The following is a 576,716-nucleotide window of genomic DNA, read 5'->3' as shown; positions in this document are numbered from 1 at the left end:
TTGCTTTTCAAGGGCTGAATTTGTTTTTTGTTAGCTCACCTCATTTTTTTTAAAGTCTTGTTTCTTATTGGGATTGATGTTTGAGAGAACTTTGTGCTGTTGCCATGAATATATGCATGAAGGCATAAGGAATTTTTTCTGTTCTGATAAACTCTGTGATTGCTACCATCCCTGAGCTCCTGACTGACAGTTGTATAGGCTGGCTTCTCGCAGATATCTGGTCCTTCATAGCTGTCGAAGATCGCAAAACCGACAGTGTTTAGGCAATCCAGTTTTGGATGTCATTAGGACCTCTTCCCAGTCTGTCTTTGCCTCACCCCCCAGGATTGCCTAGAGTGTTTTACATTCATGTATGTCTGTGTACATTAAGGACTCAAAATAGTTGTCAAAGGCCCTAAAATCTGTGCCACATCAACTTCTCACATCACTTTAAGAAAAACTCAACAATACAAAACTTCCTGGACGTGTCTGTTCTTGAAAACACTTGCATGACCCAGAGTGGACAAAGCGTATTTGAAAAACAGGGAGGTTGGGCATTAATGGGTGGAGATTATGAAAATATCAGTCCATGTTAGGCAAATGTTTGTTCTCTCTCCTTTAGAAACAGAAAGCTGTGAGAGTTTTTCAGAGCTGTAAAGCTCAGATAAGAGAGCTGCTGTAGACTCTCACTTGTCCCTCCTCTGGCTTCCGAAGAAGCATTAGGGCATGCTCTGCAGTACCTGTGCTGGCACTGGTAAGACTTTCCCTTATTGTTTATTGAAGCTGCATGTGTTTTGTAAGCCTACTCCAGAGAAGCACTGCTGGCAGAACGGTGATGCCAAGGGAAGTATCTTTGGAGGACAAAACTCCTTTTCTGCTGTCCCATTGTGTTCAAATACATTTAATAGAGAGGGGAGGTGTGTCTAACACAGCAGGACAGTCTCTCATACCATATTATTCCATGTGCATAGGACAGTGCCATGCTTGATACTTAAGTCACTGAGTAATTAAATATACACTAAGATAGTGAGCTGTGTAGCTTTATTGGTTTGTATAAAGTCAGATTAAGTTATTGACTTATTAACTATACTCCTTGTTTTCTCATACAGAGATAGGATTAGTAATTGCTTAAATGAAATATCTGCTTAACTAAGAGACAAAAAATCTGGCCTATGGCACAAAAGATTACATGCGCTTACAGTGTCTGCCCTGCCCACTCCAGTATGCAAAATACATTCTTACCAACACAGAAGAGTAGAATGTTTGCCCTCAGGGTTTCCTGTGCCAGTTCACAGATGGGCAAAGTTAATGTTCATGAAGGCTAGCAGAGTCTGATGTGAATGAAGCCTGAACCAAATTTTCAGTGGGTAACTTTCAATTTACTTTTGGAGCCTCAGAATTAGACCTGAAGTGACTGTCAGTTGAATCAGGAGTAATTTTGGACAAAACCTATCTACTAAAAGAAAAATCAGTTGAAACTTTGTACTGCAGAGAGAAAAAAGAAGTAATTATGGTTAAACACTTGTCAGACCAATTCTGGTGAACATGTAGTATTTCTAATCTGAAATACAAGATCAACTTAATCTGGTTTCTTTCCTTATAAACTGACACACACCAAGCCAGGCTGCCTGTGAACCAACCTGAAGTTATCTGAATCTGCTCCAAATCCATGACAAAATTGTGTAGTACTAGCTTCTAGCAAGCTGAATCAGTGTTTGCTTCTCTGCATTAAACCATTATTGAGATATTATTGAAATGTGTATTCATCCTATAATGGCTTTTTGAACCATTATCATCGAATAAGAAGTCTGAGCTAGGATGAGCTAGGGATAAAAAGGATGAGCTAGGGATAAAAAGTTTGGGGAGAACCAGATTCTACTTGAACTGTATTGCTAGAAATAGCAACAAACGTAAAAATAGCTTGCACTGATCTCATTTTATATTGCAAGGGGCCAGTACACTTAACTATTGCTGTAACCTTTATGACTCACGGAGACTGATTTTATCAAGAAGAAAAAATTGTTCTAAATTTCAGTTCTGCAAATTTAGCTTTGTCCATAAGAATGAGGGCAGTTATTCCTGGCTCTGAAAATGCTAAAAATAAAAACAACCAGGCCATTTGCCTCTTCTAGAATATGTGTCTGTAACTGTACTAGTTTGAAAACAAACCAGTGGGAGGCACCAAGTCAGAATAACAATTCAATGGGGAAATTAAAGAAAAGGAAAAAAATCTAAAAGAAAACACTGGTTCAAACTGACAGAGTCAAGATACAACCTGACACCCTGTTAGGCAGGGTGGTGGTAGCAGTCTGGTAGAATGGTGGCTGCAGTCCTCTGAAGTGGTGATCCTGTAGAAAAAAGGGTCTGCTCCTCTTCAGGTCCAGTGGTGGCTGTGTAACTCCTGTCCTCTGGAAATCCAGTGGAAAGGTTGTCTCTGGTGTTCAGCATCTCAGATTATATCCACGATGGGATGCTTGGTTCCTCCCTCTGGGTGGAGCATCTCACAGTGGGGTAATGAGTCATGAGGCCAAGTGTTGATTAGGCTCATTAACAGAAGATGGTCTGGAGGGAGTTATCTCTGAGTCATGCAGCAGGACAATGATGGGCCATTAACAGAAAGATAGTCTGGGGGGAGGAGGCAAGGAAACACTGCCCCACCTGATTTCAACAGCTCATGAGGATGGTGATAGAATACACTGCAACCCAGGACAGTAACTCCCCTGAAACTGGTGGGAATGGAAATAGCAGGATATCCTCCTCTTATAGATTCAGCATTACTATATAGATGTCATTGTCATGCTGATATGAGGAGACAGGGAATGCTGGTTTTGCCATTCCCCTTGAGGTTGTGGAAGATTAATAGAAATGAAGTAACAATACGGTTTTTAATAAAATAAACAGAAGACCTAGCACACAGAGGGAATAGACCCATTGATTGGAAGGCAAAGCCCAAACGTTTTCAGACATTAAAGAAGACAGTACTTTTTATAAGTAATTCACCGTATGTCATTTTGTCATTCAAGAGACTTGCCATCCTGACTACCTCACTCATTGCTACTGGCTGGTGCACTATTGTTTAAAGAATTGCCAAGAAACCTGTTTCCAAACAAATTTTGTAGCAAAGGAAGGAAAGGATCCCACAGGGCAGGAGGATGAGACTAACGGTAAACAAAATACTAAGTTCAGTTTTCAAGGAGACTTACACATAGTAAAGATTTATGATTGCTTTGGCTTAACAGGACAGGTTGGCACTGGAATTTTCTATGCTTTCCTGTTGCTGCTGCACAGTGCATATAGAAGAGCATTATGAGTGGCCCATGGGCCACACACCCCCACTCTGCACTGCTGCAAGGGTAGGCCGAGGACTTGAAGCCCTGGACAGCTGTTGTAGGCATGCATGGATTGCTGCTGGTTCAGCTGTTTGCCCCCATTTCAAGTCCCACCGTCATCCTTCTCCCTTCTTGACTTGCTTCGTGGGATAGTGCAGAAAGGGAAGAGGAAAGAGTAGACCGAGGGCTTTATTTAATTGTCAGGTGCTCTGAAAGGGTAGAGAAAGAATGAAGCATGTGTCCAATTGTGCTTACATAGGCAACATGAGGCTAGAGCAGTATTTCTGTGTTTTGTACATGCCCCCTTCTCTGTCTCTTTCACCAGCAACACAATGGCTGAAAGGCCTGACAAAATCTTTCCCATCAGTAGTTAGTATTTGGGCTACTGGAAATGCCTGAAATAATCCTCAGGGTATCTGAAGGTCTTGGTCTGGTGATGTTGCTGTCTGCTTCTAAAACTGGCCTCAAGAGTATATATGACTGTTAAGGGGTCTGAGTTTAAGGAGCATACTGAGGTGGGACAGAGGAGCAAAGAGGTAATTTAATCAATTTGTCAAGCTCCCTCTTCTTTGCTTCCAGTATTTGCTCAGGGCACAATGACAGTGGGCTTGAGCCACTTGAGACAACAGTGATAGAAAATGCATTCAAGGATAGGCATGGTGCCAGCTGCTTGGTTTGGAAGAAGGGGAAAAGGCAAAGATGTTTGGGGCTGATGCTTCTCTCACTTGCGGACAGCAATAGGAAACAAATCCACTGATGTAAGTGGGTTTACATTGGTGCAAATCTATTATTTCATGGACCCTTATGAGAGCAACTGAAGGTTGGGTGGTTCTAATTAGTCCCCCATACCCACTGAGAGTGATGGTGTGAGAACAAAGAGGTCTGATTGCACCCTTCTGATTGCACCCTTCTGATTGCACCTGATTGCAAAGGAAACCTATTTAGATGGTGCTGGTGCCCTGTCACCTGTTGTGGGCCACTCTCCTGAAGTGGGGAGAGAAGAAGAGTATCTTGGAATGATATAGCTGCTCTAGCCCCATCAGAGAAGTGCCTAGTCCAGTGCTCAGGGAGGAAAATATTTTTGCATCTGATCTACTATTCTGGTTAATCTGTGCCAAAGATCCTTTGGAAAGGAAACCCTTGATTCACATATGTGAACGAACTATTTGGGATCCAGTTCTCTTTTTGCCAAACCAATGGCACTTTGGCCAAGTCTCTCCGTAGAAGCAGGGGCACACCATTTGTATTCTATGTCAGTTGAAATAAAAATGGTGTATGACTATATATCTGGCAGAGTTTAAAGAAGTAATAATAAAAAATACTAACAATCTAACAGCCAAACAGTCATCCATGATTTCTTTAAGGGAAACAAGACAATTTCCCTCCTCCCTGTTAACTGTACTGGACTGGTTCCAACTAGGTCTGCTTAGAGAACTGCTCATTTAACTGGACTTTCTGTAACAAAGTTAAGGTATTTTATACAATACTTCTGCAGAATGAAGAGGACACTCAGCTAGATAAAAACTGTTGCAAAAAAGCCCAACAATCCTAAGGTCTGGCTTCTTCTTAAGCCATTGTAGTGCTTGTGGAAATCACTTAGTCCAGGTTACCAGTATATTCATTTACCTTTAGTATCCCACAGGGAAGAAGACAGAAAACTGAATTGTTGTTATACCTATCTATTAGCTATTTCACACTAGGTAGTACAAGAAATGCCAATTGTTCTGCAGATGTGATTCTGCCTCTTCCTTCTTCATCTGAAATGCAATGTCCCCTACCTTTTTTCTCTTCATAGAAAATGCAGACCCAAAGCTGGTGGTTCTTTTACTTGTGATCAGTCACAAGGAAGATCCTGGGGCAGTCTTTTGCCAGAATATCATATTATGTCTCCACTCTTCCTGGTTGTTTGCAATGCAAATTTTAAGCTTTGTCTCATGTAGTGACATATCCATGGTAACCAAATGAAGGTAAGTTTGCATTACTTCCTTAGTAAAGTGCAATCCTTTTCCTGGTATATGTGCCAAAAAGGCATACAGACGTAAAGGGACAGCAATAGATTTCATGGAAAGGGAAGTAACCAAAGCATCTTCTGGTTTTTTTTTTTTCAATTATTTTGCCCCTGTGTCAGTTATCACTGCACTCACTCCTTCACCCTCTCCTTCCTCTTGTCTTTTTCTATAATTCCCATTGTTAAAAGCAAGACTAGTTCTGATTTCTGCTTTGCCTTTGCCTAGAGGCTAAGCAAACAATTATCAAGTCAAACTGCCAAGTCAAACACCACTTCTTGGCAAAAGCCTTTCTTTGACCTTCTTGGTAGCTTCAAAAAAACATAAACAATGGTGGTGGAAAGCCAAGCCAAGAATGTCAGTGCTTGTATTCCAGTTTTTCAGACTTTGGGTCTCTGGTAGAGCAGAGGCAGAGGTGCATCAGCCTCCTACTATTCCACCATATTAATAAACGGATCAAGCCATACAGGTTAGAGTTATAATTTTCTTTGTAATGGTAAAATATTTTAGAAAGACTTTTTTTTTTTTTGATCTGTAAGAAACTATGTAGAAAATAATACTTTTTTCTCTTCATTTCTGGTTTTAATTCCCCTTAAAAGAGCTTAATTCCAGATTTAAAGAGTTTTATTTTTTTCATAACTTCATAGACTCTCTTTTGACTGGACAAATACATTTTTTAGCAAAGGGAACAGACTCAAACTGAATGTACTGCAAAATTATTGCTGTTGATACTGTGAAAACAGTACTGAAAAATGTTGGTTTGGTTTTTTGCTTTTGACAACCTCTGCACTGAATTTATGCACTTTGCTGTATGTATCTGTGTTCCAGTTTGGCCAAATTTAGAAATATATCTATCCTCTGAGAGAAGGCACAACCACCCCTCCCCCCACCAGGTTCGGGAAAAAATAAATTTTCCTCGAAGGAAAGTGAAGGAGATAAAACTATTTATTTAACAAACACATGGGAAAGGAAAATAATGCTAAGTAATAAAATCTTTTGCTGTGGAGGAAAAACCTGGGAAAGCGTTAGAGTCCTCCCTTTGGTCTCCTCGGAGCTGGGGCTTGGCCCAGGGCCAGGCCCTCTGTGCCCGGTGGAAAGTCCTCCTGATGTGCTCTGAGGTTGAAAGCAGACCAGTAGAAAAGGGAGAAAATCTGAAATTCCAGGGAAGGAAAAACAAAGTTCAACTCACAGTCTCTCTCCAGAGAACAAGAAACCAAAACAACTGGCCAAAAGCTGACTGGAAAGCAGCAAGCTGGGTGCTTCCTCGCTCCCCCTGCCACAGCTGGGAAAAAAACCTGCTATCTGTGTGTGACCTTGAACAAGCTGCAAACTGCTTTGAAAAAGTTTTGCTCAGTTTTTCCTTCCTCCTCTCAGGCTCAGTTCAGAGGCATAGAAAGGCACAAGGTTAATTTCTGGGCATGGGCAGCGATATGGGACACACATCATAAAGTCACCCCAAGACAATCTGGAAGGCTGAAAATGCAACTCTTTCCCTCTTCAACACAGCCTCATGCTATTTGAGGAAGAACAAGGAAGAACTTCTTTACTATGCAGGTGATCAAGCACTGGAACAGATTGCCCAGAGAGGGTATGGAATCTCCCTCACTGGAGATAGTCAAGAACCATCTTGCACCTGGCTGTCGCTGTTGTCCACAGGGATGGCGCAAAGAACGACACGGAATTCAGGTCCAGGATAGAATGGAATTATTTAATTAATTATCAGCTCGTTTATATAACTTGGTTTGCAATAGAGAAATGACATTATTGGGTGCTTGGCCATACACCTCCCAGAGTGATTGGCTGAATGCTACGATGCCTATTTCAAAATATTTTCTTCAGTAAACCAAAACAAGACCATGCAGGTGCAAGATAGTTTACAAAACCATCTTTCACTGTTTCTCAGCTAAAGCATGAGAAAGGAAAACTTCACAAATGCTTCAGCAGCTGGAAAATTCCTCTGCTCCTGCTTTTTAGCATCCACAATTCCCCCTTTTTGTTTTAAAGACCAAAAAGGTAGCGTTTGTAATCCTCTGCGGAATCCCTTGCAGCAAGTAGAACAAACACAGCATAAAGGATCCGTTTTGTTACCAAACAAAATCCAAATCAGATACTAATTTGGAGTAGGCAGAGAGATTCTCCAGCAATGCCATGGGAGATACATCTAGTGAATCCAGCTATATGTCCAGTCATTAATTCTGAATAGCCTTAAGGGCTCTACATCAGTTACTAATTCTGAATAGCCTTAAGGGCTCTAAAATTCTGCATAACATTCTGACTCCATAACATAAGAAACTTGAAATTCAGTCTCTGCTTGTAGAAGGACCAGGCTGATGGTCGACATCTTGGTCATCATCAGAGGGATCATTCGATGAATGATCTGCATTCTGGTCATCATTTGAAGGTTGCCTTGGAGGTTGCCTGTTCTGCTTCTGCTGCTGCAGGTCAGGGTGAACGCATCTTGCAGGTAGCCACTGTACCCCAGTATCTGTGGAAACACAAGCATACCCACAACCCCAAGCAATGAGCTCATGCGGGCCTTCCCACTTCTTAGTGAGCAGGTCCCGTACCCAGACTTTCGCTTGAGGCAGGTGCGTCTTGCCTGCAGACTGCAATGAGAGAAAATTATTCAAAATAACAGGTTTGTTTGAATTTGGTGGCACTGTAAGATGATTAATTGTATATAAATCCTTTTCTAGTCGGCTCTGTGGGGTTTCTCCATGCATTCCTCCCTTTTTGTTTCTCCAGAACACTCTTCAAAGTACCGTGAGCGCATTCCACAGTGGCTTGGCCAGTAGGAGAATGTGGAATACCCAAAGTATGATCTACACCCCATAGGTGCAGAAACTGCCGCGTCTTCTGAGAGACACAGGCAGGACCATTATCTGTTTTCACAGAAGAAGGTACGTCCAAAATCACGAAAGCGAGTTTCCAATGGGTGATGACATCGCGGCCTTTCTCTCCAGTATGAGCAGATGCCCACATAGCTGAGGAGAACGTGTCAATAGACACATGCACATACTTAAATCTGCCAAATTCAGGAATGTGTGTTACATCTGTCTGCCAAAGCTGTAAGGCCTGTATGCCTCTAGGGTTTACCCCTGATGGCAAAGGTGCAGCGAATCCATGACAGTCAGCACAAGCACTGACAATGTCTCGAGCCTCAGTTGGCATCAAATGAAACTGCTTCTGCAGGGTGTGCACGCTTTGATGAAAGAAATTGTGCGATGCTTTAGCTTGTGCAATTTTGTCAGGCTGAGGCGCTACCCAGGCAGGGTTAGCCAGCCTGTCAGCCCTAGAGTTGCCTTCTGTTACGAAACCTGGCAAATTAGTGTGGCTTCGAATATGCAAAATGTAATATGGATGCACTCGAGCTTGAATTGCACTCCATAAGGCCTTCAATAGTGAAAACAGAGCCGCATTATTCACTTCCTTCAAAAGCGAACAATCTAAGTGCTGAGTTATGTCGGCTATGTAGGCAGAATCAGTGACCAAATTCAAAGGAACCTGAGAAAACTGCTGAAAAGCCATGGTAGCAGCTCTCAGTTCAACCAGCTGGGCTGAGCCTGACTTGTAGCCTTCCAGCACCTGCCAGTCAGATTCCTCTTTCCAGGTAACAATGGCTTTACCAGCTTTCCCGGACCCATCAGTGAAGACGGTGGGCCCTTGCACTGGCACCCGACTATTTTTTGGTCGTAAGGTGAAGCTGGTCAATTTTGCCATTTGCAGTAATTTATGGCTGGGCAGATGATAAGCAATCTGTCCCGAAAAGTTTTGCAGTGCACTTTGCAAAGGAGCGCTCTTAGTAAGGCTCCACTCAAAGTGTTCCTGCCATATCGGAAGAACAATTGTTGCACAATCTGCTGCCATTAATTGCAAACACCAATGACGGCATTGATTGACAAGCAATCAATTCAAACAATGTGGGTGTGTTCCAGTTTGGGCAAATTTAGAAATATATCCTCTGAGAGAAGGCACAACCACCCCTCCCCCACCAGGTTCGGGGAAAAAAAATAAATTTTCCTTGAAGGAAAGTGAAGAAGATAAAACTATTTATTTAACAAACACATAGGAAGGAAAATAATGTTAGATGGTAGAATCTTTCACTGTAGAGGAAAAAAACCTGGGAAAGTGTTCGAGTCCTCCCTTTGGTCTCCTTGGAGCTGGGGCTTGGGCCAGGGCCAGGCCCTCTGTGCCCGGTGGAAAGTCCTCCCGATGTGCTCTGATGTTACAGCAATCAAGCAGTCCAGTAGAAAAGGGGAAAAATCCGGAATTCCAGAGAAGGAAATCCAAAGTCCAACTCTCAGTCTCTCTCCGGAGAACAAGAAACTGAAAAAAACTGGCCAAAAACTGACTGGAAAGCAGCAAGCCGGGTGCTTCCTCCCTCCCCTGCCCCAGCTGGGGAAAAAAAAACCTGCTATCTTTTTGTAACCTTGAACGAGCTGCAAACTGCTTTGAGAAAGTTTTGCTCAGTTTTTTTTTCCTTCCCCCTTTCAGGCTCAGTTTAGAGGCATAGAAAGGCACAAAAATTAATTTCTGGGCATAGGCAGCGATATGGGATACACATCATAAGGTCACCCCAAGACAGGGTGCTGTCTTTTTTGGCTGATGTGGCCATTCTATCCATTCTAGGATATGGAAAGGGTCAGGCCACTGTTTATTCCATTGGCCAATGATACCTGTAGGATGAAGATCTGGAGTGGTAATGAAAACAGTGATATCAATGGAGGGATCCACTCAATGAACCTGACGAGCAGAAACAGCCTGCTGCACCTCCTCCAGCGCTCATTGCGCTTCAGGAGTCAATTTTCGAGGTGAATCCAACTCGGGGTCCCCCTTTAAAATATTAAAAAGTGGGGCAAGCTGTGCCGTGGTTAGCCCTAAATAAGGACATAACCAATTAATGATACCCAGCAATTTCTGAGCATCATTCAAGGTCTTAATAGAATCCGAGAATTGCACCTCTTGGTGTTGTATGGTCTGATCCAGAATTTTGACTCCTAAGTATTTCCAAGGAGGTTGCTGTTGAACTTTCTCCGGAGCCACCTGCAATCCATAAGAATGCAGAGCAGCGAGCAGCCGAGGCTGAATCCTCAGCAGGTCATCCTGGGTGGATGCTGCCACCAGGATATCATGGTAGCAGTATGCCTCAGGAAACTGCTCACGGACTCCAGACAAAGCTTGAGCGACATACCATTGGCAGATAGTCGGGCTGTTCTTCATACCCTGAGGTAGAACCTTCCATTGATACCTCCGCGCAGGTTCCGCATTGTTAACTGCAGGCACAGTAAAAGCAAATTTTGGTTTGTCATCAGGATGTAAAAGAATAGTGAAAAAAAATCCTTCAAATCAATGATCAGGATTTCCCACCCTGTTGGGATCATGGTGGGTGAGGGCATACCAGGTTGCTATTCCTCCATACTTTCCATCACTGCACTGACTTGTCGGAGATCCTGTAACAATCTCCATTTCCCTGATTTTTTCTTGATTACAAAAACAGGAGTGTTCCAGGGACTAGTAGAAGGTTCAAGATGTCCCTGTTGTAATTGTTCCTGGACTAACTGATGAAGGGCAACTAACTTCTCTTCAGGGAGGGGCCACTGATGAATCCAGATAGACTTGTGTACTAGCCACTGCAAAGGCAGCGTAGGATATACTGCGCCCTTCGACACGGTGGCCCCAATTAAAAATTTGTCCCAATCCGCACCCCCCAAGCTGCCAACACATCCCACCCCCAGAGGTTAAGCGGAGCTGCAGTGACATAGGGCCGAACTGTAGCTGTTTGCCCCTCTGCATTTTTCACCAGCACACGTTGCTCACTTAAGTAGCTCTTTGCCGTTCTTCCCAACCCTGTGATGGCTGACCCCGCAGGGGCCAGAGGCCACCTGGGAGGCCACGCAGAGAAGGAGACAACTGTCATGTCAGCGCCTGTGTTGATCAAACCTTGGAGTCGGATCTTGGGCGGTTGGGCATTTGGCAGGATTAGGTTACACATCACCTGCGGCTTTTGGCTGGAGATATCAGCAGTCCAGAAGACCTGCAGAAGCCCCCTAGATCCAAAGCCACCATCTCCGTGACTGCGTTGTTCTGCCCTAGGAACACATGACTTAGAAGGCACAAGTTGAACAATTCTAGTCTTTTCAGGAATGGTAATGTGGGGGTGGGTGTGGAAACCATAGCACAAATCTGGCCTGTAAAATCAGCATCAATAACTCCTGGGTGTACAAAGATCCCTTGAAGGGTGACGCTAGACCTACCCACAAGCAATGCGCTGAAGCCCTGACCTAAGGGTCCATAAGCATCCAAGGGAACCTTATAAACACGACAGGATTCTAAGATGACTGTTGCTTGGTGTGCACATATACCCCGACTGATCCCCGGGTGCTGGCTGCAAGCTGGCTGAGTAGGCCTGTGTCAGAGGAGCCTGGGGAAACATTTGTAGCTGGGCGCAATTCTCCTGTGTGCCCCTCAGCCAATTTTTTCCCAGATGTATCAGGGATCGACCATTGACATGGTAGGTAGATTGACAGTAGTCTGAAGAATGACCTGGCCTACCACATCTTTGGCATTGAGCAACTCCCCTGTTTTCCTTATTTTTCTTCTTTCACTTAATCTGTTTCTGTTTTTCCTCAGCCTTAGGTTGCCTTTTTGATCCACCAGAATTTAATTGAAGAGGTCTTAGAACTGCTGCTAAAGCAGATTTATGCTCTCCAGATCCCACCTTAGCACAGGCGTCAACCATTTGTGTTATTGTGGGTCCTCCAGGCAGCGCATCTATGATCCTTCTGCACTCATCATTAACATTAACTCTTGCTAGCTGTCTGCACAACAGCTGTCTCACGGTCTCATCTTCAACCTGCTTTTCCAAGGCTGCAGCAATCTTTCCCACAAAAGATAAGAAGTTCTCTTTCTGCCCCTGAGATATTTTTACATATCGTGTCTTAGGAGCAGCTGTATCTAAGCTCTTTATGAGAGCTGCCATGCCAACCTTCTGAATCTGTTCCAGGATTTGAGGATGCCATATAGCCTGAATATCAGGGTCCCAATAGTTATTAAGTCCCATAAAAGCATCCACAGGAACTAGATGCCTGGGATCAGTTTGAGGCAATTCCATATTCCCAGCCACAGCCTTCTCAGCCATCCTTCTCCAATTGGCTTCAAAAACTGAATATTGTACAGGTTGAAATAATGTCTGACCTAAATGCTTAATATCATATGGAGAGAGCACATCAGTATTCAGCACTCTAATACTCTGCATGACCTCAGGAAACTTAATCCATACTGAGCAATCTTATTTTGCAAGTCCTGAATCACTTTCCAAATGAAACACTCATATTTGTCAGTCTGACCAGAGTTAGACAAAGCTTTCTGCACAGGAAAAGCCTGGACATTTCCATCTGTATCATCACTACTTTGCTGCATTGTAACATCGCTTTGATCTGCCTGCCCTCTACCTGGGACAAGGTAGCAGGTCACTCAGATGCCATTTGCCCACCAGGCATCCCAATTCTTTCTAGCAACTCCCAGTCCCCACTCAGCAATGCACACCTTTTAACCTCTTCCCAGAACCGTTTTGGATCTCTGGGATGGACGGTTACTTTACAGTCTGGGAGGGTCCAAGGACAATTGTGAACTCGGCGCGTTGAACACTGCTTGCACCTGAGCGCTGCCCCGGAGTCCTGCCGCAGAGCAGGCGTTTCCATGGCCATGCTACTTACATCATCATCCAGCAGTGTGCTGGATGATCTCCTAGGAGGCTGGCGTACCGACTCTGAGCCAGTGGGCGGAGTACTGACGTCAGCGTCTAGGGCTGCAGAGGGTGGAGCAGCGGAGACTGGAATGGCGGCTAAGGCAGCGGAGGGTGGAGCAGTGGAGGCTGGAACAACAGCTAAGGCAGCAGAGGGTGGGGCCGCAGGGGCTGGAACAGTGGCAGCCAGGGCCTCGGGAGTGGAGCAACACAGGCTGGAACAGAGACAGACAGAGCCTCCGGGGGTGGGGCTGCAGGAGCTGAAGAGGTGGCCAGGGCAGCGGTGGGTGAAACTGCAGGGGCTGAGGTGGTGGTGGTTGCTGCGGCCGCTGAGGCTGGAGCGGCAGCAGCCGCACCCGGCACCTGAAACATGGCGGGTTGAATCAGCGCCAATTTTCGGGTGGGCGTGGAGTTTTGCGTGGGCACCAAAGCCGCCAGCCCCACACCTGGCTCCACAAACGAGCCCAGCACCAGCGGCTTGACTGGTCCCAGCTCCAGCGGTGCACCAGCTGGCCCCACGGTCAACCACACAGCCAAAATGGCCAGCGCCACCCGTAGCTCCGCAGACCCTGTCGCCATTTCCGGCGGGGACCCAGCCGCTACAAGTTGTTGTGACACTTCCTGCTGCACATCGAGCCATTGCAGTATCTCATGCTAAACTGCCAAGATCTGTTCCCTGAGAGAGTCTGTTAACAGGAAGCATGGCCGCTGCTGCTTCCTCCCTTGAGCCAAAAAATTGCCAACTGTTGGGACACGTGTGTGGTACCTAAGTGCCACAGGGGCCAGAGCGGAACAATAGGGCACCGAACACGCTGGCGCGGGCGACCAGGGGGGCTGCACTGAACCTGGGTACAGGGCTGACGGCGTGGGAACCGCCTGTGGTGGCAGCATCGCTGCAGGCATCACTGCGACAGCAGCAGCCACCATGATTCTCCCCGCCCCTCCTGCAGATAGCAGCGCAAGAGCCGTGGGAAAAGCAGATCCCACTGTGGTAACCGAAGTAGGCGCTAAAGATGGGGCGTGCCCCGATCATCCTGCCAATGAGGGATGGATATCTTTCTGGGGGCAGGGGTACGAACCCTTCGTCTTCCCCCGGGAGGGTATCAGGAGCTGGACGACCGAACTTCCCGAGCTACTTGGGGTCCCGCCACCCTCAGAGAACTCATCATCCCCATCTGAGCTAGGGAAGCCTCCAGACTCAGATTCATTTGATCCTGGGTTGACTTTTCTGTCTCTGCTTTTTGTCCATTTTTTCATTGCTTCGTGTAAAGTCCCCCAGGTACATATCAAATTGACTACCTCCGCGTCGCCAGCTGAAAGTGCCTGGATTAGGGCATCCCCCAGTCCCCTCCAGGTGTCTGGGTTCAAAACGTTATCAAAGTCTGCAAAATATCCATATCTGATGGACCAAGTAGATAAAACAGTGAGCTCCCCATTGCTTATATTAACTCCTGCGATCTGTATCACAGACTTGAAGGCGGAAAATACCTTGCTTTCTTTGGAGGATTTATGCTCCATGTCTCAGTCTATAGTTCCACGTGGTCCCAGAGCAGGGGGCCGGTCACGGTCTGGCACATACCTTCTTAGAGGCTGCGGTTGCAGTACATGTCGGCCGGACACCAGATGTCGCTGTCGTCCACAGGGATGGTGTGAAGAACAACACGAATTCAGGTCCAGGATAGAATGGAATTATTTAATTAATTATCGGCTCGTTTATATAACTTGGTTTGCAATAGAGAAATGACATTATTGGGTGCTTGACCATACACTTCCCAGAGTGATTGGCTGAATGCTACGACACCTATTTCAAAATATTTTCTTCAGTAAACCAAAACAAGACCATGCAGGTGCAAGATAGTTAGTTTACAAAACCATCTATCACTGTTTCTCAGCTAAAGCATGAGAAAGGAAAACTTCACAAATGCTTCAGCAGCTGGAAAATTCCTCTGCTCCTGCTTTTTAGCATCCACACCTGGCTAGATGCATATTTCTGCTTGTATACTAGAGCGGAGATTGGTAGACAGATACTGTGCTCTTTTTCCTTGGTGGAACTGCCATAAGAAGTGTAGCTAAATCAGAATGCAGAACACAACTCTGTCACTTAAGTGACCCCACAGTAGTAGTATGAAGGTTATCTGCTGTTTTCCTCCCATTTTATATTTTAAGTGTTACCTAAAAGCAGCAATTGATTCATAAATGATACAGAGTATGAACTCTATAGTTCACAGAGTTGATAATAGAAGAATTTTCATCCTATCTATGGGATCTGAAAAAAGAGTATATTTTTCCTATTCATTCCATGTTGCAAGAGCATACTTAGTATTCTGTTGTCATGCCAAAGCAGCCCAGTTACCAAAAATATACTCAAATACTTTTATGTATGGATATGGAAGGTTTAGAGAATTTAAAGGCCTTCCTAATTTGATTAGCAGATTTGCTGTTACCTCCTAATTCCTATCTATTTAGTTGAAAATTTAGTTGCATATTTCTCAATAATAAAGTTAACTGTGTGCTGTCTACTTGAGTATTTGAGAACCTGGATATAGAGATGTTTGCATTCATAAACATCTAAAGAAAATGGATAAGTATAAGCCAAGTGTTATAAAGTAATCACTTGACAAATGTAAAACGAAAAACAGTATTAACAGTGATATCCAGTAGGTATCACGCAGTGTAAAGAGTATCATGGGGAGCTGATGAAGTTCAAGATCCTGTTTCAGTGAAACAGACACACTTTACTGTAGTCGGTGGCAAAAATTCTGTTCTGTTAAACACCAGCAACCAAAGTGAGACAAATCTGTCCGGGAAACTGTCACAAAATGTTTGTAAGTTTTTAAAGTTTTAGAAATTTTCATTTTTCACGTTCTCTAATAAAGAGTTCCTATAAATTTATGAGTGATGCAGAGTCCTTGACTTCTACCTTGAAACCCCCTTAGAGAGGAGGGGGAAAGAGTGCAGTGGGAAAAAAGATTTCCAAAATGTTCTCAGTGTGTTATCAAATGAATGAAACACACAGAACGGGGAAACTAGCCAGCAATTCATTCATTTGACAGGTTTGCAAAGCTAAATTTGCTTCCGGAGAGCAGCTAGAAATTAAAACACACAGATGATGATTGGTGCTGGCACCCAAATTGTGATCAAGAGGACAAAGATGTATCCTATCAGATTAATAGTTATATGTTAATTAACTTGAAATCAAAAGAATGTCTTCAGCTGTCTATGTACAGGAAATTAATGGTGATAGCACTAGTTAAACGTAATGGAAGTTAAGCCCTGTACTTCTCATATTCGGGGCCAAACTCTTTATTGTCCTTCATGTTATGTCACTTACAGTTAAGTCCCATTGTAGCATCTTACCTTCATTGTGCCCTGTTGCAAATGGCTGTGCAAGTTGTTGGGCAATTGAGAATCAGGCCACTGGATTACTCAGCTGGGAAACTTCCTCTAAATATTGACTTCTTGCCGGAAGAAGGTGTGTCACTGCATCTTCTCCTCTGTGAGTCATCCTAACATGAAAAAATGTTCTTTTGCCTCACTCTTCTCCTTTACTCCCCCAAATCACTACTGTCCTTTCTTTGACCTCCTGTTGCTTGGGTGTTTCTTCTAACAACTTCTCTGAGAGATGGGAGAATCCATTTTTTGCAGTTTTTTCTGTAACCAAATGCAGCCACAGATATTTTCTCATCATTGTTGTGTAACTGCAATATGCTATCTGGAAGGATGTTGAGAGGCCACAGCAAATGAACAAGACTCTGGACTCCTTCCATCAAAGGACATGAAAAAGTCAGCTTATGCTATACATCCTATTCTCTGCACAAAGGAGGTTGCTAGCCCATTCTTTCAACTTTTACTCATAGCTTTTTATTAGTCTTAAGGTGTCCTAAAAGCAAATAATTAAAAAAAACCAACAGGAGATGTACCAACTAACAAATGACTAACTACAATTAAGGATCTAAGTGATTTCAAAGAAGGTTGAGTTTCTTGGTCCTGACAATATTCACAGAAGGGACAGCATTTGACACCATCTCCCACAGCATTCTCCTGGAGAAACTGTCTGCTCATGGCTTGGACAGGTGTACTCTTCATTGGGTGAAAAATTGGGTGGATGGCCGGGCCCAGAGAGTAGTAGTGAATGGAATTAAATCCAGTCAGTGACTGGTCACCAGTGGAGTTCTCCAGAGCTCAGTATTAGGGCCAGTCTTGTTTAATATCTTTATTACTGATAAGGATGAGGGTATTGAGAGCACTCTCAGTAAGTTCACAGACAACACATTAGATGGGAATCTTGATCTGCATGAGTATAGGAAGTCTATACAGAAGGATCTTGACAGACTAAATTGATGGGCTGAGGACAACTGCATGAGGTTCAGTAAGGCAAAATGCCGGGTCCTGCACTTGGGTCACAACAGCCCCATGCAGCACTACAGGCTGGGGGAAGAGGGGTTTGAGAGCTGTTCAGTGGAAAGGGACTTGAAGGTGCTGGTTGACAGCTGTCTGGATATGAGCCAGCAATGTGGCCAGGTGGCCAAGAAGGCCAGTGGCATCTTGGCCTGTATAAAGAAAAGTGTGGCCAGCTGGACTAGGAAAGTGATTGTTCTGCTGTACCTGGCATTGGTGATGCTGCACCTTGAGTACTGTGTTCACCTTTGGGCTCCTCAGTTCAAAGAGGACATTGAGGTGCTGGAGTGTAGAGGGATTCCTTGTCGAACAGGGGCATGAGATACCCCAGGACAGTCTGGGCAGTCTGGGCACCCCAGGCCTGCTAGGGAAGAGCCCCTGAAGGGGCCTCAGGCTGCAGACAGGCTTGAAAAGACACCTGGCAGCAGGCAGCCTTGAAAATCCTTGACAAAGTTACACACTGGTCGGCTCCCCCGCTGTTTAGAGGTTGTCCCATGGGAATAGGGTGTGAATCTTTGTAAAGTAGATATAAGTTGGTGTAAGGAAACAATAAAGCGGAGCATGATGCTCAAATCATATCGGTGTCCGTGTTGCGACTCTGGCCGGTTCCCCTGCACTCAGACCCCCCCCCCCCCCCCCCCCACCGCTAAACCTGGCGCCCGGAGCAGGGACCCGAGTGATTTTTGCACTTAAATGCAGGTTCGCTTAAATGTGGTAAGATTCTGAATCATCGCATCGGTGTTGGAGCCTGGGGAGCCGGACCAGGTGGTCTCAAAGCCGACTGAAGCCTGAGACCATAGCTTGCACGGCTGAGCGAGCACCCGCAGGTAAGAAGCTACGGAGTACAAGGCTGGAACTCGCCTCCAAGCCAGTATCCTTTCTAAGAGAGGCGAGACTATAAAAGACTGAGATCTTAATGCCCTCGTTACATGGGCCCAGGAACATGGATTTTTGAAATACACTTCACTTTTGTTTTCAACCAAAGCATGGTGGGAAGTTGGGAACAAACTATGGCTGTCCATGACTGAGGGTGGAAAAGAAGGTAAAGAAGCTAAAGCTCTCAGATTAATTTGGAGAGCCGTGACTAACACTCTCACAGAGATGAAAGCAGAGAGGACAGTGGCCACAGTGACCATGGAAGCTTTAGGGGTGGCGGCTCTGGGAAGGAAACAGATGGGGGTCTTACGGAACGGCGGCCGGAGACCAGGGCGGAGTCCAGGGTTGCACGATTCTTTGGGCTGACCGCGGGCAGACTGATTAAGGGAACAGCAGTGGGAGTTCCTGGACTCGGTGGGGAAGGAAGTTACCCCTCCGAAGTCTGAGGGAGAAATGGCTGCAAAGGCGGAACTGCAGGCTCCCGACCCTGGGGGCAGGGCACAGGCGAGCAGAGGAGAAATTAGTGGTCCTAGCTCCCGGCCGAAAGCAGAGGTGCACCACCCCCCTCTGCCGGACAGCAGATCATCGTCTGACAGCGAAGCAGCCTCTATGGTTTTGTCACCCACAGAAACAGAGCCGGCCAGGGCTGCCGGGAGTCAGCTCCAAGAGGAGGAGAACCACCGAGAGACGATGCATGAAGTAATGAACTTGCTGAATTGTCTACATGTCAGGACGTGCTGGTATCTAAGGCTTGTGAAACCACACCATCAGCACTGTGGCATCCCGTGGACCACCGGTCAAGATAGCCACCAGGACTCCTACGTTCCCATCAGGAGAACCGGGCACAGTGCCTACGGCCCCTCCCTTCCCGCGAGGGGAGGTGCAGCCATCGCCTCCATCAGCCCCGACGGGGAGGACTGATCCATTGCCAGATGTCCTGTGTCCTAATGATTGCATCAGCATCACACAATTGTTGTTAACCCCTTCGAAGTTCCTGTTCTGGGAGCTAACGTTAGAAAGCGGGTGGTATACATGCCCGCCTTGTGCGGACCGTGATCAAAGGCGGAACCAAGAAGGGGAGTTGCGTAAATTCTTGTGTATAGCACCAGACACAGAGGTAGAGTGGGGAATTGTTTTGACTGTCTTGAGACAAGGGCATTGGCGGACATCTTCGATCTGCTGTCCGCCCATTTAGATCGAGTGAAGGCAGTACAGAGTGTGGCAGTGTTAGGGTGAGAGAGTAGCACACAGGTTCGTGTCCCACGGCAGCATGTGGTGGCCCCCGAGAGCTGGAAAGTGACCAAGCAGCACTGGGCCTGCAAACATTCTGAGAGGTTTGCTTCTTGTAAGCAGCCTAACAGGGTCCCACGCAATGTTGACAGCAATCCAAAAGAGACAAAACATGTGGGTCACCCTAGCTGAACTAATGGGGCAAGACTCCATGTGTCTGAGCCTAGCCACACCAGGGGACCCATTTCGTACCTGTTTAATCGGGGTCCCATATTTTAACCCACAAGACTTCCGAGGGATGATAGACAACAGCTATAGGGAACAGCTAATAGGGAACGCCACAAACAATGGCAATTGTTCAGGGCTGATCTGACTCAAGCCTGCACAGCAGTATGCCTGCTGGCAAGGTGCATTCTTGAAAAACATCAATGTCGCCATGGGAACACCAGAAGAGTTAGATCTACTGGGTTCCACAAACCAAACTGGGAATGGTTACCTAACATTCGAACCGCCGACTACCAGTCAATTAAGTGTTAATAAGCACCTTTGGGCCACTGTTGACCCTCTTTCAGACCAGTTTCTGAGAAATTACAAGTCCGAAGCAATGTACCACCGAATCAACCTCACAGGTCAAGCCCCAAAACGCCTCCCCAGTGGTACGTTCTTAATATGCGGGGACCGCGTGTGGAATGGGGTTCTTGCCAGCCCACATGGGGGACCGTGCTACTTAGGGAAACTCACCCTGTTCCATCCAAGCCTGCATCAACTCTTAAATATCACCCACCGCACTAAAAACAGGGTGCGGCGTTCAATCCATGAGCTCAAATGTAAAAGAAATGAGGAGCCCGTCTTTTGGAGTCGTGGTATAATTTGGCTAGCATCTATGTTTGTACCTGGTGCTTCAGCAGCCAGGGCTCACGTGATTTTGCATAAACTTGCTTGCTGGGCAAGGGATGAGCTAAATGTAACTTTGCAGATGCTTGACGAGCTAAGCGCAGACGTTACTAGTGTTAGACATGCAGTATTACAAAATCCGGCAGCCATTGATTTTCTACTACTAGCCCACGGCCACGGCTGTGAAGATTTCCAGGGCATGTGCTGTATGAATCTTTCTGACCACTCTGTCTCAGTTCACAAGCACCTCTCTGACCTCCAGAGGGGTCTGCACAACCTTCGGGAGACAGATGACCCTATTGGAGATTGGCTTAAGGGTCTGGGTATCATCAGATGGCTGCGTACCTTGGTAGTAGAAGGCTGCCGATTGCTATTTGTAGTTATATTAGGCTTAATAGTATTTGGGTGTATTTTTTCTTGCCTTAAAGCAGGGCTGCAAAAGATCATTGACCAGGCCTGGGTTGCCCAAAAAGAAAATGGGGGATGTGTAGAGGGATTCCTTGTGGAACAGGGACATATGATACCCCAGGACAGTCTGGGCAGTCTGAGCACCCCAGGCCTGCTAGGGAAGAGCCCCTGAAGGGGCCTCAGGCTGCAGACAGGCTTGAAAGACACCTGGCAGCAGGCAGCCTTGAAAATCCTTGACAAAGTTACACACTGGTCGGCTCCCCCGCTGTTTAGAGGTTGTCCCATGGGAATAGGGCGTGAATCTTTGTAAAGTAGATATAAGTTGGTGTAAGGAAACAATAAAGCGGAGCATGATGCTCAAATCGTATCGGTGTCCGTGTCGTGACCCTGGCCAGTTTCCCTGCACTTGGAACCACCCCCACCGCTAAACTGGAGCATGTTCAAAGAAGGGCAATGTCTCAGTTTTGAGACATATTTAAGAGGGGACGCTCTGTAATGAGTAGTCTCCTCTAAAGGGCTTCAACAATCCCCCTCCACAAATCGAAAATGAATACTAACAGAGGAAAGTGAAAAACTCCCAAACCAACAGTTAATTAACAACAGAATGCCCACAAGGCAAGGAAGAAAAGTAAATAACTACTAAACACCAAATTAACCGAATGCACACCCCCCCAAACACACAGAGGAACAAAGACCCAAAAATGCCTGGAAAATGGGGCAAATGTTGGAGAAATGGTGCAAGATGGCCCCAGGTTTCACTCTGAGGAAAGTGGAACTTCCACAAGGGAGGTCCAGCAGTAGGTGAAAACCTGGTGTCTCTCTGGCATCCACCTCCTCTCCACAGCAGTCACAGCGAGTGAAGCATCTGGGCTGGAGCCTCTTGGTGTGCTTTGTCTCCCTGGCTTGTCTCCCCAAGGCTTGGGGTTGGAATGGGGCGGCCCACTCCGGCCGGTCCCACTTCCCTGTTCTTGGACCAGCAGCTGTTCAGTTCACCCCAAGGCAACTGAAAGACTGCTCCTGCATGTCCTCCAAGAGACAGAAGGGAAAAACTTTTTGCCTGGGCCGAGAAACCCAAGCTAGCCAAGCAAAACCTAACTGCACAGTGCCACAGAACACCCGGGCAGGGAGGCTTCAAAAATGCCCACCAAAGAGCCTAAAGCTCCCCTCTTCCCTGACCCTGCACATATCCAGTCCTAGGCCTTAAAGATAGCGCAACCTTTTTCGGGCATAAAGCAGAGGATCATGGAATAGACTATCATCATAAATCACTCCAAGACAAGCAACAAAGCTGGTGAACAGTCTGGAAAATATGTCCTACGAAAAGCAGCTGAGGTAACTGGGGTTGTTTATCCTGGAGAAGAAGCAGCTCCGGGGGACTTCATTTCTCCTTACAATTACCTGAAAGATAAGTTGTAGTAAGGTACGGGTCAGTCTCCTCTGCCATGGCTCAAGTGAAAGTATGAGAGGAAATGGCCTTAAGTTGCACTAGGGGAGGTTCTTATTAGATATTAGGAAAAAAAATTTACTGAAAGAGTGATTAGGCATTGAAATAAGCTGCCCATGGGGGTGGCATAGTTACCATCTCTGGAAGTGTTCTTGGGGGTATGGTTTAGGGGTGATTATGGTGGTTCTACACTGTTGGTTGCACTGGGTGATGTTGAAGGTTTCTTCCAACCTTGGTATTCTGTGATTCTGTAACAGGAAAGCATTTTTTTCCACCTCAAAAAATGGTAGCATCTTTGCAACATATTTTGTCTCTGGTGTTACATCTGAGCTGTTGTACATGACTATGGCAGACCTAGACACTGATTTTTTGTGTTTCACACCAGGAAAAGTCATAAAATCACTTCTCTTAGATGCAGTTCACGTCATGGATGGGATTTCCTCAAGAAGTGGTGGCATTGTCCCAGGTGACGCAGATCAAGCGTCTCAGCAAAGAGACATTTCTCCTGTGGCAGCTGAACTGTGCCTTGAACCAAAACCCCCAAAGTCAGACAAGAAGCTTCCCAAGTTCATAGAATAAACTAGCATTTTATAAGTCTTCCCTTTCAACACTATGTCCACTGATACCAAACCATTTAAAAGCTGCTTTTGCAATGCTTAATCCATTTTTCTCTCTGAATGTCTTTAACACAAGCTGGTTTCTATCTCTTGTTGTATAGAACCCTTTCTCCCTACCCCTCTCACCATCTCAGGAACCTTGATGTGATTAATAATTGCATTGAAGGAACACTGCTTTTGTGGTTTGATGGAGCAGTTTGCGTGGTCTGCAGGCTAGCAGCTGGAGAGCTATGTCAGTGCCATCACCCTAAACTCACATTTGGTTGCAAAGGCATCTGAGCATTTGGGAAAAGGTTGATTTCTGAAAGACGTGAGAACTGATAAAAAACAAGGTGCCCCAGCACTTGCTGTTTCAGAGGGCTTCAAAATTTCTGTTACAGTGATATTAAAAAGTAAAAAAAGAGCACTGATTAGAGTACAAGAACAGAAACCTTACAATTTAAAAGGATATTATTGGCAAGAAAAAGTATCATTATATTTGCATCGCACACAGGAAACTGATGTGCAACAGAAAGAGGAGATTTGTCCATTTGGAGCATATGTTTCCAGAGTACCATCCCAAAGATTCATCCTCAAAAAATAACTTCCCACAATATCATCAGCAACAGAGCTCTCTGTTGACTGATAGGCTCTAAAAACACTGCTGATGTTTCACAATAAATAAGTGCAGGGAATTTTTTCTTTAGTTTCCAGACTTGCTTTTTGAGATGGCATCAGATCAAGGCCAATGGATTGTACTGATGACAAGCATTTGTGCTTTGCTCTTAGTCACTAACTCCATCTTCATTTCTGTTATCAATGTTTTTTCCTTGTCACAGAGGTTCTGGTGGAATCTTTGCACCTGTTTGTATTTCCTATTGAAATGCTTAAAAAGCACAACTTTCTTGTTTCCCAAGTGAGTTTTAAGTACCGGATACTTACATTGATACTTGGTGTCACAGTAGTGATTGTGGTTTGCCTCCTTTTTTCTTCATTGGATAGGGAGAACATCACCAGTGTTGCAAAATCAAATCTTTATTTCACCAAAACTTCACCAGTGTTCTACTGTTTTCATTTCTGTCTGGGTGAATGTGCCACTTGCCAGGGAATATCATCTCACAGTTCTGTGTTTAGCCCAAAGCTAGGCTGCCTCTTTGATCAATAGAGAAAACAACCTCTTTGTGTCTTCCTCTTAACATGGGTGAACTCAACTGAAAAGATTGGTTGGGAGAAAACATGCTGGCTTACAGGAAGATTCCAATCTTCAGTGAACCAGTAATGAGCTTTCAGGGTTACAGCTAGGCAGACATTGACAGTCTTAAAGCAACTCTGTTGCTCTGTAGTTTAACAAAAAGAATAGAGTAACTTTGTAAATTCATATTCCACATGTCAAAATTAGGTGTCTAGAGACTTCAGTGTAAAGACTTCTGATTGTTGCAATCTTTCCATGTCTCTTCCCCGTGCTAATGAGAGTTGAAGCATTGAATCCAGGAGGCAATAATGCAATGAAGCCACCTCCCACTTTATCTTATGTCTAACTCAGCCGTGTTGCAGATCAGTCTTTCCCTCCCTCCTCTGTAATGGAAAGCAAGGCAGCTCCTTAAACTAATAGTCTCAGTGGCTTTGGTTGAACCTGCAGGGAAAGAAGCCTGCCTTTGGCATTTTTCAGCAACGACTTAAATATCTGTGAGCCATGTTTGTTTATCTTTGGGTTAAACAAACAGAAAGGTAGGAGAGCTGGGATCAATTTCTGGCTGTGCTGGAGGCTTCCTTTGTGCTTGGTAAAAAGGAGATAATCCTCCCTCTACACAAGAGTGGACAGTCTCCCCAGTTCAAGGTATGCAGGAACCGTGTATTGGGATGCATTAATGCAAAATCAGAAAAGATGGTTTTCAATTTTCATTAGGACTGCTAGATACTTTCAGAATAAAGGAATGCTTTGCAATTTTATTTTGCTTTCCAAATTTAGTTATAAAAAGCCCTAAGACCACTAAAGGAAATTACTAGACACTTCTCCTAGTATTTCCTATCCATTCTAAGATTCACCAAAAATGAAGTCATACAATAGGGTGGTTAATTGTTACAAGCTGATTTGGCAATGGTCTTCCAGAGAGCTCTACTTTTATTTTTAGAAGACTATATAGAAGAAAATATCCATCACTGGTTGCATTCTTGTGTTCTATAAGGTTTTTTTACTTCATTATGTAATTATTTGTTACCTGTTTTCTCCAGTAAGAAATAGAATATCTTCAGTACTGAAGATTCTGGTAGGAAAGTTGTGACCCCTGAAAATTCAGAACAAAATGTTCTACTTCGGTTGATTTGAACCAAAGATGGAGGTTTTTATTTTGTTGAACTACATCAAAATGCTTTTTTCACAACTATTTGTTCTGAAACAACCTGTCTTGCTTATGACACAGTGCGTCATGAGAAATGTATCTCAATGCTCTATTAATTTCCAGGCTATTCTTTGAAGGATAGAGTTTCCCATCACGTGTCTTGATCTCTTTCTGATCAAATAATCTGCTTTGTCATGGGAATTTCACAAGACTGTGTGCCCCAGAGTAGATGTAGCATGCTGTACAAGGATGATTTCTAGCACAAACTGTGGTTACACATACAACCCCATAGGCAAAGTACCACTATAGAGAAATACAGTTTAACATTAAACTTACTTAAAATTAATTGTATTTTGATCACCAAAATTGAGATTTTTTTTAAACTTTTGTCCAACTTTGGGGTAAAAACAAAGCCTGAAAGACTTTAGTTCCCATGAATTCTTCAGTAGGACTTCATGCATTCATTGTTTTTAAAGTGTAAAAAAAAGAATATATGCAGACTTAGGAATGATATTTGGAAGTGAGATGAGGAGCAAAAAAAATGCAGTAGCCTTATGTTACAGTCTAGCAACATTTTTCAATATTAGGGTAAAGCCAAGTCAGCCACATTCTAGAGAGGAGAGCTAGCTATTACTGCAGGTGCCATTACTAATTACCATGTCACTATGCAGACATGGAACAGTTGAGAGCTATCATACAGCTTCCTCTTACATGATACACTGAAAAGGCTTTTGCTTCCCTTCTATTCACTTCTGGCCCAGATAAGCTGATTTAATTAGATTCTTTGTAATATTTAAGTTCAGAAATGACAGACTTTACTCATGCAGAATGATAAAATTTCATGAGTTTTGCCTTAAGTATAAACTCAATATTTGAATCTCAACACTTAACAGAGATCAATATATATTGAGGGGAAAGTTGGTGATACATACAGGAAAGATGAGCCTATGGCTCTGTTTTTCTACAAGCTATCCCCATCCATGTCCTGAATGACCTGTGTTGTGCCTGCCCATTGGACTGCCTCCCTGACCTTGTCTCTTCTTACGACAGAGCAGATGTTCTTTTGGGGAATTTAATTAATTTTTTTGTCTTTCTCCAGTGGTTTTTATCTTACAGTCTGCCACAAGGAGGAATAAGCTGCAAGGCCAAAAGCAGGCAGGTAAGACAGAAGAACATTGTAACATCATTCATCATGTCTAATAAGGACTGCTTAACTATAAAATATCAAGAACCACAGATCTTGGTCTGGGCTGAGGGGAGCTATTGGGAGAATGTGATATCCATGGTGTATATTTTATTATATAAGGTGTATATTTTTTTCTCTCATGAGGCCTTCATTTGAAAAGTCCTAGGCTCACCTTCTTCACTGGCATGATTTAATTTTCTTTTGCTGAAGGAGTAGAGGTTTCTAGGATGGGTTTGCAGTGTACTCTGGAAGTTATAAGATTATTATATTAGGTGACTGTAATTCTGCTTGACCTAAATGCAAAACTTCTCCCTTGTTCTCACCTACTTTCCTGATCTGTTGAACGCAGGGAATCCAGAGAAAAAAAAATTTTAATAGGAAAGGAACCAGAAGCCCAAGTCACCTCACAGCTCTTCATGTCCACAGAAGAATATTTTGGAAGCCCAAAATATTATTTACCAGTGTTTCCATATCTACACTTTCTATTTATTGGGTCCACAAGCAGAAGATGCAGTTCAACAATTTGTGATTTCATCTTGTCTCCTGTTAGTAAGAGATTGCTAAGGCTAAAATGTCCTATCTTCCCTCAAGTATATGAGGCCACATTTTGCTTAGCAAAGGTACACTTAGATGTTTAGTGAAGAGTCCCAATTAGCACCATAGATGGTTTACAAAGCATTTTTTATTTGTTTGTTTATATTCATTAGGTTTTCTGACAGATTTCTAAAGGACATTATTTCCCCCACTGTTTGGTAATGAGATTCAGTGTTTCTAATGTTGGGAACAAAATAATTGCACAGATCAGGAAACATAAATACCATGCCCCCCTGTTACTATTTCTGTGAGGTCTTGAATATGGAGGAAAAAAACTCAAATAAATGTCAACCTCTCTAATGAGAAACTTGTCATGTGGGTCTTATAATTAGAAAAAAAAGTGGAGACCGTAACTGTGAGTGAAATGACCTGTGTTGCACTACCCAGAGATGTAAAATTTGTCCAAGTCATGAGGTGGACATGGGGTCCTGAGCAGTTTATTACCACTTAACAGGTTAGATGGCTTAGTCTTGGTAGCAGTTCATTGGCATGCTCTTGCCCCACAGAAATACAGGACAATTCAACTTTCTTTGGCCTACAACAAAAGCTAGTTAAGGTGTCACAGCCTGTGTTTGCCTGGTTTTAGAGTACAGCCACACCAGCTACTGCCTCTTACCCAACTTGCAATAACCTACCATGTTCTGCCCATTCAATTTTTTGGTGACCTGCTCCTGCCTATATCGCCTATAAACACAGCACCATTAAATTCATAGTTAAGTTCTTTACTTAACACCCTAGCCACTGCTTCACAGTGCTAAGTTTTTGTTTTGCAGCATTTGTATTCACCGAGTCCTGGAAATCACATCAGCAGCCAGTTTGTGGTATAACGTTCTATTACGTATGTGCTGCTAGGGGAAATACTGTATTAAGTCTCACTTTCTAATCTTATTTTTTACATTTTTAAGGATTTTATAGAGAATCTACAACTTCTGTTGGCTCATGAGTAGGAAATAGTATACAACTAGTAGCTGATTCTAATTCAAATTATGCTCAGTTTGCTACTAGGAAGTCTGTTTTATGTTACTACACAAATTACAGGATGTCAGTAACCTCTATGTTCTCAATTTGGATGGATATCCTTTTACTGAATAAGCCAGAAGAAACTCATGTTAGAATTTAAGAGCAGAAGAATAATCTTCTGAAAGAATGTTTTCTCCTTCTTTACTGACACAATTTTAAGTAGAACAGAAAACAGTAAAAGTTTTTCTTCTCTATTTATTTTTATAGATAAAAAAGCCCCTAGCATTTATCTTATGGAATTCAGGCATCTTCTGCTGCTTGTAGGCATATGTTGCCCTAGCTTTCAGAAGATCAGCAAATGTGTTATTTCAGTGTTAGAAGAGGAAGTGACAACTACAGGCGCTGTGTATTTTCATCTGATTTATTCCTATCTCATCCTCATGAAATGATCAAATAGATACCTTACAGCTCACAGGTATAGCACACTTGGAGTCCAGTAAACAGTGTCATAAGTTCTTGGACATATATTTCCTCCTGCAGAAACTCTTGCAAGTATTCAGCATCTGTCACTACTCTCAAACACATTTAGTGTATGATGCCAAGCCCAGAGAAATCAATATTCACAAATATTCACAAAATTTTGAATACGCTTGAAAAACTATTATGTACCCAAAATTCATACCTGTATATGTTGGAATGAGAATATAAAGTAATATATTAAAATTGTGGCTTTTTTAATTAAAAAACCAGGGATTAAAATTTATTTTAATCAGATTTGCTCTATCTGTATCTTTGGTGGTTCTGCAGCAGATGGTGGAACCCAATTCATAGTGCCTACTTTTTAATACAGGGGCTTAGAGGGTACTGCTATTGATTTATGAAATGTAAAGGCACTTATTTTCCATTTCCTGTTGACATGTATTGCCTTATTCTATGACTACACTACACTTTGAGCTTCCCACAGTGACATGGTTTGGCAACTTTGTCACTCAGGCTAAAGTTTTTCCTTATTTAATGAAATCAATCTTTTGGTCTTTTCTCTAGTTTGACAGATTTCTCTTTTGAGGGGGGAAAATGTAAGAAAAATAAATTATTTTTAGTTCTTCTTTGCAATTTCCGTCTGTCAAACTGATATCAACAGTTTAGTTCAAAAATCTGCATATCCCTATAGGCCTGTTTAATATGTGAGCGGATGGATAACCTGCAATGATAAAAAAAAATTATCAATGCAATGCTTTCACTCTATATAAACATTTGCTACTGATCTTGATAGGTGTGTGTGTAAGGTAAAGTTCATTTTGGGCATAACAAAACCTGTTGAAAAAGACTACCATGGTGTGTGATATTCCTTTTACAGTGTGAGGGCTCTGAAAAGCAGTCATTTCTCTACAGATTAGCAAATACAGACACAATAAAGTGAAGAACAGAATCATTCTCAGGTGCCACTCCTGGTGCTGCAATTCATTGTGCCTTGTGTCTCCAAAACTTTGTTATGAGCAATTTATCTTTTGAAGTAGGTGGCTAGAGAAACCATACTTCCTAAAGGTTCCCCAAAGATTTGCCATCTGTCCAAAGTGATCCACTCTGCCACCTTTATAATTAGCTGGTACCTTACACCTACATTCTCACACCTACTGTAACATACTGTTCTTGAGAATAAGTGTATTGCCACACTCATATCAACTCCTCTTCTAAGACATTGCTATTATGTACCTTTATAAACCAAGACAAAACACAAATGTTTACTCTAGGAAAAAATGATAGTGACATCCCAGAGGAGAACCTAAGTAAACACCTTTCATGGTTGCTTTTTTACCAACCAGGTCTCTGCTAGAGTTTTCAGAAAGTCCAGTAATGTCAAGCTGCAAGAATCTCAGCTTTTCCCACGTGCTCACGCTCACTGGTCCACCCCAAAGGTTAGTTACATCCATGTATTACCAGCAAGGAATACAAGTTATTAGTCTGTCAAGAGATCAACAAATGTGAGTACAATTTTAAATAAGCAGTCAGGCTCTTAATTTGTAAAAGCCATGTACTGATTTATTTGAACAAGATCAAAATAATCTTCTCAATAATAGTTATCTGATCTCTAACAAATTTCTAAAAAATCAAAACTTACCTGAAGCTGCAGTGGGCTTTAGATCCCCTGGAACGTAAAATGCTCTGAGTCCTTATGGCAGCTGCAGCATGCCTTGTCTGTGTTGTGTCTAGAGCGAAGGGAGCCTGCAGAACTGTGAACCTACACCTTTTATTAATGTTCTACCTGCTAAGCTATCTAGATGTAATGCCACCAGATTATTCTGAGGAGAGGAACTTATATTAATCTTTTAGCAACGTGACCCAAAATGCAATGTGACTACTTCCACTTCAGTAATAGTCCCCACAAGAGGGGAAAAGAAGGGAAGATAATTATTAAAAACAAGATCATATGATAGCTACTACAAGATAAAAGTGGTAACAAGACAGTGATGTAAATAATTTTGATGTTTCCACCACAGCATCACTGAATGGCTGGTGTTCTGGGAAAAGGATCCAGTGGAGATTCTGCTTAATTTGGGGTTTGGTACAGAAGAACCTGATGTCTGCACAAAAATCCCTCCTCGGTTCCTCAGTGGTGTTTCTATAGCAAAAGGATTTGATGTCCAAGCCTTTTTGAAAGCTCAGAAGAAGCAGATGGACATTGAGAAGCCAAACCTATATGGTAAGGAGAAACATTTTGGCAAAAGGGGAAATTTTAGCCATAAATAGTGTGGGAACTGAGATGGTAGAGAAGAAGAGGCTTATAAAAGAAAATTCATGAAAAAGATATGTATTTAGGAGACATTGTAGAACCTTACGTAGCCCTTTGTGGCAATGATACTTCCTGATGTGACTGAAGTACTGTTTAGTTCTATTCAGCTGTGGACTCTGATTTATATGCTGAAGCTACCAATTTGTGGCATTTAAAAACAAAGCTTCACGTCCTCTGTAAGACCTACCCCACAACCAGAGATAGTCCTTGGTGTTGCAGAGGCTGCAGAATTAAACGCATCCATTGACTCAGCCACTTCACTGGCAGTACATTAATATGTACCAACCACCACTGGTGATGTAAGTCAATAGAGAAGATACGGAATTCAGCCAGGCCAGACATGGGCCTACATTCCTTTTTACCCTCGGTGGATCCCTCTCGTAGGGCAATGTGCAGAGCAGATAACACAATATTAACTTCCCATGACTAGAGGTGCCAGAGCTTGTGCATTAGACCCTAACTAGACGCTAACAGTTTTGAGGTTCAAATATGCACTAAGGGTAGATGAGGATCATATTTTAAGTACAAAAAATTGCACCATTTAAAGCACACAGTCTTGAATTTTATTCATTTAGATGGTTTAGTTCTTGTTTCATGTATTTTGCTCTTGAGAAATGAATACAAGGTCTTCACTCTAAAGATATTTCTGTATTAAAATAGAATTGTTAATCCACTGGTATATCATCCATCTAAAAAGTCCCTTTTCGACATCATATTCCCACAAGCTGCGGCACAGGATAGCCAGATGGCTCTTGAAATCTTCTGTTTACCGAAGATGCTGAGTGAAGCAGGATCTCTCACATAGCCCATGTATTGTTGTTTAGAAATGCACCAAGCAAGAAGTAAGGATGGAATGAGAATTGAAAGGGAAATCTCAAAGCATTGTGGAAAATGTGTTCCCCCCTGCTCCCCCACCCAGCCCTTCTCTTTTTATAGCAAGTCCCGTGTGCACATTTCAATATTCATAGCAAACTGATATGTCAAACAGGTTTCTCAGCTCTCACTTTATTTCTTTCCTTAGAGAGAGGGAAGACAGGGATCAGACCTAACAGGTACAAGTGGATGGAGATGTATTTGATGAGAGGACTCTTAAATAGATAAGGAATTGGTTGGATGGATGCCTCCAGAGGGTAGTAGCCAATGGCTCAGTCCCGATAGACTCTGGGATCCAGTGCACCTTCAGCAAATTTGCAGATGACACCAAGCTAGGTGGTGCAGTTGACACACCTGAAGAACAGGATGTCATCCAGGGGGACCCGGACAAATTCAAGAAGTGGTCCTGTGGGAATCTCATGAAGTTTAATAAAACCAAGTGCAAGATGCTGGCCCTGGGTCAGGCTGGGGGATGAACAGATCGAGAGGAGCCCTGCCAGGAAAGAATAGGGGGTGTTGACGGATGAGAGGCTGGACAGGACCCAGGAATGTGTGCATTCAGCCCAGAGAGCCAAAGGTGTCTTTGACTGCATCAAATGAAGTGTGGCCAGCAGGGTGAGGGAGGTGATTCTGCTCCTCTGCTTTGCTCTAGTGAGATCTCATCTGGAGTGCTGCATCCAGCTCTGGGGTCCCCAAGCCAGAAAGGACCTGTTAGCCCAGAGAAGGGCTACCAAGATGATGAGAGGGATGGAGCTTTTAGGAAGAAAAGAGAAAATGCTATGATGAAAAGCTAAGAGAGTTGGGATTGTTCAGCCTGAAGAAGAGAAGGCTTCAGAATGACCTAATTGCTGTCTTCCCTTCAGTACCTCAAGGTAGTGACAAAAAGGATGGAGAGGGACTTTTTATAAGAGCATGTAGTGACGAGATAAGGGAGAATTGCTTCAAACTAAAAGAGAGCAGATTTAGATTAGATGTTAGGAAGAAACCCCTTACTGTGGCATTGGTGGGGCACTGGAACAGGTTGCCTAGGGAACTTGTGGATGCCCCATCCCTGGAAGTGTTCCAGGCCAGGTTATATGGAGCTCTGAGAAACCTGCTGTGCTGCACTGAAAGATGTCCCTGCCCAGGGCAGGAGGGTTGGAATTAGATAGTCTTTAAGGCTTCTTCCAACCCAAGGCATTCTATGATCCTCTGATGGTGAATGGAGACTTAGAAGGTAGAGAACTAGAAGGGAATGAGAGCAGAGAAAAAGCCTTTGAGGGAAGGAGTTTGCATAGTGTAGGTAGACACTCAGTTACCAAGGTGTAACTTAGTGACTTGTCCTGTAGTCATCCTCAATGTACGGAATTTTACAATCGTAAATCTTCTGTACAGTCTTCTACAGTCCCTGCAATGTCAATGAAAAGAATCGGTGCTTTTGAAGGTCTCCAGAAAAATACTGTTCTGTGTCAATTAAGTAGAAGTTTCAGGTCCAGAGATGTTCCACAGCATTTACCTCTCCATGAACAATTTAGGGAATTCCAGAGTCCTTACTGTTGGAGAAATGCTTCACCAGAGCATTGGAAAGAAAGTAACAGAATAAGGCAGACCATGTGCCACTTCTGGAGATTTAAGACTGTATTGAAACACTGATTCCAGAGATGGTGGTGTTGGATGAATTCAGTTATTGTCATCTTGTTTGGTTTACTATCACAGAACTATTTCAATGCTAATGCACTCTGAATCCTTCTCATTTGCCTCTAGGAAGAAAAAGAAGAAATTTCTTAATTTGATTTAGTGAATGCTTGAGAGGTTTTCTCATTGTCAGTTTACTTCTTCATATTCTCTGAGTCAGCAGAGAAAGTTAGTTGATTTATTATGATATGTGTTATTCTGAAAAGGGAAGAGAAAGGTTAAAAGTAAAAGATGGAATTCAAGAAACCTGGAGGAAAAAGGGAGAGGGAGGTGAGAGAGACTAAGGACTTCCATAGTGAAGTGATGCCTCTCCATTTTTATATTTAATTCATTTCCTATTGCAGTCCTTTTCCGTTTCTGTCTGGCTCTTCCAGGAATATAGTTTTCTAGGCCTCCTTCACGTCTGATTAGATGTTTTAAAAAACGAAGCATGGATTGCTGTAGAGTTATTAATTAATTTTAGCCTCACTTGGTGCTGTTTCCTCAGCATTGTCAGTTTTCAAGAGATTCGGTTCACAAAAAAAAAGGGTGTATTTTCAGAAACATCAGTCACCCTTTTAATTTCTCAGCCAGATCCAAAAGAAAAGTTTATCCCATCATTTGACATTGGTGAAAATTTTACTGACCTCATTAGAAGTGATACTGGTGACTTCCTAATTGAAGAAATAGTCACTTAGCAATCAGACATTTTACATGAAAAGCAGTTATATTTCTAAATATGTTTATCCCCAAATTATTTGAAAACATCAAGTTTCTGAACATCTCAGTTCAGCAATGTTGAAATGTTTCAATCTGATGCTTAATAATAAAAAACCCCCAACCCACCATATTTCAGTATCAGCTTTCTATAATGCTGTATATAAATTTACTTGAGGTGTGATGTCTTGTTTCTGTGGATTTTTCACACTCATTTCTGTTTGTCTTGGCTGCTGCAAGCCCCTCACTGGAACTGTAGTTCAAGTCTCACCACTGTCTGTGACATGAGTATATTAGGTATTGTGTTGGTTTAACGCAGCCTGGTTTTTTGGTGGGGGGGCAGGGGGAAGCCACAGAGGTGGCTTCTGTGAGAAGCTGCTAGAAACTTCTGCTAGGTCTGGCAGAGCCAATCTCTGATGGCTCTGAAGATGGACATGCTGCTAGCCCAGTTAGGCTGGTAACACCTCTGTGATGACATATTTAAGAAGGAAATTGAAACAGCACACGCGCAGGTGTTTTCCCAGGGGTGACGAGGCACTGCGGCTGGGACCATCCCAGTACCGGGCCCAGCCATGCAGCCACTGCAGCTGTGTGGCCAGCGTGATCTCGGCACGGCCAGCAGCGAACTTTGCCTGCCTGGCTGCTTCTAGCCAGCCACACTGTGGGCAGAAAGGCAAGGGTGGTGGCAGCGACTTCTCCTTTTCAGAGCCCCACATGAAGAGAAGTGTTGAATGATGCTGACACAGCACCGCCCGTGGTGGTGGTGGCAGGGGCCACATGGCCGGTGGCAAAAACATGGCGAGCAATTCCCCAACACAGAATCTAGACAAGATCAACCCCTCAGCACTGCGGGATCTTACAAAATTTTTGAACTGGGGGAATTTGTTGGCAATGGTACTTACGAGCAGCAATTTTTTCCTCTTAGTCAGAGGAAGAGGAGGAAATGAGAACATTTGACAGAAGACAACATGGCGATACCAAGATCAGTGGGAAGGAAGAAGAGGAGGAGTGCTCCAAGCATCAGAGTCAAGATCTCTCTGCAAACTGTGGTGAGGACTATAATACAACAGTCTCCCTATAATCCATGAAGTCCATGGGGGAATGCAGAGATCCACTTGCAGTCCGTGAATAAAGGAGCTCACGCCGGAGCGGGTGAATGCTAAAAAGCTGTAATCTAGTGAGGAACTCAAACAGAGAGAGAGGGTCCTTGCTTCCAAACTAGAACAGCTTATCCTTAAAAGATTACACCCCATGAACTAATGACCCACACAAAACAGTTTTGGGAAAACTGTTTTGCCCATGGGACGGACTCATGTTACAGCAGGTTGGGCAGGATTGTTACGTGTGAAATTAAAACCATGTTGGAGAAATTAATGGAGAACTGTCTCCCATAAGAAAGACCCCACGGCACAACAGAAGACAGTCCTCTCCCTAAGCAAACTGAAGAAAGATTTTGAGTGAAGAATTGACCAGAACTCCCCCACCCTGTCTCCCTGCGCTGTCGGTGAGAAGGAGGGAGTGACTGGGGTGGAAAAAAGTGTTTTAACGGCTTATTTTATTCCTCATTATCCTCCTTGGACTCTGTTAATAATAAATTTACTTTATACCTTTAAATTAAGCCTGTTTTGCCCTTAGAGTGTTTTTTCCTAATCCTTAACTCATAAACCCTTCGTTTATTTCCCCCTCCTCTGCTCAGCTATAGCAGAGGAAAATGAGTGGATGTTTTTTTGTGTGTGCCTGGCGTTTGGCCAGGGTCAAACCACATTCCCCATGATACGTTGTTGCCCTGTGACTACCACAGGTCAGTCAGAACAGAGCAAATACATGTCATCTACTCCTAAAAGAGGAAGGAATTGTAAACTGCTAAACGCAGTCTCTGAAGCACAGCTTTTATACAAGCAAAGGCAGTATTGCCAAGACTTGAGTTGAAACAATCTAGGAAATATATTTTAATTTATGACAAAGTAGAGAATGCTGAAATTTCATTTTTACTTCTCCTGAGAAAAACTGAGCAATTTCAGACATCTTGATTTTCCCACTGAAAAGTTAGATTTTTTAAAATTATTTTTTTCAAATTCTGCCATTTGCTGTGAAAAAAGCTAGTTGATTGAAAATTTTTTGCTTGCTCTGGAAGTGTTCTTTGTTTCTTCAACTCATTGTGGGCCTACTGAAGACTTTCCAAATCTTTCACATAGATAACTACATTGGCCTGTGTAATACCAGATCTAAGGAAGGAGGAAAAACACTGTAAGTTTCCCTCCTGAATTATAAAATAATTGATCATAAAGTCATTAGAAATCCTGTAAAAGATACAGATGTTATTGAAGATTGATTGATCCTGTTTACAGCATGACCATTTGCTGTTTTGGCTGAAATTTCTAGTGAAAATGAATCCATGTTTATGTTGTTTAATATGGTATCTGTGTTACCATTTTAGACTATTTTTCAGGGATTAAAGAGACTTTTTCAGCCTCTTGCTCATTTGAGATGCAATACTTGGGGAACATACCTAGAAACGGAAAGGACTGCTTGCTTGGAGAGAAATAGGCATGAAACGAGGCTATCCTGACATAATTTCTTCATGAACTGAGTATTTATTACATTGCACATGAGTGAGATGTTTATGTTGTTTATTTATAATTTATCTTCTCCAGTTTCCTCTTTAGGTGTCTCAAGCTCCTTGAAATAATTTATAAAATCTAAGCAGTGGGTAAAAAGAATTTAAATCACAGCAAGTTTTGTTCTAGTTCAAATCAAATAATAACTGGACTGCTGTGCCACTGTCAGTCAAAGGAGATTAGTACTTGTCATGTTTATGGTGTGATGTAGTGGGACCCAGATGAAATACTGAGGATATAATATTATTTAATTGGAGAGCATGTGGTAGTACAATGGATGTACAAACCAAAAAGTTTACTCTGAGACTGTAACACAAATGGAAAGTATACAATACTGTGTAACATGTAGTGATAGATCAGATAACTCTGTTAAACAGTATCAAGTGAAACTTTTTTTTAAAAAGTGGCCAAGTTTTCCTCCAGCGTTAAAATATAGGCAAGGGCAAAGACAGAAAGGAGTGTTCTTGAAATATAGTAACTATCAGGAAAGACATTTCTTGGTATTTGTCCTCGATGCTAAGGACCAACCCATATCCATGTTAAATATCCCCTTCTTCTATAATTGTCAGTGAAGCAGCTTTATCAACAGCCTGCATGCCAACTGCATAGAGAAAATGTGGCTGCTCTCTAAGTGAAACAACAGCCGAGAAAGTTAGCATTTTGCCATCTACTGTTCTCAGGAGGAGCTCTGGTGACATATTCATTGCCTCAGGAGATAGGTACTGACACAACGTGCAAGCAAATGTGTTGTGTTCTTTTGTATAAATAGCTTCATAGAACTGTAGTTCTATAGTAGGAAATCTCCAAGATGCCTTAGATAAAACATTATTGGTTCATCTATATTATATATTGTATCATGGAAAAAAATGCCCCAGAAATGACAGCAGGTTAGTACAATGTAAAAATATTGGGAACTTCTATAGAACATCAGCTATGAGTTTCTGGGGGAAAAGTGTTTTCTTTGAACTCCTATGAAAATGAGAACATAGTTTTAGTCATCAATTTTTATCAGTTAATCACTATATGCATTTTACAGCTATCCTAGACAGCTGGCAGCTGTAAACTTTTGAGGTCAGACTTAAACAACTTTATTCACATGATTTTTAATATGTCCTGAAATATGGCATCCAAGCCTGGCCACGCCAACTGGAGAATTTCAGGCTGGATTCTGTAACCTTTTTTTACAGAGCAGTATTTAGCTGCACTTGACCGAATGAATTCAACATTGTGTGACTTTCTAATATAAAGAACTACACACTGACATGTCTATGTAATCTGAACCCGTCCTTTGGAAGCAAATGGAAAAATGTAGCCATTTTTTAATGAAGTAAGTAGTATGTTTCTTGGCAATGACAAGTTTGAAAAATCATTGTACCTGGTTATTTAAAATTATGAGTTTTAATAACCATGTTGCCTCCCATTCTGCCAAACTTATGAAGTACTTGACTGTGTAGCCACTGGCCTCTCATCTTTGCTGACCCATGTCAATACCAAACAAACCAAAGCACAGGACACATGCTCAAAAAAGTGGCTGACCTAAACTGCAAGCTGCCAGATTCATTTGAAATCTAAAAGGTAAGGTGGATTTTGTACTGTATCTCCATTCTATTTACAGTAGAAGTTTGGATTCCCTTTTTTAGGATGGAAGCTAGAGTAAATATTTTCAACAAACACCATGCAGCAGCATTATGGAGAAAACCAGTAGAATTCACACTACTCACTGGGGGTATTTTAAATTGTGTTTGTGTTAGGATATTGTCGAAGTTACCACTGAAGTTACTGAGATAGGATTCATTCAACCAGTATAATAGTGTAAGATACCAATGTTTTTATGCAGCACTAGGTGTTGTGGTTTTTAATAGAAGGAAGTTGCAGGAACACTGATACATACGGTAAAGAATATTTTTATGCCTCTGCGTCCCCTTGGAGCGGATCCCACTCAGCCCGGTCAGCTCAGGACACAGTCGGCTGCGGGGACCAGCCTCCGGGAGACCAGAGGTCTGGCTCGTGGGTCCTTCCACAGGACCGCGGCGATGGAGGCAGGTGGTGGAAGGAGGAGGCAGGCTCAGATCTGGGTTAAATCTGGGAAGTTTATTGTGCCCTCGAGCACAAGGCCCTACCGCCCAGGGGTGCCCAGCTCAGAGCGAGCTTGGAAAGCCCTTACAGGAGGTTTTATGGGAGGGTGGTAACAAGGGAGGGACCATAGGAACAACCAATCGGAAGAGGGGAGGGTGTGGTGAACAGGATAAAGGGCGCATAAGGGAACCAATCATGGGAGAAGAAGGGAGGGACCCTTTTCCCGTGGCCAATCACCCGACGCTCCGGCCAGAACCTTCTAGAAGCCTGGGAGGGGTGCCAGAGTGATTGGCAGGGGCCAGGGAGGAGACAAAGAGGGAAGGTAAGACAATTAACATAAAACTGGGAGGGTACAAAACTGGACAGTCACAACAATTCAAAACCCAAAGGGGAGACCTGGACCGAACCAAACAAACACACTCCCACATTTTTACAGATGCAGTCATTAACCAGGGTTGATCCTTTTTTCCTTCTTTTTTTTTTCCCCTCAAGCTCATTTCTAGTGTTCCCCTAGTTCCCCTTTTTCAGAAGGTTGCATGGCAAAATTAGCCTTACTTTATAGCAGTGTTTGAAATAATCTATCACTCTGTAAACTGAGCATACTAAAACACAAATAAAGCATTGGGAAAGTTTAGGCTAAGGTGGTAGCATTCTTCTCATGGAAAAGATATTTATCTTTTCAAGTCCTTCCAAATGTGTACTTTTCTGTGATTGGGTTGGTGCAGCTTTTCTCTCAGTAGCGCTGATTCAAGAGCTGGAGGACAGACCTAATTATCAGGCTAGGTGGGAAATAAAAGTGTCTTTTACAGATCTGCAGCACTGCAAATTTATAGCCCTGAAGTAACCTGTATGTCTTTCTAAAGCACTTAGCATGTTGAACTTGCAGCTCTGTGACTAGAAGTTCACACAAAAGTGAGGGCACTGACCAAGCAGTAAACACATGCAATCATAAACTCCCCAGTTTGATCTCTAAGACAATTTGGCAAATGCTGTATTCTCAAATTGGATAGGGTATATATTGTTTAACTTCAGAGTATTCTCTACCACATGATTAAATTAAGACCATATACTTGATTTTGGATTGAAATCATGAGGCCACCTAAATTTTTAGTCTGGCAATGGCCACTAGCAGATGCGTGGGGAACAGAATAACAGGCACATATAGAGTGATCCTTCTCTTTTATTCTAGCCTTTAAAAATGAGAATTAGAGACCCCCTTTGTTAAAAACGGGAATGCGCTCCTGGTTCTAAAGTGATTATGTGGCCTAAAGCATAGGAGTCCCTGGGTAGAGTGCACGCCGATGGTCCGGGGAAGTAGAGCAGGAGGGCTCCCAGTCAGAGATGAGCGTGGATGCTGCAGAGCTGGCGCTGGATCTTCTTCTTCAGAGCAGAGATGTTCCCGATGTTCACAGTTGAGCAGCACACCTCACTGACCTGGCTGCCCCCTTTTTATACTGTTTTTTGTCCCTTTGGATTGGTCTCTGTTTGGATCCTTCTTTTGCATGAAGGTTAAGGCGCTGATTGGTTTCGTCCAGGCTGGCTTGTTGCTTGAGGGGGGTGCACTTTACTTACGTGTAACACAGTACCCCTTTTATAATATGATAACCAAACCTTTTAACAGTACATGCATTATTAACATAACAATTATTAACTATTTAACAATATTACTATTAACAGTATAACAGTTTCTAACCTATTTTTGACACCTTCAGCTACAGACTGCATGGAGAACACACCCAACATCAATGGTCATGTGTTACTTGTATCTAACAGATCCCCTCCTCTCTGAAGTTTTTTTTCTGAAAGAGTTTATGCAGCACCATGACATGATGTACTCATTTATATTATGAAAAAGTCAAATGGGTCTAGAGTAAAAAAATTCTGACCTTATATATACTCTTTGTCAAGAATATTTTCTTGGATTTCTTCTGCTAAGTAATTTTTTTTTTCTTAGAGACATTTCTCTGAGGTTGTTCAAACAAGATTATTATTGTATTATAACCTTTATGAATTGATTAGTTTGACCAAGGCTTGGAAAGGTTCTGAGATTATTTTAAAGATAAGATTACCAAAAGGGAACAATCTGAAAGATGTTATGTTTTCACCTTGAAACATCCAGAATTTTTTTTGCTTGTTTTTTGCTTCTGCTCCTAACTTTCCCAACATTAAAAATCATTACCATCAGTAAGAAATCTTCCTCCTCTCTTTTCAGGTTCAGAGTTTTGAGGATGAAACTCTATGTGGAAATGTTCCTGACACCACTTCAGCTGAGTGTTAAGAAATAATTTGGCTATTTTAATTTTTAAAACACTTCCCAAGTAGGTGCTTTTAAAGTTTAGCCAAACAATACATTGTCCCTCTCTGCCCCCATCATCTCTGGCATTTGAATGCATCATTCTAGACATGATAGTTTAGATGATATGACTTGATAAATCATACAGCTGTAAAACACACTTAGCTTGTCAAGGAGACTCAAGGAGTGCACATGAAACTGGTATATCTCACATGCACAGCTTTGAGTGTGTAGGGTCCCAGTCTGATGCTTTAAGCAGACCTCTCTACTTTTCCAAGCAACATGAAAGCTGTACTTCTGCTTAGTGAATTATTTGTCAGACTTTGATGATGCTTTATACACCAACTCTCAGATCCTTGTAAGTATAGGAGACTGAAGATAGTAGCTCTGCAGCTATTCTGTACCCAATTCAAACAGGACCATTCAACCAGAACTCTCTGGTGGCAGCATGGCCTCTACCCAGTCATCTGCATCTACTATATCACATAGACTATCACCACATGAACTGACATAGCATGAATCATATGTTAAAAAAATAAGTTTTTTGAGGAGCCTATTAAAGGATTAAAGGCAATGCTGTTGGACCAGATGTTACATGATCATTTGGGGTAATCTGAGTTCAGATTCTGAGAAGCGTTTGCTGTCGGGGGTGGTGGTACTGGGGAAATGGCTGTTCAGTCTCCAAATCTGGAAGTACCTGTCATTACTTTCTGGACACCCTTCCTATTCAGTGTTTAGAGAAGGACTGATAGGTCTTAGGTTTTTTAAATGGGATATAAATTTCATGTGAAAGAACTAATAAGTAGCAAGGGACAAAGGTGGGCTACATAATATTACTTTTGTGAAGCCTGCACAATTAATATAGCAACCCAAGTTCCTACACAGGTATCTGTCCTAGTTTAAAAGACAGGTGTCTGCCAAGGAAGGCAGGAACCTTCCTAGAACAGAAAAGATGATCCCCTCCCACCAAATTATTATAACTTTGAAATTATGGTGCTTTCAGGCAAAGATTTGAGAAAAGGAGTTCTTTACTAGTTCTTTATTAGGAGATATATATATACAAGTACGTATATATATACATATATATATAAATATAAAAAAAATATATATATACACAAGACAGGCAAACAACAACAGCAAAGACAAAAAAAAACCCCAGAAAAACCCAGTAACAGCCTTTTCCTGCCTGTCAAGCAATTTCCTCTTTGATATAGTTATGACCATAACCACCTCCCCTCCAAGTCAGGCAAAGACTGAACCACACCCAGCTAAGAAACTGCCAAAAACACACCGCTTCCCCCCTCAGCAAGCCAGTGCCCAACCCACACCCTCCCTCCTTGGAAACTTTTCAGTGGAATGCAAGGGTCATTGGACTGTTCTTTGGTATTTTAATTGCCCATCATTCATTCCACACCCCCCCCCCCCCCCCCCCACCCCCATTCCCCAGCTTCAGCTCCCCTTTCTTTGCAGAGTCCTCTTTTTTCAGGTAAAAAATGGGAGAAGATTCACTGGAAAAACCAAACCCACAACAGTATCTAAAAAAAATTCAGGTATCCACTGGTGCTCAGGCATTCACAGGTGCCATTAGCTAGAGTGGCAGCTGTGTTTGCAGGAGTGAAATCATGAGCCTGTTGAAGTCAGTGTCCTACTGACTTCAGTGGGGCGAGAGTTTTTATCAAAATGTGTGGGCTTTTCTTGATTAATGCTACAGCTAAGTAAGGGTGATGGAATAGAATAATGAATTATTCAGTTCTGAAGTATTTATTTGCGCTTTCAAATCATCTGTAAACATACTTGCTGTTTTCCTGACGAGTTGGTGGTGCTGGTTCGATGTTTATCTGTATACGAGATTGCATATCTATGACATTCCACTGCTCTTGCCACGTCTTTTATCTTTTAGTAGGTGTCCAGTTTGTCAACATGTGGTTTCAGCAACCTTTGGGGCTTAATGTCAAGTCCTTGTTGCTATTCAGATTTGTCACCTGAGTTACATGAGGTTAGTTTGGTTTTGTTTTCTGATTAATATCTTGATGGTCATGAACAAAGATGTGAACCCGTACCAGTAGTCTTGCTCATAGAAGTATCTACAGAAATAATAGCAATTCCCTGGACTGGTGCAATGAAAAACACCATTTGGATAAACCTTCAGTGATAAATTAAAAAAAGAGAACATGGACATAGCCCAATGGGTAAAAAAAAATCAAAATGTAACATTACCCACACAAATGCTTTTACGCGTTCTTCATCAATCTCTACAAGATGACTGTGTGTCATAGGTTAGAAAGCATAGTCCTGGAAAGGATGTCCTTGCTAAGGGGTGCTTACAGCTTCCTCTGGGACCTGATAGAACCTATCAGCTGGCCAGTTTGAATATGGACAATTCTTTAAGCCACTTAGAGTTGTGACCGCCTCTGTGATCCACACTTAAGAATAGACAAACTTCCCCCCAGGCTCTCTCTCATTTCTGGCGCTGGGACAGGTGGCTGCGGGGCCTGAGCGGGGCCCAGTGGGCCCGGCCCCTGCTCGGGCCAGGCTGGGCTGGGCCACAGCTCCAGGATGACCCCCCCAGCAGGGCTGTAGGCAGCCAGAGCGGCTCGGAACCGCCCCTCCTCTCCACTGCGGCCAAGATTTCAGCTAAAGTGGCACCTCTGTCTGGCAGAGGTCGGGTGACCAACAGCGATAAGCCGCAAAGCTGCAAGGCCGAGGTGAGATTAATCCTTTTAGTGCTGTGAAGAGCTGAAAACCTGAGGGAAGAGAAAGAGGAGATGCTTAAAGCTGAAAGTCTGTTGTGAAGCTATGATATATCAGAGTATTCCGTTGTAATTTCATGAAGATATGGGGGGTGGAGTGTTCAACTCATAAGCAAAAGCACCTGCGCTGAGATAGGCAGATGCTGACGCAGCTGTAATTTCATGAGAGGTTTGGACAGGGAGAGATGGAAGCGATGAAGACTTTGGCTCCAAATGGGAAAGGAGAAAACCTCAGTTCCTAGAGATGCTCCCAGAGATAGTCCTAACGATGAAGATGAGGAAGACCCTTTGCTCCCCGGGAAGGAGAAGGGCCTCTGTTCTTGTGTCTGAACGGCTCAACCTTAAAATTGTACCCCAAAAACCTTCAAGAGTGGACCCTCGAAAGCAGTTGCAGGAAAAGCTGCAAGTCGGGGGAAGGGACTCGCATGCGAGCAGAGAGACCTCTTTCTAAATGGACTGGACAATATTTGGAAGTGGGCGGCTGTCTCGTTGTGATAATGTTTTCATAGCACGAGCAAGAAGAGACTTCTCTTTCTAAATGGACTGAACAAGTTTATTATAGAAGTGGTAAACAGACTGAACATCTCAAGGGTTGTCCTTTTACATTGTCAGTGGGAGAAGGGAAGAAGGTGGGGGGAGGAGGAGAGTTCTGAAGGTATGGTACAATTTTTTTCTCCTCTTTTAGGTCTGTTAATAAACTTCTTTATATTCTTTCAAGTTTGGTGCCTGCTTTGCATTTCTCCTAATTCTTATCTCACGGAAGATAAACAGTAATGAGTATTTTGGACCAAACTGCTACACTAAATTAGTGTTTCCTCCCAGTTTCAAACCCAACCAGCTACACTGTGCTATTTAATGAAAGGATTTAACAGGTAGTATAGGTATAGTAATCACAAGATAAGGGGGGAAAAAATAACAGTATATCTGGAATATTCTTTCAAGACATATGAATAAGCACATGTTTAGTAGTAATTTCATGGCAGAAAACACAGACAGCAATTATTTCTTTTTAATTCAGGTAAGACTGTCATCCAATTAAGTGATCAACCAAAGTTATACAAGTAAACTGAACTTAGGTAAGATTTATGCTTTGGTAAAGCCATATTACTATTTAGACTTTTTTAAAAACACCATTATTTTTCTCTCTCTCTTTCTCTGTTGTTTTAGAGTTTTTGATGTTTGGCCTAAATTTAAAGAAGTGGAGATTTCCAGCTTTTTTTAACAGGTTTTTTTCATATTCTTTGTCTTTTTCTCACTGCTACTAAGTGGCATATTCTTCCATACTCAAGGAAGTCTTTCTGTGACTCCAACTTGCTGTGCATCATGGAAATAGTCTAAAAATTTTCAGTTGTGAATGTAATATTGTTAGTGAATAATACCTAGCTTTTAAGAAGGTTCCTATTAAATTCAGCAGGATGTGGCTCACACCCATAAGAGGGATCCTCAAAATAGGAACAGGTGGGAAATAGAGTCCATAAGGAGCCTACTGAAAGAAAATCTCGGCTCCTGCAAGCCTGAATTTATATTTGGCCTCCAAATCCCCTAGGGCACAGGCTGCCTATTTTTCAAGTCTCATGCAGTGCCTGATACCATAAGGGTCCACTCTCATTTGGCTGTGGGCTCTCTTGGAAAGGGTGTGAATAATGATGAAGATGTGAGAGCCTGACATGACCCTGCTGAAATGAGAGCTTACCTGAGTGAAAGTGTGAAGTGCCCAACATGAGAAGAAATAGACAGGAACAGACTGCTTTGCCTAGATGAAGCATGTTAGAGATGGGTGACTTCTAGAAGTACTTCTCCCAGTGGTATTATTCCTTGGCTTTGTAGCCTGGCTTCAATTTTAGTCCAATTGCTTAATTTTCTACATTCCCCATGAAAGCCAATTCCCTGACTGCTGTGTGTCTTCTTTATATTTCTCCATAATGTAGATTCTGGCTCTTTAACTGCAGTAGACTTTATGATAAGGCTTTTTTCCCCTCTCTCTTGGCAGAATACCGAGACTTAATTTTAAAAGACACTCAAACCTTCAAACACCCCTGAATGACTTACAGGAAAAGCAGAATGTTTACTGGTCTGTTTTTAAAAATATGACAGTTTTTTTTATTAGGCAATTTTATCATTGTTATAAATAAGTAATTGTACTGGGGAGAAGGGATAATCCTTATTTAATTAAATTCATCTATACTCCCAGGTTGGCAGCAACCAGACATATGTGAGACTAATACCCACAGCCTGCCAGTATGCATGTGCAATTAAAAATTCACTCTACAGTAGCACTGGCAGTTTAGTGTTGCTTTTGGCATTTACAAATTCTTTTATTTTGTGGCGCTTTTTTTTACCATACACATATGCTGGAGCAGATGTTGCTTATTTGTTGTTTATTCAAATCTGTAGGCTCTGGCAGCTAACTCCATTGTTCTGTAATGAAGCTTTATTCACTGTCCTGTATTAGGACCCAGCAAATGCATGATGGGCAGAGTTAGCTCTCAGCATGAGCTACAGTTATTGTCCTTACTTATTGGCTGTTTATGCGCTAAAGCTCACAGTTGAGAAAGCTGGCTGGGCAAGGTATGGGGCTAGATGCTATGTGCAGGGGAGAAATACTTGACTCCACTCACTGTATCTTTACCCTGATGAGGTGTGGGCTTGCATGTAAACTCAGCTGTTGCAGAGGTTTTGTATTCAGCACCTGACAAATAGAGCTGTTCTCCCCATCCACACCCTCTCCCGACTTGTTCTCCCCCTCCCACAACTGCTGCTTCTTCCTTTTTTCAATTAGCCTTTGTAAAGTACTGAGTGTAACTAAACAATGTTTCAACGTTGCTCACCCCATTACCTCAGTGTGTGCCTGAAAATTCATTAACAGCAGCACTTATCAGGGAGGCATGGGAAGTTACTGTTACTTGGGTGCGTGTTGTAGTCGCCCAATCCCTCTTACTCCTTGCTTACTTGCCATTTGCTCTGCAGGGTAGCCATGCACTGGAAAGGCAGCAATTCCTGTACAGTGCTGACCCAAGGGGACATATTGCTCCCAGGCACTCCAGTGCCAGTAGAAACTCATTCGCTTGCTGGAAGAGCCCTTGGTAGCCCAAGAGGTTATCAATCAGGCAAGTAACCGCCTCCGTCTGGTTTACTGTGACATGGTATCTTGGGATTCATCTTGTCCCAACTAGTGGTGCTGGGGATCACATACATAGGGTTTTTGCAGCAGCTGGGAATGTCCCAGCTTCCCCACATTCTGAGCTAACACGTTAGCTCCTGTGACTTATCAAGTAGCAATTTTTTCAATTATCACACCTTCACTCTTCCTACTCACCAGGTCCTCTGATGGTTTGGTACCATGTCAATATTCACAGAAGTCAATTGGTATTTCTTTTAATTGACTGAGTACCAAGAATGTGAATTCTATTTCTTATCCACTATCAATTGTAAATTCTGCCTGTAGTTGAAGGAGCAATGTCTTCAAAAGTACAAGAAGAAAAGGTATGTATGTATATTTCCTATACTTTAAAGAGTACAGGATTTTCCATGTGCCTTTCTCTGGTTTCAATACTAAGGAGTGAACAGCTGTTTCATATTTCATATTTGCTGTAGTGCCAACATAACACTGTTTTTCTTCATGTATAACACAGTGACGTTTAGTGTTGAGTATATATTAAAGAAAAGGGAAAGGCAAAGAGACAGACAAAGGGAAGACTTGCTAAATCCGCAGTCAAAATTTGGGAGCCTTAATTTTAAAATGTTTTACAGCTATTCTTGTGTTGATACCACCGACATTTACATTAAAATTTGTCATTGGTTAATAAAAACAGTCTCCAAATATAAATTCTCCCTTCATAAAACATGATGAATAATAGATTCATAATAGATAAATCCCTCTTTGCAACACTTTTATCTCCTGTAGGTGACCTGGCACAAAGGAGACATACACCTTCTTTAGCTGCTTTTTGTTGCCTCCGCTTGTTTTATGATGCCACAGCCTGTATTTTTGCCCTCTTATACACATGAAGCATGTAAAAGCCTTCTTATTCTTTCCTGTTTCTTACATAAGGGATCTGTAAATGAGATTAAGAGGAAGCTGCTGCATTTCAATGCATTTAATGTACTGAATAAGTCTGGATGGGAAATCTTGTGGTCCCAGAAAGAAGCAGAGAGAAAAGGGCAAAGTGAAAGGCAAAGTTGTGTAATGATGAGTCTTCAAAGTCTCCTGTACTTTTTTCCCCTCCAGAAACATCTTGAGTTGCTGGTTTTCCTCGCGGTAGTCCTGCTGGAAAAACAATTTACTTTTGCAGCTCTTAGTAATACCTTGCCTGCTTCACTTTACCATGGTCCTCCTTGATGTATCTCACACACTTGTATATGTCTAAGTCCAGCAATGGATATAAAGATGGAAACTCAGGATGTGGTGATGTCACCTTCACCAGTACAGAAACTACATGGGCAGCAAAGAAAGAAGATTACTAGATTCTTGAAATGGTTACTGTAAGGCCATGCCACCCAGCAGTGGTGCGAGGACACCCTGTCTGCAGTCTTTGAGTCTAGTAGCATCGCAAGGCCTTTAGAAGGTTGTACAATTTTTAGTGAGAACATTCCTAAAAGTCATTGCACATTTATGTCATTTTGTTGCATATGTGTGTCATATTTTAGGTTCTACTTCAGCAGGCTGATTCATCCTAGTGGAAAAGGATATGCACACACTGCATGCTTAAGGCAGATGGCCCAGAGAAGCTTATAGAACCTGCTGTTGTTTAAATCATAGGGGGAAAAAATCATAAAATATCTTAGGTATCCAGGAGGACGACCAAATACTTAAAAAATCAGAGATTGGTCTAGATCAAGTGGTAGCCTTTAACACAAGAAAACTTTTGAAATGAAATCTAGTTGTTTTGGAGTTGTACTGAGTCCTTGAAAGGCCTTTTCTATTATTTCCGTCTCTGGCTTTTCTTCTCATACCCTCAAGAGAGCACAGGAGTACCAAAGACTGTGCAGTCACAGACCTCTATGTTACTATACCAGTTGTTCCAGTTGACATCCGATCTTTTGAACCTTGCTGCAACATTCAAAATCCAAACCCCACATGCAGCTCAAGCTTTGAGGCAGCTTTTTGAGAACATACATACTTTTTCTGATGGCACCACATTGCTTTGAGAGAATTGGTTCACCTCACTGTTGGTGACACCTCTGAGAAGAGGACCTTTAGTGTTACGCTGAATGTATTTTTATGCTCTGGAAAACTCTACATGATTCCTGTTACATAGATCTTCTACATACTTGTTTTAGTGTTTAACTACTTGTTAAAACTTAGCATTTCTCCTTGTGAAAATATCACTGGCAAGAAAGAGGCAAACTTACTAAGCCAAACAACCTTAGACCCCCTGAACAGAGTTCAATGGCTATTATCATTGAAATAGAGCTATTGTAATTGATTTTTGATCTCTAGAAAGTAGTACCCAAAAGTCAGTACCTGTTCTAGCCTTTCAACAGCTTTGGGCACTGATGACCAGGTAGAAGTAGCTGGTTCTAGCAAAAATACACAGATTTGTTCTGGTTCCGGCCAGGACAGGGTTAATTTTTTCAGCAGCCAGGAGGGACACAGCCAGGACCCTGGGGTTGTTTGGATACCACCTCAAGACACGCACAGAGGGCATGGAGAGGGGTAGGGTTTTTCCAGTGTTGTTAGGGTGTGCAGGGTGTTCCGTTGGGTGGCATCAAGGTCCACAGTTCTGCATGGTGAGCAATCGCATATCAATCTTTTGCCCATTTTGTACACTCTGTGTGCTGGTTTGTAGGTAAACCAATGGGAGGAATTAACCCCACACAAATGCCTTGTGAGAGATTTCAAGTCAGAGTTACAATTTAATAGGAAAGTTACAATGAAGGCAATAGTACAGAAACACTGGCTTAAACTGACAAAGTCGGGGTACAACCTGTTGGCCAGGGTGGTGGTAGCAGTCCAACTGAATGGTGGTAGCAGTCCTGTTGAAGTGATGGATGTGGTCTTGTCAAAAATGGTGGTCCTATGAAAAGGCCTGGTCCTTCTCTGGAGGTCCAGTGGTGGTGGTCAAGAGCTCCTGTGGTGTTTCCAGTGGTGGTCATGGTATCCCAAGCCCCAGATTATACACAAGCAGGAATGTGTGGTACCTCCCAAAACTGGGAATAGGATGATGTAATTCCATTAGTTATTCTGGGGAGCTCTTGATGGCCCATTAGCAGATACGACCCACTCAGGGTGGGTGGTGCTGCTCCTTCCCCGGAGGGAGGAGGGAGTTATCATGGTTGAGTCATGGTGAAGATACACAAACACTGCTCCACCCATCTTAACAGTTCATTAGAAGGTAATGTAGATGGTGGTAGAACACATACTTTGGTTACACCCCATATTGTAACCCAGGACACTCTGCTATTAGTATTGCTGTTGTCATTGATGGTTTTCTTATTTCATTGCTGTTTCTAGTAAGTTATGCTTTATCGCAACCCATGATCTTTACCTTTTTGTGCCTCCAATTCTCCTCTCCATCCAGCTGCAAGAGGTCTGGGGGTAAATGAGTGAGCAGCACATGGTCAGGGATGTTTCAGTTGGGAACATTAAATTGGGGAATATTATTCGTAAACCATGGCAGGATCTTTTACTCGTTTTTGTCAAAAGTCTCTGTAAAGGTTGCTGGAAGCCATCCTCCCTTTTTTGAGGTGGTTTCAGTTGCAGAGAGACCTATGAGGCTCCCTGTGATCACTTATTTTTTATTCATTATCTCTGTGCAGGTGCTACTGGAAGAAGTTGTGTGTAAAGTGCTTACAGTGTAGGATGATGACATTTCAGCTCTACCTCTCATTTTCATCAGAAGCAGGTACAACCATCACACAACTCTCAACATTTGGCAGTGGTACAAATCTGAATTAAAAACTGCTGGCTGAAGCTCAGTGGAAATAAGACAGAAGTGATACTGACTCTCAAGGAAAAGTAGGAGGAGGACCTGGCAAAGTTTGAAGCTGCTTCATTAGCTGAGGGAAGATAAAAGGCTACTGTCAAAGTGACCGCAGTTTGAAGTTTTGACTAGATTCCTCACTACTCCCAACCTCCCAGGCTGCAGAAACATTATTTATCACAGAGAACTGACTACAGTGTTCTCTCTTTTCCTGTCAAATTCAGATCATAGATTACTCAGTGTCTTGGTTTGAAAGACAGGTGCCTGCCAAGGAAGGAGGGAACCTCCCTTGGAATGGAAAATATGACCCCCTACCCTCCAAATTATTATGACTTGGAATTATGGGGCTTTCAGGCAAAGATATGGGAAAAGGAATAACAGTTCTTTACTAGGAAAAAAAAATATATATATAAAACAAGGCAAACAACAACAGCAGCAGCAACAAAAACCCCAGAAATGTAATAACAACCTTCTCTCAGCCAACAAGCCTTCCACCTTTGCTGCAGTCACGGCCACAGCCGGCAGGGGCGCTGGTGGCTCCCGGCCGGGCAGGGCAGGTGCGGTGATTCCCCCGCGGCTGCAGGGGGCGCTGTGGCGCGAGCTCAGCCACCTCTCCACACGGGTAATGGCGGCGCAGCCGGCACCAGAGATTGAAAAGGGGCTTCTTCCTTTGCAAACTCAGGGGGGGCAGCTGGTCCAGTTCCCCTCTGGGTCATGAAATGGACCATAGCAGGAACCTTGGAGCAGCAGGCTGGTATAGCAGAGGCGAGCACACCTGGGGTGGCAAACAAAGTGTAGCAAAACTCCAAAGCCATGCCAGGAGCTGCCGGGTGTCCTGGTGGACATGGGGTGTTGGGTTAAAGTGCAGCAAAAAGCTCAAGGCAGCAACAGAAAACAGCGGGGCTGGGCAGTAGCAGCCAGGCTCCCACAAGCAGCGGGGGAGACATGCCTTCCAGAGCACAGGGGGCCAGGGTCCCGGGGGGCCAGGGTCCCAGGTTTTTCCCTGAGGCACCCAAGTAGATGGTGAAGGTCCTTTCCAGTGAGATCGGGTGTTGTAGAAGTCCCAGTTCAACAGCCACTCTTAAGAGCAAAGGCTCACCCACAGTAAGGGGAAACAGTGCAGAACAGTGCTGCTGTGTGGTGGCAGCAAATTCTCCCTGGAGCAGCAGCCCAGCAACATGGCCATGGCCATCTCCCCTCCGCTCCTGAGAGCAGGAGAGCAAGTGAGGGCTGAGCCCAGCCCCTCACCCTCCAGCCAAAATCTCATGGTATCTCTGCGCTTCCCAAGAGAAAGACCCCAGCTAAGAGACAGTAGCGTACATATCCCCCTACATATCCTCCCAACCACATCTTGTGTCTCTTAAGTGTTGTAGTTATCATTTCTTAAGCAACAAATGGGAGAAAATTTCCTTAGGGAAAGGGAAAAAAAAGGAAAAATCCTAACCTCCAACACTCATTTACACTTTTACCATTTCGAGGGCAATGTTTTCTTGTGTAGGACAGGCAGAAGATTATGGGAAACTGATTTGCAGAATAGGCTGACACCTTGCTCCTGAGCTTAGCAGTTTGAAGCCGCAGTGTAGGAGATTCACAGTGTCAGTCTGTATTGCCAAATCTGACATGACCTCTTTCTGTAGCTCCAGCCAACCTGCTAATAAATTTTTCAATTATGGACCAAACTGTAGTGGGGATATACTTGAAAGAGGCAAAGGACGAATCTTCTGAATGGTGAACCTTTTCCACCAATGCCCATAGACAGGAGATCTTACCCTCTCTAGAGAGGCACAGGATGGTTCACTAGTGGTGGAAATTACATCCTTTTTGGTGATGTACATGGCAGAGAACATGCTTCCCTTCCCCATACTCATCTATGATTTGGGTAGGGAGGAAGGCAAACAAACATGATTTTTTTTTTTTAATTTTTCTTTACTGAGTAGCCTTACAGCTTGTTATCAGCTAGTTCAGTTCTTCTCCAAGGCTTACTTCTACTCACTAGCTCGGGACAACCTTTAATGCAGAAGAAATGAAATGAAAGAGAGCAAACCAATCCATCCACCAGTCCCAGGCACTTCATGAAGAAGTATATTTATACCTGCTGTTGAGACACTGACTGAAGTGCGCAGCTGGTTTTTAACCTGTAAACATGTTCACCAGCTTTAAATATGCTAGCACACAATGCAGGTGCCAGTGGCAGACTAGCCACTGCATTGGGGAGCTCTTATGCTGCTTTTCACACACAGTTTTTGCAACCTGGGCAGCACTCCACACTGCTATGCTATGGCTGCTGGCTGTGCTGTGGCATGAGCATGCTACACATAACCGTAATATAAACTGAATCTTAAGCCAAAAGTTTGCCTGGAATTTGGTGCGAAACTTGTTCAGGAGGAAGAGTCAAGCTGAATTCTCTGGTGATAGACATAGACTTGCTACATAGTTATTTCTGTTATGGGCTGAGCTAGTGCAATTTTTTTCTTTAATGTTCTATGACCTGGTTCTCTGAACAGCTTATGGCTAATATCTGGAAACCATCTAGACAAATTACTTTCTTGGGGTATGTGGGCACCTAGAGCTCTTAAGGCAGATGGGCACTGGATGAGGAACCTAAAGCTGCACAGGAGGACATGAAGCACAGTGTGTGCACTCCTAGTGCCCCTGGAAGTATGCATGTGTCTCCTGCTAGTGATGATTGTGACAAGCAGACCCCAATGATAATCCCATAAAGAACTGCAGTCTGAACAAGGAGATGAAGCAAAATATCAGTGGCAGTCACATGACATATGTGCCTTCTGGCCCTTTCTCACATCCTTGGGGTGCAGCGTATGTTCCCTTGTGTCCCACCTGGGGTGGTTACAGTCATGGGAACTGCAGGGCTTTCCCCTCTTTTTCACAATGAGTCTGGCATCACAAAAAGAAAAGTATACCTGAAGTCCTGCATAGGTCAGTGGTACCCAAAGAGAGGGGAGAAGAACATTGCAGACTATGTGAGAGCTGTAGTTCTTACAAGCAGAAGAAAATACTTCAGAGGAACCAGATTTTATTCACTTTGTAATCTTGTATTCTGGGCATAGACCATTCTTTTGTTGAATTCATACTGCATCCACCAGCACAGTGGGGCACAATTAATAATAGAAATTTCATTTACTAGAGACTTTTGGCATATATTTTAACCCAGTCACACTGTGTAAGATGATTGACATAAAATTCCTCTTCAATTCAAAGGGAACAGGGGATTGACAAATATCATAGCTCATTGAATAAGAGTAGGAGCTTTTGCTGCATCTGGTGCATTTTGGAGTGTATTATTTCCCTTAAAATAATATAACTATTCTAATAAGATGGTTTATTTAGCTATTGTCTGCTAAAATATAATTGAAAAATGGAATTTGCAGAAGGACATGGATAAAAACTTGACTGTGCCAGCCTTTGGAAGTAGTGGTTTGTGTGCTGCTGCCATCTGATGGTTATTCTTTTGAAATGCTGCACAACGCCAGCATTTCAAGAGATGGACAGGAATGGGTCAGTACTGCAGCCCTGAGCTAGGGACGAGCATTCTGGACTGGGCTCTCCTACAAGCAAGTTGTGGAAATGTGTATTGCATTTGGCTAGAAAACAAGTATAAACGAGATCTTTCTCACCTCAGTTTTCTTGTTCATTGCCATTTCTACAATGTGTAAAGTGAGTAAGTGCTGCAGGAGTTTAGAGGTGTATTTAAAAAATACTTTTCCTTTGAAATTTAAATGGCACTAGTTGAAATGTTTACATTTATAGTCAATGATCAGTAATCTAAGCAGATGCCAATGGGGCAGCTATGTCTTAGAGAAAGGAAAGACAATGCATTATGCTGGGAACAATTACATTTTATGGAACATTTACATAGGATCAAGGCTTTTCACACACATGGGAACACATATTCACATATGAATAATAAGATTTATTTTCCCCAAATGTTGAAAGTTGCACAGAATAATTACTTCTGGTGTACCAAGGTTGAGTGAGCTTCAGAAATTCCCCTGTTCTGGATAACATCAATAAAAAAAAGATGTGTTTTGTGGCTTATGCAGAATGCATATTTTCAGTGAAGTTTTGCTAGCTCTTAAACATAGAATTGTAGAATGGTTTGGGTTGGAAGAAACCTTAAAGACCATCTAGTTCCAACCCCTCTTCCATGGACAGGGACACCTTTCAGTACAGTAGGTTGCTCAGAGCTCTGTCCAGCCTGGTCTGGAACACTTCAAGGATGGGGCATCCACAACTTCCCTAGGCAACCTGTTCCAGTGCCTCACCAACCTCACAGTTAAAGAATAATATCTAATCTAACCTACTCTCTTTCAGTTTGAAGCCATTCTCCCTTATCCTGTCAATACATGCTCTTATAAAAAGGTCCCTCTCCATCTTTCTTGTAGGCTCCCTTCAAGTACTGGAAGCCACAATTAAGTCACTCTGAAGCCTTCTTTTCTTCAGACTGAACAAACCAAATTCTCTCAGCTTTTCCTCATAGGAGAGGTGCTCCATCCCTCTAATGATCTTAATGTGTCTGGACTTACTCCAGCAGATTGATGTCCTTCCTGTACTGGGGACCCAGAGCTGGATGCAGCACTACAGATAGGGTCTCACCAGAGCAGAGCAGAGGGGCAGAATCACCTCCCTCACTCTGTTGGCCACATTTCATTTGATGCAGCCCAAGACACATTTGGCTTTCTAGGCTGCAAGTGCACTTTGCTGGATCATGTCCAGCCTCTCATCCACCAGCACCCCCTTCTTGGCAGGGCTGCTCTCAATCTGTTTATCCCCTGGCCCACATTGATACCAGGGGTTGCCTCAACCCAGATGCAGGACCTTGCATTTGGTCTTGTTAAACCTTATGAGATTCCTATTGGCCAAATTCTCGAGCTTGTCCAGGTCCCTCTGGATGGCATCCCATCCTTCAGGTATGGCAACCGCACCACTCAGCTTGGTGTCATTGGTAAATTTGTTGAGGGTGCACTTGATCCCTTTGTCTGTGTCATTAATGAAGATATCAAATAACACAGGTCCCAATACCTACTAAAGGACACCACTTGTCACTGATGTCCATTGGGACTCTGAGCCATTGACCACTACCCTCTGGATGTGATCATCCAAGCAATTTCTTATTCATATAATAGTCCATTCATCAAACCACCTTTCTCCAGTTTAGAGAAAAGGATGTTGTGGCAGTGTCAGAGGCTTTACACAAGTCCAGATAGATGACATCTGTAACCCTTCCCTTGTCCACTGATGCAGTCACTCCATCATAGAAGGTCACTAAGTTGGTGAGGCAGAACTTTGCCTTGGTGAAGCCCTATTGGTTGTCTCAAATCACCTCCCTGTCTTCCATGTGCCTTAGCATGGCTTCTACAAGGATCTGTTCCATGATCTTCCCAGGCACAGAGGTGAGGCTGACAGGTCAGTAGTTACCAGTGTTACCCTTTCTATGCTTTTTAAAGATGGGTGCAATGTTTCCCTTTTTCTAGTCACCTGGGATTTCACCTGACTGACATGACTTTTCAAATATCATGAAGAGTGCCTTGGCAACTACATCAACCAATTTTCTCAGGCCTCTGGGATGCATCTCTTCATGAATGAGTGTTTCAAATCTCTTAAAGAGTCACTGGCAAAGGTATCAGTAAAAACAGGTTTAATATAAAAGTGACAGCATGGAAAAGTTTGTTGGCAAGGTTCACTGTACTGCTTAATAGATGGTTAAGGCATACAAAGGAAAAGCAAACAAAAATCCAAAGTCAATTAATCTACACCAAAATAATCCCAAAATAATCTATGTGGAGACATGGGTGGGGGGGGGAGGGGAGGGCGGGGCAGAAGAGACAAAACAATAGAAAGGGTAAGGCTAAAAAGGAATACAGCCTAAAGGCCCAACAGCACTTAATTCAACTTAACAGTACTTAAACCTAACAGCATTTAACTTAAGCTTAACAGCACTTTAAGAGCATTTAACTTGTCAGGAAAATTAATCCACAAACACCAGAGGTTTACCAAAAAGGAGACAGAATAGTCGTGGTGCTTTATTCGAATAAAGGGAGAGGCCATTGGGCATTCTGCTGGGGTCTCTCTTATTTTTGGAGGACGCAGCCTCCTATCAATCCAAATTTCCCAACCTCATTTCCCTCTCTCTTTCCCCATTGGCTGAGGTACTCGAGAGGTACAGACTTCCCAAAGTGCCTAATATCTAAGACTCCCTTCTAATGTATAACCACCCCCCTTTTTTTAAATTCGTATGGAATTTATACTTCTTCCCATTGTTCCTTTCATTTCTCAATACCCAGTTTCATTTATCAGCAGACCTACAGTTTGTTTGTAAAGACAAATCTTTCTCTTTCCATTCATCAATCAGTGGAATCCTTCCCATTGTTTCTTTTATCTCAGTGTCAGTTTTATCTACCAGCAGGCCCATAGCTTGTTTGTAAAGGTAAGCCCCCTGTTACTGTGAAGATACTGCAACACGCGTATCAGACGAGGAGGCCTGTGGAAAATAAATATATATGGACTGATTCTTGATAGATGTTTCAGAGAGATGTTTATTTCTTCAGCCGCATGGCCGGAGTTCTGCCGAGGAACTGCTGCAATCATGGGACCTGAGGGTCCTTGCCTGCGCAGGGGAACACAAAACAACCAATGAGGAATGAGGCTGACCAGGGGCTAGGGAAACCCCATGTCTCCCCCCCTGGGGCCCCTCTCCCAGGACTACATGGCAGGGGGAGGGCCCCAACATTTCACCCATTTGTTTTTAACAAAAAGAGATTTAAAACTTAACATTGAAAACAACTGGATAAACGTAACAAGGACAGTTTCAAAACAATACAAGCCACCCTCCTGAGTCTTTAAATGTCCAAACAGATTCTCTGGAACATCTTAAGGCTGACAGAAGGGAGACAGGACTCTCGGGGCATGCTTTGTGGGGAAACTGAGGCAGGAGAGGGTTTAACTTCTTCCCTCCCCCTTTTCATCCCCCCCTCGGCATCGGAGAGGAGTTGTAGGGAAAGGGAATTGTATAGGGAAGCCATGGGGTGAAAAACAGATTAGGAATAAACTGGGGATGGGGTAAATTTAGGAAAGGGTTCATATTGGGTATAGTGTAAAAGGGGAAAGTAGGTTGTGGGTAGGGAAGTTGCTGGGATGGATATTGTTTATAATTTTGTGCATAACGGCTGCCTTTGACTGGAATACCTCTGCTTTATCAAATTGTACAACTTCCCCATCTCCTACACTTTGCAGGTAATTTTTAGGGTTATTCCTTTTAAGAGCAGTTCTATGAACGAATATGTCTTCTTGGTTGTCACATCTCGTTATAAAACTGTTGGGGAAGATGAAACAGGAAAGCCTTATAAATATGATTGCCTGACAAAAGATTTTGGGAATATGAAAACTACAGGCGACATCGAAATGAAAGCCACTTTTGAAATACCAAGTCTTAGTTACTGAACAACTGGAAAACAATGGTATGGCCGACTGAAGGTAATCCCCTCTTGATTGAACAATACCCTCTGCTTGCAGGCAGGTCCAAGGGTCAGAGCAGACCCTACTAGCTCAGCAGAAGGGGTCCAAAGAGTAGTTTTTAGAAGTTAAGATGTAACACTCTATGGTAATATAAGAACTCTTATAGGCTGTATGTAAATGCTATAGGATTTGTATCTTGTATTAGATTGGTTAGTGACAATTAGAATATTCAGTACAGAAGATGATTTATTGTATTGTAACCAGAACTTCAGTCACTCTCACTCTCTCTCTTACTCTTACACACTCTTACTCTCTCTTCACACACACTTCTTCATGAAGCTCTCATTCCTCTCGCTCTCTCTCTCTCTTACCCGCTTACTCTCTTGCTCTCTTGGGCCTGCTCAGAGCTGCCCCTATACCCACGCCCTTTGCAATAAACCGCATGTTCCAAGATCTGACTATAGAGATCTCTTGTCTCCATCTGTCACCGTCTCGTCTACGCCCGGTCCAGACCGAACCCACACCCAGAACCTACATAAAACCATAATTTTGTTTAACATTATACCATTTTACTATTCCTAAAACCTTAGTTATGGTGATTTTTTCCTTTTTCCAAGTGGCTGCTGTTTTCTGTGTCACTGCATTCCTGGTTTCACTTTCATTTTCGCTCGCTCCCGCATTGGAGCCGTTGGGGCTGCTTGTGCCTGCGCGCTCTTCCCGGGGTTGCATTTGGGGCTGCACGGGCCAGGCCAGGCCACGCCGCTCAGCTCCCCGTGCCCCGCTGCCGCCTCTGCTCTCAGCTGCGCTGCCACTGCCTGGGGCCACACCCACGTCTCGGCCAGGCCCCCGAACAGCTGCCCCCCCACACCCTGGTCCAGCGCGCGTTTCAGCTAGGCACCCCTCTCGGTTGGGCATTCACGGGGCTCGCTCCACCATGCACTGCACGGGGCCGGGCTGGCACCACCGGCTCGTCCCGCTCCCGCCACACCTCGCTCCGCTGCTGACACTGCAGCTCGTGTTGCTCCACCCATATGCGGGAACTGCCTCACTGCTGCTCGGAGAGGGCTCGCTCCACGTGGCCTGGGTCCACATGGACTCTGAGGCAGGCTCCCCTTCACCAAGACACAGCTGACATTGCTCAACAGTCTCGGTAATTAAATAATATTCATGAAAATATTCTTCCATCGGCATATATTTTGACTCAGAAATTAACTGTCTCCAAACGGTGCTCCAAAAGTCTTTGGTAAGAATCAGATCCCAAGAAACATAGAAAAAATTCTTAAACAACTGTGCCAGGAAGTGTTTCAGTTCCTTTTGAGCTTGAATTAAGCTAAAATTTACAATTCATTGTTCAAGAATCTTTTCAGCTTTAAGATAAATGTCCATATGTGGCTCTGAGAGCCAAGAGTCTTCCATAATTTAGAGAGACTATCCAAACCAGGGCGAAAAGAGGGAGATCTAGAGTGGTTTTTACTCACGAATTTTCTGTCTTTAGGGATTGGTGTCTTGCCCACATTATCCACCATTTGTTACAGTGAAGATACTGCAACACGATGTATCAGACAATGAGGCCTGTGGAAAAGAAATATATATGGACTGATTCTTGAGAGATGTTTCAGAGAGATGTTTATTTTCCCAGCTGCATGGCTGGAGCTCTGCTGAGGAACTGAGGCAATCATGGGACCCGAGGGTCCTTTCCCACGCAGGGGAACACAAAACAACCAATGGGGAATGAGGCTGACCAGGGGCAGGGAAACCCCGTGTCTCTCCCCCAGGGCCCCTCTCCCAGGACTACATGGCAGGGGGAGGGCCCCAACAGTCCCTCATTCCTTTCAAACTTAACTTATAACTTCAGTTAAACCATTTAGCAAAGGATTCATATAGGGTTTATTGTATCACAACAGAAACTGACTTAAGGCCTAATTTATAAACCTGAAGTACTTAAGAATCTTGGAAAGCAGCATTTCTCCCACATTTGATATAGCATATGCACACTTTCGTGCACACAGACATGAAGAGTTTGTACAAGGTACCTGTTAAAAATTTCCCTTTAGGGTAGTGAAATACTTAAGATGTCTTTTCATCTTCTCAACAGGCAAAAGGTTGAGCCTCAGGGAGTGGGAGTATCAGCCCAGGATCAGCCATCATTTGGCGATCCTCCAAGTACAGCAAACTTGAGAGTTTGCTGGCTCTGAGAGGCTTTCAGAGGGACTTTGCTGGTCACAGCTGCTGCAGTCCAGGAGAGCTCAAAGGGTCTCATTTTGGACCACTGTTTATAGGGCTAGAAGAGATTGGGCTTTAGTCATAACAATGTTTCACCCTGGCCACATTCAGGTCAGAAACTTTCTTTGAAAGACTGAGAACAAAAATATTATTCCACTTAGGTTGTTATTCAGACAAAAAGTTTCCAAGGCTGTTGATTAAAACAAAAGCAGGAGCTCATTAGATGGCACAAGTTCCTGAGAGCAGACAGTGCTTCTATTAAGCTCAAGAAGAGCTCAGCCCATGTACTGTTCAAAGCCGAGGCCTAGCAAGCATTTTTCAAAACATAGTGAGGCCTAGGGGGAAACAGATACACCACCACATTCCCATAGACTTATGTACGTTCAGGTCCCTTGGGTGGTCATGAAGACGATCTTTATTTATAGTGAGAGGGACTTTGCTCCCCCAGATCCCAACCTACTGTCCGTCCACTTGGGAGGTGTGGGAAGAGAGGTTGCCATTAAAGACTGAGGCAAAAATGTTGATTATCTCAGCCTTCTCATCTATTGTTACCAGTTTTCCAGCATTGTTTATCAGGGAGGAGGGACTGGGGTGTATACCTTCACTGTTCTTCCTTTTCTAATTAACATTCCTGTAGAAGCTCGTCCTGTTACTCATTGCATCCCTTGACAGATTCAGTTACAGCTTAGCCTTGGCCTTCTTCACCTCATCATTACTCAATTGTGCTTCATCTCTATACTCTTCCCAGATCATCTGTCCTAGCTTCAGTTGTATGCATTTGCTTCTTTCCCTTTATTTCGGACTCTGGATGAGCAGTACAGATTTTAATTTGTGAATTTAAAGTTCAAATTTGTTCTTGCATTTGTAGTGTTTGTTCCTATTCTTCCCCATATACTCAAATGATGTAGAAAACAAATATCGTTATTGATATACATTCATCGGTGTTAATGTGATTCAAGAGACATGCAAAAAATGTGCTAATATTTAGAAACAGTGTAGCAGCTCTCATGGCATCTTTTGCAGTTTGCAAGTATTTTCCAGACTGGAGACTGGAAAGAGGTTGTGTTGTTTGCATCCAGCTCCCCAGAAAACCAGCTGTGGAGTCTTCAGGAGAAAGCAGAAATTAACTTCAACATTTAGTACTAATTAGGAAATATTCTTTCATTAATGGTGAACCTAGAAGCCCTATAATTTCATAAAGTTACTGAAGGCTTGTGAAAATAGGAGCCACTGTAACTGCATGCAAATATGGAGAGAGGAAAAGTTTCTTAAGGAATTTGGATTGATCAAGTAAAGGGCTATAAAGTTGGGGCACCTTTGATTTGGAAGGTATGTACTTACTCATATGATATTATCTGAAGCAGAAACCTGATTAGCAAGTCCCTTTAAACTATTTTTATTTAAAATTCAGGCAGAAGAGAAATGGGATGCAGGAGCTAAATTATCCCAGTTCAATTAGCACTGAAAGGTGAAGAGCCAAGGTTGACCTCACCAAGATCTTCAGGGGCAATTCTCAGGTTTCCCCTTTCCAACATAGCCATATGTATTCTCCACACAAGACCCAAAGTTACAGTTTTTAATTCACAGTTGAATATTGGACTGTGTATCTACTTCTTCTCCAAACATACTTAGTCTTTCCTTGGTGCAATGCTCTACATGTGTTTGCAGAATCTCTACAGATTTGGGTGTCTCCACACATTATTAGGAGAACTCAGTAGAACTACACTAATAATGGATGTTTTGGTTTGGTGGCTGAACCAAATGTTCAGGGAAAAAGTGCGGTTTGGGCAGACTAGAAACGAAAACACATTTTTCTTAATGTTAGTGATTTAACCCCCTCCCTTTTCTTTTTCATACTGTTCCCAAAATGATTTTTGCTTTTATATTTCCTTCATATATTCATAGCTCTGTAGACTATAGTTGTATAGTTATATAGTTCCTAGCTAACTCCAATACTTTTCCTACCCTCATAGGCAGAAAGACAAAACACATTGCAAAGGCTCCAAGCCCCAGGGGGTCCAAGGCCCCTATCCTATCTTGGCTCTTCCTGGGAGCCAAGATTGAAACCAGCTCTTTGAGACACATTTTCATAAACAAAGTTTAGTTCCTATCTAAAGGAGGGCTACAGAAGAGCAATTCCCCCAAAAGGAGGGAACGACTTCATCACCTGTGCTTCTAATTGGGGATTCTTGTCAATTATGCTAATTTGTTAAACTTATAAAACTGTATTTACCCTGTGCGGGTTGGGCATTTTTCCATATCTGCCCCTTGGAGGCCTCCAATAAAGACCAGCCTTTATATTATCTCCTATACTAATATTGTCTTGAAAGTGTGCTGTTTCATTTCTAGGTCTTTAAGGCATCAACATCAGTCTTCAAATTTAAAAATGGTTTAAAAAAAAAAAAAGTTTAAAAAACCTCATTTAAAAGAGAAAGGTGAGATAATTTTAAAATGTCAAAATAAATTATGCTGATTTGGCTGACTTCCCCCTCCCCCCCCCCCTTTTTTTCTTTGCCCAACTTACATCCCTTCTAAAGACAGTATTTCAATTGCTAGAAGGTTTTAATTCATTTAAACATGAGTAATGGTTGCTGTGAATAAGTGGTGTCCCTAAAGGTGGCCTTGGCCTTGCTGAAAGGGCTTTAGATACTAGTCCATTCAAGGAAAAACCACAACCAGCATCCATTCTGGACATTTTCAGAAACTTGTGAGACCTAGCAAAACACCTCTTTGGGCCCCTGAAGAGTCAATCTCCTAGTAGAAACCTGGGCTATAGGTATGCTTGTTGGTTATTAGAAACTGCCAAGAAAAACTGGACTATTACTATTGGTGAGCTATTAACATTACTGAAAATTTCACAAGGAGAGAAACTTTATTCCTCCTCAGGACAGCATCAGGCATGGTCTAGTCGACAATCTCATTTAATTGAAGTTTGGGACATGTGAGAAACAAAGCCCACTCCTCTTTTGAGGTTTTAAAATTTTATTAGGGGACAAAGTCAATAAAGCAAAAGCAACAGCACTGGGCACGTGACTGTAGTCAGAGGCGCACCGTCACATGCAAAACTCCAAGTATTGCATCAGCCACACACATAAGTCAGGATATATATTCAGAACTTTTCAGAAACTATTTAACATTTTCTTAGAACTGATTAACACGTTCCCTTCTCCATCCCGCCTTTTTAGAGCATGCATAGTTTAACTTGAGGGTCTTCGAGGGTCATTTCAGGGGTGAAGTCAGAAGTTCTCCTCACAGTAACCTCTTGACTTGTGGTTTCAGGTGGTGGTTTCCCCTTACACTTTCTCATTAGATGTCATCCAATCAGGCTAGCAGGTTCCTTTTGTTCCTGTTATTGCAAGCTAAACACAACTCTATCCTCACAGCAACATCAACTTTTAATATTTACGAAAGCCAACATGTTAAAGCATATTTATCACAGGATACTAAGAGGCAATGAAGTGATAGCTCAGTCCACTGCTCAACTAAAGCACAGTTTCCAGGTATGCAAATGCTGCCGGCCATTATGAAAACTTTACTTGGCTCTGGTATACAGACATTAAACCAAACTACATTTACATAGGTTTAGAGTTAACTGCGTCAAGTTGAGAAGGCTGTCATGTTTAATCTAGTTTCATCACAGCCCCAGCCTGCCTTCACAATGCAGCCCTCAACCTTATTTTTCCTGGAAGCATGTTGTTAAGTTTGACGTCCTTGCGAAAGCACTTTAGATATGTCTCTGTAACCTTTTACCTCACCTTGATTTGGAGGCACATATTAATTTTGACTATGTATTTTTTTTAATTCAGACTTCACTGAAATCAAGGCAATACTGCTTGGCTTTTGTTGGGGCCCTCCCCCTGCCATGTAGTCCTGGGAGAGGGGCCCTGGGGGGGAGACATGGGGTTTCCCTAGCCCCTGGTCAGCCTCATTCCCCATTGGTTGTTTTGTGTTCCCCTGCGCAGGCAAGGACCCTCGGGTCCCATGATTGCCTCAGTTCCTCAGCAGTTCCTCAGCAATGCGGCTGGAGAAATAAACATCTCTCTGAAACATCTCTCAAGAATCGGTCCATATATATTTCTTTTCCACAGGCCTCATTGTTTAATACGCGTGTTGCAGTATCCGCATTGTAACAAATAGTAGCTAATGTAGGCAGAACGATCCCCGATCCCTATAGCGACTGATTTGTGAGTAAACACTGGATTTCTCTTCTTGTTTTCGTTTTGCTGTTCCATCTCTATACTATGGAGGAACCGTGGAAAGACTCTTAGCTCTCAGAGCCACATATGGACATTTGTCTTAAAGTTGAAAAGATTCTTGAACAACGATTTGTAAATTTTAGCTTAATTCAAGCTCAAAAGGAACTGAAACACTTCCTGGCATGGTTGTTTAAGAACTTTTTCTATGTTTCTTGGGATTTAATTCTTACCAAAGACTTTTGGAGCACCGTTTGGAGACAGTTAATTTCTGAGTCAAAATATATGCTGATGGAAGAATATTTTCATGAATATTATTTAATTACCGAGACTGTTGAGCAATGTCAGCTGTGTCTTGGTGAAGGGGAGCCTGGCTCAGGGACTGTGCGGCCCCGCCCATGTGGACCAAGCGCTCTCTGAGCAGCAGCGAGGCAGTTCCCATGCATGCGCGGAGCGGCGCGAGCTGCAGTGTCAGCAGCGGAGCGAGGTGTGGCGGGAGCGGGACGAGCTGGTGGTGCCCACCCGGCCCCGTGCAGTGCATGGTGGAGCGAGCCCCGTGAACGCCCGACTGAGAGCGGTGGCTGGCGGCAGTGGCAGTGGAGCAGAGCTGCGCCTAGCTGAAATGTGCGCTGGAGCAGGGCATGGGGAGATCGTCGCTCGGGGGCCCGGCCGAGATGTGGGCGCGGCCCCAGGCAGTGGCAGCGCAGCTGAGAGCAGAAGTGGCGGCACGCAGGGAGCTGAGCGGCGTGGCCCAGCCCGGCCCGCATGGCCCCAAATGCGACCCCGGGAACAGCACGCAGGCACGAGCAGCCCCGACAGCCCCGGCAGCACTAGCAGCCCCGACAATTCCAACACGGGAGAGAGCGAAAGAGAAAGCAAAAATGCAGCGAGACAGAAAATAGCAGCCACAAGGAAAAAGGAAAAAATCATTGTAGCCAAGGATTTAGGAATAGTAAAATGGTATAATGTTAAACAAAATTATGGGTTTATAACAAGATGTGATAACCAAGAAGACATATTCGTTCATAGAACTGCTATTAAAAAGAATAACCCTGAAAAATGCATCCCAAGCCTGGGAGATTGAGAAGTGGTGGAGTTCAAAATTGTGCAAGGTAGAAAAGAGTTACAAGCAGCAGAGGTCACTGGGCCTGATGGTGTTTCTGTAAGTATATATGATAAAAACTGTAGTCATGTTAGACAATATCTCCATTATAAGCCCCTTCTACAGTCTCCTTTTCCTAATCCCACCTTTCCCTTTTACCCTATATCCTATTACTGCCAGTGTATTCCCAATCCGTTTTTTCACCCATGGTTTCCCTCGCAAAACCATGCCTTTGCCAATTGTTTCCCCAAAAATCCCTTTCCAATGCCGAGTGGGGGATGAAGAGGGGGAGGGACGAAATTAATTATTGTTGTTTAGAGTTCCAACAGATACAAATGGAAGAAACCCTCTCCTGCCTCAGTTTCCCCACAAAGCATGCCCCGAGAGTCCTGTCTCCCTTCTGTCAGCCTTAAGATGTTCCAGAGAATCTGTTTGGACATTTAAAGACTCAGGAGGGTGGCTTGTATTGTTTTGAAACTGTCCTTGTTACGTTTATCCAGTTGTTTTCAATGTTAAGTTTTAAATCTCTTTTTTGTTAAAAACAAACGGGTGAAATGTTGGGGCCCTCCTCCCTGCCATGTAGTCCTGGGAGAGGGGCCCCAGGGGGGGAGACATGGGGTTTCCCTAGCCCCTGGTCAGCCTCATTCCTCATTGGTTGTTTTGTGTTCCCCTGCGCAGGCAAGGACCCTCAGGTCCCATGATTGCAACAGTTCCTCAGCAGATCCTCAGCAATGCGGCTGAAGAAAGAAACATCTCTCTGAAACATCTATCAAGAATCAGTCCATATATATTTCTTTTCCACAGGCCTCGTTGTTTGATATGCATGTTGCAATATCCGCATTGTAACAGGATTTGAATAAAATGTTACAGAGTCAGAGAAACACATAACTTTTTAAAGAGCCCTTACTTTCATGGAATCACAGAATCAGTGAGATTGGAAGGGACCATCAGTGCAGTCATCTGGTCCAACCTCCCTGCTCAAGCAGGGTCATCCTAGAACATGTTACACATGTTAGACAGTTCCTGAATATCTCCAAAGAGGGAGACTCCACATTCTCTCTGGGCAATGTGGTGACCAGGGTTTGGTCACCTGCACAGTAAAGAAGTTCTTCCTCATATTCAGGTGGAACTTCTTGTGCATCAGTTTTTGACTGTTGCCTTTGGTCTTATTGTTTGGCACTACTGAGAAGAGCCTGGCTTCCTCCTCTTGACACCCTCCCTTCCAATACTTATATACATTGATGAAGTCCCTCCTCAGTCATCTTCTCAAGGCTGAAGAGTCCCAACTCTTTGTTGCCCTCTGCTGAACCTGCTCCAGGAACTCCATGTCACTCTTTTGTAGAGAAGCTCAGAACCAGACACAGCACTCCAGATGTGGCCTCATCAGGGCTGAGTAGAGGGGCAGGATCATCTCTCTCCACGTGCTGGCAATGCTCTTCCTAAAGCACCCGAGGATACCATTGGCCTTTTTGGCCACAAGGGCTCACCACTGGCTCATGGACAGCTTGTTGTCTGCCAGGACCCACAGGTCCTTCTCCACAGAGCTGCCTTCCAGCAGTTTGACCCCCAGCCTGTACTGGTGCAGGACTCCGCATTTGTCTTTGTTGAACTTCAGACAGTTCTTTCTGCCCGTCTCTCCAACCTGCTGAGGTCCTTCTGAAGGGCTGCACAGCCCTCTGTGGTATCAGCCACTCCTCCCAGCTTTGTGCCGTCAGTGAACTTGCTGAGGAGGCATCTGCCCCTCCCCACAAGTCACTGGTGAATGAGTTAAACAATACTGGACCCAATATTGACCCTTGGCAGGCACCACTAGTGACAGGCCTCCAGCTAGACCCTGATCTACTGGATGACATCCCTCTGGGATGTGCCATTCAGCCAGGTCTCAGTCCACCTTGCTGTCCACTTATCCAGTCCACGCTTCCTGACTTTGCCTATGAGGCTATTGTGAGAGGCAGTGTCAAAAGTCTTGTTGAAGTTGAGGTAGGCAAAACACACTGCTCTCCCCTCATCCATCCAGGTAGTTGTCTCATCATGGAAGGCCATCAGGTTGGTCAAGCATGATTTGCAATTTGTGAATCCATGCTGACTACTCCTGATCCCCTTCTTGTCATCCAAGTCATCCATGTGGATAGAGATGGCCTCCAGAATGAGGCACTCCATCACCTTTCCGGGGATTTTGTTGTCATCAGTGCTTTCCAGGAACGTTTGTGCCTTCGCTCTGTTTCTTCTCCAGAAAACATCAGACTAATTAAAGTCCCCCAGAAGGATCGGTGCTTATGACTTTGAGGCTGATTCAAGCTGTCTGTAGATGACCTCATACACTTTGTTCTCCTGATCAGGCAGCCTGTAGCAAACACCTGCAACAGTGTCACCCTTGCTAGTCTGCAACTTCACCACCATGCCTTTCTGGTCTGTCTTTCCTAAGCACTGTGTAGCCCTTCATGACAACGGCCCCTCATTCTAGTCATTTGAGGTATGTACCGAACAGAGGAGTAGAAACTTCTGCAATTAAGGGAGGTTTTGATTTAGAACCCTGGTAGAGATTAGGTCTGGCATAATTGACAGAGATTTATAGACCTTAAGCAAGAGAACTACAAACCTATGTTTTTATAGTTTATAAGTAAAAATATGCATTGGGTGTTATGGTGAAGGGTTTTAAGTATAAAAATGTGATTTTATAGTTTAAGTTAAGAATTTAAATGTTACAATAGAAGTATCTGTGTGTATGTGACATGACAAGTTATTGGTCAAGACAGCTGCATTGCAGTGACAAAGTATTACAAATGATAGGTTATAAAGTCAAAACAAAGTTTCGTTTTAAGTGCCTATTGGATTAGAAAGTTATAAATTATGATGTAACCTCGGATCTTGTGACTATTCCTTGTTATGGTGACTTATTACTAAATCTCATGCCTCTGGGACTGATGCTTGTTTGTTACTTTAAGTAATAAGTCATGTATAACTGCGATAGTCCCACCTCTCTTTAATAAGAACTCTGACAACGATGAAGTGGCACCAAATTAGGCACTAATAGAGGTATCCCACCACATTTCCAGAATCATAGTGAGATCAAAGCCCTGTGACTTCACACAGATCTCTAGTTTTTCCTATTTGTTCTCTACACTGCATGCATTGGTGTGCAGGCGCTTGGTAGTATTTCATTGTGTCAATATCCCAGTAGGGGTGCACAGGGATGCAACAGAGTTCTGTCTTGTGGTTATGTCTTTGGCTGCTTGTTCTTAATTGAGGTATTCCCCCTTAGGCCTGCTTTTGCTACTAGCGTCCTTACTATTGTTCTCCCCGTACCACACCTTATTTCTGTCAAGCCTGTCCCTGTCTCCCTTCCCCCTTCAAATCTAGTTTAAAGCTCTCTCAATGAGCCCTGATAACTCCTGAGCTAAGACCCCTTATCCCCTTTGAGACAGGTAGACCCTGTTAGTTGCCAGCAGGCTCAGTGTTGTATAAATTGACTCATGATCAAAAAACCCCAAAATTCTGTTCATAACACCTGTCTCAAAGACAGGTGTTCATCTTCATGATTTTCCTGTTTCTTGCCCCATCATTCCCTGTAACTTGTTGTCCCTGACCAGTTGACCCAAGGCCCTGGACGTCCACCTTGATTCTCCACAGCCTTCTTGTTGGGACCTCGTCGGTACCTACCTGAAAAACCAGTAGGGGGTAGAATGGGCTGTGCTAGGCTGGGAAGTTTCTTGATGGTTTCCCTTACCCAGGCCCCAGGGAGGCCACATACCCCCCTATGGATTGGTTCTGGTTGGCATAGCGGGCCCTCTCAAGAAGGTTTCACCAATGACTATTACTCTCTTTTTTTCTTAATTGCGGAGGTCATAATGCAGAAGGTAGGCTGCTCTGCCTTGGTCAATGTCTCCATCCCAAAAGAACCTTCAACCACATTCTCATTTCCCTGGTCCTGAGATTCCAGGGCCTTGTACCTGTATAAGGGCATAGGGGGGTGAGGTATATCTCAAGGGGATTTGCCTGCCACCCCAAGCAGAAACCTTTTTCCACTCCTCTCTTTCTCTAAGATCACTTCCTTCTACCTGGTGGTGAGAGGGTAGGGGATCCATTGCTTCTTGTGAAGTGAATAGTGGTTATTATTTGTCTAAGGCATGGTAGAGTGCAGCTCCATCAGTCAATCTCTTCCTCAGTCTCTAATACCTCTTAGATTTTCTCCTTCATCTCTGTAGCTCAGGTTGGTTTGTACTGACCATATGGGAAATTCAAGGCTTTACTCTAGGACGTGTAATTATTTCATTATACATCTAATAAGTATGTAGGTGCAAATTAGATGTCTAACTCAGATGAAGGTGACTACTTGATCTGAGGACAGAAAGTCACAGTAACAAGCAGAGGTGAACTGTGCTTAACATGGTTCTCCTACTATACTTTTCTGTTTTATAAGTTTCTATTCTCTTACTATAAAAATCACAGAATCTGGATTTATGCTCAAAAGGGTTATTTGGTCCTGTAGTATTAGCATTTTTAAATACATATGCAGATGGTCTTTCAGAGCTCATTCAGCCTTTACCTACCTACCTTGCATGTTTAATCAATGAAAGCCATTATAGCAGAGCACACATCACACCTCCTTCCAGGGCAAATCCAGGGAGATACATGGAAGACTTTCTGTAGCCTAGTAACTGATATTAACTTGGTCTGCAGACATTTCATCCAGTTTTTGATGTCTCAGCTTGTGCCTAAAGTTCAGCCCAGATTACACTGTTACATATTTTATGTTGTTCTCTAGCTAGTGCATTAATGTAAAACTGGATGGGACATAACTGACTGTTGTTGGAACAGATGCTTCACATTTACCTTACCAAATAGGTGAAACTTGCCTGCATCCACCTGGTTTTGACCAGTTCAGCAGATTAATTCTGACTTCCCTTATGCTTGCATTAGAAGTTAGAGGGGTTTTCCCTATAGTTAATTTGTAATAACATTTGGTGACAGCTGCTTTGGTATCCTGCATGTCTCAGGACAGAAAGAGGCACCTTAGAACACTGCATAAGCAGATAATGTAGTCTTTCAACTCTGCAAACTTTAAAACCTGGAAGTCAGTTGTTATGATTGTAGGATACAGCTGAGTATTTGAGAACTACAGCAGCTGAAACGTTTCAGCTTTTTGAAAATTTTCTTAGGTTTTTTTTGTTCATTTTCATATATGAAAAACTGTAAACCAGACTAACACACTGGAAGAAACATCTGGAAAAAGTACAAAGGGTAATTAAATATCTTTTAAAAAAGTTTAGAGAATCTGTAAAGCAGTCTCCATAGGGAAGAAGCTGAAACAATGATGCTATTTGTGGGAAGCTGCAAGCATGAGTTTTGAGACAACCTAAAAGACAGGCAATCTTCAGCCATACCAACTTGTGGATACAATATTGCTGCCAGCAAGAATTTTCTTGCTTCTTTCTAAGCCCGTGGGATACTTTTCTCTCTCACTAAGAGATTAACAGAAGTTCTATAAACTATGAACACCTGTGACCTTGTAGAACTATGTTTATGGTACAGTAGAAAAATATTTTGACAATGGATGTTTTGGATTTCTAGCCAATCCACCCAGGGGATGGCTGATCCTTTGTACAATTAGACTATGAAGAAAAAAGTCTATAAAAGAGTTTGTAAAATAATTAAATAAATCAATCTTGCTGCACAATTCCTGCCTGTTGGATCTTCTCTCCTACGGCTGCAGGATACAGTAATACCAACTTACAGTTGCTGTCTACAAATGGATTGTGTGATTTTCCCTGATTGACATCCAAAATACATTTTAAAAGCTTGTTAATGTATTGTCCTAGTTTTGGCTGGGACAAATTTTCTCATATTTGCCATGAGGGGGGTGAAGCCTAGATAGTGCGGGCATGTCTAGGTTGTTTATTCTACACCATTTCACATCATGTCTGGGAGGCATGGCTTCATGTGGAAGGAAAGGCCAATATGCAGTGGAAGTGTGACCATTTATTTGTTCCCTTTTTATCCTGAGGGAGAAAAGTGACAGAGTAGTGCAGTCAGTGTGGTCCAGGTGTGGTCAGTGTAGTCCAGGCAAAGCAGAGCAGTCAGTGTAACACAGAAAGTCCAGCCTGAAGGTTTGTTCGTCATTATTTTTCATTGTCTTGGGCTCAGGGGAAAGGAGGCAGTGGCTGCAGTGGTGTCTGCCATTTTCTCCTTTATTTCAGAAGGCTGCATGTTGCCACTGAGCTGCAGCAATGTCTGCCATTTTCTCTCTTGTCTCAGGGAAAGCCACATGACCATTGAGCGGCAGGTGACTGTCAGGACTACAGTAACACCTACCATCTTCTCCTTTGTCTCAGCAGATGGTAGTGGAACCAAGTAACTGAGATCCCTGTTCTGGGATGTGGGCACTGGCAAGAGGTTTGGGAAGAAGACAGGAACTCTCAGCCTCTAGAGCTGACTCCTGTCAAGCATGAAGGAAAGGTATTCTCTTAAAGATGATCTAATAGTGCACCCAAGCAGGTGGAAGGCCATGGAGAGTGGTGTCTAGTACCTGAGAGAATTAGCTGTGCTGGAGGAAATCTGTAGGGATTCAAATAATGAGCAGTCCACTGTAGATCCAGATCAGGTCCAGCTTACACAATCCATGTGGTGGAAGTCTGTATGGAGTGCACCACTGTCATACATTGATGTCACTGAAATAAGGAGAAGAAACATTGCTTTGTGTGATTACCCAACTTTGACAGTATGAAGATCATCTCTTTTGCTCCCTACAAACCTGCATCTTGGCTGTGAAAAGACTGTCCAAGACTGGACAGATTTGAAAGACTCAAAAAAACTAGAGAGGAAATGTCCCGTGCCTCTGCTGGTATGGACCAGAATTTCTGCTACTGGAAGCATGTATCTCCCTGCTTGAGAGAGGGGTACACACCATGAGGTAACCTTCAGTTTTACCTGCATCACCACAGAGAAGACATAAGGAAGTGGGATGGAATACCCACTTCTGCCCTAGGTATGTGAGTTTAAAGGATAGCCACCACAGGAAATTCTTCAAGGATAAATGCCACTCAGTTTTCCAGTGGGCAAGTTCTCAGACAGAATGGAAGAACTGAATGTTATTTCTGATCCTCTTAAAGGGATCTCCAGTTCATATTTACAAGAAATGAGCAATGAGTACTATGACAAGAACTACAGGGGCCCTGCCTCCAGCCAGCTAGGTGAAAGGGACAATTGGATCTATTGGACTGTGTGCATCCAATGGCCTGGTACATGAGACCCACAAGAGTATGAGGCTTTAGTTAACACTGGTACACAATGTACCCTAATGCCATCAAGATCTGTAGGGACAGAATCTACTTCTGGGAGATCCCAACAGCTGACAGTACTGGAAGCTGTAATGAGCCTGACTGGGAGTGAATGGCAAAATCACCCCTTTCTGATCAGCCCAGAGGCCCTGTGTGTCCTTGGCACAGATTACCTCAGGAGAGGGTACTTCATGGACCCAAGAGTGTATTGCTGAGCTTTTGGGATAGCTGCTGTGGAGACAGAGGAAATTAGACACCTCAACACCTTGCCTGGTCTCTCAGAGGACCCTTCTGCTGTGGGACTGATGAAGGCTGAAGAACAACAGGTACCAATCACTACCACAACAGCACATTGTCAACAATACCGCACCAACCAGGACTCTGTGACCCCCATTCATGAGATGATTTGTGAACTGGAGAGCCAGGGAGTGGTCAGTAAGACTTCCTCACACTTTAATAGCCCCATATCCAGTGTGTAAGTCCAGTGGAGAGTGGAGACTGACAATGCACTATCATGTCCTGAATGAAGTCATACCACCACTGAGTGCTGCTGTGACGGAATGCTGGAACTGCAGTATGAACTGGAGTCCAAGGCAGCAAAGGGGTGCCACCATGGACATTGCTTATGCATTTTTCTCGATACCTTTAGCAGCACAGTGCAGGCCACTGTTTGCTTTCACAATGAAAAGGCATCCCATACACCAGGAGCTGACTATCTCAGGGGTAGAAACAGTCCCCCCTATTTGCCATGGACTGATCCAGACTGTACTGGAAAAGGGTGAAGCTCCAGAACACTTGCAATACATCGATGACATCATCCATCATTGTGTGGAGCAGTTTTTGCTGAGGAAGTTTTAGAGAAAGGGGAGAAGATAATCCAGATCCTTCTGCAGGCTGATTTTGCCATAAAGCAAAGTAAGGCCAAGGAACTTGCCCAGGAAATTCTGCTTTTAGCATTAAAATGCAAAATGAACGTTGTCAGATTATAATGCATGTGGTCAGCAAAATAGCAGTTTTGTTCCCCACCAACTTTCCAAGAAGGAAACATAAACTTTCCTTGGCCCTTGGCACTGTGGATTTTTGAAGGATGCATATTCCAGATTACAGTCAGATTGTAAACTATCTCTATTAAGTGACCTGGAAGAAGAGTTTCAAGTGCAGTTTTGAACAACAACAAAGTTTTTAACAAATTAAACAGGAGATTGTTCATGCAGTAGCCCTTGGGCCAGTCAGGACAGGACAAAATGTTAAAGATGTGCTCTACACTGTAGCTGGGGAGAATGGTCCTTCCTGCCATCTCTGGCAAAAAGGTATCCTGGGAGACTTGAGGACGAGCCCTGGGGTTCTAGAGTCAGGAATAAAAAGGATCCAAGGCCTATAACAACCCAATTGAAAAAGAGATACTGGTGGCTTATGAAAGGGTTTGAGCTGCCTCAGAAGCAATTGGCATTGAAGCACAGCTTCTTCTGGCACCCCAACTGCCAGTGCTGGGCTGGCGGTTCAAAGGCAAAGTCCCTTCCACACATCATGCCTACTGACGCTACATAGACTAACTGGATCCCACTGATCACACAGCGAGCTTGCATAGGAAACTCTAGTTGTCCAGGGATCTTGGAATTCATCATGAACTGGCCCCAAAATGAAAATGTCAGACTATCATCATCATTAGAGGAGGAAAAGGTGACATATACTGAGGAGGCCCCACCATATAATCAGCTACCAGAAGGTGAAAAGCAATACGCGCTCTTTATTGATGGCTCTTGCCATACTGTAGAGATACATCAAAAATTGAAAGCTGCAGTATGGAGTCCTACACAACAAAGCACAGGAGATATTGAGGGACAAGATGGATCAAGTAGGGTTGCAGAGCTGAAAGCCATCAGGTTGGCTTTAAGTACCACTGAACGAGAGAAATGGCCAGCTCTACCTCTGCACTGACTCATGAATGCTCCTTGAGTATGGCTAAACCAATGGAAAAAAGACCAATTGCCAGCACAGAGGTAAACCCACCTGGGCTGCTGAATTGTGGCAAGATATCACTGCCTGGGTAGAAACCTTGACTGTCAAAGTATGTCATGTAGATGCACACGTACTCAAGAGCTGGGCTACCAAAGACCACAACAACAGACACATGGATTGAGCTGCCAAGATGAAAGTGTCTCAGTTCGATCTGGACTGCCAACGTAAGGGTGAATTATTTCTGACTTGGTGAGCCCATGACATCTCTGGTCATCAGGGAAGAGATGCAACTTACAGATGGGCTTGTGATTGAGAGATGGACTTAACCATGAATACTATCTCTAAGGTTATCCATAACTGTGAAATATGTGCTGCATTCAAGCAGGCCAAGTGGTGGTATGGTGGACAGTGGTTGAAATATAAATATGGGGAGGCCTGGCAGACTGATTACATTACGCTCCTGCAAACCCACCAAGTGCTATGTACTTAAAATGATGAAAGCAAAAACCAGCTGGCTGGAGATGTACCCTCTGCCTCATGCCACTGCCCAGACCACCATCTTTGGCCTTGAAAAGCAAGTCCTGTGGCAACATGGCATCCCAGAAAGAACTGAGTTAGACAACAGGACTCATTTCAAAAATCAACTCACAGACACCTGGCCCAGAGAGCACAGTATTGAGTGGGTGTATCATATTCCCTCACATGCACTAGCCTGTGGGAAAATTGAATGGTACAGTGGACTGTTCAAAAATCACATTCAAAGCAGTAGGTGGTGGGACCTTCATATATTGGGATCTCCATTTAACAAGAACCACCTCATTAGTCAACACTAGGGGCTTCAATAATCAAGCTGGCCTTTGCCAATTAAAACTTCCATGTAGAACACAAGGGGATAAAGTCCCCATGGTGCATATGAGAAATAAGTGTTAGGGAACACAGTTTAGATTAGTTCTTCCACAGGCAAAGGCAAATCCATATCTGGCATTGCTTTTGCTCAAGGATCTGGGTGCACTTGGTGGGTAATGCAGAGGGACAGGGAAACATGATGCGTACTTCAAGGGGATTTGCTTTTTGGGTAAGAACAGTCTATAATGTTGTATTGTATAATATTGGTTGCTTGTTGTGGTGACCCATGGCTCTTGCCAGGGTGTCCCAGGCCCCATTGGACAAAAGGTCCAGTGGTTTAATTCTCATCAGGTCCAGGTATCCTAAGATAGCTGCCCGCCACAACATAGACACCCTCAGGCTGTCTGGCAAGAAAGTTCATTGGCCAAGGCGGGAAAGATGTGACACCCTGCACGTTTGCAATGACCACGCTCTCCCCTTCCTTGGTTTCCACATCACTCTGTCATTGGCCCATGCTCACCCTCTCCGCCTACCTCTCTCCCCATTGGTATGTATCCCCGCCTATGTAACTCCCCTTGTCTGTTCTGTTATTGGATGTTTTATGATTGCTCTGCCCTGAGCAGTGGGGTAGAAAACCCCCTGTCAGAGACTTTTCTTTGCGCTTCTCGACCCTTCTCTCCCGGGCTTCAATAAACCCGTTCCTGTTCCCCTGAGAAGAGTCCCTCATTGCTTCATCTCTCCTTGCGCCTTTTTCATCAGTGGCTCAAGCGAGCCTTGCTTGGACCTCGCTTAACCTCCCACTCTCCCTTGGCACCTGTCCTCTGCTACTGTAGCAGGCAAGACTATCGCCCAGTGCTCGGCCTCTGAGCTGGCCACCCAGCGGGCATTGCAGCAGTTGCTGAATGACACTGCCACTGTATGGCATAACCACCACAGACCATGGATATGGACTGCTCCAGATACACCAGGTGTGAGGTCCTGATAGAACTTGCAACCACCCAACAGCAAACCAGCCCTCCTACCCTGGAAGATACCTAGGATGGATAGAACCCACAGTCATGGACTAAATGAACTCAAGAGACATCTTGGAGTTCCACTGACTTCAGAAATTATACTTGTGCATGTGTAAATATATAAATGTATATAGATGTATATATGTATGTATGTATGTAAAAACATATATAGTTGGAAGGTGTAGGATCTGGGCATGATGCAGACGGTATAGAATAAGGGGTGGATAATGTCCTGGCTCTGGCCAGGATAAGATTAATTTTTGCAGTAGCCAGGAGCGTTGAGCTTTTGATGGGATACCCTTCCTTTTCGGATGAGGGTGAAAGAGCAGAGGAGGCTGCTGTCCTGCTAAGTTCTTTATTTCATAGTCTCAAAGTTTTCTGAAGGTAGAGTTCCAAGGGGTTACATGATAAGGCCAAGCAGTAGCAGCAGCAGCAGGCAAGCAGCAAGTAGAAAACAGCTTCTTCTTCTTCTCTAAATTTACAGAAGTATTGATTATATTTAATTAATTAATTAATTAAATTAATTGACCAATAAAATTGACACACAATTCTAGTTTTTCTTTTCTTAACCTATCCTGGTCTAATTCTAATAGTCATAAATCTTACACAAGTATTACATAGGTATCACACAGGTTTGTGTATATAGTTTCTATCAGCTCTTTTTGTTTATATGAACACTCTATCTAAAAAATGTGAACAGTCAAGTTCCATCTGTGTTTTGTCTAAAGTAAAGAAATTCTGTGAAAGGTAACACTGCTGCAGTAAGAACTGTGTTTAAGATTTCTTTGCTGCAGCTTTTCAATATTTAAAGCACTTAGCACATATTTCTACTAAAAGTTAAAAATCTATATTTTTATTTCACTTTGGTGTGACTTCATGTATCTCAGCTTATCCAAAGGTTTGAATTCAACCCCTGTGCTTTGGCTTTCCTCTGGGCCTGGGTCCAGAGGAGCTTTCAGTACAACACAGGAGGGAGCATGGCTGGGACCTCGAGGTTATTTTATACTACCTCACATAATTGCCTGAGGGCAGGGAAAGGGAGTCTCTTCCAAAGAGAAGGGCTTCCTTCTAGTAGAGCAAATGTGGTGGACTGAGTGGCGGGGTACTGCCAGTTCTTAGCCAGAGGGATTGCTTTGGGTAATTGTACTAGTTTGAAAACAAACCAGTGGGAAATTGCAAGTCAAAATCATAATTTAATAGGAAAATTAAAATAAATGCAATAGTACGAGAACACTGACAAAGTCAGGATACAACCTGGTACCTTGTTAGTCAGGGTGGTGGTAGCAGTCCAGATGAAGTGGTTTTGTTGAAGTGGTGATCCTGTAGAAGGGTCTGGTCATCTCCTGAAGGTTCAGTGGTAGCTCTTCCTCTGGGAATCCGGTAGGTATGGTTGCTTGTGCTGTTCCAAACCCCAGATTATATCCAGGGGGGCATGCTTGGCTCCTCCCTGTTGCTACCTGCCCGAGGTGCAGCCTGGCCTTGGGACTGCCCAGGCATGTCCAGACTTGTCTCTGCCATGTGCTCTGAATCCCCTTTGTTCCAAGCGCGGGTAGAACTTGAAAGTAGCACGGACTCCCCCGAAACAGAGTCCAATTGGCTGGTTACCATGGGTCCACCCCCTGCTCTCCCTGTTCCCCTCCCCCAAATAAAGGCGGCTGATCACAGCTGCCCCATCCCATCTGCTCCTGCTTCCCCTTCCGTAGACTGGTTCTCTCGTCCCTCTCGGGACAGGAAGAATAAAGAAAACAGGAATACAGGCACAGTCAGGGCTATATTTCTACCTCTTTGCTTCTGCTTGTGATGATAGCCAAACAGCTATCACTTGCCGCATATTGGAGCCGCTGAGCTGCTGGATTGCCTGTGCCGTCTCTCCTGGCAGCTCGAGGCATTCCTGGGCATAGAACAGTGAGTCTGCCGACTGAGTGAACAGTGAACTTCGTCACCTCCCCCTGGGCGGAGCATCTCAGAGCGGGATGATGTAATTCTATGAGTCATGCAGTGGGTCCTTGATGGCCCATTAACAGAGATAGCGCCCAGAGGGAGTTATTAGGGATGAAATATGGTAGGAAATAATGACCACTGCCCCCTACGCTTTAACAGCTTGTGAAGATGATAATAGAATATATGCTTTTGGTTACATCTTAACCTAGGACAGTAACGCTAGTTCCAAGCCAGAAGGAGCAGTGGGGATAGTGTGGCAGAGGGGGCAGTTGGGTATTTTCTATTGTTTGGGGTTTTGAAGGTGGGCAATAGTGTTTCTTTTCTTTGTACCCTCTCTCATTAGTATTTGTACTCTTACTGTTTGTTTTCTTATCTTACTGCTGTTTCCAGTAAATTGTTAGTATGTCAACCAGCAATCTTTACTATTTCTGCCTCCAATTGTTTCCAGCCCACCACAGGAGGGAGCAGGGGGAAAGATGGGGAGCAAGCGAGCGGCAGTATGGCTTGAGAGTGTCAGTGGAAGCACTAAACTTGGGACTAACATTCCACGACAACAGGCGTGAGGAGCCACTTTAGTTTTGATTTGTCTCAATACTGGTTGTCAGAGTTATGTGGAGGAGGGGTGAACATGTGCCACGTGCAGGAGGCAACTAGAAGAAGCCTTGTCTCTGGGGAGACTGGCAACACTTCACATTGGACAGGCAGTCAGCAGGACCCTCCAGAGAGGCTTCTCCAATCATATGGTGAAAGGTCTCCACCAATGGACTGCAGTGGGACATTGGACTGGGCCAATGGTCTCATGCCAGCAGGCAGACTTTGGGAGGAGCCAGAGGGCATAAAAGATAACTCCACCACAAGCTGTGAGGGCTTTTGGGTCTTATGCTTTTTGTTTTTTGGGGCTAGGTGAGTTGGGGTTTTTGAGACTTGCTTTTTTTGGGGCTCACTGCTGCTTGCTTGCTGGCTCACTTGCTGGCTCACCTGCTCACTGGCTCGCTCGCTCCTTTGCCCTGGCCTCAGGCTGCCTTTTGGCTCTCCTGCCCTTGCTGGCTCTTGCTCGCCCTCGCGCCTGTCCCGCCTCCCTGTGTCCCTGACCGCCGCCCTGCCGCTTCGCCCCACATCCCCACCTGAGCTACTTGTGTTCAACCTTGCTTCTCCAATCCAGCCCACCCTGCCGCCTCAATCCAGCCCGTTACTGTGGTCTTCGCTGCTATCCTGTCCAGGGTCCTCAGACCTCTGGTCTGAGCGCCCACTCACTGTGTGTCTGGCCGCCCGTCGGCATGGGAGCTGCACCTGTGAAGCCATGCCTCTTTGAGAGCTGCGCAGGCTTGTTAGTAGGCAGCCTGTCCACCCCACCCTGTTGCATGGATGTCAATGGCACTCCCTAATCCGCTGGTGGTAATGCTCTCCTATTTTTCTCTCTGTCTCCACTCTCTGTCTCTCTCTCTCCCCCGTTTCCCCCATTCTTTTTTCATTTTCCTTCCTTCTTTCTTGTCTTTTCTAGCCCTCTTTCATTTGGGCAACTCCTTTTTTTGTTTTTCATTACCAGTAAACAGTTCTCAGATGCAAAGTTTGCCTCGTTTGGCTTAATTTCATTCCTGACCATCTAATTCTAAAAGAACTCCTTGCAGTTTCCCTCAGTGGAACATGAAAACAGGAAATGTTAAAGAACAGTGCTGTGATATGGAAATGGGAAGCAAAAATTACTCACAAACAGGCAGAGGTTCTGCCAAATGGATGGCGATACAAAAAATACAAGATTCTCCTCCAGAATGGAGTGGGGCTCAGCACAAAATAGGAGGAATTATGCTTCAAGCTCCCTCTGTGCAAGCATCTTGGAGGTCTCCCTCCTGCCCAGTGGAAAGGCCTGGATTAAGTTCATCTGAAGATCAAGAGGCTGGTATCATAGGGGAGATGTTAGGTGCAAAAATATCCAATCACGAAGACACTGTCCAAGATGACAAAATGGCTTCTTGTCCTCTGAAATGTGTTACTGTTTGGCTGTCTTTAGGGCTGGAGTTTATATCTAGAGTAAAGAGCAGAGGACAAAGAACTCCTCTCAGTGGAACTTTTTCTAGAGATTATCCTGTGGTCTTCTCCAACATTTTAGCAGAATGTTCTGAGTGTGGTCTTCTCATACAGTCAGATCCAGGGGTTTCAAAGGATGGTGTGAAGCAGACCACTAAAGCTTTCAACCAAATTGATATCTCTGCCAAGAAACTCAGGTGGCCTCTATTGCTTTGTCCACCCCATAAACACCTGACAAAATCAGCCTCTGTTGGCAAAATGCTTGGGGGAAAATACAGGTCACACTACTAGGGTGAGGCATCTGGCACCAAGGCTATCCCTGCTGTCGCTGCTGCTGCTGCTGCCATGACTGCTGCCTGTGGAACTTCCCCATGGCAGTCTCTCCTCAATGCCCTGTGGACTGCTGCTCCAGCCATACCACCACTGTGCTGTAGCTGTTGAAAATGCTGGTGCTCCTAAAGGATACCACAATGCATAATCTTACACCCATGAGGTTTCTTCATATATGTGGACAGTTGACACACGTATGAGCTGCCTTTTCCTTTCTTCTCTCCCAGTGCTTGCTTCCTTAGTGATACATATCTTCAGAAAGTAACCAAGAAAATGGATAGAGAAAGAAGCATTCCCTTCTGGGAAAAAACAGCAAACATAACTGTGTACCTTCAGTTTTGTTAGGCTGCTTCTTTTAGTAATTTATATACATCAGTTCAGTGTTAAAATGGTTAACTGCCAACTGGGAGGTAAAGTTTACAGTCAAATGAAGAGCTGAGAAATGAGAATGAGTTTCAGTGAATCAGCTGAGCTAATAAGCAACTTACTGGCTTGCAGAAAATGCAAGGTTACATGATCTAGTGTAATCCTTTTAATAAAATTCATTTAGATTATATTACTTACTGCTTATTCAAGACTAACTGTGAACATTCAAATACATACCATAAGCCAAACTGCTATAAATCAAAATTAATTGTGATTTCTCAGAGCTTCAAGCTATTTTACTGTGGTAGAATAAGAAGCTTGCATAAAATCTAAAGTCCCAGTAAGATTAATTATTCCAATAAAAATACCAATAGTAAAAAGCCATCAGATATTTTATGTTGGGGTGACCCAGCCCACTGAGGGGCTGGGGCTGCGTAATGCCAATCAATCCCAGCCCCTCCCCTGGATCGAATTCCCCGAAGAGGCAGACTCAGAGGTCGATGGGCGGCTCAGAAGCCTAAGCCGCACGCCCGGGTACAAGCCGCCTCCCCCAGTTTGGGAAAATTCTTGGTTACTCGGTTGTTCATTGGTTCTCTGTTATAACTCCCGCCTCTCTGTTTCCCTCCCTCAGTGGTTCTTGTTACATTGTATCCTCCCCCTGGCTTGTAACTCATTGGTTGTTTTTCTCTTTCACCGGGGTTTTCAAATTCCCTGTAAAACTGAGGACAAGGCTCCAAGGAGCCATCCCATCGCATTCCATCCCACACATTGGATTCCAGCCTTCTGAGCTTGTTTGGGTTGCGAAACTTCTAACAATAAACCTGTTACAAGCCAGACCCAAACAGCCTCTCTCTTCCTTTGTCTCCAAGCTAACGTGAGCTGACGTTATCGGTTCCTGCCATGTTCCCTCTGCCGAGAAGCCAGCTAGCTAGTCCAGCAAGCAGCTCTTTTCCTGATGCCGAAGTCGTTTCAGCAACCCGCAGAAGTAGCGCAGCTGGACTCCCTCTGACCTGGGGCACTCCAGAGTTGGTGCCTCGAGCATCTAAACGCTGCGTTAATTTTATTTCTTTGTTCAGAAATGCTGAGTGTGGGAACCCAGAATGCAGAGAATATTCCCCAAAGTTGTGAAAGACTCAGGGTGTGATGGAGAAGAAAGCAAGGGAGTCAGGAGTGACTTTTAATCCTGAGAAGAGTGGAAGGAGCAGCATTACCACCTGCTAGTTTTCAGGCATTTCCATTTTTCCTCTTCTATTTTCTCTTCATAAGAAACTGAAACTTCAACTGTTGTAGAAGAAAATTATTAGATAAAAGTTCCAGAAAGTGAAACTGGTGAATTTTAAGCTGCTATGTCACTGAATATATAAATCTGCAATGTCTTTTCTTTGAACAGTATATTAGAAAATATGCTTTTTGTTGACTATGTTGCAGTTTCCAGAAGATGGTGAAGTCAGTCCTTAAGCAGGACTGAGAAGACCTTTCTCACTGATTCATACTATTTTATCACCCTTCTAATGGGGGGTAATGAGATATTTCTTCTCTAGTCTGTGGACAGGAAATGTGAGAGGAACAGACTTTGCAGTGTTCCATTATCCAAAATCTGTTCTTAGGGATATAGCTTCACACCCAAGTCACTGTGAAAGAAGTGAGTGAATTTACTGAGTATTAGTCATTGTACAGAGATTACAGCCGTGCCTACTTTGTATTGCAGGTGATGTAGTGTCTGTAACTTTTACTGTGAGAATTTTGCTCAGGTTACATCCCATTTACCAAGGGCATGCATGGAGCATGCAACCACCATGAAGCAACTGTAAGACAGGAAATTTATCCTGTTTACCAGCGCCTTACCTTGAACAAGGTCTTGGATGAGAGTAGTCCTGGGACAGTTAGTCCCTGTCTCCATCTCTGCTGAGCATGAGCACTGAATTAATCTGTGTGAAGTTGTGCTATGTGATATGCTCAAAGAGCCAGTGCCAGGGGAGCTTCCTGTACCTCAGCCATTAGGACTGGTACAACTTTTTACCAAACCTACTGTACTAGTTTGAAAACAAACCAGTGGGAGGCACCAAGTCAGAATAACAATTTAATTGAAATTAAAGAAAAGGAAAAAAAAAAGTAAAAGAAAACACTGGTTCAAACTGACAGAGTCAAAATACAGCCTGAGTCCCTGTTAGGCAGGGTGGTGGTAGCAGTCTGGTAGAATGGTGGCTGCAGTCCTCTGAAGCGGTGATCCTGTAGTAAAGGGGTCTGCTCTTCCTCAGAAAGTCCAGTGGTGGCTGTGTAGCTCCTGCCCTCTGGAAATCCAGTGGGAAGGGTTGTCTCTGGTGTTCAGCATCCCAGATTATATCCACAATGGGATGCTTGGTTCCTCCCTCTGGGTGGAGCATCTCACAATGGGGTAATAAGTCATGAGGCCAGGTGTTGATTAGGCTCATTAACAGAAGATGGTCTGGAGGGGAGTTATCTCTGAGTCATGCAGCAGGACAATGATGGGCCATTAACAGAAAGATAGTCTGGGTGGAGGAGGCAAGGAAACACTGCCCCACCTGGTTTCAACAGCTCATGAGGATGGTGATAGAATACACTGCAACCCAGGACACCTACCCACACAGCGCCATTTGCATGGTGCTTTCCAAAATTACATTAGCCTTGAGGAACCACCTAGAAATTTGTCTGTGGCCCACTGATTTCTTCCTAGCCATCTGGACAGAAGCTCTTTAGGCTCATTTTTTTGATGGTTGTATGTCCTCAATGTGTTCAGCTTTAGCAACTGGTAGAAATCATTTTGCTATGTGAGCACTGCTTACTTGCATCCAGTATACTACTATGTAGGAAGAAGAAAACTGTCTGAGGATCAAGATTAAAAATTTGGTGTGGGTGATAAATGGGCAGTTAGCCCACATTCTGAGTGTTGACTCACCATCCCTGACGATATTTAAAAGTTGTGTAGTTGTGGCACTTAGAGACATTGTTTTCAGAGGACTTGTCAATGCTGGGTTAATGGTTGGACTTGATATTCCTAAAGGTGTTTTGAAAACGAAACAATTCTATAATTCTATGATTCTGTGATTAAGAGCACCAGTTGTGTTACACATGGAGCACACACTTAGGAGACCTCACCTCCACTGTGGTGGAGAATGCCCTATCAGACTACTCTGGTCTCTAATTAGCCCTTTCTGGTGCAATCTAATGACTTTTGGGGCTAGATTTTTAAAATTTACTGCTATGGGATGATTTATCCCAGGGTCACACACATCAGGATTGTGCCTGGTATAGGAGTTGCATTGAAATGGAGATTGAAAATGAGAATTCTCAAATGCATGGGGAACATCTTCTGCCCTCTAGCTGAAACTGATCTCCTAGTAGGGAGGGCTTCATCATGTTCTGGGCCTTGTTGGGTCTGAGGGATACATTCCAACACACGAACATGAGGAGATCATCAAAGGACATGACAGCAGGAATGCAAAGAGACTGGGCATTTCTATGCTTTGCAAACATGCCTATTTTTTTCTATCAGTTAGAGTGGTCAGCAGGGAAGTGTAGGTTTCTATACTGTCTTTCCATGGCTTAAAAGACACCAAAATGTGCTAAGATGGGAACATGTCATACACCTTCTTGCACTCAGAGCAGTTTCAGCTTGATAGGGAAGCATGCTTTCAGAAAGAAGAAGATACTGTCTCCAAAATAACTTGTGTGATGCTGTTTGCATTACTACCCTGAACAAGGTGTGAAAAGTCAAGGATAAGCCTTTAGAATAAAAACTTTGGTGTTGCTAGAAGCTCAGACACTGCTGGACACCGGTTACAGGATTTATTTCAATGTCACTAGATGGCTGCAATTGTATTAGTCCTGTGCTACAAAGTAGTAAATAGAAAATTTGCTTATCCTTTTTCCTGTCCATTCCTGCTCATTCATCTCCCCTGGTCTGAGAAATTCCTGGGGTAAATGTAGATGTCAGGGTAGATGTATATTGCTATCCTGATCTCCGCAGGCTCTGTGCCGGAGCATGAGGTTTTGCGATCTTCCAGGAGCGTCTCCAAAGAAAGCCGCTCAGCAGGATCAGCCACACACACTCACACGCACAAATGCACGGATAGCTTTAGTAATATGGGTTGACAGCAAAGAGGCAGGAAGGGTCTTTGCATAGAGCTCCACAGGAGAAGTTTATTGCTTCCACACTGTGAAGGATTCCAGGGGCAAAGACAGAGAAACAATGCAGGGTCCAGGTTTAAGTACAGGAGGGGGGCGAGCACCACCGACCAATGACCTGAGGGCACAGGGGCAGTACACAGGTGGGACTAGGGAATGGGGACCAATGGGGAAGCTCTGCAGGAGTGGCGAGGGGCAAAGGCCAATGGGGGGAACCTGGAGTGGAGAACTTTCCATGGCATGAAACATATAAGGTAGCAAGGCGGTGGGGCAGCCAGCAGCCAACCAGGAACGAAAAACTGGGATACATTACCATAACAGAACAAAGCATTCTGGGAGAGGCTTCTCTTCTCACCCTAACTGGACAGAAGTCTCTGGTACTAGGGACTGTCTTACCCGAGAACTCTGTTTGTCCCTTGTACCACAGGCTAACCAGCCACCACAGAAGTAGATGACAAGTTATATTAGATACCTTCTTGCAATGAAGAGTAGTTGTGACATTTATGGCATGGATCCTCTCACCTATCACAAATGTCTACTTCTGGATCAAAGCACCTGCTGTGTTGCAATACTTGCATGTGTATCTGTTGTGGTAAGTGTCTGTCCTTGGCTAGATAAATCCAATTCTAGGCTTCTAACTGGTGATAGATGAGAAATTATCAATCTAACACTTAGCAGAACTCATCACGAAAGATACTTTTCCTTTCCATAATTCTTATTTATCTTTCCTCTCTTCCCTCTCTCCCTCTTTCTCATTTTAAAAACAGTTTTCAACTTCCAGTGGACAGAAATTTAACCTATCTTTAATCTGTAGCAACTCATCCTGCTCAAGTATGTCTGACAATAGCACAGTAATGTCAGAATTCAGTACGTTGTGTCAGATCTTTGATCAAAACCTTTTTCCCCTTCAAGCGCAAAAATTACATTCTCATTGGCCCAAATAGTGCCAGGATTTAAACCTACATGCTTTAGGGTGACTGGGATGTGAGTGATGCAACCCAGAGCAAACTCCCTTGAGGTGTCATCTAAATTTTCACAGCAGCTGCTCACAGAGATTTTCTCGTGAGTGTAAGAGGACACATTCCATTCAGGCTGTCAGCTTTAAATGCACTCAGCATGGAAGTGCTCAAACAAACATGGTAAAGTGGGGTGTCTTCTTGGTTTTCTGTGTAGTGTATCCTTCATGAAATAGAAGTGATGAAGAGCTCCTGCCAGCACTTCCAGGAGAAGCTGAATGAGATTGAACAGCACCTGACCTAACAGCAGGCACTGTTTTCTGCTGTTATGTCAGATGAAGAAAGATAATGACATCCAAACACACTTACCTAAATCCAAAGATACCATTGTGTTACTGCGTGAGTTCCGGTCAGTGAGGTACAGCTGAGGATGTCCCACAAGCGGAGGAGAAATGAATTGTGATGTGATTTTTTGTCCAGCTTCTCTCCACATTGTTAAAGGCTCTTGAACACGAGCATTTTGAAGGGGAAGATTGCTACATAGATTTGGGCTAGATTTTTAGCATGTAAATGCTATATTCTATTAGCATTAAGAATGCAGCAACAGATATCTGTCAGCTGGACCTTTGTGTCCCAGGTCAGTGCTGGGTTCAGGCCATGTAATTAGTGTTCATGATCAATGCAGTGACAAGGCAGGAAAAATTAAACTAGCTCTTCACAGATTCAGCAAAAGTTCACAGCGATTACCAAGAAGTCTCAGGTTCATAAAAAGTTACTAGGTGTTTCCAGCCTGGAGTTGTCTGAAAGTAGGGCATTTGTGCAGTCTTTGTGTTTGTGATAAATCAGAACTGATAAACCTACCCATAATCAGAATAACAGAATCACAGAATGAAATAGGTTGGAAAAGACCTTTGAGGTCATCAAGTCCAACCTATGACCTAACACCTCCTCATCAACTAAACTAATGCCACGTCCAGGGACGGTGACTCCACCACCTCCCTGGGCAGAAAATTCCAGTGCCCAATCTCTCTTTCAGCGAATTATTTTTTCTTGATGTCTAACCTAAACTTCCCCTGGTGCAGATTAAGACTGTGTCCTCTCGTTCTCTCAGTGGCTGCCTGGGAGAAGAGACTGACCCCCACCTGGCTACAACCACCTTTCAGGTAGTTGTAGAGAGTGAAAAGGTCTCCCCTGAGCCTCCTTTTCTCCAGGCTAAACAACCCCAGCTCCTTCAGACATTCTTCATAGGGCTTGGGTTCCAGACCCTTCACCAGCCTTGTTGCCCTTCTCTGGACATGCTCCAGCATCCCAACATCCTTCCTAAATTGAGGGGCCCAGAACTGGACACAGTACTCAAGGTGTGGTGTCACCAGTGCTGAGTACAGGGGAAGAATCACTTCCCTGGTCCTGCTGGCCACGCTATTCCTGATCCAAGCCAGGATGCCATTGGCCTTCTTGGCCATGTGGGCACACTGCTGGCTCGTGGTCAATTTGCCATCAGTCAGCATCCCCAGGTCCCTTTCTGCCTGGCCACTGTCCAGCCACTCTGTCCCCAGCCTGTAGTGCTGCAGGGGGTTGTTGTGGTGGAAGTGCAGGACCCAGCACTTGGACTTGTTAAACTTCATATCATTGGACTTGGCCCATGGATCCAGCCTGTCCAGGTCCCTTTGCAGAGCCCTCCTACCTCCAACAGATCGACGCATGCTCCCAGCTTGGTGCCATCTGCAAATTTACTGATTGTGGACTCAATCTCCTTGTCCAGATCATCAGTGAAGATATTAAATAGGACTGGCCCCAGCACTGAGCCCTGGGGAATACCACTGGTGACTGGCCACCAACTGGAGGCAACACCATTCACCATCACTCTCTGGGCCCGGCCATCCAGCCAGTTCTTAACCCAGTGAAGGGTGCACCTGTCCAAGCCATGGACTGCCAGTTTTTCCAGGATTATTCTATGGGAGATGGTGTCAAAGGCTTTGCTGAAGTCCAGGTAGACACATCCACAGCCTTCCCCTCATCCAGCAGGCAGGTCACCTGGTCATAAAAGGAGATCAGGTTGGTCAGGCACAACCTGCCCCTCCTAAATCCATGCTGGCTGGATCTGATCCCCTGGCCATCTTGTAGGTGCCATGTGATGGCACTCAAGATGATCTGTTCCATAATCTTGCTGGGCACTGAGGTCAGGCTGACAGGCCTGTAGTTTCCTGGATACATAAAGATTTTAGTTATAGGCTAGCTGTGTTGAAATTAGTTAGAATAGGAAGGAATTTGGGCCCAGCTAGAGTTAATTAGTTAAGAGAGCTGGACCTGAAATGGGTTTTAAGATGTTAGTAACTGATTACCAAATAACTGATGATCTGTCATTTGTATGTTTGCTTAGCTGTGCTTAGAATGAGGAATAGAAACATTGGTAAGTTGGTGTAGGGAACAAGGACAATTACCAATTTCCTCCCTTGGTGGGAACCCGTTCAAAAGACACAGAAGAGGAAACTTAGAGGTCACTAAAGTAATTAGGATTGTTAAAGTTCAGAAAGGCAAAAAGCTCAAAATGAGGAAGATTGAGTTACTTCATCTTTTTTGGGACCACTGACCCAATTCAAGACCACCGACTCAATTCAGGACACACACTACGCATGCTTAATGACATTTAAGCTCATTTCCATACGAAGTGGAGAATGGGAGGTGTTAATGTTATGAATATGCATTTGTATTTTGGATATTCATGATATTTGGAAATAAAAAGCTTTGTGTTTGCTTGTATCAGGGCCCTGCATCTTAGGGAGCTATCCCATGCAGTGCCTGGCACCAAATAAAACATACACTTTCTAACTCTAAACTTTGTCCGTCTCAGTTGGATATCGATATTAGATCGATATTCATATTTTGGTAAATCACCTCCTTCTGGCTGTTCTTGTGGATGGCCATCACACTGGGCAGCTTCCAGTCACCTGGGACCTCCCCGCTGAGCCAGGACTGATGGTAAATGATGGAGAGCAGCTTCTGAAGCTCATCTGCCATCTCCCTCATCACTCTAGGATGGATCCCAACTGGTCCCATAGATTTGTGAGCATCTAAGTGGCTCAGCAAGTCTCTGACTGCTTCCTCCTGAATAACAGGGGGGCTATTCTGCTCCCTGACACCATCTACCAGCCCAGGACAGTTGTCCCGAAGACAACCTGTCTTTCTGTTGAAAATTGAGGCAAAGAAGGTGTTAAATACCTCTGCCTTTTCCTCATCTTTAGTTACTAAACTCCCTCCCACATCTAATAGAGAATAGAGGTTGTCCTTGCCCCTCCTTTTGCCATTAATGTATTTATAAAAATATTTTTATTGTCCTTTACAGAAGTGACCAGATTGAGTTCTAACTGGGCTTTTGACTCTCTAATTTTTTTCCTACATGACCTAGAAACTACCTTGAGTATTTCCTGAGATACCTGACCCTCCTTCCAAAAGTGATACACCCTCTTTTTTTCCCTTAGTTCCTTCAAAAGCTTGTTGCCCATCCAGGCCAGTCGTTTTCCTCATTGGCTCATCTTTCAGCACATAGAGACAGTCTGTTCCTGTGCCTTCAAGATTTCAGTTTTGAAGCACACCCATCCTTCCCAGACTCCTGTGTTTTTAAGGGCTGCTTCCCAAGGCACTCTCTGAATAAATCTCTTGAATAGGCCAAAGTCTGCCCTCTGGAAGTCCAGTGTGGAAATTTTATTGATGTCCCTCCTTGTTTCACCAAATATTGAAAACGCTGTAATTTCATGATCACTGTGCCCCAGACAGGCTCCAACCGCCATGTCTCCCACCAGCCCTTCTCTGTTTGCAAGCAGTAGGTCTAGCATACTCAATATGTCTCTGCAACTATATTTTTAATTTTTCAACTGGGATAATCAAACACATAAGAATCAAGCAGACAAGGACTCTTATCCCTTATTTTGTAAGGTATCCTGTCATCGTTAATAAAAACAAGACTGCAACAGAGGGAGACACTGGCATTATGCTGGGGCTGAGAAAAAGGAGGGTGTTTGCCGCTTACTCTAATGTGCTTTCACTGCTGTCCCTGCAGGAAGGAAAGCAGACATCTACAACTCTTACAGCAAGCCATTGGTCAGGAGGTTGCAGAGCTGGAATTCTGGCTGAACGATTGAGCTTTTCAGGTCAGAGAGAGCACCCCTATGGTATGTTGCACAACCACTGCTTTCGGTCATATGGAAAGAATTGAATGTCCTGTTATTTGGTGTTCGAATTGCTAATTTTGGAGGTACATCTGAAAACCCTTTCAGAGCCAAGAAAAGGATTTTCAAATACGAGTTACAGTTTACATAGTTGACCTTTCTCCTGGGCTATGCTACTTGAAATCAACTACCCAGGAAGAGTGACAATATTAATAAAAGGATCTGTATCCTACCCGGTTCTTGATTTCCAGAAGAAGGTGACATGCAGCCTACATAATTATTGGGAAATGGTTCTTTTCTGGTTCTTTTCTGGATCACCTCTCAATTTGGTAAGGAAGGGTAAAGAAATGATGACTAGGGGACTTGTCTTTTGATTCTTTCCAGACAAGCTTGGGTTAGAGGGTCTCAGAATTGCAGAATAGCTAGGGTTTCCTCATATTGAGGTGGAATTCCTTGTGTTTTACTCTATGGCCTTTCCTCCTTGTCCTGTTGCTGAGCTCCACTGAAGAGTCTGGCACCAGCCTCTTGACACCCTCCTACGAGATACCTGTATGTATTGTTTAGATCCCCTCTCAGTCTTGTCTAGGCTAAATAGGTCCAGCTCCCACAGTCTCTCATTGTAAGAGACATACTCCAGACAAGATTGCATTGGCCACAGATTTAAGTCTGTTTGCAGATGATCCCTTAGGCAATTAGATCTGTTGGAATAAAATGTCCTTAGGGTTTTCTCCTCCTTTTTATGACAGCATCTCAGTAGCCAAATATTGCATGTCTTCTTCAGACTAAGCAGAAGCAGGCATGCTTCATGTAGTCTTGTGTATCTTGTTTGATTCCTTTTATTATATTTTTTATTATTGCAATATGATTTTCCTTCAGTTTTCTTTTCAGCAGCTGGACCAATTACTGGCAGAACAATCCCATCTGTTTTCTGAGCTCAAACTCTGACTGGAAAAAAGAAAAGCCCAGAATAAACAAGTGTTTCCAGATGCTGCTGACACTGTGCATCCTTGAATTGGGTGCTCAAAAATGATGCACAAAAGAGCTCCTAGCAAAAACATGACAGCAACAGGCTTTCTCTCTGCCCCACAGCCAGTGACATCCTCAATGCAGTTTCCCACTAGGACAGTAGTTGAGCCAAATTCAGCTGAGCCTGCCCACTAGAAGCTCTCCACCAGTAATAAGGAAATAAAGGGACATCCACAAAGCAAAAATGAAGTTTAAGACATTCATATACAATGTAAGGAGAAGTTTCAGTCTCAGCCTCAAGGTTTTAAGTGGAAGAGATTGTTGACCTGCAATACAATTTTACTATTCTCTGTCTCATTGCCACAGTCTACCTCAGGACCATTTCCTTCTAAGCCATGCACTTATCTGAAGGGATGAAGTCTGTGTTTCAGTGCACTTTCAGTCTTCATAGACAACACAGGCAGAACTGAGACCGGACCCACCTTGATATTTCTCAGTAAGCTCTGGCAATGATCTAGATGTTCCAGACAGAAGAACATAATACATGGATTTTATTTGGCTTGATTGAACTTTGAATGCAACTGTTTGACTAATTAGTATATTCAACGCTCTCTCTCCTGGTGAAATTAGTAATTTATGACTTCAAATTTTAGACTTATTAACCAATTTTACAAGGGCAGTAAAGGCAGTGAAATGAAAGGTTTGTTGTTTTTCTGAAGCAATTCCAAGTAAGCATATATCTCACAATGTAACCATAAAAAACTTGCCTGCTTTTTAAAATATAATTTAAACCTAGAAAATATCTTAAATAGCTGCCTTATGAATTAGTGGCGTCTTCCATCTAAACAAGTGTCCCAATTTTTAAAGGATTTATCATTTTCTTAAATGAAAAATTAGGGTTAAATTATGCCCTTTGTTGTAGTCTTATACTAATATACTGATTTATGTTGATACTACCACTGATGTTATCAAGCAGAATCAAGTTCCTCAGCCACAGACAGTGAGGAACAAGGAACTGAAGTATTTGAGATAATGTTTTGTTATCTTTTGCACCCATTTCTTTCTAAGTCTAGTCTTGGTTGTTCTTTCAACATACAAAGAGGGTAGCATATTTTTCTTTTTTTTTTTCCCAGTTGAAGAAATCTTTCCAGAATTTTTTAGATAATGATTCAGCAGAAGGAAAAGACTGATGGATGTCAGACTTATGGATTTTGTTTTTAATAGTTGTGCCCTTTTTCTTAAAATGCATGATATATGACAGAAGTAAATGAATGAAACTTTGCATTATAGAAAGTTCTGATCACAGCAGTTTCATTTGCCACAAGATGAGTGACTAGAAAAGCAGGCATTTTTAAAGGATGTTTTCAAGAGAGCTGCTGTGTATTTTGCTATTCTGTGATTACTAAATTTATTATGCTCCTATTAGCAATTACATGGGATAGGGCTGTCTTTTGCAAAAACATTTAAAAAGAAGAGAGGAAGGCTTATTTTTTCTGAAGAAACTTAAGAACTTGCAGACAGCCCAGGAAATACTACTAGAAGGTATTCTCCTTATAGTCAGTTATTTTAATAGTCGTTCAACCAATACTGATCTCAGGTCCAAAGTACCTCGTATAATCCTAGTCACGCTCTAAATTTTAACTTGCTACTAACTGCCTCTGACTATTTGTTACTGTAAGAATCAGATTAGAAGCTCACTGACAGTGCATAGAAAGTTAAATTGTCAAACTATTACTGTGTTGGGGTTTTAGGAGTTCTCCTAGTTTTTTTCTGTTAAAGGAATTTTCCCCTTATGTGTTGCTAGGGGGACAAATTGCTGGGTACTTAAGAAAAACAAAGAGCTACCCACTAAGGTTGGGATGCATCTGGCTACTCCTTTGTTTCACCTGGGTGTGCAGTTGGTCGGTCCCCGAATGCCAGAGAGGGAGGCTGTTTTTCGTAGGCTGCTTTTCCTTCTGCCAGAGAAAAACCCCAGGATCCCAAGCCTGCCTTCCCTGCCCCGCTGGAGGCCAGGCCGTGGCCGCCCTGCCCCGCCGTTGCTTTGAGCCTTCGCTACATTGTAGCCGTGCCCACCCTGCCTGCCCAGACCTCCAGGGGTTCCCACCGCAGCTCTGCAGTTTGGATACATTTCGTCTGCCACCCGGGATTTGTGCTCGTCCCTGCCGTTCCAGCCTGCCGTTCCAGCCTGCTGTTCCCAAGGGTCCAGCCAGACACCAGGATCGGCTGCCCAGGGGTTTGTGAAGCTTCTTCGTTCCATCCCTCCCTGGGATCCCAGGCCACCATTGCCGCGTGCTCCCCGAGCTCGCTCCGGAGCGCCCCCTGCAGCCGCGGGGGAACCATCGCACCTGCCCTGCTCACCGGGAGCCGCCAGCGCCCCTGCCGGCTGTGAGCGGAACTGCACCCGAGGGGAAAAGGGCCTGACAGCCGAGAAGGCTGGGACTGGGTTTGTGATTGTTTGCTGTTACTGCCATAGTTATTGTTGTCTGTTTGACTGGTTATACACATATAGATATATGATAGTAAAGAACTGTTATTCCTATTTCCCACATTTTTGCCTAAAAGCCCCTTGATTTCAAAATTATAATAGCTCGGAGGGAAGGGGGGTTGCATCTGCCAATCCAAGGGAGGCTCCTGCCTTCCTTAGCAGACACCTGTCTTTCAAACCAAGACACTGTGCAAAGTCACCTGGCTGTCCTCTGCCTTTTCATGTTTGTTTCATATAAATCCAACTAAAACCAAAATGAAATAAGACACACAGGATTTTCTACACAATAAGCCTGGGGTCAGAATCCTGGTTAAGTTTTCTGGGAAGCAAACAGAGCCTGGATTCATGCAGAAAAGCCTCTCAAATTTGGATCACAGTAAAGAAATGCAACTGGTTCATTTTCAAAGCAGTACAGTTTTCAATTTAGAGCTCCCCAGACTGTGTGATGTCCTACTGTCTTGTTTGTTTAATGTTCTAAAGGGATCTTAGGTATCATTTAGGCTTCGGTGTTGCAAATCACAGCTTTGCTAAGGTGCAAATAGAAGTAGCATTTGCACATGTTTAAGGAGAAAATGCAATCAAACGTTGAGCAGCCTTGAGGCTCCTTGCACCTCCATGTTTCCACAGATGTTCAGGGTAATAAAGTGATTAGAAGGGAGAGGTACATAACATAGGAACTAACAAGATCCTCCACAGCCTGCTGGGCCATGAATTTTACTGGTTGAAATTTTCCTCTTTCTTGAGACCCCACATGGGATTTGTACACTACTTTCACACTATTAAGTTTTTAAGAGTTTATACAGCAAGGTTTGTGATTATGACAGTATATTTAGTCAGCATGAAAACAGGACCAAAACATCTTCCATGGAAATCCTTTGTGAAATAAACAATAAATATGACATAGTTTTTTCTCTCTCCACTGTCTTAGAAACTGCACTTGCAGATGTGTCTCAGCTTGTGGAGGAAAGCAAATGAAGAGCATGGTGAAGGACAAACAACAATGCCAGTGCTGAAGATCTCCTGGAAGAAAGGATGTCTAAGAAACTTCCTTGCCTCAGTGATACCAGTGATTCCTCCCACGAAACAAGATGATTTTTGCAAGAGTCACTGCAACCCAATGCATAAAAGCATTGTAGGTATGTGATGCTGCAATTACTATATATTATGTCTGTGTGTACAGAAGATGGTATTGGCAGGTGGCATCTGTTCTTGACTAAAAAGGTCATGCAAGACCTCTTGTGCCATTTGAATTCTACCATTTATATTGATGATGAAAGGAGTTGATCAATAGTTAACTCATGTACGCAAGAGTTAACTATTAGGAGTCAGCAAATATTAATCACAAGCCTAAGAAGCAGGATGCGCCTTAGCCTTCTCAAGATAAGAGAAATAGAATGCACCTTGTCAGGATAAGAAGAACAGAACCTGTTGAAGCCAGCACAGAAAACACTGAATCAACCAATGAAGGACTGCACATGATTCAGAAAGAAAGGTGAAAAGTGCATTGTGAGGAAGACCAGTAGCCTTCATAAGAACAACTCCTGAGGGACACGTGGAGCCTTCCTCAGTTCGACCACCAGAGTACACTGCACCTGCGCATCATGTATGCTAATGATATTAATGACTTCTGAGAAGTAATTTTATAACCACTCCTACCCAAAGGAATGTAATAAATATTCATGAAATGTAACCATGTACTGTGCTGTGTAGCGTGCTGGGTGTGTGTGTTAGGAGGAGCGATCCCCCACGCACCCAGCGCTGAATAAAGCAAATACCCGCTTCTCTGACTCTCTTTCTGAAGTGTCTCTAGGCTCAGTTTGGAATGATTCAATGAGGACTGAATCTGACTCCTGTTAATAAAACTTTCCTGGTTGAATGATCTTTAGATCAGTATGTGCAGTCCAGCTCCTCCTTTCAATTCAATTATAAAATAATTTCATGCAAGATATGAATGGTATAGGGTTCCCCCATATGCAACACTTAGACACTCACAAATATTGTTAATGTGAATGTGTTTGCATGCATAGCTAGAAAATCTTTCAAACCCTCAACACTGTTTTAATTGTTAAGCTGTAATCTTACAGCAATTAAAAAAAAAACATACTAAGCAACGGGAAAGTATTTCTTTCTGAATAATCCTAGAGCACAAGTGGTGTTTTACTTCATAACTCCTTCAAGCATGTTACAAGGATGACTGGGCTATGCCTCATAATGCTGTTGTTGAAGATTGGAGAGAAAAGAAAACAAGCAGTAATTTTGGGATCAGGAAAGTCCGGGGGTAGCACTGGTGAATGTGACAGCCGGCTGTGTACCTACTTAAACTCACAGTGTTACTAACATTCTAAAATCCATCATTTATTTCCCTTTGGGGTAGTCTTATGCAAATACGGTGACAATCTTAATGACAGCTCAACAGAATTGATTAAATAATAATATATCTGATTGAGTATCACAATTGCTCTAGCTAGCTAAAATACAAATTAGCTTGCAGGCTCATACCTTGGAGGGATGGGGAAGCTACATTACTTGTGAAAAGCATTAGCATTAAGCAGTTCGCGAATTTGAAATCTGAAGACAACTGACCTTGTGACACTGTAGGACTTCTGACAGAAAAATAAAACCAAAAAAAAAAAAAAGGAAAGAAATTGAAGTATTCCAATAAAATTATGCTTTCTTCCCCATTTTACCTCTCCAAAACTAAAGTAGGTAGAACCATTGGCTCTTTCCACAGGACTGATGAGGCTCCACAAAGGTCCATGCGATATATATAGGACCAGGTATGGAAAAGGGTAAGACATCTAGGGTTACAGCAGTGTTCTTCTCCTTGCTCTCTGGTGCTCTTTCAGTATCTTTTGTCTCTACTAGCACCTGAAACAAACACCTAAAATCCTTGTAACTCTCTATTAAAGAGAGAGCTTAGCATTTTCTTTGTTCTGGTTACAGTATCTGGAGTGCAAGGGCAACATGCAGCCTCAGCAAAGCAGGAGGGAGGAAAGGAAAGATGGGAAGGGAGAGGTAAATTCTAAAATTATTCCCTAACAAAGACAGAAGCTTCAAAACCTAATGATTGATTTTACCTGCCCTAGTTCAGTAGCAATTTGTGTCACTTGGATTTTACTTCTTTTGTCATCGTCTTTTGCCTTCACTGGTTTTCCCTGATGCCCCCATAAATCTTTAAACCCTGAAGCTAAAAGAGGCTGCTTTGTGCACCAGCTTCAATATTGATTTTGCTAGAGAGTATAATAAAATCTAGTCAGATAACAAGGAAATTAATCTAAGGTACCCTGCCAAGAGCTCCCATTAGTTGCTGTATCAGGCATCAATTCAATCAACCCTTGAGAGCATCACATGAATAAACATCAAAACCTCTCTGGCATGTTAATGCATCAGTTGCCTTATTGTCAATGCTGCTGTGATATTCCAAAAAAAGTACTATCTTGGGAATTCAGCCCCTTCCAACTTCAAGTCCAAAGACAATTTGACATAGGCTTAGGAGAAGTCAAGTTTCAGGAGAGGGAATGTGACAGCCAAAAAATGTGGGCACAGCTGCTTTAAACATAGCGTTGACCTCCTGCTAGATGCACAGTCCAGCCCTACCCAATCTGGGCATACTGCCTCTCTCTTGCATCCCAGTGCATGGTGATGCAGTGCCCCAGGTCAGGCCCAGGGCTTCCCCTGTGCAGGACTGGAAATTGTATTTGAAAAAACCAAAAAGTCTCAAGTCTTGGCCTCAAAGCAATACAAATAAACTGGTTCTGAGTTGCTAGATATGAACCGCTTTCTGCTCTAGGGCTACCAGGGAGCCTGGTGACAAGAACCCCACATCTTATTCCAGGCTATACCATATGTTTTTACAGTGACCAGGGTCATCTTCTTCACCCCAGGGACCCTTATCCCTGGCACAGTTTCTTTCTGTCTTATCTAACAAGGTTTTAAATTCATTGCAGAGAAGTTATTCTCTCCTAATATGTTCATAGAGTGCCTGGCACAATAGGGACCTAGTATCAGTTGGGATCTTTACTTTCTGCTGTGATAATAATTTTATAAGCAGACTTTCATTAAGATCCATTGCTACTTAAGAAACAGCTGCACTGTCACTTTATAAGGCTGTTGACTGTTTTAACTCTCTGCTCCAGAAACAGGTTTTAGTCTTCCCTGTAGAAATGGATATGGGTAAAAGAGGCTGAAGCATGAACAAAGGCAATTTTGCTATCAGATGGGAAAATTCAGACTCTCCATATCTGAGACTGCCAGGAATTAAAGGATCTCACCTCTCTAGAGAGGTGCATTTGAATTCATACATCTTCATTTCATTGCTTTTCACTGTCTTTCGATGGATGAAGCACTCTCTCAACTAGCCCAGATCACAGCTAGTAAGAGGGACACAGGTGTGGTCCATTGAAGCTATTTAACATTGATATGGGAAACATTTATTACCATGACAAGTAACAAAACACAGGCAGCCTTTTCCTGACTTCCTTCTCCCCCACCCCTTAAAACACAAAAATCTGTAAGAACAGTCACAGAAATAGTGAGAAGGCAAGATCAAAAGTTGGAAGCTAAGTTGTCTGTTCCATTCCCCCACCCCTTATCCTAAGGTAGTGTGAGGGCTCTCTGGGACCTCATCTGAAGGTTTGCCACAAATATCCCTTGCATGTCACTGTCAGTCTCTGGCCTTGTCACCTGCAAAAGACTCCTGCAAATACAGATAGCTAAAACATTCCAGTTCCTCTGTATTCTCCGATTAACCACCTGCCTCCAGGAATGACTGCAGTCAGTATTTATCAGAGGGATTTTAGATAATGCAAGAATTTGTCAAGGGTGACAGGCTGCTAGAAGTCATGAAAAGGAGCAGAATGATAGTCCCAGGTGGTGAAGAAAACTGCGGTACTCATTCCAGTATTATGGTACACTACCATTTTCGTTATCTTGTGTACATTTTTGGGAAATTACTTTAGGTCAGTTCCCAGTCTGTGAAGATACAGTGACGTGCGCCTTCCCCAACAAATACAGTTTCCTTTACAACAGACAAGTCAAGCTATTGTAAACCTAGGGTGAAACAAGGGGGGTGGGGTGGGGGTGGGGGTGGGGGTGGGTGAAAGTCTGTAGTCAAGTATTGTCTTGCTGGTAAAGTAGCTTTTTAAAGGTTGCCTGGACTTTACAGAGCTTTTTTTAAGCTACTGGCAGAGAAGAAATTATGGAGAGTAGTAAATAGTGCTAATCACTTGGGGGATAAAATGAAAAACCTAATTACTTGAAAGCTAGAGTCAATTGTATTAGTGACACGTTAGTAATGTCCTGCATAAGGGCTTCACTGTCCTTAATTTTTCATCTACAAGGAATAGCAATAATGATCTCATTACATCAGGAGAGTTGTTCCAGATCTAGGGTTTCTCTAACCAGAGCAAAGCATGTTGGAAGCACGGTAGCCTGGATTCCTCACATTCTTGTCCCATTTAACAAACAGAGAAGTGGAAGCAAGGGCAACTGAGTCATCCCAAATCAAGCCAGACAGACGTGACAAGCTCCCTTCTCAGAACTGGGTTTCCTGCTGAGCTAATCCACAGAGGAGTGTGTGTGCACATGTCTGTGCAGCTGAGGGTGGAGGGTAGCTGGAGTGAGATGTCCAAGGAACCTTGGAGCAGTTAGTGCCAAAGAAATCTCATTCTGGGAGCTGATAGCCTTGTATCCAGCTATTGCCTGGTGAGCCCATCCTGATACTGGTTAGCAATTGCTGCCAAAGCATGCAGCAGCTGGTCTGACTATCATCCAGATGGGAAGTGAAGAAAAGGACTTGTGGGCATCATAGAGGAAATGTAGCTGTGGATGGGACAGAGGAATCTTAAAAAAAGAGGCAGATACGGGAAGAAAAGCAGAAAGAGAACAACAGTTGAGCAGGTGTAATGGACGTAAGAGGCCTGAAACTTGACAAAGAGGGATGAAGTTGTTCTTCTATGTGTGGATTCGTCAGTTTAAAGGTAGCCTAAAGATATCAGTCCATAGAGTTCCTTCAATGAAATATGTAACCTGATGTAGACCTTGCTCAGAAATCCAGGGAAACAAATTCACTTTTTCATCTTTCCAAGGACAGTTACGATCATGTCAGGATCACAGATGAGCAAAGGGGTTAAGGACCATAGTCAGATTAAGTAAAAGCTCAAGAGAACAGTCAGTTTAAGACTATCCTAAACCTTGATCTAGCATCCAGTGATTAAGACCATAAGAAAGGGATTACAGGGCCAGCCCACCTGTGACAGGACAAGGAGAAATCAGGAGATGTTTGTCCCTGACAAGAGAAACTAGGAAAGGTGGTGGTTTTTTTTAGGGAGAGCCCAACTATTTTTTTGCAGCCTGCTCTCCTCATGTTGTTCCCAGCAGGCACAATGGTTGGATAAGGAAAATTTGAGTGTATGTTTCTGTCTCATTTAGTCTGCCTCATTTAGTATCTCTTAATGTTACAAAATCACAGGAAGACAGGTTGACAAGGAAATCTTGAGTCATTCAGTGAAGTGATCTTCAACAGCAGCGGTGGCTACAGCAAGCCCTGAGGGCTGAGCACCAAAATGGGCTGGGTAGGAGGCTCCCAGAGTCAGAGAAACGTGAGCAAAAGCTGAGGTACCCGCAGGAACCCACAGCACTCAAGAGCGAGGCTTGAGCCTTGGGTGGGGGTTGCCAGGAGCAACCGTGACAGATCTAAACAGCTCCTGGGAGCACAAGTGAGAAGGGTGTGTGGTGTGGTAGTTTGTGAGGAAAGGTTCCTCTCCTTAAGAAAGTCAACATCATTGCAGACCCAGAGAGCAATGTATAAGAGCAGCAGTTAATACTGAGGGGAATAAGTAGTCTGAGTTCCAAACATTATGATTATGGCATGCTGTAGTGCTTGTTCCCCAGCGGCTGTTGGAGTTGCTGCACCAGTGATGTTGGAGGCTTCTCCCCACACAGTAGATGTAGCTATGCAGCTCTCTGGTTGTAAAGAGTGCCTGTCTGGGAAGCTGGGACTAAGAGTCTTCTCTGCAGAAAGTGTGTCTGTGTTGAGGAGCTATATCACCAGGTCAAGGAGTTAAATGAGAAAGTGAGTACGCTGTATAGCTTTCATGAGGATGAGAAAGAGATAGATAGGGTATTTTCAGAGACCCTACAGAATCAGGAACCTCAACCCTTCTTTACATTGGAGATGTGGGTGGGCTCTGCACCATCTCACAAGAAGTCAATAGGAGGGAAGGCTGGCTAGAATGCTGCTATTCTCCAATCTCCCTGCATACAAGGAGAAATTCATCAATGTATATAAGTATTGGAAGGGAGGGTGTCAAGAGGAGGAAGCCAGGCTCTTCTCAGTAGTGCCAAACAATAAGACCAAAGGCAACAGTCAAAAACTGATGCACGAGAAGTTCCACCTGAATATGAGGAAGAACTTCTTTACTGTGCAGGTGACCAAACTCTGGTCACCACATTGCCCAGAGAGAATGTGGAGTCTCCCTCTTTAGAGATATTCAGGAACTGTCTAACATGTGTAACATGTTCTAGGATGACCCTGCTTGAGCAGGGAGGTTGGACCAGATGACTGCACTTATGGTCCCTCCCAACCTTACCCATTCTGTGATTTTGAGCTAATCCAACATCCCACTCAAGAGAGGGACTAGCTTGCTTTCTCCTAATATGTCAGTACCTTTTTTTATTGTCTTACCATAAACTTCCACTGCTTCCTGTGTAAAGTAAATCCAGAAATTTGCTACTTGGTATGTGAACTCTTTTTTTTATCAGTTGTAAACTGATGTCCTACTTCTAATGTATAGTCTAGTTCTCTAACTCTAGAACTGCAGGATTTCATAAAAAAGTGGTATGCATTCATTTTCTCCATCTCTTTCCTGATTTGGCAAACCTGAGGAGTCTAGCATGTCCAAACTGAAGAGCCTTAGTCTCTTTAGTCTTTCCTCTCCAGGCAGTTCCTCAATCTCTTTAAACTTTTTCACCCAAATGTAGCTGGATGCCAACAAAAGGGGTTTGTCCTGGGTTGCAGTGTATTCTATCACCATCCTCATGAGCTGTTGAAATCAGGTGAGGCAATGTTTCCTTGCCTCCTCCACCCAGACTATCTTTCTGTTAATTGCCCATCATTGTCCTGCTGCATGACTCAGAGATAACTCCCTCTGGACTATCTTCTGTTAATGAGCCTAATCAACACCTGGCCTCATGACTCATTACCCCATTGTGAGATGCTCCACCCAGAGGGAGGAACCAAGCATCCCATTGTGGATATAATCTGGGATGCTGAACACCAGAGACAACCCTTCCCACTGGATTTCCAGAGGGCAGGAGCTACACAGCTACCATTGGACTTTCTGAGGAAGAGCAGACCCCTTTACTACAGGATCACCGCTTCAGAGGACTGCAGCCACCATTCTACCAGACTGCTACCACCACCCTGCCTAACAGGGACTCAGGCTGTATTTTGACTCTGTCAGTTTGAACCAGTGTTTTCTTTTACTTTTTTTTTTCCTTTTCTTTAATTTCCATTAAATTGTTATTCTGACTTGGTGCCTCCCACTGGTTTGTTTTCAAACTAGTACAGGGTTTTTTTCAGATTTCCAGCTATCTGCATTTCTTTCCAAAGTTATTGGAAATTCCAAGAATTTTTCTCCTCTGGTCTAACTTACAAAGTCAGCTTTATTATAGCTACTTCTTTCTGCTGCCATTCTCCAATCTCACTGTAAAGAGCTGAGTCTGAAGTTGTTGCCCTCTTCTATAAGAAATATCCCAGAAGAGAGTCAATGGTCCTTATGAATTTTGAACACAATCACCATAGCCTGCAAACAAATGCTCAGCCTCAAGCTCCTCTCTCTGATTCTTTTCTCAGAGTTCATTTCTCCCCAAATCCAAGTCTTAATTGTAAATATTTCTCTATTGTCACTGGAAATGTTATGCAAAACATACAGTTTCTTCTTATGGAAATAAAAAAAAATTACATGGAAGAAGGAGGAGACATAGAGTTGCCAAAAAGTATGGATCTAGAATGAAGGCAGGAGGTAGAGAGAGAAGCACAGTGAGAAACAGAGAGGACTGAGGAGGAAATAAAAGAAAGGGGAACTCAGACACACAGGTGGCTGCAAACATGAAAAACAGGAAGCCTGGGTCCCTTTGCTTGGGGCCACATTTCTGTGCCAGAATGGCTATTGGGAACAGGAATCCTGTCTGTCTTGGGAATTCACAAAGAAGGCAGAGAGGGTCACACATGGTACTTGCCTACCTGATGCTTCTCCTGGACAGTAGGCACCTATCTGTAGTGAAGAAAATCCAGGGATGGACATCAGCAAAGCATCTGGTTGGAATGAGTTTGCAGATTCCTTTTAGGACTGGCAGATAGATAAATTATTCTCCCCATGCGCCGTATGACTGTGCAGACACTTTTCTGTTACTATTTTCCCCTTGGTTTATAGTTTTACTCCTTCTTTACTTCTCCTATGGGAACTCCACTGCGTTGTTTTTGTAGTTTGGGATTTTTTGTTGGTTGGGTTGTGGTTTTTTATATTATAGACTCTCAGATTCAGTCCTTTTCTGTGTTGTAACGTAGTGAACTTGTCAGGTAAAGCTTCAGACTCAACAAAGAGAAGATCAGGGAATCTTGGTGGGACTATTTAGGCAAGAGGATGTCTTGGTCTTCTGCTAGGCAGAAGTGAGCTAGCATGGTGAGGTAGCAACACATTCAATACAACAGCTCAGAATGAATTAGACGTGTCACTGCTAATCCCTAGATAAACAAGATGGAAGGAAATGTGTCAAAACAAAAAAATATATATTAAAACTTCTGTAAAGATAAACACTCATCCATATTTAGCACTGATAGATGATGGAATGTTGTCAGTGAAGCATGTGCTGTCATATACAGTGCAAAAACCAGATGCGTTGGAGATTTAAGTCAGATTTGCTGGGGATTTCCAGACTTTGAAAGAAATAAATAAGGAAAGCAAATCTGGAAGAAAAATATAATAAAAAAATATTTATTTTTAAATCCTAACCTTAATTTGGGGTTTTTAGTAACTTATACTTTTCTTCTCTGGATCCACAGGGGGAAAGTGACAATTCAGCAGGGTGTTCATTAATTGTGTGAAACTGTTGTCACAGTCACTGAAGACCTTTGGAGGAATGAACTAATTACTCTCTTTAGAACATACATGGAAAGAAGATAAAGGTCTAAGAGGAAGCGAGGTAGGAACCTAAAACGTCTAAGACAGCTGGAGGTCTCGGAGGCACTGTGAAACACAGGGATTCTCATGCTCTCTAAGCCTATGATGCTGATACTTTATCAGCTAACAAGACATAAGTGAAACTCTGGCTAATAATGTTTTCATTATGTTCTCTAGTATTATGCTTTCCAGAAGGGAAAGAGGAGTCTATAAGCTGTTCTGTAAAGATGTCCTGGGGTAGTCCACCATGTCCTCCGGGATAGTTGTGGGAGAGATGTGCTACAGACCAGGGCAGCTGAAGGCAGATGGTGGTTGGGACAAGAACCCTGGCTTTGCCTGACTTCTGAATGATATGTTTGGCAACAGCAACAGCTCAAAATCACAGAATGGGTGAGGTTAGAAGAGACCATCTGTGTAGTCATCTGGTCCAACCTCCCTGCTCAAGCAGGGTCATCCTAGAGCACATTACACAGAATTGCATCTAGACAGTTCCTGAATATCTCTAAAGAGGGAGACTCCACATCCTCTCTGGGCAATGTGCTGACCAGGGTTTGGTCACCTGCACAGTAAAGAAGTTCTTCCTCATATTCAGGTGGAACTTCTCGTGCATCAGTTTTTGACTGTTGCCTTTGGTCTTATTGTTTGGCACTACTGAGAAGAGCCTGGCTTCCTCCTCTTGACACCCTCCCTTCCAATACTTATATACATTGATGAAGTCCCTCCTCAGTCATCTTCTCAAGGCTGAAGAGTCCCAACTCTTTGTTGCCCTCTGCTGAACCTGCTCCAGGAACTCCATGTCACTCTTTTGTAGAGAAGCTCAGAACCAGACACAGCACTCCAGATGTGGCCTCATCAGGGCTGAGTAGAGGGGCAGGATCATCTCTCTCCACGTGCTGGCAATGCTCTTCCTAAAGCACCTGAGGATACCATTGGCCTTCTTGACCACAAGGGCTCACTGCTGGCTCATGGACAGCTTGTTGTCTGCCAGGACCCACAGGTCCTTCTCCACAGAGCTGCCTTCCAGCAGTTTGACCCCCAGCTTGTACTGGTGCAGGACTCCGCATTTGTCTTTGTTGAACTTCAGACAGTTCTTTCTGCCCGTCTCTCCAACCTGCTGAGGTCCTTCTGAAGGGCTGCACAGCCCTCTGTGGTATCAGCCACTCCTCCCAGCTTTGTGCCGTCAGTGAACTTGCTGAGGAGGCATCTGCCCCTCCCCACAAGTCACTGGTGAATGAGTTAAACAATACTGGACCCAATATTGACCCTTGGCAGGCACCACTAGTGACAGGCCTCCAGCTAGACCCTGATCTACTGGATGACATCCCTCTGGGATGTGCCATTCAGCCAGGTCTCAGTCCACCTTGCTGTCCACTTATCCAGTCCACGCTTCCTGACTTTGCCTATGAGGCTATTGTGAGAGGCAGTGTCAAAAGTCTTGTTGAAGTTGAGGTAGGCAAAACACACTGCTCTCCCCTCATCCATCCAGGTAGTTGTCTCATCATGGAAGGCCATCAGGTTGGTCAAGCATGATTTGCAATTTGTGAATCCATGCTGACTACTCCTGATCCCCTTCTTGTCATCCATGTGGATAGAGATGGCCTCCAGAATGAGGTACTCCATCATCTTTCCAGGGATTGAGTTAGGCTGACTGGCTGGTATTTCTCTAGGTCCTCCTTGCCCCTTTTGAAGACTGAGGTGACATTTACTCTCTTCCAGTTCTCAGGCACCTCTCCTGATCTCTGCAACATTTCAAAGATGACCATTAATGGCCCTGCTGTGGTGTCCATCAGCTCTCTCAGCACTCATGGGTGCATCCCATCAGGACCCATGGACCTGCAGACATCAAAGCTGCCTATGTGTTCTCTAAAGCAATCCTTGAGCAGGGGAAGGTCTTCCTTCCAACGTTCCTTTACCCTTGTCCCCTGGGTCAAAGATTCCTGAGGGATGGCCACGTCAGTGAAGACTGATGCAATGAAGGCATCCAGTTACTCTGCCTTCTCTGCATCCTTTTTTTAACAGGGTCCCTCTTCCATTTAGTAATGTGCCCACATTTTCCTTAGTTTTCCTTTTGTTATTGATGTACTTGAAGAAGCCCTTCTTGTTGTCCATGACATCCTTGGCCGTATTTAGTTGCAGATGGGCCTTGGCCTTTCTTGTCTCATTTCTAGTTACTCTGGCAACCTCTTTATATTCATTCCATGTGGCCTGTCCCTGCTTCCACCTCCTGTGTATTTCCTCTTTATGCTTGAGTAATGACAGTAATTCTTTATTCATCCACACAGAGCACTTGCTCCCTTTGCTGGTGCATCAGGATGCATCATTCTTGAACCTGGAGGATGGGATCCTTGAATATCAACCAACTCTCTTAGATTCCTCTTCCCTGCAGAGCCTGTTTCTGTGGGATTCTTCCCAGGAGATCCCTGAAGAGTTTAAAGTTAGCTGTCTTGAAGTCCATGTTCATAATCTTGCTTGCTGCCCTGTTTCTTCCTTGCTTGTACTGAACTCCACAGTCTCATGGTCACTATAGCCACGGCTGCCCCCAGCCTTCACATCTGATAGAATCAATTAGGTTGAAAAAGACGTCTGAGATCATCAAGTCAAACCTATGACCGAACACCATGTCGACTAAATCATGTCTTTCCTTAAACACCTCCACCACCTCCCTCATTCCAACTCATTCCAATATTTCATCACTCTTTCTGTGAAAAAATTCTTCCTAATGTTCGACCTAAACCTCCTCTTGCACAGCTTAAGACTATGATCTCTTGTCCTATTGCTAGCTGCCTGGGAGAAGAGGCTGACCACCACATGCCTACAACTTCCAGCAAGGCCTTTCCTGTTTGTTAGTATAAGGTCAAGCAGCACACCATTCCTTCTGGGGTCTTCAGTACGTCTGTCAGGAAGTTGTCATCAGTGCTTGCCAGGAATGTCCTAGACTGTGCTTCTCTGTGTTTCTTCTCCAGCAGATGTCAGGGTAGTTAAAGTCCCCCACAAAGATCAGTAATTGGAAAAAGGGTGGCGGACAGGGGAGTAGGGAATGTATGTCTGGTATTTTTTAAATTGCCTTATGGTTTTGAGCCTTGTTCAAGATCTTCCCAGTAAGTAGGAAGTCTAGGAACTTACTTAGTTGTGTTGCTCTACATCTTATTAGGAATGTAAGTGATATACAGGTTTATATGTTCTTGGGCAAAAGGTCCATCAAAGATGAACATCTCTCTCCTTGTTATAGCTTAAGAAATACCCGTTAGCAATCCTCTGAAGCTGTTTCTTCCCAGCATTCATTAACAGAGCATCAGTTTTCAGGGAAAGAAAAGGTTTTTCTGCAATCTCCTATGAAGTTTTCTAGATGTCTTACTTGTTCTTGTGCCTGTTCAAATCTGCCTGTACTGTTCAAAAGAAGGTTATGCATCTATTGGGGTTTTAAAGTACAAACTTGGTGTCTGATTATTTTTATAGCTTGGGTTCTTAATAATACCATTCCAAAAGAAACATTTCAAGGATAAATATTAATTACTTTCAATGTTACTTCATATTTGATATGCTGCAGATAGTGCTTGTTTTAGATAAGTGGAAACAGGTGTGCAACAATTGATTTAATTAAATTAAACAAGCAAGTAGGGAATGAAATACACATGGCTATTTTCAAGGAGAGATACTGTAAACACTAATTAAGCAGCTGCAATTAAACAACTAACAAAACTATTCCCTCTTCCTAATTTTATGAGATGGAAGAAGTCCTGGTGTTCTCAATCATGACTTTGTTATTTATACTTTGCTAAGGCATAAAGAAGAGGTGCCCATAACCAGACCAGCCATGACATAGATGTGGCCAGATGAATTTTCATATCTGGCCCCTTCTGAATCCTGTAAAGATTTAAGAAGAATGATGTAGCATTGCTTTCACACTGCCCGTTAAGTCCCAAAAGAGTCAGTGATTGTATAAGTGAACGATTTTCAGAACTAATTAGCAAAATTAATCCTCCATTCCCCTTCTGGCTAAAATCAAGTCCTTTTACGTAAAATAAGGGATTGCTAATATCTTTCCAGTGCTGATGCACCATGTAAGACTACTGTAAATTTTATGTGTAATGAATAAAAAATACTTAGAAAGGAGGGAAATGGATTTGCAAATTTTTACAAATTCTGAGTATTTATTTCTGGTATTAGAGAGTCCTCTTTAGCATTTATCTTAATCAATACACATGCTCCCTGTAGAAGTACAGAAAAGCTCTTAGCTTTTACAACTAAAATAATTTTGTTGGCTTTTTCTACTACTGCTGGCAGAAATCAGCCCAGCTAAGTTAGAGCAAGAAGCTACTTTGAAGTCTGTTTTGTGCATTCCTGTGTGCAGGTTATAGCAACTACCTGTGGGGTATGCCCAGCCCCTGCCCTGGAGGGAAAGCCTGCTGAGAAAAGGAGATTGCTTAACCTCCCAGCAGGACTCCCTGGAAAGGCAACCACTTTTCAGCTACAGTGAGAAAAAGACAGACCCAGAATCCTCTGGGAGACCCTATGCATATCCTTTGTAACCCATTGGCCTTTACCCTCTGACACCCACTCCCTGTATCCCTATAAAAGCTAGCCCTCTACCCCTGTGAGGGCAGAGAGAAGCCCATCAGTGTCCTCCCCTTTGCTGGCTATGGACTAATAAAGCTACCTCGTGCAGAACTGCTATATGGATCTCTCGTCTCTCTCTCTGGTCTGGCCTGGAGACTGCCCAGCAGAGCAAGAGGTGGAATCACAAGCTGAAAATCACTAAGAGCTGATAGCTTCTCTGCACGGGCACTCTGGCTAGCAGCTGAGGGAAGACACCGGGACCCAGGAAGAAGATCCTCCATGGGACCATCTCTCTGGACCAGTCACAGCTTCCTGGGTCAGAGCTACTGACCCCACACCAGCTGCCTTAACTACCCATGTGCTATCCCACAAGAGGCAATAAATTACTCAAGTCAGATGCACAGAGTCAAATTCACAGCAGACGACTTACCTCATGGGGTTGATTTCCTGTATCTCCCCATGCTGATTAAGGAAATGGATTGCCTGTACCAAATGGAGAAATGCCTGTGCTGGCTGAAGAGGGGGAACAAATATTGCTGCTCAGAAAATAGCGGTCAGCCCTGCCTGCTTAGCATTTGTGTTCACAAAGCCTGGCTCTGAAGTAGGTTGTAGATCATTAGAAATAATAAAAATAAAAATTAAAAAAAAAAAAAAAGGTGTGAAATGGAAAGAGACATTCTTATTTTTTTTGCTCCTAGGGGCCCCAGGAAATGGAGTTCCATCTCCATTCTATGCATACCATCTCCAGCAAATCCCAAACCAAATCTGTGTATATTTTACAGACAGGATTGTGTAGTGTCACAGGATGAATGCAAGCTGTCTAAATGGATGAAGCTGTTTCACTTTACATAAATAATTTAATATTAAGTGGAACACACACTGGCATATGTCCACCCTTCCCCACTGCATCTTTTTAACACCATCCTCTCCTGTTCTTGTGCTGCTGTAATGGAGAAGCCATAGAAGTACTATTCCAGGGGAGGGCAGCAGATGGAGCAAGGAGGACAACAGGCTCTTCTCCTCCCTCCTTGCTTTACAGAAATGCACCTGCAGCATTTATTTGCAGTTTTTAAGTGCATCCAGATCTTTAACTGAACAGCTGGATTTACTTTCACCAGAGCATCTTCAGCAGAGACCCACACTGCTGCTTTCACAATGTCTTTGGTCCCCCTTCTGCATATATAAGAGCATTTGTGACAGTGGCTGTAGAAAGTGGGTACCCCATTACTCTTCTACACGATCCTCACTGAGGTTTGCTTGTGGCTGAAATTCATCATGTTTGGTTTTAACAGGAATCATACTTTTGATGAATAAGACTTTATGTAATGAAGAGAGGGTTCAGTTCCACTTGTTACCAGATGATAAATGGCCTACACCTGGTGAGTTAACCCAACACTTGTTCTCCAAAACCACTGGCCTATGGAACTGCACAATGCCCATGGTGTAACAAAGAGAACTGGAAGTTCACCAGCCCAACTGCCCTGCCATCTCAGTGAGATGAGTCAACCAGAACACTGGGGCCCCCAACCACCAGAGACCACCAGAGAGACCCCCAGGACAGAAGAATGCATGCGTAAAGGGGAAGGGAAGTAAGTTAATGATTTTGGGGAAATATTATCATATGTATGTTTAGTCCAGGACAATCAACAAATATGTATGTAAAATTCAGTGTATAAAGAGAAACTTTCCTGTACCCAGCATGCATCGCTTTTGGGAGGAGCTATCCCGCTGTGCATCTGGCTGAATAAAGAATGCCTGCTTCTTAATGCTACATTAGTGTTTAAGGAGTTTTTAATTTTACCGAATTTTTGGTAACAAACTTGCTTTCAAAACCAACTTGTTGAAAGATATGTCTGCCTTTTCTTTCATGTTTCATATTAATAATTTCCTGGCCTTGGCAAAGAAAAGTAAATCCACTGTGGTCTCACTGGACCATTAGAAAAGAGAGGCAGATCTCATTTGCCTCTTCAAAATTTCCTGATATCAGCAGTTATTGTTCTGCTGTTTCATCATAGATTAGGTATTCAAATAACCTAACCAAAGAACAAGCATTTAATTAAACGACAGTCAAAGAGGCACTTTATGGTTGGGCACTGCTTGAATTGAAGCAGTCTTTATTAATGTAACTGAAATAGATACCAACAGCTGCATATCAGCTTCATGAACGTTCCTCTCTATGACATTACCCTGGCCCCGTTCCCTCCACATCACCTAAATAGTCACTTTTGACTATGATACTACTTCAGAGAAGACATTTCCTCAATGCCGTGTGGGTCAGAATAGGACTGCTGAAGTTGAAAATGTATGTGACTGCCTTTAGAGAAAGAAAAGTTACCTGGTTTATCCTGGTGATGTCCAAACTCTATGTGTACAACAGGAAAAGTATCACATTAGCTGGTTAATCAAGCACATTTTCTATGTATCGTGGCAATGTTTCTTATTCTAATGACTGTGTCATTAGATCTGTCTGCTAAGGCACAAGATTTGCCTGTCTGAACCAACTGAGAATTTAATTTCCTGAAGTCCAGACTCCATTGAAGTCACTGTTCTGGGACAGTTTCCGGTTTTTATGCTGTGTTAGGGAATTAACTTTGTGACATCTTGGCCCTATTAAACCAGTAGAAGTTTTGTCTTAAACTGCAGTAGATTTAGTATGTTGTGCACTCTATAATAATTGAAATGAAAATTGTAGAACAATTTTCTGTCTGCTATTTTAATGAGCTTTACAACTTCCTAGGAGCAAGCTTCTGCAGATAAGGAATCTGTGCAAGTATTTACACAAATCCCACATGAAGCAGAGCTTGTATGTCTTGAATGAATGAAGTGTAATGTGCCCATGCTGGGCTCAACAGCTTGCTGTCAAACCTCCAGTGGGCCCAGTTCTATTGAAATTGTAGAAAAAAAAGATAAAATGCTAAAGACTAATACAGCTTTTTGCTATTACAAGTGCAAGCTTGAAATGAAGGCAGTGAAATTAGGGGCATTTTAGACTTGGTTTCAAATTCCACCCAATGGAGGGGTTCTTCTTCCCCTTAGAAATACTTTGCATTATCTACTTTGCACCATCACCTGTAATGGAAGAGATGGTCTGAGACAGAGGACACCATCCTGCTCTGAATAGCAGGCAGTAATCTGCTTAGCAATAGGAACCAAGCAAGGACCGCTAGTACTATAGGAGAAAGTTTCACGAAGGATGTCTGGACTTCAGGCGGCTCTCTTGAAAGCTGTTTATTGCACAGGCGAAGTTACAGCATTTCAGGGAGTGGGTATCCAGAGCCAGCCCTACAGCTGCCAGCTCCAGCTGTAGGCATACCTGAAGCCACTTTCTGTTCAAGTTACAAAGCATTAGATACTTTTCTTTGCAGAGTATCTTAACACATAACAACCAATAAGCACCATACACAATACCTTTACATTTGCCTATAGCCTATCATAACTACTACCATCACCATATTACAGTCATTATTATCCAATCACAAGAGTAAGTTACAATTTAAGCTTACAGTGGAAAATTCTCAGACCTTTCTTCTTCTTGCTACATCAACATTTCTTGTTTGCCTGCCATATCTTTCTTTTTGGTAAAGACACGTTTTCTATTTACTTATGCTCTTCTTGAGGCTTATTTACTTGGTGAAAAACATGTCTTTGTAATCACATACCTTTGTCCTGCTCCTAAAATCTCCTTCCAACTCATCTCCAACCTTTGCCTTCTCAGTTACTCAGCGATCACTGTTTCAGCAAAACATCTTCTATTCTATATCAAAACTTGCTTTCATTTCTACCTCATCCCCAGCTTCTACATTCACAGACCTTTCTGCCAAGCCTACATACCTTACCAAACTTTCATCCTCCCCAACAAGTACACTTCCTCCTTCTCTCAATTTTGCTGTATGGGCTGGAGCATCAGTCTGAAATCTAGGGATGTAGGATGAAGACAAGGGCAAAAGCCCTGTATGACTGCCACCACTGTTGAATCCACCAGTGCTGTCCTCTGGGCTAGCTAAGATTTCTCAGGATCCAGCACGGGTTGCAATATCCCCTTGTTTTCCCCTCAGTTCTTCACACAGCTTTCTGAGGAGCTACTCTCCTCAGAAATCAGGGCTGCATGATGGCTATCATGGCTCTGATTGGCCAGCCAGTTGACCACAGTAGTCAATGATGATACCCAGAATGAAGTAACAAGGCCATGACATGTAGAAGACTGCTCCCTTGGACTCTCATCCTCTATATTCTCTAGCCAGCAGCAATTAACCTATTACAGTTTTTCATCTACTGAATTTTTCAGACCGTAATTCTTTTTCTCAAGCTGTAAGGAAAAACCAAACACCTCAGGGGATGGAAAGGTATGCTCTTGTCCCTTCCTACAGAGGGCAAGTGCTGAAAAATGCAAAGCTTACAGCTTGCCACTAACTGAGCAATGCTGAAAAAATCAGCCATATTCTCTTCTCAAGACCCGAGTCACCCACAAACTGGAATTTTGTTAGCACAGCAATGCAGTTTCATTGCATGGCAGAGCAGTAACTGCCAAAATGTTTGTGGTGCTGCTGTAATGTGAAGAACAGAGAGTGAGTAAGGATTTTTCAAGATGCTTGCAGTAAACTGGAAACTCAGGGAAGTTGAGAGGAGCCAGTATTCACCTTCCCTGAGTTTCTTTGAAAACCCTCTTATGTGGATCACTCTGCTCCTTGCTTCTTTGTTTCATGCTCTGTGTCGATAGACTTTTGGTGTGGTTTCAAGCAAGTCTAGTTTATTCCTCTTTTAATAGTTTATTGGATTACTCATGCAGAAATATTCTTTGCCAGGGAAGTTCATAGGCTGTGTCAGACATCTACAATTCTCGCCATCCTGCTGCAAGGCACAAAAAGGCTGAGGGACAGCCCAAGCTTACCAATGAGTCTCTGTCTCTAATCTGTGGGATAGGCTTATGTTGTAGGCCCTGATGTTTCTCACAGTCATATGTGTAATTTCCAGTCAGAGAAGTTGTTTTCTTTCCAGGTTCTCAGTCTAATAAAATAAAGCAGACATTGTGGAGGGTGTTAAAAAGGGGAGTGAACACAGTAGTGTTTTAGAAGCTGTCTAATAATATAAGCTCCAAGTGCAGGAGGACTGTAATACTATTTTAAAAGATCCTTGAACGTAGAGTTGGAAATTATGTAATCTTGCCAAGTCTACAGTGTTTTAGCAGGAAAACCCCTTTGTATCCATACACAGGAAGACACTGGTTCAGCACATAATTAACCAGAGCAAGAATTTTGAGTGAGAAACTTCATCTCCAGGAAAAGGAGCAATTCTACAGATCTAATGACCCTGGAAAGGGAGGGAGAGAGACTTATCTAGGAGGTAAAGGCCAGCTTTAACTCATCCCAGTTCCCACCTTGCTCCATGCTGCATAAGAGTGATGGATATAAGGAGAAGCACAAATTACATGGGTCAGAGGTCATCTTCTACTGCTTTGTTCTGAGTCTCCCTGGAATATAATTTTTCACTACCATCTGCCATTTGCTGGATTTTACATCTGTCTTTCCCTAAAATTAACTCTCCCAAAGCCCTCTGACATAAAGAGTAATGAAAACTGTGCACTGGAGTCTTTACAAGCACGAAACTTGAAAATCTTTCTCCCTCATGAAAAGCCACATCTTTTTCCTTCCATGTTTTCTCCTGGGTTGCTTCTACTGAAATAAGAAGGAAGACTTTGTTATAAACTAGATATACCAGAAAATGTTAATTTTTTAATCTAAATTTAAAGCACAAGTTAGCCTATAATAATTTTCATGTCAACTGAGTGATAGTTTTTCTCCTTGGCTTTGCACAAGGAATCTGGGCATGACCCTGATTCTTGACATAGAAATTTCCTTTGCCACTCTAAATGGGGCTATTGTCTTCCAGACTTTTAGGTTTCCTTTGTAATGCCCCTAAACCTTTGTAGGGGCAGCAGGAAAGACATTTGCATGAGAGTCATCTTTGAGGGTAGATACAAATCCCAGACTCCTCTGAGCCTTAGAGTGTTCCAGCCTTAAAGGCTTTACTCAACAGTAGAATAAACACAAATTATTTCCCTCTTGGACCTGGGACAAATATGCTGTTTTTCAGGATGTGGCACTGATTTTCATCAAGCCTTCTGTTTCAAAAATATGACATATATTTATGTTTGTGTCTGTGATAAACGCAACTTACGTCCCTATATGCATATACAATTTCATATAGGGGGAAATGTAAATGTTTATAATAGTAAGTCTGAAAAGTGAGGTGCATTGAGTGCAGGTTTAGGTCTTCTGCACTTTTAACCTCCACAACTTAAAGGGAAACTACCAAAGACAAGTGTTGACTGTACAATCAGGCAATCTGTTTGATTAAAAATCCAGCACAGCCCATTGACCTATTGATCAAACTGTTGTGGCTGCAAAGTATTTAATCAACTGCAGTCTGTTTTATATCTATGACAACATTTATAAAGGGACTAAATTAATAAATTGGTCCTTACAAGGTACAATTCCCTTATTTTCCACATATAAATTTACTTTAGGCATGAACATGCATGCAGCAGCTTAGGAGTTAGAATAAACCTGGAACAAACTTTATTCATGGCACAGTACACTTTCACACACAATAAGAGCACAGGCTGAGGGTGGGCTTAAGCCTATCAGGAGAGTGTGAGCCCTGAGTTTTCTTACCTGAAGTGAGTATTATATTGGATGTAACCACATGCTACTGCAAAGAGAGGTGACTTGAGGCTGAATCATTAAGAGTTTTTGTTTGCCTAAGATCTGTTAAAATAAAATAACACTTCACTTTCACCTTGTCAGCACCTCTTATTTAATTTGAAAGTAGTGCCAGGGTTGAAAGTAAAATCTGAAGAAACCTTAATGTAAACTTAATGTAACAAACCCCCACAGAACCACAGTGGTACGTGTGTTTTGGCTTGTATACAAGGTTACTAGTATACTAGTTTTATAAGATTTTCATAGCCATCTGCAGTAGATATGGAACATACAGAGGTGACAGCTATGTCATCTTTAAGGCAAAAGGCCTTCCTGGTACTGATAATCATGCTCACCTTTACCTCTTTAAAGACAGGGCTTTGTATGGGAAGCTACTGTGATATGACTTACCTGGTGATCTCTAGTGTTCTTGGCTCTTTCCTTTCCAGCAGACTCATTCTAGCCTCTGCAGGCAGCATCAGCTGCTCTGTTCCACACCCATGACCAATAACAAATGCACAGTAAGGTAATAGTTATATATACATACATGCATGCATATATGTACATATGTGCATGTGTGTGTATGTATATATGTGTATGTATTGTATTTACCTGAATTTTTTGTTAGATCTTCTCCTACTTTCCTATCTGTCAAAGCTGCATCACTTGTCTTCTAAAGCACTAGCATGGAAACTTTTAGACTTGTTCTTATCTTTAATCACATGAGTAGTTCTCCAAGAACTGCTTTTCCCAGGATGGGAGTACTTGTGTATGTGTGAAGAGGACTATTTTTCAGCTTGTGTTTGTGAAATAACTGAACAGAAAAGATTAGAAAGCTGGCAGGAGTTCCAACCCTCTCACAAACAGGACAACTGTAAACATTTTAAAGACCACATCTGACAGTAAATCCTCCATCACACTGATAATGTGACAGACATCCTGTAGAGACTGGGATAAATCTGCTCCTGCAGTTAAATGCTTCATGGCATCATGACAGCTAAAAAATCTAAAAGGTGACCAGGGTTGGATGTGTAATCTTGCTGAGATAGCTGATAGGCTGCTTTCCTTTTGAGTAAACTTATCTTTTAATATTCCCAAAGCAACCTTGGGATCTGGTGGCTAGAATAGGAAATTGTTTTCTTGTCCTCAAGGAATTCTTTAGTGCTATAAATGGGTGACTGACTTTTTCAATCAGGACAATAAAAAGGCAATCTTCAGCTGAGTTTCAAAACATATTTCTAATTTGACCACTTCATTTCATTCACCTCATTCTGATTTTCTGACTTCAAAGAAAAATATGAAATAATTGTGTTTCTAAGTAAAAGACATTTCAGTGAAGATTAGAGGGTTTTTAATTGAAAATTCACTGCAACAGAGAGGTCTGTACAATGATGGAGGTGGGCAACTCATAAAAAGTTAGGCTGGGGTTTGTGTGGTTTGAGGAGTTTAGAGGTTTGGGGGGGTGGGGGTTTTTGGTTTGTTTTGGGTTTTTTTTTAATTGAGAAATATTAGTCTTCAGAAAAAATTCTTAGGAGCCTCTGCTCCATTTTTTCAGGAATAATTTAAGCGTTTATGAACTTGCTTTTAAAGGTGGGCCACTAAGACACATAAGCACAGGTGACTTACACTTTGCGAAGTAATGAATGTACTTGTCTCTCCCAGGCATCAATGAAGAAAGCTCACAGTTCTTTCAGGTGGTGCCTTTAGAGCATTTAACATGCTTGGAATTTTGTAGAACCATATAGGATACATAAAGGATCCAAGGGTGTAGCACAGTTTGCAGGGCTGGCAATTAGCACTTTGCCCCTTTGGGCTTTCTGTCCAATATACCGTTTATGAAAGAAAGTATGCCGTGCACACTGGTGCTTTTGAATTGCAGTCAGTGAGTGGGGGAAAAGAAAAGATAACTGCAACTATGAGCCCTCAGAGTTTTAGACAAAGGCATTTTTGTTGCAAATGAGTACTAAGAGAGGGGCAGTTCACAGTCCCACCACTGAGTGGAGTATTTCTTCCTGAGCTTTTCCAATGTCAGACAAGTTTTTATTTCTTTCCCTCAGCTGAAGCAACTGTTCCATCCAAAGGCATGGGCTAAAATAAGAGAGACTGGTCTCTGCTGGCAAACAACTGGAAGACTCCCTGCCTGGCCCCATAAACACCATGCTTGTATAATCGGTTGTGGCTAGATATATACACAAAAAAATGCAGTAATCACTGAACCTCAGTGCTGGAGACAGTGTCCATCAGTTTCTATGCTTATGGTGCTGCTCCTGGATGTGTGCCCTGCCTTCTTGCTTCACTTTTATTCTCAACTCTCCCCTGGGTCCCTGATGGTATCAGCCTTACTCCCTCCCCTTGTGATTTTCTTTGCAGCTCTAGACACAGCAGCTGCAGCTCACCTTTTGGCTCTCTGTGACAAAGCTTTCACATCCTCCCTTGCTCCTTTGAGAGCATCAGCATCTGTGGCTCCTGGTCATCTGGCAGGAATGATGCCTCAGCCTTGAGGTACTTCTGGTCTCCCTTGCATCTTGTTGCCTCTCCTTCGGCCTCTACAACTTATGGAAGAGGAAGGAAACAGGATTAGAATCTGCTGGTGAGGCAGAGAGTGATGGTGCTGTTCCCTAGCCTCCAGGAGGACGCCTGAGTGCAGCGTTGCCATAGTGACAGCTCCCACTTATCCCTGGGTAAGACAGGCAAGAGCATCAGCTGCAGACCCAGTCCAGAAAGATCCTCCAGTGAGCCCTGACGACAAACTGCACCTTCCCTACTACCTCACATCACTCAGTAAGTACTGCAGCCACACGTTTTCCTCCCGACTGGTGGCTTCTGGATTGGATTTACTTTTTCTTTTTCTTTTTTTTTTATTCTTTTTTTTTTTTTTTATTTGAGGGGGCATGTGGATTTGTTTGTTTGTTTTGGGTTTTTTTTTAGCAGCCACCACCAGCAAGTTGCCTTATCACCTCTGGGGACAAGCAGGAAAGCACAGAGTCCCTGCTGCATAGGGAATGGGCTGGGAATGATTCCATATGGGGAAAGTTGGGGTATGACCAAACTGAGTCTGGAATTTATGGCTAGGGCAATGGGTAGGAGAGTGTTTTAGAGAAAAGTAAAGCACTAACTTCAACTGCTGGGACAGTTCACCACCAGAAAATGCAAGTCAGCAAAGTGGGAACTGGTATAGAGGCTTCTTATCTCATTACTAAGTCTGGCATGTGCAAGGGGTTAATTTGTACCTCAAGGAAAATTTCGGGAAGACTTTTTATTTTTTATTATCTCCAAAGACAAAAACTTTGTGACCAGAACCTGTGCAAATGTATCTCACATTTTTTCAATGAAACAAATAAATATTTTTATTTATTTTACAAGTTTATAGCTAGAAGTGGGAATCAGTCCACAAACCAGCCAGGGTTTTTGAAATAGCATCCAGAAGCACACTGTCTGTGAGAAGAAACTGCTCCCAGACAATTCTGTGGTACTTCTCCATCCATGCTATTATTAGTAGCAAAAGTTTTGGGTAGAAGGAGGCACTCAGATCAGGTTTTCAAATATCTAAGTATTTGCTAAGAAGATTTAAATATGCTTTATAAAAGTAAAAATCAGAGTAATCTGACTATATGCCTGTGGAGAGCAGCCTAGTGCCTAAATAACTGAAGAAGAGACTCTGTGCATTAGCATGAAGCTGTCTTCTGTACCCTGGAAGGCATCACTCCAACAGAGTAGTGTTAAACAGATAGTAAAACTTGTAATTAAAGGTTTGGATTGCAGAGCAGTAACAGTGAGAATTTCTACTTGCAGGACTTTCTACTCTGACCACTGTAATCTTGCTTTATTCACATGATTTGCCAGGAAGCAGTTGTAATGGGGCTGGGATAGGATGGAGTATGGGTGAAGGTGCATATTTTCTGATAAAGGTACCAAGGCTGCCTGCTGAGTGAAGATAGAAGAAGCCAAATGCAGCCAGATGTTGTACCATTCTCCTTGACTCCTGTTTCACATGATTTCTGTATAGGGCAGGTGTGTGCAAGATGGCTTCATCCAATATCTTATTCCTTCTTTATGCATTTGTAAATGACTTCAAGCAAATAAGGGGCCTACTCACACTACAGAGCCCTCCACAGAGGGCATGCTACAGCAGGAATGACAGGTCTCTCTCTCTGCCTCCCTTATAGGTTTAGGGATGCAGGGAAGAAGGAGCAGGTAAGGATGCTGGAAGCCTGCCTGTCCCTGCTTGCTCATGTGCTCATTGCAACAAGACAGGAAGGGGCAAACCAATTGAAAATAATTTAATAATCAAAACCCCCCAGGAAACTGTAAGTGCATGCTTGGTGGGAAAAAAGGCACCAGTCTTAAAGAGCAAACCCTCATGGCCAGAGCAGCTCTTTGGGCAGGGCAGCAAAATGCTGCTTTTTGTCCAGGCTGGACTGTAACGAATGAAGTCCAGCCTCTGCCTTGTGTCTGCATTTGGCAGCAGCCTGTAAGATACTCCTACATACTTCCATTTCCAGCTATTGAGTACACTAGCAGCAGCAAGACCAGGCCCTGCCTATGAGAATGTGGACGAACAAGTGTGCACACAGTACTACCCCAGGACCCTAGCTGCCTCTGTTTCTGCCTCTGCTTCTCTCTATGTTCTTAGAAATTGCTCTGGCTTCAGAAGATAAGTAAACAGGGCCAAACAGGCTTCTGTGGCAACATTATTGCCAACTATCAAAATGAACTTATTAAATTCAGATTGACTGCTGTCACTCAACAAGGATGCTCTCAAAAGTACTTTTATTTTTGTAGCATCCCTGTCAACATGCCAGTGGTTTTTTTAAATAATTATGCATACTCTGTAAATTAGCATGCTTTTCTTCAGAATTTTGTCAATGGTGGAAACAAAATACTCTCCTGAACAAGGAAAAACATCCACATACAATACCACATGCGCCAGATGGTCTACTGAAGTCTTCAGAAGCACAGGTTGTGGATACCTTATAAAGGGCCAGATCAGAAATTCTAAATATTCAATATAAAAAGAAATCACAAGCCTTAATGTACAATGGTGAGGAGTATTGACACTGATGCCGACATAACCCCTGTAAACTTCTATAAGAATTGCGTATCAGAACTTCATTTCTCCATCTTATAGGTAAGAATGATCACCTATGGGTGACTCACTTGAGAACTGCATTGCCCCTTCAGACTACATACAACTATCCATAGGTATGTAATTCCATGTAGTTGCATAGCCCCTACAACCCTTCAAACCCTAAGAGAAGACAAGAAATGGAGATTTTCCCCCCAAGCCATTTCCGTGCCTAGTTCAAGATCAAATGAAAAATAAGTCCAGCCCATTAGTTTTGTTCTCAAAGCTTTAGTTTTCTATCTTACAAGGTAGGTTTTTCTCGTGAGATTTCATTTTAAGTTGGTTTAAATGTCACATTATTGGATGGCCTTGAAAGATTTACATCATGTTATGTGAGAGTAGGTGTACTGAGTATTCCCTAAACTCTAGGCTGATTACTTGTGACAAACATCTACATTAAGCCAATTGTGCATTAAAATAGTAAACCAAAACACGTTTCTTTATCTGTCCCTAGTGAAATATTTTTACCTAATTGAAGCCTGGAACTGTCTGCATTGGTGAACTTTGTTATGGAAACCAAAAATTTAAGGAAAGGGAGTAGTCCTATTATTTGCAAGTATTTGTGTGTTTTAGGACTATGTTAGTGAGTAATAGGATAGCTTTGTTTGGGCACTTTAATCAAGCAGGTACAGCAACTGAGAATTTTGAAAAAATTTTAGTATGTGCTTTAAGCTATATAAAAATCCAAAACTGATATCCAGAAAGTGAAAAGTTCAGATAGTTTTCATCTGAATCACCATGTCTTATAAGTGTGTATGCCCAAAGGAGTCATGCTGTTATATGACAGTGATTCAGCATGAGACCTCATTCACAGGAGGCTGAAGTAGCTTTTAGTAATACCTGCACTTTTCAGTCTGCCTTATCATTCATTGCCCTCCTCTGTCTGTAAGTAGAGCCAATCTGATCTAATGCCAAAAGTTCTAACAAGGAGCAACTCAGAACTATGTAGGCAAAGCTAGAACTTGCCTCAACTTTCAGGAAAGCATTCCAGGTGTCTATCAGCTCTCTCTTTTCTCAGAAATAAGAGACTTGAGGTGACTCATTTAGGCACATATCTCTGCAGAGGGCAGTACAGCCTAGCTGCATTGTACCAAGGTCTCTGGCCAAATGACAACTAAATCCTAAATCATATAGAAAAATCTATATCATCTCAGGAAGTATCTTCTACTGAGTGTGAATTAGACCTCCAATGTAACCATTGCAGATGCACAAAGGATGAATGTGGATCATTATGTCAAGAGACATAACAGAGTGCAAGAAAAAAACCACCTGAATTCATCACATGAATAGCAAGCATTTGCTACCAAGGTGACTGATGGCAAGCAGAGAGTGCAAACTGTGCTAATGTGAACACTAGGAAAAGTGTTGCACTTAATGCATGAAAATCTGAGAACTTGCTTCAATTTGTAAAGCCATGTTAATGACTTCATACAGTCCCCATAGCAGGCTACCTTCCCACATAAAATGTTACTGGGGAATCTGTTTCCTTAGTGGCAGTAATTGATTTTAGTGGTTTGGGAAAGCACCATTACAATGCTCATACAGCAACTTTCCTTTGAAGGAGAGCTCTGTGTGTAATCCATGGTGACAGGATGTAACAGCACTCACAGATTCATACGTCGTACACAATGTATATACACCCAAGATACCAAAATCCATTATATATTTTGGTAATTTTTATCTTTTTATTCTTTTGTCACATAGACTGTCACAAAGTGCATTGCAGAAACACTTTTGTAAGCAAGACAATGCTGCCTTCAGGGTAGACTTAGAAAAGAAAAGGAAGAGGAGTGTCAGAAGTTAGCCTGTAAAACATTTTAAAGCACCGAAGATGCCAAGGGTTTGGCATGTGTGACTATGAAAATATGAACACAGATCTAAGAGATGTATTTTAGAATAATATTTTTCAAACTACCATATTAAGAAGAAATAATGAAGCAATTCTCTCAATAATCTGCATATACCAATCCTATATTGTCTCTTTACAAAGCTTAATCTCTATTAAGTGAAATAATTCAATGAGCAACTAATTGAAATATAACCAAATTTAACTATATTTTATAAGCCATTTCCAGCAAATATAACTTACTCCCAATTTTACATTTAAATTTTGCTATCTATCCTCAGCCTTTTTTTGCCTCAAACCTGTTAAAAACCAAAATGTCCACAGTGTCTGAAATGATATCCCTGGTTTTACTGAAAACCTTGTAAATAGGGTATTCTTCAGAAAAGAACATTTTACCTACAGTCGTAATATTTAGCCAGCATGTCCTAATCAAATCTAATAAAATCAAATGGAATTGAAGAATAAAACTTCCTCAAATCAAAAAATGTAGTGCAGGCCTTCATATGGCCAGATAATAAGTTCTGTATTAAATAAAATTATGTCTGCTTCATTTTAAACCTTAGCTATAGCTTATTTATACAGTGAATAAACAGAACAACCATCCCATGTTAAGGTGCCTTCAAAGATTTCTTTCTGTAGGGTCTTCCCAAGTGGAGGATTTTTCTTGCAGTGAAGGCAAATGAGCCTTCAGACAGTATAACACTTCAGCACAGATGTGAGGCTGGACTGGGACAGTTCTACGGCGAACATCTGGAGGTCAAATCCTTTATCTAGGCCTGATTCTGTAAGGTTTTAATAATTTGCAGAATATTACAAATTTTTGTTAATTTTAAATAGTGAAACGTAAGGGAATTAATCCCATGTGTACAGTATCAGTCAACGTCAACTTTTGATGTTGACGAGTTGAGTCAAATTTGACGCTGCCAGGCAGTGTTACTCCCTTTATTTTTAAGTCACTGGCATTTAAGACACGTGTTTCCATCCTCTGAAGAATTACATCAGTGCAACCTTTCTGACTTTCTTGTACAAATATTTCTGTGACTGGATTTTGCTCAAGGGTTAATTGTTCTATACATAGATGCAAGTTTAGTCATGGAAATGAGACTAACTCTCCTACTGTTCTGTTTCTTGTCAGCAAAAAACCATTGCAATTTACAGAGAAATAATAAGGTAATTTCTTTTCCTGCAGCAAGATAAAACCAAACTCCCATAGTTTAGTCTTCGATTTGCCCATCCTCCTTTTCACTGTTATTCTCCAGCTGCCTTTTTTTTACCTTTCTCTCTTATTTGCCTTTCCTTCTCTCCCTCCCTTTCCTTTATTTTTTCCCAATTACTTGTCTTTCATCTACTAGTCATAATGTCTCCAGTTTTTTTCTTTTCCTCATTGCTTTTCTCCTCCTTACAAGCAAGTCACTGTCTGCTCTTATTCCCTGAAAATGGAGAACAGAGGTTGTGAATAAGAAACTATCACAGCTGTTGCTGGATGAAGGCAGATACTGAGATCACTTGGACTGCACCTTCAGGTTGAAGGTTGTTTCCCTTTAACATTGCTTTTGTCATTCTGATGAGTTTCTGCTAAGCAACCTTAGAAATGATCAGCAGTGAAAAATGGTCTAATTTTCTTCTTTCTGTGGTGGCATCTGTGGCAGCCCCAGGATCAAATCTCAGCTTGCAAGGTGCTGGGGAAGCTCAGGTGTTAAGGATGGATGAGGATGGGCTTCAACACCCACTGCAGCTATAAGTAAAGGGGAACAAAATAGCCCAAACAGAAATCCAGTGAGACTTACAGAGTATGGACACTTAAACAGCTGTGTGAAATGGGTTCCCATGCTCTTACCAAAGTGATGAGTAAGTTTATTTCATGAGTAAGTTTATTTCATGATGGCTTTGGGGTCTGTGGGCACTGGCCATCTTTCTGAGGCAGCACTTTACACCTGGTTCTTCTGGGGTATGCGAGGTCTCTTAGTGGAGCTGGACTTATAAGACTAAATCAACAGAATTCATAATTAAAGTTGGTTCTTATAATAAACACCAAATATAATCCTTAGTTTACAGTTGAGAAAAAATGGAGAAGAAAACCAGAACAAAACATCCTATTCCCTAGCATTTACTTCGTGTATGAGATAGCACTTTCTGTATGAGATATTACTTTCTGTATGCTCAAAGTCAGTATTCTTCTGTAGCACAAATCCATGCTAGTGTGGGTTGCTTACAGCAAGGTAGGTGGAAAAACAGGTTACTGTGTGTGTAAGCAAGGCAGTGAATAAATGCATCACAGCATGTGTGAGTGAAAAATCAGGTCCGCAGATTGCTGGAAGACAAGAGCTCCTCATCAGTTGTTAGGTAACACCAATATGTCTGTTTTATGTCTTGCTGCTTTCTTTTTTTTTTATGTGATGTAGTATCTTTAAAGGAGGAAAAAAGCCTGTTTCAATGATGTCAACAGAATGTGTTCAGCCACTTGATATCCCAGACGACAGACTGGACAAGCAAGATTCACAGTGTAACCATTTAGGTAAGTGTTATTTGATGATGTCATTGCACTAATGAGGGGTGGTGCCTTCACATCATAAAGTCCTGTCCAGTGTCCATTTTTCCCCTCCAGCAATACAACTAAGCCCCCATGAAAACAGATAGATTACACCTTCTGCTGACACTTCTAGTGCCAGATGGAAAGACAAAGAGCATTTTTCCTGCATATAAATATCAGCTGAAGCACTAGAGTGAAGCTAATTAAAGAGGAGAATGGAAAGTCATTGATCTTTTCCCTGGTAGAAAAAGTAGAGCAGTTTATTTTTTATACCACAGTAAATTGAAAGCTAGGATATAGCTGAGCTTTCCCTGACCATATTTTCCATATGCAATTTAAGTAAAAGGTTTCAAGCATTCCATTTGCCATCATTGGGACAGCTTTCTAAAAATGTTTTTTCCTTCATCATCAGTTTCCTTCTGAAGCTACTTCACACAACTTTTACACTTTACAGGGTTGTCTTTGCTCTGCCACACTCCTGAATACCAGACTTCATGCTTGATAGATATGCTTTTTGCATATTCATGGTCTTTACCTGTGCTTCAAGTGCTATGATTTCACTCTTATCTTGCAAAATTATCCTGAAGATTTAGAAACCCAGAAACAAAAATCTGTTTGCTCGTTGTTACTTTTGCGGTGACAATAATGCAACACAAATGCAATTTCACTTCCTTGTAAAAAATTGTCTCACCACAGGTTTTATGAATTTTGTTTATTTGTACTGCAAGGAAGATATCCTAGTTCTGTCTCTGCTACATGGCATTTCTAGCCACAGACACCATTTTTACAACTGCTGGTATGCCAAACATAATTGGTCCATAAAATTGCTTATTTAAGTACATACAGAAGGAGTTTCATTCTACTGTTGGGAAACTGAAACAGTGGGAGGGCAAATGACCTCATTAGGACTATGAAGAAAGCCTATGAAGGCCAGAAAAAGAACCCACATCTCCAGGGCCTTAACCCAGAGGCCATCCTTCCCACATCTACCTGCAGGCTCACAGACATAACAGCTGCCTTAAATAGTGTGAGAGTCTGGAACAAAGTCATGCTTGCATCCAAGTCTGCAGTCAGGGGTTGGGTAAGGGTGTGGGGAGCCCAGCTGAAGGCAAACAAGTAGCTTTTAAGAATTTGAAGCATTGGTTTCTGTGATGATACTAATGAGAGGTTCACAAATGAGTGGTTAAATTGCTTAAAGAACCATCATCAAGGTTATTGGCAAAAAGCAGGTTTTAATATGAATTTATGAGAATTCAGCTTTAACAAAGGTAAGTGGCAAGGTTCATTCTATTACTTACTGTGTAGACAAAGCATACATAATTAAATTGGTTTAGAAGCAATTTGGAATTATTTACATGGAGACTGGGGATGCAAGAGGGTAAGGGTACAGAGCATATGGATATAAGAAAAGGGTGCAAAAGCACTTAATCATTGACTAATTTATTATTTTTTTAAGTAATTCTATAGGATTTGCTACAATTATAGCAGTGAGTTAATTATATACTCAAAATAACAACATTCATACCATAATCTGTTCGCTTGCATGAACACATGAAAAAAAATGTATACATCTATATCTACTAGTGTAAAGGTACTCATCAAAAATTCCCCTCAGGCTCAGTGCAATACTCATATCAAATCCCTTAGGTGTTTCTCAACAGGCATGGACTGCACCTCAAGGAGTATGTATGTGTGGCAGTGGTATCTGCCTAGACCTCGTTGTCAGCAACGGTCTTTCAAGAATTGCAAACTTGAGGGTTCACAAGCTCCAAGAGGCATCCCACTCAGAGGCCCACTGTGTTCCAGGAGAGCTCAAACAGCCTTAGTTAGTGCTTCTGTTTGTAGCGTCACAAGATGATTTTTCCCAAAAAGTCCAGTAACAATAGTACTATTACACTCAGGCAACAATTCATTTTTTTCAAAAGGTCTCTTAACAATAGTACCATTTCAGTTGGGCTACAACTGAGGTAAATTACTTACCAAGGCTAATAAGAATGACTGCTTATCCTTTGTTCCTCACCTTGGTCGGACTGCTGATGTTCCTGATATTGTCAGAATAGTTCCTACCTTTACCATACAGGAGCACCCAGTATGGTCATGGATGCTTCACCACCCAACTGGCACAGTTAAGGGGCACTTCACCACTCAGCTGATTCAACTAAGGCTTGTCAGAAGCTGCTCAGAGATTGCAGAGCAGGCCTGAAGAGGAGTTGAGGGAGGGGGATGTACTACCACAACAAGCTATCTTCGGTATTTTTAGCTTGCATAAACACCCAGAAATACAGACCCTTGTAGAAAAAGTCATGTTGACCCTCTGAGTCATCTGAGTAAAGGATTGTTTCAAAGGAAAAACAAAAATCCAGCATAATGTTACGCAAATAAAGAGCAAATACCAATTGCTCAGTACCTCTGGAAATAAAGCTAACTCTTGAAGGGAACAATATACTGGCTAACTGGCTCATTTTAGCAGTACCTCAGACTGACCCTATATAAGTAAAACTTTCCTTCACAAAACTGCCCTTGTAACTCTTGAAGACACAATCCACACAGTTGCCACTGGATGAAACAGGGGGGGCCATGGAACCTCTGCACACAATAATGCAGACTTCCCTCTGACATGTAAACACACAAGCTGCCCACAACTCTCTCTCTCAGTTTTATGTCTACTGCCAACAACACAGAAGGCCCACCTAAGTCACCTGACTCCAATGTAGCATGGCACAGAGGCCTCTTTTGTTGGCTTTCTAAATATTTAAGAGATTTTTCTTCCTGGGCATTTTAATTTACTTGGATTAAAGTACTATTATCAAAGTGTTTATTTTCACCATCTGGTTTATTACTTCCCCTAAGTTTCAATTTCCATTATATTTTTTCCCTTCAGAAGATCTTTCAGAGCAGCTGATTAAGAGCTGTGACCTCAAAAAAAAACCAAGAAAAGGTAAAACCCTCACAGCTTCCCAGAAGACTGAACAGGAGCAAAAAAAGCCAAAGAGAAAAGATACACCAGCATGGCACACTCCACCACCTCTAACAGGTGAGCAGTAAATCTCTTGACTTTGAAATCCCAATTCATCTTTGGGGACTGAAGCTGGGTGAAAGTCCATAGAATGTTCATTCAGTTATGTCCCCTTGGATGCAGACAGGAACACAGCTGCATGCATGTGCACCTGGGAAGGCAGGTGAACAGAGTCTGACTTTCTCAAAGACACTGCGTGTTAGCTGAAGGGTTTGCTTTCACTTCTGGAAATATCAAGGTGGGTAGGTTTATGCTCTGAAAAACATGCTCCTGTGGAGCTCATAGTTTTGCTGCTAAACGATGTTACATTTATGTGTGAAATGATGTGTATTTATTAGCAGCTGCTGAGCCATGCTAGATGTCCCAATTGGATATGGTCCAAATTCCGAAAGGATCAAGTCCAGCCCCTGCACTTTCTCGTGAAACTAACATCCAGTGCACAGCGGGAGGCTGAATGGGAATGAGACTGGGAGTAGACCAGTGAAGCACACAAACCACTGCAGGATGCTTCTCCTGGAAATCACAGGGCTCATGTGATATGGGGACTCTGGCAAAGGGTAGGTGCTTCAGGAAGACAGAAACATCGCAGCAACAAAGGGGCTCCTTGTAGGATGCTGCCTGCTGTGGCACAAATATAGATGTTCGAGAGCCAAATGCCACCAACCTGGAGAAAGGAAGAATAAGCAGGAGACTGCCACTGAAACCTAATGATCCAAGAACAGCAGTGGGAATAAATGTTTGTCACTCTAAGCTAACAAGCACTCCTTTTTATACTCTCCAGGGAGAGAGCTGTGCTCTTGTATTACTGAGTTCTTCTTCCCATGTTGCACATACACGGAGGAGTTAGCTAGTAACTGTTTGTATGCTTCTCTGTATATCTACAACAATTCAAGTCAAAACCAAGCAACTGGGATTTTCCAGTATTTGTAATCCAGATATTGAATTTGACTCTGTTCAGTTTTCACTGTATCTTCCATCAGCAATTCTCTCTTAGAAAGAGCAGCTCAGAGGCTGGAGAGCTGCATTTTCTTCCTGCAATTGTCATATCATAAAGAAAACATTGTTTCACTAGTTAAAATAGCCGCTTCTGTATGGTCACATTGTTCCCAACTAACGTCTTGATCATCTGTGTAATTAAGCTACTGTGGTAAGATGTCTAAGGTTCTGGAATAGGAGATTACACTCATCTGTTCCACAATTTCTGATGGGCTGTAATTTAGTGCATTTTGTACAATCAGAAGCCAGCTGGCCAATGATAGCACCATTTTCTAGAGCCTATGGGATATAATTAATTTGAAAGAAATGGAGGGTAGGTACATCATGCAGCAGATCAGTTGTGCTATTGTACTTTAGAGTAGTCTTTGGGAAAGTTACATAGGCGAAAGTTTCTTCAATGTAAATAGGCTAAAGTAGCATTTTCTTTATTTCTTGCTTGCAGGCATACTTTCAGACTCATCTGATAATCTGCTGAAAAGGTACAGTATCACAGAGAAGTCACAGAGAGAGAGAGTGAGTCCAGTCTCTCAAATCACTGAACTGGAGCAGAAAAAGCCCAGGAGAAAAGATACACCTGCAATACACATTCCACCTTTGATAATAGGTAAGAAACTTAGGTAAAGATCCTCCTAAAGCAAAAAGTGGCTAGTGTCAGAGATATACTTGGAAGGCTGAAAGGAGGTTGCTCTCTGCTCAGTGTACTTAGCAGATCTTGAATTGGACCTATTTGGTCTAAATATATAATAGCAGTGGGGGTTCATGAAAAATCTATTACATAACCCATGTTCAAGCCCTGGGGATAGGAAGGACAGGGAGAAAGAAAAGGCATTTGGTCACTCGATGGTCTTTTGAAAACTGCAATCCTACTTTTTTGAAAAGCCAGCTACTACCCTGCTTTTCAAACCTAAGCACATAGAAATTTTTAGGCCACCAGCACTAAAATGCCTCAAACAACCTGGAGCAAAGCTGTATTGATTAATACCCTCTTCACTCCACAATCCCTAACATGCACTGAGGAAGGCAAGTGAACTTCTCATTAGCAGCACCTTAAAGATAATTCTGTGCTTCTAGCATAACATGCAATACATACACACTACATACATAACATGCCAATAGGGAAGGGAAGGGGAAGGGGAAGAAGAAGGGGAAGGGGAAAGGGAGGGGGAAGGAGAAGGGGAAGGGGAAAGGGAAGGGAACCCCTACAATGGATCATTTGAATAGAGCTAACCTGTTTTTTGGGTAAACTCAGGAGTAAGAGTTCAGGAATGTACGCTAAATAAAGCTGCACTGTGCTTTATGATCATGCCCGCTCTCTTATTTAAATTAAGAAGTAATGAAGGAAAGTATATTTATGTAATTCCGATTATCTAGTTATAGCCTTTTTAGAGCAGATGCTAGAGACAACAGAAATGTAAGACCCAAACAGAGGTCCCCAGCTCTCAGATGGACCCATGCTAGTCGTGGGTCAGATGCTTACCACAATCAATAGCAAGATCATTACCAAACCGGAACACCAATGAATCACTTTGCTAACTGATGAACTCCAAAGGTTCCCAGTAGAGTTCAGGATTCAAAGCTCAGAGAGGGATGTAACCCAGAGATGCAGGTTATAAACTTTCCGTGGACCACCAGCGATTTCAAGGGCAAATCATCATTTTAATGCAAAACAATGGAAAGGGAATACAAATGGGAAGTCAAAACAGTAGTGATTTGTATAACACTAGGAAAGTATTTTTTTCTTTTATATGATGCCTCTGATCACTTGTGAAGAAAATGTGCTTTACTGAATGCAGTTTGGAAGATCTGGGTTTAAAGGAGTGAGAAGCATGTTTGATTTGGGAAACATTTTTAAGTTAGTCTTTCTCTGTTTGCTGTTTAAATAAATCACTTAGCCTCCCTACTTCTGTTTTCCTAGCTGTCTGTAATATGAAATGCAGAATTATATCTGCATCCTGCAGATATATTTTAAGGATTGGTAGTTTGTTCTGTTAATATCTGCCGAGGGATCTGACTAAAGAAAGCAGAGGGTAAATACAATGTAATCATAATTTCCAACAGAACTTTCAAGTACTTGCAATTTTTGGCTAGACTCTAGAACAACGGCTCACAGAAACATGACTGTTTCTGTTAGAAAGCTAGAAACTAGGCAGAAGAAGTTGTCTTAAATCATCTATTTGTCAGGTGCCACCTAGATCTAAGCCACTCCTCCTGGGCTACAAATCAGAAAAACAAGATAGCACGTGTCTACAGACTGCCTACGGACAACTGCTGCAGCTGAGTTGGGAGAGGCAAGAGGTGAATGGTTAAACGTCCATTCTTCTCACCCAGAGGTTTTCAATGGGGGTGTGGTATTTTCCTAAAGGAACCACCTTAACTGGTTTTCTAGGCTATGAGAACGAGGCTTTGAAACTGGTTTTACTAGTTATATCTGATTAGAAAACCTCAGGCAGCCACACTTCAGGAACTGCTTTCCCATATTTACACATGTATTTACATTCTAGCTCAAACCCACAGGCCTGAAGACCATTAATTTAGTTAATGGACTATATATTGCTAAGTGGGGATGACAATAGAGTGTTCCAGAGTTGACTACAGGCTTGGATCAGATTCAAGCCATTTACTGTCAAGTGATATGGAAAAAAAGACCACTAGAATTCTGATTATATTTTGTCTTTGAGTCTAATCCCTTCAGAAGGACAATTTGTTGGCTGACTGAAGGAAAACTTTCCACTGAAGGAGACATCTGCTCGTTACTTATTTGTATGGATATGGCATAATATTAACTGTGCCACTTCAGTAGAAGTTTGAAGGCTGAATACATTTAGAAGCCTGAACCTTGCAGAGGAGATTTCAGATAACTAATTTAGTAGCCCCCTCTCTTTATCTGCATTTCCCAATTGGATTGGGTGTTTGCAAGGTGCAAAATTGATTCTGCTTCTCACTTGGACCACATGTCACCCAGTAGAGAAATTAATTTTCTTCATTTTACATGGTATATTTCACTTACTTCTATTTGTGACAGAAAATCTCTCTGACCACCCAAAAGGCTAAGGGATTGTCCTAGGAATGCTGGTCAAAACAAAGAGGGATAACACATATGCTATTTTAGCTGCTTTTACAACAAACTATTTGTGTGGACAGCTGTTCAAGTGGATACTCAATTAAGCTCTTTTACTAGAATTAAGTGGAGTTTCTTGAATTGGTATCTAAAAGGGGTTTTCAGGGGATCTGAAGGGGATATATTAGAAATGGTGACAGTCCTCATTAGCAAGTCACAGGAGACACCATGTAGCACTGAGTGCTGCTTACTGCAGCAACACTAATAACAAGGAGACAGGACAGAAAGGTCTGTCTATATTTATTTAGCTCACATAGCCCTGCTGGGTCTTCTCAGGTCTCCAAGACTATAATTCAGGTTCTGTTTCACACAGCAGTTCCACAAGAGCTTAGCTTCTTTGTGCTACCTGATGGAATAAATCTGAAAGTAAGCAAATATTGGACCAGCCTTCAACCAAAACAAGTAACTTTTTCATAGCAAATCATGGAGCCATCATTGGTGAATTTCAACCAGCAGAATGATGTATGTTGGTATGTATCTTGAAAAGTAAATACACATCCTTAGAATAGGAAGGGAATGGAATTCAGGCATTTAAATACATAGGTTACTTTGCCCGATACAGGCACAAGTCTGCCACAGGCAGTTAATCCCTGGAAAACAGATCCAGAATACAGGATCTGAAAAGCCCTCTACAGAGAGGCAGCATCTTAGCAGGCTGCTTTGATTCCATGCCAAGTGCTCGAAAGTGGCTTCACCAGTAGGCAACCAAGTGTCATTAGAGGTATAATTGAAAAGAACTGAAAATTGCATTCATTTCTGTCATTCTCTCAATAGCAAATGCGCATAGTTTGAATTTTGTCACACATTTGAAGGTACATTTTAACCATATATTAGTTATATTTTCCCTGTTCCTCAAATGGTCCAGGATGTAAAAACCAACAACAAATAACCCCCACTCCCCTTTGGAGAACACATAAGCCAAACCCCAAAGACAACAGGAAAAAACCATATCTGTGTTTGTCTAGGTTGCCTATAGGGATAGAAGTCTGTGTGGGGAATATTTACATCCATCTCCATAAAATGACATCATTCTTTGATGTTAACAACAATGGTTACTCAATTGCTGCTTGAACAAATGAAGTCCTTTGTGTTTCAAATTAACATTAATTTATGCCTTTCAGTTTATCTTATAGTGCTAGTGAAACCAGCTAGTTCACAAGAACAGCATATAAATGAAGCAGGAGCTAACTTAAATGAATGGCAGTATAGGTTAATATTTCCATTAATTCGTCACCTCTGAAAAGACTCAAAATTTGAAGAAAATCTTCCTCTGCGGTATTATCTTATTTTCGGACCTTGTCAAGACTGAAAGCCTTCTCTGTGAAAGTACTTTTGATGCAGAAAGAAGCAAAACAATTTGGTTTGACAAAACAGCTTGGCTGGCTAGCAAACAGTAGGAGATCAAATTAAAAAGGAGAGATTTCATTGGTCTCAAAGCAATGGTATCCCTCATCCTGTTTGTAGACTGTTAACATCCACACGAAGGCATGTGGGCATAAAATCCATCACAGAGGTCACTTGCTTTTTACTGGAAACAGGCGAACCCAGCACAATATGTTAAAATAAGTTTCAAAAACATTTTGTACCTAATGCATTGTTCTCACATCACTCTTACTTATTTTCTAATGAGGAGAGCAGTTACAATATTTGTTATACCTTGGTATCATATAAAAGCCTCCAGATCACCAAAGGGTGGACTTACTGATTTAACAGAGAAAAAGAGAGAGAGACACAGAGACACAGAGAAAGGAGAAGAGACAGATTTGTGGGAGGTATGATCTACAACCCAAGTCTATTTTCACATTGTTCTTAATTCAGAAGCTTTTGCAATTTATTGATACTATATAATTTCAGTGGAGATGGCACTTGTCATGTGGGTATTTTAACATTTGTCTCTTTTGCCACCTGCACTTGAAAAATCTAAGTAGTATGGCTATATACATAGAAGAAACACATACATGTCCACAGAAGCTGTTTCAATCACAAAGATTAATTACAGTATTTGCTTCATCATGCAAGCTCTTTCCCTTATTTAGCTACCCAAACCCTTCTAACAAACAGGTTCCCAAATGAAATTTCAGAGTCTCTTTTTACAGGTAGCAAAAATATGCTGGATTTAAGAGTGCTTAATAATTTTAGCTAAAAATGCAGTGACTCAATTCTAGTTCCCTAAATATTAGGAGACTGAAATGCCAAAAATAAATGAGGAGTAACTCACATGATGCTGGAAAATGACATTAAAATCAAGAAATAAGAGAAAACTGAAAAATTCTCTTTAGCCTGATATTTTCTAAAAAGTAGTATATTAAATCAACTCCTTTTTTCATCTTTATTTTTTGTTTGTTTATTGCTTGTTTGTTTGATTTGGTTGGTTTTTGTGGTCTTCTCTTTTTAAGGCACCAGGCTGTTTACAGAAGAAGAACAAACAGTGATTATGGAAGATGAAGAAAAGGATGGAGACACAATCCACAGTTAGATTACAACAATATTTCTATAATACAGTGTAAATAATCAAGGGTCATTCAAAGTGGCAGCACATACAAAAAAGTTCTTTCATCTTTATAAATAATTATTTTCTCAATTGTACACTTGAATTTAAACTATCATCAAGTGTTTATCTGCTTATCTCCATCTCATAATTCCCAGCAAGCATCAATGGAGATGATGGCAGAAATTTCAGTTACACTTAGGGTTTGAAGGATTCTGTCAGTTTACTACAAGTGGCTTCCTAGCATTTTTGTCAATGAGGAATCCACCTCAGGTCAGATCTAGCTTTGTGCAGTGTGGTACTCATACAGTACCTGGCACTAGATACTAGAGAAGTGGTAGTGCAGAGCAGTAAAACATCAACTAATGATTCAGACTGCTTTTTTTGCCTGACACTTTACCTCATTTGTCAGCTTTCCTTTCCTGGAATAACACTGACCACAGTGAAAATTCCCATATGCAGAGCTGATGGGATAGATGAAGAAGGTGAGAGGGCAGGAGTCAACTCTATAGTCCCTGAAACGTAAAGCAAAAATTTCTTCTGCCTGCTCATGAATTGTGTCTGTAAGGAGGAAAAGGTGAATTTACTGTAGAATGAAAATTTATACCTAAGGGCTCTCAGCATTGACAGACACATCAAACAGGATGGAGGGCAGAGATCTCAGTGGAGAAATGCTAGGGAAGTGCAACGCCTGCCTTTTACCCCTGTGTTACACAATTATCTTCACTGGGTTGATGAAAGATAAAATAATTGGATAGTTGATGCTTTTGCTCCAAATAATTTCTTTTGACATCTTCTTTTTAAATTGAGTCCTAGGTCATAAGTTAGGAGAGGTTGTAAAGATTCAAAATCACAGCAGGAAGGTAAAAATAGAGTAAAAGCAATAATGTTACTCAATGACAAATGCTTACTGCAAGGTAGAACAGCATTATGTGACTTTTTTAATAGTTGACCTCAATGATTCAAACAAGATCTGTTTACACAGCCAGCTACAGCCTTCAGCATTTGTAGAGAGATGGGTATTTGTAGAATATTTTACAAAAAAAAAGATAGAACTGGACACTTCGTGCTTGCCTTAATAACTCTGGGCTAGATGGAGTAGCATGGCCAGCTGAAACCTTAGGGAACTGAGCAGAGGTTGACGATTATCTAGCTTGGTGGACTGAATTTAGTTATCTTTTTAACTCACTTGGGCAGACAGCTGAGCACCATAGTAGCTTGGACTTCATTTGCCACTGTGACTGACCCAGCATCTTTCATGAGAATGCAATCCATTCACAAATATATGTCAATGTATACTCTCAAGATGTAATCAATGAGCTTACAATAAATAATTGCATATTAAATTGTGCAAGAGGTCCACTATATTATTAATGAGATGCCTGTTATTTAGAAAGTGTATTTGTTTTTATCCTATTAATCTATCAGTGAGACAAGATAGTATTTAAAATATAAACAATCAATAGTTAAAATCACAACATTAATGTAAGATCCACAGTAAAGTATGTCACAAGTACATGACAAGAAATACGTATGATTCAGGTCTAGCTTTACCGGTGAAGTTGGTGAATATTTTCAGTACACACGTAGTGAGTTGACCTTGGCTGGATGCCAGGTACCCACCAGGCTGCTCTATCACTCCCCTTTACAGCACCACAGTGGAGAGAAAATAAACAAAACAAAAACAAAAGCGAAAGCTTACACATGCATAAGCAAAGGGGAAAACAATTATTATCTACTTCTTGTCGCTGTTGGGGTGGTCACGACACACACAGACAGTGCCTCTTTCAAGGGCCAAAAAGCCGTTTCTTAAACAAAGCAGCCTCTTTTATACACCTTTTGTATGTTATCATTTGTGTCACAGATTCATTGGCTGCTAAACTACTACAATAGACTCATTGGCTATTATTAACTTCAATATACTACCACTGGCTACCTATAGCATAAGCATTCAAGCATTCAGAAAAATAACAGGTGCAGATATGTTGCTGGTTTTCTCCTTCTACTGTTTAGCTTTCTTGCTTCTCTTGATACTACATTCTCATGGGCAAAAACTAATTCTTTTTCTTCTCACGGACTTTTCTCACAGTCCTTCTTTGTTAAAAGTAGCAGGCCTGAGCCATAATTTTACAAAGGCAACAAGGCCTTCATTTTATAAGGTTTTACTTAAATGCCACATCTCCCCCTTTTTTGTTTTTAAGCAAAGGGCTCATGTATTCTAATGTTAAAACAGTCTGCACCTGTAAAGCCCACCCCACTAAGACCGCCATGGCCACTTGCTGGCCACAGGACAAAACACATGGAATACAGATCACAACCAACAAAACCCACCAAGAACAACCATACCACTGACAAGGAGATTTATAACATAGGAAAACAAAAATAGTATCCCATTTTCCCAGAGAGAGAGAGCTGCTGCTTCTTCTGCACTTGGCAGAAAAAGGCCACAGTTCCAAAGCTCCTACGGCTGGAGCTCAGGGGCCACACTGCCCAGACAGGAGGGAGTCCACGAGCCAGAAACACAGACCCCAACACCACCGAATGTCTCTCTGGAGGCATGGAACAGGGAACAACTGAAGAAGGTCAGCAGGAACACAATAACATGATGGTGGATGCAGTAGGATACAAGGCAGTTGGCTGGCTGCCTCCACAAGCCCTCAGGTCACAGCCATGTTCCTGGCAGTCCTACTCCTGCTCCTGCCTTGGCCATGAGGGCTGGATGGTGGCTGGGTCATTTTTCCTCTCACTAGGCCTCATTTTCTCAGAGGCAATTGATGCTTGTCAGGTCAGGCAGGTATCCACGCTAGACCTGTTGGCAAAAAACCACATATGTACCTTCTCCCCTAGGTTAGTGTTGGAACCCAAAGTGCAGGGAATGTTTCTCTGCCTGTCCTGAGGGATCCATCCCCCCAGGGAAACACTGTTTTTAACCTTTGTCCCTGGAGAAACCTGCCAAGGCTTTGGGATGAATTAGAATCTACAAGGGTGTGAGTTAGGTGGTAGCATAATACATAGTTTGTTACAGGGTGAAAAATTTAGAGTTTAGGTTTATTAATATGGTAAGTAGATGAAGGCAAGATGGAGGATGCCTGTCGTTTTTCAGGTCTCTTCCCTCTTCTTCACCTACTCCATTTTCTGCAGTGTTGGTAGTACAGAATGATTGGTTAGAAAATGCCGCAGTACAGGCTACGTGAATAGATAGTTCATTAGGCATTGGTAGAAAAGTAAAAATAATGTACGTACTTAGTAACTATTGGGTAATTTAACTTTAAAAGGGCCTTGAGTTTTCCTGCATTTTGTCTTTTGGTACTTGCTCTGCTTCATGCTATGTTGGCGGCATGTAAATTACTGATAAGATATAATAAACAGCCTGAAGACCAAGAAGATCCAAAAGTCTTGTTCGTCTCTTATTCCTGGCAAGGACTTTCTCCCCCATCTGGGGAGGACATGTGGGGGTCGAGAACCACCACAGGTTAGTAGATCATCTAAGCCTTGCCATTGCACATACAGTTGTGGATCCTTATGTAAAACCTTTTAGAAATCGGTTCCCCACATGCAAATCTTCAGACTGGTATCGCTCTGCTGGGGATCAAAATTGATGATCCACCTGCAAAAACTTTAGTGAAAATATTGCATTATCTAGATATTCCTGAGAGGTCATATTCCCCCTTTTTGTTTTTATGATAACATGTGTGTCTGTCACTATGAATGTGAAGACGACATAAAAGCAAGGAAATACATGTAATGAAACAGTAAACCTACACCCAGCAAAAAAGCAAAGTAAGACGTGTAATCAATATCACACAACAAAAGAATAGCGCCTTAGAACAATACACTTTCAATTGCCTAAACACTGGACCATCACCCAGAGTCTGCCATAGCTGGTGAACCCTGTTTCACAAAGAGGACCTGGAGGACCTTCCCGGACAAGGCCTCCAAGTGTACCTCAAAAAGGGGTCCAGCTTCTATACATCCAAATGAGCAAGTCAAAGTGACTCAATTGGGTCTGTTGGCATGCTTCCCAACCAGGTAGGGCCAGGGCTTGGCCAGAGCCAAGGCCTTAACTGGAAGGGTTCCCCTAACATATCCTAGAATCAAGCCTGTATTAATAACACTTGGAAAAGTTTCTTAAAATGATACATGTCTTGCAGATAGCTACATAACAGTATGTGAAAGTCTGTATAACAGCCAGCTTTATCATCCATCCTTAGCTAAATAGTCATCGGTACCATAAACAAACTGCAAACAATCAAAGAAATGCATACGCATAACATCAAATAACATCTTATAGATAATGCCCTTTATAAAAGTCAGTGAATTCATGCTATGATATTAAGAATACGTTCAGAATTAATAATACATCTACAGTAACTTATTTTTAAAAATTGAGAGTATACTTCTTCATATATCTATGCATATAAGACAATAAAACAAAATAAAAGCAAGCAAGAAAGGACTGAACAGCTTACAATCAATAATATCCATAACTTAGAACTGTTAGTCATTCTTCTTTGTTACCTGTGAAAGATGGAACAGCAAAAATTGTTATGCATAACCATCCCAATTGGCCAATGCAGAACATTCATACCCATGGAGTTTCCAATGAATTTAAGGATTTAGCATACTGAATCTTCACATATTTTTACAACTTATTATTTCATGTTCTTAAACAGCTGCTTATCAATTCTTTATCATAATTGTTTCAGTCGGTTCAATCTTATCTCTATAACAAAAGAACTGCATCTTTCAGTTTAAACAAGCATATTACAGCAGAAGCTAAACTTCACTTAAACTTGTTACTTAAACATAGCAGAGAGTAAACCAGACAGAACTTAAAGTTAACGTCACTGAAACTGAACATAAAGCAAGCTGACTATGACTTCGACTTAACAGAAGTTAAAATAACAGAACTTAAGACTGAACAGCAGTTAAACTTGTCAGAAATTAACTTCAGCGGAACTTAAGCCTAACAGAACTTAAATGTAACAGAATATCAAATTAACAGAATTTAAATTTGACATCCCATAAATTAACAACAATTAAACTCAACAGAACGTAGCCTTAGCCTCATACAAACTTACAACACTTACATTTAGCAGAACTTAAAATTAACATCACTCAAATTTTGACAGAACTAGATTCAGAGTTGAGAGTGTTCTTATAAAATTTCTGATACACCAGAATGTAACTCATCTTGACTTCATCAGTGCAAGAAAGCTACCAAAAATTTGTCATACAGCAGTTAATATCAATGAATGATATACAAGCAAACAACTGATATAAAACTATAACTGAAATAGCAGCAACATGGATTTACTAAGAAATTATAAAGTGTGGCAAATCTGGACATTTACAAGAACCCTGTGTCCCTGGGCTGCAGCCACACCTCTGCAGGGACTGCACCAAGCAGGCACTCCGGTGCCAGCAGAGTCCTGCCTGGTGCCCACTTTGCCAGTCACCCGTCAGGGAACTGCAGCCCAACTCCTACCTCCACAACATAGTGCAGAAGTTTATGGATGTTCCTGCACACCAAGAGGAGGAAAAGCAGGAAGCACAATGCATGCGGAAGGGGGAAAACTCGGGCCAGCCAGAGAAGGTGATCCTGTGTCATTCCTGCCTCCAGGAGCTGCAGCGCAGCAGTCTTGGGAGGACTGTGTGCCCGTGGAAAGAGAGACCCATGCCGCAGAAGCCTTGGGAGGACTGTGTGCCCGTGGGAGGGATCCCACAGCCATGAGATTAAGAGTCCCATGCTATACCAAGTGAGCCAGCTGGGCTGTCCCAAGCACGGCAGACTGCCGGAGTGTCTCTGCAAGAACACCATCAGCCTGGAGGAAGCCTTCCATGAAGTCCAGATATCTTTTCCTGGAACTTTGGAAACACTGAAAAACCACAAAGCTATACTGGATCAAGCCATAGCAAAACTGCTGAAACAGGAAAAAGCACCAAATGCTGAGGAAAGCCTGCAGAGGGAATGGCCAGAGGGCCATACTATTCAGGTGTTGTAGGAACCCAGAGTGCCGAGAATATTTCTCTGCCTGTTTTTAAGGGTTCTTACCCCTCTGAACAACACTGGTTTAACCTCCAACCTTGGAAAAAATTACAAACGATCAGACAGGAACTAGAAAATACAGTGGTGTGAATTAGGTGATAGATTACTATGTAAGATTGTCACAGGGTGAAAAATTTAGAGGTTTTAGGCTTCTCTTTGTAGTAAATAGGTAAGAGTAAAAAATATCAAAATGGAGGATTGTTGTTGTTCTCTAAACCTTCTTCTCCTTCTTCTACTACTCCATGTTCTGCAGTAAAAGTAGTTTGGGATGATTGGATAGAGAATTCCGCAGTTCCTGCCCGTGTTACTGAATAATTGGTAGGAAAGTGAAAATAATATACATTTTTAGTAACTATTGGTTAAATTATCTTTTAAAGGCCGTGTAAATCTTGATAATGAGACTTCACTCCTGCTTTCTGTGCTCTATGCTGTACCTGGGTCACGCTAGTGGCTCTGTTCCTCTGATAAGACTTAATAAACAACAATCCGGCAGCATTGAAAGTCAAGGAAAAGTCTTGGTTTATCTTTGAAACTCCTTGCAAGGACTTTTAGAAAATTCTCTCCCATCAGGAGGGATTTGATTTATGGCACGGTTCAGTGTCAAGGTGTGATGTTACATAATTCAGTTGTGAGAATAGGTCCTGGTAACTATAAACATGATTGAAAATATTCGTTCACAGTCAGGACTCCTCTGGCACAAGTTCGCATGATTTTCCAAGCAGCAGGCATACTCAAAAAAATGACAATATCATACATACCTCAGTACTTTCCTGGTATAAGCATAATTTTGCTAGAGTTTTTTAAGATACAGCTTTACAAGGCTTATTACAATCATTAAATCTCTGGCAATCTTCAAGATGTGCCGAAGAATACCATTAATGTTTTTAGTCAGAAAAGTAACAACAGTGTATATATCGGCAAATCACACTTAAAACCTGCTCAGTTTGCAGATGGCAAGACAGTCTTTTGTGATTATAGTACAATAGAATTGACCTTGGACTATTAAAGGCAATGATAAATACCAAGGGCCTAGTCATATAATACTGCCCTGAGTTTTGCACATGTAACTCTGGTAGGTCATTGGGTGCATAGAACTGACAAGTGCATATAAACAGCTACAAAGCCATGGTTTCAGATGATTCCAAAGGAGTATACTACTGTTCATTGTTTTCCTGTCTGCATAAGAATAGCAAATATTAGAAACTCAGCCACTGAGCAGATAACACATACTCAGAGAGCAAGTCTGTTTTGTAAGGTGGTGTCACTTTTAGTCACTATTCTGGTCCATCACAGCACTTAAACTTTTTTGATATCAAGTACAATTTTAATTTTGAAGTGGCAAGGAAAAATTTTACACTTGAACCACTAAATAGCTGTACCAATTTGAAAAGCTGTTGCATGTTTATTCATGGCAAAATATTCATGGTATAATTACCTAAGTAAATCTGTGGGATAAAAGAGCAAGTAAAATGACAAAGCTGGCACAGGTCCCTCCACTTTTGCAGTGGAGAATCATGAGCCAATTATATGTAAACCTTGCATAGTTTCCACAGATAATGTTAATAAGGGAGTAAAGAAAGGAATTCAGTCAGCTAATTGCTCTCAGCAACCCTATAAATCATTCAAGGTTTCAACATCAGACCTTAAAGTTGATTGCTCTTTTCAAGGAAGGATCTGAGGGTACCAATACAGATAATCTTGAACCTCTCTAGTAAACAATCCCATCAGAATCCACAGCTTACTGAAAATACAAGTTACTTTTAAAAGAAGCCACAAATGCTCTTGAGATGCATAGTAAAATGCATTCCTTAACACGAGCAACATGCACCTGCAAGGGCACTACGGTTGGGACAAAGCGAGCATTTCTCAGAAGCTCTTCCAGTGGTAACCTTTCCATATCACGAACACAGGAAGGGAGAGGAAGAGCAGGGCAGAAGCTGGAAGCTGGTCTTTCCCTTTCTTCGAGTTGAACAAATTCCCTGCAACTCCGTTTCATTAATTAAAGAACACCTTGAAAAAACATGCAGGAATGGAGCTGCGCAGCTCTGAATGAGCCCCCCCCGGGCCCCTCCCACAGGTGTCTGGGTCCTCCGAGCAGAGCGTGGGGAGGATGCCAGGGCTCGCCTGCCCGCCCCTCGCTGCCCTCTTCAGCTCGGTGATACACAGCGAAAACGCAGCAGCGGGGGAAGAAGGGGGGGAAAGAAGCTTGCTGCTGTTCCTGGGCGCTCTGCCAGGGCCTCAGACGGAGCCACTGCAGCCGCCACTGGAGCCACCCCGTCTCAAAGAGAGTACCGGAGGATTCCAAAGACAGTACCAAGGGTTGTTCTAATTGCTCCACTCACCTGCAGGCAAGTGTGGATAAAGTGGTTTCACGGGAATGGGGGACGTAGGGCAGTCTGTCCTAGGGCCTGTAGGTGGCACACAGCCAGGTGGTTCAACACAAGGCTCACAAGCGGGCTCGGTCGGCGCTCCGTCATGCGGCTCTTCACCAGTTTTACCCGCCTGCGCCCTCACCCCCGCATCCACAGAGGTTTGCAGTTCTAAGTCCAGCTCCTTTTTCACCACTTTTAAGGTCTCCAGCACCACCCTTCAGGTAGGCAGCAAAGATTTACCAGTCTCATCACCCTGGGAAGTGAAATCAAGAATTCGCAGTCCAGCTTTTTCCCAGGTTATCACCTTAAAGGCACCCGAACAAGTGGCTTCAAATCCGTGGCTCTTACACCACAGCAATAAACTTTTTAAAGAAGGTTTGTCATACTTAATATCACGCTTTTTTTAGCATAAGCATCCATATTTACTATAGCCTTCTCTTCTTAGGATATGTGATTTCCCATGGTCCCCTGTAACCTACCTTTAATATTTTGTCATCCCACGACTTTTGGCACCTCTCCCGGGTGCTCCTCTGGCTACAGGGCTCTGCCCCCTCCGCTCTCTCCCGGCGGTCAATTATCTTGCAGTTCCTTACACAGGGCACCAGATGTCGCTGTTGGGGCGGTCACGACCTCTTTCAAGGGCCAAAAAGCCGTTTCTTAAACAAAGCAGCCTCTTTTATACACCTTTTGTATGTTATCATTCGTGTCACAGATTCATTGGCTGCTAAACTACTACAATAGACTCATTGGCTATTATTAACTTCAATATACTACCACTGGCTACCTATAGCATAAGCATTCAAGCATTCAGAAAAATAACAGGTGCAGATATGTTGCTGGTTTTCTCCTTCTACTGTTTAGTTTTCTTGCTTCTCTTGATACTACGTTCTCATGGGTAAAAACTAATTGTTTTTCTCCTCACAGACTTTTCTCACAGTCCTTCTACTGAAAAGAAGCAGGCCTGAGCTATAATTTTACAAAGGCAACAAGGCCTTCATTTTATAAGGTTTTACTTAAATGCCACAACTTCTCATCAGTGAGCAATATTCAGCCACGTGCCAGAAAGCAGGATTTCAGCACACGCTTCTGGAGCAGTCACTCCAGAAGGCAAACATGGTAAAATAAATGAATGTCCCCCATTCCTCCTCTCTCCCTTAGCTTTTATATCTGAGCTGATGTCATGTGGTATGGAATATCCCTTTGGTTTATTTGGGTCAGCCATTCTGGCCTAGTTGTGTCCCCTCCCAGGATCTTGCCCACTCCCAGCCCCTTGATCAGAGGTATGGGAGAGAATGTTAAAGAGACAGTGCTGATGCTGTGCCAGTGCTGCTCAGCAGTAGCAAAAACACTGATGTGTTACCAGTGCCTTTCCAGCTACCAATGCACAAAGCACAGCACTGTGAGGGCTGCTAAGGGAAAATGAACTCTATCTCTGTCACCCCCAATACCCCTTACTCCATACCATTTATGTCCTACTCAGATCCCACATAATTTATATATCTTCCAACTGTTCCATTCTATTTCTCATTACTGGAATCCCTTCTTACCCACACATACAACTTAAACTACATCCTTAAACCATCTCTATACCCAATATACACTTTCATTAACTACTATCCCCCGTCCTTTCACAGACTGATTTTACTTTCCCTTTTCACGGGCTTCCTCCATCCCTCCAGATCCATGACTTGGATTCCATCAGCATGGGTGGTCAAGACAGGAGAATTGGCGTACTTGATCATTGGGCACCAACACCAGCCCAGCTTGAGTCATCCTTGCATCCTCCTTGCCCCTCACAAAATTCATTCTTCATCAGTTCTAGTCATTCCTGCTACTTTACTTCCTGCAACATACAATTTACACCACAGATTATTTTCCCACCAAGGTTAAATTTCCTTGAGTCATACACCAGGTCTCCCCATTCTTCCACACCACCCAACAAATACCCCTGGTCCTTGGGCAAAGACAATCCCATGAATTTGGTCCCACAGAAAGAGAAATCCATACTGACTTCCTCAGCCACTTCTTTACATGTAGTGAGGGGACCTTATCTCCTCCCTTGTGGAGGGGTTTTATTTGGGCAGGACCAGGTGGTTAGCAGACCTGCTCTTGTTAACCAGCTTAGGCTTCTGCTAAATTTGCATCCCAATACTTCCATGCCCTGTTACCTTAACACCATTAACATTGTCTTCAGTAGTCCACTATAACTCTCGATCTTTCCAGAGGCTTGTGGGCGATAAAGGATGTGATATATCCTCTCAGTGGCGTGTTTCATTGCTCAAGAGTTTACAAGCTTATTTTAAAAATGAGTCCCATTGTCTGGTTTGATTGTCTCTGGGGTACCATGTCACCACAAAATGGGTCTCTCAAGGCCTAAGATAGTGTTTCGAGCAGTGGCATGGTTAATAGGGTATGTTTCTAGCCAGCCAGTTGTGGCCTCTACAATGGTGAGTACAGAGCTCTTGCCTTGGCATGTTCATGCCAGTGGTCCAATGTAGTCAATTTGCCAGGCTTCACCATACTGGAAGCCCAGCTACCACCCTCAATTCCAAGGAGATTTTACTCGCATGGCTTGCTTGATTGCAGCATATATTTCACATTCATGAATAACCTATGTGATAGCCTCCATGGTTAGGTCCACCCCTCAATCACAAGCCCACCTATATATTGCATCCCTTCCTAGATATCCTGATGTTTTGCAGGCCCATTGGGCAATAAATAGCTCACTCTTTCTCTCCCAGTCTAGATCCAGCTGAGCTATTCCAATTTTGGAAGCCTTATCTACTCATTCATTATTTTGATGTTCTTCAGCGGCATGACTTTTGGGCATGTGTCTACTTGACATACTTTCAGAGTCATGTTTTCTACCCATGCAGCAATGTCCTGCCACAATGCAGCAGCCCAGATGGGTTTACCCCTTCATCGTCAATTGGTCTTCTTCCACTGCTGCAGCTACCCCCATAGGGTATGAGGCACCATCCAGGAGTCAGTAAAGAGATAGAGTACAGGCCACTTTTCTCGTTCACCGATCTCAAGGGCTAGTAGGATGGCTTTCACTTCTGCAAATTGGCTCGACTCACCTTCCCCTTCAGCAGCATCAATGACTCACTGTGTGGGACTCCAGACAGCAGCTTTCTACCTCTGATGGTTTCCTAACACACAGCAGGATCCATCAGCAAATAGAACATAGCCTCTTTCATTTTCTGGTAGCTTGTTATATGTGATGCTTCTTGGGCACAAGTCACCACTCAGGCAATGCTCAAAAATCTCTGTCTTCTGGCCAGTCCATAATCTCTTCCAGTATTCCTGGGAAACTGGCTTTTCCCATTCAGGCTCATTGTGCAATCACTGCTACCCACTGACTCCATGTAGTTCTGGTTGCATGATATATTAAAGGGATATTTCCTTTGAACATCCATCATAGCACAGGCAATCACAGTGCCAAAAGGAGACATGTTTCTGTTCCAAAAATTTCTGAGGTGGCTCAAACCTCCTCAGAGGCTGCTAATATCTCTTTTTCAGTTGGAGTACAGTGAGCTTCTGATCCTCTATAACCTTGGCTCTAAAACCTTGACCTTGGGTTTCTCCTGATGTTCGTTGCCAGAGGCTACAGGTGACCTGATGTTCTTTGCCAGAGGCTCCAGGTGAGACCATGCTTCCCAGCTGCAGTGTAGAGTACATTTTGCATGGCTGGTCCTGTCCAAACAGGCCCAAGAGCTACCACACAAGCTTTTTCCTGTCTGATCTGCTCAAAGGCCTGTTGATGCTTGAGGACCCACTTGAATTGGCTCTTCTTCCAGGTCACTTGATAGAGGGGGCTAACAAGCTGGCTATAACCTGAAAAGTGCATTCTCCATAACCTCACAACGCCTAGAAAAGCTTGTATTTCCTCCTTGTTAGCTGGTGGAGAGATTGTTGCTACATTGTTAACCACATCCAGAGGCACACAACAGCGTCCATCCTGCCATTTTATTCCCAAGAACTGGATCTGCTGTGCAGTTTCCTTTCCTTTACTTTGTTTTATGGCTAGACCAGCTTTCAGAAGGATTTGGATTATTTTCTTTCCTTTTTCAAAAACTTCTGCTGTACTGCCCCACAAAGTGATATCATCAAGACATTGCAGGTGTTCTGGAGCTCAGCCCTGCTCCAGTGCAGTCTGGACCAGTCCATGGAAAATAACTGGGTTGTGTTTCTACCCCTGGGGCAGTTGATTCCAGGTATACTGGCCACCCCTCCAAGTGAAAGCAAACTGTGGTCCGCACTCTGCTGTCAGAGAGATTGAGAAAAATGCATTAGCGATATCAACTGTGGCATACCACTTGGCTGCCTTTGACTCCAGCTCATATTGAAGTTCCAATATGTCCAGTACGGCAGCACTCAGGTGGTGTAACTTCATTCAGGCCACAATAGTCTACCATCAGCCTCCATTTCCCATTAGACTTCAGCACTGGCCATATGTTAAAGGGTGACTGTATACTGCTGATCGCTCCTTGGCTCTCCAGTAGACAAATTAGTCCATGGATGGGAGTTACAGAGTTTCTGTTGGCGCTATATTGCTGCTGGTGCACTGTCCTGATAGCAATTGACACTTGCTGGTCTTTAACTTGCAGCAATCCAACAATGAAGGGATCTTATAGCAGGTCAGGCATTGTGGATAACTCTTTGATCTTCTCTGCATTCACAGTAGCTACACCAAAAGGCCATCAATACCCTTTTGAATCCTTGAAGTACCCTCTCCTCAGGTAGTCGATGCCAAGGATACAAGGGGCCTCTGCGCCAGTCACAATGGAGTGCTTTTCCCACTTGTCCCCATCAATTAAGTAAATAGGAGGTTTTGTAGTGTTCCTTGCAAGCAGTTGTAAGGCCCTGATACAAAAATAATGCCTCCAAAACTGCTTTGTCATTCTTGTAATCTCTTTGAACATCTTAATACTAAGAGCAGCTTGCCTTGACGTCCATAAGAAGGAAGGCAAAACCTGTGCAAAACTGGGGAGGAGGAAGAGAATGACAGAAACCCGGGCCTTCACCTTCTCCCCCCGCCACTGCTGCCTGCCAAGTTTTTCACAGCTGCGTAAACAACCTAAAGCCTCCAAAAGCTGACATGCCACCAAGCCTTGGATGCCTCCAGCCTGGGGAAAATAGCAACCTACTGTGACATGCATGTGACCTGTGGAAACCCTCCTCTGCTCCTGCATGCTCTGGTGTGAGCAACAAGAGTGGACCTAAGTCAGCTGCAGGGACCACATGCTGCACCTACATTTCAGAAGGTAAGTGACTGCATTCCAGCTAAGCTGCTAACCCTCAAGACTGGAAAAGCAGACAAGCTATTCCAAGTAGCAGAGAAAAAAAAAAGGCAAAACTCCTTTGCCCCCAGCCCCCTCAGTGAAAAGGTAGCAAGTGTGGTTGGTAAACTATCCTATGCTTGTAAAGTAATCTTAGCCTTTTTCCAACTTTTCTCTACTTTCCCCTTTCTCTCTCTTTGCCTCTTTTACAGTTAATAAAGTGAAAATATTTTTTTTTTTTTTTGTGTGTCAACATATAACTTCTTCTGAGTTTTAATTTCATTTTGGGGAATATTCAAACCTGAAGTTCTCTCTGCAATTCACAGAGATGAATGATCCTCCATAATTAAGTGGATTGCAACATTTAATCACGGGATATTAATCCCTTAAAACTGGAGTGCTGATTCCAAAAAATCAATAAATTGCTAATTCTTATGATCGATCATTTTGTTTTAGAGAAACAAAGCAAGATACCCTTATGACTTTTCTCTTTTTTCCTTTTTTTTTTTTTTTTGGTAAGTAAAGTGCACATTGTAGCTGTTTGCTTTTTGATGAAATTAATGCAAGGCACCCCTCAAAACTGAGGCATATTACTATGGTTAAGTGTTTAAAATAAGATGCTCCTGAGGCATAAGGAGTGGGACATTGGAAAATATTTTAAACAAGGTGCCCCTCAGGAAAGATCCCCTCAGTGTGTGTGTTTTTCATGAAATGTATACAAGGTGCCTGTCTAGGGTGAAGGAATGAAATTTGAAAATCAGCTGTCATTTGTAATTGGAAACAATCACTTCACCCTCATGATGTAACTTTGTAAAATATTTTTCTGGAGGTAAGGGGTTAATTTAGAAATTACACAAGGTACCCTCCAGAAAAATCTACCACATTTTTGTGGTAACATGAAACATAATGCACAAACTCTGGTGAATTTGTTGGATGAATGTGGTGCCAAACAGTCACCTCCAGGAACGGTGTGGGCACGAAATTACTGGTGTAATATCCAAGCAATTGTTGATCTAATCTCTACCCTTCGTGCAGGGGTGAAAGTCAGAAAAGGTAAAGGAAAACCTATTGTTTGTTCTGTCTTAGGTGCTGTTGTGTTAGCTGCAGTTGAACACAAAGAGCACGAACAAAAAGCTGATATGGAAATTATTTCTCCGTTACAAGATTTGGTTAAAGCGTTGCAACTGCAGCTGAGGAAGAAAAGGCTAACACCTACCTCCTCCAGGAAGACATAAGAAATCAGAGGGCCACCACCCATGTGCTCCGAGAGGAGCTGCATGCGAGATTAGCAAACAAAGCAAAAAAAAGGAGTTAGATCTGGAGCTATCTAAAGAAACATATCCCCTCTCTGACTTAAAATCTTTGCATAATCAATCAGAGAAGCTGCCAGTCTTGCTTTGTCCCTTAATTAAAACAGAATACATATATGAGGGCTCAGATGATGACACACCTTACATAACCATGAAAGAAATTCCATATATGGCCAGTGAATTGGTTAAATTAAAAAAGGAATATACCCAAACCCCTAAAGAATCTGAGACTGTTTGGAGAGTCTCTCTTACTGGGAGTGACCAAATTCTGTTATCAGAAAAAGACACAGAAGGGTTCTGGGGGGCAGAGGATGACCCTGATCTCTTACCCAAAGAGCAGCTTTTTGGGCTGGTGGACTCAACCCCCTGGAGAGAGGAGATCCTCTGGCTATAGTGAGAAACATTAATCAGATTGTAGAAAGTGTGAAAAAGCTGCTTGTTTACAAATGATGCATGATAGGGAGTTAACACCACGATATGAATCTCCTATGATGACGACTGTAGACCCTGAAATAATGATTATGTCTCATCAGATGCTGCCCTGAAGCTATGAAAGCCATAGGCATCCAGCTAAAAAGACAAATAGAAAGCCTCATGAAAGGACAAAAAGCTGTAGCCACCTTAGAGGCAGCTATTACTCCCAACCATAACTGAGAAAAAAGAATATTTGGACCTGGGGCTAGGTGGCAAAAGAATTAATTCATTATGGAAGAAAATATGGCCCAATACCTTCAAGTATAACTGATTTTAAATAAATTCAGCACATAAAGTGCAAAACAACTGCCTCCAGTAAGACTCCGAAAGATAATGTCCTCTCCTGGGCAAGGAGGACAAGCTAACACAGGGGAAGAACACAAGGGAAAAAGAAGTACCCTATGGAATGTGGGCTTACAAAAAGGGATCCCAAAAACCCTAATGGATGGCCAACCCACTAATAAATTAGAAATATTAATTCAAGAATGGCCAGCAAAGGACGGATCATTAAAAGCTATCCCTGTGTGGGGAAACATAAGGTGAAAAAGCTCTTAGGTGTGAGAAAAAAGCAGGTTTCAGAAATAAAGCAAAAAGAGTTTAGGAATCAGCTTTAGCTGCAAAAATTTGAAGATAAAAGAGGATACAATTATATAGCAAGCAAGGACATTAAAACAATGGTTAGAGTTTCTAGGTTTGGCTGAGATAGGTTTTGAAGTTGCAAAAAATATGCTTAGCAAGATAGGTAAGTTTAAGCTTAATAAGGGAATATTGTGCATTGTTATATAAAGGCATAACAAGCAAGTATTGTATACAACAGATGTATGTGCGCTACTGAGGATTGGTTAAAACAGTTGTCTGTAATTTTTAGAAGCTTGCTAATTGGCTAAGAAGCTTTTAAGAATGCCCTGTAACCAGGAAGTCTCTGGATGCCTGTGATGGCGTGAGCTTTGTACTGTCTCTGTCTCAACTCTGTATGTGAGACTGATAACGGAATAAAGTAATAAAAAGGCTCCTGGAGCATCTGTCCAGGCTCCCTGTCCCATTTGTCGATGAAAACGCCGACATCCCTGCTACAGCCCCTTCCCTCAAGGGGTCACAGAAAGGGGACGTGACAGGAAACTCCTATCTTCATCCCCAGTAGGTAGGCTAGGGGACAAAGGGTGGATTTACAACAGACGGCTTACCAAAAACTCCAGAGAAGGCTTCTTAGTAACCTGTCCTATTGGTCCCCACAAAATCCCTGTAACTTTTCTAGTAAATACTGGTGCTCAAGTGTCCACCCTTAAAATTGAAGACGCCTCTTCATGTGAAATCACTCCCTCATGTAAAGGTATGTTTGTTGTAGATAATTTTGGAAACACACAACCCCAGGCAACAGCAAAGGTAAGATGCCAAGAGAGGAGAAAGCAGATGAAACCCTAATGGTTTTGGGTAAATTTCCTACAGATTTACTGGGGCTAGACCTCCTAAAGGGAAGGTCTTGGACTGATGAAGAAGGAAAAATAAGGGCTTTTGGAAAGGAAACCCACCATCTGTGTTTATTACATTCTGCCCCTGCTCTTCCCCCCTCCCTAGTAACCAATGTCAAACCTTATCCCTTACCTTTGGGAGCCAGTGATGGAATCACCCCAGGTATGGGAGATTTGAAAGAAAGAAGCATAATGATTGCAACACATTCTCCTTACAATCCTCCTGTCTGACCAGTTCACAAGCCAAATGGCAACTGGAGACTGACGGTGGACTATTAAAGTCTTAACTCAAATTTGGAGCTTCTCACCACAGCAGTCCCAAATATTTCTTAGCTGATAGCTACTATACAAGAACAGGCTCATCAAATTATGGCCACTATTGATGTCAAGGATATGTTTTTTACGGTTTCCCTGCAGGAACAGGATCAGGACCATTTTGCTTTCATGTAGGAGGGCCAGCAATACACCTTCACCCGCCTCCCACAAGGATTTAAACACTCACCCACTCTAGCACATCGTGCACTGGCACAAGAATTGTGACTCATTCCTCCTCCACCAGGAGTAAAAGTATACCAATACAATGATGACATTTAGGTAGCAGAAGATGAAATTGCACCTGTACAATCAACGCAAACAGACATTATTAAGCATCTAGAGTCCCTGGACTTAGATATTCCTCCTGAAAAAGTACAACCCCCTTCACAAGAAGTAAAATTCCTGGGAATACGGTGGAAAGGAGGAATTGTCTGTATTCCCCCTGATATCCTCACCCACCTAGACCAAATTAAAATGCCAGAGACTAAGAAAGACCTGCAGCATGCGTTAGGCCTGCTGATTTTTTGGAGGAAACACATTCCTGATTTTTCAATAATTGCAAGGCCCTCATATGATTTGCTATGGAAAAAGGTAAAGTGGGATTGGACCCCTCTCCATGATGAGGCCCTACAACTCCTAATTTTTGAAGCCAATACATACCAATCACTAGCCCCTATACACCTTACTGATCCAGTACAAATTGAGTGGGGATTTGCAAGCTCTGGACTGTACATACACTTACGGCAGGAAGGACCTAATAGTCTTAACCAGACCCATAGGATTTTATTCATGCAGTTCTAAAGATGCAGAAAAACAATATTCTACCTGGGAAAAGGGCTTATTCATGGTTAATACTGCTTTTCAAGAAGCAGAGAAAACTATCCACCAACAATTACTAATTTTAAGAGGACCTTTTAAAGTCATCAAACCAGTTTTGGCAGGAACACCATCCCCTGAGGGGGTGGCCGAACAAGCCTCTGTTCAAAAATGGTACACTCAAATTGAACATTGAACAACTACTTCAAGCCTTCAGACAGGAATAAAGTGCTTCAATCAGTGAATGAAAGACTGATTGCAGTCAGGATATTGTTAGCGGCTAGTAGTTTTGAAGCAAATTACCAATTAACCTCTACCTAGAATCTAAGATACAGGTCTCCATTTACAATAAAGTTGGGACTAAGGGATTTAATGGCCTTACACTTTAACAACTTTCAACTAAGGATTACAGAAAGCCCATCACCCATCTTAAGGGGTTGTGAAGAGCATTTTTGTAGGGCTAAATATTAGGTTCATAGGTTATGTGAAACAAATTCAAAGCAGTATTTATGATGTTTGTAAACTCACACTATATTCACAGGTAAAGCAGAATTTGCATGCATTGAGTTTAGCAAAACTTACATTGAATTTTTGTCTGTTTGAAATTTTGTCTTACTGGTTAATAAATTGATAATTATATAATGCTTTGACCACCAAAATTAATTTATATGTTTAGATATTATAACAGATTCTCTTCCTGTATGTTATATGCAATTCCCACCTTTTGAGATTACACTTTTTAGACACAGACTTACAGTATTCTTGTATGCAGAAAGATTGCCCAGCAATAGCATCTACAAGCAAAAATCAAAAATTCAAGTCAGTGAAGCACATTAAAAATTCTGGCTCTCACTTGTATTTAGATAAGTTCCTAAACAGATATTTTTCTGTTCCTTACATCCTCCCACCAAAAAAGTGAGGTGGTGCATTTGCACAGAAATACCAAAATTTTGGTAATATAGATCTATAAATAGAAAGAGTGAATATTTAAAGCCAGTTTCTACTCCATGATATTGGTTTTTGGTCCTACATGAGAGAGGTTGTAGAGTGTCCATCCTTGGAGATTTTCACAACCAAACTGGACACAGAGCTTTATAACCTGCTTCAGTGGACCATATATGAACATGCAAACTCCAGAGCCACAATCCAGCCTTAGTGATTCTGTGACTGTAGCCCAGGATCCATACTAAGGGAGCTGCCCAGTGATGCTCAGCAGGTCTGTGAGGGATAAAGAAAAAAGTTAGTGGTAAAGCGAGTGATGTCATATGAAGTTAAAAATTCACAAAAAGTTCACAGTAAATATAAGTTAGTTTTAAAACCATGACAGTAGGGTGCCAGAGCAATGGAGCAATGAGAAGTTCCCAGGAAATACCCAAAATATAAGGAGTGAATACTCAAGAGTCCCTCTATGCCTCATTCACTGTGGATTTTAACATTCAGATTTTAATTCAGGCTTTAGCCCTTTCCTAAAAAAATAAAGGAAGAACTCTTCAAATAACAAAGCACCAAACTTTTTTTCCATAGCAAAGCAACCCAGTGATTACAGCAAAGACTCGGTTCAAGAATGGACTAAAGAAAAAAAAGATTAAACTTTCAAGTGTTGATAGTTGCAATGACTTATTGATAACAAGTTTAAACAGCACCATAAGCTTCTGATAGTAAAATTTGCTAAGAGGGACGGACTTATTTCTGTGCTGGGAGCAAGAGTTAATCTCAGAAATAATAAATACAGAAGAAAGCTGAGTGCACTGCAAAGCTGGTCCTCCTCCAAATAACACAGATTTTATTTGTGGAAAATTTCCCTTTTGTATACACTAGATGTCAGGGTTGGACTGAGTGGATGAGCCCATCCATTTCATCACATATTTCTATACCTCAGTCTGGATGCCATCAACACAATTAGGTGGTAAGCTTAGGAATTATTTTTGTGAAGCATCTGATACTTACTAGGAGCGGTCTGCACCAATATACTCTCTCCTCCACCTGACAGTGTTTTATTTCAGCCAAAAGCCCCAGGCTTTGGAAGAGGGAAGAAACATTCTGAGATATCTTTCCAATACCAGTGAGTGTCTGGCAGCATTATTCACCTCCTCCAGCTCCAGGAAAAAAAAAAAAAAAAAAAAACCAAAAAACTCCTCTAAAACCCTTGGGTGAACAGCCACCTTCTAGAGGCGACTCGGTTAGACAGCAGTTCAGCACAGCATGGATTTAGCTGGAAGAAAGTGAAAGCAAAGGAACTTGATCAGAACTCCACTAAATTTTAGAAGCCATAGGCACTTCCCATGACACAACAAGCTGAGTGGTGCAGCTGACACTCCTGGAGGATGGAATGCCACCCAGAGGCACCTGGAGAAGCTTCCCATGACACAACAAGCTGAGTGGTGCAGCTGACACTCCTGGAGGATGGAATGCCACCCAGAGGCACCTGGAGAAGCTCGTGAACCTCATGACGTTCAACAAAACCAAGTGTAAGGTGCTGCATCAGTATCAATACAAGCTGGGTGATGAACAGATCACTTCAGTCCTGATGAGAAGGAATAGGGGGTGCTGGTGGATGAGAGGCTGGATATGCAGCCCAGAAAGCCAACCATATTGTAGGGCTGCATCAAAAGCTGCGTGGCCAGCAGGTCGACAGAAGGTGATTCTACCCTTCTGTTCTGCTCTGGTAAGATCCCACCTACAGTGCTGAGTCCAGCTCTGGGGTGCCCAGCACAGGAAGAACATGGACCTGTTAGAGCAGGTCCAGAGGATGGCCACAAAGATGTTCAGAGGGCTGGAGAACTTCTCCTATGAAGACAGGCTGAGAGAGCTGTGATTGCTTGTCATGGAGAAGTGAAAGCTCCAGGATGACCTTTTAGCACCTTCCAGTATCTAAAGTAGACCTACAAGAAAGCTGGAGATGGACTTTCTACAAAGGCATGTAGTGATAGGACAAGGGTGAAGAGATTTAAACTGAGAGAGAATAGGTTCAGGTTGGATATTAGGAAGAAATTCTTTACTTTGAGTGGTGAGGCACTGGAACAGTTTGTCCAGAGAGGCTGTGGATGCTCCATCCCTGAAAGTGTTCAAGGCCAGGCTGGATGGAGTCCTGCCCATGCCGAAGATGTCCCTGCTCATGTCAGAGGGGTTGGAATGAGATGATACTTAAGGTCCCTTTCAACCCAAACCATTCTCTGATTCTGTGATGATACCTCAGGCAGGTAATTTCATTACCCTTTGTCTTGACTACATAGCAGTACGTTCAAGATGACACCTTATCTCTGTCTCATGGCAACGGAGAGAGTGTGGACCAGGAGAGAAAAGACAAAAATATCTCCCTTTGTAAGACACTAGTGACAGAAGAACAATAACACAAATAAACTATTAATAATAATGAAAGAAAAAAAAAAAAAGAAGTTTCTCTTTCAACATATACAAGTGACCTAGTGCTGTCCACTTGCTGTTCACAGGCAGAATGCTGCTAGGTAAAGTCTCCTACAGGGAGAAAATGACACAGACAGAAAATGTGTTTGGAAAGACCATGTAATTTTGCACATACATATATATATGGATGCAATATATGCAATATACAGTCAATTTGTGTAACACATTTTACGGTACTCTACAAGCAAAATGCAGCTCTTAGAAAATTCCTAGAGATAAATCACATTTCATAAGCAGGAGGCTTTAAAGTGCATTCCTTTTAGCATTGTGTTTAGGCACTGACCCAGCCCTGCTGCTGGAGTCACAAGTTCTGGTGGTGGTGAAGGTCAACATCACAAACCTAAAGCACAGAATACAAAGCATGAATATAACTGAAACATGGTGACATCAGAGTACTTGGGCAGTGAAGATGTCTAGCAAAATATTGTAAAAACGTGTGGGATCTTGAGGCGAGTGCACCCGGAATTGTACTGGTCCTTTTTTAAGGGTGTAAAGGGCATCTCTAGCACTGAAAAAACACCTTGGCTTTTTTCATGTGACAACCAGCCTTGATTTTAATGTGACTGTCACACAGCAGTGCAGTTTTAACACTGGACATGATTACAAGCTTGTAGAGTATAACAATGCTAATTAACAGTGAGCAAACTTCAAGGAATAGAAATAATAGAATTGGTAGGTGGCAGGGATACTTCTAACAAGAATACTTAAAACAATGAGTGTTTCTGTACAAGAAATTTTGCTTCACAAACCTTGACACTCCTTGGAGGAGCAAACAATGGTTTGCAGTTCTCCATTTTTCCAAGGTCCTCATCCAAAGAATGTCAAAGCTACTGAGTTGTCATGGATTAAAAGAGGATTGCAACATATGATCTTAAGATGGGTAAATAACTAGTTAACAATGGGGAGAAAAATAAAAATGCATAAATAAATTAAAGGTGTGATGAAATGATCAGGATTCATAGTAAAGGATTGTTGTTTCTGCTATTCAATGTGCTTCTCCAGAATATGTGATTTCTTAGAAAATTTGTTAGTGGAAGAAGAAAGCAAGTGGGGAACAGAAATGAAGAAAAAGTGAAGAAGAAGTAGAAAAGAAGAAGAAGGAGCAGCTCACTTCAGTGTAGTTGGCAAATCCACCAATTCAGTGTTGGCTAGTGCAGAAAGATGCATACAGAGAGAGGCAACCCTAACTCCACAGCTCCACATACGTATTTGGGCTAAAAATTAATTAAGATTTTTTATAGATAATTCTACAGAAACTACTGTTCAGTCCTCAAGGAGGTTCAAAAATGAACGTACAACTTTAAAATCTGTTTAGAAAAGCCATAGAAGGTAAAACAAAAAGTGTAATTACATTATTGTGAACATTTCTGGTATACCTGCAACTTGAGCAGTATGCAGTGCTTGTTCTCTCCTTTCAAAATGAGATTAAAACCTATTACTGTATCCCGCAGCTGTAGGGAGGAGAGGAGAGAAGATCCAGCAGGCAGGAATTGTGCAGCAAGATTGATTTATTTAATTATTTTACAAACTCTTTTATAGACTTTTTCTTCATAGTCTAATTAGACAAAGGATCAGCCACCCACTGGGTTGATTGGCTAGAAATCCTAAACACCCATTATCAAAATATTTTTCTACTGTACCATAAACAAAGCTCTGCAAGGTTGCAGGTGTTCATAGTTTATAGAACTCTACTACTATCTTCTGTGAGAGAGAAAAGTATCCCACGGCTTAGAAAGAAGCAGGAAAATTCCTTGCTAACAGCATTTTTGTATCCACAAAAACCAAGAAGGATATAGAGAAGAGCAGCAAGGAAAATAAAAAGTAGACTAGGTTTACCTGTGAGTAAAGTAAAAAGAGGACTGCAAAGGGACAGTTGAGGTAGTATGTAAACCACCAGGGGCTTGGGGAAAGAGGACAGAGAGCTATTTGCCACTGTTTCTCAAAGTGCAAAATCTGGGGGCAAGAGGAACTTTTTCACAAGAGACATGTTCAACTGTGAAACTCAGGCCCATGGGACACTGTGTACTGAAATAAAGCATGGGATCAAATTCAACTAAATTAATGCCATAAAAGACAATCAGTGTTATTTAACATTCAAGAGAATCTGAGCAAAGAACAATTTTAATGCTGTGCTGTATGTTCTTTTTGCAGTGAGTGAAGTGACAGGACCCTTTGTACTCCAGCCTCCTACCTGCATCCTCCTGGATACCTATCACACTATGACAGGAGGACAGTTATTCTCAGTACTGCTAGGCAAGAAAAAAATTTCCCATGCTGTCTGAAATAGGAGTTGCTGTTTTACCTATGGTAGGCAGAGGTCACATTGAGAACGCCATAAGGAAACCAAAAATCTAGGAAAGCATTGGCTTAATTTGACAGGAGGTAAGTCACATACAATTACTTCTTTTTAGATAACAGACCAATATTTTAGTACTAAGTGCAGGTATGCTGCAATTATAAGGCTATAGAAAACATTTCTAACAAAATGTCCATTATATTGTATAGTTGAATCATACACTTGGTTCTAGTTAGAACTGCAACTGCTGCAAATGTAGTGTGGCCTGTGCAATGATTCCACAATGTTCTCTGTCTGCTATTCCAGAAGAAGCCTCTTTATCTCTTTTGCTATTTCCTATTCCAGCTCTGGGAAATATGTTGAATTTTCTTCATTCTTCTCCTCTCGTCAAACACCTTACCTCTCACCGGATGTTCCTCCAATTTCTTATGTAAGGCAGGGAAATAGTCTCCTGGGTTGTGAGTAGGCCTCCTGAGGTGATGCAGTTGAGGTTTGATGGCTGGTGGTGACAAAGGAAGAACAACGATGGTTACTATGCCTTTCACTCACTTGTGGGGAAGAAATGGATTCCTCAGAAGCTGTATCCATCCCACTTAGCACAGCCTGTCTGTGCAAAGGAGGGTTTCTCAGCCTGCAAGCCAGGATTCTTTTGGGTTAATGGGTAGTTACAGACAGTTAGGAAAAAGTTCACAGAAAAAACATTTTGAAAATATATATCATAAATATAGATGTAAAACTCTAAAATGAAACATAGGCATCTCCAAAATTGAAATTAGGCAATTAAGCACTACAGAATACTGGATCTTGAAATCATGCCCTTATTCCAACATCTCAGCAGACAACATCAACATAGGAAGAAACATTCTCATGGCTAGAAATTAACAGTTTAGACAGTAGATGAAACTGCAAAAACTAAAGGAAGAAGCAACTTTATACTTACCTATCTATATATATACAGCAAAACACCTAATTGTTTTCAAATATTGTTGACCAAGGTAATTTTAAGGTAATAAATCTGAATTTTGGTCATGTTTCCCAGAATTCAGGAATAGGTGGATAGGCATTTTGTCTGATTTTCCAATAAACTACAGTCCATTGTGAAAGCTGGAAGTGGCCTACATGTATTAATCTGACCATTCTCAACTTCTTGACTCTGTTTATTTGAACCTACGTCTTGCTTTCTTACCTCTTTACATAGATAGACTAAAAAATTAAACATGACTATGATCAAAATATTTTCATTTTATGCTTAGTTATTATTTGCAAAATAACCAACTGAATAATTAGTATGACAAAGATTTAAAAAGAAAAGTCATTGCTCTTAGCAGGAATCCTAAGAAGCAAAAAAGATTCCACTGCGGGAGCTAGCTAACATCACTGATTCAAATGCTAGAACAGTCACGCTCCCAATCTTCCTAAACTCCTCAAGTGATTAATCATACCCTAAAATGTCTTGGGAAACAAAAAGCTATGGATTTTCTAAACTTTATAAATGCTCATCCAGATTTCTGCATAGTCATAATCCTTCCTGTTCTCAACTAGATTAGTTTCACATTCATTAAAAGGTTGAAAAATAACCAGGAGAATTACTGTTCTTTGAGGCACATTCACTTTTCATATTAATTCAATTTTCTGTACTCAGCCAAACTGTTATTGAATTTTCCATTGCTCAGTGTGGGGAAATATTTATTGTTACCAGCAATTTTATTGGAGATTTTGCCAGAAGAGATGACTTTGTTAGTAGATTTAAGGGGATTTATCCAGAACAGTGATAGTGCTCTTTATCATCTTCATAGAGAAGTAGATAAAGGCGATTCATGACATTTAACTTCTTAAGACTTTAGTGCATCAAAGTGATGGGCAGAAGACTCTGTCAGGGCTCTAGAATTCAGTTCCCCAGATTTCTCACTGACTTCTTGTGTTAACTGGACTATAACTTTCAGTCCAGTTTCTCTGCATGTAAAATGGGAATAAAAATGACAGTACTTACCTCACAGGGCTTTTATAAGGGCCTTCAATAGGTTATGATTCTCAGGACCTTCATACATGGAGTGATGTAAGTATTTTTTTTCTTTTCTTTTCTTTTCTTAATTTAGGAAAAGTAATTTTTTTTTTTCAAGACCGTGTCTATCATCAAGGCAATGAAAGCAGAGAAAACACATCTGGTAGCACACTGTTGGTAGTGCCACTGTACTACCAACAGTGCCAGTGTAGACTAGAATAGTTACACAAGTAGCATCATGCGGATAGACTGCGTGTTGTCCAGACTAACTCAGCAAGGAGGCTGAGTGCATTAGCCACTCTGTTTGCTTTGACTGGTGGGATGTGCAACCCACCATCTTATAGATCAAACCTCAGATTTGGCTAGAGTAGCATGCGCACAGTATTTCCTCTTAACCCTTTTTTGATACAACTCTGATTCTTGGAGAGATGTCACTGGAGATAAACACCTAGGCCTATTTCTACATCATGCCTTGATTTGTGTAACAGACAAAAGAATGAATGTCAGAGCTGATGCTTAGTAGATAACTGCACATGAAAAATGAGCCTAGACTGCAGGGAAAGATCTTCTTTCTCCCTTTTGCAGCCTTTGTCAAGAAAGGAGGTTTTCTGGTGTAATTATCAGAAAGATCTGCAGGAAAAAGGAGCAGGAGAACGAAGCCTGTGTTTCATTAGAGTCATTCAAGAAACGGTCTAAACTTGGAGAGACTCAGTCTCCTAAGAGTGTTAAGAAAATCTGTGGTCATACAAAATTCACTTTCATCCAATGAGACACCTCAAGGAAAGTTCAAAGATAGCTACTTCTTGGTCAGTCACTATGTCACATCATCTCCTGTGGAGCCAGGAGCAGAAGCTTTAAGAAATGGGATGCAGAGGTGTTACCAGGGTTCCAAGTGCTTTGGAGCACCCACTGGTCTGTGGGAAGAGATAAGATAGAATTGGGTTGCAAGCTGTGGGATGTGCCTGCAGAGGCACATGGCAGAACAAAGAAGCACGTGGCAGCACAAAGGAGCACATGGCAGCACAGAGAGGCTTGTCTCCACCAGACCCTGGGGGGAGGAGCTGTCACACGGCAGACCCCTATGGAGAGGAGGCTGCCAGGAGCTGACAGAAGGACGAACAGCAAGTTATCACCCCATAGAAGGACATTTAGAAACATTACATGTTGCTGATGTGGCAACATGGGATAGGTTACATAGTGAGGACTGCCATATAAGGAAATACTGTGTGTTACAGTGCAGATACTGCAACATGCATATCAGACAATGAGGTCTGCGGAAAAGAAATATATATATGGACCGATTCTTGATAGATGTTTCAGAGAGATGTTTATTTTTCCAGCCACATGGCTGGAGCTCTGCCGAGGAACTGAGGCAATCATGGGACCCGAGGGTCCTTGCCCGCACAGGGGAACACAAAACAACCAATGAGGAATGAGGCTGACCAGGGGCAGGGAAACCCCGTGTCTCCACCCCAGGGCCCCTCTCCCAGGGCTACATGGCAGGGGGGAAGAGACCCTGACATTTCACCTGTTTATTTTTAACAAAAAGAGATTTAAAACTTAACATTGAAAACAACTGGATAAACATAACAAGGACAGTTTCAAAACAATACAAGCCACCCTCCTGAGTCTTTAAATGTCCAAACAGATTCTCTGGAACATCTTAAGGCTGACAGAAGGGAGACATGACTCTCTGAGCATGCTTTGTGGGGAAACTGAGGCAGGAGAGGGTTTCTTCTATTTCTACCTGTTGGAACGCTAAACAAAAATCGTTAATTTCTTCCCTCCCTCTCTTCATCCCCCACTTGGCATTGGAAAGGGATTTTTGGGGAAACAATTGGCAAAGGCATGGTTTTGTGAGGGAAACCATGGGTGGAAAAACGGATTGGAAATACACTGAGGGGAACAGGATATAGGGTAAAAGGGAAAGGTGGGATTAGGAAAGGGAGACCATAGAGGGGGCTTATAATGGAGTTATTGTCTAACATGACTACAATTTTTAACATATATACTGCCTTTTACAGAAACACCATCAGGCCCAGTGACCTCTGCTTCTTGTAACCCTTTTCTACCTTGCACAATTTTGAACTCCACCACCTCTCTATCTCCCAGGCTTGGGATGCATTTTTCAGGGTTATTCTTTTTAATAGCAGTTCTATGAACTAATCTGTCTTCTTGGTTGTCACATCTTGTTATAAACCCATAATTTTGTTTAACATTATACCATTTTACTCTTCCTAAAACCTTAGCTACGATGATCCTTTCCTTTTTCTGAGTGGCTGCTGTTTTCTGTCTCGCTGCGTTTTTGCTTTCTCTTTCGCTTTTGCTCGCTCCCACGTTGGAATTGCCAGGGCTGTTGGTGCTGCCGGGGCTGCTCGTGCCTGCGCACTTTTACTGGGGTCGCATTCAGGGCCGTGCAGGCCAGGCCGGGCCGTGCCGCTCAGCAACCTGCACACTGCCTCCTCTGCTCTCAGCTGCGCTGCCACTGCCTGGGGCTGTGCCCACGTCTCGGCCAGGCCCCCAAGCGACGACTCCCCCGCGCCCTGCTCCAGCACGTGTTTTGGCAGGGCGCAGCTCCGTTCCACTGCCACCGCCGCCAGTGGCCGCCTGCGCACCGCCCCTCTCAGTCGGGTGTTCACAGGGTTCGCTCCACCACGCGCTGCGCGGGGCTGGGCGGGCTCCCGCCACGCCTCGCTCCGCTGCCGACACTGCAGCTCACATAGCTCCGCCTGCGCAGGGGAACTGCCTCGCTGATGCTCGGAGAGGGCTCGCTCCACGTGGCCTGGGTCACACGGACTCTGAGGCAGGCTTCCTTTCGCCAAGACACAGCTGACATTGCTCAACAGTCTCGGTAATTAAATAATATTCACAAAAATATTCTTCCATCGGCATATATTTTGACTCAGAAATTAACTGTCTCCAAACGGTATTCCAAAAGTCTTTGGTAAGGATTAAATCCCAAGAAACATAGAAAAAGTTCCTTAACAACCATGCCAGGAAGTGTTTCAGTTCCTTTTGAGCTTGAATTAAGCTAAAATTTACAAATCGTTGTTCAAGAATCTTTTCAACTTTAAGATAAATGTCCATATGTGGCTCTGAGAGCCAAGAGTCTTTCCACGGTTCCTCCATAGTATAGTGATGGGATAGCAAAACAAAAACAAGAAGAGAAATCCAGCGTTTACTCACAAATCAGTCGTTGTAGGGATTGGGGATCGTTCTGCCTGCATTATCTACCATTTGTCACAGTGCGGATACTGCAACACGTGTATCAGACAACAAGGTCCGTGGAAAAGAAATATATATATGGACTGATTCTTGATAGATGTTTCAGAGAGATGTTTATTTCTCCAGCCGCATGGCCAGAGCTCTGCTGAGGAACTGAGGCAATCACGGGACCCGAGGGTCCTTGCCTGCACAGGAGAACACAAAACAACCAATGGGGAACAAAGTTGACATGGGGCTAGGGAAACCCCGCGTCTCCCCCCCAGGGCCCCTCTCCCAGGGCTACATGGCAGGGGGAAAGGGACCCCGACAACTGTGCCTTGGAAAAGTGTATAAAACCAGCTCGTTTCTTTGAATAAACGATTCAGATTCGCTGCTGGTCTGGGTCCATGCCTCAATCACTGACACTGGTCTCCTGCCAGGCATGGGAAGAATTCTTCCCCCCAGGGGCATGTGGCCCCTGAGATAGCTCCAGACTGAGGGAGAATAGGGTTTGGACATCTCCTGAGAGGTTTGACCAACCTGTGGGATGATGTGGAAATGGATTTTTCTCACATGCTCAGGGAATACTCAATCCTAATGCTGGGGTCAGGAAGCAATTTTCCCCCAGAGCAGATTTGTACTCATCCCTGGGGTGTTTTTGCCTTCCCCTGCAGTATCAAACATGACCACTGGTCAGGCTCCTCCAGTCCCTTTTGGCCAGGTTGCTGCCTGCTGCTCATGCACCATGAAGATAGCCACACATGCAATCTTCTTTTGTCTTCTTCCTTTGTGTGATTGCTACTGAACCTAATTATTCACATTCTCTTCAGGAAACAGGGTTTGCTTGGCCTGTATTCCTTCTGCTGCTTTCTGTAGCTCTGTTAGACTGACAGACTACAAAAGATGTTTTTTCAAACTAAAATGAGATGCATCACCCAGCTCCTGGCTACACATGAGCATTATGTTAACACTTGTGAGCAGGGACTCTGAAATGGTTTAAGAAAAATAACAATAAGTAAACCCAAAAATAAAATCCTGGTTCCAGTTTGTAGTGGTTTGGTCCAAAATACTCATTACTGTTTATCTGCTGTGAGATAAGAATTAGGAGAAATGCAAAGCAGGCACCAAACTTAAAAGAATATAAAGAAGTTTATTAACAGATCTAAAAGAAGAAAAAAATTATACCACCTTCAGAACTCTCCTCCTCCCCCCACCTTCCTCCCTTCTCCCACTGACAATGTTCAAAGACAACCCTTAAGATGTTCAGTCTGTTTACCACTTCCATAATAACCTTGTTCAGTCCATTTAGAAAGAGAAGTCTCTTCTTGCTCGTGCTATGAAAACATTATCACAACGAGACAGCCGCCCACTTCCAAATATTGTTCAGTCCATTTAGGAAGAGGAGTCTCTCTGCCTGCGTGTGAGCCCTTTCCCCCGACTTGCAGCTTTTCCCGCAACTGCTTTCGAGGGTCCACTCTTGAAGTTTTTTGGGGTACAATTTTAAGGTTGAGCCGTTCAGAAACAAAAACAGAGGCCCTTCTCCTTCCCTGGGAGCAAAGGGTCTTCATCATCTTCATCGTTAGGACTATCTCTGGGAGCATCTCTAGGAACTGAGGTTTTCTCCTTTCCCATTTGGAGCAAAAGTCCTCATCTGGTTCATCTCTAGGGACTGAGGTTTTCTCCTTTCCCGTTTGGAGCAAAAGTCCTCATCTGGTTCATCTCTCCCTGTCCAAACTTCTCATGAAATTACAGCTGCGTCAGCATCTGCCTATCTCAACGCAGGTGCTTTTGCTTACGAGTTGAACACTCCACCCCCCATATCTTCATGAAATTACAACGGGATACTCTGATATATCATAGCTTCACAAAAGAATTTCAGCTTTAAGCATCTCCTCTCTCTCTTCCCTCAGGTTTTCAGCTCTTCACAGCAATAAAAGGGTTAATCTCACCTCGGCCTTGCAGCTTTGCAGCTGGAATGTTGAATTTTTCTTATCGCAGTGGAGAGGGGGGAGAGCCGAGCCACTCCGGCTGCCCACGGCAAGGCAGTGGGGGGGGGGTTCCATGGCTGGAACAGGTCCATGGCTTCAGGATGGCCGTGGCCTGGCCCGGCCTGGCCCAAGCAGGGCCTGGCCGGGCCCACTGGGCCCTGCTCGGGCCCTGCAGCCACCTGTCCCAGTGCCGGAAACGAGAGAGAGCTTGGGGGGGGAGTTTGCCTATTCTTAAATGTGGATCACAGAGGTGGTCACAACTTTAAGTGGCTTAGAGAATTGTCCATATTCAAACTGGCCAGCTGATAGGTTCTATCAGTTCCCAGAGGAAACTGTAAGCACCCCTTAGCAAGGACGTCCCTTCCGGGACTATGCTTGCTAACCTATGACACAGCTGTAGCCTTTGTGTTATATGTCCTTGAAAGCATTTTTGGTGCTGAAAAACTCATGGCATTTCAGGCAAATGAAATTGCTATTCATCATGTAAATCATGGTGTTCAGGAAATAGAAATAGAAATAAGCATGTTACTCCTAGAATTCTGTATGACAAGCTAAGATCCCGGTCTGAGGGCTCCATCCTAGAGTACAGCTCTTTGCAGTGCAGGTCCCAATCCCACCCAGAGGACAGGGACACCCACCCAGAGATGGGCACACCTACATCAGGGCTCAGGCAGAGACTGAAAGTCCCAGGCTGAGCTAGGATCAGCCCTGGATCCTTGGCAGGAGATAGTGAGGGTCTTAGGCAAGGCTGGTCCCAGACACGGAGGCCTATGTGCACTCCAATGACCCTGACAGAAGTACACTTCCAAATGTTTCCAAGCCACAGAAATGAAAATATGGTCACTCAGTGACTGCAAATAATAGTAACCTGGGTTATCAATAACTCTACTGTGCTTTCTCATCATACTTAGTCCAGGTACCTTGGAGAAATATTTCGTTCAAGTTCTTTGCACTGAGAAAAAGGAGTCATTCCAAGAGGCAGCAGATGTGCCCATGGCATCTGGGCTCCCTGTGGTGCTGTGATATGCTGTTGGGTTGCCAGTAGACTCTGGTTTCACCAATGCTGAAGTCAAGGCAGGAACACTGTCAGGGCTCTCTCCTGTACACAGCTACCTCACCTCATAAAACTTGACCAGCTGTGTGACCTCTTGGGTGATTTGTCCTCTCTCACACTTAAAATTGACAAGGTACAGATTCAAAAGACAGCAGTGAGGAAGACTGACCAACCTGCTGGCAAAGAGATGGATGAGATCATAAACACACATGCCTTTTTTGGTCAGCCTCGCTCCTTTAGAAGTGATTTTAAACACAATGTGATAAAGCTTCCCCTTTTTATTCAAGATGCTGAGTGCAATTTGCACAAAAAACAACAAGATAATAACATTTACTCAATTAGAAAATTGTGTGTGTGTGTGTGTGTGTGTGTGTGTTTACAGCAGACTGTTTCTTAAGTACGTTAGTGGTTGCTTCCAGCAAACCAACCCTCCCAAAACAAGATCTATACAGAGCATAGAGAAACAACACAATAATGGCTGTAAACAAAATATGTCACCAGCTCTGGACTATATGCATGGAAAACATTGAAAACATTGTACTAATACCTACTCCCCTGCACACACTGTAAAGAACTACACAGAAGCGACTGATTTGCAAACCATATCAGAGCAAACAGATTGCTGTATAAGCCACAGTAACAGTGCATGGGTAGGAAGTTACCAGTGTTAAAATAGCCAAATCAAAAAACCTCCGCTCTGTCCCTAATCTGATTGGTGCCAAAACATACACTGAGGTAGTAGGTTTCTAACAAAGAGAGAGATAAAACACAGGCTAGTAATTTCTGGAAGTACCAGACAGAAGGCATCTTCCTTTAATTTAACATGATATTGTCACAACGAGTGTTGCTATTGGAAGCAAGGCCTGACTGGCAAAAAATCCACAGTGTCTTTATGCAAAAAAGGAACACTATTAGGTTGACTGCTCCCCTCTTTTGAAGGTGGATCCTTCCTATTGCTATTTTTCTAATCAAAACAGTTAACAGATCCCTATGTATGTAGGGATTTAAAGGGGATTAAATGTTATCATTCCCAAACAAATGAAGAAACTGGGCACACAGTAAGAATTTGAGCAAGGTCATTTAGCAAGTCATAATGACAGGACTGTACTTGGTAGCTGTGAGAGACTGGAAAGGTTAATGTCTCGAGATACTTTGCATGTGTGTGGGGAAAGGGGCAGGTCGAGCCTTGCCCTGGTGAAGCAATACACTACCCTGTACACCCTACCCCCTTAGAGCTGTATCCCAGCCTGGCAGAACCTGCCAATCCCTGGAGGCAATGCTCCACACACACCTCTGGAGCCCCTAATCAAGGTCTCGACTGGCCAAATGACCGGAAGTCCCACCTGGGGGAATGGCCCAGGAAGGCCAAGGGGTATTTAAGGCCAAACACGAGGCAATCTCATGTCTTCACCCTACCACCTCTTAGAATTTCTATCTAAACACCACTGGAACCCAGAAGTTGGTAGCTATGTGTGTGCTTTTCTGTATCTTTTCCATTTTCTCTCTTTCTAATTCCTTCTTCTTGGAACTTTTGGGTAACTTAAAATAGAACGGGATTAGAGTTTGCTAAATTGAAGGGCCAAGTTAATCCTCTGAGAAGTGTTTTATGCTGATTGAATGTTGTACTAAACCTTTTGCCAAATTTCACTGATTTTCCGAAGTTGCCAGTAAAGTCTTTCTTGTTGTTTTGACCTCTTGAGAATATCTTGTCAGTATTTCTCCCATGCATCTAACTTAGAGTACACGAACAACCCTAAGCCCCGTTCAAAACCCCGTTGAGCAAGTTGTCTGGGGCCTTACAGCCCTAGGCCAAAACCTTCTCTTCTGCATTTATACCCTGACCTGCTTATTATAATGGTGGTCTGCAGGCTCAGAAGTATCGCACATAAAGGATGTGCAATTTGTTGTTTGTAGGTTGTCATTAACAGATCAATGGGTTAAAGGTGGGAAAGAGTTGGAGAAATGGATGAGAAGTCCTGTGTAAGCACTGCTTATTAAAAATAAACAAGAGACCAATGCAAATATGGGTATAAAAATGAGTTAGTTTTAAGATAAGATCTCTTACGTTACATGAGAATTATAGGTGTAGTGAGACATGAATGTTTAGTTCCTCAATTTTTCCTTAAAACAATGTTTTTCTTCAAAAAGCAAGACCTCTCCAAGATCTCTCCAAAAAGCAAGACCTCTAAATGCCACTGCAAGAAAATCCTGAGTGAAAACATCCAAAGTAGTAGCCTCTTTAGAAGGATGCTCTGCCTAAGTGGGCAGCTTTACCTTTACCATCAGTGGTGGATGTAGAAGGGGGATCAAGCTGCTTTCGGTGTTGAAGAATGCTGAGACTAGTCTGACTCAACAATCCTGAAGTTAAACACCCAGTGGTTCCTGACAGGAACTGGCACCAGTGAGGACAGACAAAGGTCCTGATAAAGGAACTTTGGATAAACCAACAAGTTATAGTACTGATAACTTGTCTAAAGCTGCTGAGCTAATTGCTGCTGAGCTGTGGCATGCTGTTCTTGGTTTAGATACTCTCACAGATTGTGATTTCAGTCAAGAGAAAAGTAGAAAGGTGAGATTTACCTTGGAGTCCTTAAATAAGCTAGTTGAATTCTCTACCTCAGTTTCCCTGTCTTTAGAAATTACATTAGTAATGACACTAACTTCTCCCATGGAGTGAAGTCCAAGCAATATTCCCCCTATGCTTAAAAAAACCCCTTGATTATTACTAGGACTCTCTGGGGAGCCAGATGATGAAAAGTAAACAGCAAGCACCATGCCCGCATCAGATGTAAAAAGCACAAAAAAAGAAAAAAATTAACCCTTCTACGACTTGAATGCAATGCAGAGGAGATCTCATTGTTTATATTTGGTAATAGGATAAACATACACAAACTCAGTTAAAGAAAAACGGAAAACGTTGAAAAATATTTTTGAGACCACAAGCCTCTTTTTTCAAATCAAGAACTAAAAAGAAGTACATATAGTTAGAAATTAGTTTCAGAACAATTGAGAATATTTGCCACTACTTGGTGTCATTCATTTTGGTTTTCCATTTTTTTTCCTTATTAGTCTTAACAAACCAAATAGGTTTTTTCATTACCCTGCCCACCCAATCCCAGGAGCAAACTTACGCTGAGTTTTGTTTCCAGCATGCATTTTAACTTGTTTTCTATTTCCTGAATATAAAACATAGCATAACAACCTTTTTTCTTCCTTGAAAAATGTTAGAGAACAGATGCCTGTTGTTCATTTTAATTCAGCTCAAGAAAGACATCTCTATTATCAGTTCTGCTTACATAAACATACTCTAAAGTTTATTATCAACTGTGGAAGGTATCTTTTCAGCTTTATACCGGCTAAGCTAGTACTTTAATGCCTTAGAAAGCCTCGAGCAGCCTAGAGAGGTAGCACGGGTGATCTAGCACTTTAGTAGCTCTAAAATCAGTACCTGTATCAGCTGCAAAGCAAATACCATCAGCAGAAGCAAAGAGGGAGAAATATAGCTCCCTGCTCACTCAATTCCCTGCAGTTAGAAGCTTTCAAATGAGACAGACAACAAGAGGCGTTCACAGGAAGATAGCTGAGCCAAGAGAGGGCAGGGCCTCCCTCGAGGATCTCTTTTATTAGGAGAAGGGGAAAGGGGATGACCGGGGGCGGACCCGGGGTGAGCAGCCAATCAGACACTGCTAAAGAGTTTGAGTTACATTTGGTTTTGCCCGCGCTTGGAACAAAGGAGCTCAGAGCACATGGCAGGAGCAAGTGTCTTTGGGAGGGGGAGGGGAAGTTCAGAACAGGCAGCAACAATCAACCTCATACACATGATTCCCTGCAAAATGCCAATTGAGAAAAGGTTGTTTTGTAAGACTAAGATCCTTGAATTTGATTGATTTCCTCTCATTGCTCCTACAAAGAGGTTTAATGTTTCTTAACTTTATTTAGAACCTGTAACCACAAGAACAGTGAAATCTACTGTCACAGATAAGCCACAGTGTTCACCCTTCCGCCCTGCTGAAGGTAGATAGTGCACTAGGGTATGACTCTGAAGTGTAACATCAGAACAAAGAGAGAGATAGTCTCTCATTTATAAAACTCATGCTGGTGTAATCAGCTCCTACCACAACAAAAGAAGGTGGCCCCACCCTGATGCACTGGCTTTACACAGAATGCCCTGTGTTTCGTGAGCTGTATATGTTTTTGTTGTTTATTCTTTGTCCCCAGATGCTGGCCTGGGACTAGCAGAACTTTGCATGTAATGTCCTTTGATTTCAGTGCAACTAAAAGAATGGTCTGGCTCTAGGTGTTATTCTGCACTAAGCTGATTTGCAAATGCAATGACTTTTGTCTGTCAAGTAAGAATAGGGAGGAGAAAAGGGTAGTGAAATATTACTGTGAGAATCTGGGCCTGTAGAAAACCAGTAGACCTGGTAAAAATCTAACAAGAACACTACAATAAAAACAGTAAATATTTTTTAATTGCATATAAAAGTGTATAAAAATATCACCCTAGCAAGAAGAAAAGCCAAATGCTTCACTCTGTCATTCTACTGCTAGATTTTATCTCTAGAAAACCCCAATGGCCATAAGTAATTTAGTCTGATAGGTGCACTCCTACAACCACCAGCAAAGACAACAGAATTATGTATATTGCTCCTGCCACTGGATAGCATCTAAACTCAGGGTGTTATAAGTACCCAACAGCCAATACATATGTGCTTGGAAGAGACCAAAATAATACAAAATGCCAGGAGTGTGCTATGAAGCTAGTGAGTGTGTGCTGTCTTGCACTTAAGTATAAGGGTAAATAAATTCGCTAAAACTGAGTTTCAGGTCTTCAGCCAGCTTGCTTGGAAGTAGTTCTGTTTTATTCTACCTGATGGTCAAGTCCGCAGAGCAGGGTGAGCTGATGCCTCAAAGACAGGCCTGTGTCCTGGTCCTGCTTGGGTGCAGACCAGAATCCTCTGTGCTTACCAGGGATCAAAAGAGCTATTTCAGCAACAGGAAAGCAGTCTCAGCAAGCGGAAATGCACAGAGAGCATTTAATTTTAACAGAAATTAATGGCATGGGCAGTGGTCACCTGTGCTGTTTCCATGCTGATCTTGCTTTTACACAGTAGTCAGACATGAAAAAGGATATCTGGGATCACAAAACTTGTCTAGTCATGGGAGCAGGAGAAGGCCCATGTTAGGATGCTCAACTGACACTAAACTGAGACTGAGAAGACCTACTCATGTTGTGGGTAACATAAATGGGAAAACCCTCCCTCCACTTCAGAGGGAGATGAATTATGAAAAGTGAAAGCACAAAGTTTTTTCCTCCTTTCTATCTGGCCAGCATTGATGCCGGGTCCCTGGAGTAATTTGCATGCAGTCAGTGCTAGAGGGCTCTTTCCTCAGACGGCATGTTCCTGCTTTTGAGTGATGATGTTCAGACACCATGCCAGTAAAGCTCTGAGATCAGCACTGGTTCAACACATGAAAGCAAAGTATAATTCATTTTTAATTATTAAGTGAGGTGATGGATTTAAAAAGTTTAAAAGAAAAGGACTTGATTCTGCTCTCATTTTTTAGTATAAATGGCTAACCTGTAGTATAAATCATCAAAGGATGAGGAATTTCATTATTTTAAAATGAAATGTGAGGAAAAAGGAGAAAATAAATATTTAAGACCATCTCACAAGCTCCTGGAAATATACTATTTTATTCTAATTAAAGGAAAATAAGTACTATACTTGTCAGTTTCCATCTTTCCTAATTTGAACAGGTGATTGTGCTTTTCAAGTAAAAGACAGATTTGGGAGCCATTGCAGAAATTGCAAGGACTAACAGCAAAGTCAGGTAACATTTACCTTTAGCTAGGTGAGCTTATGGACCTTCTGATTACAAAACAGCATAGCACTATCAGCTATCTAATTTGAAATATATTTGCTTCCAGACCGAGCTTGTAGGACTTTGTAAGTATACATGGAAACATTTTCATACTCAAAGGATAGTTTGCAAAAACACCATCATATACCATTCTTCTCTAGCATAACCAACTACATTTTGGAAATTTTCTGTCCAACCACAGAATTTATGCTTGAAAAAAGAAACACCTAGAAAAATGAATTTGCTTCCTTAATTCATCCATCAGGAACCAGGTCCCCAAATGTTAGATTCATTCTGATGCTAAACATTCTACTGTATAAAGAGGAGTGGATGGATACCAGGATTAGGGTTAGGGTTAGGGTTAGGGTTAGGGTTAGGATTTGGTTTTGGGTTAGGGTTAGGGCTACGGTTGGGTTAATGTTACAGTTAGTGTTAGGGTTAAGGTCAGGATCAGGGTTAGGGTTGAGCTATACAAAAGGCTGCAGTTTTAGATGAGCTTCCATCTACTTAGATTGATTCATCTGAATTTTTTAAATTGTATCTAAAACCTCACAATTTTTTTTTGTTTACTCCCTATTTTATTTCCAGGTAAAAATAAAATTTTGGCTTCCCTCATCAGTGCTTTTTCTCAAACATAGAATATACTCATGACATCCCTAATATGTTATTCTTTGAGCCATTTCAATAATTAACAGGATACAAAGAAACACTAAGATACTGATGAGACACTTTTGTAGGTGTCCCGCGAGATGCAGTAGATGCCCCATCCCTTGAAGCACTCAAGACCATTTTGGATGAGGGTCTGAGCAACCTATTTGGAGATGTCCCTGCACATTGCAGGGGGTGTTGGAATAGATGGCTTTTATATATCCTCTGTGTCCCTTTCAACCCAAACTATTCTAATACTATAATTCTCTGAAAACATGTTGACACTTTTTTTCTTTAGTGTCTTCACGAATCCAAGCACTGTGTCACCATGACTCCAAGATCTGCTAGTTCCCTGAACACCAGTCCCAGATAAAGAATAAAACACTGATAGGGATACTTACAATGGCATCCTCTCTATTTTAAGAAGGGAAAGTGCCTGGAAGACACGTGGTGCTCTTTCAACTAGGCAGAGCTTTCTGAGAGCACCAGTAGTCTCTGTGCAGAAGTGGAAGAGTGTAATATTTATCACATAGCTTCCTAGACTGGGCTGCCCTCTGCAAACAGCACTCTGGCACCAGAAGACTCCTTTGGGCCTACAGATAGGTGCTTCCATATAATTCTGTAAATTTTCAACATAAGGCAAATGGTGTGGACCCAATATTTGCAGAATTTCAGGCTTATTCATTGCTTGTGTAGTCCTACTGAGGATGGAAAAGAAAGGCATGTGAAAACATAATTTCTATACACCTGGGGAAAGTTAGGTAAAGATGTCAAAACAGAAACCCTTTCTCACACGATAAACACAGCCCATTAGCTGATGAACACCTAATCCTTTTCCAGTTTTTGTTTGATTCTTTTTGTGGAATAAAATAAGAGAAAGCAGCTATGTATTTTTTTATCATTACTTTTTATTTTTTTTTTTACACATTTGCACAGTGGCTGATCTCTAGTTTAACTGGGAGCTGTCTAAACATACCATACTTTGGCTCATGATGCACCAGCACAAGGCTGCAGAGTATTTCAGGAAGGTGAGGAGGCAAAGTAAGGAGGTAACCCCACAATAGATGCTTTCACCTGGCCCAGCCTCTTTTTTGATTTCTAGATTTCACTTTCACTTTATATATTTTCCCAGATAATAGATTCCACTTCTTTTTTAAAAAGACAACCAAAAAAATCTAAAAAATGCTAATAATCCACTGTAGCTTACACAAATAAATTAAAGGGAGGAGACTGTTAGGTCTATCTCTGACTGACTGTGTATTAAAAAGCATTTTGCTGTACACCTGTGTGATCAGTAACTTTGCCTATAGCATCTCTTCTAGAATGGCAGCTCTGATTTGCAGCCCCCAAGAGGCATCAAATCTACCACTTCCTTTATTAGCTCCTCCCAATAGTGAATAACCCTAATAATTGAGGAAAAACATTTTCCATCCTGGTTTCACACCTTTGTGCCAGTGCATGATAAACCAGGGCTGACCAGATATGAATTGAGCAGTTTGGAAAGAATGACAAAGAACAAAAGAAAGAACAAAAGGAAAGAAAGAAAGAAAGAAAGAAAGAAAGAAAGAAAGAAAGAAAGAAAGAAAGAAAGAAAGAAAGAAAGAAAGAAAATATATATCATAAACAGGTGAAGAAAAATGTATAGTTTTCTTAAAAAATGTTATTTTTCTAGTGTGCATAAACTAAGGCATCTTTAGTCACTGTAAAAGGTAAGAGTAACTTTAAAAATATTGACTAAATCACTGTGCACCTCTGACCAAACACTGTTAGAGTATATTTTCCCTGACTGCAGGGAGAAATCTAACTAAGCACAGACTGTCACCACAGTGGTACTTAGCTCAGCATTATAGTTATTTTGTCAGTGTGCCTTCAAAGAACCTGCTCAGGGCTGGAATTCATATTCTACTACTCTTATTGGGGCTGAATGCTGATGGAGGAGGGGAAAGAGGAGTCAAAAAATGCTAAGCAGTGACACAGCCTGTCACAACATGGAATGTGCTCAGTGCTGATGGTGGAGCCACTGTCCTCCCAGCACTTCACTTTCCTCAGAAATTTACATCAGAGCTACTATTGAACCACAAACTCACAAATGGGAACACTATGTCCCCTATATTTAATTTAAATGAGCTGGTCCAGTGAAGCCAATTGAGAGTTCTGAAAACTTCAAGAATTATTTTTGTACTTCTTCCTAAAAACACGTGATTGAATTGACATCTTTTCACTTCATGAACATAATCTAAATCTCTGGCTTTGAACGAATTCAAACTGGAGGACAAAAACAACCCTTAAAATATCTCTAGCCTCAATAATGAAAATTCCAGATACTAAACACTCTTAATTAAGAATGTGTTCACTTTTAAAATGGATTTAGTCTGAGTTTACTGTTGTAATTTTTGGTAGTGCCACAAGATGCTCCTCCCTATATAGGCAGAGTTTAAGTAGGAATGGAGACCCAAAATCAGTTGTAAAGTTGTGTGCTTTTGAACATGAAAAGGAAATACTAAAGATTTACCTTCCTAAGCCAATATTTTGCATGTTCTCTACATAGAAAAGATCCATGACAGGAGTATGATTCTTTAAAACATATGAGTAACACAGCAAGACCTCATCCTGAACAGCAAGCTGTTCAGCAAAAATAGTTGTATATATATGCACATATCTTGACTTCCACATAAACAGGCAAAATTGCTTACAATTAGCTGGATTCCTATTAAGATCCCAAGACAGAAACACATATGTGCTTGATGTTCCTCATACATTCTTATTTTGGTTTTTTCTGTCCATACTTATCCAATATGCTTTTCCTTTTCTTTGGCCTGCCCATTTAGTCAGTGATGAAAGATCAAACTGAGATGAAAGTTAGAATTGATCCATGTGATTCCCTGATGCCCCTCTTCTCCTAAATATTCAGGTCAGACAAACAGCTTTTACTTGTGGCCCATGAAAAAATGTGGGAAACAGATAATTTTCTGCAGTATCAGGTTAAGCAGGCACATCACGCAATACATTAATCCATGTTCTCAGAGCCTGACAACAAAATTTGCCCCAAGATAATATTGCTTTCATTGGTTATTCCTTTCCTAACTGCAAAAAAAAAGAACAAAATCAAGGGTTGAGTGAGTCTGACTGCTGTTTCGAAAGAAAAACATTTTTCTGTCATTGTGTTATCTGTGAAAGATATCAAATCCTAAGAAATAGTCAAATGGCTCTACAATTTCACCATGCTTATTAATAAAATCTTCTACAGCAGGGGTAAAACTGATACCAAAATCTGTCTATTAGTAATTGGAAAATGCTTGCAGTGAAAAGAAAGAAGGAAAGTAAATTATGATCAAAGAATTTTTGTTTTTGTTTTTTTTTTCTTTTATATCCTTTTCCATCATCCTAGCGTAGGTTTCACAAGCTGAGGCATACCAAAGGGCAAAACCAGCTTTTGAAGAATACTTTCTTCTATTAGCTTGACCTGTCCAGACAAATGGAACCATTTGCATCATGAAATCACAATTTGACCTTTTAACAAAAAAACTTTCCAAAACACCAACAATAAAAAAACATATGTACATGGACAAACAAACACAATTAACCAAAAACATAAGGCCCCCACCCTTCAACCCAGAGTGGTTAGCTGTGAAGTAGCCAGTGAGAGGAGGACTGTTTCAGAAGTTGTTTAATGCCTTTCCCAGAAAATGGTCTTTGCAGGAGTAGGACAACAGGAATGAAGAAGGTCAGATAAAATGATGAAAGAGATTTGCAGTCCTTTTTAAGTATCTTTTTACTCTTCTGTATCTGGAAAAAAAAAAAAAAAGAAATAGAAAAGTGTCAAATGCTGCCTTTCTCCTCTTTGCCCAAGGGGTAGGTAATCTGGGAAAGTAAAATAAGGGTATCAGTTTAGAGTGCCTCATTTTCTGCAAGCAGTGAAGCTTTGCTTAACTGTTGAAAGGGTGCAAGATGAGGCACGCCAAGGCAATACCTCTTACAGGCTCAACTGGAAATATCCTTCTGTCCTAAACAAATTGAAATCTATTATAATCAGACTAATCCAGCTGGAATTCAAACTTAGGCATCAAGAAGATTACATAACGGAGTCCTGCATTCTTAGATCAAGAGATTTTAATAGGTTTCTTTGCTGTAGGGCTCTCTGATCATCCTTGATCAACAGCTTTTCCAACACCTTTTTGGTTATGAAGGCAAGAATGTTGTATATGTGGTTTGAAACGAAGAAAAGAAAATGCTCCAAACAGAAAAGAGCACTACATTTTAAAAGCTCTTTTCTTCAAATGAGCTTTCAGTGAAAAACACAACCTTAAGAATGGAGAGGAGCCAAAGATACAACAAAATATGTGCATTTTACAATCTGCTTGACTCCTCTGTCAATATTTATAATCCCTTGGCCTCATAATTAGGCTATGTTTGACTAACATTACCCTGAATGTACAAACATAACTGTTTTCTATGTAGTTATACTACAAGTGCATCTTCACAATAAACAGATGTCCTTGAGAAAGAAGTATAGACAAGAAAACTTTTTTGTTATTTCTAGTGACAATGGACAGCTTCTAATGAAAGAGGACAGTCTATCCAATTTGACTCATAACCATCTCTAGAAATCCTCTGGAAAAGCTTCAAACAGGAACATGAATATTTTACTCTTTATTGGCTGTTCTAACCAGTTACCTGAGTACACCTGGCACCCTGTTTAGTTACTGTTATTCTAACACTGCTTATATCAGCAGAGTTTGAAAGCACATTTGAAAGAGTCTCTCAACAAAGGAGATTCAGCCCAAGGAGAGATTAATTTACCTGTAGGGCTGGGCATGCCTTGGAAGACATTATTGCATCAAAACATCTTTTGGTCCCTTTCAGGAAACCAATTTCTTTTGCATTCAGTAACATATTGCCTTCTCTTTTTCTTTCTTTCTTTTTTTTTTTTTTTAATGGTACTTGGGCAAAAGAGAAAAAGTACTGCCAAAACAAAGATCTTTGCTGCTGGATTGCATTGTCTGTGATGAATGTATACAGTGGCTGCACAGATCTACTAGTGAGTTGGTATCTTCTACCATACAGATAGCAGGGGAACCTTTCCTTTCAGGATAGTCCCCTGTGAATTGCTACCACAAAATCTTGTTCACTGATGCAATTCTAAGACACTGTTTTAAAGAATTAGGCTTTCAGCATTTTATTGGATTTATTTAGACTGAGTAGTCCCATTTCCAGCATAATCTACAATAGGCAATCCTAACAGCCATAACAACAGTACTACATTTCCTTGATGTTTCCCAACTAAAACATTCAGCCTGATTTACTGTCATATCCTGTGACATGTATCATTAGCCACATTTTAAAGAGAAAAGACTGACCCAGAAGGAAGGGTAATCATTTGGGGCAGGTGGACTAAATGACATATTTGAGCAGTAAGTATTTCTGAACTTCTTAAAGGTTTTGCTGAATCACACCAGGGATCTGAAACAGAGCTCAGAGTACCACCTAACACATGCTTCCCTTCCTATGCCATCCACACTCACAAGAACTTTAACCCTTCCCATCCCTGCTAATGAAGCAAGGGAAAACGCAAAGTTTTCTCTGAACTTCTCTGGAAGTTCCCTGTGGAGAACTGAGTCAACCCAGAAAGTCTGTGGATGTTCCAATCCTGGCAGTGTTCAAAGCCAGATTGGCTAAGACCTTGAGCAACCTGGTCTAGTGGTAGGTGTCCCTGTCCATGGCAGGGGAGGTTAGGACTAGATGATTTTGAAGTCCATTCCAATCCCTTAACTTTCTATGATTCTGTGATAGCTTTTTACTTTTGTTAGCTACATCATCAGCTCCAGTAAGAACATACCAGCATAGAGTTTGCTTTGAATTGTTTGTCTGCTTGGAGGAGCAGATGTTCTGGTTTCCTAGCCAAATTTCCCATTGGATATAATAGAATTTCCTTACAACTACCCTAGCTTTGGATATGATTCAGCATCTTTCTCATCTAAATACAATAGTTCTAGTGCAAATACTAGCATTTATCAACAGAGGTAATTGAAAGAGGAAAAAGAATGAATATGCAGTGCTCTGAACACCTAAGACTTTAAGTAGTCCACTTAGCGTATACTGAATGTCATTTTCTGAAATAGCCTTGCCTGAATACCCATCTCAGTCCTTCAGCATCTCTGATGAACTTACATTGTTTGTCAAGGTTGAGTACTGGCCTTCACTTTGATCACTAATATAAATGCCAGTGACTTCTACAACTTTTCATGCGATACCAGCACCCACTGTGAGTCCATTTCTGCTATCAGTTTCTAGATTATACTAAGGGATTTTTAACTTTTGCCTGCTGGACTATGAAGCTATGTATCTATACAGACTGACATACTGAAATGGAAATACACTGCGGTTCATCTTTTTCTTCACATAGAATTACTAAGTGTATGAGTATACCCACACAGCAAGGAAGCTGACTGTCAGTTTTGCACAGTAATTAATCTCTTTTAATGATGTTTTGGAGTCCAAAGTCTTAGAAGAGCTATCAATTTTAACAGTTGGCATTTATTATGCCTGTCTAATGCAAACTTTCGAAATCTCCTCCAGATCAAACTTTCAAAATCTGCTCTCTCAACACAGTTGGAGGACACCCAGAAGCATTTAGACTGAGGTGAGAGTTTAGACTAACTCAGAAACATCTGTTCTGTATTTACACATGCTCCTCACCAAGCATAAATCACAGGCATGATGCTGGTTGCACCAACTGGAAGTGGAGAGCTGACCTCTCCCAGCACTGCTTCTGATGGCGGCCAGCTCTACTGCTCCAGATAAATGCCTGCCCTTTACCTCCATCCCTTCCTCTCCAGCTGCCAAAAACACAGTGCTGCTCAGAGAGGGCTTAGGACACTGCTGAAGGTTAGGAATTTTCTTTTTTTTTTTTTTTTTTTTCTTTCTCTCCGGGAGTTTTTCTCCCATTTTTTGCCTAAGAGATGGGAATGATGGGTACTTAAGAGACAAAAGATATGGCCCGGATGGGGAGGAGGGGGGAAGGGATGCAGCTTGCTGCAGTCTTGCTGCAGCTGGGGGAGTGAGCTTCGTGGCTGGAGGTGTGAGAAATAAGTTAGTAAAATTGGCTTTTGCTGAATATTATATGAATTGATGTTGAATATTGTAATGTTGATTTTGGAAAATGTTAAGATAATGGTACATGTTGAAAACTGGTTGTTCCAGCAGTATGGTTGTGAGGTTGGTTTTTGCAGGGATGTATGATTTGTGTGTTCTGATGTTAGCCCTGCAAGTTTGCATGGGACGGGCTGTTGCTAGCCAAACTTCGAAGACATAACCATAAAAGGAGTGGGATTCCATCCAGTGAGGACCCGATGACCACAGTGACTGAACGGCGCCTAAAAGAGTGACATGGGGTGAGACTATGCAAAACTGTAAATAAATATGGATAAGGTTGATGCAATCACAGGGGTATAAAAGGCAAGACCACCATTTTGTGATCGAGCCTCTGGCACCTGGCCATGCTCCCAGCGCTGTCCCTTTTGCTTTTCTCATTTTTATAGTTCTCAATAAAATTCTCAATAACTCATTTCCACTCGGGATCTGAGTCGTTTATAACAGGACGGAAGCTCTGCACTCTTGGGAAGCACACAGATACTGTGACCCTTGGCTGGGGGGTCAGGGGCTGGGCTGAGCCCTCTCTCTCTCTCTCTGGGGGATCAGAGGGCCAAGGGCTATGGTTTTGGTGCGGGACTGCTGCTGCATGAAGGATATGCTGCCACTGCAGAGTTTTGTCCTTCACTACTTCTCCTTACCGTGGGTGAGCCTCTGCTAGCAAGAGTGGTTGTTGAACTGGGACCTTTTCAACAGCGGAGCACACTGGGAGGGACCCTCACCATCTGCTTGGGTGCCTCAGGGGAAGCTCAGGGCCCCTTCCCCCTCCCTGTCTCTGGAGGGACCACTTCCCAGCTGCTTGTGGGAGCCTGGCTGCCAGGGACATCCCCAGGATATCACAGGGGAGATGTGAGAGTCAGGGGAAAACCCGAAACAACCCCCTCCCTCCACCTTCTCTCTCTTCCCAGGGCCGCCCAGCCCCCGCTGTTTTCTGCTGCTGCTTCAGTGGTTTTGCTACACTTTAACTCGACACTCTGCATCGACCTGGATCCTCACTGCTCCTGCCATGGCTTCCTGGTCTTTGCTACACTTTGTTTGCCACCTGGGGTGTACTGGTCTCTGCTGTTCCAGCCTGCTGCTCCGAGATTCCTGCTACAGTCCAGATCACCCCTCAAGAGGCACTCATGGCTGCTCCCCATAAGCTCTGCACGGGGAGCCCCTTTTCCCTCCCTCTCGCCACCCGAGCCGCCATTACCCGTGTGGAGAGGTGGCTGAGCTCGCGCCACAGCGCCCCCTGCAGCCGCGGGGGAATCACCGCACCTGCCCTGCCCGGCCGGGAGCCACCAGCGCCCCTGCCGGCTGTGGCCGTGACTGCAGCAAAGGGGAAAGGGCCTGACAGCCGAGAGAAGGCTGGTACTGGGTTTCTGGTTTCGTTTGTTGTTGCTGCCGTTGTTGTTGTTTGTTTATCTTGTTACATATATATATATGTTAGTAAAGAACTGTTATTCATTTTTCTATATCTTTGCCTGAAAACACCGTAATCTCCAAGTTATAATAATTTGGAGGGAAGGGGGTCATATTTTCCATCTCAGGAAGATTCCCTCCTTCCTTGGCAGACACTTGTCTTTTAAACCAAGACAGACACCTCCCAATGGCACCTAGTACCAGGCCAGGCTATCAGGACAAGACCAAGCCCTATGGTTTTCAAATTGCATTTAAAAGAAAAACCTCTTTTCTGTCCTAAAAAAATAGATGCTGAATGTGGACTGCGGGACAGTGTGATGTGGATTAAGGACTCTGTGGGCAGGGGTTTTGGGGTTTTTTTCGCAAACTATTTAGCCTGCTTGAATCCTGGTGAATGAAAGTGTTAGTCAGGTTCTTGCATGGTCCTTGTTTTCTCTGCTCAAATTTCTGAAGCATTATAACCATACTTAATTCTAAAGGAAGCACAAGATAGCAGCACTATGCAATCCATGCAGCACAACATCCGTGACTATACTACTGAAAATACAGGGTGAAAAATGAGAAGTTATCTCATTTTTATTAAAATCAGATTCTCTTGTCACATTGCAATAAACATGTGTGTAACACAGACCATCAGCTTTACATGCTAACATAGCAGATAGCAAAAGGGTTGCACTTGAAGGAAAGTTCAATACACAAACTTCACGTGCTATGACTCTTTAGCCTAGAAACAGAGTTCCAGGGAGAGTCTAATAAAAAGTAAATTAAATTATTAATGGCACCAAGAATGTGAAAGGGAACAATTACTCACTGTTTCTCACAATTCAAGAAGGGAATTAACAAACAAACTTATCAAACAGTAAATTTGAGAAGAAAAAAAATATGTGATCTATCACATAATGCCTAAGTAAATTTTTAATTGTGTTGCCTCAGTGCCCTGTACACAAAAGTATCAGGGCTCTAAAGATAATTAGACAAAATAATGGAAGAAAAATCCATCAGAGTGTATCTAAGTCAGAGATTTGACCTCTACCTTGGCCCTCTGGAACGCAGAAAACTGTAGTGGGGTACACCCATTGCTCTGATTTTGGTTTTTGTTCATTAAGATCTCTGTTGTGAAATGTTGTCACACAGGTGATGGAGAACTAAAGGGACTTTTAGTCTAACCCAGTAAGGTTGTTCAAGTGTTCATAGCAAAGCTGACATGGTGTTTGAAAGTAGCTTCTACCTTTACTAATTAAAAGCATAGGTTTTTCAAAATGAGATTCTTTTTTGCAAGCTCTGCTCTTCCCCAGAACCCAGCTCCCTCCAAGCGCTGTGAAATGACAAAAGAAATTGCTAATTCTTGCATGGCCTTTTGATATCATAAAACAATTACTACTGATGCAGTGCACAATGAGGTGAAATAGTAGTCTCAGTAATTGCATCTCACGTAATCTATAATCCAGTCTTTCTCACTACAAATGACAGAGGTATTTGCAGTTGCTGAGACAGATCACCAAATCTGCCACTTTTAATTCCTTTTTAACGCCTTTGTGGACTCACTCAGCATCTTACAGGATGTAAAGGAGTGATGTTTTAATTTTGTAAGCTTTTTTTCCCAAAACCTGGGTATTTCTTGTCTTTGTAAGTGCTAAAGTGGGCTCAGTCATAATCTGTAGCTTTTCCACCCGGAAAGCACCATTGAAGCTATTCCTAGTGCTCAAAATAAAATGAAGATGTTGAAAATCTAAGTACTCAGTTCTCAGCACTGGATGATCCTGTCTCCTACTTTTTGAAAGCGTTTTCAAACTAACATAACTCTGCATAGTTATGGTATTTTCTTTCTTCCATTGCACCAGAGATGTATGAGGCCTAAGAAGCAAAGTTCAGAAGATCAGTGAAATAAAGAAGAAATATGCATCATAAATTAATTCATCTCTGTCATCAGTATGTCTAATGGATGAGAAATTTTAGAGTGATTCTTTGTTTCAAAGAAAACAAAATGCTATTTGAAGGTGCTTACATTCTCCTTAAAGTAAGAGAAACCAAGAATAAATGCTCTTGAGAAAAAGTTTTGAATACTTGTTTAGTAAGTGAATTTAAATAACATGACTCCAGTTTAGCACATGACCCAAGTGCATAACATTAATTTTGCTATTAGGAGAAATAGCATTAGCATAGAAGGTATCCTGGTTTTGGCCCTTTGGCACATAATTGTGCCTAAACCACTCATGATGCCAAACAATTTCTAGTCCTTTTCACACTGACGTTGAGTTTTATGTTTGCTTGACAGCTTGCATTCCACTTGCCTAGGATAACATCAGTGATGAAAGAGATTAGTTTTGGTTTAATATATGTTATTTGCCTACCAGCATATTATGGAAATATATAAAAGCAGATAAAAATATAATGAATACACTGGCAAAGGTTTGATTACACTAAGTAATGATTGAGTTTCCTGAATAAAGCATGTGTGAAAGATACTTACTATGTAAAGCCACCTAGAAGATTAGGTGCAGAAGTTTATTCTGTATTTGATAATCAAACATAATTCAAATCTCTGCGTATATTTGGGGTAAAAGCTAGATCATTGTTTTCATAAAAAGATGTTCCATTGTGGATGGAAAGGAAAACCCCAGTCCTTTTCAAGGAGCAAGGGGATGAGCTGTGTGCTGGGTTGACCCTCGCTAGACACCACGTGCTACTCTTATCACTCCTAAGCTGGACATAGGGAGAGAATATATAAGGAAAGGATCATGTTTTGAGGTAAGGGCAGGGAGAGATCATTCACCAATTACTGTCACAGGTAAAACATATTTGACTTGGGAAAACTACTTTAATCTATTAATGAAATCAGAGTAGGCTAATGTGAAGTAAAACCAAATCTTAAAACACCTTTCTCACGCCCCTCTCTCCTTTCTGGGCTTAACTCTATTCCTGATTCTCAACCTATTCCTCCACAGGACATGGGAGGACAGAGAATGGGAATTACAGTCAGTTCCTCACACATTGCCTCTGCTGCTCCTTCCTCCTCATGGGGAGGACTTCTCATACACTGCTGATGGGCTTGGCTTTGGTGAATGGATCCCTTTTGGAGCTGGCTGGGAGTGCCTCTGTCAGACATGAGGGAAGCTTCTAGCAGGTTCTGAGAGAAGCCACCCTTCCAGCCCTTCCCACTACCAAAACCTTACCATGCAAATCAAATACAATCTTCCACAGGAAGAAGGATAATCAAAGCCAACAAAGTTTTTAGCCAAATAAGTGAATTAGAATTTTGTAATAAGCACTGGGCTTCTTTGGCTGAGTGACTAAAACAAAAAATTAGGATAATGCTTAGCTCTGGGTCAGACACAAGGACTTGGTGTCTTTCTCGCATGGCAAAATGTCTGTTGGAGATTAGGGTTTTTTGGGGGGAGTGGGGTGGATAGAGAGAAAAAAGATCAACCCAGGCTTTTCATCTAAATAAAACAAAACTTTATGTTTACCGTTTACTTAATGCTGGATAAAAATGTGAAACACCGTTTCAAAGCAAAAATTCTCATTTGGATTTTTTCAATATCTCTTCAGTTTTTGACAACCACTTGTATTGAATTAAACTCCTAAACATTTTAGCCTAACTCAAAAAAAAACTTTTCAACTAGTAACACTTGTTGATTTTCTTCTATATTAGTTATTTCTTGCAAGTACCAGGTTTTAAAGTTAAGAAAAGGAAAGAAGTGGTTTAGAAGGAGAGAAAAAAATGAATTGCCTAGTGATGGATCAATTAATGATTAGAAGTAATAAAGATTACATTTTTCGATCATGAATATCTGGCTACCCGTGTGTTGCTTTGTCTTTTGGGGTGGGATGCTACACCTTATAAGAGTCCTATCTGGTTCCTGTAGCTGGTATGCTCAAATTGGAACCTAGTTGTTCTGTGGGGAAGGAATAAGATACAATCTAAATGTCACCAATGCATTTGAGGAGCCACTTCATATTCTTCCTTCTTCTCATGAGAATACATGATCTTGTTTCTCTTTCAGGACTGAGTGTTGCATCAAGAAAAAGAACACTGATTGTCACTGTATCAAACATAATTCTTGCAACTGGGAGCAAGGAGGACTCTCCTCTTGCTGAAGTGGAAAATTTCTATATATCACCACACAGGCAGATTTTCCTAAATGGGATAAGGACTATAATAGAAGCAAGGTCACAGCTGTAGTCCCTGACTGGTGCAATAAATTAGTTGATGGTGCAAAATCAACAAGAATTTCTGCAATGCATTGTGTAAGTCACATTCCTTCATGTCTCTAGGACCATGAATGTTATCCCTGAGGAGCAATGCAACCATATGCCATCTCTGAGCAGAACTATATGTAATGGACCAGAGGTAACATGGAAAAATGTTCCTCATAAAGGTAACTACTCAAAAAACATTAGTTAAGTTGCCTTCAGTGATGATTTTTTTTGTACCATGCACCTGAATATTCCAAATATTCACTTAAATCAAGACAAATGGAATTCCCAATTTTTCAGCTTGTCACATGTATCTGTGACTTCATGTAAAGGAGAATCAAAAAACAATCTAGCATCCTAAAGACCATGTATCTAGGCTCCTATGGCCTGAACAATAAAAAGCAGGCTAAAAAGGAGACACATGAAAGTCTCAAAGGAAAACCAGGTGCTTTCCGTAAGATTTACAAACACACACAAAACTGACAAGTTGCAAAATCATCTGCATAATTATAAAAGGTACCTTTCTACATATTCCCTATATTCTCACCAAGCATGCATACCATGGTGATGTACCATTTGCCCTGTCTAGATACTAACAATGTATTTTGCACTTAGCTTCAAAGATCATATCACATCATGTTCATCTGCTATTAAAACTGAATAAAACCTTCTTCATAATGCATTCTTCTATGCAAATTCCAGCTTGCCTCAGGTGCCAGTTGCTAAATTAGGCAAAATAATTTTTTCAAAAGAGCACAAAAAGGATTTTTAAAAGCACAGAAGCTATTCCAGCCCCCAGTTATCCTATACTGCAGTACTATGGAACAATTGTTCAGCAGAGATAAATTACAGTGAAATATGTCTTTCTGGCAGGCAAAATGCCTTCATGTTTCAATCAAGTTTTCCCAGAAGCTAACGAGTCTTTCTGATTTGTAACTTGAGGCAATAGCCGTTAATGTAATTCAAGTAACAGGCCATAAAAAAGAAGTGACAAAACGAAGGAAACTGTCTTTAGTAAGTAGTCTTAGACTACTGTCGTTCCAATTTGCCTGTGCTGCTGGATTATGACACATACTATCAAGAGCACTATCAAGCAGCAAGGAGAAATACAATGTGTTTGCCTTACAAACTGAAATGGACTTTTTGCATCTCATAATAATGGAGAGATCAGTTTATCTTTCTAAACAGAATTAGAAATGGCACCATTATTTATATGATCTGAAATTTGCCTTTTTACTTCTCTCTAGGAGACAGAGACAAATGCTCTTCATTTACACGCTTAAGTAACCTGTTTTAAAACAACATCAGAATTATGCATATTAAATAAGCAGGATTTCATCAGAAGTCTACTTAGTGTTCATTGCTATGCAGTGGTCTTGGCTAGATTGACACATATAAAAATTGTATCTTGCAGAAGGCTGCAAAGACAGGCAATTCTTAAATGGTTGAGAAGTTTTGACAAATGAAGCTGGGAAGAATCTTGTTAATTCAACTCTCTCTGGATAATTGTGGAGCCCTCATCATGGTGTCTTCTCACCACCATGTTCCTATACCAAAGGCATTGTCAGATAACAACATTCTGTGCCAGCTACTCTGCCACTTGATTTTTGGGACAAATGGGACAGAAAGAAATGAAGGCTTTAACTTAATAATCAGGGAATTTTTCACTTTCTGATCAAGAAATCATTATCAAGAAAAATTAAGACTGAAAGGCAGCTCTACATGTTGGCATGGGCAATGTACAGAACTCAAAGGAAAAGCTTTTAACTACTGATAAGCAACATTATATCTTAACAAAATCAAAATAAAGAAAGCTAAAACCTCAATCTCTGGTAAGACTGAAATATAGTCTGTATATTTAAAAGGCTACATATAGTATTATATTACATTATATTATAGTGACTATATTCTATTCTATTGTGTTGCACTGCATAGAAGAATGTAGTACTGAAACAATGACCCGTCAAAAAACAGGTTTTGATTTGACCATGACGTGGCAGCACTGCTCATGACATAGCCAGAGCACATTAGGCTTTCGCTGTATGTACTATGCGTTGAAGAAGCAAATATCTTGTGTATTTCTGTGCTAAAACATGCATGTTTCCACTAGAGGAATACGTTCCTAGGACAAACACACAAAAAAGGAACCTTTTATTTGTCTACAATTGATAGCTAGAGAGTACATTTGATTGAATGAACTGTGCTTGGTCCCCAAAACAAGAAGTTACACTGAAAACTTGGAATTAACATTGCAGAACCTTTTCCCAGTGAGGGGAAAAAAAAAAAAAAGAGGACGTGGTAGAAATAACCTGTGAATCATAGGATCATACATTCAGAATAGTTGGGTTGAAAAGGGACCTTTAAAGGTCATCTAGTCCAACTCCACAGCAATGAGCAACTAGATCAGATTGCTCAGAGCCCTGTTCAACCTGACTTTGAATGTTTCCAGCAATGAGGTTTCTACCACCTCAATGGACATAATGTTCCAGTGTTACACCACCATTACTGTAAAAAATTTCTTCTGATATCAAGTCTGTAATGGGGAAGAATAATTTTCTCATTTGCTGTTAGTTTTATTAGAAAAAAAAAATGTATTTCAAAAAAAGAAAGGTTGGAATGTAAAGAAAAATTATGTCCATGGGACTGCTTATAATTTTCCATTCAAAGAGTTGCTGAGCAATGATTTCACATGGGAAAATTCAGTTTTCCAAAATGGTTTAACAATGCTCTATCCCACAGGAGCACTTGATGAACTACTTGTGCTGATGACATCTCTGACAGGACTGTATCTTTATTTGGGAAATGGCATCCCCATATTTATTTTCTGGAAACTGAGGAAAAGGGCAGTACTGAATAACAAGCGGTATCTCCCACAGGAAAAAAAACCCAATAATATGAAGATCAGATTAACATAAGAAGACTAGTCTATATTCAAGAGACTTGCACAGGATTTTAAAGCGGTTAAGTCTGAAATCCAAAGTATGACTGCAACTTACACAGCCATCCTCAAACTAGCTTTACTGCAGTTGGCTTTGGTATGGATAGACTTAGTCATACAAATCTCTGGCTAGATACGTAGTTCCTCACACTCTGAATGAGCTTGATCCTTGTTCCTGGAGGCATGCCCACTTAAGTATTATTTTGTACCTTCAAGGTAACTGACACAGAAACTACATTTCACACCTATGACTACAGGGTATACATGTAGTTTCAACATCTTTGTGTCAACATGACTAGCTATTCTATATCTCTCTAGTCACTAGGTTCCCCATGTAGTAGAAGGACAAACATATTAGAATTATTTTGGCATGTATGTATGTCTGTAAGAAGATACTACAATAGCTTCCTTTGTATATAATTACAAAAACAACTTGGATACATATCCTACAAAGATTTATGCAAAATATACTCTGCAGCTTTCTTTTCTGAGTGCAGGATGCCTGCACAGTAGGACAGACTGTTGTCAGTTGGGTTCAAGACTTCAGCTGATGCAGAAGGGTACTGGTGAGAAAGCTGAAGCTCTTATGATAAACATACATAAATGGGCCTGTTTAACACAAATATTCCCCAGCTGCACACTGAACAGAGGTTGTAAAACCCAAGAACAGAACAGAGGTTGTAAAACCCAAGTACCCTTGCCCCTGAAAAAAGTCCAGGCTGAGTTTCACCCACCAGCAAATTACATGTGGTGAGCACATTATAGCCATAATATCAATCTTTCTAATTGTTAAATCTTTTTTCCAGCATGTGACATGTGAAAGACCATGCACTGGCACAAGAGAAAGCATATGTTTGAGTAAACATTTCAGTAGTCTGCAAACAGCTGTGTATTATCCATGGATAATGTTCCTTTCTCCACACCCCTCACGTGGCTGGTAAGGAGATTTGCTCTGGAGTGGGTAATGGACAGAACAGGTTGTGCAGTATTTGGCAAAGCAGAAGCTCCGTTCTAGCATTTTTCTTTCTAAGGTACATAATTCACAATATTTTTTCTGATTTTTATCAATTAGACAATTAACTATAATCTGCCTCCACACTGAATGAGAAATGGCCTACAAATTGTTTTTTCATGGTTAGAGTTGCTTATTCACTGTAATCAATTGGTCCCATGGTACTGGTCTTTTCCCTAAAGAGATGGACTTAGCTATCTCTTACAAGACAATAAATAACAAATACAAAACCACCAAAGATAAGCGACTTGCAAAGCACCAAATTCACATCCTCAATCTTCAATCTTCAAGTTAGTATGAAACATTCACTTCTTGGTCCTCCAGCCCAAATAAACAGGTGGCTCTAATCTTTCTAAGACCTTGAGAATGAAGGCCTTCAAATGTAACCTTTTCCTCAAAGTTAGAGACTCATGGGTCTACTCTCTTGGCTGAGCTGGTGCTCCTGAGTGATCCTAAAAAAGCCCCAGTGTTTCTGCATTCACCTGGTCCTGCAAGGACTGCAGCCTTCCGGCACAATGGTTGCTCAGCCAGCACCCACCAGAGTAGGGAGAGCAGTCATTCTGCCCATTAATCTTTCTGGAGTCTTGATAGTTACATATAGAACTGCACATACTCATGAAAATCTGAAAAGTCATATGTTATTTGAGTATTTATGCTTAGTTTCTGCATGACTGCAGTAAGAGCTATGATTGGTACTTGTTCAAGACTGTTTTCCTTACAGACATTTAACTGAACTATGTAAGTAACATGACCTCTTAACAAAAGAACTGAAGTTTTCTAAACAGTTGTTACTAAGGGGCCTCTTAAGAAAAAGTACATAATAATTTGTCTGAAATTAATACATGCTTCTAGATTGAATTTTCTACATGTTTAGTTGAGGTATAATATTTTCTTCTTATTTACCACTTTGCTAGAGCAGTAGGAATTTAAATAATTTTGATTGTTTTGACCATCAAAACAAAGCACTGTATTGTTTATATTTAGGAATAGTTACATTTCAGTGAATTTCACTGATATATACAGAAAGAAAATGCTAGAAAATTTGGTCCCATTTATTTTGCTACCTAATAATTCAGCAATTGTCTTTGAGGCAACGTGGTTCAGATACTATCTCAGAGGCCTGTGGTACACAGGTGAGGAAGTGCAAAAGTGTAAACACACTGTAGAATTTAGACATGTTTTTCCAAACTGCTGAGGCTGCTAAAATGTCTGCGGACCTCTACACTAGGCTCAGACTCATTTGAAATTATTCCCAGGTGCCCTTGAAACCATCCTATGTCTTGGGATTGCTACAGTTAAAAAATGTTTCAGCAGCCTCCCATTTCAATTGCATCCTTAATAGGACCTCTTGTGAGAATTTTTCTTAGGTCTGTTTTTTTCATGTCCAGTGCAGCCTGTCCTTACAGACAGAAGAATACAGCCCAAAGAAAGTCAGAAGGATATCATCTCACAAATCTCCATTTCCTATTAAGCAACTCTAATAATCCAGGATTTTTCTTTCAGACACTGTACAAAAATTGATGGATAAGGCTTACCAGCGGAACTAAGTGGTACTAGGCATTATGTCAAAGGAATGATTTTCCCTCAGAATGCTTCAATGGCTTTTTTCAAATCTAATGACTGTTTCTGGTAAGTTTGTTTCTGGTAAGTCTGTTTCTGGTTACCACACAATTTTTTTTGGATTTAGAATAAACTGGAGATGTTTAGGAAACAATAGATTGCATATAAAAATGGGTGTCAAAAATGCAATAAAATGCTGTCCTTACCATCTGTTTTCTTTGATTCATCCCCCACACTAAATTTATCTTTTCTGTCCAATTTATTGTCTTCCTTTAATTCACCTAGAAATAAGCAATAAGAAGCAATAAGAAACACTATAAGCATTTTAATGCAGAGTGCATTTTAATGCTTGTAGCTCAGCGAAATTGCAACACCCAAAGGAGATGTTCCTTAGGAGGAGAGGTCTGAATTCAAAAGGAACTGAATTAACACATTTTCATAGAACAAAGCACCAGAAAAAATTCATCCAACTCCTACAGATAAGCAAGCTTTACAATCTACTTATACATTTCTTCTAATTATGAAAACCTTTTAAAGTTCGTATGCAAGCTCACAATTCCTCTGATTGTATGTAGGCCAGTAAAAACCTAATCATAAGCTTCATTTCAGAATCAGGAGTCTGAAACATTTATGCTTTCCAAAGAAATAAGATCCTGCAAGGCTTCATCATAAGTGTCTGTTTTAAAGAACCATCTTAGATACCCTGAACAGGCCTGTGTAATTTTGCCTTACTTTCTCTTACTAGATTCCTTTATCTACAGATTCATTTGTTTTGATATCAGGGAACAATCCTCCTAGCACTGATCATTGCCTTTAGAGTCTCTGTAGCAAACCAGAAAATCAAGGCCTTTGGCAGAGAAATGGTTCATGCAGAATGAAAATAGCAACTTAAGATGGGGTGTATTTTATGAAGCCAGGAACGTCAACCAAGAGTCATTCTTTTTTTGGTCCTCTATTAGTCATACAGCAAAGCACATCAGACCTTACCAGACCATCCCTTCACTGAATGAGAATGCCAAATGCTAGATCAAATAAAAAATAACTTAAAGGGAAAGCTGTAGCAGAACAGAATTATTTCAGCTGCAGTGTCCAAACAGTATGAAAGGTCTTCTTCCTTTTGTGATGCACACCTCAACACAAAAAGCTGTAAAAGTCTCACTTCAGAATTTTGTAAATGTGAGGCTGTATTACAGTGATGCTTTTTCCATCTGTATTACTATTTTTGGTACTATAACTACTTCCCAGCCTTTGGATCAAGATTAAAGGTATTAAGTGTTAAAGAGGATGTGATCTGCCTTCAAAATACTCATGGGCAGTGGATATTTATTTTTGGAACAGCTTAAAAAAAGAAAAATTCTAGAGAAACAAGGTCTCCCTCTTCCACAATGTGCCTTAATCATTAGCATATTTATTGTTCTTGGATGGTAGTGGATCAATCTCCCTCTCCAATTAAGCTTCATCATAGTATAAAAGAGGAATGGTTTTCAAACCCAAAAATATTTAACAAGATAGAACCAAAGCGTGCTCTGTTCAGCTTTTATTCAAAACTTTTCATGTTTATCTTCCTAAACTCACTGTGTGGGTGAAAAAAAAAATGAATGCAAGATGATACAGGACTAGCAGCACCCTCCTCATCTGATCACACTGCCACTGAGTTGGGGTCTTTGTACAGAGAGGTTGTGACCAGATCCAACAGGGTTTAGGTGTCTGTTTGATGAAGGCGGTCTTAAAAAAAAAAGGGGAACTGAAACAAAAATGCACCTAGCAAAGCACAAAAGTCTTCTTGCATTTCCTCCACTTTCATACAGCTGATGGTAGTGATGAGCTAACAGTGCTTTTTTGACCATTGCATAAACAAGTTGCTTGACCCTAAGTGTGTGCAGGAAAAATGCCAAACATCTACACATGCACTATTTCAGAGTTCAATCTCTCAGAGAAAGCACAGGGCAGTGAATGACAGAGACACTTTAAACTCACCTGATAACACAATTTCTGAACTTACAGGGAATATTATGAAAAGGGGACTTTTGAGTAATGTTGTATCTACCATGTCATACTGCCAGCAGCAGAGCAGAATAATGATCATGTTGATCTTTTTGAAAGGGATTACAGAGGCAGAGAAATAATAAGACAAATACGTTAGATGAGATATTAACATGCAGGCATAAAGGAAGCTGTGGCGAATCCACAGATATGAATGTTTTCATCAGTCCCCAGAGACTCTGTAGTGATTGTACCTCATAAAGGCCTTATCCCATAAACAAAGGAGTATAGTTTCTTTTCCTGAGGAAGACACTAGTTTTCAAAAATTATAATTCCTTTCAAAGCACTTTTGACAACTGCAGCAGAGACACATTGCTGAAAAAGGTACAAGCAAAATCACTACAGTAGTATTAATCCCCATATTGTTAGAAGCATGCAACACAAAGGATTTTGGAAGAAAAGTCTGGTGCAGTCTAACTGGGATTTCATGTGCCCCTGACCTTTTTGTCTTCCTGAGGAGCCCATTCCATTCACACATGTAGCACTGTCTGAAGAAAAATCCCATACATTAGAGAGAATGACAGCTTTGATTCCCACAGTCCTTCCAATCTAAAAAACCCCTAAGAATGAAGGAATTACTGGGAAAGGCCAGCAACCCTGAGAATGATATCAGGAATTTTTTAAACACAATTTCTGCATCTCCTGCCATCTAAACTCACTGCTTGAACCTGGACTTTCAAAGCCTAAATGCTCATTCCGTCTTTTTCTAAGAGGAGGCTTCTAAGTGGTTTTTTTGCTACTTTTGGACTGCATGACACTAGCCAAGTTTGTGACAAGTCACATGTGACTGTACTGCCATTTTTTGATATAGGCTCCAGGGAGCAGGAAGTGTGCTGGGAAGGACAGTGAAATAGCCAAGAGACAAGTGATCTCTTCTATTGGGTTTAATAAGTGTTTTTAATGTTTAATGGAATTTTCAAACTTTTTTTCCACTTTTTTTTGGGTGCAGAATGGGATTCTTATTTTAACTCAGTTCTACAGCAAGTTAAAAACACTGGAATAAAATTTCTGTTAAAAAAAACCCTCAAAAAATAAAGGCTCATGACTGTCCTTGTAAAAAAATAAATGGAGTAAAGGAAGGATAGATGAAATAAATCCTAAAAAATTAGTTGAGAAAAATTCTCTGTTCCAAAACATATTTGGATCTGAGGCTCAAATCAAAGATGTCTTTAATTTGCTTTAAAATGAGTTTGTAAGCCAACTTTGGCTTCTCCTCTGTCGTTTACTCAAGCAATGAAGATGTTCTTTGAAGCAGGAATATTTGTTTCAGCTTTCCATGCTGTGAATCATAAGAGGCTACTTCAGTTCCATGAGAAAAATAATTTTTCCTTTTTTTCCAAGCAGGTATGATGAACCCCATCTACAGAAGAACACTACTTGTAATTTAATTTAGTTTCTGATTCCCATATGTAGGTGACTATGCCTATGTTCAGGAAGAGATTCTGGGCCCAGGAATGCTTTTTCAGGACATCAGGTTCCCCCATCACTAAGGTGAGATACTGGTTTTAGGGCTGGATTTATGTTTCAGTGGAAGGAGAGAACTCACCATTCTGGACATACTGTTTCTCTCCTCCCACAATGTGATGAGGATCCATTTTCTTATCTGTCCTAGGTGCATTTTTCCCTTGATAGGCCTCGTGTTTGCTCATACCACTTTGCCAAGTGCCCTTTACAGGATTCTTACCAGAATCTGCACTTTCGCTTTCCCCAGGATTTGGATCTTTTTTCTTTTCTATCTTTGCTTCTTTGACATCTTCACCTGGCTTCCCATCCTGTTTGTCTCTTTCCTTTTCATCTGTTCCCTGATAAGCATTTTCCTCTGCTTCTTTCTTAGCTTTATCTTCTGCATCCTCAGCAAAGACAGAAGCCAAACAAGGAAAGAAATCACAACTATCAGTCAATTTGACAAGAACAACTCACGTGTCTAAATCTACTTCAGCTTTTCACATGCAAACAAATTTTCTAAGATAAATGTAGAAACTGATTTGACAATGGAAAAAGAATGTAGGAGGACATTTAACAAAATATTCTGAAAATAACCCCCCTGGTTGTCCTAAATGTATATTATGCACATGTCCTATTTTTACCATAAAAAGTTCACCTTTGAAAAAGTGGTTCCTCATAATTCTTAAAAGGCAAAAAGAGATACTAGCTACTAAATGCTGTAGGGATGTCTCATAGATTTCACAGAACATTCTCAGTTGAAAAGGGACCCATAAAGTGCAACTTTTATATGAATGGGCCATACAGAGGTCAAGGCCATGCTCTAACCATCTGAGCTAATCTCAGGGTCTCATGGCATACAGAATGATTCCTCTCATTTGGGGATCTGAAAAAAAAGCTTTATTTTGCGCCTGGACCACAGGACAGAACTTTGCATCAGGAGAATCAGGCTTGCTACAACACCATTGGATGAGTGTCTCTTGCCAAAAGTAGTGTCAGAAGATACTATATCCAAATGGTGCTTTGTACGTTAGAGTGTTTGTTTAGTCAGTTCTTTTGTTTGTAGCTCTTTATTGACGATCATTTAGGCAAAAAAAAATCAGTAATAAACTCACTTTTCTCATACAGTATAAGAAATTTTCTATAAATATCATAGGATAAAAACAGCTCACTGAGGCTTCTAGGGACAATGCCATTACCAAAGGGAATACAGTATTGTACAAATAATTTAATAATAATATTAGCTACAAAAATAGCAATAATAGGTTCCTTCCTTTCTGATCCCCAATTTCTATTTGCTGTCAACAAACAGTAAATGCTTCTGTATTCTCTTAATAATAATTGTTTGCACTGGTTATGCATCTTGAGTGCAAGACACCAGTTTGACAAGGATCAGCAGTTTAAGCCCCTGCTATGTGGCAGGCCTTGCTGCAAGACAGGTAAGGAGGGTGCTGCAGAAACTTGCTGCAAGTCAGGAGAAAATAGCAGCCGAACAAAGATACTGATGCAAGTGGGCTGGAGTCCAAAACCAGTTCCTTAGTCCTTAGCCCATACAAAGATATGCTGAGCCATGTGTTTGTATAACTCTTTCAGGATTAAAAAAATATGCATGCTTGTACTGCTAAATGTACCTCGAAACACAGAAATTATGTAAAAGTCCCCCACAGTTCTGTCTTTTGCATAGGATTTTTATATAGTAAATGTTTAGTCAAGAAAATATATATGGTACATGTTGAAATTAAATTCTTAAAACTAGTTACCTGTATTGTAACTTCATTCACTCAACGCTCCTATACTGTGAGACATTGAACATGTTAAATGCTTTGCTTGTTTGGTTAGCTTTAATTTGGTCCATAAGGAACTGATAGATATTAAAACAAACAAACAAACAAAAACAAACAAAGAAACCCATAACAAAACAAAAATAAACAAACAAACAAACAAAAACCGACAAAAACCACACCAAAAAAAACCCACCAAAAAATAAAGTCCCTGGAAAATAAATAGATTTTGAATTATGTTTTGTTTTCACTTTCATGGAATGCCTAGAAAGTGTTTTTCATTAATGGCAAGTTTTAATCACAAAGGAAAGTTTGGTTTGAATAAAACATGATTTCCTGAACCTTTAGACAGGTCTTTCAGTTGAAGAGGAAAAATCTGCTCTGACACTTTGGAGAACTATGCCAAATCCCTAAAGTCACAGCCACATAATACATTAAAATCAAACTCCTTCCATTTATATGAAATAAAACAACTCCATTAAATAAGGGATTGAGCAACAACTATTCAGATCAGAGAATAAATTGCATCATTATACCTAAATGATTCTCAAAATGTGGGTCTCAGTATTTCCAAAAGAACTCCAATAATAGAGATTTGCTAATGTCTAACTTATTAGACATTATAATAATGTTTATAATAACCTGCCAATTTTTTCTCCTCTTAATGGTCCAGGGTATTTGAATTAAAAATAGTTTCCTTATTTTGCAACAGTCTTCAAAAAACTGCTTTCAGCTATACACTTTCTTATCTATAAACAAGTTATAACTTTCATTGCTGTACTCTGCATTGTCTACAACTGGTTCATATGTTTTATCAACGGCAGTGGCCAAAACTGGACACAGAAACAGCACTGAGGGCTTTGTTACTGCTGAAAAGATGAGAAGAATGCCAGACAGGTCTTCGAAGCAAAGTCTTTTGGGGTTTTTTGGTTGGTTTTTTTTTTTTGGGGGGGGGGGGGTGGTGGTGGGTTGCTTTGTTTTGTTTTGCTTTGTTGGGTTTTTTCAGTGGTGGTGGGTTGATGGCTGGGATTTTTTTTCAGTTTCATGACAGTATTGAACCCTGGTCAACTTTCAACCAACATATATTCTCATATTCTTCTGAAATGTTTGCAGTCCTTCCCAGACTGATGAACGCACACACAATTGCAGCTTCGTTTCTAATTAATTTTCCAAGTTATCACCAGAAATATGAAACCAGCTGTGAATACAGAATATCCTGTCCTCCTCCACTGAACTATCCCCCAATTACCATCCATCTCTTAAACTACCACCTTGTTTCAAATTGAACAATGAACAATTGTAAACCTGTACCTACAAGTACTGTTCCAACTATTTTTCCACCCACTGTGAGTGTGATTTGTGATTTCAGGGGAACTCCCTTTCAATTTTTTTCCTCCCATTGTTCACATCCTCTTCGTTATGTACACTTACACCACGTACGAAGAATATAAGGCACAGAGGAGTCACAATGTCCCTATCTTTCTGAATTCAAAGTGAGTTGTTGAACTCAAAAAGCAGATTCTTTCAAACTATCAGTGCTTACTTTGAGAATGGTTAGATTGAAGATGAAGAAGAAGAGGTCAGCAGAATTTTTACTCTTTCACTAAGAAGCCTGGCTGTTACCTTTGGTGGCTTGCATCTTCCATTTCTCCCTGTTCTGCTGCACCACCTCAGTCCAGGTGGTTTTAAAACATTTGAAGTCTACAGTGAGTATGGAGCAGTTGAGTGAGGCACTTCCTTCGGATCCAGTGCTCTTGACACTTGATCTTTTAACTTCGGAGGGACTAATGCTATTCAGACTGGGACACAATATCACAAAACACAGAAGAAATCAGTATTCCATACACTCAAATACAGCTAAGAAAAAATAATGGTTGAAAGTCAGATAACAGAGCCACCCTGTAAAAATAAGCTTGAATACCTTATCCTTCCCCTCTCTCCCACCCCAGGCCAACCAATGTTAAAGCAAAGAGTACAAGTAATTAGAAATAAAGGGCTGCTTTTCCCTTTCTATATTTTGGCATTCTTAGTCACTAAGAAATAGAATCAGTCGAAGTGCTGTCACTACTTTTTTTGTGTATCTCCTCTCCCTAAATCTTACTGGAGAGTCAGACAATTCTAGAAATCAAATATATCAAAGGAGGAGTCTCCTAAAATTCACCAATGGGAGGTATTAAGCACAGGTCAATCAATCTCTGTGAAGGGCTTGATGACCTCAGCTGAGGCTCAGGCACTTGTTTCTGTTACAGATCCTACAGCTGACTTTTGAGGATAGATGCTTTTATTGTGAACATTTTAATAAAGGCAACAAGCTTACTGACATAGAAAGATATTAGTGTTTGGTCTTTGCTCAAGAGCAAAGAAGTCAGCTGGGAGAGCGAATCCTGACTTGGTACCCCTACTCTAGGGAGCACCACCCATGTGGCATTTGAATTCCAAGATATGCCTTGTCAATTAAACTATTAAAAGAGTAGTATCTCTAAAACAGCAGTGCAGGTTCAATTGGCCAAGACTTCCTACACCTAAATTCCAGGTAAATTCTGGTGGTTCTTCGTGCATTTGCATAACCCTAAATACTATCTAGCCCTAAAAGTGGGCTTATTCTTTCCAGCCATCATTTGTGTTTCAATCCCATTTATACTTCTAGACACGAAGAAACAAGTGCCTCCCAATTACTCTCATCACCTTCTCTCTGACATTAGTGACTGAGAGAGCATTGAGAGTATATCTGAGAGTGCATCTGATTGCATGGCTGTAACCATTTGTGCTCCTTGTCTTAGAAGGCTGATGCCACCCTCCTCCCTCTTGGACCTCCTCCAGGCTGGACTTCCCTGCACAAAGTCACCTCACAAGGTGAGCTGCAATGTTGACAATGCAGATATGGGTCTTTAAGCCACAAGAAGGACATACACTGTAGGAGGGGGGAAATCAGGGCAGTTGATTGCAATGGCAGCTTGTGCAGAGTGAAGGGAGAGGGTGCAAGGTTATTCACCTGGAACGCCTAAATCCAGACATGCCAGAGTGGGAAGCTTCATCAATTAGCGGAGTCACAATTTTCTCTGTCATGTCGGTCAACACAGTAAAGGTGGGTTCCACAATGAAATCAATGAAACCTGAGAAGAAATACAAGCAGAGTCAAGCAGGCAAGAGAAGGATTTATGTGGAGTCCCTACTTCAGTGAATACAGATGACCACACTGTAAATAACAGAGTAAAAAATTATACCTTGAAAGAGGGATAGGCAAATACTAGAAAGGGAAAACTGAGTTATACATTAATCCCTGACCCAAGACCCTCAATATAGCATGCAATAAAAGGTACCTACTTAAACACTGGAAAGAAACTGTGTCAAATCAGAACATAAACAGACTCATCAAGACTTGTTTTGTATGAGGAGTAGTGTGATATTGAAATCAAATTCCTAGTAGATTTTGATAAAAATAAAGTTCACCTTGAATGAAGAATTGTCTCAAAGAAGAAAATTAATGTAACAGTAATAATAGCAGTAAGCTTAAACCTCCCTTACTGCATATCAGTATGTTGTTGTGAATTCTCTCTCCTCGGTGTTTGGCCAGATTTTTCTTGTTGATAATAAAACAGATCTAGATGCTTTTCCCACATTTTTTTAATATTAAAAAAGGGGAAAAAATAAATAATTTTTACTTCAGTATACAGTTTGACAGAGATGAATATGGCTCTGATCTGAACGTTGGGAAGTGCAGACTGAAGAGTCCTATGGCCATAAGATCATGAGATGAAGGAAAATCCAAATTGCATGAATACAGTGTGGAAGTGAGTAGCTTACAGTAGCTTATACATTTCCCTAATTCTTTTAGCACTTCACTTATGAAATTTCTTAGTGCCACAGGTAGTTAAGGAAACCACAAAGTCCTTAATCCCTCCTAAGGCACACTGGGATCCAGTTTACAATTACTACTGTTACAAATCCCTGCTAGTACAATTTTTAGATATGTGTTAATTATCAACAGTTAATTATTCATTAATAATATTGTAATTTCTGTGACCAGGTGCGTTGGTTTTGTACAGCCTGGTTTTTGGTAACAGGGGGGCCACAGAGGTGGCTTCTGTGAGAAGCTGCTAGAAGCTTCCACCATGGCCAGCAGAGCCAATCCCTGATGGCTCTGAGCATGGACATGCCACTCGCCTAGTCTGGGCCCATTAGAAAGGTTGGTAATGCCTCTGTGATAACATATTAAAGAAAAAATCAAAACAAAGTGGGCACACACATTTTTTCTTCTAGTCAGAGGAGAGGAGGAGGTGAGAACATGTGAGGGAAAACAACATGGAGACACCAAGGTCAGTGAAGAAGGAGGGGAAGGAGGTGCTCCAGGCACTGGAGCCAAGATTCCTGTGCAGGCCATGGTGATGACCATGGTGAAGCAGGCTGTCCCCCTGCAGCCCATGGAGGTCCACGGGGGATGCAGAGATCTACCCACAGCCTGTGGGGGAGGTGCTCACACAGGAGCGGGTGGATGCCTGGAGGAGGCTGTGATCCAGTGGAAGACCCAGTGGAGAGAGTGGGCCCTGCTTCCAGGCTGGTTCAGCCTGTCCTTGGAGGACTGCACCCCATGGAAGTGCACACCCACACCCATGCCACAGCAGTTTTGGGAGGACTGTCTGCTTGTGGGTGGAACTCACATTGCAGCAGTTTTGGGAGGACTTCTGCTCATGAGGGTGGACACACGCTGGAGAAGTTCATAGAGAACTGTCTCTGTGGGAGGGACCCCATGGTCTCACAGGGGAAGGACTCCTCTCCTGGAGCAGCAGAAGAAAACCTCAGGTGATGAACTGACAAAAACCCCCATGCCCTGTCTTCCTGCACTGTTGTGGGAAGGAGGGAGGGGCTGGGAGAAAAAAGGTGTTTTAAGGACTTCTTTAATTTCTCATTATCATCCTTTGACTCTGTTAGTAATACATTCACTTTGAAACGTGAAGTTGAGTCTGTTTTGCCCTTGGAATGTTTTCTCCCTATCCTTATCTCAACTCATGAACCCTTCGTTAAATTTTTCTCTCCTCTGCCCAGCTGTGGCAAGGGAGGGTGAGCAAGTGGCTTTCATGGGTGCCTGGTGTTGGGCTAGTGTCAAACCACGACTCCAGGTCATGATATGTTTCTACAGCACTGGTGATTCTGGGTGATAACTGAACAACAAAAGAAGAAGAGACCATGTGGTTCAGGCACTTGAATTCACATATGCTTCAATCCACATCTGGAGTGCAAAGCAGTGGAGCATTCTCCTAGTTCCATTTCCCTCCCCCATATTTTTGCTAAATTTCTAAAAGGATGGATTATTATGTGTATTTTCATGCCAATCAAATTAAAAATGTTACTTTCAAGTAACATTCTGTAAATCTGGAGACACATTCAGTCTTATCTGAACATGTGAGTCATGTGCCTCCATAACACTGAGTCAGTCCTATCTATTAAAATTTAGGAAAAAAAGAATTCTCAGGTAGTTAATCAGAAATGCATGCAGTATACAGCTTGAACAGGAAATTGTACGCTAGATCATAACCCAGATAGTCCCAGTAAACTTCATATAATTTTTTTAAGCACTGGGAATTTTACTGACTGAGAACAGTGGTCAGTGTGCCACAGGAATCCTAAGGATAATGAGAACTTAATTTACATGTTTGTGTGTCTCTCTGTCTATATGTCTCTTCTATTCCCCTTCACTCAAAAACTTATTTGCCTTTTAATGACCGAAGAAACCCAAGTCATAGTACCTTGTCATTCTGCTCAGCAAGTAATACCACTTCCATTTGCTCCATCACCACTAAGAACCCTGAGGCATGCAAATCTCTGATATCAGACACATGAGTATGTCACAACTTCAGCAGCAAGACAGTGGGATCTGTTTTGTGAGATACTGAACAGTTGCACGTAAACACATTAAACAGTTGTGTTTAAGAAACAAGTTTTCCCTGTGAGAGGTCTTGCATCTCATCAACAAGGACAAGCAGAGGTGCCATAGGTAAACAAACTCAAATACATAGGAAAACTTTTCTTTGATAAGTGGTGTTTTTTCCTCTATTCCCTATAACATGAGTAAGTTACTCAACTATGTTACCTTACAATGGGGATTATAATAAAGTTGGAATTTCTGCTATTGTAGGAAAAAAAAATTAGGACTTTATAAAAAATTGTGTAACTTTTGCCATATTCTCACATGCCTCCCCCCCTTGTGTGTTCTCACTCTTTACCTGAAGACATTGAGATTTAAACATGGTGATTTAGTTTGCTAATTAAAACCCTGAATATCAAACAATAAGCCTGAGTTTTAAAACCTATTAATACTAATGACCAGTTTATCATCCTTTTTCTCCTTCAATAGAATGAGCAGGATAAACATTTCTGTATCCTAGACACCAAGATGATTTTACTAGTTAATGCTAGGAGTGAATTCCAGGCATATGCCTACTGTTCATTCATTATACCTGTGAACATCAACACAGGAAAAATTGGGTAGTTTCTCTAAAGTCCACCATAAAAAAAATCAGCAGCATGCACTTATCAGCCTTTATCCAATGTTTTCTGAAAGTGCGTTTTTATTTCTTGACAGTAAAAGGACAAAAATAAAAGCCCGCTGTTGCATTTATCAGCTGCAAAAGAGGACAATGACAATAAAGGCTGATCTTCAGTAACACAAGCTTCCTAGAGATTGAGCCAGAGAAGTTTTAGCTCTAGATATTCTTGTTGAGAAATATGAAAGTCTTGGTCTGGTTTTCTTTGTAGTTTTTTTCTCTGACAAGCAGCTTGACTTCCCAACAAAAATTTCTCCCAATTTCTGTACTACACTATGGTACAGAAATATTTGCCATACTCATTCTATTGAATTAGAAAAAGGATAATAAATTGGTCATTATAATTAACATTAATAGGTTTTCAAAATAAAGTTCATTAATTTATATTCATGGGGTTTTTATTTATCTGTTTAAACTGAACAATTTTTTCATAACCTGATGCAACAGGAGAGACACATTCTTTCCTTTGAGGAGATTTTTTTTGTTGGATTGCTTAATTTCATGCAAAAAGTCCATACTGCCAAAACCTTCAGTCTGCATTTGTGAAAAACTTTCATTAATGAAAATGTGTGCCCACTGTTGTTGCATCTACAGTGACCTTACAGCAGCAAACCAGCAACTACAAACAAGTCGAGCCACCAGAACAGGATTTCTAGGCTGTGTCCTTGATAGAACCAAAAGTACAATTTTATTTCACAAAGAACAAAGGTTTTTTATTTGTGAGAATTGATGGCTTCTTGGTGCAGATAACAATTACAGAATCCCTAAGGTTGGAAAGGATCTCTAAAATCACCAAGTCCAACCATATAATAGTACAATTTGGAATTCAGTAAGAACTTACTTTGGCAAAGAAATGTAATTACTAGTCCAAGAAACAATTTGTTGAGGCTATTAATTAGATAAATGAATGAATGAAAAGACATTATTTGTCTGAGAATCTAGCCTACAACTTTGGAAGTCTTATCTCAGTGACAGCCAGAAAACATAGGTGGTTTCAATTTAACAAAAGGGACATTAGAAAAAGACACTGTCAAAATGTGCAGCAGACTGAGAAATTAATAATTTTATAATGGTAGAAGGCAAAAATAAAGAGTAGTCTATTAATGTCAATGGATTATTAAAGTGCACAAATGAAATAGTATATGACTAAATAAGCCTGCCTTTGTCTACTGACAAGGGCCTCTAAGGTAAATTTTATTTGTGATGGTTTAATATAGCATTAATTTTGCAGTGGCTTGACACAAGGGGTATTGGAACAGAAGTTTCTTTCCTCTCCTGGTCTTTCTGAGCAAAGGAGCACAATAGGAGAGGACCAGGAAAACTGGTTCCCAAGCACAGACAACCCTATGTAGAGGGACCCCGGGGGAGGTACAACCCCTCTTCCCTGTAAGGAGCGAGGAACATATCTAAAAGCTGATAAAACAGATGTGTAAGAGAAGTATCCATCTGTACTTTCTCTCAAAGCAACCAGAGAGGGAGAGTTTATCTTCTCCCACAGCACAACAATAAACCTATGTCCTGGAGTCATCAGCATGAGTTTTAGCTGAAACTGTAGCACTTCAAGTTTGTTGCTGCTTTCCTCCAGGGAGCTACTGGCAGAACACACAGTTGTATGGTGGGTTATTGTTGCAGAGGAGTAAATGCCACAAGCCTGGTAAACCAAGCCAGGCTTGTATAGGGGCCTTCTAACTCAGATTCTGAGGTGAATTGTCTAAACTTACAAAGCCAGAAAAATTTGGGATGCTGTCTCTGAGATAATGGCTTGCCTACCAGGAGCAATGAAATAATTTTAAACAGGAGCAGCTCTTAGCCAAATATATGAATCTCTACTTTCCTAGATTCAGGGAAATTTTTGTTTCATTCTTCGAGAGAAATTTCTTGCTTCAAATATTTTGTTTGGTTTTTCTAATGTGTCTTCTGTCTTTCTGCAATTTTAGCGTCCAGGTTATCTTTCCTTCTTTATTCCATTTGGCTACCTATTCTCCAGTTGAGGCTGGAACATGCTCTTCTATCTACTTCACTTACTTCCAAGGTATAAAAATCCACCCAGAAATCCACCTTTTCCATGTTCTCTTCATTGCACCAAGTCCCCTAAGCAGTTTCACTTAGCCCTTCTTGTTCTTTCACTAAATGTCAGGCTTGTTGCTTCATCCTTGCCCTAATTTTTCACTCAGTAACTGAAGGAGAGGTAGAGAAAGTCTGTTGGTGAGTCTGTAAAAAGATCTCTTTTTCTGAATGGGTGGCTCAGAAAAAGGTTTGCTAGTTGCTTGGCTTCAGTGAAAAATAATGGTTGGTTTAAAGCATTGGGAGGGAAAGGGTGAAAGGAATAAATTGTTTTGCCCAGGTCATCAAAGGAACTGACATTACATTTTCATATACACCAATGACACTCATTCACATGATATTCTCATGTGTGCCTTGTCTTCACAGCTCACAAAACCATGGAGTAAGTGTCATAACCAGGTACTGTAGTTATTTCTGCAGACACATCAGAGGTAACTTGGTTACTGTATGGAACCATCTCCATAAATTTAATGTCTCCTCTTTGAATTGTCAATCTGGAGGAAATAAAGCCATTGTGCCTTATTTCCTCTCTTTAAGATAGTTCCAAATGATGAGATCACTAGGATCTCAGCACTATTGGGAAGACAAAGTTTTTCTTTTAAGATGTTACTTTGCATGCACCAAAAGGGACATACCTATTTGAGATTGAGCAACCATAGTAGATTTCCGATCACACAGAGGAGAGAAGGGCAGCCCTAGTTCTGCTTCTTTGTCACCCTGGAGAAAAAAATTGACAAGAAATTTTAAAAAGAAAAGACACATTGTACTTTAATATCTTATATCACGACTGTAAAAGCCTCTCATTTTACTTTCTTTAATTAAGTTTGGACTTCATTTAGATAGCTTGTTTTTAATAGAAATTGTGGAGAATTTGAGTCTGGCTGGAAAAGTTGTAGTCCAAGGAGAAGTCGGTGAATTAAGCATCTTGATTCCAGTAACGTTTCATCAGAACTTTCCCTGCTTGCTTGCTACTTCTATGCACCAACTAAAAACCCACTTGAGCACAAGAATGCTTCTCACTGCAGTTCTCCAGAGAACTCAGAGCAAATCTTTCCTGACAAAACATCAGTGTCAGGACTGATTTTTCAAGGCTTGCACTTCTTTGCGTGTCTTTTTTAGTGCTTCAGATAAGGCTGGCCAGATGCAGATTAGTAATTTTTTCCAAAGAAAACACTAACAGTTTTCTATGAGAAAGTAACCTGCTTGGTTAATGTGGGACAAGCTGTGGACATTGTCTACCTGGATTTCTCCAAGGCTTTTGATATGGTTTCCAATAGCCTCCTCCTAAAGACACTGATGCATTACAGTATAAACAAGTGGTACATGCAGTAGGTGGGAACTGGCTGACAGGCCCCAGCCTGTCAGCAAGTGGTAGTAAATGGCTTCTTTTCAAATTAGCAACCTGTCACAAGCAGGATACTCCAGACATCAACACTGGACCCAATGCTGTTTAATATCTTTGTAAGTGATCTGGATGTTGGGATCAAGCATACCCTGGTGAAGTTTGCTGGTGATACCAAACCAAGTGGGAAACAGGACACTTCTAAAGGGAGAGTCATCCTGCATGCAGACCTGGATAGGCTGGAAGAGTGGGCTCACAAGAACATTATGAAGTTCAACAAGGACGAATGTTAGGTCTTGAACCTGGGAAAACATAATCCAGGACCACAACACAATCTTGCAACAACCCAGCTGGGGAGCAGCTCTGTGGAAAAGGACCTGAGGGTCCTGTTGGACAACAATCTAATATGAGTAAACACTGTGGTGCTCTGGTGAAGAAAACAACTGGATGGTGGACTGAGTCAACAAGGGTGTCACCAGCAGAGATAAAGAAATCATTATCCCACTCTAGTCAGTGCCTGCCAGGCCACAGCTGCAATACGGTGTTGGGGTTTTAGTTTAGTCCTAGTTTTTTTCCTGTTAAAGGAATTTTTTCCCATATGCATGTTGCTAGGGGACAAATGGCTGTACTTAAGAAAGACAAAAGAGGGGGGTGGGACAGGCCTGGCTACTGCTTTGTTTTCACCTAGGTGTGGGGGCAGTTCGCTCTCTCGGTGTTCTCGGGGGAGAGGAGCCTGGTTCCTTTCGGCCATTTTTCTTTCTGCGGAGAAAGATCCCAGGACCCCCGGCCCACCTTCCCTGCCCCGCTGGAGGCCAGGCTGTGGCCGCCCTGCCCCGCCGCTGATTCAAGCCTTCGCTGCGTTGTAGCTTCTGCTCGCCCTGCCTGCCTGGACCTCTGGGGGGTTCCCCGCTTGGATGATCGCGTCTGCCACCCGGGATTTGGGCTCATCCCTGCCATTCCAGCCTGCCATTCCAGCCTGCTGTTCCCGAAGCTCCAGCCGGACACCAGGGCCAGCTGCCCAGGGGTTTGTGAAGCCTTTGTTCCATCCCTTCCCGGGATCCCAGGGCACTGGGGCCGCGTGCTCCCCGAGCTCGCTCCGGAGCGCCCCCTGCAGCCGCGGGGGAACCATCGCACCTGCCCTGCTCACCGGGAGCCGCCAGCGCCCCTGCCGGCTGCGAGCAGAACTGCACCCGAGGGGAAATAGCCTGACAGCCGAGAAGGCTGGGACCGGGTTTGTGATTGTTTGCTGTTACTGCCATAGTTATTGTTGTTTTGTTTGACTGGATAGATATATATATATATATATAGAGAGAGAGAGAGAGAGAGAGTAAAGAACTGTTATTCCTATTTCCCACATCTTTGCCTAAAGGCCTTTGATTTCAAAATTATAATAACTCAGAGGGAAAGGGGTTACATCTGCCACTTCAAGGGAGGCTTCTGCCTTCCTTAGCAGACACCTGTCTTTCAAAACCAAGACATACGGTGTTCAGTTTTGGTCCCCCCATGAAAAAAAAGAAGTGGATAAGCTGGAGAGGATTAAGAGAAGGGCTGCAGGGATGATAAAAGAACTGGGAAGCCTGCCATGTAAGTAAGGCCTGAGTGAACTGCGTTTGTTAAGCCTTGAGAAGAGAAACCTTAGGAGAGACCTTATCACCATGTTCCAGTATTTAAAGGCTGGAAAAGAAGATGGATTTTACAAGGAGATACATGAAAAGATGAGAGGTAATGGATACAAGTTATTCCTGAAGAGATTCTGATTAGATGCAAAATAAAAAATTTTCACAATGAGATCAGCCATTAAAATAATCTCCCCAGGGGAGTGGTGGATTCCCCAGTGTTGGACACTTTTAAGATTCAGCTGGATAGGGTGCTGGACCATCTTATTTAAATTGTGCTTTTGCCAAGAAAGGTTGGACCAGATGATCCTTCAGCTTCCTTCCAACCTGGTATTCTATGATGCTATGAATACGACATTTCACATTACCTTTAGATTACATTTACATTTTAATTATATAAGTCAAAACATGCCTACTGGCCCTCAGAACAGAAAGTCCTTTTGTAGCATCACAACATGGTAGAAGATCAAGTGCTATAACCTCATATTTCCCAGTTTTCCAGTTTTTCAAGTCACATGTTTCCAAAGGCCCTTTAATATAATTCAGTCACTCTGTAACATTGGTTTATGCTGAGAAGATATGTATAGGATGACATAGCTGCACTATTCCCCATAGAGCATTCAAATTTATATAGCCTGTTAAATATACTGTAAAAACATTTCCTTAAATTAGCAGCTCACTATAATTGTGCTGAACTTCTTGCCAGTGTTCTGACTAATGTCAAATAGAAGCTAAAATATTCAGGAAACTAACTAGAGAAAAGCTTCTATGGGTATAAGAAGAGCTGAATTCTTCTTATTTTTGTTGATAAAACATACATAAAATGGGGGCACAAGTTCTGTTAGGATTTTGTGTGGAACAACAAGCAATAGTTTCCTTCTACTGCAGAACAATTCTGCTTTATGTTAGGAGCCTGATATACAAATATCAGAGTAAAACACAAATTAAACACAGAAATATTTCCAAGTAACATTCCTTTACTGTGTCAGCTGTGTCACCCAGAAAAACCATCTCTCGATGCCTGCTCATTCTTCTCTTACTCCTTAGGCCTCCTAAAGACCCCAGTGGCTAATTGTCTTGGAAAGGAACACCTGCCTGCCTTTGTGACTGCTCAGAGAGACACTTGATTTCTAAGCTGTTTGAGCAGCTCCCTAATAGCTAGCTAAAACACATTAGTAGAACTAATTAATAAAGGGAAGACGTTTGCTTTAAGAGATGCTCATAGATGTTGAGTATAAAAAACCAGTATTGTACTTAGAATCTTTCACCCCTACAGCATGGTCACTTGGTGTATGAAGACCTGTGTCATGTCACATCTCAAAATACTGGGAAACCAACAGGGTTGGGGATCTTTTCCAATATAGGTTAAGTCAGGCTTTATGTCTCTGCAGAGTACTTAACAGAAAGGAGAGGAAAGGGTCTGCAATTAAAGACCATAAGGAAATACATGTCTAATCTTAGGTCAAGAAAATTCAACCATAGTCTCCTTGGCTAGTAGTAGTTCTCAATATTGTGGTTTAGGGATGGTATTCTCCAGTTTAGTGCTCCCACTAAAAACCTCAAAACCATGCATTACTCACTCACTCCCCATTCCCCTCCCCCCCTGCAGTGGGTTGGAAAGGAAAATTGAAGGCACAAAAAAGTTACAGATCATAACTTAAGAACAATCTCCTGGAAACAGCAATGAGAAAAGAGAACAAACAGTAATAGCAACAATATGAATAGCAAAATTGTACAAGAGAACAGCAAGTGATTCACATGCAGATGCACCCCATGGAGCCCAACCTGACTGCCACCACACTACACTGCCCCAGAAGAAAGCCCTTCCCCCATCCCAGGAAAATGATGTGAAGTGGTATAGAACAACCTCCGGGTCCTAGCCATGCCTCTTCTGCCTGCTGTTAAAATTAATCCTGTCCCATTCGGAACCAGGACAGTACCCACCCCTTATTCTATACCATTTGCATCATGCCCAGATCCTACACTTTCCAACTATATACATATATATAGACAAATATATATATATATATATATATGCATTTAAAAGCACTGTTATCATTTCTGTAGTCAATGGCCATCCCTCCAAGATGCCTGTTGAGCTCATTTAGACCATGACTGTGGGTTCTATCCATCCTAGGTGTCTTCCAGGGCAGAAGGGCTGGTGTGCTGTTGGGTGGCTGCAAGCTGCACCAGGAGCTCACAACTGGTGTATCTGGAGCAGTCCATAGTTCTTGTCCATGGTTGGTTATGGCATACAGTGGCAGTGTCATTCAGCAACCAATATTATACAATTCAACATTACAGACTGTTCTCACCCAAAAATCAAATCCCTTTGAGGTATACATAACGTTTTCCCATCACTCTGCATTACACACCAAGTGCACCCAAGTCCTTGAGCAAAACAATCCCACATTTGCTTGTGGCAGGACTAAGCCAAACTGTCTTTCCAAACATATTCCTCATATGCACCTGTCTTAGGGCGACTTTATGGTGTGTATCTCATATCTCTGCTATATGCCCAGAAATTAATTCTTGTGCCTTTCTGTGCCTTTAAACTGAGCCTGAGAGGGGGAAGGAAAAACTAAGCAAAACTTTTTCAAAGCAGTTTGCAGCTTGTTCAAGGTCACACAGAGATAGCGACTTTGTTTTCAGCTGCGGCAGGGGAGTGAGGAAGCACCCGGCTTGCTGTTTTCCAGTCAGCTTTTGGCCAGTTTTTCAGTTTCTTTTCTCCGGAGAGAGACTGAGAGTTGAACTTTTTTTTCTTCTCTGGAATTTCAGGTTTTCTCCCTTTTCTGCTGGACTGCTTCAATATCAGAACACATCGGGAGGACTTTCCACCGAGCACAGAGGGCCTGGCCATGGGCCAAGCCCCAGCTCCGAGGAGACCAAAGGGAGGACTCTAACACTTTCCCAGATTTTTTCTCCACAGCGAGAGATTTCATTATTTAGCATTATCATCTTTTTCCCATGTGTTTGTTAAATAAATAGTTTTTATCTCCTTCACTGTCCTTCGAGGAAAATTTATTTTTCCCAAACCTGGTGGGGGGATGGCTGGTTGTGACCTACCATCTCTCAGAGGATATATTTCTAAATTTGGCCAAACCGGAACAGCACCACAGGGACTTTGTCCCCTTCTATGGTACGAGGAGGTTTTAATTGGGTGGGGGGAGCTTGATTAGCAGAGCCTCTAGTCTGGACTAACCAGATGGCCTCCACAAAATGTAGATCCCAATGCTTGAACATCCCACCAGCTATGGCTCTCAATATGGTTTTTTAACAGCCCATTGTACCGTTCAATATTCCCAGAGGTTGGTGCATGATAATGAGTATGATACACCCACTCAATAGCATGTTGTCTTGGCCAGGTGTCTATGAGGTGATTTTTAAAATTAATCCCATTGTCTGATTCAATTCTTTCTGGGGTGCCATGTTGCCACAGGACTTGTTTTTCAAGGCCCAAGATGGCATTACAGGTAGTGGTGTGAGAGCACATCTCCAGTGGTTGTTTCCACCACTGTAAGTACATAGTACATAAGTACACTTTCTTGGTGGGTTTGCCCGAGTGTGATGCAATCAATCTCCCAGGCCTCCCCACATTTATATTTCAACAATTGTCCTCCATACCATAGAGGCTTTATCTGCTTGGCCTGCTTGATTACAGTGCATATTTCACAGTTGTGGATAACCTGAGAGATAGAACCCATGGGTAAGTCCACTCTCAATCAGAAGCCCATCTCCTCCCTGTTGCATCTCTTCCTTGATGACCTGAGGCATCATGGGCCCACCGAGCCAGACATAATTCACCCTTATTCTGCCAATCCAGATCCACCTGAGACACTTTAACCTTGGCAGCTTAATCCACCTATCCATTGTTGTGTTGCTCTTCAGTAGCTTGATTCTTAGGTACACTTGCATCTACATGACTTAGTTTTACAACCCACGCAGCAATGTCTTGCTACTTATCAGCAGTCCAGATGGGTTTACTCCACACAGCCAACTGGTCTTTTTCCATTGGTCTGAAGGCCATCCCCACAGAGCATTTGTTACCATCCACAAGTCAGTGTAGAGGTTAAACACTGGCCATTTCTCTCATTCAGCAATATCTAAAGCCAGCTGGATGTCTTACAGCTCTGAAGCCTAGATCTACTTTGTCTGATTTCTGCAACTCGGCACACAGAACTCCATAGAGCAGCTTTTGATTTTTGGTATGTTCCTACAGTACAGCAGAACCATCAGTAAAGAGTGCATATCACTTTTCATTTTCTGGTAGCTGATTATATTTGGTGGGACTTCCTCAGCACATGCTATCTTTTCCTCCTCCAATGATGATAGTCCAAAATTTTTGCCTTGAGGCCAAGTCATGATTTGTGATTTTTGCCTTCAGGCCAATATCCCTGGGCAATTAGGGGTTTCTATCTGAGCTTTCTGAGTGATCAGTGCAAACCACTTACTCCACGTTGCATCTGAAGCATGATGTGTGAAAAGGACTTTCCTTTTAAGCATCCAGCCCATCACTGGCTATCAGGGTGCCAGGAGGAGCTGCGCTTCAGTGACAATCACTTCTGAAGCAGCTAGAACACCTTCATAAACTGCCAGTACCTCTTTTTCAGAGGTGTAACAGCCTTGGATCCTTTGCATTCCAGACTCCAGAATCCCAGGGATTACCTTCAAGTCTCCCAGGGTACCTTTTGCCAGAGACTCCAGGAAGGACCATTCTCCCTGATTGCAGTGTACAGCACATTTTTCACATTTTGTCCTGTCCTAACTGGGCCTACAGCTCCCAAGGAATCTCCTGTTTAATTTGTTACAAAGCTGGTTGATGTTCAGGACCCCACTTAAAATATTTCTTCTTCTGTGTCATTTAATAGAGAGGGTTTACAATATGACTGTAATCTGGAATATACATCCTTCAAAAACCCACAGTACTGAAGAAAGTTAGTGTTTCCTTCTTGCTGGCTGGTGGGGACATAACTGCTATTTTGTTGACCATGTCCATTGGAATCTAATGATATCCATCTTGCTATTTTACTCCTAAAAACTGATATTCCTGGGCAGGTGCCTTGACTTGACTTTGCTTTATGGCAAAATCGACCTTCAGGAGGATGTGGATTACCTTCTTTCTTCAAAAAACTGTCTCTGTTGTGTTGCGCCACACAATAATGTCATCAACATGTTTCAAGTGTTCTGGAGCCTCACCGTCTTCAAGTTCAGTCTGGATCAGTCCATGGCAAATAGTGAGGCTGTGCTTCCACTCCTGGGCCCATCAGTTCCAGGTGTATGGAACGCCCCTCCAGATAAAAGCAAACTGTGGCCTGCACTCTCTTGACAAAGAAATGGAGAAAAATGCATTACCAATGTACATGGTGGCGCCACTTTGCTGCCTTGGACTCCACATTGTCCTCAAGTTCCAACATGTCCATCACAGCAGCTCTCAGTCGTGGTATGACTTTGTCCAGGATACACTAGTCCACTGTCAGTCTCCACTGGATTTATGCACTGGCCATATGGGGCTATTAAAGGGTGAGTGAATCTTGTTGACCACTCCCTGGCTCTCCAGTTCATGAATCATCTCATGGATGGGAGTCACAGAGTCCCAGTTGGTGTGGTATTGTTGATGATGTACTGTTGTGGTAGTGATCGGTACCTGTTGATCTTCAACCCTCAGCAGTCCCACAGCAGAACAGTCCTCTGAGAGACCAGGCAAGGTGTTGAGGTGTCTAATTTCCTCTGTCTCCACAGCAGCTATCCCAAAAGCCCAACAATGCTCTCTTGGGTTCTTGAAATACCCTCTCCAGAGTTAGCCTATGCCAAGGACACACAGGGCCTCTGGGCCAATCAGAATGGGGGATTTTTGCCTTTTGTTCCCAGTCAGGCTCACTGTAACTTCCAGTACAGTCAGCTGTTGGGATCTCCCTGTCACCACAGAAATAGAGTTAGATTCTGCCCCTACAGATCTTGATGGCATCAGGGTACACTGTGTGCCAGTGTCAGCTAAAGTATTATACTCTTGCAGGTCTGATGCACCAGGCCATCAATAGATCCAGTTGTCCCTTTCCTCCTGCTGGAGGCAGGCCCCCTCTAGTTCTAGTCTTAGTAGTCATTGTTCACGTCTTGTAAATATGAAGTGGATATCCTTTCAAGAGGATCAGAAGTAACATCAGCCCTTCCATTCTGTCTGAGGACTTGCCCACTGGAAACCGAAGCGGCATTTATCCCTGAAGAATTTCCTGTGGTGGTTGTCCTTCCTCTCAACTCACACACCTGTGCTGCTAGGGGAGAGGTAGGTTTTCCATCCCACTTTCTCATGTCTTCTCTGTGGTAAAGTAAAACCGCATGTTATCTCATGGTGTGTGCCCTTTATCTCAAGCCAGCGAGTGCATGCTTCCAGTACCAGAGACTGTGGTCCATACTGGAGGGGCACAAGACATTTCCTCTCTAACATGCTTGAATCTTTTGAGTCTGTCTGCAGTCTTGGACAGTCTTTCCACAGGCAAGGCACAGTTTGGTAAGGAGGAAAAAATTATTCCATTGTTGTGTAGTCACTTGAAGCCCTCTCTGTTCTCTTTCTTTCATTGAGATCAGTGCTAATGAGTTGGTGTACAACAACGGTGCACTCCATACAAACTTCTGCCACATGGGTTGTTGTGGATACAAATATTGCTGAAAGCAAGAATTTTTCTTGCTTCTTTCCAGTCCCATGAGATACTTTTCTCTCTCACAGAAGATATTAGCAGAGTTCTATAAATTATGAATACCTGTGACCTTGCAGAGCTTTGTTTATGGTACAGTAGAAAAATACTTTGACAATGGATGTTTTAGGATTTTAGCCAATCAACCCAAGGGGTGGCTGATCCTTTGACCAATTAGACTATGAAGGAAAAAGTCTATAAAAGAGCCTGTAAAATAATTAAATGAATCAATCTTGCTGCACAATTCCTGCCTGCTGGATCTCTCTTTTCCTCTCTACCACTGCGGGACGCTGTAATAGGTTGTGTCAGCTGGACCTGATCTGAACCCATTTTTTGAATCTTTATACGTTACCTCCAGCACGGCTAATTCTCTCAGGTACCGGATACATTTCTCCACAGCTTTCCCTCTGCTTGAGCATGCAACTAGAACATACTTGTGAGAATGAATACCTTTCTCTCACACTTGATGGGAGCTGCTCCAGAGGCTGAGTTTCTGTCCTCTTCCCTATCCCTTTGTCAATGCCCACATCCCGGGACAGGGATCCCAGTTGCATGGCTTCACTATCATCTATCTAGTTTCATAATATGGGCTGCAACATCCCAGCACCGGACCAGGCAAGTCACCAGGGGCTTGCCCAACTGGCAGCTGAAGACTTTTCACATATCTTGCAGCTCACCTGGGAATAGGAATCAGGCAGCTATCTCTGGCTGAGAAAGGGGTTATCAATAGTTAACTCATGTAAGCATGAGCTAACTATTAAGAGAGAGCAAATGTTAATCACAAAACCTAAGAATCAGGATTCATCTTAATCTTGTCAAGATGAGAGGAAGAGAACCTGTTTGAAACCAGCACAAAAACTGCTGAATCATCCAACAAAGGACTGCACATGCTCCAGAAAGAAAGGTAAAAAGTGCATTGTGATGAAGACTACTAATCTTCATCAGAAAGACCCCCAGGGAAGAAGAGGAGCCTTCCTCAGTGCAACCACCAGGATACACAGTGAATGTGTGGCACGTATGTTAATGATATTAGTGACTTCCAAGAAGTAATTTGTATGACCACTCCTATCCCAAGGAATGTGATGAATATTCATAATTTTTACCCATAATACTGGACTGTATGCAGTGCTGTGTGTGTATGTTAGGAGCAGCGATCCCCCACACATCTGGCACCGAATAAAGCAAATGCCCGCTTCTCTGACTCTGTCTCTGAACTGTCTCTTGGCCCAGTTTGGGGTGATTCATGGTCCTGCCTCGTCCTCCCGTTGGGAGAACCTTCACTGTGCAAAGCCGATACCACATAGTACAGGAACAAAGCAATCCTGATCCCTCTCCCTACTCATGGTGGACACTTAGTGTACATATGAAGTATATACAGGGTTAGGTACCACAGCCTTGTGAGAAGATCAAGCAACACTGTGACCAGTGGCTCCATACCTAAATTTATTAGTAAAACTAATGCTTAGATCAAATTTGTTTCCAACACTCTGTGGCCACATCTGTTGTTATCTCAACTCTCTGAGTCCCACATTGGGTGCCAAACTAGGCTGCTTTGGTTTAAGAATGGTATTCTTCAATTTAGTTCTCCCACCAAAAAACTCCAAACCATGTTCTGCTCCCTTGCTCCTCTCTTCCCCTTTCCCTCCCCCTCCCCCTGCAGCGGGATGAAGAGGATAACTGGAGGCACAAAAGATAAAGATCTGCAGTTGAGATAACAATAATCTACTGGAAACAGCAATGAGATAAGAAAAGGACAGTAACAGCAACAATGTGAACTAAAAAAGCTTTCAAGAGAGAAGTGGTGATTCACATACAAATGATAACAAAACGCTAACCTAACCCAGAAGACAGCCCTTCCTCCACCCCTGGAAAACGAAGTGAGATGGAGTAGAACAACCTCCACATCCTAGCCATGCCACCTCCTGTCTACTGCAAAAATTAACCCTGTCCTGGCCAGAACTAGGATATCAATTTGTGAGAAGTATGTGTGTTTTTCTTCTAATGTTTAGTAGGAATGTCCTCATTGATCTAGTACTAAATAACTTCAATGAACACAAATCTTTGCTTCATGGTAAGCTTAATGGTTTTCCTGAAGAGGAAATAAACACTGCATCTGAATTTGGAACTAGAATATGAGTTTTATATATATCTTCATCTAAGAGTGTTGTCATCTGTCATACAAAATTAAAGCAGAATTTGTTGGCTGAAATTAAAATATATAAAACAGTAGTTTTGTCTTCACTACGTGTGTAAAATAAATCAAAATGTGGAGGTTTTGTGGTCTCACATCTTAATGTGAGGCAATCTTAATTGCCTCACAAGTCTTTGGCAGTCACGTATTTTAAAACATTTGGTACAACTTTGACCTAGAAAAGGCTAAATATGCAGATTTTCCCCTAAAATTCATGTTAAAATCATCCTACTTGTCTGAGCCTCCTGTGTGACAAGACAGAATCAGTTACAGCTATGATCTATCTGCATCCACCCAGTAAAACGATTCTTGGTTTGAAAAACAAACCAAAGGATTAATTTCAAAACAAATCTTTGTAATAAACTTGTAAAAAAAAAAGGGATTACTGCAGTGCCTTTAAAAACAGATACCATTTTTAGAAATTGTCAGAACTTTTAAAGAATTGTCATATTTTCCCTTTTGCATTTAGATTTACTATAGAACAAGAAGTTATTGGACTTCGGAAGGAAAATAAGCACTTAACTGCTTAGGTTAGTAATTCATATTGGAGAAAAGCATCCTGTACACTCCTTAAGTGATCTGTTTGCTTTTATTTTTTTTTTGTTTGGTTGGTTGGTTTTTTAATTCTTTAATTGCTTTTTATTAATCATTTGGGGACCTTGTAGCCATTACACAGAGCTCAGTGATTTGTCTAGATCTGTGGGTCTGTCAACAGGTGGTCCACTATGAACTATAATTTTGATCAGTTCACTTTTTTAATAAGGGCAAAATAAGACTTTTTCACATCCATCACAACTATGTAAGTAGAATTCCATAAAGTACAGCTACACAAATCTGGTTTTATGGTTCTAGAGCTAAGTAGAGTGACATATATTCTATGTTTTTCTAACCTGAAAGACATGCTAGCTTCCCAAATTAGGATTTCTACTATGTAGGTAATGTTTATATCTATAGGGAGTGTATCAGACACTACCTTCCTAAGAGGCATAATAGCCAGTGCTAATGGTGCTAGAGGAGAAACCTTCATACCATTTAGGAGGTTCTTAAAAATATCAGAGAAAAAGGAAAATACCTGTGTTCGTATTTTCCTACTTCCTTCCTTTCCTATACACTCCCTCTCAGCTGCAGAAAAGAAAAAAGAAAAGAAAAGAAAAGAAAAGAAAAGAAAGGAAAAGAAAAGAAAAGAAAAGAAAAGAAAAAAGAAAAAAGAAAAGAGAGCTTCCCTAGCTTTACCTGTCTGAAGAACTCCTCTAGCAGAGACATGGTCCAGCGATGATGGAGATCCCAGGCCTTGGCTGGATGACTGATATCTGCTGTATGTAATAACAGTGATAAGGCTTTCGGCTTGTCAATTCTGAAAACCCAAAGGATCAAAAAAATTAATTGTCTGCTCTTGCAGCGAAGAACAACAAAAATCTTACCTACAGGAAAATAAGGTAATTAGAATCTTTGGCCAGGGTATTGGTCAAGTGGTTTCTCTGATCATAAAATCAGACATCTCTGAAAGACAGTCTTATTTCTCCAACATACACAATTCCTGTTTTAAAAGAGACACTAAGAAATGCAAAAGGAAATGTTGCTCAGCCTTGCTCAGCATCTTTCCAGGCTTGCTTGTCCTCGCTAGCAGTCTTGAAGAGCTGCTCTGTTCCCCATTTCATCTGTGCTGCGCTTTATGCAAGCTTAGAAGAGAAGATGGTTCCTGTCATCCCACTGTAATGAATAGTGGGGATGTCTTGGGATATGACAAGTCTACACAGTAACTGATAAATGTTTCACTGATACTCTACACACACTAGTGTGAGAACAGAAGGGAGTTCTGATTTCACAGAAAAAAAGGCTGGTGATTTCTTACGACCATAACCTAGGAGGCTAGCCCAAGAAACCAGTAATGCTTTCTTTGAATGGGTGGTCTCATTTTTTAATTCCACTTTTTGGCTATCCAAAATGGTTGAAATGGTTGAAACACTTGTAGATTCTGAGAGGATCAGGTGGCTAGCCACACCCTGCTCTGATACAGGTGTAATTCTGATACAGGCATAATTCTGATACAGGTATAATTCTGGGAGGCTCTGGATATAACTGTGTCCAGGGTGAAAAACTGACCATCACTCAGACCAATATAGAAGAAATTCTTAGGGGAAGAGCTGTGGGCAAAATATTACAGTGACATACTTCCCAGTGACATACTGGGAAGAAGAAAAGGCTTCCCCCATACTGCTCCATCCGATATTTTCCAGTTCTTTCCTCAGTGGATCTCAAGTTTTCATCTGTTCTCTGGTTATGAAGCAGGCCCCTTCCAGGGGTGACAACTGATACCATCTGCATAAGGGCAAAGTGCAAGTTGTGTTCCACAGGTGTTAAAATGTTAAGTCATACTCAATTGTAGAGGTCACTCAAATGAATCATGTCCTTGATGTTACCCACCCGGGAAATGCCCAGTGAGGCTGGTCCCAACAATGGTGACATTTGAAAGAGTATAGATGTTCATGTAGGCATGGGCCCGTCTGTTCCTAAGTGAATTCATTCAAAATTCAACAGCAGAAGGAAAATTGTGGTGGATATCCAAGAAAAAGAGGGCTTCTGGAGAGATGCTTTTGAAGTTAAACCCATTGGCAAAGCACCAGCTGAAATGTAGCCCCCTCATTGCACTATGTTGTGAAGTGACTCACCCTTCTGGTTGCTGCAAAGCATTCTTCATAGCTTTGATTTGCTGGAAGTGACAGGACATGTCGGTGGCCAACACCATCTCAATCACTAGAGCTCTCAATTCCCTTTTGGATAGCATCACAATGAGAGCAGCAAGGAAAGAGAAGCACAAAAACCAGCATCAGAGACACTCCAGTTTCTTTTCTTGTCTATCTGCAAATTACTGACAGCAATGCCTTTGTATGTAAATCTTTACATTATTCCTCTTTCAGGAATGGGGAAGAGGATGAAGGATTTTCTGCACAAACACAGGAATGGGAGGGATGCAAATGAAGCCAGGTGGCTGATCCCTGGTAAGACAAATATTAGATGTTTTCTGAAGAGCACATTGGTATTAGTACTCCTTTTTCAATTAAGCACAAGCTTCTTAAATTTTTTCTTTTATAGGGAATTCTTAGAAGGAAGGGAAAAGACTGTTTGAAGCCTCAGAATTAGGTAACTTGATTCAACTGGTCAATATGCATGTTTAAAGTTGAGTCATATGGTGGAAAATCACCATGTTAAAAGAAATTGCCTAGTATATATGATGCATATATGAAATAAAGACCTTTGAGAACCTGCACTACTTCCCTGCTATTATTAATTCAAACTATTCCTGTATGAGTTTTTGTTAAGCAAACTTGGTATCCTGTTTTTTGTCTGGAATAGAGTTAATTTTCTTCTTAGCTGGTACAGTGCTGTGTTTTGGGTTTAATTTGAGAATAATGTTGATAACACACTGATTATTTCATTGTTGATAAGTAGTACTTACTACAAATCACAGATTTTTGAGTTTCCCATACTCTGACAGTGAGCAGGTGCACAAGAAGCTGGGAGGAGCATAGCCAGGACAGTTGACCCAAACTGGCATACTCTATACCATAGAACGTAATGCCCAATATATAAACTGGAGCCAGCGATCGCTACTTTGTGACAGACTAGGCATCAGTCAGCAGGTGGTGAACAGTGGTATTGTTCATCACTTGATTCTCTTGGGTGTTATTTCTCTCTCTCTCATGTTTTCATTACTCTTATTATAATTATCATCACCATCATCATTAGTAGTAGTATTACAACACTTGCTTAGACTTTCTCTGAAGATGACACGGATGTCCTAAACAGTTTAAAATACCAGAATGTTCTGATCTAGCACACAATACAAATTTCTTTTATCTCAGTTCAGGTCTCTGCAGATTAACAGGGGAAGAACAGCTCAAGGTTAGCATACCAGCTCAGGATTTAGAAGATTCAGAAATGGGTCAGTGTTAGAGACTGAAATATTATCGTTTATGACTTAAACATTTTCTTAAAGGACTTTTAAAACTGTATTACAAAAGCTGCAAAGAAGACTACTGCACCCTGAATGGGGCCCTGACTGAAGCCTTACACGGCTCGCTGATGAAGATAAGATAAAGTAACAACTCCGGGCTGGGGACATTCACAAAGCACAAGCTTAACACCTCCAAGGTGGAGACCACAGCCTCAGGGCTATCAGCTGCCAGGCTTGCACAGACTCCCTGCACCAGAGGGTGGAGGGAGGAGAAGCTTTGGGTGTGTGTTGGAAATGCCTCTGGTCAGAGGCCCAGTCACTGCCCATCCTCCACTGTGCAGAGGAACCCAGCTGAGGGCTCCTCACGGGAGGAAGGGGGGTGAAGGAGGGGGGAGAAGTTTATCCACAGCAGAAGGGGATAACATGGCCCATCACAGGGGCCCCTCTCAAAGGAGTCCCCAGACCCTGCACCAGAAATGATGCAACAGACCCTGAGTGTTGCAAGGGACAGTGTCAAGCTAGCCCCTGCAAGAGGAGGCACGTGGGCATTGCCACGTGGCCCAAAGTGTATATTAATCCATGGGATTCTGTACTCCTCAGCATGGCCTGGCATGGCGTGTGGTGGTGCGTGGCGGCGTGTGGCGGCATGGCCACGGCAGCGACCGGGGACCCTCACCACCAGAAGACCAGATGGAAGGGAGCAACGAGATGCTGTTGGGACCCTCGGATGGGTGATATGCTTCCATCTAACCCTGTCACCTCTCCCTGTTCCCCCACCCCCCACGCACACTTCTTTTTTCCATTTCTTTCTTTCTTTTTTTCTTTCTTTCTTTCTTTTTTTCTTTCTTTCTTTCTTTCTTTCTTTCTTTCTTTCTTTCTTTCTTTCTTTCTTTCTTTCTTTCTTTCTTTCTTTCTTTCTTTCTTTCTTTCTTTCTTTCTTTTCTTTCTTTCTTTCTTTCTTTCTTTTCTTTCTTTCTTTCTTTCTTTCTTTCTTTCTTTCTTTCTTTTCTCTTCCCTTCTCTTTGCCTCTTTTACTATTAAATAAGATACATCCATTTTTTGGCATCAATATTTAATCTCATTTGGTTTTAATCTCGTTTCTGGGAATATTTTGAACCTTCTAAGTTCTTTCCGGTTTATGCACAGAGACTTAGCTTTCTTTGCTTCTCTGGGTTTAAACCGGATCGTAACAGTCAGCATTCATTTAAAAATAAGTTTACTATTCTCCTTTTCATGAATGCCTCATTAAGTCTATTTTGATCATTCCTCTCTTGCCTCTAGTAGCTGTGCTCAAATTCCAGTCCCAGGCCATCACTGTGAGACCCAAGACTGCTGTGCTTACCTGGTCCCATGGATGGCACATAATAATGCCTCTCCACCACCAGAGTTCTGCAACACTGATAGTATCAGTTGGCCTTGGTTTTCACCCCCTATAACCACCTCCTCCTCCCAACCCATAAGTACAATCAGTTGCATAGTCAACATTGCAGCATTCCAAATAATTATATGATGAGTGAAAAGTAATTAATTTTAAATTATTTCACTTTTTTTTTTTTGCAGTTCTGGTCAGTTCCCAGCAGCACAAATGTCTCTGTCTACACAACCAAGAGACAAGAACCTGAACACATAGAAATTTACTTTTATAAGTAAAGAGTGTGATAATGCTGTGGGAACAGCAGACTTCACTACATCCTCTGGACTAAAACTCCATCATACTGCTCTGCATGGGCTACTTTGTGTGTAGCTTATTGCAGTAGGAATACAAAAGCAAAAGGCTCAGTTCAGGCAAATGAGTCAGTGATTGCAATGCAAGAATGTACATATGCTTACAAACACACAGATACTACTTTCCCTTTTATAGGTGTAAATCTGGAATATGCACATCCTCTGACCTCTGCACATATTTCAGATCATCATTTTCTCTGAAACAGAGATGAAAAATATTTCAGAGATGGTAAAAAATAAAGGATTTCACTACTGAAAAATTCTTATTTGTCACTTCAAACAACAGGCATCACAACAGCACGTGACTTTGAAAATTCATAGGTAAAAGTTATAGCTAATGCATGAGATTTCAAAATATGTAACATTAGAGGATTATAAGTTTGTGCATTTGTTGCTAGGCTGATATAATGCTGAAATTCATTACAGAGAGAATTGAAGATAGATATTTATGACAGCTGGTTAGGGGTCAGTAGCTCTGACCAAGGAAGCTGTGACTGGTCCGGAGAGATGGTCCCAAAAGGAATTGCCTTCCTGAGGTCCAGTGTCTTCCCTCAGCTGCTAGCTAGGAGGGCCCGTGCAGAAGCGCTCGTGATTTCAGCTCAGCTCTGCAGGGCAGCCTCCAGGCCAGACCAGGGAGAGAGACGAGAGGCTCGTGTAGCTGGTTCCGCATGAAGGCTCTCTCTCTCTCTCTCTCTCTCTCTCTCTCTCTCTCTCTCTCTCTCTCTCTCTCTCTCTCGCAGGGGCAGAGATCTGCATAGGGTCTCCCAGAGGATTCTGGGTCTGTCTTCTTCTCGCCATAACTGAAGAGTAGCTGCCTTTCCAGGGAGTCCTGCTGGGAGATTGCTCAATCTCCTTATCTCAGCAGACGTCCCTCCAGGGCAGTGGTTGGGCATACCCTACAGATATTTATCTATTTCTTGGTTTTGCATCTGAGTCAGATTAGAGCCTGGGATACACACAGCTGTTATTTTTGCTCTGACCATCTTGAGCACTTTGTTTCTGCATCATCTTCAAAGTCTGCCCTACACATTATCATGCTGCACTCTGCGTGCTGCCTAGCAGCTCTAGCTAAATAGAGCTGTCTATATAATCTTGTAATATTTTACAAGATCTGTTTCCACTGAAGTGTCTCTTGACTATATTTAATTATTCTAATAATACACAAAAGCCTGCTAATATTTTACATTACATACTTTCAGAGTGATCTGGTTTTCATCTTTCTATTAGAGAAGCACAGTATATAAAAGTAGAGGAAAAGCAAGTCAGCTGAAACAGTTTCCAATTCTTTTCTTTTTAGAAAATATATTTGACAATCTCAAAGAAGAAATGAGGTAAGATAAGAGGCTGCACTACTTTTAAATACCAATACATTGCTATGAAACTGTCCAAACCATAGGACTGAATACTTGGGCTTCATAAATATTATTATTGACATATGGTGAACAGGCAGGCAGATTCAGCTCTCTCTTCATGTTACCAGTCAGACTATAAAGTCCGATATCCCCCAAGTATTTGTGCAATATCTTGTTCTCCTTTATTCTATAGTATTCAAACACAGTTTTGTATTCAGGAAGAAGTTCATGAAGAGTAAAAGTTAATTCACTCAAATACTAATTCTTCTGTGTAATTTCTTACATAACTTGACTTCAGAAAAATTGTCCAAGTCTTTAAAACATAGGTAACTTAAAACTGTATCCAAGAAAAGAAGAAATAGTGCAAGCTGATGAAAAAGGAAAGATGATTATACCCCTATAATCTACCCACTATATCAAACTGATAAGTTTAGACACATCCTTCAGTTAATCTCTTTATGAGAGTCACAGATGCACCAGGTTAAGTATTCACAAATGTGGTCATATCAGAACATTTTCCAGTAAAGATATCTTGCCTATCAACTCAGGCGTAGGAAATGCCTTGTACACAAGCTTCCATCTGCATATTAAGAGCTAAATCAATCTCCTATTTTACTCCTGGTCATGTGGCATCATGCCAACAAGTATGGTAGGAATAGAGGAGAGATATTCTGAGATCTTCATAACCCACAAAGGGTTTCATTAAATGAAAATAACAGCGGTCTTCAGTACCTCCTCCCCAACTGCCTCTTCTCTCTCTTTCTCTTTCGTAAAAGCTAGTAAAAATCTAACTCAAAGAAAAGTCAATCCTCTAAAGATTCAGTCTGCATAGTGGCCTTAACAAAAAAAGCATGAGCCAAAGGGAGAAAGGAAACTAGGAAACAGCAGAGAGGTGACACCTTCCTCATGTCACCAGTGGACATTTCCGAAGCCTGTATTGCCTTCCGTCTCTTGATATGCCCTGAAAACAAGGGACTGGAGTGATACAGGTTAGATAGGGGCATGCTGGGATCTGCTGTCACCACAGCAGCACAGACACAGCAAACCATCGCCAGAAGCACCTTCATGACCAGCTCCATTTTCCTTTCAACAACAGCATGATTTCTGTTTGCAGACTGTTTGTCGTTTCCTTACTGTACTGGAAATAAAAATGCCTCCTTTCCTTCTTCACAGCTCTCAACAACTTTTACACAGCTCCAGTTACATGGGCATCAGCTGACGGGGGAGAAGTACCTACACAACCTTCATCCTAATCACTCCCCTCAAGAGCATGTAGCCAATATCAAATCAGTCCTGCTTTGACTAGAGTCACAACTGATCTGCAACAATTCTTTGTGCAATGCCAGGGCGGCCCTGTCTTCATCTTCAACCACCCGTTTGGTAGCTGAGGCAAGAACAAGCCAGGGACAGCAATGCCCTAGAGGCCTTCCTGTTTTCAGACTAAAAACCTCCCCTCCAAGCCCCAAGGACCTCCAATCCAATAGACTCCTCTTATCACCCCTGCGCAGGAGCTCAGAGGATGCCAGGCCCTGTCCTTCCCTTTGCCCCTCTTGGCTACTTTTGGGTGTTTTGGCAAGACTAGCCAATAAGCAATTAAAAAACAATAGTAAAAAATAGCACAAATTTTAAAAAAAGATCTAGTAAAAAGCTAACTAAAAAAACCCTATTTAAGAAACCAAAAAACCACTCTCCCTCCTTATTTGGCATTTTTGAGACTGCATGTGGACTCCTGTGTCTCATCCTGGACTCCCCAGAATAAGAAAGACACTGCTATACTTGGTGAGGGACCATTCCAGCACCTTTGAGATGGCGAGTAGCTGAGGCACATGACACATGAGGGCAGGCAGAGGGACCTGCTGCTGCACTGTGCATTTGGGAGAAGAGAAGGCTTACGGTTGGGCCTGACTGGTGAGCTTCCAGTACATTTAAATCATTTCCCTGACCCAATACCACATAGGAAAACCTCACATTTAGCTCCCATATGTACTTCACTATTGTTAATTTTGCTATCTAGAAGAGCAAAGGCCTTGTAAAAAAAATAAATGTAGAGAAAACTTAATTTCCCCTGGTTGCATCCCCACTCTTTGTGGTAGGACACAAGGTATGGGTACAATCTCTCCTTCCTTCTTCCTGAGTCTTAGTGATCAAAGTGTAAGCACATTCGGATGCAAGCATTCTTTGCCAATGTGCAGAGTAGATGCACTGCATCTTTAGTTAATGAGACATGGGAGGAAAAATGCTTCATCTAAAAGGTAGAAATCAAACATAGAAGCAGAGCTTTGCTGTGAACACTGTCTCTATGGAAAAATAATGCTTCTGTGAACTCCATAGCTCCTCTGGTTTTAAGTTCTTTAACCTCACAGCCAGTAGGTAGCAGGCCATGCTGTCAACTATCTTTTTACACCTTGGTTTCTAATCGACAGATTTATTTGGTTTGTTCCCTCATGGAGCCATGGAGTTGACTGGCAGGTATCCAGCACAGCTTACAGGAACCCACACTTGCAGCAAACCATGGAACACACTAAACTGATAGGCCTGGTGCACCTCAAGGAATTCATTATCAACTTTGCTGAACATAAATAAAAGCATTGGGACTTTTTCATATACTTTGCTTTGGTTTGGTTTATGGGGGTTATTTTGGGTTTGGGGTTTCTTTTTTCCTTTTTAGCCTGCTATATTCTCCCTCTCAGAGTAAAAGAAGACCAAATCACTCCAACGCTTACTCATGTATTTTCATGTCCTTCCAGGTGTCTGTTTTTTAACACTTGCCTTGCTTCATTGTGCACTGAGACAGAATAAAAAACCCCATTTATTCCTGGTGCATCACAGGCTAAAATTAAATAGCAGTCACCCATACAGGTGTTCTTTTTCAGATCAGGAATACAAACCAAGATTGCTTTGTTTATACACTCCATTATGTCAGTTTATGGAAAGATAAAATCAGAGGTAATAAAGATCATTTCAGATGTGTATGCATTGTTGTTTGCTTGTCCTGGTCTGGGCTGCTACTTCTGGAGGCTTATTAATAATCTCACCCAACCTGTTGGGGGAACAGGATGGGATGATATTTCCCAGCCTTTCACCTCCTTCTACCTCTTCAGGGCTAGCACATCACTTTTTGAGACTGTTGAATTCCTTCTGGATGTTAAGACATTATATTCTTGTTGCTAATTCTGCTATGTCTCCTGTGTACAGCTCTACAACATGTTTAGAATCAGGGCTGAGATTGCTAGGGAGGTTGCCCAGAGATCTATCCTGGGGGTGAAAAATCCTGAGTGGCATGGAATGTGGAAGGATATAGGCCAGATTTTGAAGAAATTCCCTAGTCCAGTGGTTTGGAAATTTCCCCCTGAACAAATACAGAACTCAGAAAAGGTAGCAGAATATTTAAAGGAAAATTACAGTGGCAGTTTCAAAGAGGGGCAACTGATTGCACTGTGCTGGGCCCTGGATAATGCTTATTCCATGCTGCTCATTACTGCACAGCAGCACCTACAGCTGGAGGGGAAGGGGAAAAAATCAGCAGACACTCCTGTCACTCAAGCTACAGTTAAACCAGAAGGGCAACCTAAACCAGTAGTAGCCACCTGTTGGGGTTTTAGTTAATCTTAGTTTTTTCCTGTTAAACGAATTTTCTCCCATATGCATGTTGCTAGGGGACAAATAGCTGTACTTAAGAAAGACAAAAAGGGGGGTGGGGCGGGCCTGGCTACTCCTTTGTTTACACCTGGGTGTGGGGTCAGTTCGCTCTCAGCATCTGGAGAGAGAAGCTGCAGAGAAAGGAGCTGCTGGTTCTTCTTTTTTTTTTTTCGGCCGTTTTTCTTTCTGCTGGAAACAACGCCGGGATCTCAAAAGCCGCTTTCCCTGCCTTGCTGGAGGCCGGGCTGTGGCCGCCCTGCCCCGCTGCTGCTTCGAGCTTTCGCTGCGTTGTAGCCCTGCTGTCCCTGCCTGCGTGGACCTCCGGGGGGTTCCCCTTTTGGATACATCTCGTCTGCCACCCGGGATTTGTGTTTGTGCCTGCCGCTCCAGCCTGCTGTCCCAGCCTGCTGTTCCCGAGAGTCCGGGATCGGCTGCCCAGGGGTTTGTAAAGCCTTTGTTCCATCCCTTCCCGGGATCCCAGGGCACCGGAGCCGCGGGTTTCCCGAGCTCGCTCCGGAGCGCCCCCTGCAGCCGCGGGGAAACCATCGCACCTGCCCTGCTCACCGGGAGCCGCCAGCGCCCCTGCCGGCTGCGAGCGGAACTGCACCCGAGGGGAAAGGGCCTGACAGCCGAGAAGGCTGGGACTGGGTTTGTGATTGTTTGCTGTTACTGCCATAGTTATTGCTGTTTTGTTTGACTGGATAGATATATATATATATATATATATATATACATATATATATAGTAAAGAAGTGTTATTCCTATTTCCCACATCTTTGCCTAAAGGCCCTTGATTTCAAAATATAATAACTCAGAGGGAAAGGGGTTATATCTGCCACTTCAAGGGAGGCTTCTGCCTTCCTTAGCAGACACCTGTCTTTCAAAACCGAGACACCACCCCTGTCCAGAGGAGGAAATACAAGACCAAATGCATTTGCCTGGTAGATGATGACGGGGAGGCAGAACTCTCACAGCTAGCAGAGGAATCAGAACTGGAAGTAATCATCAAATCCCTATCCTTAGAAAGTCTATGCAGTCTGCAGAATAACCTCACCTGATGAACGGGCAAGTGTATATTGAGCTGGGTGATACAAGTCTGGGACACTGCAGGTCATGCTACAGTTTTGGACGGCACTTGGGATTTCTGTCGTGTGATGTGGGTATCTGTTGGAGCCCTGGGTTTAGAGAATTTAGGTTTCTGGGATATAATTATATATATGTGTAACAGTATGGAGGATTTGGGGTGTAGATTAGCTCTTTTTCATTTCTCCTTCTTCTTCACAAATCTGAGTGCTCTGTTACTGGGTCAAAAAACCCGCACTGCAGATAGTTAATAGATAGTTAAAATAAAGTAAAAACATATACATTATAAGTAAAAACATATTACTTGGTATTTCATAATTGGTCGATTTGGACTTTAAAAGGCCTTGAAAGTTAGAACTCGTGGCTGTTTTCCACCCTGTTACCTTGGAGGCACATCCCTGTGCAGCTCTGCTACAGATAAGAAATAATAAACACCAATTAGAAGAAAAGCCTGGCATCTCCTGTATTTTAATCCAAACTCTGAGTAAAAGAACTCTCAATTTCAGAGAGACAGAAATGGCAAAAAAGATACAGAAACAAGAAACAGAAAAAATTAATAGGTATCAACCAGGGGATCACAAGAAGGCCCAAACTCTCAGCCTCTGGATGTGACTCTTAGCAATTGTGAAGGAGAGATACCTTTGCCAAGAACACCCCCAGCTGCATCAAGCCCTGTGGAAAACCACCAAGCAAGGAATCCAAAGCTTGAGAGAACTGGCTGTGATAGAGGTAATTTTCTCAAATAATGACCAACACACAAGAATTCCACACCCTGTACAACATTTATGTAGTTGAAACTTACACAGCTTGGGACACAAGTGTACTCGCACTTCCTAGTGATGCTGCAATGGAATGAGGAAAATAAGACAGCAAGTACTATGGCAAGAAGGCTACAAACATATGAAGACACTGTCCACATCCCAACCTGAGCCCAAGTCTCAGCCTTGGAAAGAGACCTGACCGAGTATATGTGGAAGTTGGAAGAGAACTGAAGAGAGGTATCAGAGAGCCATCAGAAAGCCATCAGAAACTCAGAAAGGAGCTTAGGGAGGGCCTTTTCCATGTTTCACCAGTACAGACCAGAATCCCTGCTATCTGAAGTAGGTGTTCCCCAGCTAGGGAGAGGGAGTACACCACACGAGGCAACCTTTTGTCCTTTGTGAGCATGGAGAAGACATGAGAAGATGGGATGAAAGACCCACTTCCGTCTTAGCAGCACGGGTACATAAACTAAAAGAAGAAAATACTAACAAAGGAAACTTGGCAAGAATGAATTTAGCTCCAGTTTCCTGTGAGTGTCTTCCTAGGCAGAACAGAAGTGAAGATGACATGTCTGATCCCCTTGAAGGGACCTCCAGAATGTATGCCCAGGGAGTAAATGATAGCCAGAGCTAGAGGGGCTCTGCCTCTAGCCTGATAGAGACATGGGAAAATTCTGTCTATTGGATTGTGTGGATCCAATGTCCTGGCACATCAGAACCACAAAAACACAAAGCTTTGGCTGACACTGGCACGCAATGTACTCTGATACCATCATGACATGGTGGGGACAGAACCTGTTTCCATTGCTGGGGTGAGAGGGGGGCTCAGCAGCTGACTGTTGGAAGCTGAGGTGACCTTGACTGGGAAGGAATGGAAAAACTCTCTATTTTGACTGGTCCAGAGGGTCCGTGTATTCTTGGTATAGATTACCTCAGGCGTGGTTATTTCAAAGACCCAAAAGGACTTCGTTGGGCTTTTGGGATAGCTGCTGTGAAGACAGAAGACATTAAACAATTGAATACCTTGCCTGGTCTTTCAGAGGACTCTTTTGCAGTAGGACACCTGAGGGTTGAAGAACAGCAGGTACCAATTGCTGCCACAACAACGTACCATCGACAATACCACACCGACCGAGACTCTATGATTGCCATCTATAAGATGATCTATGGAGATCCAGGGAGTGGTCAGCAATACTTGCTCACCATTCAATAGCCCCATCTATCCTGTGCAAAAGTCTAAAGGAGAGTGGAGACTGACAGTATACTAATCATGACCTGAATGAAGCCAGATTGTAAGCCCTCTCTACCTTGTGACCTTGTGACATAAGAAAAATTATTTCATGTGGGGCCTTGAACAGCAACAAGACTTTTAACAGATCAGACAAGAGATTGCCCATGCAGTAGCCCTTGGGTCAGTCAGGATGGGACAGGATGAGAACAATGTGCTCTACACTGCAGCCAGGGAGAATGGTCCTTCCTGGATCCTCTGGCAGAAGGTACCTGGAGAAACTCAAGGATGACCTTTGGTTTCAGGGATACAAACGATCTGAGGCCAACTACACCCCAACAGGAAAAGGGATCTTAGCAGCTTATGAAGGGGTTTGAGCCAACTTAGAAGTAATTACTACCAAAGCACAGTTCATTCTCACACCCTGACTACCAGTGCAGGGCTCAATGTTTAAAGGAAAAGTGTCTTCCACATATCATGCCACTGACGCTACATGGAGTAAGTGGATGGCTCTCATCACACAGCAAGCTTGGATAGGAAATCCTAATCACCCTGGGTTCTTGGAAATCATCCTGAACTGGCCTGAAGGTGAGAATTTTTTACTATCATCTAAAGAGGAACATGAGTAGGTGACACAATGCTGAGGAGGCCCCACCATATAACCAGCTATCAGAGAGTGAGAGGCGATACACTCTTTCCACTGATGATTCTTGCTGTATCACAGGGTCTAATAGGGAATGGAAAGCAGATGTACATTGCTGACCAGATAGAGAAAATGATCATGGAAGTTCATCATGTGCCTAAGAGCCAAGCTGATGATGAGAATCACAGCAATTAACACATAGATTGGGCTGCCAAAATTAAAGTGGTTCAGGTAGATAAAGACTGGCAACACAAGGGTGAATTTTTTCTGGTTTAGTGGGCCCATCAAGTCATCAGGGAAAAGGAGATGCAACACACCAATGGGCTCGTGACCAAGGGGTGGATTTGACCACGGACACTATATCCCAGGTAATCCATGACTGTGAGACATGGGCTGCAATCAAGCAGGCCAAGCAGGTAAAGTCCCTGTGGTATGGGGGGCATTGGTCTGAACATAAGTATGAGGAGGCCTGGCAGATTGACTATATTACACTGCCACAAACCCACCAAGGCAAATAGTACGTGCTCACAATGGTAGAAACTACCACGGAATGGCTGGAGATGTACTCCATGCTTCATGTCACTGCCCAGGACACTATGCTGGGCCTTGAAAAACAAGCCCTACGGCAACATGGCACCCCTGAGAGAATTAAGCAGACAATGGGACTCATTTCAAAAATAGCCTTAAACACCTGGTGCTAGAGATCAATGGTGTTGAAACCATTGAGCGGGTATATCATATTCCATCATGTACCAGCTGCTGGGAAAGTCACATTTAAGAATATGTAGAAGGCACTGTGCGTCACATAGGATTTCACAAATTGCTTCCTCTCCCATGAAAAAGACCATGGGGCTGGAGTGTTCTTGTCTAGCACACTAGGCTATTTTTAAATTATCACCCCTTGAAATTCACTAATCCAGTAAAACCAGAAAACTGTCATCCTTTAAACTGTCTGCTATTAGAAAGTTAATCATGGGCTCATTTTGGCAGATAAATCATATATTTCATGAGGCTTATTTTAAATTGCAGCTTCTTAAATCTCCTTGGCATATATAGTAGACTGATCTATGCCCCCTGGACTGAATTATGTTTTGCATTAAGTCCCATTTATAAGTTCCAGACAGGAAGTGTTAAAAGTAGATAAAGGTTATATTTATGCTTTAGGATAAAGAAACAGCAGGCTAGCTCTCACTCAACTACATGTATACAAACTGTGTCACTGTGATACTTAGTAACTATATGGGAGTCAATTTGTATACTATAACCCAATGTCACAAAGTAGAGTCTCACTATCAGAAGTGAAAACTGAAAACAGGAATAAACAAGACAAACACCTTTTAACATTCTTTATCTTGTAGCATAGAAATACTAATATGTAATATACAATAATGCATATTGCTATTAAAACAATGTAATACCAGTCTGTGGTGATGCTTTAATATTCCTAGGCAGCTGCCATGCTCATTTTTACCTCCAATCATCCTTTGAGAGATTACATAAAATATTCATCTCTTCATCATCTTGCAAAAGACGATACGCCGCACTAACATGGTGATTTTCAAGCACAGACCGGTCATTATATAGAATGGCTGAGTCTGACCTAGCATTTAAAAGAAAACATAGGAAAGGTTGTTTCTTCCCTGTCTAAAGAGATTCAGAAGTTTTCTTTTGATCAGCTACAGCAATTAAGTCCATAGAACAGATATGAGCATTTTAAGTGTACTTGTAATACTTTCTTAATTGCTGTTACTCAGTAAAAGAAACCTAAAGATCAAAGCACTGCAAAATCTATTTCACTAGATGAGACTCATGCAACTTCCTTTTTAAATACTTGAAAACAAGTGCTGAAAGCTGTGAGAGATACGTAAACTTAGAGTAGAACCATGAAGCTTTTTCCCAGTTCTTATGTATGTCTCTCTGATATTAAAGTCTAACTGTACCCAAGTAAGCAATTGCAAGATGTGACTAAATACTGTTTCCAGAACTGGCTGTAAGCAAGATATAACTGAACTGATTTCTGACATCTGTGCGCTAGACTATGCTATTTGGAAAGGCAATTGCCAGTGGAACAGAGTAAGACCAAAGGTACTTCATGCCTGATCTTAAGCCCCAGAGAAGAGATTTGTGATTGATGACTGGATAAACTGGTCTGTAGACCAAGAAGTTAACAGCAACAGAGGGTGAATAAGTTTTGTTACAGTCCTCACTAAGAGCTGCTTCCCAGAGAGCACTGTATATTTTCATCCTCTGACACTTTACACCCTCTGATGTCCAATGTTAGAAAAATTGAATTATGACTGTCCTTCCTTGAATATTTTTATAAGTATTTGGAAAATACAGCAGATCCCTAATTCCTGTATGCATGAAGTTGTAAGAAGAGTAGTGTGGCTTCACCCAGAATAGAGATAGAGAGACTCTTTCTCCATTCCCAGTCTTTATTGTGCATATGTGTGCTTTATCCTATAAACCATTGTTGATGCACAGCATGATTCAGCTAACACACTACAGACATCTGTTTTAATTACAGACATAATCTAATTTAGTTACAATGTTAGAAATGCCCAAGTGTGCAGTGTCAGCCGAGGACATTTAGACATTTTGTCATTGCTACCAGTACCTTACTATTGTCAAAATAATACACAGATATTAGATGCCCAATTATCACTGAAACTAGAGACTTCATAATCTTTGCACAGTTCTAAATTTTGATGCCATCTTCATCTTATTTTCCTCTCTTCCACCAACACCGGTCCAGTCTAGTTTGTGATCAGTTAATTACTCTCTAGCAATTTATGATGCTTTAAAAAAATATTTCCCCACTCAAGTAAAAATAGTATGTGTAGTGTTTGTATCCACTGATGAATGCAACAAACATGGTTGAATGCCTCATTTATTTTGTTAATGTTTAATTCTTCAAATTCAACAAGGAGAAAAAACTGTAAAATTATAGTATCTCCTTCAAAACTTTATCTTCATCGAAATACATCACTCTATATAGCCATTTGTCTTGAAAACTTTACATGGAAATATTTTTGGACCTTTCTTTTTCCTGGTTATTGATATGAAACAATGCTCAGGAATCTAGAATACATGCATTCTATTATGAATGTTTGAGCAAGAGAAAATTAAATGTAACCTGAGGAATTGAACTTTCCTCCTGTAATACTTGAAAGCATAAGTTCCTGCACTTTTCTAAGGTGGCTATGCTGTTATTCTCCAAAGGTTTCCCTCTCCATTTCCCAACCCTTCATCACGATTTACAGTGGCCTCACCGTGTCTGGATGTGAAAATTGTTGGTGGTTCCAGTGTGCTCATAGTCATGTACTGCAGCTGCAAAAATCATAGCGAAGATCTCCAGCTCTGTCAGCCAGTGCTGAAAAGAGATTACAGTACAATCAGATAAATTGTAATTTTCTCAGGTTTTTGTCTTCTAAGATAAGTTATTTATCCTCTGTTGACAGTCAGTCTTGCATGCATACCTTTCCCCTGCAGCCTGTCAATTGTTTTAAAGCAAACTTCTCTGGTTGATACATAAAAGCCAAACCAGTGTTCATCCTGGACCTTCATCTAAATAAATTGAACTCAGCAAAATTGTTTCAGGAGCGAATTAGGCTTAAGGCATAGCAAGCGGAAACATATGCCCTTCTGAAAGAGCAATGTTTGAAGAAGTCAAACAAGGAAAACTCAAGAAAATCAAGGTTCATCAAGGGGAACTTGATGATATATGTGCAGGTAACCACATACCCCCAGGGTATGTATTTTCAGTTCAGTTTACCTGAGTAGCAGAGACTCAGGTACAGAAGAATGACACTATTTTCCAGTAGACTAAAAGTCTTTGTCACTCACTGAATCATGAGGAGAACAAGGAAGATACCCTCAAAAGACGTACATCTTGTTATTTATTTATTACTTTTAAAAACACTTGAGAAAGCCCTGAAGTTTGTGGGGTTTTTCCTAATTCCCTAGTCAATGCCTTTTTACAATGCTTAAGTCCCTTTTGCCTTAAATTTATAAATTATTCAGATGGTTTTAATAATTTTTATCTGAGTCAATAAATCATTTTATTGTCTGGTTTTCCACTGGTAGGCCACAAGGGAGTGTTGTTAACATCAAGCACTTTGGAGTCAAAGGTTTTAGACACTGTAGAAGCTGTAAATATTTGTATGAAGTGCTTAAATGTACTGCATTTAGAAAAAGCCTTTACCACAGTGATTGTCAAATACTTCTGTAACACCTCACTGTCAACCTGAAAACATTTTGACAGGCATTCATATACAAACTGGCTTTTAAGTCAAAGTCTGGCAAAGGCACTAAGGCTTCCAAAATCTATTCTAGACATCTACTATAGCTCAGGGACCACCACTGGTGTGTTAAGCATGTGCAGGGAAGCACAGGCAATAACAATGGGACTCTGCACACAGAAATCTGTCCAGCTCTTCATCTGCATTTCATAGTCATCTCTGCAAAACCAGTGAAGAATGGAGCAAGTCTGAGTATTAAAGATCCCCTTACATTAAAGATGTAGTTTGAAAATATAGCAGAGAGATATTTTGCATAATGTTACTGACTATAATCAAGGTAGTTCTTGGTTTGGGTTTTTTTCTTTTTGTTTTTTTTTTTTGTTTTAGAGTAAGAGAGCAAGGAGGGTGAAAAGTACAAGAAACTATCAGAAACAGAAACTACACTGCTTTCTCATATCTACACAATTGATCCAGGACATAACTAGAGAGCACTGATGGTAGAGAAGTCTGTCCAATTTTGTGTCCAGGTGTGACTTGTGAATAAGGAATGATTTCCAAATGATTAAGAACATTAATTCAACTTTCAAGCAACAATTTCTGGCAACTGCAATGGGGGGAACAAATGGAACTAGGGTTTCCAGGCTACATGTCTAGATCTGGACTTTCATTGCTAACTGTGGTCTGCCATTTCTATAAAGGAGAGACTGCAAATGATAGAAAAGAATCAGGGCACAAGTGCTCAGTAATAGCCAGAGCAAGCCTGTATTATGCATGCAGAACTCATCCAGGACACATTGAGCTAGTCCAACACATCCATTTCAGACCTCCTGGACAGCATCTGACAAGTCCCACACTAACAAGATCTCATGACCCAAGTCTTAAAATATCACTAAGGCAATGAGTCTTAGTGTTTGAGGTCTCCTACCTTGTTTCTTAAGACACATACAGGAGAAGTGCTGACTTGCATACCTTATCAAAGCATTACTTGTTGAACAATTTTGGGTAATGTAGGTTTTCAAACAGGGTGTATTAGATCTTATTATTAGCAGTATCTTGTATTAGCAGTATTAAGTATCATAACAGCATTTGAGGAAGATCACTCAATAAAACTGGAATTACAGCTGTGAACTGTTGGTAATACATAAAGCAGTGTAAGTAGAAAAAAGTCAAAATAGGCCTGTGAGTAACAGGAGGGAAGTAATTGGAACCTATCACTCTCTTTTTTCCTGCCACCAACCTTGCAAGAGAAAGCAAACAAGACAGCAAAGAGACTACAGAGAATGGATGCAATCTCCATCAAAGTGCTGACTTTACATTTCACTGCTTTGTGGTGGATTTCATCTTGGAAACAGCTAATTTTTAAAGAACAAAGCCATCAAGAACATCAGGGAACTGCCACAAAAGATGAAAAGAGCAAGGAAATGTGAATGGTTTTGATTTCTAAAGGGCTGACAAAACCAATCCAGAATAAAACCCTATCAAACTTGATGTGATGGTAGGAGGTCAGAAATGGCCGGGGGTAAAAGGCATGAAATACCAAGTATTGGCTTCCAGACTGAAAAAAAAGAGGGCAAGGAAGCATGACTGTCTTTAAAAAATATACAATAAATGTGAAGCATTAGCTACTAGGGTGGCTCATTCGCATGTAAACAAAAGGATTGATATATATAGAAAGAAGAAGGAAGAGGAAAGAGTAATGTTTCCAAATCTAACAAAAAAAAAGAATGGATTTCCAAATTGCTACAATGTAAGTAATTAACTAGTTTCCTTCCCAAGAGTTTCTGAACTTTTATTCCAAAGTAGATATTATTTTCAAAGCTTATGATAATCTGCTTATTAATAACAATAGACTAGTGGAGAAGATGATCTCACTTCCCTTTAGTACTAAAAGATGTGACAGAAGTCCTGTACTTTCACAGTTTTTCAGGTCTGCTACAGGAAATAGTCTCCTGTAATTCTTGTCAGTATCAGAGAAAAACTTCTTAAGCTTTACAATTTTCCCATCATTGTCCAGGTTAAAAAAGAAATAATGGTATTTAAAAACAGTTATAAAGATTAATCAGAAAACAAACCCAAAGAAAGTAATAATCAGAGCTGAATTACAGAGTTTAATAAAGGAAGAAATGAAATGAGCAAAAAGTGTGTCAGCTCTTGGAAGCTGTTCCTGCACATCATGCTTATATGCCAATCCTCTATGAGATAAACATGAGATTAAATCCAAATCCTCTTTCAACATTTGGTCTATGAAAGAGCCAAAAACATTGTAGTTCATACAGTAAAGTATAACAAACTAACTCCAAAGCATCATTCTGAGGGAAAAAATAACAGGAAAACTAATGAAATTTCAGGAGATGAGAGGGAAGAAAGATTTAATTGAAAATAAAATAAAACAAAAATGAGGGATGACACAAAACTCTTCAGAGAGTTAATAAATAAAGGGGGCATGACAAAGGCAAATGAACCTTTGTCATGTGTTGTTTCTGAATGTGTAAAGACAAACCAGAAACATGTTTCTTACATTTAGGACCAGAATAAATTTTAACTATATAGACTATTTTTTTTAAAATAGCATTTTTTCCACATTACAAATAACTAGTTAGCAAGAAAAATGAGGGGTTTTTTTCCTACTTTTGTATATAATTTTTTCACAAGTAGTTTTCATCCCATTGGTGAAGAATTAAACCAATGGCCCTAACACACTTCTCAAAGCAATGTCTTGTGTTCCAGCATGCCCAGGTTGCTTGCATAATTATTGTAGAAGTGATTAACTAAAGAACTATATATACTACAGTAATGATAACATACTGATGTGAGCAAATCCTGGAAAGAGGAAAATGCCCCCTACATTTCTTTACTGTGTGTGAACATACTATGCATGTAAGAAGCAAGCCCTGCTGTGAGCAGGACATTAGGACTGATGACTGTATGTAGATACAAAAATGCTGCTAGCAAGGATTTTCTTGCTATTTTCTAAGTCCGTGAGAGATTTTTCTCTCTCACAGAAGAGGTAGCAGAGTTATGTAAACAACCAAGCCACCTGCAACCTTGAAAAGTCTTGTTTATGGTATAGTAGAAAAATATTTTGACAATGGATGTTTTAGGATTTTAGCCAATCACCCCCAAGGGGTGGCTGATCCTTTGTCCAATTAGACTATGAAGAAAAAAGTCTGTAAGAGTTTGTAAAATAATTCAATCAATCAATCTTGCTGCACAATTCCTGCCTGCTGGATCTTCTCTCCTCCTCCTCCCTATGGCTGCGGGACACGGTGATATACCGTAGGAACCAGGCCTACGGTAATATTTGGTGCTGCCCGACGTGATCTGCACTCTCTGATGTGTCCTGCTGCTGCGAGCCAAGCCGAATTTCTGTAGAGGTACGCTGTTCCCCTTCCCCCCTGGGACCGGGAAGTCCGACAGGACTGAGAAATGGCAAACAGCGGCTCACAAACCGACGCTGTGGTAATGGTCTGGAAAGGTGTGTTTAGTATAATGCACACCTCCATTCCTGAAAACTCAGTTCGGGAATTATTAGACTGGGCTACCTTAAAAGGGATTTCCATGGACAGAGATACTGCCCTGGACTTTGCCTTATGGCAGGAACTTGGCTGCGCTGTCCGACACGAGCTCCCGACTAGGGAGCCGGCAGCGATAGAATTATACAAAACCTGGTGTTCATTATTTTTTCTGCTGACAGACCTTGACTGTGACAGCAGGGCTGGATCGCCTATCTCGGTGATGAGTGACGGAGGAATGTCCGAGGGGGGCCCCGCTGACTGGGCTTCCAGGGTAAATGATGGTGGATTCGGAAACCCCCCCCCGGCTCCACAGGCAGAGCCTGCGCCGCCTCACCCTGCACAGTTGCAGGACTCTGCGGCCCCCAGGGACCCCGCGCCGGCAGAGGCGGGGGGGTCGGGGCAGCAGGAGGGTGCACAGCCTGCCTCACCGCTCAGCTCGGCAGCAGCCACGGCTTATCCAGGGCCGCGAATCAGCGGTTTAGCAACTTGGACGGCCAGAGCGGCTCCTAGCTCGGTTGCGTATGCACCTGGATCTAACTTCTTAGCCAGCGTAGCGCCGGGCAAGACTGCGCCGAGACTGCCTGGGTGTGGTCCGCTGCCCTCCTTGGCGCTGGACTGTTCTGCACAGTCGCAGAACCAAGCCATTGACCTTTTAATACAGCATCTGCCATTGCTAACAGAGTTACCGAACATATCCCGAAGGATGGAGGACCTGTTCAGTTTGCTGCTGCAGTGGATGCCAGAGCCACCCTGCCATGCAGGGCGCACTGAGCCCGCGCCGCCTGCGCCGCCAGCAACGCCCGCGCCGCCCACGGGAGACGCGGCTCCGAGCCAGGAAATGGTGCAGCCAGCGGCGAACCCGGAAGCAGTGCTGCCGCGGGAGAACCCGGAAGCGGCGGTGGCTGCGGAGACACGGCCGGGGGTGGCGGCGCTGAAAGCGGACGGGGAGCGCGAAACAGCAGTGGAAGCGGCGACCGCGCCGAACGAAGCCACGGTGCAAGAGACAAGCGCGGCGCCGAGTGCAGCCGTAGCCCCAGAGACAGCGGCAGCAGCTTCAGTACTGGCTCGGTCAGGACTGCCCGAGACGGCACCCTGTAAAGAAGCTGCTGTCCAAACTGCAGCGCAGCCAACTGCAGTCTGTACTGTCTGTTCTGCCTCTAGCGAACTTAGCCAAAGTGCCCCTCTCCGTCCATTTCTGTTCACTCCCAGCACCTCAGAGTTGCCTTTGCCTGATGATTCATCGTCAGACAGTGAGGCAGATGAGGTTCTGGCCCCAGGTCGTCAGGCGGCTGTAGCCGTGCAGCGAAGAAAAAGGCTGCACCAGTCTCGCCCCTGGACCTTTCAGGACTGCACGGTAACAGTGCGTCCGACCCATTACAGTCGCTTCTTAGAGTCAGTTAAAATGCGAGCATTGGAGGAGGGTGACTGGAGGTTATTAGAAACACTTGGAATGCCAAATAGATTTGAGGATTCTGGGGGCAACCGGGGAGCTGTTACACTTCATCCACAGGCTGTGCCAGAAGTTCAGGATGGTACTGGTTCCCCAAAAGGGGAGATCCAAGCTTTCCCGGTGTATAAGGCTCTCCCAGATTCAGGGGAGCGTGATAAGCATGAGGTAATTGCTTGGAAGGTTGTCCAGGACCTGCAATCCAAGGTGGCACAATATGGGCTAGGTTCTGCTGAGGTTATGCAGATAATAAGGGTGATAAATACAGATTTGCTTTCTCCATTTGATATCAGACACTTAGGTCAAATTCTATTTCAACCTGTACAATTTACAGGTTTTGAGAAAACCTGGAGAAAGCTGGCCGACAAGGCTGCATTAGCGAATATGCAGCTCCCTGCTGCTGATCCTAGATGGACAGTGGGAACAGATGCTTTGATGGGGACTGGTCCCTTCTCTGATCCCAGTCTACAGGGTACCTTGTCCTCTAGCATCCTGCAGCAAGCTCAACAGGTCGGCATGGCTGCCCTGTTGAAAACCATAGAGTTGTCAGCACTCAGAAAGCGATATACTGAAATAGTTCAAGGCAAATCAGAGTCATTCCTCTCTTTTGTAGAGAAAGTCGCTGCTTTTCTTGAGAAGCAGGTTGAGGATGACAGGTTAAGACAGATGTTGTTAAGGCAGTTACTGAGAGATAATGCAAATGAAGAGTGCAGAAAAATCATAGATGCCTTACCAGGGGATCCTGAGGTAACAGACATGGTCGAAGCCTGTGCTAAGGTGGGATCTGGGAACCAGAAAAGGTCTGCTTTGGCTGCGTTCCTGAAGCCTATTCACGCATCTTCTGAACCAAAGCAACCAAAACAGGCGAAAAAACAGAAGCGGCCTAAGCCAAACCAAAAAGAGAACACACCGATCCCCCAGTGCAAGAGGTGTGGCAGATCAGGGCATTGCTCGGACTATTGTAGATCCCAGACTCATGCCGATGGTCGGCCGTTGCCGGGAAACTTCCGCCGGGGTGCAAGGAGGGGGAATTGCTCTCCGATGCAGTCTCTCCCCCAGAGAGTGGCACAGGCCTACCCAGCCACCCTAGAGAGGGCACCCAGGGATCAGACGGATTTGACGGACACACCAATTTACCAGGTTTTTGAACAGAAGGCAATGCCAGGGCTGACATGCTGGCCAACCCTGCGAGGGTAGGGCCCCAGCCTGACAAAATTGCACAAGCCAAGGCATCGCACGGTTTCTTCCATCAAAGTGCACATACCCTGCAGAAGCAGTTCCATTTAACGCCAACCGAGGCGCGCGACATTGTCAGTGCTTGTGCCGACTGTCACGGACTCGTTGCGCCTTTGCCAGCGGGAGTAAACCCCAGAGAGCTAAAAGCCTTGCAGATTTGGCAAACGGATGTAACTCACATCCCAGAATTTGGGCAGCTGAAATATGTGCACGTGTCTATTGACACTTTCTCCTCAGCTATGTGGGCTACTGCTCACACTGGAGAGAAGGGCCGTGATGTCATTGCCCATTGGAAATTGGCTTTCTCAGTCCCGGGCATGCCAGCTTCTGTGAAAACCGATAATGGTCCTGCCTACGCCTCGGAGAAGACGCGGCAGTTTTTACACCTATGGGGTGTAGACCATACCTTTGGTATCCCACATTCTCCTACTGGCCAAGCCATTATTGAACGTGCTCATGGTACCTCGAAGCGTGTTTTGGACAAACAGAAAAGGGGAATGCATGGAGAAACCCCACAGAGTCGACTAGCAAAAGCTTTGTATACAATTAATCATTTTACAGTACCACAAAATTCAAATAATCCTGTTATTCTGAATCATTTTCTCTCATTGCAGTCTGCAGGTGAGACACAACTGCCCCAGGCAAAAGTCTGGGTACAGCATTTACTCACTAACCAGTGGGAAGGCCCTCATGAGCTTATCGTTTGGGGTCGTGGGTATGCTTGCGTTTCCACAGATACTGGGGTACGGTGGCTACCTTCAAAATGCGTTCACCCTGACCTACAGCACCAGAGGCAGAACAGGCAACCTCCAAATGATGACCAGAACGCCAACCATCCAAATGGTGACCAGAATGTATATCATCAGCCTAATGACTCTTCTGATGATGATCAAGATGTCGACCATCAGGCAGATGGTCCTTCCACAAGCAGAGACTGGGACAGTCCTTCTACAAGCAGAGACTGGGATGGTCCTTCCACAAGCAGAGACTGAACTTTAAATTTCTTGTTATGGAGTCAGATAGTTAAAGCCTTAAGGACATATTTAGAATTAATAACTGATGTAGATTTCTCTTTAGGATTAATAGTAGAGTTGTTATCTTATAAAACAAAAAGGGGGAATTGTAGATACAAAAATGCTGCTAGCAAGGATTTTCTTGCTAGTTTCTAAGTCCGTGAGAGATTTTTCTCTCTCACAGAAGAGGTAGCAGAGTTATGTAAACAACCAAGCCACCTGCAACCTTGAAAAGTCTTGTTTATGGTATAGTAGAAAAATATTTTGACAATGGATGTTTTAGGATTTTAGCCAATCACCCCCAAGGGGTGGCTGATCCTTTGTCCAATTAGACTATGAAGAAAAAAGTCTATAAAAGAGTTTGTAAAATAATTCAATCAATCAATCTTGCTGCACAATTCCTGCCTGCTGGATCTTCTCTCCTCCTCCTCCCTATGGCTGCAGGACACGGTGATATACCCTAGGGCCCAGGACTGCAGTAATAGATGACCTCTAGGGTCATCATTTCTTATTTTCAAACTACATTAATCTTTGCACTTTGAGATTGGCTGTATAGTTCAGGGAAGGTGAAGTGAAAACAGAGAAAAAGAAAAAAAACTAAAACTAAAGTTTAAAAAAATATTAAAATAAGAAAAGCATAGCTGAAATGTCACTGTTGGCATGCTGTGAGTTTGTGGGGTGATTTCCTATTGTGCTATATTAGATCCTAAACCAAATTACAGCTAGAATTTGGGTGTGGGAATGATTAGTCCTTGGCAATATTCCTGGGAAACAGACAACGCTCCTCTGGACTACAACTCCATCATACTGCTCTGCATGGGCTACTATGTGTGTAGCTTATTGCAGTAGGAATACATGGGCACGGGCTCAGTTCAGGCACTGACTGCAGTGCAAGCATGTACATATGCTTACAAGCACACACATTCTAGTTCCTCTTTTCTAGATAGAAGTCTGGTATGTGTACATTCTCTGACCTCTGCACATATTTATACATATTGCACATATTCATTTCTGTAAAGGATAATAAAAAATGTTTTTATAAATATGTTAATGGCAAAAAAAGGAGAGTGGCAAGGAAAACCTCTGTTCTTTATTGGACATGGTGGGCAATATAAGTTACCAAAGGTGAGGAAAGCTGAGGTACTTAACACCTCTTTGCATCAGTTTTCACCAAATAACACATGATCAGGACAACTGGTCTCCTGAGCTAGTAGATAGGGTCAGGGGGCAGAATAGATCCCCTGTAACCCAGGAGGAAGCAGTTAGTGACCAGTGGAGCCACTTCCGTGCTCACAAATCTTTGACACCAGGTGGGATCCATCCTAGAGTGATGAGGGAGCTGGCAGAAGAGCTCACTAAAGTGCTCTCCATCATTTATCATCAGTCTTGGCTAACCAGGGAAGTCCCAGATGACTGGAAGCTGGCCAGTGTGACGCCCATCTGTAAGAAGGGCCAAAAGGAGGATCCAGGAAACTACAGGCCTGTCAGCCTGACCTCAGTGCCCAGCAACATTATGAAACAGTTCATCTTGAGTGATCACATGGCACATACAAGGTAGCCTGGGGATCAGACCCAGCCAGCATGGATTTAGGACTAGCCAACCTGACCTCCTTCTATGATCAGGTGACCTGCCTGGTAGATGAGGGGAAGGCTGTGGATGTTGTCTACCTGGACTTCAGCAAAGCCTTTGACACCATCTCACACAGAATAATCCTGGAAAAGCTGGCAGCCCATGGCTTGGGGAGGTGCACATTTTTCTGGGTTAAGAACTGGTTGGATGGCTGGGCCCAGACAGTGGTGGTGAATGGTGCTGCCTCCAGTTGGTGGCCAGTCACTAGTGGGGTCCCCCATGGGATCTGTGTCAGGCCCAGTCCTGTTTAAAATCTTTATCATTGATCTGGATGAAGGGATCAAGCCTACCATTAGCAAATTTGCAGATGACACCAAGTTGGGTGTGAATGTCAGTCTGCTGGAGGGTAGGAGAGCTCTGCAGAGGGACCTGGACAGGCTGGATCCATGGGCCAAGTCCAATGATATGAAGTTTAACAAAACCAAGTGCTGGGTCCTGCACTTCGGTCACAACAACCCCCTGCAGCACTACAGGCTGGGGACAGAGTGGCTGGACAGTGGCCAGGCAGAAAGGGGATGCTGACTGATGGCAGACTGACCATGAGCCAGCAGTGTGCCCACGTGGCCAAGAAGGTCAATGGCATCCTGGCCTGGATCAGGAATAGTGTGGCCAGCAGGACCAGGGAAGTGATTCTTCCCCTGTACTCAGCACTGGTGACACCACACCTTGAGTACAGTGTCCAGTTCTGGGCCTCTCAATTTAGGAAGGAAGTTGAGATGCTGGAGCATGTCCAGAGAAGGGCAACAAGGCTGGTGAAGGGTATGGAACACAACTCCTATGAGGAGTGGCTGAGGGAGCTGGGGTTGTATAGCCTGGAGAAAAGGAGGCACAGGGGAGAGGCCTTAGCACTTTCTACAACTACCTGAAAGGCAGGTGGGGGTGTGTCTCTTCTCCCAGGCAACCAGCGACAGGACAAGAACAGTCTTAAGCTGCACCAGCAGAGGTGTAGGCTGGATATTAAGAAGTTCTTTACAGAAGGAGTGACCTGGTATTAGAATGGGCTGCCAAGGGAGGTGTTGGAGTCACCATCCCTGGAGGTGTTTAAGAAAAGACTGGATGTAGCACTTAGTGCCATGGTCTATTTGATAAGGTGGTGTTAGGTCATAGGTTGGACTCGATCATCTCAAAGGTCTTTTCCAATCTAGTTGATTCTGTGATTTCAGAACACAATTTCCTCTGAAACAGAGGTTTGGTTTAGTTTGTTTTTGGTGGGGTTATTTTGGGTTTGTTTTTTACTTTCTTTCTAGTTCGCTGCATTCTCTCAGAGGAAAAAAAGTCCAAATTTCTCCATCATACTCATGTATTTTCATGTCCTTCCAGTTCTCTCTTTTTTAACACTTTCCTTGCTTTATTGCACTCAGACACAGGACAGGAAACCCCATTCAGCACTGGGGCATCACAGGCTAGAATGAAATAGTAGTCATTCACTCATATCTGAGTTGCTGCTAAATGACTACCAGATCAAAAAGCAGCAAGATGGAAAAAAAAGGGAGTTCCGAACATACACAGAGTGAAAGTCAGTGTCCTGGGTTGCAGTGTATTCTATTACCATCCTCATGAGCTGTTGACATCAGGTGGGGCAGTGTTTCCTTGCCTCCTCCCTCCAGACTATCTTTTTGTTAATGGCCCATCATTGTCCTGCTGCATGACTCAGAGATAACTCCCTCCGGACCATCTTCTGTTAATGAGCCTAATCAACACCTGGCCTCATGACTCATTATCCCATTGTGAGATGCTCCACCCAGAGGGAGGAACCAAGCATTCCATCCTGGATATAATCTGAGATTCTGAACACCACAGACAACCTTTCCACTGGATTTCCAGAGGACAGGAGCTACATAGCCACCACTGGACCTTCTGAGGAAGAGCAGACCCTCTTTCTACAGGATCACCATGTCAGGAGGACTGCAGCCACCATTCTACTGCATTGCTACCACCACCCTGACTAACAGGGTGCCAGGTTGTATCCTGACTGTCAGTTTAGCCCAGTGTTATCCGCCTTTTTTTTTTTTTTTCCCCTCCTTTTATTTCTGTATTAAATTGTTATTCTGACTTGGTGTCTCCCACTAGTTTGTTTTCAAACTAGCACAGTTGGCTATACTTGGGTAGCTGTTTTGATCCAGTAACCTTTTGGAGCAGAGTGGCCCCAAGTGAAAACTGTCCTTCTTCCATGGTTTGAGGAGAAAAAGGGAATCCATTTCCTCACCACTGGAGTACAATTCACATTACTCAACATTGCACCTGTTCCTACCGAATACAACTTGCAGTGCATTTTCTTTAACAAATGGTCCTAAAAACAACAGTGACCAATTAGTATCTCACAGGAGGTTTTGAGTAGGTAACTGCACTGAGTGTATTAGCTGCAATTCTGATCTAAATCCTTTTTACTTCAGGTGCAATCAGAAGCAAGTGACACAACTTCCATCAGGATCAGGCTGTCCGAATCAGCTGTTGAGACAGACAGCACCTGACTCCTTCCAAATCTGCTTCTCTTAAACAGCAGTGTTTACTGCTCTAGTTGCAGTATGACTGCAATTCACATGTGCAATCTACATTCAACAGAGGAGACTCTGGATGTTTACAGGAGGCAGGGGAGCATGTGATTCCTCAGGGAAGAGTATCCAGTTCTGTTTTCAGAACTGAAAACAATAACTGTGTGGCAATCAAGGAACTGCAGAAAGGCAGATCGTGTGCACAAAACATAGTTCCCAAGTGTGAGCAGCTCTACAGTTGTTGAAACTGGTCTAAAAGACATAGCAAGCGCTGCACTATGCCGTGTTAGCTTGTACCTCTCTGTCCTATACTCCATCACCCAATATACACTGGTGGCAGCATTTTTTCAGGTTTCTTACTGAGCTGCACAAAAAAAGGTATCATCAGCATACAATGATCACCACAAGTGACAGACAATTTGTATCGTGGTTTTCTATAGCCTACCAAAGGCGCTCATTGCATGAAAAAGAGTGTTGGAATTTTGTTCGGCTGAAACACGTGATTTTTCCTTATCTCTTTTTCCAATGGCTCCAAATACAGAGTTTGCAACAACTGGGGAGTGTTTAAGAAGGCCTGAGCTGCAGTAAGAGCCTCAACATCTGCTGACCTTGGTTCACGTGTCTGCTCTGCACTACAAAGACTCCATGACCTTGGAACTGCACACTGGTTAGTGAAAGGACTTCAGCAAAATGAAGTGCAGTAGAACAGAATTACATGTATTCAAGTACCAGCCACAAACTGAGCAATCACTGAATGGCCATGGTATAACAGGAGACAACTGCAAAACATTGACTAGATGAACCTCCCTTTCACTGTCACCTTTGCCTCTACACTTCTACCAATGCAAGGGCAAATTAGATGCATGGAAAAAGTGAGGCAAATAATGTGTGGAAAAGATCTGCTCCATGGAATCTGACTAAAAGTAATTTAATTCCTTTTTCTGGCTGCAGCAGTAACCAGGAGAAAGAAGAGAATGAACACATATGTATCGGGTACACTTTGAGCATTCCCTGCTATTTATTCTCCCCAGCTGTGTGGGCCAGCAACTTTCTGAGCCTCCAGCTGAATCCAAACTGCAATGGTTGATCACCACTCTGGAATCTATCTTCCTTCAATTTCTCTGGCCGATTTTCAAATGTATTTCTTTTGTTTGTCTTGAGAACCACAGTGGTTCTCAAGACATAGTGCACATATTGTGCACTAAGTATTGTTTTAAGCCCTCTATCCATTCCTGGCATTGTTGTCAGACTTCAGCTGTCTGTAGGTTTCTGTCCAAGCCAGTTCAGATGTTTTTGCTGTAGAGAACTGGATAGACATCAGCATTTCCAGATCCCAGCACTCGTTATGCTCAGATAAGGGGAATGAATTATCCTTTGAATGTACTATCTCCCTACCTTAAGATAAGAAGAAAGCTTAGACAATACAATTCTTCGTATTAGGTGAAATGAATTCCAGCAAATATGTGTTGGCAGATTGTGTATGCTGAAAAGCTTGATGCAGAGAAATTTTCCATCTTTCTGCCAGCATCGTGTGAAAGTCTTACTTTCACACACACGCTAGCTGAGAGGTTTTTGTAAACCAATCCTTTATCTCGCAGGTGCAAGATTGTTTTCAGTACTGTTATGATACTGACTGGATAAATATTTTGAAATGGATGCTGTAGGGTTTAACGAATCATTCAAAGAGGTGGATGGTCAAAGGACCAATAACCTTATGCCATTCAAGTGAACCAGGTTATATAAACGAGTTTGGAAATGAATAAATAATTCAATTTCCTCCTGGATCGAGGTCTGTGTCGTTTTCTTGCCATCTCTGGTACAACAGCGACATCTGGTGACCTGCGATGTATACTACAACCGCACCCGAACTTAGAACCCCAAAGACAAACCGAATCGACACGCGTCTTTCTAGGAGGTACGTGCCCTGCCCGGGGATACGGGGAAGGGACCAGCCAAGGCGATAGCGCTGGCTGCAAAGACCAACCCTAGTCAAGGCACCAGGGTATTAGACAAAATCTGAAAAGATGGGAATCAAATCCAGTAAAGAAAGCACAGTACTTTCTGCTTGGAAAACTGTATTAACGCTCACAGGAGCTACCATATCTGAGGACGCTCTGTGTGATTTGTTACACTGGGCAGTAGACCACGAGTTTTCAGCAGACCCTGACACTGTGTTCAGCCTAGAAGCTTGGCAACGGTTGGGGGATAGGTTAATTTACAAGATCGTGTACAGAGACAAGAACGTAGTCGATTTGGTCCGTACCTGGCGTTCCTCATTTGACATACTACAGCAGAGGACAGCGGGAGGAGAAGGAAAAGAATTACCCGGCTCTGAGGGTAGGGGTTCTGAGGGGGACGAAGGGAACTGAGCTATCAGAAAGTGGAGAGACTCAGGGCAGCATAGCTGCCGCGTCTCCAGCACCCCCGGAACTAGCAGGAATTGTAGAGACGGTTCAGAGATCCTATCTCTCGCCACGTGCCTATGTGCCCTCTATCTACCCCTCTCCCCGTGATTTCCTCATGCCAAAATATCCCTCACCCGCGGAACAACTTGCAAAAATACCCGAACAACAGAAAGGACTTGCCGAGCGCCTCCCACCCTTTGCTCCTGCGGCCTCTCCCTCCTCCGCGTTGCAGATGTCCGCGCTGCCTTCAGCTAGCGCTTGCAGGAACTGTCATCCCTACAGCCCCTCCAGCTGAGATCCTACCACATACAGCTGCGTCGCTTCTCTCGCAGGGGCCAGTGGTGGCACCGCCGCTTGAAACGCCCGCGCCCCTCACCGTTCTCGCCGCCACTCGCCCCCTGCAACCATCCCTGGCAGCGCCACTCAAAACCCCCGCGCTGCTTCCGCCGCAGCCATCTCTGACAGCCGCTATAGCGGCGCGGCCAGCCCCGCCGGCACATGTCTCTTTCCAGTATCAGCGCACCTGGTGCATGGTTTTATTCTGCGCGGGTGCCCGCAGTGCCCAGTTGTTCTGGGCATGTGCCCGCAGGGCCCAGCTGTTCTGCACACGCGCCCGCACCCGCATGGCCTTCTGCGCATGCACTCGCATCCAGGTATCTTTCTGCACGTGCATCTGCATCCGGGTGGCCTCCTGCACAGAGGCAGACAGCACAGCTGCCACAAATGACGGAGCCATTCCTTTTGGCGCGGCAACTGCGAGTGCTGCAGGAGGCAGCAATGCTGCTGTTACAGGTGACGGCTGCAGTGCCCGCGCCCCCGGCACGACCCGGGAAGGCTATGCCAATTGGCGCACCGCCGCCCGGGTTGCGCCGGCGTCGTCCACAGCGCCAGCTATGATGCTCATGCCAACGGCGGTGCCTGCACGGACAGCAGTGCTGCCACAAGCGACAACACCCCAAATAGCACTGCTGCAAGTAGCTACATCACGACCCCCCACACAACCATCTACAGCCTCCGCCTTTACGTCTCCTCTGGCCCGGCATCCATACCCTGCCCGCCTCCCTCATCTGCATTGGAGCCATCAGAAGTCCCCCTGCCTGACGAAGCAAGCAGTGATACAGAGGAAACACCTGCTCCACAGTGGAAGACTGAGGCATTAACTGGACGCCGGCAGCCAGTAAGATGACTGCTCCAGAACCACCCTTGGACACTTCCAACATGTCAGGTGACCGTGCGTCCAAGAAACTCAAGGCATTTTTGGGAGTCAGTTAGACTGTGAGCTCTGGAGGTGGGAGACTGGGATTTAATAGAGAAAGTAGGGATGCCTGAAGATGCAGGGGGAGCTGTGCAGGATCAGATGGTTGTTACAGCACCTCAAGAAGGTGTACCAGTAGATCAAGGTGATAGTGAACCCTCGCAGGGGGTTATCCAAGCCTAACCTGTGTCTAAGGCTATTCTAAATATGGGTCAACCGGACAGGCATGACGTTATTGCCTGGAGATTAGTGCAGGATTTGCAATCCAAGGTAGCACAATATGGGCTCGGTTCTCCTGAAGTCATGCAAGTTATTAGAGTGTTGAATACTGATCTGTGGGAGTGTGTCTTGTTTGGTTCAGTCCAGGTCTCCCCTTTGGGTTTCGTATTACTGTACCATCCCAGTTTATACCCTCCTGGTTTCGTGTTCATAACCCTGCTTTCTCTATTTGTCTCCTCCCAGACCCCTGCCAATCGCTCCGGCACCCCTCCCAAGCTTCTAGAAAGTTCTGGCAGGGGCGTCGAGTGATTGGTCTTGGGGGGAGGATCCCTCCCTTCCTTTCCCAAGATAGGTTCCCTTGTGAGTCCCTCATCCCACAGACCCGTCCTTCTCCTTCCCTGATTCGATGCCATTGTCATCCCTCCCCTGTCGCCACCCCCCCATAAAACCCCTGGCAGGCGCGTTCAGGGTTGCTCATTGCTGGACACCCCTGGGGGGCGAGGTCCCCTGTTCGGAGACACAATAAACCTTCCGGATTTCATCCACAATTGAGCCTGCCTCCTTCTTCCACCACTTGCCTCTATTGCCGCAGTCCTGTGGAAGGACCCACGAGCCAGACCTCTGGTCTCCCGGATTCCGGAGGCTGGTCCCCGCAGCCTCCTGCGTCCAGAGCTGACCGGGCAAAGTGGGAACTGCTCCAAAAAGGACGCAGAGGCACTGATCTGCTTGCTCCGTTCAATATTAAGCATCTAGGTCAGGTGTTATTTCAACCTGTGCAATTTACAGTTTTTGAGAACAACTGGAGAAGGATGGCTGAAGAGACTGCAGTAGGGAATATGCAACTGCCTCCCAATGATCCCAGACATGCAGTTGGAGTAGATGCCCTTATGGGAACTAATTACTTTGCTAATCCCGATCTCCAAGCTACCTGGCATCCTCATGTCCTTGAACAGGCTCAAAGGATTGGTATGGCAGCCCTATTAAAAAGCATAGACATGGCTGCTCCTAAAATATGACATGTGAAAATATCTCGGGGTAGAAAGAGCAATTTTTATCCTTCGTGGAAAAAATTGCTGCGGCCCTCGAGAAGATGAGACGTTAAGGCAGATGTTGTGCAAACAATTAGCAAGAGATAATGCTAATGATGCGTGTAGAAAGATCATAGATGCTCTGCCAGGGGACCCTACGCTAGCAGAAATGGTCAAAGCCTGCTCTAAGGTGGGGTCTGGGGATCATAAAATGTCTGCTCTGGCTGCAGTTCTGGGGCCTATTCAAGCATATCCTGATCGTGGACAAAGGAAGCCTAAGGTTGAGAGCAAGCAGAAACAGGCTAGACAGAAGCGGAAAGAGAAAAAGGGAAGTGCCCACTGCGCGAGATGTGATAGGCCAGGTCATTATGCAAAATATTGTCAGTCTGTGTACCATGCCAACAGTCAGCTTTTGATTAGCTCGGAAACGTGAACAGGAGCACAAGGGGGAACTGCACACAGATGCAAATGTTTCCCCAGGGCATGCCACCAACACAGGCCTACTCAGCCAGCTTAGAGGCAGCACCCAGGGATCAGCCGGGGTGGATGTGCACACCACAGCAACAGTCATCTTAGAATCCTGTCGTGTTTATAAGGTTCCCTTGGATGCATTTGGACCCCTCAGTCAGGGGTTCAGTGCACTGCTTGTGGGAAGATCTAGGGTGACCCTTCAAGGGATCTTTGTACACCCAGGAGTCATTGATGCTGACTTTACAGGCCAGATTTGTGCTATGGTTTCCATACCCACCCCCCCCCCGACCCCCCATCACTATCCCTGAAAAGACTCGCATTGCTCAACTTGTGCCTTTTAAGTCATGTGTCCCCAGGACAGACCAATGAAGTTGCAGAGATGGCAGCTTTGGATCTACAGGACTTCCACAGATCTTCTGGACTGCAGACATCTCTAGACAAAAGCCACAGATGACATGTACTCTAATCCTGCCATATGCCCATCCGCCCCAGATCCAGCTCAGAGGTTTGATCGATGTGGGTGCTGACACGACAATCATCTTCTCTGCATGGCCTCTGTCATAGGTTAGCAAGCATAGTCCCGGAAGGGATGTCCTTGCTAAGGGGGGCTTACAGCTTCCTCTGGGACCTGATAGAACCTATCAGCTGGCCAGTCTGAATATGGACAATTCTTTAAGCCACTTAGAGTTGTGACCGCCTCTGTGATACACACTTAAGAATAGACAAACTCTCCCCCCAAGCTCTCTCTCGTTTCCGGTGCTGGGACAGGTGGCTGCGGGGCCCGAGTGGGGCCCAGTGGGCCCGGCCCAGGCCCTGCTTGGGCCAGGCTGGGCCGGGCCACGGCTCCAGGATGACCCCCCCAGCAGGGCTGTGGGCAGCCAGAGTGGCTCAGACCGCCCCCCCCCACTGTGGCCAAGATTTCAGCGAAATCGGCACCTCTGTCTGGCAGAGGTCAGGTGACCAACACCAATAAGCCACACAGCTGCAAGGCCGAGGTGAGATTAACTTTTATTGCTGTGAAGAGCTGAAAACCCTAGGGAAGAGAGAGAGGAGATGCTTAAAGCTGAAATTCTGTTGTGAAGCTATGATATATCAGAGTATCCCGTTGTAATTTCATGAAGATATGGGGGGTGGAGTGTTCAACTCGTAAGCAAAAGCACCTGCGCTGAGATAGGCAGATGCTGATGCAGCTGTAACATGAGAAGTTTGGACAGGGAGAGATGAACCAGATGAGGACTTTTGCTCCAAATGGGAAAGGAGAAAACCTCAGTTCCTAGAGATGGACCAGATGAGGACTTTTGCTCCAAATGGGAAAGGAGAAAACCTCAGTTCCTAGAGATGCTCCCAGAGATAGTCCTAACGATGAAGATGAGGAAGACCCTTTGCTCCCAGGGAAGGAGAAGGGCCTCTGTTTTTTGTTTCTGAACGGCTCAACCTTAAAATTATACCCCAAAAAACTTCAAGAGTGGACCCTCGAAAGCAGTTGCGGGAAAAGCTGCAAGTCAGGGGAAGGGACTCACATGCAAGCAGAGAGACTCCTCTTCCTAAATGGATTGAACAATATTTGGAAGTGGGCAGCTGTCTCGTTGTGATAATGTTTTCATAGCATGAGCAAGAAGAGACTTCTCTTTCTAAATGGACTGAACAAGGTTATTATGGAAGTGGTAAACAGACTGAACATCTCAAGGGTTGTCTTTTTACATTGTCAGTGGGAGAAGGGAAGAAGGTGGGGGGAGGAGGAGAGTTCTGAAGGTGGTATAATTTTTTTTCCCTTCTTTTAGGTCTGTTAATAAACTTCTTTATATTTCTTTCAAGTTTGGTGCCTGCTCTGCGTTTCTCCTAATTCTTATCTCACAGCAGATAAACAGTAATGAGTATTTTGGACCAAACCACTACACTAAATTAGTGTTTCCGCCCGGTTATGAACTCAACCCGCTACAGCCTCCTACATGGCCTTTAGCCCCTGTGAGGTCGACCATCGCAGTGTTGGGAGGAACCACACGGAGCTGTGTGTTTAAGCAAATGACCTGTAGTGGTAAAAAACGCAGAGGGACAAAGAGCTACAGTTCGGCCCTATGTCACTGCAGCTCCGCTTAACCTCTGGGGGTGGGATGCGTTGGCAGCTTGGGGGGTACGGATTGGAACAAATTTTTGATGGGGGTCACTGTGCTAAAGGGAGCACAGTATCCTACACTGCCTTTGCAGTGGCTAGTAAGCAAACCCATCTGGGAATCACAGTGGCCCCTACTAAAAGAGTATTAGTTGCCCTTTGTAAGTTGGTTCAAGAACAATTACAACAGGGACATCTTGAACCTTCTACTAGTCCCTGGAATACCCCTGTTTTCATAATTAAGAAAAAATCAGGGAAATGGAGACTGTTGCAGGATCTCCGAAAAACCAAGGCAGTGATGGAAAGTATGGGGTCATTGCAGCCTGGTATGCCCTCACCCACCATGATCCCAACATTGATTTGAAGGACTGCTTTTTCACAATTCCTTTGCACCCTAATCACAAACCAAAATTTGCTTTTACTGTGCCTGCAGTTAACAAGGCTGAACCTGTGAAGAGATATCAATGGAAGGTTCTACCTCAGGGCATGAAGAACAGCCCGACTATCTGCCAATGGTATGTCGCTCAGGCTTTGTCCAGAGTCTGTGAGCAGTTTCCTGAGGCATACTGCTACCATTACATGGATGATATCCTGGTGGCAGCATCCACCCAGGACGAGCTGCTGAGGATACAGCCTCAGCTGCTCGTTGCTCTGCATTCTTATGGATTTCAAGTGGCTCCGGAGAAAGTTCAGCAGCATCTTCCTTGGAAATACTTAGGAGTCAAAATTTTGGATCAAACTATACAACACCAAGAGGTGCAATTCTCAGATTGTATTAAGACCCAGAATGATGCTCAGAAATTGCTGGGTATCATCACCTTACTTAGGGCTAACCACGACACAACTTTCCCCACTTTTTAATATTTTAAAGGGGGACACCAAGTCGAATTCACCTCAGAAACTGACTTCTGAAGCATAACGAGTGCTGGAGGAGGTTCAACAGGCTGTTTCTGCTCGTCAGGTTTATCGAGTGGATCCCTCCATTGATATCACTGTTTTCATTACCACTCCAGATTTTCATCCTACAGGTATCATTGGCCAGTGGAATAAACAGTGCCCCGACCCTTTCCATATCCTGGAATGGGTCTTCTTGCCTCATCAGATGAAAAAGACAGAACCCATGTTGTTTGAATTGATCACTTGTTTGATAATCAAATGCCGCCGACTTTGTTTGCAATTAATGGCAGCAGATCCTGCAACAATTGTTCTTCCAGTACAGCAGGAACACTTTGAGTGGAGCCTTACTAACAGTGCTCCTTTGCAAAGTGCACTGCAGATCTTTTTGGGGCAGATTGCTTATCATCTGCCCAGCCACAAATTACTGCAGTTGGCAAAATCGACCAGCTTCACCTTACAACCAAAAAATAGTTAGGTGCCAGTGCAAGGGCCCACCATCTTCACTGATGGCTCCAGAAAACAGGGAAAGCCACTGTTACCTGGAAGGAGGATTCTGACTGGCAGGTGCTGGAAGGCTACGAGTCAGGCTCTGCCCAGATGGTTGAATTGAGGGCTGTTGCCATGGCTTTTCAGCGGTTCTCTCAGTTACCTTTGAATCTGGTCACTGATTCTGCTTACATAGCAGATATAACCCAACACTTAAATTGTTCACTTTTGAAAGAAGTCAATAATGCAGCTCTGTTTTCACTATTGAAAACTTTGTGGAGTGCAATTCAAGCTCAAGTTCACCCATATTACATTCTGCATATTCCAAGTCACACCAATTTGCTAGGTTTCATAATAGAAGGTAATTCCAGGGCTGACATGCTGGCCAACCCTGTGTAGGTAGCGCCTCAGCCTGACAAAATTGCACAAGCCATGGAATCACATGGTTTTTCCCACCAAAGCGCGCATACCCTGCAGAAGCAGTTTCACTTAACGCCAACTGAGGCTCGTGACATCGTCAGCGCTTGTGCTGACTGTCACGGACTCGCTGCACCTTTACCACAGGGGGTAAACCCCAGAGGCCTCAAAGCCTTGCAGCTTTGGCAAATGGATGTAACGCATATTCCTGATTTTGGCAGATTTAAGTATGTGCATATGTGTATTGACACTTTCTTCTCAGCTATGTGGGCATCTGCTCATACTGGAGAGACAGGCTGCGATATTGTTGCCCATTGGAAACTGACTTTCGCGATCTTGGGCGTGCCTTCTTCTGTGAAAACCGATAATGGCCCTGCCTACACCTCACAGAAGATGTGGCAGTTTTTACACCTATGGGGTGTGAACCATACTTCTGGTATTCCGCATTCTCCAACTGGCCAAGCCATTGTTGAATGCACTCATGGCACCTTGAAGCGTGTTTTGGAGAAACAAAAAGGGGGAATGCATGGAGAAACCCATAGAGTTGACTAGAAAAAGCTCTATATACAATTAATCATCTTACAGTGTCACCAAATTCTGTTACAATCCTGTTACTTTGAATCATTTTCTTTCATTGCAGTCTTCAGGCGAGACGCACCTGCCTCAAGCGAAAGTCTGTGTATGGGATCTACTTACTAACAAGTGGGAAGGCTGGTGTGAGCTTATTGCTTGGGGTTGTGGGTATGCTTGTGTTTCCACAGATACTGGGGTACGGTGGCTACCTGCAAGACGCGTTCGCCCTGACCTGCGGCACCAGAAGCAGAATGGGACCAACAGACAACCTCCAAATGATGACCAGACAAATGAAGATCATCAGCCGAATGATCCTTCGAATGATGACCAAGATGTCGACCATCAGTCAGATGATCCTTCTACAAGCAAAGAATTAACTTTAAGTTTTCTTTTGCTACGGAGTCAGAATGTTAAAGCCCTTAAGGCTATCTAGAATTAGCAACTGATGTAAAGCCCTTAAGGCTATTTAGAATTAATAACTGATGTAGAATTGGGTTCACTAGATGTATCTCCCATGGCACTGCTGGAGAATCTCTCTGCCCACTTTAAATCAGTGTCTGATTTGGATTCAGTTTGGTAACAGCCATTACCAAACTGATCCCTTATGCTGTGTTTGTTCTCCTTTCTGCAAGGGGCCCTGCAGAGGATTATAAATGCTACCTTTTTGGTCTTAAAACAAAAAGGGGGAATTGTGTATGCTGAAAAGCTTGATGCAGAGAAATTTTCCAGCTTTCTGCCAGCATCGTGTGAAAGTCTTACTTTCACACATACGCTAGCTGAGAGGTTTTTGTAAACCAATCCTTTATCTCGCAGGTGCAAGATTGTTTTGCAGTATTGTTATGATACTGACTGGAGAAATATTTTGAAATGGATGTTGTAGGGTTAAACGAATCATTCTAAGAGGTGGATGGTCAAAGGACCAATAACCTGAACCAGGTTATATAAACGAGTTTGGAAATTAATAAATAATTCCATTTCCTCCTGGATCGAGGTCTGTGTCGTTTTCTTGCCATCCCACAGCGATAGCAGATTCACACAAAATATCTGTGGCAGAGAGAAAACCAAGGTTGGGTTTCTCATTCATCCTCTTTCGACCACTGTTAAAAGAGTTATCAACAACTTCACTTACATTCTCTTTCTAAATAACCCGAAGTCTTTACCTTTATTAGCCCAGCCATATCAAATTAAGTGTGTCTACAGTGTAAACAGGTTCTACTGTGTGTCCTGGGTTGCAGCGTGTTCTATTACCATCCTCATGAGCTGTTGAAATCAGGTGGGGCAGTGTTTCCTTGCCTCCTCCCTCCAGACTATCTTTCTGTTAATGGCCCATCAATGCCATGCCACATGACTCAGAGATAACTCCCTCCGGACTATCTTCTGTTAATGAGCCTAATCAACACCTGGCCTCATGACTCATTATCCCATTGTGAGATGCTCCACCCAGAGGGAGGAACCAAGCATTCCATCCTGGATATAATCTGAGATTCTGAACACCACAGACAACCTTTCCACTGGATTTCCAGAGGACAGGAGCTACATAGCCACCACTGGACCTTCTGAGGAAGAGCAGACCCTTTCTACAGGATTACCGCCTCAGGAGGACTGCAGCCACCATTCTACCAGACTGCTACCACCACCCTGACTAACAGGGTGCCAGGTTGTATCCTGACTCTGTCAGTTTAACCCAGTGTTTCCTGCCTTTTTGGTTTTTTTTCCTTTTATTTCCCTATTAAATTGTTATTCTGACTTGGTGTCTCCCACTAGCTTGTTTTCAAACCAGTACACTGTGGATAATCATAATCTCACTATTAAGCAAAAACTGTAGTAAACTCACTATATATTCAGGATGCCAAGTCTTTTACTTACCACCATGCCTGTCTTGAAAAGGAGGTGATGGACTGTTTGTGTGACATCTGCAGCATGCATTAGGTTGTGATACGGATTTTTGTGTTTACTGTAGCCAACCTCCAGAGCTTCCACAAAAGACACCAAGGCAGAAATGGGAATCTAAGTAAAGCAGAACAGAATTGAAGAGAAAAAAAACCAAAACCCAAAAAACCCCAGCTTTGATGGATAGTATTCAGATGGGAGTATTTTGATAAGAGGTTCTCAAAGAGCCATGTGTACTTCACAAATAAACAAAATGCTAGAACATCTGAAACAGTCACTCAAGAGAGTGAATTCAGGTTACTACTTCAAACTATTTTTTTCATCCATAATTACATTACAGGTGAATCATTTCCACAGATAAATACACAGAAATAAGTATACTATGAAATGTTGTCTGAAACACACATAGAGTACGAAAAGTAAGAGCAACCACTTGATAGATTGCCCATGGAGAAATACTTCTAAATAGATTGCAGGCAACTGCCTGTTAGCCTCACAATCTAGCTGAATAGATCCCTGTTTACTATTCACATTCAAGATTTTCTAATGAAACATATCATATAGCAAATCTTAGATACTCTAAGAGGACTATCGTTTATCAGACCTCTGGGTTTTCACAGCAAAATTCAGCTTGCCTGTCCTGTGGGATTGCCATGTTTTTCTAACTCCAAGAGTAACTGAAATTACCTAAGAAAATGCAATTCAGGGGATTTGTAGAAAGGAGACTATGCAGGTGGTAACATATGCAACTGGCAAGATGGGTTCTCGAGTTTCATCTGCTCAGACAGGAAATACATTAAATGCTAAGGTTTCCACCGAAAAGATCACTGCTTTTCTCCTCTTAGGTACAAATAAGCAGAGGATGCAGTTATGACCAGACATCTTGATATCTCATCAGGCATAGGCAGTTCCTGAAGAACTATGGGATCTAGACATCTGTAAACTCTTTCCAGTAAAAGTGAGTGGGAACCCCTGGGAAATGGAAATGTCAACAGTAGAAGGGATGACAGAGTATCTGCGTGGGGAGATTGGTCAAGAACTGGATGGCAGTGTTTCCTGTTCAAAGTTGGAGGACACCTCTGTAACAGTTACAAAATTATAGAATAGTTTTGGCTGGAAGGGACTTTTAAAAGTCACCTAGTCAACCTGGCCCTGCAATGAACAGGGACATGTTCAACTAGACCAGGTTTCTCAGAGTCCAATCTGATCTTGAATGCTTCCAGGGATGGGGCACCTACCACCTCTCTGGGCATCCTCTTCCAGTGTTTCACCACTCTCACCATAAGAAAATCTTCCATATATCTAGTCTAAATCTATCCTCTTTTAGTTTAAAATCATTAGCCCTTGTCCTACTGCAACAAGCCCTGCTAAAACGTTTTTCCCCACCTTTCTTATAGATCCCCTTCAAGTACCAGAAGGCTGCAATAAACAATCCCCAGAACTTTCTCTTCTGCAGGCTTAACAACACTAACTCTCTTGGCCTTTCCTCACAGGAAAGGTGCTCCAGTCCTCTGATAATTTTTGTGACTCTCCTCTAAACCGGCTCTAACAGGTCCATGTCTTTCCCATGCTGAGAACTCCAGACATGGATGACCTGGATGCAATATTCCAAATGGGGTCTCATGAGAGCAGAGTTGGGAGCAGAATCACCTCCTTTGACCTGCTGGCCAATCTAATTGGAATGAATTTGAATTTGCTTTCATATTCTCTTGTTCTCTTTTGGGCCTGCATGCTTGAGGGTCCTATAAAGCTCATGATGATACCATCATTCTCAGAGAATTAAATGCAGTATTTCCCATGGATTTCATTTGGAACCCCACCTAGTTTATGGTGCCCCATTGCAACTGAAAGTACTACTTCAATCATATCTGGTCTTTCTTATTAGGGAAAGTGCAATGTTCACAAATTCTTCAAAGATGACTAAAATTGCATTTTTAATTGGAAAAACCAGGATGAGAGAGAAGTTGAACAAAATTCAAGATGAATGAAGATAGCCATCTTCTAACTACTGACCTTGAAACGGTTGATCAGATCGTAGCGTGTGAGAAGTTCATAGAAAATGAATTTCAGTGCATGATCCCCACTGGCATCATTTAGTGCAAATACATCAAAGGACCACTTGTCTACATTCTGCAAGAGCAGATAGAAAAGACAGTTAATATGGTCATCCCTTTTACCATGATAATTCAATTTCCTCACTTTCTCTTACAATTTGAGAATTACAGTAGTAATATAAGTGTATAGTTTCTTTTTTAATAAATTCTTCAAATCCATTTAACCAATGCAGAATCATCTGTGTACTTACAGTATCAGTATTGTGTGATTTGTGTTTAAGAAGCTTCCATTAAGAAAAAATATGCTGTTTGTTTATTCTAAATATGGCAATTCTCTACACCAGAATTTAATCACCAAAGGATGAATCCTAAAAGACAAAAATCCTGTTTTGCTTTAGTACCTGAGACCCCTATTTGGGCTGACATGCTACATTAAGTGCTAACAATTATATAAAAATCCAACAGAATTTATAACAGAAGAAAAAATATCTAATTCCAGTTGGGAAAGTTACAGTCAGTTGTAAATGACATACTAGTGCTGCAGGCTGGTCAGTCAAGAGATCAAGGAGAGGAGGTTCACTTCTCAGCTCATACAGTTAGAGTTGCAGAAGTTTGAGTTCAAAACTCAAATTTTAGGGAAGTCTGTGGGAGGTGACAGCACTTGTTATCTAGCAAGAGATGAAGAGAAACACTAATTCTTTCTAAATGCTCAGTTTCCTAGCTTTCTGTCTCTTCTTAACCTTGGGGACTTCTTAGAGAAGTCAACAAGCAAATTCAGGGAGAGATGTTATCCTGCTCAACATTAGTGGAAGGCATGACATTTTTGTAGACACGGGTAAGCAGAAGTCTATACTGCAGGCACTGTAAGTGACTACCGGTTCTATGTTCATTACCTGTGTATTAGCTAGCCTAGAAAATATTCCTGTGACGGCATGGGCATCAGAAAAGGCTGAAAAATTAAATTCTAAAGCATGTAACTCCTTTGGCATTAATGTGAAGTTCTGTCTCTAGCACTAGACTGATGAATGGCAGATCACCACAGCATACTCTGTAAATTAACATACTTCCTTATTCAAACATGTCTGTATGAATGGTTTGTTTAGCCACTATTCAAATGAAAGACAAGGCTGATTGTCCCTTTTGTGGCAGTCAGTCTTATATCTTCACACCCATGTCATACAGAAAGGCAACAGACTACTGCAGTAGAAAAATTAATATAAAATATATATAAAAAGAGAGACTCTACTCAACCAATTTAAAAAAATGCCAAACTTCTCATTCACTGAAAAAGTGAGACAGATCTAGGATTTGCACTAAAGTCTGCATTTTTTTGCAGAAGCTGCAGTATTTCATTGTTTTATTAAAACCTACCTCTGTCACAAAGCTGTGATTCCACAGCTTTGGTTTATTAAGTGAAGATGTCCTCTTGACCACAGCAGCAAAAATGAGAATGTGTAGTTAAAAAATAAGCTTTTTTTGACTTCATTTCATCTCAATCCTTGTCCTTATTAGCATGACTCTGAGGGGAATATTGATTATGGCAATCCAGAACAGCTGAAGACGTGTGTATGGTACACTCTCACACCCTTTCACATGCTTAAATCATCAGGTCATTTTACAGAGCACACTAAGCAGTCAGGTAGCTGTAAGGGATTTTTACTTGACCTTACTGGACTGAAGCAAGCAACAAAATACATCATTTTCAATGGAGGAGATGGGACTGAGAAATTTAAGATGAAATATTCTTTTTAAGACAGAAGACTTGACAGAATCATACAACTTCCTGTGTTGGAAAGGACCCACAAGGATCATCAAGTCCACCTCCTAGTCCTTTACACGACATCCCCAAGAGTAACACCATGTGCCCAAGAGCATCGTCCAAATGCTTCTTGAACTCCGTCAGGCTTGGTGCTGTGACCACTTTGCTAGGGACCCTGTTTTGACTTCTTCAAAGTAACTCCAATTTCAACCAAATCCATTACCAAACCCAAAAACATCCCAGCAAAGACATGTTCTCAAAAGAGGTTTGGAAAAAAAATATATTCTAGAGCATAGAGTGACCAGGTAGGTGCTATTTCACTCTAAGCAAAATTAGTCAGTTACTTTGTTGTTATTGGTTTGTTTTAACTTAATCTAACATGATCGCTTCTTTTTACAACTTAATCATTTGAAAACATAGAAAGAAGGGAGGAATTCTATAAGGCTTAAGTCAACTGAGAGTAGGTGATGAGCCTTCAACTGTCTTGTTACTGCAGAGGAACTCAGGAGAAGAGGTACCATTATAGATGCGTTCCCTCATAAGCTGGCTATGGAGTGTAGTTGCAAAAGAACACATAATTTAGAATTTTCAGGAGTGAAGCTAGCACTTGTCAATATGCAGTTGGAAAAAGGTGTGGGTGGACACTTCGATCCTGTATATGAAAGGCATGTTTGATCATTCTTCTTGCAATTCCTCCATATCTTTTGATGAGTTCTACTATCCAAAATGAAAAGGATACCCTAACTGTAAATCTTTCCAATGTGGAGAAATGCTGCAAGATGTCTTAATGAATTTTACACTTAATATCCCTGTATATTGCCCTATGGTATCACCTTTTTTCACCATTGCATGGCATGGTTGAACCACATGCAACATGTAGTCTGCAAAGCTGCTGTATAGGCAGCTGGTTGCTAACTTCTGTTTGTAGGCTTGATAATTCCTGCCTAAGTCAAGAATCTTGCAATTGTCCTGCCTAAGTCAAGAATTGTCTTGCAAGGATCAAAGCTTTGTTTATTTTTCAGACTACTTCTGACTAATTGTTTTCACTCTGAAACCTCAAAACTCACAGAAGGGTCCACATTCATAAACTGATTGTCACTTTGAAGACCTGAAGCTGAAAAATGCAAGAAATTCCCTTCTCTCACAGCAACGGATCCTTTTCCTTCTCCATTTCTCTCAATCTGTGTTTTCTTTCTTCCCTGTGGGATGTTGTGATTGATTCCTAAATCCTCCTTTTAATCACTGTAATCTAGAACAGAATTGAAACCTTCACACCTGAAAATTGCCACAGTCTTGAACTCTATTATTTCTTTTATTGCAAGGATAATCCCTTAGGCCAGTTAAATGATTAATGTATGTGAACTAACTAAATGTCAGAGAGAAGGAAAGGCCAAGTACTAAGATCCCCCTTATCATGTCAAATATCACAGTATTATTTTGATGCTTTGTACAGACACCCTCCTCCCTTCAATACCTTTTTATTGGGATTACCTTTAGCACTCCAATTACAGCTGGTGGGTAGCTCAAGCCGACCATATTTGAAGTACGCCTGTACATTCTACCAAGATGAAATAAAGCAACACATAAATAGAATTAAATGAAACAAAACAGACAATCAACAAAACTCATAAAGTAACAGACCATTACAGGAGACCTTATTTAGCCCAGAAAACTCTTAATGGAATATGGACCTTCTTTCCTTCCATTTTGTTGCTAACTTGCCCAATATTCTCTGTACTATTCTTATTGTATAGCCTAATTTGAGACTATACACTCCCCAGTATCTCATAGCTTGGTTACCCAGCCAAACATGACAAAGAATTTGCCAATATCAGGTCTTCATCAGATGGAAAGGCTACACTCAACTAAATAAAATGTTCTCCATTTTCCACTGCACATAACTGTACTGACTTTTCAGTTCCCCATGTCCTTGCTGGCCCACATGCAAGCTAATTCTGAGCGTAACAGAAACCATTTGTATGCAGTGAATCAACTTCAGTGTGATACAGCTGTTACTTTTGTCTGCATGTTTTCAAGATTAGTATAAAACCTTTTGGGTGCTTGCCATATGTGTGTTTCAGGAAGTGAGAGAAAGAACAAGGCAATAATCAACATCTGTAACCATATTAATCAAAGTATGTCTGTACCAGATTTTAAACTTGATTAGAAAGTATATTTTAAACAGATTATAAAGTATGTACAAGTTTTTAAACTTGTTTTCAGGACACGCTGTGTTTGGATTTGGTGAATGCAGAAACACTGTCATAGCCAGAATGTCTTTCCACAGGTCACCCTTTTTTGCCCTAAAGCAAAAGGACATGATGGAAAGCCCTCTTCTCCCATCTGAAATGATCCTGTGCAAAGTCTTCCTTCACTGCCATTTTAATTTGTCATCTTCTGCACTCAGACCTGAAAAAAATCATTCCCCTTTGGAGACTTTACATTAATCCATTCCCCAAATCACAGAATTTCTTATCCCTTTCTTTCTCCAGTCAGAAGCTCCATAGCATTCTCTTAAGAGACAATTGAAGCAGAACCCCTTTCCCCTAGCTCAGGAGAGTCACAACCTTCTTCCGATGTTACATTATATCTGAACACTTCCTTCCACTTCCTTCTTTGGGTCACAGTGGTCCAGGTCAGCTGGAAAACAGCCTACTGAGCCAGCTTTCTGCATTTACTTCCTTGTTGAGCAAGTCCCCCACTGAGAGTGAGGGTTAATTCAAAAGTAGCCTGTCAAGAAGAGAAACCAGTCCCAAGGAGAAATGAGAAGTTTAGTCTTATTACAGTTTGCTGCCACTCTTAACACATGTACAGTAACTTTGGTGCACAGATAAAAATATTGGCTATAGTCATGATGAAGGAGAATTCTGTGTGGCTTGTGGTCCACTGTCTGATACGCACAACCTCCTGCACAGAGGGCTGTTAGGCTGTGAGTGCAATTCTGATGAACAGTGAAAGGTGCTCTGCTCTTCCATTCCTGACTTGAATTTTGCTGTTACAAAATTACCCCAGAGATCTGAGAGCTGGTGTCTAATGACTGCTGACAGTTTCATATGCGCCAGCCCTCCTTCAGGCTTGAACAAAGAAGGTCAGTGAAGAGTGGTTACTTGATAAGAAAAGGTAAGATTGGAAGTGAGTCCAAATTGAAATAAATAAATGTTTTAAAGAGTTCAAAAAGTAAAATCAGTTTTAGCAACAGGTTGTGATGAAAATCACAAGAGGGAAGGCTGAGAGGACTCAATGGCTTTTTGGAAATCCTCACTGAGCTCCAAAATGTTCACATCACTTTTGATCTAGAATTCATTCCAATAATGCTATGGTAAAGGGTTTTCTGTATCTTAGCACTTCTTCATAAGAAAGACTAGATCACAGAGGTAAACAGAAGCAAGGGAGAGTTTGATCTGTCCAAATTTTAAATGCTGTCACTCCTGACCTAGGACTATGCAGAAGCGCATATTGTCTGTCAAAATTATGCCAGCTGTGCTACTAGATCTGTACTATAGTAAGAACAGAGGACTAGGTATTGTTTCAGTTTGCAATCTTTTAATGAATCCCGGGTTTTGAGGTGTCACCCAGATCTGTGTAGAAACATTAACAGAAGCACATTGAAGTGCTCTTCATTCAGTAGTCTTCTACTAGTGCTCTGAGGTCTTCTGACCTAAGGTACTGCCCTCCACCTCCTGTCATTGTGCCATCACACACTACAGATGCAATCTGCAGTACCTGGGCAGTTACTAGAACAAAGTAATTACATGATACTTTACCTTTCCACAAATATCCCAGCTTGCACTGCATGGACGATACTCCTGAACCGGGGTTTTTCCTCAGTCCTTCTGAGCATCATCCCCATTTGCCGTGTGAAGGTAGAAGCCAACCAGTCACGGACCTCTGAGGGCACAGAGTCAGACTGGATATCACTGAGCTCATCTTCCGTGTCCAGTAAGCGCCTAGAAGGATGAGGAAACAGAAGGGTAAATAGACTTCCTTTGAGAGCACTACAACATTATTAACAAAAAAGAAACTCACATATATTCTAATTAAAGCAGCTGTTAAAAGTCTTTGATTCATCAGCCCTAATAAAACACAATAGTACAAATCTTCAACTGTTTGTTTATTCTTTTACATGCTTACATTTCACATTGTAAAACTCACTACTAGGCTGAGAAACAAGAAGTGTCAGCCTTCTGAAGCACAACTATATAATCATCTACTGACATCACATCTTCAGCTCATCAATATTTCTGAACCTTCTGCTTTCAAAGGTAATTTATGGTCATTTCTAGGAATTTCTGTTTTCTGGGTTAGTAGCATACAGTCATCTACATTATCTACTATCTAACATTATTCAGAAGAAATAGATGAGTAGAAATTTAGAAACTGTCAGAAGAAGTGGAACACAATTACTATGAATACATTTATCTGAGAAAAAGTATATTACATTTATGATTGGTCTTGATCTCCTTCCTTGTCCCAGGAAATTTAAAGAATCTTTTAAATGAAGGATTGAAGATCTGTACTACACAGAATACAATATTCTAATGATTTAAACCATATTGCCTCTCAGTAATAAATCTTGGCTCAAACAACTTTAACAGTTGACATGTAAATTACAACTGGTGCTAGATATGAGTGCTGATGTCTGTAGTTAGCTCACCTAGTTTCATCAATGTATACTGACTCAAGAACAGTCGCTGCATATTCCAAATTCTTCTTTAGATCCACAACTGAAGCTTCGCCTCTCTCTAATTGCTTTACCAAAGACCGCAATCTAAAGAAAAGGAAAACAAAAATCTGATTAGTATAAATCAAAATAGGTTGAGAGTGAGCGTCAGTTCCCAGCATGAGACCTAGTACACACCTTGACAGGTGAAAACTTTTGGAAGTCTACAAGTTTTTTGAAGCTACATACGTGAAATCAACAAAAATTACTTTTCAAAGATCAGTTACAATGATGGCAGGCAAATATATGTAAGTCCATGAGTTATCACAGAATCATACAATCACAGAATGATAGAATATGCTGAGTTGGAAGGGACCCATCACTATCATTGAGTCCAGCTCCTGACTCCACCCAAGATACTCCAAGAATCACACCATATGCCTGAGAGCATTGCCCAAAGGCTTCTGAACTCAGACTCGAGTCCTGTCACTAATCATGAGAGTGAAGACATCAGTATTTGCCCCTCCATTTCCCCTCATGAGATTGTTGCAGACTGCAATGAGGTCTCCTCTTAGTCTCCTCTTCTCCAATTTGAACAGATCACATGGTCTCAATCACTCCTTATAAGGCTTCCCCTCCAGACCTTTCACTGTACTTGTGGCCCTCCTATGGACACTTTCTAATAATTTAATATTTTTCTTATATAGTGGTGCGCAAAAATGCACATGGTACTCAAGGTGAGGCCATACCAATGCAAAGCAGAGCAGGACAATCACTTCCATTAAACAGCTGTCCCTCCCCTACTCACAACTGAAATAAGTGGAAATAGAAATCACTTGAAATTTAACACAGGAGCTAAGAGAGGACAATTTCAATCCAGACATAAGAAGGAATTTGTTGAATAGTATCTGTTAACAAATGACTGTTATTCCTAATGATTGATGTACACATATGCGAAATTGTATTGGAATATATTTAGAAACACTGTTGTACAAATACTATACAAGGGTAGGAAATGCTATGATTTTCATTAGATCAAGCAGCCACCCTTAGACTATCCCATCTATATTAAACAGAATTCACTACTTTTGCATCCAAACAGTAAGTATTACTTCATATGCCTCCTCGTTTATTCTCCTCATTTCTTTCATATGCCTCCTCTACAGACTATGGGGAGTCTGCAGATATGACCCTGTAATTAGCTACCAGAAACACTGTACACAAGCCACAGGAGTCAATATTACAGAAAGAACATGACCTTTGGCTCTTCCTGACTTTTATTTAATTGATATAAATATCTGGCAGCTTCATGCTGCAACTCATTCAAAATTCATGTTCAATAACAGCACAGTGAGTAATGGTTGCTTCATGGCACCAACATTCTTCATCAAGAAGATTATGCAATGTACCACGTGCATCAATCGTTTAGAAACAGAAGTACAGCTGCTTCTCACACCATCAGCCATTCTCATGTGAAAAAAAATTACACTATCCATTATCTCTAACTATTGCTGATTTATTGAGTCACAGCAGCTGCTTCCAATTAACTGTACTCTAAGAGCCTGGTGATCATTTGCCTTTAATGTATTCCAAGTATATGGGTTTTTTTAATAATCCTAAATGGATTGAAGGGAATCCAGGCAAATTTATTAGTTGAATAATTCTGTTTCAAGGTGGCTGAACTAATCTTGAAATTCAGTCAATTTCACCTCTAGCACTCAGGAACATGATTTAGCAAGAGCTTGGCAGTGCTGGGTTAATGGTTGGACTTCATGATCTTAGTGGTCATCTCTAAGATCAACTCATTTGTGATAACATTCCTTTGATAGCCAGCTCAAATAGCTTTAAAAAAATATTAAAAAAAAACCACAAACTTTAGAAATTAACAAAATAGTAATCAGAAGTAGATCTGACTGCATAAAAACTGGCTTCAGTATACACACACAAAACCATCAAGAGTTGCTCCCAAAGTTTGGAAGATAAACATCTGCTGAACTGAAAGACAAAACCCTGCCTTCTGATCTTCCGCATGTTCCTCACTCTTCTCTGGAAAACCACCATAATTATGGGTAAGAAATTCTTACTAAGTTTGAGAAATAGATGTTCATTGTGCAGTGAACTGTATCAAAGAATTCCTACACAGAAATAGATGTGCATCTGCCATCTCACTATAATGTACAAATTTGATAAATCTGATATTCTGGAGTCATATCAGAGTTAGACAGCATGTGCAGACTATCTAAGCATGAGCACATAGAAGGTCTGACAGACACCCCACAACAGTATCTGCCTGCCTGTTGGGGTGTAAAAAAACTGTAAAGTAAATACACAGGCTACTTAACACTGTCCAAAAGCATCAGAGCAGACTACATGTGGTTATATGTGTAATGGATATATGCAGTAGTTTCAGTCATCTGGGTGGACAGATGTGTCCACAGTTTGCATAGCAAGTCCCTGAGACCCATTCAAACAGAGGATTGGTGGGAGAGGTACAGCATACACAGGAAGTAACCCAGAAGCTCACCATCTCTTTTTACAAGAGTCAGCAGGTATTATTCATTCCACAGTCTGCGACATCTTAATCTAAGGCTCTGCATATATATAGAATGTATGTACCACTGAGGAAAAGACCCAGCCTAGAAAGCCGGTTTAAATAGTAATCCTCAAAATGAAACTAAAAATAGAGTAACTGGTAGCCTGTGACCCAATGGATTTGTATTAGGCTGGATAGCCATCTTCTGTCACTTCTTTTGTATACAAAAAATGCAAGTCACAACATTCAGAAGAAATAAAAACATGTTTGCAAAGAGCAAACACACAGTACTGCTACACCGGCATTTTTCATCCAAAAAATTTATATGCAATTTCCCAAGTAATTGCTTTGCCTTGTTCATGTTTCCTGAAATATCCTTCTTCATTTGAATAAAAACACAAACATTAAAAATTTTGAGTAATCAATTATTTTTTTATTATTAGAAGCATGAAAATGCAACAATAAGTTCAGTGGCCTTGGCAGGATGGTAAAAAGCTTGTTTCAACTCACCTTGAGTCAGATAAACTTTTGACAACATTAGTCAACTATAAGTGAAACCTTAAATAGTTTAGGTTTTCACTTCACATTTATAAATTTCTTCATGCCTATGAAGTCCTGCACCGGAAACTTTAGCAAACTTTGGCTTACTGAATGATTTTCAATAAAACAACAGCCTAGGCACTTCCTCAGCACCAATTCCTGTAAATTACCCTTGTCTCCCTCTCCTGCTACCTAAAACTCTAAAGAATGTGTACTCTTCCAATATGCAAACACCTCCCCCATTCTCAGGTTTTGAACTTTGGGAACTGAATCAGAAAATATAAGCAGTTAAAATGATTGGTCATGTTTTAGGGGTTTTTTTATTCAAGTCAACTGCTTCACCTAGCACTAGCCTTTTATAGAAATCACGTACACAGATGTTCATGGAAGTCACTGGAGATGGATACCTATGATAAACCAACTGCCTGTCATACCGCCTCAGGAAAGGGTGCACTGCCTCTTTGATGTGCCTGCCTTCCCCCACTAGTGAGAGAAATGAGCCAGAAGATTATCTTAGGTGATCATTGTGGTTTCAGACAGCTAAGATGAGGTGAGATGACTCATTCCACTGATTAAATGTGAGAGCTGAACAAGGATAAATTTCAGATGTGGGAGAGAAAGAAAGGCTGCTATATTCTTTTTTCACAACCAGCAATCTGCTAATTGGTATTTCCCAAAGCAAGCCTTCCTTTTGGCAGGCTACTTCTTTTTGAGATGTTAGTGTGAATTAGTTTTTTGGGGAAACTGTTCAAACACAATGCAATCACTGAATTTGTAGACAACGACATCCAAAGACAACAAATGAAGTCTTCCAAAATTAAGCATTTTCAAACCACTGTTGCCTTTTATAAAAAACCAACCTCCAATATAACACATCAGACACAAATCTAACAATTTTTAATTTGCATCTTTAAAAATAGCTGAAATAAATTTTCTATAAATATATTTAATATATAATAAATAGATAACATATGATACATATAATAAAACCATACGCAACAAGATCACCTGCCCTGGACTTCAGAGGAGCAGACTTTGGCCTCTTTGGGGACCTACGTGGTAGAGTCCCATGTGCTAGAGCCCTGGAGAGAAGAGGGGCTCAAGAACACTGGCTAATATTCAAGGATCACTTCCTCTAAGATCAGGAACTATGTATCTCAACAAGAGTACACGGGGCAAAAATGCCAGGAGGCATCCATAGATGGATAAAGAGTTGCCGAGCACCTCAGAAATAAAAAAGAAATTTACAGAAGGTAGAAGCAAAGACAAGCTAAGGCCCAGTTAGAACTGAGTCTGGCCAGAGATGTCAAAGACAATAGAAAGAGCTTCTATAGGTATGTTGCTAACAAAAAAAAAAAAGATTAGGGATAATGTGGGCCCTCTCCAGAAAGAAGTGGGAAACCTGGCTACCTGGATAAACCTGGAATATTGAGAAGACTGAGGTTCTCAATGAATTCTATGCCTCAGTCTTCCACAGGAAGTGCTCCAGCCCAAGTCATGAAAGGCAAATGCAAGGACTGGGAGAACGAAGACCCTAAGACCACTGTAGGAGAGAATCAAGTTCGAGACCATCTAAGGAACCAGAATGTGCACAAGTCTATGGGATCTGATGAGATTCATCTGTGGGTCCTAAGAGAACTGGTAGACAAAGTTGCTGAGCTACTATCCACCATATTTGAAAAATTGTGGCAGTCAGGTGAAGTTCTTGATGACTGAAAAAAGGGAAATATAACCTCCATTTTTTAAAAAGGGGAAGTGGAAGACCCAAGGAACTACAGACAATTCAGTCTCACCTCTGTGCTAGGCAAGATCAAGGAGCATTCTCCTGGAAACTATGTTGGTAAACAAAGAGATGACAGGTGATAACCAACATGGCTTCACTAAGGGGAAATCATGCCTGACAAGTTTGATGGCTTTTTGACAGGACTACAGAGTTGGTGGATGGGGGCAAAGCAACTGACATTATCTACCTGGACTTGTGCAAAGCATTCAACACTGTCCCACATGACTTCCTTGTCTCTAAACTGGAGAGACATGGATTTGATGGATGGACCACTTGGTGGATAAAGATTTAGCTGGATGGCTGCACCCAAACAGTGGTGCTGTAATGGCTCATTGTCCACATGGAAACTCATGACAAGTGGTGTCCCTCAGGAATTGGTGTTGGGGCTGACACTGTTCAACATCCTTGTTGGCAACATGAACAGTGGGTTTGGTGTACCCTCAGCAAGTTCATGGATGACACCAAGCTCTGTGGCAGTGCAGTCAATATGATGGAGGGAAAGGATAATGCCATCCAGAGGGACCTCAACAGGCTTGAGAGGTGGGCCGATGCAAACCTCATGAGGTTCAACAAAGCAAAGTGTAAGGTCCTCCACCTGGGCTGGGGCAATCCCAGGAACACCTACAGGTTGGGCAGAAAAGTGATTGAGAGCAGTCCTGTGAAGAAGGATTTGGGGGTGACAGGTGAGGAAGAACTCAACATGAGCCAGCAGCGTGTGCTCACAGCCCAGAAAGCCAATCCTGGGCTGCATCAAAAGGAGCACAGCCAGCAGGTCAAGGGAAGTGATTCCCCCTGTACTCTGCTTTTGTGAAACACCACCTGGAATACTGCATACAGTTCTAGTGCCCCCAACATAAGAAGGACATGGAACTGTTGGAACGAGTCCAGAGGGCCACAAAGTTGATAAGGGGACTAGAGCCCTTCCCCTATGAAGACAGGCTGAGAAAGTCAGGGCTATTCAGCCTGGAGAAGAGAAGTTTGCATAGAGACCTCATAGCAACCTTCCATTATCTGAAGGGAACCTACAGAAAAGCCAGAGAGGGACTCTTCATCAGGAATTCTAGACATAGAACAAATAGTAATGGGTTCAAAGGAGGGAAATTTGGGTTAGATATACAGAAGAAATTCTTTTTTTTTGAGGGTGGTCAGGTACTGGAACAGGTTGCCCAGAGAAGTTGTGGATGCTCCATCCTTGAAAGCATTACAAGTGCAGCTGGAGGGGGCTCTGAGCAACCTCATCTAGGGGAAGAAGTCCATGCTCATGGAAGGGGAGTTGAAACCTGTCCTAGTTCCAGCAAGGACAGGGATGATTTTTTCAGTAACCAAGAGGGAACATGTCTAGAACCTGGAGGTTATTCTGTACCACCTCACATCATTGCTGGGGGAAAAGGGAGTCTTACAGGGTTAAGAGGTCTTTTCTGGTCTGGGTGTGTGGCTGCAGTTGGGTCTGGCTCTGCATTGAGCATTTTGCCTGTGAATCATTCTCTCTCTTTTGTAGGCTTTTGTTTTTAGTATTGTTGCTGTTATGGTTTGTTTTCTTATCTAACTGCAGTTTCCAGTAAATTGTTCTTATTTTAACCCATGACCTTTACCTTTTGTACCTCCAATTCTCCTGTCCAGCCTGCCACAGAGGGCAGAGGGAGGGCGAGGCGGGAAAGAAAATGAGCAACAGCATGGTCTGGAGAGTCTCAGTAGACACTTAATTGGGAAGTACCATTCCACCTGCTCTCAAGAGACAGTACAACCACAATGTATGTGCTTTTACCTGCATGACCACAGAAAGGACATGAGGAAGTGAGATGGAAAACCCACCTCTCCCCTAGCAGCACAGGTGTGTGAGTGGAGAGAAAGGACAACCACCACAGGAAATTCTTCAAGGATAAATGCTGCTCCAGTTTCCAGTGGGCAAGTCCTCAGACAGAATGGAAGGGCTGAATGGTATTTCTGATCCTCTTGAAGGGACCTCAAGTTCATATTTACAAGACATGAACAACAACTACTATGACTAGAACTAGAGGGGCCTTGTCTCCAGCAGGAGGAAAGGGACAACTGGATCTATTGGACTGTGTGGATCTGATGGCCTGGTGCATCAGACCTGCAAGAGCATGAGGCTTTAGTTTAGCACACAGTGTACCCTGATGCCATCAAGATCTGTAGGGGCAGAATCTAACTCTGTTTCTGAGGTGACAGCTGACAGGATGGGAGCTAAAGTGAGCCTGACAGGGATGAATGGCAAAAACACCCCATTCTGCTTGACCCAAGAGGCCCTGTGTGTCCTTGGCATAGATTAACTCAGGAGAGGGTATTTCAAGGACCCAAGAGGGCATTGTCGGGCTTTTGGGATAGCTGCTGTAGAGACAGAGGAAATTAGACAGCTGAATACTTCATCTGGTCTCTTAGAGGACCCTTCTCATTAGTCACGCAGGCTCAGGGCGGGGTTTCTTCTCTGGTCAGCAGCAGAGTGATTAAAAAGGATTCTAGGGAGTGCGGCGAACAGGAGCAGGCAAACAGGAGCGGGGCACATCTCTGAGGGCGTGGCACGGCAGTTTGCGCCACAGTTTGCACAGGCAGGGTGAGCAGGCAGCATTGCAGGTTTCCTCCTGCTAGTGGGGTTTTTAGTTGTTTGTTGCGATTTTGTTGGTTGGTTGGTTTGGGGTTTTGTTGTTAGTAATGGTTTTTACACAATCAAGGGCTGCAGTTAGTAAAAGTGTATGTAGCCAAACAGAACCCTCCAAGAAGGATGCGTCTGTCCAGACCCCTTCCTGTGAGGAGTGTTTGAGCTTGTCAATGGTACCAGTGCGATGCAAAAGAAGCCTACCTGCGGTGTGAACAGGTGAATGATCTCCTTTCGCTGGTGGCTGAGCTTAAGGAGGAAGTAGGAAGACTAAGGAGTATTAGGGAGAGGGTAAGGCAGTTCTGTGCTCATGGCACAAGCTCTGGCGTGCCCTAGATCAGAGAGAGTCCAGCTACATTACTTCTGTGCGTCGCAGAAGCGACTTTGGCATCAGGAAAGGTGCTGCTGGCTGAGCTAGCTGGCTTCTTTGCAGAGGAGACACAGCAGGAGCCAATAATTTAGGCTCACGTTAGTTCGGAGATAAAGGAAGAGAGATGCGGTTCTGGTCTGGCTCCTAACAGGTTTATTGTCAGAAGTTTAGCAACCAGAACATGGCAATGATCTTAATCTGGGATCCCGCCAAGAGGCTTTTCCCTCAGTTTTATAGGGGGTTTGAAAACCGCAGGAAAAGGGGAAAACAACCAATGAGTTACAAGCCAGGGGGAGGATACAATTCAACAAGAACCAATGGGGGAAACAGAGAGGCAGGAGTTATAACAAAGAACCAGTGAACAACCGAGTAACCGAGAAATTTCCCAAACATGGGGAGGCGGCTTGGACCCAGGCACAGCCCCAGGGGGATGTGGCTTAAGCTTCTGAGCCACCCCTCGACCTACCCTCTGAGTCTGTGTCTTGGGGAAACTCAATCCAGGGGAGGGCTTGGGATTGATTGGCATCTCGCTGCCCCCGCCCCGCAGTGGGCTGGGTCATAGCAACAAGAGGGAAATAGATTGGTGGAGTTCTGCCCTTCCATCCTTGAGGGAAGCCTGCCAGGAGTCTGAGGACTCCCATGCCTCCCACTGTCAGGCAATAGGAGGACACCTGGTGGATGAAGGGGAATGAAAATGGGTTCCTGTTTGGGGAGGTAATAAAAATTCCTCCCGACCCCCATCACCTATCCAGGTGCCACTTCAGAATAGGTATGAGGCCCTGGATCTAGAGGGTCAGCCAGATGACACAGAAGGAAATGATATGCCCAGTGGGCCTCCCAATTACACTTCATTTGTCAGACGGATCACCACCTCTAACATTAAAAAGAAAAGGGTAGTTGTAGTAGGTGACTCCCTTCTGAGGTGAACAGAGGGCCCCATATGTCAACCGGACCCATCCCACAGAGAAGTCTGCTGCTACCCTGGGGCTCAGGTACAGGATATTACTGAGAGACTCCCTGGGCTCATTCAGCCCACTGATTATTACCCACTGTTGATACTCCAGGTTGGCAGTGATGAGATTGAAAGGGAAGTGTTAGGGCAATTAAAAGGGACTTTAGGGCTCTGGGTCAAGTGGTCAATAGGCCAGCAGCACAGATAGTGTTCTGCTCAGTCCCTTTGGTGGCAGGGACAAATGACAAAAGGAATAGAGGAGCCCACATTATCAACAAGTGGCTCAAGGGTTGGTGTCATCAGGCAAAGGGTTGGGTTCTTTGATCATGCAGCAACTTTTATGGCACCTGGCCTGCTGGAACCAGATGGGCTCCATCCCTCTGTTAAAGGCAAAAGTTTTCCAGCCCATGAAATGGTGGAACTCATTGGGAGGGCTTTAAATTAGGTTTGAAGGAGGAAGGGAATGCAGCTGGGCTCTCCGGAAGCAGGCCCAAGGTGGGTAAGCCAGAGTTAGGGGTGAAATCAGCAGCCCAGCTGAAGTGCATGTACACTAATGCACGCAGCATGGGTAACAAGCAAGAAGAGCTGGAAGCCATGGTACAACAGCAAAGCTATGATGAAGTCATCATCACGGAAACGTGGTGGGAGGACTCACATAGCTGAAGCAGAAGGAAATGCAAGAGCTGATGAATTGACAGTAGCTGTTGTTAATACCCCGCCTAACATTTTTGAACAAGCACAATAGAGTCATGCTTTTTTTCATCAAAATGCGCAAGCACTCATGCAAATGTTTCATCTTTCTAGGGATCAGGCAAAAGCAATCATAAGTGCCTGTCCTGGCTGCCAACTTGTACAGCCTCCTGTTTCAATAGGAGCAGTCAATCTGCGAGGATTGCAAAGCTTGCAATTGTGGCAGACAGATATCACCAAATACCCGTCTTTCAGGAAATTTAAAAATATCCATGTATCAGTGGATACTTTTTCAGGTGCAGTCTTTACTTCAGTGCATGAAGGGTTCCTCAGCTTCCCAAAGCATCTTCTGAACCTCAGGAATTAGAAATCCTTGGTTCTACATATATGACCTTTTGTGTGAAATTTAATTATACAAACAAGAGTCAAATCTTTAAAGTGTTGGAGAATGATTAGAGGATCAGGGACATGGACCATTGATAAAGGGTAAAAATCAATAACAGAACTGTACAAGCAAAAGCCTGCACAAGAAAATGCCTCCATGAGAAAATGCCTGTGTGAGAAAGAGGCCTGAGAACCAAAAGGGAGTTTTAAGGAGGTACAGTGCTGTGCTGATAAGATATACTGACCATGAGAAGGCAGGAAGATCTTTGATCTCTCAAGTCAAAACATAAATAATAGAAGCTTGCCAAATGTAGTCTTTTATCTAACCCAATTATGTAGAAGTAAGAATGCGCTTTTGTAAGCTTAAACCAATCAAGAACTGACAAGCATATATACTGACACTATATAAGTGCCTCTGTATTGCCAATAAACGAAGCTTGCTTTATCAATCACATTGATTGTCTGCATGGTTTCCCCCGCCAAAAGTCAGCATAAAAGCACATGTCCATGTGCTAATGATAGGAAATCAATTGCAGCCCTGTTCTGCAAAGTTGCATGTCTGACATCTTTGGTATCTGTTAACATATCACTTAATGTAAGGGAAGTAGCATTGAATTCCTTACTCAGCCAACACCGTAGTTGGTCTAATTGTTTCAGTGCTACTCCTGAAGCAAGTTGTGGTAAAAGAAGAGCTGCTGAGAGCCTTTTTACAGGACCCCAGGGTACAAAATTATCATTACAATCTGGCTTATACTGAAGAATAGACCTTTTACTTTTATGTCTCATAAAAGCAAGCATTTTTGCACTGGGTGTTAGCAAAGTAAGTTTTCCCAGGCTACATGGTCCACCAGTGATATATGCTGGGATAGCAGGCCAAACTCTATCTCCACAAATGAAATATACTCCACATGGTAATTGAAAAGGAGTATCATATACAGAATAAACTAAAGAAGTATAATTTCACCATAAGGTTGATTTTTATATAAATTGGGATAAGGAGTAACATCATTAATTAAAGAAGAGACAGGAAACGGAGAAGAGGTGGAGGGGTGGCTCTTTATATTAGGGAGGCTTTTGATGTCATGGGTATTGAAATCAATGATGATGAAGTTGAATGCCTATGGGTAAGGATTAAGGGGAAGGCCAACAAGGCTGACGTCCTGCTGGGAGTCTGTCATCAACCACCCAACCAGGAAGAAGAGGTGGACAACTTATTCTACAAGCAGCTGGAGAATGTTTCAGGATCACCAGCCCTTGTTCTTGTAGGTTACTTTAACCTAACAGGCATCTTTGGGAACTTAATGCAGCAGAAAGGAGGCAGTCCAGGAAGTTCTTAGAATGTGTGGAGGACAACTGTTGGAGTTTTAAGAGTTCTCCTAGTTTTTTTCTGTTAAAGGAATTTTCCCCCATAGCATTGCTAGGGAAACAAATGGCCAGGTGCTTAAGAAGAACAAAAGACCTGGCTGCTCTTTTTGTTTCACCTGGGTGTGTTGTCAGTTCTGTCTCGGTGTCCAGAGAGAGAGGAAGCTGTTTTTTCTACGGCCGCTTTTTCTTTCTGCTGGAGAAACACTGGGATCCCAAGCCCGCCTTCCCTGCCCCGCTCGGAGCCGGGCTGTGGCCGCCCTGCCCCGCCGCAGCTTCAAGCCTTCGCTATGTTGTAGCCATGCTCGCCCTGCCTGCCTAGACCTCTGGGGGGGTTCTCCGTTTCGATACACCTCGTCTGCCATCCGGGATTTGTGCTCGTCCCTGCTGCTCCAGCCTGCTGTTCCCGAGGGTCCAGCCGGACACCGGGGCCAGCTGCCCAGGGGTTTGTGAAGCCTTTGTTCCATCCCTCCCTGGGATCCCAGGGCATCAGTGCCGCGTGCTCCCCGAGCTCGCTCCGGAGCGCCCCCTGCAGCCGCGGGGGAACCATCGCACCTGCCCTGCTCACCGGGAGCCGCCAGCGCCCCTGCCGGCTGCGAGCGGAACTGCACCCGAGGGGAAAGGGCCTGACAGCCGAGAAAGCTGGGACTGGGTTTGTGATTGTTTGCTGTTACTGCCATAGTTATTGTTGTCTGTTTGACTGGTTATACACATATATAATAGTAAAGAACTGTTATTCCTATTTCCCACATCTTTGCCTAAAAGCCCCGTGATTTCAAAATTACAATAACTCGGAGGGAAGGGGGTTGCATCTTCCATTCCAAGGGAGGCTTCTGCCTTCCTTAGAAGACACCTGTCTTTCAAACCAAGACAACAACTTTTTGTCACAGCTGGTGAGTGAGCCCATCAGGGAAGGGACTATGCTGGATCTGTTGTTTGAAAATAGAGATGGGCTGGTGGAAGATGTGATGGTTGGAGGCCGCTTGGGGCATAGTGACCATGAAATTATAGAGTTCTCGATATTTGGTGAAATGAGGAGGAACACCAATAAAACTTTTACATTGGACTTCTGGAGGGCAGACTTTGGCCTATTTAGGAGATTTATTTGGAAAGTTCCTTGGGAAGCAGCCCTTAAAAATAAGGGAGTCCAGGAAAGGTGGGCTTGCTTCAAAACAGAGATCTTGAGGGCACAGGAACAGACTGCCCCTGTGTGCCGAAAGATGAGGCGATGAGGCAAGCGTCCAGCCTGGATGGGCAAGGAGGTTTTGAAGGAACTTAGGAATAAAAAGAGGATGTATCATCTTTGGAGGGAGGGTCAGGTCTTTCAGGAAGTATGTAAGGGGGTTGCTAGGGCATGTAGGAAAAAAATTAGAGAGGACAAAGCTCAGCTAGAATTCAACTTGGCAACTCTTCTGAAGGATAATAAAAAATGTTTTTACAAATAGATTAATGGCAAAAGGAAGGGTAAGACCAACCTCTGTTCTCTACTGAATGCAGGAGGGAACTTAATAACTACAGATGGGGAGAAGGCGGAAGTGTTTAACGCCTTCTTTGCCTCAATCTTAAGTGGGAAGATGGCTTGTCCTCAGGACAAATGTCCTCCTGGGTTGGCAGATGGTGTTAGGGAGCGGAATGGTCCCCTGTTATCCAGGAGGAGGAAGTCAGAGAACTGCTGAGCTGCTTGGGTGTTCATAAATCTATGGGAGCAGATGGGATCCATCCCAGGGTGATGAGGGAGCTGGCAGATGTGCTTGCAAAGCCACTCTCCATCATTTACCAACAGTCTTGGCTCACTGGTGAGGTTCCAGACAACTGGAAGATGGCCATGTGACGCCCATTCACAAGAAAGGTAGGAAGGAGGATCCTAGTAATTACAGGCCAGTTAGTTTGACCTCAGTACCCGGCAAGGTAATGGAGCAGTTTATATTGAGTGCCATCACGCAGCACTTACAGGACGGCTGGGGGATCAGACCCAGCCAGCATGGTTTTAGGAGGAGTAGGTTGTGTTTGACCAATTTGATCTCCTTCTATGACCAGGTCACCCACCTGGTGGATGCAGAAAGGGCTGTGGATGTTGCCTATTTGGACTACAGCAAGGCTTTTAACACTGTCTCCCACAGCATAATCCTGGAAAAGCTGGCAGCCCATGGCTTGGACAGGTGCACTCTTTGCTTGGTTAAGAACTGGCTGGATGGCCGGGCCTAGAGAGTGGTGGTGAATGGTGCTGCCTCCAGTTGGTGGCAAGTCACCAGTGGTGGTCCCCAGAGATATGTGTTGGGGCCAATTCTATTCAATATTTTTACTGACGACATGGATGTGGGTATTGAGTCTACTATTAGTAAATTTGTGGACGACACAAGTTGGGAGTGCGTGTCAATCTGTTGGAAGGTAGGAGAGCTCTGCAGAGAGACCTGGAATGGTTGGATGGATGGGCAGAGTCCAATAGGATGAAGTTAAATAAGTCCAAGTGCCGAGTCCTGCATTTTGGCCACAATAACCCCCTGCAATGTTATAGGCTGAGGGCGATGTGGCTGGACAGTGGCCAGGTGGAAAGGGACCTGGGCAGCTGATTGAACATGAGCCAGCAGTGTGCCCACGTGGCCAAGAAGGCCAATGGCATCCTGGCCTGGATCAGGAATAGTGTGGCCAGCAGGACCAGGGAAGTGATTCTTCCCCTGTACTCAGCACTGGTGACACCACACCTTGAGTACTGTGTCCAGTTCTGGGCCCCTCAGTTCAGGAAGGATGTTGAGATGCTGGAGTATGTCCAGAGAAGGCTGATGAGGGGCTTGGAACACAAACCCTATGAGGAACAATTGAGGGAGCTGGGGTTGTTTAGCCTGGAGAAAAGGAGACTCAGAGGGGACCTTATCACTCTCTACAACTTCCTGAAGGGTTGTTGTAGTCAGGTGGGGGTTGGTCTCTTTCTCCAGGCAGCAACTGACAGAATGAGAGGACACAGTCTTAACCTGTGCCAGGGGAAATATAGGTTGGATATTAGGGAAAAGTTTTTCACAGAAAGAGTGGTGAAGTACTGGAATTGTCTGCCTGGGGAGGTGGTGGAATCACCATCCCTGGATGTGTTTAAAAACAGGTTGGATGTGGCACTCAATGCCATGGTTTAGTTGAGGTGTTAGTTAGGGACTTGATGATCTTAGAGGTCTCTTCCAACCTGGTGATTCTGTGATTCTGCTGTGGGACTGATGAGGGTCGAAGAACAACAGGTACTGATCACTACCAGAACAGTGCACCATCGACAGTACCGCACAAACCAGGACTCCAGGACCCCTATCCATGAGATGATTCATGAACTGGTGAGCCACCCTTTTATATCCCTATATGGCCAGAGCATAAGTCCAGTGGAGATAGGAGGCTGACAGTAGACTAATCATGGCCTGAACAAAGTCATGCCACCTCTGAGTCCCGTGGACATGCTGGAACTTCAGTACGAACTGGAGTCCAAGGCAGCAAAGTGGTGCCACCACCATATTTTGCTAATGCATTTCTCTCCATTCCTTTAGCAAGAGAGTGCAGGCAACAGTTTGCTATATTCTGAAGAGATGTTGAGTACACCTGGATTCTGTTGTCCAAAGGGTGGAAACACAGCCCCACTATTTGCCATGGACTGATCCAGACTGCACTGGAAAAGTGTTAGGCTCCAGAACATTGCAGTACATTTATGACATCATCATGTAGGGCAAAACAGCAGAGGAAGTTTTTGAGAAAGGGGAAAAGATAATTCATATCCTCCTGAAGGCTGGTTTTGCCATAAAGCTAAGTAAAGTCAAGGGACCTGCCCCAAAATACCAGTTTTTAGGGGTAAAATGGCAAGATGAATATCATCAGATTCCAGTGGATGTGCCTCTCTCTATCAAGTGACTGGGAAGAAGAATGATTTCAAATGCGGTCCTTAACAACAAACTTTTTAACAAATTAAACAGGAGACCATGCAGTAGCTGGGGGGTTGGAAATACAAAAGAGGCAAAGCCTCCTACACTCCTGCCGAAAAAAGAGATACTGGCAGCTTATGAAGGGGCTCAAGCTGCTTCAGAGATGATTGTCTCCTCTTGGCACCCTGACAGCCACTGCTGTGCTGATGTTTAAAAGGAAATTCTCTTCCACACATCATGCCACAGTTGCTATGTGGAGTAAGTGGATCACACTGATCACACAGCAAGCTCCAATAGGAAACCCTAGTTACCCAGGGATCTTGGAAATCATCACGAATTGGCCTGAAGGCAAAAATTTCAGACTATCTGCAGCTAGGAGAAGGAAAAGGTGTCATCTGCTATAGGGACTGCACCATATAATCAACCGCCTGAAAAAGAAAAGTGATACATCCTCTTAACTGATGCTTCCTGCTGTATTGTAGGGATACATCAAAAACTAAAAGCTGTATGGAGTCCTGTGCAGTGAGTCACAGAAGCTATTAAGTGACAAGGTGGATCAAATTGGGTTGCAGAGCTGAAAGCCGTCCACTTGGGTTTTGCTGATATGACTGAACAAGAGAAATGGCCTGCACTCTACCCCTACACTGATGTGTTGACGGTAGCATATACTCTGTGGGGATAGCTAGACCTATGGAAAGAAAGACAGATTGGCAGCACAGAGGCATACTCATGTGGATTGCTGAAATGTGGCAGGACATCACTGCAGAGGTAGAGAACTTGGCTGTAAAAGTACATCATGTAGATGCACACATACCCAAGATTAGGGCTACAGAAGAACACCACAACAATGGATAGGTGGATCAAGCTGCCAAGATTGAAGTGTCTCAGGTGGATCTTGATTGACAGCATAAGTGTGAATTATTTCTGGCTAGGTGGGCCCATGACACCTTAGGTCATCAAGGAAGAGATGCAACATACAGGTGGGCTCATGGTCAAGGGGTGGACATAAACATGAACACTATGTTCCAAGTTATCCTCAACTGTAAAACATACACTGCAATCAAGCAGGCTGTGAGAGACTGGAAAGATTGTTGTCTCAGGACATTTTAGGATTCATGTGGAGGGGGAAGGGGCAGGTCAGGCCTTACATTGGTGTGGTAGTGTACTGCCCTATACACCCCCACCCCTAAAGCCAGTATCCCAGCCTGGCAGGGCCTGCCAATCCCTGGCACAACTGAGGCAATGCTCCACACCCACCCCTGGAGCCCCTATCCCAGTTTCTGAGTGGCCAAACGACCAGAAGTCCCACCTGGGGGAAGGCCCAGGAAGGCCAAGGGGTATTTAAGGCTGAACAAGAGGCCATCTAATCATCTAGACCCTACTTTATTCTTAGAAATTCTGTCTGAAAACTGTCAGAAGCCAGGAGGTGGTAGCTATATGAGTGCTTTTCTATGTCTTTTCTTTCTCTCTTTCTTCTTCGTCTTCTAATTCCCTCTTCTTGGAATATTGTAACTTAACATCAAGTAGGCGTAAAGTTTGCTGAACTAAATAGGCCAAGTTAATGCTTTGAGAAATGTTTTATGTTGACTGCATGCCAAAGTTCCCTGATTTTCTAAAGTTTGCCAGTAAAGTCTTTCGTGCTGTTTTGACCTCTTGAGAATATCTTGTCAGTATTCCTCCCAAGCATCCAGAGCACATGAACCACTGTAAGCCCTTTCAAAAATCTCGTCAAGCAAGTTGATTGGGCCCTTTTACAGACCAAGTGACAAGGTGAGCCTCTGTGGTATGGGGGACAATGGTTGAAATATAAGTATGGGGAGGCCTGGCAGATTGATTGCATCACACTCCTACAAACCTACCAAGGTGGGGACTACAAGGCCATTGTGCTGACAATGGTGGAAGCAACCAATGGATGGCTGGAGATGTACCCTGTGCCTCACACCACTGCCCAGACTACCATCTTGAGCCTTGAAAAAGAAGTCCTGTAGAAACATGGTACCACAGAAAGAACTGAGTCAGATAATGGGACTCATTTTGAAAATCACCTCATAGACACCCAGGCCAGAGAGCATACTATGGAGTGGGTGTATCATATTCCCTATCACAGACCAGCCTCTGTAAAAATTGAATGGTACAATGGATTGTTGAAAACCATATTGAAAGCAATGGGTGGTGGGATCTTCAAACATAAAGTCAGCTCTGAACACAGAGGAACTATATTGGACAATATGGTAAACAATAACTCCATTGCAGACAAAGCTGCAACAAAACATGAAACTGTGAAATTAAATATATTAAATGGTTTATTTTTTGTATTTTCACAACAGTGTCCCCAGCATGGCAGCAGGGTTGTTTGCTCCTGGATTAGTCAATCATCCTAGCAGGACCTTGCACCTAATACTGATAGTAATACCAAGTATGGCTTCAAATGCCAGAGGGGTAAGTGAGCAAGAAAGAAAAGAAAGTGGTGTTCTTTTTCCTAAAGGACCACTCTAACATCACCCAGATAGAACAAATACTACATTAATAGTTGACTTATGGACTTGAGTCCAAATTTGCAAAATAGGATGTGACAGAATATGTAGATCCATCAAAAACTGTTTTATCTAAAAGGGGAAAGATCTCAAAAGGATGGCTGGCTACTCTAACTCAAGTTTGTCTATATGGTGCTAAGAATCCTCATCACTATTGTTAAACTACTAGATAATTTAAGTAAGTTTTACTGAATAAGCTTTATTAGTGATGGTTGCATTTTTGATGTCTTCTGAATTTCTTTTCACAGACTGTTCTTGTTAGTTTGATTAAAGGTTTAATGAAACTTCCTATGGCAAAGAACACAAAAGAATACCAGGTGGATAGTTCCTTTTGAAGTACATCCAAGTGGGACCAAGTTTTCTCCTTCTAGAAGTGTTCTATGAGAGCATAACATGGTAACAGGACAGACGGGGTTGCTGTTCTTCGCTGCATCAAGTGTTTCCACATTTTTATCTTGATAAGTTCTAAGATATTTGTGTTCATATATGTTTCTGTAAGTTTGTTGCCAGCAATATTTTAAGGTGTTTGTATTTTTTCTTTGTTGCCACAGTGGATGGGAAAGACTCCTCCTTCAATTTAGCTTTGGGAGCTCACAGAGGATTTTATATCATTATGGAATCAAATTTTTGTACCTCCTCCTATATCCTCAGAGCAAAGTACAAAATTACTATACCAAGGGAAGCATGTGTAGTAACAGTAAGAGATGTGTAAAGCCTAATTGTGCAGAAAAAAGGGATGTTGAACAGTTGGTGGCCCCTGTAAGGAGCGAGAAAAGGGGCTGACAGATGATTTGAAGTCGCAGCTGTAAAGTTCCAGCTGTAGGTGAAGAAGACATAAGTGGTTGTGGGAACCCAGAGTGCAGAGAATGTTTCTTTGCCTGTTTTGAGGGGTTTTACCCCCTGAACAACACTGGTTTTGGCCTTTGTCCATGGGAAAATTTGCCTAGCCTCTGGGAAGAATTTGAATCTACAGTGGCCTGAATTAGGTGATAGAATACTGTGGGGTATGCCCAGCCCCTGTCCTGGAGGGATCTCTGCTGAGATAAGAGATTTTGCAATCGTCCAGCAGGACTCCCTGGAAAGGCAACCACTTTGGTCACAGCGAGGAAAGACAGACCCACAATCCTTTGGGAGACACTATGCAGATTTCTTCATAACCCATTGGCCTGTAACCATCCCAGATCCTCTGTAATCCATTGGTCCCTTACTAACCCCCTGTATCCCAATAAAAGCAAGCTCTATGGGCCCCTGTGGCTCAGAGAGAGGGTTCTCATCCCTGGCTTTCCCCTTCGCCGGAGGGGACCCACGATAAAGCTACCTCTGTGCAGAACTAGCCACACGAGCCTTCTCGTCTCTCTCTCTGGTCTGGCTTGGCCTGGAGGCTGCCCTGCAGAGCTGAGCTGGAATCATGAGCTGATAATCACTAAAGAGCTGACAGTCTCTGCAAGGGCCCTCCTGCCAGCAGCTGAGGAAAGACACCAGACCTCGGGAAGGCGATTCCTTTTGGGACCATCTCCCCGGACTGGTCACCTCTTCCTGGGTCAGAGCCGCTGACCCCCGTCACCAGCTGTAATAGAATACGATGTGAGATTATCACAGGGTGAAAAATTTAGAGTTTTTACGTCTATTTGCATAGTAAATAGGTAAAAGTAGAAAACCTCAAAATGGAGGATAAGTTGTAGTTAAAAGCTTCTTTCTCCTTCTTCACTAACTCCATATTTTGCAGCAATAGTGGTCTGGGATGATTGGATGCAAAATTCCGTAGTTCCCGTCTACATGATTTAGGAACTTGTTGGACATTGGTAAAAAAGTGAAAATATCTTGCGTTTTAAGTTTTCATTGGGTAATTTACCTTTAAAAAGGCTGTGAAATCTTGGTAAGTTGTCTTCTTGCTGCATTCTCTGCTCTGTGCTATGTCTAGGCCACGCCAGTGGCTTGTACTCCTTACATAAGAATTAATAAACACCTATCTGGAGACTGAGAAGCATGAAGTCCCATGTCCCTCCTTTTTTCTCCTGGCAAAAATCTGAATGTCTCCCCCATCAGGGAAGACAACAATTAATGACGCGGACAGTGTTAAGTGGTTAAGAGAAGAAAAAAGATTTTGGGGTTGAGAACCACTGAAGGGTTCAATAAAGTTGAATAGGTATTTGGTCCGATCCCAGGACCCTGACTGTATTGATATGCTGAAGAGGTTGGAATTATTCAAGTGCTGTTATATTTTGACTCCTGCCCTTGAGGCTATCCAGACTATTATGTAGTAGAATATTTACAGAATGTAATTTTCCCATGGTGCTCACTGAACTTTTCCTCTTTCCCTGGGTACAGGTTCTGGGATCCCCCTGAAATCTGGTTGGTGGGATGAGTAAGGATGGTAATCTGCACATGTATATTTGTTTGGGTTGTGGTGATAGCTGGACCTGTAAGATCATGGACACCAAAAGGCAAGGCAGCCTAATTATTGATCCTCAGAGTTTGTACAGGGAGTGCAATGCACTGCACTACCAATAAGCAATAGAGAATCTTAAATTGAATTTGCCATGCTGTTTTGGAGCCCAAGTTACGCGTCCAGTAAGTATCAAAAACAGTTTTATGAAATTGTCTAACATTTAAGAATACTAAACCTCACTGAAGAGTAGTGCTGTTTCAAGAAACACAAAAGAAATCACAGACCATGTGATTTAGACCATGATGTGTCCAAATGCTGGACTCTTTGGTCACTGCAGCTGAAAGATTGGTTCATGAACTCTCCCCCTGGATCCTGGTTTACATCGCACCTTGGCTGCAATGTGTAGAGACTCACTGGGTGGGACAATGACTTGTATAGAGGAATTTTTTTAAAATAAAGATTCATGCTTTGATTATTGGAATAGCAATTGGCCTTTACATGAGTTCCTGTATACTTTCGTCTTCTTTCCTTTTTGTTCTGTCTGCTAGATTAGGCCATGAGAGGAAAGGTACCATTACTGTGGTTCCTGTCAATGTCTCAAGCCACAGGGTGGTTTCACAGACTAGAGGAGATTGTTCGCTCAAAAAATTTCATGTTTGTATGGGGAAAGGGGTAGCTTGGGCCTTGCCCTGGCGAGGCAGTGTACTGCCCTGTACACCCCACTCTTAGAGCCTGTATCCCAGCCTGTCAGTGGCTGCCAATACCTGGCACACTAGAGGCAATGCCCCACACTCCACCTCTGGAGCCCCTAACCCAGCTCCTGAGTGGGCAGATGACCAGAATTCCCCCCTGGGGGAAGAGCCCAGGAAGGCCAAAGTATATTTAAGGCCAAACATGAGGCAATCACTGTAGCAGGGCATCTCCCCCACCACAAGATCTTGCTGACTGACAAATTAACTCACTAAAGACGAATTGTCTCATGGAAGTGATACTTCTAGCTGACAATAAACATCTTGCTACGGAAGCAAGATTGTGGAGATAAGCTGGAATTTCTGACCGACAATCCACTTTACAAACTATAAACACTACACCAAACTTACACAAAGTAGAAGTTTTCTGCACATTCCCTAGAAATGTGTGGGGCTTTTCCCCAAAGTCAGCATGCTGGTTTTGTGGTTACTCTCCTGAGGGTTGAGTGAAAAGACTCTGTGTACACTATTGTCAATTCCATGGTAAGTTACAGTGACTCCTAATCTATACTATTTCTTTGCTAGCTTTAATATAGGTACCTTAATGTTGTGCACAGTTTTATGTAATATACTAGTAGTTCTTTTGTTTTATAATGTGTAGTAAGTAGCTCTGTTCAAGACCCTTTGTCTGTTATTTCCTGTCTATTCAATACATAATTCATTTTATAATAGACCTGATCTGCCATTCTTAGAACTTGCAAGCCAGAGTGGTTTAGGTGCAGGCCAAAAGCTGCTGCAAAAATCTTAGCCTAAGGGAGGGCTTGTCTGAAGTTCCCACTCTACTCATAAAAGTCATGTTGTCTGGATCCTACCTCTTCTTGGAGTTTCTATCATCCTTGGAACCCAGGAGTTAGTAGCTATATGTGTGCTTTTCTATACCTTTTCTGTCTTTCTCTCTTTCTTCTTATTATAATTCCCTCCTCTTGGAATTCTTGAGTAACTTGAAATCAAATGGGCTTTAAGTTTGCTAAGTTGAATGGGCCAAGTTAATGCTTTGAGAAGTGTTTATGTTGATTAAATGTTGCACTCAACCTTTTGCCAAAGTTTCTCTGATTTTCTAAAGTTGCCAGTAAAGTCTTTTTTGTTGTTTTGATCTCTTCAGAATATATGGTCGATATTTCTCCCGTGCATCTAACTCAAAGTACATGAACAACCGTAAGCCCCGTTAAAAGTTCGTGAGTTCTTTGGGGCCTTACACTCCCATAAATGAAGGAGGTGTGAGGCGGTACAGTGGAGTATATCCCTTTTACAGAAAACACTCATCAACCAAAACAGTTCAGTAGATTGAAAAAGTACTGAAAATACAACATCTCCTGCAACGTCTCCCATTTTTGCCTCGCTATACACGTACTACTTTCTTAACTAGAGGAGAGTGAAGGTTGAAGAACAAGTCTGCTTACACAAAACCCACAAGGCTTAAATTATTACAGCTGCTCCAAAGGCTTGAGAAGATTTATCAATAATCAACCAATGGAAGTATTTTCAGTGACGCAGTAGAACCATGGTTTATTAAAGGTAAAAGCATATACTGATAAATATTTCCAAAACCAGTCAGCCATTTCTGATTGTTAAATATGTGTGGAAGAGGTTATTTCTTAGATCCTTTGTATCTATTTATCCAGATCAAAGAATTTAAACCGAATCTTTACAAAATATTCATACACCACTTGGCATAACTAAATAAAAAACTACAAGAAAACACTAGGAATTATTTAAGATATGCTCTCAAAGTTAAGATTGCCTCAATCAAAAAAATCTCACAAAAGTTTAGATTTAAATGAAGGTGTCTTCCCCACATTTAATCCTTCCCCAAATGAAATCCTTCTCATTAAGAACAAAACACGGTCTAAATGCTTGACCCATCTCAGAATTCTGGAACTTACAGAATAAACTGTCCAAATGTCCTAAAAGCAGACAACCACATCTGTAGGTGTGGGATGAGAAGAGGAAGTCTGACAACTGAATGTGTCATCTGTTTGAAGAGAGACTAGTACAATGAGTATATCTAATCATTTAGGTTGGAAAAGATCTTTAAGATTCTAGCTTCAGTGGAAGGTCACAGGCAATACTATTTCCTTATAAAATATTAACGAAAATTATAAGTACACCCCATTTTACTTTATCAACATGAATGAGACTACCTCATTTCTTCTGTTTACATGAGCTTTCAGCTTGGGGTTTTTTTAGAATAGAATAGTTCAGTTGGAAGGGACCTGCAACAACTATCTAGTCCATCTGCCTGACCACTTTAGGGCAATCACTTCCCATCTTTAGATTGCAAAGTGTTATTTGTGAAGGAAAAATCATGAAGAGGCGTACCACAGCTTTGATCAGCCAGACTCTGGCAGTGCAGAGGCAAATTTCAACTATTCTTTTCATAGGACAAAAATTATTTCTGCATTATAGAAATAGACAGCATCATTTTTCTCTGATTCCAGAGCCTAAATATAAGCAACAACATGCTTAAAGCACCTACCCTGAAAACTCCTTTTTTTTTTTTTTGGGAAAAGCTGAGAAAAATCTGACAGATTCTTTGAGAATAGGTATCTTTTTCAGGATTTTCCCTATCCTTCTTTACAGTGCTGTGATGACTGATACTGTGAAATTCAGCTAAGTTCAGAGCAGTCCTCCTTACACAAGATCTTTCTGAATAGGATAGGCTCTTACTACACTGAGTCTATCAACAGAGTTGGCACACAGTACCTAGAACTTGCTGTTCTCATGGGCATGGAGTTTGACTTGAAAACTCTTATAGTTGAAATGCCTTTTCCCTTTCCCTCTCCTTTCCTGTAACCCTATTTTGTTTTTTAAGATGAATAGAGGTTGGAAAAAAGACAGGATTTGATGCTGATCTCCCACATCAAGACAACTTTTAGTACACATTAATTTAAGGGAAATGGCAATATTTTGCAGCATCAGGTACCGCAGGACAATTCACACATTAAATTCAAGTTCTTACTAACACTAATTCTCTTTGATCCCACGTCTCCAAACCTGGAAGCCTAATATTTCCTGAAGGCCTGAACAGTGATGACAGGTTTAAACTCAGTCCCCTGCCAGGCAGGTGGCTTAACTGGAATGCCACAGTCAAGATTTAGCTACTTGCTTTCCATCCTGCTTCTAAGACAGTGAAACATGATACTTCATCTGTGGTGGGTTACTTCATTCTGTAAGAAGATCCAATTAACACTTAGATCTTCAAGTTCCTGCTTTTATGTGTCTCTGAAACTAGACATGATATTTTGACAGCCAACTTTAGAATACAGATTAAAAAAATGAAGTGCAGAACTATCTTTTTACTGAAACATCTGCAAAAGTACAGTTTTGCCCAGCCCTGTTGCTAAAGATTACCATTGTCCTAAAGAAGAGCAAAATGTATAAACCAAGTATGAAGCTGGGACTTGGCATCCAGAAATCCTTCTTTCAACACTAACCATTAGGAGATTAGATCAGTTAGAGCATGGTGCTAATAACACCAAAGTTGTGGGTTAAGTCCCTGTATGGGCCATTCACTAAAGAGGTGGATGTTGGGGAGGATGAAAGTTTGGTAGGGAAGTTTCACAGGTATGTAGGCTTGGCAGAAAGGTCTGTGAATGTAGAAGCTGGGGATGAGGTAGAAATGAAAGCAAGTTTTGATATAGAATAAAAGATGTTTTGCTGAAACAGTGATCGCTGAGTAACTGAGAAGGCAAAGGTTGGAGATGAGTTGGAAGGAGATTTTTAGGAGCAGGACAAAGGTATGTGATTACAAACAAAGACATGTTTTTCACCAAGTAAATAAGTCTCAAGAAGAGCATAAGTAAATAGAAAACATGTCTTTACCAAAAAGAAAGATATGGCAGGCAAACAAGAAATGTTGATGTAGCAAGAAGAAGAAAGGTCTAAGAATTTTCCACTGTAAGCTTAAATTGTAACTTACTCTTGTGATTGGATAATAATGACTGTAATATGGTGATGGTAGTAGTTATGATAGGCTATAGGCAAATGTAAAGGTATTGTGTATGGTGCTTATTGGTTGTTATGTGTTAAGATACTCTGCAAAGAAAAGTATCTAATGCTTTGTAACTTGAACAGAAAGTGGCTTCAGGTATGCCTACAGCTGGAGCTGGCAGCTGTAGGGCTGGCTCTGGATACCCACTCCCTGAAATGCTGTAACTTCGCCTATGCAATAAACAGCTTTCAAGAGAGCCGCCTGAAGTCCAGACATCCTTCGTGAAACTTTCTCCTATAGGTGGACTTGCAGATCCCTTTCAACTCGGAATATTCTGTGACTTCTTGCTTTCTTTCCATATGGCCTCACAAATCTCTTTGGTTGGAGACCTCCCAGCTGTGCCACTTGATGTAAGTTGTCTTTTGAGATGGAGGGCCTTAAGCCAAATTCTTGGCATTGTCAATGACAGTGCCCTAAATACTAGGCCACAAAATAAACAGTAAGCAATTTTTAAAAAAAATGTTATTTAAAAAATAGAATATTGAGTTCTTTGGATGTTATATTACTTTACCCTCTAGAAAGCCCCAAGAATAATGACACACCATGAATTACCTCCATGTGCTGGTGTCCAACTAGGAGCCAGGCTTCCAGAAGCTAGGCACTATGTTGCCTGACTTGTTGGTTCCTACAGCCTTAATAAATATACTGTGTGGTGAAATTTGTTTGCTGCACATAAGAAAACAGAAGAACAGGAGTTTTGAACTAATTTATTTCTAATAATAGGATCATTTCTATTAAACATTCTGTAAAAATGCCTTGAGATTAATTTTTCAGAGCAGAAGGAGCTATTAAGATTCCTAAAAATAACTTGTCAACATCTAAAAATACCTTTGTATCATATTCCAATAACTCAAGCCCTTTTAGTGTTGGTAATTGACAAAAGCACCAATAAAATTACCATCTCTTCTTTCCAGCGAGTAAAAAAAAAGTCACAGAAGTATGCAGTTTTAGTTCTTTTTTTTCGATGAAGGATACTGTTTATTCTTTCTCTGCTTGGTGACTGATAACTTTGGGTCAGAAAATCTTAAAAGAGAAACACCAGATGCTTATACAGTGTACCCATCTGTATTCATTGTTCCACTGTGGGATACTGTTCCTTCATTCTCAGCTTTGCGGTTTAAATTCCCATACATTAATCCATTTCTATGAAGTCACTTTTTAAATCTTCTACATACTTGAAACCTAAGAACTTGGGTTCCACACTGTTGAGTTAGAACAGCATGAAATAGTGAATGGCACAATTTACCACACTGACAATAGTTGACTAAGCAATTTTATGGCTTTTAAGCTCTCCAGTTGTAATTTTCAGCAATGCAAGTAATCTTGACATTAAACATCTCTGTGCCTGATAAACCACTTTTCTATAGCTCAAAGGCACAACAGAACCGAAAAAGACAGCCTCCTACCCCATTTCATACTCAGAAGTGTCCAATTTTACGACATTATTTTAAGGAAATGTATTTTTTTAACAGTAATGTTGTATTTGTTGGCAGCAGATCTCAAAGAAGTGGGTGAATACTATATAGCTACATAGTTTTGAAAAAAATTATGTATTTTAAAAATTAAATTGTTCAGGTGATGCCATGATGATTTTTTGCCTTTTCTTTTATACCCCTTTTATACCATTTTATAACTTCCAGGTTCTTAGTGGGTTTTTTTGCCTACATTCTCGGACTTGTTTGTCAAGCTAGGAGACTAAACATTTTAGAAGCTTCATAGTTAGGAATCAGAAAGCCCCAGACACCAAGGTCCTCTCCAGAACATATTCTGTAAACTAAGAGAGAACCATGCAGGGGAAGGTTCCTTGGGGAGGGGGGCTCATTCAAGCCTCTCATTGGGGAATCTTTGATAGATATGCTAATTAGTAAGACCTATAATGTTATACCCGATCTTTTGGGGTGGAATTGCAGTGTGCATTGAGGGGCATTCAACCTGGACGTAGTGCACCTAAGGATCCTTAAAATAAATACAAAGGTAAAATCCCTTTTTCCCTTCTAACCGTGTTTGACCCTTGATTTTAAGACCAGGAAAAGACATCACAGGTAATACTGGAGTCAACAGAATAAAGAGAAAGACCAAAGGCTATATTTATACACAATTGATAGTATTAGCATTTCTCTGTATACACAAAAATCTTTCTGGTTACTTTTCATGGAAAAGTAATACAGTCTAATAGCCACCAACAAGACCAATAAGGCTTTGGTGTAAATGTGCTTCATTAAGCTAAAATGATTAACATTACATAAACATTGTTTATAGATCCTTCAGATAAGAGAGATGGTTTTCATAAATCAGGTAGGTAACCCTAGACAATGAGAAATTTTATCTCAAATATGCAGTGTTGTTAAACTTTCGCTGTCTCAAATTCAGTTCTAAGAATTAACAACCCCTGGTAACTAATTTTGTCCGCATTTCACTCAATTTCTTTTCTCTTTGAGTTAGTAACTAGTAATCTAACCAATAGCTCATGCTCCTTCTCACTGTAATCTCTGAGATAACAAGATACTTACACGTTTTTCTAAAATATCTATGCTCATCACCACAGCATCCTGTCTTCCCTGGGGTTGCAAAAAAGAAATGAAGGAACGCTAACTATTTTGAGTTTATGAGCACAGAGTGGGATACTGAAAGCTTCTGGAAACAGACTGAGAGCACAGGAGAACTAATGAACAATTCAGTTATGGAATGATAAAGCAAATGTAATTAGGGGAAACACTAGATGATTAAGAACCAGAACTCCTCTAAAGTAGTATTTGATAAGTAATAAAAAGTAGATTTGAATTGTTCTTAAAGGTGAGGGAAAGGATGATAATAATAAAGATTCCTACAGGACTGTTTCAAAAGTTTCTTTGTTTCATTAGTTTTCACTGACCTCAGTATGCATAGGCTCTTTCAGTATGTCCCAGGATCAGTGTATTTCCTTAAAAACATACATAAATATGGACTTATTACCAGGACAATTAAAACACAGATCTGATATCTAGAAGCAAGGGATTTAACCACTTATCCTGGATAAGCAATATGATTCTGGAGCATGTACTATCCCACCTAAACCTAATGCACACCTGGAGGGGCCTCTCTGTATTAAAACATGCTGCATGCACATCCTGAAGGAACCTGCACTATTTTGATTTGATAGCTTCAGCACATCAGTCTATCAACAAACAAAAAACCCCCCTTTCATATGTCTTCAGCAAATCCCCAACCCTGCTTTGTTCACTGAACATTTTTCAACCATTGTCTTGGTTTTGAAAGACAGGTGTCTGCTAAGGAAGGCAGAAGCCTCCCTTGGAATGGCAGATGCAACCCCCTTCCCTCTGAGTTATTATAATTTTGAAATCACAGGGCTTTCAGGCAAAGATGTGGAAAACAGGAATAACAGTTCTTTACTATTATATATATAACCAGTCAAACAAACAACAATAACTATGGCAGTAACAGAAAACAATCACAAACCCAGTCCCAGCCTTCTCGGCTGTCGGGCCCTTTCCTCTCTGGTGCAGTTCCGCTCGCAGCCGGCAGGGGCGCTGGCGGCTCCCGGTGAGCAGGGCAGGTGCGATGGTTCCCCCGCGGCTGCAGGGGGCGCTCCGGAGCGAGCTCGGGGAGCACGCGGCACTGGTGGCCTGGGATCCCGGGAAGGGATGGAACAAAGGCTTCACAAACCCCTGGGCAGCTGATCCCAGTGTCCGGCTGGAGCTTTGGGAACAGCAGGCTGGAACGGCAGGCTGGAATGGTAGGCTGGAACAGCAGGCTGGAGCACAAATCCCGGATGGCAGATGCGATGTATCTAAGTCGAGGTCTGGGCAGGCAGGGCGAGCACGGCTACAATGTAGCGAAGACTCGAAGCAGTGGAAGGGCAGGGCAGCCACAGCCCGGCCTCCAGCGGGGCAGGGAAGGTGGGCTTGGGATCCCGGTGTTGTTTCCAGCAGAAGAAAAAGTGGCCAAAGAAGAACCAGCAGCTTCTCTCTCCGAATGCTGAGACCCAACTGCCCACACCCCCAGGTGAAACAAAAAGAGCAGCCAGGTCCTTTGTCTTCCTTAAGCACTCAGCCATTTGTTCCCATAGCAACATGCATATGGGAAAAATTCCTTTAACAGGAAAAAAAACTAGGACTAAACTAAAACCCCAACAACCATGCTAACAACATTTTATAAGCAGGGCAATATAGGAATATTTATGTGAAAAATCAATCATACAGTACATTAGATAGTGTTATGGTTCACTAAAACATTTGAGATTTCGGCTAAATGGCTAATTGCCTTGTATAGTAAAAATTATTATTTGTTTAAGGAAGGAGAAATAAAATGTTTTGAATTGGCTAAAGATGCAAAAGCACTTTGCCCTCTGGCTCTTGCTCCGCAAACCTGAGTGGCAGAAACTATATGACAGCCTGAATTTCATTTCTGATTTATCCAAAAAAGTAAGAAGTTTTTGCCATGCTCAGAGCTAGTCTAATTTTGCCATCAGGGAAGAGAAAGAATTTTTCTTAATTTAGAAAATCATAATATATTAAAGACCATCCCATCAGCTTAGTGTAAAAGTCATAATATGCCTGACCCCTACTGTCTGACTTCAGCTACTAGTGTTGGCACAGGCAGAAACATAGAATCATAAAACATCCTGAGCTGGAAAGGACTCATCAAGACCATCAAAGTCCAACTCCTGGCTCTGCACTGCACAGTCACAAGTATCACACCATGTACCTGAGAAAATTGTCCAAATGCTTCCTGAATTCTGGCAGGCTTTGTGCTGTGACCACTTCCCTGTGGAGCCTCCTCCAGTGCCCAACCACCCTCTGGGTGAAAAACCTTTTCCTGGTATCTAAACTAAACTTCACCTGACACAGTTTCATACCAATCCCTTAGGTCCTGTCACTGGTCACCACACAGAATAGATCAGTGCCTGCCCTTCCACTTCTCCTTGTGAGGAAATTGTAAACAGATATGAGGTCTCCCCTCTGTTTCCTCTTCTCCAGACTGAACAAACCAAATTACCTCAGCCACTCCTCATATGCCTTCCCCTCCAGCCCCTTCACCATCTTCATAGCACTCGTTTGGACACTCTCTAATAGCGTTATATCTTTCTTCTATTGTGGCACCCAAACTGCACACAGGACTCAAGGTGAGGCCTCTGCAGTGCAGAGCAGAGTGGGACAATCCCCTCCCTTGACCAGGGGGCGATGCTGCGCCTGATGCACCCCAGGACACAGTTGGCCCTCCTGGCTGCCATGGCACTGCTAACTCATATTCAACTTGCTGTTGACCAGGACCCCCAGGTCCCTTTCCGTGGGGCTGCTCTCCATCATCTCATACCCATCTGTCTTTACATCCAGGGTTGCCTGGTCCAAGGTGCAGAATCCAGCACTTGTCTTTGTTAAACTTCATTAGCAATCATGGGTGATTGTCCAGCCCTCATCCCACCAGGTTTTGCTTATGCCATTCATGTCAAATGGGACTGGGCCAAAGCTTTGAGCTCATCTTGTTTTTTACTCATGCTGTATGCATTGGTATAGAAACATTTCAGATGTGCTTCATTGTAGCTGACACCTCATGGAGCAGACTGAGGGAGACTGCTAGAACTCACTTCCTCAAGTTTTGGAGCACCATCCCATTGCTCATCACTGGCAAGCCTGGTTTTGTCCATTTTCCCCTTCCGAGTTAGTCTGAAGCTCTATCAATGAGCCCCTCTAAGACTGGTGCATCCCACCAGGTGTCAGTAGGACCAGGTGTTGTATAGATCATCCTATGGCCAAAAAACCAAGAATTTTTTCAATCATACCAGCCTTGAAACCATGTGTTGAGCTGCTGGATCTGCCTACTCCTTTTGATATTATTCCTTGCCAGTGGAAGGATCAAGGAAAACACTACCTGTGCTCCTGATCTTTCAGTCAATCATCCCAAGGCCCTGAAATGCCTTTTGATTGCCCTTGGACTTCTTTTTGTTATCTTGTTACTGCCAGTTTGAAGAACCAATACAGATAATAATCAGAGGGCCCTATTAAACTGTAGAGTTTTCTAGCAATGTCTCTTACCCAAGCCCCTCAGAGGCAGCAGAATTCCCCGTGGTTTGGGTCTGGTCTGCATACTGGACCCTCTGTTCCCCTTAAAAGGGAGTCACCTATGACAACTGCTCTTCATTTCCTCTTAACAGAGGAGGTCGTGATGTGGGGGGTAGATCATGTTGGCCTGTGTGGCCCCTCTATCCCAGAAGGACCTTTGTCCATCTCATCAGTTGACAGTCCTGGTTCCAGGGCCTTATACCTGTTGTAAAAGTGCCAATCCTACTTGTCATCATCTAATTTTCAGGAGAAGGAGCCTTCCTCCTAGTATGGGCAGTGATCAGCTTCCAGCCTTCCAGTTCAATAGGTCCTTGACCTTTGACTAACTACTTGACCCAAGTTGGACTTAATTTTGTAAAACAAGTTAAAAAGGGTCAGGTTCAAACTGAGATAGAGCTAGGGCTGGATTGATTCTTGTTTGGCAATATTTCCTTTTCTTCCAAATTGTCCATGAGGATGCAAGAGGATTGGAGAAGCAGAAAGCCCTTGAGCAAAATAAGTGCTTTAGAAACAAAACTATCGTATTTGACAAGGACATTTAACAATGGCTCAATTTGTCAGTAAGATTCCCAATTGCCCTTTATACAGGCAAAGTTTTTGAGCCTTACTAATTAAGCCTACAGCCACAAGATTATACTAAAAGGTGAGCTTTCAAAAGGAGTGAATCTATCCAAACCATTTAAAATGTATCTACACAAATTAGTCCTTCAAATAATAATGAAAGAGGAAAAGAATAAGCATATACTGCATACACTAACAAATTGCTCATTTCTCTGCCTAAAGGAATTAATATACACTCTAGATTACTGATGCAAGTGAAGAGACACTGTGGGAGACCGAGGAGTAGAAACTCCTGCAATTAAAGGAGGCTTTGATTTACAACCCTGGAAGAGACTAGATCTGGCTTAATTGACAGAGATTTATAGATCTTAAGCAAAAGGATTACAAGCCTGTGTTCCTATAGTTATAAGTAAAATTGTACATTGGGTGTTCTGGTGGAGGGTTTTAAAATATAATAGTGTGATTTTATATAGTTTAAGTTAAGAATGTAGATGGTATAAGAGAGGCATCTGTGTGTACGTGACATGAGAAGTTATTGGTCAAGACATAGCTGCATTGCAGTGAGAAGTGCCACAGGTGATAGGTCATAAAGTCAAAATAAAGTGTCATTTTAAGTGCCTATTGGATTAGAAAGTTATAAATTACGATGTAACTCTAAATCTTGTGACTAGTCACCATTATTCAGTTATTGTAGAATCTCACGCCTTGATTGATGCGTTTTGTTATTTTAAACAATAAATTTGTGTAATTGCGTAGTCCCATCCCTGAAAGTTATTTCCTCTGATGAGTGAACACGTGGGAAATTCGACAAGACACCACTGTAACTTTCTGAGCTTCAGTGTAGAACAAACACTAAAGAGAGTTTATAAAACAGCTGTATGATTGAGAACTCAGTCTTTAAATGGTCAGTTTTGGGGAAGAACATCCCTTTGATCCAACTGGCTTTCCATTCCAGCACCACAAGCACGAGCCTCTTCCACTATCAAGATAGGTTATCACATGGTCTAAGAACATAACAGCATTAACATCAGTGAGCAGAAATTACTCTGCTAATGAAACCCAACACAAGCAAAAGGCAGGATACTTCTGTGAAGGATAGTGCTAGCAAAACTCTCTGGTCCCCTCTCAAGTCAGACATTTTCCAGTCAGTGGTGCCAATTTCTACTGAAAGTAAACACTGAATTTCCTCTCAGAAGAGTAAGGATTTTTACTAAATACTGTTGATACTTTAGGGCACTATATACTGAAAAAGTTACTGTAAAATAAATCTTACAAAATCTTTAGAAGTCAGTATGGACAAAACATTAAATTACTGCTAGACTAATCAAGAAGGATGAATGCAAGAGACAAAAATAATCAGCTACATGTGTAGAGAGTGTGTCTAACTTCAAACATGTCCCTAACTTTCTAACACACAGCCAAGGAATCTGAAGGTCAGTGTTGACCGAAACTGTCATTATAGAGAGCTATAAGATTTAATCAGCAAAAATTATACAAACTTCGTATAGAAGAATCAGCATGAGAAAGATCAAGGAAGAATGCAAGCAAGCATAATAGCTTGGAGAGGCAGACCAAAGAAATGTACCTATTGTGGGGGTATATATCCTAGCCACACAGGGTATGCTTCACATACGAGTTAGCCAAGCAATTACATGACAAGAAGGCCTCTGTAAGCAGAGGGAAGGACATAGGTTATTAATAATTTTACTCCTTTTTGTCCTGGAAAATGATACTGTGTTAATTATTCATTTTCATACACCATTCTGAGCACAATCACTGCTGCTACAGACATGAGGTTTTAAGGCTGCAAACCACAAAGTTCACTGTGAGAGGAAACATATTTTATTGGATCACCTAAAAGAGCTGAAGGAAAAAAAACTATGCTATTTACTTATAAAACCTCAGTTCTCCAATGTTTTGCCTTTTCTCCAAATGGTCTGTTAAAGATACTATCCTTTTCCTGTTAAAACAAGGTGACATGTGATCACCCTCTCGAATAAATGGTTAGAGACTTGCAAAGTTTTGAGTAGTAGCTGTATATAGAAACAGTACTAGCACAACCTTTACTAAACCTCAGGGCTTCCAAGTAGCAGTGATACTGTGAATGTTTTAAGGACATAAAAAAGCCCGCAATGTTTCTGGATGCTATATATGTCTAATAAGAGGTCACAAAGCCACATGAAACCAGTCTTTCTTGGGTGTAATGTTTATCACCATACCTGTTTACTACTGGAAAGCCAACAGCAGTAACCTGCTGCAATAAATCACACTAGCAAATAGGGATGAAAGCTTCCCAATCTGGTTGTGTTATGTATTCTTTACAAAAGTTCCTTTCTATTGATATTTTTACCCATTTTCCTTCACAGGTTTTAAAAATTATGCTCGCTTCTATACTGTGCTGGTAAGACTAGGTATTCAGTTGTTGTTGTACTCCCAAACATGAGGCCTTTATCATTGCATCTTCCCAGCATCGTTCCCAACACTACACTTGCTCTTTTATCTAATGAACAGATTCCTTTCTTTCAGTTATTTTAATACCCTGTTTTATGATTTGAGACAGCAAATAGTAGAGTTGGTCAAAACAAGGATAAACTCCTCATGAAGAGACAAAACAAAATATCTGAATGACAGATAAAAATCCAAATGTCAAACACTTCTATTAAAGTGAGTCTAAGAGCTATGGAAGTTCTCTTTATGACCCTGTTTCTTCTTAAATCCTTGGGGCTAAGTGTATAGAACAGACGCTGGGACCAACAAAGATGAGAATGACAGGCACTTGTTACCATGCTTTTTATGACTTCCTAACATCTGAAACCCAAGGTTAATGATTGTCACTAAACTGTCATTAAAGAGAAGCAGAGTTAGAGCCATTATTCACTCAACACCCCTTAATATGAGATATTTACAGTTGCAATCTTCTCCAGCCTCCCCTCCTGATGGCAAAACCGGCAAGCTAAAACTATAATACATCCACAGCTAATAATTAACCTTTTCTGTACTAAAATTTGATTTTTTCCAGGGGACATAAATTTTCTTTTATATTACATATAAAAAACCTGATGTCTCTTAGCTGGAAAAGATCCGTTTTGTATAGGTTGAAAAAAACCCATTTCAAGATGTATTTCATTATAACTAATTGAGAAAAAGATTTCTCATTTCCTCAAACAGAAAAGACAAGAGCAAAATAAAAGAGAATTCAAAAAGCATTTTTCACCATAAACTGAACAAGTAATCTTTGCTTTATTTTCTCTATCACACTTCCAGAGTGAAATATTCTGAACAAAGCAATATATTTTCCTAGCCTGTCATGTCAGACTTACTTGTTATGAAACTCTCCTGGTGAACAACTTGGTTGAACACACTTCTGCAGGTTAATAAGTGCTTTAAATTCCATTTAAAAACCCCACATTATTCCTACCCAAATTTAATCACTGCTGACTATGTTGGTGCATTGTTGTCTTTCCATTATGTAAAACAGAACAGAGGTCATTATTAAGGGCAAAAGCATTTTAGCCTGTGAGTTGGTAGGGCTGATTGAGAGGGTTTTGAACTAGGTTTGAAGAGGGAAGGGGATTAAACCAGGTTCTCCAGAGAGGAGCCTAAGGGTGGTAAGTCAGAGTCAGGGCTGAAATCAGCAGCCCAGCTGAAGTGCATGTACACTAATGCATGTAACATGGGTAACAAACAAGAGGACCTGGAAGCCATTGTAGAGCAGGAAAGCTATGATGTAATTGCCATCACGGAAATGTGGTGGGATGACTCACATGACTGGAGTGCTGCAATGGATGGCTACATGCTCTTCAGAAGAGACTTTGGTCTACTCAGGATGCTGATTCAGAGAGTATCTTGGGAAACAGCCCTCAGAAACAAGGAGATCCAGGAAGAATGGACATATTTCAAAAAAGAAATCCTCAAGGCACAGGAGCAGACTCTTCCTACTTGCTGAAAGATGAGCCAACAGAGAAAACGACAAGCCTGGATGGGAAGGGGGCGTTTGAAGGAACTCAGAGGAAAAAAGAGGGCATGTCACATTTGGAAAAAGGCACAGGCAACTCAAGAAGTGTTTAAGTGTGTCATTAGTTATGCAGAAAGAAAATTAAAGGCAAAAGCTAAGAACTTAACACACACTCTTTTTTATTATCTTTCTGTAAAGGATAATAAAAAAGAGTTTTGTAAACTGCTTTCTAAAAAACAGTTTTGTAAACACATTAATAGCAAAAGAAGGGGCAAGGAAAACCTCTATTCTTTATCGGACTCTGCGGGGAATATAGTTATCAAAGATGAGGATAAGGCTGAGGTACTTAAAACCTTTTCCTCAGTTTTCAACAATAAGACAGGTGTTCCTAAGGAAAACTGGTCTCCTGAGCTAGTAGATGGGGACAGGGAGCAGAATAGATCCCCTGTAATCCAGGAGGAAGCAGTTAGCAACCAGTGGAGCCACTTCCATGCTCACAAGTCTGTGGGACCTGATGGGATCCATCCTAGAGTGATGAGGGAGCTGGCGGAAGAGCTCACTAAGCTGCTCTCCATCATTTGTCATCAGTCTTGGCTAACCAGGGAAGTCCCAGATGACTGGAAGCTGGCCAGTGTGATGCCCATCTGTAAGAAGGGCCAAAAGGAGGATCCAGGAAACTACAGGCCTGTCAGCCTGACCTCAGTGCCCAGCAAGATTATGAACAGATCATCTTGAGTGTGATCACACAGCACCTACAGAACAGCCTAGGGATCAGACCGAGCCAGCATGGATTTAGGAGAGGCAGGTCCTGCCTAACCAACCTGATCTCCTTTTATGACCAGGTGACTTACCTGGTAGATGAGGGGGAGGCTGTGGATGTTGTCTACCTGGACTTCAGCAAAGCCTTTGACACCATCTCACACAGAATAATCCTGGAAAAGCTGGCAGCCCATGGCTTGGGGAGGTGCACATTTTTCTGGGTTAAGAACTGGTTGGATGGCTGGGCCCAGACAGTGGTGGTGAATGGTGCTGCCTCCAGTTGGTGGCCAGTCACTAGTGGGGTCCCCCAGGGATCTGTGTCAGGCCCAGTCCTGTTTAAAATCGTTATCACTGATCTGGATGAAGGGATCAAGCCTACCATTAGCAAATTTGCAGATGACACCAAGTTGGGTGTGAATGTCAGTCTGCTGGAGGGTAGGAGAGCTCTGCAGAGAGACCTGGACAGGCTGGATCCATGGGCTGAATCCAGTGATATGAAGTTTAACAAAACCAAGTGCTGGGTCCTGCACTTTGGCCACAACAACCCCCTGCAGCACTACAGGCTGGGGACAGAGTGGCTGGACAGTGGCCAGGCAGAAAAGGACCTGGGGATGCTGACTGATGGCAGACAGACCATGAGCCAGCAGTGTGCCCACGTGGCCAAGAAGGTCAATGGCATCCTGGCCTGGATCAGGAATAGTGTGGCCAGCAGGACCAGGGAAGTGATTCTTCCCCTGTACTCAGCACTGGTGAGGCCACACCTTGAGTATTGTGTCCAGTTCTGGGCCCCTCAATTTAGGAAGGATGTTGAGATGCTGGAGCATGTCCAGAGAAGGGCTACAAGGCTGGTGAAGGGTATGCAACACAACTCCTATGAGGAGTGGCTGAGGGAGCTGGGGTTGTTTAGCCTGGAGAAAAGGAAGTTCAGGGGAGACCTTTTCACTCTCTACAACTCTCTCAGAGGAAGTAGTAGGCAGGTGGGGGTGTGTCTCTTCTCCCAGGCAACCAGCGACAGGACAAGAGGACACAGCCTTAAGCTGCACCTGGGGAAGTTGAACTTGGGCATTAGGAAGAAGTTCTTCACAGAAAGTGTGATTGGGCATTAGAATGGGCTGCCCAGGGAGGTGGTGGAGACACCATCCCTGGAGATGTTTAAGACTGGATATGGTACTTAGTGATGTGGTCTAGTTGATAAGGTGGTGTTAGGTCATAGGTTGGACTTGATGATCTCAAAGGTCTTTTCCAATGCAGTTGATTCTGTGACTCTGAATCGTTTTGATATAACTATTTCTGCAACTTTTAAAAATATCTTAAGTTTATCTTCTAATTTTTAAGACATTTAATGTTTCTTGCTTCTCAACTTCTTACACAACCAAACAAAACCACTTTTTTGGTAAAATGTATTCTCAAATACACTATACTGTAGCATAGATGGAGTTACTACATATCACACAATTTTAAACCTCATTTTAAAGGAATATTTTATAGCAGTATATCCCTAGTATAAACAGCTCATAACTTTATTCAGGGATATATGTCTCCTAGAACTCAATAACCTATTTAGAAAGGCAATTGATGGCAAGCAATTATTCTGTAAGGAAAAATACTCCAATGTATTAAATTTAAAGTCCAAATTTTAATTACTATATTTAATATTTAAAATAATTTGGTTTAATGGCAATATACATCACTAAAAGTTGCAGAACAGCTCATGAGATGGACTTTTCCATTTCCCACATTATGAGCAAATTATCCTTTCCCTCTAACAACTCTGTTTAAAATGTAATGCATGTATAATCATGATGGAGAGAATACAAATTTCTGCTTCATGCAAGATTAGTATTTCTCCTAACGTCATTAAGTTGTTACATATTACTCAGGGCTTAGAGTAATAGTTCACCATCTTCCATTAGAAGAATTGGCCTTTGAGTAAAGGGTGATTTCATACTATGTTTGTACATATGTGTAATTGCAAATCCAGACACTCTGAAAAGGGTACAGACTCAAGCAAGGTACCACAGTAGTACAGACTGAAGGCGATGCTGTGAGAGACTGGAAAGATTGATGTCTCAAGATATTTTGGGATGCATGTGTGGGGGAGGAAGGGGCAAGTCAGGCCTTGCCCTGGTGAGGCAGTGCACTGCCCTGTATACCCCCACCCCTAGAGCCTGTATCCCAGCCCAGCAGTAGCTGCCAATCCCTGGCACAACTGAGGCAATGCTCCACACCCACCTCTGGAGCCTCTAACCCAGTTTCTGAGTGGGCAAATGACCAGAAGTCCTTCCTGGGGGAAGGGTTCAGGAAGGCCAAGGGGTATTTAAGGCTGAACATGAGGCAATCACATGCCTTGACTGCACCTCCTCTTGGAATTTCTATCTGAACCCCGCTGGAACCGAGGAATTGGTAGTTTTTTGTGTGCTTTTCTAAATCTTTTCTGTCTTTCTCTCTTTCTCTTTCTTCTTCTTGTTCTAATTCCTCTTCTTGGAATTCTTGAGTAACTTAAAATCAAACAGGCATAAAGTTTGCTAAGTTGAATGAGCCAAGTTAATGCTTTAAGAAGTGTTCCTGTAAGAATGTTGCACTAAACCTTTTGCCAAAGTTCTCTGATCTTCTAAAGTTGCCAGTAAAATCTTTTTGTTGTTTTAACCTCTTGAGAATATCTTCTCGGTATTCGTCCCAAATGTCTAACTCAAGAGTACATGAACAACCATAAGCCCTTTTAATATCTCATTGAGCAAGGTTGTTTGGAGCCTTTACAGATGCTAACTCAGGGCCTGCTGCTGTTTCCACTCTGTTTCTCTCCCACAGGCGAACATGTCCATAAATTCACTCAATTTCTCAAGTTTCAAATAATGGCCACACGGCTTTTCTGAGATGAAATTTGACATGTTGCTGAAACATTGCTTGAGATATGTTTGCTTCCAATCTTATAACGTACAAACTTTGATAGAATCAGATCGAATTTCTGTACAAGCTTACCACAAAGGCTGTTTGACTGATAAGACCAGTCCTGCTCTGCAACAATAAGAAAACAAAGCATTTATACTCCAGGTCAAGATACTGCATGGAGCAAAACATCTCCACTCTCTCCCTTTTCCAGAGCTATTGTTTGTGGCCCACCCTAATTTAACCACAACTTTGGCTGAGCACTTTAGTCTTCAGCTGCAAAATAAACCTGTTGAAACAGTTTATGAGTTTATCTCTGTACATTTTAGCCTAGCACAAATTATTTTGCTGGATCTTAAGGAAAAGAATCCTGAAGATGCAAAGTAACAGTCAGTCAAACAGTTTTAACAAGGCATAACTAATAAGTAGAACTTCACTGCAATTATTGTATGGGATAAGCACATGTCTCAGCTAGAGCACTTATTAAAGATACACCACCACTGAAGAAAATTTAAAATTATGCTTCAGGGAAAGGATGCATTTAATAATTCAGATCAATAGAATGATTTCAAATACCGTATCTAAAGGCCTAATAGCAACACTTCAAAAATAATCACCATTACTTCCAGAAAGTAAGAGAGTTTTTAAAAAAAGACAACAACCAGTGCAGGATCCATTAGAGTCAGTCTTGATTGTTTAATGTAAATGAGCAGCACATTATGATTATCAAAGTGACCATATTTCTTTTTTCCTGACCCTGACATACTTTTGTAAATGCTCAACCAAAACAATTTGGTGAAAAGAATTTTTACTTAGTATATACTCATTGTTCTTTAGACCAAGAAAGCACTTGAAGTTGTTTGGTTACTAAATTTTTTGAATGGGATTTGTGAAGAATAGTAAATCTGCCTGTCATCAGTAATGACAGTTCAGACCAAGAGTTGATTTTAGGCGAAGAGATGATAAAACAGGTTTTCTCTCAGTCCAGTTTTGGGTAAATAGACCATGAATTGTGAGTTTTCATTTACTGTTTGGGGTGGCCTTCAACATCAGAAATAGGTTTACATAAAAATGTTAGAAACTGGTCCAAGGATGGGAGTGATTATTTTTGTTTCTGGTAGAGCCAAGGTTCAATCACACAACACTCTAGACTCGGTGCCTTGACAGTATTTGTAGAAACTGGGAATAATTCTCAACTTGATCTAACAATGAAAGAATCTTATTTTCCAGAGCACAAGAGAAGATGACTTAGAGAAAGTCTACACATTACTTTTGGCAGACAAAACATCATTACAATTCTAATTAATAATGAGTTACTTTATTTTATAAACACACAGGAAATTTCAAGTGTCTTAGTGTATCTGAAAAACTGCACCTTTCCAGAGAGGTTCCATCAGCCCTATGTACCTGTTCACTATACACAAGGCATTTCCTTTTATTAAGCTTAAAACACTCCTGGATAGCTTTAGAATCATCTCACCACTAACAAAGCTAAGGACCAGGTAAACAGAATCATCATAGATTCATTTAAGATTGGAGAAGACCTCTAAGATCATTGAATCCAACCAATAATCCAGCACTGCCAGGTCCACCATTAACCATGTCCCTAAGCAGCACATTACACATCTTTTAAGTAGCTTCTGTGCTATTCCTTGCCACTTTGGAGAAGAGACCAATCCCCACCTCACTACAACTTCCTTTCAGGTAATTGTAGGGAGTTATATGGTCTTCCATGAGACTCCTTTTTTCCAGATTAAACAACCCTCAGCTGCTCCTCATCAAACTTGTGCTCTAAATCCTTAGATTTGATAGCATTATTTTTTGATATACTTTCCAGAGAAAAACTTTTCTGCTTTTCTCAGATCACCTAGCAAATCAATAGCAAAATTGATGTCAAGCTTTTGATATTTTCCCCTCTAGTTTCCTGTTCTAAAAAACTCCATCATCACTATCACATTTCAAGAAACAATCTGACACAAATTGATTTTGAATTTTAAAAATGAAGAAAGGCTCTGTTATAGTGAGTGAACAGTCATTAATTTCTGTCCAGATTGAGACTGTTTGGACAAACAAGAACATGAATTCCTACAAATTTTGATTAAATTAGTAATTACAGACAGCTTTTGCTAATAATTAGATTTAACAGAGTACATTATTTAATATCTTATTAGCATAGCCTAATGAAACAACCATTAAAGTACTTTTGAATCCCACCAACACCACTGCCAGTGTAAAAAAAGATGGAAACATCAGAGTCTCAAAGAAGTAAGGAAAAACTCTCACTCAAAAGTAGAAGATGGAATGAGAGTGGGAAAGAGGAGGTATTTGTAATTATGCAGTGGGCCCTAAGTTAATTAAGCCTACTGCATTTGATGGGCTATATGCCACTTCACTCATTGTAGCAGTGCAAGTGGCTGCAGCCACCCTGACCCCTGAAGATCCAACAGACACCAAACTGTGGTGGTCAGGCACCAAAGCTTAATGCCTCACTCTGTGGTTAGGGTGAGAGACCATAATCCCCCGGTTCCACAGTTTACATATTTTTTATGTCATAGGTTCATGTCTTCCCCTCCCTGTTGCATGTATAAGTTTGTTAATATTCATTTCCTCAAAGTTAATATGTATTAATTCTAGAATGTTCTGTTGTACTCGACACCCCATTGGTTCCTTCCCTAAATCCCTCCTTTGTGTTATTTCCATTGGTTCCTTTGCCCTCAATCCTGTCTCCTGTCAAGTATCCCACTTGCTGTATCCCTTATCCCCGCCTTTCCTACCCCCACTATAAAATCCCTGGACCCTGTCAGATATTCAGCTTTCCATCTCTTCCCCGCATTGTTTCACCTCAATAAACCTTCTGCGTAACTTCATATCAGCTCAGGGATGGCTCCCTCGGGTGAGGAGCACACCCTCGTCTGACTGCGCTTTTGTGTGTGTTGGTGCCTGCCGTAGTGCAGTCAGGTTGCGGCTAGACCTCCAGGCACTCTTTGAGCTAGTACGCAAAAACCTGACAACTCATCTCTATGGGACATATTCCTCCTACTAACTCTAGTGGCTCTGCAGAGTCTACTGAATTGAGTGTCTTATTATTTTAACACTCCCACTGTAAACAATGGTGAAAAATTTTAAGCCTTTGGAGCATTTTGTTTAGCTAAAATAGGACTCAGAAGGCAACTCTACATACATGTGCTCGTCATCTTCATTAGCTGTCAAACCATCCTTGGGATTGTAGGCTAGAATAATTAAACAGCCAGGCAATTTGAAAAGAAGCAAAGAGAAAGCTTGAGTAGAGACTGTAACAGTGAAATCAACATAAGAAAGTTGTCAAAAAGCAGGTTGTGCAATTTTGTTTGCTATCATGATTAATAAAATAGTGAAAAGATAAATTTCGAGAAAGAAGATGGGCTCATCTTAGCAATATGAAGAGTGAATTAAAAATACTATTTTATATTGTGTTCACCTATGTGTCTGACTTCTGACATGATGAATATCTGTAAGTCTGGCTGGAGGGTTTGAGAATTATATACTGCTGTTTAATAAAACAAATTTTAGCTTTTTGCTAGAGTAAAAATAAAAAATATCATACTGACCACCTAAGGGGTTTGAATCCACAGATTACCAATATATTGCTGAGAAGACCAAAGTCCTTTTCATTAACCAGGAAAATAATATACATCCAGGGAAAAATCTTTATTGTACATGTTCATATATTCTTGCATTTTCTATTAATGTACTCTTTCAAAGAATGCTTATTTATTCTTACACTCATTGTCATTCTCTGTTTCTAAATATATATTAGATATACTTACGTTAAATGAAGAACATGATAGACAATGCTATAAACATTTTCATCCAGCACCTGGTCTACAATCCTAACAACCCAAATAGCACTCCAGACTAAATATCACATGAGTTCACATCTTTAAAGCACTCCATAAGAAAAAGCTCCTTTTCTAGTCTCTGAGCAGCTCACAGGATTAGATGTACTTTAGGTTTTTAACAACTTGCTTTCCAGATGTTAAATGGCTCTACGGATTAGATGCACTTTATTAAAGCCAACATGTCCCAGCTTTGAGCTGGAGTTAGCTACAATATGAAACACTGTGTATTCTACAAATCATCAGAGAACAGAAGGGCACAACTGAAATCACCAGATTAAGGCAAGTGCAGGCACAGATTTAACCTAATATTTTTCTTTCTCTAAATTCCATAGATATATCTCCTTTAGAGAGATACCTGTTTTCATATTTCCATTCAGTTTTGCATTGTTGGACAAAAATTAACAACTCATTTAAAAACAAACAAAAAATAAGTAGAGCTGGAAAAAAATGTTCTCTATATACACTGCTATTAGTTGTGTTTTATGTCAATCTTAGTACTTTTGATCATGCAGTAGAGCAGACTTACCACTGTCTGGCTCCCAACTGCTTCCTGTTGCAATTCCCTTGGCTGATGAACAAATCCTTCCACCTTCCAGGACTGTTTGGTCCCAGCTGACCCTGAACCAGGCACATCAGCATAGAAACAAGAGGCAGCACTGATCTCAATTAGACAGACCTGGTGAGTAAATCTTCACAGACAGGAAAGTAAGCAAATGGGTCAAGAAGCAGGTCCCAGGATTAAAAACAAATCTCAAAATAAATCTTTAGACCTCTTTTTGAAAAAACTATGAGGTTCCTGTATTTTTTCCTGTACTCCATGCACCTCCCTAAGCATAGAAGATGACAGAAAAAAGCACTACAAAGATGAGTTTTAATTCTCTTAGAAATACAGAATGGAGATCCAGGTCCCCATCTGCTCAGCTGCAGAGAGACCATAATCTATGAGTATTACTAAGGAATTAGCTGTCTCATAGTGACATTATTAATTTCTTGGCATGTTTGAGGTTTGTGTTCAGTTTTTGTGGCTACATTTTTTAATTAAAAAGGTGCCTGAGCAGAAGATGAGTCATAACCTAACCTGTGAAAGCAGCAGAAACTTTTAAGTGTGAACTGTTATTTATACAACTAATGATACCTAACTTTTACTATGCACTCTAGTAACCTATGCTTTCTTGAGAATTACCGGACTTAAATTTCATGTCAAGTAAACAGCAGGATGTGTGGGGGTCAAACTGTAATCCCCAGTGACAAGACAGTTGTAATACAAAAGCAATTACCACTGATGACAAGCTCATTAGCTCTCAAGAAGAACAAATTCTCTCCACTGTGACACTGAACACTGATTGCATTTGTTACTCTAGTTTGAAAAATATTTGCTACACAAAGATGACTGCAACAAGATATGAAACACTGGTATTAGTAAACTGAGGGTTTATTGTCTTGAACTTTTTGAGCTGTACAGAATAAAGCTGGTCAGTTACTGAGAGCTGAAACTCCTCCAGTACCTGCTGGTACTACTCGGCATGTATGCTGTTGACAGACACTTTAGAGGATGATACCTAATTGATCAACCCAACAGTGCAGAGGGAACAGACCTGTCTAAAATTTTGAAATAGCAGCCAAAATGAGACCCTTTGAGCTCTCCTGGACTGCAGCAAGCTGTGACGAGCCATCTCCCTCTGAGTGGGACACCTCTCAGAGCTAGTGAACGCTCAAGTTTTTTGTACTCGGAGGATCAACAAACAACGGCAAATCCTGGACCAATATCTTCACTCCTTGATACTCAACCCTTCACCCACTGGGGAGATGCAAAGGCATCTGAGGTAAGTATTTCACTTATGTTCAAGGGGAATTTTTCACAGGTACCTTGATTGCACTCTTTATGTCTGTGTGCATGCACGTGCACATATGATATAGCAAAGCTGGGAGAAATGCTGCTTTCTTAGATGTTTAAGCATCTTAGATATGTAAGCAAGCTAGACCTGTAAGTAAGGTTAAGCCATAAATTATAAGCTAAATGGAATGCTGCTACATGTTGTTGTTCACTAAGTTGCTAAGTTTAACTTATAAGTTAGGTTAAATGCTGTTAAGTATTATTCCTCTGTTAAATTGTTAAGGTCAAGTTGTAAGTTAAGGTATAAGTTAAGTTAGGTATAACTTAAGGACAACTAAGTGCTGTTCCTTTGTTAAATTGTTAAGGTATAAGTTAAGTACTGTTAAGTTTGAGTACTGTTAAGCTTTTAGGCCGTATTCCTTTTTATCTTTGCCCTCATTGTCCTTTTGTCATTCACACAGACTGGATTTTGTTTGTTGTTGGGTTTTCCTTGGTGTACCACTGTGTAGTAAGTAGTAGACTGAATCTTGCCAACAAACGTTGTCATGCTGTCATTTAATATTTAATCTGGTTTTTACTTATACCCTTATCAGTGATTTTTAAATCAACCTCACTCGTTCGTAACACATACGACTCACTGGCTACTGATGCATAAAATTCCACCCTGCTCACACCTCTCTTCCTCACAGTCAACTAACTCTTCACAAAAAGCCGTCACACTTAGGAATTCAAAGCTCTCACACACCACTAAAGAGTGAAATAGAAAAGAGAAGGGTTAATAGGGTTTTTATTCCAGTTTCAGTCTCTGCCTAATTTTGCCTTTTTCCCTGAAAGCATCAGGAGATGCCTTTGGAATCTCTGGTCCCAAGGACACAAGACTCTCATTCCCAACACCAGTGGGGAGGAAGAGTGAGACATCAGCAGCTGTTTAGACATGTGTTGCTTCCCTCAGCTACTCCTTGTCCTGATTCCCCAGCTAGCTGAGATCCCAGAGACTGAGGAAAAACTTCCCTCTGGTAGCATGAAAGTTGACAAGAGAAAGGTTTCACTTGAGCCTCCCCCTTATGCAAAATAGGAAACACTGTTTTGACATTTACTAGATTAAAGGTACAGCCAAAACCAGGTTTTGGATTTGCAGTTTGCCCTGTTTGTAAAATAAAGGAAATTTTATAATTTTGACTTCAGCAGCCTCCTTCCAAATCACTTTTTAAATCACTGACATACTAGAGCTTACACTGTGCTGAATCCTCCTAGATGCCTCATCAGTTGGAAACCAAAGACTCAAGTTCAGCTGTTGCCTGCAGAAATAGAAAATAAATTCTCCAGAGTCTGAGAGAAATGAGAGGCATATTTCACTTGCTGGGGAAAATGACTCACTTCTGCTTCTCAGCAGAACTTGTTCCCTATGGGGTCACTGGGAGCCAGGGAAGGAGGGGGGAGATAGAAGCAGGAAGTACAAAAGTAAAACTGCAAACCCAAAGATTAGCATTTTCAGAAGATCTCCATGTCAACTGCAGCTTGCAGAGACAGGGACTACTTGAAATAAAAGTCAGCTTCATTTTCAAAGCTCAATGATGACTGGCACTTCATGAAACAAACATCTGCTCATGAGTAGTCAGCAATACCATTGCATACTGGTCAGTGCCTTCTGGCTTATAGCAAAGCAATTGCTTATGCTTTTTTATATACATATTCAGTGAAACAAAATTACCAAGTAAAATCTAATTATAATCCCATAGGTCCATCCCTCATGATACTCTTCCAATTGATCTGTTATTGCATACAACCAACCATGAAGGACAGCCTAAAGAGAAATCCCCAGGAATGCTCAAGAAAAGGGCAATCATTAAAATTCCTTAACCAATGGCATAGTGAGAAGTGACGCACTGATAACCTGTGAGTAGTGGCCTAACATAAGTGGATAAGGAGTGTAAGCAGACATGAGTATATTTCAATGAGGAACAAAAAGGAGTCCCTTTTCCACAGCTGGTAACTTGTTTCTGATGCACTATTTTCAACGTTAACCCACTATTCCAATGTTAAGTGAAAATGAACTAAGGGGAAGAAGGCAGTATTTCTTATAAAACGTTATTTAGAAATTAATGTAACTGTTCTAGACTAGTATTTGTTGTTGCCTTGAAATGAAGGCTACAAGCCATTAAATTAACAGATCAAAATAGCCTCCCATCCTCCATCCCCAGAAGAGCTATTTACTCCTTACATAAAAGACTGTGCGGTAGTAACTTACTAGCACGAGGCAAGCACTGAAAAACCAAGTAAGTTTGGGTTTATTTTTTTAAAAATCATGAACCATTGTTGCAAAATGAAACATTTCTGAATTCTTTTCATTACTGATGCATGTCTCTGAGGAAAAAAGTGCATATTCACTAGGAAATTTGGAGAAAAACACAAGGGAATAAAGAGTATGATGGCATGTGCACATGAGTACTTAAATATCAGGCGATGAGGAAAGAAGAGCACCATCTGAAAAAATGTAAAAGTCCTCCAGTCCAGGAATAAAGAACTACCTCATACCCTTGGTGAGCCAGAAGAAATAGAAAACTAGCGCTGAACCTCTCTTCAAGAAGTAATTTCAGTGAGTCATTGAGAAGAAAATCCAGAGACTGATATCCTCATACCCATATCCTCATAATCATTCAACTAATTATTATAAATAATGAAAAAATGGTCACAAATCACATTTCATCCACTAATCATCCAAGAACCAGTAGAAAAAGGGTGAAAGTCATCTAATAAATTATCTCATAAGAACTGTTTTCCTCTGGTTTATTTCCACCTCTCTGTGGCCTCTCTGTTGCATTTAAGGCCTTGACTGACACACATAAGAGCTCTGAAAAGGGAAGGGAGATGATTCTCCCAAGTCCACACACCTTAGTCCATCTGTTATAGAGCAGTGTAAGGAAGGCCAGAACACTCTGTCCAATAGAGTATTTTTCCCACCTAATCCGATCACTAGAAACATCACTAGAACCTTCCAAAAAAACAGACTAGAGAGGATGACTATATTCAGATGAGTAAGCTGTACATCAGTCCCAAGCCCTACAGCCAGACTTACAGATATTCATCATCTCAGAAGCTAGACATGTAGGTGAACACAATACAATATAAAACAGTATTTTTAATTCACTTTTCACATTGCTAAGATGACCCCATCTTCTTTCTCAAAATTTATCTTTCCACTATTAATCACAATAGCAAACAAAATTGCACAACATGTTTTTTGACAACTTTCCTCAATTATTCTCACTATTATTGCCTCTACTCAAGCTTTCTGTTTTCTTACTATCAGCTTGCTTGGCCTTTTAGTTATTCTAGGTTATAATCCCAAATTAGCCCCTAAAACCACTCACAAAGTTCTGTAATTCGATAATTTGGAAGATAGTGTACATACTGTTCCATTCCTATTTTATTTAGGAATCACAATTTCTTGTAAATGCATGTGCCTTTTCACAGGCTAGAGACTGAATGAATACTCATCTTTGACCTTATTCTCAGTTCATTGACACAACTCTTAATCTTTGCATGACTTGGTATTGACAAGCAAGATGCAGCATAAATGTAGTTTAAAACTTCATTTAGCAAAGAAAAGAAAAATTCTCTTACTTGTGTGCATTTTTGAAGTATAGTAGTACTTTGCTTTTTCTGTATTTTTCATTACAACTGTCCAATTTTGTGGAAAACCTAGCTCATTCTTTCAAAAGTAGCTGTGCTGAGTTCAACAGCAGACATGCTCGTACTTGCAGAAGATACCATTGCTGATAGCTCTACAGTAGGCCAGCCCTGAATTTTACTGAAAGGTACAATGAAACCACTCAAAAAATGTAAGCCTGATTCTAGTTTTCTTGTTTTAAATAGAGGAAATATCTCTGAATATATAATCTCTCAAAAGCTAGAGTAAATGTAATTGCACTGACTGTAAAGGAAACTATACAAGGTTAATTACAGTAATAAAATAGGAAAATACAATAGAAGCACAACAGATTTTTACAGGCAGACCCTTTCTCCTGTTGCCCCAGAAGCTGACCCAAGTCAGGAGCACAAGGAGCAAGCAGTTTCTTCTATGGGAATAAGATCAGGACCAGATGAAATACCACTGACACAAAGCAGAGATCAGGTAAACTATATGAACTATTTAAATTTTGATGTATTTTCTGTGCCACTGTAGGCTAGAATTTTAAGGTTATTTAAATATTTTTTGCAGCTTCTGCCACCTAAATTGCTTGATTCTCAGAAACTATATATAAAATAGGAATGAAAACACCTACTTCCTAGTAATAACACCAACTTCTCTGGAATATCACTCAGAATCACAGAATATTCTAAGTTGGAAGGGACCACAAGGATCATCAAGTACAACTCTTACATGAATGGCCTTACAGGGATCAAAAAGAGGCTGCAGGCTGCATGGGTTTGCAGAAATCAAATAAGTAGAAAGACAGACATGCAATTTTGCAAGTCCTTTGTCAGGTCCTGCATCAACTACATATATTTTTTCAGAGCTTTATGAAAGAGCAAATATTCAAACACATTGGCCAAGACATTGAATTTTTTTAAGCACAAGTGTCTCTATGAATCTCTTGCCTTTTTTTTCATTCTGCTAAACAAGTTTTTTTTTCTTGTACTCCTGAATCTTGCCAGTTTGTATCCCAAATTATCTCCCAGTCACAGTGTCAAGGGAAAGGAAGAAAGCATCAGCTGAAGAAAAGCAGAGGAAGTTCCCTATCCATCCAGTGATCCAGACATGTATCTTAACAAGACTCTAGGTTATAAATCTGTAGTTTAGAAATTAACATATTGTAAGCATCTGTAGAAAGTTGTTAGTAAAAAGAAATAAACAAATAAATTATACTGTTACAGTACAATTTTGAGACTAAATGATGGGCAGAATGGTAAGTAAAAAAGAATAAAGCAGACTATACAGAAAACTTGAATGAAAAATATCAGAAGTCTTATGTGAAAAATAGTGAAATTAAACCAGAACAGCTGAAGTGAATTTTCCCCAAGAGGAATGTCCCTCTTCCCCTTCTCCCTACTCTCCCACCCTTGATATTCTGCAATGCTATTAAAGTATAGAAATGAAGCAGTGGCAGTTACAATGCAAGGAAATAAACACCCCAACACATTCAGTGCAAAACAAAAACAAAACCAAAAAAAAAGGCAAGTGGTAAAGCATGAAGGGCGTAGAACAGAAATTCTTTATTTCTCAAATTTCTTACTTTAAAATACACTTTCATTATCACATACTTCTGAAAATTAGAAGTCCTCTTCACAGCACCCAAACAAAGTGACCTTATACACGACGGAAAATACTGCTGTTTCCATTGAGTACAGCAGGAGGTAAAACACTGCGTGTCTCTCAAAGCCTAATTTCTTTTGCTGTTTACCCAACAGGGACTGCATGGCACAATCCCAATGAAAACCTCACATGGAAACAATTTCCATTATTTATCTCTTTCATCCCTGTAAGAAAGAAATAAATACAAAAGGAATGTGAGTATCCAGATCTGAAGGGATCTGGTTCGAGAAAAGGTTTTCCTAAGCACGTACCTATGGGGCAAGTCAAGACTTCAGGTATTTGTCACATAAATGGGCTGTATGGATAAATCTTCAATTCATTTAATTCCAGTACATAAGTGCTCCTTTTTTAGAACTGGGGTAAATTGTAGTCTCCACTGTATAGTCACATCATGGGTATTAGGCCCTGAAAGCATCAAATTCTTTTGTTCTGATGAATAAAGCTGAGCAGAAGCTTGAAATCTCAAGTACTCAATATAATTGTACTAAATAAATATGGTAAAGAGAAGACATCTGTGTTATTAAATATCATAAAAGTGAGCAGTTTCGGCTTATTCATTTTCATTAAATTTGGTGATGCTTTTTCATTAACCTTGATGAATGCTGATGCTTTTTTCTGAGTGACATTGAAATCTCCAGAAACAGAAGCTGATGTGAGAAATACTGTTTTCTATTTAACATTTCACTAATAAAAATATATTAGACAGTACAGCAATGCAGATGAATATCAAGTAAAGTATTCTGACAAACATCGAATGTCGAATTTCCCGCACGTTCACTCGTCGGAGGAAATAACTTTCAGGGATGGGACTACACGATTACACAAATTTATTGTTTAAAATAACAAAACGCATCAGTCAAGGCGTGAGATTCTACAATAACTCCGAATAATGGCGACTGGTCACAAGATTTAGAGTTACATCGTAATTTATAACTTTCTAATGCAATAGGCACTTAAAACAACACTTTGTTTTGGATTTATGACCTATCACCTGTGGCACTTCTCACTGCAACGCAGCTATGTCTTGACCAATAACTTCTCATGTCACGTACACACAGATGTCTCTCTTATACCATCTACATTCTTAACTTAAACTATATAAAATCACACTATTATATTTTAAAACCCTCCACCAGAACACCCAGTGTACAATTTTACCTATAACTATGAACACAGGCTTGTAATCCTTTTGCTTAAGATCTATAAATCTCTGTCAATTAAGCCAAACCTAGTCTCTTCCAGGGTTGTAAATCAAAGCCTCCTTTAATTGCAGGAGTTTCTACTCCTCTGTCTGCCACAATCGAAAATACCAGAAACTGCAAAAGTCATCTTGTAATATCACCAACATCAAGGTTACGAGCTAGTATTTCATCAACATTATGTGGATAAGTCATCTTGATTCGATTGCAGAAAATACACTATTTCCCTTTATTATCAGAATCCTTCATTAGTAAGTAGCATCATTTAAAAAAAAATAGGTAATTAAAACCATTTTTAAGATCGATTAACAATAGGAAACACTGGAGAGGAAAAAGTGTGGAGTGGAAAGTTGAGAGGGGCCTGAGAAACGGTAAAAAGGTCCAGATAGGAATACCTGGTAACCACAAATGCTGCTGACTTCTTGTCAAGACAAATGTCCTCATTCTGTATAAATGAACTGAAGAATGGGACTTAGAGGTTTATTTTCCTTAGTATTTTACTTGGTATATTTCCTAAGTATTTTACTTATATGGTCTCACAACATATGAAGATAACATTTACTTCCTGTGCTGGTTTCAGCTGGGGTAGAATTAATGTTCTTCATACTAGCTAGTACAGGGCCATGTTTTGCATTTTTGTGCTGAAAACATTGTTGATGCTACAGAGATGTTTCTGTTATTGCTGACCAGTGCTTGCACAGCATCGAGGCCTTTTTTGCTTCTTGCACTGCCTTACCAGCAAGGCGGCTAGGGGTGCGTAAGAAGCTGGCAGAGGACATAGCCAGGACAGCTGACCCTGGCTGAATATGGAATATTCCATACTACATAGTGTCATGCTCAGCATATAAAGCTGGGGGAAGAAGGAAGAAGATGGGGACGTTTGGAGTGATGACATTTGTCTTCCCATGTAACTAACCATTAGGCATGCTAGAACCCAACGGTCCTGGAGACAGCTGAAGACCTGCCTGCCCACCCATGGGAAGCAATGAATTGATTTCTTATTTTGCTTTGCTTGTGTGTGTGTCTTTTGCTTTGCCTATTAAACTGTCTTATGTCAACACATGAGTTTTCTCTTTTACTCTTCCAATTCTCTCCACATCCCACTGGTGGGGGGGTAAGCAAGCAGCTGTGTGGGGCTGAGTTGCTAGCTGGGGTTAAACCACAGCACTTGGATAGCTGCTCTCTGCACACAGATGGTGCATTCTGAATTGATTCAAGTATTGATTACACAAAATAGCTGAAATAAGGACCACAAATCTTCTCTCCCACTAGAAAAACGCCCATGTGCATGACCAAAATACATTCAGAAAACTAAAAAAAACCCCAGAAAACAAAATGTGTAATTGATTTCGATTGCCTTTTTTACTCCTGAGTTCCCCAGATAATCAGGTCCTTCTATAAAGATTGAAAATGTCAAATTTTTGTTTCTTTCTTAAAAATAGAAACAAATGGGAAAAATGTGAAAACTGGCAACAGCACATGTTCTTTGGAGAGTAAAAGTCACTTTGCAAAGACAGTACACATGAAGACATTGCAGAAAGTGAGGTCAAAATATTCCTTGGAGAGAACTAAATAGAAAATAATCTCTTTCTGTTATGTCAAGTGTGAATGCGTCCACAGACAAGATCAAATCAATGCACTGAGAAGGTCACATAAAGTTCCACTTGCATATTTTAGGCTGAGGAGTGATCATGGAGGTTACGATTTCCTTTCACACTTAAGGATAAAGGAAAGAGAAGCGTTCATGAAATTGAAGGTTTAGAGAAGATACGTCAAATACAATTTAACTAAACAACATACAACATGAAATTCAACTCTTTCTCATGGTAATTGGCAATTAAAGAAACAACACAGAAAACAATCTTCATTTACTCATGGTAAACAATGAGAGAAAGTGTCTGGCACCTGTATCTGTAGTATGTGCAGACACTGTCACTGGGGTATATCAATCTAGAATGATTATATCCTGGATAACAAAGCTCTGCAAAGTTTCTTCACTAAAGATAGGATATTTCTATAATTTTACAGTGCCTGTCCCACCAGTCACTAGTCCTTACTTATTCCCCTGACATACACAGTCTCTATCTCAGTTCTTGGATATACTCAGTATCCCTCAGGGAAATCCCAGGGCAGAGCAACTTCTTCCAGCAAACACTGGACATTTTCTCCTTCTGGCCTGCCATTTTTTACACTAAGTAACTCTATTTCTCCAATGTAATAGAATTCCACACCCATATAATCTGAGGTACTCTTATCACTAGCTTTTTTTAGCAAGTCTTCCCCTCTTGTTCCAGTATAATGTCCACAGATTTCAGTGGTTTCCCCAGAAAGAAGATGTTCAAAATTATCTGTCCTTTCTCTTTGTCCATCTCTCTTCCCACCACCTCTTCCATCTTTCTTCCCCACCACAAAAGCTGACGGTTGACTTCTGCTATCTTCTTCTGCCTTCTCCATTTGCCCAATCCACTGTTGTCCAGTGGCCTTTTTCATCAACAGACTAAGCTCATTCTTCTTGATCTTCCATGGATTTTTATCAAATTATACCGATGGCGGGGGGGAATTACTGGGGGGAAAATTTCCTTTCCACTTTCTCAGAATTAAATTACTAATTGTAACAAAATGTTTATTGAGGAAGCAAACAAACAAATCATTAATTTTTTTCATGGGAACAGAAATTCTGCCTGCACAGCGCCAATTCAAATTGCATTTAAACAGAATGATGACTTGTTCTTCTGTTGATATTCTCTGAAATGAGTCAATAACTTCTAACTTTGATGCTTCAGAAATTATTGGAATAGCCCTATTCCATTGTCTTCTGAAGTTTTAAATTTCAAGATAATAGTAACTGTAGCAAAGAATTAGGATCTTACAATATAATGCTCTTGTACAGAAACATTAAGGTTAAACAGAAATGGCACTTCCTCCAGAAGGTGGGAACATGTGCTGGAAGCAATAGCATCTACTTCAGAGGGCAAAAGCCTATATGACACATAAATGGATAAGCTAGACATGATTTCAAAATCATCTCTGCCCACACAGATTCCAGCAGGTGTAATGATTCATTTATCTCCAATGACTGAAAATTTTGTGGCCATAATGAAGAATGTCAAATATTTTCTTTCTTGTTGGTAATTACTATTGTATTCCCAGTAAGGTGAGATTAGAGTACACAAAACCACTCTGGCTCTACTTCATCCCTCCACTGGGGAATTACAAATCGTTAGGTTGAGAAAATATTTTTACAGCAGTGAAGTAGCATCAGTGTATGTGACAGTGCTCTTCCAGTTCTTAACTGCTTTCTAAATCAGGTACATCAGCGTAAACATAGAGCAAAAAGAAATCACCAACCTGAAATCAGTCGTCCACTGCAGAAACAATCATATGATTGCCCAAATACCTTATCAGATACCAGATTGTCTCTCTCAAACATGTCAAGTCCATCTGACAACTACTACGTCTGGCCCTCCATTACCTTCTGAGAAATCATTTCCTGAATCTACTTGCTGTGATGGTTAACAACATCCTTTTTCTAGTCAAATATTATTCTTGGCGAGGAAAACCCCTTTATTTCAGCAACATTTTTCATCAGCTCAAATGGCTTTTCTCTTTCCCTTGCATTTACTTCTCTGATATACTTAGTGGCATCAATCACATTCACGCTAAGCTTTTATCTTAGAGCCTGCATCTATTAGTCCCCAGTCAACCTACCTGTTTTTCTCTTTGTTCAAAACTTCTTGAATATGAATGGTGCAGTACTCTACACAGGGACTTGAGCAATGGCTTGTTCAAATTCTTGCCTTTAAAATAACTTGCCTGACACTTCCTAGGATGGCAATTGCACTTTTACTCTACTACTCATAACCACGTTAATGAGCAGTAGGCCTAAGACTATCTTTTTCTTTCACTGCCACATTATAAAATTATGAAATATTTTCTTGTTACTAAACATAAAGATGTCTAACTTTACACTTCCATTGCTAAATTTCATCCCTGTGTAGTTACTCCATCTCTCAGTCATTAAGTGTTTTTTCTATTTTATCCTTCAGTCATCTTCACTGATGGGGCTTTTTGAATGTTTGTATTTCTTTGTTCTTCCTATCCTGTCATCCTAATTTGCTAATATTATCAGCCCCCAGGGTCATAACTCACCTTCTCTCACAACCTGTTTTTGCCTCTCCATCAGCCGGTTCCCTATGCCATCTTCCTTTTCTAATTTTGATCCCCATTTCCTTCAGGTGAAAAAACGACATAGCACCATAATTTCACAACGTCTAACTGGATTGAAACGTCTATTCTCCATTTTTCTAGAATATATACTATGTAACGAAGAAAACCATCACATAGACTGATCTGGATCACCACTGGCATATTGACTGGCAAATGCATACTGAATTCCATCAATTTCTACCACTTACTTCTGTGTCTTCAATTATTCATTCTTTCAAAAGTAATTCTAAAAAATATAAATATAAACCACCCAATCCAAAAATTCTGCCCTAGCACAGAAACCTGATTATAAATCTTTCACTGAATTTGAAATTTCAGATTTCTAAAAACAGAGTCAGAATTTCAGTTCTCTAATTATTTTGGTATGGAAAATACCCAATCTCTTGTAAATCAAGTACAATAAGTTCAAAGTGAGCAAATTAAATTGATTTTGTTATCTTTCTGGTAGTGTTAATTTCCCACTTCCTACCTTCTTTTCTCACAGCAGTTCCACTCCTCTTTTATTTATAGAGATTAAGAACAGTTTAGCATTTGTTTTAACTTCCTTAGTAGAGCCTAACTCTGCTGAGCCTTAGGCTGTGCTGCTGCTTAGGTGAAAGCATTAAAACTCCATTCTGGTGAGCACTAATTCCTTGTTCTTTTGCCACAGCTAAACAAAGGAGTTAATCTTGGTAGCTCAGAGGGTTCAAGAGCAAAAGTCAGTAAGACATCTTTGTAAGATGCAGGCTATCACCACTATAGATCTAGATATAGATAAAGATATCTCTCTATAGCCTGTGAATGGTATAATATTGTACAAATATCCTTACTCTGACATAATGATAATTTCGCATTACATATCAACAGAGTTCACCTCACTTAACAGAATTAACAGAATCAGGTTAAACTTTTGGAATTAAAACTATGACAAGCTAGATCAGGAAAAACAAGTATAACTGCAAAACTATTTTCTGTGACTTCAGCTTTTGCCAAAAGAGTCAAAAGTTTAGAAGAAAGGGGGCACAGACACTAGAGCAGGCATATATGAATGTACAGCACCAATGTGGAGGGATCAGAAGAGAAGGGTGATGCTCCTACTTCAGCAAACAGCACTAAACTGCCGTTCCTAATAAGCCAACACTGGGTCTTGCAGGTGAGCAAAACTACGGTAACATTTGTGTGTTTGTACCACTGGGGCTCATCAGTGATAGTGCCAACAGTGTGGTGACAAGAAAACCATTAGGATGCAGTTATGATTCCATAAAGAGTCTTGAATGCTGAGGTTCAGATTTATGTAAAACATTTCTAAGTAACATATTTTACTCATTTGCTTTTCTTTGCATGTTCCCAGGACTGGATAAAAACATTGTCATTCAAAAACACTTTGAGTACTTGGAGGCTCCTCAACACTTAGCTTTCTTTATATACAGTAAAAAACAAAAGTCGTTTTTAATTGCAGCATGGACAAAGGTTCTTCCCTCCTTCATCTGATCAGTCATCATTTCAACTCTCCCTCATGCTGTAGATGCAGTTAAAATGTTTTCACAAGCACCTACTCTCTGGCAGGAGTGAAAAGTCAACATACAAAATTATGCCATTGTCGAATAATGACAGAATACAAAATGATTGATATTGGTGCCTGGGACTTCAAGGTAACTGTAATGTGTATTCTAATGCCAGACATTTCACATAACAAGTCCTTTCGAGATTATTAATGACTACAGGATTTTTTTAATGATGGCTGCTTAACAACAGATGGCAAAAGGGGCTGAATAATATTTTTTGTTGCAGCCAACAAATTTATTGATGGCTTCACTAACATTGCAGTAGAAATGCAGAAAGAAAACAAAGATATTTAAAAATTCACCTGATTAATCATATGAATTTATACTTTCACAAAATAGTCTTGTAGATTTAACAGCACAACCAACTGCCAGGATTCTTTTTCAGAAAAGTATGTTTTTCTGTTATGTTTTTTACTTCTAAAAAAAATGGAATAACATTCCTAAAGAAAATACATGCTCCTTTTGGGGAAATGCATGTACCCTGAGGAACTCTCAATATTCAGAAAGGGCTGACGGAGTCCTCCTCAGTAAGAGCAGCTGACACATGCAAACTGGGGCAAGAACCCCAAGGACCAACTCAACTCACACCAAGAAGCAGAAGACATCATTCCACAGATTGTAATGGTTTGACAGAGTTATGCCTGACTTGAGCACAGTGTACAGAGAAACGATGCACAAAACAGCCCTACTAGTCAGGAACTATACAGGTGTTTAGCATGCAGCCAAGCCAGAAATAATGGTATAGTCTACCATCAACATGCACCCACAGATAACTGCCCATAGGCTCAGGACTATTTTAAGTTATGCAGTTTCTGTTTCAGAGTTGATTCATGTCATGTTGATCATAAATAGCAAGCATGAAGCTGTGAATATGCCCTGCTGGCTTGCTGTGGTGGATTTTCTTCTCCATGTTGGGTCCTGCAAGCACAAAGACCTTGACTCTGTTCAGCTGCATAGACAGAGATCCTACTCTATTAGACAACCACAAGGCTAAACCATCTATCTGATCAAAATAATGGTTTTAAACTTTTATTGCTGTTTTTTACTTTTCGGTGAGTATTTTAAATGCAGAAACACTTCAGTGAAGACAGAGAATTTAACAAAATAAGGTAACTCCCATTTCCAGCAATACTCCTAATAAAATTACATTTTATTAGAACCTGCAGTGACAGAGGGTCACAGTATCATTTTTTTTCTATGTAGTGGATTGACCCTGGCTGGATTCCAGACACCCACCAAAGTCAGTCACTCACTCCCCTCCACAGCTGGACAGAGGAGAGAAAATATAACAAAGGGTTCATGAGTTAAGGACCAGGAGAGATCACTCACCAAATACTACCATGGGCATAACAGGCTTGAATTAGAGGTATTAATTAGATTTACTATTAATAAAATCAGAGCAGGATTATGAGAAATAAAATAAAACCTTAAAAACACCTTCCCCCAACCCTTCCCTCCTTCCTAGCTTTACCTCTTTTTCCAGCAGTGCAAGGAGACAAGGAATGGGGGTTATGGCCAGTTCATCACCTGTGGTTTCACCCACTGCTCAGGGAGATGAATAGTTCCTCTGCTCCACTCCTGCCTCCAGGACAGGCTACTTCAGAGTGGGCTCCTCTGTCCACAGCTCTCCCACAGGGTCACAGCCTCCTCTCAGGCATTCATTTGCTCTGGCATGTGTCTCCTCCACACCAGGTCTGCATCTCTGTGGTCCTTCATGGGTTGCAGGGGTACAGCTGCTTCACCATGGTCTTTACCACAGGCTGCAGAGGAATCTCAGCTCCAGTGCCTGGAGCTCCTCCTCCCCCTCCTTTCTCCACTGACCTTGGTGTCTGCATAGTTGTTCCTCTCACATATTCTCACCCTCCTCTTCTCTGGCCACAATTACAACTGCCCAACAACTTTTCTTTTTCTTTCTTCTTAAATCTGTTATCACAGAAGCGTTACCACCATTTCTAATTGGCCCAGCCTTGGCCAGCAGCCCACCCATCTTTGGAGCCTTGAGGGACTGGGTCTACTGGACATGAATGAAGCTTCCAGCAGCCACCCCTGCAGCCCTCCGTTACCAAAAACCAGGCCATGCAGACTCAATACAATATCCCCACATTAAGTTGTTCTGGACAGAACTCACAAACACATAGCATATCTGTACTCGAGACTAGACATCTATTTTTAAGCTTGATGGGTTCTAAATACAGAAAAGCAGAAAAGAGCACTGTTGAGCTCAGAAAAGCAGTAATTCCACACTGATAAAGAAGTGAAATGCAAAAGAAGTCCAGTCCTGGGAAGCTGAAGAAGTACAGACCTCGCCAGCCAGGAGGAAATACACTTAGTATAATATATGTATATATTATACTAAGTATATAGTATTAATAGTATATATTATATACTAAATATATAGTATATAAATGCCAAAAAGTCTTGGAAAAATAGACAATTGTTGATAAACAACACCAAGCTAGGTGGGAGTGTTGACCTACTTGAGAGTAAGAAGACTCTACAGGCCTGGACAGGCTGGATCCATGTACTGAGGCCAGTTGTAGGATATTCAACAAGGTGAAGTGCCAGGTCCCTGCACCTGGGTCACAACAACCTCATGCAATGCTACAGGCTTGGGATCAGTAGCTGGAAAGCTTCCTGGCAGAAAAAGGACACGGGGGTGCTTGTTGACAGGTGTCTGAATGTGAGCCAGCAGTGTGCCCATGTGGCCAAGAAGACCAATGGCATCCTGGCCTTTATCAGGAATAGTGGAGCCAGCAGGACATGGGAAATGATCATCCCCCTGTATTTGAAACTGATGAGGCTGTGTTCACTTTGTAGTGAGTACTGTGTTCACTTTGGGGCCCCTCACTACAAGACATTGAGGTGCTCAAGCATACCCAGAGAAAGACAACAAAACAGGATGAAGGGACAGGAGCACAACTCTTAGGAAGAGCGGCTAACAGGATGGGGGTTATTCAGACTGGAGCAATGGAGACTACGGGGGGACCTTATCATTTTCTGCAACTACCTGAAAGGAGGCTGTAACCAGATGGGGGTCACACTCTTCTCACAAGTGACAGGATGAGATGAAATGGTCTCAAGTTGAGCCAGGGGAAGTTTCGATTGTATATTAGGAAAAACGTCTTCACTGAAAGCACGGTCAGGCATTGGAACAGGGAAGTAATGGAAAGACCGCCCAGGGAAGTGATGGAAAGACCACTCCGGGAGTGTTCAAAAAACATGTGGCACTTGGGCATGTGGTTTAGTGGTGAACTTGGCAATGCTGGGTTAACAGTTGGTCTTCTTGTTCTTAGGAATCTTTTTCAACCTAAACTATTCAGCGATCTGGAAAAAGGAGAGGAAATATTTAAGATAACCCTGAATGTTGCATGCAGACCTTCTCAGCTTCATTCCTCTTCATTCCTTATGTTTCTCTTTTTTCTGATGTTATTCTCTCTGTTATTTATCTCTAGCCTTGTATTCTTTCCTTCACTGAACTTAAAACAGATGAAAAAAATACAGTAAGATCAGTACCTTACTTGATTTTAATAAATCAGTTCTGTTAGTCTGCAAAAAACACACTATTGCTCAAGACATTAACCCTTATGCTGTAAAAAATTCTGAAAATTTTAATACAGTCAAGGGATATAACACATTAATGTCAAGTTATAAACATTAGTTATGTCATAAAAAATTATGTGTAGACTCAATATATCTTTACATTTTTAGAATTATGCAGCAAGCTGTAGCTCAAAAGTAATGTGTTTGTCATGTTATTCATATACCATGGATAAGATGAAATACAATGACCTTAAACCTACCTCAGCTTTATCTGTGCTATAAAGAAAAAAAGCAGGAGGGTAACACGTAAGAAAGTTGAGTAGAGATACACTTTTTGACACCAATCAAACAGAGATTCTGCCATCCCCTGGGATCATTATTCAGCTGTCCATCTGGCCCCAGCTCCCGAAGAGCTTTCAGAAGTCCTGCAAGAAGCATATAATTTCAAATCTGCAGTTCCCACTTATGGTTCTGCAGCAGAGCGTTTATTACACCAGTAATAAACTCATAGAAACCAGAGAGCTCCTGGTGAAACAAATTAATGTGAACAGCAAGTCAGTACTGTCACTTCTTGTAGGCAGTTCAGCAGCAACAACACACTCCTAAATGAAGAAACTGTTCTGCTTACTCATGAGGTACAGACAGTCTGAGGAGCCAAATGTGGTTTTGTGGATTTACAGATTCCTCCAAAGGACAGGGGAGCACCCTCAGACCACGGCAAGTCTTCAGCAGGCACCCTGAACTGGTCCCCATTCCATCACATGTACAGTTAACATCTCTCTGAGCTGTCCCACATTGTTCAACTTCCTAAAGAAAGTCTGTTCCTTTTTATAGCATGATATTTAAGGAAACAGACTTCAACAGAATTATCATGATTCTGCTTCGAATCTTTCCTGAAGAAGAGATTCCTTAAACACTTCATTAAATGTTCAATAATGTAATATTACAAATGATAATCACAAAGGGAGTAGCAGAGCTGAGATAACTTTCCATGTCTCTATAAGGAGGCAACAGGGTTTTTGTGTCAGGAATTCAGTCCACCCAGCCAGAAATACAGGCAATAGTGTTTTTTTCCTTTTATATCTACAGTAGACCTTTACCAAATTAAACATACTGAGGCTAACTCATCTTCTCTTTTACTCCTAGCCTTCAGATGTCTTTTACTTGAAAATTTAAGGGAAATACTTGAAGCAGTACAACCACTTCATTTCTTCCCTTACTGTCTCCACACATCCATCAGAATGTATAAATATTTGAGAATTTTCCAGCATCAGGATGTGCAATTTTTGCTAACTACATTAAGAAGTGGTAGGTAAAACAAAATTGAAGCAATACTGACCATCTTTCTGGTTTTGGTAAAACCACATACTTATGACAAGGTTGTACTTATATCAAGTAGAGAAGGGCAGAATAACCAGTCACTAAGCATACCTATCATGGAACTGGGGTGGTACTTTCATCAGAACAAGAGCAAGATGTGTAGTCACATGAAACAACTCCAATGAAGGTTTCATGGGTAGGCTAAATGCCCTCAAAAGTCAGACAAATGTTAAAAAGACATGACCTGCACCTGGTCATTTTTCAAATAACCTCATCTGGCCCCACATCATGACTCTCAGGCCCTTGCAGTGGGCACAGCTGTATCCCACCTGCTTTGGGCATCCTGTGAGCAGCCCCACCAGATGAAGGGCCACTCAAGATCAGAGCTCTGAATGGAAAAAGAGCAGCTTAGAAACAGGACCTGAAATATTCCAAACTCCCATGTTCAAGGCTCCCAACTGTGCCTATGTTTGGCATCACCTACATCTTGCTGTGATGCTCCTCTTCATTTGTAGGCAGGTGGCTCAAATCCAGATACACACAGGGGTAGTAAAGTCAGTAATTCAGCAAGTTGTTAAAGTCCATGGTTGTCACACTCATTTTTTGGTTTGCATCTCACTAATCTATGCCTAAGTGTTCACTTGAATGTGGATGAATATAAGAACATACTTACTTTTCAAAGCCTGTTATTGTTTGCTGACTTTTAATGCATCCATCCCTTTTCCTTGTGTTCATTTATAAAACTGTAACTCATCCCCAGAGGTACAGGAAAACAGAAAGCATCCAACAAGAATCTATCTTGTATTTTTGTTTGTCTGAAATCTCAACAGCAAAGTCTTTGCACCAGCTTATTGTGGGGATAGCAGGACAGACAGTACAAGGCCAAAACAATATAGTTTGATTTACAGAAAATCTTTCAATTTACATACAGAATAGATTTGATAGGGGAGACACTGAGAAGTAACAAATAAGGAAAAATTATGATGTAATTTCGGAGAGTCCCTTTCCTGGTCATAAGGTATTATTACGAATTTTTCTCACAGACCACTGTATAATATAATGTATAATAATAATTTATTTGGACAAATATGAAAATGGGAGCATGTAATGGAAAATTAGAAAGCAAAGTAATTAAATTAGAAAATGGAATATGTAATTAATAAATGATGAGAAAATATTAGAGACCTAAACAGGATGAGAAAGGAATATATGTTTTTGTTTAGTTCCCAATATTTTTATGGTTAAAATGATGGAAAAAGCTATATTATGTCTTCGGTAATAAAAAAGAAAGAGGTCACTAAATTGATACCCAAGCTGAAATGACAGACTGCTATAACTTTAGAACGGTCTATAAATTAGCTTTCTCAGTTAAATATACCACTACATTAAAATGTATCTAGCTAGAAAGGATGCCTAGTAACAAAACAAGAAGAAAGCTCAAAAAACGAAAGAAAAATGTTAAAAGGAAAAAAACACTTTGAAGAATTTCATGCCTCGATATGGCAAAATATTAGGGCATGACAGCAAACCCAGGTGCAGCAGGTGTAATGACTCCAGTGGGAATTCCCTCATAACAGCTTGCAGAAACAGGTCTTAGTTTGCCAAAGGGACTGGGTACTTCATTAGAGAATGCTCTCCTTAGTCACCTTTAAATCAAACAGACCCAAGAACTGCAGCCCAGGCTCCAGAGGTCAGGACCTCTCCTTAGAGAACATCACCAAATGAACAGTTAGGTGTAGTGAAGTGCAATCTGGTCCAGGGTGGAGCTGAATGCCCTCTCCACTAGGGCCTGCCAACTCCAAATCAGCCCACCTCTGGGAATGGCGCAGTATGGGGAACCTTGTACTGTGGCCACCCATCTCTCCTCATTCTCTAGGTGAGAAAGAGGAGATTTTCCACATTTGTCAGGCTTTTCATCTTCATGGCTATAAAAAAAAAAAAAAAGAATGGACCAAGAGTGGTCAGAGTAGCTCCTGAGGAGCTGCATGGAGACATTGTAAAGAAAGTCACTGAGTACGTGAAACGGGTGAAAAGACTCCTATAACCTGTTAGCTGCTTTGTAAGACGTGTGTGGCTTAAGTATTAGCAGAAGAGCAGGGAAATCCCTTTGAAAAGATAATTAATTCATTTAAACATTGCTCCAGATCAAGGAAACTGATGTGAAATTCTGGTCAATTTTAAACATGTAACAATATAAACAAAAATTTCTCATAAGTCAAAGATATGTTATTTCTAAAGCAAAAAGTTTTCATGCCCATTAAAAAGAAAAGTCCACTGTGTTTTGGGAAGAACAACACAAGTCCTAAAGCAAATGCTTCCTTCTGGGAAAGAAAATTTCGTTTTCCCAAAAGACATTTTTATTCAGCTAAAGAATTAAAAAAGCAAAACAAAAAATAACCTAATTATTCACATAACTTTAACCAGAAAGAAAGGTTTTCAAAGGTGTCAGCAGCAGCAGATGAGAAATCAGAACTCAATAAGTAAGAGTGAGAACATGGAATTAGTGTGTGTCATAGGTTAGCAAGCATAGTCCCGGAAGGGACGTCCTTGCTAAGGGGTGCTTACAGCTTCCTCTGGGAGCAAATAGAACCTATCAGCTGGCCAGTTTGAATATGGACAATTCTCTAAGCCACTTAAAGTTGTGACCACCTCTGTGATACACACTTAAGAATAGACAAACTCTCCCCCCAAGCTCTCTCTCGTTTCCGGTGCTGGGACAGGTGGCTGCGGGCCCCGTGTGGGGGCCAGTGGGCCCGGCCAGGCCCTGCTTGGGCCAGGCTGGGCCGGGCCACGGCCATCCTGAAGCCATGGACCTGTTCCAGCCGTGGAACACCCCCCCCACTGCCTTGCCGTGGGCAGCCAGAGCGGCTCGGCTCTCCCCCCTCTCCACTGCGATAAGAAAAAATTCAACATTCCAGCTGCAAAGCTGCAAGGCCGAGGTGAGATTAACCCTTTTAGTGCTGTGAAGAGCTAAAACCTGAGGGAAGAGAGAGAGGAGATGCTTAAAGCTGAAAGTCTGTTGTGAAGCTATGATATATCAGAGTATCCCGTTGTAATTTCATGAAGATCCGGGGGGTGGAGTGTTCAGCTCGTGAGCAAAAGCACCTGTGCTGAGATAGGCAGATGCTGATGCAGCTGTAATTTCATGAGAAGTTTGGACAGGGAGAGATAAACCAGATGAGGACTTTTGCTCCAAACGGGAAAGGAGAAAACCTCAGTCCCTAGAGATGCTCCCAGAGATAGTCCTAACGATGAAGATGAGGAAGACCCTTTGCTCCCAGGGAAGAAGAAGGGCCTCTGTTTTTTGTTTCTGAACGGCTCAACCTTAAAATTGTACCCCAAAAACTTCAAGAGTGGACCCTCAAAAGCAGTTGTGGGAAAAGCTGCAAGTCGGGGGAAGGGACTCACATGCGAGCAGAGACTCCTCTTCCTAAATGGACTGAACAATATTTGGAAGTGGGCAGCTGTCTCGTTGTGATAATGTTTTCATAGCACGAGCAAGAAGAGACTTCTCTTTCTAAATGGACTGAACAAGGTTATTATAGAAGTGGTAACACACTGAACATCTCAAGGGTTGTCTTTTTCCATTGTCAGTGGGAGAAGGGAGGAAGGTGGGGGGAGGAGGAGAGTTCTGAAGGTGGTATAAATTTTTTTTCCCCTCTTTTAGGTCTGTTAATAAACTTCTTTATATTCTTTCAAGTTTGGTGCCTGCTTTGCGTTTCTCCTAATTCTTATCTCACAGAAGATAAACAGTAATGAGTATTTTGGGCCAAACCACTACAGTGTGAAAAGGAGCTAGCTTTGTCACAGATCACATAGTCTCATTAGAAAGTAATATTCACTTACCAAAACTTGGTTTACTTCTGCTTTGTACTTGTCAGGTTAGAGTTTGTGAAATTTGGTGGTCTCCCCAGTACATGTAGCACATAAAGATCAAATCATTTAATAAAGACATGAAAGCCTGTAATTCAGACTTAAATATTATTTAGGCTAAATTAGTCATATTATTATGCTCAGAAAGAAATAATAATTACAATGTCTTGGTGATGGAACAAGAAATTCAAAAATACTTTCGCAGCATGCATGAACACATGCTGTTTTTTCATGTACAGGACAGATGAGAAATGTTTATATAATTTACATTCCTTTTAGTTTTAAAATCACTCTCACAGCTTTATAAGACCAGTCTTCAAAAGCTTGTTTAACGGTGAGAGAAATACTGGTTTGGCATCTATGTTGAAGTAGAGGACTAATTCTGTAACGATAGATTGAGTCCAATCCTTGCAACAAGTGAACAAGTACTAACGAGTATTATTTTCCTAGTAAGGTGCAATTAGAAGACCAGAAAGAAGGATATTAAAATAACGAACATTCACTAGAAATACCTAAATGGATACAATAAACAATGTAAAGTGGAGGAATAATGCCTTTCATTGTTACAAGGCTGCATCTAACCTCTCAAAAAATCCTATGGGAATACACACGAAAGCTTCAGTTTCTAGGAAATCTGCATTTCGGTTTGCAGTTGTTATAGTAGTATTATCTCTACAGCCCAAAGCTGTCTCAGACAGCTGTATTTATTGACAGCACTGAGCTTACTTGTTTGAGTAAGCCTCTAAAAATCCCAGCTCTCAAACAACTTCTACAATACCACTACTTTCAGAAAAGTAGTACTTACAAACATCACAGAGAGAACACTTGGACTGGCCCTATTAAAAAGCTGCTGTGTCAGATAGCTATCATTGAAAGAGATGGTCAGAAAGGTCAGTAGTTACTTGGTGTTAGAAATGTTCATGGAAACATCTTGACAAATTATGTCTTCAGAACCCCAGAAGACTTAGTCTGAGCACCTTTCCCATGCAAAAAGTGATAGGTGTGCCCAGGGTGCATGTTTCCAAGAACTGACTATAAAACACTATAATGAGCAAAGGAAACAAAAGTGTAACAGGAAATTAAGATGTTCCTCAGGAACGTGGAAATAAACGGGGTTTTACACAATAATACTGATACAACTGCTCTTTTTTACACATCAGCCTTCCATTATTAAACATTAAGTAAGAGGCAAACAGCTCAGAGAAAAGCAAAAATCAACATGGCCTGAAAAAGAGGGGATCCACTGAAGGAACAAGGAGCCTGTGCCTTCTCTTACTGCAACCCAGACAGTCCAATAACAGAGCTGTGGTAACTGTATATCATGAGGGCTGGGGGTAGATTCACAAAAGCTACCTTTGGCATAATGACCATAACGATGCATAACCAGTGAGAAATAGAAGGTTCCTCCTGAGGACAAACACGAGCAGGAAGAGAAACTTAATGTAGATCTTGGTGGAAAACAACCTGTCAAGGAACCAGCAGTGTGCCCTTGTGGCCAAGAAGGCCAATGGCATCTTGAGGTGCATTAGGAAGAGCATTGCCAGCAGATCGAGTGAGGTGATCCTGCCCCTCTACTCAGCCCTGGTGAGGCCACATCTCAAGTGCTGTGTCCAGTTCTAAACTCCTCAGTACAAGAGATGTGAAGATCCTGACGCGGGTCCAGTGGCAGGCAACAAAGATGATTAAGGGACTGGAACATCTCTCTTACAACAATAGGGTGAGGGAGCTGGGCCTGTTCAGAGTTGAGAAGAGATGACTGAGAGGGGACCTCATTAATGTATATAAGCATCTGAAGGAAGGGTGTCAAGAGAATGGAACTCTTCTTGGTGATGCCAAGCAATAGGACAAAAGGCAGTGGGCAGAAACTGATGCACAGGAAGTTCCACTTGCATATGAGGAGTGCTGGTGACCGTGCACTGGAATAGATTGCCCAGAAAGGTTGGGGAGTCTTCCTCACTGAAGATATTCAAGAACTGGATGTTTGGATGCAATGCTGTGCAATGTGTTCTAGAACAACCATGCTTGAGTAGGGAGGTTGGACCAGATGACCCACTGTGGCCCTTTCCAGCCCTACCCATTCTGTGATTCTGTAGCTCTTCAAAGCATTCTCTGTAAGAATTCCTCTCTCTCTTCCTGCTGATTTTAGTTGGAGACCTGAAAGGCCTACCTTTCCTTCATAGTTTACCAAACACTTCTTACTGGCTTCAGATTTCTATTTCATCTCAAGCTAAATTTTGCTGCAACTTTTAAGTGAATCACAGAGAACTTTTCTATAACCACACTTGGAACATGGAGGCAAGCAAAGATCAAACATGTTCAGCAGCTTTTTTCTGCCAGAAACCCCTTTTAAGTAGAAAACTCCACAAACATGAGGTTGAGTGCAGAACATTCCCTGAGGCAAGACTTAGGATCCACTGACAGAGATTGTATTTCAGAGATTGCATCCCACACTAGTGTTTCCATTTTCCTCTTTCTGCACCTCAGAGTACAGCTACAGTTCAGCTACAACTTCCACAAATTGGAATCCTCTCCTCTAATACTGACAGCAGTATTAAAGGAGGATCCCTTCGACCCTTCCCCCATAAAGCTAGGTGGTATTCAAAGGGAGACAAGGAAAAAAGCAACTCAGAAGGAGAAAAAAAAGTGAGTATTGCTCAGAAAAATACCAGCCGGTCTCAGGAAACCACTATGTTTTTCTAGTTCCTGTGCATCAAACCCTAACTCCCTCTGTGTCTGTTTTCATGCTACAGCAGATCTACCTGTACTGCCTTTAAATTTGGGTACTAGTGAAGTCCAGCTGCAAGGATATACTTCTCCCAAAACAGGCTCTAAATTCACTGAAGAGGTAGAAGAAATTAGTCTATTCTGAATGCAGCATAGGCATGGCTACACCCAAGACACCAAGAGCGTGGTGTTGGTGGTAATGCTATTCAAGATTATTATCAGTGATTTGGATTATTAGATGCAGTCATCTTTTCTGAGCTTGTGGATGACATCAGATCTGGGGGAGTAGGAGATATGGCCATGAGTTTGGAATACATGGCTTACAAATGCTCCTTTCAATCAAAATTTTTCTGTGAGTCTGGGACACACAGACCAACACAGTGAGAGGAACTTCCACTTCTAGTTGTGGCAGTCACCATCAGCATAGCTGCTATTTCCTGGCAAAATGAAAGTTAGGTGGACAAGGTACACCTAGCCTCTGACTCGTTCACTATGTTGCAATTCCGTTTCACATAAGCACACTAATTGTATGATCTGGACATGTGGGAAACACTAATTCTCTGCCTAATGACACTGGGATAATCGCCTGGCATATGGCACCATAAAGGCTGATCCCAGCAGCATCAGAGTGCTTATTTGGTACCTCCCAGAATTGGATGTTGGAAAAAAGTAGAAGTGATTGCTTTCTGACTACTGTTTGTCTAAGTAGCAAGCTTTAGGACTCTTCTGAGTATGAAATGTTCACAGCTGCACAACATTTATTCAGTGGGAACTCTTTAATCTTTCACAGCCTCTGTGAATTATTTGGTATGGACAATTAAAAAGAGGTCAGCAACAGCAACACCAACACAGCCTGTAAAGGTGGAGAAACAGATCTGTAATCATAACACTACTTTTATGAGAAAGGAGGATTTATAAAATGTAACAAATTTAACTCAGCAAATGTATTTTTGATCTTTTGATGTTATAAACTGAAGTGAATCGTCCAAGAGCATATTTGTTGCTGAGAAAATAATAAGAAATAAATTTGAGAAACATTCACTGTAATAAAATACGCTAAGAGACTCGTGTAGAATAATTTAGTCTGAATAAAGCATGGAAGAATATGACATAGTGTTGATAAAACATTATATAAACAACCCATCAAAAGAAATGCATGTCAATTTGCAGGACATACTGTAATGTACCATTTACAAATAATTTTTTTTTAAAAAATCTGTCTCTTTTTCTACATCACATTCCAGAAGTTGAGAAAAGAGGAAAAAGCATAGATTAAATCCCACTACAACACACATTTCAATGTGTAATGCAGAGTATATGCTGAGATTACTAAGAGGCTTTTAAATATCCTTTTTTTCCTTAATACAATATAGACAGACAAACAAGTTCATAACAACAGCATATATTGCTTTGCATGATGATTCAGAATACAGAAGGACTAAGCCCATGTTCAGAACTATTATCTTCTTTTCCCAGGGGACATTATTTTCACAATTCCAGTAAGCATATATATATTAAGTTGTATTGTTAACTCACTGCATGGCTAATGAACATGCATTCTTGTCAGAAAGCAAAACTGAGAAAGATATAGAATCAAATTAAGGAAGGAAAATTGTGTACCTAAGGTGACGTGAGCCTGCAACTAATCTGAACCTAGGTCAGCCTTTTCCCTCTTGGGTCTCTAGGGCAAAATCCACACTAGAAAGCACCTAATAAATTTGCAGTGATACTGTTTATTATAAGTACGGCTGTAATTTTTTCCCCAACTGTAACTACTTCTATTGTTTGTTGTTTGTAAAGCTACCCAAACAACAGCCAACTACCACATGTGCTTTGCAGAATACTAGAGGCTGGAGTTGAAGATGCACAGACACGACAACCTTTTAGGTAAGCAATTAGGCAGGCAACAAAAGGCCATCACAATAATGCAGCTTTTTGTGGATACAAAATTAGCAAGAAATTTTCTTGCTACTTTCTAAGCCCGTGAGATACTTTTCTCTCTCACTTGAGATTAGCAGAATTCTATAGACTATGAACACCTGCGACCTTGCAGAGCTTTGTTTATGGTACAGTAGAAAAATATTTTGACAATGGATGTTTAGGATTTCTAGCCAATCAATCCAAGGGGTGGCTGATCCTTTGACCAATTAGACAATGAAGAAAAAAGTCTATAAAAGAGTTTGTAAAATAATTAAATAAATCCATCTTGCTGCACAATTCCTGCCTGCTGGATCTTCTCTCCTCTCCTCCTTACAGCTGCGGGATACAGTAATAGCTTTTCACCAACCTGTTCAGCAGGTCTACTCTTCAACAAACACGACTGATGCCCAGCTAGATTTCCAAGCTACATGTGTTTACACCCATCTCTCAGAAGAATGAGCTGTGTTCAGGTGTGACTGGAAGATTCTGGGCACAAAAGATTGATGTCAAGGAGAGAATGGTGGGCTGTGGTCCTAACCTTCCCAGTGACATCTGCTCAGCACAACACTCCTGCTCTGTGCCAGCTCTGCAATGCCATGTCTATTCATATTTTACACTATCCACCTATTGGCACATGCACAGACAATAATTTTGACATCCATGACTGAAGATATTTCCTTGCAGAAGAAACTGCAGAGAAATTTTTGGAACTGATGCTTTTCTTTATTTGTAGACATTATTTTATGTCTCTCATCAGATTTTTTGGTCACTGAACTTTAATGATTACATATTTTAAGGGGGTTTAAAGGCAATACTTCTGCCAGCAAGCATGCTTGGCCTTTACCTTAGCTGAAAACATATAGTGATATTACTTTGATAAATATTTATTATATCTGATGATTATTGCACTAGCATCTTTTTTATATCCATGAAATAAATCAGAAACATCTCCCCATGACTCAATATTTGCCAGCTGAAATGGATAACTAGAATAAAAGCACAACAGTAAAATAAGAAATTAATGGAACAAGGTAGAAAAGAGCTAAGCAGCTACACAGGCAACTATGAATTCAAAAGTTAACCACCACAGCCTGTGTAAATCAGTCAAACTGTTACCATTTGACTCAATTAATAGTAATTTTTCAATTTACTTGATTAAAACTAGTAGATGTGAATCATTATTTATTGGGTGAAAAAAAGGCAGTGCTCAGGCCCGGATCTTGGCTTGGTTCATGAGTTAAGAGATGCAGCCAGGAGAGTTCATCATATGTCTAGTCAGAGCATACTAGTTCAGCCACTAAACAAAATCTCCTCTGGGAGAGACAATTCCTTCCAATATTTCAAGTCTCCTGGTGGTATGCAGCTATTCCTGATAGCATCCATTCCCTTTTCCTAGCAATCAGTGATTGAAATCAACAGTGGCAGTTTTATCTGTGATGCTTTTCACTCTCAAAACCAAAAGTTTAAAACCTGTTTCCATCAAAAAGCTGGAATAAGGCAGTACCTAATGCATGATTAGTATAATGTAAAACATCTGCAACTGAATTCTCAGTCAATGTAAAATAGGTAAACTCCACTGAAGTTTACTGAGATACATTGTCGATTTACAGAAGCAAAGGATCTGGAACAATACACTGATTTCTTTTTGACTGACTGAAGCTAGTCACTCTCAGCTCTGTCAGCTACCTTCAAATATTTTAATTAACATTCTTATAAGCATGCATGGGTGAGGGAGCTGTGTAAATTATGGGTTGTCAGTTGGTTTCTGCCAACTTAAACCTGGTTCAGTTCACATGGAACACTTGTTTTGATGTTTCCTAACAGCCCATCTGTCCTGGGGTGATGTTACGAAGCTGCTTTACTCCTTAACCGTCCGCTCAATGCCCAAGGACACTGTGCCTTTAAGATGGACCCAGGGGGCGGGGCCATGGGACCCAGGTGCAGGCCGGTTGAACGTTGAACGGCTTGGCCCAACGGCTCAGGGGGTTCTGGGGGTTTCGGCGGGGCTCGGAAGGGAACGCGCCAGGAGCGCTGTGCTGCTTTTTGGGTTCTTTTGTGTTCCGCTAGCTGGGAAAAGGTTCTGTTGGTTTTCTTGTTCTTTTTCCCTTCCCTCCCCCTTGCCTCACTGCCTCCCTTCCCTCCTCGCTGGTCCGGGGAGACTGCGGGTGGCCCCGGAGGGCCCGCGGGGTGGCCCCGTCTGGTCCAAGCCCACGTGTCTGTTCCCTCTCCGGGAATTTGTTCTATTTTGAGGTTTTACTTTTATCCTGTTCTACCCTGTTTTGTTTGTGTGCTAATAAACAGTTTTTTCCACTTTCACTAGCTGTGACCCACTTGTCTTATTGGTGGAGGAAAAGGGGAGGCCCTCTTTCCCTTCAGAGGAGACACTCATTCAGGAGTGTTTCCTCCTGAAGTTTTGTCTCCAAAACCAAGACACCTTCATAAACCTTGGATAATAACCATTCATTTTTTCATTCCTGATTCTTCTTCTTCAAGATATGAACTGTGCTGGATGCTGTACCTCAGGACTAAATACCTAAAATCATGACTGCATGGGAATGCCAAGTGACATACCCTTTTTCTCTTGGTGTTGCCCCAGCAAATGACATCTGCCAAATGGACATAAGAAAAATTATTTCCTGTTTAGCTTCTAGCCACTCTGCAATCAAGATCCAGCTTGTTGTGGTTTTAGGAGTTCTCCTTTTGTTTTTCTTTTTCTCTTAAAGAATCTTCCCCATACATGTTGCTAGGAACCAATAATTACTGGATACTTAAGAGAGACAAAAAGACCTGGCCACAGGGAGAGGAGTCCAGCTGGCTACACTCTTTGCCTGGGGTGTTCTCATGTGGGGCAGAGCTACCATGAGATCTGGACTAGGAAAAGGAGGTTGGGTGGAGCCCCAAGCTCTCTTGTTCTTCTGGTGTTCAGAGGGGAGAGAGGCTGCTGTCATTGTGGAGAGAATTCGTTGCCAGTGCGGGCTTCTGCCTTCTGCTGCCTTCCTTCCACCATGAGCGGAGCTTGCTTGCTGGAGTGGCTGTTGCACTGGGACCCTATTTAACACTCTACCTCACTAAAAGAAGGACCTTTTCACCATCTGCTCGGTGCCTCAGGAAAGCCTGGGATCCCAACCCTGCCTTTCCCTGCCCTGCTGGGAGCCAGGCTGCTGCTGCTCTGTCCCCCACTGTTCCTTTGCCACTGCTCCGAGTCTTTGCTACACTATAGCTCCACACCCCCTGCCTGCTGAGACATCCCGGGGTTTCTGCCGCAGCTCCGGAGTTTGATATATCTCATCTACCACCCAGGATTTTGTGTTCGTTCCTGCTGTTCCAGCCTGCTGTTCCCAAGGGTCCTGCTGGGGCACCGGGATCAGCTGCCCCTGGGGATTTGTGAAGCAAGCCTTTCCTCCATTCCTTCCCAGCTCATCCATGCCACCATTGCCACGTGCTCCCCGAGCTCACTCCGGAGCGCCCCCTGCAGCCGCAGGGGAACCATCGCATCTGCCCTGCCCACTGGGAGCCACCAGCACCCCTGCTGCCTGCGACCAGAACTGCACCCGAGGGGAAAGTGCCTGACAGCCAAGAAGGCTGGCACTGGGGTTACTGGTTCTCTGTGTTGTTACTGCCATAGTTATTGTTTGTTTGCCTTGTTTTCACTAATTAAAGCAGCAACATCAGCACTGCTGAGCCAGAGCAGCAGATTCTAGAAACTCTTTGTGTAACAGCCTGCAGCAACAAGGACGATCACAGCCAAAGTTACTATAGCACTCTTTCTGCACAGGGCTCTTAAAAAAACCATGAGGACTATTTGTAGCTGTTCTGACCTATACTTTCCTTTTTGTTCACCTCCAAACCTGCTGGCCAGGGTATGTGGGAGATGGAAATTTGAATTTGTCAGTCACCTGTGTCAAACTCAAAAATGAGGTGTAGTTGTTACACCTGGTCTCTTCACTCCTGTAAGCTTGAAGTGGAACAAGCAGACACTAAGCTCACAATGCACCCTTCAGGAACTGCTCTGCACATGCTGCCAAAGTTGACGAAGGGTAGAAACTCTGTCCTTTTTCCAGAGAGGATGTAATTCTCTGTACAGGTGCAGAGAAGACCAAGAACACCAGCCAGGCAGGTTGAGAGACACAGGAGAGGTAAAGGGACATTGATGAAGAAAGCTGAACCTCTAGCACACATCTAAGACAAAACAGTCACATCAACTAGCAACTCAGAGACCCTACCATGGAAACGTGACATGCAAGGGAGCAGACAGCCTCCCCTTTGCCCCATTCTGACACACAGACTTTTTTAAACCTGCAGTCAGAGACCTCCATTTAACTATGCCTAAAGCCCTTTTCATCCAAAATCACCCTTACGTGGCCAGTATTCAAATGACACCAACTGTCTGGAAGGTTTTCTAATTTTCTGGTCTCAAAACCCATGAGTGTGTTTTATGATACCAGCCGCCACTTTTTAGCATTAGAACTCCAAATTATATTTCAACATTTTGCTTTAGGTTTTAAGCTTTTTGCTTTCTTTTTTTCCCCCCCTCAAGTAGGTGCTAAAATCTTTGTATTTCTCTGATATTTCTCTCATAACCACACCACTGTAGGTCCTGGGGCTTTCAGATAAACCAAATCAATTATTTTGCTAGTTCCAGTAAGACATGTGAGTTCATAATCAATAATGATATCAAATCTACTTATCACTGTCTACAAACATTTACCTCCAAAGAGTTATGCATATACACTTCAGGAATGATTTCACATAACCCACATCTGAACAAATCATAAACTCTTCATTGGCAGTTATCAATAAGAAGGACTCTGAGCTGCAGCTATATGTTACACTACGAATCTTCAGGATTTACCAATACCAGAAAGGAGAAATTTGCCTATATATACATGTTATGAAACACAAATTAAGTTAAACTAGATGACTAAAAAGTTACAGCAATGTTTCTAAGGCTGAAGACATGCTTTTCTTGTGGTGGATGTGACAGGTAAAATTTGAAGGAGTGAAATGAATGGTGATGCTACTACCAATCTGTTTCAGTACCTTTGTGCTAGTCTTGGTTTTGCTAATGATGACAACATTCCATGCTCCAGAAGTCAAGAGCAGAATGCAGAGAAATAAAACAGACTATATTTCTGCTAAGAAGGAGAAACTCAGACTAGAAGAGCTACAAGTTCTTACATGCTGCCAGACCAATGCACACTATAGGAAATACCATCCAGATGACACCAGAGCCTCCTTTGCATGGAAGTCCAGGACTCAGCTGCTTTCAAAGTTGCAATGTGAATTCACACAGAATGGACAGTATGAGCCTTTCAGTTCATAAAAATAAGTTCTTCTCTGTTTTTATGGTGGTTCCTATAAAGTCCACAAAGTTGGTCTGACAGCATGTCCTTAACAATTAGAATAGCTGACTGCCTCTTCCAACCAGGACTTGTGCATTCTTGAGTCTCTTATCTCATAATATGAATGAGATAAAGGCATGTGTCTCTTCCATACAGCAGTCTTTCTGACTTCACGATGACGATCTACCACCAGTGTCCCATAAAATAAATACTGGGGTTCAGTCACATGAGGTTTATGGTGTTCTTTAAAACTTCTAGGTGAAAGGTACTACCATTATGTTTTTCAGCTGTAGGGCCTTCATACACAGTGCACACATCAGTATGTACTCTATTGCTAAAAGCAATAAAAGTTAATAATTAAAGGAAGTTCATTTATATGCACAAATATTTAGGTTACAGATATTAGGGTTCTCTTAATATTATTTTTAAGGTCTTGCCATGAATCAAGAACAGCTTTTAGGATAGAACAGTGAAACCTAGATGATGTGGCTCAGCTCTATACCTTATTCAACTGACCACTCTACAAAGACACACACCCAAAATGATGTATTTTATTTATGTGAAGAAAACTCTGAAAATAAACTATTTCTTTTACAATGCATCTTGCAACTATGCTTTCTGTTTACATGATCCCTAAAGAGAGTGAGTAGAGACAAGAAGGTATGTTGCAGTAATATCAAAAATTAAGAAGCTTATTTAATGTCATTTCATGCGAGACTCATTTTAGAATCTCAAAGTTTGATATTTTCAAGAATGAGCTTTGAGTAGTCTCTGATCTTTTTGTCCTGTGAATCTGATACTGGCAAAGATTTATAGCAAGGATACGAAAATGCTATGCAAAGTATGGTCAATTATTTTTAGCCTCTTAGAGGGCTTTTTCATTAAACAGCTCTGCACTTAAAGGAAAAATTAAATGCCAATACCTTTCCAGCACTGTCTATTCAATTTTTAATTGTAATTGCCATTCATCACAGAATTAGTTGCTTCCTAACTATGCCTGCAGCAAATTCCAATTCAAGTACATTAAGCAATTGACCTTTTGATGATGCAATGAATTGAAGGCACTGTAACTTTATCACAGCTGGACTGATTATCAAGTAAGACTTGTAGAAGTCTCTATCTTCATATAGGAAGTAAGGTAGAAGTAAAGGGGATTTCCAGAAATTAAGTGCTTTCTACACAAAACTTTTTAAAGTTTGTTCATTTGCAGGCTCTGCTTAGGACAAGTATGTTCAACATTTATGACATACAGGCTTTTAAAAGCCTGAATTTTTAATAATGCTGTAAAAGGAAAGAGGAGGGAAACTGGAAAGCTGGCTTTGTGGGAAGAGTCTAAGTTGTCAAAATATCAGGAAATGAATGGTATACATCGGTAGACATTGCCACAGTTTTGGCACTGCACATCTGTGATTTTAATTGGGACCCCCAGGCACTGTTAAGTTCAAAAAACAACAAAGAGCAACTCTAGTAATACTGAAAACTGATTCCAACCTGAAGTATCTTGGCTATCAACTCAAAAGAACATTTGACTTAAATTTTTTTCTTTTGAGGTTTTATGCTTGTTTGGTTTGGATGGTTTGTTTGCTAAGTTTCCCCAGCAAACTGACATTTTTTGTTAAAATATATTTAGCCCAAAATCCGTTTTTTAAACAGAAAAATAGACAAACCCACAAAACTCAGGTAGCCTTGCCCTTACCCTGCTATTAATAACTAAGGATACTAAATGTAGAAGACTGAAATCTCAACAGAAGTTGTAGGATTAAAAGACATGTTTATTAATGACCTTTAAGATAATTTAGAATTCTTACATTGTGCAAACTTCACATGAGATATATAAAATTACAGATATGATGTCATCAATAGCTTTGATCTGTCCTTGCACTTCTGTATATCAGTGAGAGACACCAATCTGATTTTTAACTATGCCTCAACATATGTTATATTCTTATAAAGGCTGTACATGTGCTGGCAGCCCTGTCCCGGGGAGGCTTTGCCTGGCAGCCAATCAGGGCAGAGAAGACCTCCACGATCGGGCTGTGAGCGACTCCTCACTCGCCAGTGATCCACATACCCTGGATGCTCGGAAATCGGGCTCGGGGAGGCGCCGTAACACACAAAAGCAGTTAACTGCAATACAGCGCGAGCCATTTGCTTTTGGCTTTTTTGGAGAGAGCAGGGGCTCGCCTGTAGGGCCAGCTCGGCCCCACTCCCCTCCTTCGTTTTTTTCTTCCCTGTGGTCCTGCTTTCCTGCCTGTGCCTGCTTCGCCGTTTCTGTGAACCAGCTCGTCACCGCGACGACCTCGTGCTCCGCTGCCTCCCCAACGGGGCGAGCAGCGCCGCCGCAGCCAGCCGCTTCCACCGTGTTTGCCGGCCGCAGCCGCCGCCGCCGCTTGTACCCGGCCGTGATCACTACCTCCGCTGTGTTTCCTGCGCTGCCCACCGCACCAACTTGCTATAGCGCCAGCTTGTAAGGACCAGCCTGTCGTCGCCGCTTGCATCTAGCCGTGACCGCCGCCGCCATGTTCCCCGTGTTGCCCGCAGCAGCGAGCCCAGAGCACAACCCCGCGGCACCCAACCCGCAGCCACCGCCGCTCGCACCTAGCGCGCCCCGACGATGAAAGACGCAGCTGTCCCAGGAGCGCTCCTGTAACCACAGCAGTCTGTTCTCCGCCGACGGAAGGGACATGCAGCCTGCTGCTCTTTAAAAACCGCGCCCAGCCTGCCATGGGAGCTATGCAGCACGCATGCTCCGTCTGCTGAGCTGACGCCGACAAAGCGCTCAGAATTCAGGGGGGAACGCTGTCCCTGTCTTCTGTTTCTTTCCCTCTCTCTCTCTTTCTCCCTTTCCGCTCCTTTTTCTATTCCCCTTTAGTAATACTTACCGTTTTCCTATCAATAAATAGTTATCAGATATAATATTGCCACGTTTGCACTTTATTTTTCACCCGAGAAATCTATCAAAAGAATCCCCCCCTACTCCTTTTATATAGCGGAACGGGACAACCAGCTATAGGCAATAGCTTAAACACTGCCCGTTGATGGGAAGAGGATAATTTTTAAATGCAAACTCTGCCTTTTTATTATTACTCTGTTTCAAATAAAATTCTTAGTGAAGAGTAAACAAAGCTTTTTTTAAAGTAGTTAATCTCTGCAGTATAGAAGGTCTATTTCCAATATAAATAGTTGTTTCCATGTTTAGTTGTTGCTTGCTCAAGCATCTAAAAAGACAAAAAGTCACATGCAAGATAGCAACACTAAGAGGTTCCCTATAAATATGAAAAGAAACGTCGTGTGGATCTGTGATATTAATTCACAGGTATTCTAATTACCAAAGCAATGTTGGCCCTTTTGATATCTATTCTAAGCATCACCTTTTATCTCCTAATTGATCTTAAGCATATAAGAACTATTTTGTTACATAAGACATGAAATTTCCCTTTACAACTCATTATAAATTATATTTGTTGGTATAAAAGAAGTCCTCACTCACACAGATTGTTTTTGCATTGCACCAGAATTGCCTTTCTCCAGTTGTCACAAACTGAAACAAGAACTTCTACATGTCAATGTCTGAATCTATCCAGAAATCTTTCTTCAAAGGTAGTCAGTGGCAGATGTCCACATGTATAAAACTCTCATAACAGATATTCATGCCATAAACCACTCTTACTATGCCTACAGATATCATCTACAGTTAAACTGTAAAACTCTGAAGAAGAATGAGATACGGTGTGTCTCCAAATTTCACCTCACTGAGCATTAACTTGAAACTGCTATGTTTCATGCCTGTCTGTACACATGACAGGCTCACTGAGTGGCCTGAAAACTGTATACATGCAGCCACTTCTGTTACCCCTTCCCCATCCTTGCCCTTTTCCTGAGCCAGCCGTGTTAGTGCTTTGTCCAGCTGTTACAGTGCTAGACAAGCTGGACAGGCTTTAGAAGGTAATTTTTAAACACCTGTAGCACAACAGAACACGAATTGGATGTTGAGCATAGCCACTTCAGGCAACCCTAAAATGAGTCACATACAAATTTTGTAAAACTAACTTGAGAGGAAAGTTTATTTCTCTCCTCAACATGCTCATAATTTCTGCCCACAAAATGCATGAAAGTTAAAAAAAACCTCATCTTGTCCAGTACGTATATGAAAACTTACATTTTAAACTATTTTGTTGTTTGAAACATTTAAGAGTTTTAAAATTTCAGGGTTTGAGAAGAAAACCCCAAACTTAGCTGACAAGTTCTATAGAGCAGATGAGTGAAAATAGCACATACACATCTATGCACTACATGGCTCCCAGTAGGTCATTCTCTGCAAGCAAACACTGAGATTACCTAGCAACAACCCTTCTCCAATTACAAGGAGAAAACAAGAAGAGTGGAAGGAGTTCAGTTCACAGATGACAGATGAGCTTTTCCTGGATGCTGGTCTTCTATCCAATCCTTTCAAACATGCACAGATTTTCCTCTAGACAGCTTAATTTCGAGGGGTTCCCTACAATATGTGGGCCATCAAGGAAAAAACAGTGTCCTGAGGTAAAGAACCCATCTCCCTCAGACAGGGCTGAAATGTTTTCAAAGACCACTCCTTCAGCTGTCCAGCTGTTATCAGACACTGTATCTAAACTGGATCTCAGAACCATGAGCACAAAAGGACATGACAGATTCAAGCAGGTCCCGAAGAGTGACATTTGCAACATTAAGAATGTGAGCTGAAGAGATTAATCAGCAGCTTCAAGCCCTGCTCCTCTACCTAGTAACTATTTCCATGCCAAAAAGAAGCAGTTTACCCCTCTACTACCCGATTACTCTGGATTGTGGAAGTAATGTTTTTTCAGCTGTAATAGATGGATGAAGAGGTAAGAGTAGAGTAATGTACCTGACAGCCGAGTTGTTTTTTCGAAGGGTTCTTAATTTTCTGTCACCTTTTTGTCCATTAAAATACACTACCTCTCCCTCCAGACTTTACTTGTTACTGCACAGGCAACTAATACTGCAGTTACATATGGTATTTTGTCGAGATCAGTACTGTGGCAGTGCAGGTGGCTCCAGCCACTCTTGTCTCCTGATGAGAATTCAGACAACTAGCTGCGGTGGTCAGCAACCCAAGTTTAGTATATCGCTAGTTATGGTGAGAACCTATGATTCCTTTGATCTGATATTTGCATGTTTTCCCCTGATAGGTTAATGTTTTCCCCTCCCAGTTTTATGTATGAAGTTATGTATATTCATTTCCCTTGTTTAATATGCATATGTTCTAGAAACTTCTTTGTTCCTCAACGCCCCGCTGCTGGATCCTTCCCTAAGTCCCTCTTATGTGCTGTTCCCATTGGTTCCCTTGCTGTCAACCCCGCCTACTTGTCCCTATCTCATTGGATGTAATCCCTTTCCCCACCTATCTTGTACCTAGTATAAGATCCCTGGACCCTCCTACCAATTTGGCTCTTTGTCCCTGTGAGTTCACTGGAATAAATCTCTGCGTGGAGCATATGTGAAGAGTCCCCTCTATTTCACTTCTTCGCCTCTGCTACTGCATGCACTCACAACAGTTCAAAGGGAAGCTCTTTCATGTGAGGAGCATACCCTGTCTGCCTGCGTATATTTGTAAGTGTGTGCCTGCCGTAGTGTGGACGGGTCCATGGCTAGACCTCTTGGCTCTCTTTGGACTAGCACACAGTGCATCATTACAGTACAACAAATAACACTAAAATACTTGTCTTCTATTTTAACAGTCACCTCTCTCCAATACATTGAGACTGTTAGTCAGATAAATATTTCATTTGATACATCCCAAAGCAGAAAATTACTAGAATATCTGCATACCTATCAGCCTTTCACTGTGCAAAACTCTTCTTCATAATCCTCCTTTCAAAGTTAATGCAATCTGATTACAAGTATATAATGACAGTTCATCCCAAAAATAGGTTGAATAACTATTCCCCTTGTTTTCCCAAAGACCATGCTGTGACAGAATTTGGATTGGAGGCAGTGAGCACCTAAAAAAATCACACATCAAAACCCTAAACAGAAACCGAAGCATGTAAAAGGCAAGGGCCAGGTTCTGCCATTCTACTGTGGATGCAAAATGCCCCACTCTGCATGAAGCCCTTTTACATAGAGGTAGGAAGACACAAGTATTAAGGTGGCAGGGAGCCTGAATGAGACAAACTCAGTCTCATTCAAAGCCACAGCGTATTAGAAACATAAAAAGTGATTTCCATGGTCACTTTCTGGAGTTACTAGCTTTGAAATTTCCAAGCACTTTGTAATACAATCCATCAAGCCCAAATGACTGAACTCATCTAAAACATCCAGAAATCTACTACCCATGAGAAAAATGAGTTAAACATTCAGAAACATCACTTTTCATCTTGCCTAAAAACCTTGTCTTCCCTTGGCCTTAGTTTGCTCTCTTTTAATTTCATCCATCTACCAACCAGCACTGGATAATGAGATACATGAGATACTCGACTCTGAGATGGCTTCTTTCTTTCAAAAGAGTTTTAATGAAAATATTTGCAGGCACTACAATTAAATCAAAATAGTGTAGGATCATTTGTGATTTTCAACAGGGTGCCAACCTTTTTTCTCATCAATTATTTCCCCTTTTTTTAACTGAAAAAAAAAGCACATTTTTAGATCAGTCTGGAGAAATACATTTCCCTTTGGTATTCACTCACGTGTTTTTTAAAAATCAGCTGAATCAAATTAATATTTGAATGACAACAAATTATTACATGCACAGTTACCGTAGAGGAGTTCATTTTCTCTAATAATCCAGTATATTGAAAAGGAAAAAAAAACCCACAAAAAATTAGTCTTACTCTGACAGATTTTTTTTTTTTAAAAAGAAAAGAAATATACTCCATCATTATCTTAAAAGGTTTTAATAAACCCTATGGTTTCAAATCTCACAGTTTGGTTCTGTATGCCTTAATGTAAAATTAATGTCTACTCAATATAATCTTGCTGTTTCACTTCTGTACTAATTCGGCTTTCTTACAGCACTTTCATACACAGAAATATCTACTCTTGATTTCTCTCATCTTGAAATAAAATTTTCTCTGCTTCTTTTTTTTTTTTTTTTTTTTTTTTTTACCACCAGGCAGTAGAATCCTCTTCCAGCTGCTTTACTCTTTGTATTTACAGGGTTACCACAAAATGCTCACAGGACAGGAGGCCCATTATTTCAGTCTTTTAAATATTATGCCACATCATCCATTTTCTTTCTGACTATCTTTGCACATTAAGCAAAGCTTGTCCTTCCACAAATTCTGTTTGCAGTGAGCATCCCCGTGCAAAAAGGGACAAAAGGCAAAAATGAAGAGTTCTTTAACCTATGAACTACTTGCAAGATATATACAGCTCTAATGCCAATCAAAAAAGACGACTTTTCCCTATTTATTGGTATCAGTATGTGGCAAAACCTGACCAGGCACTGTTTCAGTATATCCTTGATAGTGATAGGACAAGGGAGAACAGTTCTAAACTAAAAAAGAAGGTTAGATGTTAGGAGGAAAGTCTTTACTGGGAGAGTGGTGAGATACTGGAACAGGTTACCCAAAGAAGCCGTAGATTCTCCTCCGTGGAAGCATTCAAGGCCAGGTTGAATGGGGCTTTGAACAACCCATTCTAGTGGAAGGTGTTTCCAACATGGCAGAGGGGCAGATGATCTTTAAGGTCCCTTCAAACCCAAGCCATTCTATGATTCTATTATGTGATTCTGTGTTACTAGGTGTCTGGGAAAGACTAGAGCCAACAACAAAAAGGAATTTGCTAGCTAGTGATTTGAAAAATCCTTACAAAATTTATTCCATTCTTTCTGCCAGCAAAAATGGGTATCTAGGTGGTTTTTATGCTTATTTCATCCATTATATGCCAGTCATTGGCTCTGCACTCTAGAAGAAATTACACTGTGTACACCTGAATAATATTCATAGTCTGTATTTCAGACTGATACATACTTGATGTAACAGTTTTTGTACCAGAACTAGAAAAGCTCAGTGGCAAAATGGCAAGTCAGTGAAGATACTTGAACACGAGTTTCTTGTATGTCAACTGAGTAACTTAACCACTCAGCCAGTATCCTCCAACTTATCTTCCCTCTTTCCTTTCACAGGGCTGTCCTAAAAGATTTTTTCCCCCAACAGAAGGTCCATTTAAACCAATATGATAATATCAAGAGAATGTATATTATATTAAGAGAATCTACTCCATTGTCATCAGTAGTAATAAACTAGAAACAGGCTGCAGTTGAAGTGGGAGGAAAAGTTTGAAAACAACATTGTGCCTTGTTTCAGCTGCTGCGAGGTTGTTCTGGATCATGGCAGAGTACTGAAACAGACAAACATGCATGCATCCCTGCCACAGACTTACTGCAAAGGCCAAGGTGTTAATAACAATATTTGCAAGAATTCAGGAGCTGTTAAGGCTCTGTGCTATCGTAGAATGGTATGCACTTGAAGCTCAAAAAATACTATAAATATCCTGTACTATAAATATATAAAAGCAATACAGAGATGGTCATTCTAAAGTGCATGGCTAGTCCATCTTCTCTCCTTGATTTGTTAACTTCTGGAGGAAGATCTATAACAATGCAATACATCAGATCCACTCTATCCTGCTAAAAGCAAACAATGAAAAGTCCTGCACACTGCAATATCTATTCACTTTTTTAACAGCACAGGAGCAACCACAGTTAAATAACATCAAAGTAGATAAACTGCAGCAAAATTATAATGGATCAGAGCTGAAAGTCCCAATTGGTCAAGCCAAAGGCTGTAAGAAATTTGACTGCTCAAAGCAGTGGGAGAATCAATGTCACATATATGGAATATGGAACTACCCTGCCATGCACTCTTCCTGTTTGTATTCATTATCTTGAAATACAGTACTCAAAAAATGGTATCGCCTCTTTACTACTTGCCAGCGTGTGGAAGGTAACTTCCTGTCGTGGCTAAGTGAGCCTACCAGAGATGGGACCCCACAGACCTTCTGCTTACAACAGAAAAGGGCTGATGGGAGATGTGTTCAAAGGTTGTCTTGGGCAGCGAGACCATGAAATGATAAGTTTTCAATACTTGGTGATGTAAATCAACAAAACCTGGATTTTCAGAGGGTGGACTTTGACCTATTCAGGACACTGATTCAGAAAGTTCCCTGGGAAGCAGCCATTAAAAACAAGAGGGGCTCAGGAAGGCTGGACATACTTTAAGAAAGAAATCTTCAAGGTGCTAGAGCAGACCTTCCCTAGGTGCCAAAAGGTGAGTCAGCTGGGAATAAGACTTGCCTGGCTGAGCAGGGAGCTTTTACAGAAACTCAGGGTAAGAAAGAGGGTGTATCATCTTTGGAAGAAGGGACAGGCAGCTGTGGTAGGACATCCCCCCTCTCTCATGGCTGGGGCATTTGAAAGAGATAACTCAGGTCAGATTAATAGCCCAGTGAGGAGTCAGAGACCCCAGCAGGAGGTCACCTCCAGGCTCCAGAGAGTCTGAGCTCCAGCCCCGAGTACACATCTTGGTATGAGAGCAGATGTGGAAAGAGATAAGGAAAATAAACATCAGTGATCAAAAGACTTGGTTCTTATGTCTGTAAAAGCGCACACAAATTATCACAGAGGCAGAAGTCTCCTACACACTCCTTGGGAACGTGCAAGAAGATTTCTCCCCTTAAGTCCGGATGTGAACTTTTGAGGTTACTTTCCCGGGAATTGAGAGAAAGGAATTTGATGTCTACCCCTTCAAGGATTGGCAGTAAGAAACATTGGATCCTAACTTATACTATTTCTTGGTTAGCTGTAAATTTAATGGTACCTTTAACTCTGTGTGTATTATACTTCTGTCTCGGTTTTGAAAGACAGGTGTCTGCTAAGGAAGGCAGAAGCCCCCCCCTTGAAGTGGCAGATATAACCCCTTTTCCCTCTAAGTTATTATATTGTGAAATCAAGGGCCTTTAGGCGAAGATGTGGGAAATAGGAATAACAGTTCTTTACTATATATATATATATATGTATATAACCAGTCAAACAAAACAACAACAACTATGGCAGTAACAGCAATCACAAACCCAGTCCCAGCCTTCTCGGCTGTCAGGCCCTTTCCCCTCGGGTGCAGTTCCGCTCGCAGCCGGCAGGGGCGCTGGCGGCTCCCGGTGAGCAGGGCAGGTGCGATGGTTCCCCCGCGGCTGCAGGGGGCGCTCCGGAGCGAGCTCGGGGAGCACGCGGCACTGATGCCCTGGGATCCTGGGGAGGGATGGAACAAAGGCTTCACAAACCGCTGGGCAGCCGATCCTGGACTCTCAGGAACAGCAGGCTGGAACGGCAGGGACGAACGCAAATCCCGGGTGGCAGGCGAGATGTATCCAGATGGGAGAACCCCACGGAGGCCCAGGCAGGCAGGGCGAGCAGGGCTACAGCGTAGCGAAAGCTCGAAGCAGCAGCGGGGCAGGGCAGCCACAGCTCGGCCTCCAGCAGGGCAGGGAAAGCGGCTTTTGGGGTCCTGGCGTTGCTTCCAGCAGGAAGAAAGAATGGCCAAAAAGAAAGAAGCAGCAGCTCCTTTCTCTGCAGCTTCTCTCTCTGGACGCTCAGAGCGAACTGACCCCACACCCAGGTGTAGACAGAGGAGTAGCCAGGCCCGCCCCACCCCCTTTTTGTCTTTCTTAAGTACAGCTATTTGTCCCCTAGCAACATGCATATGGGAAAAAATTCTTTTAACAGAAAAAAAAATAAGACTAAACTGAAACCCCAACAACTTCTATCCCCTTTTGTCTTATCCCTGTGTAATAGTCTGTTCTAAGTCTTATGTCTGTTATTTTTGTGTCTATAAATAAATAATTCATTTTATTAGATAGAATCAGCCATTATTAAAGAACTTGCAGATAAGAGTGGATCTTTGGAGTGCTGGCCACCTCAATACAGCTATTGCCTGCTGCCAGAGGCCTGGGCAAAGGACAGGAGCTGATTTAAACCTACATCATCCATTCATAACAGTGACTCAGGAAGTGTTTAAGGATGTCGTTAGGTCATGCAAAAAAAAAATTAATTAGATCTTAATCTGGACACTTCTGTAAATGATAATAAAAAATGTTTTTATAAATATATTAATGGCAAAAGGAGAGGGGCAAGGAAAACCTCTATTCTTTATTGTATGCAGAGGGGAATGTAGTCACCAAAGACAAGGAAAAGGATGAGGTACTTAACACCTTCTTTGCCTCAGTCTTCAACAGTAAGACTGGTTATCCTCAGGACAACTGGCCTCCTAAGCTGGTAGACCCAGACAGGGAACAGAATAGATCCTGTGTATTCCAGGAGGAAGCAGTTAGTAACCTGATGAGCCATTCTCATTCCATTCTCACAAGCCTGTGGGACCAGACGGGGTCAATCCTAGGGTAATGAGGGAGCTGGCAGAAGAGCTTATTAAGCTGCTCTTCATCATTTGTCATCAGTCCTGGCTAACCAGGGAAGTCTCAGATGACTGGAATTTTATCAAATATGACACCCATCCACAAGAAGAGCCAAAAGGAAAATCCAGGAAAGTACAGACCTGTTAGCCTGATCTCAGTGCCTGGCAAGGTTATGGAACAGATCATCTTGAGTGTGATCACACAGCACCTACAGGACAGCGTGAGGATCAGACCCAGCCAGCATGGATTTAGGGGAGGCAGGTCCTGCCTGACCAACCTGATCTGCTTTTATGACCAGGTGACCCACCTGGTGGATGAGGGGAAGGCTGTGGATGTTGTCTACCTGAACTTCAGCAAAGCCTTCAACACTGTCTCCCATAGCCTAATCCTGGAAAAGCTGGCAGTTCATGGCTTGGACAAGTGCACCCTTCTCTGGTGCACTTGGGTAGATGGCTGGGCCCAGAAAGTGGTGGTGGATGGTCACCCTGCATCCAGATGCATGCAACCCCATGCCCTTTGTTAGGCAAAGGGTCAGCACCAGTTCACAGCTCATTGCCGGGGGCTCCTGCCATTTCCCACTACCCAGGGCACAACCTGCCACTTGCACACTGAGCTAATTGCACTAGGTGTGTTCCTCAACAGTGATCTACATTCTCAAAAATGCTAGCCTAACAGCTGGCTGCACACATTTAACATGACCTAGGCATTTAACAATCAGCTCAAAAGCCTAAGTGGGAACTGTTGTTCAAATTGATAGGAGAAATGGGTGTTAATGTCTTCACAAACAAGTCAATCTGAAAGGACCAGCCAGGTTCTGGAAGTATGGTTGTGGGGGGTCTTTATAAACATCAAGCCTCCCAGGTTTTTTGCAGGACTGAGTACACTCTGAATTTCTGAACTTTAGGGGACAATACACAGCTTAATAGATTTATGAATATTAACTTCTCTGCCCAGGGTGGGCTGAAAGCTAATTTTAATGGTCATACAGTGCATGATGAGGGCGGGATACATGTTCCAGGCGGAACATGTAGTAGGCAGTTCATAGTAGGCAGTTCAGGAAGTCTGTACCTTCCTAGTACCTCAGCCAATGGGGAAAGGAGGAGGGCAACATGCAGCTGGGAGTTTAGGATAAACGGAGGCTGCGTCCTCCAAAAACTCAAGGGGTTATAGCCTAGTGGACTCTCTCCCTTTATTCAAATGCAGTTGCAGGACTCTTGTGTCTCCTTTGTGGACACTGGCTTTTTACAGCATGATTTTCTGCACACACAAATCTGCAAACCTAGTGTTCATTATCCCCAAACTAACAAAGAGGAGGACTGCAATGTTAAACATATCAAACAAAGCAAAGGAGAAATATGACTTTAAGTTAAGGTCATGCCACCCAAACTGCAATACCTTTTTACAAACATATTTTTCCAGAAAGGGCAAATGTAACTTCCTTTAGCAGGGTCTGTAGCTTATTATTCTCTGCAGTGATTCAGACATAATTTCAGACATAATGTTTCTCTTTGAAAAACAGAATCACTGTTCAAACAAGTATAAAACAAGCACATATTTCTATTCAGGGCACTAAGTTTAAGTTGAGAAACTGTTTGAGCCTTTGAAGACCTATAGAGTCAGTGTATTTTAAAATCTACTCAGTTGTCTGGGTTGTTTTTCCTCTTTTATTACAACTGTATCATTTGGACAGGATTCTGGCATAATACTGCCAAATCCTTCCAAGACTCTTCACGTGTACTGTGACACATGTTCAACTGGTATCACCAAGGATAATCTTCATCAGTTAGAGGTTTTGAGTAGCCACCAAGATGTATTCACACACTACAAAACCGGCTGTGTGCTGTATACAAAGCATGCTCTTAGCATGGCTTAGAAACAATCAGTGTGAAGGAACACAACTTATTCAAAGGACAAGAGGGAAATCAGCTTCATGGTATCTTCATTCACAACCATTAGTTTCACTGATGATAGTAAATGTGTAATGAAAATATTTCTGAGAACATTATTCCCTGGAAGCTTTCTCACCATGCATATTTGTTGTGAGAGAAAACTGCCATGTGGTCTCTGATACGGTCAGAGAACTGCATTTAGATCTGAACAATTATCAATTGTACAGTTCTCCTCCTAAAAGCTCCACTTTTTAAAAAAATTAATCACTCCTAGCCATAATAGTTACTAATCAATATTCTCCTATGTGGATACAAAAATGCTGCCAGCAAGAAATTTTCTTGCTACTTTCTAAGTCCATGGGATACTTTTCTCTCTCACAGAAGATATTCGCAGAGTTTATAAACCATGAACCCCTGCGACCTTGATGAGCTTTGTTTATAGTACAGTAGGAAAATATTTTGACAATGGATGTTTTAGGATATTAGCCAATCACCCCCAAGGGGTGGCTGATCCTTTGTCCAATTAGACTATCAAGAAAAAAGTCTATAAAAGACTTTGTAAAATAATTAAATAAATCAATCTTGCTGCACAATTCCTGCCTGCTGGATATCTCTCCTCCTCCATACAGCTGCAGGATGAGGTAATACACCTATTTACTTTGTCATTCTTTCACTTTGGAGAAGGTAGTGGTCATTATGCTTGTGCAACAGGTATTCCTGAGATAGACGTTTCTGGCCTTTCCCAGAAAAATGTGTGCCAGTGTCTCCTTAATATCCTGTGTTGAAATCTATGTCCCACACAGACTGAAAAGATCTGGTAATGCTACAGATATAATTTGAAATAAAATGGTTTTCAAAAACAGAATGAAAATACATACATATTAACTTACAAGTTTTAAACAATAGGAGCAGACGGAGCACATTAAGTCTTTATGGATTAGACAGCCAAGAGTTCTGTATTTCTCCTTGCACTGGAGAGTACTCTTAAAGACTTTCAAAAATACAGTACAAAAACATGTAAGATGCACTGAACCCATCGCTTCCTCATCTAGGAAAAGCATCACAGCTTGGTACTCCTCATGTGATATAATTTGGGAAACTGCTTAAGTCATCGAGGTGATTTTCTATAAACCACTCAGCAGTCTTAACTGCAACCTGGACTGTTTTTCATATTATAAAACAAAGCTGAACAGCCCTTGATATAGGGGGCTTAGGCTTTAAGGGTTAATTGCTGACTGTAGGTACTGCTAGTATTGCTAAATTTTGCAGCTGCTTGCTAGACAATGTATATTGCTTGTTCAATACTAATTATGCTTGCCAAACAGAAAGAGAAGGATGTAGGGGAGGATAAGGGTAAGATGCAAGACCATTGATAAGAGGAAGAAACCGTGACCAAAGATACCTGCTTTCAGACCCTGAAACCAGCTGAAACCAGCCTTGAGGTTTGGACTTGGACCAGGAACTCAGAGAGCATGCACAAGAGGGCAAGGTGAAAAGTTCAGTCCTGAGGAAGACTCATTTACTTCATCTTAAGACCCCTGCCCACGACCACCAGGAGGCACTGTGCAGGCGCAAGGCATATGGAAATGACTTTTGAGCTCATTATAATATGAAGCGGGGCTAGATAACGAATATGTATAGGCGTATTGTGTAACCTGTAAGCTAATGCATATGTAACTTGTAAGCTGATATATACCAAGCTGAATACCGTGAACAGCACGTATGTTTTTGGAGGACTACCTCTCATGCGTCCAGGGCTGTAATAACCATACCTACTTTATAACGTTATGAGTTGTAGAGTCTTACCACAAATCACCCTATAATCCACCTTTGTTTTCCTAGTACTGCCCACTTATTTCTTCCTTCCCTTCTTTGACTACAAACCTGTATTCACACACAGATTTTCTACTCCCTATTAGTTTTATAATATTATGTATTATTTCAATACTACAATAACATGAAAACATTTAAATAATACCTTTGTCCTGATAATTTATATTGTCTCTATAGCATCTATAAGAAGTTTGCTTGTTCAGTAAAACCCAATTTGTAAATATATTTCAGCTACACACAGTGACAAATGATTCAGTTGTAGGCACCGCAATATAAGAAAAATATAATGCTATTAGAAATGGTCCAAAGGAGGATTACCAAGATGGTGAAAGGCCTAGCGGGCCTGTTTCTTAAACATCTTTTTTACAGAAGTTTAATGCCTAAGAGTATAGTTAAATTAACTTCCTTTGGTGTCTTTCTGTTTACCCTTGATACAAATCTGTGGTGGCCAGTTGGCCTATGGTACAGGGACAGAGAGAATTCTCGATAAGACAGTCCTTAATACCAGATAGTTCTGTCACGGTCATGGTGAGGAAAAGAAGCCTCTCCCAGAATGCTATGTTTGGTTATGGTAATCTACCCCAGTTCTGCTTCCCCAGTTGGCTCCTGGTGCTAGCCACATCCGGGTACTTAAGCCTGAGTTCTCACGTGTTCTGGGTCATTTGCCTCTAGAAACCTTCACAGGCAGTAGCAATAAACTGCTTTCTGTGGAAATCTATGCAAGGACCCTTCCTATCACCTTGCCATTGACTTTATTACGGAAGCTATCCGTGCGTTTGTGCATGCGCGCGTGAGTGTATTCAGCAGATCCTGCCGAGCAGCTTAGCTGTGGAGACACTGTTTAGAGGTTGCGACACCCCGCGCTCTGACACGGAACCCCGCAGAGCCGGGGGGCTTACTAATATCTGGTGCCTGATATTAGGACTTCCTTGGACTGTCCCCGGCAGCATCTCCAGCAGCTTCTTGCAGCTGGACCTAAGTCACTTTTCAGAACAGCCATTTCCCCGGAAGAAACCTCTGAGTTCTATCACGGGTCTCAGAGAGGGAGACCAATAATCTCCTTAGGAGAAGAGGAGACCTGTAGATACAAAAATGCTGCTAGCAAGGATTTTCTTGCTATTTTCTAAGTCTGTGAGAGACTTTTCTCTCATGCAGAAGAGGTAGCAGGGAATGTAAACAACCAAGCCACCTGCAACCTTGAAAAGTCTTGTTTGTGGTATAGTAGAAAAATATTTTGACAATGGATGTTTTAGGATTTTAGCCAATCACCCCAAGGGGTGGCTGGTCCTTTGTCCAATTAGACTATGAAGAAAAAAGTCTATAAAAGAGTTTGTAAAATAATTAAATAAATCAATCTCGCTGCACAGTTCCTGCCTGCTGGATCATCTCTCCTCCTCCTCCCTATGGCTGTGGGACACGGTGATATACCATAGGGCCCAGGCCTGCGGTAATATTTGGTGCTGCCCGACGTGATCTGCACTCTCTGATGTGTCCTGCTGCTGCGAGCCAAGCCAAATTTCTCTAGAGGTACGCTGTTCCCCTTCCCCCCCGGGACCAGGAAGTCCGACAGGACTGAGAAATGGCGAACAGCAGCTCACAAACCGACACTGTAGTACTGGTCTGGAAAGGTGTGTTTAGTATAATGCACACCTCCATTCCTGAAAACTCAGTTCGGGAATTATTAGACTGGGCTACCTTAAAAGGGATTTCCATGGACAGAAATACTGCCCTGGACTTCGCCTTATGGCAGGAACTCGGCTGTGCTGTCCGACACGAGTTCCCGACTGGGGAGCCAGCAGCGTTAGAATTATACAAAACCTGGCGTTCATTATTTTTTCTGCTGACAGACCTTGACTGTGACAGCAGGGCTGGATCGCCTATTTCGGTGATGAGTGACGGAGGAATGTCCGGGGGGACCCCGCTGACCGGGCTTCCGGGGCAAATGATGGTGGATTCGGAAAAAAACCCCCGGCTCCACAGGCAGAGCCTGTGCCGCCTCACCCTGCACAGTCGCAGGACTCTGCGGCCCCCAGGGACCCCGCGCCGGCAGAGGCGGGGGGGTCGGGGCAGCAAGAGGGTGCACAGCCTGCCTTGCCGCTCAGCTCGGCAGCAGCCACGGCTTATCCAGGGCCGCGAATCAGCGGTTTAGCAACTTGGACCCCCAGAGCGGCTCCTAGCTCGGTTGCGTATGCACCTGGATCTAACTTCTTAGCCGGCGTAGCGCCGGGCGTGCCTGCCCCGGGACTGCCTGGGTGTGCTCCACTGCCCTCCCTGGTGCTGGACTGTTCTGCGCAGTCGCAGAACCGAGCCATCAACCTTTTAATACAGCATCTGCCTTTCCTGACAGAGTTACCGAACATATCCTGAAGGGTGGAGGACCTGTTCAGCTTGCTACTGCAGCGGATGCCAGAGCCACCCTGCCATGCGGGGCGTGCCAAGCCTGCGCCACCCGCGCCGCCCGCGGAAGATGCGGCTCCAAACCAGGAAGCGGCACGGCCGGCGGCGAACCCAGAAGTAGTGCTGCCGCGGGAGAACCCGGAAGCGGCAGCGGCTGCGGAGCGGCAGCTGGGGAGGGCGGCGCCGAACGCGGCCGGGGAGCGCGAAAGAGGAGCAGTGACGAGCGCAGCGCTGAGCACGGCCGCAGAGCAAGGGCCAAGCGTGGCGCCGAGCGCGGCCGTAGCCCCAGAGATGGCGGCAGCAGTTCCAGGACCGGCTCGGTCGGGACTGCCCGAGACGGCACCCTGTAAAGAAGCTGCTGTCCAAACTGCAGCGCAGCCAGCTGCAGTCTGTGCTGTCTGTTCTGCCTCTAGCGAACTTAGCCAAAGTGCCCCTCTCCGTCCATTTCTGTTCACTCCCAGCACCTCAGAGTTGCCTTTACCTGATGATTCATCGTCAGACAGTGAGGCAGATGAGGTTCTGGCCCCAGGTCGTAAGGCGGCTGTAGCCGCGCAGCGAAGAAAAAGGCTGCACCAGTCTCGCCCCTGGACCTTTCAGGACTGCATGGTAACAGTGCGTCCGATCCACTACAGTCGCTTCTTAGAGTCAGTTAAGATGCGAGCATTGGAGGAGGGTGACTGGAGGTTATTGGAAACACTTGGAATGCCAAATAGATTTGAGGATTCTGGGGGTAACCGGGGAGCTGTTACACTTCATCCACAGGCTGTGCCAGAAGTTCAGGATGGTACTGGTTCCCCAAAAGGGGAGATCCAAGCTTTCCCAGTGTATAAGGCTCTCCCAGATTCAGGGGAGCATGACAAGCATGAGGTAATTGCTTGGAAGGTTGCCCAGGACCTCCAATCCAAGGTGGCACAATATGGGCTAGGTTCTGCTGAGGTTATGCAGATAATAAGGGTGATAAATACAGATTTGCTTTCTCCATTTGATATCAGACACTTAGGTCAAATTCTATTTCAACCTGTACAATTTACAGGTTTTGAGAAAACCTGGAGAAAGCTGGCCGACAAGGCTGCATTAGCGAATATGCAGCTCCCTGCTGCTGATCCTAGACGGACAGCAGGAATGGATGCTTTGATGGGGACTGGTCCCTTCTCTGATCCCAGTCTACAGGGTACCTTGTCCTCTAGCATCCTGCAGCAAGCTCAACAGGTCGGCATGGCTGCCCTGTTGAAAACCATAGAGTTGTCAGCACCCAGAAAGCGATATACTGAAATAGTTCAAGGCAAATCAGAGTCATTCCTTTCTTTTGTAGAGAAAGTCGCTGCTTGTCTCAAGAAGCAAGTTGAGGATGACAGGTTAAGACAGATGTTGTTAAGGCAGTTAGTGAGAGATAATGCAAACGAGGAGTGCAGAAAAATCACAGATGTGTTGCCAGGGGATCCTGAGGTAACAGACATGGTCGAAGCCTGTGCTAAGGTGGGATCTGGGAACCAGAAAAGGTCTGCTATGGCTGCGTTCCTGCAGCCTGTTCACGCATCTTCTGGTCGTGAACCAAAGCAACCAAAACAGGCGAAAAAACGGAAGAGGCCTAAGCCAAACCAAAAAGAGAACACACCGATCCCCCAGTGCAAGAGGTGTGGCAGGCCAGGGCATTGCTCGGACTATTGTAAATCCATGACTCATGCCGATGGTCGGCCGTTGTCAGGAAACTTCCGCCGGGGTGCAAGGAGGGGGAATTGCTCTCCGATGCAGTCGCTCCCCCAGAGAGTGGCACAGGTACAGGCACAGGCCTACCCAGCCACCCTAGAGACAGCATCCAGGGATCAGATGGTTTTGACGTCCACACCGCAGCCACAGTTGTCTTAGACTCTAGCGGTATTTATAAGGTTCCCTTGGATGCGTATGGACCCTTAGCCCAGGGATCCAGTGCGATGCTGGTGGGGAAACCTGACGTTGCCCATCAAGGAATCTTAGTGCACTCAAGAGTTACTGATGCTGACTTAAAAGGTCAGATTTGCACTATGGTCTCCATGCAAAAACCCCCTGTAACTATTCCTGAAAAGACCTGCCTTGCTAAATTAGTGCCTTTTAAGTCTTGTGTCCCCAGGATAGAACAACAAACTCACAAAGATAACGGCAGTGGATCTACGGGACTTCCGCAGGCCTTCTGGACTGCAGACATCTCTGACCAAAGGCCACAGATGACATGTACCCTGATCCTGCCGAACGCCCAACCACCCCGGATTCAGCTTCAAGGTTTGATTGATATGGGTGCTGATGTAACTATCATCTCCTTCTCTGCAGGGCCTCCCACATGGCCTTTAGCCCTGGTGGGATCGGCCATCGCAGGATTAGGAGGAACCACACAGAGCTATTTAAGCGAACGGCCTGTGGTGGTGAAGGACTCAAAGGGGCACCCAGCTACAATTAGGCCTTATGTTGCTACCACTTCCCTTAACCTTTGGGGACGGGATGTGTTGGCAGCTTGGGGCGTACAGATTGGGACAAATTTTTAGCAGGGCTCACTGTGCGTAAGGGCGCACAGTATCCTACACTGCCTTTGCAGTGGTTGATTAACACACCAATCCAGGTCCAACTCTGCTGAGTTAGTTGAATTAAGAGCTGTTACCATGGCTTTCAACAATTCTCACAGGAATCTTTGAATTTGGTTACTGGAGCCAACTAGCAAAAGCTTTGTATACAATTAATCACCTTACAGTTCCACAAAATTCAAATAATCCTGTTATTCTGAATCATTTTCTCTCATTGCAGTCTGCAGGCGAGAGACAGCTGCCCCGGGCAAAAGTCTGGGTGCGGAATTTACTCACTAACCAGTGGGAAGGCCTTCATGAGCTTATCGTTTGGGGTCATGGGTATGCTTGCATTTCCACAGATATTGGGGTACGGTGGCTACCTTTAAAATGTGTTCACCCTGATCTACAGCACCAGAGGCAGAACAGGCAACCTCCAATGATGATCAGAACGCCAACCATCCAAATGGTGACCAGAATGTATATCATCAGCCTAATGACTCTTCTGATGATGACCAAGATGTCAACTATGAGGAAGATGGTCCTTCTGCAAGCAGACACTGGGATGGTCCTTCCACAAGCAGAGACTGAACTTTAAAATTCTTGTTATGGAGTCAGATAGTTATAGCCTTAAGGACATATTTAGAATTAATAACTGATGTAAATTTCTATTTAGGATTAATAGTAGAGTTGTTATCAAACAAAAGGGGGAATTGTAGTTACAAAAATGCTGCTAGCAAGGATTTTTTTGCTATTTTCTAAGTCCGTGAGAGACTTTTCTCTCATGCAGAAGAGGTAGCAGGGAATGTAAACAACCAAGCCACCTGCAACCTTGAAAAGTCTTGTTTGTGGTATAGTAGAAAAATATTTTGACAATGGATGTTTTAGGATTTTAGCCAATCACCCCAAGGGGTGGCTGGTCCTTTGTCCAATTAGACTATGAAGAAAAAAGTCTATAAAAGAGTTTGTAAAATAATTCAATCAATCAATCTCGCTGCACAGTTCCTGCCTGCTGGATCATCTCTCCTCCTCCTCCCTATGGCTGCGGGACATGGTGATATACCATAGGGCCCAGGCCTGCGGTAATAGAGACCGGTCTGCGGTCAACCGGACCACCCCCAAGATGTTCATTTGACCCTCTGGTGAGATACAGGTCACTTTTTATCCTTTTCATTTTTCTCTTTTGTCTCAGGGCTGAGAGGAGAGGGAGATGGAGGCTGAGATAGACCGTCTCCTATGGGATGCCTTTCCCCAAGTTCTAAAAGCCCTTATTTGCAGGAACTTTCATTTTTCAAGGGAAGATTTAATGCATTTTCTTACTTGGTTGCTTAACCACTTTAGAGGGAATTTAAAATGGCTTGTTCCTTGGCTGTTTGCATTGGGAAAAATTTATTTGTTCTACCAGCTAGTTAGAAAGCTGTTAAAAATGTTGGGAACTGTTTGGAAAAACACCCCTTGCCCACGTCCCTATCCCTGCATCCTTGTTCCCTCTGCCCTGCCTCAAGAGAAACAGGGAGATGGATTCTGCCTGACGGCCCAGGGCTGCTACCGACTCCCTGCCACCTCCAGGTCTCTTTTGTTCCCTGCCCAGGATAGCGCTGGCCAAGCTACCTTTGGGGAAGATTCTTCTCCAAACCTTCTCCCTGTACTCACTTTCCTGGTTTTTTCCACTTCAAACTTGCTCCAAGATGGTGGCAGCATGGCCAGTACCACAATCCCAGCTGCTTCTTCTATTTTTAATTTCCCCCCTCCCGTCCAGTTACACAAGATGGAGAACACCATGTGGCAGCCGTGGCCGTGGGGGCAGCCATTTTGCAATTGCACAGCCCCCCCTCCACCTACTCCTGCTTACGTCACCGTGCCTGGCCCCCTCTCTGTCCCTGGCCCCTCCCATGTGTCGATGAGCATGTTTGTGTTGGGCCCCCTCCCTTCACCAGGAGTCCCCTCCCAGCTGCCGACCCCGCCTCTCCCTCCAGTGTCCTCACCCCTTCCATCGGTGACCCCGCCCATGGGACCCAACCCACGGCAGGTTCCTACACTGCCAAAGCTGGGGTGGGGGGGGATGCTGGAAAGCTGCCATCTCGGCCACACCGCACCAGGGGCCCCGGCTTGCCAGAAGCCCCGCACCCCTGCCAGGCACACTCTCGCCAATTCAGAAGAGGAGAGCAGTGACTTCTCAGATTCCGATGCTGAGTCTGAGGATTACTGGGCTAGGGTGAGAAAGCAGGCAGCCAAAGATGGTAACTGGGACCTGGAAAACAAGGTTGTGCCATACGCTGCCCCAGTTACTTTCACGAGAGGAGGCAGGAATGCCCACTGGGAACCGATACCTTAGCAGCAGCTAAAAGGGGCTATGCAAAGCCAGCAAGGACTATGGGCGGGGGTCACCCTATTTTAAAAACCTGCTCCAGGTTTCTCTCTCCACTCTCACCCTAGTGCCCCATGATATCAAAAACATTGTGTCATGCCTGCTCTCTCCTACAGAGTATATGCTGTGGGAAAGAACATGGAAGAAACAGTTGAGAGGGCTCCTACAAACATATCAAGGAGACCGCACGAAAGCTCATTTAACTATTGAACATTTATGCAGAGAGGGTAACTTAGAGTGGCCCCTGGACCAGGCTCAAGACATCCCTGAGGCTGTCCTCGGAGATATTAAAAAGGCAGTGGAGGAAGCCCTGCTCCAAACCCTGCTCCAAACCTCAGATGATGCCACTCCCACTTTGAACTTTTCAGATGTTAGACAAGGCATAGAGGAGTCTTTTATTAAATTTATTGATTGTTTAAAGAGCTCTATTGAAAGGCAGGTCGAGAATACAGAAGCCCGCAAAGAGATTTTACACAGTTTGGCAATGGCCAACTCAAATGCAGAGTGTAAGAAAATTTGAAGGGCCCTCCCTCTTGACCCTGAGCCCAGAATAGATCAAATGATTGAAGCCTGTGCCAAACTAACATCCACAGAACACACAATAGCAATAGCAGTTTCAAAAGGGGTGGCTGAAGTCTTGGTGGCATCATCCAAGGAAGAGCAAAGATGCTTTAATTGTGGGGAGTTTGGACACGTTCTTAAGGACTGCCAGGAACCTCGGGTGGCCAAGGAATTTCATCGACCGGTGGGATGCCCGCTATTAGACTGCCCAACTTGTCAGCTCCACCATCAACGCCACTCGGGAAACCGCCAGCAAAGCGCGGTACGGCCCCGCGCTACAACATCAAATGCCAAGCCACCTCGCCCTGCCCTGCCTGCTATCCCGAGGTTCTGGAAATAATTCCTGATTATGCCTATGTGGACCAGGAGCTCCAGGTCTCCGAGGCATCCCAACAGGTCCAGGTGGGCACCCGACAGCAGCTGATGAGTGCCCTTTCTATTAAATTTGATAATGAGGGCATGTATAAAATCCCTACAGGACAATGCAGGCCCCCAGATGGCCCAAGAGACATTTTAATTACAGGAAGTGGACTTCTTTATGGGCCAGACGTACTTTATGTTACTCCAGAAGTCCAAATCGTCAGCCCTCAAGATGAAGTTTTTGTGACTGTTTCATGTAGTAAGCCCCCTTGGTTTTTATACAAAGGGATGGCTATTGCCCAATTCTTTCTACTACCACATCATAGAGACTGGATCCCGGAGAACCCGATAGCATGCTGGGTTGAGGTTGTGGGACCAGATAAACCTATGATAGAGTGTGGTCTGCTTAACAGAGGTTCTGAGTTGTATCTTCCAGGAATGGCAGACACCGGAGCTGATGTCACCATTATACCTCGCTCTGAGTGGCCACGGGACTGGAAACTGACTCCGGCTAACGGAGTCATCTTGGGGATTGGAGGTGCTGCACTCTCCATGCACAGCAAAGATAGTATCATTGTGGAGGGACCCAAAGGTCAGGTAGCCACCATCAGGCCCTTCGTGGTCAGGTCAGGCATTACCTTGTGGGGCAGGGATCTGTTGTCTCAGTGGGGAGATAGACTAGAAATCCCCAAGCCACCTCGGGATTTTTAGCTGGGGCCACTGAAGAGCACGCCACCCCACTGCTGACATTGAAGACCGATAGTCCAGTGTGGACAGACAAGTGGTCCCTTTCAGCTGAAAAGCTGCACGCTTTAGAGTTCCTCATGGAAGAGCAGCTTTCCAAGGGTCATATAATACCCATCAACAGCCCTTGGAACTCTCCTGCCTTTGTTATTAAGAAACTTGGCAAAGACAGGTGGAGACTTCTCCACGACCTTCACAAGATAAACGAGGTCATCGAAGACCTAGGTCCCCTGCAGCCCGGCCTGCCCTCACTCTCCATGCTGCCATGCAAAGGGAGACTTGCAGTCATAGATATCAAAGACTGCTTTTTTAACATCCCCCTCCATCCTCAAGATGCACCCCGGTTTGCCTTCTCAGTCCCATCCCTAAACAGGCAGGCCCCTCTGAAAAGGTACCACTAGCGAGTCCTCCCTCAGGGGATGAAAAACTCACCTTCCATCTGCCAGTGGTACATGGCCCACATCCTCTCACCTATCAGAAAGACTTTTCCAGATGCCATCGTCCTGCATTATGTGGATGATATACTAGTTTGTTCCCGAGATCAGTCCTATTTGGACACTGTTTTAACTAAGACAATAAAGGCTATTGAAGACGCTGGATTTGAAATCCACGAAGACAAGATCCAGTGAACCTGCCCTTGGACCTACCTGGGACTCCGAATCAGTGAGCGGACCATTGTACCCCAGCATCTCACCATCAAAGATAACCCAAAGACCCTCCACGACCTCCACCAGCTCTGCGGGTCCATCAACTGGGTGCGTCCATTGCTGGAGATCACGACAGAGAACCTCACACTGCTCTTCAATCTTCTCTGAGGCAATGATGACCTTGATTCATCCCATGCCATCATTCCTGAGGCCCAGGAATCCATCACAAAAGTCCAGGAAGCGTTATCTTCCCACCAGACACACAGGAGTGACCCCACTCTCCCATTCCAGCTCATCATCCTGGGTAAGTCGCCCAGGTTCAATGCATTAATTTTTCAGTGGGACGCTGCGCAGAAAGATCCACTCGTTATCATCGAGTGGGTCTTCTTACACCGTGAGCTTATTAAGACCATTACAACACCTCAAGAGCTGATGGCTCAGCTCATTATTAAAGCCAGGGGATGCCTCCACACCCTGTGGGGTGTGATTTCACATGCATTTGCCTCCCATTGATGACTGGGATTCTGGACCATTTGCTCCAGAACAATGAGCACCTCCAGTTCGCCCTTGACAGCTACACAGGCCAAAGTTCCATTCACCAACCCAGTCATAAGCTGTTTAATTTGGCTTTCCATTTGGCTCCAAAATCACTCCAAAGTCAAACATCTGTAAAGGCCCTGACCATTTTTACAGATGGCTCGGAGGGATCACAGAAGTCCGTGATGACTTGGAAAGATTCAAAGATGCAGAAGTGGGAGTCTGACATCCAGACTGTTAAAGGATCCCGGCAGATTGCAGAGCTAGCAGCCGTTGTCAGGGCTTTTGAGAGATTCAAAGAGCCGATTAATCTGGTTACTGATTTGGCATATGTGGCCAGTGTAGTTGCTAGAGCTGAACATTCCTTGCTAAAAGTAGTGTCAAACCCAAATTTACACAGGTTGCTTTTGAAGTTAATCTACCTCATCTCCCACCGAAAGCAACCATTTCATATAATGCATGTGAGGTCACACACCAACCTCCCAGGGCCCATTGCAGAGGACAACAGAAGAGCAGATGCCCTAGCCATCCCTGTGCAGACTGCTAACATTACCTGACATCTTTGCACAGGCCAAGATGAGCCACAGCTTTTACCATCAGAATGTGCCAGCCCTCATGTGCATGTTCCACCTACTGTGCGACCAGGCAAGGGCGATAGTGGCCACATGCCCCAGCTGTCAGCAGCACCAAGTTCCATCACTGGGCTCCGGGGTTAAACCCCAAGGATTCAACAGTTGCCAGTTGTGGCAGACAGATGTGATCCACTATCCGGCAGGCAAAAATACATACACGTGTCCATTGAAATGTTTTCAGGAGCAGTGTTTGCTTCGGCTCACGCAGGAGAGAAAACCAAAGATGTCACCAGGCACTTTCTCCTGGCGTTTGCCATCTTGGGCATCCCAGAACAAATTAAAACTGACAGTGGCCCTGCCTACACCTCCCACAAACTCAGGGATTTCTTCAGTCAGTGGGGGGTGAAGCACAGCACAGGCATACCACACTCCCCTACAGGACAGTCAATTGTTGAAAGGGCCCATGGCACCATTAAGTGGGTCCTCGATCAGCAGTGAGGAGGGACAGAGACCAGTTCTCCTATTGAGAGGCTCTGTAAAGCCCTTTTCACGATAAATTTTCTAAACTGCTCATCCACAGAGCCAAACGCCCCTGTATTCTGGCACTTCTCCAATTCGGCCCAAGCTAAGCTCAATGAGAAGCCACTGGTGCTGATCAAAGATCCTGAAAGCCAACAAATACTGGGCCCTTTTCCTTTAATAACCTGGGGGAGGGGGTATGCCTGTGTATCAACACTGTCAGGCCCAAGGTGGCTTCCAGGCAAGAACATAAAGCCTTACACTGGCCCAGCAAACACTGCTCCCAAAGACACAGCTGTGCCTGGAGTTGATGCAGAACAACCCAAAGACCAAAGAAGCACAGCCTAGAGATAGAGATGATGCAAATCTCCACTGCAGACACTGACCTGCCATCCCACAACCAGAGCTGCGACTAGGTCGGTTTTACACCACTAATGTGCTCCCATACCCCTGTTACCATTCCCTTTTTTTCAGCTTAGTTTATAAAGAAAGGGGAATGTAAAGAGGGAGGGAATGGAAGGCCTCCCCCCCCCCGAAAATTGCAAATTTTTAACTCTGTTTAAAACTCTAGCAGAAACACCTGCCAACCAACAGTGCATCAGGAAACCCAGCATTTGTCCCGCCACCATCCTCTGGATGTTCCCAATACCACTGGCAGCCGAGGCTTGAACTCTACTGCAGCCAAAACAGACCCTGGCAAAGACTACCCCCCTCCGTGAGAGCATCCATACCAGGGTCCAGAGAAAAAATCCCCTGAAGGATTTGAAGACTTGTTGGGACAATGGGTTGTGGGTGTTTCTGATTGGTTTTGTTACTTTATGTATGTTTGGTTGTTTGGGGCGTTTGGTTCTGGGATCTCTGGGAAAGGCTTTTTAATTAATACAGAAAAGAGGAGTTGTGGTGGCCAGTTGGACTGTGGTACAGGGACAGAAAGAGTTCTCGATAAGACAGTCCCTAATACCAGATAGTTCTGTCACGGTCATGGTGAGGAAAAGAAGCCTCTCCCAGAATGCTATGTTTGGTTATGGTAATCTACCCCAGTTCTGCTTCCCCAGTTGGCTCCTGGTACACCCCCGTACTTAAGCCTGAGTTCTCACGTGTTCTGGGTCATTTGCCTCTAGAAACCTTCACAGGCAGTAGCAATAAACTGCTTTCTGTGGAAATCTATGCAAGGACCCTTCCTATCTCCTTGCCATTGACTTTATTACGGAAGCTATCCGTGCGTTTGTGCATATGCACGTGTGTGAGTGTATTCAGCAGATCCTGCCGAGCAGCTTAGCTGTGGAGACGCTGTTTGGAGATTGCGACACCCCGCGCTCTGGCATGGAACTCCGCAGAGCTGGGCGGCTTACCAATACAAATCTAGCAGCATTTGGAAGAAGTCTCTGTATATTCATGACCAAAACATGGGTTTAATTTCTTAATCTGCTGAAAATGCTTGTCATTTATAAACATTAATAATAGTAGTTCAAAGCAAATTTTAGTTCAAAGCAGAAATACTACATATTTTTGTGTTTTCTATTGAGTTCATGCTTTCCTTAATGTTACTACATTCATTCCTGAAGTTGAAATTCTTCCACAGAGACAAACCTGCCATATGCTCATAAAACCTGATGCCTGGCTAGCATATTCCTATTTCAGAATGTAAGCTTCTATTGAATCAGTGTGCATAAGATGGTTTGAAGAACCATGCTCTCATAATTACATCTTTTCAACAAACAGCTGGAAGAAGAGACAGGTGAATGCTGTAAGGTCCGCTCTTACTATAACAAAATAGTTTTCCGAATTATGAATGGGCAGTTACATATATGTATCACAAAGTCTGCATCTGAAAAAGCAAGCCATGTCTTTGTTTACCTCATTTTCCTCATTTCTTTAGCAAATAGAACTTTACCATTTGTATCACCAAGCAAGTCCCACATTCACTCTCAAACTATGTCAATCCAGATGATAACCGCAGCCCTATTGAAGTGTTATGCTAGAAGACAAAACAGTTTAATATTATTTAAGCTTATATTATTCCTGCTTTTGCTTCTCTCTCAACTTTTAACACCTCCTTTCAGATGAAAAGATTGGAGAAATCTGTCATCTTTTTCACCTAGACCTTTTGCAGTCACAATTTCTTTATGTGCAGCTCTGTACACAGTGTGCAGGTTTTCACAGAGCCACCCATGTTTCCAACACTAGATTAACAGAAGCAGTTCACAACTTTATAGCTGCACATAGCAGAGGAAACTGCCTTTGCTAATGATGTGACAAACCCTGGAGGATTCAAACATCTGTAAGATTCTGTACTGCCTTCTGTAATTTTTTTTACCTGTCCTGAAGAGGTTCCAAACCACCTGAGAGAGGAGTCTAGTCTCCAAGTCTAACCACTGTGCAACTCTTACTAACATACTTAAATTTAAGCATTAAACATAATAAAGATGCAGTTCAGAAATACCTTAAATTTATTCTTTCAATTCACCCCAAATTAAAGTTACTGGAAAAATTATAAGGAAAATCTAGCTTTACTTATGTTTTCTGTTGAAGATATTTCAGTTCTGAATTCAGATAAGAGCAGAGTATCAAGGGCCATTGTCTTGGGGTGACTTTATGATGTGTATCCCATATCGCTGCCCTATGCCCAGAAATTAATTCTTGTGCCTTTCTATGCCTTTAAACTGAGCCTGAGAGGGGGAAGGAAAAAAACCCGAGCAGAACTTTTTCAAAGCAGTTTGCAACTTGTTCAAGGTCACACAGAGATAGCGACTTCTTTTTCCCAGCCAGCTTTCAGCCAGTTTTTTTCTTTCGGTTTCTTCTTCTTCTTCTCCAGAGAGAGACTGAGAGTTGAACTTTTTTTCCCTTCCCTGGAATTTCGGATTTTTCCCTTTTTCCGTGGATTGCTTCAGTATCAGAACACATTGGGAGGACTTTCCACCAAGCACAGAGGGCCTGGCCCTGGGCTAAGCCCCAGCTCCAAGGAGACCAAAGGGAGGACTCTAACACTTTCCCAGGTTTTTTCTTCACAGCAAAAGATTTTATTGTTTAGCATTATTATCCTTTTCCCATGTGTTTGTTAAATAAATAGTTTTTATCTCTTTCCTTTGAGGAAATTCCCCCCCCCCAACCTGGTGGGGGGAGGGGTGGTTGTTCCTTCTCTCAGAGGATATATCTCTAAATTTGACCAAACTGGAACAGCCATGTTGATAAGTAAAGGCTGACCATCGCTTTTTAGAGAATAAAAATGTGAGAGATGATGTTGATGACCACTTATGGCTTCTCAAGGACCTTGACAAAAAGCATAATGTTGGCCTGCCAATAGGCTCCCACAGACAGAATAACTGGGACACTGTACTCCCAATGTTCAGACTATCCAGCTGAGAAATAGGGTGAAATGAAACTGAAATAAACTGAAATGAACTGCACTGGAATTGGTCATTCAAAAATTCCTGAGAGATTTAGGAGAGACTGTTTCTGCAATCACTAAACTTCTCTTTGGGTTTGGTCCCAAATGAGTCAAAACCTTCAGGTGTTCGGGATTTTCTTCACATGAATACTCTCCACTGGAAACTGTTGGGGCCTCCAGATAATTTACATTTTGCTTTAAAAACAGGACAGACTCATCTCTTCCAGGTATCCTTGTACCTGCACACTGATATTCACAGCTTACAGGTGTGAATGTGAGGTAGCCATGACAATCCTTCCACACCCCAACACTGAATGATCTCCAGCACTGCCCTCCTCTAGGTGACTGCTGTGCATGCTGACAGCAGAGTCATTCAGCCTCTGTGGATAAAGCTCTCATCTCTGGAAAGTGCCGTGCTTGTCAGCCTTCTAGCCCCCCAACCTCTACAAGCTTTAGAATCGGACTGAAGATTAATTAATCTTGTTCAACTTGACAGCTTTTTTATAAAACAGCCATCAAAAGGCAGCACTGCTTGAGATAGCAACAAGGTGGCTGATTATTGATACTTACTGTCACTTCAATCCTTGGTGTCTTTAAGCTCTGTCAATAAATAGATAGGTGCTCGAGTTTTTTACACATCATGAGTCATTAAAATTGAAGTTATAACATGAAATAGAGCAAATTGTTGGTGTCGTTGCCTCATACCAAGGCAAGACCTTGTTACTAAAGCAGAAAGAGATGCAGCTCTGACTCAGTGTGGGCAGGGCCAGCAGAGAGAGCACCCACTCCTATGCATAGATAAGCCACCCCCAGGAGCTCAAGCGACCAGGAGTGTGGCAAACAGAGCATGGTGTATCAGCCAGGGCACAGCATGGCAGTTTGCACAGGTAGGGTGAACAGGAAGGATGCTGAGGCAGTGCCAGCTCAAGCAGTTATCTCGGTGGTCATCACCCTTGCCAACAGAGCTCAGGTACGCTGTCCAGTCAGATAAAAGTTTCTTCCACTGCACACACCAGAAGGGATGTGGCAATCCAGAGGGAGCACCCACAAAAGCATGCAGGGTCCAGGTCTTACTCTGCAAGGGTGTGCCAGAGCCTGGTGCTGCTCTCAGAGGGCAGCAGAGACAACAGCTGTGTGAGGTGCGATCAGGTCAATGATCTGCTCAACCTAGTGGCGAGCTGAGAGATGAAATAGAAATACTAAGTATTAGTGACTGAGGATGAAATTGATGGTGAAGCTGCACTATACCATGCTTTGGACAAATGCACCCAACCATTCACTTCACAAGAAGCAACAGATCCCCTACCCTCTCACCATCAAGGAGAAGGAAGGGAGCTTAGAGACGGAGGGGAGTAGAAAAGGGTTTCTGGTTGGGGTTGCAGGCAAATCCCTTCTCGACCTACCTCACCTTCCTATGTGCCCTTATACAATACGTATAAGGCCCTAGAATCTGAGCAGGGAAATGAGAATGTGGATTAAGGTTCTTCTGGAATGGAGGGGTTGCCTAGGGCATGGCAGCCTACCACCCACATAACAACCTCCCCAAGTAAGACTTAAAAAAGGGTAGTAGTCATTGGTGACTCCCTTTTAAGAGGAATGGAGGGCCCAATATGCTAACCAGATCCAACACATAGGGAGGTGTGTTGAGCCTCTGTGACCCAGCTAAGGGACACAACAAAGAAACTTCCCAGCTTGGTACTGCCCACTGATTATTACCTTCTACTGGTTTTCCTGGTAGGCACTGCTGAGGTCTGAACAAGAAGGCTGCAGTCAATCAAGAGAGGCCTCAGGGCCTTGGGACAACTGGTCAAGGAATCTGAAACCCAAGTTGTTCCTTTCTGTCCTGCCAATTGAGAGAATGATGGGGCAAGAAACAGGAAAATCATGCAGATGAACATCTGGCTTCAGGACTGGACTTAGCAGCAGAATTTTGGGATTTTTGATAATGAGTTAGTTTATATGACAGAACCTGGCAACAAATAGAGTCCACATGTCTCAAAAGGGATAAAGGATCTTAGCTCAGGACTTACCAGGGCTAGTTGAGAGAGCTTTAATGTAGAGTTGAAGGGGGAACAGGAACATAGCCAGGCTCAACAGAGATAAAGTGTTGGAAGGGCAGAACCATAGCAACCATGCTAGTAGCAAAAGGAAGTTTAAGAGTGAATATCTTAATTGAGCACAAGCAGCCGAAGACATAACCAACATTGGGCGTGGGGACTATGGGGCATGTCTTTGCACACCTACTGGGATACTGACACAATCAAATACTTCTATAAAATGCCTGTATACCAACACATGCAGTATGGGGAACAAACAGGAGGAGCTAGAGATCCGTGTTCAGTTAGAGAGCTTTGATCTCATTTCAATTACGGAGATGTAGTGGGATAGCTCACACGATTGGAATGTTGTCATGAAGGGCTACACACTGTTTAGGAGAGACAGACCAGGGAGGCACAGTGGTGGAATTGCCTTCTTAGGGCAACAACACTTGGAATGTATTGAGCTCTGTCTTGGGGTGGACGATGAGCAAGCAGAGAGCTTACGGATTAGGAAAAAACACCAGACTAGTAAGGGTGACATTGCTGTGGGTGTTTGCTACAGGCCACCTGAGCAGGAGGACAAAGTGGATAAGGCCTTCTACAGACAGCTAGAAGCAGCTTTAAAGAAACAGGCATTGGTTCTTGTGGGAGTCTCTTAACTACCCCCTGGAGAAGCAACACAGCAAAACACAAACAGTCTAGGTGGTTCCTGGAAAGCATTGATGACAACTTTCTGACACAGGTAGTGGATAATCCAAGAAGGAATGACGTGCTGCTTGACTTTATACAAACAAACAGGGAAGGAGTTGCTGGAGATGTGAAGGCTGGGAGCAGCCTTGGCTGTAGTGGCCATGAGACTGTGGAGCTCAGTAATGGGCAAGGAGGAAGCAAGTAATTGTCACCTCAGAGTTCAGGACAGCAAACTTTAGTCTCTTCAGGGATCTCCCAGGAAGAATCATATGGGAACAGACTCTGCAGGAAAGAGTAAGAGAGCTGGTTGATATTCCAGGATCACTTCCTCTAGGCTCAAGAACAATGCATCCCAGTGAGCAAGAAATCAGGTAAAGGGAGCAAGAGAATCACATAAATGAATAAAGAACTCCTGTGATTACTCAAGTATAAACAGGAAATACACAGGAGGTGGAAGCATGGTCAGACCATTTTGAAGGAATATAGAGGGATTGCCAGAATAAGTAGAAATAAGACAAGAAAGACCAAGGCCCATCTGGAATTAAATCTGGCCAAGGATGCCAAGGGCAACAAGAAAGACTTCTTCAAATACATCAATAAAAAAAGGAAAAGAAAAGATAATGTGGGCCTGTTACTAAATGGAGGGGGAACCTTGGTAACAGGGAATGCAGAGTGGCAGATCCACCTCACTGACAAGACCAGCCCTCAGGGATCTCTGACCCAGAAGAATCAGGGTAACAAACTTTGGAAGGAAGACCTTCCCTTGCTCAAGGAGGATTGAGTTACAGAACACCAAGGCAAACTTGATAACCACAAGTACAAGGCAACAATGATGATAAGGGACTGGAGCATCTCTTACAAGGCTGAGGGAGATGGGCCTCTTCAGCCTCAAGAAGAGACAGCTGAGAGGGGACATTATCAATGTCTATAAGTATCTGAAAGGAAGGTGTCAAAAGAGTGGAACCAGGCTCTTCTCAGTGGTGACAAGCAGTAAGAGTAGGGGCAATGGGCAGAAACTGATGCCGAGGAAGTTCCACCGGCATATGAGGAAGAACTTCTTTACTGTGTGGGTAACTGTCATAGGTTAGCAAGCTGAATCTTGGAAGTGATGATCTTCTTACAGCTTCCTCTATGACCTGATAGAACCTATCAGATGGCCAGTTTGAATATGGACAATTCTCTAAGCCACTTGAAGTTGTGACCGCCTCCGTGATCCGCACTTAAGAATAGACAACCCCCCCCAACTCTCTCTCTCTCGTTTCCAGTGCTGGGACAGGTGGCTGCGGGGCCCGAGCAGGGGCCAGTGGGCCCGGCCCCTGCTCGGGCCAGGCTGGGCCAGGCCACGGCTCCAGGATGACCCCCCCAGCAGGGCTGTGGGCAGCCAGAGCAGCTCGGAACCAGCCCCCCGCCCCCCCCCGCCCTTCTCCACTGCGGCCAAGATTTCAGCTAAAGTGGCACCTCTGTCCGGCAGAGGCCAGGTGACCAACACCAATAAGCCACACAGCTGCAAGGCTGAGGTGAGATTAACCCTTTTAGTGCTGTGAAGAGCTGAAAACCTGAGGGAAGAGAAAGAGGAGATGCTTAAAGCTGAAAGTCTGTTGTGAAGCTATGATATATCAGAGTATCCCGTTGTAATTTCATGAAGATATGGGGGGTGGAGTGTTCAACTCGTAAGCAAAAGCACCTGTGCTGAGATAGGCAGATGCTGACGCAGCTGTAATTTCATGAGAAATTTGGACAGGGAGAGATGGACCAAATGAGGACTTTTGCTCCAAATGGGAAAGGAGAAACCTCAGTTCCTAGAGATGCTCCCAGAGATAGTTCTAAAGATGAAGATGAGGAAGACCCTTGGCTCCCAGGGAAGGAGAAAGGCCTCTGTTCTTGTTTCTGAACGGCTCAACCTTAAAATTGTACCCCAAAAACTTCAAGAGTGGACCCTTGAAAGCAGTTGCGGGAAAAGCTGCAAGTCGGGGGAAGGGACTCGCATGCGAGCAGAGACTCCTCTTCCTAAATGGACTGAACAATATTTGGAAGTGGGCAGCTGTCTCGTTGTGATAATGTGTTCATAGCACGAGCAAGAAGAGACTTCTCTTTCTAAATGGACTGAACAAGGTTATTATGGAAGTGGTAGACAGACTGAACATCTTAAGGGTTGTCTATAGGAGAAAGTTTCACGAAGGATGTCTGGACTTCAGGCGGCTCTCTTGAAAGCTGTTTATTGCACAGGCGAAGTTACAGCATTTCAGGGAGTGGGTATCCAGAGCCAGCCCTACAGCTGCCAGCTCCAGCTGTAGGCATACCTGAAGCCACTTTCTGTTCAAGTTACAAAGCATTAGATACTTTTCTTTGCAGAGTATCTTAACACATAACAACCAATAAGCACCATACACAATACCTTTACATTTGCCTATAGCCTATCATAACTACTACCATCACCATATTACAGTCATTATTATCCAATCACAAGAGTAAGTAAGTTACAATTTAAGCTTACAGTGGAAAATTCTTAGACCTTTCTTCTTCTTGCTACATCAACATTTCTTGTTTGCCTGCCATATCTTTCTTTTTGGTAAAGACATGTTTTCTATTTACTTATGCTCTTCTTGAGACTTATTTACTTGGTGAAAAACATGTCTTTGTTTGTAATCACATACCTTTGTCCTGCTCCTAAAAATCTCCTTCCAACTCATCTCCAACCTTTGCCTTCTCAGTTACTCAGCGATCACTGTTTCAGCAAAACATCTTTTATTCTATATCAAAACTTGCTTTCATTTCTACCTCATCCCCAGCTTCTACATTCACAGACCTTTCTGCCAAGCCTACATACCTTACCAAACTTTCATCCTCCCCAACAGTTGACTTTTTACATTGTCAGTGGGAGAAGGGAGGAAGGTGGGGGGAGGAGGAGAGTTCTGAAGGTATGGTATAATTTTTTTTTTCCCCTCTTTTAGGTCTGTTAATAAACTTCTTTATATTCTTTCAAGTTTGGTGCCTGCTTTGCATTTCTCCTAATTCTTATCTCACAGAAGATAAACAGTAATGAGTATTTTGGACCAAACCGCTACACTAAATTGGTGTTTCCGCCCGGTTACAAACCCAACCCGCTACAGTAACCACACACTGTATTAGATTGACCAGAGAGGGTGTGGAGTCTCCCTTGCAGAAGATATTGAAGAACCATCTGGACACAATCCTGTGTCATGTACTCTAGGATGATCCTGCTTGAGCAGGGAGGTTGGACCAGATCATCCAATGTGGTGGTCCCTTTCAACTTCACATATTCTGCATTTCTGTGATGCTGTGACTGTTTATTAGTGCAGAAACTTACAGGAGAGTTTGTCACCACAATCCAAAAACATTCACAATATTGCCAGGTGAAAGAAAAAAAATAATTACAACTGCAATCTGAAAGCTGAAGTGCTACCATTCCTGTGGCTTAGCCAGACTAACAAAAAAGCAGCAACAAGCTAATTGCTTTTCAGAACATGAAGAGCTCTTACCAAAACATGTTGGACTGGCCACCCAGGAAATCAAACTCCTTTCTTCATCCATACATAACACAGCATTTGTAGTCCAATTTTTTTTTTTTCATCACTATGCTTAATCGTGACCTACAAAGAGTTTGGTTAGGCAGCCGTTGGAATATAGCTTAGTCTCTGCACCTGCACATTCCTTGAGTATTCCCATGAAAATCAACATGCTGTTGAACTTCGTAGGGCTTAACCAGATGCTCCAAAGCCAATGACTCCTTTCACAAAACTACAAGATGTAAATTACAGCACCATCTCTATTCTGGTGTGTGGATCACACAGTTCTTGCAGTCAGTACCGGATAAGCATTTCTGTCTTCATTAAAAGACAGAAGTGAAGAAGAAGTCTTTATTCAGCACCACTGGAATTTGTATAAATGTTATTAGGTAGCTGAAAAAACCTCCAGGGAAATTACCAGCTCATGTGGAACTCAGTTATAGTAGTATCTGTTTTGATAGAGCAAGGGAAAAAAAAGCCTAGAATTTTAAACCACCCTTTAGCAGACAAAAGAATCAGAATAGATAGATTCCATGTACAGAACTGTTGAAATGTTGTCAGTTTCTTTCACTTCTTAAAATTGTACTTCGTTTTTCATTAAAAATCAAAGTAAGTGCTATCTGCTGTGAATTTTCCCAGACAGAACAAGTAAGAATCCAAGAAAGAACCACTTCCATCCTATCCACTCATTACTACTAACATCCCAGAGTCTGAAAATCAGCTTCATAAAACAATGGTCTACAAGCCTAGAATGTATCACTGATCAACAAGCCCAAAGTGCACTGTCTCCACTGCATGAAGCATTGTTTCTGACAACAAACTTAAGAGAACAGAAATATTTTTTTCCTCTTTTAAAAATAGCTTGTATTAAACAAGACAGGAATTAAAATAAGCTGAAAACTTGGTTTATGTAAGTATTAGTCAAGTCAGGTTCCAAAGGTTTGAACCTTAATTAATTTAATGCACCACAAAATCTGTATGTGCTGCACAGCAGCTCAGAAATAAGTTATTTGTATATATTAAGAGCAATAACCTCAGAAACACGTAATGATTTAACTATAGCATTTCTATTATATTCAGACAATTGTTATATATCCTTTCCGAAGATATGGTTGTAGCTAGGTGAGGGGGAACATGGGTTTAAGTATTCTCTGAATCAGAATGAAGATTAGGAATAAGTAGTTGCTGATAGTAGTACTGATAAAAGCACTAATATAAAAAAGGTTTTCTGACCAGGCATTGGAGGCTCAGATGTTCAAAGTCCTGCTCTTGTGAGAAAACAAAGCACTCTGTACCATAATTATTCCCAAAATCTGCCTGAGGGAAAAAAAAAGTAAAACCACAACAAAAAAAATCCACACCACCTCTTTGGAAATGAATGTACTAAATCTTACTCCTTAGAGCTTAGGGTCAGTTTTAATAAGCTAGATGTATCTAATAATGTACCTTTTGTGAAGGTATCTAATAATGTACCCACTTACACATCCACACAGGCACATCTTTGAGTATGGTCAAAAGTATAATCCACAATTAATTTATATCCACCTGAGATATTTTACAAAACCCTTGTGAAGCATAACATGTGCAGGTAAGTACATAAAAACTGGAAAATTCTACTTGAGAACCTTCTCTTTAGCAGAACAATTATTATTCTGCATGATGAAAATCTAACATCATCACCCACTGAAGCATAATATGAATTCAAACCCTGGAAATGTGCACATGAAATTCTGTAATAAGATCTGCATCTCTTCTAATAAATCAGTAGATGGATCAATTGAGGAAAGGAGATACACCAGCCAAAAACTACAGTAAATTGCTTCTTACTCTTCTCTGTGGGGGTGCTCACTGAAACATGTATCAAATATTCTAATGTGTGACTCCTTTCTAAACTAACATACACACAAAGGAAGCCCAAATACTTGCTTCTAATTAAGGCTTATTTTCCATTTTTGGTGTTAACACTTGGAAGTGAGCCTATCAAAATACAGCATTAGCCATGCTACCCTGTGCATGGCATTCAGCATGGATCTGACAATGTTTTCAGAAGAGACTCTCATAGATGTTTTCACCTTAATGTGAAAACAGTGATAAATCCTTTAGCTCAGAGTGCAGTATCTATGTAGATAGTGCATAAAGAACTTCACCTGTCATCTAATTAAAGTAAATTCCATCCCTAAGTTATCATCCCAAAAGAGGCAAGACATCAGGGCAAACAAAATTAATTTGTTGGGAGGAAAAAATACTTGGATAGTCTATTGCCAATGTTCTAAAGAAAACACATGGTTAAATCAGTAGAAATCAAACAGATAGACTTTCTGATTGGAAATGAGGGAAGAGGGTTTATAGTTTTCCCTGATTTGATATGGCTTATTAGTGGCTGGTTGTGGTTTAACCCCAGCTGACAACTTAAGTACTACACAGATGCTCACTCACTCTCCTCACTCTTGACTCCTTCAGTGGGATGGGGAGGAGAATTATAATAAAGGTAAAACTTGTGGATTGAGATAAGAACACTTTAATAATTGAAGCAAGATGTAATAATAATAAAAATGAAAAGGAGAGAGCGCAAGAAATAAAGAAATAACACCCTAGAGAAATAAGGAATGCACAACACCAATGGACTGATGTCAAGCCCATCACCAAGCAGTCATCAGCAGCTCCTGGCTAACTTGTTCCAGTTTATATATTGAGCATGATGTTCTATGGTATGGAATATCCATTTGGCCAGTTTGCATCAGCTGTCCTGGCTCTGCTCCTTCACAGGTTTTTATGGACCTCCTCACTGTCAGAGCATGGGAAACTGAAAAGTCCTTGTTCTAAAGGAAGCACTATTTAGCAACAATTAAAACATCAATGTGTTATCAATGTTGTTCTCATACTAAATCCAAAACACAGCACTGTACCAACTACTAGTAAGAAAATTGATTCTATCCCAGCCAAAACCAGTTCAAGTGCAATTTACACTAAAAGTGAGAAATTTCTCTTGAGAAAAAATCCTGTTGCCAGGAGATAGCTGATTCTCTCCTAGGGCAAATTTCCTCAGCAAAGATGCCTTATCCCTTGCATTTGATAGATTTTTAACAAAATGCCTTAGGATTCACCCTTCATCATTTGCAAGGGAGACACACATTTAATAATGAGAGATTTTGAAGGCTGGAAGCTTATCCAGGACTTCGGTTACATCACCCGCCCTCTGAGGAGGTCCCCAACTAAAAGCTTGTTCCCATATTAACTGCCAAGATAACATCAGTCACTAACAATTCTGTTCTTTCTACCTCTTTCCTCCTTACCTCCCACTCCTCCCCAATGTCTGACTGCTAAATCAAAGAGAAGGATTAAAACAATTCATCAATTCAAAGAAAATCTGAGACACAGTTAAGACATAAGAGTTCTGAATCAGTCATTGTCTTGGTTTGAAAGACAGGTGTCTGCTAAGGAAGGCAGAATGCAACCCCCTTCCCTCCGAGCTATTATAATTTTGAAATCAAGGGGCTTTTAGGCAAAGATGTGGGAAATAGGAATAACAGTTCTTTACTATTATGTATCTATATGTGTATAACCAGTCAAACAAACAGCAATAACTATGGCAGTAACAGCAAACAATCACAAACCCAGTCCCAGCCTTCTCGGCTGTCAGGCCCTTTCCCCTCGGGTGCAGTTCCGCTCGCAGCCGGCAGGGGCGCTGGCGGCTCCCGGTGAGCAGGGCAGGTGCGATGGTTCCCCCGTGGCTGCAGGGGGCGCTCCGGAGCGAGCTCGGGGAGCACGCGGCACTGGTGCCCTGGGATCCCAGGGAGGGATGGAACAAGGGCTTCACAAACCCCTGGGCAGCTGATCCCGATGTCCGGCTGGACCCTCGGGAACAGCAGGCTGGAACGGCAGGGACGAGCACAAATCCCGGGTGGCAGACGAGATGTATCCAAACGGGGAACCCCCCCTGGAGGTCTGGGCAGGCAGGACGAGCACGGCAACAACACAGCAAAGGCTCAAAGCAACGGCGGGGCAGGGCGGCCACGGCTCGGCTCCCAGCGGGGCAGGGAAGGCGGGCCTTGGGATCCCAGGGCTTCTCCAGCAGAAGGAAAAGCAGCTGAAGAAAACAGACTCCCTCTCTGTCCAAATGCCAGAGACCGATTGCCCAAAAGAGTAGCCAGCTCTTTTGTTTTTCTGAAGTACCCAGCCATTTGTCCCCCTGGCAACATGTATGGGGGACAATTCCTTTAACAGAAAAAAAAAACAAAAAACAAAAACAAACAAACAAAAAAAAAAACCCAGGAGAGCTCCTAAAACCCCAACAGCCATGGAAATGCTTCATCTTAGGGTAATTTAAATGACCAGATTTTTGTAATTACCCAGCACTTTAAATTGGCTAGAAGTTGCTATAGTTCATACTCTATAAATGCTTCATGGAAAAAATCAATGGACTACCTGTCCACTTGCTTATGAGGAAGGATTTCTTTACTGTGTGGGTGACCACACACTACAATAGATTGACCAGAGAGAGTGTGGAGTCTCCCTTGCAAAAGATATTGAAGAACCATCTGGACACAATCCTTTCACGTGTACTCTAGGATGACCCTGCTTGAGCAGGGAGGTTCGACCAGATGACCCACTGTGGTCCCTTCCAACTTTATTCATTCTGTGATAATGTCCTTACTCAGACAATAAGCTTTAAGAGAGCACTGATGCTTCATTCCAATAAAGATCTCTTCAGTGTGCCTAAGAGCACTAAAGGAGGAGATTAATCCCAGCACAGAGTTTTCCTCACAGGAAGTAAACCCCAAAACTTAAAGACTACTTAGAATGAGACTTGCAAGGCAATATTTCAGAAGTGACAGTGGATTGTTTTAATCTACAAAGGTGTCAGCATAAGTAACCCTGATGATTACCAACTAAATTTTGGGGGAAAATATACTTTTCCACTTATTTTGTAAGTAACACCATTACATTTATGGTTTCACCTCTTGTATCCCAGACTAGCATAAATACATTTCTCCAAGAACATATTAACTAAAGGCAGAAGCAAACTGGAACCAAGAAGCACATACACAGATGAGAAAGAGTAAGAAAGTGGGAAAGGGATGGAAAAGATTTCTGCTTATGAGTTTCCTGCCTGATTATCTGAAGTAGAAAAAACAAAATCCTTCTGAAGATTAGGGAAGTCTTGATATTCTGGCCATGTGGTTTGTATCAGATGTCAACCTTTCTTAATCAGAGTACAATCTTTTTGAAGAAACCACATTAGTATTTTGCAGGGCCCATTAGGATGCTTTTTTCAAGGCCATTAGGATGCTTTTTTCAAGGCCAAAGTCATATTTCAAAGACCCTTTGGTTACATTTCCTGCTGAGATATACTACTTCTTTAGCATAAATAAGTACATTTAAAGTAGAATGAGTTACACAGAGTTATAATACTGTGTGGTTTAGTCTTCTTAGCTTCATTTGCTTAGCCTGAGTAGCTGAATTTGGTGAAGCCTTAGGCCACAAGCTATGAAGTTACATCTAGATATGCTTTCGGCTGGAGCAGTTAATACTCTGTGTAATTTTTCTAGTAGCTGCTATAGTGCTGTGTCTTGGCTTTAGTATGAGAAGAATATTGATAACACAATGATGTTTTAGTTGTTGCTAAGTAATGTTTATCCTAAGTCTAGGGCTTTTTTAGTTTCCTAGGCTCTGCCAGCAACCAGGTGTGCCAGAATCACAAATTGGAAGATAAGGAGACTAGAGCCACCAGGAGAAGATGCAACTTGACAAATTATGAAGAGTTAATGGCCTGCCTGTATGGACACTTGAGAAATAACTCAATAAGATGTTAGAAGACCCCAAAACAAAAATCACCATTGGACCGAAAAGTGCACTCAAGGCACATGAAGAGCATGTGAGGGACAGGTGGGTAAGTCATAAGGGTATAATTTTCCATGGATTTCTATGTTCTGAGTCCCTCTCTGGAGGCACCCACCTTGAGCTGACCTGCTGCAGGAAACCTGCTGTCAAGTCTGAAGAAGGAGGAAGCACACCTCAGAGTGTGTGTGTGAGCAAGGAGTCAAAAGAGGCACTCGCAGCTCTCTGGAGGTGCCTGCTGGGAAGACACTCTGGGCCTTGCAGTTAAAGTCCAGGGTGGCATGTGCATGTAACTCCCTGAAGAGTGTGAGAATGTTTAAGCAGTGGCTTCTCCTTTAACATTTCCTTTTCTACTTTATACTTTAGGTAAAGCATTAACAGATACTTAGGGGAAAAAAGGAATTCATTCATCCATGATGGACACATGAAATATCATGACTCCTTTTTCTTGACTTTTATCTAAAATGAGATCACTGTAAAAGAAGCATTTGCATCATAATAGAAAAACAATTGTACAATTAACCAACATACAGTTAAAGAGCAACACATGCAATTCTGTGTTATTAATGGAGTAAAAATGCCTGACTATGGACTAATGGAGGAAAATTTATGCCACGTAAACTAATGCAGATTATTTATCTGACAAATTTTGTGATGATATGTTGGACTTTAGTGAGTTTTCAGAAGTGCAAAATTGCCTGCATTAGCTGAATTCACCCAAGAGGATAAACCTAACCTAGGAGGAGATTGCCAAGGGCTCCTTGAAATGCTCCTTTCCTTTTAACGTTCCAGGGAGCTGAAGGTGCTGAGTATCTCCTAGGAATATACAGCAGCCCACAGCGGGCAATCTTCAGGACAACTGGGAGTCTCAACAGTCAAATCAAACATGACTGAGGTCTCAGGTGCTCAAAAAAAAAAAAAAAAAAAAAAAAAAAAGCAAAACCAACTCAGGACCTGGAAGTTCAGAGCTTTGGCTTCCTGTCTAGTTCTTCCTCTTGCTGACTACCTCCCCAGTCACTATATAGCAAGCTATCTACTGTTTACTTACCGAAGGGAACTAGACATCAGAATGGTAAGATGACTTGAGTTCAGCTTAAATATCCCACTTCTCTGGTATTGCTGTGATTAATCTACATCACATTCAGTAGTTCAGATGCAATTCAGGTTGGGACTAATGAAGTTAGGGTTGTCTAGACAGCTGTGAAACTTCCAGGTTTATAAGGAAAATCATACCAATATATTATTGTTACAATGACGCTATGAAGATTTTTTGCCTTTTCTTTTACACCTCTGTTATACCTTTTTACAACTTTTGTGTTCTTAGTGCTTTTTGCCTACATTCTTGGACTTGTTTGTTCAGTTAGAAGACTAAACATTTTAGAAGCTTCGTAGGTAGAGGATAGTGTGCCCCAGACCCCAAGGTCCTCTCCAGAACACATTCTGTAAACTAAGATAGAACCATCCAGGGGAACGTTCCTTGGGGAGGGAGGCTCACTCGAGCCTCTCACTGGGGAATTTTTGATAGTTATGCTAATTAGTAAGACCTGTAATGTTATACCAGATCTTTTGGGGGTGTACATTGTGGTGTGCATTTCAGTGCATTTGACCTGGACGTAGTGCACCTAAGGATCCTTAAAATAAATACCAAGGTAAAATCCCTTTTTTCCCTCCTAACTGTGTTTGACTCTTGGGAAATGGCATCAGTTGCTGGTGACCACGAAGGGACTCTAAAAGCCTTGAGACTCGCAGTCTTGGGTTGGAACACATCTTGCTTTGCCCCTCTCTCTGCCAGCAAATTACAGAGAGGCTGGAGCGACAATCCAGGACTGTGACGAGGACTTTAGGACCCAGCACGGAAAGGCAGAAGCATGGAAAGGAAGGTGAGTTAAAAGGGGACCGATATTGTGCTAGCACTAGGGAAGGAGATCTCCAAGGGAGGTGGAAAGGTTGGGGGCAGAGAAGTCCACGAAAGGGGAAAGCTTAAACCTTTCCACTGCAAACTGTGGAAAGGAGGGGGCACCCTCCGTAGAATGCACAAGAGCCCAGAGGCTGCACTCCCCACAGCTGCAGGAGTGGCTCAGGCATTTGAGAGGTTGGTTGGTTGGGATGCTGGGAGGCTGTGGGTTCAAATCCTGTTGAGATCGAATTTTTGCACGCACACATTTATTGTTTGCTAAAACTAGTTGCTTTTTAGTATTTTAAAGTGCTGTAGTTTGTCTAGTAAGCTAAATAAACTGCCTGGGAAGTCAGAATTCCGAGGCCAGATTGCAGGCTGAATTCTGGAGTTAAAAGCTTCCCTCTTGCAGAGTTTTCCTGTCTGTGAGCAAATATGGGTGGTGTTTTTTCAGATGAAAACAAGAAAATCCCTCCTAACAGCCTGCTAGAGTTGATAATAAAACACTGGAAATTGCTGACAGGACAGAAAACTACTCTAGATACACGAGATTTAATCAGACTGACCACATGAGTTTGGCCAACTTTAAAGTTAAGTCAGGGAAATTGGCCTTGCTTTGTTAGCTTGGAAAATGACATCATTACTGACCCTGATGGTAGAACTGAGATCATTACGTAGGTTTGATGAGCTAAAATATGCAGAACTTTTTACTATGTATCTGACCAGACAAGAAGCATATGTAGTAGAGAGAAGTACCATGGAAATGACTTTAAGAAAGAGGAGGGGAGGGAAAAAGCTGCAGCAAGCTAGTTCGCATACAAATACGAACAGAGAAATCTATATGACAGATCTAGATATGGTGGCACCAGCTTTGTGCGACAGGGGGGGTCTCCCCCCCACCCCGTTCAACCACCGGGGCAGCCCGCAAAGGTGAGGGTGGGGGACAGAGGAGCGGGACAGCTGGTGGGGGTGGGGGCAGGGGGTGGAGAGGCAGCGGTTCCTCCGCCGCCATCTGAGCAGGGGCGGGGGAGGGAACGAGCAGCTAGTCTTGTCAGAAGCGGAGGGCAGGCACAGAGCCGGGAGAGAGGCAGGCATGCCACCACCCCCTGACTGCCCCAGAGGCTGAGAAGGGGCGGACAGGCCACTGCCCCCTGACTTTTCCAGAGGCGGGAACGGGGGAGGGGAAGGGGCGGGCTGGCCGCTTTTCCCCGAGTTCCCCGAACACAGAAGTGAAGGCAGAAATGGGCACGGGCAGTTCCAAGGACCTTCCCCAGTGCAGTGAACTGCAAGTTTCCGAGCTAGAGACAGAAGGAGCCGGTCGCTCTCCCCACCCTGTGGCGCAGCCAATGTTACAGCTGAGGGCAGATGGGATGGCCCCGGCCCAGGCGGGTCTTGCGGAGCTAGGGACGGAAGAAGCTGCTTGCAGCCCCAGCCTCCCTACCCCTCCACTGCCGTAAAAAACGAGACAGTCCCTGATCAACATTCGGGTGGAACAATCTTTAATACCAATGAAGCAGTTTCAATTAAAAGTGAATGGGATGATTCCAATACAGATGGTTCCCATGAAGAGGGTGGTAGAAAAGGAGAAAGATAGCCCAAGAAGCTACGAAAACAGTCAGTCCCATTGCTAAACACACAAGGTCCAAAGCAGATAAAGGGGGGGAGGAAGAACCTGCATTAGAAGCACCTCTGAGACAGGCTGTGGGAAATCAGGGAGTGATTTATATAAAGACACCATTTTCCCTCGGAGAATTACAGCAGTGGAAGAACTCAGCTGGGAAGTACAAGGACAATGCAGAGAGAGTAGCTATGCATGTGGAAATGGCCGTAAAATCCCAAAACCCAGATTGGGGTGATCAAATTTTATGATAGATGAATTATTGGATAAAAGAGAGAGAGAAATGGTCAACAAAGCTGTTAGATCTGCTATAGAAACTCAAATTGTAACTGGGAATCTTCAAGGGTCAGTTAATAACATTTATCCTCTAGCAAACCCTGGCTGGGATCCCAATGTCCCAGAACAGATGGAAAAGCTGAAGCGATACCAGAGATGGGTGGTTGTTGGGTTAACAACATATTCTGTGTTAAATACTTTAAAAAGTAAACTGAGTCAAGACACTGTGAATGTGATTGGAGCTACAGGGGTAAGTGAAACAAGACCTTTTTTCCAACATTTAAAATTTAAATTGGGAAAACACTAGGTCCCTCACCAGTTCCTGTATATGCCAAATTCCCCAATGCCAATATTGGGCAGAGATTTATTGGAAAAATTGGAAGCAGAAATTAAGTTTTCCAAGGAGGGAGGAATAAAAGTTACAATCACAGAATCTAAAATTATCGAAGCAGCTGCTCTACCTGTACAGGAATGCCATGGAAAAATTCCCAAAGAAGTTGAAGAGGCTGTTATTCAAATAGTATGGGCCAGTGATTCTCCTGGGAGATCCAAAAAAGATGAACCTGTGAGTATCACACTTAAAGCAAGAGCTACACCAGTAAGGCAAAGACAATATCCTCTGAAATTAGAAGCTCGCAAGGGATTAGTACCTGTGATTGAAAAGTTTCTCAAATTTGGGTTGTTAGTGGAATGCAAATCCAGATACAACACACCAATCTTGCCAGTAAAGAAAGTTGAAAGCTACAGGTTGGTACAGGATTTGAGGGAAATTAACAAGATAACACAGGACGTACATCCAGTGGTAGCGAATCCCTACACACTCTTGTCAACACTAACAAATGAATTAGGGTGGTTCACTGTTTTAGATCTCAAGGATGCCTTTTTCTGCATTCCTGTGCATAAGAATAGCCAAGAACTCTTTGCTTTTGAGTGTGAGAATCCTGAAACGGGGAGAAAGACCCAGCTCACCTGGACAGTTTTACCACAAGGATTCAAAAATAGCCCAACCATATTCAGAAAACAGCTGGCAAAGGAGCTTGAGGACTGGAGGAAAGAAGAACCAGGAGGAGCTGTTCTCCAGTATGTTGATGACCTCTTGATAGCAGCCAAAACACGAGATGACTGCATCCAGGTCACTGTAAGTCTGTTAAACTTTTTAGGCCAAAGTGGGTATCGGGTCTCGAAGGAGAAGGCACAGATTGCCAGGGAAACAGTAGTATACCTGGGCCTGGAAATTTTCTGTGGACATTGACAACTCAGCACAGAATGGAAGAAAGCCATCTGTCAACTTCCAGAGCCCTATACCGTAAGGGAGATGCAGGCCTTCCTGGGAATGGTAGGTTGGTATCGCCTATGGATATCAAACTATGGTCTACTGGTAAGACCTTTGTATGAGGTCCTTAAAGCAGCTGAAAAAGGGACAATCATGTGGACAGAGAATGCCAGGGCTGCATTTAAACAGCTGAAACATTCCTTGATGTCAGCCCCAGCTCTGGGGCTGCTGGACTTGACTAAACCTTTTGAACTCTTTACACATGAGCGACTGAATGTTGCTCTGGGGGTACTGGCCCAGCACCTTGGAGACCAGCGAAGAGCTGTGGCCTGTTTTTCAAAACAACAAGGCAATGTAGCCCAGGGTTGGCCAGGATGCTTGAAAGCTCTGTGGCAGCAACAGTCCTTCTGATACAGGAGGCCTGTAAATTCACCCTTGGGGCAACACAATGTCGTGTATGTTCCCCATGGAGTGATAAATGTACTGGAGCAAAAGGCGGGATACTGGCTATCCCCTAGCAATCTGTGTTATTAGAACAGGATGGTGTTACTCTAAAGACAACTTCTGTGGTAAACCCTGCGATGTTTTTATCATCCACGTTACTTGACAGTGTTCCTGAGCATGATTGTTTGCAGACAATAGAGGAAACTTATTCCAGCAGACCAGACCTTAAAGATGTTCCTTTGAAGAATCCAGACTGGGATTGTACACTGATGGGAGCAGCTTCATGAGAAACGGTACGAGGATGACCGGTTATGCTGTAACCACCTCAGATAAAATCATTGAGTCAAAAGCCTTGCCTCCAGATGTATCATCACAGAAAGCTGAACTCATTGCACTAACGAGAGCTCTAGAACTGAGCGAGGGGAAGAAGGTGAACATATGGACTGATTCCAAATATGCCTTCAGTGTTGTTCATGCTATCACATGAGCTATCTGGAAGGAATGTGGCCTGCTGACTGCTCAAGGTAATGAGGTTAAGCATGCTAAACAGATTCTTGCACTTCTACAGAGCATTTGGAAACCTATGGAAGTGGCTATCATGCATTGCAAGGGTCATCAAAAAGGCTATAAACAGCCCCTGAAGTGGGAAGTCGTTTTGCTGACAAAACAGCCAGGGGGATTGCAGAAAAAGGCATTTTTGCAGTGGTACCACAGAAAAAGATAGATTTGTCATCATTTACCCCAAAATACGATCAGAGGAATGTCAAATTAATTAAGTTCCTTAAGGCTGAAATCAAAGAAGGTGGGTGGGCTGTTACCCCAGTAGGACAAGTCGTAGTTCACCCCTGATCCTTTGGGAAATAGCCCAAAGAGAGCATGAAAGTACCCACTGGGGAACAGAAAATCTTTTAAAACATCTGAGGAAAGTAGAAATAGGGAGAGGGATGACTGATATTGTACAATCTGTAACAAGCAAGTGTGAAACCTGCTGTAAAAACAACCCTGACACAAGCAAGAGAGTTGTGTTAGGAGTGACAAAACCAGGAGATCTCCCGGGAGATTACTGGCATATAGATTTTGCTGAGATGCCACGCAAAGAGGGATGCAGCTATATACTGGTACTGGTTGACACCTTCAGTGGACGGCCTGAGGCATTCCCCTGTCGCACCAACACAGCAAAAGAAGTAGTGAAAGCTTTGCTCAATCATATCATTCCAAGATTTGGGGTTCCTTTGGGAATGTCATCAGATGGGGACCACATTTTGTTGCAACGGTGGTTGGGGAAGTTAGCAGGATTTTGGGACTTACCTGGGACCTGCATACACCATACAGGCCCCAAGCAAGTGGTAAAGTTGAACGTATGAATGGGACCCTCAAAACCCAGATTTGCAAGATTTGTCAAGAGACGTCCATGACATGGGTTCAAGCCCAAGCCTTGTTGAGAGTCTGCATACAGCCAAGGCGGAGGGACAGCGTAAGTCCCTGTGAAATATTACATGGCAGGCTGTACCAGGTTCCACATATCCCAGGGGAAATTCATATGAGAGGTAAAAATGATTTGCAGAAGTATTTAATGGCTCTGAGTTCCACTTTGCAGAAGCTCCTGAGATTCATCGTGCTATCCAAACCAACAGGATTGGACACACCTGCTCATCCGTTCCAGCCTGGAGATTGGGTCTACATCAAGTGGTGGGACAGTGACCCCTTGCAAGCCAAGTGGAAGGGACCATTCCAAGTTTTGCTGACCACTTTTACTGCGGTCAAGGTTGCTGGCAAAGGATCATGGATTCACTGCTCCAGAGTGAAGAAAGCTTCTGCTCTCGAAATCAACAAGAAGACAGAGACTGATACAAACCAGAAAGATGCAGTTTAAACTGTTTTTTTCGTGTTTGCTGTCTGCCTAACTGGTAACCATAGTTCAGGGTTCACCCCATGATTTGCATAAGACTGTGGTCCAAAATGTGTCCAGAATTCTTAATAAGAGCGATTGCAGGATCTGTACTCAGTTACCACCCCTAGATGGGAGGGGTCACTGGCCACTGATTGGCATTTTAATGAAAGAGAACCGCACTGAAATGTGGGAACCAATTAATAGCACCCTTCTGCCCCCATACCCCTGAGTGGCCTGGTAGAGCATACAAACTGTAAGGCTCCTTGTGCAATTGTAAACACCACAGGAAAGGCCGTTCTTCCTTCATATTGTCATAAGACTCATTTCAGGGAAATAATAGACCCAAGAATTCTGGCAAAGATGAAATTGATAGGGTGGAGACTGGCTCAGCCATTTGGGACAGGGTTATATTGGATATGTGGCGATAAGGCCTGGAAAGTTATGCCTGTGAACAAAGACCAGGCTTGTGCCATTGGGGCTGTGGTCCCGAATATAACAGTATTTGACCATCTTGAAAAACCAAATGAGAGGAGAAAAAGATCTCTGAATCCCCTCATTGAACGTCCCACACTTTTCCATAGCATAATCAGAGCCCTCATACCCTCTTACGGAGTGGTTGAACTGGAGAGAGCAATTGTAAACATCTCAGCTGTCAATGAACATATTGAGCAACATACTGCAGATGCAATTTCAGCCTTACAGGAGGAAGTTGACAGTCTGTCCCGTACAGTTATGCAAAACAGGATAGCTCTCAATTTCATACTTGCCGCACAAGGAGGTGTATGTGCTATTGTCAACACCACCTGTTGTTCTTATGTGGACCAAAGTGGGAGAATTAAGAAAGATTTGGATGAAGTTTGGAAGGGAACTTAAATTCTACATGAAGTAGCTTCTAGAAATAACACCTTAAAATTTGATCATATTTTTGATACCCTCACCTCATGGTTACCAAACTGGGCCTGGGTAAAAGAAACATTTATAATAGCTGTAATTGTAGTTATTATCTGTGTAATAGCCTGTGGAGCAGCCGGTTGTGTAAACCGGTTCTGCGGGTAATGTAGAGTAGAGACTAGACAAGGTAGAGTTTTGTTAGTCTCTAAAAGGGAGGAAATGATGCCATGAAGATTTTTTGCCTTTTCTTTTATACCTCTGTTATACCTTTTTACAACTTCTGTATTCTTAGTGCTTTTTGCCTACATTCTTGGACTTGTTTGTTCAGTTAGAAGACTAAACATTTTAGAAGCTTCGTAGGTAGAGGTTAGTGTGCCCCAGACCCCAAGGTCCTCTCCAGAACACATTCTGTAAACTAAGATAGAACCATCCAGGGGAAGGTTCCTTGGGGGAGGGGGTGGCTCATTCAAGCCTCTCATTGGGGAATTTTTGATAGTTATGATAATTAGCAAGACCTGTAATGTTATATCAGATCTTTTGGGGGTGTGCATTTCAATGCATTTGACCTGGATGTAGTGCACCTAAGGATCCTTAAAATAAATACCAAGGTAAAATCCCTTTTTTCCTTCTAACCATGTTTGACTCTTGATTTTAAGACTAGGAAAAGGCATCAACAAAAGCATTCAAGTCAAGTCAATTAACAGCATGATCAATGTAAGAGTCACTGTCTGTCATTTCTAATTACACTTTTAGGATGGCTCAGATTTTACCCCAGCTCTTTCTCATCACATTTTCTTACTGTCATAGGTTAGCAAGCATAGTCCCGGAAGGGACGTCCTTGCTAAGGGGTGCTTACAGTTTCCTCTGGGAACTGATAGAACCTATCAGCTGGCCAGTTTGAATATGGACAATTCTCTAAGCCACTTAAAGTTGTGATCACCTCTGTGATCCACATTTAAGAATAGGCAAACTCCCCCTTCAAGCTCTCTCTCGTTTCCGGCGCTGGGACAGGTGGCTGCGGGCCCCGAGTGGGGGCCAGCGGGCCCGGCCAGGCCCTGCTTGGGCCAGGCCGGGCCGGGCCACGGCCATCCTGGAGCCGATGGACCTGTTCCAGCCGTGGAACCCCCCCCCACTGCCTTGCCGTGGGCAGTCGGAGCGGCTTGGCTCTCCCCCCTCTCCACTGCGATAAGAAAAATTCAACATTCCAGCTGCAAAGCTGCAAGGCCGAGGTGAGATTAACCCTTTTATTGCTGTGAAGAGCTGAAAACCTGAGGGAAGAGAGAGAGGAGATGCTTAAAGCTGAAATTCTGTTGTGAAGCTATGATATATCAGAGTATCCCGTTGTAATTTCATGAAGATATGGGGGGTGGAGTGTTCAACTCATAAGCAAAAGCACCTGCGCTGAGATAGGCAGATGCTGAAGCAGCTGTAATTTCATGAGAAATTTGGACAGGGAGAGATAAACCAGATGAGGACTTTTGCTCCAAATGGGAAAGGAGAAAACCTCAGTCCCTAGAGATGCTCCCAGAGATAGTCCTAACGATGAAGATGATGAAGACCCTTTGCTCCCAGGGAAGGAGAAGGGCCTCTGTTTTTGTTTCTGAACGGCTCAACCTTAAAATTGTACCCCAGAAAACTTCAAGAGTGGACCCTCGAAAGCAGTTGCGGGAAAAGCTGCAAGTCGGGGGAAAGGACTCACATGCAGGCAGAGAGACTCCTCTTCCTAAATGGACTGAACAATATTTGGAAGTGGGCGGCTGTCTCGTTGTGATACTGTTTTCATAGCATGAGCAAGAAGAGACTTCTCTTTCTAAATGGACTGAACAAGGTTATTATGGAAGTGGTAAACAGACTGAACATCTTAAGGGTTGTCTTTGAACATTGTCAGTGGGAGAAGGGAGGAAGGTGGGGGGAGGAGGAGAGTTCTGAAGGTGGTATAATTTTTTTTTTCTTCTTTTAGGTCTGTTAATAAACTTCTTTATATTCTTTCAAGTTTGGTGCCTGCTTTGCGTTTCTCCTAATTCTTATCTCACAGCAGATAAACAGTAATGAGTATTTTGGACCAAACCACTACACTAACGTACCTCATTTATTTTCTTTCACGTACTTCATTTTCCTTCCCAACAGGTCTGCCTTCAGAGGAAGCTGTTTCTTTACACTCACTACAAGGTACAAAGGACAGCAGTGTTTCTCCTACATAGCTGCTGCCTGCTATCATGTAGGCATTCTTACGTGATAACACTCCCCAAACAGAAACAAAAGGAAGAAGATGTAAAAGCAAGCAATAGATAATTTCATTTCAGCTGTCAGACACCCTCAGAGCACAGTGATGTAGGAAGTACAAAGACTGTTTTGAAAAAGCATATCAAAGGCAAAAAGAAAACCTACAACAGATGAATGTGAGAAATGAAGGTGGAGGCATGAGCCAAGTCATCAGTTTATGCACATTGCTGGAATTACCAACTCAACAGGAGATGTTACTTAAAACCAGACTTTTAAGTGAACTGCTGTCCACCACTTCTTTTTGCTGGATGTTACAGTTTTGCATTAGGTGGCAGTACGTGCAATTTTCCATTTAGCATCATACTTAATCATTCAGCAGGTGGAAAATTAAAGGCAGAACCTTACTAGCCATCTAGGTTTCCTTAGGTGCTGCCAATGTATGGTTCCTAGGCATAAATAGCAGTCAGCCCATTGTGCTGCCCTCTGGGCCAGCAGTCAGCACCCATTGGGCAAGGTTATCAGGAGTAGTTGCTCAGCAATTGCCATGTGCCAGTCCCTGGAGTGGCCTCTTGGCCTCTGCAGAGCTCACAAAATTTCTTAAATGTGAGAAGGCCATGAAAGGCCATTTGCAAAATTGCTGCAAGAATGTACACCATCAGGCAGGCAGCTGACATGTGTAACAGTAAGAGAAAAAACCAGAAAGTTCAGAATCCCACAGGGCACAAAACTTAGTCCTGTAATGCTGTTTAAACAAACTGGCATATTGTATTTTTTGTATGTCATCGATACAAGAATGTATTGGACTTTTAGAAAATACTTACATCTCTCTTCTGAGACTTACAGAAAGTCTCCTGTAGAAAAGAGATGCTGAATACAAACCTTGCTAATGTCACAGTTATGCACACAGAAAAGATACCTAAACAAGACACAGTACTGTCATGGGTTAGCATAGCTACAGAAGTGATTTTCTTGCAAAGAGGTGCTTACAGTTTCCTCTATGACCTGACAGAACCTATCAACTGGCTAGATTGAATACTGACCATTTTTTAAGCCACTTAAAAGAAGCTTGACACGCCTCTGTGGCCCACATTTAAGAATGGACAAACCCTGGGAAAGCTCTCTCTTGCTTCCAGCCTTGGGACAGGTAACTGGGCAGGGGCTGTGCGGCCCAGCAGGGCTGGGCCAGGCCCTGCTCAGCCCGGGCCGGGCCGGGCCACAGCCATCCTGGAGCCATGAGACCCTGTTCCACCCGCAGCCCCCACACAGCCCTGTTACGTGCAGATGGCGCGGTCTGGCTCCCCCCTCTCCCCTCCAGTGCGGCCGAAGATTCAGCTGAAGCTGCCCGCTGCCTGGCAAAGATCATGTGATCAACAGCAAATTCCAGCTGTGGGGCCTGGGTGAGATTAACCCTTTTTAAATGCTGTAAGTTTTCTCCAGAACAGATGAAGCCTGCAGACATCAATTCTCTCCCGAGAAAACACCATAGAGATACCAAAGTTAGTAAAGAAGGAAGAGCTGAAACCCTGAGGGAGGAGAAAGAGGAGATGCTTAGAAGCTGAAATTCTGTTGTAAAGTTATGGTGGTGATAGACTATGATGTATCAGAGTACCCATTGTAATTTCATGAAAGCATGGGGGGTTGGAGCATTCAAACTGTACTTGTGAGCAAAAGTACCTATGCTGAAACAAGCAAATGATTGTAATTGTGAGCAAGAGTTCCTGTGCTGAAATAAGCAAATGATTGTAATTGTGAGCAAAAGTACCTGTGCTGAAATAAGCAAATGCTGAAGCAGCTGTAATTTGATGAGAAGTTTGAAAAGGGAGAGATGGAAGTGATGAGGACTCTTGCTCCAAATCGGAAGGAGAAGACCTCTGTTCCTAGAGATGCTCCCAGGGAAGGGGGAGGGCCTCTATTCCTAGAGATGAAGATGCTCCCAGAGAGAGCCTTTGTTTCTGAACAGCTCAACCTTAAAATGGTACCCCAGTAGCTCAAGATTGGACCCTCGAAAGCAGTTGTGGGGAAAGCTGTAAGTTGGGGGAAGGGACTCTCACATGCAAGCAGAGAACCAACCCGGGCAGCTGTCTTGTTCTGATACTGAAGCCATGAGAGAACTTCTTGTGGAGATGTCTCCATAGCATAAGCAAGAGAGACTCCTCTCCCTAGGTGAACTGAAACTGACTGAAAATCTCAAGGGTTGTCGTTTTACATTGTCAGTGGGAGAAGAGAGAAAGGTGGGGGGAGGAGAAGTGTTCTGATTTTTTTTCCTCTTCCTTTTAGTTCTGTTAATAAACTTCTTTATATTCTTTTAAGTTTTGTGCCTGCTTCGCTTTCTCCTAATTCTTATCTCACAGAAAGTAAATAAGTAAGTAATGAGTATTTTGGACCAAACCACTACACCCTAATTGGTGTTTCTGCCCGGTTTACGAACTGAACCCACTACAGTACTCAATGCAATGCACTGACAATGCAAGCAGTCCAAGGGACTCACAAATACACACAAACACAGTGCAACCATTCATGCTGGAAACAATCTTCTTGCAGCAGCTGAAGACCTGAGGCCAGAGAAATGTTCATAATTAATTAAAAATCATGGCAGCAGCAAGGGAAGTGGGGAGAAAAGTAGAGCTGCAAACAAACCTACAGTGTCAGCCCCACATTTAGAAAAAAAACCTGGGAACATATTTACCTTCTACTTGTTCTTGTGTCTCACATTATCCAATGCCATTTCACACAGATCAGCACAGAAATCTCCGAATCAGTATTTTTCACTAAACTCTCATAGCTTAAACCCACCCTGTCTGTGACTCAAGCCACCACACTTCAGTTTCTTGTGGCTGTGACACACAAGCACACACATAATCTGTCCTGTCATTGCTGCATTAGAGCCATAATCTTCAGCAAAGGGTGATAGCAAACAGGAATGGTGCCTATGATGCCTTAGCCAATCAAATCATCACATTGGCTTATCTGCCAGCATGCTCAAGGGTTCCAAAGCAAGAAAATTAATCTGTCAAAGACCTCCATTGAGCCTGCCTCCTGCAAGGAAGAAGTAAGATAACTACATCTGGAGGCTGTAATATGGACTCTTAATCAACAGAATTCACATCTTCCTTCAGTCTACTGCAATGGCACAGATTATTAGTAACTCTACAAGCCCACAATTCATTTTGTTATTACAGTATAAGCAAGCAATACAAGTTAGAACCAGCAGATCATGCAGAAGAAACAGTGTGATGTTTATTAGGATTTCACCTTCAATGAAAAATATTTCTGTCCTTACTCAGAAAGAACTACCACTAACATCATAGGGGAGGACTACCATTAGCAGCAAAGGAGATTGGGAACCGCAGCAGATGGTCCTTCAAAGGGGGAAACAATGAGTAGAACAGCATTTCCCTGTGAAAAAAAGAAAAAAACTACCAACCTGGTAACAGGAAAATCCACTTTCAAACCCCCTAACAAAAAGAGAGAGATGACTCACAAATACCTTCCAGTCCTCCGCGATTTACTCTTACCTCTGTGATGTTTTCTTATATTTTCTCCTGCAGGAAAAGAACAAAATACAACTGAGATGAGAAGGCTTCACAGGCGAGGAGGAAAAAAGGAGAGGATCAGAAATCAGGAGCAATTCAGTGAAGTCACTTCTGTCATAAGATTGTCCCAAACTTGATGTAGCCTTTCCCTTCTACTAACCTCAGTGGTGGTTGCCACTAAATTCAGGAGAAAAAATCGTGTTTGTTTCTATGCACGTACTGCCCTTTCTTGTGAGAAAGGGTTGCTGCAACTAGGAAAAAAAAAAATTTTATTCTAAATGAATAAGTGTCAGAAAACTACTTGTACTTACTAGTTGCAATTTTCATGTCTCTCATCCAACAGATCAGTAAGATAAGATCTGTGAAGATCCCACTCACATGGAGTGATGAAATGTGTCCAACCATATTGTCTGTGGTCACTCAGTAGAAAACCCCAGTGGTTTTAGAACAGTCTCTCTCTAAAAAGAAACTCTAGATCCTAGCAAGTTCTCTACTCCAACAAATTCCACATACCACACCACAGAGCTTCACTTAGTTGCACCTGTCTTGAGACCTTACAAACCTTACCCCAGGACTAGGAATGGTGAGTCAAGATTATGAAGAGTTAAACTTTAGCTAGAAATTAGAAGCAACTTGTACTGATTGAACCAAAAGATAAGTTAACGGAAAGTTAAAAATTTAGTTAAGAAGTATAGTGCTATTCACTGTTATGTACCTATCTGAAACTTGGCTTATAGTAAATAAACTGTCATAAGGACAAAAAAAGGTAATAGAATGATAACTAGCACCTAGATTGCATAATTAAATACAGGCAGGGGGTATGGACCGTCTCCAGAAGGCTTGCCAAGGCTTGCCCACAATAAAAGGTAGAAAGCTCATGGTAATGAAAAAATCGCTGACTTCATCTTTCAAGACCACTGACTCAAATCAAGACCACCGACCCAAATCAAGAAAAAAACTGTGCATGCACAAAGGACTAGTAACCTCATTTTAATAGAAAGCAGAAATGGAAGGTGCTAAAATATGTATATAATTAATATGTAACACTTTGTAAAATAAATAAAAGGCAAATAACCGTGTAAGCGGCTGGCACGTCTCTAGGAGGCAACTCCCGTGCCACCCGCTGGCATAATAAACATACCACTTTCTAACTTGAATTAGTTAAAAAGTTTTTGTCTGTAAATACCGGGTTTTTTAACAATTCAATGGCAAGGGTAGATAAGCATACAGGACCTCTTCTCCACCCCAATACTTACACCACATTAATTACAGCAAAGGCTGTAAACCTCTTACTCTTCTTACCATGGTGCATTTTGTCTTCAACAGCAGGCAATGACACAGGCTGCCAATGCACAGAGTAAGGCAATACACAAAAAGGCAATACATGCCTTTCTGCATAGCTATCTATGTGGCTATACAGTTACCTGCAGGAGTGTATCAGCATTGTATGTTGTTTGTGAGCTGCTGTTTCTGCAGCTGTTTCCAAAGGCTTTGCACAGAGGCTGGCAAAACAGGGCATTGATTTACTTTAATTCAGCTCTGCTTTTATGTTTTAAAGTAAAATTAATGATCTTTAAACTTCACAAGCCGTGACTGAAACAAGTTTCAATGTGGACTGTGATGAGGTATGCCCTGTTACTTAGCAACACACTAACAAACATTCCCAACATTTTCAATGTGTAGGTAATAGTGTTAAAATAGGTGTACAGCTATTAGCATCAAGTTTGCTTTTCCTTCTCTGATACTACTGTACATGGAAAATTGTGGCTAGGATGGGCCTAGAAAACCCAAACAAGGAATAATTTTCCTTATAAATAAGAAACACGGCATAAAGGAATGTAGTGCCATTTTCTAGTTAAAAAGAGCCATGAATAATGTCCCCTGACTGTAAAATGTTTTATCCAACAAATATCTTTACAAATTGTACTTGTGGTTGTACCCACTTCTATATTCTGACCATGTTGGAATCATAAAAATACTAAATAGCTGTAAATGAAAAAATATTTCATTTACAATTTACTGTGTGAAGAATTACTTATTTAAACTTGCAATGATGCAAAGGAATAAAAGAGCAAATATTCATAGCATTATGAAGTTTATAGCTTACTGACATTAAGAATGTTGACACATAAAAGCAGAAACAACTGGACAAATCTTACTCTATGAAAATCTTTCATTTTCATTTCAGAAGGGTGAAAAGTAGAACTTTTGTTTTGAAGACTGTGCATTAGGAAGTTTATATTCTGACAAATACAGAACTTCATTATGTTTTCTGGCAAAAAAACCTGCTGAAAATACCCTACCTGACTGGCCATTCCGATCCACACTAATTAAAAGACTATATTCCCAAGAAATCCAAATTTGTTTAAGTTTTCAAATGAAATTATTTGCAAGTTAATTCTTTCCCCTGAGAGGCTCTTACGGTTTATTCCAAAACTGCCAGAACTATTTTTCCCTTCATTGGGTAGTGACTTTCATGTAATATTATAAAATGTTTCTCTTTCAGCCATTTGAGCAAAGATACAATTCATTAACTCCAGTCTTAGGGTGTTCTTTACATTTGATTAATAACATGACTTTTCTGATGAGTTACACCTTTAATGTTCCTTTCATTCAAGAATATTTTTAATACATTAGAAAGCTGTACTATCACTGATGACAGTACTAGGTAAAAAAGAATTTGCCTAAGTCATAGAAATTTTAAAAAACATATATACAGTTTTTTATTGTTGTTGTTTCCACACCTGCAGTCCAGTCAGTTAAGGTTTACATGTACCAAGTTAGTGACTGCATTTCCAAGCACTGAATTTGCATTTTACACTTGAAGACAATATAACTAGAGGAATCCTTGTTTATAGATTCAATATCACTACTGTATGCACATACTTTAAAAGGAACACCATTAGCAAATTCTGATATCCAGGAAAAAAGTTCTGTATGCTTGAACTTTCAGCATTTCAAAAACAAGGTCTAACACTGCTACTCACCAACATTACAAAATGATGGTGTTGATAACATATAACTGTTTGTAAATATAGTATTCAGTTTGCTTTTGGAAACACAGTGTCAACATCTATCTTACTTATGGTTACAAACCACCACTTAGACATGACTACTATTAAATGAGACCATTGGAAACAAAGGAATTAGAAAGTACTTCTTTAACAGCACAGCCATCATCAGAGACTGGCTTAAATCAGCAATCATGTGTGCATTAACAAGAGGAAACTAGAGGGGGATGGATTTAGGTTTGCTTGGGTTTGTGGGGTTTTTGTTTGTATTTTTTGGGGTTATTTTGTTATTTTTGAGGGGTTTTGTATTAAAAAAAAATATGTGGGACAAGATATCTTGATTTATGTCCCCAGGATGAACCTATGAAGAGAGGAACTAGCTACAAAATTGCTTTTAGCAGATGCTCTAGGATAAACCTGGAAACAAGCACCCTTCCAGTCAAGCTCAAGGGACTTCTGATTTTTTGAAGAAACCCAAGCTATACTTCCTTCCCAGGAGAGAAAGAATGAGAGATTTAAAGGAGGTAATGTTACAGCTTCCCACATCTGTGGGCTATCCTGTGCTCATGCCTTAAAAGAGGTTTGTTGGTATTACCAAATCTGTGTAAGTTTCTTTTCTCACTGCACACATCATGCTCGGACTGCCACATCCACTCAGTTCCTGCTACCTGCTGTGGAATGTATTATTCAGAGGTTTGTATTTAGCTTACACTAAAAATAATTAATTAGAACAAAGTAGATTTCTTTTCATGCTGAAGAGAATTAGCAGGTGACTCACACTAGGTAGGCCCTATACAACCAGTGTAAACTAAAAATAACTTCACTGAACTTAATGCAGTTACACGTGCACAAGTATAATACGAAGTAAGTGAATCCTAGCACAAGATAGCTGCTAGAGCCTAATTTAAAAAAAAAAAAAAAAAAAAATTAAGACATTTAAAAATAGATATTTTGTAATTGAAGTGGTAGGTAAGATGAAATTTTTTAACTCAAAAACCATAAAGTTAACAAGAATGTTGAGCCAACTATTTCAGTATCTCCTCTTCTGAGGATGAATCCTTCTTGTAGCCAGAGAAATAAGACAGTATACTGGCCCAAAATAAAAATTAGGACAGATTTTTGGAGGTAATTAATCATCAAGAAGATGTAGCTAACTACAGCTGTATGGCCACTCAATTCCCATTGAAATAAATAGACATATAAAATTTTTCTTTGTGCTTTGATGCCCTTCAACTTCTTCAAGGTTGTCTGTTCTCAGGGTTATGTTTCTACTTTAGCCATTTAATTCCAGTGCACCCTCAGCCAGTGCACAGCTTTTTCCTGTACTTTCTCTTCAGAACTTTCCCATTTGTTAGCTCTTTAGGGTTGTGGTTTTAGCTATACAGGGTTTTGCACAACAATTCATGACTTGAGCCCAAGTAACAATACATTTGAGTTTTTGCAAAAAAGCTCCTGGCCTTCCTCTGCACTTAGGAACCTGGAAATGAAGAGAATACAATAGGAACACACAAAATCTGTGCCTGCATTTGGTAGTAATGTTCTCAGACCTTAGTCTTCTGAGAGAGTTGAGTGAGTTAATACAACTGAGTAGGTACAGAGAAGTGAGGACAGAAGGGTTGGGGGAATTTAGTAACTCTATCAGCTGACCTGGTTTTGCCCCATAATCATACAACTCATAATATCAACTACCTATGTGAATTGCTATTTCACTCCTACACAGCCTCTGAAAAATTACCTAAACACTTAATATTTTTTTTACTCATAATAGTGGTTTGGTTAATATGGTGTTATTCCACATTCATTTCACAGGGTTTGGTCTTAATGGCATCTTTTCAAAAGATGGATAAAACTGTGGGTGCTGCAGAAGTAATAGGAGGATCTTTGCCTAGTTTCATCCTTGAAAATCTATACTAAAATTTGAAAGTTAATGAGAATCTCATGGTCTGCTCACACTCTGCTAGAGATTGGGGGCTATATCTGCCCTTGGCAAAATCTCTGCAGGCTTCTATGTTCAGTGCAGTGATCAGAGGTAGGCCACCAGCTGGTGGATGTGTGATTGATGGCCTAAGGTACCCACATTAGAATGCAGATGACCCTTTTCAATAGCTTGATACTTCCCAGCTCAGGAATGACAAGTGCCAGAAGAATGTCCTTAGCCTGCTGAGATGGTGGAATAGCTCAATTTTAAGGCTGAAGCTCACAATCAGCCCTCAGAGTGGCTTCATCTAATGTGTTTCGTTTCGCTTGGCCATTGCGACGGGTTCAAAGTGTACACAGAGTTGGTCAAAGCAGTTTAACAAGCCAGGTAGATCTTCTGAAGTCCCTAAAACTCAGTGGCCTGTGCTCTCTTTGTACCAACAGCTGAGAGTGCGTAAGCCTAGATCTAGCACAACATGTATTTTCAGGCTGGATCTGTGCTTCTTAGTGAAAAAGAGGGCAACAACTTTTTAGGGCACCAAGAGACTAGCAAAAAATGAATCTGCTGCAGTGGTTTAAAAAGTTATTGCCGGCAGCTGCCTTGTATGCGATGCCCTGCCAACAGGTCTGCACCCTCACAGCCCGGCTGGCAGACACGAGGACGCCTCTGGGCATCAGTTGCTTCAGTGCAAAGTTCAACCTTTTGGCTTCAACTGCCAACAATGGTGACTTTTAGCAAAGATGCCAGGTTTTGTACTGCCGAATCTGAGGTATACTCCTTAGTGCTCACTCTGCAGTGGAACCAGAGAGGAAAAACAACCAGTACATTAACTTCTTCAGCTGATGCAGCAAGCTTCATCAGAGCTTGCCTGCCATACCCTTAGTGTTGTCACTGACACCGATTAGAGAAAAGGGAACGATTAGAGAAAAGGGAGTGTTCCTCCTGCCTGAAAAGGATCATTTTGCAAAAGCTACTTCTTCAGAGGAACCACAATTGTTTAGGAAAACATTTATGTCTCAGTTTTGGAGACAAAACTTCAGGAGGAAATGCTCCGGAATGAGTGTCTCCTCCGAAGGGAAAAGGGCCTCCCCTTTTCCTCCACCAATAAGACAAGTGGGTCACAGCTAGTGAAAGTGGAAAAAACAAACTGTTTATTAGCACACAAACAAAACAGGGTAGAATGGGGGGGGTGGGGACAAAACACAACCTCAAAATACAACAAATTCCCGGAGAGGGAACAGACACGTGGGCTCGGACCAGACGGGGCCACCCGCAGGCTCCCCGGACCGGCGAGGAGGGAAGGGAGGCATTGAGGCAAGGAGAAGGAAAGGGGAAAAAAGCACAAGAAAAACCAACAGAACCTTTCTCCGGAACACAAAAGAAACCCAAAGAGCAGCACAGCGCTCCCGGCGCACTCCCTCCCGAGCCCTGCCAAGCCCCACAGCCCCCGAGCCGTTGGGCCGAGCCATTGAACCGACCCGCACCCCGCGGCCCACGGCCCCAGCCCCCGGGTCCATCTTAAAGGCACGGCATCCTTGGGCATTGAGCAGACGGTTAAGGAATAAAGCGGCTTCATAACATCACCCCAGGACAAGCTGCCACAAGCGAATACTTGAAATTAGTTGTTCATAGGCTCAAGGAGAAAGAAGGACTTTTCCTCCTATGTTTAAAAAGCTTTATAATTAGCATGTGTAAGATATGAGGGGGGAGCTTAGTCATCTGTTAACAAAAGCACACAATAATGTCCTTTAATATTGGAGTCCTACTACATCCATAGCTCACACAAGCTAGGGCTATTAATCTCTGCTTCCCTGCAGGGCTCCTATGACGAGCTCATTTGGAAACAGAGAAAAAAGCCACCTTACTGGAGTGAAATATCCATCTCATAACATGCACATTCTCTCAGATTCTTTTCCTTTCTTTCCTGTCAGAGCTGGGCTTCTGATACTAAAACTGGTTTTAACACTACTGAAATCCTATTTTGTACTTTAGCAAACAAATAGTGATGTAAACAATGAAATCTGGCAAAAGTGAAAAATGTCTGTCTACAAGTCAAATCTGGAAGATTTTTTCTGCTCCTTTTTTACCCACTGGTATGATTTTTCTGACTGATATCCCTCCACTACCTTTTTCTGTAAGAGCCAACCACAATCCATATTTACTGCTTTTGTCCCCAAGCCCTTCCAACTCATGGGTCAAGATATCCCATGATTTTCTCTTGGTGACCATGTCTAGACAGAAGGATTTAAGAGCATTTCCCAGCTTGCAAGCTCAGGTGCCATCTCTGGTCATATTGCAGGGGGGCATAACAGTTTGTACTGGGGGTAGGCACCATCCCTCTGTGCATCACTCCAAAGGAGATGTGGCTGTAGGCTCAGATCGAGTTGACTGACAGGATCACTTATATTGAAAATCTTCTCTCCCAGCAGCTCAATATTCTCAATCACGTAGTGATGATTATTACCAAATAATCATAATCACCACAGGATTAGTGATGCATTTATGTTACATTACCAAAGTCTATATTAATAACCAAATATAAATCAACTCACAAAACCCCAATCTCACAGCACAGTCTACAGCATCTGCCAAAGCACAAGATCCCATGGGAGCCCTGACCAGAACTCAGAAATATGCTGAGATGACTAGACTATACTGATGGTATAATGCCATCAGTTCCTGACGGGTTTTTAATTCTTTAATTTAAACAGAATGACCCCCTTTCTTGCTTTACTCACATTCCAGTCAATAATAACCAAAAAAAAGTAACTTGTTTTTTCTTTCACGTGGGCTTTTTACCAGAATACCGTGCTAAGTTAAAAACAATACAATCTCAGAGACTATTTACAGCAGAGGAGAAGAAATAGTAAGAAGTGGGTGAGGAAAGAAGGCAAGATTTCAGCTGATACTTGAAGTTTGATGGAGGGTTTATGTGGAATTTTTAACAAACAAGGGAAATCATTTTAAATTGGGCCCTGAATTACATGGGGACATCCTGAAATCATGACAGGATGAGGCAGTCACTTGTGTCATTTGAAGCAGATTAGAAAAGCCTGTGTGCTCTGAAGTATGGGTATGCATGGTGGAGGTACACAAAGAAAAGAAGCATTCACAACCTGAAACTGGTAGAATAATTTCAGTAGAAATGGAAACAAGACAGTTGAGAAACACAACAGGTCACAATTAGTAAACAATGTATTTAAATAATTCAAAGCCAGAAAATATACTCCGATTTTGACCAAGAAAAATACTATTTTAATAAACTTTAGTTCATCTGGCTGACCATTGGATTTCACCAGTCTTAACTACTGAGTTTTCTTAAGAACAACAAAAAAGAAACTTACAGCTGCATCTCCAAAAATTATTTCAGTTATTAGGACATGATCAATTGACATCTCTTGTGATTCCTCTGCTTAGCTGTGACCTTTTGCCATTGTAGGGCTCTTACCTGTGGCATAGAAACCAGTTTCCTACTTGCTCATTTCATGTCTAATACATGTACTGAGTAGATGTTAATCTGTGGAGATGCAGCTAGAAAGCAGAAGTGAGAGCACTGCTAAACTCATGTCAGAAGTAGACGCGCTAACGCTGCTAGGCCGCAAACCGTGGCAGGCAGTAAGGCCTATAATGAAACAGTCAACATAAAAGGCATGCTTGGTATGTACCTGTGATAGTTAGTGCTAGCTTCTAGTTTTGCAATGTTATTAAGAAACATAGATATGGTTGTTATAGTGATTGCTGCTTATATAACTGCTTATATAACTGAAAGGTATAAAAACTCAACCCTGTATCAATAAAATCGGCTTATTGCATCCAAGCAATCTGCCCCGTCTCTTTCATCGCCGACTGTCTTGCGACCGTATCGCGACATTAATCATAGCTGGAAAGGCAAAGAATTAAATTTTTCTTACAAAATAGCCTCTGTGATCACAGTCAGTAAGGAATTTCTTCTGCAGTACAAGCTCAAGATAGCTGAAATCCCTTTTTTACCCATTTAGTACAGAGAGAACCTAGAGGTATTACAAATAGGTGTTATGGATATGATCTGAGTGGACTGAGGTTAACGATGTTATTATACTATATGCTCTCTTGAGAGCTGATGACCTTTAATTGCACTCAAGTCCAAATTCCTTCATTTTTCACACAGAGTGCTGGACACCAATTCCCTAGTAAAGCAGGATTCAAGAATGGAGATGGGGAAAGAAGAAGGGGGAAAGGAGACTGGTAAGAAGGGAGTTGCTCTTGAGATCTGATCCTGCAGATAATAAGGATACAACTGACTTGAACTATTTGGCACTACAAACTCAACCCATGGATTGATCTTATCTCCCAAGGCTAGTGTAAAAGCAACCCCCTACTGACCTTGGGCAGGACCATATACAATTATAATATTTTTATTGAAGCAGTAGTGTGAGAGCTGTATTAGTTAAAGGTACTTTATTTTCTGCTGACATAAAAATGATTTATAATCAACTGACATAATTTTGTTCAGCTTCATTTCAACAAAGGACAGTCATGGCTTGCTGAAACTTGAATAAATACCACCAGCTATCAGAAGAAGAAACTTAACTTCAGTGTATTTTGCCATGGCACAGTATGTGTATGTTGGGGCTTTAGGAGCTCTCCTGGCTTTTTTTTTCCTCTTAAAGGAATTTTGCCCATACATGTTGCCAGGGGGACAAATGGCCGGGTACTTCAGAAAAACAAAAGAGCTGGCTGCTTTTTTTGTTTCACTTGGGTGTGTGGGCAGTTCGGTCTCCTGTCTCCTGAGTTCAGACAGAGAGGGAGTTTGTTTTCTTCGGCTGCTTTTCCTTTCTGCTGGAGAAGCCCCAGGATCCCAAGCCCACCTTCCCTGCCCCGCTGGGAACCAGGCTGTGGCCGCCCTGCCCCGCCGTTGCTTTGAGCCTTCGCTCCGTTGTGGCCATGCTTGCCCTGCCCACCCAGACCTCCGGGGGGGTTCCCCGTTTGGATACATCGTGTCTACCACCCGGGATTTGTGCTCGTCCCTGCCGTTCCAGCCTGCCGTTCCAGCCTGCTGTTCCCAAGGGTCCGGCCGGACACCGGGATCGGCTGCCCAGGGGTTGATGAAGCTTCTTTGTTCCATCCCTTCCCGGGATCCCGGGGCATCAGTGCCATGTGCTCCCTGAGCTCGCTCCAGAGCGCCCCCTGCAGCCGCGGGGGAACCATCGCACCTGCCCTGCTCACCGGGAGCCGCCAGCGCCCCTGCCGGCTGCGAGCGGAACTGCACCCGAGGGGAAAGGGCCTGACAGCCGAGAAGGCTGGGACTGGGTTTGTGTTTGCTGTTACTGCCACAGTTATTGTTGTTTGTTTGACTGGTTATACACATACAGATATGTAATAGTAAAGAACTGTTATTCCTATTTCCCACATCTTTGCCTGAAAGCCCCTTGATTTCAAAATTATAATAGCTCGGAGAGAAGGGGGTTGCATCTGCCATTCCAGGGGAGGCTTCTGCCTTCCTTAGCAGACACCTGTCTTTCAAACCAAGACAGTATACTGAAAGAGGAGAAAAAGCAACATAGGAAAGGTTTACTTAATTGGTCTGTATTGAATACTGTATGCTTAGGATGGTTTTGAGCAAGACAGTCTGAGATACAATGATCTGCAAGGAGCAGAGGAAAACTGCAGGGACAACTTAATGCTTCAGGTGTATTACCAAAGTTTTCAGTACCCCCAAATCAGAAGGGTGAATTCAAATTCACTAGTGAAATGGCCTTGTATTGGAAAACAGACTTGACTGGGCTTTTAATAAATTGGCTTTTTAACTACAAAAGAAGTCAGCAAATCTTGTTCTAAAAATGTCTAAAAATATGATTTCACTCATGTAGATTTTGTACATAGCCCATACAACTACTGAAATCTTGAAGTTCTTCTTCTATATTTACTCAGTTTTCCATCACTTCTCATGCAAAAGACCAAACAAAACAACCAAAACCATAAGCAAAGAAAACCAACCACAACAACAGCAAAAAGCTCCTGCTATTGTACTTGCTCTGGATTCAGTTGAAGAAAAATATGAAGTAAAAAGGAAAATTAGTTTGCTTCTGAAAATCTAACACTTTGAAAGAATGTGTTCTACTGCTCATTCTGCTTTTTCACAGTACACAACAAGCTAATTCTCTTGTACTTTGTACAAATCACATTCTCAAGAGAAGCATGGGCTCATAAAAATCCAGTTACAGGAAAGTACATTTCAGGAAAATAAAGTCCTAAGGTATAAAAAGAATATAGAGCAGTTCTCAGTATTCATCCTTAAAAAAAGAGAAAAGTAAAACCAATATAGTATATCGCTTTCACATACTTATTATTTGAAAAATAGATATATTTTTAGCCTGAGTTCTGCTATCTAGCTGGCCACTACAAATGACTTATGGAACATTTAGCTCTGACATTAGTAAAGGTGATGACCTGCAAAGTACAGGATAGCTGGTACTTCATCATGCTTCTTCTGTAGTCTCTCCCACTGGAAGACAATGTGGCACTTAGTGTACCATGGGATCAGAGGGGCCAATAGGGAAGAATTCCTCCTGTCGCTGTTTGGAGCATAAATGTGCTTCACAGTGTGTTTACACAGCAACAACTGACGTCAACAAGTGGGATGCCCCTTCCTTGCTAGTACAATGTCTCAGAAAAAGGAGATACACAGTCTTTACTAGGCATTCTTTAGCTATATCCTGTTCATTTCACTAAGAACAAAGCAATGAAAATGAATCAACAAGGAGTGTACTGGGAGTAAGACAAAGTAGAACTTTGCAGAGCACATATATGGGCAATATTGATGTATCATCATGGATCATGAAGTACGTAATACTGTTTAGCAGCAATTCCACTCTCCCAGTGGCAAAAAGCTGTTAGACCCTGAAAGAAACAAGCATGTACAGGTTAAAAACTTATTTTAATCATTGCTACCAGGTAAAAGTAACATATTCAGATTCTGTAGGAGGCAAACAGACAGCTGTCCAGCTTTTTTCATGCAGGATGGGTCTGTGATGTTATAGCATGCACGAAAATTGGTCAGGGAGAATCATTCTTCAGACTCTGGGTGAAATATGAAGACAGGAAACATGGGCTGGAATTATATCAGGCTAGACGAGCTGTGTGCGTGAAGTCACTAAACAAATTTGCATCTAGCCCTAAGCTCAAGTAAATCTAGTTGTTGCTATTTTTAGATCTAAATGTTGCTTGTTCCTGTTTCCCCCTCCAATCATCCTCCCCCCGAATACAACCTACCCCCCGAATACAACCTACCCCTCTGTCTGCTAACAGACAGCTGGTGTGACGCAGAATTTTAAATCTCATGGGTGTGTGCCAGATCCTTTCCTGACTCTGGGTTACAATCTGATATACTTGGATTACTGTTAAGCAAGCCTAAACACTGGGAGAAAAAATTTCTACACAAAGATACAGTATTCCCTTTCCAAAAGAAGGTTCACTTCCTCATCCTCACCTCCAAACTTTCCCCTCCTTCAGCACCATGGTAGATTTTGAAAATTATTCAAGCCTTTTAGCCACACTACTTTGTGTAGCAACTCAGGACTGCTGTTGTCCTGATAGTGCTTCCTCACTAGCAGGGCAGATATTAAATGTCACTCTTAGGAAAATGCAACTTTTAAACTTCTCATGGAGAGCCAATGCTCTTTTTCTAAGCTTCCTAGAACTGTGCATGTCTTCAGGAGCAGAGACATTACAGAGGAAACTAATGTGAATGATGATGGGTTTCTAGGATAGCTAGTGAAAACGTGTTTGCAGAGGAGAAGTGGCTACTACCTTCACAGAGGCTCCTACCTTCAAGACTGCTGGTTGCAGCAGGGTTCATCATTTTTGTAGGATGCCTGCTGCTCTGTTCACACCACTTCCATATCACTACAACATTATTTTCTGCAGAGAGTAAAGAAGGTTGCCCATCTTTTTTCCTTCCCTCCGTAGGCATGAATGACACAGATGTGATAGTACATGGCTGGCTCCACTGAATTAGACATGAGGGTAAAGGGAAGGAAGTGAGGAAAGCGAGAGAGAGAGGTGGCAGTACTGCTACCTGCAAGCTCAAAAACACTGTCCTGTGGTCTCAGCATGGGAATATTTTGCCACACAGGAGGAAATTTTGGGAGAGAGAACTGGGTTGGGCAGGTGAATAGATGGGAACAGGTGCTGAGCATGTACACAGAGAATGAAAGAGGAAGTGCAAGATTTTTATTTCTTAAGACCCTACTCCATCCTGATATCAGCTGTCTCACAAGTATCTAGATGGCACAGAAACCATGGGGGAAGGAGTGGGATATGTCTTCAGAAGCCTCAGATATAAAGATGTATTTAAATAAGTAAGTCCTGTCCTTTCTGTATACCAGCTGCTATGGCTGAGACAGTAAATCTAGCTCTTAGAAGTTTGGCTGCTTTAAGGGAGGAGTCAAGTTCCCTGCCTCTGGCCCAGAAGAGGAGCAGATCTGACTTCATAAAGTAAATAGGTTATTCAAACTGAAATTTGACATTTCATAGAATGTGAGGCTACATGGGACCATTATGATAATCTACTCCAAGTTATTCAGCAAATTTACTTAACTCAGGAATTTCACTCTTCTCCATTTGCAGAATATTTTCACTGCAATAGAGCTAATTAGGAACAAGTCTTTTAGAGATCACTGAGCATTTATGCAAAACCCTTTCTCAGAAAAGCACTTTAAAGACACTCTTTGTACAGTATGAGTTACTTCTACACATCCAGTCAAACTGAATCCAAATCTGTAGGCTCTCTGCACGTGTAACACCAGTGCAATGAGAGAAAGGAAAAATAACTGCCCCGACAGTGTTAATGGGAACACATGGGAGGAAGAATTTTGACAGGTAGTACAGCAAAAATGTGGCCAAGGTACCAAATAAGTTCCCCCTTACTCTAACAAAACAAAGCACTGACCTCCTAAAGAAGAGATCCTCATTCCTCTGAAAAAAGACATGCTTAGAAGGTAACACAGAAGCATTATTTTTGGACAGCAGTTGCAACCAGCAGTGTTCTTGCAGAAACCAGGCTTTCCTTCAAGGCCTTCACTAGAATCTAAGAGATGCAAAAAATGCTACAGATGGGTCACATTTTCAAATGCCCTTAAAAGCAGCCCTGTGATTTTCAGCAGAACTCAAACTCCTAAATGACTTGCTTATATGTTATGCTGTGAACTATTCCAATCTCAACGTAAAGAAATCTATCAAGTGTTTACATGTAGGAATCTGAAGAACTCACAGGACTATCTCTTTTCCCACCATCACTTTTTAAAAAAAAATTTATTTTAAAATGCTCTATCTGGTTGTCCTCTCCAACCTTTTTATAAGTCAGTATGGTCTTTTGTAGGTGATCTCCCAATTCTCCCTTCCCAGTCTCAATTCCCACAGGTTCCTCTCCTTTTATTTTTCAAGCAAGTCTGAAAAAGGAGAGTTCTTCCATCTGGCTGTAGCTGTCCCTGTTGCATCAATATGTGTAGAGAAGCATATCTAAATTGTGTATTCAGATTCATTGCTTAACAGACACCAGTAACTGCTTATTGCTAGTAAATCCCTGAAAACCAGCTGCTCCACAAGAGGCATGGGAGGAAGTGTGATCTGAGCATCATTTACAGCAATCATCCGAACTGCTCAGCCTTGTAAGGAGGTAAATGCTCTGCTTCTGTTCTTTGGCCTTGCCTGCCACAGTTGTAGCTCAAGGGCACTGTATAGCCTTAGCTGTTAAAAATTGCACAGATCTTATGTCCAACTTGTGTTAATCTTGGTGTTGAAATGAGCATTGTACCAAGCCAGGATTCATGCTACAGATGGATGTTGTGGAACTTTCTGTCTTGGCTAGGAGTTTTGTGCATGAACAATATCTATCTCTATTAGTGTAAAAAAACACTCCTAAAGTGATGACACAGATAGTGTCATATGACACAAATGACACAAATAGCCATTCAGGATGTTTGTACATACGTTGTTGTCATACATTTCTATATGCATCTTAATAATTAAAATTTCTCCTATAATCTCTCTTGACAAGAAAGATCATGACAATCTTCTGCTGCATGCCTAAGCTCACGTGAATTTCTGCATCCCACAGAAGTAAGTGACAGGCATAGAAGTCTTCCCAAAGAAGGCAAGTCAGACTGCTGTGACCTGAATTGGAATTCTTGGCAGAGACACAGCCTTTCAAACCTCTCCTTGACAACCATATAGATCCATGTCTCTCCAAGAACTCTGCACCCATCTTCTTTGCCAGAAAAATGCAAAAAGTCCCCAATTATGACCTTACCAATTGTTTTGGGGAATCCTGACTTCACTGAAGTCAATTGGTTGAGTTAATTAGAATGAGTTTCACCGGAGTTTGAGTTGGATTCTTGATCTATTGCAAAATTTTAGTACTGGTTTCTTTGTATTTATAATCAACTTCAAATTTAATCTGCTTTTCAAATATCCAAGACAGTTCCAAACAAATTTGGGCAAAGGCTTGGGTCTGCTGGAGAAAGGATTATTGTTTATCTACAATTCAGATTAAGCACAACTCTGGGTTGAAGACTGTCAGAGGAAATTTTTGCACCATCGTAGGGCTGAACTTTTCTTAAGCTACCAATTACTTGGAAAACCTAGTTTAATCAAAGAAAACAAAGGAAAAACAAATTTTAAATAAATAAATAACCAACACCACACCAAAGGCCAGGAACTGCATTCTAATTTTACCCCTTAAAACACACCGGTATCAATGCTTTCTAGTACAACACAATTCACATCAGAAAAAGCCTTATGAATCCTTACAAACCCTATGAAACAAGCCCTTCTAGAAAAGCTCTGCTTTATCCAAATTCCCAGTATTTTGAGAGCAGTTTGCACTTGTAGAGGTTTCACTGTTTCTGGTGAATTTACCAGGTCAGCCCTAATATGTGAACCTCAAGCTTCCCTCGCCTGCCAGTCAGGATCAGAGTCAGACCTTTTCTAGGATTCTGAAGAGGCTGAAGTGATTTTTGAGGAAACAAGACAATAATGACTGGAACTGGAAAATTTCACATGAATTGCAGGAAGAAACAGAAACAAATTAAATAAAAATCCTTTCATGGTCTGAGTTGGATTTAATGTAGTGTTTGAATCCACCAAAAATTGGCAGTTTAGGAGATGACCTCTCCACACAGCTTTTAAAACACACACGCAGAGGATTTTTCAGTGATGTCTTCCATCAGGTTTGCTTCCTTCTGTATGGACTCCTACCCCACCAAGACAGTTTCAAAAAAGAATTCCAGATATAGACTCTTAATTTCACTTTGACTTAAGGTTTAAATTCATCTTCATAAACATAACTTTTTTCATTTCTTGCAGGACTGCAAACTTTATAGAAGTGATATTTGAAAAGCACTGAATTTAATATTACAGAGAGAGACCCCTTCTTCTATGACAGATTGTGGTGTTTTTATGACTGCTGAAGTAAGCTTTTTGGGCTGAATGTACTTCATTCGTACTATCCTCAGAAGAATAAAAGCTCTTTTATAATTATGGAAAAAAACAAAGTGTATATTATTTCTTGGTCAACATTTTACTAACACAAACTCTTCCCTCTTTTGTTACCTACAGGACTCATATATTGACTTAAGATTCAAAAGAAAGTCAGTCTGTGGAACAAACACAGCAGGACTGTGGCAAAATGTATCAGTTTACTGAATAAATACAATTACAAACATCATTGGTTTTTATTACCTTTTCCTGAAGGTTCTGTTCTTCTACTTATTTGAATATATTCTCTCCTCTGTCCATTTTTCAGGCATGAGACTAGGAGCTGGTAACACATCGCCTATTCCCATTGCTCCTTCATGGACTATACCACAGGCAGTATAAAACAAGCTGTTACAAGTTAGTTTACTGGTGAAATTGAGCCCTTCTTCACTCTACATGAAGAACAATATTATAGATCAACCAGACCCTGGCAAACTTCAAAACTAATCAAGACATCCATATCCACAGTTCACCCAAACCAGGAATCTCTAGGCTGCACTGCTACCTCCAGCACCTATCCAGCATCCACTTGCTGACAAATGAGACTTTTCTAATCCTTCTATGAACTCTGACAACCATGAGAAAAGTGAAATTTGGACCTAAGATGTCTACAGAGAGGTTTTCTGACATGGTTCTTTGACATATAATCCCTGTCTATGTCCATCAAGAAAGCCAAATGAGAAAAAGGGTGGTAGCAGCTGCATTTAAATATGACTGAAGGTACCTCTGTTCTTCTCTCAGGGCAAACAGGGCTTCAGTTTAAACCTAGAAACTCAGGACCTTCAGGAGGACTACAACCAAGACCAAAGAAAGCCTTTGTGCCTCTTTCACCTCCAGAAACTAATTAGCATACCTTATTTTCCACTTGAAAACCAACATAACTTACACACTTACTAATAAAGTGGTGTTTTCTGATGGACTTTTCTATACCCTACTGTCTTCTGTGAGGTAAAATATTAATGGACAAAGTCATTTTAAAAGCCACTAAATTTGTTCCAGTTTGGCCAAATTTAGAAATATATCGTCTGAGAGAAGGCACAACCACCCCTCCCCCACCAGGTTCAGGAAAAATAAATTTTCCTCGAAGGAAAGTGAAGGAGATAAAACTATTTATTTAACAAACACATGGGAAAGGAAAATAATGCTAAATAATAAAATCTTTCACTGTGGAGGAAAAATCTGGGAAAATGTTAGAGTCCTCCCTTTGGTCTCCTCGGAGCTGGGGCTTGGCCCAGGGCCAGGCCCTCTGTTCCCAGTGGAAAGTCCTCCCGATGTGCTCTGATGTTAAAGCAATCAAGCAGTCCAGTAGAAAAGGGAGAAAATCCGAAATTCCAGGGAAGGAAAAATTCAACTCTCAGTCTCTCTCCGGAGAAAAAGCAGCTGAACCACTGGCCAAAAAAACCTGTCCTGGGAGCAGCAAGCCGGGTGCTTCCTCCCTCCCCTGCCGCAGCTGGGAAACAAATTGCTATCTGTATGTGACCTTGAACAAGCTGCAAACTGCTTTGAAAAAGTTTTGCTCAGTTTTTTCCTTCCCCCTCTCAGGCTCAGTTTAGAGGCATAGAAAGGCACAGAAATTAATTTCTGGGCATAGGGCAGCGATATGGGATACACATCATAAGATCACCCCAATGTAGAGTGTGCTTCTGGAATTGAAGAGTTCTCTGTTTTCCTGTTTATGATGGCCACATAAATAAAATTTAATCAGATCAGTATACTGTCACAGGCAGAACCAGCTGTTCCCTAAGTGACATTTTTCAACTAAGGAATTCTAAAGATATTGTAAAGTACATTCATATAAGACAGGGAAACAGGTAACTCAACAATGGCACTCTAACACTTGCCTGATCATCTTCAGCCACCAAAGGTCATCTTTTCCCAATGAAATCAGCTGCTTCTTCACCATTTACTTCAAGAAAATGTTGGTCTTACACAAGATCCATGACTGGGACCTCTTCACTGTTGATAGGATGCATGCTGGTTTGCAGAGGAAGCTGAGGATATGCCATAAATGCTGAATATTGTTCCTGATTTTCAGCAAAACCATGAAGTTTTCAAAGGCACTGCTTTACATATGTTTATACCTTATCTGCCCATCAAATTTCTTAGTGAGTTCAATTTCAAGCATCCTATTCGTGTCACAGTTCAGAGATTGCTGTTTGTAATCACAGAATGGTTTGGGTTGAAAGGGACCTTAAGGATCATCTAGTCCCACCCCATGGCAGGGAGACCTTTCAGACCAGATATTCTAAGACCTGTCCATCCTGGCCTTGAGCACTTCCATGTATAGTATATCCACAACTTCTCTGTGCAACATGTTCCAGTGCTTCACCATTCTCATAGTGAAGAATTTGTTCCTTGCAACTAAACATTCTCTCTAAAAGTTTAAAGCCATTACCCCTTGTCCCATCATTACATGCCCTTGCAAAAAGTCCCTCTCCAGCTTTCCTGCAGACCCCTTTTAAGTACTGGAAGGCTGCTATAAGGTCCCCCTGGAGCCTTCTCTTTTCCAGGCTGAACAACCCCCAATTCTCTCAGCCTGTCTTCATAGAAGACATGATCCAAGCCTCCGATCATCTTCATGGCTTCCTCTGGTGCTCTGCAGTCTATGTCCTTCTGATATTGGGGGCCCTAGAACTGGATGCTCACCAGGTGAGGTGTCATGAGACTGTGAGTCCTGCCTGAAGGGCAAAGGAGTCCAGGAAGGCTGTATGTGCTTTAAAATGGATTGTTAAATATTCAGGAGCAGGTTGTCCCCATATATATAAAGACAAGTTGTCAGGGGAAAAAGACCAGCCTGGTTAAACAAAGAACTTGAACTTAGGGGAAAGAATAGAATATATTACCTCTGGAAGGAGAGTGAGGTATTTTGGGAGAATTATAAGGATGTTGCAAGGTCATGTAGAAAGAAGACTAGAAGGGCCAAAGCCCAACTAGAACTTGATTTGGCCACTACAGTTAAAAACAACAAATACATTGGCAGCAAAAAGGGGATCAAGGAGTGTCTCCATTTGTTGAATGCAGAGGGTAGTGTAGTGACAGGAAAGGCAGAGGTACATAATGGCTTCTTTACCTCAGTCTTCAGTATCAAGACCAGTTGTCCTCAGGATACCCAGCTCCCTGAGCTGGAAGTTGATGATTGGGCAATGAGTGAAGCCCCCGTAATCCAGGAGGATATGGTTAGTGATTTGCTATGCCAATTACACACTCACAAGTCTGTGAGCCCACCCCAGAATAATGAGGGAACTGCAAGCGGTTGCTAGCTGTGTTCCCCAGGGCTCAGTTTTGGGCTGGTCCTGTTAAACATCTCTATTGATGATCTGGACATGGGGATTAAGGGCACCCTCAGTAAATTTGCAGAAAACACTAAGTTGGGTGGGAGTGTTGATCTGCTTGAGGGTAGGAAAGCTCTGCAGAGAGGCCTGGACAGACTCAATCAATGGGCTGAGGACAGCAGCATGAGGTTTAGTAAGGTGAAGTTATGTGATGAGACTGACAGCTGGACTGACAGCCTCACAGAGTCAGACCTAAAGACAGTCAGAATTTACCCAAGAGATTTTGCACCGTGAAATTTTGCAGCTTCAGTGAAACCCACAGAGAAAGCCAAGAAGATAATCAGTGAAAGATGATGTTCTAGACGTAAGGAGAAGATGTTCTTGTTATGGGACGTTAAGTGTGTACAAGGAAGAATTTGCAGATAATATATAACAACTATACTTTTGCTTGTATAGCTAATTGTTTTACTGCTTGAATGGTCATTGTTTGCTAAGCAGCCAATCTCAGTAACCCACAGCAATTGTGAAGAGATATAAGAGCAGCAGTAGAGAAAATAAAAAAACTTTTACAGCTTTGGATTACAGTAAGTGTCGTGCTGCTATGTCTGTCTCAACAAAGCAACAGTTATGGGTCCTGCACTTGGTTCACAGCAATCCCATGCAGCCCTACAAGCCTGGGGAGGAGGAGCAGCTTAAGAGCTGTTCAGCAGAAAGGGACATGGGAGTGCTGTTCGACAGCTGGCTCAATATGAGCCAGCAGTGTGCCCAGGTGGCCAAGAAGGTAAATGGCATGTAAATGATAGATGGCTTGTTTCAAGAATAGTGTAGCCAGCAGGACTAGGGAAGTGATCATCCCCCAGTACTCAGCATTGGTTCTCAAGTACTGTATTCAGTTCTGAGTGACTCGCTTTAAAAAGGACATTGAGTCACTGAAGCCTGTCCAGCAAAAGGCAAGGTCCTGAAAAGTCTAGAAGACATGTCTAATGAGGAACAGCTGAGGGATCTGGATTTTTTTAGTCTTGAGCAGAGGAAGTTCAGAGGGAACCTCAGCACTCTCTATACCTACGTGAAAGGAGGTTGTAATGAGGTGGGGGCAAGTCCCTACCATGCCTACAGTTGAGAGGACCAGACCTTCAAATGAGATACTGGAGATTCAGATTAAATATTAGAAAAAAATTTTCACTGTTAGGGTGGTCAGGCATTGAAAAAGGTTGCTCAGGGAGGTGGTGGAATCACCATTCCTGGAGGTGTTTAAGAGGTGTCGGGATCTGACACTGGGTGAGATGGTTTAGTAGTTTAGGGCTACAGTGGTAGTGCTGGGTTGATAACTGGACTTGGTGATCTTAAAGGTCTCTTCCAACCTTGATGATTCTATGAAAATAACAGCATGAGGAAAGACTACACTGAGAATGAAGGGATTTATTATGTATTTAGCAATTCAACATTATAGTCCCAGCAAGTGTGAAGGAGGTTAAGGTCCATTTTCTCGCCTTTCCTCCTTCAGTGTGTAAATCCCAGCAGAGGAACCAGTGATGATGTACTACTACTGTAATAGCTAGAAAAAGAAGGTTTTCTTTTTTGGCATAAAGGCAACCAAAATCAAACCAAAAATACCTGCAAGCTGCATCTTCAGCTGCCACAAACTAGCACATCTCTACTGAAACTCAAAAAGCCTCTGCAATCTTCTTTGTTCTCAGATGCAACATCTAATCCTAGTGTTGAAAACGGCTTCAGTGCTTTCTCTGTTCTTGAGAAATCAGAAGGCAAGTGAAGCCACTTCATGAAGCTTTAAGAGTTGTAAGTAGCAGATGGATGTTTAAGTCTCACAGCTAGGGTTCCAAGTGCAAAAACAAGAGCACCCCAACACAGCCACCACTGCTCATACCTCCACAGAGAAACCATCAGCTTGAAAAGCAACCATGCAATTTTGAAACCACTTATTTTGAAATAAGCTCTCCAAGCTCCACTGCTAACACTGACCTGTAAGGGCTCCCACTGAATCTTAACGGATAAGTTTTCCAGAGCAGAAGGTCTCGATCTCAGCAGAGTTATTAGCAACCACTGGAGAGTGGAAGGAAGACTCACATGTAACTCCTGTGCATAGTGTCCAAGTCCAGAGCTGAATAAGGCAAGTCTGAATAAAAGACTGTCTTCTGGACAGGATCCATGGAGCAAGGAGGATAGAACAGAGCAAAAGACTCAAGATCTTTTTCTGGCAGCAGCAGCTATTAAGAGCATTAAACAAACAATCAACACATCCCTAAGAAACATAGATTCTTGCAGGGTGAGCACTACTTAGGTAGAGGGGGAAACTGATCAAAGGCAGGCCCTGCCTGATGAAACAAAGTGCAGAGGCAGCTGGCAGCCCATCAGGAGCCAGGGAGTGAGAGCACCTGTGTCCTTGTGGGGACTGGAAGGCACAGGGTGGTGGAGAAGCACTACTTGCAATACTCAGCAGTATTCCCGAGAGACAGGCAGCCCTCTGGCAGGCAAGAGCAAAAGTCCTCAGATATCCTGAAGGGATGTGAAGCTGTTCCAGTCTAATTCATTTGTGATGTCATTAAAACTCAGAAGCAGGTTTGTTCCTGGGAGGCCTCTGATGCAATGAAATCTGCTGTATTCCTTCCCATGGAAGAAAGGACACTGATGGCTGCATTTCTGGTTTACACAGCCTATTGCTGGGTGAGGTCCTACAATGAGAAATCTGAATTAAATTTCTCCCTGATATTCTGGTGCAACATAGGAAAAAAGGCAAAATTGTCAGTACTCAACTTTCAGTATTTTCCTCAGAGAGTTTCATATACTTCTAATGGTACCTTTGCCCAGCAACAGTTTATTCACAAATCTTTCCTCAAAGTTTATTAAAAGTAAATAAATGAAAGGTTTTTTCTAATATGTGATTAAATCTAAATTGATATCTAATAGGTCATGTGTAAAAGACAACATTTATTTCTAGATCTCTGGTTTGAGACACGCAAAGATTTTGCCACAGATGATTTACTGCCCAATAAGACAACTTACCATGCTCTCTTAAACCTGAGAAAACACTATAGGTCCTCTGACTAGATTATCTTATAAAGTACAACACAGAATTATTACATCATGAATATGTATATATCAAATAAAAACATTTCAGTACTCTTACTGTATTAGTATTTTAGCTGGTTCTTAAACAGTAAAAGCAAAAGAAACTTGTTCATGGCTTAACAACCACTACCTCACACTGCTCCGCTTATAAAGCAACTATGTTGTCCTGACTAAACTACATTTTGGAGAGATACAAAACAGAAAGGAGAAGCAAACCCTCCCACTCCACTCCAGAGACAAATTCAAAACCTTGTCCGCCTTTTACAGCAACATATGACTCCTGTTGCAACAGACACTTAGCTTCAGCCTCACAAAAGTCTGTCCTTCTCCACTGTCCAAAAGACCTCCATGTGAAAATGCACATTCCATGCCCAAACTCCCAGAGGCCAGCCATCCTGCAAGACAGAATACCAGGCACAAGGCAAAAAAAGCCCTCATCAGACTTGCTTCAGCAGAAAATTAAGGGCATCCAAAAAGAGCCTCAACTCTACCGCAGCTTTGCAGCCTTTGGGATTCCATTCCCTTCAAACCAAGCAGGCTGAGAAGGGGTGAAAATTTAAAGAGCCCCCTTCCCTGCCCCCTAGAAAAGCCAGGTGACGAACAGTCTTTGTGAATAGACACATCAGCAGGCACTGAGGGTGGGAAGAGGGAGAGGAAAGTACCAGAGCTGCCACAGGTGAAGTCCTACCAAGGAGATGTCCAACACAATGCTGAGACTTCAGACTGTTTAAATCATCACAGCCCTTCCCATTTAAGAAGAGATGTCAGGATCAAATTATCTATCTGGGTGCCTGCCTGCTGCAGACTACAACTCCCCAGGCAGCTTCAGCCAGCAGCATGCTCTCAGTACCTGTGTAACACTGCACTGGTAGCACTGTTGTGCCTTGTAACTAATTCCAGTGAGATATGGCTGTCAGTTTACCAGTGGCAGAGGAGAGAGGTATTTTTTCAAGCAGTATTTGTTCTCTCCAGGATGAAGCCTCTTATTTAAGATTCAACTAAGAGGGTTGCGCACATCTGATTGTTTTTCTTATGCATATAGGCATGCATAAAAACAGACAAGAAAAATCATGAAACATTATGCCAAACCTCAGTTTGGTGTGTATGGATGCACTAGGCCCCCATAAAATAACTGGGAATGGAAAATCTTCTTTTCAGTTTTCATCTAGTGATTAAGAATTCTACAGAAAAAAAAATCTCTCTCCTCTTTAGGCAATCTTGAAACTCAGAAGAAGAGACATGTTCGTTACACTCATACATACTGATGACAAAGAGGGTTATACTGAAAAATGGCCTGAGGTTTACTTATTACTCATCTAAAATAAGTCTTACAGTTTTTCTAACTTTCTAAAAGGTAGACGAGACCCAAGCTTGATGTATAATATACAGACACTGCCTTGTACTAACTGCAGGAGAGGTCCTGAACAAAAATGCTGCTTACCTATGAACTCCAGGTAGAACTCAAATCAGCATGCTTCTAAACTCTATATTAAACAGGAATTCAAGAAGCCCTAGTAGAGGGTTTGTTTTGTGTGGCTCCTCTATTAGGAAGGTTTGGAAGACAGCTGTCATCTACTTTGATTAATTTCCTTCACAAAACAGGCTTCCTGGCATGATGCTTTGAGAAAAACACATGTTAATGCATATGTCTTATATTGCTTGGAGTCCTACAGAAGTTTTGCCTATGCTTTGCAAAACATACCATAGTTGTTCACACAAAGTAACATCCAAAAAGCAACTCAAGTTTAACTTGGACCCATTTGTTTTCAACTACTGGCCTACTCTTTCTTCATTTTTTTGCATCTGCTGTTTCCAAGCCTCCTTGGTCCCTTCCTCCCTCCCTTTCCCTTGAGGGCTGAAATGTTAATAACTTAACATGTGAAGCTGAAGAAAAAAATACAAACATGTTCTGAACACAGGAAGGGTTGTAGCTTAACATGGTTAATGCTCATTTTTGCCATGGCCAAGAACTGATGGACAAATGGCTGACAGCATTTTACATACTAAGAATGTGAAAAAGACACCAGACATTGCTTCTAAATAAGCTAGGCAGACACTATATCTTCTTTTCTGCAATGCCAAGTTCTTTAAGCACAGATACTTTTTTCTACTCAGGAGACAGTGTACAGTCATCTCATGGCAAGTCAGGCTTAAGGTATAAAAGAATAAGTACAGTCCAATCAGTGGAAGATGAATTTGCTGCCATTACAAATGCTATTGGAAATGTTTTCCAGTTGTGCCTTCTCTGCCTATTTTGTCCTTATTCATCATGTCAGTGCTAGAAATGGTGTACATTGCAGTGGGGAAAAAGTCTTCTCTATGTTGTAGCTAAGGGTAAGATTACTGAAAATGGAGAATTCAGCTAAGTACCATTCAGGCTATAACAAAACTTTTCCAGTATAACACCTGAAGTAATTATCATCCCAGTAACTGCTTATATCTTAAAATGCTTTTATTAATGGCATTTCTACATTTCCACTTGAAAATGTTCAATGTAAGAAGAAGTTCAATTTAAGGAAGTAAATTGATCTTTTGCTAAGATTAAGTCACTGTATTTATGGAGAACAGGTGTGGAAACTGCTGGGAGATTTTGAAGGTACAGCAAGAAAGAAAATATAAAGTCTACAATAATTTTGACAGTGGGAGGAAATTGAAGGAGATGAAAAGAAAAGTATTACTTACAAGCCTCGGAGACGAAGCCAGATTTTCTCTATTTGCTCTGGCTGTAGGTATTTCAGAGAGTTGCTCTCAAATTCTTCAATTTCCTTAGTCGGTGACTCCATAGCTGCAGGTTACTGCTTTAGTTAAAGCTCTGGGAGGACGGCTGCTGCCTCCACACATGCACACTCTCCACCTTTAACGCTGGTGGGGAGCAGTTAACATTTCTGGCACACACTTCTCCCCCCTCCCTGCAAACGGAACTGTGTGGGCATCCCTGGACCGCTCAGGTACACACAGGGGGCAGCTGTACCAGCTTGTCACCATCCTCAGGCTGAGCGGGAGGATCAAAAGCTCATCTCCAGATTGCAAAACCACACGGATTTTTTTCCCTTTGTTTTTTGTTTCGTTTTGCTTTTACAATAAGCCAAGGATACAATCCATAATACCAGCTGAGGGATCTTTATCAAGGGAGGAGGGGAGGGAAATCCCTTGCTGACAAGGGAGCTGTCTGCAGGAGCAGCAGTGGGGAGTCCGATGACTGCAGGGGTCCCCAAGGCTGCAGCTCTGCCTTACCACGCTGCCTGTTGCTGTGTGAGTGGCAGTACACAGGCCCCTTCGGTCTAGCCCCCACCAGGTCAGCCTCGCCCTCCCCTTCCTAGCAGTATTTTTTCCCACTTACCAGCAGCACTGCCAACAGGCTTGAAACCTGACAACTGAGGAAGAATTCATCTGTCAACAAAGCCCAAGAACTGTTTCTGCCTCCCTCTTTGCTTCCCTCTCTCCCATGTGCACACACATCCACAGATGCACGAGGGAGAACAGGCTATTGGAGAAAATCTGGCTTTGATTAAAAACCCAACCAAGACAAATCATTAACTAAAAAAAAGAAAAAGGGGAAATAACAGAAAGTGAGCCACTCACTTCTGGCAAACAGACATCTACTTCTTTGCAGTCAGTCTGCTCTCCTGAGAGAGTGATGCACAGCAGAGGCTGTAAGGCTTCAACAGGGACAAAATCCACTTTTAAAATAAATCAGTTAAGTGCCAATGCTTGAAAATGCTTAGCAGGGAAGTCAGTACACTGAAGAAAGATCAAGTGCAACACATTAGTCACAGATGTATCAGTGTCTTTCAATAAGAGGTTTGCACAGTGGAGGTTAAGATTCAGTTTTGCAATATGATGCCTGCCTCTAGCTCTCCTGAAGCAGTCCTGTACTGACCCCCGGGAACATGCCTCTCTACACCTGCAGGATTCGTGCTCTGAGCAGGAGGAAGAACAGGGATTTCTTTCATTGCACCAGCCCAGTCAGTCATCTCTCAAACTCTGCCAAGATCTCTGCACGCTTCTGTTTAGTGTTATTGATGTGGTGCTTTCAGCCAAAGCCATCAGAGCAGAAGGAAAATAACTGTCAAAACATTGTCTTAGCCTTAACACATTTTGTTGCATATTGCAAAAGCTGTCTTTCAAGAAGCAGAGCCTGCAGAATTAGCACCTCAGACAGTCGCGTAACCTTTGACCTGGAGAAGATCACCTCTTCTTTGCAATAACATTCAACAATGTGCCTGTGATGCTAGGTCCAAGGCACGTCTCTAAAGTACTTGATGTTGCTTTTCAGAAAGCTCTTTGTGTAATGAATGTTATCCTTCCCATTGCTAGGTGCCAAATTGTATTAGCCATCACTTCAAGGAGTTTCAATCCTTTCCTAGGAGTAGTTCTTAAGGAATTACCCAGTTAGAGTGCTGCTGCAATTGTTAACCATCGCCAGCTCTCTGCAGTTGAATGAGATTCTCAAATATAACCAGAAAGCAGCTGAGTCAAGTTGGTACACATTCAAAAAGTTATGGGAGGTAAAAACATGAATAATTCTCCAGATGGTCCTCTTTCCCCTTGTGGATTACAAAGGATAAGCCAGTATGTTTGCTTAGGAACCGCTTTTGAATTATACAAAGAACTGCACAAGCAGTCATAGCAAGCTGTTTTCTGACAAAAGCTTGGGGCATATTATCTTCTTATGTTCCTGCTGTAGTGATAACGGAACACAGTGCTAGTCTTCACTGCTTGTGCTACTTTCCATTACACTGATGCCCACCACTAAACAGTTAGTATGTTGCACCCATCACTGCCTTTTGGTGGTGAGTAAAGTAGCTACAAAATATGTTGTCTTTTTTTCACACATTTGATTTTAAGGTACAGAGGAAGTAACAGGGAAATGGGAATGCAGAGTACTGGTAGCACCAGGTTTGAGCTCAAGTTTGGGATCCCCTTTCTTGTTTAAGTCCTGTTGGTCTGATTTTGTGATAGATGCCATCAAGATAGCAAACACCAAGACAGTGACTGTAAAATGTTATGAACTTGTGCCATAAGTATCTGACATAAATACATATCATCTTGCTTGCCTTGTCCTTAAACTTATGGCTCACCTCATGGTGAAAGAGTAGCTTCCAAGAAGACAAAGTTTACAGTCCAAGTAAGCAGCGCTCTTTCAGTTCTCATGTTCATTGCTGCATTGAGGCAACAAGTTGTAGGCAACCAAATGGCACCATTTAAAGAGCTTGACTATCACGACTGTCATTTGATGGATACAAGAAGCAAGCCACATCCTGGTGGATTAGCCATTTCTTTTAAAGCAGAGGGGAGCTCAGATGAGCAAAAGTCCACCTGCCTGTCAGAAACATCTGTTGTTCAGCCTTCCACAGGTGATGACCAAACCGGTAAGGCAGATAGCACTATGTATGTGGCACTGTAAGCCTCCATGGCTGAAACAACACTGCACAAACTTTATCCCTTAAATCACAAAATCACAGAATATTCTGAATTGGAAGGGGCCCACAAGGATCATTCAGTTGAACTCTGAAGTGAATGGCCCATACAGGGATCAAACCCACAACCTTGGCATCAGAAGCCCTATGCTCTAACCAGCTGAACTAATGCTAGTAACTTTCTGTATCCAAACACTTTCCCAGCCTATCCCTTAGGAGGTGCAGGAGGGGTCCAGGACCACTGTTGCCTTCAAACAGGGTCTAGCTCAAGTCAAGAGACTGGATTTCCCTCTGCTGCTCTTTTACCTGGCATGAGGTCTAGCATAGGATGACTCCTTCCTGAGCCCTTGAAGCAGCCTTCTTGCCTCCTCTGCTTGCTTGTAGGAGAGGAGCCAGGACACCCATCTCAGCCAGCTCAGATACTCCCTTCCTAGGTCACTAGGTCAGCACTGTCAGTGACAGCAAGGGATGAAGAGCAATGGGATGGAGAGACAGAGGTCCCAGGCAGGCCAAATATACCATACACTGACTGTCTCCTTTATCACAGCACACAGATTTGGGCAAATGGGGCTTTGCCTTCTTTTCCTCCACTTCTTCAGTTGAGGACAGTAGTGGCAGCCATGTTAAAAGCCTTTAGATTGAGCCCTGTGCAGGAAGGGTCCTAATTACAAGTATTGCTTTCCGTTCTGAAGAACTGATGATGTAGGAGGATGCTGACACACAGCAGAGAGGTGTTAAAAGGCAGCTAAGAAGAGTAGAATCCACACTGTGTCTCCATGAGGGCAGGCATCACTGTAAAACAGTCAAAATACCAGGCGGTGCAGGAGTAGCTCTGCCTTTCTCAGGATGGTGGTACAAGTATTTCATGCAGAGTCCAAGGAGAAGTCAGAGCCACCTCTGACATATGTGGCTGCAAATCAGACTCTGTCCTCATGTTAAACTTCTCAGCAGCAAACTTGCTTAAAGGCACCTATAGTTCCTTCTTTTATATTTATTAAACAAAGACTAGAAAAACAGTGAGAAAGTTCGGAGACCTCCTTACTTTCATCAGAGCTAAGTAGGCATAGCAGTAACATTCAAAAGGCCCACTGAAATGCATCCAAAAATGCTTCCAAAGACAGAAACAGCACTTCAGTGAGCATGAACAAACTGAAGCAATAATTTCAGACAGCAAGTTATCTAAAGTCTTTGCTGGGCTGCAACAAAAACAGAGAAGCTACCCCATGCTGCAGGGGTAGCATGAGATACTGGATCTGTAATGACATGCTGCCTATTGCTATTCCAACATATTGCCTGTGTGAACATGCATTTTCTCCCTTCAATTAATCTCATTTGACAGAATCAAAGCTTCAAGCATTGAAACAAGTTCTATAATTAATACAACTACAATATATTAATGTCTGTTCATGCATAAATAATCCAGAATATATTTTATTCTCTTACCACCAATGCCTCCAACCAAAATTGCAGCAGAGTATTTGTCTTTTTTCTTTATTGTAAATCTGAGTTGGATCCCTGAACTTCAATTATGTCAGTGTGATGAGTCAGCCAGTAACATATTCCAAAATGTTTTGCTAATTCTATATTCAAACAGTTGTAAAACACTGACATGTCTTCTAATTCTGCTAATGCCAAAATAAACTAGGCAGATTTTGCTCAGTCTTTATCCTAACAGGAAATAGCTTCTTGCTCCTTTTCAGTTAAAAGCAACTTTTTTGTTTGTTTTGTTTGGAAGGCAGTTAGGAGGAGGGAGAGACATTCAGCTATGTCACTGAACTGCATTGGTCCTATTTATTCTTCATGTTGATGTATAAGAGAGTGATGGGAGATATTTAGACAGTTCCACTTTTTAGTTTTATTAAACTAGATCTAGTACTTCTTAAACAGTAGTTTCTAGGTGAAATTTTATCTTTTTTCTGCCCAAGGTTAGACTTTAGGATTTGATGGCAACCAACTCACACTCTAGCCACACAGTCATTATTACCACCATAAGTGAGAGCTGGAAGAAAAGGCTGCAAGGGCTAAAGATAGACGAGGAGTAGCAGCTGAAGAGACTACTAACTACCTTTAATTATAAGCACTCACCCAGTTTCCTCAGGGCTGGGGAACTGTGATTTCTGTTGCTCTCAGTAATTAAGGATAGTTTTAGCTTCTCTGTCCAGAAGTAGCACAGACACAGCTGACCCAGAGAAAGCCACACTTTCAAACAGTTTCAAAAACACTGAACTAGGTATATATAGATACATAAGTATTGCTAACACCAGAAGACATTAAGAATACTGCAGCATTCCCTGCATCCTAATAGTGTGTTGGTCTCACATGCCAGGACTAGACATACTGTGGAGATTTTCAAGCAGTAGTATTAGAAGAAGACAAATTTTAGCTTTCAATCTAAGAAATTAAACAAAAAAAAATACAAAATTAACGGTAAAATAATCAGCACCCAAAAAAAAGGCACTGGTTAATTTGGTGGAAAGGTGCTGTTCATTTAAACTTCTATTGAGTCAAGTCAATCAAGCTGACAGTGTTGATTAAAAGCTCTGTTGACTGGCAAGAAGTTTTCTGTCAAATGCTATAAAAGTATAGTCAGCAAGACAAATGCATACCTCTTTTGTGGTCTGTCCCTTTTGACTCAGAGTTGCTGCTCTCTGTGAAGGCATATTTAAGAAAACATGCAGAAACCTTCTTCAACTAAGGAAGCTTACCAAAATCAGAAAATTTCCATGCTGATGGCATCTGCAGTTATTACTTAAGCCATGGCATTGTAACAGCAACAAAAAATTCCTGTTGTACTCACTCAGAGTACTGCAACTTTGACAAACGGAGCACCACTCTTGAAGGGCAATTTTGAAAATCTGTTTTCCTTTAATGACCTCCACAGCACTAGAATTACTATACATGGCAGTTTAGGGAAAAGGCATGAGGGAGGAGTGATGTTTAAGGGAAGAAAAGCTTTATAAAATGCTTTGCAAAAAAAGAAAGAGGAGAGCTTGAAAACTCATCTAGGAAAGGTTTATGCAAAAGAGGTTAGATGTGAGTAGTAGTCCAAGAGACTAATTATATAAAATAAGTATCTAATTAGAGGATTAAACAAGACTAGTTTTCTAGTTTTTCCCTTTTTCACCAACATCCAATGAGGTCAAAATAGACAATTTTGAGGACCTGAAAACTCTCACAGCTTCTCACAGAGTTTCCTGCCCCAAGTCATCCTTCACATCTTCAAATGGATTGAACAAATACTGAAGTTTATTCAAAACAAGCATGAAGCTGCCTCAAAGGGTTTTTTAATTGCTACTTATATGTTTGAGAGATGGAAGTGGGAGGGTTTTCACTTGTCTGTCTCTCATACACAAACCACATTATATTACACAGGGCAATACTGCCCCCTGTACCATGAAAATGTTACATTTCATATATACATTTAGCTCTTGTTAGAGTTAAGACAGAAATTATTATACATCATGTATTATCCTTTGTGGAATTATGAAACAAATGTATTATGGAATATCTGTGTGTATATATACAACTGAATTTTATCAACTTAAAAGTGTATGGGAGTAATTTATAAACCCGACCTCAAACTTTTTCCCTGTTACTTTCTTTTTAAAATCTGTCTAGTTGCTGTACAAAGAGAAGATTCCCCAGTTGCCATTTTGCACTACCATTACTCTTTGAGGCTAGGGAGCCCAAGTGCTATTCTTTCCTTTCTCCTAATCTGCTGTCTTCTAGGGGAGATCGGTAACCACCTCTGATTGCTCCACTTGCCTTTGCTGGCAGAGGTAGCCAAGTCAGGGTTATTTAAATAACCATGGCTGGCAGACTGCAGACCAAGTGACAAATGTTAGTTTCAAGACCTTATGTAGATTCTCTTCTACTCCAAAATCCCTGAGTAAATTAACATTTCCTTTGTTTTTCTATGAATAACAGGCATTGGACAGGAGTGGAAGTGGAAGCAGAAAGTAGAAGCAAAATACAAAACCACATTGCAAAATGCAAGACCATACTGCTCTGAAACCAGAGAGCCCAAAACATCATCATCAGAGAAATGCAGGTATCTACAATGTACAGGGACCTTTTACTGCAGTGATACACAAAACAGAAGATTATTATCTACTCTCAGCAGTTTGCCAGACTGGGTCCCAGCAGTGTGTCAGAGCTCAGAGGAAAGTATAAGGGAAAGTGAACAAAAAGCAACAGCTATTTATAACATTGGATCATGGCTGAATAACCTGGTCTCTTTCTTCCTGAATCCACTTCATGTGATCACACATATGTGGTAGATCTAGCACGTGGAGTTCATGAAGGCCTCAATTTCAATTTTTTGGAAAAACAGGCAGTGAAACAGAGAGTTGCAATGCGAGCAGGGACATGATTCCAAGTAAAATGAGGATGTAGGGTAAACTAGCTTTCACAGTACTCTTCACTGCCACAGCAGTGCTTGTGCTTGTTCATGAAAACCCTAAGGAATCAGCTGCTTCAACAGAGCAAAAGGAAGGCTAAAAAGGATTGCAACACTGTTAGTTATCAGAGGTAAGCACCAGGAAAAAACTAACAGCAAATGTTACATTTAAAGGAACAATTTGCCACAAGAGCAAAAGGAAATAAACAGGCCCTGAGTACATCTTGACAGATGGAAGATTTCTACCACAGCACTGAGTTTCTGGAAAAGTCTCCCAACTGGTACAGCACAAAAGAAAATTCCCATCTCACTTATTCAGAGATGAAGGCTTCCCAAGCTAGACAGGGGTTATATGCAACACAGCAGGCTAGACCCAGCAAGCTGTGCCAAGACTTGTGCTCTGAATATGTTAATGCCTGTGGCAGTGTAGGTGGCTCTAGCCGCTCTATCTCCTGAGAACTCAGACAACCAGCTATTGTAGTCAGCAACCCAAGTTTAGCATGTAACTTTACAGTCATGGTGAGAACCCACTCCTTTGTTCTGCTGTTTGCATGTTTTCCCCTGATTAGTTAATGTTTTTCCCTCCTTGCTTTATGTATGAGATTGTGTATATTCATTTCCCAAGTTTAATATGTATCAGTTCTAGAAAGTTCCTTGTTCCTCAATGCCCCATTGGTTCCTTCCCTAAATCTCTCCTTTGTGTTATTTCCATTGGTTCCCTTGCATTCAACCCTGCCTCCTGCGAAGTATCCCATTTGCTGTATCCCTTATCCCCGCCTTTCCTATCCCCACTATAAAATCCCTGGACCCTTATCAAATCTTCGGCTCTCCATCTCCTCCCCCCCCCTCCCCCATTGTCTCACCTCAATAAACTTTCTGCATAGAAATTACATGGAGAGTCCCCTCTCTTTCCCTTCTTTGCCTCTGCCTGTGTGCCTTCACACCCTGTTTAGGGACGGCCCCCTTGGGTGAGGAGCGCACCCTCATCTGCCTGCAATTTTGTGTGTGTCTGTGCCTGCGATAGTGCAGCTGGATTGCAGCTAGACCTCCAGGCTCTCTTTGAGCTAGCACACAAAAACCTGACAAATGCCTCTGCAGAGAGAGGTCTTGGATGGACTCCCACAGGGGAGGACAATCAGCTTAGGGCAACACACTCTTCAGAGAGGGAAGAAAATGTAACAGGAGTTTCTCCTCTGGGAGGAGAGGAAATAAATCAGTATATATAGTTACTCAGTACAAATGACTTCACAGAAGGTGTTCCTCAGAGACCACTCTTCTCAGCTCCAGTGGCTGAGCTGCCTTGAATACTTTAAGGGCTTTTGAACTTCCTCCCCTCTCATAAATTCTCTTCTGCTGGAAAGAGGAAAGGCCTGCCCTCAAAACCTGAATTACCTTTTCCCTTTGATGAAAATAAGATTTTTGTGAGCCTGCAGGTAGTTTAAGCACTTTACTGTAGTGGCATGTTCCCCATCCTCTTTTGCTGCAACTACTCTTTCTGCAATTATTGATTCTTACATTGCTTAAAGCCAGTAACATTTATAATAAATATAAAAATTACAGAAAAATGTCATAGCAAGAAAACACATGTATGGATGTAACTGAGCAGACTCCAGACACTTTCCAAATCAAGAGGTTGGTCACACCAGGGAAACAGTATTGCAGAACAGTTTGAGGAAGGTTTGAAGTTGTTCTCTTCCATAGGCAAGTAACTGGCATCCACACATCAGGATGCACAGGACATAAGATCCAAAGGCAGCTCATACCCTCCATCCTGCTGCTGTGAAACTAAATCCTCCTTGTCTTCTGGAAGAGTGGATGGTGTCTTCCTTGACCAGAATGTTTCACAGGCATGTGCCCATTCAGATGTAATGGGCTAGGGGGTTTGATTGCCTCTGTACTTCAGAGAAATTACATGGGCTTTGTACTGCTCTTCCCTCTTTTCATTATCATATTAGACAGAAAAATATCCTAAAACAGACCAACTAACATATTGCAAAGAACATGAATACCTATGAAACTCTGGACACTGCATATTACAACTACAGGAAAGATAAACAGCTTTGTTAATAGCAAGAGATTTACAGTCTCCCTTTTGCCTTTTGTTTACCCCCCTCTCAATGCTACAGGTCCACATTCTGAAAGGAAACCCACTGTGCCAGTTTGGCCAAACTTAGAAATATATCCTCTGAGAGAAGCAGGCCACAAACCACTCCTCCCCCACCAGGTTAGGGAAAAATTGAATTTTCCTTGAAGGAAAGTAAAAGAGATAAAAACTATTTATTTAACAAACAGGAAAAGGACAATGATGCTAAATAATATAGTCTCTTGCTGTGGAGAGAAAAACCTGGGAAAATTTCAGAGTCCTTCCGTAGTCTCTCTCTCCCCCTCCTTGAAGCTGGGACAGGGTGGTGGGCCCACCTCCAGGGCCAAGGCCTTTGTGGAAATTCCTCCCAATGTATTCTGATGTTCAAACAGTCCAGCAGAGAAAAAGGGAAGAAAAAACAAAGTCCCAGCAAAACAAAAGTTTAACTCTCCAGAGGAAAAGGAGCTGAAAAACTGGCTGAAAGCTGGCTGGAAAACAAGCAGGCTGCTTCCCCACCCTCGCTCTGCAGAAGCAGACAGGTTTTATCTCTGTGTCCTTGGAACATGAAAACAAACTGCTTTGAAAAAGTACACTTTTCTCTCTCCCCTCTCAGGCTCAGTTTAAAGGCATAAAAAGGCATATATACAAATTTCTGGGCATGGTGCAGTGATAGGGAATACAACATCAAGTCATCTCAAGACACCCACTGACTTAAATAAAATCCTTACACTTCCAACAGATGTTTAAAGTAAATTGTGCATCATATTATCTAAAAATCATAGTGTTCATTCTGCATCTATAAGGACTGGGTTTTAAATTGACTTTTTGAAACACTGCCAGAAGATCACAAATTATTTACAACCTCCACTTCACCCATAATATTCACCACTGCCTTATGGCATTTCACTGGCAACATCAAAAGTTATCAATAACTAAAAATCTGCTAAGTCATACTTCATTATTAATCCTGCACTGGAAGAACAAGTGATATTCCTAAAACCCTCATGTAAGATAATTCCTGCAATTTTCATTTAAATTTTCATTTAAATTAGATCCATGAAGTCAGACTTCAGCAACATTTTGTCCACACTCTCATCTAACCCGTTTCCCCGTTTCCGCTGCATATTAGTGCAAATTTGGTCACCACTGAATGGATTTAAGACTTTAAGAATTGAAGCAACAGATACCAATAGTGCAGGAGAGGTCAGGAAAAAATTATTACCGTAACATTTCCTATATACAGTATAAGGGAATCACCATCACTAATCTCCCTCTCACAGCTTATTGGTAAAGTTTTGATTTGGCAAAGGGTACTGCCCACACCCCTTCCGCACAGACCTGGACTCCACCATTTTTGCTCACTTTCATTGTCAGTGTTACTGTTCACCTGCATGTCCAAAGCAGCAGAAAATATGTAGAAAGGTCTCAGCAAAATCCTGTGCAAGAATATCCAGAACAGCAACTATGAATGTCCTCTTCAGATTCCTCAGCTTCACCATATGGGTCCAATACAAAAAAATCTGTGTACTTTCACAGACACAAAAAAATTGTGTCTGCAACATAGTAGGAAGGGGCAAACATATAAAAGGGCAAAAATGGCAGACTATGTTTTGAAGAGATCTCAAGTACAATCACTACATCTCCGACATGAAAAGATTTTGGAACTCTGTGTAAGTGGTTTGTGAAATTACTTAACTAGGTTATACCTGAGAAAAATTTAAGTATTTTATTGTATATGCCACAGCATTTTTAAAAAATCAGTCTGGAGAGGTATACTAGTTTGAAAACAAACCAGTGGGAGGCACCAAGTCAGAATAACAATTTAATAGGGAAATTTAAAAAAAAAATAAAAGCAGAAAACACTGGTTTAAACTGACAGAGTCAGGATACAACCTGACACCCTGTTAATAAAGTTGGCAGTAGCAGTCTGATAAAATGGTGGCTGCAGTCCTCCTGAAGCTATGGATGTGGTTCTGTTGAAGCGGTGATCCTGTAGAAGGGTCTGCTCTTCCTTGGAAGGTCCAGTGGTGGCTATGTAGCTCTTGTCCTCTGGGAATCCAGTGGAAAGGGTTGTCTGTGGTGTTCAGAATCTCAGATTATATCCAGGATGGAATGCTTGGTTCCTCCCTCTGAGTGGAGCATCTCACAATGGGATGATGAGTCATGAGGCAAGGCATTGATAGGCCAATTAACAGCAAGATAGTCCGGAGAGAGGAGGCAAGGAAACACTGCCCCACCTGGTTTCAACAGCCCATGAGGATGGTAATAGAATACACTGCAACCCAGGACAAGAGGTATTTTAATAAGAAAGAAGACTACAATTAAATCACTTTGGAATCAAGAAGCTATTACACTATTGTCCTTAAGGAACAGACCTTTCTTTGAGAGAGAAGTGGGTTTTATGTCTTTCCTTCAGATAAATGTAATTCAGTGTCATAAATCTGTATAAACTGTGTAGTCCAAAGAAGTAACTACTAGCTTCATTCATGGCTTAATGTGTTTCATTCTCCCCTGCTGCCTTGACTATTAAAAGATACGTTTAGCAGCAATTGGTTTACCAGTCAGCAAATATTTGATTTATATGCATGCAGCATCTGCCACCATCATAACTCAGCCCTGAGTATGCCCTTAAAGCATTACTATTGTTTATGGATTCCCATGGTGTCGCGGGTTCGGTTTGTAACCGGGTGGAAACACCAATTTAGTGTAGTGGTTTGGTCCAAAATACTCATTGCTGTTTATCTGCTGTGAGATAAGAATTAGGAGAAATGCAAAACAGGCACCAAACTTGAAAGAATATAAAGAAGTTTATTAACAGACCTAAAAGAAGAAAAAAAAATTATACCACCTTCAGAACTCTCCTCCTCCCCCCACCTTCCTCCCTTCTCCCACTGACAATGTTCAAAGACAACCCTTAAGATGTTCAGTCTGTTTACCACTTCCATAATAACCTTGTTTAGTCCATTTAGAAAGAGAAGTCTCTTCTTGCTCGTGCTATGAAAACATTATCACAACGAGACAGCCGCCCACTTCCAAATATTGTTCAGTCCATTTAGGAAGAGGAGTCTCTCCGCCTGCATGTGAGTCCTTTCCCCCGACTTGCAGCTTTTCCCGCAACTGCTTTCGAGGGTCCACTCTTGAAGGTTTTTTGGGGTACAATTTTAAGGTTGAGCCGTTCAGAAACAAAAACAGAGGCCTTTCTCCTTCCCTGGGAGCAAAGGGTCTTCCTCATCTTCATCTTTAGGACTATCTCTGGGAGCATCTCTAGGGACTGAGGTTTTCTCCTTTCCCATTTGGAGCAAAAGTCCTCATCTGGTTCATCTCTCCCTGTCCAAACTTCTCATGAAATTACAGCTGCGTCAGCATCTGCCTATCTCAGTGCAGGTGCTTTTGCTTATGAGTTGAACACTCCACCCCCCATATCTTCATGAAATTACAACGGGATACTCTGATATATCATAGCTTCACAACAGAATTTCAGCTTTAAGCATCTCCTCTCTCTCTTCCCTCAGGGTTTCAGCTCTTCACAGCAATAAAAGGCTAATCTCACCTCGGCCTTGCAGCTTTGCAGCTGGAATGTTGAATCTTTCTTATTGCAGTGGAGAGGGGGGAGAGCCGAGCCGCTCCGGCTGCCCACGGCAAGGCAGTGGGGGGGGGTTCCATGGCTGGAACAGGTCCATCGACTCCAGGATGGCCGTGGCCCGGCCCGACCTGGCCCAGGCAGGGCCTGGCCAGGCCCACTGGGCCCTGCTCGGGCCCTGCAGCCACCTGTCCCAGCGCCGGAAACGAGAGAGAGAGCTTGGAGGGGGAGTTTGCCTATTCTTAAATGTGGATAACAGAGGTGATCACAACTTTAAGTGGCTTAGAGAATTGTCCATATTCAAACTGGCCAGCTGATAGGTCCTATCAGTTCCCAGAGGAAACTGTAAGCACCCCTTAGCAAGGACGTCCCTTCCGGGACTATGCTTGCTAACCTATGACACATGGTTTTAAATCTTTATCAAGTCTCAAATTGTGGTTTTTCTGTATGTCAGTTGTGACCAACTGCACAGAAGCTAAAATTATATCTGTGTACATGAATATGTGTGTGTTTTTGAGTAAAAGCATGAGACTGGATGCAAGAATGTTAAGGTTAAAAAGGCAAGCCCCAGAAGTTTAAAAAGAGACACTATAGAAGTACACAAACAGCCCTAAGCAACTCTGATACATGCCAACAATTTGAGAAAACTTGTAGCTATATGACCATACCTATTTCCATACTGCATCATATAGACCATATTGCACACCAAAGTCTTTCATGAGGACTCTTCAGCAATATTAATCTCTTTCCATATTACACTACTCAGCTTAGCAACTAGAGAAGATGAGGTGCATACTGGTACAAAGCCTGGAAATAAGAGTCTGACATTAACGATTTGGTTTAATTGCCACACATTCATTCAAACACACATGAAACTGATATTAGGAAGGAAAGAAGTTGGAAATGGCATTTCCTTTTCATGCAGCATCCCATTTTAATTATTGATCCTGCTATCATGAGACATTTCCATCTCCAGCACGAAGCAGTTTTATTCTCCTGTCTTTTGCTCAAATAATTCTTGTGTTGATATTTTTTAGCTAAATATATTACCCATGGACTCTGTAAATATTGCATTTTAATGATAAGTGATAAATATGCACTGGCCCCCCTGAGTAAATAGGCATGATTTGAGGCCTGTTGTGCCAATAAAACAGTGCTTAGATTTGGCCTGTCTGTAATGCATCCACTGTAAAACCAACAAATATTAATAAAACTTGTGAATCTTGGCAGAACCTGGATTCAGCATAAATTCATGCTGCATGAAATCTCAGCCTAGATGTAAATGTTAAACAAATTCCATGCAGTATTTAAATCTTTATTCACAATTAAATTGTCTTAATCTTCCCAAAGGCCAGTGAATTAATTGCATACCCATTCAATGGCTCTGACATGCAGCTGGTTATCAGCTGTCGCTTATTTCAAATTGGTACCTTCTCCAGAGACATTGACATATAACTATCCAAAGACTCCTAGAAGTCATTTCTTGTCTATATGTTTGGCCAGAAAGATTAAATTCCCTCTTTTCACCAGCTCTGCCTTCATTCTAGCAATTCCATAGTCCTTTATGAAGTGTACTGAAACAGATGCAGAAGAGCCTAAGCAATTCTAACTCACACGATCTGACAAATTGCGACTCATGCTTTTAATCAGAGCCAAGAGAAAACATTTTGCTACAACAATTCATGTTGTAAGTGTGCTGTAAGGAAGGGGAAGACTTTTTCTGCTGCATGTACAAATAATTATTAGAATGGATGCTATCTGCTGTTCTGATTTATCCTCAGTTTAGTGGAAGTCTATTGCAGAGATATAATAAATGGTAGGACATGCCCCACCTCACCTCAAAATAACCTCCCAGTTTCTGCAGAAACATGAGATAATGGAATTTATTTGTTTATTTGTTCACAAATAATTCAGTGAGTAGCTTAACAAATTTAATGTACTACATTTCAGTTACGTCTTAAACAATAAAATTTGCATGCCTAATTTGCTAATATATATACGAATGCATTTGCACTTGCCAGTATAAAATTGCCATCAAAGCAAGCATTTGTGGTAGGATTGTGCTGGTTACTTCTTCTTCTTGGGTCAAACAAATAGGTGTTTTGTTTGTGTATTAACTCAAAAGGCTCAAAATTGTAACAAGGAGCCCAGCCTTTAAAGCTGTAAAGTCCCCCTGATTTTAATTACATAATTATGTTAACACAAAAGAAGGAAACAAAATTATGTAACTTAATCTTTGGTTTGCCCTTTGCTTTTTTTTGTATATTAGTTTTAGTCCTGCTTTTCAGCTAAGATTGATCATTTTAGGACACAGACAGCTCTTGGAGGGACTCCACTCTTCTTATTTGTATTGGAGCGCAATAAAGGAATCCCATTTAAACATTAATTCAAAAGGCCTATTGACTTTCATCTACTGAAGAAGCAGTTGGCCAGGAAAAGTCACAGCTACTTGCTCAAATCACAGCTCCTGCTCTTCTGCTGGATCAATTCCATCAATATTATGACAGAAAATTTTGCTTACAACATGGACTGAAAAGTATGTCTCCATCTTTCTTATAAGCCCCCTTTAAGTACTGAAAGGCCACAATAAGGTCTCTGTAGAGCCTTCTCTTATCCAGGCTGAACAACTCCAGCTCTTTCAGCCTTTCCTCATAAGAGAAGTGCTCCATCCCTCTGATCATTTTTGTGACCCTTCTCTGGGCCTGCTCCAACAGGTCAATGTCTTTCCTGTGCTTGAGAACTCCACGGCTCAACAGAGTACTCCAGGTGAAGTCTCATGGAAGCGGAGCAGCAGGATGGAGCAGGCCCAGCTCCCTCGACCTGCTGGCCATCCTTCTTTTGATACAGCCCAGCACACAGTTGGCTTTCTGGGCTACAAATCATTTGACCTACCTTGTGTAGTGGAAGGTGCCCATGCACAGGGTAGGGGGGTTAGAATGTGATCATCTTTCAATCCAAACAATCCTATGATTCTAAGTTTTATTTTAACAGGATGATAGTCTCTAATTACATACTGAAATATCTGAAAGTAATACCCAGGAGCTTAAGGTAAAGCAAATCTGCCTGCATGTATCTGTAAACAAGTTTCCAGCTCCCTAAAGTCTATCTGAAGTAAACTACATAGAATTATTTATTGCTCAGGAGCTAGTGCAGTGAGTTAGTTGTTTCATACAAAGACACACAGCCACACTTACCAACAATATTGAAAAGTCATTTTCTGGAAACACTTATTCTTTAAGTACCCTGGAATTATCCTTCGACTGTGAACCTAGGTAAGTGTCCACTGTGTGTGTTTCATTTTCAAATACCATTAGCTGACACAGTTCACAGAAAGATTTCTCCTGATTTCAGGCAACTAAGCACACACTTAGACCTACACACTGCCCAAAAAACTATCTAACCTTTTTACTCTGAATATTCTTGCAGTATCCCGTAGCAACTTAATCTAGAGTCATTTTCAGCATCAGCAGGGCTAGATAAAACTGGTGTAAATACTGATTGAGTTTTAACCTGAACAGTTTGAGCCCAGTGTTGTAAGATGTGGAGTGTCTTCTTAGAAGCATGGAGCATTTATCTTCCAAAAAAGGAAAGACTCCCCACCATGGCAGGAAGACCAGACTCTGGGATTCAACTGGAAGAAGTCACATGACTGCATGTCTAGCAGGATGCCTAGCCTGTACTGCTCTCTTGATGCCAGCTTCTCTTGAGTATTTTCTCCCTAGAAGTACAGTATGGCATCCTTAAGTATTAAATTATTTAACATCACTTTTCCCAGATCCTTAAAAAGGCACAGCAAAAAAAATAATAAAAAGTTCTCATTCTGAAACAAATAAAATAGGTATATTTTTAAAAAACCACCTATGTCACCATAGTACTAAAATAATAATTGCTGTTTCCTGACTCTTATAATCTCCCCATCTAGGAAGACTTGTGAATCAATGATATGTGCAGATTGCTGGCAGAGACATCACTATGCCCAAAGTATATGACATAAAATGAGTTAACATAATAAAGCCTTGGGAATCTGTGATGCACCTGCAACACAAATACATGCCCTAAGTAACTGTTAATAAAAATAACCCACCAACAACAAGGAACAACAGAAAAATGATGCATGCAGACTACAAAGGGATTAATAAATTATTAATAAAGGAAACATAAAATGAGCTGTAAGCTCAGCTCAAGAAGCAAACACTTGGACATATGGATTAGAACTCTTTTAAAACAAATTTTGTTTCTTTAATTGAAGACGAAATTAGTTCAAAACCATTTCAGGATGTGGTTTCAACCTCCCCCTAGCAAAGCCACCAGTGCAGAAGCATAGCTGGCAATCATCCCTGTGATACATTGAAAGGGAGCTACAAAACCCTAGCTGAGAGGGCCACAAACTCCTTTCCAAGGGACAGTTCTATATAATCCCCTAAAGGTATGACTTGCTTGCTACCAGTGTGAATCTGTTAAAAATGCTCATTTAAATCAAATTAACTTTAGAGCTTCCAATAATAACAACAGCTACCCATGGTCTATGAAGCAGTTCCTGACATGAGCTTTTTTCTAACTTTTGCAATACACAACTACAATCTACATGAGCTTCTACATACATTGACAAATGCACTGCTCCTTGCAAAGACTTCTGGCTGAAAAAACTGTCCGTGTCCATGCACAAATATCCATTACTATTCCAGATGAGAACACATTGTCATTAACAATGCTAAATGACAGCAAGGTTTGAGAGTGAAATTCTGCCTTATAGAATTAGTCAATACAATTATTTCCAATATAGCCTTTGATCCTGATAACAATGTTCACCACTATTTTTAATCATGCCTATGTATATTAATTCCAAAATTTCAAGTATTTGCAGGATCAGGACTATAGGACTCTCAACTCCATTGTTACACTGACAGGTATTGACATACTACATCAGAGGAAGAAGCAGTTCACTCACGGAGTGTAGTGTGGGGAAAGACCAGAGCAATGAAGGAACACAAATCCCTTTGAGGAACTCAGGCAACTGCAGAACAATATCTATTTGTTCAGAAAAAAAAAACCCTGAGATAAAATGGAAATTTTCTTTGAAAATAAATTAACAAGTCCCCACTTTGCAAACTTATAGTTTTTCTTTACTGCATTTTATTTTTCTTTAAGAAAGGAAAAGTTACTATTATATTAAATGATCCCACTTGCTCTGGCAGATGGACAAAGACCTGCAAAGAGCAGTAACACTGGCCTCTCGCACTTTTCTATCTAAAAAAGTGCCACTGTGTGTGCTACTGCCAAAAGCCTGGGTATAGCAGGGCATCTCACCATCCCACAAGACCTTATCTTCTTAACCAGTCAGATAACTCAAACAGGACAAGCTGTCTTGTGAGTTATTTTGGTGCCATGGGGTTAACACTGGTCTGGAATCTCCCAGCTGCCGATAAACATCTCGCTGTTGAAGTGAGATCTGGCCCAGTAAGTTGTCTGACTGACAGACACTCACTTTACAAACTACGAAAACCTCACCAAACTTTAACAAAGCAGAAATCTTCTATACATTTTCCTGAAAATGTATGGGAGCTTTTCCCATGAGTAGGGATGCCTGCTTTGCAGTTACTCTCCAGGGGTTAAGTAAAGGAATCTGTGTACATTGTCATCATTTCAGTGGTAAGTTACATTCGATTCCTAATCAATACTATTTCTTTTGCTAGCTTAATTATAGGTACACCTTGATATAGTGCAGTGTTATATGCTATTCTGTAATCTACTAGTAGTTCTTTACTTTTATACTTTGTAGTAAGTAATTCTGATTAAGATCATCTGTTATCTCGTCTGCTTAATAAAAAATTCATTTTTATAAATAGATCTGATTTGCCATCATTAGAACTTGTGGACAAGAGTGATTCATTAAACTGTTATCAAAATCTGAGGCTTGTCTAAGCTTCCACTCATCCCATGACACTGGGAAGGGCTCAATAACAGCTATGAAATCTGTGGGTAAGGACTGGACTGGTCAGGTCTTGCTGTAGAGGAAGGGAGCAGTCCCTTCATGGGGACTGCTGCTCATGAATACAGAGCAGGACCAAGATCCCCTATATTGTCCCTGATTCCCCTAGCACAATCTCACGTGAAGGATCGTAGGTTGTAGCAGCAGCTCTTTCCCCTAGCACCTCCTCAGGAGGAGACAGGGAATAGGGTTGGGTGGGAAGGCAAAGCACAAACTGTCTCCAACTTTTTTCCTCCCTAACTCAGATGAGCACAGGTCTTCAAGGTGGAGATGAAGAAGACAGAGAACACAGGGTTCAGAACAAATTGGACCACACCAAACAGTACAGAGAATAGGACATAAAGCTAGCAGTGACCCTTGGGAGTTTTGGTATCATGTCAAGCCTTAAGTTTAAAGTCCCAATGTTGAGATTATATTGGTACTTCACCCATCACCAGTGGGGACCTCAAGCAGGAAGATGTAGAAAACACATAGGAAAATTTACACATGATCCTGAAGTGCATAAGATGGAGCAGATTTTTAAAAATGGATGCTACAGTAATGTCCCTGTGAATAACCTGTACATCCCTGAATGTGATCAGCAAGGTCTTGGTATTACAGAGGAAGGAGCGGGAGTGGTCACAGCATGAAATCTTTAAAGGATCTACAGTGCAGAAGGATAGTAAAGGGAAACACTGCACATTTTTTCTCAGATATATATGGATTTCTTTACAGTGGTAATTTCTTTCACACATCACAAGCTATCTTCTAGAACATGTTCACACTGTGTAATATCACTTACAATAAATTAAACTGTTCAGTTCTAGCTTTGCATAGGCAGGACCAAAGCTGCTTCTTTTCACCCCAACATTACATTGCAGTATATGATCCCCATAGCAGACCTCTGATGACCTCCAAATTAAGTCCCAAGCATGCACCACAGCAAAACCACTCCTACTGTCACCTCACATGCTATATGAGGAACTGAAAACTACTAGTACTCTTGCCTCCCATCCTATTGAGGAACTGAAAGTCATTCCTACCTTCACTCTTCATGAAAATAAAAATGACTCAGGGAGTGATTCTGAGGGACCCCACTACTGAGAAGTCCAGGGCACTGAAGGACCACAGGAAGACTCTGCTGGATCCATGGTGCTGACTATCTTATATTTGCACTATCTCTCCTTCTCCCTCCCTCCTTTCTTCCCTCCCTCTGTTCCCTCTCTCTATTCTCCTCTCTGTCTCTCCTCCCCTCTCTCTCCCCTATACAATTAATTTTGCAAAATAAATTTGGAATTGCTGAACCCACATTTGGTCTCTTTTGCACCTTAATTTGAGCAGAGGACTTTAACATTTATCGAATTGCAACATTTTAATTGGTGTTATGGACAGGATACCATTCTCTGACCCAAAGTGCCATTTAACAAGTGGGACTGAACTTTTAGTGTTCTTCTTCCCACATAGCAGGCATTGTCTTCCTCTGAGGGAGGTTGACCAAACTTTTACTGTTCTTTCTCCTGCCTGGTGGCAACCAATTGTCTCCCTCTGAGGGACACTGAAGGAAAAATGGTTACCCAGGATGACCACTGTAAGGCTAATGTTTTGCTTTTTCTCCTGGAGAAGTTTGATAATTGTCCCTCTGCCCTTGGTTTGGAGTGGACACAAACTAATTGATATAATCAACAGGTGATAGCTTATTGCATTACTAGTATGCGGGCCAAAGGAAAAATGCAAAAAGGGAAAGATAAAATCATTGTCTGTGCTATACTTGGGGCAGCACTTACTGCTGCTATAAAGGAAAAATCACAAAGAACCAGCAAGGAGGCATAGGTTATACATTCTTTGCAGGATTTAGTCAAAGCACTATGAGATCAATTAGAAGAGCAGTAGTGCCATTCAGAGAGACTCAGAACAGCTCTAGTGCTCTAGCTGAGAATCTATAAGCAATGAATTCTAAGGCAGTCCATGTTGAGTCTCTTTACCTTCAAAAAGAAATAAAAGAGGCCAAAAAGCTCTTAGAGCAACTGGATATAAAAAAGTTAAGGCCTTAAAACTGAGTATCAGTATGAAGGAGATGATGACGCTTTTCCAACTTTTTCAACTTTGGTCACAAAAGAAGTACCTTTTACAGCTACTGAACTGGCTAAATTGCAGTCCTGGGTAAACCAAAATGGTTTTGTATTTCATATCTATCTGTGCCCAAAATTGTTACAATCTCTTTAAGACCTAGAAGTGCAGCTGGAAACAGAACCATGGAGCTGCAGGTTGCCCAGGCTTTTTAAGGTCAGGACACTCAGGTGGAGCTCTCTCTTGCCTCTTGGCTCTTTCTGTTCCCCTTTTGTTCTTGCAGGGGGACAGAGCTGAGGCAGCATGGGTGGAGGCTTCTCTCTAGTTTTCTTTCATGTTTTTTTCCCAAGGGGGAACAGTAGCAAACCAAGAAGCTGCATTTCATAATTCAAAATGGTTTCAGAGTGAATTTTGCAATACCTCTCCACAGCATGAAGCCAGAGCTGGTCAAGGTTGGGCCACTGTTCTTCAGTGCTTGGGAGTCTGTCTTTCATTGGAACTGTGACCCAAGACAGCAGCACCAACACCAGTGGCTTGGAAGTTGCAGAGCTGACACTGTCTGGAACTGGTGTAGAGCCAGCTGAGCAAGAAGCAGAGAAGGAGAGGGAGGAAGCCTGCCAAGCCGCCACCCTAGAGCCTGTGTCAGGTCTCTGCCGGCATCGACTTTTTTTGGCCAGAAATAGTGTTTCCAGGTTTTGTTTTTCCCAGCTCCCATTGTTCATTTGTGGGGGGAAAGGGAGCTTTGGAAAAACAGAGGCTTGTTTGCTGTGTTGTTTCCTTCATTCTCTCTCTGCTACGTGGTCCAGAGAGGGGACTCTCCACCATTTTTTCTGTGTTCCCCAGGACAATTAGGGGAACCTCCACTGCATTTGTCAGTGGGAGTTGAACCCTTTCCATTTGTCTCTCAGAACACACATCTGTGGAGGGCACCATCCTGGGGGGAGGGTTTGCCTGCCATTTTCCCTTTGTTTCTCAGAATATGCAGTCATCTGTGGAGGGCACTATACTGAGGCAGGGGTTTCTCTGCCTTTTTAGCTTTCCCTTTGTTCCCAGGGACTCTGTGAGATTTAGCAGTTTTGTATCTAGTGATTATTCATGGTTATTTTTTTTGCCTGCTGATGTTTCATTTTTTAATGAACTGTTATTTTTTCACTTATATTTAGTTGTATTAGTTCTGCCTTATTGGTGGAAAGGGATTGGTTAAAACTAAAGGGGAGGTGATGCATTTCCAAGTGTCTACCCCATTAAATCGCCTTAAACCAAGACAAATTTGGGATCCAACTAAAGGGACATGAGAGAGAAAGTGAAAAACTAACAGTTTTGACTGAAACATTTTGTATTGCATACAGAACTCACTGGTCATCATGCTTCCTTCTAATGGGGCTGTGGCACCTAGCCTTGTATACTTCTTTGTATATATGGTACAGTTTGCCCAAGATATGGCTCTTTTTTGGGTCAAGGACACAGACCAAGATTGCTTTGTGGACATACTCTGTGATACTGGCTTAGGTACAGATAACATCAGAAACAATGATTATTTGGGATATGTATTCATTGCTGTTTGCCTGTCCTAGTCTTGGCTGCTGCTTCTGAGGGTTTATTAATAATCACATTCAGCCTGCTGAAGGAACAGTTGAGAATCACAGAATCACAGAATTAACTAGGTTGGAAAAGACCTTTGAGATGATCAAGTCCAACCTATGACCTAACACCACCTTATCAACTAGATCATGTCACTAAGTGCCACATCCAGTCTTTTCTTAAATACCTTCAGGGACAGTAACTCCACCACCTCCCTGGGCAGCCCATTCTAATGCCCAATCCCTCTTTCTATGAAGAACTTCTTCCTAATGCCCAAGTTCAACTTCCCCAGGTGCAGCTTAAGGCTGTGTCCTCTTGTCCTGTCGCTGGTTGCCTGGGAGAAGAGACACACCCCCACCTGCCTACTACTTCCTCTGAGAGAGTTGTAGAGATCAAAAAGGTTTCACCTGAGCCTCCTTTTCTCCAGGCTAAACAACCCCAGCTCCCTCAGCCACTCCTCATAGGAGTTGTGTTCCATACCCTTCACCAGCCTTGTAGCCCTTCTCTGGACATGCTCCAGCATCTCAACATCCTTCCTAAATTGAGAGGCCCAGAACTGGACACAGTACTCAAGGTGTGGCCTCACCAGTGCTGAGTACAGGGGAAGAATCACTTCCCTGGTCCTGCTGGCCACACTATTCCTGATCCAGGCCAGGATGCCATTGACCTTCTTGGCCACGTGGGCACACTGCTGGCTCATGGTCAGTCTGCCATCAGTCAGCATCCCCAGGTCTCTTTCTACCTGGCCACTGTCCAGCCACTCTGTCCCCAGCCTGTAGTGCTGCAGGGGGTTGTTGTGGCCAAAGTGCAGGACCCAGCACTTGGTTTTGTTAAACTTCATATCACTGGATTCAGCCCATGGATCCAGCCTGTCCAGATCTCTCTGCAGAGCTCTCCTACCCTCCAGCAGACTGACATTCACACCCAACTTGGTGTCATCTGCAAATTTGCTAATGGTAGGCTTGATCCCTTCATCCAGATCATTGATAAAGATCATAAACAGGACTGGGCCCAACACAGATCCATGGGGGACTCCACTAGTGACTGGCCACCAACTGGAGGCAGCACCATTCACCACCACTCTCTGGGCCCAGCCATCCAACCAGTTCTTAACCCAGAAAAATGTGCACCTCTCCAAGCCATGGGCTGCCAGCTTTTCCAGGATTATTCTGTGTGAGATGGTGTCGAAGGCTTTGCTGAAGTCCAGGTAGACACATCCACCGCCTCCCCCTCATCTACCAGGCAGGTCACCTGGTCATAAAAGGAGATCAGGTTGGTCAGGTAGGACCCTCCCCTCCTAAATTCATGCTGGCTGAGTCTGATCTCCAGGCCATCCTGTAGGTCCTGGGTGATTGCACTCAAGATGATCTGTTCATAATGTTGCTGGGCACTGAGGTCAGGCTGACAGGCCTGTAGTTTCCTAGATCCTCCTTTTGGTCCTTCTTATGGATGAGCATCACGCTGGCCAGCTTCCATTCATCTGGGACCTTCCCAGTTAGGCAGGACTGATGACAAATGATGGAGAGCAGCTTTGCGAGCTCTTCTGCCAGCTCCCTCATCACCCCAGGATGGATCCCATCTGGTCCCACAGACTTGTGAGCATGGAAGTGGCTCAGCAGGTCACTAACTGATTCCTCCTGGATTATAGGGGAGCTATTATGTTTCCTGTCCCCATCTACTGGAACAATTTGTCCCAGCCTTTTGCTTCTTTCTTCCCTTCAGGTCTGACATGTGTTCCAGTTTGGCCAAATTTAGAAATATATCCTCTGACAGAAGGCAGGTTACAACCACCCCTCCCCCACCAGGTTTGGGAAAAATTGAATTTTCCTCGAAGGAAAGTGAAAGAGGTAAAAACTATTTCTTTAACAAACACATAGGAATAGGATAATGATGCTAAATAATAAAACCTCTCACTGTGCTGAGAGAAACCTAGGAAAATTTCAGAGTCCTTCTGTAGATCTCTCTCTCCCCCTCCTTGGAGCTGGGACGGGGCGGTGGGCCCACCTCCAGGGCCAAAGCCTCGGTGGAAATTCCTCCCAATGTATTCTGATGTTGAAACAGTCCAGAAGAGGAAAAAAAAAAGGAAAAAAACAAAGTCCCAGGAAAACAAAGTTCAACTCTCTGTCTCTCTCTGGAGAAAGAAAAAGGAGCTGAAAAACTGGCCTAAAGCAAGCAGGGTGCTTTCCTCTCTCTCGCTTCACTGCCGCAGCTGAACACAGAACTGTCGCTATCTCTGTGTCACTGAAAACATGAAAACAAACTGCTTAGAAAGTTCCCTCAGTTTTGTCTCTTCCACCCTCTCAGACTCAGTTTAAAGGCACAGAAAGGCACAAACTTATTTTCTGGGCATGGGGCAGTGATAGGGGATACACATCACAAAGTCACCCCAAGACAACATGTCGCCTTTTGAAAATGTTGGTTTCCCTCTGGGTGTTAGACACTATATTTTTGTTGTTGATTCTGCTATGTCTCCTCCATACAGTCTGAAACACAGGGCTGAGACTTCCAGGGAAGCTTCCCAGAGATCTGTCCCACTGGTGGAAAATCCTAAATCGCGTGCAATGTGGGAGGATATGGGTCAGATTCTGAAGAAATACTCTGCCCCAATAGTTTAGAACTTTCCCTCTGAACAAATTCAGAATCCATATAAGAGCAGAATATCCAAAAGAAAATTGCAGTGGCAGCTCCAAAGAGGGGCAACTGATTGCACTGTGCTGGGCCCTGGCGAAAGCTTACTGCATGCTGGTCATTATTACGCACAGCAGCACCTACAGCCAGAAGAGAAGGAGAACAGATCTACAGACACCATAGTCACTCAAGCTGCAGACAAACCAGAAGGGCAACCTAAGCCTGTCACTGTCCAGAGGAGGAAATACAAGAATAAAATGGGGAGGCAGGACCCTCACAGCCAGCAGAGGAATCAAAACCAGAAATAATTACAGAATCTTTATCCTTTCTCCACAATCTAAGGAAAGACCTCAGCAATGAACCAATGAGTCAATATTGAGCTGGTTGATCCAAGTCTGGGACACTACAGGTGATGCTACAGTTTTGGATGGTACTGAAGCAAGGTGCTTGGGATCTGTGTTGCCTGATGTGGCTATCAGCCAGGGGATCATGAGGAGGCCCAAACCTCTCAACCTCTGGACGCGACTCTCAACAAGCCTGAAGGAGAAATACCTTTGCCAAGAAGACCTCCAGCTGCAGCAAGGCCCTTGGAACACCATGGAGCAAGGAATCCAATGCATGCAAGAACTGGCTGTGATGGAGATCCTTTTCTCAAATGACGACCAATCCATCAAGAGTCCAGTCCTGGTAAAATGTACAACACTGATATGGCTCAAACTCGCTCCATACAGGCCAAGCATACTCCCACTTCCTAGAGATGCTGCAATGGAATGACGGAAATGACACAGTGGACATTAATGACAAGAATATGAAGATATTACAATGTTACAAGCATATGAAGATACTGTCCACACCACGAAAGAAGCCCAAATCTCAGCAGTGGAAACAGATTTGACTGAGCATATGCAGAAGTTGGAAGAAAGGATTGAAGAGAGTCAGAAACTCAGGAAGGAGCTTAGAGGACTTTCCTCAAGTTTTGTCAGTACACACCAGAGTCCCTGCTATCAGGAGTTCCCCAGCTAGGGAGAGGGTTGGCAGGTTCCACAAGCCAACCTGAGGTTCCTCCAGCGTGAGCATGGGGAAGACATGAGAAGATAAGATGGAAAACCCACTTTTGTCCTAGCAGCATGGGTCCATAAGCTAAAAGAAGAAACTACTAATGAGGAATTCTGCAAGAATGAATGTAGCTCCAGTTTCTCATGACCAAGCTGCTAGGCTTAACAGAAGAGAGGATGACACATCTGATCCACTTGAAGGGACCAACAGAATGCATGCCAAGTGAGGGTACAATAGCCAGAACTAGATGGGCCCTGCCTCTAGCCAGACAGAGGCCAGGGAAAATCGAGTCTATTGGACTGTGTGGATCAAATGTCCTGGCACATCAGAAGCACAAAAACACAAAGCTTTGGTTGACACTGGTATGCATTGTACTCTGATACCATCAGGACATGTAGGGGCAGAACTTATTTCCATTGCTGGGGTGACAGGGGAGTCTCAGCAGTCTCAAGTAGTGTTACACTACCACTTTAGGGATTAATTTTTCTGTGTAAATAAAAACAACATAAGAGGAATAGAAATCATTAAAACAATAGAGTGAGACAACAACATTTTTATTGTTTCAAAATTCAGTTGCTTTTTCTGTGCAGCACAAGGAAAGATTCCTTCTGCTGATATCTGTTCAACACCTTTGAAGTCTGAAGAGACACAGTGGTCACCAAACCTCTGGAAGAATCAAGCTAAAGTAAATGCTATCACTATATGTTGAGCATCTTTTTTTAAAATTTATACTAAAAATTGCAGTGTTACTATGAAAAAAACCACTCATCTCTGTCATCAGGCCCTTATGGTACAAATTTTGGACAGACATGATAAACATAAATCTAACCCTGGTATGACACAGTGGGTGAATGCTGAGTTTCTATGACTGGTACAGGTAGTTTTCATTGCAGTGCTACATATGTCCAATTTCTGTTCCAGTACAGAAATGTTCCTGGAATTAAATGCCCTCTGCCACTCTCCTGCCACTCTTCAGCTCCCTTAGTTGATTCATAGTTGCTGAAAAATGGTCTTGAGCATGTCAGTGTACTTGACATAGAAGATCTAGATGTTTCAAGTGGCAAATAGGAATCTAAATAGCTGTAATACCCAGAAATCAGTGGGTAGTATGAGCTACAGGAATCAGCACAGCTTTTACTGGAATTCCCAGGTCAGCATTAACTTCCGCTTCCCAGGCAGGTGGCTCGTGGAGTCTAATCTTGCCAACAAAAATCTAGGTGGGAGTGTAAATTCACAGTACAAATACCCTGCTTTAGAAATCAGAATGAGGGAGAACAACATGAAAGGTACATCAAACTTGCATTAACCAGTCTTGTTTTAAGAAATAAAACTGACCTCTTAAAAACAACCTGCTGGAGTCCTGATGCCAGGGAGTCCACGTGAGGTGCAGCATGGGAGGAATTGTGTCCATTTACATCCACATTTTGTTTCCAGCAGTTGGACTAATATGCTGTTTTAGTGCCACATGTCAACATAACTCCAAATCATCCTGCTATCAGTATCAAGGTCATCCCAATGTGTGCACAGCGACCATGGTGGATGGTAAGAGCTCCCAATACCTCCAATACCCCAGATGTCCTTGATTACATTGTTCTTTAACTTCATTTCCATTCCAGTTCAGTGCTCTATATTAATCAAAAGTGACAGATGGAAGCTGTAATACATTCACAGCTCCAGATCATTAAATATGATGACCTATATTTCCTGCAGTAATCAGATATTGCTGCAAGTTACCTCTGCCTCATCTAAACCAAGGCTGGCAAAAGAACCTCTATGATCATGAAGGACATTTTGCTTGTTTCTTTGCAAGTTTCAGTTCATATAATGAGTATTTACATTTCATACTTCTGCTGTGTCGAATTGTTAAAATTTGAGGAAAATATGAGCAGCATATATCCTCTAACGGTAATAATATTTAGAAGGGGAAAAGTGTGGGTGCGTGATACCTGTATTTTTTAAGAGTATATGGAGCACTCTGCATCTACTAGGAAATCCACCTAGTTGATCAAGGGAAGCCAGTTGATGTAATCTTTTTCGATTTCAGTTAGGCTTTTTATACTGTCTCTCACAGGATGCTTCTGGACAAAATGTTCAGCACACAGCTGGATAAACATGTCATATTTAAGCAACTGGCTTATGGGTCAGGCACAAAGCATGAATGAGGCTACGTTAGGCTGGTGACCAGTCATAGCGGGGTTACACAGGGCTCTATCTTAGGCCCAGTTCTTTTAAACATCTTCATAAATTACTTGGATGCAGGACTGGAAGGGATACTGAGTTTGACGATGATAGTGAATTGGGAGGAGCTGTTTACTCCCTCAAAGGCAGAAAGGCCCTGCAGAGAAACCTAGACAAATCAGAGGGCTGAGCAATCATCAACTGTATGAAGTTTTAAAAAGACAAGTGCCAGATTCTGCACCTGGGATAGGGCAACACTGGATTGGAGGGATGGAGAACAGCACTGCTGAAAAGGGTCCTGGCCGACATTAAGTTTAATATGAGTCAGCAGTGTCCTGGCAGCCAGGAGGGCCAATCGTGTCCTAGGGTCTATCAGACTACATCACCACTAGCCAGTTGAGGTGAAGTGCAATGGTAAGCACTGATCTCTTCTCTCTGGTTACAAGTGACAAGACCCATGAGAATGGCACGAAGCTGTGTCAGGAGATTTAGGTGATACAGTAGGAAAAGGTTCTTCACCCAGAGGGTGGTTGGGCACTGGAACAAGCTCCCCTGGGAAGCAGTCACAGCACCAAGCCTGTCAGAGTTCAAGAAGCTTTTAGACAACGCTCTCAGGCATGTGGGGGGATTTTTGGGCTGTCCTGTCCAGGGCAGGAATTGGATTTTGATTGTGGGTCCCTTCCAACTCAGAACATTCTATGACTGTATGATACTGTCAGGAAGAAGTAAACACAAAGACTTAGAGGAAGAAGATGACTTTCAAGAAGAAAGCATTATTAGCTGATGGTCTTGACATATCAGTGATTTTTTTTTTATTTCCACAGAAGACCAAGATGACTTGTCTAAAGTAATAAAGATCTTCTTAGCTGAAAAACAAAGTGGAGGAATTTGTAATTGAAATGAATGTGAAGACTGCAAAACAAGGAAGAAAAAGGTGCAATTACCTCTGTTCTCTCCTTGCTGTTCAACCTTGCTGCTGTGGGGAATGGGGTGAGCATTTTGTTCAACGTGAAAGACCTCTTTTCCATTTGTACTTCCTCACTCCATGGAGGGATTTGAAGAAAGCCTAGCATCTTGAAAGAGAGCTCATGCCTGCCTTGAAAGTATTTTTTCCTCACTCTCTCCTATTGCAGTTATTCTGCTTTGTGAGAAATACTTGAATAATCCTTGGAGCAAGGCCCTAAAGCCAGGTCACTCTGTCCCAGGCATGTGCTCTGACCACCAGTATAATGACTCATTCTCCTTTGTCTTACTGCAGACTGTTACTTCTGGCTGGCAGGCCAATTTGGCAAATCTGGACACATAGAAGGAAATTAGGGGGGTGAGAGGATAGAGCTGGGTGAGGAGACACAGAGAAATTTGATACTGACATTTATGAAATGCTTGCTTCCTTTTTGCTTTTCCTCATACATATTTGCCCAAACAATTTTATGAGACTCAAAACCAAAGTTGCCATTAGCTTAAGACTGACAAAGTCTGCATCTAAGGGCAGGTTGTTCACCCCAAAAAACCTGTTCACTATTCATCCTGAACTTTAATCCCAGTTCTGACATGAAGTCCCCATATGGCCTTTTTGATTCATATAGGCATCTTTAAGAAAACAAGCACAGATGGACAGTTTCACAAGAGGTAGTAAAATAACGCCGCATTTATTTCAAAGTATATTTTATCATTTTTCTTCAGTTTCCTTATCTGTCACGTAAGCCAAACTGTACTTCCCAGTAATATAAAGCAAAGCACAGATTGGTCTCACCACTTTACCAATAAGTTTATAACTGATACCTTGGTAAGGTTCCATTTCTCTCTTTATCAAAAATGTCGCTTTCCCACAAATGTATTGCACCAGTAGTCATCTTGGATTTGACACACCACTTGAAGCAATCATTTTCCTCATAAATTTTGAGATGCTTTCATTTCTATGTCATTTGATAGCTATATAATAAATGATTCGTCAGCCTTCTGTGTCTTCTAATCTGTTACACAATAAGAAGATGTAAGTGTATTCTGTAACACCAGGAAGATATTATACTGTGTATAATTTAACAGCTATTATATATCAAAAATTAACATTTGGGGGAAAAAAAAAAACTCTTGAGTACTGACTTCAAGCAGCAACAAAAAGGCCCACAGGACAAAGCCAGCACAGTACACAAGAATTTTCAGATTGTAGGTCCCTCCTTCTTCCATTCCTAGAAGCAATAGGTGGAAATAAAATTTAGAGATGACTTACAAGATGACCTAAGATTTTTTCTGCAACAGCATGTTAAATCAGAGTACCCTGGTGTTTACATACTGTGTGAAAGGCAGACCGAACAAAAGCTTGAAATTGAAATATTCACCTCAACATCCTTCCTACCAGTATCTTGAGTATGCGCCTTTTTCTCTCTCTCTTCCCTCCACAATTCCCATCACTGCATATCCCTCCTTGCAAGACTTGTATTACTTTTTGAAGTGAGAGGTGATATTTTCAATGGTACTAGAAATTTCAAACAGATTACATAACTGTTCTCAGCTGAGAATGAAGCTAATTAACAGAGGTATATAATTGCAGACACAGTTGGTTAATCATTGGGTAGACTCTTTTGAAAAAAAACTCAAATCCCAGCCCAGAATATACTAGGCAGGGTCTGCAAGGTGCCAAACCATTTTCCACTAATTGCCAAGTTAATGACCTTTGAAGTTTGAAATGCAGCCACAAGGCCCCAGGACTCTAATGTGTCACTAAGTCTTGGGCAGACAGATGGGGTAGCAGATGATTTGCCATGGGGGCCTCGGTGTTAGTTCTGTACCAGTCTCTTGCCCCACTAACTACAGTGGTTGCTAAATGCATTAAAATTGTGGAAACAAGCCTGTTTCCTTCAAACTGCATCAGTTCTAAATCATACATGGATAGTTGCAAATAAGGAGGCAAAGTAAACTGGTGTAATAAGACCAGTCCATGCTAACCAGTAGCATCTGCCATTGCTTCGGATAAAAAGGAAATGTAAAGTAGGCTGTCTTTGGTTTTTATTCTGTTTCCCTACAGAAAGTTATTATGTTCAACCTTTCTCCAGTATAAAACCTCTTCTTTGTTCTTCATATTTCTTGGATTTTTTCATACTCTTTTCTCCAACACGGTACTTTGAAGTTGGACTTTTCATAAGCCTACACATGATTATTAACCAAGTGAGGGACAAACATCACCTCTACCGCATGCCGATTGTGGCATCTTTAAGATAACCTCATTATATTTTTACCTTAGTAACTATTTATGTAAAACAGACATAACTTAAGTAGATTATGTTTATTCATGTTCTAGATATATGGTCCTTACATTACAGACACTGTAGGGCCTAGTCACTGGAAAGTGACACAAGTATCCCTGCACAGCCTGACAGCCGCATGTAAAGGAATCGGACTGCCTGCGGCTCTGATGAGGTGGAGTAAACACTACAGTCACATGTAACATTCTCATCTAATCTCCTGAGGTGTTTACATGAGGCTCACTACTTGGTAAGTAGGTGCCCTTTTCACAACAGTCCCTCCACGGCCAAAGCTTTGATAACAAGACAGGAAGCAATGAAGAAAGCTGTAATTTCAGTACAAAAGTTAGAGAAGGTAAGATGCAAAGTGGCTCCTGAGAAGGGACGAAATAACTAGTCTCTGAGGTATGTACTTAACTGAAGAGCCTATGTGGGCGCCTACAATGACTATATGACACAAAAAGGAGGTGGGAGAAGTCTGGACTCACATATGCACCCCCGAACATTGAGAATGGGGAAGAACTCCTAGCAGTTTTTAATCCCCCTCCCCTCGCAGAAATTTCTGCTGGCTTCATGCATCCCCCACCATGGGAGTTCATCTAATGTTGCCAGTGCTGAAACCTTGCAGCAAGTGGAAAGCAGCTGAGGCTTGGGACAAGAGCTAGTAAATAGTCTGCATCTCATAACATGTCCTCAGACCTTTTAAATACATGGGATGAGGTTCAGCAGATCATTTGTTTTCCCAGTCCTTTTATGAAGCTCAAAGCAGCTAAAAAGTAATCAAGAAAGTTCTACCAATGAACTGAAATTTCTGCTCTGCCTTGTGATCAGCCCCTGTATTTTGAAATTGTGCAAACATTCATTTATGCATGGCAGCCTAAAAAGATTTTTTTTCATATTGAATTGCAAATAATGCCAAGGCAAAAATTCAGGGCTAGAAACATCAGCTCATCTTTCAAATGTCCTCTTGGATTCAGTAAGTACTGGAGGAATCTCAAGAAAAAATGTGGTGCTTCAGATCCCATTTGTTGTTTATTTGGGTATGTTAGCTTGACTTGATTTGAAAGACAGGTGTCTGCCAAGGAAGGCAGGAGTCTCCCTTGAAATGGAAGGGGAAAAAAATTGCAACCACCTTCTCTCCGAATTATTATAATTTTGAAATTAAGGGGCTTTTAGGCAAAGATATGAGGAACAGGAATACTAGTTCTTTCCTATTATATATTTATATGTGTACAACAAGGCAAACAAACAACAATAACTATGGCAGTAACAGCAAACAATCACAAACCCAGTCCCAGCCTTCTCGGCTGTCAGGCCCTTTCCCCTCGGGTGCAGTTCCGCTCGCAGCCGGCAGGGGCGCTGGCGGCTCCCGGTGAGCAGGGCAGGTGCGATGGTTCCCCCGCGGCTGCAGGGGGCGCTCCGGAGCAGGCGGTAATGGTGGCCTGGGATCCCGGGAAGAGATGGAACAAAGGCTTCACAAACCCCTGGGCAGCTGATCCCGGTGTCCGGCTGGACCCTCGGGAACAGCAGGGACAAGCACAAATCCCGGGTGGCAGACGAGATGTATCGAACTCCGGAGTTGCAGTGGGAATCCCCCGGAGGTCTGGGCAGCCAGGATGTGGCGGGGCTATAGAGTAGCGAAGGCTCAAAGCAATAGCGGGGCAGGGCGGCCGCAGCCCAGCTCCCAGCGGGGCAGGGAAGGCAGGCTTGGGAATCCAGGGGTTTCTCCAGTAGAAGGAAGGAAGGCAGCCGAAAAAGCAGAAGTCTTCAGTGCTGGCAAATTCCTTCCAGCCTCCCTCTCCATCCAAATGCCAAGAACGAACAGCTCACAAGCCCAGGTGAAAGAGAATAGCCAGACGGACCCCTTCCTCTGTGGCCAGGTCTTTTGTTTTTTTAAAGTACCCAGTAATTTGTCCCCCTGGCAACAGTAATGGGGAAAATTCTTTAAGAGAAAAAGAAAACAGAAGGGAAATTCCTAAAACTCCAACACAGCTAGGGAAGATGCCATTGAGATAAAACAGAATTTGTGTTGTATTATATCATGAACTCACAGAAAGACACAGAAAAGGGGGTACATGTGACTGTGCTATAGTTTCCTTTGAAACTACAGATGGTCAAATTTAAGACATGAGTTCACTTGTTACAAATAATGAAATGTCATTAAAATGTGTCTAAGAGAGTAAAATTTTACTTTTTAATCCCTATTATATTTATCAGATGGTACCACGAGGTATTTTTTAAAACTCAGACTTGTTGGGTTTAAAAGGATAAACTTAAGAAAATGCTTTGTGTACAGTGATCCCAGGAATGGATCCAGAAGCCTTAGGATTCCTCCAGCCATTCTTCTAGCACTGATATCCCAAAGGCAGAAAATACCTATTGCTACCACTCTGTTAGCATACCAAGTGATGCAGAAGTAATAAGAAAGATACTAACCCAGTTATGCAGGAATATTTCTAATTTTACCAAATTCAGTATGCCTATCTGAAAATCAACCCTATGATTTCATTTGGGCATAGTGTTCTTTATCTCCTTATGTTCATTTTTGCTCACATGAAAATATTATATTTCAGACAAGTGCTATTAACTTAGACAAAACTTAGGTTGAAAGCTTACTTAGCTCTATTTAGGAATAAATGAAGTCAGCTACAACCACACAGTTTTTTAAGAAGGTATATCTGATGTTCCTGGGTCAAAACCAGTATATATTAAGACATTCTATGTAAATTTTATTTAATGGATATATCATTTCAGCATTTATTTTAAATATAATAATACCATTTCTTCAGCCAGAGAAAATGACTAATTGTAATACTATGAGGAATGGATTCCCAAGGATGACAGGAAGATAAATATTTTCCATGTTAATCTGTTTTTCACAAAGCATCCCTTGTTTCACTTTTAATAAATAAATTCCACAAAGAAAATAGCAAAAGGGAATGAAAGTGCTTCTTTATAAATAAAGCAATAGCTTAAGGAGCCTCAGAAGTGATGGTTCTGCCTCCTCTACTGAACAGAACATCATCCTCCTATGTGAGCAGTACTGCTAGTTTCACAAATAGGCCCTCTAAAATAAGGTGTTCAGTGTAAGGGCAAAGAAATCTAGCCCAAAATCAGTTTACTGCTGGGCAAGTTTCTGGCTTTGCAGTTCCCACAACAGGCAAAAGGAAAACAGATTCCTGCACTATAAAGGAAACATGATTTTGAGACAAACATTTTTCTTCTGTACTGTCAAACCCTGGAGCCTGGTGCATGGTTACACATTTTCTGATCTTGACACATGAATGCTAATGCAAAAGCTGCAACAAATTCCTTTTGCTCTCTTGCGCTGTTTTTGGATGGGATAAAATTATTTGTTTTCATAGTGATGCTGAACACAGTGTTGATAATACAGAGATGGCAAGGAAGTTGTGGGTGCATGGGAGCTTGGGAGAAAATACAGCCAGGACAGGTGGCCCAAACTGACCAAAGGGATATTTAATACCATATGACATCATGCTCAGTATATAAAGTTGGAGGCAAGGAGGAAGGGGGAATGTTTGGAGTGATGGCATTTCTTTCCACGTAACTGTTATACACCATTATGCCTGCTCTCCTGGAAACAGCTGAATTGTCTGCCTGCCCATGGGAAGCAGTGAACTAATTCTTTGGTTTTTTCTTTGCTTGTGTGTATGGCTTTTTGCTATCCCTATTAACCTCTCTTTGTCTCAACCCACATGTTTTCTAGCTTTTACCTTTATGATTATCTCCATGATCCTGCTGGTGGGGGAGTGAGCGAGCAGCTGCATGTTGCTTGATAGTTGACTGGGGTTAAACCACGACATCTCTGTTTAAGGAGAATTACATTAGCCTCCAGGAGAATAAACAGCCCGTTTAAATCTAGACTGCACTTTCTTTGCGCAGATGATATGAAAGAAAAAACAAGAAATCAAGATGTGAAATGTAAGCCGAAGTACCATTGGTTTCCTAGCCCTCTAAAAGCATGAAGACTGGAAGCAAAACAGTAAGTGACTCTGTGATAAACACACCATACTCAGATACACCATACAACAGATACTCCTGTGCTCATAATCTTTTCCCTTGGCCCCCTCCAAATGCTGCCTATGCAGGCTCCAGTTGCCTCCTACCTCTGAAGCATCTTCTTCCATAGCAGCAATGTTCCTCTTCAGAGTCCGACACGTCTACCACCACAATTGTTTTCAAATGAAAAAATAAGGGCCTGAGAAAGTCTACAATGGTCCATTTTTCTCAACCTGATCCTCTCTTTTAAGTTACTGTGGTCTTTTCTGAGTGAGTCTTTTTCTAAGTACAGATGCTAGATAAGTATTGGAAATCTGTGCCAGGAGCTGGAGCTGGAAGAGGACAGGATTTTTGAGCTGAGAAGTGTGGGACCCTGGGAGCGGGGACAAAGAAGGGGATGCCAAACAGGGGGAGGTGCAAAGGCATGTGAGATGATGACTCCCTGGGCAAGACTACATTTTGTGACTATCATCTATATTATAACTCCCCTTCTGCTTTCTGGGAGGAGAAGGGTGGGAAGACTCCGTGAAGCAGTCTGGAAGAGGACGTGTGGGAGATGCGAGGTTTACAAAGGGGATCTGAGAGAACAGCAAAGGATGTCAATGTAGCAGCGCATCAGAAACTCAAGGCAACGTGAATTGCAGCCTCCATGCTGCGCTCCTACACTTGTATCTGGAGACCTGTGAACAGGGCTACACTTTGGGGTGGAGTATGCAGACAGAAGGCCCATTGTCATACCACCTCTGCTTACATACCTATCCTATGCACAGCACTGTGCCCTGCACTGCTGCCTGTTTCTCTTTACAAAGGAAGGAAAAGCCATAAAGTACTTCTCTAGCATATGGAAGCACAGCAGTAGACTTTGAAATTTGTTTCCTCTAAAAATGTCTCAGACAAAATAGGTGCCAAGATCAACAGCCCAGTTCTCTGACAAAGAAGGGTGCTGCCAACACTGTCCACTGCACACAGATGTACCAACACATTCCCACCAAATATTGCTTGTAGTTTAAGTATTTGCACTAGCAGACCTTCGCCACAAGTTTCAAAATGTTGGACCATTATACAACTAGGATTCCTCCCATTACGAGGCCACAGAGTCTTTTTTAAGAAAGAAAAACTGCACTGCTAAATGGATACAACTATCTGTTATATTACTAGAGTTACCACAGAACATCTTTACTGTAATTCCGCTCATTCTGGTTCATGTACTCTGTGGCTGATTTTAAACCCTCACATCTTACAGTGGATAAATAAATCATGTGTTTTGTTTCCAACTAATGTTATATAATGCCAGACAGACATTGTTTGGCCCAAGAACTGATCCAAGCTTTGCTCCCAAAATGAGACCAAATTTTTTAATGGACTCAAGACTGAAACATACTTACAAAAATTATAATGTATAGTTCCATGTATATATTTATATAAAATACCTTTTGCTCTGAACAGGACTAGTGAAAAAGTGGAAAAGTGAAAAAGCTTAATTTCACTGATTTACACTAGAGCTGTCTTGTGGCTCAAGGGATTGATTCATAGGTCAAAGAAACTTGCAGTGAAGTAGCAGCAAAGCTATTTTCATTCTGCATTTTCCAAGAAACAATACTACAGTTATGTTTTACCACTTACTGCATTACGTATTCACCACTTACACAAACTGAATAAACATCCCAATCATTTACATGCGGTAAGATTGCTTTTACACGTCGCTCAGAGTAGATCCATTGTATTGAGTTCATATGGCAAAGCTCTCACAGTGGGGGATCTATAGGGGTAGCTTCTCTGAGAAGCTGTTAGAAACTTTCCCCATGTCCTAAGGAGCCAATGCCAGTCAGCTCCAAGATGGACCCACCGCTGGCCAAGGCTGAAACAATCAGTGATGATAGTAATGCCTCTGTGATAACACATTTAAGAAGGGAAAAAAAGTTACTGCACAGAAGTAATTACAACCAGAGAAGAGAGGGGTGAGAATAGGTGAGCGAAACAACTATGCAGACACCAAGAAGAAGGGGGAGGAGGCCAGGACAAGGCAGGTCACCACATTGGTGAAGTTTGTGGAGGACTGGAACAGGATAAGGGGAAGGACTTGTCTCCCTAGAAGGAAGCAGGGACAGAACAACATCAAGTGAACTGACCATAATCCACATCCCCATCCTTCTGCACTACTGTGGAGGAGGACATAGAGAACTGCGAATAAAGTTAAGACCAGGAAGGAGGGAGGACTGGGGGAAAGCTGTTTTTAAGATTTGTTTGTCTTCTCATTCTCATGCTCTGATTTTGAATGATAATAAATAAAACTAATTTGTTCAGGTTGGGTCTGTTTTGTTCATGACAGCTATCAATGAGTGATCCCTCCCTATCCCTATCTCAGCTCACTAATCTTTTCTTATATTGTCTCTCTCCTGATCCATTGAGGAGGGGAATGTTAAAGTGGCTTTGATGGGCACCTGGCCTTCAGCCAGAGTCAAACCACCAGAGCCATAGACACTATTTGACGTTGCTCTGAGAGTACAGAACTATTTCCCCTTGGTACACTTAGAAATATCTTTATGAATGGTACTTCACAGCATGGTCTTGCATGTCCCCTTCAGATAGCAAAACATTATTGACATGCTCTAAATATCATCATTGGTATTTCTAAAGTTGTCCTGTTTTTGTAAAACTGTCATTAAGGCAAGATGTTATGCAGCCTCCATCACAGATGTTTCATAATTAAATTGGATGTATTACTAGGTTGCTGAAGGTATATATTTGTAGATTAACCTTGCTCTCTTTAGCTTGAAAACCTATGCAATTTAGAGATCCTACCTTCTAAAACTAATCAAAATCTTGATGAATTAACAAAAACAAGTTTTCATGTTTAAAAAAAAGTGTAAAAATAGACTGCTTTAGCTCATGTTCTGCTAAAATTACCTGATGTGTAGGTGCTAAAAGGCATCATGTGCAAGAAAGTCTATACATATAGGGACCTTTGTTATACACTGTCCTAATTACTTGTATTGCTTATCAATACCCGCTCACTCATTCAGAAGTGCATGTCCATATGAAGTAACTTATCTTATTAGAGCAATTTTCATTACAGCTTTCTTTGAATAGTGTCTCACTGTCAACATCAACTAGTCAACCCCTACCTATGCATATGATTCCCATGGTACATGCAGATACGGAGTATGGAATTTGTGAGACAATATCTGTGCTAACGAGGTATAATGACATGAGTCTCATTTTGTGCATCCAAGATGAATGCTGCATTGTCTATCCAGAGACTAAGACTTACATGATACAGTGAATTTACTGTGTGAGAAAGAAGAAAATAGAAGAGGACTTGCCTTCTGAAATTGGAACATTCTCTTCAAAAGCAAGAACTACCACTTATATTAATTGTTTGAAAACATCTGCAGCTTAGAGGACTCTTCTTTTGAGATGAGTACTTAACAGCCCTTTCTCCACTTATACACACCTGACAAAGATGAGTCTATTAGAGAATCCTCTTAGAGGATGTTTTGGCTTAACTGGGTTTTGTTTGTTTTTCCAAAATAAATTACCAGGAAAGTAGTAAATGCCAACAGAGCTCTTCAAGTACACTTGCATGTTCTTGTACGGTTTGTAGCGCTGCCTCCAAAGGAAAAACATTTGTCATAAGTTTGCATTGAAAACACTTCCCTCTGCACTGACAGCTTTTTTTTTCTTCTGAATCCCAGACTGTAATTGTTGAAAGGAAGTTTTCTAGTCATAAAGTTAGCTAAATTATTATTGGAAAAACACGCTGTATTTTGTCAGTATACATATATGTTGGGGTTCCTCCCACTGCCATGTGGTCCTGGGAGAGGGGCCCCGGGGTAGAGGCAGGGCCTATGGGGTTTCCCTACTCCTTGGTCAGCCTCGTTCCCCATTGGTTGTTTTGTATTCCCCTGCCCGGGAAGGACCCTCTGGTCCCGTGATTGTTCAGTTCTTGGCCAAGTCGCTGATAAGGCGGCTGGAAAAATAAACATCTCTGAAAATATCTACCAAGAATCGGTCCATATTTTCTTTTCCATGGGCCTCATTGTCTGATACATGTGTTGCAAGAATCCTCACTGCAACACATGGTGGATAATGCAGGCAAGACATCGATCCCTAAAGACAGCGACTGTGATTTGTGAGTAAAATTTTTGGATTTCTCTTCTTGTTTTTGTTTTGCTGTTCCATCTCTAAACTATGGAGGAACCATGGAAAAACGTGTGGCTCTCCGAGCTGCATATGGACATTTATCTTAAACTTGAAAAATTTCTTGAATAACGATTAGTAAATTTTAGTTTAATTCAAGCTCAAAAGGAACTGAAACACTTCCTGGCATGGTTGTTTAAGAACTTTTTCTACGTTTCTTGGGACTTGATTCTTTCCAAAGATTTTTGGAAGACTGTTTGGACACAGTTAATTTCTGAGTCAAAACATATGCCGATGGAAGAATATTTTCATGAATATTACTTAATTACCGAGACTGTTGAGCAACGTCAGCTGTGTCCTCACGAAGGGAAGCGTGCCTCAAGGGACCGTGCGACCCAGGCCATGTGCACCGAGCGCTCTGCGAGCAGCAGCGAGGCAGTTCCCGCGCGTGGGCAGAGCAACACGAGCTGCAGTATCAGCAGCGGAGTGAGGCATGGTGGGAGTGGCACGACCCGGTGGTGCCCGCCTGGCCCTGAGCAGCGTGTGGTGGAGCGAGCCCCGTGAACGCCCGACCGAGAGGGGCGGCGCGCGGGCGGCAGCCGGCAGCAATGGCGCCTGAGCAGAGCCGCGTGAAGCCCAGGCACATGCCAGGACGGAGCCGTTTTCAGGGCACGGGGAGGCCATTGCTCGGAGGCCCAGCCAAGACGTGGGTGTGGCACCAGGCAGCAGCAGTGCAGCTGCAACCAGAGGCAGCAGCAGGGGTGGCGCATGGGGAGCTGAGCGGCATGGCCCGGCCCAGCCCGCGTGGCCCCGAATGTGACCCCGAGAAGTCAAAACCCCATGGCGAGAGCGCGCAGGCACGAGCAGCCTTGATGGCACCGGCAGCACTGGCAGCACCTGCAGTTCCAACATGGGAGCGAGCAAAAATGAAAGTGAAACCAGGAACGCAGTGAGACAGAAAACAGCAGCAACTCGGAAAAAAGAAAAAATCATCGTAGCTAAGGTTCTAAGAATAGTAAAATGGTATAATGTTAAACAAAATTATGGTTGCATAATGAGATGTGACAATCAGGAAGACATATTTTTGCATTGTACTGCCGTTATGAAAAATAACCCCAAAAAATATATTTCAAGCTTAGGAGATGGAGAAGTAGTAGAGTTTAAGATTGTCCAAGGAAGGAAAGGTTTACAAGCAGCAGATGTCACTAGGCCCTGTGGTATTTCTGTGAAAGGCAGTATATATGCTAAAAATCGTAGTCATGTTAGACAATATCCCCATTATAAGCAGTCCATATAGCCTCCCTTTCCTAATCCTACCTTTCCCCTTTATCCTATATCCTATTACCCCCCGTGTATTCCAAATCCATTTATCCACCCATGGCTTCCCTCACAAAACCATACCTTTACCAATTGTTTCCCCAAAAATCCCTTTCCAATGAGGAAAGTGGATTGGAGGATGACAAGGATGGGGAAAGAATCTAACTATTGTTGTTTAGCGTTCCAACAGGTACATATGGAAGAAACCTTCTCCTGCCTCAGTTTCCCCACAAAGCATGCTCAGAGAGTCCTGTCTCCCTTCTGTCAGCCTTAAGCTATTCCAAAAAAAAAAGAATCTGTTTGGATATTTAAAGACTCAGGAGGGTGGCTTTGTATTGTTTTGAAATTGTTCTTGTTATCTCACGTTTATCCAGTTGTTTTCAATGTTAAATTTTAAATCTCTTTTTGTTAAAAATAAATGGGTGAAGTGTTGGGGTTCCTCTCCCCTGCCACGTGGTCCTGGGAGAGGGGCCCCAGGGTAGAGGCAGGGCCTACAGGGTTTCCCTACTCCCTGGTCAACCTCGTTCCCCATTGGTTGTTTTGTGTTCCCCTGCCTGGGAAGGACGGCAGAAAAATAAACATCTCTGAAAATATCTACCAAGAATCAGTCCATATATTCTTTTCCACGGGCCTCGTTGTCTGATACACGTGTTGCAAGAATCCCCACTGCAACACATATATACCCAGCAGCATGGAACTTCCTGCCCTGTAACTGTACATCTCAGATTATAAAACGCATATGCATGTCTTCCTTTTAAATGATCGGTTATTTATTTCATAGCTGAGGAAACATATCTCAGTGTGAGAAAACAAGTATAACACCTACTCACTCAAGCTTCACTGCAACTCACCTTGTATAGTTTATTTCCAGATGAGAAAATGACATGAGAAATATTAGATTCCAATGGTGTTTTCACCTATCCAGAATGTTATTTCAAATTATTTCTATGTGCCTAATACAAAGATTATATTGTGATACAGCATGAAAGGCTGACCATCTTGCATGCACTCTGAAGAGTGTGAGGTTCTTTACATGAATAATAAAGAAATGTGAATCAGCACAGGTAGATCAGTGATTTGTCTACTACACAATGAAGTGCTAATAGATTAATTTCCAACTTGTTTTATTTTTTTCCTTACACCTCTGTGTCAGAGACTGAAATGGTTCATGCCTTAAACATTGTTATGAAGGAGTTTTACCCATTATAGCAAAAACTGTATAAAAATCTACAACCAAGAAGCCCACTCCTCCTTGAAGATGCCTGACTGGAACTTTGGACTGTGAGATAGGCCGCCTCGATAAGATAAAGGGGACACTATTCTTCAATCATCTCAGGTCTAGGGAGAAGTGAATAAGGCTGAGAAAAAAGAATGCATCCATAAGAAAGCCAAACAGCAGAAAATCATCCCTGGCTGGGTTTGGGGTACGGGACACCACAGGCCACAGAGGCCAGGTTTACACAGACTCCCCCAAAACAAGGGGGGAGAAGGAGGTTTCGGGTGTGTGGCGTAACCTCTGGTCAGAGGCAGTGAACATCCATTCTCCCGTACACAAACCAGCTGAGCTGTGAAACTCCCAACCCTAGAAAAGCCACATCCACGGTACATTCATGTGATAGGCAGCTGAGGGGGTGTCATCATCCATCAAAGACCCCCCGAAGTGCTCCCCAGACTCATTCCTGAGGCCTTGCATTACAGGACTGCATGTGATGCAAAGTGATGCAACAGGTCCAGAGTCTGCTGCAAGAGACTGTGTAAAACTGCATCCCCCCCCAGGGGACGTACCTGAGCGTTCCCACCTGGTCTGAGCATATATTAATCCATTGGATTCTATCCTTTTTGGGGGACCCTAACCACCAAGAAGACCAGATGGAGAGGATCAATAGAACATCACTGGGATCCATGGAGTGGTGGTATTTTCTTTAATCTGTCATTCTCTTTCAGTCCTCTCACCTCTTTTCTATTTTTCTTTCTTTCTTTTTTTTTCTCTCTCTCCTATTTACTATCAAATAAAATCAATACTATTGACTGTAGCATATGGTCTCATTTGCACCTTAATTTGGTCAGAGGCATTTCTAATAACTAATTTCTAATTTAAAAACCAGATAGTAACACAATGTCACTGGTCAGCCAGTTGGGTGAGATTCTTCATTTTTGTAATTCCAATTGTTTTACACTGTACTCATTACTTCTATTTTTAAACATGGGCTCTAAATTTTAGAGCAGTCCAGTCCTATATGCAACTCCAACTCATCTGTAAATCTGCCAATCTAATGCTCATTTGCATCACAGGTCTTTCACTCTTGCACCAAGCACTATGTCCCAAGGTGAGCAATATGTGACCAGGTAAACGCCTTTACATTCCCGGGGAAGTTAAAAAGGTGCTTTAGCATGACTGAAATTCAGGTTGGATGGAAAAACACACAAATAGAAAACCTTAAAAATATTAAGGTACATCCTTTTATTGCCCATAAGGAAAACCCACTGAACATGTATGGTTATGAAGATCTGTTCCTTTGCCCCATTACTACCTGAAAGGGCAATGAGCAGAATACTGCTTGGGACAGATTTGCTACCTGCAAAGATCTATAATTTGGTATTAAGTTTCTGAAATTACAGCATGCAACCTCTGCATCATGCTGCAGGAAAGAAATGCTCCTGCTGCCTTGCAGCCCTACCACTCCACAAATCCCAGGACACCTCAGGGCTCTGCACAGCCACATCAGTTCTCCTTGGGTGGACATTCCCAGAGGAATTACGCTGCTTTGATCATGCAAAGCTGCGTAAACCAAGAAAAAATAACATTAAAAAATAACAAAAAAAATTCATACACTTTCTCCTTAATAAACAATCTCTCAGGAAACAGAAGACACAGTCTACCCTGCTCTGCAGAATATTGAGATAACCGTGCATCAGTCGCATCCTACCTTTTCTCTGTGTTTTTTCTTTTGCAGCACTTGCAGATACCCATTTGCGAATATAGTCATTCTAAAACACTGCTGCCTCTATGCTACAGGGTTTTAGCACTCATCACTTTATATTAGAGCATTATAAACTACTGGTTTGTTTGTACAGAAAGTAACAAGAATTAGGAAGTTTGCTATATGAACATTTTATCTGCCCTGGCTTTGACAAACCATCCTGTCCTGTTCAAAAACTATGGTATTGAAATAAACTATACGAAGTTTACACATGCTCATTGCTTCTAGTTGTCTTTCTTTTCCTCACATTCAAATCCCTTTTCTAAAATATGAGAAGATGACAAGCAATGTAGAAAGCACGTTTAAGGTTATCTTTTTTCTCATCTAGCAAATTATGTGGATGTCTGCCTCTGGACAACATTTGAGGAGCTGCATCAACATGCAAAGAACTCAAAACAAGGAGGGAATCTATGGCTGCTCTAATTGTCACACTGTCCTGAAACCAAGACCTCCATCACAACAAAGATCTCTAAGACCAAACAAAATCATCAATGAACAACAATTTAGATGGTTTCCTAAACAAACTTCAGTCCTGCTCATGGCAAACTAGAGATAATTTGTTTAGAGGATAAATTTTCTCAAGCTGTCAATTCGGCAACAGGATTGCCATCAAGTTAAAAATAATGCAACAGCATCTTGATGCAGATGAGAAAAAAGAGCTATATTGTCTCAAGAACCAAAGTATATACTAAGTCCATTTTACCATTCGGTAAAATCAGGTAACAGGACCTGACTTCTTTTTTATCAGTCTGATATACACTTTCTTATTCCTAACTTAGAGTGAACAGAGTAAAATACAGTTTACGTTTACCTGTTCTCACATTTCATTTGTATTCTTGAAAGTGGAGGCTTTTAGGCATGAATCTGCCACTCACGGTATACCTGTTTCCTGTCTGTAATAAATTTAAAAACAGCCTTTCTTGAAATGATCACAAATTACACACTGACATTTGGTAGCCTTAGTTTAAACAGGAACTTACCATAGCTTTACCACATCTCTCTATGGCCATCTCTCCATTTCTGCAGCTAAATATTGCAGCTCATGTGGCAAAACAGCTCGATCATTTACTGTTCATTAAGAGGTAGAAATGACACATCAGGTGGATGTCAGGTTTTGTCCATTACTTTGCACTTACTTGGTCCAATATTTACTCCACTTAATATGCATTTTGGTAAGTGGAATGAGAACCATTTAACTAAATCAGAATGATTCATCTAAGGATTATTTTTCCCTCCTGCATATATTGTATATTTTATCTTTTTTCCCAAACCTCAAATAAAATTAAATTCTCCTGAATTACCTTGTTGATACATTTCTATTAATAACAGATACCAAAAACATTTCACTCCTCTATTAGTATTGCTCAGCTGAGCATCCCATGCTTGAAAGATCTCAGGATGACAATGAAAACTTTCTGCTGCAAAGACTGAAAAACCTTGAAAAAGGCCAAGAAGGTTTCCTGGAATTTGTAAAACAAAACAACAACAACAACAACAACAGCAACAACAACAACAACAAAAAAAAAGGAAGAAATAAAATATAAATTGTGCTAACTGGTCCTAATGTTTGCATGAATTTGGGCCTGTTTCTGTCAAACTTCCCCTTGTTACTATTTGCCTAGGAGTCATTCATACATTTCAACTGAGTTACAGTTGCACACAGATTTTTGTTCAGAATTGTAAATTTTCCTTAAAACAAAGAAAAATCTTGAAAGCCAGAATTATTTCCATTTTCCATTCAGATTTAAACACCTGTAGAAAAGGCTCCATTGTCCAGAAGGCTGGTGACCACAGCCTTCATTTGCAGCTTGAACTACATCCAATTCAAGACCACTGAAGATTGAGCAAAGAGTCTGATTTTGACTTATAATGTCATAGAAAGTCAGTGTAATAAGTCAACAACATGCCAAATAACTTTTTACATATGTATGAATCAACTCTGCAGAAATCTCATGTCGGTGGCAAAACAGAATAATACATAGCAGTAGGTGCCTTGCAAATGCCACCAAAATGTATGCAGAAAGCTGCCTGTATTTGTGCTTCACAACTGATCACAGATTCTGGCATCCAAATAACAGGATGGTGATCTGGCGGCTGGATGTGTTCCATCACTCACACAATTCTCCCACCAAGAGAACAGCTCTCATGCCTGAGACCAATAAATTTATGTTGTTTGGGCTACAGCAAAACTATTTTTAAGAACTGAAATGAGAAAAGTTTTGGTATTTAATATGGAATTTAAAAAAAATAAATGTCTTCCATTAATATAAATTAACAGGACTTAATTCTTTCTTTCTCTGGTTTGTTCATTGACTGTTTCTTTGCTTTCTTGAACAATATCCATGTCAAAATTTGGGAAAGTTTCAGAGAGGATCACTTAAGGTATAGGAAGGGCTGTATCCTGTGCCAAAGGCTTTTTAAAAAGGAGAACTGGGGAAAATGGGAAGAATGACAACTGCAAATCCGTAAGTATATAACTTATCTACAAATTCTAAATTATAGCCTAATGTGGTAAATAAAGCAATGGTTGATAGCCTAATGTGGTGAGTAAGCCTGCTACTGCAGTGAAAAGGGGCAAGTGAGTAAACAACTGTTTCTCAAATGTCATGAGAATGCCATTATTTCTGTACATATACTTCAAATTAAAGTACTATGGAAACAGTCTTTGGAAACAAAAATACAGAGAATGACAGTATGGAAAGATGCCACTCTACCTTACTTCAGATGCTTGTCTATAGCAACTGAAGCAAGAATACAACGAACATTGTATTTATAATTTGCTGTTGCTGCATGAATGCCTGAACTGATGTGATAACATCTTCATCTGTCATTGAGTCCTCTTGTCCGCAGCTTTTGTAGACACACAGCAAAGTAATTACAGACTGGTACATGAAAAGAGGAGGTGGGTGTGTTCTTCAGCCTCAAAATCACCCACCTCCATGCTCAGTGTTGCATTCCCCCTTCCTTGGTATGGACTGAGGCTCTGCAAGCCAACAGAGATATGGGAATGCACTGCCTCCTACAATGGGAATTACACTGACACTGTCAGCAGTGCTAATTGCAATTCTCCGATAGCAGCATGAACTACTTGTATCAAAATGGTAATGACAACAACAAAACACTTGAACTTCCCGTATTTTACATGAGAGGAAAAAATATGTGCTTTCCTCCAAACTGTGTTTCTTTTTCTTTCTTCTTCCCCCTCACCCCACTCCCCTGCCCCTTCAGCTTAATATTCAGTTGTGGGTTTTGCATTTTCTTGGAATTGAGCCCAACATACCTGGTTTGTCACTGGACCTGTTCATGACAAACATCACTGCCAGTTTCTAATGCTTCTTGCAGCAGCTAAATTTTGTCCCTCACTATACTTCCAGGCTTCCCACCTGGCTGAATTGGTGCAGTGTGTTCATAGGTTTCAACTTACAATACTGCCCTGAAAGGAGCAAAATTTCCACTTGACAACACTAGAGAGAAAAGCAGGCTTAAGTCTGTGACAGCCCACAGTTCCTCATCAGAGTAAAAACAGTGGTTACTTGATGCCACCCACCCTCCCTTCCAAGAATGCTACCTTTTTCCCTTCAAAATGTTCCTGAACACTTACTTGCAGGTTTTGTGGTCTCAAACTAAAGCTGTTTCTGATTAGATTGGATCTGGAGGATGTTTTACCATATACTTAAGGAAAACATCACAGTATAACATACTACTTAAATTTGTTGCCATCAGACAGCCCTTTTAAAGTGGATTAAACTGTACAGGAATTGCCCTTGAGTGCCTTTTTAACATTTCTTGCTTACACAATTGTCATGGGTTAGCTGGCATAGTCTTGGAAGTGATCATCATCCACCCTCTGTGTCAGGCCCCAATACAGTCTATCCATGTCAAGAACTGCAGTTGATCTGATGCTGACAAAATCGGAACTGGTAATCTTGCATAACTACAAAACAAATGCTCAGAGTTCATTATGGTACAAGATTCAGTTGACATACATCGGGCAGAGAAGTGTGGTCAAGGACAGGCATTGGTCAGTCCTCAAACTAGGACCTTCTGGACTTTGTTTATCCATGGAGCTTCAGCTCAAACTGTTGTTTCCATTTCAGAAGTGGATTTGTTCCCTGCTATTCAGAGGCACAGTTCTGTTATGACACTCACAAGTCACTGTCTTGCCTTATCATCTATCCTATGAAGTACAAGAAGACAGTGATATAAAAAAAAAAAGATACATACGTATCTCTTTCAACTGCCTGAAGAAGCACCTTCTTTTTGGACATCATGCAGATACACACAAAGATAAGGAGAAAATGCAGCCTTTGAACAGTCTTTCTCCTCTTATCATTCCCTTTCTGACTTGTAAATCTCAATCTACAACAAAATGGGCACATAGTTCTCACAAGGCGTAACATGAACCTAAAAGGGAGACATGATTAAAAGGAGGAGAGACAAACAATGTTTTAATGATAAATGAGAACTGGATCTGTTGTAGATGAGTTTAAAATACAACAAGAAAGTGTACTTCACATGTTCAGCCTTGTGCAGTGATTTTATTATTTTAACAAGTTAGGAAAAGTGAAATTCATTTCTCTTATTTGTATGTGTGTTGGGTTATTTTTAATCCAAATAAAACAGGCAGTAAACAAATATTAAGACCCAGCAAGGAGGGAATGTGGGCTCAATTCTATCCATCAATTAGCCTTAAACGACTGTTCTTTGCATAGTCAAAGCTGTACTGCACAACATGACCTCCCTCTCCAATTTTCAGACCCCACATATTGGTTTAAGTAGCCTCAGACAAGCTTTTATGCTCAGAGATTGTCAAAATGTGAGAGGTGGTAAAGCAGGAGTCCTGCAGGTCCCTTTCTGTCAAGTGACTGGGGATAGGCTCTTGCTATGACTCAGACAAGAAAGTGAAGTAAGGCTCATAGCTGTTATTCCCATATAACATTAAACCATAGAATTATAAAATAGTGTGAGTGGGAAGAGACTTTCTAAAGGTCATCTAGTCCAGCCCCGGGAACATTTTCAACTAAACCAGGTTGCTCAGAACCCAGTCTAACCTGACCTTAAACATTTCTAGGGATGGGGCATCTACTATCTCTCTAGGCAACCTGTTCCAGTGTTTCACCATTTGCATAGTATAAAAATTTTCTTCTTTCTAGCTAATCTAAGTTAACCCTCCTTCAGTTTAAAACCATTACCCTTTTCCTATAGCAAGAGGCCCTATTGAAAAGTGTGTCCCTATCTTTCTTAAGCCCCTTTTAAGTACTGTAAGGTCATGATGAAGTGTTTCTGGAGCCTTCTTTTCTCCAGGCTGAACAGCTCCAGTTCTTTCACCTTTTTCTCACAGGAGGGGCATTCCATCCCTCTGATCATTGTTGGGGCCCTCCTCTGGACCTGCTCCAACAGGCCAATTCTTTCTTGTGTTTGAGAACTCTAGAATTGGACACAGTACTCCAGGTGGGATCTCATGAGAGTGGAGATGGGGAGCGGAATCATCCCCCTCAACCATTTGGCTATGGTCTTTTGATTCAGACCAGGACACAGCTTTCTGGGCTGTGAGCACCTTCTGGTGGCTCATGTTTTGCCTCTTATCCACCAGAACTTCCCCAAGTCTTTCTCTGCAAGGCTGCTCTCAATTTCTTCATCCTCCAGCCTGTATGGGAGTTGCCCTGAGCCAGGTGCAGAACCTCGTATTGAGTTTGCTGAACCTCATGAGGTTCCCATAGGCCCATTTCTCACATTTGTCCAGGTGCCTCCGTTACTTTAGATGAACCAACCACTTGATCTGGCGTCACCTGCAAATTTGCTAAGGGTGCACTCAACCCTTTTGTCTATGTCTTTGATAAAGACATTAAGTAGCACTGGTCCCAATATAGACGCCTCCATCAGGGGTCCATATTGGGTGCCCAAGCTGTTGATCACTATCCTGTGGATGTGACTGTCCAACCAATTCCTCCTCCAGTGAACAGTCCCCCATCAAATCCATCTCTCTCCAATTTAGAGAGAGAATGTTGTGGGAAACCATATCAAAGGCCTTAAATAAAACAGATTTTCCCTAAATCCAGATTAGATCCCTTCCCTTGCCCACTGATGTAATCATTCCATCATAGAAGGTCACTAGGTTTCTAGACCAGGCAGGACTTTACTTTGGTGAAACTGTGCTGGTTGACGCAACTGACCTCCTTTTCATGTGCCTTAGCATGGCTTCTAGGAAGATCTGTTCCATGATCTTCTCAACCTCAGAGGTGAGGTTGACAGGTTGGTAGTTCCCAGGATCCTCCTTTCTACCTTTTTAAAAGATGAATACAATGTATCTCTTTTTCCAGTCAGCAGGGTCTTCACCTGACTACCACAACTTCTTGAATATCATGGAGAGTTGGCTTGGCAACTACATCAGCCAACTCTTGCAATGTGTCTCACTAGGTCCCATGGACTTAAGTACAATCAGGTTCCTCAGGTGGTCATGAACTTAGCGATCTTAACTTACAGCGGGAAATGCTTTCCTTCCCCAGTCCCCATCTAATAGTTCATCCACTCAAGAGATCTGGGAACAGACATTGCCATTGCAGACTGAGACAATAAAGTTTTTGAGTGCCCCAGCCTTCGCTTTGCCCACTGTTACCAGTTTGCCAACCTTGCTTACCTTCTTTGACTTTTTTTTTCTGGCTCTCATACCTGTAGAAGCTCTTCTTTTTATTCTTCGCCTGGCCAAGTTCAGGTCCAGCTTCACCTTTGGCCTTCCTCACCTCATCCTTACAAAACTGGGCTGTATCCCTGTACTCTTCCCAGGATACCTGTCCTTGCTTTCCCTGCCTGTGCATATACTTCTTGCTGTTTAGTTTGACCAGCAGGTCCTGACTCAGCCATGCTGGTCTCTTGCCTTCCTTGCCCTATCTCTTGCACCTAATGATCAAGAGCTCTTGTGCTCTATGGAAGGCATCCTTAAAACATCTGCCAACTCTGTTCCGCTCCCTTTTCCATGAGGGCAGTTTCCCATGTGATCCTATTGACTAACTCCTTGAAGAGCTGTAAGTTTGCTTTCCTAAATTCCAGGGTCCTGACTTAACTCTTTGCCTGACCCATATCCCTCAGGACTGCAAACTTCACCAGAACACAACCACTGCAGCTGAGTGACTCCAATCTTGACATCCCCAATAACTCACTTGCATTGATGGCCATCAGGTACAGTATCACAATCCCACTGGTAAGACTGTCTATTACCTGACTTAAGAAGTTATGCCCTATGCATTCCAAGAATCTCTTGTGCTACTTTTCCAGCATATGTCAGAGTGGCTGAAGTCCCCCAGAAGGATGAGAGGCTGCGAGTACGATGCCTCCTGTAGCTGGAGCAAAAAGGCACCATCAATAGAATTCCCTTGATCAGGTGGGCTATGGTAGACACCAACCACAAGGTTCCCTTTGTTGACTCAGTCTCTTATTTTTACCCATATGCTTTAGACCAGCTCATGGCTGTTCCTCAGAGAGAGTTCTTTACATTCCATCCATCTCTTGATGTAGATGGTAACACCTTTGCCCCTCCTTCCTCTCCAGTCCCTTCTGAACATCCTGCAGCCATGCTCCAGTCACAGGATTCATCCCATCAAATTTTAGTAATGACAATGAGGTCATGCCTTCTAGCAGCATGGTAACTTCAAGCTCCCTGGTTTTTGTTCATGCTGCATGCATTGGTACATGCTTGAGGCTCATGGGCTGACTCCCAGCACATGGTGTTATGACTAAATTATCTTCACATTTGGAGCACTGCAGTTTCACCTCTATGCGGTAGACCAAGTGGCCAGAAGCAAGCGTTTACATCAACCACAACCAAATCAGAAATATGGAAAGATTAGCTGCCAGTGAGATTTAAAACCATAAAGCAGAACGGAAGCTGATAAGAAAAGCAAAACAAACTGGAAAAATAAACTTTGCAGCTGACATAGGAAAAGCAACTGTTAAGGTAATCAGGGGTGTTACAAGCCTCAAGTAAAAAACTGGAACTATTTTGAAAGGCAAAAGAAATTAAGAACATATGCATGCCTTGAGCTGAAAAACAGTCTGACCTTGAAGGAATTGAATCTGCCTTTCTGGCTCCAAGGTCTTATGGCTTTGGTAACAGACAATATGCATCACTTCCTGGTACAGCATAGCTGCATAGGTATCCAATAAGGCTTGTCTGGTGTAAGACAGAGGGTCTTTGCCTCACCCTGCTGCCTGCTACCCTGATTTGTCACTAAAATTACCACCTCAAGGCCCCAAGTGCTAGACATAGCCAACTGAACTGCTCCAAGATTCCAGACCAATTTTACCTGTCAATGCAGGCCCTGGACCAAGGACAGGGAGGCCACTCTGAATATTGTTTGGTTTTTTAACAGATCAGCATATTCATTCTGCCCTGGACATCTCAGTCAGCTTGCACCATGGTATCTCCTGTCACAAGATCCAGCACAGTCATCATATCCCATAAGCACCATCACAGTCATATATCTCAATGCAGCGTTCCAGGTCTCCAGACACAAAATAACACTGAATCTCTCCTACACATCAAAACAAGTCTAGGAGAAATCATAACATCTTGGGCATGTGAAATTTTCAGCTAAAGCAGTGCCATCCACTTGTGAACCTTTGAATCATCCAGGCAGTAGTCTGGTGACAAAAGCAGCAGTTTCTCTTGTATTATCTAACACAAAGAGCTTGCATAAACTTATAGATGACGTTTGCAGAACAGCACCCAAAACTGTTTTTTGTTTCTATGCTCCCCCTGGTGGGTGCCAGCCCAGCATTTTCAAAATGCCTGCTTGGGTAGTGCTTCCAAGGACTAGCACACACCAGTTAAAGCAGCCTATAAATTTGTAATACAGCCTCTTTAACCGCTGTTAATTCTTATCGATACTGCACATTACAGCGATCTAGCAGATCAAAAAGCAGATTTAGGAGGAGAGTTACAGACTTCAGTGCTGGTAACCGCTGATATCTCCAGCCAATATCCATATTACACAGCCCTGAGAAGTCCATATGAATATTTCTGGGCATCAATTCACAACCTTGCACAGCTGTTAAAATACACAATGATCATAGCTCGTGTAGCAGTGAACTTGCGTATTTGTGCAAAGAAAATGATGTGCCAGATTGGTTGCATTAAGAGTGGACCAAGAGGCTAATCACGTCAATGTCTCCAATTACATTTTTTCCCTTGTCAAAAGGGATAAACCACAATTCCACTGTATTTTCAAATGTAATTCAAATTTAGACCTGTGCTGTTTTAATAGACAAATAGACCAAATGCCAGTGAGAAGGGATTTTAAAATCTGTATTTTAAGCACTGCAGTAGTATAACCAGTCAGGACAAAAAATTACTTGTAACTGCTAACTCAGTGCATTACAGCAAACAAGTATATACTACAATCTCTTTCAGAAAAGAGGTAGTAAAATAACTATACAAAAAAAAAAAAATCAAGACCATCAGAACACTTCTAATTATTAAAAGATCATGCACCATGTGTATTTGGGATGTAAAGAGAGGGCTGATTCAATCTGGTTTTTGCTTTACATCTGGATTACAATGGATTCTTACTGCAGGAAAAGTATACCTGAAAGCACTGAAATAAACACATTCCTTCTTTTATGTTTAAATGTGCTTCAAGCTCATATCTGGATGTTGACAGAATCAAATACTGACCTCTTCATAATTTTCCAAGCTACAGAAGATAACTGCACAGTAGAAAACAAGATCTAATACAAGATGTGGCAACTGGGATTTCATGCTGCTTATATGTAGTCATTTAAAGCATAGAAAATCACAAGAAAATGTGACTCATTTTAACATTGGAGAGACATTTCCTTAACTGTGCATGAAAGCAGTAGTGTTGCCATATACTGCTTTAACAGCAGTGAATCAGATGCAGTAAGGGAATTGGTACATTTCACAGTTTTTTGCAGTCATATTCAAAAACAAGCTTTGGTTCTTCTTTCTGTGAAAGTAGTTCATCTAAGCTCAACACCACGCCCATCCCTACCCCAAAATTCAGTCATCAGATTCCTAATTAAGACACGCTAGACTGGACAACTTGTAAAACACATTTATTTCCCCAAAAGGCACTAGGGCAGCAAGATCTTCCCCTAATGTCTAGTAAATAAGAAACAAGGAAAGCCCTTGCCTACTAGACAATCACTGGCATTCAGACACAACAGTAAAGGAAGCACTTAAAGATCATGACACACATAAGACCCCAGTGAATCAAACATACAACCCTTCATATCAAAGATGCTACTGCCTCCTAAGCCCCAATTAGCACCATAATATCAAGCTAACAAACCAAATAAAACCAAATAAAAACACTGTAGCATTTTTGGTTTTATTTAGACAGTAATTACAATGTACTCTTGCTGGAGGTTAGGATTTTTCCTTTTTTTTCTTTCTCACAGGGAATTTTGTCCCATTTTTTGTTAAGAGACAATAATGATGGATACCTAAGAGACAAAAGGCACGGCCAAGGTGGGGGGAGGGGTGCAGTTGGCTGCACTCTCATAGCTGAGGGGCATTCTCTTGGGAAGGGAGAGATACTGCAAGATTTTGGCAGGGGCGTGAGGGGCTGGGCTCAGCTCCTCTCTCTCTAGCTTTTGGGATCAAAGGGTAACAGGCTGCAGTTGCTGTGGAAAGAATTCACTACTACTGCGGGGTTCCATCTCCTGCTGTCTTCTACTACCATGAGTGAAGCTCTGCTCATAAGAGCCACTATTGGACTGGGACCTTATTAACACCCTATCTCACTGCAAAGGACCCTCAGCATCTGCTCGGGTGCCTCAGGGAAAAACGGGGACCCCAAGCCCCCCTCCGAGGGAGCCTCTCCCAGCTGTGTTTGGGAACCCAGCTGCTGCAACCCAACCCCACCACTTCTCTGCCACTGCTCCAGGTTTTTTGCTACACTGTAACCCCACACCTCCTCCCTGCTGGGACACCCTTGAATCTCCTGCTACAGCTGCAGAGTTTCTGCTGCATCTACTTTTACTACCCCAGGTGTACCCACCTCTGCTGTTCCAGCTGCTGCTCTGAGGTTCCTGCTACAGTCCATTTCGCCATCCGGAGGGACACCAGGATTGGCTGTCCCTATGGGTTTGTAAAGGAAGCCCATTTTCAATCTCTTCCACTGGCACACCTGCCATTAACCGCATGGAGAAGGTGGCTGAGCTCGCGCCACAGCGCCCCCTGCAGCCGCGGGGGAATCACCGCACCTGCCCTGCCCGGCCGGGAGCCACCAGCGCCCCTGCCGGCTGTGGCCGTGACTGCAGCAAAGGGGAAAGGGCCTGACAGCCGAGAGAAGGCTGGTACTGGGTTTCTGGTTTCGTTTGTTGTTGCTGCCGTTGTTTGTTTGCCTTGTTATACAGATATATAGATTAGTAAAGAACTGTTATTCCTTTTTCCGTATCTTTGCCTGAAAGCCCCTTAATTTCAAACTTACAATTATTTGGAGAGAAGGGAGTCATGTCTTCCATTCCAAGGGAGGCCCCTGCCTTCCTTGGTAGACACCTTTCAAACCAAGACAACTCTCTTATCTTCCACTCCTCTGCAAAGCTATTAAGCAAACACAGGGCTTCATTTCTTTAGAAAACTAGGCATTTACTATTTATTTTGTAACAACAATTTGTTTGGATTTCCATCTATAAAGCCCCCCAAAATGCCACATTATACAGTAATATCCATATTGATATAATACAAAGCTTCTGTGATGTTTATAAAGCCTTTTAAACTGTATTAGCAAAACTGTTTTCCTAAATTACATTTTCCAATTCTTCAGTCCTTATTATGCCATAGCATTTGAAAAGCTGTGACACTATTTTGCTGCATTAAATGTTTAAAATTATATTGACAATGGCAAGGTAAGGAATGCTGCTACCCAGATCTTGTTATGAGAAGTAAAACTGACAAATACATCTCTTGAAATTATAGATTTTAAGTATCAGAGATACAAAGTTTTTAAAGTCAGTAAATACCATAGGCCATCATAAATGGAGGATCCAGGTTCTGAACCCCTTGTCCTGAATCATTTAAATGTGAATATTAAAGAATGAAAATCCACTATGAAATTACAGGGTTATTTATATAGACTGGCATAAACTCAATTTATGGTATTACGCTTTTAAACATCAAGCAGTATGAACAAATATCTGAAATTGCTACCTAATATAATGACTCAATCAAGGACTTCAAAATAATAATTATATGAAGAGTGAAGTAAGTTTCACAGACCAGGTATAATCAAAATCACTATAGTCATAGCAATTTATCCAAATCAAGGAATATTTTTTTTAAAAATAGGTACGTTTAATACAAAAGAAAAGTAGATCACAGTTTTTCAACAACCAAAAAATATTCTCAAAAACGTTTTGAAAAATCAATTCTGCCACTCTCTTTGCTTTTTCTGGGCACACCAATTTTCACATCTCAGTCAAAAATCCATTGTATGCCCTATGGGTTCTCTATTTTACCTCACTTTGAGAGAAACATTTTCAGAAAACATTTCCAAGAAACATATGGCAACTGTACATAGACAGCATTAAATAAAAGAGTAGGAAACACAGATAGATATATATATAGATATATAGATATATAGATATATACACACACATATATATATCACACTTCAAAAACGTAGATATATCACTCCACAATAGCAGAAATCACTTTTTTGCAAGCCCCTGGTCAGAGTTCTTCCCCTTCATATATTAATGCTAGACAGTTCTCAAGACATTACATCAATAGGGAAAGCTCTAACTCACCCTTGCATCAATGAAGCACATCATCTGACCTAAAGTGCAATTATTCATCATTAAATCACTTTCAAATCAAACAATACCAACCATCAAATGAAACAATACCAACCTTCAAAGACATCTTCATATAATGAGCTGGTTTTGGTGATTATTTTGACCAGCTACAGACTTTCTGCCTAGTAAATAATCTTCTAGGGAGGGTAATGAGGAGCGAGAAATTAAAGGCAAATGCAGTCAATATTACTTATGGATTTCTTTTTACATTCTTTTTCAGTACAAATATATGCAGCATTACAGAATCTTTCAGTATCACTTTCTGCCACCAAACCCACACTGCAGATTTAATCTTAAAAAGACATCCTCTCAAATATAAACTAAGTAAACCCATATTGGTCAGACCTGAAAGATGTTTTCACCAGTGCCTCAGGACTGTCCACTGGTGGTAGTTCATCTGCTAAAATTTCTTCAGGAGGTCTAGGGTCATTGATAATGGCCAGCTTTCGCCTTTCCTTGAGGTTGCCAGTCAGCCCACCGATAATGGTGCTCCACAAGCAGTTTTGTGATTTAGACCCTGAAAAATCAAGAGTGACAAGGAAAATAAATTCATAGGCTTATTGCCCAGTGTGTCAGAATTCTGAAAAAAAAAGGTGGTCCTCTATCATTTTACCTTTGCATGACCACAGTTTGGGAATAAGCCTGAAAACCTGAAAAAAAGTTTGAAGTGGAAAGAAGCACAAACATTCGGGTCATTCCAAATGCAAAACAGTAATGCTTCCCATAAAAATATTTTATTACAGAACATGAAGCTTTCACACCTCAATAAAAAACATCCTCTCCGTATCACATTTAGGTTGTAGCTTAGTATATGTTGGTGTGGCTCTTTAGCCAAAGAACTGGCTCAAAAACAAAGCACCAAATCAATACAATACTCATCATTGACATTCTTTAGACTATAGTTAATAGTGGTTAAACTATAGATAAAAGAGATCACTGCAGGATTAGTACCTGAAAATACAATTCTTTTCTGTCAAACCTTCAGCTTCTCACAGTAGATATTCAAATGCCAAAACATTTCTATGGATTTTTTTTTTACATTTATTTAGAAGTGCTATCAAGTGGCTCTCGCATGTCACTCAGAGAATCCATCCTTATTTGTAAGCCTAGTTCCACTGACAAAGCACGAGTAGCATCCTTCAGTCAGATGTCCTCCCTGCCTCACGAGAATTACGTAACTTAAATTTTGTAAAGACTCTGTTTCACATTTTCAAATATTTCTAAAGAGTTTCTGAATAAATCAGGCACTTCTGAAAATCCCAGCAGTACTACCATACTGAACACCTCTGTCATAGTCTAATTTTCAAGTATCATAGAATGATACATGACTGAGCTAGCAGACCCAAATAAGAACAGCTAAGTAATGAAATTCTGATTATTATTTCAGACTTCCCACAACAGAGGTGCAGCACATATTAATCTTACCATGTTCCAAAATAGGAATACAAACCAACTCTGCTAGTAGTCTTTCTCCAAGGACTTTGTAGCAATACGCAAAATCTTTTAAAAATCTGAGAAATGGGTATCTCTGAAATTAGCAACTGATTTTAATTAGGGACTATACAGGTAAAATTTTCTAGTATTTTCCCAGCTTTCAGATCATTTATCCAGTGGACCTAATACATGGATTAAGGATTACTTTTTGAGGCAACACACACTAAATACACAAGACAAAACCAACCAGAAGACCTGTTATCCCATGCCTCATGAGAATAAAACACAAAAAACCTATCCTGTCAGAAGCAGCAATATCTGCTGCTATGTACAGGAGCCAGCAGTATTTTTTTGCTGATTGTCTTAAATATCTTATTTTCACATGGTCTAAATGGTACAAAGACAGAAGATCAGCAATAATCCTCATTTACTTTCTCCATTCCATAATTATTTTCAGACCGCAAGGATGTTTCCCAGGTAATCAGGAAAACTCCATACTCTTCTTTCCTGTTAAATGTCAGCAGCTACCTAATGTGCAAGAACTATATTTATCCAGAGTTACAGGTAGCCTTGAGATTCTGTGCCGAGCCCTGTGCTACAACAGCTAGAAATAAAACTTTTCACACCAGGTAGTCCAAAGCCAAGTAATGACTACACAACCACAGCAGAAATAAATGCAACATCAATACAATTTTATTATTCAAGGGCCTGTAATGTTATGGCTGTTTCTGTTCTTTAGACAACTGTTTAGGAAACTTTTCTGCCTAACCATCCAGGAGCCACTCACACTCCAACCATCCAAGACTTTCATTGTTGGGACTGAAGCCCCTTTGCAGAGGACAGCTCCTGTGAATTGACAGCACCCCACTTGATTCACTACATACATCACAATCAGTCAGAAACGATTTCCCTCACCAGCTTGTCCCAAGGTTTCCCATAGCACATCTGGCTCCCATGGTGCTCAACATTATGACAGCTGAAGCTGGGTGCCTCCAAGGAAGTATCCCAAGAAAGAAATCTGTGGGCTTTTATACCCTTACAGTCCATCCACTTCAACGCTGATATTTATTCTGAGGTTCTCATCCTTCATTGGCTTCTGCAAGAGTCTCTGGGTGACCAGCCACTCTGACCCTCCTCCCCTCACTGGACTATGGCCCAGGTCCCCATGCCCATTTTTATGCAAATGGTCTGCACCAGGTCACTTCTTGTTGCCTGGGGCTCTCTTTTTCCCCACACCCATGGCACAAGCTGTAAATTGCATGCCCCACTACCTGCACTAGGTATAATCCTCAACAGTCTTCACTTCCTTTTAATTAAGCATACCTGCTAATTCATTAAAAGGAAAAAGAAAAACCTTTCAAGACATTTAACCACTACCCTTACATACCACATTATCACAAGTAACAAACACAGCAGAATTAAGGCTAAGATGATTGTCATAGGGGAGAGTACAAGATTATTGATTCTTGTGCACAAATGCTTAAATAATTACCAGTACAGAAAAGGATTCTCAGAAGTCAATTATTGCCCAGCTGGTTGGTTATTCACTACTCATTTGATGTGAGAATGGTGTATCCAATTCTCCTAAACTAAAATTTTAACAGCAAAATAGGAACACCCTAAAACAGAAAGGCCATTTAGAATCATAGAATATCCTGAGTTGTCAGGCACCCATCAGGATTATTGAGTCCAATTCCTGGCCCTGTACAGGACAGTCCCAAGGATCATATCATGTCCCTTAGAGTATTGTTCAAATGCTTCTTGAACTCAGACAGGCTTGGGGCTGTGACCACTTTCCGAGGGAGCCTATCCCAGTGCCCAACCATCCTCTGGGTCAAAAACCTTTACCTGATATCTAACCTAAATCTCCCCGGACTCAGCTTCATGCCATTTCCTGAAGTCCTGTCACTGGTCATGAGGGTGAAGAGATCAGTACCTGCCCCTCCACTTCCTTCGCAAGGATGTTGAAGACTACAATGAGGTCTCTCCTCTGTTTCCTCTTCTCTAGGGTGAACAAACCAAGTGATCTCAGTTGCTTCCCATAAGGCTTTCTCTCCAGACTTTTCACCATTCTTGCGGACCTCTCTGATACCTTAATGTCTTTTTTATATTGTGGTTCCCAAAACTGCACACAGTACTGAGGCCTCACCAGAGCACAGTAGAGCAGGACAACCACTTCCTTTGAATGGCTGGCAATTCTGCGCTTAATGCACCCCAGGACACTGTTGGCCCTCCTGCCCTCTAAAGCACAGTGTTGACTCATAGTCAACTCGCCATCTTCCAAGGTCCCTTTCCGCAGCACTGCTCTCCAGACTGTCATTCCCCAGTGTATACACACAACCACTGTTGCCATGTGTGAGAGGCTGGAAGGACTGGTGTCACCGTTATCCCCAGAGAATGGCGAATCATGACATAGGTCCAGGTTAAAAGATATGGCCAAAGCAGAGCTAAGATCTCATTTAATGAATTTCTCCTCTTTTATGGTGTAGTTCGCAATAAAGAAATTACATGATTGGCTTATTCACTCACCACCTCTCAAGGTGACAAGCTGAGCAGTAAGACACCCATTTCCAAATATTATTCTCACAAGACTGAAAACAATTCTACAGTTTCCACAACAACTTGCAAGTGCAAATGGTTTACATTCTTACAAATGTTATCCATCCTGTTCTCATGAGAATGAAAGCTCTCACAGAGAAGCTGTGAGAAGCTAGATTTCTCTGTTTCTCACCTAAAGCATGAGAAAGGAAAAACTTCACAAACTACAGAGCTGGAAAATTTCTCTGCTCCTGCCTTTTAGCATCCACAGACTATGGGCTCAAAACATTTCAGGCGTGTGTCGAGGAAGGGGAAGGTTGGGCGTTGCTTTGATGAGGTGATGCCCTGTGGAGCCCTGCTCCACACACCTGACTCCTCTGGACCTGTGTTCCAGACCCACAGTGGTTGCCAATACCTAGAACTCTGGAGGCAATGTGCTGCAACCTGCCCCTGGAGCCCCAGTCTAGACCCAGAGTTGCCAGATGACCAGAAGCCCCACCTCGGGGAAGGGCCCAGGAAAGCCAAGGGGTAGTTAACCCAGGACTTGAGGCAAGCACATGACTTGATCCTACCTCCTCTTGGAATTTCTCTCAGTGGAACACTGCTGGAACGAGTACTGGTAGCTATATTTGTTCTTTTCTATATCTTTTCTCTCTCTCTCTTTCTTCTTCTAATTCCCTGTTCTCAGAGATTTTAGTACATTAAAATCAGATAGGCTTGTACTTTGCTAAGTTGAACGGGCTAAGTTACTGCTTGGTAAAATGTTTTATGTAGATTGAATGCTGCTCTAGACTTTTGCCAAAGTTCTCTCATTTTCTGAAGTTGCCGGTGAAGTTTTTTTGTTGTTTTGACCTCTTAAGAATACCTTGTTGGTACATCTCCCACACATCTAACTCTGAGTACTCAAAAAAAAGTAAGCCCTTTTAAGTGGCTCATCAAGCCACTTTTGGGGGCCTTACACCATGTCCCAGGTGCAGAATCCAGCACTTGACTGGTTAAACTTCATATGGTTGCTGATTACTCAGCTCTTTAATTTGTCGAGGTCTCTCTGCAGGGCCTCTCTGCCCACAAGGCAGTCAATAGCTCCTCCCAGTTCCGGGTCATCAGCAAATTTACTTAATATTCCCTCAAGTCCTGCATCCAAGTCCTTAATGAAGAGAACTGGGCTGGGGATTGAGCCCTGCAAAACCCCACTAGAGAGAGGCCATTAGTCTGATGCTACCCCCCTTCCCTATAACTCTTTGTGTCTGACCTGTGAGTCAGTTTCTCATCCATTGTGTAACATGATTATCCAGCTGTATGGTGGACATTTTGTCGAGAAGGCTCCTATGAGAGACAGTACCAAAAGCTATGCCAGAAACTGATATACCAGATAAGACCAACTTATTGGGTAGAGATGATCACTTGATTCAGTACGTTTTATGTATGAAGAAAGGGTTTGAAGAGCAGAGAAAGTATGCACAATGATATAATAGAATTTCCTGAGTTGGAAAGGACCCACTTGGATCATCAAAGTCCAACTCCTGGCCCTGCACAGGACAGTCCCAAGGATCATACCAAGTGTCTGAGAGCATTCTTGAACTCTGGCAGGCTTGGTGCTATGACCACTTCCCTGGGGAGCTTGTTCCAGTGCCCAACCACCCTCTGGGTGAAAAACCTTTTCCTGACAGCTAACCTAAACCTCCACCTCATACCATTCCCTCAGGTCCTGTCACTGGTAACCAGAGAGAAGAGATCAGTGCTTGCCCCTCTGCTTTGTGTTGTGAGAAAGCTGTAGACAACTATGAGATCTCCCCTCCTTCTTCTAGGCTGAACAAGCCAAGCTACCTTAGCTGCTCCTCCTATGGCTTCCCCTCTGGACTCTTCACCATCTTAGTAGTGGTGTGGTATCAGCCCACACCACCTGAAAACCAGATACATAATGTACAGCCCAGAATGGAAGTTTTAAATAAGGTATTATCTAGAAAATCCAAATTAGAACCCAAATAAGAGGAAAAGAAGGGTAGTTGTAACAGAAGACTCCTTTCTAAGGAGAACAGAGGGCCTGGTATGCAGACTGGATCCAACTCACAGGGATGTCTGCTGTCTCTCAGCAGGCAAGGATAAGGGACATTACTGGAAAACTCCCCAGTGTAGTAAGATCCTCTGATTACTATCCATTATTGGTTGTTCAAGCCAGCAGCAATGAAATAACAAAGACAAGCCTAAGGGCAATGAAAAGAGACTTCAATACCTTGGGATGATTAGTTGAGGAATTAAGAGCACAGGTAGTGATTTCCTTGATCCTTCTGGTAAGGAATAACATTGATAAGAATGCATCAGGTCAATGTGTGGTTCTGAGCCTAGTGTAACTGGAAAAATTAGGGGTTTTTTGACTGTGGGATGATCTATTCAACACCTGGTCTACTGCCACCTGATGGGATGCACCTTTCTCAGAAGGGAAGAAGAGTTCTAGCACAGGAGCTAGTAGGTCTCGTTGACAGAGCTTTAAACAAGCTTGGAAGGGTGAAAGGGAAAATACCAGGCTTGCCAGTGATGAGCAATGGGATGGTATGCCAAAAACCTGAAGCAACTGAGAACTAATAGGATCCCTCAATCAGCTTACCTGGGACATGGACTATTATAGAATAATTCAGGATAAGGGGGCAGCTCTTCTCCAATACTGTTGCTGTTTCTGCCACTGATTTGGTATAAGCTGGTGATCCCACTGCAACTGGATCTAGCTGAACTAAATAATATACAACTGGCTTATGGTGAGGTCCACTGGCTATACCTCACATTCATGTACTTACAGATTAAAGGGGTTTGATACAATCTGGGAGCCCAAGAGCTGAAGCAGATGCCAAAGCTCCAAAGCTCTTTTCATTGCTTTAGAAGTTCTCACTGGGCCCCATGCAATAGGCTCTAACTCTTCACTGTTGGTTGTCTCAGAGACTTAATCAATTCTCCTAATGCAGGAATTCACAGCCAACAAAGTCCCACAGCTCCAAGAAATTCTCATGCCTGCTTTTTCACAACCAGACATGGGAGTTTAATTATGGCCTCTATTCTTTCTGGGTCTGTGTGAGGAGGCAATTTAGTTTTGATTTAGCCAATTTAGTTTGTCTGAACCCTGGTTTTTCCATTTTGTCAGAGGTATGTGGGAGAAGGGAATGTACACCTGCCACTTGCAGGAAGCAGCCAGGAGTGAGGGAAGCCTCGTCTGTGGGAAGACTTCTCCTGGGAATACCTCAGATTAGGCAGTCAGTGGGAGACACTACAAAGGGGCTTCTCCAATCAGGTCGCGGAAGGTCTCCACCAACGGACAGCAAAGAAAGGTTGGATTGGACCAGTGGTCTCCTGTCAACGGGCGGACTGGGGCGGGGGGGGCAGGGGATATAAAAACTAACTGCGTGAGGGGCTCGCTGCTGTTCATTGGCGTTTGTTGCTTCGCTTGCTCCTTCCCTCCCTCTCTGCCCCTGGCCCCAGCCTGCCTTTTGGCTCTCCTGCCCTCGCTGGCTCTTGCTCGCCCTCGCGCCTGTCCTGCCTCCCTTTGTCCCTGACCGCCGCCCTGCCGCTTCCCCCCCCCGCGTCCTTGCCTGGGCTGCCTGCATCCAACCCTGCCGCGCTGATCCAGCCCACCCCGCCGCCCTGATCCAGCCGGTCGCGGCGATCCTGACTGTGACCCTGTCCAGGGTCCTGGACCACCGATAAGAGAGCCTACTCACAGCACGTCAGGCGCCGTCACCGCAGGAGCCGCGCCTGTGGAGCCGCGCCTCTTCGAGAGCCGCGCAGCCTCATGAAGACTCAGCCCGTCGATGGGCAGGCAGCGTGCACACTCCCCAAAGGCACTTCCCTGACTTGCCGGTAGTAACACCCTCTTTTCCTCTCTGTGTCCTCTCTCTCTCTCTCTCCGCTCTCCCCCCCCCCCCCCCCCCCCCCCACCTTTTCCATTTTCCTTCCTTCTTTTCTGTCCTTTCCAGCCCTCTTTCCTTTGGGCATCTCGTTTTTCCTTTTCTTTTTCGTTACCAATAACGGTTCTCAGATAAAATGTTTGTCTCATTTGACTTAATTTCGTTCTTGACCATCTATTTTTAAAAGAACTCCTCGCAGTTCCCCACAGTGCAACGCGACAGTCTCTTATTCATTGTCCCTTTACAAAATAAAGATGCAATACTGTAACTTTATTTTGAGAGCTGAAGTTAGAGGTGCAGGCTGTCCCTTTGCTAGGGCAATATATAAAGGTATAGCATCTAGTATACAAACATTCTCACCCCTATTTGCTAATAAGAAGTCATCTGCATATTGTCCAACAACCAATAATGTTACATCTTAATTGCACTGCAGTAAGTGCCAAAATTCACTGCAGATCCAATAGCTTTACCTCTTGAAAACCACAACAGAAATTTAAAGCATTTTCTTACAGAATTTTTTCCCATTTTTTCTTGTAATTCTAATTCTTTCCTTAAATTCTTCTAAGAGCAAGACTATTTTCCTTTCCTTTTCACGGAAGGAGCAATACAAAGCATTAGGCAATAGAACCACAGTGTCCTGGCCATACTCTTGGCATATTATTTGCTCCTCCCTCTAGAAGAAAATAAAACAGTGTCTCCCAAGTTAATATACGTAACACTATTTTGAAAAGTGAAAAGGTTTCCTGCTGCTGTGACCATGCTATTAAATTGGGTCACAGGTGATACCCTGCATTTAGGAATAGAACTAATCAAATCTCCCTGAGAGCAACTACAATGATTCTCCTTTTTCTGGAGGAAGTCTTCAAATATTATTTGCATGTTTATTATTCTCTTACCTAATATAAATGTACATGTAGAAAAATGTGCTTTTATAAATATTTTCTAAAAGGACACATAAGATATTGTTATAAACAAGTACTAGCTCACAGAAAATCTCATACAAAAAATATGTTGTTTCAGCTGATGTGCACCTTCTGAAAAACCTGGTCTTGACATAGTGTTTTAAGTTTACATCCCAACAATCAATTCACAGATAATTAGATCTAAATCTGAATCCACACAAAAAGTTAAGACACAAATACCACATATTTTGAAGATGAGTGTGCCTCTACAAGCAGGTTTCCCTGAATCCTCCATTTTGAAGAGGCTCCATGTGCACAGAGTAGCAACAGAACAAAGTGAAAAAACACTTTAACTAGTGTTTTGTGGGCTCTCCAGAAATGTTTCATCTGCATACCAATTGTTTATTTGTTAGTTGTGAAAGAAGAAAATCCTTTAAGAACCCAAAAGAAAAGTCAAATAAACTCTTAGACTAGACTCTTGAAGGAATCACTGTATATTAAAACACTGTCTACAGCTCACTATTTTGAAAAGTTTTGCACATAATCTTGTAAAATGTTTATGAGATCTTACTGGCACAAAGCATTCCTAGAAGAAGTTGGGTTGTTTTGTTGATGGTATTTGGTTTTGCTAGTTTTTCTTAAGTATAAACAACTCAGACTTTTCTCTCTGAACCAAGTTCAGCCAAACCCACAAAACATCCCGGAGTGTTTGCAAGGAAATTTTCCTGTCTGACCATCCAGGATTCACTCTGGCAGTCATACTCCCACCACCCGAAACTTTCACTGCTGGGATCAAAGCCCCCTCACAGCAGCCAGCTCCAATAAACTGACAGCTGCCCTGCTTGACTCCCTACACGTACCACTTTCGTGCAGTTAGACAAGATTTCTTTACCTGGTTGGACACAGGTTTCCCATAGCAGTGTCAGACATGTGGACCCTTAAAAGAATTTGGTTTGGTACAGACACACAAAACCAGCTTGAGCTGGGTGATGAGGAGGAGGGATCCTGAACCAAGCAATCTCTGGGTTTTATACCTTTACAGTCTATGTGCTCGATCCTCTGGAGACTTTCTGCTGAGCTCCCGCACATCTCTTTGTGGCCAATCACCTGGCTAGTGCCAAGTCCCCATGCCCTTTGTTGTGCAAATGTTTTGTGCCAGGTCATGGCTTATTGTCTGGGGCTCCTGCTATTTCCTGCCATCCAGAGCACAACCAGCAGCTTGCACTACAGCTGCCCACCAAGCTACCTGCACTAGGTGTAGACCTCAACAACTTTAATTTCAAATCCTTGTGAATAAGTTCAAACATTTGCAAAAATGCTTCGCCCTCATTTTATTGTATCCTGTGAAAGATGATTATAGCTGAGCTGGAGGCTCAGAATGGCATCCTCTGGCTGTGCAAAATACTGCACCATAGATGTAAATTATTTTAATGTTTTCAGCTGCACTGCCCATGATGATGACAAATCCTCCTTTCAATAATGAAAAAAGGGGTTTTCCCTGCTAAGTGATCACAAGTCACCATGAAACTGCATATATTATGATTGGAATGTCCTATCTTTATCCTCATTTCTACATATTCTATCATACGTTTCTAATAATTCATATGGTCACAGTCACGGTCAGTTGGTGTTACATTACCAAATACATCCCTCGTTTTTATTCAAATTTGGGTCAGTTATTCCAAATCTCAAGCCATGCCTTCAGTTTTTAATCTTTTTGTGTGAAGTAAAGTGATAAAGGAGATACTAGTAAGGTTTAATAACATTTTTCATAGGTTATTTCTAAGATTTGACACAAAGCTCTTTGTAAGCACTGTAGTGAACTTCAGTGGCTTTGAGACGTTTATAACTTTTTATGCTTGAAATAATAGTAAGGCCACAAAGCCTTCCATTCATTTAAATTTGGATCAACTCTGTTCAGTAAAATTGAATTTCTGCAGGTGACTTTTTCAATCAAGTATTATGTATCCTCAGTTTAGTACTGTAAATGACACATAATATAGGACAGACACAATATGAGATTAAAATAATTACTAAATGTTTTTATTTTTACAGTAGGTATAGAAATCAACCGGTTAAAATTAAAAAGACTACTTACGGGCAAATTGTAAAAGTGGTCGTGGATGTTTGTCACCTGTCTCATTTGCAACTGAAAGAAGAAAATACAGAGGAAAAAAAGCTTCAAATTTTAATGTTACATTAAGATTAATGATAATATGAATTTTTATGCATATATAGGTGTCTTGGTTTAACACAATTTAAAGAGGTGAACACTCTAAAATTACTCCCTTTAGTTTCAACCAATCTGTTTCTACCATTAAGAAATTAATATGAGTAGATACAAGTGAAAAAATAAGTTTACTAACAAGCAAAACAGCAATAGCCAAAAAATAACAGTAAATAATCACTAGATACAAAACCATTAAATTTCACAAACCCACAGAAATGAATGGTGGGGTAACCCCTCCTTCCTAGACTCCTGTGTGGCTTGAAAGACAAAGGGAAAACAGCACCCTGATCGACTGTACAGTCTGGGAGACAAAGGGGAAAAAAGATGACGGACAAAAAGACCCCTCCAATGAAGGTAGAGTTTACAAAGCAGTTCTAGTGTCAGATGGGAATTGCCAGCGTGTGTGGGGTCAGCTCTGCTGCCCGGCACTTCCTGCTGCCACCCACTGGACTCCACCAGTGTTGGTGCTACTGTCCTCCATGCTGTGCGTGTGTCAGGGGGAAGAACCAGTCTCCAGGCGCCGACGTGGGTAGGTCCAGCCCCAGGTACCGGCTCAAGCTTCATGCTGCTCATAGATATTGCAAAGTTCACTCTGAAACAGTTTTTGATTGTGAAATGCAGTTTTTCCAGGTGGCTACTGATGCCTAGGTTTTAACTTTTATATTTTCCTGATTCTGTACTGCTTAGAGTGTAACTCTGAGGTTTCTTGTAACTTGCTAGTTTCTGCTCACTTGTGCTAGGTAGACATAACAAAGCCTCTCCAGGCCTGCTCTAAAAGGTCACCCAGACCGTCCTAGGCACAAAAAGTATAATCCAAAGAGCTTCTAAGGGGGGAAAGTGGAGGGGAAATTACATCACTGAGCTGCAGCTTTAATTGGAGAATTAACCCTGATATGCAAATGAACCAAACCTATAAAGGTGTGAAGAACTCATGACCTGTCATCCATCTTGGGGTCCATTTTTGGCAATAGCCTGTGGCTCCCAGGGTGTACCTTTGAAGGCCTTTCAAATAAATACCTATTTTATTCTTTTACTCCTGTCCAGTCTCTGTGTCTAGGAGGCCTCTTAAGGCATCACTACTATTGCCAGCCCAAAGCAACCTGTTCCAAAGCAGAACCTCTGCCATCAGCAAACACTGCCGGGAGACAGAGGTGGCTCTGTGCTTCCACGCTCAGTCTTGAAAAGTGACCATGGCAACACCCTCACCCCCCCATCCTTGTTCCATTTTCTGGCTGCAGGCTCTTAAAGAGACTAACAATTTCTGGGCACAGATAGATATGGAATACAGTAACATTTTGCATTTCCCATGAGAATAGGAGAAAAGACTGTTCACAGTAACATCAGTTGCATTAACGAGTATGGTAAGAAAAAAGTAAGACTATTGCACCTATATAAATTAAATGTTCCGGTAATTTTGGAAGCCCAGAGGTTGATTTAATAGCAAATTAAATTAAATTCCTGTGCAAAGGAATCCTCTGACCTTTGAAACCACATATAGCTGTCACCCAGGATAAAAACAATTCTGTACAAATACTGCTTTTTTTCTGCCTCAGATTCATATTGGCATAGATCAACATTGCTGTGACCCCACAGGTACACAGTTAGTCAAGAGCATAAACAACTCTGTGGAATTCTCCCAATATTAAACTACAGCTGAAAAAGAGAGTTTTCAAGGACAGTAATTACTATCCATGGCTTTTTTTTTTTTGTAGCTAAAGTAATAATGAGGAACAACACTAATAGGCATATAGGGAAGAGAGCATAAGTGCACACAGAAACCTTGCAAATTCTTTGCTTTCTTTAAAAATGCTGCTCTCTAGAGACAAGACCAACCAAGCTAAGAAAATCCATACAAGGATGCAAAAGATCAGAACTGAGACTCACAGGTTCCTAGCAAGATAATGGCAACTAAATTGTAATGGACCTTTTGAAGTCAGAAAAGACTTTGATGAAATTTAATTCTTCTGTCAAGGCCTAAAGTGGTCAGCTTAAATTTGGCATTATTTAAGACCCATATCCACTGTCACTGCAGCTTTCTTACTTGCTCTTCAATCTCTACCTACTGATTAAAATGAGTACCTAGTACTCACTTTAGTGAACAGAGGGACTTTTAAAAAATCTCTGGCTCATTTTGCTCCCATCAGCCAGCAGATGGTAGCCCTAAGACACTGGATGCCTGTATCAGTCTAGGGAACTTGCCAGGCTGGCCAGACCAAGGGCACTGAGGTCTCTCAAGTCCTACAAGACACTCTTCTTTGGATTAAGTCCATCCCTGTAACCTGAAGCACAATCCCAACCAAATAAGCTCTGCAGGGACATTATATGCAGGCGTCGGACTGACTGTACAGAGTTACGCTGCTCCAGAGTAGTTCATAGTTCCAGCATCAAATCCATCTCTGCTTCAGGTGATGGCACGGTGAAGGAGATGCAGTACCATCCTCCATGGGGGTGGTATGAACACAGTTGGATCCAGTGACATCAAGAACCATGCCAGAAAATATTGCTGTAGCAAATATGTAAAGCTCAAGCAGATAGGTTTTCTTTTTAACTCAGAGACTACAGTTTGCAGTGGTTAGGCTGAGATATCACCAGCCAGACCAGTCTCTTCTGGGGTCCTAGGTATCTCTATCGCAGCAGAGAATGGGCAAATTAATAATATGTATTGATGTCTTAATTGGAGTATCAAGTGAACTATTAGATGGGCCTGCTAAGGGTCTTTAAACTGTGCTATTATTTGCTTTAGAATAGTTCCTCCACTTCCGAGGCAGATGGCACTCCCTGATCACCAGGGCCTTCAGGTGCACAGGTCTTAACTTTGTGCCATCCTCCAGCTTGTTGCAACAAGAGCGCTTCACCTAGGATCTGTGTTCGGCAGCTCAGCTCCCAGATTCACAGAACCCAGCTCAACAGGTGTCATTAACCCCTAAAAAAATTAACGTTTTCCAGTTCCAGGATGCATAGTTTTGTTTTCAGTTTGCACTACTTTCCAATGACATCAGATGGTGTCCTATATAGAGTAAAGCTCTTCCATCCAGAACACAGCCATGCAGAGCAAAGATGCGATTAGAACAGCAAAGGAACGATCAGGACAGAAATACAGGGGATGCTAAACCTGCATTACTAGCAACATTCCTGGTACATTTGAGATAACCTTTGCCTGGGAATTGTCCAGAGCCAATACTGTGTAAGCAAGGGAAAGGATTTAGAAGCAAAGAGCATTTCTGCATTTGCTCATTGTGAAAATCTTAGAAGATTTTACTTGATGCAGTTTTTACTGTGGAAATTCTGCATATTTATCCTACATATATGTAAGTAAGAATTTTTCTCCAGATGGCCTGAAATCTTCTCAACACTTCATTTATTCAAGTTTATTAACAGTAATATAACAAAGCTGGAGATAGAAGATTAATTTCTGAGAGAAAAGTCATAACCCACACCAAAGATGACTTCTAGTATTTTTCAAGATTTCTTGTACCACTGTCCCTTTTTAGATATGCTTATTCTCCAGCCACGCTCTACCCGTGTAGACTGAAGTCTAGACTGATTTTCATCTGATTAGATGAGACTATCAGCATAAAAATGTGGATATTTACTTTATTCTCCTAAATCAGTGACACCTTCCAACTTCCATTGCACCATTTTCTAATTTCCTTTTTACTACCATGCACATTTTGAAGTTATTTTCCCTTCCAGCCTGGAAGCAAATAAATCTCAGCGAATGTTATAGCAAAGTGCAAGTATTTTGTAAGTAACTGCTTACCTTCAGAAAGACATCCATTACAGGCAGGAGATATCATCCTGTAATCAATCCATTATGGGAAAATAGTCACATGCTCTCTGTACTTTCTTGTCCAAGTAGACAAGAAAATACTAGGCCTAGCCAAATTTCTTCCTTTTCAAAAGTTGTATCTTGTATCATAACTGCTTGGAAAGTTCAAAACCCTCAAAATGCAATTATTAAAATATCTTCATCAGTTCTTTGATTAACATAGATTACTCATATTCAAGTTCACTATATACCCACCTTAAAGGCAAGTTCCTTTTTTTAATGATTGCCCTATTAAACTATTTCCTACAGTTTGCCACCTTTTTCTGCAGAAGGTATCCATTTCACCAGTATGCCACCTCAGTCTATTTAGCTTTCAAATATGCTTTACCTAACTCCTAGTACAATGCAAAGGGAAACATACCTGTGGTGATGCGAAGTTTTTATCGTATTTTCATATGTTTTCTGTACCCCAGTGGTTTGCCCCAGTTAGTTTGCCCCAGACGCAAGCCACTCCCCCGGTGCTCCCGATATGGTTGTTCTCCTCCCTTTGTTCTGGCTCTTTCCCTATCAATCACCCAAACCCCTCCTGTTGTTCCCGAAGGTTCGGTGTCCATCACCTGAGCCCTCCCTAATTACCCTTATATGGCCCCTGTCAGTCCCCCGAGATCCTGCCCCCTCGGATACCTCCCCTCTTGGAAATCCCCTAAACCTCCACGCCCCATTGGGGCATGTGACCCCTCTCCCTCCACCCACCAAGACCATTGGACCAGATGTGAGTCCATCCCTTCAGCGTCCCTCCCTCCTAATCCGCTTATTGGTCCCTGGTTGGTGTACTCCCCTTGTTCACCCCCCCTTGTAAGGCATGGGCGTGTTGCAGGCGGGGCTTGTCCTCTGTGCATTCCCTTGAATAAAGTTGGATTACCTCCCGCGGCAAGCCCCTCGCTACTTTTTATCTCTCCCCTCATCGGGGCCTGCTGGCTGCTACAGTGTCTGGAGCCGGTGCTCCGCAGCGTAGAGCTGAGGCTTCAGAGGAACAGCTTTAAAGCTCCGTGCCTCCGGCTGCTCCCCACTCCTGCCGCACACCGCTGGAGCTAGCCCGGGCTGTAGACAGCAGTGGTCCATGTGACACATACCACTTCATAACATGGATTCATCAACACTAACAGACAATAACAAATCATCTATGTTTTGCCATTAAGCAGCTGAGAGTCTGTGACAAGAATGTCAGGTATTTTTCACCCACCAGTAAAGACATTCTTTCAAGGAGACTTCTTTTTTTTAATCAGTCAAAGGGCAGACAAACTTAACTATATATTTCATGCTTTTAGTAAATTGTGTGTTAAGAAGAGGAAAAATAAGGTGAGAACACAGATGCATAGATGAATTTACATTGAATACACAATCTGAATAAACACTTCAGTAATATAATCTCTGAAAACTCCAGCAGCTTTTTCTTTAAAAGACTATGACATTAGATGTTTTATAAGCTTACCAAACACAATCATAAAAGTACATTTCTTTTCATGCTTACCCATCTTACATGATGAGACCTTGCCAAAATCTGATTGTAGTGTCAGTTATGGCCTATCATTTAATTTGTGTCACTTTTTATAAACCTGTTCTTGCATAAGAAATCTCTTTAAATTGAAGTTTTTTGGAAGTTTCTGCTGGTGATTAATCCTCCTCTAATTTGGTCATGGAAAAACTGAATTTTCTCCTTCCACCATCTTTCTGTGGACTGAGCACACCATGACCTTTCAGTCTTGCCTCAGAGAATAGGTATCTTCACATCCCCTTCCCATCTTTATTGAACCTCTTCTGTGTCAATTCATTTTCTCACAGATACCATATGCAAACATCCAAGGTAACTTATTCTTGCCTGGACACATATTAGTGGATGGCTGGTACACATCCCTTGTATAAATAATGGACTCTCATATCACAGCAAGTCCTTATCTACATGATCTTTCACTCCATATATTCCATAAACTGAGTATGTCCCAGCTCTCCAAGTTCACAGAACAAATGGCTCTGGTCACACAAGCTTTAGGCTGCTCTCATTTCCAACCTCTGCCATGCCAGTCTTCAGAGTGCGAACAGGACAACCGCTTTGTTTCTCTGGCCCTACACACACACACACACACATAAACCTCTTGGAACACCCAGTGGCCAGCAGCCTGTGATTGATCTATAATTGCTTGCTAAAATCCTGAGAATGGCCAGCAGAAAAGTTGTGAATCAGAAGATGACAGAAGAATAACTATATAAATACATCGACATTCTCCACAGCAAGAGAAGTGGAAAAGTTCTTTTGGCTTCTGGAATATGACTTTTTTTCTTTCTATTTTTTTAACCTCGAAGTGTCCAGGCTGATTTTCTACACTTATAGCTGTTCTGGTTGCAGCCAGGACAGAGAAAAAATTTTGCAGTAGGTGGGAGGGTGTATGGCTAGGACATGAAGGTTATTCTGTACCACCTCACATCATTGCCAGGAGTGGGGGGAAGGAACTTTCTTCTGGGAAGAAGGGGTTCCTTCTAGTCAAGCAGGTGTGGCAGCTGGAGCAGTGGGATAATGTTGTTTCTCAGCTGGAGGGACTGGTTTGGATTGCGCCAGTCTGGAGCTGAAGGGAGTGGTCAGGGTGGCATGGTGTGGCTGTGGTAAGGTCACAAGCCCCATGGTAAGCATTTTTGTATGTGAATCACTCTCTCTTTTGTACCCTTTTCTTATTGATATTGTTGCTGTTACTGTTTGTTTTCTTGTGTCATTGCTGTTTCCAGTAAGTTGTTCTCATCTCAACCCACGAACTGTGCCTTTTGGGCCTCCAATTCCCATCTCCAGCCACCAGAGGGGGAAGAGGGAGGGGGGGAAGAGGGAGGGAGGGAGGGAGGGAGGAGCAAGTGAGTGGCACATGGTTTGGATAACCTCGGTGGGGGCACTGAATTGAAGGCTGTCATTCCTTAACCATGACAAAAGCAAACCCACTCACACATTTCTCCTGAGGATAAATATACATCTGGAAAAATAGGTCTAGGTCATATTTCTGCGCAGTGAATCTAAGCCACATGGATGGAAATAATAAACGATGAGATTTTTAGAACAGGAATCTTCCCATGTAGGCTACCATGGCTTCCAGCTCACTTCTATTAGAAAACACATCTTATAAACAATAGTATGGTGATTAGACACTTGAAAGTTTTATCAGACTGTGGTAGCCTGCGTATCTTCTGACTGGCATACCCTTGAAAACCACCTTTGTGAGCTTCTTCACCCACTCCTCCATTTCTCATCATGTTCCCCTCAACTTGTAGCATTTGAGTGGAAGTACAGTCATTAAGTGTTTATATCTCTCTCACATTGCACCCCTTGCCCTTTTTTAGTTATACTTCCCCCGTACAAAGACCCAGGTACATTCCTGCATAGCTGAGATGTTAAAGAAGCTTTCCTGTCTGACCCCACCAGTCATGCTCCCACCATCCCAGACTACTGAGACTCAAGCCCCTTTGCAGCAGATGGCTCCAGTGAACTGACTTGACTCCCTACATACATCACACTCATACTGTCAGACAAGTTTTCCTTACCCTCTCAATGCTAGGTTTCCCATAGCAAAGTCCCAGATGTCTACTAATTTAGTAAAATAAGTAATTTAATCATGGTGCAGCAACACAATAAAAGCCTAAGGTAGGTGTCTCCAGGAAGGGATCTTGAACAAAGAAATCCTTGAGCTTTTATACTGTCAGAGGCTGGAAAAGGTAATCTGTTTCAAGACATCTTGGGAGCTTGGTATGTGTGGTAGGGGGTGGCTCAGACCTTGCCCTGGTGAGGTAGTGCCCTGCCCCCCATACCCCTCAGCCCCACAGTGTCTATCAATCATGCACACTGGAGGCAGTCCCAGTTTTGCCTAACCTAGTCCCTGAGTGGCTGAGAGACCATAAGTGCCACCTGGGAAGAAGGTCCAGGATGGGCCAAGGCTTTAAGAAGCCTGACCACAAGGCAAGCACGTTGTCCTTTAACCCTGCCTTCATCCTGGAGCTTTACATCACTGGAACCCAGGAGCTGATAGCTATGTCTGTTTTTCTATATCTTTCCTGTCTTTCTGTTTTTCTCCTTTTCTTCTTCTTCTAACACTCTTCTCATGGAACATAACATGAAATAGGTTACAAATATGTTCAATGGGCTGTCTATGCTGTAATAAGTGATGTTATGTAGTATTTACTCTTTTGCCAATGTTCCTTAATTTTCTATAGTTTGCCAGTAAATTTCTGTGTATTTTTATCTCTTGAGAATATTTGGTTGTAATTTTCTCCTTTGTGTCTACCCAGAGCAAAAGAACCTTGGTTTAGCCCTAGGTTTGAGTGACCGGGATGTAACATTATAGTCTGTGAACCCATTCCAATGTTGATATTTATTCTGCAGTCTTCTCATCCTTCATTGGCTCTTGCAGAGTCTCTGGGTGACTGGACACCCCTCTGCATGGCCAGCACCATAGGTTGTTAGGCAAAGGGTTAGCACCAGTCACAGCCTGTTGCCTGGGGCTCCTACCCTTTTCTCGCTCCCAGGGCACAACCTGAATCTTGCATCACAGCTGCACTTTGAGCTACCACACTGAATATAGTCCTCAACAGAGAGACTATTTTGCCCATCCAGAAGAAAGGATGCGGAACAAAAATCAAGTGTTTGTGCCATTTCCTATATTGCTCCATAAACAATTGCTGAGATAGGATGCCCAGATACCCCAGTCTGACTGGAATAAAGTGCATGAGGAAATCTGAGTGAAAATCTGTAGAAGCACCTTACTTCAGTACTTTCCTTGAGACTCCCCTTCCCTTCCCTTCCCTTCCCTTCCCTTCCCTTCCCTTCCCTTCCCTTCCCTTCCCTTCCCTTCCCTTCCCTTCCCTTCCCTTCCCTTCCCTTCCCTTCCCTTCCCTTCCCTTCCCTTCCCTTCCCTTCCCTTCCCTTCCCTTCCCTTCCCTTCCCTTCCCTTCCCTTCCCTTCCCTTCCCTTCCCTTCCCTTCCCTTCCCTTCCCTTCCCTTCCCTTCCCTTCCCTTCCCTTCCCTTCCCTTCCCTTCCCTTCCCTTCCCTTCCCTTCCCTTCCCTTCCCTTCCCTTCCCTTCCCTTCCCTTCCCTTCCCTTCCCTTCCCTTCCCTTCCCTTCCCTTCCCTTCCCTTCCCTTCCCTTCCCTTCCCTTCCCTTCCCTTCCCTTCCCTTCCCTTCCCTTCCCTTCCCTTCCTTTCCCTCTCAAGGCTCTAAAAAATAAGCTCATCATCCTGTACTTCTTGGCCACCATCTGAGGCAGACCACTTGTCATGGGTTAGCAAAGCATAGTCCCGGAAGTGATGTTCTTGCAAAGGGGCGCTTACAGCTCCTCTATTACCTGACAGAACCTATCAGCTGGCCAGTTTGAATATGGGCAATTTTTTAAGCCACCTAAATTCTGACTGCCTCTGTGATCCACGCTTAAGAATAGACAAACCCCGGGCAGAGCTCTGTCTTTCTGGCGCTGGGACAGGTAGCTGCAGGGCCCCATACGGGGGCCTGGCGGGCCTGGCCCAGGCCCTGCTTGGGCCAGGCCAGGCCGGGGCCACAGCCATCCTGGAGCCGATGGGCCCTGTTCTACCTGCACGCCTCCCCCCTCCTCCTCCCCCCAGCCCTGCTACGTTCAGACGGAGCGGCCCAGCTCCCCCTCTCCAGTGCACCCAAGATTCAGCTGAAGCTGCCCTGCTCTCTGGCACAGATCACGTGACCAACAGCGATAAGGGAAATTCCAGCTGCAAGGCCTAGGTGAGATTAACCCTTTTAGTGCTGTGAAGAGCTGAAAACCTGAGAGAAGAGAAAGAAGAGATGCTTAAAGCTGAAATTCTGTTGTAAAGTATCAGAGTACCCACTGTAATTTCATGAAGGCATGGGGGGTGGAGCGTTCAACTTGTACTTGTGAGCAAAAGCACCTGTGCTGAGATAAGCAGATGCTGACACAGCTGTAATTTCATGAGAAGTTTGAACAGGGAGAGATGAAAGTGATGAGGACTTTTGCTCCAAATGGAAGGGAGAAAACCTCACTTCCTAGAGATGCTCCCAGAGATAGTCCTAGAGATGAAGATGAGGAAGACCTTTTTCTCCCAGGGAAGGAGAAGGGCCTCTGTTCTTAGAGATGAAATGCTCCCAGAGATGGGTGAAGAGAAAAGTGAAGTGAAGTGAAACTTTTGTTTCTGAACAGCTCAACCTTAAAATGGTACCCCAGTAACTCAAGATTGGACCCTCGAAAGCAGTTGTGGGAAAAGCTGCAAGTCGTAGGAAGGGACTCTCACATGATGCGAGCAGAGAACCAACCCAGGCGGCTGTTGCGTTGTGATAATTTCTCCATAGCATGGGCAAGAGAGACTCCTCTTCCTAAATGAACTGAACAAGGCTATTACAGAAGTGGTAAACAGACTGAGAATCTCAAGGGTTGTCTTTTTACATTGTCAGTGGGAGAAGGGAGAAAAGTGGGGGGAGGAGAAGAGTTCTGAAGGTGTGGTATGATTTTATTTTTTCTTTTTCCCTCTTTTAGGTCTGTTAATAAACTTCTTTATATTCTTTTAAGTTTGGTGCCTGTTTTGCTTTTCTCCTAATTCTTATCTCACAGAAGGTAAATAGTAATGAGTATTTTGGACCAAACCACTACACTAAATTGGCGTTTCTGCCCGGTTACAAACTGAACCCGCTACACCACTGAACCGCCTTAGTCTGGTTCGGATCAGCAACACATCTGTTTCTTAAATACTGGCTTGTCTATCACATATAGCCCTTATATATAGTCACCAATTATGATGTAGTCATATGTATGTAGACATCAAGTCATATGACTCCAAACTAGCCCCCCTGTGCAGGGGTGTCTTGGGGTGGCTTTGTGATGCGTATCCCCTATCGCTGCCCCATGCCCAGAAATTAATTTTGTGCCTTTCTGTGCTTTTAAACTGAGCCTGAGAGGGGGGAGGAGAACCTGAGCAAAACTTCTTCAAAGCAGTTTGCAGCTTGTTCAAGGTCACACAGAGATAGAGACTTTTTTTTTCCAGCTGCGGCAACAGAGCAAGAGTGGGGAAAGCACCCTGTTTGCTTTTGGCCAATTTTTCAGCTCCTTTTCTTTCTCCAGAGAGAGACGGAGAGTTGAACTTTTGTTTTCCTGGGACTTTGGTTTTTTCTTTTTTTCCTCTGCTGGAGTGTTTCAACATCAGAATACATCAGGAGGAATTCCCACTGAGGCCTTGGCCCTGGAGGTTGGGCCCACCACCCTGTCCCAGCTCCAAGGAGGGGGAGAGAGAGAGATCTACAGAAGGACTCTGAAATTTTCCCAGGTTTCTCTCAGCAGAGCGAGAGGTTTTTTTATTTAGCATTATTATCCTTTTCCCGTGTGTTTGTTAAAGAAATAGTTTTTATCTCTTTCACTTTCCTTTGAGGAAATTTTTTTTCCCAAAACCTGGTGGGGGAGGGGTGGTTGTGGCCTGCCTTCTCTCAGAGGATATATTTCTGAGTTTGGCCAAACCAGAACAAGGGGTATGAGAGCCACCTCCATGAAGCATGAGCTGCTGGCACCTGGTCAAAATGGCCCAAAGGAGCCCTGGCAAGTGGCTGTGCTCAGTGCTACGGAGGAAGGCAAAAAAACCTGAAAACACTTGCTAGCTCACCTTGAGGGGATAAAAAATGTTCCTCCCCAAAGCTCCAGGTCACAACAGACCATCTTCCTGGTGCATGAGCAGCAGGCAGCAACCTAGCCAAAAGGGATTGGAGAAGGCCTTACCAGTAGTCATTCTCAGTGCTGCAGAGGAGGGCAAAAACCCCTGAGGACCAGTGCCAATCTGCCCAGAGGGAAAATTCCTTTCTAATCTCAGCTCTAGTGACCAGCTGTTTCCTCAGCATGTGAGCAAGACCTGCGTCATCATCATCCCACAGACCGGCCACACCTCCCTGGAGATGCCCAAGCCCTATTCTATGTCAACCTAGGGCCATCTCAAGGACTTCTGAGAGTGGCCAAATGCCCTCAGTCTGATCACCTTTGGGAGCAAGAACCCTTTCCTCACCTGGCAGGGTGTTCCAAAGCATTGGGAACCCTGGCAACATCTCTGCATCCCATTTCTTATGACTGCTGCACCAGATTCCAGAGGGGATGAGGATGGAGAGCTCTGTAACGTTCCTTGGGAAGGCATTCCCTTGGTTTCACCAGTGTTCTCCGGATGAAAAAGCTTTGGACACCTCCAGGGACTGGTCATTCTTCTCATCTCCAGCAGCCTCATCCAGCCTTCTCCAGTCTTCCTCCCTCAGGCCCTCCAAGTAATTCCACCAGCTCCTCAAGGACTTCCTTTCAGACTGGCTCGCCCCAGTCCAGCTTTGACACTGGGACAGGGGAGGATGCTCCCTTTTGTCCTGCCCCAGGCAAGCCAGTGACTGCTGTATTGCAGGGTGATGGCACTGAGATATGGGGGTGATGGGGCCCCCCATGCCCAGCCCAATCTGCAGCAGCCTCACCCACTGTCTCTCTACCCAGTGTCCTTTAGAGCCTTTGGGGAGGCTCAGGGAGGCCCAGGATGCTGTCCCTGCCCTTGGTTGCCATGCACTGGGCACAGCTGCGGGGCAGCCCTGATGCATCCTCTGCCACTTAGTTCTCAAGCACCAACCCATGCTGTTACTCATCTCTCACAGCACAGCAGAACCCAACCCTGCAGTCTAGAAACCACCCATAATAGCATCAGAGCTAACCTCCCCAAGACCATGCCACAAATGACTTGATCTGTCTGGGCACAAACCCTTTTCCTGGAGCACAAGGGGACTGATTTTGGCAACTGCAGTTTGGTGGAAAGTCAAAGTCTAACCAGAGCCATAGGTGTGGATGTATGGTGACAATGGACCACCAATGGAAATTGCACAGGTTTGAAAAACAAGTGAGAGGAGATAACACTGGTGAGGTGAAAATGTCAGTCATTTTTCGGACGTTGAACACCAGTTCACAAGGAACTTTTTCACTTGATTACAAAATCTAAACATGCATGTAAAACTCAGTTTGAATTTCATCCCAACCTTAAAAACACTTGTTTTACCCATGCTCTTATGCTTCATTGTTGGGTAAGATGAAACAGGAAAGCCTTGGAAATATGATTGCCTGACAAAAGATTTTGGGAATATGAAAACTACAGGCAACATCGAAATGAAAGCCACTTTTGAAATACCAGGTCTTAGTTACTGAACAACTAGAAAACAATGGTATGGCCACTGAAGTAATCCCCTCTTGATGGAACAATACCCTCTGCTTGCAAACAGGTCCAAGGGTCAGAGCAGACCCTACTAGCTCAGCAGAAGGGGTCCAAAGAGTAGTTTTTAGAAGTTAAGATGTAACACTCTATGGTAATATAAGAACTCTTATAGGCTGTATGTAAATGCTATAGGATTTGTATCTTGTATTAGATTGGTTAGTGACAATTAGAATATTCAGTACAGAAGATGATTTATTGTATTGTAACCAGGACTTCAGACATTCCTTACTACCACTTCTATTCATTCTCTCTCTCTTCCACTTCTACTCTTGCTCTTACTCTTGCTCTTACACTCTCTCTCTCACCCGTTTACTCTCTTGCTCTCTTGGGCCTGCTCAGAGCTGAGTCTACCAGCTCTGAGCAGTGCCCCAATACCCACGCCCTTTACAATAACCCGACTGTGTCCCAAGACCTGCCTATAGAGATCTCTCGTCTCCATCCGTCACCGTCTACGTCTGGCCGTCCCGACTGGACCCCAGAACCCCGTAACCTACACTTCATGAAATAAGCTTGCGTAAGTCTTACCAACTCTAAATCAGCACCAATTCCTTTTATAAAAATGACCTGCCGTGATGGCTGAGCAATCACAGTTAAACTATACCACCACTTACATATAGTAAGTGTACAGTAAATGTAAGTGCCATTTGCAAAAGCTGCAGGATGCTTTGCTGTCCATGTGCAAGGAAACAGCTTAGATGCAGAGGGGGTGCAAACTCACCACCCGATGCTACAAGCTGCGTTTTGAGACAGATAAGGAAGAAGGACAATAAGAAGCAGATCCTGCAGAGGTGGGGTGGTGCTTCTTATCATGCCAATTTCCTCGCTTACACAACTTGCTCAGGTGTAAAATTTCCCCCCTGCCCCCACAGAAGTATCAGGATATTCAAATTCACACATAGGCCTGAAGATATTAATCCCTTCCAATAGGGCATAACTGGTTCAAGTACCCTGATGTGAGAGGCAGCTGTCATGTCTTAGAAGGTGTAATAAACGATCAAAGACCCCAAAGTGCCCCCAGACTAATTTCTGGGTCCTTCCACCAGAGGACTGCACATGATCCAGAGTTTTACTTCAGACAGTGTAAAACTTCCCCCTCTAGGTGAGATACCTGGGCATTCCAACCTGAACCTGAGTGTATATTAACCCATTAAACCTCGTGTTTTCCAGGCTTCCCCCAACCCTGACAAATCAAGACTGCAACCTTCACTTTGACCAACAGACATCAAAATTCCAAAAATTAAGTCTCATCACTGGATCCACATGTGATGATATTTTTCTACTCTTGCCTTTTCTTTCTCTTTCCTTCTTTTCCTTTGTCCTGGTTTCAAGGCAAAATGTCAGCCAAGGAAGGCATGAACCTTCCTGGAATGGAAGGAAAATCCATCCATCTAACTTATTGTAACTTTGAAATTATGGAGCTTCCAAGAAAAAATGTAGGAAAAAGAATAACAGCTCTTTATTATTTATATATATATAACAGAACAGAACAAACACAGTAACAGAAGCGCCCCCACTCATCAAGCACTGTTTCACCATTGGTGTAATTATGATCACGGCTGGCAGGAGGCGCTGTTGACTCAGGAAAGGCAGAAGGCTTTACTGACTGCCCCAGGACCAGCAGGGGGTGCTCCGATGCGAGCTCGGCAACCTCCTTAGGTGTCTTGGGCAAAGGGAAAGAGGGAAAATTGCTCCTTTTGTAAGCTTACGAGCAGCAATTGGTCTTGGGATCACCACCAGCAGCTGGCAGAAGCGGTGAAAGCAGGCAGATCTGATCCTAGTGCCAAGTCACAACGTAACAATATCCCAGGCCACGTACACACCCTCCACAACACATGCAACTACTCCCCCTGATCCCAAATGGAAGGAAACCAGCCTCGGCCCCACCCCTGCAGCACCCCCAGCCGAGCTTACACCTCTTGCAATATTCCCCAAACTGCAAGAATTGGGGGGAACAGTGACAATTCCCAGCACAAATGATCATGGGATACCCCATTGCCATGAGTCACCCCCCACGACATCCTTATACATTTTCTTAAGTGTTATTTTTATGATTTTATACTGCTATATTTCTACAGATAATAACCAGAAGGGTACATCCCTCCTTTCCATTGCAACCAAATTTTTCTAAAATAAGCCCTGTGGATATAGTTACAGATATAGATAGATACAAACAATAGTCATTCAGTGTCGCTTCACTCTAATTTGCCCCAAGGGATCTATTAATAAGAACCTCAGTTACCCTGCCTTCAGGGATGAGTTGTAACAGGCTCAACACACATAAATCTATGGGCCTGGCAGAGTGGTAAGAGAAGTGGCCAACCTTGTTGCAAGGCCACCATCTAGAATATTTGAAAAATCATGGAGATCATGGGATATCCCTGAAGACTGGAAGACAGCAAATGATATACCTCCTTTAAGAAGGGCCCCGAAGAGGAAACTACAGGCCCATTATTATTAATTTGCTCCTGGGAAGGTAACGGAACAAGTCCTGCTAGAAACTACTACAAAACAAATGAAGCAGTGAATTGGGAAAAGCACAGGCTGGCCGAAGGCAAATTATACCAGACTAACCTAACCTGATCACCTGCTACAACAAAATGACCTTTTTCACCATGACACTACATGGTGGAAGCAGTGGCTGTTGTTTACCTGGACTTCAGCAAGATGTTCAGTGCTGTTTCCCGTCCCACAGCCTTCTGGTAGAACTGGCAAGATACAGACTACATGGGTGGTCTGCAAGATGGATAAGAAATTTGCTCACAGGCCATACTCAGCTGGTGGTGATCCATAGTTTTTACTCAGGCTGGCAGCCTGTCATCAGGGAGGTCCTCCAGGTATCAATACCAGGCCGCATGCTGTTCTGCATCATAATAAATTATCCATATGATAGGACTGAAAGCACACGCGCCAAGTTTGCTGATGACACTAAACTAGGTAATGATGTGGACGTGTTAGAAGAAGGAGCCATTTTACAGAGACATGTGGACTGGCTGGAAATTGGGCTAGCAAGACCAAGTTTAACAAAGACAAGTGCAAAATTGTTCATCTGGGACATCATAACCAGAGCCCAATATGGGCTAGGATCTGTGTGGCGGAAGTAGTCTTGCTAAAAGGGACCTGGGCATCCTTGTGGACAAGGGTGCAGTGTGAACATGGGTCAGCAGTGTGCCACTGCAGCAATAAAAGCACATCTGATCCTGGGCTGCATCTGTAGAGACATTACTAGTAGAGATAGGGATACTATCATCCCATTCACTGCTCCACCTGTAGTATTGTGTCCAGCTGTGTCTCCACAATTCAAAAATGCAGACATACTGGAGAGATTCCAAAGGAGGGCCGTGAAGATGATCAAAAGGCTGGTGAGACTACTGTAGGAGGAAAAGTGAGGAGTTAGGTCTTTTCTCCTTGAAGAAGAGAAGGCTCAGGGGACACCTCATCACAGTATTCCAGTACTTAAATGGCAGCTATTAAGAGGATGGAGGCTCTCTCTTCACAAGGAGCCTCATGAGGGAGAAGAGGGACAACAGGTACGGGTTGAACAGGAGATGTTTCATCTTGGTATAAGAAATTTTTTACAGTAAGCAAGATCAAATCACAACCTTCCCATGGACACTGTAGAGTCCCCATCACTGGAAGTTTTCAAGATGCAACAGCACAAGGTGCTAGATAATGCTGTCTAGGCTTACTTTCCCACAAAATATTGGATGAGATTATCCAGCCTGGGCTGAAAAAAACCCATAAATCACTATGCCTGCAGAAACAGCCTTACTGTACCCACAGCACAGCCAAGGAAATGTCAAGCCTTTCCCACGGTCCTCGTTTCAGCCAAGGGCAGGATTAATTTTTTGTGGTAGCTGTGAAGGGGCAGAGCCTGGGGCTGTGTGGTCATGGCCAAGACCGTAAGGTTAATTGATACCATCTCATATCATTTGCAGGGGCAGGGGGGGTGGGGAGAAAAGGACTCTCTCTCTCCCCCCCTCTCTCTTCTAAAAAGAAAGGCATTCCTTTCCAGGGGAACAAGAAGTTTCCAGTAAATCGCTCTTCTCTCAACCCTCAACCCATGATTTTCACCTTTTGTGCCCCCAGTTCTCAACTCCATCTCCAGAGCAAGAAGGGGAAGTGAAGAGGGGGAGCAAGCAAGCAGTATCTGTTTTGGGAGAGTCTCGGTGGCGGCACTGAATTGGGCAGTACCACTCCTAAACCATGACGGCCACCCACCTAACTCTTTGTATTTTTTAAAGTCACATTCTTCAAAAGAAAACAGTGAGAGGGATGATAATATTAATAATAATAATAGTAATAATTTTTCAAGACTGTAAAAGAAGGATTTTAATCTCTTGAGGATTTTCTAAAGAATACTATTTGTGGAATAAGCAGTATCCCTGGATTCAGGCCAGAAAGTAAGCACAATATATTCAGAAAGAAAACTAAAATCTTAAAACTTGACACAATTATAAAATTTCAAAGAACAGTTCCAAACTGTCCATATCAAGATATCTTGAACTATCATCAGTTTCAGCTGCAGCTATAACCAGCCACAGTAGGATTTGGTCTCTCAGAATAGAATTGCAGATATAGCTGATTATTACCTGAATACACGCAGTGTCCTTTCAGTGTCAAATAAGAAGGGTTTAATGTACTCAGCTTTAATACATAGATTTTTGAAATGCACCTTAAGATGCAGAAATTTCATCAAGAGCTGAATAAGAAAAGCTGAAAAAATTAAATACGCAGAACTGAAGCAAATAATTTTTTATTTCTTTAGATTTCTTATTAAAGAATCAAGGGATACAACCTTATTGGGTAATCACTGAGTAGTTTGTAGATTCTTTTTAAAAGGAAATCTAAGTCCCCCATTATTGAAATTTGATGTGATGGCATAATGTAGTATCACAAGAAAATACAGTCTCATATTCCTAAATATAATCAGCCTGTTCATTCAATATAAAGAGTCACATGAGCTAGTTTCTGATGGTGAGGTTTTAAAAGCAAAGTCATTAGAAATCGTCAATCTCAGTGAAGTATACTGCAACCTGGATTTACATTGATCTGTGCATATATATGGATACTAATGTACACATTGAACAGATTTAGTGTACAATGAAAACAACTCAAGATCCAGTAGTCTTTACAGTGCTTTTGTCTCTTTCAAAACAGCACAATTTAATAAAAGTTTAAAAAGTCCTGCTTTAAGAAATATATTTGTAAATCTAGTAAGCATTCAGAAAGTGTTATTAGTTTGAGTACAACAGGGTGATAATATAATGAGAAGATAACTTCCAAGCTGAAGCCAGCTGGGGTCCATCCACTTCACAGCTAGCTTGAGTAAGTTGCGTATGCAACGTTTTAGACATTCACTAAGGTAAATCCATGTCATGGTTTGACACTGGCCAAATGCCAGGCACCCACAAAAACTGCTCACTCACCCTCCCCTGCTACAACTGAGCAGGCGAGAGAAAAAATTTAAACAAAGGGTTCATGAGTTAAGGACAGGGAGAAAATACTCCAAGGGCAAAACAGCCTCATCTTAGAGGTACAAAGTGAGTCTATTACTGACAAAAGCAGAGGATAATTAGAAGTAAAATAAGCCCTTAAAATACTTTTTTCTCCCTCCTTCCCACCGACAGCACAGGGAGACAGGGCATGGGGGTTTTGGTCAGTTTGTCACCCAAGGTTTTCTTCCACTGCTCCGGAAGAGAAGTCCTTCCCTTGCTACACCATGGGGTCCCTTCCCACAGGAGACAGTTCTCTGTGAACTTCTCCAACGTGGTTCCACTCTCACAAGCAACAGTTCTCCTAAAAGTGCTGCAACGTGGGTCCCTCCCATGGGGAACAGTCCTCCCAAAACTGTTGTGGCATGGGTCACTCTTCCACGGGTGCAGTCCTCTAAGGACAGGCTGGTCCAGCTTGGAAGCAGGGCCCCCTCTCTCCCCTGGGTCTTCCACTGAATCACAGCCTCCTCCAGGCATCCACCCACTCTGGCATGAGCACCTCCCTCATGGGCTGTAGGTGGATCTCTGCATTCCCTGTGGATCCTTGTGGGCTGCAGGAGGACAGCCTGCCTCACTATGGTCATCACCACGTCCTGCAGAGGAATCTCGGCTCCAGCACCTGGAGCATCTCCTGCCCCTCCTTCTCCACTGACCTAGGTGTCTCCATGTTGTTTTCCCTCACATGCTCTCATCTCTTCTCTAGCGGGAATTCAAACGTCCCCCCACTTTGTTTTGATTTTCTTCTTAAATATGTTATCACAGAGGCATTACCATAATTTCTAATTGGCCCAGACTTGGCCAGTGGCATGTCCATCTTCAGAGCCATCAGGGATAGCCCCCTCCCACTTCCTTTCCTCTGCAAGGAGGATCCAGATTGTAAAGCTTTGCTCCATCTGATGTTCTAAATGCTGATGCATAATAGCTGTGAATTTTAGAGGATATAAAACTGTTGAGGCAAGAAAAGTACTCAGAAAGGGTAAAGGTCAGAAAGTTTCAAATTACATAGTATAACTTTCAAAGTATTTCAGAATATATGCTATTGGATTTTGCACTCACCCCCTTTCGCTCTCAGACTCAGGCTCTGAATTGAAAAAGGAGTTTGAAAGCTTAAACATTTTAAGAAAATAAAATTATATCACATTGACTAAGGCTTGCACCAACTCACAGTAAATTTTGGGCTAGCAATCCAGAAATCAGAGGTTAATCTCTGCGGAAACTTTAGTACTGCAGCAATGAGGATGTCCTCATCACGACCAGGCTGTGCAACTGATCTCTGGGTCAAACAGAAAAATAATAGAGGACAATGACCAAATTGGAATTACATTTTCACGGCTTTGAACATATCCGCTTTGTTTAGAAAAAGCACGCTGGAAAATAAAGCTTAAGAGAAACAATGTCAGAACTTGGCTGTCAAAAACAAAATCACAGTGTTTATGACCTACACTTTTGTAAGCAAGGTAATATTTTTTTCTTTCAAGAAGAAATTCAGCTGTATTTGTAATGCTAAAAACTACAGTCTGAAGTAGCTCTGTACACAACAGAGTAGTTGCTCCATGTTTGTCATCCCAGTTGCTAAATTTCCTTTAAGTGAGTCAACTAGCTAATGGCTTGCTCTCCAAATAACAGGAGGTCATTTCAATGAATCTAAATACTACTTCATCTGTAAGCACGTGGAAGACAAGAGATGGCAAGCGTACATCTATTAGTTAGACTCATTTAGCAATTTCACAGGAGCAGGTCTAGACTGCCACCACCACTCTAAAATCATTTAAAGAATGTCAAGTGTCCTTGGTTTTCAGATGATGCCTTGATGAAAACAAAGGAAGATCAAAATGTACTTTCTTTTTATCGTATCCTTTGCTCCCTAAATTTTACTTTGTAATTAGAAGAATGATATTTAAACTACACCCTTGGCAAAGTTAATAAAATATGTCAACTACTGCCCAAGGCAGCAACTACTGACCACAGAGTAGTCAAAATAAACAAGTATCATTCAACTGAATTCCTGCTTTCACCAACATTTGACGTTAGTGACCAAAAGAGGCAGTCCTGTCCTTTCATCTTGCATTTATTACCTAATCTGCACCAAGATGACACTGTGTCCTGGGTTGCAGTGTATTCTATCACCATCCTCATGAGCTGTTGAAATCAGGTGGGGCAGTGTTTCCTTGCCTCCTCCCCCAAACTATCTTTCTGTTATTGGCCCATCATTGTCCTGCTGCATGACTCAGAGATAACTCCCTCCGGACCATCTTCTGTTAATGAGCCTAATCAACACTTGGCCTCATGACTCATTACCCCATTGTGAGATGCTCCACCCAGAGGGAGGAACCAAGCATCCCATCGTGGATATAAGCTGGGACTCTGAACACCAGAGACAACCTTTCCACTGGATTTCCAGAGGACAGGAGCTACACAGCCACCACTGGACCTTCTGAGGAAGAGCAGACCCTTTTTCTACAGGATCACCACTTCAGGAGGACTGCAGTCACCATTGTACCAGACTGCCACCACCACCCTGACTAACAGGGTGCCAGGTTGTATCCTGACTCTGTCAGTTTAACCCAGTGTTATCCGCTTTTATTGTTTTTTTTTCTTTCCCCCTCCTTTTATTTCCCTATTGAATTGTTATTCTGACTTGGTGTCTCCCACTAGTTTGTTTTCAAACTAGTACACACTGAAAGAAAAGCAAAGACACTGATTTTATCCAGGATCAATTCCTAGTTTTGGTGCTTTTCCCAGACACAGTACTATCTACAGTGCCTGAAGGTGATGAGAAAGCAGAAACATATTAAAGGGAAATGGCAAAATTACTTCTTTCAATGAATGAAACCAGTGGTTTGAAATACCTTGAACTGCTCAAAAAATTTTTGTCTGACTGACTCGCTTCTACCAGTAAAAAAGGACAAAAAGAGCAATACACAGAGTAAGAACATCCACTATCACATTTCTAATTAATATTCCTATTACTACAACTGGTAAACCAGAGGAATGAGAAAGACATTTAAAACTTATTTTTAATAGCACTATTGCTGATTGCTTTGAACCATCTGAAATCTCCCCTGTGGAAAGCTGGCTGGGGGTAGAATTAGAGGAAACTGAGAAGTTATATTTGCATCCTAACAGAAGTTTAAAAGTTATGGAAATTATAGGGTAAAATATAGTTGCTGCTCCCAGGATGGAATGCAGTTGGCATGCTCAAAACCTATTCCATGATGATTTCCTATACACATGATCTGCAACTCTAAGCTCCTGCTAAGCAGGATGGAATGGAGGGTGGAGTGGAGACACCAGTCTCCGTTGAAGTCCTTGCCAGGGAAAGGAGCTCAATGGTACTTTGTAGTTAATAAACCACGTAACACCTGTCAGCCAGGGGAGATAGGGGAAGAGGTCCTGCTGCTGAGCCAATAGCTGTGGGGAAATCACTCTGGTTAGATGAACATGGTTCATTAAAGCCTAATTGTAATGTTAACAATCCCAAAGTTTCTCACCTCCAAGGTACAACTACACCTCACTGGGCACATGCTCTATGTTCTTTTTGACTGTATCTTTAAAAGCAAAGCAAGACAGTTTTACACCAATCAGTAACAAAAGTATGCATGACTAGAGTCACTCAAGCTCAACCTGAACACAAAGAAATAGTATAAAAGTAAGTCAAGAATGAGGGGAAAATACAAAAAATAGTATAAAAGTAGGTTGAGAATGGAGGGAAAGTTAGGGGAGACTCCATCATAACTGCTAGGATCAGTTGCCGGGCTGAACCTGTCTTCTCCCCTATAGGCTAAGAATCATACTCTATGCATGCTGAATACTTTTGTTGGGGATTAGAGCTTGGCTGTGTATTGCTTTGAATATATTTTTGCAGTCAGATACTATCACTGACAATCCTCGAAACTTTACCTGGCACAATTTTGTATTAATAAAGAGTGTTATTCCACAAACTGTTAGTGTGAGTCCTTCATGGGCACTAGCATTTGCCTGCAGTGAATAACAGATAAAGAGGAAGACCCACTGAGGAGTCTCCCATATGCTATTGGTGTATTTCTCTGACTAAGTCAGTTAAACCACCCTCCAATCCAGCAGAACTGCTCACTGAAGGGTCGCCCTAACAGGATGCTGACAGACTGGTCAGGCACAAGGTTCTCAACTTCCCTGGGGCACTGACAGCCAAATTAAACACTAAGGGTCAAGTACATCTCCCCATTAAAGGTCAAGGAAACATTCCTTTTTCATGTGACATCCCCCTAATGTCCAATGAGGCAGTTAAGTTTGTAGATACTAAATACATATTTTTTATTGCTTTTCTGATATTTTAACTATTTTCTTCAGATTATATTTCCATTCAAATACTGTATTACACTTCTTGTATTCTAGGTGGACAAAAATCTTTGGCAGCCACTTCCTCAGAAAACCCCAACACAAAAGCCCTTGCTTAAAAAATCCCTTTACGATGGGGGGGGGGGGGGGGGCACAAAAAGAAAGAAAAAAGGTAAAAGAACAAGAAAAAAAACCTATTTGTTTGGGGTTTTTTACATTCTTGAGAAACAAAGTGAGGGCATACAATCATGTGTGGTCATGGCAACAGAAAAAAAACAGTAACTTTCTGTTAAAGAAGAAGGCTGGAACTTTCAGAGTTCTGGAAAATGAAACAAACTGTGGAATGTTTCAAAATAAAAATTAGATAGTAACTCTCAGTGAAACATCAGTGTCTCACTATCGTTATGATTAGAAGTGTTCAACCCACTTCTTTCGTCCACTTTGATCATTTTTCCCTTCTTCTCAAACAACTTATGTATTTGAAAACTGTTGCATGCATGTCCCTCATTTTATCTTTGACAGACTATTTAATTACTCATTCTACCTTCTTTTTTCTAAAAGCATTTTTTCTAGACCTCTAGATTACAAAAGCATATGGGGAGTGAGAGGAGCATTTATCCAGATGCAGATATTGACAAGTGCGATACAGTTATCCAGGCTCCCTTTATAGACAATAGAAAGAAAATGTCACTTCTAGGGCATGATTCAGCTCAGCCTAAGATTGATGTCTAAAATAAGTCAGATGAACAACACCTTAAAAGAATCTATTTCTCTTCATTGATTATAAAGGAAGCCAACATGAGTACCTCAGTCAACGATGCCTTAAATTAAGTGTAATCCTGCCCTGACCGGGTACTGTGTGCTGCTTGTACAGACCATGCTTGAGATTCTCTCCTTGCAAATAGTTGGGCTGTGTAGAAACTACCAGTAATACCACATGCAGTGGTAGCTACAGCATAGGAGCTTGACCTCACAAATGTCTAATCTGATGGGGATTGGAAAGGTTCTCAAGCAGATTCATTGGAAAGTTACTGTGGAAATTTTTTTCTCCGTTGGTAGAGCACAGTTTGACAATAAGCTCTTGTGGCCGTGACCCTTTGGATCTGAATTTTGTAATAGCAGCTAATTTCTCACAGGCACCTTTATCCCCTTGCTGAACATACACAAAAAAAGGAAACAATGTGTGCTGCAGGGATTAAATAGGGTGATCCTTAAAAAAAGAAAATGAAAACGAAACTCACTGACCTAGGCACAGCAAAAAGAATGCTAGACCAGAAGTTCAGCTTCTGATATGGGTGAGGTTTGGAGTTTCCTGTTCGTCAAAGGAACTGGCTTTCAAAATAAAGGATCCCTTAACCATCACAGAGCAACAAACCTTCTTAACCTCAAGTACCTGCCAGCTGTAATACAACATCAAATCAAATTATTCTCTAGTATGGGGAAAATGCATTAGCTCCAGAGCAGTTTATTAATCGGTACTTAAATTGACAGTGATACAATTGCATCCTCACTCAGCCGAACAAACACTTCTGTTACCTGGAAATACAAGACTGATTCAGGCATTACTCTACATCAGTACTAAGATACTAAGATGCAAAAGTAGGTGGTGCTTTGGGAGGGCAAGTCTTAAGGGTCACAGAGACATAAGATAAGTGCTTGTATTCACACATGACAGCAGAGCCTTGGCTGCAACTTCATTACAGAAAGGTTCTGATAACTATCAACAACAGCATACCTCTTTATGATCTTAGTGCAGCCAGGTGTAAACAAGTTGTTTCTGCAGAATTAAGAGAACTAGAGCCTTTGTATCCATAGTAAAATTATCTTTGGCTACGTTGTCAGTGACAGGAACATTCAGAGGATAAAAAACCTAACCACAGTACTTTGCATTTACCTTTTACCCTCATTGCCCTGGATTGTTTTCAACTGCCCTGATTCTGCCCAATATGTGCCACAAAACAGAACGTAAGAGATCATGCAGTACTAGACTGATTCCCTCAACAACAGTTATAGCACAGACGTGCACACCTTCTGTCCAGCAGCCCTGTTTCCACTGCATAAACCAATGTCATGATAAGTTTCAAGCCTGGAGAGGATCTACAGGAGTGCAGCCTGAAAATACATTTTTCAGCTGGGACACCTGAAGGGAACTGGTACACTGTGCGGTCCCACAATTACTCTCTTCCCTGGCCTAGGGGTTCATAAAGGAGAGGAGATATCACAGTAGTGTCATGCCGAAGGGCAAAGCCAGGCTACGCTGATGGGTAGGTCGGCTAACTAGGCTTGAACATGACCAGCAACTTTTCTTAGCATCAAAGGCAGTTAACAGTGTCCTGGGCTTCATTAAGTGTTGCCAGCAGGTCAGTGGAGGTGATACTTCCCTACTGTGCAGCATTGATCAGGTCACACTTGGAGTGCTGGGTCTAGTTCTGCTCTTCCCAGTGCAGGAGAGAGATGCAGACACCAAAGAGAGTCCAGAAAAAGCCAACAAAGATAATTAAAGCACCTCATGGATAAGCAAAGTCAAAGAGCTGAGACTGTTCAGCATGGAGAAGAGAAAGCTTAGGGGGATCTCTCAGTGTAGATATATCTGTAGGATGGGGGTGCAGAGAGGACAGAGACGGGCTCTTTCCAGTGGTGCCCAGTGACAGGACCAAAGGCATATGCACACACTGAAAAACAGGAGGTTCCCTCTGAACATAAAAAACACCTTTTTTTTCTTACTGTGACATTGTCCAAGTACTGGCACAAGTTGCTCAGGAGTTTTTGGAGCCTCCATCCTTGAAGATATTAAAAAGCCATCTGGACATGGTCTTAGGGAATCCTGGTATAGGTGAGTATGCTTGAGCAGGGGGATTGAACAGGATGGCCTCCGGAGGTCTTTTCCACCCTTACCCACTCTGTGATTCTGTATGCTTTCACCTTTTGCCACAGCTACAAGATGCACTGAGCAGAGAGATCTCGCTGAGAGTTTGGAGGCTCTAAAAAAGACTATCAGCTCTTATGATCTTCCTCTAAATTGTCTCTTGTATATATATTAGGTGAATAGGACATACTTTTGGGACACACATCATCTTTCATGTTCCCCCTATGCAAAGACTGCAATAATCAACAGCCTGGACTGATTTCTGTGGCAGTTCATAAAGACAAGCATTTCAGGCTTGTGGATTTACTAAAAAAGAAACATGGCTAACCTGACAGAAAAATTTTTATTCCTTTAGTTAGATATAATTCTGTACTACAATGAACAGATTGTGTAAATGCTGAGCTACTATTTGTATTAACTATTGCTATTTTCCTGTAATAAAGTGAGCTTTGAACACACTTTCAGGTACCAGGAAGCATGGCTGAGATAGTTAACTATAAGTCAAATCCACATTTCTGGTAGCAGGCTCTGTCTACATTTTCTCTCACTGGGTCTATAGCAAAAGCAAAAAAGAAAAGAAGACCCACTGTCTCTGATTTCAGTTGTTTGTATCAGACAAAGAGATGACTGGGAAAGGAAATAGGCACTTCTGAGTTTTCTTTCTCAAGAGATAAACTCATTATTTTCATATTTACATAATTTGCATATGATTTGCATTTTTTTTCCCCAGCATCCTATTTTAATTTTTATTCTGTATGCACCCCTGGGATCATCACTTTGTCCACTCAGGTTTTCATCAGATATCTTCTTATATGTGGACAGGTCCTACTCTGCAGAACAGAAGCATGCTGCAAGCTCTGTCTCAGCTCCTAGGAGAGTTCACTTTAAAGGAACTTCAAAACATGCAGTCTCTGGAAGTTTTATTTACAAAATACTTGTGTTTACAAGGCAATAATCCCATTGTTTTCAATAGGGACTAATTATACACCATTTCCTTTGCCCTTCTATTTCATTCTGCAGTCCCAGGGGATCCAGATTTAGCCTTATGGCTGTGAGTGGGACTTCTCAGGAAGTTCTTCTGATGCCTGCTCTCCCTCCTTTCCTGGACAGGAAGGGGCCTCAGGCATTATCCAAGCCCAGAGGTGACCCAGAGCACACCTAGATAACACTTGAGGAAGCATCTGCCAGGAAGCCCACACCTTGTTCTGTGTTTCCCTTGGAGGAAACATACCTATTTCTGAACACATAATTTTTCCCATTCCTTTTTTCCTACGTATCACTTCTGATGTTTTCCCATGACATTCAAAAAGCAAAGGGGACAAACAAATTAAACAAGGAAGGCAATTAAGTGTGAATGATGCCTTTACAAATCCTCTATTTGGATCTTCTATAAATACCAGGTCTTCTCTGAATTTTACCCTTGGGCATTTGTAATTCTCCTAAATTTTTGTACAATTACTGCATAGTTTCTTTATCCTTCTGTTCCCATAAAGTCCAACAAATATACACATGCCATATAGGAGAACTGCAAGGACCTTACCCACATACATGTGGAAGAAACAAGTAAAATTTGATTTTTGAATGCTTTGACTCCTAATAATGATTGACTCTCAATACTAAAAGAGAAAGGATATGCAACATGAATCCAGTGTCCTTATCCTCATCTTCAATGGCTATAAATCTACTTTAAGTCCTTGAATTAAGAACTGAGTTAAGTGGTACTGAGTGAGCAAGTTGTCTACCCTCTCTCCTTTCCCAATACACTTGGCAGGTTTCATCACTCTGCACAACAGTGAGGAGGAGTGGGGTGATTGAAAAGGGTGCTAAATCAACAGACATAAAACATATCATCATGCAGCAGTAGCAGCAAGATACCAACCATGCACTGCCATTTAATGGAAAGAGATGATGTTTGCACCTAAGGAAAATTTTCAGGGGACTGATTGCAGCTGCTATGACAACAAGAGGGAGGATGTGACATAATGACCTAATGACTGTTTCATGTTGTTCCAGTGAACCACTCTACTCAGCAGCTGGGAAGCCAGTAGAGACTTCATTAAGTGCATCTGTTCAGTAATTACTGCAACCTTCCCTGCACCACGACTCTAACGTTCCACGCAGTCATAGCACAGAGCTGTTGGATGTAATCATAAGGGTTCGTTTCTCAGTCCTAAAAATTTCAAAGCCCTGTAGCTATTAGAAATCTGGCATTGAGTTTCAGCAGGTTTGTTAGACACAAGCTCTGTCACCTGGCAAGGAGAAATAAGGAGCAAAATCATATCAGCATAACCTTGATGAAGTCTTGCAAGGAAGCCATGGAAAACCTGCATGATTTGCCTGCCTTATATGTAGGGCAGTTCCTTTTCTAACATACAGCAACTTTCACTTTAACTGGAAAAGACCAGGACAGATCCTTTGCTCATTTAAATCACTGCAGTTCTCCTGACTGCAGTAGAATGATGAATATTTACTGCTGGTCAGGATTCTGCCTCTTGATTTGATTTGCACTAGTACACAAATAAGTGAATGTTACGTCAAGGAGCCTTTTACTTTCTTAATCATACAAAGCTACAGAACTAGGAAAAATGAGCTTGTATTTACACTACATCAAGACAATGGACCAATTACTAGAGCACAAGGGTTTAAAACAGAAAATTTGCAGCAAAAACACAAATCCCAAAAAACAATTTGACAGCTCCTAGACTTTGATCCTCAGCAGGAGGAGGAGGAGGAGGCAGAACTCTGGCTTTTGACATGGGAGAAGGAACTGTCTTGAGAGAAGGTTCTCCCTGTCAGAGCCTGCCTGCTCAGTAACAGGCCTGGCTGCCTGCCTGCCTGCAACTGAGCTCAAAAGGCGCAGAAGAAGTCATGCCTCTATTTCTTTTGAAATTTAGGGATTCTAGAAAATCTGAATTTTGAAATTAATATCTTTGCATCAATTCAGAAGGCACTGGAAGCAGGAATAATTGGCCAAAGACCAGAAAGAAAAAAAAACAGAGGCAATGTTTTTTCTCACCACGGTAAAAATGGGCCCCTCCTTGTAGGGAGTAACCATCATTTGTCGTCTGTGAAAGAGGCCTGACTGCATTTCCTTTCCTTTCTTTCCGGCACAAAGAGAATAAGTGTCCTCGTCTCCAGCCAGGTGTCTCCACCTTCTGCCCTATTTGCACCTTCTGTTTGAGGTTCTGCTGCCTCACAAGCCCAGTTTTCATAGCCACTTCACATTAGTGAATCTAATTCCCAACACATTGAGGAATTCAGACCATTCAGTGACAAAGTCCTGCAGATAGATTCAGAGGTGACAAAGCACCAAAACCTGGACACATGTAATTTGCCAATCTTACAAAAAAAAAAAACCCCACAAGTAATTAATTAAAGGAACACTTCCTTACAGTAATGACAGTGAGTTTATCCATTAACATCTCTTCTTACCCAGAACTCCCATGTATGGAGCTTAATTTCAGAGAATGGGGATGCCCATTCACTCAAATCAAAACATGCAGCAAAGGTTTTACTTTAGCAGCTTCCCTGAAATATAAAATCAAGGGGAGGAAGGGAAATAGCACTTTTGATGTGACCCTGTCACAGGGCCCTGCAATCTTTTGGGAGCTGCTTCTGAGCCTGTTGTGTAACTCTGCCTGGTAACCTCTTGAAACAACTGACAGTTAAGGGAATAACCCCAAATGCCATGTTTCTGGATGCCAAGATACAGGCAGCAGAGCACGGATGTGAACAGCAGGTAGCAGTGATAAGGCAGAACATTCACAGAGGCAAATGGGCAGAGGTCCAAAACACATTGCCAGACTTTTAGCCACACTACAGTAGGCTGCAAGAACTATTACTAGGTTACAGCAGTAACCTGTGGCAGTCTTTACTTAGGTTACAGCAATATACCCCAGCAAAATCAAAGACGTAAATTTAGTATCAAGACCCTGTAGATGCCATAGTATCACCATAGAATCAAAAAAGCATAGGAGCTGGAATGGGCCTTAAAAATCATGTAGTCCCAAAATCCCCTGCCATGGGCAGGGACACCTGTCACTAGACCAGGCCGCTCAAGGCCCTATCCAACCTGGCTTTGAACAATGCCAAGGTTGGGGCATCCACAACCTCCCTGGGCAACCTGTTTCAGTGTGTGACCATTCTCACCTTTTATAAAATCTGCTACAGTTTAAGTACCAACAGCCAGAATTAATATTGCCCATCACTGTGGCAGTGACCATCCATCCCAGACAAAGGGCCAGCTGGCTAACTCACCCATAGGCATGCCAACCTATGGAGATACCTTTCAGGTGTCTTTTCAGACAAAGCAGACAGAGACAAAACTGGTTAAAACTAAAATACCAATTGGAAGTGAAGGGACCAGGAAAATACTCATACAACTTTAGAGCTTTAGTCCACAACCTATTTGCTGCCAGCTTCAGGGATAGGGCTGTGTTGGAAGTTAATTTTAATTCCTTATAGTCTTACGACTACATCAGAATTCCTTAAACCACATCAAAAAACGCACATCCTATTGCAAGCTTAGTATTTGTATTATAATAATAAACCCAGATTTTCCCATTACAAGCTTTCAGACTACACTGTTTACACTGAAATCATCAGTGCTTCCTATCAGATCTTACTGAGAAAAAATGCTCTCACTAAGGTTTATCAGGAGAAGAGTAAAAGAAAATTTTAAAACACCAATGTTTTTGGAGTTTCATTGTTTTTTGAACCTTTTGATTTATGTTAACAAAAAAAAATGCCAAGGAGAGGCTACAGCCTACAAGACAAGTGGTGGCTAGGCACTCTCCCTTCACCTTTTTGGCCAAGGACACTGTTTGTGTGCAGGCAGAGATAACTCCCCTTCTCCCTGAAAGTGGACAGACCACACAGACAGGTATTTCTCCCAGCCTTCCTTTGAAGTCTGAAAGCTATGACACATATGCAGAATAAGTGATTTGTCAGCACCTTCTAATTACACTATGATTTCATTCAAAACGACATTTTCATTATAAGCAACTGAGGGCAGAATTGAAGTATATCTCCATGAAAATGCAGTGTGTGTGCCTGCAGGTGTCTTCTCCTGATACCTGCCTCATTTGTGGGTTTGCAAAGGTGTCCTTGACAAAAAGGTGCTTCTAAAGTTATCTGTCAGGGCTGTTCTACATGTGACATTGAAATGGATGTTGAAATGGGTTCCAGGTAGGGAACTGCAACATGAGAAAATTCCAGACACATTAAGAAAACTACATTTTTAAAGAATTATTTCAAAATAGGGCCCAAAATCACCACAAAACAAAACTCAGGGCTTCCGTAGTAACTGGAGGGAAAGCTTTTACATGCAAAATGTGTAACAGAGTGTTTTCATGAAGAAAGTTACCTACAAGATTAATAAAGAACTGCTGTGAGCCAGACTAAGTGTTTCAGTGCCACTTTGTTCCTCTCCAACAACACCTAAGTTACAGAACTCTGCAACTCCTCACCACTTCATTCCATAAATCTATTTTTAAAAATTTATTTTATACATTGGAAAGGACAAACAGTGTTGCCAGCTGTTTCTGGATATAAAAAGCAGAAAGTTGAAGTTTTACTGAACTTAAGCTCTTAGTCATAGAAATTTAATAAATGCAGAAGGAAGACATCTTCTTGTTAATACTTGTGTTTATCGTTTTCCCAGGTTTAAAGACAGTGGACCAGCCCCTAGTAAGTCAATTACAACAGCAAGTAACACTTACTGGCATTCTGAGTTAATAGTCTCTCATTTGCACAGCAATGATGAGACAATCCACAGGGGAAAAAAGGCCTTAACTTCATCTCTGCTATGTTTTAGTGGAGGAAAACTTCGCCAAAGTCAAACAAGAGCTCAAATACAGTATCTTGTTTATATAAAACTTCATGTACTCTGAAATTTGGTGACATAAACCATGTCAAATAAAGATCTTGAAGTCTTCATCTGAGATAGATTGAACTTTCTAGAGCAAACTAAATTGTATGATTCCTGTTCTTGAATAGTCCCACTAAATGGCTCACACTGTGGCTCCAATATAGACCCTTTACATCAACTACCAGTGCAAGAAGACTGTAAAAGTGGAATACTCAAAATCTTTAGTGGGCCAACGCACCTCAATCCTCCTCAGAGTCTCTGTTGAAACAGTTGTATCTAGAGGAAAAGGATTTGCAACTACCTTGTTTCTTCATACAGAAGAAAGCTATGTGGTGTTGTCATACATTTGCCCTTCTGGTATGGTACAACCCTCTCTTCTGCATGGATCTGTAAAGCCCTTGGGAAGTGTGGAGTTCCTACAGCCCTCGTGTCCCAACACCAATGTGGTAAGCAGCTAAGGTGAAATTTAGAGCAGTTGAGAAGCTGCTCTAGGTTGCTCTGCTCTGTAAGCAGAGGCTGGCCAACTCCAGAGACACAAGGGTATCTAACTACAGGCCTTCAGTAAGCTGCTCTTCTTGCACCAAGTTTCTTCTTTGCCCTTATACTTTCATGATCGATGTCAGGCCCAGGTCTTTCATTAATTTTCATTAAAATTTTCATTAAGTCTCATTGTCAGTAATCAGTTTTCAAAACATTGTGAAGATCATAATTTCTTAGCCGTTAGTATAAATGTGAATCAATGCAAAATATTTTCTCTTCATAGTGCCATTTAGGTTGGAAAAGACCTTTAAGATCATTGAGACCAATTGCAAAGTGCACAATGCCAAGTACACCAAAAGAAGCAGTGGAATGACCAAACATCCTTCTTTGGTGCTCTCAACCATGCAGTTGGAGGTGATGGTAGTGAAGATGAAAGTTACAGTTATTACCATGCTTCCCTTCTAATAGTACAGATATTTCATCATGGATCTAACCAAACTCCCAGTCTGTTGTTCCCACTCTGTCTAGAACAGAGTTGGACAACAATTTGAAAATGTTGCATGATAACTGGTATGATTCATTTTGCACCCAAAGAGAAGATATTTTCTCTCAAACTAATATTTCTTTGTTCCTCAAGGGTATCAGCCTTCTCTCTCAGATAGTACTACAGTAGCAGATGCAGCAGCTCAACATTTCCCAAGAACTTTTTAAAAATTGTCAGAATACAAAAAACAGAATTCTCTTCTGATGGGGAAAAAGACATTTAAGCCCATACCTGACACACTAATGTCGCTGTAGGATTTCTTGGATAGATTTATCTTCTTCAGTATAACGATCAATAAATACATGAATCATTTAGGTCTGTCCACCATACAGTGCTGGTAATACTACATAGCATGTTTACAAAGTTTTTACAGTTATGTGATTCAGTACAATGCACACTTGCCCAGATATAAAAATAAATGTTATATAATACCCAGATCATAGATCAATACACCATGTGCATCAAATACAGATGCACATCAAAGAAGATAGCACAGGAGCTGCAATGCAACAACTGTCCTAAGAAGCAGAAAAAACCTGAGTCTTGCTTTAAGACAATTTAAAATTAAAGGACACTCTAAAATGAGTTCTCCTCCTTTGTTTTAACCAATCCCTTTCCACCAATAAGGAGAAACGAAATACAACTAGATATAAGTGAAAAAATAACAATTTACTAACAAGCAAAACTCGGAGCCACTGGTGTGTTGTGGGTGGAGAGAAACAGTCTCCCGGAATCCACACGGAGTGGCCCAGTGAGGGACCAGCTCAAGTTTGCACTGCCAATAAAGTTTGCCAAGTTCACTCTGAAACAGTTTGATTGCAGAAATGCAGTTTTTCTGGGTGGCTACTGTTGCAAGCCCAGAACTACTTCTTCCTCCCCCTGAAACAACTTCTGCCTTAAGCGACATGCCACCACACAAAAGAGAATCCAAAAGGGAAGCCTCTGCCCACGCTATCTCAGCTTTAAGGCAAAAGCCAAGAAGTGAGGCAAGAGACAAGAAAACAAGCCCAAAGGTGAAAAAAGCGGACTCTGCCTGTGTGCTCCAATCTTTTTAAGTGTACCACACCTGCCTGCCCTGTGATTCCAGTTCCAGACGTGCCACTGAACCTTAAAGAGATAGTAACAATTTTTGGGCATGGATAGATATGAAATACAATACCATTTTTGATTACCCAAGACAACCTTCTGTTCTAAACCCTGAGTCATTTGATCCTAAAATTGGTCCAGTTGTCTTGTGAGCATGAGCAGCATAAAAACAGCAGAGCAACAAACTCAGAAATCCTGTTGGTTTGTTCCTGAATAAAAATAAAAATTTTTTAAAAAAATTTAAAAAAATTAATTTTAAAAAAACACCAAAGAAAATGTTCATCCACCAGGCTGACACAAACTGATAAAAACCCACTACTAGTAATTATGGCGAGAGAGGAAGAGATTAAGATAGGGGGTGCAAAAGAGAGCATATTGCAAGAACCTGTGGAGGGCTTCCCCATTAGAGAAAGAAATTTCAAAAGTAGCACTTGCCCGGCAGTTTTGCCTTTAAAGTGCTACATGAACATTAACAGATAGTTAAGATACCTTAACTATGTAAATATATTTTAATGAAACATATATTTCCATCTCCAATTTTTTTCAGCAAGCTTAATGTTTGCATAATGTTAATGATTGCAAAGCAAATTCTCCATGAATCAGAGGACTAAACAGGTATGTCCTTCCACACCAATAAAAGCTTGTATCCCTCATTATTAGATGAGATTCTGGCCCAATTATGTTAGTATCGTCTAGGAAAAACTTTCCTGATTTCACAATGGCAAGGAAGTGGAATCTCTGTCTTCTTAAAGGTATTCAACAAGATTTTGTATTGATTATTACAAGTAAGTTATCCATATATTTTTACTTGGATTGAATCTAAAATGGGATGTAAGCTTGCTTTGCTTCTAAGTTCTATATGGATTTGTATAGGGGTACATATATTTACACATACCCTAGTAAGATAAGCAATTGTAACAAACCAGTCTACTCAGAGAATCCTCAAATTTTGTGTACCAAGTCTATTGGAAAAAGCCCTTTCACTTTCAGAAGCCTCACTTTTCCCTAAGACAGCAAACATAAACATGAAACAGCACTCTCCAAACAACTACAGCAATCCATCCTAAAATTCCTAACCTTTCCTCACATTTCTCACTGCCTCAGCAATTTACTTCTTGTGTTTGAGAGCTGTTACATATATATCTTTGTGCAAAGCAAGAAATTACAAAAGATTATAGAATTTGAAAACACTGGCTAAGTAAACAATATAATATTGCAAAGAAAGCCAAGGCTCCCAAGGATGACATTCTGGGCTCACAGGAAGGAAATGCAGCTGGCAAGCTGGAAACCTGCAATCCTGGAGCCCAGGTTTTACTGAGGTAAGGTTCCAAAACAAAAGTACTGCAAACATCTTGGTGAACTTGTGCCAAAACCCAGCAAAAGGATGTAGAGTGGTTGTGTATCAAAGGCAAGTTTCTTAGGCAGAAGAAAATACAGAAGATGGACTGCAAAACCAATGCAGGCAAAAATTGCAGGGCATCTGTACATTTTAGAGGCATATATTGACAAACAGCAGTTGACAACAGCTGTCTTTTACCTGTACTTACTGGAACTACTAAGAAAGACAGGAAAGAAAGGGAAGAAAGAAAATAAATGAAAGAAGACAAATTAAATCAGGCTTACCAATTGTAAAGCTATAGCCATCAATACTGAATGTAGCACTCCGGCATTTTTTTAATGCTTCCTTTCTGCTACGTGGGTCTGTCATGATCCTGCCAGCTTGTACTTTCAGCAGCTGCCCTTCTCTCCCTCGTGGAAACAGAGCACTCGAGCTCACCCTTAGCTGCCTGTGACAGCACACACACCAAACCTCACATCTTCTTACAGGGAGCCAGATCTGAGCGGCATGCACCCAAGAATTTTCTCCTCCCCCCTCTTCTCAACTCTCATTGGTAAGTTACCTACCTGCCTGCTCAGAGTTTAACTGGTTAGAGGCTCCCCTATCAAAACCGGCAGTCAATTAGTGCGAGACTACCAAGTCAATAAGCCAGCTGCAGCTGTCAAATCTCTGTGTAGGAGGTAGCATACAAAAAAAAAGGTAAAGGGTTAGATTTTGCTGTTATCTACCCACTGACGCTCCCTGATTCCCTGCTATGCTGTAACCAGTTTCTGTGGCTCCTCTTACTCATGGGAATTTGACTTGCAGCAAATTGTGCTCAGATTTCAGCTCTTCAAATAGAAGCAGCCTGTTTTAATAATTCAAAATATAATGAATCAACCCAAATACAGTACACCATCAGTCATCTGCTACTTATGTAAAGAGCAAGTCTCTAGAAACCCAACTGAGAGCAAAGAACTAGAGATTATCAGTAAAGAAGAATATGGGAAAACAACATGTAATTTAGCAGTAATGTTGATAAGTTGAGCAAAATGTTCATGCATGAGCACACACAAAACCGTCTTCCAAACTCTTCCTCCTCCTTTTTGTTTATCACATGGTTTGCAAACTCATCTCTGTAGTTTTTTTACCTAGTAATGTTTGGAAATGTTGACTCAGAGCACGTGCAAGCAATCCACTGAAAAATGCAGACAAATCCTAAGAACAGACAAAATTTAGAGTCAAGGCTGGCAAAGTTTTCACAGAAGGCCAGCAGCAAGCTCAAGTTTTATGAGTACGCATCTAAGAAAACACTGTCAGCATCTTAATGATTCCAGTACACATAAATCTGTGCAATTCTCTCTTCTCTTGTAATATATATTAAAACTATAACTGTGCTATTGAAATGTTCAAATTTTTTATGTTCCCAAGAATAAACATGAATTCCACATAAATGCATCGAGTTTTGCATTGGTCTGGATAGAAACCCCTTGGAAACACTAAGTTTCAAGAAAACTACCACCAAAATAATAGCCAGGACACAGTTTACTAAAAGCTTGCTCAATGCACACCTAAAGGTTTACAAAATATCAGCAAATGTGGTCATGTTTAAAGTACAAACCTCCACCCTACCTTGGTTTCTCAACAAAAGCTGAAGTCAGCTGGAAATGCTGCACTTTTAAAATCCCCTCTCTTCAAAGGATGGAAGAGAATCACTACTGAAGTCCAGCTGTTAATTTAAATTCCACTTAGTTCTACCACAGTGGAGAGCCTAAGCCAAACAGAGCTTTTTTTTGTTAACTTTTATTATTTATTTGGATGTTCAATAATATAAGACAAGTTCATTAAGAAAACAGCTTCTAGCAACGAGGGTTTGTTGGGCTTTTTTAATACGTCATTGTTTTGAAACAAAACCAACTACTTACATATAACATTTCCAACACCTGCACCTGCAATTATTTTTGACATCAAAAGTGTAGGCAATAGTTCCAGAATTTAAAAGAGTTGCTGCTCTTTATGGACACTCTATAGCTACTGCAGTGAAGATTGTTCATGCAGTTTACTGAAATCCATCATGTAGGTGCCTCTCCAAAATAACGTAGGAAAATAATCCAAGTATAAAATATTTCTAAGGAATTATTTTATCTGGCACTGGTCTTATAGATCATATAAGACAGCAAAAGCATAGAGAATGATTCATACTATATTTAGAAAGCAGAAAGTTAAACGTTACCTAAATGAAAGGGAAGGAACCTTAACAGTTTCAATATTTTGGAACTATCAGGTTTGGGTTTCTTTTAAATTTAATTATTTGCTGACACCATTTTTCTTCTTATACCATAGAACATTTATTCATAAAGAAAAATTGTGGGAAGATACCAGCAATGATTTGATGAAGTTTCAGTCAAGTTTCTAAGCTGGAGGAGAAATGTTCTTCCAAAAAATAGGCAGGTGGAGACAGTCCTGCTTCCTCCTTGGCTTTGGACCATGTACTCACGCAGGAAGCAGGAGAATTATATTAGCATTTCTCTTCTCAGGAGAGTATCCAGACCACCAAGCTACTGCTGCGCTCCTCATTTCTGAGCTCCATCACTGGTGTTTCAGCCACTTTGTACAGATTGCCGGAGAAAAAATGACCTGGCCATTCAGTGGCTGAGCACTCTGGAGCTACCTTACAATACTTGTTCAAGGCCCAACTAATACTAATTCCAACAATTGGAGTAGTTTGATAAGCTCATTTAGGTCAAAGTGAATATTTACACCACAAAGAATAAAGACAATCACTCAGGAGGGTAAAGTGATCAAACAAGCTTAGAAGCCAGATTTTCCATACTGCTGGAGAGGGCCCTTAACTGGCTGGTTGCAGAGGGATGCTCTCTCCATTCAAAACTCCAGAGGTAATCACATTGGGGTGAAAAGATAAAGGTTTTGACCTGCAAGTTTTCCAATAAGAAAACAGTTTCTTCCCAACTCTAGTTAAAATTTAATCCAGCTGCTCAAAGAATTACCAAGTTGTATCAGAAACTTGATACCTGATCCTATCTGATTCTTTGCATTTTGCTGTTCAGGTCTTGGCTAGATTTCAAGTCTGCATTTACATCCTGCTATGCCAAACAATTCCTACAGATTCATTCAGCGTATAGTACATTTTTTTACCTTCCCCTGCCAGGAAGTACCAATATAGATCACCAGACTAGTCTTGTGGCTGCAGTTCACTGCCATGTAGACCAATAGATGTGTCATTTGTAAACCACCTGGACATCCTTTGAGGTAGAAAGCACAGTGTAAATTATTATTATTGCTGAAAAAGACCACAGTATATGCGATAACTTTTGATTTGGCAGCCCATAAAACAGCAGTTACTTTGATATTTTGCCTTTACTTTCCTATGTGTAGAAGAGTTTGCATGTTTTCAGGAAGTCTATTTTAACCAAAGATCATCTTAAACCAAATACCTATCCAAATCTCCAAAATACATGCTGGAGAAAGTAGTGAAAAAACAGCCACCTATAACAAATAGGAAACACTTCCTATTTCTAAGCAGTCCTTTTCTGCCCTTCAGTATGAAAAGGCATACTATTTATGTAAAACTGCCTCACCAAGACTAAAAGATTTTTAATTGCAGTTTACACTTTCCAAATATAATCTAAAATAAGCAGTTCCATGGATAAATACTTCTTTGTATTAACTAAAGGCATAATTTTTTCTTTCAGTCTTGTATCTCCTGGCTCACAGAGTGTGAGAAATGGAAAATGAGAGCATTAAATAAAATTCTAGCTCCATAAATGTCAAGGAAAAAATTCCCCACTCACTTCAACAGGGCTGAAACTCTATCCTCCTGGTTTTTCATACCTGTGCTCCTCTTTACTTAGTTCCTAACACAAGCAAATTTCACAGGAACAGTGATAAATTTAAGTCCCAGGTACCCATATGACTTTTATAGTGACTTTTATAGCCACTGAAGTTTTCAGAACTAGGAAGTCTGAATTTTCACCTTTTCAGAAATGTGTCTGGTATCCTAAATCAATGGACAACTCAACTTTGAATACTAAGAAAAAACAAATACAGCCATCCTGGATAAGACCAAAGGTCCATTGAAAACAGTGCCCTATATCCAGCTCTGTATCATATCTCCATCAGTGCCCAGAAGTAAATGCTTAAAAAATTATAAAGATGTTAAAAATTATCAAGAACAAGGCAGGCTTTGGTGATACTCGGTATCCAATCACCACCGGTTTGGGTACCTCATGGACCATCTGTGTATTCTGTGTGTTCATAAACAGTCCAAAGTTTTCTCTTTAATCAGCTTAAACTTTAGCACCCTCAGCATCCTACATCAGAGAGGTCTACAGCTTAACTAAATATTGCATGAACACTTACTGCTATTGTTTGTTTTGAACCTTTCTCCTTCTCACTAGCCGGTTGCTCTTTAGCCTAATACTCAATATCAATTCTGAAGCCTTCTGGCTATGAATCCAAAGGTGAGGAGTGATCACATGGGTGGCAGAGGCATCCCCTTCACACAGGATTTCTAGTGATAAGGAACCCCTGAGACAGTGGATTCCAATGAGAGAGACCACAGAAGCACAAGGAAGCTCCTGCCTTTGAAAATATTGATTCCACCACTGAATTTCCACAAACTTCAATTTAATAATTTTTACAAGCACATATTTTTCAGAGAAGTTTTAGAGGGCTGTCTCACCACTAGTATCAATGTCACCTGAAAACATTTAATATCCCAAAGAAGAGTTATGCGACTGGGCATGATGCACTAAAAATTGATAACTTTTTAAGAAAATTTCAAATTTCAGAAAAGAAATTCAGCTGAAATCCCCTGAGGTGTTTGGTATATTTCTCACAATCAACAATGAACTTAGGTATTACAGGTTGTTTATGCAACCTGTAATACCTAAGATGCTATTCTTCCCTGAAAGTTTTTACCGTTTCCTAGAAACACTCCATCTGCATGTTGTGAAGATATTATCAGAGGTTGTCATTGTCGGGACTATTCACTACATATAAGTTATTTTTAGGGGAGGCAGGGGAGGCAGCCAGAAGGCAATATGACTTTTTAATAAAAGCTGTTTAGCATCAGCTGTTCTGATGTTTTCTGCTTGCTTCGGGCTTTACCATTTTCTCCCTTGTCACAAGCTGAAAAAAGGAATAGTCTTCCGTTTGCTGGAATATTTTCTTGGTTTATGCCAATTTATATTTCCCAATAAACACACATTTTGTCCTATTTAAAGTGATTTCACACCATGGGTGAAAATCCAAGTGTATCCAGTAAATACCAGGCACAGGAAAGGAAAAAAAAACATTGTAGTATTATTTTGAGCTTGGACTTCACCTTAACTATTTCAAGCAGATCTGCAACTCAGAGAAAATTCATTATTCTCTTTAGAAGCACAGGAGGAATCTACATCATCTAATTTCAGGCACTTGGCTGAGTTACCTAAATGAGGAACACTGAGGCTCCCACTGCAGTGAGCAGGGAGCCACAAAGATGAGTTTGAGTTCCTAAAATCTGAATCACTCTCTGGAGAAGCTCTTTCTTAGGTACCCAGAGAGAGTGAGGCATCTGAGAGCTGGAAGAGGTAGTTTAGTGAAGAGGCTTAAGCTGAGCATCGGGATCATTTGCAATAACTTAAGCTTTCTTCAGATTGCTTGCCAACAGTAATATGGTAAGTCTGATCCTCTTCCAACCAGATGCAATTTGCTAGCAGCAGTAATGCCCATCTTCTGTACTGTGTCCAGTAAAAATGCAATATTCGCAGCTACTATAATCATATAGCTTTCCAGTGCACTTGCAGTCAGGAAAAACAAAGTGGTGAAGGAGCATCTGGTCTGGATATTTGCAAAGGTAAACAATGGGAAAGAAGCTCTAGCAGGAAAAGAGAACATGAAGGCTTTAAAGATCCCCATAAATACATTTATCCCTATGTATTTTCTTCATACACTAACTTGTAGTCCATAGTACCACGAAGGCCAAAAGCAGCCCTGCCTCCAAGTGTAGTTTCACTTTTTAAATGAAAATTTTCTCCTTGTTTGGGATGGGGGGTAGGGGGGGAGAGGGTTTTAAAAAATAATAGAGTTTCAACAGCAAAACATTTTAAGTGCTCTAATTCCAGTCTTGTCTAAACAGTGCTGCTTGATCAGATTTCATTTGTCTTTATGTTTTCATTTTATTTCTTTGGTCTTGTTCAGCACACTACTTAAGTATGATTCTCCAGTGTAATGTGATTCTCTGTATTACAGCAAGCAGCTGTTCAAAGCAAGTCAACCAAAATCAGAACCAATAAAACTTATACCATTACTCAGCAAAAAAAACTTGAGGTAACAGTGTTAAAAACAGGTTGCAAAAGAATTAACACTACATGATTTTGTCATATACATATGGTAAAGATAGGCTTCTGCTTCCAACAAAATTCATGGGAATATACTGCAATTAAAGCGATACTGAAAGATTTCATTTCTATCTTGCCAGAGAGATTTCTGATCCTCATGGTACTTGCACCATGTTTACTTTGTTCATGTTTTGCCTTCATTCCTTCCAGCTAGCCCTCCTGAAAAGTCACCACACAGGGGGACAGCAGTGACCAGTTAGTCATCGAATCCCATTTGATTCCCCAGTAGGTATCATTCTCCTTGATGTTTTGAACGGTAGCCAGTTGTGCTGATTTTGACTGGTGTAGAGTTAATTTTCTTCACAGTAGCTAGTATGGGGCTGTGTTTCGAATTTATGCTGGTAATATACAGATGTTTTAATCATTGCTAAGGAGTGCTGACACAGACTTTTCTGCTTCAGATGTTGCCATGCTGGCAAAGGGACTGGGGATGCGTGGGAAGTTGACAAAAGACACAGCCAGGACAGCTGACCCCAACTGACCAAAATGATAGTCCATATCATATGACATCATGCTCAGTATATAAAGTGGCAGGGAAGAAGGAAGAAGCAGGGGACATCTGGCATTATGACATTTGTCTTCCCAACTAACCATTATATGTGATGGAGCCCTGCTTTCCTGGGAAAAGCTGAACACTTGTCTCCCCAATAGAAGTGGTAAATGAATTCCTTGTTTTGCTTTGCTTGTGTGCATGGCTTTTTCTTTACCTATTAAACTTTGTCACAACCCAGGAGTTTTCTCATCTTCTTCCAATTGTCTCACCCATCCCACTGGTGGAGGAGTGAGTGAGCAGCTGCATGCTGGAGCTAAACCACAACAGCAGCCAAATTCTGAAAAATAAGTTGCTTTCCAATTCACACATTATACCACTACTATGTGTCCTCTCATTCAACCCTGAATTGTTCTCTTCTTCTGTCCTCTCTATTCTACAAATCTAGTTTTAAATGTATTTCATTTTACTAAAGGAATTCACTGACATGATTTATCTATGATGTGAAAATCTTGAGTGCATACTACAATAGACAGAGTAAGAAAGCAGATCTTTTGACAGTACAAATCAGTGCAACTTCACCAGATTCAGAAAAGCTTCCTTAGCTCTTAGAGTCACAAACTGCTCCTTTTCTTCCAGCCTGGAGGAAAAACTGAACTGTGGTGCTTCTTAGCCACTGTCCTGAATGCAGGCCTACTCATGTCAGTATTTGGCTTTTAACATACCGTTGTTCCACATGGTAAATTAATTACATATCCTTCCTCCCAAAGGAGTTGAGAGCATTGCTTTTCTCTATTTTCATATACACTGAGCATATACTTGTTTTTACCTGAACTGCAGATGTTACTTTTGACTAGATTTTTACACTTGATCCATTCCAAAACACAATTTGAATAAACGTGTTTGAGTTACCATGAAAACCATGCCCTTCAAGTTATCTAGAAAAATTAAGAAGTATCCAGGTAACATGAACAACCTAATTCCCTACATGTGCTCCAAGCCATTCCCTCCCTAAGCCAGCTGCTCCTTCTTCAATCATACAAACACAAGTAAGTAAAACAAGACACAACTCCAACTTTTAAAAGGTATTAGAAACTAGACTGCCGGCTACAGCTACCCAGTTCCTAGACCTAAGGGTTTTGACCAGATCTTCATGCTACATGAATGTAGCCTATATCCTATTTGCAGAGCTATCTGTTTTCTGTGTTGATACAGATCTACTTGATTAAATGGAAATTAAGCCTCAGAAAGATGATTTTAAATATACACATAGCACAACCCCACACACCATAGTAGCACACACACAAACACTTTTGTATAGCATGTGCAATGCACTGGTCATTGTTCTACCCCATCTCTTGAGAGAAGGTCAGTGCAAAGCTGCCTTGTCCACAGAAGAATTAAATCAGCAAATACTACTCTGAAAGGAAAGAGAAGAGAAGGTTTCCACACTATGTAATAGTAAGTGCTGAATTTAAGGGCAGTCACTCTGGGTTCCCTGTATAGTTAGTAGCAGTTTGGAGGCCATGCTACAGGAAATGAGCAACAGGTATCAGACCTACTATCAACATGTACATAGCAGATTTACTTCCATTTCAATATTAACTAATTTTATTGCTCTGATCAAACCACTGAATCATTAAAAACTAGGTTCCCATAATGAAGGATTTAATCATTAGCATACTCAAACTACTGAAGCTTCCCTTGAATTATATACAGTGTAAGCTAATATCTTACTGTTACCAAAAAGTCAGAGATTCAACAAGCATATTTTTCATAAAGAGAATTCCATTGTTGTCAAAGCCTGTAATGAGATTTCCATTTATCTTATTCCTTTAATCTGATTTTTAAAAGTTATTTGAAAAGCAAGTGTATCAAGAATTTCCAGATAGATATTTTTTATATATCTATAAAACCCCACATCTTCCTAAAACATCTGATGCAACAAAACTAGTTTAGATATGTTGTATACTATTTCAAGTATAAGAGACCCTGTACGAAATATAATTCCATTTGGCTGCCATCTACTTCTTTCTAACCTACTCTGGGCTAAGCAACTGAAAGCTGTCATCCCAGGACTTTGAACTACCTTTGCAGAAAGTTGGAAGCCTAGAAAGCAATTAATTTCATTTAAATACCAGCCATCTGAAAAGCCATCTGAAAATTCAGCCTAAGTTAATCAGGTAGACACCCTCTGTAATCAAGGAAGAAGCATAGGTACCTCCAGAGATGGGATCATACTACACTGTTTTTCTTTGCATGCAGGAAGGGCCTATCTGACTAATTCATCTGTTTGCCTAAAAATTCAGTCTATGGCTGTACAGGAACTGAATCCTGCCCTGCATTGTTAAGTACCAGGAGAAATCAGAGTAATTTCTTCACTAGAAGGTTGGAAATAGTAGGCACTGGCTCTTCAGAACTGGTGTATCTGTGACCAGGTAGGGGTTTGGAGTTGTCCATACCCATACAGCAAGGACTCTTCCATGGCACCTTGCCTGTCCAAAGTCTGGCAATGTCAAGGGGACAGCTGGTCCCCATAAACCTACCTTTGATGGACATCATGTTCTCAGCCTACTCAGAAGGGCCAGGAGCAGAAGAGGCATTGCCTGAAAACCACCTAAATCACCAAATACTTTCAGCCATGCAAATTTTTCTCTTATACCAATGGCAGAAAAAACAGAAGAGGTCCCCAGTTGTTCACAGTAAAGCGCAGATACTAAGTTGTGGTAAAACAGAACAACTATCCATGAGACTGCCACTACAGTATGCTATGTGCAAACAAGCTATCAGACAACCTCATCCTGATAACCTGAATGATTTCAGGAGAGACAAGGGAATATACAGAAGAATGGATGGGCAGAGAAACATCTTGGACTGCAGAGAGAGAAATGTGTCAGGAGAACTCTTTATTCATTGTACCTACACACACTAACACAAAGTGGTATTGCTAGAGTTGGGGGAAGGGGAGCAAGGAAGTAGGTGATTTTTAAAAATCCATTTGGTTTCATTCTCTTTATGGACATAATAGGACAGTCTGGCTACTTCATGCAACTCCAACACAATTTGTTCTTTACTAAAATTATTTAGCTTTACCATTTTTCTTCTCACAAGATGTCTTGGTTTTGGCAAGGACAGAATTAATTTTTTCCCATTAGCCGTGAAGCAGCAGAGTCTGGAGCCATGTGGATGTGTCTAGGTTTTTATTCTATACCACCTCACGTCATCATCAGCAGGTAGAACTAAGGGACTCTTCCTCCCAAGAAGAAGGTGGGCACGGTTTGAGGTCAGGGGAAAGCATGGCAGGTGGAGGGTCTGTCCACCACTGGTTTTCATTGACTCAGTCTTGGTGAGCATTTTTCATGTAAATCACCCTCTCTCTTTGTACGTTTTTGTAATTGTTGCTGCTACCGTTTGTTTTCTTATCTTATTGCTGCTTCCACTAACTTGTCCTTATCTCAACCTTTAATCTTTGTCTTTTGTGCTTCCAACTGGAAGCAAGAGGGAAGCAAGTGCCAGTGGAATTTTGGTAAGTGCACTAAATTAGGGGATATCATTCCTAAACCACTACACAAGATCAATTTTAGTGTTCTGAGTACCCCAACCACATAGTAGCACAGTAATATGACAACTGGTAAGGATCATGGGATCCACAAATTCACAATCATAGGCAGCAAAAATAAAGCTATTTAGCTCAAGACATTTCTGCCTCTATAACTCTGCATTCCTCAGGTCACTAGACAATCTCACATGCCAAACTGAGCTGCAGGCCTTGAATGTACAATGGTCCAGAGAACAGTGACAGAGACCAAGGGCAGTACACCCAAGGCAGCAGTGGTACTTTAGGTTCCTGCATTGGTAGGAGCCTTGATACATGAAAATTCTCAGAACTTTCAAGAAAGCAGGTCCCAGTCCCCTTTTCAAGGGATAGCAAAAAAATCAAGAGTCAAGCAAGAAAACACACATAGTAGTCACTAATCCCACCCAAGCGAAAAATTCTTCCTGACCCCTGACTCTGGACACAGGTTTAAAACAGAACTTAAAGCAGCAGAGAAATTTTTCCATTATTGTTAAACAGTTATTTTCATTTAATTATATATTTACGGCAAGTATTCACAAATTCATGACTTAAGTAGAACACATAGTAACTAAATACACATTTCAGGGAGGTGATACATGAGGCAATTAGCTTTAGTGATAAGCTAAATATATTTTTGTGTTGTTATGCTGATATAAATACTTTGCACATATTATTTCTGATTAGAAGACAAACTCTTGAGCAATCTCTTTCAATACTTTCTATCTGATAACCAATACCAATACCAAGTGCTCACACAGAGCCAGCAGACTACGAAAAGTAATGCAGGAAGAAATTAGTTTCCTTTAGATTCATGCAGCCTTTGTACACCTTTGTTAAAACAGGCACCTTGGACCAAGAAAATAGTTACAGGTGGTGCATGGAAAAAACAACAAAATTCTCAGGAGGTTCAATAACAAATGATTTTACTTGCAAACTCTAAAACCTTCAGATAGAACAAGGCACTTAACAAAGCATTGACTGGATTTTTTGGTCTGGCTTAAAATATATTTTGAGAAGAAGAAGCTAGGAGAAGGAAAAGAAAGAGAAATAAATAAAATGGAGAAAGAAAGGTAGATGGTTACCACCCTAGGATCTAGCATGGTCTCAGCAGCTTTTAAATCCAGGGTAGTGGAGCGTGCCACTCAACATGTCTCACTATCTTTTTATCTGTTCTGGTCCACTGAGGCCCTCCTCCAGGTGAGCTTATGCTAATTTCAGCTCTTAAGTATCGCATCTGTGCTTTACACAAAGCCAGAATGTTCCCAGAAGTCCCATGAGGTTGATTGCTCCCATTACAGTGCAGACCACCAGCCGACATTTCAAACGTTCATGCAGGCAGGCTCAAGGGGATAGGGGTGCTGTGTACCACCCCACCTATGGAGACCCTCTCCATGTTCCCCAGTCACTTCCCACCTGGTTGTTTTGAGCCTGTTGAATGTTCCTCCAGTTTTCTACAAGAGTAAAATCCTGAAAGTTAGGGGAATCTAGTCTGATATTTCTGTATCTGCACTTTAAATGTAGCCTGCCAAAACTTTGCAGTGATTCAAGAAAAATATCTTTATTTAAGAGACATCCTGGTCTTTTTGATGATTTTCATATTAAGTAATTACTCTGTGAAACTCTGCTCCAAACAGAAAGCAAAATCTCCCAGAAAGAACAATATATATCCTTCAACTAGTCATAAATAAAATAGAATACAATTTTCAGTGTTTACCAAGTCAAGACTCCTAACAAAATTTCTTTCTAGACCAATAGTTCAGAATACTTTGAAACAAGCAGTAAATTAATTTCTTTCAAGTTTCTTCCCAACATCCTCCTGTTGGGTTTCATGGACTCCCTAGTGCATCAGGTCATGTGTGGAGAGAGAATATGTGGGATGCAGCTTCCAGTGACAAGTGCCTGCCAGCACCATCATTTTATGTTCTGGGCCCTGCTAAGCAAGGAGGCCCTGGGACAGTCACTCCTCCTGTACAACTCCAGGCAACAGCTGCAGCTGGTCACAGATCCTCCTTCTTTCTGATGCATGAGTAAAGAGTAAGGAGCAAAGAAAGGCTGAGGTGTTGGGCTGCAGGTACAAGAGGAGTAGTCCCTCCTTGCAAGGAACATGATGCAAGAAATTTGACAGATTTTTAGTTCACAACATCAGAATATTTTTTTCTTTTTTTTTTTTTTTTTTTTTTTGCAATAGTACACTAATAACCCTTAACACATACAGGTCAATGAATATGCTTCATTAAATGTAAAAATTGTATCTGCTCACCTGTATGTCACAAAGCTATGTGAACAATGGTGAAGTAATTTTTTTTATAGTTTAAACAGTAGTTAATAATCTTCAGGGCTTGTGTTGTGGATTTACTGCATTTTCTTCATTAATTCTACTGCAAGTCTTTTAACCAGGTCTGTACAGCTGAAAAATCATAGTTCCCTCTCTTGCCACCCAGCAACTCCTCAGGAAAAAGAAGTACATGGTAAAGTGAGCTGACAAAGTTATTTATCTGACAAGTGTCACAATCTTTGCCTTAGTTTCACCAAACTTGCAGAACCAGGAGAACATTCATGGACTTCTGAATTTCAGAGGTGGTGTCCATTATGCAAAAAGTAGAAGGCAGACATCATTTGCCACAGATTGATAGCAGTATGAACATTTCTTATTACTAATACCCTGTCAGCCAGAACTTTGCACTCGTCTCCTGAAGCTCTCCCTGATTTCCAAGTCAGCTTGTTCAGCTCTGAGATCTCCAGAACAGAGAATATTGAATGATTGCTACTTCAAGGAGTCAAAATTTAAGACCAGTAGGACCAGCATACAGTGTTTAAGGAACAGAATCAGCAATCATAGGCTCAACAGTGTATGTCTGCTGCAAAAGGCTGCATTTGGTATCTCAGGTACATATTCTCTGTATCTCAGGTAGATATTCTCCAAGCAAAATTCAACACTCAAAGTGATTCTTAGACCATCCGACATGCAGATGTCTGACCTGGACCAGATTAAAAAAAAAAATTACACTGCGAGCACATATTTCCAGGACAGCATGGAAGCGTGAAACTAAAGGAAAAGGAAAGAACGACCTGTTGCAGGGCAGGCAACAATGGCCACTGCAACAGAGCATTCAGAGAACTTCTGAACAGGCCTCCAGAACACAGAGGTCTGATTCTCACCCACTGGTTACAGCGAGTTCCCATGTTCCTAGTGGTTCTTAGCTTACATGTTTTAAGTTTATTGGTTCAGGAATTCTCCACCCAGTTTCATGTATAAGTTCATGTTTATGCATTTCCACTAGTTGCTTATGTATTAGTTCTGGAAAGTTCACCCTTCTTCGATGCCCCATTGGTCTACTCATGTAATTCCCTCCCCTAAGTTATCCCCGTTGGTTATTCCCCTGTCATGTCCTACTCCTCACTCGATCCCCATTGGTTGTTTCCCTTTGTTGCACCCCCGTATGAAATGCTGTGCTTTCCCCCTTTTTCCGGTCTTTGTCCCTGAATTTTCCACTGGCTAGAGAGCAGCTGGAACCTGCGTAGAGACCTCTTTCTCATCCTTTGGCTCTGCCAACGCTTTTACACCACCTTTGTTTGGGGCTCGCTCCTTGCGAAGGAGTCAGCTTTCCCTCCTTGCTGCAGCTGACAGCTTTCCCTGCAGGCTGCAGCTGATCCTTGCCTGCAGCAGCAGAAGCCAAGGACGTCTGCAGCTGGACGCTGTGCTGCCTCAGGCAGCTCCAACAGTGTCAGTGAGCTTTAGATCAGTTTCATGCAGGTGCATATACACAGGTGGGCCACCCACGTGAAACTATCACAGCACCAGAGAAAGGCCACCATCTACAAGGCAGGAGCTAGAGGTCAGGCTTTGGAATGGTATTGTGGTGGACATGCTATGTGGGCTGCTCTGAGACACAGACTTCACTAGTAGTGGAAGAGATGGGCAAAATACAGTTTGAAAAATGTTTTTAATCAAAAGAGGATTAATTGCTTGGAGTGGTGTTCTGGGTTTGGGTTTTTCGGGGAGTTTTCTCCCATTTCTTACCTGAAAGGAAGAGGCTGTAAGGGGAGGGGTTGTCCAGGAGATGTATAGGAGGTAATTAAGAAGTAAAAGAAATGGCCAAGCACTCTCACATACCACTGTAATGGGTCGGCCAGGGGAACAAGAGTTTGGAAATTTTGTCTGGGGAGTGAGCTCTCTGGCTGGGGGGATTTTTTCTCGGGAATTGCAGTATAATGCCAGGAGAGGTTTTGGGGCTAATCGAGACTTAGCTGGGTGATGGGGGCTGGCCTCTCCCCGTTTCGGCTCGGTGGTGGTGGAGAATGGTCATGTGTGTTACAGAGGGAGTTTGGCTGCTCTGGGGACATTGCTACAGTTTAGCTCACTACCCTGGGTCTGCTCATCTCCCTGTTCCAGACCATTTCCACTGTTCCAGCCCACTGTTCCTGGGTCATTGCTACAGTTCAGCTTGCCGCCTGGAGTGGTACCGAGACCAGCTGCTCCCTGTGAGTTTTGCACAGGGAGCCTCTTCTATCTTTATCCGCACCCGAGCTCCCACCACCACCTCAGGAGGCTCCCGAGCCCACGTCTGAGCGCCCCTGAGGCCATGGGGGAATTATCGCAGCTTCTCTGCCTCACTGGGAGCCAACAGCAGCCCCTGAAGCTGTGGGGGAGTCACTGCAGCCTCTCTGCCTCGCCAGGAGCCAGCAGCGCACCCTGCCTGCCAGTTGTAACTACACCAAAAGGGAAAAAATTCACTTAACGGGTTGGAGGAATCCTGTTACTGTTTCTCTGTTTTGTTGTTGTTTGCGGTTTGCTCTGTTTCTATATATATGTGTGTGTGTGTATATATATATATATATATATATATACACACACAAATATATTTTCTAGTAAACAACTGTTACTCCTTTTGGAAGGATTAATTTTGTTATTCCTTTCAGGCAAATATCTTTGCCTGAAAGCCCCATAATTTCAAAGTTATAATAATTTGGAGGGAGGGGTAATCTTTTCCATTCCAGGAAGGTTCCTGCCTTTCTTGGAAGACACCTGTCTTTTAAACCAGGACAGGTGCCCACCAGTACCCTCAAGCAAGAGCTGGCTGAATAGACTGCACAGCAGGAGGTGGCAGATGGGCATGAGGCAGTGCCTGATCCAGGCAGCTCACTGCAATGATGCTAGAGAGCTACTCAGCTTACCAGTCTCACATAATTTTGGGCAGATGGCAGTGTTCAGGAAGAAAACACAGCCTTCAAATGTCTTGCAAGTGTTCTGGATTTGAAGATAAAAGTTAAATCACCTTATCTCAAGTGAGTTCACTGTCACCAAACAGCCCTCCTCATCTCTGCAGAGACCAGCTGGGAAGTTCCTAACCTGCCCAAGGTATCAGTCATTAATTACACTTGGACAATATACAGGCACAGCCCTGACAAAATTGTAATTTTAGTAGAAGCTTGAATTTCATCCTGATATCAAAATTATAATGTAAAGAGCACTGATTTTGCCACACTAGGAATGCTAGGCTTCTTATAGAATGGTGACAAGTCATAGAAGAAGACACTCACTCAAACTTTGGTAGAGAAAAGTTTGCTACATGCACTAACCTCTTCACATACTGATGATAAAACCAGAATAGCCAATAGAAAAATATATATCTAGGACAAGATTCCAAATAGACCTCATTAATTCATTACCTACAGGCAAGAAGAGGAATAAATATTTTAAGGTGATAGTAGATCTTTCATAAAGGCATTTGCTGTTAAAAACAGTTCTACAGAGATGAAAACTTGTCCAGAGTTCAGTAGTGCATCCTTCTGGTGTAAAAACCTTATATTAAAGAGGTCTCCTACTATGAGAAGTATATTTAAGAAATAATTTTAGTAATTAAAAAATTATTTTACACATCTGGACACTCCATAAGCTCACAGCAACTACAGAGGGTTAATCAGATATAAGAGTTAATAAAACACAAGGAGAATGGGATGAAAAATTCTCCATCATTGTAATGATTCAGTGCTTTCTTCCTGCTCCACCTGGATAGTTTTTTCATGTAGCAATGACAACCTCAACAGTGGTGGGTTGACACTGAAATACCAATTGATGACCAGTTGGAATATAAACAAGGCTGGTGTTTGCATACATGATAGTACTGTGTTTAGATTTGAGTGTTGCCATTAAGACTCCAAATCCTGCTGCAGCCCACTAGACAAAGATGTAAGCAAAGACTCAGCTTGATGCCTGACCCTAATGGAGTCAATGGCGTTAATGATCTAAAGAAATTAAATCGTCAAAGAGGAGAACTGTAGCTCATAGCCCAGACTTTTGAGATTCATTTAACTGTGGCCTGAGACTTGTCTTGACCTTGTCAAGACCTTGGAAGGACCTTAGCAAATCCAAGAGACCTTGACTTGACTTCAGTAAAAAAAAATTCTTGTAAATGGAGGATAAAATAAGGTCAGCAAAATAAGCAAATGGGGGAGAAAATCAAGGAATTGTATAATCAGAAATAGTCACTCAAGGACTCAAAAATAACAAGGAAAGTTATAAAACCTTCAGAGAAAAGAAGAGGGTCAGAAGTGGGACACCTAGTAAGATCAAGAATTGTCCCTGTCTGAGACAACGGTGAGCTGCACCTCCCTGCCAGACTAACAACTGCCTGGCCAACATGGACTCACCTCATACTTGCACGGAGCTGGTGAGCACATTAATGTTTAGTCCAATAGCATGTTACTCTCAGCTATCCACTCTACATCTTATCCAGTACAAAGTCAATAACCACATGATCATATACTGTGTACAATCCTACTGTAGGGTGTCTACACACTATTAAAGATGTCCATTAAAAATTACCTGAAGAGCTGAGGTTTCCTGTTGTGGTTAAGCAAAACCATACAAAATGAGGGCCTTGTTACCCTTGTACAATCATGGCTCACTCCTGTTACTTCGGCTAAGTAGAAAAGGATTCTGGGAATGACTCAGCTGAATTAGAGGTAGAAAACAAGTTACATAACCATGGAAAAAAAGTTATATGGCCATCCCGTGTTCACATCTTGGTTTATGGTGGTTGGTTGAATTATGTTTGTTGTGCTTTACAAGAATGTAACTGATAAAGGGCTAATTGGTTAAAAAGGCCTGAGTTTTGCAATAAAGCGATTCCTCTTTGTACCTGCTGGGAGGATCCTTGTCTTTTTACATTGCTGCAGTTTCTAACGACAAAGTATTCCCACTTTCACTGGTCTTTCCTACCTCTGTCAGGGTCATGGTTCTTATCTATTTTTCCAGTAGGACCAGCATACAGAATAGGGAAGCAAACCAACAGCAGTAACCACTGGTTAAACTTTAGAATATGGTCACTTCTATCAGTCTGTAAGATGTGACCACAAAGGTCTATCTATTCTGGACTCCTGCTCCTATAGGCAGTAGTGGAAGAAGAATACTACATTGAAATCACAATTCAGTTTGTGAGTAGAAGTTTATAACCTTTCCTATAATGCTTTCCTTAATTTCTCCTTCAATCCCTACATTCTGCTGAAGGCATTCTAAAGTCAGTCAGCAAAATTTTGTATTTTAGAGAGGGTGATCATGAAATATTTAAGGGTAGAGTTTCAAATCTTCAAATTAGTTTGCTATTTGCTTTGTTGTTTCTTCCACCAGAAGGGCATAGTATTTTAAATCTGGCAAAGAATTTTTTATACTTCAGCTGCAGGCTGTAACAGTCTACAGCACACTAAGAAAGGGTGAGTGGCAGGGTTGTGTGTGGCACTGAAGGGAAAAAAATAAAATTTTCAGGACTGCTTCAGGGACTTCTGGAACCTACTCATTCAAATGCAACTCATTTTGATGGACAATAGGTTTGCAAAAATTAATTATTAGATGTAAAAGAAGTGAAACATCCAGTTCCCATTAACTTTTCCAGGACTTGAACACTTATCTGTTCTGCCCATCATTGAGCAAATACCTAACAGCTGGAGGAGGTTTTGTTTGTTGTTTGGTGATGGGTTTTGGTTTTGATTTGGGGAAGAGGGTTGTGGGGGTTTTTTATAAGTGCCTCAGCTTCTCTACTCCCTAAAAACTCAAACTAATTTTTCATGGTGTCCAAACAAGGAACATGCATTTAAACTTTTTTATGCAAGTAGTTCTAAGCTTTAAGCTTACCCACCAAGGTTTGTAAGACAAAATGTCCACAGCAGCATTTCTTTGCTTCTCTATAAACTGCTCTCATTATAAGAAAATGAACATTGAGCTTGACAAAATCTGTTACTTAAGTTGTCTTATATAATAAATATAAATACCCAGTATTACTTTAATAATATTTTAAGTAAATACACAGTTTAATTTAAGTAAATACCCAATACTACTTTAACATATGCAACTCTAAAGGGGTTCTGGTGTCCTAAACATTCACTGTCAGTATTAATTTGCATCCTCAGAGTTTAAACACTTTGCAGTTCCACTTCCCCTCCATTCTTCAAGCTCTATCTCTAGAATCACATTAGCAGATGAAAAACATATCTCACTGCAACATGAGCTAGCCTTTTTGTCCTACGAGTGTGTAACATAACAACAGGATCCAAAAGCACTTGCACAATGCAGATATTGTTAAGATATAAGAGCCTTGGGAAACCACAACAAGCAAATAAGATAATGTTGAATAAAAGGTTAAAAGTGATTTTTTTTTTCAAACACAGAAGAGGAAGAGACACTGGCATTTTACTTTACCTTCACACACAAAGAAAGGATTATCTGAAGTCATCAAAACTAAGTTACTTTATTTTCTTTGTTTGGCATGTGGTTTTCACCCTGCAGGTGAAATGGTAAATTAAAAAGGAAAAGAAACTATGCATTACTCTCCTCTCTTTGAAACATCGATTTCATAATTTCTTCCAGTTCCATTTAAAAGCCCACACTACATCCCAACATTCTTCCAAAGATGGATCTATGTCCAGCTTTTATCACACTGAAATATGTCAAAGTATTTTCTAAAGGAGAAGAAGGAAAAAAGAGGGAGGAATTAAGGGGGAAACAAAAAAAAGACAAAAACCAAATGATGTCACTCTTCTTAAAATTTGTCTCTCGAAAAAAAAATACCATGAGCAACTATATCTGCTTCAACTAGTTTTTTCCATCTTAAATTCTGGGGGTTTTTTTAAGATTGTGCAGGAGCTGCCTACATCTACCAAATATTTGTGCTGGATTTTGCTGTGGAATAAAGATATAAAAAAGATTTGTAGCTACTTACAACAGGGCAAATGGCTGGACTGTTTTGGCAGCTATGGAGTCCAGAGCTTGTCTGGCAAACAGACTGTGCAGGGATGTAGGGAATGACCTTGAAGTCATATTAGTAAATAAGTACCATAAGTAAGTAGTGGCCACTGTTTTATTACAGAACAGGTATGGTGGCCACTTAATTTTAAAAACCACTGTTCTCAAAAGAGAAAAAAACAGATGTTAGGGGAATAAACTGGAGGAATACAACCAACTAGATGCAGGGAATAAGAGGCAATAATATGCAAGATTTAAAATGCTTTCATTGTTTAAACTACTTCTAGGACAAAGGTTCAGCCTTGGACATACTTCAGTCCAATCTCTTTACATTGTCAATGCTGGACTTAAGACCCAATTCTTTGTCCAGGGTTCTCTTCATCAAACTAATATCCCAGCTTTAAGTAGTGCTAATGTTTCTGTATCACTGCCAAAGCATTACCATCATGTAGGTTACTGAAGGGCTCGGTCGGGACGGTCTGTGACGGATGGTGACGGGAGATCTCTATAGGCAGGTCTTGGGACACATGGGGTTTATTGTAAAGGGCGTGGGTATAGGGGCACTGCTCAGAGCTGCCAGACTCAGCTCTGAGCAGGCCCAAGAGAGCAAGGGAGTAAGCGGGTAAGAGAGAGAGAGAGAGTGTAAGAGCAAGGAGAGTGAGGAAGAAGTAGTAAGAATAAGAGCAAGAGTGGAAGTGGAAGTCCTGGTTACAATACAATAAATCATCTTCTGTACTGAATATTCTAATTGTCACTAACCAATCTAATACAAGATACAAATCCTATAGCATTTACATACAGCCTATAAGAGTTCTTATATTACCATAGAGTGTTACATCTTAACTTCTAAAAACTACTCTTTGGACCCCTTCTGCTGAGCTAGTAGGGTCTGCTCTGACCCTTGGACCTGCTTGCAAGCAGAGGGTATTGTTCCATCAAGAGGGGATTACCTTCAGTCGGCCATACCATTGTTTTCCAGTTGTTCAGTAACTAAGACTTGGTATTTCAAAAGTGGCTTTCATTTCGATGTTGCCTGTAGTTTTCATATTCCCAAAATCTTTTGTCAGGCAATCATATTTATAAGGCTTTCCTGTTTCATCTTCCCCAACACCATCAACCCCCTTTCTGATGACCAATTAAGATATTAGACATAGTCCTACTCGTTATTTTTTGCACACACTGAAGTATACAAGGTACTGCTACTAAAACTATAATTATTACTACTAGAATAATCAAGCCTATTTTACAGAGTTCCCTTAGCCAAAGTGCAAAGCTCCAACCATCAAACAAACTGTCTAGCCAAGACGGGTCATCTGTTGTAATTTGGTTAGCTAGGTCCCTTAGGTTTTGTAACTGTTTGTGAATGGAAACAGAATGATCGGATAAGTTCATACAGCATAATCCTTCAAAATCTTCACAGCCATGCCCATGTGCTAATAAAAGATAATCAATGTAAGTTTGGTGTCTATGGCTGGGAGTTGGAGAAATGTGATCATTATCATATGGCCAATATTTATCAAAAGTAACATTACCAAAACCTTCTGGGAAAGGTATTCCAACTAAACAGGTTGAAAAAGGTTTGTCAGGGCTTGTGTCAGATAGACAGATGGTATCGGAGCCTGCAGATTTGGCTAAAGCAACCCAAACATTTGTCTTTGGTTGATTTACAGGTAAAGCTTCATTACAAAAACAAAAACATAAGAATAAAAGCAACATGCACGCGCGCAGATGAGAAAACTCCATTATTTTCTTGAGCTGTTTTTGGCAGATCACTTTCTTCTGGTGATTCTGCGCACTTCAGGTTTGGGTGCTTGCTTCCTGGCTTCCGCTTGCAGGGTCACTGGCTGGTGTGGAGGCGTCGGCAGGTTTTGATGTGTGGTATGGCTTCACGTTTTTTGCTGGAACCCACTTGGTTCCTTCACCTGTGGAGAGACATGCAAATCCCTTTCCCCACATTATAAGATCATAAGGTCTTTCTATTTTTCCTGATTCTAGATTCTTGATTAAAACTAGGGGGTGCTCTTTCAGTTTTGCTTTTTTGTTGTTTAAGAAATGTCGATAAATGGGGGGATCAGGCTCTTCTGCAGAGCTATTCAAGAAATTATAAACATACAAGGCTTTATTCAACCTTCTTTGAGGTGTAGCCTGGGCTTTTCCCCTTTTCTGTTGATTTAAAATGCGTTTTAAAGTTTGATGTGTTCCTTTTAGGGTTCTTTTTAGCAGTTGTTTAAGATACGGTGAGGAAATGCCACTGTATCTTATAGCACTTTTTTGTTCTTTAATTTCGAGAGTGGGGATGGGAGCCCATGTTTTAGGACTGTCAGGCTGTTGGCTAGCTATCACAGGCTTAGTTAATAGACTAAGACTTTCATCTTTATAGATTTGGGGTCTTATTTCATGGCAAGATGTTAATTGAGAATAATCTGAGCACCTTGGAGGATTTTTTGATTCAGAAGGTAGCGCTGACAAACTCTTAAAACTCGTTTTCTCTTTCTGGGTTGCAAGATCCCCGTCGCTCGCTGGCGGGACTCTGGGGCTCATTGCAAACAAATCTGGCTGCTTTTCAGAGTTTACTTGTGTTAAAGCATCAGCTCCGGCAGAGGGGCTCTCTGTCTCCCCTGCCACTGGAGCTGCATCGTTGCCCTCCGTTCCCCCCCTGCTCGCGGCTTCTGAGGCGAGGCTGCGCTGCGCGGAGGGATATGGCTGGGCGGCGGAGGGATATGGCTGTGCAGTGTCGGGGGACCCCGGCGGGGGCGGCTGCGGCGCGGGGATGGGACCCGGCAGGGGCGATGATGACACAGCAGAGCTCGGGAGTGGCGCAGCCGATCTCGGTGGCGGCGAAGTCAGAGAGGCAGGCGGCGGAGTCGCGGGAAGATGTGCGGCTGGTCCCGGGAGCGGTGCTGTGGTTGGAGGAGTGTGAGCGGAGTGATATGGCTGATCCGGGAGTTGCAGCAATTGCGCATGCGTGTGTTGCGGCAATTGCGCATGCATGGGTTGCGGCAATTGCGCGTGCGTGGGTTGCGTCATCAGGTCAACACGGCAGGCTGTGATGGCAGCAGTCCGCGTGGCAGATGGTTCGGGCAGAGCGGGAGATGGCAGGGCTGCCGTATGGGCAGGAGATGACATCGGGGCAGCGGGAGGCAGGAGGGCCGGTGGCTGGATCGCGGCGTGTTGCTGGTGGGAGCTTGTAGGCTGGGCTGGGGTGGGTGGTGGTGCGGCGGGCAGGAACGGCGCTGCCGGAGCAGCGGTGCTGGGAGACGGAGCTGGAGCAGCGGCAGGAACGGAGGAGACTGCAGACATCCGTGCAGACAGTGCGGCACCGGCACCAAGTGGCTCGCGTCCCAGCGCAAGCGATGGTGTGCCGGGATCGGGGAATTGCACAGGAATGGTAGCAGGGACGGGAGTAGACATAGGCGTCTGTGCTGCCGCGGGGCCGGGGGACAGCTCGGGGCGTGCTGTGTGCGCTTGAACGGCAAGGTGGGGGGGTAGGGTTCCTGCGGTAACGTGCACAGGGGGTGCCGGGGACAGCAGCGCGGCCGTGACCGGCGCTGCAGGCACCGGTGGTTCGGGAGCGGCAGGAGACTGTGAAGACGCAGCAGCGATGGACGCGGATGGAACAATGGCTACCATAGGCGCCGTGTCGGGGGGGGGGACCTGGGGGGCTGGAAGAAGGGTCGCGACTTGGCTTTGGGGGGGGCCGGCTATAATGGCAGCCATGGCCATAACCGGCGCGGCTGGGGGAGGGGTAACACCCGTAGGTAGCAGGGGGGTAGCCGCTGGTCCCGCAGGGGTACCGCCGGGGGGCGGGGCCACGATGATGCCAGCAGAGGGGGGTGGGGTAACAATGACAGTAGCAGGGGGGGGTGGAGCCGCGATGACGGAAACGGGGGGGGGGGCACGGGGGGGCAGGGGCAAGGGGCGGGGCCGCGGAGACGCTGGAACCGAGGGCGGGGACCGCGGGGGATGGGAGAGCGGGGACGAGTGGGATGGCGGGGGCGGGGATGGCGGGAGGGGCCGTAGGGTCCGGTGGGGTGGCTGGGGCCGGGGTAACGGGTGCCGGGACCGCGAGCGCAGGGGGCGGGGGTGGCGCGAGTCAGCCGGACCGCGGGTACTGGAGCCGCGGGGTCTGGCGGAGGGGCGGGGACCGTGCTCTGTTGCGGGCTCGCGGCGGCAAGGGGCAGGCTCGCAGCAGGAGCCGGGCTCGCGGAGGCAAGGGACGGGCTCGCAGCAGGAGCAGGGCTCGCGGCGGCAAGGGGCGGGCTCGCAGCAGGAGCCGGGCTCGGCGGGGTGACTGCTGCGGGCGGCGCCATCGCAGAAAACAGCTCTACCAGCGCTCTGCAAGCTGGGAGCAGCTGCGCGGCAGCCATATCCCGGTAGGAGATATTATTAAAGAGCTTAACCCCAACTGTGTCCCAAAAGTCTCTTGTAAAGACGGCTGAACGGTCAGCATTTGGGAAATTAAGTCGGGTCCATTCTAAAAGATTTTTTAGCTCGTGTTTAGGCAGCTGACTTGGACCAGAGCTTATAAGTAAATGCTTAAGTTGCTTATAGAGATCTCTGTCATGGGCAGAGTGGGTTTGTCCCATTTTTTAGACCAGTATGATACTCACTTAGGTGATGTCACAGGAGCAGCGTCCTTAGTCAAAGGTACGTCGTGGGGGGCTGGCAGGCACTCCACTCAGCACTCAGGACGCCGCTTTTCAGTCCTTTCCCAGAGCTCCGGTTTCAGGCGTCGCTTGGCAACGGCTTTCCGTGCTCAGGACCTCACGGGTGGGTCCGCACTGAGAACTCCAGCACGGGCGGTGCTCAGCACTACTCGCCTGTGCTCGGGGCGTGCGGCAGGTTTCCCTCCGCAGAGCTCCAGTCAGCACTGCTTGGCAGCGTGTCCGTGCTCGAGGGGTGATACGGCAGACCTCCTCAAAGAGCTCCAGGGGGCCGCTGTGCAGCAGTGGCGGCCCGTGCTCGAGGGCTGCCAGGCAATTGCCTCCAAGAGCTCCAGGTAATCCCCGTGCTCGAAGGCTGCCTCAGCAGAATTATAGAGCTCTAGCTACTACGATGCACAGCAACGGTATGCCGTGCTCACGACACGTTCTAGGTGGCTATAACTGGTCTTTTAGTTACCGTCCATGGAGAAGTGTCCCACAGATGGAGAAAGCTGAACCGGGCATTCAATCACGTTGTGCGCCAGACTGCAGGTGCTGGGTGTGGGTTCGGCAATCACGATGGGCGCCAGACTGTAGGTTACAGACGGTCGGATGGTCAGAGATCTCTATAGGCAGGTCTTGGGACACATGGGGTTTATTGTAAAGGGCGTGGGTATAGGGGCACTGCTCAGAGCTGCCAGACTCAGCTCTGAGCAGGCCCAAGAGAGCAAGGGAGTAAGCGGGTAAGAGAGAGAGAGAGAGTGTAAGAGCAAGGAGAGTGAGGAAGAAGTAGTAAGAATAAGAGCAAGAGTGGAAGTGGAAGTCCTGGTTACAATACAATAAATCATCTTCTGTACTGAATATTCTAATTGTCACTAACCAATCTAATACAAGATACAAATCCTATAGCATTTACATACAGCCTATAAGAGTTCTTATATTACCATAGAGTGTTACATCTTAACTTCTAAAAACTACTCTTTGGACCCCTTCTGCTGAGCTAGTAGGGTCTGCTCTGACCCTTGGACCTGCTTGCAAGCAGAGGGTATTGTTCCATCAAGAGGGGATTACCTTCAGTCGGCCATACCATTGTTTTCCAGTTGTTCAGTAACTAAGACTTGGTATTTCAAAAGTGGCTTTCATTTCGATGTTGCCTGTAGTTTTCATATTCCCAAAATCTTTTGTCAGGCAATCATATTTATAAGGCTTTCCTGTTTCATCTTCCCCAACACCATCAACCTCCATCAACATGTATGGCCACCACTTTAGCATAGACCAATGCATAGACTTCCTCATTGTTTATTTTGCTCATGACAAAGTAGCTTTCAAGAGATCTGTCAAGACTTCACCTCCCTCTAAAGAGAACATCCCTGCACAGCCTGTTTCCCAGTGTGAATCAGCACACAGGAAAAATAACCTCTTGTGCAGTAGCAAAGCATTAGCAGCTGTCAGTGGTTTGGTATATTTTACATAATGTATGTTCATCTAGCGGAGTTTTCTGGTGTCCTTTCTTCTGCCCTCAATAGTCATCTTAATCCCATAAGGCAGTAACTATTATAGAAGTATTATTCAGTCCTCAGTGCACAAAAGAGCAATCATACTTGTGTATATTGTGGACAACAAAATTCTTATCTATGATAACTACCTGGAATGAGGCAGCTTGGGATAACTTCTGAGTCCATCACTGGTTTTAGTGCCTGCAGAGTTGTAGCTACTAACCAGTGGCTTGCCATTCCTCATTTCTACCACACTGGGGAGGATCACAATGCCTCCTTTCTTCCTACAATTCCTCATTTTTCTGTTTTCCATGGCAAGAGCACTGTTGTGTGCTATCCTCTTATTATCTTCTTTCATGCGTTCATCCTACACAATCTTGTCCTGATCTTTCTACTTGGGATAGAAATCACTGGGGTACCAAAATCAGGGCTCTAGGAAGAGTTTATTTTCAGCCATTTTGTCCCATGTCTCCCCCTGACAAATTTTTTTCCTTCGATAAACAGTACCGGTCTCTGGGCTGCAAGAATTCAGCTGCTTATCAAACAACAAAAGAAAAGAGAAAAGCAAGAAAATTACCTGGGTTTTATTTCAGGTCATTTCACAGACAGAAATCCCTAACATCCAAATTTCAAGTTTTCAGTATCTTTCTGCCCCCTGGTCAAAGTACTTACTAGTAGAGAAATGTTAATATCTAGTTACATGCTTTCTCCATATCACAGGCCTTCAGCAGAAAGTACCATTATATACCTGGTTTTTACACAGTAACCTCCAGTTCTGACAATTTTTGTATATATGCTACTATTGCTCCCCACCCCTGAAAAATTGATCCTTCATTGTAGTAATTTAAGATTAAAGTCTCTTTGCAGCTAATCTTTAGCATCTGCAAGAGATATGCACTTTTTTTTTCTAAATTCCCTTTCTTTTTACCAATCTGCATTTTTGGAGATTTGCAGTGGTGCAGAATGGAAACAGGTCCACTGTCTGAGTATCTTACACTGGGCCTCAAACTCCATCAGCAACAGCCAGTCTGGAGAAAAGCTTGAAAAATAAACTCCGAAAGCTAAGATACAAATCAGACAAGAGGAGCCACTGGGTTTTGAATCTCATCTCTAAACCAGCCTTGTTATTTTGGGTACTGTTTTCTAGCTATTGCTTAGATGAAGTTGATGTGAAGTGGTAGCAGCAGGAACCAGCAGCACCGCCACTGTGCAGTGCTTCAAGAGACAATCCTGATGCTGTGCAACATCAACAGCACATCAGACAGATCTATGGTGCAAGACATACAATTACGGACAGAACAATCCTAAAATGGCTAGCTTGCAAAACACTAGGTAAAGATCACATGCTGTTTTCCATTACATAGTAAGTAACTGTGGAAGAGCCTACACTGACAAACATCTGAGCTTTATCAGTCAAGTCTACTGGACCCTAGGCCATTGACATGAACTATGTTTTAGCTGTTGAGCATTTGGAGGAAATTACTGAAGAACTGGTTAAGTTTTCTGTTTCTACTGAACTATGGTGCTAGTGATATGAAAAACAGAACAAAACAAAAACCCAGCCCAAAGAAAAACATGAGAAAGTCTCCAAAATCCAGAACTTCTTTAAACATAAAGAAGTCCTTTTTTTCTTTTTCACTATCGTAGTTGCTGTGGTTTGAGTCCCTGTCTCAGCTATAGTATCCTCAAATGCAGTTTGGGTTCCTGCCTCAACTACAATCCTCTGAGAGTGCTGAATTGTGGCCCAAAAGGCACTGTGGCAAAGCCCCAGTACAGAGTGAGAAGCTGCGGATTTTCATTGCAGTTGGCAAGGCACCTTTCTATCTGTTTGCCAGGGCTGATCACCTGTTCAGGTGTAAAGTCTCAGATAAAAGGAGGGCCTTTCACTTTTTGTCCAATATTTCAACAGTTTGGGATTACTTAATAGTTTAGCGTAATAGAGGTAAATTAAATCTTAGAGAATAAGAACGAGAAAGTATTCTCCATTTAAATAAAATCCAGAAAGGAGAGACAAAAGAAATATGCATTTAAAAGTCTATCAAATAGTACAGGAGGTTCAGCAACATCCTTCTAATGAAAAATACCTTCTGATCAAATAGACAAATTACCTAATCATTGAAGAAAGAAGTAGTAATATAAAGACTTAAGTTAGTAAGCAAACAGTAAAACTCCATAAACATTTATATATATAATCCATAGTGTGATACATTTATTTCATTTGTATTCATCAACACACAACCATCAAGCCAGATTTTGCCTTTATAAGAAAAATAGACTACAGCAAACCATACCTAGACATACTTAACCATCATTTAACAAAATACATTGTCCTTAGATGCCCTGGTAGAGTTCAGTACTCAACCATCTCATTGCTATTGTTGCCTTGCATACAAGAACTGCTTTGAATCAATTTGTTAATTAAGGATTTGAACTTGGAAGGCTCTTTGTGTTCTGGCTTCAATCCAGCAAAGCACTTAATGCACCTGCGCTCTTTAAGCACTAAAATGGTTTCAATAAAGTAGGACAACTTATGATTTTAGAGCTCAATTGCATGCCTAAGTCTTGCTGGATTACAGCCAGAGCATTCAATACCTTGCAATAACAGACTCCAAGCAAAAATTATCATTATGAAAGTAAGTAGGATAAATGTGATACCATTTTTTGCTAAGTTTTTGTAACAGAAAAAAAAGCATAAAGTGTTTGTTTCTTAATTTACAGAACATTTTACCTGATTAGAAACTTTAATACATGACTGTTCATCTAATGCATAAAATCAGCTTTATGGGGTCCAACAGCATATGATGTAAATAAACTAAGCTAACTATATATGTTATTGCCCCATGACCCACATAAAAACATACAGCATTAACAGGAACACACACTGTCTGGGTTCTGCACAGTAACTTTGCAGTCTTCAGATTCACAGTATGTTGAAGGACTACTGAGTTTAACAACCAACATTATAAATTAAAAGATTAATTGCAAATTAATTGCAGATTTTAATGTGAAACAGAACCTTTCTCCAATACCCTTGTCTTCAGATTGTTGAAGCTGAACAACAATGATCCATTGTTACCAACGTAGAAGAGCAAGTGTAATTATGGGGCTTTTTTTGCTAAACAGAATTACAGTGTAACCATGGCAATGAGGTGTTGCTGTGGGGTCTCCTGCAACATGCATTAGACAGAGAGGCCCGTGGAAAGACATAGGGACTGATTCTTGATAGATGTTTCAGAGATCTTTATTTTACAGCTACATGGCCGGGGGACTGCTGAAGAACTGAGCAATCACGGGGCAACCACGGTCCTTCCCGGGCAGGGGAACACAAAATAACCAACGGGGAACAGGATTAGGGTACATGTGACCAGGGAGCAAGGAGACCCCATGCCTCTACCCCAGGGTCCCCTCTCCCAGGACCCCATGGCAGGGGGGAGGAACCCCAACACCTCACCCTTTTGTTTTAACTAAAAGAGATTTAAAACTTAACATTGGAAACAACTGGATAAACATAAAATAACAAGAACAGTTTCAAAAGAAAACAAGCCACCCTCCTGAGTCTCTAAATGTCCAAACAGATTTTTTCCCTGGAGCATCTTAGGGCTGGAAGAAGGGAGACAGGACTCTCTGAGCATGCTTTATGGGGAAACTGAGGCAGGAGAGCGTTTCCTTCATCTGTACCTGTTGGGACTCCAAACAATGACAGTTAATTTCTTCCCTCCCCCTTTTCATCCCCCCCTCGGCATCGGAGAGGAATTGTGGGGAAAGGGAATTGCATAGGGGAGCCATGGGGTGAAAAACAGATTAAGAATAAATTGGGGATCGGGTAAACTTAGGAAAGCGTTCATATTGTGTAGAGGGATTCCTTGTGGAACAGGGGCATATGATACCCCAGGAAAGTCTGGCCAACCCAGGGTTGCTGAGGAAGAGCCCCTGAACTGGCCTCTGGCTGCAGGCAGGCCTGGAAGACACCTGGCAGCAGGCAGCCTTGAAAATCCTTGGCAAAGTTATACACTGGTCGGCTCCCCCGCAGATTAGAGGCTGTCTTGTGGGAATAGGGCGTGAATCTTTGCAAAGTAGATATAAGTTGGTGTAAGTAAACAATAAAGCGGAGCACGATGCTCAAATCGTATCGGTGTTCGTGTCGTGACTCTGGCTGGCTCCCCTGCACTCAGACCGCCCCCCCCGCTAAAATATTTGGTATGGGGTAAAAGAAAGTAGGCTGCGGGTACGGAGGTTGCTGGTATGGATATTGTTTACAATTTTGTGTATAACGGCTGCCTTTGACTGGAATACCCCCAGGCCCTCTCACCTGGCCCACGTGCGGGCCTTTTCTTCCTTGTACGATGTCAAATTGTACAACTTCTCCATCTTCTACACTTTGGAGGTATTTTTCAGGGTTATTCTTCTTAATGGAAGTTCTATGGATGAATACATCTTCCCCTGTGTCATCTCGTGTTATAAAACCATAGCTGTTTTTGATGTTTTACCATTTCACAATTCCTGTGACTTTCATTGCTAGTACTTCTCCTATTACATGCTTGCATCTGTGTCGTGGCTGCTGGTCCTGCGCAGCCACTGCTTTGCAGACTCCAATATCTCAGTTGGGCCCCCACATTGCTGCTGCTCCGTGCCGTCTGAGCAGTTCTGCTTCGGCGCCTGTTTGGGCTCTGCACACCCCCACGTTGCCATTGCCGCTGGCCCCGTGCCCTGCGAGCGGTTCTGCTCCACCAACTCACTCCATGCTGCCCCGTTTCGGCTCAGTGCTGCACTGCGCGGTTTCTCGTGTCACTGTGGAAACCGCCACTTCTTACTCTACAAAGCTCTCCAATCCACGTGCTCAGAGCGGGTTTCCACGCTGCCCCCTCCCCTCCCCCCCCATCTCCGCAAACAGCCAGGGAATGAGCAAGAGCAGTCCTGTGCACTGGTTCCTGGTTCCTGGCTGCTTGCAGGGGTCACCTCTCTGCTGCTAGTGACCCACGGCACCCACGGCGCCTGCGGCGTAGCTCCCCCACTACCAGTTGCATGGCAGGGAATCCCTAGACAGGGATGGGGTCCATGATAAGGTGCAGGCTCCTGAGGGGGCTGGGCGCATCCAGCGCAGGCACCTCTGCTGGCACAGGCAGGGGAGACCCTGTGGCTGCAGTCATGCGCCCCTGGGATGGCCGCTGCACGATCCCAGCCATGCGATGACGGTCATCTTCTGCCATAGAGGCAATAGGATCATGCACATGCTTCTCAAGAGATTCACCAATCACAGGAAATGCACAGAGAAGTTCTATCATTAGTACATGTTTTGATTGAGCCATTATCTCATCCAAGACCTCGAGCCAAAAATCACAGAGACCAGTTTTAAGAGGACTAAAGTCAAAAAGTAAGTCTTGAGAAACATAAAAGAAACTTTTGAAAAGCCAGTCAAAAGAATGTTCTAGATATCCCGGAGCAAGTTTCATGTTTTGCTGTGCCAGGATTTTTTTAACTTCCAGATAAATTTCTTTCTGTGGCTTCGACAGCCACATTTCCCACAATTCCTCCATAGTCCAGAGAGAACAGCCAAACAAAAGCAAGAATAGAGATCTAGAGAGTGTCTTTACTCACGAATTTTTGGGGATCTTCAAAACCTTGATTGTTTCACAGTCGCTGTCTCCAGGGCACTGTTATGTTGCCCACATTCTCTACCATCTGTTGCTGTGGGGTCTCCTGCAACATGCATGAGACAGCGAGACCCGTGGAAAGAAATAGGGACTGATTTTTGATAGATGTTTCAGAGACCTTTATTTTACAGCTACATGGCCGGGGGACTGCTGAAGAACTGAGCAATCACGGGGCAACCACGGTCCTTCCCAGGCAGGGGAACACAAAATAACCAACGAGGAACAGGATTAGGGTACATGTTACCAGGGAGCAGGGAGACCCCATGCCTCTACCCCAGGGTCCCCTCTCCCAGGATCCCATGGCAGGGGGGAGGAACCCCAACAATGAGGGAAGAAAAAACTCACAGTAGTAGAGAACTATAATTAGAAGCTCTTAGACCGCTCTGCAGAAGAGCAACTAGGTTGGGTTTTAGACTGCTCACACTCCCCATTTCTTTGAATCCAGGGCTGATGTTGCCTTCCCAGCAGACATGGCCTCACTCTGCCCAGGGGCTTTCACTGGTACAAAAGATAATGAGTAACCAGCTGGAGGAGCTTGGGGCAGTACTGGGAATGAAGCTCAGGTATGTCACCTGCTGAATTTTCCACTATGAACACACTCAATCCACCCTTCATGGGAAATAGGCCTTGCTTCCCACCTAGGGTGGACCATTACGATATAGAGTGTTCAGGCCCCTGGGGTTTCTCCTCAGTTGAGCTGGACACACAGTCTAAAAGCAGAGTCAGTGGAAGAAGGAATTAGGATTTCATCACATTTGTCACACCAACATAGCAAATCCCCCTACTACACTCCATGCTCATGGCCAAATGAAGAATATCCTCTGCCCAGCCTCTTTCTTCCTCACTCCTTTAAATAATGATTGAATTAGCCAGACAAGCTTTTTGAGTCCAATTATACTCTGCCTTGAACCATGTAGTTGACTTTCTGAAACTGTTGCTGTTCTGCATGAAAGCATTCCAAATGAAGTAGCACAAGTGAAAGTGCTCTGTAGCCCTCAGGAGAGCAAAAATTCAAGCCTGGATAGCAGAGACTTGGAGAGTCTATTCTGACATCTAGCCTTTACCTATACAACGGAGATAGCAATGCTTTCCTAGTGAGGAGGGATGCCATGGGTATTTGGAATACAATCCAAGATCCCAGCAGGTAAGAGAAATTTTTTTAAAAAGGTATTTATAGAAGAAGAAAGGATCATTTTTCATTTCTCTCTTAATCTCTGCAAAACCAGATTTCAAACACAGATCCCTTACTCTGTCCTTGCATTTTTTTAAGTTCAATGTTCTCTGAAGAGCATAGAAAACCCTGATATATGGGAAAAATCAAGAACATAATAGGAAGTATCCCATCTAACTTCTCCCTCTCTCTTCCCTAAAACTAAATAAAACCAGGAGAATAACATCTACAGACCAATTAAATTCAATAGGTTGAAGCTACTCACAAGGGAACAGTCATATTTTAAGCAAACAAATCCTGTTTAACACTCTGGAGGACCATCGGCAAAAGGCTGCATTCAAGTTTTACCGTTCTCTTTTCAGCTGCTTAATTGCCACACACTGAAATACTCTTAAAAAAGGAATTCAGACAGATCAAACTGGAGTTTACTAATTAATTTACAGATGGGGGTTATGGGGGTGTACATCTGAAGCCAGATAAGGAATCTCCTGCCTTTGCTCGGTCTCACAGAGAATATGGCCTGAGCACTCAGCTCTGCTGGCCCCTTACTTCTCCTCAGGATCTCTTGGGGTTCATTCAGGAAGCCCGAATTATTCCTGGGATGTGTCCAAACATCTTTTAAATGCTCAGCCTCACTCACCTACACAAAATAACTTCAGCTGTTTTCTCTGCTCACACATTGGCCATATCTCTCCTCCTTAGACTCTGCCCAGTGTGTTGCCAGTCCTCACATCCCAAAGATGGGGAGACTTGGGCCCTACTGGCACGCAGACACAGCCCCAGTTTGTGGCCACTGACTTCCTATCTGCCAGCATTGCTCCCTTCACTGGCTTCACCCTCAAGAACTGGCCAAACCACATGCTGCCCCTTGTCTGTTAAGCAGGCACAACACACTCTAGAGCACCAGGAGTCTGCCCACAAGCTTCTTGTACGTAGCTACCACAAAAAAAAGGTACATAACAACGGAAGAGGATAGAGGAGGTAAGACATAGACAAGGCTGCATAGAGAAACTTTAGAAGTTCTATCCTGTTCTATTTTCTGCAATGCTTCTCAGTGCTGAAGAATCTTCCTGTAACCTTTTTACTACTTCATTCCGTACTGGAGAAAAAGAGAGAAAAACTGCTAGCAAATAGTACTATTCAGAGCACTAGATGTTCAGCAAGTTCTGATTTCTTCATTAATGACTAGTGTATTCAGGTAGTAACAAACTAACAACATTTTTGCTTTCTGAGAAAAAAGATAGTTAAAGGATATTTAATAAATCAGAAAATCTTTCCTGGTTATGTGTACCAATAGGAAGAAAAACAGTAGAACACCAGGTGTTGGGGGAAGAATTCATTATTTACTTGCTTTATTAATTCAATTATCAGTATTTTCAAAGAGAGGAGCTGACTACGGTGAATGACTGGGGGCCAGGGAAAAAACAGCAAAATGGTAGTTTAAATCATTCTTATGATATCTTCTGTTGAAGACACTTGCACGTGAGACATGAGTGACAAACTGATCAGAGATCTCTACCAGTTCCTACCTGGTCTATGAGCTGCTTTGAAACAAAATCCATGCTCTGAAGATTAGTGCACTGGGACAAGAAAAGAATTGTAATTGACCTGGGTTTTATTTAAAAGATTAATGATCACTGTTTCACAAGACTGTCAATAAAGACAGTACAGTTGCTGAAATTGCTTGAGGGAAAGCCTCAAGAAAATGTAGTTTCAGTAGAATAAAAAATCATGTATTAAATCAGAAGATATTTTTGAACAGACAACTACTTTCTGTTTAATAAAAGTCTATGTCTATCATTCCTGTGCATTTCAAACAGAAAGCTTGTGTGAAGCTATGTACTTCCCAAATAATCCTTTCCTAAACCAAAAAAAGAACCATTGTGTACTAAAAGAAGGCACAGCTTCTACATATAGAAGTTAACCGGTGGAAAAGACATGGAAAGTTTCATGCATTTTCACCTGCCACAACATCCCTTGGTATATAGGCATCTCTCCCTGACAGTGAAACCAAAGCAAAGAAGGGTTTAAAACTTCAGCCCAGTGTGTTTAAACAGAGAAGTATTACCTAACATAGTAATTAGTATTACCATACCTAAATAGTTCTCAGTAACTACTGTGAGACTAGTACTGATTCTCTTATTGGTAGTTTTAAATCCTAGGCAATTGCCCAAAAATCAAAATTAATTTCCCCACTGTTTAAAGAAGTGTACAAGAATCACATAATTAGGTCTCACCTGCTCAGAAAAGTAGTGTTTGAAGACAGTAGATTGTAGCAGTGAATAAGCCAAGCCATTAAGAATAATCCTCTTTAAGTATATGAAGTGTAAAGCTCTGTTAATATGAGAGGATGATCACATACTTCAGATCTTGTAAGAATCCGTAAGCCTACATTTATTTTTTAATTTGTGTTTAAAAAATTAGATGTTTAAGGCAATACAAGAAGCAGCAATGGGTCATATATGGCAGAATGCTGTGATGCCACAATATGAAACATTCACAACTCCACACTGGCCTTCTTTATATGTGAATCACATGATTGTACAGCTTGCATTAATGACCATATTGCTAAGGAGACCTGAGGCTTCTTGGTTATAGCCATCTATAATAACGAAGACAACCAACTTATACAAGACGAAGTTGCTGGGGAGAGAGAAGTAACAACAAAAAGTGTGCCAAACATGAACTTATTGCAAAGAAACATGACAGAAAGAACATGATGCTGTCCATGATGATTCATAGAGGAAACTCTAGCAGATGCTTTGCTAATAAAAATGGTCCCCAAGGACCATTTGTATTAACCTAATCTATTTTGTAAGCCTTAAGAATAATTTTATATTCTCTATATATGTATGTAGTGGTATATATAAGAAATTAGCAAAACAAGAATGCTAAAGAACACTGAAAAAAGAAAGAAAGGCTGGCCAGGGGGTAATACAGGCAAGATCATTTTATGCTGGCACCTTCTGTCTTGAGAGAAAAACTTGGAGGTGTTGAATTTTGAAAGAGGAATGAAAATTTTGATGGTGGACTCCTGGAAGAGAAGGACTAAGTTCTTTTTCCTAGGAAGGAAAGAACACAGACCCAGTATTAAAGGTACTGTTGAGAGGCTGCTCAATAACAACTGGAGCTCTCTGGGAGCAATCCTTGTATGTACAGAATTTTGGAGGTGGAATTGAAATTTCAGGGGAAACCCTGGCTCCTGACTCTCTGAGACTTGAGGATTATGTACTTCATAGATCTCAGGAGGAAAGTGAAGATAAAAGGGTGTGTGCTGCAGTTCAGTAGATGCAGTTGAAGGTGGAGCCAGCAAGAGCTTTCTCACCAAGCACTTGAGTGAGCTATATTTTTGTCAGATACTTGCATTTTGGTTGCTGGTCTCTCCGAAAGCTAAAAAACTTCCTTAGCACATATAACTGGCCGTTTGAGTGTGTGCACTTAAGACTCTGCACATGGAACAGGAAGGTCAGAAAAACATATATGGATTTCATTTGAGTGACTGGACGTTTTCACATTTCGAGCTGCCCATTTGGAGATTATGTGTTTACACAGCGCCATCTAGTGCCGATGTTGAACAACAACATAGGAAAACTTGATGTACTTAATAAACAAAATATACCCTGCTTAGCGGCAAACAACTAAATGTAAAGCTCTTAAGTCCAGGTCTTTCAAAAAACTGTGCCCGAATACAGAGATCTCACTAACCTTCAATTTCCAAATTTGTATCTGCAAAAAAAGGGTGGCACTTATGTTTCAATAAAGCCTCTACTATCTAAAAACCAGCATGATGCACTGAAAATTAAATCTCACCTAAAAGTAGGATCAGGAACTTTGTATCTCTTGGAGTCCAAAACATCCATCAGTTTAAAAGAGGTATCCTGGAAAGCTTGGAGAGAGAAAGACTGGGACATTTTTCTGTGCAAGAAGTGCATTGGACTCTCTTCAAGCTTGCGTAGAGTACCACGGGGCCAGGGGGGCTGGGGGAGGGGTGGTGTGGGGGGTGCGGGGGGGAAGGGGGGGTGATGGGCAGTATGAGTGAAGTTTGCAGGATGCAAAGGGAAGGAAGCTGTGCTTTGATTGTGGAGCGAATGGATGTTTCTGAACATAAGGGGGAAAGTCCGAGCCAACTTTTTCCCCGGCACAGTTATCCATGTGAGACATAGCCAGAAACTTTTCGGTGCCAATTGTTGCCAGCACAACAGAGAATGGTATGATATGAAGAGCTGAGAAGGAAAGCGCAGAGCATCAGCATGTTTTGACAGAAGCAGTTTGTCCATCCTGACACCTTTTCTGTGCAAGAAGGAGATGGCCATATCGGACTCTGAGAATACGACAAGGCACTCAGCTGAGAAGGCAAGTGCATAGCTTCAGTGCTTGCTCTGAAGATGAAAGGCTGTGAGAAAAATGCAAGGGGGCAGGTTAGCGAAAGCTTTCTGTCCTGGCACATTTAGCTTTTCCAAGTGGAAAAGCCGTGAGGTTTTGCTGTGGACTCGGCGACATTGAGAGGGCAGAAGGAAAGTGCAGTAGTGCAGAAGGAGTGCACTCAGTGCATCTGAGTGGTGCAGAAGGAAAGGGAGAATCACCTGCGTGCCTGGCAGAGTCCATAGAATTTGTTGTGTGGAAGCAGTTGCTGGATGTTTTAAGCTTTTGGGGATCTGCGAGAGTGAGAAACTCCGCTGGTACCTAAAGCTTGAGGGAAGGCACACTTTTCCAGGTTGTATGAAGGAGTCCAGTGGGCGCCAGGTAGGGCTTGAGCAAGAAAGATCATTCTCTGCTGACACTGCCACCAGTCCTACAAGAGACTGGTGCTATGCGCTTTCCATCACAGCTCTACCTACTATGGCCTTCGGGCACTCTGGCAGCCTGAATCTAAACCAAAGGGTCTCCAGCCATGGCTCACACAGAGAAATGTGCTGAGAGAGGGAGAGAGACTGCATTCGCTGACCTTGCTGTCTTCCTGACGTTTGAAAACTTCTATTGGCACCACAAAGAGGTTCCACTCACTGTCCTCTTAACAACCTTGAAACCGCACACGTAGCTTGATGGTCTGCACTTTAAAGCACCTCAGTCTTTTGTGGAGGGCTGGGAGCCCTTGGCAAAAGAGCCCTCTGCTCTCCCTTGGAGAAGAGAGGCCTGAGAGCAAAAAGACTATGCCCAGAGATAAGCAACCTTCCTCAGGTCATGGCGAGAAAGTGAACCACCCCCCAGCATGCCTTGTTTCTATATGGTAATGGCCTGTACCCAGTTGACTAGTTGGTTTTTACCTCAGCCCCTGCCTTCCCCATATAACCTCTGCCCCCTAGCCCTGATGGGAGAGAGCCTTGTCCCTGGCTTCCCTTCACAGGGACTGCTGGACAATAAAAGCTACCCTTGTGGAATCGCCATATGAGGCTCCTGTCTCGCTGTCCTGGAGTTCACCTTGGGTGATTTCACAAAGAGCTGATTCACAAGAGCTGGAATCACTTGTAGCTGAGAAATCACTACACTTGCTAAAATCACTCACTTCCCAGGAGAGGCCTGCCACCACCCCTGGAAGAGTCATTCCTTGCAGGACATTCTCTCTAGGAAGGTTGCGGCACACTGGGTTGTCCACCCCCGGCTTCCAAAGGGAAGCAAACAGTCTTTAACCTCAGTCTAGCAGAGGTCCAGCTCATGGCGCTTTGCTGGAAAGTTTGGAGACAAAAGCACTAGCGCAGTGACCATTTCTGTGCTGGCACGTTTCTCTAAGTGAGAGCCAGACGGCCACTTCGGACTGCGTGACACTGAAAGGGTATTGGGGTCTCATACATAGCCGAGAGGAAAAGTGAAGTGCAGAACTCACCCGGGGTGAGTGCAGAATACAGGCTACGAAGGGCAAGGTGAATGCTGTCGGTGGGCTTCTGTTCTTAGCCCTGTTGCATGGGAGCAGCTGCCAGTGGTTCTAAGGTTTGGAACTGGTCTCTGCGAGAGTGAAACAAGGGGACGGTCCATACCGCTTGGAGGGAACGTGCCTTCAAACAAAAGGCTGCCACGGGAAGGGGTAACAGAGGAAGTTCTTCTCTCCTGGAGCCTTTCTCTGTGACACAGGGACACTGTAACCACTGCTGGACTGAAAGTGCAGGAACGGTACAGACAGCTGACAGACAACGAACATGCAGAGCACCATGGAATGATCGCAGGTCACAGGCTGCAAGAGGAGCGTGACTGCCACCTGAACGCAGTCCGAACGCAAGGTATTGGTTGTAAAGGGGAAGGCCAGCAAAAGCTTTCTGTGGTGGATCATTTTCCCAGCAGAGCTGTACACTAGAAACAGTTCGGTTTCGCTTCAGACTCCACATGCTTAGTCATGGTGTGATGGCTGAGAGGAAGTGTAGCAGCAGCTTGTTCGGTGTGGTTTATAGGCTGCAAAGGTGAATGTGCCGGCCAGTGATGGGATTTTGTTCTTAGACCATTGGCATGGGAGCAGCAGCTGGGTGTGTTTTAACGTTAGAAGCTAGGCTCTGCGAGTGTGAAGAATTGGGACAGTCCATATAGCTGAGAAGGAAGGGGCATAGCCCCGGTGCATGGTGTATTTCATTGCTGCCATGAGAAGGAAGGATCCAGCAAGTGCTTCTATCCTGGCACGTGGTTGTCGTGTTCAGAGTTACGGGAACGTGTTGGTCTCTGCCAAAGTGAAAATTCGTGACAGGTGCTTCCTTTGCATTCCTATGATCCTTTATGTAGTCACAAACAGTTAGAACTGGCTGAAATGCAATTTAAAAAATTAAAATTTATTTTGAGAAATTTAGAAGTGAAAGGAAACTCTGCTCCCATCGGAACCTAACAGCCAGGAAAATGTTCTGCTGAGCCTGGTGAGAGACAGGAACGTTGCTTCTCCTCACACAGGCATGGGACATGCTGACAGGCAGCAAAAGGATTCTACACGTGCATGGTGCTATGCAGGTGTCTTCAGCTCTGTCTTGTGAATTACAAATCATATTCTAAAAAGTGTATTGCTGCAGTAGGGCTGCTGTTCTTTTTTAATGTTTAGAATCTCAGCAGAAATTTTTGCACTTTTAATTAAAAAGATATTATAGGGTTATGGGTTTATATACCACAAGAGTACTCCTGGATGTAGTTTTGAAATGGTTCTCAAATACTAAGTTGTGTGTTAATTCTTAATTACAACAATTCACAAATTGTTATAATGCTCTTTATCATTGAAGCTATCTCAGTCTCTTTTACTGCTTCTCTGGATTAATATGAAGTCACGAGTCATCTTTTGTCAGTAATCCCTCACAGGTATTTGTCTTATTTATTGTGATATCTCATGTCTATAAGGTACTAATGTTCTAAGGGGTAGCTGTGTTGCTCAATGAAACAAGCAAAAGTAATAAGGAATTTAAGCCCAAAATTTGTAAACCCGCAACATGCAAAAAGCTCATACCATATCTCATTAAAATATAGCACTAATACCTAAGAATAAGAAATTTTTGTGTCAGTTCAACAGAAAGAATGCTGGTAACATTTTTAATCTCATAGACACAATCTCACTTTTAATTAAAATTTATTTGTGTGGTTATTAATTTCTAGACTATCTCATTAACTGTCAAAATACTTTATAGCTGTTTGTTAGGAATCCGGGATTAAATTCCATTTAGTCTCAGTTCTGGGTGACTGTGGATACTGCAGATCTCAATTTATTCTCTGTAAAATAGAAAAATATGCTTTTTTGAGGCAGCTAAAGGTAAAATTCAGTCTATAAAAGTAATTCAACATAACAAAATGTTCACATTTTCATCTTAACTCTAGAAACAGCATTTTCTGCTGAAAACCAGCTTTTGCTCCAGTGGCAGTCATTCTTGTATTCTTACTGACTTGTTCTGCCAGAACAGGGAGGGGGGTCAGGGTACATAGGGGAAGGAAAAGGCCAGGTGGGGGTAGCAGGAGGGTGGACAGGAGGGGTAGAAGAGGAATAGAGGGTTTGGGTAGCAGAGTAGGGACAGGGGAGGAAGAAGGGTTAGGGGGGTCAGGTCGTGTGGGGAGAGAAGGCGGCTTCTGCTTTAAATTAAAAACACATTGGGGAAAACAAATCTGTGTAGGAATGTCTCATTTCCTCTCCTGGATGTGTTTTTGTGTGATCAGTTCCGATTCCAACTGCTCCCAGGGGATTTTCATCTCATGGGGTTATAAAGAGCTTCCGGGGTCTGAGCACATCAGAAAAAAATGGGAAAACTACCTGGATCAGGCATTGGAGCCTCTCTGGGGCATCCCAAAGGTCTGGCAGCACCCAGCATTCCTGCCTGGAATTTGGGGGGTCCCAGCACAGCCCCTCCATAATGTCCCTGTGAAGCTGGCACTGCCCAGCATCCCTGAAAGGGATTTGGGATACCCTGCACAGGCCCCCCAGCACATTTTACTGCTTCCCCAAGTCCCCTTTAACCAGGATCATTTTTTGAGGTGGGGGCACACAAACCCAGCAGAATCGGCTTTAAACACTGTACTAGTTTGAAAACAAACCTGTGGGAGACTCCAAGTCAGAACTACAATTTAATAGGAAAATTAAAAATAAAGGCAGAAAACACTGGCTTAAACTGACAGTCAGGATACAGCCTGACGCCTTGTTGGTCCGCATGGTGGCAGCAGTCTGATTAAATGATGGCTGCAGACCTCCTGAAGAGACAGATGTGGTTCTGTTGAAGCGGTGATCCTGTAGAAGGGTCTGGTCTTCTTCTGAAGGTCCGGTGGTGTTCATGTTGCTCTCGTCCTCTGGGAATCCAGTAGGAAAGACTGGCTGTGGTGTTCCAAACCTCAGATTATATCCAGGTAGGGATGCTTGGTTCCTCCCCTTGGGCAGAGCATCTCACAATGGGATGATGTGATTTATGAGCCATGCAGTAAAGTGTTAATGGCCTATTAGCAGAAGGTATCTCCTGGAGGGAGTTATCAGGGATGAGTCATGAAGGAGATAAGGAACACTGCCCCACCCGCTTTAACAGTTTATGAAGATGGTGACAGAATACATACCTTTGGTTACACCTTACATTGTAACCTAAAACAAACACCTCTTCAGAGGGAAATCTCCCCTCTCCCCTCCTCACTGAATTCTCACTGCCAAAACCCAGCCTGAGTCCCAGCTCCCCTTCCCCTGTCTCAATCTCTTCAAGGAACTGGGCTTGAATTTTCCAATCCGGCAGGGTAATAATGCTGTTCTCCTTACTGTATATTAATTACAGTAATTGCTTTAGAAATAATTAAAAGGAATTAAAAGAATGAAGAGATGATAAAGAGCTGCCAGCTTGAACCAAGGGATACAATTTGCTTCAAGGGACCAACTTTAAAATGCACCAAATAAAACCACAATGATACTGCATTATTCTTTTAGATCAAGTTAGAGATAAATATTGAAGAATACAAAAGAATCTTTTGAACCCCAAAAACTCTTTTAAGATATATACAGGGCAGGGCTGTACTGCACCCCCAAACCAAGAAGAATTGGGAGAAAAGACAAACCCAGACTGAGATTCCTGGGAGATTGGTGCAGCTTTAGCCAGAAAAAACAATCCTTGGTCTGAACACACACCTGTGAATCCCAGGAACCTGTGACATCATCAATACCCTCATGGTCCTTTTTATTAAAAGCAGATTTCCATGGAGAATTAATGAAATACAGAGAATTCACCTGAAATGTAAAGGAACAGTTCCCCCAACACATCAGGTTGCAGCATCCAAAAGAAAATGAACAGAAAGATTATGGACTGGGATCATCACCAATCCCAAATTACTCATGTGAAATACCATTCTGCTTTATTTTATAAATCACCACTTCTCTAAAAACCTTTCAATTTTACTTCAAATTCCTCAAGTTCCAAACTGCAGCCACCAAGATTTTACTACACCACGTCCATGGAGGGATACAGGAAAACACAAAGGGTATGGTTCTCTGGGAATGTGTCTTGGTTTTGGAGACAAAATTTTAGGAGGAAGCGCTCCAGAATGAGCGCCTCCTCCAAAGGGAAAAGGGCCTCCTGTAGATACAAAAATGCTGCTAGCAAGGATTTTCTTGCTATTTTCTAAGTCCGTGAGAGACTTTTCTCTCTCACAGAAGAGGTAGCAGAGTTATGTAAACAACCAAGCCACCTGCAACCTTGAAAAGTCTTGTTTATGGTATAGTAGAGAAATATTTTGACAATGGATGTTTTGGGATTTTGGCCAATCACCCCCAAGGGGTGGCTGATCCTTTGTCCAATTAGACTATGAAGAAAAAAGTCTATAAAAGAGTTTGTAAAATAATTCAATCAATCAATCTTGCTGCACAATTCCTGCCTGCTGGATCTTCTCTCCTCCTCCTCCCTATGGCTGCGGGACACGGTGATATACTGTAGGAACCAGGCCTGCGGTAATAGCCTCCCCTTCTCCTCCACTAATGGGACAAATTGGTAACAACAAGTGAAAGTGGGAAAAAACCCAAACTGTTTATTAACACAAAACAAAACAGGGTAGAACAGAATAAAACAAAACTCAAAATAAAACAAATTCCCAGAGAGGGAACAGACACTCGGGCTCGGACCAGCCAGGGCCACCCTGTGGGCCCACTGGGGCCACCCGGCAGGCTCCCATGACCAGAGGGAAGGGAAGGGAGGCATGAGGCAAGGGGAGGGAAGGGAAAAAGAACAAAAAAAAACCAACACAACCTTTTTCCAGCTAGCCGGAACAAAAAAAACCGAAGAGCAGCACAGCGCTCCCAGCGCAATCCCTCCCGAGCCCCCACTGAGCCCCAGAGCCCCAGAGCCCGTTGGGCTGAGCCATTGAACCAAACCACATGCGGGTGCCATGGTTCCAGCCTCACCCCCTGGATCCATCTTAAAGACAGAGTGTCCTTGGGCATTAAGCAGACAGTTAAGGAATAAAGCGGCCTCATAACATCACCCCAGGACAGAATACTCCTGAGGAAGCACACTGACCTAATCTGTGTCTACTGCCCAAAGAGAGATCTCTTCCAAACGGCTCTGGCTGCACTCGGTGTGTCCTGACGGTTCCCATGTTGACACACCACATCTTCCTCTGCCTGATGCCTTGAGAAGTATCCCTAAGGTGCCACCAAGAAAGGAGCCTCTTACGGACACAGAGTCTTGGGACTCAGGGGAGAAAAAAAGGAGTTTTCGGTATTTAGGATCTCCCACTCCATCAGCACTGATAGCAAACACAGCGGCCTCAGCAAGACACGGTGAGTCAGATCCTGTCTTACCTCGGCCTTTCCGCAGGTACAGTCTGACAGGGGGAGGAAAGACAATGGGCTAGAATGGACAGCCTACTTCCAGAAAATCATCATAATCCACAAACCATTAAGTAGAGCTGTAAGAACTGCCTGAGATGTTAATTTCCCTGCAGACTGAGAGCCCAGAGCGGCACTAAGGTGAAGTGCCATGAACAGACTATGGAAATCCCAGAAGTACAAGCTACTCGGCCAGTTCTATAAAACTGGGATATGACCATCTTTTGTCTCACCTGGTGGAGGAAGCAGGAGCGATGATATTCCTTCCGATGGGTTTTTTGGGATCTGCAGCAAATGTGGCAGCTCCGTCTACCTGTGCCACCACCCAGTTTGTGGAAATGATTGCCATACAGGAGAAACAACCAAAACCCAGTTATTTTTCACAATCAGAACAGAAAAGCAGGGAAAAAGGACACAGGGACACTCCAGGTGTCCATTACTGTGAGAGCAAGCCTCTCCAAACCAGTGGGAGCAGAGACTGAGCAACAAAGCCATTGGGACCAAATCGCTGGGCTTTGTAAGAAAAACAGTGAGTTTTACCTTGGCAATAAAACCCAGTTGATGTTCACCTCATCAGCCAGGTGCAGCACCATCCACAGGAAGCTGGCCAGGTGCACCTGCCTGGCAGAGAGCTCCCCCCCTTTCCTAGGAATCCATGCAGTACAGGGCCACAGCACTAGCCATGATCAGCAGTGTCTACCTGGTAAAGAGCAGGCAGGGCTGTAAGTCTTGGTTCCAATCCCAAGTTGCCTCCACAGGTCTCCTGGGAGCTTGGAAATCATCAGCACTGTTTCTGCAGTTATAAATTGAGCTTCAAAGTTGCTCCTCAGGCTGGCACTGAGGAACCATTAATTCCCTGTGTTTGTACAGCCACATCAGCTGGAGCCAGTCACTGGCACCCAGAATTCCAGCAGGAAGACATGCTGCTGACACCTGACTGTCCATGGAACAAGCTACTTCCCTGGAGAAGCCAAAGGCTAATCCTATGTGGGAACAAAGTCCATGAAATCAGTGTAATTACTGTGACTCAGCCATCATGGCCAAGGCCTGATCCAGCACCTGGGTCTGGTGATCAGTGTTAAAGTCCTGGCAGAGGCTGCATTGTCTAGGACATCACTGCCAGACAGGCCATACCTGCAAAATCAGGGAAAATAAAGGAATGAAACTTGAGTGACAACTTCATCCACATGAGTTAGCCAGGAGCTTTGCCAAAAGACTGGAATAAAAACTCACATCCCTGGGAGAGATAAAAACCGATGGAAAAAATGCAACATGTGGTGATGAAGAGAAAATGGAATGACTGGAACCATTTTAAATGGATAAGAAGAAACAGCCTCATGTGATACTAGGGGAGGTTTAGATTAGATACTAGGAAGTCTCTTAGTGGAAAGGCTGTCCATCCCTGGCAAGCTGCCCAGGGCAATGAGGGAGGTCCCATCCCTGGAGGGATTTAAAGCAGTGTTGATGTGGCACTTGGGGACACGGGACAGAGGCGGCCTTGGCAGCGCTGGGGGAATGGCTGGGCACCGTGATCTCAGAGGGTTTCTCCAACCTGAACAATTCCATTATTCCAAGGACACTGTATGTGGCCAGCACAGACACACCTGTGCCTGCTGCAAACATCATTTCACTTCCTCTCCTTTGCTTGCTTGCCAAATATTCCCTGGTGACAGGGAACATGGGAGCACTCCTTGCTGCAGGAGAAGCCAGCAGGATTAGATGAAATTCCTTTCAGAAAGAGCTAACAGGATCCAGCCAGTACTGTCCCCAACTGCTTGGGAACCTCCCATTCCCTTCCAGTAGCAAAAGAGAGGGAAACCACCTTGTGCTGAGGAGCAATGACATGAGAGCTATGGGGACAGACTGGCAGAGATGGGAGAAAAAGATCAACACCAGTGGTATGCAAAGGGAGCACCTGCCAAATCAACCTCCAGGAACTGTGGAAAACATCTTCCAACTGAGTAGTGAGTCAATATATTCCTGTCCTCCAATCACAGACCTTTCAGCCACAGCCAGGAGCTGCTCTGGATGAAAGGTCCCCTCCAAGTCCATGGATGTGGCTTTTCCCTCGCCACCCTCGCGGTCCATGGGGAGCTAAAGGAGAAGAAAAGGAATGAAAAGGGAATAAAGTATCCATAAATACAGCAGATATTGCCACATGCCCTTACAAAAAATAATATCCCAAGTTATTATGATTAAAGTCCCATTTAGCAGGCAAAAGCAAGAGGAGAGATTCCTGGTTCCCATCTCCAACACCTTCTTTGTAGTACCTGTCACCCCAGAGTGCCAGGACAAGGGGAAATGGCTTCCCACTGACAGAGGGCAGGGATAGATGGGGTATTGGGAAGAAATTATTCCCTATGAAGGTGCTGAGGCCCTGGCAGAAGCTGCCCAGAGAAGCTGTGGCTGTCCCATCCCTGGCAGTGCTCAAGGCCAGGTTGGATGGGGCTCGGAGCAACCAGGTCTAGTGGAAGGTGCCCCTGCCCATGGAACTGTATGGTCCCTTCTAACCCAAACTATCCCAGGATTCCATGATTCCACACAAGAGAACAGGTGCTCAGCTTTGAGCTAGGAAGTTTAGGGAGTCAACAAAATTATCAAATTAAGTCCAAGCCTCTAATATTTTATGGAATAGCAACCTCTAGAGAGTAAACACTTTGAAAGTCAAGGAAAGTGCCCAAATTAGCAAATATACCAAAGCTGTGGTTTCTGAATACTGGATTGTAATTAAGTGAACCACCCACCTGACAGGCGACTGCCTGGCTGTGACACAGCTGAGTCTTCCCAGTATAGAATTCCCTGCATAACTTTGTTATGGACCCCACTTCTGTTTTTCCTGAGGAGAAAATAACAATAATGATGAATAATAAAAATTAAAAGGTCACATGCTAAAGGTATAGATAGATAGATAGATGCATACATACATAGATGTATATATACACCACATATAAAATATTACATTTATAGTTAAACACTTAATTTGGCTGAAAGTTTCAAAACTGACTGGGAAAAGTGGTTGTCATCCTGAGGGTTGTTCAAGCTGTAGATAAGAAGTTCAGGTATGTTTCTGAAGATGCTGAAGAGCTGAAATTACTTGTTTTAATTTTTGGATTACCACAGCACTGGGGAGATGATGATACCTGGTTTTGTTTTCCCTAAATATGTCAGGGACTTAAATAAACCAGAAACATCCAAAAATGGACAGCTCTTGGTCTTGCATCATAACTAAAAGGGTTAAAAATATTTCTGCAGCTTTTAAAATAAAAGCAGTTATTCAAGAGAGTCCTAGAGGTCTTTCATCCAACAACAACTTGTCTTACGTTGTTCCATGCAAGGATCATGTTCATGGGAAAACCCCACCCAAAAAACTGAGCTTCAGCAGGAAAGAGAAATAATAAAATGCTGACCTTCAAGCAGTTTATCGAGCTCTTTGGAGCCAGTGGTGATCTGGATGATCTCTGACCATTGCTAGTGGAATTCTGTGGCTGTGGTGAAACCTGTGGGAATTAGTTTGGCTGCCTCAGCCTGAGGGAAAACCAAACTCATCATTGCCAGGAGAGTTCATGCCATTCATTAACCCCCCCGTAATTATTATTTCCTGCCTTGTGGAGAGGCACCTGTATCATTCCATGCAGATTTTACTTTATAGACCTTCCTTGAGTTAGTACCTCTGAACATAACTGAAATTCTGCTCTGAGAAAAAGCTCCAATATCCCTTTTGTCTGTTTTATGGAAATACTCTCCCCTTGAACTCATCTCTTCTCTTCCCTGAGCTTCAGGGACTTGCTGGTCCTGGGATTTCATCAGGAGAGCACTGAGTAGGTGGGATACCCAGCCTGAATAACTGTAGAAAGGCACGTCCAACCCTGGAGCAGACAGGCTGGAATGTTGTCTGAGTACACCACAGCCCCAAGCATCAGCTGTCTGGAGATGCTCTGGATTGCACTTCACAGCCTCAGTCAATCCCCACATGGGAAAGCCAAGTGTTTTTTCCTCCTCTGAGAGAGGAAAACACACGATAGCAAGGGGTCTCCCAGCTGACCTGGTACTCATGGGCAGCTGTATCACTGAACAGGATCTTCCATTGTGTCTCTCGGTGCTTCTGGAAAATACTGCAAGCCTTGTGGGTCTGGGGTTTAAAAGCTACTTTTGGGTCAGCAAAAAGGTCTCTGGCTGGGATAATTCACTGAATTCACTGATAGATCCTGAAATCTGTTTCAAAGTGCATAAAAACCCAAAGGAAAAGATGCTGAGCACACAGGAGTTCAAGGTGCTTCGGGCACAGGTTCCCTGAACCACATGGAAATGATCCCAAGCCTGGCTTTGGGCTGCCCCCCCTGCACATTGCATTCTCAGAGCAGCCCCAGAAGGCCAGGGAGAAAGGAATGGGTGTTGGAGGCCATCTGGGAACCCCCAGCCCTACTTCCAGTGAGAAATGACACTGTCGGTGCCTGCAGCCCTGTGCTGGTTTGGCCAAATTTAGAAATATATCCTCTGAGAGAAGGCAGGTTACAAACCACCCCTCCCTCACCAGGTTTGGGGAAAAAAGAAACTTCTTCCTTGAAGGAAAGAGAAAGAGATAAAAACTATTTATTTAACAAACACACGGGAGAAGGATAATACTGCTAAATAATAAAATCTTTCACTGTGGAGAAAAACCTGGAAAAATGTTTGAGTCTTCCCTTTGGTCTCCCTCCTCCTCAGAGCTGGGACTTGGCCCAGGGCCAGGCCCTCGGTGCTCGGTGGAAAGTCCTCTCGATGTGTTCTGATATTGAAGCAGTCCAGCAGAGAAGAAGGGGAAAAAAATTGGAGTCCCAGGAAAACAAAGTTCAACTCTCTGGAGGAAAAGGAGCTGAAAAACTGGCTGAAAGCTGGCTGGAGAGAAGGCAAGCCAGGTGCTTCCCTCCGCTCTGGCTCTCCTGCCACCACTGAATGCAGAGAGCCATCTCTATCTCTGTGTCCTCGAAAAACATGAAAACAAACTGCAAAACTGCTTTGAAAGTTTGTTGGGTTTTTTCTCTCCCCCCTCTCAGGCTCAGTTTAGAGGCATAGAAAGGCATAAAACTAATTTCTGGGCATAGAGCAGTGATAGGGAATACAACATCAAGTCACCCCAAGACAAGCCCTCACCCCATTTCATGTCGCTCAGTGGGTGGTTCTTGATGTGGCACCTGGGGACATGAGTTGGGGGTGGCCCAGCAGTCCTGGGGCAGCAGTTGGACCTGATGATCTCATAGAGCTTCCCCAGCCTCAGGGATTCCATGGGACGCCCAGGGACTGTCCCAGCTGCACAGGCAGGCACAGGAAGCTCTTACACACAGAATAAATTGCCATGAGCCAGAGCACTCCAGGCCATTCTTGAGAGTGTGCAGAGAGCAGGAAAAGACATGGTTACAGCACTGATCCTGCTCCACACTTTGCCTGTGGGGCATGAACACCATTTCATCCTGATCCTGAGAGCTCCAAGGAAAAGAATTATTGAGGCAGCACT

The 576,716-nt window shown here is 42.4% G+C and overlaps 2 protein-coding genes and 5 long non-coding RNA genes across 13 annotated transcripts in view; 3 read left to right on the top strand and 4 right to left on the bottom strand.

Annotated features, from left to right (window-relative positions):
* Positions 1-7,465: 7,465 nt before the first annotated feature.
* Positions 7,466-11,652, bottom strand: LOC125322623. The gene is made up of 3 exons (XR_007202121.1): positions 11,310-11,652; positions 10,506-10,587; positions 7,466-7,799 (listed from the first exon to the last, which is right to left on the bottom strand). It is a non-coding gene; the product is annotated as an uncharacterized LOC125322623 (long non-coding RNA).
* Positions 11,653-26,346: 14,694 nt separating this feature from the next.
* Positions 26,347-30,666, top strand: LOC125322491. The gene is made up of 3 exons (XR_007202032.1): positions 26,347-26,402; positions 29,807-29,899; positions 30,482-30,666. It is a non-coding gene; the product is annotated as an uncharacterized LOC125322491 (long non-coding RNA).
* Positions 30,667-113,612: 82,946 nt separating this feature from the next.
* Positions 113,613-145,376, bottom strand: LOC125322477. 2 transcript variants are annotated; one of them, XR_007202020.1, is made up of 4 exons: positions 143,600-145,376; positions 143,091-143,373; positions 117,977-118,132; positions 113,613-113,886 (listed from the first exon to the last, which is right to left on the bottom strand). It is a non-coding gene; the product is annotated as an uncharacterized LOC125322477 (long non-coding RNA). The 2 variants fall into 2 exon arrangements; XR_007202019.1 differs by lacking the exon at positions 143,091-143,373 and having other exon boundaries at positions 143,600-145,243.
* PPP1R17 (protein phosphatase 1 regulatory subunit 17) lies at positions 118,256-136,171 on the top strand. 3 transcript variants are annotated; one of them, XM_048296195.1, is made up of 5 exons: positions 118,256-118,361; positions 124,954-125,066; positions 127,966-128,115; positions 129,536-129,697; positions 134,608-136,171. In XM_048296195.1, the coding sequence occupies exons 2-5, from the start codon at positions 124,985-124,987 to the stop codon at positions 134,685-134,687; spliced, it is 474 nt and encodes a 157-aa protein (XP_048152152.1). In that variant the 5' UTR covers positions 118,256-118,361; positions 124,954-124,984; the 3' UTR covers positions 134,688-136,171. The 3 variants fall into 3 exon arrangements, with proteins under 3 accessions (XP_048152152.1, XP_048152133.1, XP_048152144.1); XM_048296176.1 differs by having other exon boundaries at positions 118,257-118,361; positions 127,963-128,115; XM_048296187.1 differs by having other exon boundaries at positions 118,261-118,361; positions 124,965-125,066; positions 127,963-128,115.
* Positions 145,377-145,381: 5 nt separating the features above from the next.
* On the top strand, positions 145,382-151,208 carry LOC125322485. The gene is made up of 2 exons (XR_007202027.1): positions 145,382-148,387; positions 149,489-151,208. It is a non-coding gene; the product is annotated as an uncharacterized LOC125322485 (long non-coding RNA).
* Positions 151,209-157,924: 6,716 nt separating this feature from the next.
* Positions 157,925-527,813, bottom strand: PDE1C (phosphodiesterase 1C). Of its 4 annotated transcripts, XM_048296137.1 has the most exons (19): positions 527,628-527,813; positions 492,170-492,220; positions 481,650-481,821; positions 267,416-267,529; positions 266,526-266,708; positions 264,253-264,319; positions 260,962-261,078; positions 258,925-259,065; positions 257,268-257,417; positions 234,896-234,996; positions 233,095-233,223; positions 219,907-220,008; positions 218,471-218,591; positions 206,035-206,116; positions 199,786-199,906; positions 198,417-198,592; positions 195,254-195,412; positions 191,733-191,807; positions 174,865-177,052 (listed from the first exon to the last, which is right to left on the bottom strand). In XM_048296137.1, the coding sequence occupies exons 1-19, from the start codon at positions 527,710-527,712 to the stop codon at positions 177,039-177,041; spliced, it is 2,160 nt and encodes a 719-aa protein (XP_048152094.1). In that variant the 5' UTR covers positions 527,713-527,813; the 3' UTR covers positions 174,865-177,038. The 4 variants fall into 4 exon arrangements, with proteins under 4 accessions (XP_048152086.1, XP_048152103.1, XP_048152107.1 ...); XM_048296129.1 differs by lacking the exons at positions 174,865-177,052; positions 257,268-257,417 and adding an exon at positions 157,925-159,004; XM_048296146.1 differs by lacking the exons at positions 174,865-177,052; positions 257,268-257,417; positions 481,650-481,821; positions 492,170-492,220; positions 527,628-527,813 and adding exons at positions 157,925-159,004; positions 399,009-399,035; positions 424,511-425,054.
* Positions 527,814-570,325: 42,512 nt separating this feature from the next.
* The window catches only part of LOC125322427, a 7,663-nt gene continuing 1,272 nt past the window's right edge, over positions 570,326-576,716 (bottom strand). Inside the window, exons 3-5 of the long non-coding RNA XR_007201996.1 lie at positions 574,633-574,722; positions 573,970-574,061; positions 570,326-573,319 (exon numbers count right to left, since the gene is read on the bottom strand). This is a non-coding gene — a long non-coding RNA (uncharacterized LOC125322427). The remainder of the gene's footprint in view (positions 573,320-573,969; positions 574,062-574,632; positions 574,723-576,716) is intronic.

Source organism: Corvus hawaiiensis, chromosome 1, assembly GCF_020740725.1.
Source record: "Corvus hawaiiensis isolate bCorHaw1 chromosome 1, bCorHaw1.pri.cur, whole genome shotgun sequence".
NCBI classification, from domain to species: domain Eukaryota; kingdom Metazoa; phylum Chordata; class Aves; order Passeriformes; family Corvidae; genus Corvus; species Corvus hawaiiensis.
The sequence above is the reverse complement of the archived record's forward strand: the minus strand, read 5'-3'. Positions and strand labels throughout refer to the sequence as shown.

What these genes read in the sequence shown, in the direction of transcription:
- PPP1R17 (XM_048296176.1), top strand. Translation starts at nt 124,985, where the DNA reads ATGATGTCAACAGAATGTGTTCAGCCACTTGATATCCCAGACGACAGA. An exon ending in TTCACAGTGTAACCATTTAG is followed by an intron (nt 125,067 to 127,962) that starts GTAAGTGTTATT and finishes TTTTCCCTTCAG; the next exon opens with AAGATCTTTCAGAGCAGCTG. An exon ending in CATTCCACCTTTGATAATAG is followed by an intron (nt 129,698 to 134,607) that starts GTAAGAAACTTA and finishes TCTCTTTTTAAG; the next exon opens with GCACCAGGCTGTTTACAGAA.
- PDE1C (XM_048296129.1), bottom strand. Translation starts at nt 527,712, where the DNA reads ATGACAGACCCACGTAGCAGAAAGGAAGCATTAAAAAAATGCCGGAGT. An exon ending in TTTTCAAGACAGGCATGGTG is followed by an intron (nt 234,997 to 258,924) that starts GTAAGTAAAAGA and finishes ATCTCTTTTCAG; the next exon opens with CACTGGCTGACAGAGCTGGA. An exon ending in GAAGATGCAAGCCACCAAAG is followed by an intron (nt 195,413 to 198,416) that starts GTAACAGCCAGG and finishes CTGAGGATGCAG; the next exon opens with AAGATAAAGCTAAGAAAGAA.